The sequence below is a fragment of the Trichosurus vulpecula genome, chromosome 4, assembly GCF_011100635.1.
Source record: "Trichosurus vulpecula isolate mTriVul1 chromosome 4, mTriVul1.pri, whole genome shotgun sequence".
Classification (NCBI taxonomy): Eukaryota; Metazoa; Chordata; class Mammalia; order Diprotodontia; family Phalangeridae; genus Trichosurus; species Trichosurus vulpecula.
Genome location: NC_050576.1, coordinates 55,254,583 through 55,831,298, shown reverse-complemented (window position 1 = coordinate 55,831,298; position 576,716 = coordinate 55,254,583). Strand labels below are relative to the sequence as shown.

Genomic DNA, 576,716 nt, shown 5'->3' with positions numbered 1-576,716 from the left:
GAAGATGAGTTTTTCTGATTCCAAGTCCAGTGTGCCATCTAGCTGCCCATCAGTATAGATTTTTTATTTCATTTTAGAGGGGAGCAAGATTAGATCTCATTCATCCAAGAGAGAGGCTTCTGATGTCACCCATAGGGAAATTCCCTATAGTCTCCAGAGAGAAAAGCTGGAAATTAAAGACATGGTGAGAAGTAGGTTTCCCCTGTGTGTGTACAAGGGAATATTTTTCTTTTTCCTCCCTGGAGTTCATTATGAAGAGAGTCTGGAATAACATGTATTTCTCTCTCAAAGGAATGAATAATGTCTTTCCTCTCCAAACCTCTAATGGCAACTCTTCCTCTCATCTAGTCACATAAGTAATGGGATCACATAAGCATTCGCTCCACCAATTAAGAAAACCTCCTGCAAAATACTCCAGGTGTGGCTGGAAACCCAGGTTGGAGTTGGGCAACATGGCTTCTAAATTCCATTCTAAGTCATGGATCTTATAACCCCATGGTGTTGCCTAACATGGTGGCTGGGGGAGTTGAGGGAAAGAAAGGAAACTGATAAAACTTGACAACTGATTGGCTAGGAATGTGAGGGACAATAAGAAATCAAGAATTATACCAAGATTGTCAACTGTTGTCTTTGGCTAGAAGGTAGTCATTGCCCTACCTGAATCTCAAGGTTGTTTTAAGGAAATTGTAAACAAGATGATAGTCCCCTAAATGTGAATTATAATTCAAAGAAAATAACATGTTACATTTAGGAATTAACAGGTCCACATCAGATAGTCTTTCAGCAGATATAAGGTCAATTCTCATTTCTTATGTTTGCATTTTAGGGCGTTCTGTGGTAAAATGTAATAATAGTTCTTACGCCAAGTTCCTTAGTGTATTGTGCCTCTGGAGACTCTGAAGCAATAGAATGCATTCATAACTGACAGTGACATGCCACTATGAGCGGGAACATGGCATAGTGGAGAGAGGTCTAGCCTTGCAGTCAGGAAAACTTTGCGTCCTATCTCTGATACTTCCTGGGTGTGTCACTTAATGTTTCAGCAGCCCGGATGACTCTTCAAAATTATAGTTACAAGCAAGTGGTTGAGCTGCAGTGGTGGAGGGAACTTCCACACTGGGAGTCCCTCATACCATGGGAAAGCACAGCTTTCTGTATCTCTCTATCTCTCTGTCTCTGCCTTTGTTTCTGTCTCTCTCTTCATATATGTCTTTACATTCTAATATCACTGGAATCTTATGATAACTCCATTTGGTAGGTACAGACATTATTATCATCTCTATCTTACAGAAAATTGAGATGAAGAGAGGTCAGTTACATGACCACAGGCACATAGCTAGCCTGGGTAAAAAGTCCGAATTTGAGTTCTGGTCTTTTCCTTGTTAAGTTCAGCACTCCACACATAACTCTGCGCTGATGGTGCAGTAGCCAGACTGCTGGGCCCGGAGTTAGGACGACCTGAATTAAAATTCAAGCTTAGACACTTACTAGCCACGTAACCCTTGACAAGTCACCTCTGTTTGCCTCAGTTTCATCAACGACAAAGTGGGTATAATAATAGCACTTACCTCTCAGGGTTGTTTTGAAGACCGAGTGAGATAACGTTTGTAAAAAGTGCTTCACACAGCGCCTGACATCTAACTTCTGTATAAATGCTTGTTTTCTTCCCATCTCTTCCTCTTCCCTTTTCAGATAAAAGGCCTATTTTTACCTTTTCTATTAGACCCCGAATACACAACAGCTGTTATTGTGTCTCTGGGGCCCAGAGTTAATGCCTTTGATCAGTTGGCTTGTAGCTAGGCATTGAATTCCACCTCATTTTGCCCTCCAAATGCTCTAAGTCAGATGTTCTGGCTCCAAACAAGCTGTGGTTACCTCCAAATTTAGTGGGCATGTGGAAATAATTCCTGAAAACAGATAGATTCACCAAACTGATCATGTAGGTTTACTGGGCTGATCAACCCACTTCAAGACATAGAGGAGTTTGGGAGGAGATGATGAACTGAGCTGCAGGACAGAGAAGTTGAGTGGTTTTCCTACTGCTCCAAAGTCAGGCACTATTTCATTCCACATTAGGATTATTGTAGATTTGAAACAGACTTGCCCCATTTCACTATTTCTATGGAAGTGTTTGTACGGGTTTCAGGGAAATGAGGCGGAAATAATTCATTTGAAAGGACAGAAGGCAGTAACTATGTGGCTTGGATCCACATGAAAGTATTTTCCTCTTGGGTCTTTTCTTCAAGTTTTTGGTTTTTTCCCACTAAATAGTATTTTATTTTTTCCCAATTACATGCAAAGATAGTTTTCATATTCATTTTTACAACATTTTAAGTACCAAATTTTTCTCCCTCTCTCTCCTCCCCAATAGAGCAAGAAATCTGATGTAGGTCATACATGTACAATCAAGTTAAACATATTTCCACATTAGTCATGTTGTGAAAGAAGAATCAGTACAAAAGGGAAAAGTCACGAGAAAGAAACAAAGAACAAACAAAAAGTGAAAACAGCGTTCTTCGATATGCATTGAAACTCCATAGCTCTTTCTCTGGATGTAGATAGCATTTTCTGTCATGAGTCTTTTGGAATTTTCTTGGGTAATTGTATTCCTGAGAAGAACTAAGTCTATCAAAATTGATCATAGTACAATGTTGCTGTTACTGTGTACAGTGTTCTGGTTCTGCTACTTCACTCAGCATCAGTTCATGTAATTCTTTCCAGGTTTCTCTGAAATCCTCCTGCTCATCATTTCTTACAGCATGATAGTATTCCATTACATTTATATGCCACAACTTGTTCAGCTATTCCCCAATTAATGGGCATCCCCTCAATTTCCAATTCTTTGCCATCACAAAAAGAGCTGCTTTAAATATGTTTGTACATTCAAGTTCTTTTCCCTTCTTATGATCTTTTTAGGATACAGACTTAGTAGTGGTATTACTGGATCAATTCTCTGAGTGATGAGGCCTTTATCAGAAATACTTGTTATAAAAATTGTTTCCCATCTTTCTGCTTTCCTTCTAATCTTGGTTATATAGGTTGTGTTTGTGCAAAACCTTTTTAACTTAATGTAATTAAAATTATCCATTTTGCATTTCATAATATTCTTTATCTCTTATTTGGTCATAAATTCTTCCCTTCTCCATAGATCTGCCAGGTAAACTATTCCTTGTTCTCCTAATTTGCTTATGATATCACCCTTTATGTCTAAATCATATACCCTTTTTGACCTGGTCTTGGTATAGGTTATGAGATATTGGTCTATACCCAGTTTCTGCCATGCTATTTTCCAGTTTTCTCAGCAGTTTTTGTCAAATAGCGAGTTCTTATCCCAGAAGCTAGAGTCTTTGGATTTATCAAAAAGTAGATTACTATTTTCATCTATTACTGTGTCTTGTGTACCTAGCCTATTCTATTGATCCACCGCTCCATTTCTTGGACAGTATCAAATAGTTTTGATGATTGCCACTTTATAATATAGTTTTAGATCTGGTATGCCTAGGTCTCCTTCCTTAGCTCTGCCTCCTCAGTGCTCCACTGTCTTTTCCTCTTGTTGCAGGTCCTTTTGCCCAATAAAATTCTTTTTATTGAAGTTGTTACAGAAGGCAGTGATGGAACTGGCCCATTTATAATTAGCTTAGCCCAACTTTCATTGGTCTGATTCAAATGAAGTCTTAAGAAATAATTTTCTTTAATGAATTTCATAAACTAATGAGTGATGATAAAGTTGATATTCTGTTTTCAGCTTAAGTAGTGCTCCAACTGTACCCTCTTCTTCAAGGTCTCAGGTTTATCCCCTCCCTTTCATTCTGGGTGCCACCATTCTAATTCGAGTTTATACCTTACGGTCATAAAGCTAGAATTAGGAGGGACCTTAGAGGTCATCTAGTTCAATAATGTGATTTTATGTTTAGAGTTTTTTAAAAGGAATGGTTTTTACTGGGACAGAGAGCTTTCTATCAGTAGAGAGCTCTTTTGCTACTGGCCCTCTCATTTACCTTCAGTACATTGCACCTCATGTCAGTCTTACTTGCATGTTGTAAGCCCTTTCATCAGGCACATATTCAAAACCATTTTGGTTTGTACAGCACCTTCCAGAGCTTAAAAGCCCATGTAGCCCTTAGGAATCTAAGAATCAACAAGAGAATAAAGCACTGGAGTTTGCTTCTAGGGAAAGGTCTGTTGACTGAATATGTGTCTGTCCTCCAAGGAAGGAAGGAAGGAAGGAGGGAAGGAAGGAAGGAAGGAAGGAAGGAAGGAAGGAAGGAAGGAAGGAAGGAAGGAAGGAAGGAAGGAAGGAAGGAAGGAAGGAAGGAAGGAAGGAAGGAAGGAGGGAAGGAAGAAAATAGGCATTTATTGCCTACTATGTGCCAGGCACTGTGTAAGTATTTTACAAATATTATTTCATTTGATCCTCACAACAATCCTGGGAAGTAGGTGTTATCCTTATCCTCATTTTTCATTTAAGTATGCTGAGGAAGACAGAGATTAAATTATTTATCCAGGGTAACACAACTAGTAAGTTTCTAAGGCTAGATTTGACTTCAAATCTTTCTGAGATCAGGCTTACAACTCTATCCACTAGGTCACCTACCTATACTCAGTCCAAACATCCTGTTAGTTAATTTCAGAGAGTCTTATCTCTAAGTTGACCAGAGAAAGATTATTTTTTTTTGGCCACAGTGACATTCTTAAAAACAATTTACTATTTAAATTATAGAAGCACTACAATTGGTGTCAGTGGATGGAGTGTTGCCATCAGATATGGATTCTGATCTGTTGGCATAGCCACTTTGCATCAGCCAGGCAGGGATATAGGGACCAGAGTACTTCATGAGGCCTGAGGCCAGAGTTCCTATAGGAGCTACCACATATAATCTTGCTGGAGGAAAATGGGTCTTTAATAGAATAGAGGACTTTCACATATTCTTGATGAAAAGATCAGACCTAGGTTGAATCTTTGAAATGTGAACATAGTAGACAAGAGAAACCTAGAAAGTTAAATACTTTCAAGCATTTGGGAGCAGCTAAATGATGATGGATGCTTAATTCTAATTTAGGAAGAAGAGACAAGTAAGTATTCCTACAGAATCTCACTTTCTTCAAAGGTCACAGAGGAAGTAAAAAATACAAATATGGGGCCTAGGGTTGTTTTCTTCTTTCCTTGGTTTTAAGAAAAGACAGAAAAGGGAGAGGAAAAGAAAGAAGAGAAAAAGTAGAGAAGGAAGGACTTTCTATTTATCATAACTGGAGTTTATAAGGAAAAGAATACATAAATATGGACCTGGGAATAAAGAGGGCATTCCATAAATTTCATTCTTTTTTGAACAAATCAAAATAGTATTGAGACATGAGTTTAGTGTAGAAATAGATTAGATTCAACAGAGAAATAGATGGGGAGAGGGAGAGAGAGAGAGAGAGGAGTATCTTAGAGGAAAGATACAGTTAGGAGGGAATAGTCAAACTCCAACTGATAAGGATTTATAATAAATGGTAATTAAAAGGAGACAAATAAAGTATGAGAATAAGTGATCAGTGTCTGGACTGTGTAAAGAGAAAGGAAACAAAAAAGGGACTTTAATTTCAGATTGCTTCAGTTGATAATATTCCTTTTCTTTGCCCACATTTTTGTCAAGATGGAGGCAAGGGAAAACTGCAGGGAAAAAATATAAGAGAATACAATACAATGAAAAACACAATTAACAACCATAACACTGAATGTGAGCAGAATGAATTCACCTATAAAATGGAGGTGTGCGGGATAATGTATTAAAAAGCAGAATGTGCAATTTTTTGCTTATAAGAAACACATTTGAAACACAAAGATTCATATGGTGTCAAAATGAGATGTTAGAACAGAATTTATTATGCTTCAGTTGAATTAAAATAAAAGGATGATAAGTATGATCTCAAATAAGGCAACAGTAAGAAATACACATGGTTAAAAGGGGATAAATAAGGAATTGGATTAGGCTTAAAAGCATCATAGATAATAGAAATTATCAATATAAAAATACACACACACACCATTTTCATAGCATCTAAATACTTAAAAGAAAAGCTAATTGAATTAAAAGGAAAAATAGTAAAACTAAAATGGGTAGAACCTCCATGTGATTTTTTCAGACTTAGACACAAACAACAAAAAATATTTAAAGATTTTAAAATAGTTAGATATGACAGTTCTCTGGTGATCATAGAATAAGAATCAAAATCAGTATATATATGTATATATGATTAATTTATATTATATATTATATTACTATAGCAATTCATTAAACTAAAAAGGGACATGGGAGGGGACAGGGACAAAGTGGGAAAAGGAACCTAAGAGGAAGGGCAGGATAAATAAGGGAATAGTTATAAGCAAAGCAAGCTGAAATGTTGGAGAGAATAAGAGGGGAGAGATTAAAAGCAAAAGAAGAAAGAATAAAAATCTGAGAACATAGTTGGGGAAAGAGGGAAGAGAACCATAATAAAGAGGATATATATCATTTCATTTGCAGGCCAGTAGAGCAAAAAACATTTATTAATTGCCTAATATATGCCAGGCACTATGGTAAGTGCTGGATTAAAAGTGTTAAGCAAAGTCCCTCTATTTTACCACTTTCTCATTTGTAAACAGAGGATGAGAGCAAAGAGAGGAAACAGTACAAGAGGGAAGGATGGAAAGAATTCCACATTTAACAATCATAACCATGAATGTGAATGGAATGAACACATCCACAAAATGGAAGAGGCTAGCAAAATGGATTAGAAAGCAGAATTTGACAATAAGTTGTGTACAAGAAGCAAATTTGAAACACAAAGATTCACACAGTGCAAAAATGAAGATATGAAACAACATTTATCATGATTCAGTTGAACTAAAAAGAGCACAGGATATCAATCATGATTTCAGATCAGATTAAAGTAAGTATAGACAAGAGAGATAATGAGAGAAATTATATTATAGTTCAGGGTGCCATAGTTAGCAAATCAATGTCTATCTCTCTACTCCATAGTATAGCACCTAAATGCTTGAAGAGCTATTCAAATTAAAGGGAAAATAGTAAAATTATAATAGTTGAGAAACTTTAATGTGCCCATTTCAGATCTAGACAAATGTGAACATTCTTTTTTTTAAAAAAAAAAAAAGGAATGATGAAGTTAAAAACCTGAAAAGTACTTTAGAAAAATTAGAGTTGATAAATATCTGGAGATTGGTAAATGAAATTGGAAAATCATTCACATATTTCTCAGCTGTACACAATACTTTTACAAAAATTTACCATGCTTTAGAGCATAAAGTCCTCCAAAAAGTTTAGAAAGCAGAAGTACTAAACAAATAATTTACCGACCAAAATGCAACAAAAATTACAACCAATGAATAGCCATTTAAAAGTAATTGAGGACTAAATAATGATTTTAAAGAACTGGAGAATCAAAGAAAAATTATAAAATGATAGAAAATTTCACGAAAGAAAATTATAATAATAAGACAATACACAAAAACTTATAAGACATAGCTGAAGCAAATGCTTTCATCAAACAAAAAAAAAGACCAAATCAATGAATTGAGCATGCAACAACAATAACAAAACCTCTGGAGCAATAATAAATAAAAAAAACTCAACTAAGCAACAAAGTAGAACTGCTGGAAACCAAAAAAGAGATAAATAAAATTGAAAGCACGATGAATTATTTGATGAACAAAACTAAGTGATTTTTAAATGAATAAAATAAATGAACAGTTAGCCATTCTTAGTTTTTAAAAGCAAGAGGAAAACCAAGTAATCTATTACCAGGTCATATTTGCATTGGGAATGTAGGGTTGGTTCAATATTAAAAAGACTACAAATATAATAAAACAGGTTAATATTATAAATTACAGGTGTCAAACTCAAGGCTCCCAGGCCACATGTGATTCACAAACCCCCTAAATGCAATCCAAATCATATTAAAATGTAATTGGAAATGTTTAACAACAAAAATAAAAATACAATACAACATAAATAATGTTAACAAATTGTCAAGATTAGATCAACACCTTACACCATTTACCAAGACAATCTCCAATGGATATGTAGAGGTGTGCTGCAGGCAGCTTGAATTGGCTCACAACAGCCTCTGAAGCAATTCTATAAATCAGGGCTTAGTTTATTGTTTTATTGATTGTCTAGACTTATGAAAATAATGAAGAAAATATCAATAAGACAAATTAAACTTTAAAATGTGTAATGCACACATTATTTCTGAGTGTTGGTTGTTAAACATTTATTGGCATGCTATCAGAAAAATAGCATGTAAAAGGTCACATCACAAAAAATTGAGAGTAACAAGGAAGAAACCACTCTTCAGATCTATTAATGGGAGAGAGGTTCATGATTAATAATCAGTAAAGATGATCATACAAGATAAAATTGGTAAGTATGTCTAAGATTAAAAAAGGTATTGTGTAAAAATAAACCTAATGTAGGTAAAATTAGAGGTAACATAAATGGGGGGAAATCTGTACAGCAAGTTTCTTTGATAAAAGTCTTATGTCTAAGACATAAAAGAAATTGATCCAAATTCATAAAATTAAGAGCCATTCTCCAATAGATACTGTTCAAAAGATATGAACAAATAGTTGTACAAGAAAGAAATCCAATTTTTCAACAACCATATAAAAATATTCTAAAGTACTAATAATTAGAAAAATGAAAATTAAATCACATTTGAAATTTTATCTCATCATCTTGGCAAAGATGACAAAAGACAAATGTTGAAGAGGTTGTGGGCAAACAAAAACCCTAGAGCACTTTTGTTGGAGCAATGAATTGGGTCCAGTCATTCTGGAAAATGATTTAGAACTATACTCTAAGAGCATTTCCTTTTACCCAGCTACATCATGACTAAAACCTATAGTCCGAAAAAGTCAAAGAAAGAGGAAAAGGACCTATAGCTTTCTAATTTTATACTAAGTACTCATTTCCTGATCTCATTGACTATTCAATAAAAACATTATTAAAGCTTCTACCCTTGATTATACCAGCCCCAGACAAATAGAATTACTTTCTGATCACATAAACTTTTAGGCAAAGGGTACACACTCCACTTATAAGAACCAATAAACATTTAGTAAACATTTACTGTTTGCCCAGCACTGTGCAAGGCGATGGAGCTAAAAAGAAAGAGAAAAACATAGTTCCTGACCTCAAGGAGCTCACATTCTAATGAGGGAGCCAAATGCAAACAATTGTGCATATAAGATATATACAATGTAAATGTACAGAATAAGTAGTGAAGGACATTAGAAAAGGACTCTTGCAGAAAGTGTGATTTGATCTTAATTGTAAAAGATATTAAAGGAGCCAGAAGGTCAAGGTGAGTATAGAGAGCATTCCAGGCATGAAGGGACAATGGAACAATGGAGCTGGGAGATGAAGAGTTGGGTGTAAGGAATAGCAAAAAGGCCAATGTTACTTAATTATAGAGTACCTGGAGAGAAGTAGTTTAAGAAGAATACAAAGTTGGGAAGGGGACAGATTAAGAAGGTTTAAAAGTCAGAAATTTTTATACTTGATCCTGGAGTTAATAGAGACCCACTGAAGTTTATTTGAATGATTAGGTGACATGATCAAAATCACACTTTGGGATGATCACTTTGGTAGCTGAGCAGAGGATGGACTGGAATGGGCGGAGATTTGAGTCAGGGAGACACACCAGCAGTCATATTTCAATAGTTCAGACCTGAAGCGGTGAAGATTAGCTATGTGTAGTACAAATATGAAGTCAAGGATGGCAGTGAAGTTGCAAGCATGGGTGACTGGGAGGATGGTGGTGCCACTGACAGTGATAGGAAAATCAGGAAAACGGAAGGGTTTTGGAGGAAAGAAATATTTTGGATATGTTGAGTTTAATATGTCTATAAAAGTTCTAGTTTGAGATATCCAAGAAGCAGTTGGTGATGGGAAACTAGAGGTCAGGCAATCTGAGAATCATAGGTATAGAAAGAGATGATAATTGAATCCATGAGAGTTGATGAGCTCAATGGTTGAGATAGTATAGAGGCAGAATGAGAGAGGGCCAAAGATAGAACTTTGGAGAACACCTTCTGTTTAGCACAAGTGACCTACATGAAGATACAAAGGTGACTGAGAAAGAATAGTCAGGCAGATAAGAGGAGAAATAAGAGAGAATATACAGAAAAAGGTGATCGACAGTATCAAACGCTAAAGAGAGATTAAGAAAAAAAAGAAGATGAGGATTGTGAAAGGCTATTAGACTTGTCGATTAAGAGATCATCAGTAGCTTTGAAGAGAGGAGTTTCAGTTGAAATGGTTTAGAAGAGAGGGAGAGAAAAGAAAGCAAGATCCCCAATGGTTTTCTTAAGGAATTTAGTACAAAATGGCCAAAAGATATAGGATGATCTTTATCCACGTCACCTTTTCTAGATGGAAGATACTCCCCAAAGGTCTATCTGTGGCCCTCTCTTCTTCTTCCACTTTGATAATGAAGGATAAACAACAATTCTCCCTCTATACTATCTCAACTGGTGATCTCATGAGCCCCCATGGATTCAATTATTATCTCTATACCTATGATTCTCAGATCACAGTTAGTGGGCAGGGTCAGATGAAGTGAGGTCCTATAGAAGGACATACAAGATGACTAGATGCCCTGAGGTTGTTGTCAGGATTATATTAGCCCTATATCAGCCACTATTGGAGGATTTTTCATTTTGATTTTTGAAAAGTACTATACAGAAGAGTGGATAAACAATAATTAGCATTATATAAACAACACTAGGTCATGCTGTTTCTGTGGCTTAGCAACCCATCTATCTACATGTGCACAGACTAGCACGTGGGGAATATTAAAGGTAATTTTTCTACTGGGGACTGGAGAGCCGGCTGGTAGAAACGTGAGGTAGAAAGTCTAATACAAGCCAAAGCCTTTATAATACAATTTTGTTAACAGTAAGTATATAGCTAGAAACCAAGTTTTTCTTTTCCAGAATCTAAAGATCTAATGGAGCCCTTTTTAGCAAATAAAAAAGGAAAACATTCTGAAAGCAGATAGAGAAAAAAGGGAGTACATGTCTCACTCTCACTCTTTTCCTATTCCAAGTTCCTAGCCTTTTGTGTGTTATACTATTGTTTGGTGGGTGCCTTGGAACATTAGATGACCTTTCTTTCAGGAGGAGGGGAATCCAAGGGGTCATGGCTAGAGCAAATTGGCTCTGAAGGTAGCTTGGTGGATAGAGTGTGGGATCCAGCCTCTCAGATGTTTACCAGCTGTGTGATCCTTGGGAAAATTATTTAATTTCTGCCTATGTCAGTTTCCTCATCTGTAAAATGGGGGAAAAATCAAATATCTAAAAAAATATGTAAAATATTAGAGAGGTATGGAAAGATTTACATGAAATGATGAAGAGCCAAGTGAGCAGAACCAAGAGAACATCATATGCAGTAACAACTATATTGTTTTGAGAACAACTTGGAATGACTAAGTCATTTTGACTATTATAAGTACACAAATTAAAAATAAAGGACAAATAAAGGGAGATGCTGTCTTCATCCAGAGGGGGAACTGATAAATAGAAGTATGTATGGAATGGTTTTACATGTATATATCTGTTTGTGTCTAATGGTGGCCACTTCTGTGGGGGGGTGGAGAGAGAAAAAAAGAAATTTACACAGTTGTCCATGGTAGATTTACAATTTTCTGTGCATTCATTTTTAATTGTACTGTATTATAGAAGTGCTTGTTTTTTTTCTCTGAATTGAAAATAGAATATTTTTAAAATACATAAAATGATTAAAATATTACTATTAGCTCCTATCTCTCTAGAGTTGTTATGGTACTAGATGGAAAAATTAGGTAATATTTGTAAAGGAAAGTTCTATATAAATGCTATTATTATTATTATTATTAATTATTATCCCTTGATCTCAGTCCAGACAGCGTATACAATCATGTATTTGCATCAGAACAAGTGATTTTTTTAAGGGGGGAGGGAGGAGATTGTCTTACATTATTCATTAAAGAGAAATTTCTTTTCAATGGGGGATGGGGATGAGAAGCATGGTAAAATGGACTTACTACCATAGAGAGATGCATGCTCTCCAGAAACAGGTTCCTTTCAACCAGCAAACATTTATCAAGCACCTTCCACACGCAACATGTGTAAAATTCTGTTTGTATAAATACATGGCCCCTAGGCTTAAGGCATTTATAATCTTGGGGAGGTCAGTAAGGAGCATATAGTTAAATATAAAAAGAATTAGAATATGGTAGCTGTGCAGAATCAGTACAAAGTGCTTTGAGTTCATTCAGATGAGGGAGAACTCGTTACTTCCATGGGCGGGGATTGGAAAGGTTTCACAGAGCATGTGGCGTGAGTTGGGTTAAGGTGGGGTAGGATATTAACAGGTAGACATGGGGCGTAAGGGACACCATTCAAGGTACAGAGAATGTTGCAAGCCAGAGGCAACCAGTAAGTGCTTTCAGAGAAAAGAGTAATCCACAATACCTGGAATAAATGAGTATACTTCTTAGAGAAGCCAAGGCTTGAAGTTAAATGTGCTTATCTGCCCTCCATACCCTCTGGGCTCCAGCCAGATTGGGTAACTCTCTTTGGCCCCTAGGCAGCTTGGTAGCACAGTGGCTAGAGCTCTGGGCCTAGAGTCCTCATATACTAGCTATGTGACTCAGAGCAAGCCATTTAACTCTGGACTGTCTCAATTTTATCACCTGTAAAATGGGGATGTATCTCATAAGTCTTACCTTATAGTTTAGTACTAAATGTTGATATCAAATGGGATATTTGTAAAATGCTTAGCGACATCTTCTAGCACATGTTATTGTTCAGTTATTTCAGTCATGTCAAACTCTTCATGACCTCATTTAGGGTCAAAGATACTAGAGTGGTTGGCCATTTCCTTCTCCAGCTCATTTTACAGATGAGGAAACTGAGGCAAACAGGGTTATGTGACTTGGTCAGGGTCACACAGCTAATAAATGTCTGGGGACAGATTTGAACTCAGGAAGATGAGTCTTTCAGACTCCAGACCCTGAACTCTATCCACTATGCCACCTGGCTGCCCTCTGACTAGCATATAATATGTACTTAATAAATGTTTAGTTTCCTTCCTCTCTAGACAAGAGCTATACTATCAAACCTGCATGCCTTTGTTCAGGCTGTTTATTGGAATGCCTTTCACCCTACACCCACTGAATGCTTACCCATTCTTTAAAGCCAAGTCCAAAAGCTGCCTCCTCCAGGAAGCCTTCTCTATTCCTGCCTTGCATGTCACATAGTATTTTGTTCTGTAATTTTGGAATGCATTTACCAGGCAATATTGTGCGTTATAGCCATGCGCTGGTGCCTTTTCTTCCTTTCAGACTGTCAGCTCCCTGAGGGCAAAGATTATGTTTTCTCACTTCTCTATTCCCCCCAGCTCCAAGAATAGCTCTGCCCATAACAGGCTCTTCAAACAGGTCTGCTGATTGAGTGATAGACTAACAATAGACAGCAGGGCAGAAAACAGGTTAGACGGCGGCCTGGTGGATAGAGAACCAGCCTTGGAGTTAAAAGGATCAGGGCCCAGATCCCACTTCAGACATGGGCTAGTTGGACAATTCTGGGATAGCCCCGTCCTCTTCGATAACCTCAGGCAGATAACTATGTAGGACTCTGAATTGCAGACAAGGTCAGCGATTTTCATGAGCAGAGGTAGTTCCAGCACCAGGAGTTCTCTCCAGGGATAAAATCACCAGTTCAGACCAGTATTACGAGCAATGAGGAGAAGGAGAATGAGCTTCCTTATAAAGGAAGCCTCATAGTGTAATGGGGTGTGGGCAGGGGGTGTGTGAAAGGGAGTACAGATTTGATCACTCCCTGCTGGCTACTCAGTCATAGAGAGGAAGGGGCACCTTTCTAGAACTGGCAAGGGCATGAGGTGTTAGAAAGACTGGGGAAAAGGTACCTGACCTAGGGACAAGGTAACTTTGGGGGAGAAGAAAGAGGAAAAGGCCAGAGAAGAGACAGAGAAGTAATGTTTAGTTGGAGCTTTTCCTGAAATAATAGTCCAAGAGAGTCAGTCACAGATCAGTAGAATTGACCCCAGGGGAGATGTTTATGAGAAGGCAGCTGGACAAGAGGAAGAAGAGGAGGACAAAAAGGACAAGGAAGAGGAGGAGGAAGAAGAGGACTAAGAAGAGGAGGACAAAGAGGAAGAGAAGAAAGAGGAAGAAAAGGACTAGAGAAGGAAGAAGAGAAAGAGGAGGAGGAAGAAGAGGAAGAGGAGGGGAAAGAAGATGAGGAGGAGGGAGAGGAGGAGGAGAAAGAGAAACAGGAGAATGATGAAGAGGTGGAGGAGGAGGAAGAAAAGGAGGAAGAAGGAGGCCAGAGAATCAGAAACAAAGAGAAGTGTATGTGGGGCTTTTCCTGAAATAGTGGTCTGGAAAAGGCAGTCATAATGCATGATTTTGAGCATTTCTGTTTTTACAATTTCTTTCTAATGGAAGAAACCAAGTCAACCAGTATTTAATAAGTGACTATAATGTACCCGGCACTATGATAAGCTCTGAAGATACAAAGAAAGAAAAAAGACAGTCCTTGCTCTCAAAGAGATCCCAGTCTAATGGGAGGGAAAGCATGCAGACAATGATGTACAAACAAGGTATATATATATACATACATATATATATATGATATTGGAAATAATAGAGGGAAGGCACAAGCATTAAGGGGAATCAAGAAAGGCTTTTAAGGAAGTCAGGAAATCCAGAAGGTAGAGATGAGGAAGGAGAGAATTCCAGACTTGGGAATAGCCAGAGAAAATTCCCAGGGTTGGGAGATGGAGAGACTTGTGTGGGAACAGCAAGCAGGTCAATGTAAGTGGACCACAGAGTATGTGTAGGGGAGTAAGGCATAAGATGACTGGGATATTAGGAGGGGCCTATGCATGAAGGACTTTGAACACCAGAGGATTTTCTATTAACCCTGGAGGTGATAGGGAGCCACTGGAATTTATTGAATGGGGGGTTGACATGGTCAGATTTGTACTTACAGAAAATATTTGACAGCTAAATGGTGGCTAAAGTGGTGTGGGGAGAGACTCGAGGTGAGAAGACTAGCCAGAAGGCTATTCTAACAGTGCAGGTGTCAGGTGATGAGGACCTGCACCAAGACAAGGTAGGTGGCACAGTAGATAGATGAGGAAGACTCATCTCCCTGAGTTCAAATCTGGCCTCAAATACCTCCTAGATATGTGACTCTGAACAAGTCACTTAACCCTGCTTGCCTCTGTTTCCTCATCTATAAAATGAGCCAGAGAAGGAAATGGCAAACCACTCCAGTATCTTTGCCAAGAAAACCCCAAATGGGGTCACAAAGAGTCGGACATGACTGAATGACAAGAACTAAGGTGGTAGTGGTATCATAGGAGAGAGGGTCATACATAAGTGATCCTACAAAGGTAAAATTGACAAGGGAACTGATTGGACATGAGGTTTTGAGCCTGAGTGACTTGGAGGAAGGTGCTACCAATCCATTTTGATGACGTACAATATGCAATTGGAGATTTGAATCTGGAGGTTAGGAGAAAGGTTAGGGCTGGATAAGTAGATCTGAGAATCATCAGCATAGTGATGATCATTGAATCCATGGGAGTTAGTGATATCAAGAAAAATAGCTCTTATATTTGATCTTCATTATACCAATGTATAAAATATCTTTCTACTTCATTTTGGGAAAACCCTACACATGAGCCAAACTTAGGCTTTAAGTGATTTTCCCTGGAGCTCTGAGATGGGGTCCTATAGAACTAGAAAGTACCAAAAAGATACTGACCACTTTATTTAGTGGAGAGGTTCCCCCAAAACTGAACTCAGCACCCACATGAGCCCAAAGCCAGGCTTCCCTTAGTGGGAGGGAGTATGCACGCCAAGTCCCCCTGGACCCAGTGGGTCTGTTGTTACAATAGGAGTGTCTTTAGGAATGGGATTTTTCATCTCTAGTGAAACACCTTTTGACTAATGGTCAGAGCTACAAGGGAAAGGGTGCTGAATATGGCATCAGAGGATGTGAGTTTGAATACCACTTCTGCTACTTGCCATGTGACCTTGGGGAAGTCATTTAACACGTGTAGGCCTGATTTTCTTTATATGTAAAATGAGGAGGCTAGACTCAATGAACTTTAAAGTCTCTTAAAGCTCTAAATCTGTGATCTTGTCCACCAGGAACAAACAGCTCCTATTGGCAGCTTCTATTTTGCTGAGAGTAATTTTCCCCTGGAAACCAAGCAGAAGCCAAGGATAAGGTTAGCCCCAGGACTGAACACTGGAGAGGGGCAGAGGAGGTTTATTTCTCCTCTGGGATTGGAGAAAGCGAGGGAAGAGCTGACAGACTAGCTTTAATAAGACTTGGGTTGCTTTCATCTTGATTAATCCCTGGAGGAAATAGGCTTCCCTGCCTATAGCCTAATTGCTTTCTCAGCAACAGCTGTTGCAAACCAGCTCCTCACACGTGTGGAGGCAATCACATGGAGAATAGTGTATACTGAACCCTATTCTCCAATCCACAGGTAAGAGAGTGGGCAGCCATGAGTCATGAACAAAGCCATAACTAGGAATTCTGACATTTAAGATGTACTCAATTGAGTGGGGGCTGGGGGTACCTAAAGACTGAATAGAGATTAGATGCATGAGAGCAGGGGAGGTTGAGGAACTAGGAGGCTGTGGTATTCAAAGAGGGTATGGGCTGGAGTGAAGATAAAGAGTCACAGGTGATAGAGAGCCAGGCCTGGAGTCAGGAAAACTCATCTTCCTGAGTTCAAATCTGGCCTCAGACACTTCCTAGCTGTGTGACCCTGGGTAAGCCACTTAACCCTGTTTGCCTCAGTTTCCTCATCTGTAAAATGAGCTGAAGGAGAAAACTGCAAACTTCTCTAGCACTTTTGCCAAGAAAACCCCAAAAGGGTTCACCAAAGTTGGAAATGACTTAAATGCCTGAACTGAAGACTGTAAACTTATTTATTCTAAGTGGAAAATTTTCTAGCTATGGCTTTGTTTCTGACTCATCGCTGCTCTTTTTCTTACCTGTGGGTTGGGAATCAATCAGATTCCCTATGATCACCTTTGTGAAGTTATGATTTGCAATAGCAGTTACTGAACTTATTGGGGAGAAGGGAGAGTGACCAGGAGGTCCACAGATGTCAACCACAAGGATCTGGATAGAAGTGAGTTCATTTTAAAGAATGAGATGTGATTGCCGAGTGATGAAAGAAGATGAGCCGAAAGTGGAAATGGAGAGCAAAGAGTATGTCAACCCCTCCTGGTCCTGGCTACCAAGGTACATTAGAGAAGGAGCAACAAGTCTCAAGACTTGTCAAACGGGTGTCAAGAGAGGATAAAGTCAGGGTTCAGTTAATGCCAGAAAATGGAAGGATTCTGACAGGAAGAAATCTAAGATGAAGGAGAATTTATTAACAATAGAGCAAGATTCCAGAGGGAGTAGTAGAAGCAAAGGGCAGGAGGATTGGATTTCAATTCACTCTTGGTGGGGTGGGTCCAAGCAATTCTGCCTTTGCTAATGGTCCCTCTGCTGATCCCTTCCTGCCACAATGATCTACACTGATCCCAGATGTCCCATGGGGCATGGACCCCAAGGCCAGGTGCCATGTCAAGAACAATCCCTGGTGGGAAGGCAGGCCCCAGTAAAGGTACAAGATGTCCTCATAACCTTACATGGCAAGCAGCACTTAAGACCTAGCCACAGTATAGGCTAGTCAGGTAGTCAATGCTTTATGGTGGGGAAAGCATGACCCCTCCCTTCCCCATGTCTGCTATTTGGACTTCCCCCCTCCCCCAAGCATCCTCATTCCATTTCTTTTTCTGCTCATCAGGCTTGATTCTGACAGATTGCTGGGTCTGCAATCAGTAAGACCTGAATTCAGAACCATCCTCAGATGCTGACTAGCTGTGTAAACCTGGGCTAGTTACTTAATCTCTGCCTTCTCCAATTTCCTCACCTATAGAAAGAGGTAAATAATAGCACCTGCCTCCCAGGGCTTTGTGAGAATCAAATGAATTAATGTTTGTCAAGTGCTTTGTGAATCTTCAAGTGCTATCTAAATGTGTGCTAACTATAGTTTTAGGGACCGGAGTAATGGAGAAGTGAATAGCAATTAACTGTTGATAAATATGTCTGGCAAAATTATCATAAAATACCTAGGGATCATTTACTAATGGGTTTGTTTATTCATCCACTTCTCTCCAACCTATCCAAACCATTCCCATCCTTTGAGTCTCAGCTGCTGTTGTTCAGTAGTTTCAGTCATGTCCAATTCTCCGTGACCCCATTTGGGGTTGTTTTGGCAGATATTGGAGTGGTTTGCCATTTCCTTCTCTAGCTCATTTTTACAGATGAGGAAACTGAGATAAACAGGATTAAGTGGCTTGCCCAGCGTCACACAGCTAGTAAGTATCTGAGGATGGATTTGAATTTATGAAGATAAGTCTTCCTGATTCCATTCCCAGTGCTCTATCCACTTCACCACCAAGTTGTCCATTTAAATTTCAAACCCAAGGCCATCTCCTCCAAGAAAATTCCCCTGAAGACACGAGTTCTCTCTCCTCCTTCTGAATTTATAACATGAGCCACCTAATCTGAAAGTTTGTCAAATGAGTGAAACAAGGTACTCGATCAACTTTGCCTTTCCACATTTTTATTTGACTTTCTGTCTGTTTCATGCTAACTTTTGGTTTTGACTGACTTACTTCTATATAGGATCAATATATTCCTGAAGATTTGTGGTTCACTCTTTGATGATGAAATAAAGGGGAGAAATAAAACTTCTCAAATGAGACGATCTCCTATATTTCTTGGTGAATTTCAAAGAAACATAGGACGTGGCTAGAGATTATAGAGATAGGATTGTACTCAGTGAAATCGCCAGTTCCCCAAATTATATTTTACATTATCCTCTGTTTTTCAATTGTTTCTGCATTCATTAGTTAATTATTCTCTCTTAAAGGTCTTTAACAACTGATTGCCTTCCCCTTTCCTTCCCCCTGTTGTCTTCATTCTCCTTGAACTTTTGGTAGCTTTTAAACTTGTTGACCACCCTGTTCTATTGACTGTCTGCTTCTTTGCCTTCAGAAACACTATACTCTCCTGTTCCTATTCTTACCTGTCCTAAAGCTTAAACTTGCTAAAAAAACTCTTGAGTATTTCCCTATTGCCTATGAAGTGAAGGTTTTAGGAAAAAGCTAATGAGTTCAATTTTGGATATGTCTACTATATTTATTAGTCCAATTCTCATCTCCCCCAGTTCTGGCTCTGGCCCCACTACATGCTCTGTTGCCCCAAGAATAATTTGTTTCTACAAATGCCACTCATTTGGCTTCAAACTCACCCATGCTTCCCCTTTTGGTTCAAAGATGGTATCCTCTTGCCAATTTTCCCTATTCTGTTTGCAGGGGCCATGGCTGTCTTAGTATGAGCAAGGCTCTACCTACTTCCCCAGGTTCAGACTGATTGAGGCAGAGATCACCTCCCCCATCAGAGAAATGTTCCTGCAGGATTATGGTACCCAGAGTACATTTCACATGCAGTCATATCCACAGGCAATTCCCAAAATAGTAAGGGAAGGGCCATTTCTTTAAAGACTTGGATCCCAATGTGATGAGGCATCTCAGCATAGGACGTATTGAATATGGGACCAAATATACCTCACAGGGTGCTTTTGTGGATACAGTGCTTTGTAAGTCACAGAACATTCTGCAGATGTGAGCGATCATGATTGTTATCTTGAGTGAGAGCTTAAGATTAATAGCTGTCTGTACTCTGCCATGATCACACTATATCTGAGGCATCATATTCAGTTCCGGGGACCAAATTCCAGAAAGAATATTCAAGCTGGACAGCAGCTAGAAGAAGAAAAGGAGAAAACTGGAGTGCCAATTGACTGAATAATTGTCATCTCCAAACACTATAACTTTCCTTTATTCCCCCAGTGCTAGGACTCCCCCTCCTCCCAATTGCCTTGGATCTAATGTGTTTTTATTTTATGTAATATATTGTCTCCCCCATAAAATGTAAGGTACCAGAAGACAGGAGATGTCTCATTTTGTATTTGTATCCTCAGAACTATTGTAGAACCTGAAACACATTAAGTCCTTAATCATTGCTTAGTGATGTAGTCATCCTCGGTTCATCACTTGTCCTCACCATCCCATATCCAACAATTGACAGATTGTATGATTTCGACCCCCCCCCCAAATACAAGTCCTTCTTCTCTTCATCATTGTAGTTCTTGTCTGGGCTATTATAACAGCCTTCTAACTGATCTCCATGAACCCAGTGTTTTTCCCTCTCTAACCCATCTTTCTCATTGCCACCAAAGTAATCTTGCTGATCCAAGGATCAGGTCACCACTCCCCTGCCTAAAAACCTTCATTGGCTTCACTACTTTTATGAATAAACCCTTGGTCTCCAGAGTCTTGGCTTAAATATATCCATCCCTATTTAAGGGTTCTATGCTCCCAGCCAAATGAGACAAATCCCTATTCTCCAATAACGTCCTAACATCTCCCAATTCTGTGCCTTTTGTGCATGTTACAGTCTGGAATGCTCTTCCCTTTTCTGCCCCATAATTGTATATTGAAATCAATTTCCTCTGTTCAGGGCTAGCTCAGAAGCCTTCTGTCCCCTCCTTCCCTGAATCATGTAGTAGGCTTAATAAATGGTTGTTGACTGACCACACCTAAGCAGTTTGTTACTTTCTAACTTATATTAAAGTTGTCAGATATACGGTTATGTAATATATACATATATATGTGTGTATATACCCATATGTACATGTGTATATATATGTATGTGTATATCCACACATATGTATATATGTGTGTATATGTATCCACATGGATTGTCTAAATTATAGGCATGGCTCCTGGTCAATGGAGATAGATATCTCTGGAATCTGCCCCGCCCCTCTTTAACAGGGACTATGACTTCTGCTTTTAAGGGAAAATCAACCCCAAAAGGTATATGAGGCTGGAATTTTATCCATCTTCCCCCTCAAATATCTCTCATCTAGTCTATATGGGAACAATTTTATGGAATCAGAATAAAAGCAATTACTCTGTTCACTCTTAAGGAGGCGGGCAGCCCTTTAGCTTACACTGATCAGCTTAACTCCTTCCCACCAAATGTTGATTACACAATAGACCATCACAAACAGGAGTCACATTTCCCTCTGCATACTAGGAAAACACCCAAGTCTTCAGTGGAAGCCCAGTTACAGTCATTCTTGTTCATATCTTCTGCCTCTTACTCAGTCTGTAAGTTCTTGGATGGTTGGAACTATGGGCTACCATTTTTGTATAGGCCACATCTTGCAGTTTTCTGCTTAATAAATATTTCTTGAGTTGAGTTTGCTATAATACCTGTATATTCCAGTGAGGTCCTTGGTCTCATCCCTGAACTTTTGCTCAGGAATGTTTAACATAGGCTTCCTGCCCCTGATTGTCTCTCCTTAAGTGCTGGTTGTTGGCCAATTGTTTCCGAGTCATATCCAACTCTTCCTGACCCCATTTGGGGTTTTCTTGGCAAAGATACTGAAACGGTTTGTAATTTCCTTCTCCAGCTCATTTTACAAATGAGGAAACTAAGGCAAACAGGATCAAGCGACTTGCCCAGGATCACATAGCTAGTAAGTATCTGAGGCCAGATTTGAACTCAAGAAGATGAGTCTCACTGATTCCAATCCCAGTGCTCTATCCAGTACCACCTAGCTGCCTCCCTAAGTGCTTAGATATATTGTTTCTGCATATGGTATTACAGCCATTTTACCCTCTCCTTCAAAATTCACCTGAATACAAATGGAGGCCTTCCTCATAGCCTGTGGTAGATCTGACTGTTCTATGGGTCAGAGCCTTGGGAAAAATAATGCTTGTTAATCTGTCACAGTTACTTCTAGTTCCTTATGAGAAAAGCTCTCTCTAGAGGTTTACTATCATTAGCATAATGAGAGGGTTGGTGGTAATGACAATGATGATGATAGATGCTGAAGAAGCCATTCTATACTTCTTCTAGCCTTTCAACAAAATGGCTTTTCTCTGATTGTGGCAAGTTAGATCACTCTAGAAGTGGGCGACTCCACCCGTGAGCTTATTTGCTTCTGACTCACGGGGGATGACAGTGATTTAATTTCATTACTGTTTCAATTCCAAATTCAAGAGGCTCTTGGGATAGAGCTAGGTAGGCAGCTCAGCTAAATCTCCTTTGACTGACATGTATTGGCACTGAATGAGGATGTTTTCCCCCATTCCTGATTACCCTTCTGAAGTAGCATGTACTCATTTAGTCTCTTGATAAGAGAAACAGAGAGAAGGGCCCTGTCACACAACTCTTTTCTTCCAGAGTAATTTGTAGGCCTATTTTCACCCACGCCCATAACAGTTGTGAGAGGCAGGTGGGAATCATGATGAATGGGACCACTTGCTGGGGGAGGGAGTGGGTTTCCTTTAGACCCTACGAAGATAATTTGGTTATTGATATGTATCAGATGAGCTCATTCCCAAGGCAGTTTCACAGTACAGAACCTGGGTAGATAATTAATAGAGAGACTTGGGAGTTTTCAAATCCATTTAAAATATGGGGAAATCAAGGTACAAGGAGAGGTGATTTCCTCCAAGGTTATACGTATACAGAGATAGTGGAGTGTAGAAACTGGTAATAGAAGTAAGTTTTCCTCATGACCCATCCAGTGGCTTTCTTTTCTGGATGAAGGAAATCCCACTGGCAGCCTGTCAAAAATGGATCTCATTATATCTCAAAAGCTTGCATCACTTCCTAACTTCCCTGTTGTTCCCACAATCAGAGAGGCAGGACAATTGATCTACAGGAGCAAGAAGACAGCAGCAGCTTCCATTGCCCTGATGAGAACATTATCCTCTCTTCCATTGCCTAAGGGCAAATTTTTTAAAGCAGAGACAGCACGGGTTTCTGGGTTATTGCTAGATTGGTCTTTTATTTGGTGGTTCTGAATGTATCGGGGAGAGAGAGACAGACAGACAAACAGAGAGACAGAGAAACAGAGAGAGAGAGAGAGAGAGAGAGAGAGAGAGAGAGAGAGAGAGAGAGAAAGAGATGAACAAAAGTGAAAATACCAAGTGAGGGTTGATTGTAGAAGAGCAATCCTGCACTGGGGTGTCCAGCTCATTGGATGGCTTAGAAGGGGGAAGACTAGTTTTTATAAATTCAAATCTGATCTCAGACACTTTTACTAGCTGTGTGATCCTGAATAAGTCACTTAACCCTGTTTGTCTCAGTTTCCTCATCTGTAAAATGAGCTGGAGAAGGCAATGGCAAACCACTCCAGTATCTCTGCTAAGAAAACCCCAGAGGGGGTCACAAAGAGTTGGACACAAGTGAAAAACATCTAGACAACAACAACAAGGATTTAGGGAGAGGCAGAATCAGGGGCAGGAAGCAAAGCCTCAAGAATAAGGGTAAGGAACTCACTTCTGGACCTTTTCCCAACTTCTCACTCTGGGACATAGGTCATGAGACCCTGGCAGTCAGAATCCATGGGACCCTTACATATATTCCTGTTGTTCAGTCATTTCAGTCATGTCTGACTCTTTGTGACCCCATTTGTCATTTCCTTCTCCTTTACAGATGAGGAAACTGAGGCAAATGGGGTTAAGTGATTTGTCCAGCATCGCAGAGCTTAGTAAACTGTCTGAGGCTGGATTTGAACTGAGGAAAATGAGTCTTCCTGACCCCAGGCCTGGAGTTCTATCCACTGCACCACCTAGCTGACCTATTTCTGTTTATAGTCCCAGTATTCTACTAGTCACCCTGTTCATAACACTGACTCATCTTTGAAATTTGGTAAAATCTAATTTGGCAGACATTTGTCAAAACACCAGGTAAATGTAAGTCACTGTGCTAAGCTCTGAGGCTATCTAGGTGAAAATAAGAGAGTCCTCACCCACATAGTACTTAATATCTAATTGTAGGGGGTGAGTGAGGATGGGACATATACAAATCAGGATGATACAAGCTAGAAGGTGAAAAGCACTAAAGGAGGACCCAGACAAAATGCTCTAAAAAAGCTGTATAAAGCAGGGATGTCTTTCAGTGGAAGGGAGAAGGAAGGAAGGCTTCATGAAGGAAATGGCAACAGAGTTGGACCTAGAAAGAGAAGAGAGGATTTAATAGGCAGAGATATTGAAGGAGCATGTTCCAGGTATGGGAGAAAGCATCCATAAGCACAAGACGGTGGAAGGGGTATGACAAAAGAGGGAAGGAACTAACAGGCTAGGTGGAGTGGAGTTTAGATTTTGTGAAGAGGAGTAATATGAAAGAAAGTTGGAAAGCTGAGTGGGAGCCGACATAGGGGTCCTACATGTCAGGCTAAGGACTTGGTATATTACCCATCAGGCAATAAGGATATCTTGAATATCAAGTTGAAGATGTCATACGTTATCCTATAGGCAATAAAGATTATAGGAGTCTTAAATGTCAGATTGGCTGAGTATAGGCAATCAAGAAAGGAAATAAGCATTGATTAAGCACTTGTGCCAAGGATCAAGCTAAGCCTTCTACAAATATTATCTCATTTGATCCTCACAACTCTCATAGGCAGGGGTTATCATTATCACCATTTTACAGACGAGGCAACAGAAGCCAACAAAGGTTAAGTGACTTGCCCAGGGTCACACAGCTAGGATGGATTTGAATTCATGTCTTCTCACTCCAGACTCAGCACTCCATCCGCTGTGTCACCAACTTGCCTCTATCCAAGAATTATAACTGTCTCAAATGTCAGGCTAAGGATTTTCTAAATTATCCTATGAAAAATAAGAAGCTACTGAAAGTTTCTGAAAAAGAATTATTTCATCAGAGTTGTCCGCTAGAAAGATATACTCAATGACTCTTTAAAGGACAGATTAGGAAAGGGAGAATCAAGAATTAGAAAAGAATTAAAAGGCTATGACAAATCTTCTGTCACTTTATTTTTCTTGCTTTTTTCCCAACATGGCTAATGAGGAAATACGTTTTTCATGACTTATAAGTAAAAAGGGTACTGCCTCTCTTGCCTTCTCAACAGGTGGGGGAGGAGTTGGAAGGAAGAGGAAAATTCAGAACTGAAAATAAAAATAAAAAACTAAACTTACTTGTATACTTTTAAAAAGAAGCTATGACAGTAACCCAGCTGAGAGGCAATGAGGGCTTGAATTGGGGTGGTAACAATGTGGCTGGAAAGGGACACATTAAGCAATACTGGGAGGGTAGAATCGATAGTACATGACAATTAATTGGATGTGAGGGATGAGGAAGAGAAGGAGTAATGATGACCCTCAAAGTTTTGAGCTTTGGTGACTGGGAGGATGGGAGTGATGTCAAGAGAAGTAGAAAATCAGTGAAAGCATGTAGGATTTGTGGAGGATGGGTAGGAGAAGGTGGGAAAAATATTGAGTTTGGGAAATGTTGAGTTTAAGGGATGGGAGATGATCTATGTGGAGACATCCAGCAGGCAATTGGAAAAGCAGGGCTAAGGATGAAAAAAAATTGAGAATGGAAATATAAAGTGGGAATCATATGCATAGAGTTAATAACTGAAAGTATTGGAATGGATAAGACTGGCAAGAGAGTATGGACAGAGAAGGGAAAGGGAATGAGGATAGACCCCACCTCCATATTCAATCAATGGCCAAGTCATGATGATTTAAGGCAGCTAGATGGCTCAGTGAATAGAACTCTAGGCCTTGAGTCATGATTGACTTGAGTTCAAATGCAACAATTACTAGCTGTGTGACCCTGGGCAAGTCACTTGTTGCCCAAGCATCCTCAAAATAGATATAGTAGTAGTACCTACCTCCCAGAGTTGTTGTGAGGATCAAATAAGGAAACATTTACAAAGCACTTTGCAAGCCATAAAGCACATGTAAATACTGCTGTTATTAATTCCACCTCAAGTCACATTAACAACAACAAGCATGTATTTAGCACCTACTGTGTGCCAGGCACTGTGCTAAGTTCTGGAATCACCTCTCAGTATTTCTCTAATTGTCCCCTCTTTTTTATTCCTACCACTTTCATTCTCATCTAGGCCCTCTTTACTCCTTGTCTGAACTATTTAAAAATCACTTTTAATTGGTGCCCCTCCTTCCAGGGTGTTCTGCTTCTAAGCCATCCTTCATATGGCTCCCATTTTAATTTCCCAAATGTACAGATGAGGGGTAGTATGTTATGGGTGAAAGAGCCTCAGAATCAGAATGACCCAGATTTAAGCCCCGCCAGTATCACCTGTTTGTGTGTGGCCTTGGGCTAGTCATTTAACCTTTGAGAGCTCTGGGAGCAAGCACTAGCTACACTTGTGTTTTTTCATACACCTATCTAAGATGTTTAATCACAGAGCAGGTGCTGATCTGCATTGGCTTAGGGAGTTTTCTCACTGGGATTTCTAGATATAAACGAAATCAATCTCACACCCCATTCCTCTTCTTCACCTTTCTCCCAACCCCAATCATACTCGTTTCCCTCTACCACAAGCGGAGATGACAGAACCAAATGACTATTGAATGTGTCTAAGTGCCTTGGTCTGCACTGCAGGGATCTCCTCATCTGGCTGCTACTGCCCTTTCCAGCCTTCCCTCACCACACTCTCCTCCAAACATCCCATGTCCTAGCCAAACTGGCTATTGACCATTCCACCAAATGGCCGAGTCCTCTCAGCTATTTTGCCTTTTTTTTCCCACACAAAGTCCTAGACTTAGAATGCCCTGTTCCATGTCTCCGCTGATTAAAATTCTGTCTATCCTTCAAGGCTCAGCTCAAAATGCCATTTATTCTTTGAACCCTTCTCTGACCCCTGAGCCATGCTATTGCACACAGTGTGTATGTGTATGCCCTGGGCCTATGATGCATGAAGGTAAACAGGGATGCAGCTCATCCCTGTTCAGCTTCCTTCAATGAATGAAGGTGCTAACTGTTTATTTGAAGTTTATTTATCATGCCACTTTTTATTTAAAACTTTTTCCCAATCACACTATCTGCGTTCCCTACCTCAACACACACAAACACACACACACACACCTATACCCCCCCCACACACATGCACATACACACACATTGACACACCCAGCACACAAACATCCTCACCCTCACTCACAAATCCCCCTCACACACTCATATCCACCTATACACACACAGAGAGGTTATTGGCACTTTTTTTGGAATTACCCTGCATTACTTTGCATATATCTTATATTCACTTCCTTAAGTTCATCTTGTGCCTGCTCATAGAAGTAACTCCTTGAGGGACTGTTTAATGTTTCTTGTAAACCCAGATCCTAATACAAGGCCTACCACATAGCAGATGCTTTATAAATGGTTGTGGTATTGAATTTTCCTCTCTAGAACTGACCTGTTTCCCCTCGAAACTCTCACAGGCCTTTGTTCATACATCATCTATACTCATCATTTCTATACTTTGTAGCTATTTGAATATGTCGCATTCCCACCCCCAAGATCTGACCAAGGCCTTTGATACTATCCATTGTGACAGCTTATGGAAATTATGTCAAAATTTGGTTGCCCAGAGAAGTTCAAGAGCATTGTACTCCAATTTCACGATAGCAGGCTTGCCCAGGTTCTGGATAATGGACGATGCTCTCGCACTTTCCCAGTCATCAATGGTGTGAAATAGTGCTGTGTGCTTGCTCCCATGCTTTCTCGCATGACATTTTCGGCAATGTTGTCAGACTCCTTCAATGAGGACAACACAGCATCAAGATCAGCTACTGCACTGATGGTAAATTATTTAACTTGAAAAGGCTACGAGCCAAGACGAAAGTGGAGGGAAAGTTGGTACATGAGTTTTTTGTTCGCAGATGATTGTGCACCCAATGTAGCCTCTGAAGCTGACATACAACAAAGTATGGATCAATTCTCTGCTGCTTGGGCTAATTTTGGCCTAACAATTAACACCAAGAAAACATAGGTGCTCCACCAGCCAGCACCACACCATCCATACGTGGAACCATCATTATAGCAAATGAAGAAGTTTTGAATACTGTGGATAAATTCACTTACCCTGGAAGTATACTTTCTGGGATGTACACATTGATAATAAGGTTGATGCATGCATTGCTAGAGCTAGCTCAGTGTTTGGGAGACTTTGAAGGAAAGTGTGGGAGAGAATAGGTATTTATGCTGACTACCAAACTGAAGGACAACAACCATTCCCACACCCCACTCACACCCTGGCTCACCCAGATGCCACTGGATTTGAAAGCTCACTGGAGGCAAAGACTCTGACTAATTCCTCTGTGCAGTTCCCTGAGCACCCAACACAGTTCTCCGTACTTAATAAATATTTGTGGAATTTGAACTTGAAGAGGTTCAGAAGTACTAGAGGCGGCCATCGGTAAAGTTGTGAATATGATGATATCTGCTTTCAGGTCCCTTTCTGACTTCTTGGCATTCGCCTGCCCATTCTAGGATTCCTTGTAGTCTTAGGCTGAACAGATCATCCATTCAGTGCTGGAAGGGCTCTTAGAGATAATCGAATTCAACAGCCCCCCACTGAACAGATTAAGAAACTGAGGCACAGAGAGGGTAAGTCCAGGATCACATGGCAAATGTGTCTAATGCAGGATTCAGTCTCAGCTCATCCTGAGTTTGAATTCTAACCGCAGCCTCTCTTAGATGCAGCACTTACTAGCTTTGTGAACCTGGGCAGGTTACTTAACCTTTGCCCTCCTCAGTTTCCTCATCTATAAAAGGGGGTCAGTAATCAAACCTACTGCTCTGGGTTGTTGTAATGACAGAATGGGACAAAATGTGTAAAGTGCTTAGCAAACTCTAAAGCATTAAATAAATGCTAGTTATTGATTATTATTATTATTAATGATTGAAAACTTGATTCCTCCTGTTAATGGATAATAGTAATTAAGGTCTTATTAAATTATTTAGATACAGGAGCATTCTTGGCTTCCCACAACTCATATGGACTCTACCTGTTCTACATAATATAAGGCTACTCAAAAAGGGGAGAAGGGAACTGTGATTTATTAAGTGCCTGCTATGTGCCAGGAACTGTGCTAAGCGCTTTGTAATTCTTATATCATTTGATCCTCACAACAACCGTGGGAAGTAGGTTTTGTTATAGAACCCATTTTACAGAAGAGGAAACAGTTAAGTGACTTGCCCAGGGCCACACAGCTAGGAAGTATCTGAGGCCAAATTTGAACTCGGGTCTTCCTGACTCTAGTCCCGCTTCTATATCCACTGTGACTCTCAGAAGTCATTAGGATGCAAGGGCAGAACCAAAGGGCCAAACCAAAATATTCAGTGAGTTATCTAGTTTTCTCTATCTATACTCTTTCCCAACTGAGAGCTTCTGGCTGGTCTGAATAGCCCTAGAAGTATTCAGATAATAATAAAATAAAACCAACAACAACCAAGGACCCTATGGAGTATATCCTCTGGGGCCATAGGCAGGAATTTTGTATTAATGAATCCCAGGATCACTGGTGAGGCACACTTAAGTGTGAGCAATCTCCTCCAAAGCCTCAGGGAGGAAAATCTCAAATGCAGCCTCTCTAGATCCGTTTCTTCTCTATAAACTATCACTCTAATCTGGGAGGAAGCCAAAGTCGGCCTTCCTTGGACAGGGAGGCACTGTGGGATAGGATACAGTAGAAAGAACACTGTATTTGGAGTCAAAAAGCCTGAGTTCAAATCCTAAATGGGCCGCTTTCCTTTATTTGGAGGCCTATTGGGCAATTCAATCAGCTTTGGGTAGAGGGGAAACACGGGACTGTCCACTGATAATAACATGAAGCCATTGGCCAGTATGACCATTAAGGCCCCTTTCAACATCTAAGTCAGTGATCTTGTAATCAGGCCTAATCTTATTTCATACTTAGCTACCGACGATGGAAAAGAAGATTCCCAATTTCTTCTCTCTCTACATCTCGTTTATCCTTCACCTTTAAACACTAAGACCCACATGGCCTTCAGTTGAACCTTTTAGGCAGCCAAACTCCAGCAAAGGATGGGATGGGGAGGGGTAGCCCAGCCAGAAAACAGGAAAGGGGTGATAGTACAGCTAATGAGTTACTGCTATTCAAAGATCATCTTCCCATTCATCCTCCAGGCCAAGCCCTGTTTGGAGTCTGCAAAGCCAATTTGGTCTGAGTTGTCATGGGAACAGAGAAAGGAGTTCCTGGAACTGCCGTAATAATTGCTGTCATCTCAAAGGGCAGCTCTCTTCTTCACTAGCCTCCCATGTGTCTGAATCAGGCTCCCCGGCAGTGGGGAAATGTGTGTCAAAAGTCCCTTCTTTTACACATCATGAAGAGAAGAGTGTCCGCAGATGTCCACATAGTCCTAGGGAGTGGATGCGCTTGGTTTGATCCAGCCAAATTTTGCCATTAGCATCTATTTTCTAATTGTATTTATTGTCCTATATTATGTGGTGGGGGGTGAGATGGTTTGGAGAATGTGCCTCACGCCAGATAAAGGAGTCTGGGGCAGGGGACATTCGACAAGAAGGCCCTGCACATTTGCGGGGAGTCAGGAGCATAGTTCAGTTTCATGGAGCAGTATAGTGATACCGAAGAATGGTAGAAAATATGCGGCTCTGGCTTCTCATGTGGCACATTTCAGCTCATTGAGGATGCTCAGAAGGAATGGGTCCAAGGTTCAAAGGGCATAAAGGCAGAATCTCAGAATCCCAGATTCTCTGGTCCCAACCCACTGTACGTGCTATTCCTGGCATCTGTAAAATCCTGCAGACCCTAATAGAATGCCTGAAATATGGGATCCTCAGACTGATTTTGAAATGTCAGTCCATCAATCCACAAACATTTGCTGTTTGCCATGTACCGGACATTACAGTAAATGCTAGATACAAAGAAAGGGGGAAAAACATGGGCAGCTACATGGCATAGTGGATAGAGTGCTGGGCCCAGAATCAGAAGAGCCTGATTTCAAATTGGGCCTCAGACACTGACTAGGTTTGTGACCCTGGGCAAGTCACTTAACCCTGTTTGCCTCTGTTCTTCATCTGTAAAATGAGCTAGGTAAGGAAATGGAAAACTACTCCAGTATCTTTGCCAAGCAAACACTAAATGGGGTCACAAAGAGTTGGCCATGACTGAAAAATGACTAAACAACAACTCATTTTTCTATAGTGTGCTAAGGTTGACAAAGCGCTTTCTTCACAAGTGAGGTGGACATTGCTGTAGGGACTTGTTCTTGTTCATGGTTTAGACCTGTGATTTTATTAGTGAGGTGTCTGCCTGTTACTATCCCTGACAAACTTCCCTCTACTGATGCAAATCAACAGCTTGTTAATGATATTGTAAAGATAACCAACTTTGAAAAACTTAGGAACTCTGATCAACCGTGACTCCAAAGGACTCGTGATGAAGCCTGCTGTCCACCTCTAGAGAGAAAGCAAATAGACTCGGAGTGCAGATTAAAGCACATTTTCTTATCTTTTCTTTCTTTTTTCTGGCATATGTTTGGGCATTCTGTGTTGGGTTACTACATAGATGATAACAGCCATTTTTCCACTGACTATTTAGCCAGAGTTTTCTGTGTGTTTAAAACTTCCTGATTGAGCACAATCTGCCCTATTTCTTGCATTCACAGCAAATGACATCATAAGACGAGAAAGAAAGATCTAAGGATCACCTCCCCTGTTTGGGTCATATGGTTCTGAGAAAGTAGCTTTGGGTTTTGGCCTTACTTTATTTATCCTTTTTGGGTCTATATGAGTCTTTTACTTGACTATTCGTTCGGCTTCTCATCAAAATATATGACTCATCTTGTACTATATTAATTTGTATTTGTTGACATGTTATTTTGAAAAGTATGTTCTTCAGTTGTCCTATGCATATATGTTCTGCCTCCACAACTTAATTTTTGAGGAGGACAAAGACAACATATTCATTTAAAAAAAAACAGGTCCCTTTTAGCACCTAGGACAGTGTTACATACATAGGAAACAACTTACTTTGACTCATTGCCCTAAGGGCAGCAATATCGTTCCTAAAATGGGACACCCAGAGTTGAACACAGTTCTCTGGATGTGATCTTACTAGAGCACAATACAATGGAATTATCACATCCCTTGAAGTGGACACCATGCTCTTAATATTAGAAAATAAGATCTAATTGTTGACTTGGTTTGGAGGATCTTGTCAAGTTTTTCCTAGAATTTCTCACACCAAGAGTAATAAAGCACTGGTTCTGACTCACACCTGAGGAGAGCTGCCGCTAGGGTATAACCAAGGGAGTAGAATTAATTTATCATGTCATTTCTTTTTATCTGTTTCATGGTCAAGTTAATAAGCACGGAGCACTCCTTAAGTGCTTGCTATAGGTCAGACACTGTGGCAAGCATTGGAAATCTGAATACAAGCAGAAAGGTGGTCCTTGCCCTCTTCACTTACATTTCAATGGGGGGAGGCATCAACTAAAAGAATGCTGAAAAGGGAAAAACCAAGGAGAAGGAACTGCTATAGGAGTATACTAGAGAAAGCTGTAGGGTAAGAAATCGTGCCTGGAGAGTAATAATGACCTAGGTGGCCCAGGGGGGTGGAATGAGGCAATCAGATGAAGCGGCCTCAGGGGCGGAATGTGCTTCCAGTGTGAGAAGGTTTTTGTGGCATGGTAGGAAAAGTTCAGAGAGTTAGGAGTAGCCTAGGAAGGAAGGAAGTTAGCATAGCCAAAGAACTCTCCATGTAGTAATCAGCTTCTTGGATATGTTTCTCTAGATATAGCTAGAGAGATTCTTATTCACCATTCATTTAGACTAGATGGTCTCTGAGGTGCCTCCCATCTCTGAAAATATGTGATTTTCTCCGATAGTAGTAGTAGTAACAGCAGCAGCAGCAGCAGCAGCAGCAGCAGCAGCAGTAGCAGTAGTAGTAGTAATAATAATAATTTATGTTGTTGAGTCATTTCAGTCACATCTGACTCTCCCTGACCCCATTGGGGGTTTTCTTGGCATAGATACTGAAGGGGTTTACTACTTCCTTTCCCAGTTCATTTTACAGATGAAGAACTGAGGCAAACAAGGTTAAGTGACTTGCCCAGAGTCACACAGCTAGGGAACTGTCTGAAGCCACATTTGAACTCAGGTCTTCCTAACTCCAGGTACAGTGCTCTATCTACTATACCACCTAGCTCCCTCTGTTGAGATCATGCAAGAAAAAAAAATCCTGGCAGTGGAACCAGCTAGATCTTAGTGCACATATACACACACACACACACACACACACACACACACACACACACACGCACATACATACACACACACACTTTTTTCTGGCATGGACATTGAAAAACCAATTTTACCTTCAAGCTGCAATGATACATTAAAATAGAATTTCTGTAGAAGTGACAAACACAGGGGAGATGGGAGAAACATTGTCAGTATTTAGAAAATGAAGAGGAAATGAATTTAATTCAATTAAAATATTAACATAGAGTGCTCAGAAAAGCCATATCCACATACCATGAACCCAATAAAATCATAATGCTTTCTTTAAGGAAAGAGTTGGAAAGCACTGAACATGGTGAGCACTGATATGGTAAAAAAAATTAAAATGACTATATTAACATATAGGAAATGCCTGGTTTCTGAAATGGTAGTCATTTTGGAATCAGTTGTCTATGCATAGACAGCTCTTTGGTTGTTTAGAATAAGCATCTAAAACCAACACTAAGTTTGAAGGAAGGATGAAGATAATATGGTGTATTGTTACAACATTCACCCTATTTTAATAGTTTTGATTCTGAAAAATTGTTAAAAGATAATAGAATCTGATCACTACCATTTCTTTGGAAAATTTAATTGACGTAAACATTCACCACAGTGAGAAGGAAAAAAGAGCCTGGAAGCCACCTCTGCTAGCAAGCACTTGGGTTCATCTCATTTCTGCCATTTCTATGTGACCTTGAACAAGTCACACAATCTCCAAGGAGTCCATACTCTACATCTATAAAATGAGGTGGGTGGACTAGTTGACCTCTCAAATCTCTTTCAGTTCTAAGTCTGTGATCCTAGGATTCCTACCAAGGAGACATAGCAGTAAATTGCAACACTCATTCAGAATACAAGCTCATTTGCAAAACATTATGGAGGAAGATGATTAAATAAATTATAAGCAATATTATAACCCCAAACAACTAAAAGCAGCTATGGGGAAAATGAGCCTACAGAAAGTTTTGCATTAGACCTAACGAAGCCAGATCATCTTGAAAGCATTTTTAAATGAAAGTGCAAGGGTGATAACAGACAATTCAATTTAGCAGATTTGATAGCATTTCCATCTCAATCTGTTCTCATCACTGATAAGGAAAGAAAGGAAACGGACATTTATTAAGCCTCTGCTACGGGCCAGGCACTGCACCAAGCACTTTACAATTATCTCATTGGGTCCTCACTACCAGCCTGCGAGGTAGATGCTATTATCATGCCCACTTTACAGATGAGGTAACTGAAGCAAACAGAGGGTAACTTCCCCAGGATCATAAAGCTGATAACAGCATAACCACCTCTTTGGACTCTACTACCTCAGTATCCAATGTTACAGCGTTGCATTTAGGAACTGAAAATGACCATTAAGATGAAGTCAGTACGAGCCGCCATATACATGGAAGAAATTTATGTAATGTCAATTACAATGCAAATGGATAAAGGTTCCATTGAACCCTCCCATGGAGGTTCTTTTAGTCTTTCCTTTTCTGCCTCATCCTCTTCTTCACTGTTACCACCCTCCCTACAATTATACTCACCCACAGAAGATGGAGTAAAAAAAAAATCTGAATGTGATTTGCAACTTTAATGTAAGATGGGTGGATACAGATAACTGCTCAGGATTCTTTAGAAGCCCATAGGAAAGCTTTATAAAACTTCAGGCTCCATTATAAGTTGGATTCTTGGCTCATGGGGGGGAATCCATGTCGGTATACATGTCCTAGGAATTTCTAAATGAAGCAATAACTTTATGTTTCTAGTAGGTCTGATTCCCAAATAGAATGTACCGTTACTCAGTTAATTTGCCTTGATACGAAAATAAAATATACCTTGTCCCTCATGTCAGGACAAAATTTGTAAACTGTGTCAGACGTGGTCACTGTAGCTGATATTTGTTCTTAATTGTTTTATTTGTCACAGGGTAACTGGATGAAATGATTTCTTATGGTGGTGATAATATAATATAATGATAATCATTATACCAATGATAGTAATAATCATATCAATAGCTAGCATTTATGTTTGTAAAGCACTTTACAAATATTATCTCATTTGATCCTGGGAAGTAGATACTATTATTATCCCCATTTTATAGCTGAGGAAACTGAGGCAGACAGTTTAAGTGACTTGCTTAGGGTCACACAATTGGTAAATATCTCAGGCTGGATTTGAACTCAGGTCTTCTGACTCTTGACCCAGGGCTCTACCCATTGCCTATGCTGTTATTTACAAAGTTTATGCCTGTCCTACTGTACTAATTATTATGTGCACTTTAAAACTGATACTAAAATACAAGTTAAAAAGGTAATAAAGTAATATTTTGAAAATATTTTACTTATTAAAGATACAATTTTTTTGCTCTTTTTAAAATTGTTAGTAGTGATTTACTAGTGAGAACAATGTAGTTTAATGTTTCCTTGTTTTTGAAAATTTAACAATTTAAAATTTTTATTTAACAGTTTGTGAAATTGTAATTCCAAGACATAATTCTTATGTTGTTCACTTTGTAATTTGGTTTTAATGGTTTCCACAGCTTTTAAAAAATACATTACAGAGATATATGGTTCCAAATGGAAGAAGTGCCTTATTGGCCAGATTTATGAAATCATGCTGCTCATTTTTCAAATCCATCAACCAATTATGCAAAGGTTTTTTATGACATTCAGCTAGTAAATTTCCATTTTCCTTGATGTCAATTAGCAGCTGTTCCTGAAAAATAATCCGAAGGTGTTACATTTTTATATTTTTAACAAATAGGCTCAAAACCCACTGAAATTGAATTGGAAATTTTTAAACAGGTGAGAGAATTTTGTTCCCAAGTTGTCGTTAGTTTTCATGGTTCAGTTATGAGTTTTTAATAGGTAATACACATTGTTTTCAGGAAAGCCAGAGAGGAGAGACTAAGTCTCCTGGAGGAGAGGATGATCAGCAGAATTAGGAAGGATGAAGCTTCTGAAAAGATCATCGGATGACAGCAATTAGAGAGCATCAGTTACTTTGGAGAGAGTAGTTTCTATTGAGTGAGGAGTCAAAGAAAAGGAGGAGGCTGACGATTAGATTTTGAAAAGGTGGTGATGGTGCCCTTCACAGAATTAGGGAAGTTTGGGAAAAGGCTGAGTTTTCTGAGAAAAATAATATAATAAAATCTGCAATGAATCCTATTTATACTAACTCAATTAATGCCAACTATACCTACTTCCCTACCAAAAATTGCAGTGTGTGTGAGGGTCTTAGTCACTAGCTACTGCCCCAGAATGGTAAACTACTCCAATATCTTTGCCAAGAAACCCCCAAATGGGAATCATGAAGGGTAGGAAGTGACTGAAACAACTGAACAGCAAACTGTAGTGAGAAAGCCACCGTGGGTACCTGGGTCCAAGTTAGCTTATGACCTTGGAAGGAACTGACTCCGGACAGCCACGCTGGCCAAAGGTAGGTGAGGATGTAGTTGGGGAACATGTTGAGTAATAATGGGTTAGGGAACGGGATGGTGTAATGGTGAAGGAAACAAACCTGTAACTGGCTGTCCCTTGGGAGGTAGAATCCAATATTTTACATCTAGGAACTGGAAATCAGTCTTAAGATGATGAAGTCAGTAAGAGTAGCTATATACACAGAAGAAGGTTTGTGTACTATCAATCACTACTCATATGAGTAAGGGTTCCAATGAACTCTCCCAAGGGGGCTCTTTTATCATATTTCTACCTTTTAGTTGGTCAATTACACACCTGTTAGTGTCAGATCACAATGACTCCAGGAGGCCACAGACCCCACTTTGGAGACCAACACATTTCATGGAAGGTGCTGCTCTTACAATGAAGTTCCTCATGAAGAATTTCAAATCCCTATAAAAGCATAGACCTGTTTTTTTTAAAAAATCCAAAGCTGTTATATTTAGGGTGTTTTTAGTGTGATATAGAAAACATCCCCACAGTGGCTATCACCCTATCATTATTCTGAAAGCCTCAAAGTCTCCAGGAGGGATGATACCTACCCCACAGGATTGATAGAATGATCCAATGTACGTTAAAGCACACATTCTGAGATTCTAAGCACTTCGCAACAGTAATGCACCACTGGCTAAGGTTAGTAGTAAGTGGCAGAGCCATGTTCCACCCCACATCCTATGTCCAAATGGAACAATCTCTCCATCACAATATGCCAAATTTAAACTAAGGTATTACGATGACAATCAATCTAGAAGATGTGGCCTCCGGTCCCAGCCCTGCTAGTAATGAAAATAATAACTTACACTTCTATAGTGATTGAAGATTTACAAAGTGCTTTCCTATCAATGAGACAGTGAGGTAGGTAGTGCAAGAATATTATCCCATCTTACAGCTGAGGAAACTGAGTGTGTCATGTTGGAGTGGATTATCACCAGACCATTCAATTAGCAACACAGAGCAATGGAATCTGAGTCCTCTGGCTTCATGAATAGTTCTTTCCATTTGGGAAAGGCATTTTAGTAGGCTTCAATTTCCTCATCTGTAAAATGAGAAGGTTCCTCTATGAGCTGTAACATCTTTCCCAGCCTAACATTCTCAGGTTTTTTTTTTTTAATAAGAGCTGACCTTTGCATAGCATTTTAAGGTTTGCGAAGCACTGTTTTATCTGATCCATCATAATAGCACTGTGATATAGGTGGAAATAGTAATTTGTTGTTGTTGTCACTGTGTTTAATTGTTGGGTTTTGTTTTGTTGGTGTAGAGAACTATGAATCAGACTTGGAGTCAGGAGACCCAGGGTTCACATCTTGTCTCAGAGGTTTACTAACCGTGAGACCCTGGGAAACTAAATCTCAGTTTCCACAGCTGTAAGATAAAAATGAGGATGACAACCCCTACGTTAAAGAGTAGTGAGGTCCCACTCTTCCAATTGGTGATTACCTCTCCAGACCATTGTTCCAAGAAAGCTTCATTCCAGCCAGCTGCTCCACAACCTTTGCACCAACCTCCTTCCTCCTAAGAGTACCCCTTCTTCCCTCTCTCACCAGCCCTCTCATTCTGGAACCATGAAGTATGATCAAGTCAATTCTGCCATTGTACCTGGATGGGGAGTGTCAATCTGCTCACAGAAGACCTGTATTCAAATCCAGCTTTTGATACTTACTAGCTGTGTGACTCTGAGCAAGTCACTTAACCTCTGTTTGCCTCAGTTTCCTCAACTGTAAAATAGGGATAATAATAGCACCTACCCTACAGGGTTTTTATCAATATCAAATAAAAGAATATTTGTAAAGTGCTTAGCACAGTGCCCAGCACATAGCAAGTGCTATGCAAATGTTTATTGCCTTCCTTTTCCCCTTCTCATTAGAATGCAAGCACACTGAAGGCAAAGACTATCTCTGTATAAAGATCGGTACATAGTCAATGTTTGTAAAAATGCTTTTTCATTCATTCAAATTAAATAATGTACATTTGCCTTAAATCACTATATAAACATGAGCTATTAATATTATCCCTGTTTACAGACTAGGAAATTGAGGTTTATATAAGTTAATTTTTTTCCTACGATTATATTGCTAGGAAATGTCAGAGGCAGAATTTAAAATTAAGTTATTCTTTACTCTAGGTCCTTCAATGTACAATGGTACAGTGAGTGCCCGAGATTTTAGACTGTCAGTGAGCTATTGGCCACATGTGGCCAAGGGCAGTCAACAGTCTCCACAGCATCCTTGTTTCTTATCTCATAATGAGAATCTGTGCGTGTTTGAACAACCAAAAGAACTGGGTGTATCAGTTCCTTGGAACTCTGTGTTCTCATCCCATTGGATTGTTTGCTCGCGTGGACTGACAAGGAAAGAGCCATTCCAATTAGCCTGGCCAGATTACCTCTGCTGGCCCTGAGAGACCTGAGTGTCATTCCAGAGTAACAAGGAAGCTGGCATCTACTCTTAACCTGGATCATACTCTCTTTGGACACACAGATCAATAAGGTAACACGAAAAGCTGAGATGACATTTGGAGTGAGCAACTGGCATCTCACCAACTCTAAAGATACTTTCCCCTCCTTTTCCAAACTTCTTGTCTGGTAAAAAACAATAAAATAATACAATAAAACAATAACCCATATTTACAAAGAGTCTTAAGGACCACAAAGCCTTCAAATACATTATCCCACTTGAGCCTCCCAACAACCCTGTGGGGGTAGTAGTAGTAGTGGTAGTAGTAGTAGTAGTAGTAGTAGTAGTAGTAGTAGTAGTAGTAATAGTAGTAGTAGTAGCAATAGTAGGAGTAGTAGCAGCGGTAGTAATAGTAGTAGTAGTAATAGTAGTAGGAGTAGTAGTAGCCATAGTAGTAGTAGTAGTAGTAGTAGTAGTAGCAATAGTAGTAGTAGTAGCAGTGGTAGTAATAGTAGGAGTAGTAGCAGTGATAGTAATAGTAGTAGTAGAGATAGTAGTAGTAGTAATAGTAGTAGGAGTAGTAGTAGCCATAGTAGTAGTAGTAGTGGTACTAGTAGTAGTAATAGTAGTAGTGGTAGTAATAGTAGTAATAGTAATAGTAGTAGTAGTAATAGTAGTAGTAGTAGTAGTAGTAGTAGTAGTAGTAGCAATAGTAGGAGTAGTAGCAGTGGTAGTAATAGTAGGAGTAGTAGAGGTAGTAGTAGTAATAGTAGTAGTAGTAGTAGTAGTAGTAGTAGTAGCCATAGTAGTAGTAGTGGTAGTAGTAGTAATAAGAGTAGTAGTAGTAATAGTAATAGTAGTAGTAGTAGTAGCCATAGTAGTAGTAGTGGTAGTAGTAGTAGTAATAGTAGTAGTAGCAATAGTAGGAGTAGTAGCAGCAGTAGTAATAGTAGGAGTAGTAGAGATAGTAGTAGTAGTAGTAGTAATAGTAGGAGTAGTAGTGGTAGTAGTAGTAGTAATAGTAGTAGTAGCAATAGTAGGAGTAGTAGCAGCAGTAGTAATAGTAGGAGTAGTAGAGATAGTAGTAGTAGTAGTAGTAGTAGTAATAGTAGTAGTAGTAATAGTAGGAGTAGTAGTAGCCATAGTAGTAGTAGTGGTAGTAGTAGTAATAATAGTAGTAGTAGTAATAGTAATAGTAGTAGTAGTAGTAGTAATAGTAGTAGCAATAGTAGGAGTAGTAGCAGCGGTAGTAATAGTAGGAGTAGTAGAGATAGTAGTAGTAGCAGTAGTAGTAGTAGTAGTAATAGTAGTAGTAGTAGTAATAGTAGGAGTAGGAGCAGCCATAGTAGTAGTAGTAGAATATTTGTAAAGTGCTTAGCACAGTGCCCAGCACATAGCAAGTGCTATGCAAATGTTTATTGCCTTCCTTTTCCCCTTCTCATTAGAATGCAAGCACACTGAAGGCAAAGACTATCTCTGTATAAAGATCGGTACATAGCCAATGTTTGTAAAAATGCTTTTTCATTCATTCAAATTAAATAATGTACATTTGCCTTAAATCACTATGTAAACATGAGCTATTAATATTATCGCTATTTACAGACTAGGAAATTGAGGTTTATATAAGTTAAAGCAAATTAAAAGGAGAAATGTTAATAAGTAGTAGTAATAATAGTAGTAGTAGTAATAGTAATAGTAGTAGTAGTAGTAATAGTAGGAGTAGGAGTAGCCATAGTAGTAGTAGTAGTGGTACTAGTAGTAGTAATAGTAGTAGTGGTAGTAATAGTAATAGTAGTAGTAGTAATAGTAGTAGTAGTAGCAATAGTAGGAGTAGTAGCAGTGGTAATAATAGTAGGAGTAGTAGAGGTAGTAGTAGTAGTAGTAATAGTAATAGTAGTAGTAGTAGTAGCCATAGTAGTAGTAGTGGTAGTAGTAGTAGTAATAGTAGTAGTAGCAATAGTAGGAGTAGTAGCAGCAGTAGTAATAGTAGGAGTAGTAGAGATAGTAGTAGTAGTAGTAATAGTAGTAGTAGTAATAGTAGGAGTAGTAGTAGCCATAGTAGTAGTAGTGGTAGTAGTAGTAATAATAGTAGTAGTAGTAATAGTAGTAGTAGTAGTAATAGTAGTAGCAATAGTAGGAGTAGTAGCAGCGGTAGTAATAGTAGGAGTAGTAGAGATAGTAGTAGTAGCAGTAGTAGTAGTAGTAGTAATAGTAGTAGTAGTAGTAATAGTAGGAGTAGGAGCAGCCATAGTAGTAGTAGTAGTGGTAGTAGTAGTAGTAATAGTAGTAGTAGTAGCAATAGTAATAGTAGTAGTAATAGTAGGAGTAGTAGCAGCGGTAGTAATAGTAGGAGTAGTAGAGATAGTAGTAGTAGTATTAATAGTAGGAGTAGTAATAGTAGGCGTAGTAGTAGTGGTAGTAGTAGTAGTAATAGTAGTAGTAGTAGTAGGGGGGGGCAGCTAGGTGGTGTGGTGAGTAGAGCACTGGCTCTGGAGTCAGGAGGACCTGAGTTCAAATACAGCCTCAGACACTTGGCACACTTACTAGCTGTGTGACCTTGGGCAAGTCACTTAACCCCAATTGCCCTGCCTCTCTCCCCTCCAAAAAAAATAGTAGTAGTAGTAGTAATAGTAGTAGCAGTAGTAGTAGGAGTAGTAGTAGCAGCAGCAGTAGTAGTAGTAATGATAGTAGTAGTAGCAGCAGTAGTAGTAGTAGTAGTAGTGACAGTAGTAGCAGCAGCAGTAGTAGTAGTAGTAGTGATAGTAGTAGTAATAGTAGGAGGAGTAGCAGCAGCAGCAGCGCTGCGGTAAGTACCTTACAAGTTCCTTTCTTGATTCTCACAGCAAACCTGGGCAGTCGGTGCTATCATTACCCCTGTTTTCTAGATTAACACTAGAAACAGTAACGATAGCCGGCTGACATTTACAGCACTTACTCGTGCCGGGCACTGCGCTAAATACATCACAAACATCTCATTTGATTCTCACCCAAACCCTTGGACGGAGATCCTATAATTACCCCCACTTTACAGATCAGCGATAGAAACAATCATGCCGGCCAGCTAACCTTTATCTGGCTCTTACTCTGTGCCGGGCACCGAGCTGAGCACTTCACAAATATTGTCTCACTTGACCCTCACAACAGCCCCGGGAGGCAGGTGCTGGGATTACCCCCATTTTATAGATGGATAATATTAGCAGCTAACATTTACACAGCTCTTATGACCCGGCAGGTACTGGACTAAGTGCTTTACGACTATCACGGTTTGGTCCTCACAACAACGCTGGGAAGCGGATGCTATTGTTATCCTCAAGTTACCCATGAGGAAACTGAGGCGGACAGAGTAAGTGATTTGCCCAGGATCATGCAGCTAGTAAGTGTCTGAGTCTGAGTTGGAACTCAGATCTTCCTGACTCTAGCCACTGCACTGCCCAGCTGTCCTATATTGTACTCTGGTATAGACATTACCATTCCTATTTTGTAGACGAGGGTACTAAGAGTTTGGCTTAAATGATGTGCCTGTGTTCACACAGCCAGCGCGTTTCGAGTGTCAGATTTGAATCCAGGTCTTAGAGCCTTCGAGGCTAACATTCTTTCTGTTTCTCTGGGTTACCTCTTGACACAGGCCAAGCCGTAATATTTCTGGTCTAAAAATAGGAGGGAAAGCACTTCTAAACAGTGCAAAGGGCAGTTTATCTGGTAGATAATTATTTTGGAAAGGGAGGCGTGGGAGCAGTTGACTTGTGATTTTATTGGTGGAGGAAATGCTCTCCACTAATGCTTATGCATACATTCTCTGCTGAGCCTTAGAAAGTTTCCTGGGATACTAAGAAATTAAGAGACTTGTCCAGGATCACATAGCCAGTAATAGTTGGAGGCTCACGTACTTAGATCAGTGTACAGAAACAATTATATTCTCAATATAGGGGGAACTTGAACTCAGGTCTCCCTGGTTCTGAGGCCATATCTCTCTATCTGCTATGTCCCACTGCTTTCCTAAATATGTGCAAAATAAATGAGGTAATTGGGGCAGGCAGTAGAACTAGCAGCAGGGGGAAGCAGAATTTTTTTACAATTATATATAAGATGGTGTTTGAGTAAAGCTCAGAAGGAGGTGAGAGATTCTAAGAAGTGGAGATGAGGAGAGAGGGCATCCTAGGCATGGGAAACAGCTTGTGCAAAGGATTGGGAGCAGGAGATTGAATGCTTTGTATAAGAAACAGCTAGAAAACCAGATTTTGCTGAACAGAAAAGCAAATGAAAAGGAGAAATGTTAATAAGGCCAGAGAGGTATGTGGAAGTCAGATTATGAAGGACTTCATAGGTCAAACTGAGGAGCTTGGATTGGATCCCTAGTGGTAACAGGGCATCACTGAAGTTTATTGAGCCTGAGAATGATGTGGTCATGCCTGTGTTGCGAGGACATGACTTTAGCGACTGTGCTGGGAAGGAACGGGCCATAGGGAGGGTCTGGAAGCAGAGAGACCAATTAGGAAATCAGTCTCCGGGTACAAGGAACTAGGGCCGTGGTTGTGTGAGTGGAGAGAAATGGGTAGATGGAAGAGATGGGGAGAAAGAACTGGTAAGGCATGGCAGCTGATTGGATATGAAAGGGGTGGGGGAGAAAGAGAGAGAGAAAGACACAGACAGAGGCAGAGAAATGGAGACAAAGAGACAGAAACAGAGAGACAGAGAAATGGGGAGAGACAGAGACAGAGAGAGATAAGAGAGAGACTGAGACAGAGAAATGGAGAGAGAGAGAGACAGAGAGAGATAGAGAGAGAGAGAGAGAGAGAGAGAGAGAGAGAGAGAGAGAGAGAGAGAGAGAGAAGATGGGAGGGAGGGAGAGAGAGAAACAGAGACAGAGAGACAGAGAGAGAAATCAAGGATGGGTCTGCATGTGAGATTTTGTGTGGCCAGAAGGAGGGTGATTCCTTGAACAGAAGCAGAGAGGTTTGGAAAAGTGGTGGGTTTGAGTTTTAATGTTACGTTTCCACTAGATCTCTCATATCTGACCCCAGAACACCCCTCTGCTGATGCCCTTTTCCCATGGGTGATTTCCACCTGGCTTCTCCATTTTAGGAAGTGGTCCAGGCTCCCCAACCTTCATTCCCCTCCTAAAAATGCTTCTGACTTTCCAGACATCGATGTCATGCCCTCTCCCCCCTTTCCAGTTACCTTTTGTGTGTTATCTACTCCCCATTAGACTGTAAGCTTCTTGAGGAGAAGGACTGTCTTTCTTTTCCCTTGTATTTGTATCTCCGGTGATTATAATGATGAGCACAGTGCTTGGCACATAGTAATCACTTTATAAATGTGTGTGTTGCCTGCCTGCTTATCTTTTGCACAAGGTCAAGCACTCAGCACCATGTGGCATGGTGGATAGAGCTCCAGGCCTGGAGACAGGAAACCCTGAGCTCAAATACAACCTCAGATACTTACTAGCTGTGTGACCTTGGGCAAGTCACTTAGCCCTGTTTGCCTCAGTTTCCTCATATGTAAAATGAGCTGAAGAAGGAAATAGCAAACCATTCTAGTATCTTTGCCAAGAAATGGGGTCACAGAGAGTCAGACATGACTGACAAACAACGGAATGAGCACAACAAAACTAGCATCCAGCACTGTGTAGTGGGATAATAATAATGGCATTTGTATAGGACTTTACAAATGTTATATCATTTTATCCTCATAACAACCCTGGGAGTTAGGCACTATCATTATTCCAATTTTACAAATGAGGAAATTAAGGCAGACAGAGAGAGGTTAAGTGACTTACCCAGGGTCACACCACTGGTAAGTGTCTGAGGCAAGATCTGAACTCAGGTTTTTCTAATACTCCAAGCCTGGCACTCTACCCACTGCACCACCTAGCTAGCTAGTAGTCTTGGAATCATAAGAGACTAGACTTAAAGGGTCTCAGAACTACCGCCTTCCATCTCAGATGAGTCACTTGTGCATGGGCCTCAGTTTACTCATCTACAAAACAGAGAGAGTAAACTTGACAATCTCTCTAGTCTCTTCTAGGTCTAAGATTCAATGATTCTTGGGGTAATGGACCCTTGGTGAGGGACAGTCTCTCCTTCCATAACTGTGATGCCTCTGAAGAGTGGAAACGGAGAATCATTCCCTTCCACCCTGCCCGGATGGATAATTGAGAGAATTGAGGCAACCAGATGGCATGAGATAATTAATTCCTCCAGTAATCCACTTTGCTTTGTCAATGGAAAACTGTGTTGTGACAGACCAAAGGGGAAGGTCAATAGAGGGGCAATAAACCAAGTTCTTTCCAATAAGCCAAGAAGCAAATGCTCTATTTCATAGCTTCTAACAGGAAATAATTGACTTTATCAAAACCCAAAAGGCTTCTGCTTGGATTAGATTACTTGGATCTTAACAGGAATGGAACAAAAAAAAATCAAAGGGAATTCCTCCATATCCTCATTTCGAAAGACACCAGTGCCCAGGAAATGGCGCTTGAGCAATTTGAGAGGAAACTGAAGTTTGGCTCTTTCTGTAATATCTCTCCATCTCTCCTCTCTTTCTCTTCCCCTTCTGCCCAAACCCCTCTAGCACCAAAACTTTCACAATCCCTGAATTTCTGTTCCAGAAATATCTCCTTTGGATGATAAGAAGTCAGACTTGGACTTCTCAAGTAGGAAAGTTGGGCTCATGTGACAATTCAGTCAAAAACAAAATTCAACAAACACATATTTCACAGGGACCAACTTTTACAAACTGTCTCCTACATTTCAAGCCTTATTATACATTGCTCTCCTTCACACACTCTACGGACCAACAACCTGGCCTTTTGGCTATTCCTTACACATGACAACTCCATCTCTCACATCCATGCTTTTGCACAGGCTATGCTGTATGCCTGGAGTACAATCCTTCCTCACACCTGCCTCTTAAAATATCTAGATTCCTTCAGAGTTCAGCTCAAGTGCCATCTTCTCTATGAGGCCTTTTCTGACCCCTTCTAAAAACAATCATCTTTCCCAAATTTACCTTACACTTACTGAATATATGTGTTTGTATGTGTACATATATACATTTATGTATGTATGTATGTATGTATGTATGTATGTATGTATGTATGTATGTATGTATAAGTGCTTGAATTAGTGAGATCGTTGTGTGAGTAGATGCAAAGGCTTTGTAGATGAAAGAGGTATTGTGGAGAAAGAACAGACAAGCCTTAGCAACTGATTGGAGATGAAGGGTGAGAGTGATGAGTTGGGTATGTGTATATATAAAAATACACCTGCATCTATGTATATATACACACATACATTTGTGTGTGCATACATGTGTGTACATGCACATGTGTTAGTTATATGTATACATGCATGTGTATATGTGAGTTGTGTGCATGTGTATGTACATATATACGTATATATATACGTATGCACACATACTGTATTTTGATAGAATGTAAGTTCCTTGAGTCCAGGGAGTTTTATTTGGGTCTTTGTGCTTCTACTGCAAAGTGAGATAATATATGGATATTGCTTTGCACACCTTAGAGTATCATATAAAAGCTAGCTGTCATTATGGTTATTTTTAGGGTTTAATACAGTTTCTGGGACTTGGGAAGCACTTGAATATGATTGATTGATTGATTGAATGATTTGAGAGTGATAACAAGGGAGCATCCTAGAGGAGATACAAAGTTCAAATAGAGGGTCCTACCCTCTTGGAGTTTACAGACTAGTGGGGCTATGGGACCCTGACAGAAGCAATCTGCTGTTCCTGGGGGAGGCGGCAGCCTCATCAGCCCATGGCCACTAGAATATCTGCTCAGTTGTTCTTCCTGGGAATTTTCCTCTTATACCTTGTGGAATTTTCTTCTCCTTGCCATCTCATGCTCTGAGATCACTATCCTTTGGCTTTTTAAGAGCTCAGAAGGAGCAGGAAAATGCAGAGAGGCTTCCTGCTGGCCCTGAGAGAAGGGAAGATAATTCTCCCCATTTATAAGCTAAAAGTGCTTTCCCCATGTTTGTCTGGCCAGTTCTTTCATTTGAACTGAATTTTAAAAGTTGATGCTCTTGGAAGGATATGAATCCATTACTTCTCAAGACCCAGTGGGCCTTGGTGAGTCCATCAGGAAGCTCTTAGTCCTCTTTCAAGAACTTAGGGATTTGTATCCAATTACTCTTCCTCATAGGATCACTTCTAGCATCCATTTTTCTTCCCGTTAAATGCACTGAGCAAGAGAAAATGAATCCATCTCCAGCTGAATACTGAGCAGCCAGGAACATTTAGTCCTGTCCCATGGGATTCTACTCTGGTCTTCTAAGAGTTCAAAAAGAAACTAAGCTTCCGCTGCTAGTTTCTCATTTAATTAGCAAATATCTCTCTGTTTCTTTGGGTTCTGAGGACTTTAGTCCAGTGTAGAGGTTTTTCACCTTTTGTGTGTCCTGGACCCCTTTGACAGTCTGGTGACACCTAAGGATCCTTATTCAGGATAATATTTTTAAAAACACAAAATAAAATACATAGAATTATGAAGGAAATTAATTAAATTGAAATAGTTATCAAAATATTGGAGCAGCTAGGCAGTGCAGTGGGTAGAATGCTGGGCCTGGAGAGGGGAAGACTCATCTTCCTAAATTCAAATCCGGCCTCATACACCTACTAGCTGTCTGACTCTGGGCAAGTCACTTAACCCTGTTTGCCTCAATTCCTCATATGTAAAATGAGCTAGAGAAGGAAATGGGAAACCATTCCAGTATCTTTCCCAAGAAAAGCCCCAAATGAGTCACAAAGAGTTGGACATGACTGAACAACAACCACAAAATAAAAAATTTTCTAAAAAAAAATTTCTCAAACTCCAGGTAAAGGATCCCTAAATCCCCTGGACTAATGTTCCTAGAGAGCATTAAGTTAACAGCCAGGTGAGAGTGAGATGCTATAGGGAGAGGTAAAGAGGATAGGAAACCGAAAGTGGTGTGGGGATTAAAATGGTCCAGCCTACAACAAGAGACTGAGGCAGAGCCCTGAGTCAATGGCATTTTATTAAAGGGACCTACTAAATTCTCTAAGGTTATATGTTACACACCTAGAGCTGTGGAGGGGTCAACATGCACTGGAAGAAGGAGTTTGGTGACTCAATGAAACTAAAGGTCTAGTCCCTCTCCTCATGGAGCAAGGCATCATGATGCACCCCAAAGAGTGCTAGTTTTGGAATCAGAGGACTTGGTTTCCAAATATTGGATGGGTGATCTTAATCTGTAAAATTAGGGAATGGACAAAATGATGTATCAGGTCCTGTCCATCCCTCCATCTAATGCATCATGCAATTTTATATATGCATTATAGCTATACTGTGTTTTTGTCTTATTCCCTGAATAGACTGTAAGCTCTAGGAGGTCAAGGACAGTAAGTGTATTCTCTGACTTTTTATGTCCTCCAGCCCCTGACCCAGTGCTCTCCACCGTGTAAATGTTTAATAAATGTAACATCCTCATTATACATTCAGGTCCCTAGGGGCATGGTTTGGGTTCTTCAATGGTTAGATTAACGCTCAAGCCCTTCTTGCCTTTAATTGTCTTCCTTATGACCATTATAGATATTAATTGCATTATCACAATGTAGTGGCTTAAAATAATACACTTATAAAATCAAAGTAATCCACCTCCTGATCCCTCCCACTTCCTCATCCCTCCACCACCAATGGGAGAGGGAACATTGAGCATTCAGTAATACGTAGAGAACACACAAGAGTAACAACATACCTGGAAGACACACACATAAAGAACATGTATGACCAGAGAATATGTAGGAACCACATGTGACGCATGTAGCTGGAGAACTTTTGTGAAGAGGCAGATGCGATAGGAACATCAACCGGTCAGTCAATAAACATCTATTTATTTTTATTGGGGTGTATGGGGTGTTCAAGGAGGACTAGACCTCTGGTATGAGGGTTTGCCTAGTCCTTTTCGGGGCTGCTCATCCACCTTTGGTGTCCATCTTCACCCAATTCTCACCTGTGACTCCAAGAAGCTACAGTATGTGCAGTGGTCACACCCTAATAAACTGTCTCAGCCAGATTACTCTAGCCATCTCAGTGAATGACTCATTTTCAGAGACTGCCTCAGAGCTGAGCTAGCCAATGAATATGACCATTACATTAGAAAACAGGAGCAGAAGCTAGGCTATTCACCTTCATCTTAGAAGCCCCAGATAAGACTCCTATGGGACAGGACAAAATACTTCTGCCTACATAATGTCCAGACAGAAATGGATTCAGCTGGCCACCTTCTCTTTCCTGCCCATGTTCTTTATATGTGAGCTATTTAACAAGAAAGAAGCATGGATCTAATGAGTAAGGGAGGTAGAAACAACAACAACCCAGAATCCTAGGAAAGAATGAAAACTCCTAACTGTACTCACCAAGAACTGTCCTGTCCTGGGAAATGGGTTCATGTTCTTCTCAGAGTGTGAACATAAGAGATTTGTAGTGCTAACATGGGAGAAGTGCTTGGTAGGACCTTAAAGACAAGAGAGGGATCCAATGAGACTTAGAGTTGATAAAGTAGGCTGGCACTTGAGGACCCTGAAGAGGCTTGGAATAGAGAGAGGACATCATTGTCCAATCCAATTTGACTATGCAACGAGGGAGCGGTGATGACTAGTAGGCAGTGATCAGTAGGCAGGTGTTGTTTAGTGAGTTCAGTCACGTCTAACTCTTTATGACCCTATTTGGGGTTTTCTTGGCACAGATAGTGGAGTGGTTTGCCAATTCCTTGTCCAGCTCATTATATAGATGAGGAAACTAAGGCAAACAGGGTTAAGTGACTTGCCCAAGGTCACACAGGTAGTAAGTATCTGAGGCCGGATTTGAACCAAGGAAGATGAGTCTTCTTGATTCCAGATTAGCGCTTAAAGTCACATGACATAGAACCGGCAGAGATGTTAGAAATGATCTAGTCTCATTTCATCAATTTACAACCAAGAAAACTGAAAATCCTAGGAGAGAAAGGGCATGCCAAGGTCATGCTAGTTAGTACAGGTACAGGGAGTAGAATCACTGAATCCCTCAAGGTCAGAGAGATCTGAGAGGCCATCTCATCCCATTCATATTTACAATGGAGTTCCCTACAACATTCCCAGCAATAGCAATTTAGTCTCCATTTGAAGAGTCCTAGGGAAAGGGGACCCTCACTCCCCACCCACCCCCAGACAGCCAACTCCACATTTGAATTCCTCTGATTGCAAGGAAGTGTTGCCTTGCCTAAAATCTGCCTCTTCACAATTTGCCTTTTTTAGCTCTCTGGGGCCAAGCAGAATAAATCTAATCCCTTTTTCCTTTAAGACCCTTCAGGTACTTTAAGACCATTTTTGTGTTCTCTTAAGGCCTCTACCTTCTTTGATTTTCTTCTCTTTCCAAAATTAAGAGGGAAAGAAAAAAACACCAAAAAACCCTTTATATTACTGTTACCTTTCTTCTCTAGGATCAAAACATTTTTAAACTTTAGCACTCGTGACAATATGCTTAATAAGACTGCACCTTTGGGGATGCAGGTTCTCTTTACCAGAACTTGCCTTCACTTTCTGTGCTTCTTTTACAAACGGAAGTTCACCCATGGGTGACTTTGTGTCTGCATCACTCTTTTTTGACAGCTCCGCTCCTTTTCTTCCTTGTCATCCTTGTTTCTTTGGGAGTCATCAGAATTTCAGCCTTAAGGGCCTTCTATTTTCCTTGGGTTGACATCTCCTAAAAGGAAATCCTACCTATCATTTTTCTGACTGCCTTAAAATCTGTTTTTCCTAACTCTGATAGGATCATGAAATGATACGCATTTTTTTCTCCTATATCATGAATTCTAGAATCCCTGTTTCCTCCTTTTAAATACTGGGTTTTCCTCACAAGTATCTAACCATAAATGTGAAAAAGAAAAATAAATCTCAACCCCTAAGTAAGGGGCCTCAGTGTGTTGTTTAATCTGTGTTGTTGCGGGAAAAGCAGTAGCTTAAGGAATTAGGAGACCTGGGCTGTGGTTCCAGGTCTGCCATTAGCAATCTGTGCAAACTTGAACAAGTTACTTTTTTCTCTGGGCTTCAGCATCCTCAGAAGTGACTGGGCTAGATGATCCCCAATGGTCCCTTCCAATTCTAATATTTTTAAACTCATTTGCAGATAACATTTTGCCACTGCTATTAAATTTTATAATAGGGACCCTGCCTCTGAGTAATGAAGCTCCCAGGGCAAACACAAGTGGTGAGTGTAGTGTGAACACATTGTTTGGCTCTGCCTCATTTGGGACACTTTCCCGTCATTCTCCACGTTCAACCCCGCACTTCATACTATAGATGGGCTCTAGCTTGGGCAAAACACTGGGACAGAGCATTCTTTTCCATTGACTGGTAATGAGATAAGTGCATTAGGTTAAGAGGCAGCAATGGGAATTACAGTAAGCACTCTAGCCTTGTTTTTCTGCTAATTACCCATACTCAAGCTCTGGCCACACCAGAGAAGGATTTAAGAATGAGATCAACAAGCTATCCATTATCTGTAGGCATTACCCAGGCCCACCTCCGCCCTCTGTCTTTCTCTCACTACTATAGCAGCATCTGGCTCCTCTCTGAGGTTGTCTACAATTCCATGTTTCCATGATGTTTCCATGATATAACTCCACCGATCATCCCTCTTGGCTACTAATTAAAGTCACTGGCAGTTATTAAGTCATCAGGCCTCAGAGCTGGAAGGAACCAGAAAGGTTACATCATCTAAACCTCACCCAAATCATGAATCCTTCATACAGTTCCTACAAGTGACCGGGGTATATGGTATGTTCAAGGAAGACTGACACTTCTGGGGTGAGAGCTTGCTGAGCTCTTTTCAGGGCTGCTTATCCACCTTCTGGTGGCCACCCAGCACTCAACTCTCACCTGTGGCTCCAAGAACCTGTAGCACGCCCAGTGGTCACACCCCAGTGGCCACACCCTGGAAAACTAAGCAAAATGGGCTAAACTAGGTTGAGGGTAACCCATAGGCCTCAAACCCGTTAGCAGGGTGTCTACCTTCTAAGCAGGTAAAGACTTCCCCCAGCAGAGTGGGAATAATCATTTCCAATGGCAGCTAAAGCAGGCACTGTGGAGCACTAAGAGTTTGGTCAGACATCAAAAACACCAAGGCCATTCATTGAATCCCAAGACATTGCTGGCAATCTTGACTTTTGTCTTGCCATTGTCCCTCAATGACTGGACAAGAGACTGAGGCTGATGACTTTGTGCAATTCTGCCTCACTTAAATCCGACTCATGTACAAGTCAAGAAATCACCCTGTGACATCATTGTTCCTCTTTGAAAATGAAGGACAGACAACAGCAGCAAGCGCCACAGAGCCTCTAAAATCTACAGCGATGGGGAATTCACTCGAGTCCAAGGCAGCCCTTTTCACATTAGGCAAATTTCAATTCCAAGAAGTTTTATTTTTCCTTACATCAGCTTGAAATCTGCTTCTTGGCAACTTTTCACAATTGTTCTTAGGTCTGTCCTCCAGGGAGGAGAACAAGTCTGATTCCTTGTCCAGAAAGCAGTCCTTCAAATACTTGCAAGTGCTATCAGACCGCTTTGAAACGTTCTCTTTTCCAAGCAAAACATTTTCATTTCTTTCATCTCATCCTCAAATGGCATGATATCCTGTCCTTTCACTATCCTAGATGTCCTCTGGACTCCCTCCAGTTTGTCAAAGTCCTCACTAAAATGTGATCCCCAGAACTGAACATAATATTCTTGATATGACCTCATTAGGGCAGGACTAGAATCTTCTTCATGCTAGAAATTATGATTATCTTAATGCAGCCTCTTTTGGCTTTTATATCACCCTGTTAGGTCATAATGAGATTACAAGTCCACTAAAACCCTCTGTTCCTCTCCCACAGAAACTGTCATTTAGCCATTAAATAAATGTATTTTAAGAAAAAAAGTTATTTCCAAATATACCTCCCACCCAGGAATTGGATATTCCCTTGTAACAAAGGAAAACAGTCACACAAAAACAACTGACACAGGAAGAATGACAATGACAATGAATATGACGGTCTGCCATATTTGTCTGATGAAAATAGAAATGTTACATTCTAGAGTGTTTGCCAAGATTCAAAGTCAAGCTTACTGGCAAATGTTATGAGGACTGTCTTCCCTTTTTTAGAAAAAAAGCAGACTAACATAATTCTGAGCTTTAGCACGTCAAACAATTCCAACAATAACATGTCACATGTATTTATCCTCCATTATTTAAACTTGCTTTCATCTTCTTTACTGTTTAAAAATCTAAATTGGTTGATGAGCTCCCTATGCAGCCACATCATTCTTTTTAAATTGGCTCTGATTTCCTTTCTCATTAAGAATACTTTATGTTTTCAGGTTATTTTCAAGAACTTTCTATTCCTCTTGGACCAACTTTTCCTATGGAATCTTAATTCATGCCCCATTTGCCTATTCCTCCTTCAAGACAGCTATCGTGTCCTCTGTTCCACAAGCTAAAGCATCCACCATTTCTTTAAACTATCATTGTGTGGTATGGTTTCTCACATCTTCACTACCCTCCATGGCCTCCTCTGATTGCCTTCTAACTCATTAATACCCTTCCCAAATGGTGGATTTATGTTAATGCAGTCTTTTTTTGGCTCTCATGTCACACTAAAATGAATGCAATCCTTCTTTGTTCTGTGGCAGAATACAATAGTTTTATCACTTCCCTCATTTTGAATCCTTTTCTTCTAACAATGTGTCCAAAAATTTCATCAGCTATTTTTCCAGCTATATCATAATACTGACTTATATTGAGATTACAACACAGTAAAACTCCCAATATTTGTCATTTGAATTGCTGTGTGGCCACACTCTCCTGCCATCTACTTGTGTATTTGACTTTTCAGTTTTGGTTGTAGGAATTTATATTTGTAGGGTATGAGGACTAGGCCTGTGGTTTCATTTATGTGAGGAAAACTTTGATGATGAAACTCCCTTTACCAATACAGGTGCCACCTTCTCTACAATGTATTGAATTGTCTATAACTCTAAGAAGTTAGCTTACCCATGGTCACATATACAGCTTGTCAGAAGCCAGGCTTGTACCTCCTTCTTCCTGACTCCAAGGCTACTCTCCACTATGCCATGCTAAGTTCATATGTATGTCTACTCAATGTGATCTTACTAGATTCAGTCCATAATTCTGCCCTGTCAAGATATTTTTAGTTACTGCTTCTGTCCTATGATCTGTTAATAATCTTTCCCAGCTTGGTGCCACTTGATTTGATACGAACATTTCATAATTATGCTATCTATCCCTTCATCTGAGATATTGATAAAAAATATGTTGAACAAAAGAGGACCAAGCAAGGAGGCCTGTGGCAGTTCACTAGTGACCTCCTTTAGTGATAGATAGGATCCCAAAAGATAAATATATATAGGAAAACTAAGCCCATGAGGTTTAAGAAGTATATTAAGAATTAAATTATAAAGAGGGAAAAAAAATCTAATTAGGAAAAAAGAGGATTTTCCTAAAGACCAAAGTGGATACATCAGACTGCATGCTGTCAGGACCATATCTGCAAGTAGGATTTCTGATTCCAAGCCCAAAATATTTTTTCCCCTGGTGTTTAATCCCACCTCTTAAAGGTAGGACACGCCATCAAATGGTACTTATATCCCTTTTTCAAGACTAGCAAATTCCTACATCCTTCTTTCCCAATCCCAGTGACTCAAGTCTCTGATTATATAAGTGGAATCCCCTTCTCCCACTACCACTCTCCACAATTTCATCTCCGTCTATATCAGCCTTCCTCTTTCCCAAGCCCCCATCAGGATGTGTCATTGGCTTCCGTTATGCTGCTGGAACACCAGTATTGTTATTTAAAGACCTTTCCATTTCACACTCATTCCATCTTTTGGTGCTCATATACACCTAACTCAAACTCTTCCCCTCTCTCCCACTGGCCCCAGGCACTGCCTCCTTGGCCACTTTCTCTAGTATTCAATATACCTTCTCTGGATGCTATCCCCTGAACACAGCCAAGGAAGCAGACATATTCTTAGCTCCTTCCATTTGGCTGAATTAAATAAAATGAACTTTGGAGGAGACATAGTCTATCAAAAAAAATCTGTGGTAGGAAAACAAGCTCAGCATGAGTCAATAGTACAATATGGCATCCATGAAAGCTGATGCATTCAATCAATAAGCATTTATTAAGTGCCTGCTGTATGCCAGGTACTGTGCTAAGTGCTAAGAACACAAGGAAAGCCCAAAGATAATCTTTGCCATTGAGGACCTGTTTAATGGATATTAGGTGAATTAAGACAGACATAATACCAGAAATAAGAAGATAAAGTCCTGTTGTACCCTGCCCTTGTTAGACTACATCTTGAGTACAGTGTTTAGTTCTTCATACCACATTTTATGAGAAGCTGGCATCCAGTTTATAGACTCTCTGTAGAGTAGACAGCATCCAGCAGAGATCAATCAGACTAACAAAGTGCCTCAAGTCCATGCTACATGAGAACCTCTTGAAAGAAGAGGGGTATAGAGTCAGGAGAAGAGACAACTTAGGAGAGGGGATGTGTTAGCTGAAATAAAGTGTCTGAGGGACGATCGTATGTAAGAGGGATTATATTTCTTCTGCTTTACAGTGGAGGACAGAACTTGGAGCAAAGGTAGAAATTGGGAAGAGGCAAATTTAGCCTTGATGGTGATAATGATAATGATAATGAAGATGATGATGGTGGTGGTCATGGTGGTGGTGGTGGTGGTGGTGTCAGTGATGGTGATAGTGATAATGATAATGAAGATGACAATGGTGATGGTGGTGGTGGTGGTGACGATAGTGGTGGTGATAATGATAATGAAGATGATGATGATCATGGTGATGGTGATAGGGATGATGATGATGATGATGGTGATAAAAATATAAGCTCTATGAGGCTGGAGAGGCTATTTTATTTAAATTTTATATCTTTACTAACCCTTAGCAAGGTGCTTCTTCTAACAACAGATCTTTAATCATTAATTAAAGGCTGCTAGATGGCAGAGTAGATAGAGCTCTGGACCTGGAAATAGGAAGATTTGAGTTCAAGTCTATCCTTAGACAATTACTAATTGTGTGACCCTGGGCAAATCACTTAGGGAAATGGAACCACTTTAATCTTCCCCAAAGCAACTTGGCAAAAGCCATTCCTCCTCTCACTCTACACTCCCACACTGTTGTTGCTTAGTTGTTCCAGTTGTGTACAACCCTTTGTGACCCTTTTGGGGGTTTTCTTGGCAAAGGTATTGGAGTGATTTGCCATTTCCTTCTCCAGCTCATTTTACAGATGAGGACCTGAGGCAAATAGAAGTTAAGTGACTTGCCTAGGGTCACACAATTACTGAGTAACTGAGGCCAGGTTTGAACTCAGATCTTCCTGATTCCAGACCAGTTCTCTATCCATTACACACCTAGCTGCCTTCCCTTCATTCCAACCCCTATATGTAAATGAAACAGAGGCTATGTAACTTTCAGTCAGTAAAATAGCTATCATACCAGGAATTAAAATGAAAGTTGAATGGAAAACTTGCTGTTGCTTTGAAGAAATTGACTTAACATGTAGATTATCCAGAATAAAATTTTTAGTCCAAGGCTGGCTTTCTCCCTCCAATTATGATGGCTTTAAGCTGTCTCTCTCCACTGCTAAGCTGATGTGAGATGAAGAAATCAAAACAATATTAGTATTTGTTGAAGAAAACCATAAGATAAACTAGCTGTGAGGGAGGAAAAGTCATGTATTTCCAAGCCAAATGAAAGAATCTTTCAGATTCTTCTAAAATGAATAGTTTTCCCTATTGTGTCATATGGTTCTAAGCAAGAATTGTTTGAGGATAAATGAGGTGCTTTCTAAAAGGCTTTCCACAGTTAGGATAAAAGAGGCTGCTAATGATATAATATATGCAAGAGACACTATGGTATAGTGGTATATATGTTAAGTTGTGTGTGTTTGTGTGTACATACATATACATTTATACATATACATATATATACATATATATATAGCAAGACAGAGAGACAGAAGACTCAAGTTCAAGCCGTATTTCCAACTTTCTATGAGTGTATGACTACACCAGAGTACTATCTCACAGAATAGAGAGCCATCCACTGCTCTCTAACTTTAGGGTTTACATTCACAAACAAAACAAATACAAAGAGATATGCATCTGGCCTTACCTCCGTCCAAAACATCCTGTCTGCAGCCAGACATCTTCCTTATGCACGTACTTCTCTCTTGACCTATTCTGCTCAAACCCCTTATTATCTAATGGGTTGAGTACCAATTCTTTTGTCTGCTATTTAAGGACCTCTGTAATTCATTGCTGCCCCATGTTGGCAGCCTTGTCTCACAAGGTCTTCAGTTTGATTCAGGTTATATTCGCTGTCTTGCTTTAGTTCCTACTCTTCATTATGCCTGACTTTTCCTTCCTGACCTCTCTCACACCCCAATCTTTGTTGACTTCCCATGGATCATTTACAGGTCAAGTCAAATGCTACATCTTCCATGAAGGCTTCCACGATCTTGGTAATAACCTTGGCCCCTCATAGACATCACATTGTATTTTTGCATCCTCTATATACACTTACCACATAATATTTTGTATTTGTGTCATAAAATATGCTAAAGTTGGAGTCAAAGATACCTGACTTCTAAACCTCTCTGGTACTTAACTGTGTGGCCATGGACTGACTAGTCACTTATCTCTCTTCCCTTTTGTGGCTAACCTCCTTGAGAAGGCTGTCTACAATGGTTATTTTCAACCTCATCATTAGACCTAGTTCAAATCCAAAGTCCTTGAGAAGGCTGTCTACAACCTCATCATTGGAAATGAGTTCGAATCAAATCAAGTGTCTGAGTACAGATTTGAACTCACTTCTAACCTCATCATTTAACTGAAACTGTTCTCTCCAGAGTCACTAAAGATCTCTGAATAGCCAAATATAATGGCCTTTTAAAAAATCTTCAACCTTATTGTCCTCTCTGTAACCTTTGACGCTGTCAATGACCCTCTTCTCCCAGATACTCTCTTATCTCTAGATTTCCAGGACACCTCTCTCTCCTGGATTTTTTACTCTTAAGCCATTCCTTTTCGGTCTCCTTTGCTGCATCCTCATCTAGATCATTCCCTCTGACCTTAGGTGTCTGACAGGACTCTGTCCTGGGCCTTTTTCTTTTCTCCTCCATACAGTTTCACTTGATCTCATCAGCTCCTATGGATTTAATGATCATCTCTCTGCTGACAATTGTCAAATCTACTTATTCAGCCCTAACCTCTTTGCTGATCTCCAATCTCACATTTCTAGCTGCCTATTAGATATGTCAAACTGGATGTCCTGTGTTGTTGTTGTTCAGTCACTTCAGTTGTGTCTGACTCTTCATGACTCTTTTTGGGGTTTTCTTGGCTAAGATACAGGAGTGGTTTGCCATTTCCTTCTCCAGCTCATTTTACAGATGAGGAAACTGAGGCACACAGGGTGAAGTGACTTGCTGAGAGTCACTCAGCTAGTAAGTAAATGAGTCCAGATTTGAACTCAGGAAGCTCCCTTCAGTTAGTCAGTCAATAAATATTTATTAAGCACCTACTATACACCAGGCACTGTGCTAAGAGCTGGGATACAAAAAAAGTCCCTGCCATAAAAGAACTCACAGTCTAATGGAGGAGACAACGTAATCTGGTATAAACACAACATGATGGATAGATAGATAGATAGATAGATGGATGAAGAGACGGACAGACAGACAGACAGATGGAGAGACGGATGGATGGATAGACGGATAGACGGATGGATGGATGGACGGATAGACGGATGGATGGATGGATGGATGGATGGATGGATGGATGGATGGATGGATGGATAGATGGATGCACAGATGGATGGATGGATGGACAGACAGACAGGTAGATAGATAGATAGATAGATAGATAGATAGATAGACAGATAGATCCTGTATATATATATATATATATGTATGTATGTATGTATATACATTTATATGCAAGATCAATGAGAGAGAGAGGCCTATAGGCCTCTAAGACAAAAACAAAAATAAATATTTGGTACCCCCTATCTGCCCAGCACTGTGCTGAAACTCAGAAATACAGAATTTTTAGATTAGATGAGGTCCCTATCCTCAAGAAAGTCTACTAAGGAGATAAGACCCATATGCCAACAGCTACAGTATAAAGAAAAGAGAGAAAGACTTTGAGAAAGGAGGTGTTAAAATAAAACCATTACATTTTTTCAAGCCTAAGATTTTAGAAAATCATGTCAGTAAATAAGTCTATTAACATTTGTCGAATGCTGCTATATAACAGTCACTGTGCTAAGCACCAGAGATACAAAGATAGTAAAAAAATTGTCCTTGATATTAAGAAGCTCAGTCTAGCGGAGGAGACAACATGTAAACAGTTATCTATAAAAATGAGGAGAAACAAACATTTATTAAGCACCTACTATATGCCAGGCATGGTGCCAGGGGGTGATCTCAGAGGGAAAATGTTGTGATTAAGGAGGAATGGGAAAGGCTTCTTATAGAAGGTCTCATGAGACCTCAGACTGTCCTTTTTGGTCTGTCCCGTATTTCCCCGGGGAATTTCAACCCCAAAGGCAATGCCCGGAATGTAGGAAATTGTCTGATTCCGGGCTTGGTGATGTCATTAGCTGTTGCTATGGGAATAACCAAATTCCTGAACTTGGGTCAAGGCAGGTAAGGGAAAGAGGCAATGATCTGGAAATCTTTCATTAAACTGAAATCCACAGCCATTTACAGCTAAGCCAAGATGCTTGGAGATGGTCAGGCATCAGTGCAGATCGACAAATACCAGTCTGAAAGAATTAAAAGAGGGGGGAGTGGAGAAAGCAAAGAAGCAAGGCTAAAAGCCAAGATTGCCCTTGTTTGCAGATATACTAAACTATTCTGATGAGTCAGAAGAAATTAATACCTCGTGGCTCAGAAACATGGGCTGGCTTCCCTTTCATAAAACTTATTCGTTGGCCTGGATTGTATCCCAAGCTACTTTCATTAAACAAGACAAAAGAGATTCCTGCATAGAAATTTGGCATCTACACCATCTAGTTTGTACCTGTACTAGCATACAGTAGGTGCTTAATCAATGTTTGTTGACTGACTTCCCCATGCACTTACCCATATTCACATCTCAAATTGTATGTGTCTTGTTGCTTGAGCACAGAGACCATGTCAGTCTTCAAATACAGCACCAAATATGATACAATCCCCTGCACATTTTGGTTGGAGTTGAGAGGGTAGGAATCTGGACCAGTGATTTCTTTAGTATGGGGGAATGAACCCCAAATGTGGAAACTCCTTCCATCAATATAAAATTCCACATGTTTGTAATTTATATTCTTTAAAAATAGCCTGGGGGAACTGACAGGTTAAATTCAACTCAACATGGATTTAAAGACCCTAGTATGTGCCAGGCACTTTATGCCTCCTCCTCCATGTACAAGAGCCCTCAGGTCTCCCTTATCTTGACAATATCTTTTCTTGATCCTATTCTAGCTACCATCCTGCTTCTTTCCCCCTTTAATTATCAAGCCCCTTGAAAGTATAACCAATATTATTCCACATTACTCCACTTCTTAATTATCTATTCACTTCCCAACTCCATGTAAACCTTGCCCAACTACTAAAATTGTTCTTTAAAAAGTCACAAATGACTTCGTATTGACTTAAGTTCAACAGACTTTTTTTCACTTCTCCATTTCCTTACCCCCTCTGTTGTATTGATTACTGAGGACCAGGGTGGCCTTCTGGGTACAAAGTTAGTTTCCATAACATTACATTTTCTTTGGAACCAGGAGACTTGTGTTCAGATCTATGATGGTCACCGCTATGGTTATCCTGGTATTCTATGAGAACTATGGTGTAGATAGAATGAAGTTAGGATCACTGAGGCAAGGCAAAACGAAACACAACCAAAAAAGCTTGATGGCCAAGCTTGGAGAGTAGAGTGAGATCACATTGGTTAGAGAGAAAGAAGGCTGCTATACTAGAGCATAAAACAGGCTAGTATCCTAGGGCAGTAGCTTCTTCCACCCCCAGCTGCATGCTAGCTGCTCCCTTCCCCCCCACCTCACTCCCAGGATCTAAAGTATATCTTCCCTATGGGCATAAAGAAGACTGGGAAGTTGCCTTCAAGCTAGTAGCTTTACTCATATCCTTTAATAAAGCATGTAAATGGTACTTTGTCTCAGAGTCCTCATTGCAAGGGATCCCTGGGTCTTACCTAGTTCAAAGTCTCATTTATGCCTATTTTCAGACGGGCACATCTCAGACTCAGTATCCTGCCACACAAGGTGGGGACAACAACATTTCTACTGGCTCAAAGGGTTATTGTGAGGAAAGTGTTTTGTGAACAAGTACGATACGAATGTATTTTGTAAATGTCAAGTACTATATAAACGAGTTCTCAAAGTCACCTGGTGTGGTGGTAAAATCACTTGATTTCAAATCAGAAGCATAGGGTCCTATCTCTGCTACTCATTCCTCCTTGTTGTGTTTGTTCAGTCATTAAGTCACGTCTAACTCTTCATGACCTTGTGAACCATACTATCCATGGGGCTTTCTTGGCAAAGATACTGGAGTGGTTTGCCATTTCCTTCTCCAGTGAATTGAGGCAAGCAGAGGTTAAGTGACTTGCCCAGGGTCGCACAGCTAGTAAGTATCTGTGACCTTAAGGAGGTCATTTTACTCCTTTGGCCCTTAGTCTTTCCATCTTGCCTTATATGTAGTAGGGGCTCAATAACTATTTGAGGATTTGATGAATAAATTAAAGATAAACCACTAGTAATAGGTCACACTTAACTTACAAATGAATTGTGCTCCAAATGTTTATAAATTGATTATTTGAAATTTAGAATGTATTTTTCCTGACAGATAATTTTATAAACAATAGAAAGGTTTCCGGGTCACTGGTCAGAAACCTACGCTACCCTATGTAGGACCTGCTGTCTCAAAGACCTGAGTTCAAATCTGGCCTCAGTTGCTTGCTATCTATGTCACCCTGGGCAAGTTACTTAACCTCTATTTGCCTCAGTGTCCTCATTTGTAAAATGGGGATAATAATAGCACCACTTTCTCAGGGTTATTTTCAGGATCAAATGAGATAATAACTGTGAAGCTCCTAATGCAGTGTCTGGCGCATAGTAAATGGTATACGAATGTTAGATATTATTATTATGACTATAATATGCTATGGTATATCATGTTATACCCTATGATGCTATCCAATCTACCATGCCATACCATCCCAGACTAGACAAGACTAGACTACCACTATACCACACTATGCCATCCTGTCCTGCCCCATTCTATCCCATCCCATCCTATACCATATCATACCAGACTATACTGTATTCTCCCATCCCAGGACCTATCATTATTGTTGTTAAATTGTTTTCAGTCATATTTGACTCTTTGTGACTCCATTTGGTGTTTTCTTGGCATAGATATTAGAATGGTTTGCCTTTTCCTTCTCCAGCTAATTTTACAAATAAGGAAACTAAGGCAAACAGGGTTAAGTGACTTGCCCAGGGTCACACAGCTAGGAAATGTTGGAGGCCAGATTTAAACTCAGGGAGATAAGTCATCCTGACTCCAGTCCTAGCATTCTATCTACCGTGACACCTAGCTGCCTACCACTGAGCTGGGTCAAATAGGCCTCTCTTCAGGGCCTCAGCTGACACCTCCCCCACGCTCAGTCTCTGGCAAATTCTAGCATGAATTCTAGCTTCTGGATTTCCGGTGCTTGTTACTCAGATCTTTGGGAATTGACAAGGTTGTTGCCATTTCCAATACTACACCCAAAATCAGGAAAGAGCAAACACAAAGAAGGAAAGAAGAAAAAGAGAACAGCTTCTAAGCCCTAGTTGGAGAAAGTCCAAGGCCTCTTCCCATCTGGAGGCTTACAGTATGTTTCTCTCACTGAACCGTTATTTATCCTTTGTTTAGAAGAAGACCAATGACATCACAAAGTAATGCCTTGATTCTCGTGTGAAATGGATTTGTTAGGCAGAGTTGCACAAAGTCATAAGCTTCACTTTCTTTTCCACAGTCATCCAAGTCCAATGGAAGGACAGAAGGCAAGATGACTGGCAATGGCCCAGGATACAGTAGATGACCTTGGTGTCTTCAATACTCAACCAAGCTCTAAATGCTCTATGGCACCTGTTTCAACCACTTTCACGGCCATTGGAACAATTCGTTCTTATCTGCCCATTCTGCTGGAAGAAGTCTTCACATGATTGGGGTAAGCATCCCCATAACTCACCAACAAGTTTGGGGGTCTGTCAGTTATCCTCAGTCTGTGTTAGCCCATCTTCTGAGATGGTTTTACTGGAGTGCAGTCCCTTTGGATACTACCTTGAAACCACAAGAGAGCGCAACCCAACAGACAAACCATTTGTTTTATAGTCCAAAGAAATTATGACTTTCCAAGGTCAGCCAGACATAAGAAACAGAACTCAAACTCGAATACAAGTTCTGTGGCATTCTTATCCTTACAATGCCTCTGATAACCAGCAGAGGATAACCAGTTAGAGATAAGACTCATCTGGTTTTCAGGGCAGCTACTTCCAGTGAATATACTGTCTTAAAATATTATAGCAGGTAGATAGGCAGATACTTTGCTCCTTTGGTTCTGTTGACTAGTTGCTCCTGTCTACAAGTAGTGTTGCCTCTACAATACTTGTTGCCAAGCCTACATCTGTGTTCTCTACTCACCCTGCCTCAATCGCCAGGTCAGGGAGAGTCATGGGAATGGACAGACTCACAGAAATGGACAGATCCATGAGAACAGGTACAAACCCACCAAACCTCCTCAGATCTATGCTCTCTACCTGTGGAACATCAGTACTAATGTTGACTGAAGGTGCTTCTCCTTAACAACTGAAATAAAATCCCACCCAGGATACTCTGCAGAGGCTTCTCTCTACCTTTGAATGTCATAGCTCATTCATCAGGGGCCAGGTTTAGGTAGTCTATTCCTGTGTTTCCCTTACTCAAACATAAACTCAGAAAGTCAAACATACATTTGGATGGGTGTATCCATAACTGTATCCTACTCATTGAATGCTTGCTGATCTGGGAAGGAAGCTTCACTCAGTGGGAGGCAGCATAGTGTGAAAAGGCAGCTGTCCTAGGAGTCAACTGAACTCTTATCATGATTTGTCCTTGGTGATCATTCTCATAAAGTTACTTAGACTCCCTGCCTCTCAATTTCCCCATCTGTAGAATTAGGGATCCTATGAACATAGACTTAGAGTATGAAGGAACCTTAGAAATCAAGTCCAATGAGGAAAGGGAAAATAGGATGGAGGGAAATACAGTTAGTAATAATAACTGTGAAAAATATTGAAGCAGTTTCTCTGATAAAGGCCTCATTTCTCAAATATATAGACAACTGAGTCAAATTTGTAAAAATAAGAGCCATTCCCTAATTGATAAATGATCAAAAGATATGATCAGTTTTCAGATGCAGTAATCAAAGCTACCTATAGCCATATGAGAGTATTTACTCTCACTATTAATTAAAGAAATGCAAATTAAAACAATTCTGAGGTACTACCTCATACCTGTTAGATTGGCTAATAGGACAGAACAGGTAAATGATAAATGTTGGAAGGGATGTGGGAAAAATGAGGTATCAATGCACTGTTGGTGGAGTTGTGAACTGATTCAAACATTCTGTAGAGCAATTTGGAACTATGCACAAAGAACGATGCATACCCTTTGACCTAGTAAAACCACTACTAGGTCTGTATCCCAAAAGAGATTAAGAAACAAAAAGGAAAAGGATTTATATGTACAAAAATATGTGTAGCAGATCTTTTCTGGGGGCAAAGAACAGAAACTGAGGGGATGCCCATCAGTTGAGGAATGGGTGAACAAGTTGTGCTATGTGATTATGATGGAATACTATTGCATTGATGGTGAGCAGGATGCTCACAGAAAAACCTGCAAAGATTTGCATGAGCTGATGCAAACTGAAGTATACTGTGTACAAAGTAACAGCAATATTGTAAGATGATCAGCTATGAATGACTTAGCTATTCTCAGCAATACAATGATCCATTACAACTCTGAAGGACTTAGGATGAAAAATGCTATCCATGCCCAGAGAAAAAACTGATGGTGTCTGGATACAGATTGAAGCATAGTTTTTTCACTTTCTTTATTTTTCTTGATTTTTTGTTTTGTTTCACAACGTGACTATTATGAGTATATTTTGCATGACTACACATGTATAAGCTACATCAAATTGTTTGCTTTCTCAATGTGGTGGGGAGAAAGGGAGAGAATTTGGAACTCAAAATCTTAAAAATAAATGTTAAATATTGTTTTAACATGTAATTGGGGGAAAACAAAATACTAAATAAATTTTTAAAAAATGAAAAAAAAGAAATTATCAAGTCCAACTTCCTCATTTTACAGATGAGAAACTGAGTCACAGAGAGGTTAAGTGATTTACTCAGAGTCCAACAGCTTCTAAGCATCTGAGACAGGATTTGAACCTTGACCCTACTTATTCCACATCTAGTGCCATATCCCCCACTCCAGGAATAATTCCAGTTATTTTTTATTTTGACTGGGTCTTCCAATTACCAAACCAACTTGGATGTCCCTTACAAGATTTAGGGAGAAGGTCCTACTGATGAGCAAACTCCATCTTGCTGGGAATCCTGACATGCTGAAAGATGGTGAAAGCATATGGCAGAAACAACCATTTTGAAGATCTAGCAGGAAGGACTTCGATAAATACCAATAGATAACATTTTAATTTTTTTTTACCTAGATAATCCCTATGGTTCCTTTGAGCTTGAATCCTATGGTGATTTATAGACCTGGAAGGGATCTCCAGAGATCTTCTGGCCTCTATGATCTCCAAGATCAAATAGAAAAATCCTCTGTTTGGCTTTTAATGTCCTTCGTAGCCTGGCCCCCTTCTACCTTGCTAGTCTTCTTAAACCTTATTCCCTCCACGTACTCTGTGATCCTTGTATATAGGCTTACTTGCTGCCCTTTAAAGAGGTTGCTCTGAACATTTTCTCTGGCAATCCACCTGGCCTAGAATGCTATTTCCACCCTCATTTCCACCACCTGGTTTACCAAGTTTCTTTCAAGTTCTAGCTAAAATCCCACCTTCAGCAAGAAGCTTTTGTGGATTTAATTTATTTCACTTAATTCTAATGCTTTCCTCTTGAGATTATCTCCAAGTGATCCCTTACATTATCTTGTTTGAATATAGTTCTTTGCATGTTATCTCCCCCTTTAGATTGTGAGCTCCTTGAGAACGGGAATTGCTTTCTGGTTTTTGTTGTGGGTTTTTTGTGGGGGGAGGGGAGGAGGGAGGTTGCCTTTCTTTACATCTTTAGTGCTTAGTACAGTACCTGGCAAAAGCAGGTACTTAATCAATGCTCACTGACATGACTTGACTTGACTAGTCTATTCTTCTGCCTTTCAGCAGGTGAATATCCAAACCAGTGGCCCTCACTGGCATGTGATGCTAAAACCACATCTGCAGTCCCCACTAGTCAAGAGGCCCATTGAGCCACAGACCCCTTAAGATGAAAATGGCTTTAGAGATTATTTAGTCCAATGCCCTCATTTTACACACAAAGAAACTGAGGCCCAGAGAGATTGGGACTTGACCAAGATCTTTACCCATGAGATCACATAGTGAGTTATTGTAGTAGCAGAGCTGGGCATTGAGCGCAAGATTCCAGACCATTTTTTTTTCCTAGTGTGTACACCATAGGGTCCACATGATATAATATCCAAAGGGAGAATTTGCAGGTCTCAGAAAATCAGAGACTAAACATGAAAAAAGACACAGAAGAGTCTAGAATATGAAACCCAGTACTACCGATATAAATCATCTAAGATACAGAGTTGTTTATTTTATTCTTGGACTCTCTGGGATTTGAAGGAATGAGGATTCTACAAGCTCCCTCAGTTACCCGTCCCATTAGAGCTCTGGGTAATCAGAGACAGTGCTAAGTAACACTCGTGCAAGTCATTTCCAAATAGGACTGGCAGTACAGAAGGAGGGTGAAATAAGTCAGGACCTCAAAGCTTATTCTATGTTGCTTTAGCAAATGAAGATCCATAGCTGGAGTCACCTATTCCTATGCCAATGCTGCCATCTTGTATGGTGGAGCCATTTGCTCATCATATCCTCCTATTATGTCAAACAAGCTGTGGATCTTCAGGGACAAAAGGAACCTTAAAAAAGATCTAGTCCAACCCCATTTTGGAGATGAAGACACTGAGGCTCAGAGAGCGGAAAGTCAGACAGAATTTAGTAGAAGTAAGACATAAGCCCAGTTCTTCTGGCTCCACATTCAGTGCTTTCCTATTATACCATGTTGGTCCTTCACTCTTTCATGGCGTTTTTGTTGGGGGGGAGGGGGTGGAGGCAATGTGAGTTAAGTGACTTGCCCAGGGTCACACAGCTAGTGAGCGGCTGAGGCTGGATTTGAACTCAGGTCCTCCTGACTCCAGGTCTGATGCTCTATCCATTGTGCTACCTAGCTGCCCCACATGGCTTTTCTAATGTTTTTGTTACCTTCTCTCTCACTCAGAATTGTACCTGGGAATTCTGGCCCTTGGAGCAAATAACTCAATTGAATAAGAATCAGGGATGGAAGAAGACAAAAAAACCGGCACTTTCAACACTGCTGATTTTGTCACCACCCAAGGCATCCTGGGAGGTATGAGATGCCCAGGCCAAGTGGTGAAGGGGCAATCTGCCCCAGTCAGATTCATTTTCAATTGGTATGGTAGTGGGGTTGGTGGTATAAGATGCCAGGAGAGAGATTTGATAATGACTGAATCAATCCAATCCAACAAGACAAAGTACTTTGCCAGGCTTTTGATAGAAAGACCAAATGAAGATCTATCCTTGTCCTGAAGGAACTTACTTTCAATAAAATCAAGTGGCTCCTGGATCCAAGCAAGGGAATTGCTCTCTTCCCACCAAGGTGCCAACATCTAGAGGGTATATATTCCTTTTGAAATTTCTGTGAAGTACATTATACTATGTATTTAAAATATGTTATATATGCAATATATTTACAATGTATTGTATATACAATATGTTATAAATCTGCTGTATATACAATATTAACAATATATTAATTAGCATAGAATATAGAAAATATAAAATATATTCAATATATTCTAAATATATTGTATATACATTAAATTTACATCATATTGTACATACGATAGATTTAAAACATACTGTGTATACAATAATTTACAATATAAGATACAATGTCATATTGTATCTACAGGACATTGTAGATACAATACATTTACAGTATGTTGTGTCTACAGGATATTGTAGATACAATATATTTACAATATGTTGTATTTACTATATTTCATAGATACAATATATTGTACTATGTGCAATTGTATAGTATACACAACATTTATTATTCCACTTCTATAGATGAAGAAACACAGGCTCAAAGGAATGAAAAATGTGGCCAAGGTCACAAAGATGGTAAATGGAAGAGGGAGGACTTGAATCCAGACCTTCTGACTCTCGGGCTAAGCTTCTTTCCTCTTTTTTTCAGGTGAAAAAATTCACCTTCTTTCGTTTCCTCATTAGGTCTCATTTCCCTTCAGATTTCAATCTTGCTTGTCTGGACTACAGCAAAATAAGCAGGGTGTTTTTATCTAAGTCAGCAATTCTTTACCGTAACCATTAAGACAAACTGAATTGGGGGCAGAATTGAATCGGGGGCTGGAGAGTCATAACCCCTCTGGCCTGAAAGCATATAGAAGACAGGTGAGAGTAGATGCACTATCTACACACCCTCTGCCATCAACATGGATTTACTACTCATCTGTTTGCACGGAGCGTATGTTCTACAGGTATTATAAGACCGACTTTACTGGCCTGTTACTGAGTATTTAGGGAGTGTCCATCAGGTACTGGGTGCTGTGCTCAGGAACAGAGCTGGGAGAGGAGACACAATAGATACATGGCCCCTGTCCCATTAGAATAAACAATGACATGGCAAATAGGCACAGAATTATATGGTACCATCTGAAAGTACATGAGAAGTTTGGAGACAAGCAAGGCCAATTTGTGCTGGAACACTTCCATTGTACCAGAATCTCAAGGTTGGAAAGGAACTCAGTACCCATCCTAGCCCAATTCACACCTGAACAACAATCCTCATTAGATCAAACCCAGACAAGTGGTCATCCGACCTTCCCTTAGCTCCTGGAGGGAAGAGACTGTCTTTTGCCTTTCTTTGTATCCTCAGCATTTAGCACAGTACTGGGCACATAGTAGGCACTTAATAAATGCTAGTTGACTAACTGACTTCTAGTAAGGAAGAAACACCTACCTCTCTAGCGAACCACTTTCCACTAACAGAATTTTCACTTTAAGGTAGCTTTAGTGGTCCTGAAGCTGTTCCTGACAACAATCTTAATTTGCCTTTTTGAAGTTTCTATGTATCGCTTTTAATTCTTGTCTCTACGGCCAAGCAGGATAAGACCAGAAAAAGCAATAAGTAATAAGCATTAATTAAGCACTTATTATACGCCAGACAGTTGTTGGGTGCTGGTAGTACAAAGTTTAATTTAAAAAAAAGAAAGAAAGAAAAGTTTCTACAGTCAGCTAACATTTTATCTAATCCTTCTTCCAAGCGATAGCCCATCAAATACTCAGACATTGGTCATTTCCCCCAAGTCTTCTCTTCTCTAAATTAGAGATGCCCTCTTCCTCCAACTGATCCTCATATTGCATGAACACAAGGTCCCTCACCATCCTGGTTTCACTCCTCTGTTCACAATCATGGAATGTTTTGTAAAGAAATGTCCATAGGAGGCTGGAAACAATTTCTCTAGTTAGTCCCTCAAAGCTCTGTTCCCCAGAGAATTCCTTTTTCACAAGGCATGGAAACTGAGTGGAAGAAAGGCATACGTTCTGTGGGAAAAGGGAATGGGGATCCAGTATGGAAACTTTTCCTTACTTTATTAGGATTGTTTCTTCCCTGTATTCATGGAAGAGGTGAGCCCTGAAAAATGATTAGGATTTTTATAAATTTGGAAGATAAAGGGCACTCAAGAGAGTAACAGGAGCAAGGGTGTGAAAGCAAGACCCAAGCAGAGTAACATTGCAAGCCCAATCTAACTTGTTTAGAAGAACGATGGGAGACCAGAGTTGGAGGGGATCTGCAAGATTATCTAGCCCAATCTCTGATTTTGGAGATGAAAACGCTAAGAATTGGAAGAAGGGAATTTGAGTACCTTACTCAAAGGCATGCAGCAAGTGGGAAATGAGGGCAATTAGATAAGACGGGGCCAAACTATGGAAAGAAGATAGATAAATAGATAGGCAGATGGACAGACAGATGGATGGGTGCATGGGTGCACGAATGAGCAGATAGATATCTATTGCATCCTACGAAATGGATGGTGAAGGTTCTGGTGTTCATGCCATATGGGAAGATGGGTAGACAGACAGACAGACAGACAGACAGATAGATAGATAGATGGATAGATGATGGGTGGATAGATGATAGGTGGATGGATAGATGATGGATAGGTGGATGGATAGATGGGCAGATGGATGGACAGACAGGCTGGCAGAGATAGATAGATGGACACATAGACACATAGATGGATTAATAGATGGGTATAGAGGGGGGAGAAAGAGACATAGATAGAACATTCATTAATCACTTACTATGTGTCCGGCACTATGCTGAGTGCTAGAGATCCAAATAAAAACAAGCAAAACTGTCTCTACCTTCAAGAAGCATATTGTAATTAGAAAAGACAGCCATAAACGGGTGCTACAACGGAGCTCGGCTTTCTGAACCAGGGGACACAGGGATAGAGTCCAAGTTTCTGGTGGGGTGGAGACATAGGGAGAGTAGGCCATGGTGGGGGGACAGCCAGGAAGTAGCATGGAGTTCTCAGGCCTGGCAAGATAAGGCAAAGGCTCCCATGGCAAAGCTGGAGGACCCTAGAGAGAATCTAAATTACAGGTAGAGAAGTTAACAAGACATTACTGTATTAATAAGAATTCATGAACATTATATGTGGCACTTACATAGTATTTTGTGGCTTACAAAGGGTTTTACTTGCAATATCTCATCTATTCTACCTGCCTCAAGGGTTGATGTGAGAGACCACAGAAATGTTAACCATTATTATTGTATAAAGTTATCTCAGTTCTTAAATCCCACAACAGTTCTGTGCACAGGAATCATTTTTGTCCCAATTTTATAAATAAGGAATCTGAGATTCTGGGAGTTTGAGTTTGAGCTTGGCCAAAATCACACACAGAAAGCAAGACAGAAAACTGAAGAAAGAAGTAGAGGAGATTAGAATAAATAAATGGATGAGAAAATGAATGAATGAATTTAGCCCTGATAGGGTAGACCATGGGGGAAAGAACTCATCCTCAGATACTAGTGTTATAAAGAGTTCCGACACATTTGTGTTATATACAAGATAATAATAATAATAATAATAATGATGATGATAGCTAACATTTATATAGTGCTTACTATGTGCCAGGTACATTGTAAGTATTATCTCATTTGATCCTCACAATAACCTAGGAGGGAGGTACTATTATCATCCCTATTATAATGTAAAAAAACTGAGGCAAAGACAGATTAAGTGACTTGACCAGAGTCACACAGTTAGCAAGTATCTGAGGCCAGATATGAACTCAAGTCTTCCAGACTCCAAGCCCAGTGTTGTAGCCACTGAGCCACCAGCTGCTCCAAGCTAACAGGCAGGATTTTTAGTGGGGTAGTGAGAGAAGAATCTTGGGATGGGTCAGCCTCCGTACATTAGATTCAGAGAAAGCCATCATGTAAATAATTCTTGCCAGAACTAAAGATGAGGGTATGGCAGAAATTCCTGGTGAGCGATTTCGTAGAAGTGTCAATTAGGCACTTCCAAGGGGTTGAAAGCACTCTAAACACTACAAATGTTCTTTTATGTTGGAAACAGTCTGTGCTGATAGATCTGAAACAATTATCTCCATCATCCCAAGCATTCTGTGGCTCCACCTCCTTTAGAAACAAAGGGCAGAGAAGACATGGTGTTTTGGACAGCCTGGGCCATGTCACGGGGATGAAAGCATCTCTTGCTGTCTGTCCATTCTTGCCTCTATTGTGGATGCCAGGTGACAAACGTGCAAATGTGAACAGTCACAAAGAATAATCACCCAGACACGTGGGGATGTGACCATTGGAAATCAATTCCCCTGAAGGGGGAAAAAAAGCTGAGTTCACTGTGTTCCTAGGGACTCTGCTCTGACAATTTTACTTTGTTGCTTTTGTCCCAGAGTAAGGAGTGCTGGTTGGGATGCAATTGTAGTTATATCCCACCTGACGGCAATGATTGGTTCCATGAGAATCTGATATTAGGAGCAATTATTTTGCAGGGGATCATGATTCATGAGGTTAAACCATCTGATTTGTCTCTTGGAGGGGAGAGGCCAAAAGATTCTCCTTCAAGTTTTCTTGCCATTAGAGAGAATCATGATAACCGTGTAGCTACATCATTGCAAAAGTTAGGGTGAGATTATATGAGGCAAAATGGTCTTTGCTCATTTGTTAAGGGTGCTCTGATTTCTTCATATGCCCACCATTTTTTCCGATGCTGGACCCAATACAGAAAGGAAAATTTATTTGAAGGAGAAAGATTTCCTATGATGGAATTAACTATCAGTGTGATGTTGGACAAGTCAGTCAGCCTTTGCTGCCATTTGCCCTGCTGTTGTCTGCCTCCTCATGTGCAATTGCACTCTCTGGACTGATCTTCCAGAATCCCTCCTTGGGGGAGTTAACCCATATTGGGCTGAACTGTCCCAAAAGATGAGGAAATGAATGCATGCAGACTTACCTAACACACTATACCTATCTAGGCACGGGCCACATTTCACACCTCATCTAGACATCCATTTGGGTATCTTGCCATTGGTGCTTGTATAATTCCTACCCCTCTGCCCTTCTCCTCCTTTTATCCTCTTGCTTTATGAATGTTAATCAAATTAAAACTACCACTGTTTTGGGAAAAGGCATTCCAATCTAGGGTTCTATGAGTCCCTTCACTGTCCCTGTGATCCTCCAGACCAAAATCACTTTCCCTGGCTACAACTCTCCTGCATTCTATCCAGCCAGTTAAGTGGAACAATGGATGGACTGTTGGCCTTGGAGTCGGAAAGACCTGACTTCAAATACCTGAATGTGTGTTATCTCTTCGATCCCATATTTTCTCATCTGATCTTCAAAATAACCCCGTTATGTTGGCACTATTATAATTCCCACTTTACAGATGAGGAAACTGAGGATAAGTCACTTAAGCTCTCAGCTTTGAGTGAGTCATCACCTCTCTAAGATGGAATTTTACCATAAGTTAAAGATAGGTTCAAGATTCTTTGACCTTATAAACTGGAGATTTGCTGAAATTTCAGAATGTGTCTATTGATACTTCAGTTGTAGCTCCCCAGAAGCTAACACAGTGTTCTACATATACACAACTAGGAAAAGAAGTTATTATTTCCTGACTTCCTTCAAGTCCCAGCTAAAGTCACCTCTTTGGCAAGAAGCCTATCTCAATTGTTCTTAATGCTAGCGCCTTCCCTCTGAGACTACCCCCAATTTATGCTGTCTATATCTTGTTTAAACAAAGTACTTTTCTTGTTGTCTTCCTGTAAGACTGTGAGATCCTTGAGGGCAGAGACTGTTCTTTTCCTCTCTTTGTATCCTCAGAGATTAGAGCAGTTCAATACAAGACCTCCTACCAACACAGATCACAGGCCTATCCACAGCTTAGTAGATAATTGCTAGGGAGTTAACTTAAACATGTAGAGGCTAAAGTGACTTGCCCAGGGTCACACAACTAGTGAATTTCAGAGGCAAGATTTGAACTCAGATATTACTGAAGGAACTAAGGTCAGACTATCTCTAATGAATCTTCATATCTAATCAAATCATGAGGTCATAGGATCATAGATGTAGAGCTAAGATGGACTTGAAGATCATCTAGGTTTATAGATTTAAGGAAACTATGGGCCATAGAAGAGAAGTTATTTTGCCAAGATCACATAGGTAATAAATATCAGACACTGGATTTGAATTCAGGTCTTCTGACTTCAGAGTCGGTGTTCTTTCCACTATACAATGATGGCTACAATCCAATCCACTTAACATTTATTAAGCATTTGCTGTGTGCAAGCTATTATATAACTACTGGGGATATAAAGACAAAGCCAAAAATAGTCTCTGTTCTCTAGGAACTGGAGGATTCTAGCATTGCTTAACAAAATCTAAACTGTAAATCATGTAAACAGATAAATATATGTGTATATACACACATATATCATATATGACATACATATATTGGATAAATGTGTATGTAATATTATATGTGTGTGAGGTAAATAAAATGTGAAGTCTTCACAGGGAAGATATGTATAAGCATATATCTATATCTATACTAAGAAATGTTTAAAAATCAAGAAATAGGGAAGTAAAAAAAAAAATTCTGAGGCCGTGAGAGTCTGATGGTTCAGCCTCTGGGAAAGTTTACCCTGAAACTTTTTGTTCTTTCTTCTGGTTCTGGTTTAAAGATTTGCTCAGTAAGAACAGGGTCATAATGACCTGTTTTTCTCTACTGTAAAGAATGGAGAGGGTCCCCCCCCTCCCCTTATCCTATTATCCTTCTTTAGATTTATAGATGTCACCTCAGTTGTGATCATTAACTAAGGGAATGGGAATTGAAGTTTCTGTGCCTCAATTTCCCGGTTCTTTGTCTAGCTTTCATGCTCAGATTGTAAGCCCACCTCCTAGCCAATGGTGAGAAGGGTCAGAGGTGGGCAGGAATTCTCTTGTGTTAGGTATAATTATGGGTGCTTTGCCCCTTGTAAAGCGCCTCCTGTGCTGGTTCTGTTCTGTACTAGCACAGGACACCCAATTCTCAAGAATTGAATAAAATTTATTTCTGTTCCCACCCTGTGGCTCCTTATTATAAATTTAATTGATGAGGGTCTTACATCCCATGCATATGTAAATATTATATATTTATATATATATCCTATATATTATGTTTTATACATAACATATAACATATACTTATATACACCTTGATACAGCATCTATTATTTGGGTATATATTTTTATAGCATGTAAACAGATAAATATATGTATATATATATACACATATATTACATATAACATACATATAACAGATAAATGTATATATAATATTATATGCAAATATATTATATATTTATATACTTTTATCCTACATATTATATTTTATACATAATGTATAACATATACTTATATGCACCTTTATACAACATCTATTATTTAGGTACATATGTTTATAGCATATAAACAGATAAATATATGTATATATATACATATACAATATATATTTCATAAAGGTACATATAAATACATCATATATAATTACATATTTTGTCATATAGTTAGTATAACTATATATTATGTAGTATTGATTTTGTGTACTTTTATCCAATATATTATGTTATATATTACTGTAATAGTAATTAAGGTGGGACTTTTTGCTTTTCTTCTCTTAAGTGCCTTTAACGATTCTGGCCTTTGTTTGAATGGGGCAGATAAAGTGGGATCTTTTTGTCTTGGAATATTTCTCAGCACTGAGAGAATTGGGAGTCATTGATTTGTATATGATGTGATCCTGGGGATGGAGAATTTTCCCAGACCCAGCCTGAATGAGGTCAGAGCCCTCAGGGCTCCAAACTGGATATAATGGAGAGCTTGGCATTTGATTTTTGGGGCGCACTCATGGAAGGAGTGTTGAGACCCTGGGCAACCGGCAAACTGCCCCTCAGCTTTGCAACCCAGATGTTGGTACTGGTAACTTTGTATTGTGATTTGAATCTGACAAGGTCTGTCTGTTGATGTTTGTAATTTCTGTTTGTATTTGCCTTGAAGCTCAGGGGGCTGATCTTTCCTCCCTGAACTGTGAGTGATATTTGTATGTTTGATTAAACTGAGATTGTTAACCCCTTAAAGTTACTTTCCTTGGTAAAGCAGATCGAAGAACCTGTGTTGGCAGCTTTCTGGGTGCTGGTTGTTGGTGGATCTTACACCCTCCCAGAAGCTGCTAGCAAGATTGTTGATACAATTATATATAACAATCTACATTACATATAACATATAATCTATATTTATATATTCCTTTATCTAACTTATAATATAGACATATAATATATTTGTGTCTATACCCATATATTTATCTGTTCACATGCTAAACAGTTTCGATTTCATTGAAGAAGTAATGATGATGAAGAACCAACATGGCTTCATGAAGAACAACTCATGATGGGCTAACATCATTTCCTTTCTGACAGTATCAGCAAACTAGTAGATGAAAAGAAAGCTGTGGATATTGTTTACCTAGATTTTAGTAACATTTTTAGTAAAATAGTATTACATTCATAAAGAAGATCAAGTGATATGCGTTAGACAATAATACAATCAAACGTAATAAGAACCGGTTGCTTGGCCATACTCAAGAGCAGCTGGTAATGCTTCAAAGTCAACATGGTAAGAGATCTATAGTGGAACAACCCAGGAATGTATGGTTGGCCATTTTCTGTTTAACATTTTCATCAGTGACTTGGATAAAGGCATAGAGGGCATGCCCATGAAACAGGCAGATGACGCAAAGCTGGGATAGGTAGTTAGCACATACATTATGAGAGGGCCAGGATCCAAAAGGGGCTTGACAATCTAGAACATTGGACTGAATCTAATAGGATGAAAGTCAATAGGAATAATGCCTTTTGGTATAAAATATCAAATTCACAAATAAAGGTGGGGAAGGCATGGGAAGAAAGTTATTTGAAAAACATCTGGGAGGTTTTAGTGGAGCACCAGCTCAAGATGAGGAGTTAGTGGTGTGATGGTCAACCAGAAAAGCTGATGGTGTCTTGTGCTGCATTCAGGACCATGACTTCAAGGAGTATGGAGATAATGATCCTACTGTGTGCTCTGCCCTCATTAGATCTTATCTAGAATTGGGGGCCCACATTTTAAGAGATGTTGAAAAACTGGAGAGCATCCAGAAGAGGAAAACCAGCCTGGCTAAGTGCCTTAGGACAGCTAGGTAGCACAGAGGATAGAGGGCTGGGTACAGAGTCAGAAAGACCTGAGTTCAAATTCAGACTCAGACATTTATTAGCTATGTGACCCGGGCAAGTCATTTAACCTTTATCTGCCTCAGTTTTCCCAGCTGTAAAATGTAGATAACAAGAGCACCTACCTCCCATAGTTGTTGTGAAAATCAAATGAGATAATATTTGTAAAAAGCATTTAGCATGTGTGCCCGGCACACAGTAGATACTTAATAAGTATTTGTTTCCTTCCTTCCTTTCTTCCTTCCTTGAATTCTTGTCACATAAGTATTAGTTGAAGGAACTGGGAGTTTTTATAACCAGGAGAAGAGAACATTCAGTGGATGAGGGAAAACATTTGTTACATTTGGGAAGGGGAGGAATGGGTGGAAATTACAAATGTCAACGTAGGCATGACATCAAGAAAGCATTTCCTAACAATTAGAACTGTACAAAAGTGAAAAGGGATGTCTCAAGAGGTAGGAAGTTCTGCCTCTTTGGAGGTCTTCAAGGAGAGGCTGCACAGATACTTTTTAGACATACAATAATAGAGATTCCTTTTGTGGATAGGTTGATGTTTGATGGTTATTGTCCACCTCTCACACTCTATAAATCTGTGATGTACACTTACACACACACATATTTGACTTCTCTGAAATGGGTGCACAAGTAACGTAAAAGTGTATTTGGGTTGTTGGAAACTTACCTATTGTAAGAAGGCTTCAGTTCTCTTTAACAAGAAATCTAAAGCATAATTTAAGGAATGCTAGGTGGGAAAACAGAACAAATCAATAGTGGGCTAATGTAGCAAAGCCAGGCAGCCAGTGCTGATACACTGAAACAACACTGCACTTAATGCTAGTGACTTCTTTCCAAGACTCCCAACACATTATCCCATATGGATGTTGTTTGTACCACCAGTCTCGTGACTCCTGCTTCCTATTGGACATCTCAAACTGGATGATCTGTAGGTATCTTATACTCAACATGTCCAGAAGAAAACTCTTTATTTCCAAGTCTTCCCCTCTTTCTAACTTTCCTACTACTCTCACAGGTACCATCATCCCCCGAATCACTCAGTCTCTAAACGTCAGCTCCTCACCCTCTCAATCCCCATATCCAGTCTGTTGCAAGTCCTGTTGATTCTACCTTTGCAATATCTCTCATATTCATTTCCTTCTCTCCACTGACACTTGCAACCACCCTGATGGAGGCCCTCATCACTTAATGCCTGGACTATTACAAAAGCCTGCTGGTTGGTAGCCTTGCCTCAAGTCTCTCCCCACTATAGTCCATTCTCTACTCAGCTACAAAATTGATCTTTGAAAACATGAGCTTGACCATGTTGTCCTCCTATCAGTAAACTCCAGTGGTTCCCAATTCCCTCTGGACCAAATATAAGATCTTCAGTTTGTCTGTCAAAGATCTTCATGGCCTGGACGCTTATACCTTATTCTTTCCACAGACTTTATAGTCCAGTGACACAGGCCTCCTTGCTCTTCCTGGCATAGAACAGTCTCCTGACTTTATAAATCAAAGAGTGCATTTTCTCTGGATGTCCCTCATGCCAAGAATGCTCTCTCTCCTCGTCTCTACTTCCTGGCTTCCTTCAGGTCCCAGTTAAAACTCTACCTTCTACAAAAAAGCCTTTCCTGATTCCTCCTTGATACTAATGCCTTCCCTCTGTTGATCATTTCCATTTATCTGGTATATATAGTTGTTTGCATGTTTTCTCACCCAATTCAACAATGAAATCCTCAAGGGATTTCAATGGTCTGTTTTTGCCTTTCTTTGTATCCCCAGCACTTAGCATAGTGGCTGACATATAGTAGGTGCTTAATAAGTGCTTATTAATTAACTTAACTGTACATAATTATTCGAATGTGGTCTCCCTCATTAGATTGTGAACTCCCTGAAGGCAGGGACTGTCTTTTGTCTTTTTTCGTATCTCCAGCACTTAGCATAGTGGCTGACACACAGTCAGTGCTTAATAAGTGCTTGTTAGCCAACTTAACTGTGTCTAATTATTTGCATGTGGTCTCCCTCATTAGATTGTGAGCTCCCTGAGGGCAGGGACTGTTTTTGCCTTTCTTTTGTATCCTCAGCACTTAGCACAGAACTTGGCACATGGTAAATGCTTAATAAATCCTTGTTGACTTGACTTAGAATTACAGGACCAGAGATCAGAAATGGCCTTAAGAGAAAGCCTCAAATCTAAGATAGCCTAATTCAATCCCTGTATTTTATCAAAGAGCCTCAAGCCCCTCTCCAACTGAACTCTCACTCAAGCGATTTACTTAGGGTCACACAGTGACAGAGCAGTATTGCAAGATTGTGTCTCCTCATCTCAAATCTTGCCTTCTCTCTGTTTCCACCACCCTTCCTCCTACCCCCAGCTGAAGCCATGAGTCTGCATCCGGGCTCTGTCAGCTGCTTGCTACTTCCCCCAATCAAAAGTCCCTTTGCCTACATGCCCCACAGTAATGTTGGCATTGCCAACCTCGTAGGGTCCTGATGGAGAGAGTGCTTGAAAAACTTCCAAGGGAGTTGTCACTTAGCGTAGGCAACCTTCCCAAATCAACTGAGTGCTGGGGAAAATTTGCCCCCCAAAATGTGTTTCCCACTCAGTATTGTCTCCAAGAAGCAGTGGAGCAAGAGGGGAACTGGTGCTTGTGTTACTGCCCAAATGAGATAAGCAGGACTTCCCTGTGGTGGCTGAATCCTGGATTGTAAACAGCCAGATGAGCTGGAAGGAAGAGAAGTGGGCTGGGGTGGGGTGGCCAGAGAAGGGGGATGGGGGGGGGGGAGATGGATAGGGCCAAAGAACATTTGGTTCAGCACAGGTATTGAACCTGAAAAGTACCTGGGAGACAAACATGATCCAGCTGGTGACTTTTCCCCTAGTTTGCCCTTCCTCCCTCCTTACTCCTCTCATCCCTGGGTCACTGACAGTTCAAAATGTCCTAAGGTCCTCATTCTGCGCCTCCGCCTCCCCACTTCCTCAACAAACATTAACGAGCATTTCTACAGTACCTACTACGTGCAAGCTACTCTGCCAGCAACTGGGAAAAACAACGAAGAACAACCCGAGGCAAACCATCGAGGGACTTAAAAATTGATAATAAAAATACCAACAATAATAAGAACATCTAACAGTGCTCTGGAGTCTACAGAGCACTTTACACAGATTATCCCAATTGATTGTACACTCCATGAACATGAGAAGTGTCACAGGACAAAAGGAGATGGCCAAGAACAAAACACTGCTGAAAAACCATTTGAGGAGGGAGCTAGAGAGCATGTCTAGCTGAAGGGAAACAGGAAAGGCTTGATGGAGTAGGTGGTGCCTGAATGGGAGCCTTGAAGAAAGCAAATGACTTCAGTAAGTGGAGGAAGGGAATAAGGATTTATGTAATGCCTACTATGTTACAGGCATTGTGCTAAGTGCTTTTTCAAATATTATTTTAATTTCACAATAACCTTGGAGCTATTATCCTCATTGTAATGATAAAAACTGGCATTTATATAGTGTTTATTACGTGCTAGGCACTTTGTAAATATTACTGATTTGATCTTTATAACAACCCTGGAAGATAGGTGCCATTATAATCCCCATTTTACAACTGAGGAATTACAACAGGCAGAGGTTAATTGACTTGCCCAAGGTCCTATAGCTAGTAAGTATCTGAGGCTGGATTTGAACTCCAATCTTCCTGACTCCAGGCCCAGTGATCTGTCCATTACACTACCACCCACCAGTCAATGCAGTTATGGAGGGAGCACATAAGGGTCTGCTTGCACAAGAAGTAATCCTGTTTAGCTGGAGCATAGCGGACATATAAGGGAGTCACATGAAAGAAACTGTAAGTTGTAACTATATGATAAAGGGCTTTAAATGACAACCTAAAGATGACGCGCTTTAATCACAGAGGCAAAAGGGAAATTCTTTTAGCCTTTTTCCATCCTAACATTGAAAATAACCATCAGGGATGAGCATGTCTAGCTCATATATCACAGGTAAAGGAACAGAATTTGGAAAGGGCTTATGGACTCCGAATGATGCAAAGACCAATCACGACTGCAGAAGACTGCTGACAAAACATGGCAGCCAGGTGATGGAAAGCAGGTGCAAAAGGAGGCATTTGTTTTCCTTGACTATATTTACTGGTTACAGGGGAAATTTTTTATGAGAAGACTTATGTGAAAGTTAGTGATTTCAAAAAAGCTGAAGAAGAAAATGAGTGATAATAGAACATTTAAAAATACACAGAAGAGTGCAGAAGGAAATTCAGATTGGTGAAGCAGACAGGCAGGGTAGTATTGGCATTTCCAAGATAACTTTTTTTAAGAGTTTACAAAGTAATTTATTTATTTTTTTTAAATCAATATCTTTTGTTTTTACATAATCTAAATTTCCGACCTCCTTCACCATCCTAGAAAGTACAGTAAAGAATAAAAAAGTGGAAGAAAAAAAATTGGTAAATTATCAATATAAAGAAAAATGCTAATGTTATATGTTTTTTTATACACCAATGCTTCCTCATCGCTGAAAAGAAGCGAAAATAAAGACCTTTTCAAATCTTTGCTTTGGGGCCAAACTTGGGCAATATAATTTGAAACATTTAGTTTTTATTGTTTTTTCTTTGCTTTTACATTGCCGTAGTCATTGTGTAGACTGTTTTCTTGACTCTGCTTACTTCCCTCTGTATCAGTTCATGTAGATCTTTCCTTGATTCTCTGTATTCATTATGCTTGCCATTTCTTACAGCACAGTAATAGTGCATTACATTCATGTACCACAATTGGTTTAGGCATTCTCCTTTCAGTAAGCATATATCTTGTTTCCAATTCTTTGTATCAGAAAAAAAGTGTTGCTATAAATATTTTGTTGTATATGGGGATTTTCTTCTTATCAGTGGCTTTCTTGGGTTATAAACCTAGTAACAGAATCTCTGGGTCAAAAGGTATGGACATTTTAGGCACTTTATTTGCATAATTCCAAATTGCTTTCCAAAATGATACACAGCTCCACCAACAATGCACTAGTGTGTCTACCTACTCGTAATCCCTCCAACATTGACTGTTGCCATCTTTTGTCATCTTTTTCGATTGATAGGAGGTAAAGTGAAACCTCAGGTTGTTTTAACTTACATTTGTCTTATTCTTAGTGATTTGGAGTATTCTTTCATGTGGTTAGGAATACTTTGCAATTTTTCTTGTGAGAATTATTTACATTCTTTGACCACTTATCTATTGGGGATCAATGTATGTGTGTGTGTCTATAGATATACATATACATATATATGTATATATGTATATATATGTATATATGCATATATCATCTAGCAGTTGTCTATTTATCTTGATATCAAAACCTTCCTCTTTTATCCTAAATGAATATTGCTGTCTGTACAGAAACCCTTCAGTTTCAAGTAATCAAAATTATCTATTTTATCATTTTTATAGCCATTATCTCTTGTTTGGTTAGGAATATATCTCCTACCTTATAGTATGATTTTTAAATATTAATTTCAGAATTCATTATGGAATAAGTTATAAGGTGTTAGCCTAAGCTTAATTTCTGTCAGACTAATTTCTAATTTTCACAAGTTTTTTTTTTCAAAATGGGAGTTCTTTCTTAAGTAATATGTTTTCTAGTTTATGGAACACTGGATACCAGGTTAAATTTAATACATGCTTGGGGGAAAAAGCTGTATATAATAGAGAATCATAGTTACATAGGCAGTCTTTTTCTGTTCTTCTTTGTATATGGTGATTAAGGCTCAACCCAAGTGCTATCTTTTCCAATAATGATTTCTTAGGCCTTCTAATTCCTAGTGTCTTCCAATCTAAAGCTACTTTTTATTGACTTTATATTTATCTTATATTCACTGATTTATGACTATGATGTTTTCCTTGTTAGAATATAAATTCCTTGAGGTTAAGGAGGTTTTTTGTTTCTTTCTTTGCTTTTTTTTTTGCTTTTTTTTCTTTTTCTTTGTATTCCTAGCACTTAATACAATTTCCTACACTTAGCAATTGCTTAATTAGGTCTTCCTGATTGATTTTTAAAAATGAAATTTTGTTGATCTTCTGTTTTATATTGCCTAAATATCCCTTGAATCCCCCCACCCTTCTTAGAGATCCATCTCATATAAAAACAAATTTTTAAAAATAAAATAAAAAGAAGAGAAAAAATTCAGCAAACTGATCACTACATTGGAAAACTCTGACAATGTATGAAATGTTCCGTACCAGTGGGCCTCCCTCTTTCCATTAGTTCATGTCATGTCTTTCAATGCTTCTCTGTTTTCATCATATTCATCATTTCTCAAAACGTAGCAATATTCTATTACATTCATGGACCACATTTGTTTAGCTATTTCCAAATAAATGGACTTCTACTTTTTTCCCAGTGCTTTGGCTAGAAGCATGGCATTCCTCCCAAACTGAGTATTTATTTGCACTTAGCTTATACCAGTTATTGAGTGGTTGATTCAACAGAGGTGTCCAGGAATTGTTCATACCTAGCTTATACCTTTGAATGATAAATAAAGAGTCAGCTTAGTGGATAAAGTACTGGGCCTACTGTTGAAAAGACCTCAATTCAAACCCTACCTCAAATACTTAATAGCTGTGGGACTCTGGGCAAGTCACCTAACTCCTTTCTGCCTCAGTTTTCTCATCTGCAAAATGTGGATAGTAGTAGCACCTACCACCCAAAGCTGTTGTGAGGATAAGATGGGATAATCGTATGGTGCTTTGCAAACCTTAAAGTATTATATAATGCTAGTTATTATGATTATGACTGATTTTGTGGCTCAAGGAGGTGCTCTTACATGGTATAGTTACCATAGTGTAGCATATCTTGTTAGTTACAGTAATTGGAGTTGGGTTTATGGGTTGAATTTACCCCTTAGATAAAAAAGCTTGATCTCCATTATTCCCTTCACCCACCAGTTTAGCGACCCTGTCGACTAAGGTTAGTCTGGCATGATTGGTTTTTGTTGAAGCTGTTGATCACTGTTTCCTTTTCTAGAGGAAAAGTATCCATCCATTTATTAATATGCTCTAGAATTTTCTCAGGAATCAAAGTCAAGTTTACCCAACTTGAGTTTACAGCATTAATTCTCCTCCCTTTTTCTAAAAAATCAAGGACATTTGCCTATCTCCAAAGAATCTCCCTGTGATAATATGATAGTGAATGCTTAGCAGTGTTTATAGATGAGGAAACCAAGCACCAGCATGGTTAAAGAACTCATTCAACATCACAGTGATAATAAGCAGTAGAGCCAGAATTTGAACCTGGGTCCTCTAAATAAAGAATCCAGTGATCTTTCCATCAGTCCATGTTGCCTTTCTAATCAGCCTCACTTGGGCCTCAGTTCTTCACTTATAAAATGGAGATAATAGTAACTATATAATCTACCTCCCAGAATTGTTGGCAGGAGAAAACAAAGTTAATCAAAAGAATTACTGCAATATTCATTAGAATATTTAGTATTTTGATACCAATGTTTCTTAGGCATTCAAGTTCTTAGCATTTACAAAACTCATTCTTCCTTAAAACCTTGTGAGTCAGGTCAGTATTTAGAAAGAGGATGCTAAAATTCAGAGTTCATGTTTTTGTACTAAAATTCAGAGAAATGTGTTGTCTCTAATTACTATGTTAGGCATTACCTTAGTAAAATATTTGGATTCTGGAAATATTGTTAGGAGGAAAAATGGGCTGTTGTTTTTGTTTTGTTTTGCTTTGGGTTTTTTTTTTTTCGGAGTAGGACTGGTTATTGGTACAAGAAGTCTTAGCATTACACCAGTCAGGTCCTGAGATAAAGAGAACAATGACTGTGAGATTAGCAGGAAGCAAGGAACTGATTTTGTAAATGTTACAAAATAAAAAATAGCTGTAAGGAGTCCATTTTTCCCAAGAGTTAATGGCCACGTGGGGCAGCGAAAAGAAAATGAAAAGGATTCAAATCCTAGCAGTGATGATTTTTGACAGAGAAGCAGCAGAGATAAAGCTTCTCAGCATTTCCATCGTACCCCATTGATGTATTGGCCACAAGGAGATATGTCACAATATACATCAAGGAGACCGATGGCAGTGCAAGAAGGAATGAACCATAGCTCTAGTTATGTCTCTTTACCAGCCAAGTTTAGGAGGTTGCACAATCTGGAATAGACAGGTAGTGGGGAACAGTGAAAAGAGCCCTGGATTTGGAGTCTGAGGTCCTGGGTTCAGATGATAGAATTTTAGACATAGAAGCAATCTCAATAGCCATTTAGGCCAAGCAATACCTGGAAAGAAATACCTACCAGAACATACCAAACAAGGAGTCTTTCAGCTTCTTTTTGAAGACATACAAGGAGGGAAAACCAACTACCACTCAAGATGACTTATCCACTAAGAATAGCTCTGATAATTAGGATTTTTTCCCTGACATCAGGCATAAATTTTCCACTTTCCAGTTTCTGCCTATTTCTCTTAATCTTGCCATCAGAGGCAAAGAAACAGTCTAATCTCTTCCATATGGCAGCCTTTTAAATAGTTGATGGTAGCCATCATGTGCTCCCGAGTCTTCTCTCCAGGTTAAACATTCCAAGCTTTTTTAACAGATCCTCATATGATGTCAACTCAAGGCTATCCTGATTGCCCTCCTTTGGGTGCTCTCTAGATTATCCTTGGCTTTCCTAAGATGTAACACCCACTACCAAACACAGTACTCCAGATGGGATCTAACCAAGAGAGACAGCAGGACCATCACCTCCTTATTATGTTTCCTTTAATACAGCTCAAGATTGCATTAGCTTTCCTGGCTGCTACATCATATTATTGATTCATAGTGAGCTTCCAATCCTTTAAAACTACCAAAATATGTTTTTAATATACTCTACTGTCTCACCAGACCTCTCTCATCTTGAAAAAGTTGATCTTAAAGTCTGAGGATAAGATTTTTACATTCATCCCCTTTGAATTTTATCTTATCAAATTCAACACAATACTCCATACTGTTTTTTGATCTTGACCGCCATCCACTATTAGCTGTCCTTCCCACTTTTCTGTCATCAGCAAATTTGGTCAGTATACCATTTATGCCTTTCTCCAAGTCATCGATCGAAGTGTTAAATAGCACATTGCCACACAGAAATCTCTGGGGCATCCTGAGAGAGACCTCTTGTCAAGTTCATAGCAAACCATTGATGACTCCTCTGAACATAGTCACTCAACCAGTTCTGGATAAATCAAATTGTACTTTCATCGACCACACATCACTTCATCTTTTCCACAAGAGAAAATATGAGAGGCTCTATCCAATGCTTTTCTAAAATCTACATAAATGGGGGCAGCTAGGTGAGCTAGGTGGCACAGTCAGTAGAGCATGGGCCCTGGAGTCAGGAGAACCTGAGATCAAATCCGACCTCAGACTCTTGACACATGTACTAGCTGTGTGACCTTGGGCAAGTCACTTAACCCCAATTGCCCTGCAAAAAAATAAAAACACAAACAAAGCAAAAAATAAATAAATAAATAAAATCTACATAAATCCCATCATTCCAATGATCCACCAGTTCAGTAAACTAAAGCAAGAGTAAAAAGGAATAAATTCAATCTGAAATGATCCGCTCCTGATGATGTCACATTGGCCGTGTGTGATCACTGCTCTATTTTCTTTTGTTGTTGTTCAGTCATGTCCAATTCTTCATGACTCCATGGTGGGGCGGGGGTGGGGAGGTTGTTCCTGGCAAAGATACCAGAGTGGTTGTCATTTCCTTCTCCATCTTACTTTACAGATGAGAAAACTGAGGCAAACAGGGTTAAGTGACTTCCCCAGGGTCACACAACTAGTAAGTGTCTGAGGGCAAATTTCAACTCAGGAAGATGAGTCTTCCTGACTTCATGACTGACACTCTATCCTCTGTGCCACCCAGCTGCACTGCTCCCTTTTCTCAGCCATTTTTATGATGACCTGTTTAAACTCAGTGATCCACAACTTGAAGATTCTATCATTTCCATGTACTCCCTATTTTTGAAAATCAGGACGTTTGCCCTCCTCCAGTCCTAGGGTACCCTTCCCTTTCTCCACTGTCTTTCAGATATCACTGATGGTGACTCAACAATGAGATCCATGGGTCCTTTTGATCCCCTTCTCTCCTCGTAGAGCTTTTCAAAATAAAACAAACAAACCTTTTGTTGTTGCTGTTGTCCTGAGCTTTCTTCACCAGCACCAACTTCTAGTGAGTTTTAACACTCCTGACACCATGCCACTCTTCTATAGGCATCCCCTGTTACCAGCTTTTGCTTCCATCTTCTATACATGTCATTTTTACTTCAAAGTTGGTTTAGTGAGTCCTCCATGCATCCTTATGGGTTCCAGGAGAAAACTTTCCATATCATTTATATTCCAACAGTTGGTGAATTCTCTGTGCACCCATATGGGTTCCAGCAGAAAACTTTCCGTTTCCTTTAGATCCCAAAATCATATCCAGAATAGCATTTTCCCTTTGTGGATCCACCCCCTTTTGAAAGCTAAAATCAGCAAGTCAAGAACACATTAGCTCATCTTCTTCTGGTACAGATAGTCTTTTAGCAGATATCTGGATAAATGAAGTCCCCCATTAACATCCTATCATGCGTCTGTTCCAGGCTTGGGATCTGTTTCCTGAACTCCTGATCTATTTTCTCCTGGTGGTCTGTATGTAATGTATGCTGATGACAAAATTGCTTCTGTTTCTCCCTCCACTGAATTTTACCCAAATACCCCTCCCCATCCTTATCCTTAGATTTCCTCACATGAGTATACCTTCTGAATACATAATACTACCTTCTTTCCTTGACAGTCAACAAACATTTATTAAGCACCTAATATGTGCCAGATACTGTGAAAAACCCTGAGGGTACAAAAGCAAACAAAAAATAATATCCTGTTCTCAAGGAGCTTATAATCTAATAGGTGAAGACAATACACAAAAGGAAGCTGAAAATGGTGATGGAAAAGTACCCAGCATGAGGGACATAATGGAGTCCAGTCCAAAGGAGTGCAACCAGCTGGGAAGTGAAGAGATGACTCAGCTCAGAGACCCTTTTACATGGAGACTTTGGGAGGAGTTCTTTGCTCTGCCCTCCAGCCCTCCAATCTGAGGGACAGAAGACTAAGAAATCTTGCAGGATGAAGGCGTTCCTAGGGGACATGACAGAATCTAGTTCAAAGGAGTGCAACTAGGTGGGAAACACCACCTTTCCCCCAAACTCTGTCTTTTGAATAATATTTAACCCTCCAGAGCCATATTCCAGTTACACATTTCATTCCAAGAAGTTTGTGATGCACCACTTTATAATGGGAGCTCTTGTTCACCTTGATAGTCACCTGACTTAGTGGGTCGGTGTGTGGTCATCTGAGATCTTAGAGCTTTGCTTAGCATTTGTCTCTATGAACTCCTTGGTTCCTCGGCTGATACTCTAGTTCTCCTGTATGGCTTTGGATGAATCATTTAAATATTGGGCCCCATTTTACTCATTTGCAAAATGAGGGGAAAGGAGAAGGAAGAAAATTTATTAAGCACCTACTGTGTTCCAGGGACAGTGCTAAGCACTTCGCAAATACAATCTCATTTGATCCTTACAACAACTGTTTGAAATAGATGTTGTTGAGGTAACAAAGGTATATGACTTGCCCAGGCTCACACAACTAGTAAATATGAGGCCAGATTTGAACACAGGGCTCCCTGACTCTAGGCCCAGAAGTTTTTCTGGTGCCCCACTGTCTAACCAAGATTGCACTGGATAAGATCCTTCTAAATATAAATAGTACGATCTTATTGATTTGTTTGGGGAGGGTTTGGAGAGGAAGGGTTGGAATCTATTTAGCCATGATTTTTTGTAGGTATTTTCTTAAATTAAAGGGCCCTTTGGGCATCTTAGCAGGGATATCTTGGGGTTTTAGAACTGCTTTACAATGAATGTATCCAGGGATCCAGGTCATCCTAGACAGCTTTTGGTCTTCCGCGTCATCCCCAAACAAGTCCTCTCTGTATCTTTTTGTTCCTGGTTGCCGATTGATGTTGACCTGTTTTCCCAACCCCCTAAATTATCTGCCTCATCTTTCTCTCTTTAGCACAGACATCAGAAACAGGACGATGGGTATAAATGACAGCCCAATGGATCCACAAAGTCTAGTAAGATAACAATAGCTTACATATTTATAGTTTCTGAGATTTACAAAGTACCTTTCCTATAACAGCACTGGAAGATATGCCAGTGTGAGTATAATTAAATGCATTTTGCAGATGAGAAAACTAGGACTTAAAGAAATTAAGCAACTTGACCAAGACTACACAGCTAGTAAGTGTCAGAGCTGGATTCCTATCTTCTTACTCTAGATCCAGCATCGTTTTTTTTTTCTTTTTTTGGAACGATAGATCTCCTCCTGTGGTTCTTCTAAATCTCAGAAGAGACTAGGCAGTCCAACGCCACCTCCCTTTCACCCAAAAAAGTCATCTTAAGTCAGTAGAATGTAAACACCTTGAGGAATGGCATTTTTTTCATTATATCCTTAGTGCCTAGCACAATGCCATGCAGTAGGTTCTTAATAAATGCTTATGGGTTGAAAATGATACAATCACTGATGATGGCGAGCTTAGTTTATCAGGAAGAAACAACTAGGTGGCACAGTGAAGAGGGTGCTGCATCTGCAGTCAAGATAACCCAAGTTCAAAATTGGCCTCTGACACTTAATAGCTATGTGAAACTGGGCCCATCACTTAACCTGTGTCTGCCTAAGTTTTTTTATCTAGAAAATGGCACTAAAGATAGTACTTACTTTTCAGAATTATTATAAGAATAAAACCACATTGTATTTGTAAAGTACTTCACAAATTTATAAGTATCATACAAATACTAAGTATTGTTATTATTAGAAAAGATAAATGGAGAAGCAGTAGAAGAATGTAAACTAAAATAAAGCACTGAAAATCATTTTCAGGGATGAAGAAGGATGCCAGTAGAAATGAGGAGATAGGAGAAGAAATCAGGAAGGAAAAATTTAAAGAAAATCAATAAATACCATATTCAGTTCTTTCCCTTTCCCCACCCCCAGATTAATTTGTGTTCAGAAAAAATAAATACATACATACATAGATAAATAAATGAATAAATTAATTAATTAACTTATTTATTTATTAATTAATTTGTGTTCAGAATATACATTTTCTATCCCACCTTGACTGACTTGGAGGATGGCTCCCAACATCAATCCCCACCTCCCACCCCCAACCAAGAAAAATTGAACTTCTTTCTTTTTTTGCCATTTTTGGGTCAATTTGATGACTCAGAAGCAGCTATACTGTAGTGGATAGAGAGCAGGCCTTGAAGCCAGGAAGACCTGAATTCAAGTGATAAATATGGCTTAATGTTAGACACTTCAAGTCAGTTACTCTCAGCGTTCTAGGCCAAGATTATAATTTCCAGAGAAGGTAACATTTCCTCTTCCTGGAGTTCCCTGCATTGAGGCATAGTTCCTGCCCCTTGATAGGTATAGATTTTTGTCACTGTTGTTATATTTCATAGTTCCTCTTTCTACTAATCTTGGGACTAGTCTCTTCATTGAATTCAGCTATAGTTTTTTATCCAATTCTGTAAAATTTCCCACTATTACTTTGATTGATATAGTATTAAGTCGACATGATCATTTCAAAGTTGTTTTCATTTGCATTTCTCTGATTACTAGAGAATCTGAACAGCTTTTTGAGGGATAATTACTGTCTGTAATTCCTCCTTCAAAAAAAATGCCTTCTTATGTGCTCAGACCATTTTTCCTTGCTGGGCTGCGTAATGCTCACAGAATCTTAAAATTTTAAAAGAACACAGATGGCCATGTAGTCCAGCCCATACCTGAACTGAAATGCCTTTTGCACCATCACTGACAAGTAACCATTTAGCTGCTAGTCAAAGACCTCATGGAAATAGGAGGCACTTTTAAAAATTCCTAGCCATATTTTCCAGATTCTGGATATCAAGTTTTCACCAGGCTTATTTATTGAAAATGTTTTTTCTTCCTTTATTTTTTTCATTTACTTTTGGAGACTGTGTGCTTTGTCATGAAAAATCATTTAATTAATTCCTTTGGTGCACAAACCCATTGATTCTGTCGCTGATAATTTATTTCATTTGTTCAATAAAATTTTATCTCCTCTTTACAATAGAGATTCATTTTTCTTAACATCTTTAAAACATTTTTAGATTTAGACACTTTATCCAATTGGAGGTTATTATAGTGTATAAACCCATTTTTTACCATATAGCTATTCAGTGTTCACAACTTTTATTGAATAATGATTCTTTCCCCCGAGGAATGCACTAATCTCTTATCCATAATACATTCTATTTCTGGGTTCTCTATTTTGTTGCATTGATCTATTTTTCTATTTTTTTTTACCAGGAACAGACTTTATAATTACTATTTCATGAAGTGTTTTGAAATCTGGTGGGGTGAAAGCCCTTCAATAATTCTTTTTAAAAAAGCCAAGAATTCCTCTTGTTTTTTTCTCGCCCATCTGTTTTCCCATGTGAGTCGATTATGGCTTTATCTAATTCTATAGTAAAGAAGTGTAAATGACATTTAACAATGTGTGAAGTTAGAAAGTGTGGCTAGATGAGACCAAGTACCCAAAGAAGAATTCCATTTTGAAGATACTCAGGGTTCCATTTTCAAGAAATAGAGGAAGATGTAAAATGATCAGAATCACAGGTGGTATCATTGGAGCTTTGCATTCCACTCAATTAAGCAGTCAAATGAACTATTGGAGCTAATGCTGTGTATATTGTATGCTAAGCATACCTTACTTAGGTTAAGCCTCTCTCAGCTGGGAACCTCAAAGATCATCTAAATTCAGTTTGTACCAGGCAAGCATAACAGACAAGAAAGATGTATTCTTTAAGTCAAACATTTGATCAGGACCTAAATAATTAAGAAAGAAAGAGGAAAAACAAGGTACATATTTCAGAAATCAGGCTGACTCCTTTCCCCTCTCCTCGTCTCTCCCCGTTTCTCCTACTCTATCTCCCTGCTACGCCATCTCCAGTTGTCCAGATCTATATCTGGCCATCGAACCCAGATGGCAGTGGAAGAGAAAGTGAGGCTGGTGCCTTTGCACAGCCCTCCCTCACTTAAATCCAATTCACTTGCAAGTCATGGCATCATCTTCCTGATGTCATGGTCCTCTTTGAGAATAAAGACAAGCCACACACACAACAACCCTCTCTCCCTAGATCCAGAAAGGTATCATCTCCAGTGCTGGCATCCTTGTCTCAAGACTGCATCTGCTAGGATCGAGCACAGGTGTGGCTCTGCTTTTAGAAGCTATTTTTTCCTTGCTAAAAGAGCTATAGACGTGTGAGTTATTATATATATTCTTTCAAAGACTAGATTCAGCCCTGAAAAGATAAATAAGCACCCAAAGTCCAGTCTGTAGGTTCCAAGAGCCTTTCAAAATTGGGTCCCTTGAGTTTTGACTCCTGTTTTCCTGATGTCCAGGGTTAGGAAATTGTCTGTTGATCATTTTTATCCATTTGCACCTGGGATATAAAAGAGGAAGGGGAGACAACATGACCACATGGTCTTTACTGGTGGGGGAACCAGGTTAGCCCCAGGAAATGGTTCTGAAAAGCAAGTTCTGTGGGACCCTATGGGACACATATACATACATATGCCAGAGGTTATTGATCCCTAGTAGAGTAAGAATTCTACAAAGAGAGACTAAAAGTCTAATTTATAAAACTAGTTCAGTTCAAAAGTTCTAGTCGTTACATATTCATTAAGTGACTGTTACATGTAAGGGACTGTGCTGGGCACTGTACAAAAGAGTCCTTGACCTCAAAGAGCTTATGTTCTTGGGAGAGTGCAGACATACACAACTAGGCAAATACCAAGTAATTTGAGGAGGGGGGAGCACTAACAATAGGGCAGGGGGCACATCAGGAGAAAAGATTTCCTTTTGGAAGCAGTACCTGAGTTGAGTGTTGATGGGAGGTAGGAATTCTAAGAGATTGAAGTCTAAAGGGAGGCATTCCAAATGTGACTTTCCTGACCCTCTTCATGAGCCCCGGAGGGTGAGTAGAGCCAAAGAGAGGTCCATTGTGGTAAGAGTAACAAAGGAAGCCAGGATGAGGGATTTAAAAGATACTGAATCTGGATATGAAAAGAGAGAAAGATAAGATTGGTATCCTGCTGATATGACTTCCCCCCCACCAATTGTCTTGGCTGAGATTCAACAGCCATGCAACCTACTCCCATAGTGGGGAAAACTCCTCAGAATGGCATGAAGTTAAAGGAGAAAAATGAAATGAAATGTACACGGATGAAAGCAAGAAAATGGGAGTTGAAGGAGCCTAATTCGAGTGACCTGAGAGCAAAGTTGAATTGGTGAGTGTCTTTCTCCTTCCTCAATCCAGGCCCCATTTGGAGGAGACAGAGCAGGCTGCATTAAAAGAAAGCGCATGAATTGAAAAAGTCCAGGGTAAAAACCCTGTCTAATTCCAATTGGGAGCAATAAATAAGTGAGCTTGCCCTACTTGCCTCTTGATCGGTGGAGACTGGGAGCTGAGGCTTGTTAAGGGCTATTAAGGGGTCCCCTGAATTTATCTTTTTAAGTTGCTATATTTTCCAGACACACTGGGCCCAGAGCATGCAGGAGGCCCTGAATGTGTCAAGGACAAAGTACCACACCGCACACAGCTGACATCATTTGTTGTTGCACCCCAAGCTGGACTCCCTGTGTGTCCTTGTGAGGCAAAACAGGAACCAGCCAGTCTATGCCAGGCTGGCATAATGCTTGTGCAGCTGGGGTCCTTTGCAGATAAGCAAACCCTCCTATCTTTGTACTCTAGCAGTTCCCAAGGGAAAAAAATGAGGCTTTTGCCATCACCTTGCTTCTCCCCCCGGGGATTAGTCTTGTCTTTTTTCCCATCTTTGCTGCACTGTTCCCCCTCCCATGTAAAGCCCTTTCCTAGTAAACCCTCTGCCCTTTGCCTTGCTATTATAAAATGTAAACCTCTGTAGAGACTGGGAATCCTTTGGGCTCCACATGCATGTTCATTTCTCTTGTAATAAACCTTGTTTTCGCATAAGTCTTGTGACATTGTGATTGCCTGTTGACATTTGGTGGCAGTGGTGGGCTTTGATGAGAGAAAGGGGACTCAGAATGGCCAGAAGGTTCAGATGCAGGGCTGGGTACCAGCATGGGTTTTGGTTCCCCCCCCACCTGTATCAGATCTCTGGTTCGGGGAGTTTCCCTTCACTTATCTCGCACTCCTCTCTCTTTGGGTTGAGTTCCTTATTACAAGAGAAAGCAGGTTGTCCATAGTAAATGGGGACAAAGGTAAAGCCTTGTTTGGTTAAGGGTATCCTAGCCGATGAGGATTTGAGAATCTGATTTGGATAAGTAGTCTGGATGTTTGGAGAAAGGTTATCCTAGCTAGGACAGGACTGTGCTTAGTTGATCCTACCTGGAAGACTCAAAGAGGGCTTTGGGAGGAGCCCTGTTATAGGTTATCCACCTCTGGGTGGCCAAAGGGGGATAGGTTTTTGGCTCCATTTCCAAGGTGCTGGCTGAGGTGATACAGTCTAAGGGGGCACATCAAAAGTAAGTGCCATAGTTCTCCTGGATGGCCAACTGACTGGCATAAATAAATAAGATAAGATATATAGATGTGTATGAATTGGAAATACAAAAGTTTAGGGTTATTTTGGTTGTTGTCATTTGTTTCTGTCTCCCTATGTGTTTGTGTTTCCCATGGGTACTAAGGCATCCAAAGATGGCTTTGTTCCCCCTAAGGGGACCGTCTTGGGCCAAATTTTACAGCTATATGGCCCTGAACCTGCAGATATTTATGTGATTGGCAAAGATGTGCATTTTAACTTGATTCATAGATCTAAAGCCAAGGCTAGCAAGGAATTTCAGTGCTGCTAAGTTCTTGGTCTGTTTGTGTTTCTTATATCTGTGCTTATATGTCTCTCTGTGTCTTGTTAGCTAATTTACATTTTTAGAAAGATTTTGTTCTCTTCCTTTGCATTTCTGAACTGTGGTCAAGTTCATTCCTTCCTTCCCCCACCCCACCATGACTGGTTTACTGTTTTACAACTAGGGAAGAAGGTCATTTCACTGCTTATAAAGAAACAGGTTTGGGGGCGGTGTCAGTGAAAATTTCTAGGTTTGCACTTTGGAATTGGACTGTGTTTAATCCTTTCCTGGATCATGAAAAAAGCGAAAGTTTTGTGTACTGGGACATAACCAAAGATTAATTGAGTTTGATTGAAATATCTAGTTTGGCATTTAGGGAATCATACAAGTCAAAACTAAGCACTGGTCAATGTAAATATAACTTTTTGAACTGGTGTGTGTACTTTGAAATTGGAAGTCTTGCTGTAAACTCTATGAGACTCCTATCCATTTTATCATAGATTTCTGTATTTGAATATCAAGAAATGTCTTGCTCCTTATCCATAGGAGAGGAGCTTATTTCTGAAAGTAACTTGAAAACGTTTTGCTGCTACTTTTGTGAATATGCCAGAACTTGTCTATTAACTTGAATAGACCAAATTTTATAAGCTCTTCAAGATTTAAAGTAAAGGCTAAAAGCATCTTTCTTAAGTATGCGATTGTGTCATTCAGTTTTTGAGATTCCATCTCCAGGATTATCCATTCTAGCACTATCCAGAACTATCCCATTCAATACTATCCTAAATCCTAGGGAGCTAACAAAATGCAAAATGGCCCATTTCCTACTGCTCGAAAGGTATTTGGGAGTAAAGTACTCTGTAATCTGTTACGGGTTATGCAAGTAGAAAAGAAATACTCTAGGTTTCTCAAAAAGCATAGTCTATAGTTGAAATTATATTTTTGTATTATATTACATTTATATTACATCCATTTCCAAATATATTCCTTCCTCTCCCTTACCTAGAAAGCCATCCTTTATAACAAAGAATCAGTAAGGAAATAGGAGAAAAAAAATAAGTTCAACAAAACCAAACAACATATCAACTCTGCCTCAGGAGCGTGTGTAATATGTGGATAGAGGGCTGGGCCTGGAGTCAGAAGGGACTTGAGTTCAAATGTGACCTCAGATACTCACTAGCTGTATCACTCTGGGCAAGGCACTTAAACTCTGTTTGCTTCACTTTCCTCTTCTGTAAAATAAGGATTACAGAGCACCTTCCTCTAAAATGGTTTTGAGGATAATAAGATAATATTTGAAGGGTGCTTAGCACAGTGTCTGGCACATAGTAGGTGCTTTATCAAAGTTAGTTGTATCCTGCATCCATAGTCTCTCCCCTTCTGCAACAAAGATGGAGGTGACACATGTTTTCAACTGTTCTCGGAAGCCAAGGTTGATCATTATAATTAGACTGCATTTCCTTTCCCTTCTCTTTGTTGTTTCATTTACATTGTCGTAATTCTCTGGATTTTGATCGTTTCTTACAAGGCAATAACATTCCATTCTATTCATGTGTTATAATTGGTTTAGCAATTCTCTAGTTTCCAGTTCTTGGTTGACAAAAAGTGGTAATATGAATAGTTTGCGATATTGGGTACCTTTCTTTTTGTCTCTGAACATCTTAGGGTATTTTTCAAGGGCACAAAATTACTTTGAAGCAGAGTGAAAATACAATTCCTGACGATGCTTCTCCCTCCCTACTCCCTTCGCTCTGACTTTGACTGCAGAGCCTCTGAAGACCTGTTCACAGCATTGTGGTCACGGCCTACTCTCTAAAAAGGACTCTGAGCTCATATTTATATAGCATTTTAATTTTACAAGCAACTTCCCCGTCATAACAACTCTCTGAGGTCAGTGGTGCAAGTATTACTCTGTCTATCATTTTTATGAAGAAATAGGCTCAAAGAAGTAAGGAAATTACTTGCCCAGGGTCATATGGCCAATAAGGGATGATGCTGAAACTTGAATCCAGGACTTCTGACTCTAAGGTCGGTGATCTTTCCACTTAAGCCCAGAAAGTGGGTAGAGATCAGGACTCATCATCAGCAAAAGCTGGGACAAATGCACATTTCATTAAACGTGAACACAGGAGTCAGGCCCACGATGTTTGCTTTGCAAAGGGTACCCATGCATCACGCTTGGGTTCCTGCTTTTAATCCAGCCCTGGTGCAGAATGGGCCTGGATTGTTTGCATAGCAAAACTGCTTCCTCCCAAGCATCTCAGACAGAGTAGGGGCTCCGAGCAGGGGAGAGAGTTTAATTTGCAGAAACCTCCCAAGAGATGAGCTGGAGATCGTGGTGCCATTCCCTGAATATGTATGAAAATTCCCTGATTTGTGTCTGGTGTGTGTCTGGGAAAGAACAAGGGAAATTAATCATCTTTGGCAAGCTACCACCATTAGATTGAATTTATATGCTACAGGGGCAGGGGAGGGATGGGCTGCATGGCAGGAAGCTTCCCGCAGAATTCTAGATCTGAATCATCCCCCTTAAGGCACAGGCATGTCTTGGATAATAATGAGGAGGTTGTCTGAGAGGCTGGGGAGGGGAGGGCCCCGAATCTAGCTCAGCAAGACAACTGAAGCATCCCTCAGAGATCTCTCTCTCTTGCAGAGCAATATGAGGGAAGTGGAGCGATCACATTACAGATTGTATATACGGCCTTTCTTTCTGGCTCTGACGTTTGTAGGGTATATGTCATTGGAACAATATACCTTTTAATAAGTGTATCTATCTGATTCATAAAGGTGATATCTGTCCTGCTTCACACTAACCCTGAGGCCTTGGATATGGTTAGTTCTAAAACCAAGACTCAGGGCTTACGTATAGATAGATAGATAGATAGATAGACAGATAGATGTACACACACTATATATGTACACATACATACATATATACATATATGTATATATACACACATGTGTGTATATATGTGTATATGTATGTGTGTATGTATATATATGTATATGTGTGTATGTCTGTATGTGTGTGTATATCTGTATATATGTATGTGTATGTATGTATATAGCATTTTGCAGTTTCCAAAGCACATCATAATAATAACAACAACTCTGTAAGATAGATAGTATAGGTGTTATTCTCCCTGTGATGTCTATGAAGAACATCTTTGAAGACATAGGGGGGACTCAGGAAAACGTGGACCCGAATCTCACCTCTGCCGCTGTATTAGGAGGGCAGAGTTTATAATCTCAAAGAGGATCATAAACATGTCTGAAACGTTCGGAACCGCCGGATATAAGAAACTCTCAAAGTAGAAGGCAGAAGAATCAAAACATTTATTTAGGCTCCACAGTAACCAACCCATGAACCAGCAACCCCATTTTGATATATTGATCAAAAGCTTCCAGGCCCAATAAGTACGCCTTGAAAGAGTAACCAGGAGGCTACAGAGAAGCATGATTGCGTAAAGCAAAATCATGTTTCCCCCTCTATGGTAATAAGATTACCCACTGGACTGAAGTCTTTGTTCAGCTTCCTCCCGTAGGTCAGCTCTGCTACTGGCAGCTCCTGCTTCAGCTGTGGCTGTGTCTGTAACTGTAGCTGTAACTGTCGCTGTAATTGTCGCTGTAACTGTCGCTGTAACTGTCGCTGCAACTGTCTCTGGCTCCAACCGGAAAAGGAAGAGAGAATCTTCAAGCTGTCCTCTCCCCTCTTATAGAGTTTTTGACATCATCAAGCACCGCCTGAACGACCAGGGCCGATTGGTTCTTGACTTGGCCCCTCCCCCTAGTGTAGCCGTTAACACCTCCCCTCAGCCAGCCCCATGACTCATCACACAGGAAGTTGTCTGCTTCCTGGAATGCTCCTTGGGCCTCCTGCCCCGGAAGAGCAAGCCACAGTGTCCAGAGGCTCAATGAGGTAAGCTGAGTCATTCAAAGAAAACAAAGGCCATTCTGGCTACACTCCACCCCTTGTTATAGGATACATAATCTAATCAGCCATGTATCCTAGAACATACATTGTGATCCAATTACAAAGGAAACTAAAACATATCATTCATTATAAAGCAAAACATATCATTTGGTGACATTCCTAAATATTGGTTTACGATTCAAATGTGATCCACCCCTAGGTCCCAGCAAGATAATCTTTTCAATCAATCATCCCCAAAATAATTATTAATAATTCAAATGTCCACCCCTAAATCCTTGTATCCATTACATAGGATCAATAATATCATAACAATAAAACAACACAGCAAGGATAACACAAAATAAGTAAACAGAACACTATCATCATTTCCACCCCCCTTGAACGATTGGGGCTCAAAATCTTGGGGTGAGGGGTGAAGGTCTCATTTTCCATAGCTTCTTCATGCTGAAATTGGATGTAGAGATGGCCCTGCCCCCAAAAAGTCCCATTCCAGAGGTCATTTCTTTAACGAGCTGGCAGGAATTCCAAGAATGCTACATGCTTAGGCAGTCACCGGAAAGTGCAGGGTGCTTAAGCCTGAAGGAAACAAAACTAGCAACAAGGTTAGCCAAAACAAAGGACAAAAAGAATAGACAAGTATGGACTATAATTCTTCAAATAAAATCATCTCAAGTTTGGTTGAGATTTTAGTTATGCAAAGATCCAACATCAGAGCCAAACTCAGGTGGGAAATGTTTCTTTTCAAGTGGCTTATGGCATTTACCAGCATCAGCCATACCTGTGGAGTCTGTGAATCTATTATTATAACCTATTCACGGTAAAATATATGGTTCAGGGGTACGATTTGGTAATTATTTTCCCCTGAATAGACAACTGTTACAGTGTTGTCCTTCCCATGGGCTATAACTTCTGCAGCCTTTGGAATATCATCTGGCTTCCGTTTTACCCATACCTTAGCTCCTGACTTTATTCTATCAATGGAGCAAGACCCTTTTGCCCCTCTAGTAGTTATTTTGGGAGGAGGGTCAGTTTTCACAAAGGGTATTTTTTCACAGGGGATAATAATGACTTGAACCATCCTATCATTTCTACAAAATTGTACAGGTTTTTTACCCATATTCTGGAGTGTCACAACAATTTCTTTTTGATAATTAGAATCTATCACTCCAGCCAATACATGTATTCCTTGAGCCACTAATCCTGGTTTAGGTAATATCCGTCCAAGATGATTCTTGGGGATTCTCATACATACTCCAGTAGGGGTTTTTCTTATCTCTTTCCTATTTAACCTAAAATTCTCTATACAATGTAAATCATATCCTGCTGAACCAGGTGTTCCTGGACTTGGTAGTGGGACATCTTCCCTCACAGTCCAAAATTCAATGTTTTGGATCTCACATGTTTGCTGTTCTCTGATCTGCAGATTTGGGGTCATCATTCTGGCTAGAGGTGTACTCCCCCCTAAGGGCCTATTATTCAAATTACGTAAGGCAATAGATAAATTATCCTTCCAATGTCAATATGAATTATTTGAGCTTAATTTTCTCAGCTGTTCTTTCAACAATCCATTCATTCTTTCAATTAGCCCAGATGCTTGTGGGTAATATGGAATATGATATATCCATTCTATATTATTCAACACACAATATCTTTTCACTTCTTTGCCCTTGAAATGTGACCCATTGTCACTTTGAATCTGCATTGGGGTTCCATAATATAAACTTACAATATCTAGAGTTTTACAGGTGTTTTTCTGAGTTGCGTCTTTATAAGGACAAGCCACTAGTACACCTGAATAGGTGTCAACACACGTACATACATATTTACATCCTTTATCCTGGGGTAGTGGGCCAATATAATCTATCTGCCAAATTTGGGCTGGAACTTTTCCCCTTGCTATTTCTCCAGTAACTATCCTAGGAAGAGTTCGTTCTTTTTCTAATTGGCATATACAACACTCCTCTGTTATTTGTTTTAACAACGCATGAGAAATACTGATACCTCGATCCTGTGCCCATCGATGGGTGGCCTGGACCCCTAAATGGCCAGCAGTCTGGTGGACCCATCTTGCTAAGGCTGGGTCATCAGTTGGAGTCGGAGTAGGGACAATACATTCAGTAGCAATCTTTGCTAGTCAATCCGCATGTGCATTGTACTCACGTTCTGGTGTGGTCAGGGTTGCATGAGCATCAACATGAAAAACTGACAGATCTGTAGTGTAGCCAGCATGGCCTTTGTTTTCTTTGAATGACTCAGCTTACCTCATTGAGCCTCTGGACACTGTGGCTTGCTCTTCCGGGGCAGGAGGCCCAAGGAGCATTCCAGGAAGCAGACAACTTCCTGTGTGATGAGTCATGGGGCTGGCTGAGGGGAGGTGTTAACGGCTACACTAGGGGGAGGGGCCAAGTCAAGAACCAATCGGCCCTGGTCGTTCAGGCGGTGCTTGATGATGTCAAAAACTCTATAAGAGGGGAGAGGATAGCTTGGGGATCCTCTCTTCCTTTTCCGGTTGGAGCCAGAGACAGTTGCAGCGACAGTTACAGCGACAGTTACAGCGACAGTTACAGCGACAATTACAGCGACAGTTACAGCTACAGTTACAGACACAGCCACAGCTGAAGCAGGAGCTGCCAGTAGCAGAGCTGACCTACGGGAGGAAGCTGAACAAAGACTTCAGTCCAGTGGGTAATCTTATTACCATAGAGGGGGAAACATGATTTTGCTTTACGCAATCATGCTTCTCTGTAGCCTCCTGGTTACTCTTTCAAGGCGTACTTATTGGGCCTGGAAGCTTTTGATCAATATATCAAAATGGGGTTGCTGGTTCATGGGTTGGTTACTGTGGAGCCTAAATAAATGTTTTGATTCTTCTGCCTTCTACTTTGAGAGTTTCTTATATCCGGCGGTTCCGAACGTTTCAGACATGTTTATGATCCTCTTTGAGATTATAAACTCTGCCCTCCTAATACAGCCGCTCACTAGACACATCACCTAAGCCCTCTGGTCCTTAGTTTCCTATAATAGGAAGGATTTGCATTAGATGACTTCTGAAGTCACTTCTAGCTCCTATAAAGACAGCCACGGGAATGCAGCTGCTGCCACTTGGGAGACCCTGATGATGTGTTACTAGGTTGATTTGGAAATAGAGTTTTTGTCGTTGTTCACTCATTTTGGTCAAGTCTGACATGTGACCCCATTTGGGGTTTTCTTGGCAAAGATACTAGAGCAGTTTGCCATTTCTTTCTCCAGTTCATTTTACAGTTGAGGAAACTGAGGTAAACAGGGAGAAGTGACTTGCTCGGGGTCACACAGCCAGTAAGTGCCTGAGGCCAGATTTGAACTCAAGAAAATGAGTCTTCCTGACTCCAGGCCTGGTTAGGTTTGAATCTGAGCTCTGGCCCTTACCTGCTGAGTGACCTTGGGCAAACCACTTGACCTTTTAGGGCCTCAGCTATTTTTTACTCTGAAATGAGGGGATCAGACTAGATAATCTCTAACATTCCTTGCAGATCTAAATCTCCAATCCTACACCACTGTCTCCTCACGTAAACTACAAGCACCTTGAAGGCAGGGACCATAGCTTTGTATTCCTTATAGCATCTAGCACAGGACTGATCTGAGGTGAGTCAACTCACCTCTTCATGCCTTAGCTTCTCCTTTAGGCAATGAGGGGATCATAATAGATGGCTTCTAAGGTTCCTTCCAGCTCTAAATATAGGATGCTTTGGTCCTCTGACCCTAGGGAAGATGTTTAAAATATTTATGAGACAAATTCTTTCAATGGAGTTGTGACTCATTTTAACAGGGAGTCCTTATTCCACCAGAGCAAGGCAGAGAGCTGAGGCTTAAATAGAAGGAGCTTTCTCTCCAACATATTAGGAAACTGAGGCCCAGAGGAGTCCATAGTCTAACATATTTAGAGGTAGAAGAGACTTCATAAGCCATCTGGTACAAAACTCCCATTTGACAAATGAGGAAACAATCCTGGAGAGATTAAATGATTTGCCCGGTCAAGATCACACAGCTAGTAAGTGTTTGAGGTAGGATTTGAATCCAGGTCTTCCTGGTTCCAAATTTAGAGGTCTGTCCTCTAAACCAGGTTGCTTTCCCCTCTCTCCCTCTAAAGTAAGTGACTCACTCACTAAGCAACCAGTTGGTGATGTGTGGTACTAAGATCCAATTTTCAGTCCCCTTTTCTTTCCCCTAAGCCACACTGCCTCCCTTTTCTTGAATGGTTATTTACTTTGTTCAGAACATTGGAAAATGACCCTGGCACATGTCAGCTATATTCAGCTCTGGGTGGGGGGGTAGGGGGGTGGGAATCGGTCAGTTTCTTCAGGTAGTTAAGAATCTTTCCAATAGGCAGGAGGTCTCTCCAGGTAAATCATATGTAATTAGCGCCTTCTCTAATACATTTACTGAAACCATAGGCAAGCTAGGGGAAATAAATTTCAATAGGCTTGTACCCAAGAGGGCCTGTTGTAGACAGCCCCTAGTCTGAGTCACCTTTCTATGCAGTCAGCACGGGACCTAGTGTGCACATGTCCCAGAAAAAGAAAAGCTGATTAAAAGGAAATTTAACATAGTCAGCTCTGTGAATTTTCTCCATTTAGATCTGGGTTTTGTTTCTATTGGCTTTTGAGTGGGGTGAGTTGGTAGAAAACTGCCACCAGGAAAACCTTGGATTGATTTATAGCAGACAAGAAGATCTACTTTTCCAACTAAGGGAGTGAAATATGTGCCCCCCCATTGTTGTTGTTCAGTCTTCTCCTTCATGTCCAACTCTCCTGACCCCATTTGGGGTTTTCTTAGCAAAGATACTGGAGGGGTTTGCCATTTCCTTTTCCAGCTCATTTTACAAATGAAGAAACTGAGGCAAACAGAGTGAAATGACTTACCCAGGGTCACACAGCTAGTAAGTATCTGAGGCTAGATTTGAACTCATGAAGGTAAGCCTTCCTGACTCAGGGCCCAGCACTCTATCCACTGTGCCACCTAGTTGTCCAACTAACCAACGCTTCCCCCAAAAAAGTACTTCCTATAACAAATCCATTAAGTGGTCAGCCATCCTTTTGTTTGAAAAGTTCCAGTGAGGGAAAAACCATTTTCTCTCTCAAAAACTCACTCCAATTCTAGATTGTTCTCTTTTTTTCTGAAGCATGCTTACATTTACCTTTTTGGAGCTTATTCCTATTACTCTTAAGTCTGCTCTTTGGCTCCAAGAAGAACAAGTGTGGTCCCTCTTCCATATGACATCTTTCTGAATACTAGAAACCAGCTAACATATTTCTTTTAAATCTTCTTTTCTCCGGGCTGAACACCCCCAGGTCCTTCAACTTATAACGTTGAAGGCTCTTCTGCAGCCCAAGAGAGTCAGGAAGAGGGAAAAGAATGAGAGCCATAGGAAGTTTGGAGACAGTCTGAGAACTATGTGGTTCTTAGCAAACTGTGCTCTTCATCTGTTGCCCATTAAGGATGCCAGTGTATCTGAGCTGTAGGAAATAGTCTTGGAGACCTACCCAGCCACCTCCACCTACAGGAAGCAGATTAAAGCAGGAAGAATCAGAGCCTTGGAGGAAGGGGGAGGTGTAGTCACCAGCATCAAAACTTCATTCTCCAAAGAAGAGTGTCGTAGAGCGGTGCATTTGGAGGTGATGGACTCATGTTCAAGACCCAGGGTGGCCACCGCCACCTGTATGAATCTGGGTAAATCACTTCATCTCATTTTCATCATCTGTAAAATGAGAGAGTTGAAATAGTTTGTTCCAACCTCCATTTCATCTCTATTTGATTCTAAAATCCCCTTCATGAGGCTGGATTGGGATAACTACCTCCTATCTTCCTGTAGCCTCCTGGTGGCATAGGGAACACTGAGAGAAAGAATAGTGAAAGATGGAAAATCTTAGTGATCTCTGAATTCCCATAAAGGTGGGTGGGGCACTGAGTGAATTCATTGCATAGGTAGAGTGGTGAAGTGAAAGAATGTTAAGTTTGAACTCAAAGGATCTAGGTTCAAATCTCGGCTCTGTTTCCTTCTTGTATGATCTTGGGAAAATTACCTCACCTTCTCTAGGCTCATCTGTAAAATGGGTCTAATGTTGGTATCATAGGCTGGTGAAAACTATAGGCTGCACAATCTCCTGAACCCCTTTTTATGGATTCTTTAGCCGCTGCAGTATCAGCTGACTCAGGGACTATGGTGTGTTCAAGGAAGGCAGTACTTCTGGTGTGAGAGCTTGCTGAGCCTTTTTTAGGCCTGCTCATCCACCTTTGGTGTCTACCTCTCTCATCTCTCATCTACAGCTCCAAGAAGCTATTGCTAGTACAGCAGCCACACCCCAGTTAACGGTCTCAGAAGATGGGCTAAACCAGGTTGAGGGTAACTGAATGGTATCAAAACCATAGGTGAGTTAAGGGAGTGTCTGTCTGAAGCATGTGAAGACTTCCCCCAATGGAATGGGCTGGTGAGAACAATTTGTTCCAAAGCCATGAAAGTAGCTAAAGCAGGCACCGTGCAGAGGTCAGAGCTCAATCAGACATCAAAGACGCCAAAGTCGTCCATTGCCTCCTGGGCCATCACCAGTTATCTTGACTTTTGTCTTGCCACTGGACTGCAATGGCTCTGGAAGAGAGATCGAGGCTGATGATTTTTTGCCACTCTGCCTCACTGAAATCCACTGTGATGTCATTGGTCCTCTTTGAAAGCAAAGGGCAAACAACAAAAACCAGCTGACTCCCACAAAGGGGACACCCAATATTTGTGCAGCTTGGGTAAATCCAAAAGGTGTTCACATAGAAGGTAGGGGATCTACCCAAGGAAGTAGGTATAAACTGGCAGGATCAGAAAGGGGTTTTGCAGCAGAGAGAAAAAGGAAACCCATCACCAAGATCTTTATTATGATAAAATTCAGTTCTCCTGAGGGTCAAATAATATGCCCATGTACCTATTGAAATATCAGGCATCTGTCTCCCTATAATAACAAGAGCCTTTTGTGAGGATGTTCTTGTTGTTCACCAGCCCGTGAGTTATAATGAGCTTCAGATTAATTGTCTCAAAATGAGTCATCATCAAAGAACACTTCCACCTCACTTCACAACTGCCTCCCCAACATACATTCCTTATTCAAACTCCAACTAAAAATTAGATTGGGAACCAGCAGGAAGGAAGGAAGTATAGGCACTTCCCAACCTATGAGGGACTTGTTTTTAAATTATTTGTTTAGAATTCAGAACACATTTTTTTCCATAGAAATGATCTTGCAAAGTAGAGGTTAGATTCTATTGATAATTGAAATAAAGAAACTTCAGCTATAGTGTTGTAGGGCAGGGCAAATGAAGCTGACTTATCAAGTAAGGAAGGCATATTTCTGAAAACTGCCCCCTACCTAGACATTTGTACGAACGTATATCAGGGAAATTATCTTTAAGGTGCCTGACCAGGAAGCAAGAATAGGAAATGAGGCAAGAAGGTACGACTCAGAGTTGTTGGGTGTAACAGGAAGGAAGGAAGGAGAGAGAGGGGGTGAGAGAGAGAGAGAGAGAGAGAGAGAGAGAGAGAGAGAGAGAGATAGAGAGAGAGAGAGAGAAGGAAGGAAAGAAGGAAGGAAGGAAGGAAGGAAGGAAGGAAGGAAGGAAGGAAGGAAGGAAGGAAGGAAGGAAAGAAGGAAGGAAGGAAGGAAGGAAGGAAGGAAGGAAGGAAGGAAGGAAGGAAGGAAGGAAGGAAGGAAGGAAGGAAGGAAGGGAAAGGAAGGAAGAGAAAGGAAGAAAGGAAGAAAAAGAAAGATCATTTATTAAGCACTTACTTTACACCAGGGACCATGCTAAATCCTTAGGATACAAATACAAAATTGAGGTAATCTTTGCTTTCAGGGAGGTTATATTTAATAGAGATAACAATGGTCTGCTTGGCCAAGAAAGGGTGCTTTGGTCTGAGGAATCACAAGATTGGAGTCATAGGGAAGTAGACTGATACATAACCTTTCTAACAGCAAGAGTACCCACACAAAGGTAAAATGGCTGGTGAAAAGACATCTGGTTGAGCCATAATTCATATGCTTCATCAATGTAGCCTTCTTGTTGTTCAGCCATTTTTCAGTCATGTCCAACTCATTGTGACTCCATTTTAAATTTTCTTGGGAAAGATCCTGGAATGGTTTGTCATTTCCTTCTCCAGCTCATTTTATAGACAAGGAAACTGAAGTAAACAGAGGTTAAGTGACTTGTCCAGGGTCACACAGCTAGTAAGTGTTTGAGACCAAATTTGAACTCAGGTTTTACTGACTCCAGGCCCTGCTCTTTATCCATTGGGCCACCCACCTGACCCCTCTAGCTATCTGACTACTCTTTGTCTCCTCTGCTGTCTCACCATTCATTTTATGCCCATTAATTGTGGGTGCCCCCTAAATTTTATCCTAAGCCCTTTTCTCTTCCCTTTCTATATGTAACCTCATCAGCTCTCATGGATTTAATTATCATCCCTGTGCAGATGACTCACAAATCTACATATCCAACCCCAGCCCCCACTGAGCTTTAGTCCCACATCATCAGTTTTCTACTGGACATTTCACACTGGAAGTCCTAGAGATGTCTCAAATTCATTATGTCTCAAATTAAACACTTAGTTTCTCCATTTTTAATCCCACAAAAATCTCTAAAATTTAAAAAATAAAACCTACCCTCTAAGTTCTCCCTCTTTTTATTGGGCACTATCAGGAAGGGTTCTGCTCCAGGGTGAGGTGGAGGTAGACAGTAAGCAGGGATCACATTGTGCAAACCTTTGTAACTCAGGGGCTGGTGAATTGGGGACTTAGGAAATACAGAAGGCTCTGGTGGAAGGGTGGGGTATGAAACTAGGTGGAGCAGGGGGCACAGGAGAGGTAGGCTGATTGTAAGGATAAGTAAAGATCTGTCCTGGAGATGACAGGTACAGGAAAGAAAGACAAATGAGAGTCATCGCTTTATGACAGGGGATGCTCCTCTCCCTTAGGACTCATCAGGTTAAGTGAGCTACTAAAGGTTACATTCTGCTCACGCACACAGAGCATGTTCAGTCAGCTGTCTCTGTGGCAATAGCTCCTGAGACATCCCCTCCCCACCTCCCACTCTTGGTGCAGCGTTGGGAAGGAGCCTGACGTGTGGTGTAGTAGCATCTCCTCGATGGCTAAGAATAGTCCTAGCCCTCTGCATCAATCTGCTGTCCTTTATCAACAGCAGGTGTGTGTGTGTGTGTGTGTGTGTGTGTGTGTGTGTGTGTGTGCCTGCATTTAGGGTTGGTTCCTGCCATGTGTGAGTGTTCTTGGGGTACACATGCTTTACCACTAAAGTCCCCAAAAGCCCTGGGACATCTAGGGAATGAATTGTGAGCTAACAAGAAGAGCTAGAGGGTAAGTAAGGAAACGGAGACACTCTTTTGTGATCATTTATGGAACCCTACCCCAACATTCACGCACACATGCTGCTGTGTTTCTCCAGTGATGAACCATTCGAAATCAATTAAAGTTGAGTTCAAAATGTTCCTGGTTTTAAATAAGACACTCTGAAAATGCAATGTAAGGTAAGGTATATGAAATAGGAAAATGTAAGGTATTTAAAAAGAGGCAGCATGGTGGTTCAATGGATAGAGAGCACTGGGCCTAGAGTCAGGAAGACCTGAGTTCAAATCCACACTCAGGCACTCTGTGACCCTGGGCAAGTCACTTAACCTCTGTTTGCCTTAATCCACTGGAAAAGGAAATAGCAACCCACTCCAGTATCTTTGCCAAGAAAACTCCATGGACACTATGGGCCACAGGGTCATGAAGAGTCAGATACAGTTAAATCAACAGAACAACAACAAGGCATTTCAGTGTATCGATGGCCCTCAGGTATGTAACTGTTATCTCATACATATGAGAACAAATTGCAGAATCCCTCCTTGCACATTATACCTGAAGCATACAGGATACAAGTTTCTCAAGGTCTTTAAGAACCAGCTATGGCTATAGCTTGCAAGCCAAGTCATTCTATAAAGGAACAGAACAGAACCTCAGCCTTAGTATTTCCATCTGTCAGATAAGGAGATTGTAGAATCTCAGAGTTGGACGAGACCACATAAATCATCTAATCCAACTTATATGGGATCAAGATATCTGACTAAAGTGACTTGCCCAGGGTCACAGAGCTAGTGAGTTCCTGAGGATGGATTTGAACTCAGGTCTTCCTGACTCCAAGCCCAGTGGTCCATCCACTGAACCTCATTGCTGCCTCTTTTCAAGTACCTTATATTTCCCTATTTCATCCTACTTTTGCTTGAAGACCCTCAGTGATAGGTAGCCTATTACCTCCAGAAGAGCTCATTTTGTTTTTAGATAACTCTGATTGTTGGATATTTTTTTCCATCAAGCCCAGGAGACCCCGACTCTGTAACTTGTACCCCATTGCTCTGGGTTGTACTAGTCTCTGGAAAAACAAGCAGAATCTCTCCTCTACCAAACAGTTATCAAATACTTGAAAACATCCATCGTATCTCTTCCTAAGTTTTCTCTTCTTTGAGTAAAACATCCTTAGGTCCTTCAAGCAATACTCGCATGCCATTATCAAGGCTGCCTTCTTATGGGTCCATTCTAAAATGGCACACTCAGAACAGAAGGTACCACCATCCTTCCAGTGTCTCAGGTTCATAATCTGGATATTATCCTGGACTCCTCACTCTGGTTCATCCCACATATCATGTAATTTTCCAAATCTCTTGCCTAAATTATTACAAAACCTCCCTTCTTGGCCTCCCTACCCCAAATCTGTCCTGACATCGGACTATCACACATACTCCTGCCAAGGTGACTTTCTGTAAGCACAGATCTGACCTTGTCAATCCTTTACTCAGCCTATTGCCTATAGGGTCAAATAAAAACATCTCTGTTTAGCATTTAAAACCTTGCACAACCTGGTCCCAACCTTGTTTTCCAACCTGGTCCCAACCTTGTTTTCCAGCCTCATTGGACATTAATTACTCTCCCACCTACATAACCATTCACACTGGCATTCTTTCTGTTCCTTACAAAGAATACTGTCTCTCATCTCCATGCCTTCACACTGGGCATGTGCCTGTAATGCATTCTTTTTTATACATCTAATAGAACTTTATTTATATCTTTTGTTTTTATATCACTCAGATTTCTCCTAGTATCACTCCATCTCTCCCTCCCAGAGAGCTGGGAGAATTTTTGTGAAAAAAGAATTTAAAAAATCAGATGCTCTATTGCTTACCAATCTGGTAACCCTATCAAAATGAAAAAGAAAGAAATGAGGTTAGTGTGGCATGAACCATTCTCGATGAGGTCATAACTGGCTCTTTGTAATGAGCTTTTCCTTCTCTAGAGCTTCATTTACCATTTCTTTAATAATACCTCCTAGAATTTTGCTAGGAATCAAAGTTGAGTTCATGAACCTGGCTTATAGGCTCTCCTCTCTTCCTTTTTAAGAAAATTGGATATACCCTTCTCCAGCCCTGTGGCTCTTCGATTGTTCCATATAGTCTTTCAAAAATCACCGACAGTACCTCGGCGATCATGCCTACCCATTTTTTCAGTACTCTGGGGGGGAGTTCATTTGGCTTGGTGACTTGAAGTCATCAAAGGTAAGCTCTTATTATCTCCCTATTCATCTTAGGTAAGTAACAGAACACTTGAAGTCTTGGCTCTGACGCTCTTTGTGTGACTTTAGACAGGTTATTCTGTGGCCTTTTCTGTAAAAGGGGGGAAATATTGCTTTAACTCCCTACCTTAAATGAGAATTAGAATGAAAATCCTTTGTAAAATACTATGAAAATGTGAGCCATAATTAGATGCCCTTGGGGAAAGTGTCTGAAGCAGATGCAGACGGAATGAGTTACATGAAGTCAAACATAAAGCTGGTAGCATGAAATAATGCTCCTTCAGTGAGTGTATAGGTCAAGTCAATAAGCATTGATGACTATGAGTCACAGAATACCAGAGTCTCTAAAGAATTGAAACTTGGAGCACCCAAAAGGCAAGGGGAAGACTCGTGGCAGCTGTGCGTGGGCTGCCACGCATTAGTAATAAGGAATTACGCAGGAGAAACACTGTTTAAGGTGTCATCTGGGAATCACCAGAAAAAAATGTAGTTACCAATGGGGTTGGGATCACCAATGGTTAGACCACCTGTTCCAAAGGTATCCACACAATGTGGACTATGGCAAAGGCTTCCAACATTTTGGGTATACTCCCAGTCATAGATTAATGGGATGACATGGATGAGAGGGAAGAGAATAAGCATTTATTAAGTATCATCTATGTTCAATGAACTGTACTTAATATTTTACAAATATCTCCTTTGTTCAGAAAAACTCTGGGAAGTAGGTGTTATTATCCCTGTTTTATAGTTGAGGAAATTGTGCAGATAGAGGTTAAGCAACTTGCTCAGAGTCATATAGCTAGCAAGTGTCTTGGATTGGATGTGAACTCAGTTCTGCCTGACTCAATGCTCTATCCACCGCACCACCTTGCTGCCAAGGTGACCTTGTGTGGACAAGAGCCACACAAGGTGATCTCCATCCTTGGGGAAAATGCTCACAGACCCATTGAAGAATTAGACTATTGGAGTTTTATGTTCAAGGTATATATTATAGCCAACACCAGAAAGCTACTCCAGAAAGGTGGTGTTTTCTAGGGTTAAAGGGATGGACTTGGAGTTAAGACAGACCAGCATTCAAATCCTTACTCTGACATTTATAAGATGTGTGACTCTAGGCAAGTCACTTAACTTCTCTGTTTCCATTTTTAGAAAACCATTGTGTCTTTTAGTTCGATGTTCCTAGGAGAGCATCAGGGAAGTGGTTAAATTGGAGCCCGGAGGCCTCTACATGAACACGTATTTTCTTTATTCTCTCTATAAAACACATTTCCTTATCCTTTTATCATTTTGGCCCTCCACACACTAACCCCAGGCATCTACCCTAAGCATTTTCAACTCTGTTCTACTCTCTGTGACTTTGGGCTCTTTTCAGACCGACTCCTGGCCCCTTCCTCACCTAGTGACTATTGCTGTCATTCTCCCTTTAATGGAAACTCACCTGTCCTTATGTCTCAACCCCTCTGGACCTTCTTGAAATTTTAATTTGATGTCGCTGTACATCAACCTGTTAATGGGAGAGAACCAACTCCCAGGAGCATATGTGGATTTTCACAAAATTCTGAGATCATGTCCCTTTCCCTCCAAAACAACAACAAAAAAACCTATCTATGAGTGATTCTAATTTCAAACTAAATATATGTATGTTCAGGGCAGGAGGGAGTGACAATAGGCAATGGGGTAGGTATTCTTGGTCAAAGAAGACTTCCAATGAATATTCCTTGAATCCTATCAGGCAAGGGCCACATATTTTCACCTGGGCTTGAGCTGGCTTTCTTGATCAGTAGGATTCCCTTAGCATCTGCCTCTAGAACCAAGAACTTCTGTTTGGTTTAAAGCTAAACCTCTGGGCTTAGCATGAAATATGGAGTAACATTAGGGGTACATGTTTATTTCAAGAAGCTATATCTGCTTCTCTCTTTTCTGGCCTCTGCAATTCAGATGGGAATTTCTCATCTAGTATTGATTAGTGTTCAATACCAAGGGCCAAACTCCTCTGGTTAGAACTGTCTCCTGCTCCTCTCAGCCCCTTGGCTTCAGTCATTCAGTTCAAGTCAACAAACACTTAGGGCACAGATGCTATTCTTGTACCAACTTGGCTAGGAAGGAAAGAAGAAAACAGCATTTAATAAAACCTACTGTGTGCCAGGCACCGGGCTAAGTGCTTTACAATATTGTCTCATTTGATACTCACAATGACCCAGAGAGGTTGGTGCTATCATTAACCCTCTTTTATGGTTGAGGAAACTAAGGCAATCAGAGCCCAAAGTCACATCGCTAGTAAATGTCTGAGGTCAGATTTGAACTTAGTTCTACCTAATTCTAGGACCAGTGCTCTAACCACTGTACCACCTAACTGCTAGGTACTATGCAAAATAAAGATATAATTAAGAAAATAGTTCTCTTCTCAAGGAGTTTATACTCTAGAAGGAGGAAACTAAAGCACTGGCTTTGTGACAGAGCCTAATGCAAAGAGGGAGGAGAGAATCACAAAGAAAAGGAAGTGAGATGGCACCACAGACCAATGAGGCTAATGGAAAATTTTCCTAAGCATGATCCTTATTTTCAACAGAATAGAAAAGTCCTCAAAACCTAAAGCCATGGGAATAAACTTGTGAGTGTATTTTTTCTGGTAATAATAGTGGCATTGCTAAAAGATCCCATGGAGGTAAAAAAAAATTAAATCTTTCCCTACCGCTAAAAGAGATGAAAAATCCTCATGCCTATACCTAGGCTATCTCTCCTGGGCTCTCATCTTCTCGAAGTGATTTATCACCTGAGTACCTGTAGAGAAATGTTTTTTTCTTATCACACAGTACCATAGCAAAGGCTAGCTCCTTACTTTAAACAAATGCCTTGTTTTTCTCCTTTCAACTTTCCCTCCCCAACTCTTTTTTTGGCTTATCTAGGCCCAGCAGGAAAAGAGAAATACATCTTCTCTGATCTGTATTTAGAGATTTGCTATACACTGTGTTTGTTCAGGGATTGCTATAAATTGCTAGCTGGGCACAGTTTGAATAAATAAAGCCTACCTCTTCTATTTTAGATTCCATTACGGCAGAGAAAAGAAGAGAGAAAAGACAGAAAACACACCTCCCTGTGGATTTATAGCTTCGTAATTTAAAAAATGATCTCCAAGATAATATTTGATCTTGGTTCCATATTAGTCACTCGACTCAATCCATCTTATTCCAAGGCAAGTGGGAGCCATGGGCTACAAAGGGAGCTTAGAGGTCATCCCACCCAACCCCTTAATTTTGAGGGAAAGAAAATTGAGGGCTAGAGAGGTTAAATGATTTGCCTCAAATCACCCAGATATTTAATGAATAAAGACAAGACTAAAACCTAGGGCTCTCCAACCTACCTGCCTCTTCTACTACATAGTTCTGTCTCATCTTTAGTAGAAGATCTTGGGCTCACAGGATGGTGGGATTTTAGAAACTGAGGGACTTTAGAGGCCATCTAGTCTAACTCCATTTCACAGTGTAGTAGCACTCCCCACCCCCTTGTTCTGTCTGCTCTTAGTCTGCCCTGAAGTGGTACAGCTTTGGCTAGGGAGTAGCAGCAAACAGTCTACAGAAGCAGATAGTGAAGAGGAACACCAGTCAAGGTCAAGGAGGGACACAAGAAGAGACAATGGTAACACTGCCTTTTGATGGGGTGACTACTCATTCTACTCCTGATTTGCAATGGACAAGCCAAGACCCAAAGCAATCGAGGGTTCCTTCCAGACAGTAGGGAAAGCACCAACATACATGAATTCCTATTTGAATTAATGATAGGCTCAGATTTAGATCTAGAAGAGCCATCTAGTCTAAGCCACTCATTTACACAGAAGGAAATGAATGCCCAGAGATGTTATGACTCGCCACAAGTCACACAGGGAAGGGACAGGGCAGGATTCAAACTAGGTCCTCCAACTCCAAACACAGCGTCATTTCCACTGCATCCTGAGTTCCATACTCTGGAATGAGTGGAGATCTTGAATCCAAAGGTTTTGAGTCTTCATCAGACTGACTAAAGTAGAAGCATGAGTGTAACTCCCTGTGGGAATTGAGTTGTTTGCACTCCTTTCCTGTTCAAAGGAGCACTCCCACTGTGCACTTCTTAGAATTCTAGGGCTCTTATCAGGCATTCTGCTGAGGATTTCTGGGGTCAGGAAGAATGGTGAGTATGCAGCCACCCAGCAGGTGTTTAGTTAGCGTTTTTCTTTTAGTACCATGTACTATTTATTTCCTCATTAATTTAATTATAAGAATAAAAACTCTGCATAGAGTACCCAAGCCTGTTGTGCGGAGTATCAATTCTCCATAGACTAGGACTCACTGAAACATACCCAGTTCAAAAAAAGAGATAAGCTAGACAGTTTTTCTTATTGGGAAAATCCATGAATCTCCACACCCCTTGATAAGGAGTTGACCCTGCTCTGAAGAGAGAGACAAGACTGGGGGACAGAAGGTCTCTGATTCTCTGAAAGTCATAGAGAGATCAAATCTCCTCCAAACTTTTGCCCAGCAGGATGCATGTTCAAACCACTAGGCTGAACTTTAGCTGATTCCCCCGGGGCCAGACAGTTTTGGACTAAATAGTGATAAGAATGCCACCTGGTGGTTAAGTACAGATGAGGAAACTGAGGACAAAAAACTTTCTCAAGCTAACTTTTAATCAAAGGACCTCTGTTCTAGGCCAGGTTCCAACATTAACTCCTTATGTTACCTTGGAAAAGTCGCTTATTCATAAAATCATGGAATCTGAGACCCAGAGGAGCATCTAAGGTTATATTATCTATAATGTGCCTAAAGAGGAACTGTCCTCTGTAACATCTCTGATAAATAGTTGTCCAACTTTCTCTTGAAGTGATCCAATGATGCTTCCTGTAATAACTCAAGGTATATCTGAAGGCAACCCATTTCACTTTCAAATAGTTTTAGTCATGAAGAAGTTTCATTACATCCAACTGAAGCCTACTTTTCTATAATTTCTTCATTCCACTCTTAGCTCTGCCCTCTGAGGCAGAATAAAGTTAATCTCTCATTAACATGATAGCCCTTCAAGTCTCTGAAGACAGTTATCATGCCTCTACCCCCAACCCAAGTCTTCTCTTAGCCCAGATAAATACTCCCACATCTATAGATGATATGATCAACTTCCATTTCATGACTAAGCAAGAAATTAGAGAACACAAAAGATAAAATGGGTAATTTTGATTCCATAAAATTGAAAAGTTTTGCACAAACAAAATCAATCCAGCTAAAACTTAAAGGGAAACTATTAACTGGGAGAAGGCTTTGAAGCTTCAAATTTCTCTATTAAAAGTCTGATACCCAAGATATTTAAGGAACTTTCCCCAAGGCTACAGTTCCCCAAAGAGTTTAATTGTGGATCACCCAGAGGATAATAGTCAAAGGAAGAAATACAACCTATCAATAGCCACATGAAAAAAAATGTTCCAAAGCAAAAATTAGAGAAATGAAAATTAAAATAATTCTGAGGTCCCATCTCACATCCATCAAATTGGCAACGATAACAAAAAAGGAAATTGGCAGTTGTTGAAAAGCCTACATAAAGATAGGCACACTGATGCTTTATTGGTGTAGCTGTGAATTGGTGTAACCATTCTGGAAAACAGTTTGGAATTATGCATCAAAAACCACTAAACTGTGCATACCCTTTGACATAGCAATACCACTCAGATCCAAATGTAAAAACAGGTTTAAAGAACTAGAAACAAAGTGAGAGTGGCACAGCATTTGGAGAATAGCTGAAAAATATATAGTCTATGGAAGTAAAGGAATATTATTGTGCTATATGAAATGACAAAAAAGACAGATTCAGAGAAACCTATGGTGACTTGGATTAACCAATGCAAGTGAACCAGAAGAACAATTTACACAATTACAACATTTTAATGAAAAACAAGTTTGAAAGACTGAAGAACTCTGATCAATGCAAATAACCAACTGTAATTCCATAGGATAAATGATAAAGCATGCTACTTACCTCCTGACACCTAATGAACTCAAAGTACAGAAGAAAAATATTCTCCAACATAGATAATATGTGGATTTATTTTGTTTGTTGTTTTGTCTGTTTGTTGTTTGTTTTTCAGTTGGGGTGAGGATCTGAAAGAGGGTAAAGGGTGGCTAGCAAAAGACTCGCCCATAAAAAAAGAAAGAAAAAATGTCATTAAAGCATTTAAAAGAAAAGATGTAGAATATAACAGAAGGAAAAAGAAGAGCAGGGTAGTTTTGAAAATAATGTAGAGTGAAATGAGCTTCACTAACTTCCTTCTCACTTCCTGCTCACTTTACTGTCTCTTCTTGAGGTGAGGAGATTGAATATATGTGTGTGTATAAATGCACATATACATATATACACGTACATATACACATGCATGTGTATATACAAAGATATATGTAATATATACATATATACACACATGTACATATGTGTATACACAGATATATGTATGCATACACATATACATACACACATGTGTGTATATAAAAATAATTTGTACATAATAGAAATTTGTGGTTTTATATACAATCATTCATCTCCACTTCCTAAAATGAGACACCCAGAATTTAACCTCCTCAATCCTCAGTTTCCTCCTGTGTAAAATGAGAAGGTTCAACATAATCTCTCCTTTCAGCTCTGACATTCTATGACTGTATGACTATGATATGAAATTGCCAAAGTGGAGATGGAAAATATCTATTTGAAATAAACTAGTTCCCTTCCTCCTGGGATTCAGCCAAACAGATTACAAAAAGCATGTTCTTTGAGGAGAACAGTGCCATTCAATCTCATCTCCACTGACCTGACCACAGAAGCTGTATTACCACCAGTGGTGGGAAGTGGAGAGGTTAATAGTCCTCAATCATAGATCCACATTCTTTCCCTCCAAATCATCATTTTCTGTTTTCATCTTGAGCTCCGTTTTTTTTAATCACTTCCTGTAAGCCTTGCTTTTGTCTCCTCTGATTTATGCTGAAATATGAGACATGAATTTTTTAAAACCTATAGAAGAGATGTCATCAGAGGGGTGTACCCCAACACTGAAATGATGCTTCAATGGGATTATTTCCTTCCCATGATGCAGCGCACAAGCCCTCTATGACTGACCAAACTGTGTGTCTCCTGTTCGTTTCCATCTTTAAGAAGAGGTTCTAAAAATGGGAGAGGAACTTTCTCTCTTTGAGATGCCATCCATTGCTATCTATCCCTTGCTCTTGACACTTGAACAACCCACTTTTTATAACTACTTTTTCTCTATCTCCTTCATAATTCTTTGGTTTTAATGTGTTTCAGCCTCTTTGCACTCATCATAAAAAGAGATAAAATTTAAAAATCAGTAATTCAATCAACAAGCATTTGTTAAGTACCTGCTATGTGCCTAGACTGTGCTCAATCTAAGGAAATAAAGACAAAAAAATCCTGCCCTCAAGGAGTTTACATACAACTGGGAGAGTGCAACATTTGCAGAGAGAGGTAAATAAAAGTTGTAAACAAAAGAAATCAAAGGAAAAAATAAATGAAACATTAAGCACTTACTATGTACAAAGCACTGTGCTGCAAACAGAAAAGGAAGACCACCCCTGCTCATATTTGAGTAGGGGAGAAAATGCACACAGAAGGTTTCAGCTAGAAGTCAGACAGAAATGTCCCATGGTTCTTAGGGTATAGAAAGAAAGCAGATCTCAATGCCTCTTCTTTGATGCCATTTCCACTGATAAAATTCATCAGTTCCTGATATAATGGGAGAGGGTCACTAACTGGGGGAATCAGAAAAGGCTTCTTGAAGGAAGGCACTTGATCTAACCTTTGAAGGGACCCAAGGGTTCCATGAAGTGGAGGTGATGAGAGACAGGAATCCAGGCTTGGGGGAAGGTATGAGATGTTGTGTAAGGCATGGAATGTTGAGACCATAGAATGTTGGACCATAGAAAGTATAAGAAGGAAAAATAATTAGCCTAGAAAGACAGATTGGAGGAAGCTTGTGAAGAGTTTTAAATGCCAAACGGAGGAGTCTGTGTTTTTTAGGGACAATAGGGAGTCACTGAAGTTTCTTGAGCTTGGTAGTGAAGTTGGCAGAGAACTATGCTGAAAGGATGTCAATTTCACAGCTTCATTGGAGAAAGATTGGAGAGAGGAGACTTGAGGCAGCTAGGCCAATCAGAAGGCTATTGCAGCAGTCTAGTTAAAAAAGGATAAGGATCTGAAACAAAATGGTTGTGATGGGAGTTGAGAGAAAAGAACATATTGGACAGAAGTTATGAAGAGGGAATTGACAAGATTTCACAGCTGATTGAACATTGAAGTTGCATGAGAATGAAGAGTCAAAAATCAAACAGCAAAAAAACAAAAACAGAACTTGAGGTGATTAAAGGAGAACTTTTCCCAACTATGATGAAGGGGAGAATTCATAACAAAAATAAAATGATAACAAAGGTGACAAAAAGTAGAATAGACAGCTTACATTTTAAAGCTCTTGCATGAATGAAATTAATGTGGCCAGAATAAGAAATCCTGTCAGTGAAGAAAAGCTTTACATAAAATATTTCTGACAAAAGTACAACAACTAAAGCATACAGGGAATTGAAACAAGCATGAAAGACTAAGACCCAATAGATAGTAGAGGAAGAACAAGAAAGTTTGAAAGAAGAAATAGAAACTATCATCAACTATGTGAAATTATTCTAAAATCAGTTATTAATATGAAATTACTGTGAAAAATACTCCAAGTCAATAATTAATAATAAAAGGAATACAAATTAAAATTCTTCTGAGGTTTCATCTCACATTCATCACCCTGCCAGTGACAAAAAGAGAACAATAGTCAATATTGGAAAGTCTATGAGAAATCATAAACACTGATGCACTATTGGTAGAATTGTGAATTGTTCCACCAACCTAAAAAAATAATGTGGAATTAGGTGAGAAAAATCACCAAGCTGTTCATACCCTTCTGCTCACTACCAGCTTCTCCATAAGACCTTTTCTGACTCACCACCCACCCTCCTGGTTGCCAGTAACATATCCCCCTTAAAAAATCACTTTTTGTTTATAGATCTGTGTATATTGTTTCTTTCTAATAGAGTATTAACTCCTCTGGGAAAAGGGCTGTTTTTTCTAAATTTCCAATGTCTAACATAGTGTCCAGAAACAAGTGGATGCTTACTAAATGCTTAATGAATGGATAAATTATCTGGTTGGTGGTAGACCTGTCCCAGGTCCTGGGTTCTCACACTTAGAGCTCAGTGGTTGGGGTAGAACATATTCCTAAAAGAACAGAACAGTAAACAGCCTGTCAAATGAATATATCTGCTAGAGAGCCAGAACTAATCTAACATCAAGAATGAGATCTTAGAAATCTAGAATCTAATCTTGCCCATCTTATATATCCTCCGCATCTTCAAGGTCATCTTCATCCTACTCATCATTCGCAAATAGCAAATCACCCATCTCCTCAAAAAGATGAAGGTCTCTTAAAAAAGACCAAAAGATGAAGGAGCTCCCCTAGAAGTTAACCCTTTGACAAGCAAATCACAGGATGAACAGAAAGATACATTTGTTTTTTTCCCACTTCATAGTATTTTATTCTTTCCAATTACATGTAAAGATAGTTTTCAACATTCACTTTTATAAGATTTTGAGTTCCAATTTTTCCCCTCCCTTTCTTCCCTCACCCTTCCCCAAGATGGCAAGCAATCTGATAGAGGCTACGTATATATATATATATATATATATATATATATATATATATATATATATATATATATATATATATATATATATATATATATATATATATATGTACAATCACATTAGACATATTTCCACATTAATATGTTGTGAAAGAAGAATCAGAACAAAAAGGAAAAACCACAAAAAACAAAAAACAAAAAAAAGAGAAAATAATATGCTTCAATTTGCATTCAGACTCCATGGTTCTTTCTCTGGATGTGCATAGCATTTTCCATCATGAGTCTTTTGGAATTTTCTTAAATCATTGTATTGCTGAGAAGAACTAACTCTATCAAAGTTGATCACAATGTATTCCTGGTCCTGCTCACTTCACTCAGCATCAGTTCATGTAAGTCTTTCCAGGTTTTTCTGAAATCTACCTACTCATGATTTCTTATAGCACAGTATTCTATTACATTCATATACCACATATGGCATCTACCATAACTTATTCAGCCATTTCCCAATTGATAATAATAGTCCAACATCAGCCAATAGGCCTTCTTTTATTGCTATACAACCTAGTCAGAGTTCATCTTTTTCAGATGCTCCTATGCTCAACACAGCCCATCCTGCCCCACCCCCAACAAAAAATACTCCTCAGCATTCACATTCCATTCAGCATAGTCCTGACAGTGCTGGATATAGTTCTCTTGAAAATGGTTCTAGTTGAAGATGGCAGCTGGAAAGCAGGGACTTGCTTAAGCTCTCCCCCAAATCCTTCCAAACACCTGTAAAACATGGCTCTGAACAAATTCTAGAGCTACAGAACCCATGAAATAGCAGAGAGAAACAGGTCTCCAGCCCAGGAGAGCCTGGATGGCCATGAGGAAGGGTCTATCACATGGTTCAGGGAGTGGAGTGCAGACCAGCGTGGGCCTCACCAGGACAGACCAGAACCAGGGTCAGCCAGCCAAAACAAGCCTTAGGGCCACGAATCATTGAGCTGTGGCAGTTACCAGACTTCTCAACCCACAAACGCCAAACAGCAGGTTAGTGGGAAACTGCGGGATCGAGTTCAGAGTGGTCTGGCTTCCAGCCCTGGGGGTAGCAGAGGTGGTACAGCAGTGGCAGTGGCAGTAGCAGAAAGCTCCTGAGGCTGCTTCCAGAGATCCAGTGTCAGCTGCTTCCTGAGTCGCTGGCTCACACAGTGGGAGGAATCTAGCAGCGGATCAGAGCGGGAGTGCAAGGAGCACTTTGTGGGCACAAAGGCAGGTTCTCTTGCTGTGCCCTGCTTTGATCTGTATTGTGGTCCTGGTTGATGGTTCTTGGGGGAGGAAGAGTGCTGCTGTGACAGAGCCTGGGGTGATGGTAGAGTAGAAGTAGCTCTGAAAACAGCAATGCTTGGACCCTAAAGCTTGAGATAAAGTACTCTCTACTCTACAAGTGGACATACTCTGACAGAAAGCTCAAGCATCAAGTAGTTGGCTGGGAATATGAACAGACAATGAAAACGAACTCAGACAAAAACTCAGACTCAAACTCAAACTCTAGATTCCTTTTTTGGTGGCAAAGAAGATCAAAAAATAAAGCCAGAAGACATCAACAAAGTCAAAGAGCCTACATCAAAAGCCTCCAAGAAAAATATGAATTGGTCTCAGGCCATGGAAGAGCTCAAAAAAGATTTGGAAAAGCAAGTAAGACAGGTAGAGGAAAAATTGGTATGAGAAATGAGAGTGGTGCAAGAAAACCATGAAAAACAAGTCAACAATTTGCTAAAGGAGACACAAAAAAATACTGAAGAGAATAACACCTTAAAGAATAGACTAACTCAAATGGCAAAAGAGCTCCAAAAAGCCAATGAGGAGAACAATGCCTTGAAAGGCAGAATTAGCCAAATGGAAAAGGAGGTCCAAAAGACCACTGAAGAAAATACCACCTTAAAAATTAGATTGGAGCAAGTGGAAGCTAGTGACTTTATGAGAAATCAAGATGTTGTAAAACAGAACCAAAGAATGAAAAAAATGGAAGACGATGTGAAATATCTCATTGGAAAAACCACTGACCTGGAAAATAGATCCAGGAGAGATCATTTAAAAATTATTGGACTACATGAAATCCATGATCAAAAAAAAAAATGCTAGACATCATCTTTCAAGAAATTGTCAAGGATAAGTGCCCTGATATTCTAGAACCAGAGGGTAAAACAGAAGTTGAAAGAATCCACTGATCACCTCTTGAAAAAGATCCCAAAAAGAAAACTCCTAGGAATATTGTCACCAAATTCCAGAGTTTCCAGGTCAAGGAAAAAATACTGCAAGCAGCCAGAAAGAAACAATTTGAATACTATGTAAACACAATCAGAATAACACAAGATCTAGCAGCTTCTACATTAAGGGATTGAAGGGCTTGGAATATGATATTCTGGAAGTCAAAGGAGCTAGGATTAAATCACCTACCCAGAAAAACTGAGTATAATGCTCCAAGACAAAATATGGACTTTCAATAAAATAGAGGACTTTCAACCTTTCTCAATGAAAAGACCAGAGCTGAATAGAAAATTTGACTTTCAAATACAAGAATCAAGAGAAGCATGAAAAGGTAAACAAGAAAGAGAAATCATCAGGGACTTACTAAAGTTGAACTGTTTTGTTTACATTCCTACATGGAAAGATGATGTGTGTAATTCATGAGACCTTTGTCAGTATTAGGGTACTTGAAGGGAATATACATATAGACAGAGGGCACAGGGTGAGTTGAATATGAAGGGATGATATCTAAAAAGATGAAATAAATTTAAGGGGTGAGAGAGGAATATATTGAGAGAGGGTGAAAGGGAGAGATAGAACAGGGTAAATTATCTCACATAAAAGTGTCAAGAAAAAGCAGTTCTGTAGGGAGGAAAGAGGGGGCAGGTGAGGGGAAATGAGTGAATCTTACTCTCATTAGATTCAACCTGAGGAGGGAATAACATACACACTCAGTTGGGTATCTTACTCCACAGGAAAGTAAGGGGAAGGGAAAAAAAAGGGGGGATGATAGAAGGTAGGGCAGATAGGGGGAGGAGGTAATCAAAAGCAAACACTCTTGAAAAGGGACAGGGTCAAGGGGGAAAATTGAATAAAGGGGGACAGGATATGATGGAAGGAAATATAGTTAGCCTTTCACAACATGAGCATTGTGGAAGTGTTTTACACAATGATACATGTGTGATCTATGTTGAATTGCTTGCCTTCTTAGGGAGGTTGGGTGGGAAGGGAAGAGTGGAGAGAATTTGGAACTCAAAGTTTTAAAAGCAGATACTCAAAAAAGAGTTGGTTTTTTGCATGCAGCTGGGATACAAGATATACAGGGAATGGGGCATAGAAATTTATCCTGCCCTACAAGAAAGTAAGGGGAAAGGGAATGGGGGGGGTGATAGAATGGAGGGCTGACTGGGGAATAAGGCAACCAGAATATATGCCATCTTGGAATGGGGGGAGGGTAGAAATGGGGAGAAATTTTGTAACTCAAAATCTTGTGGAAATCAATGTCAAAAACTAAAATATTAAATGAAAATGATAAAATTCAAAAAAAAGAAAATGGTTCTAGTTGCTGCAGACCTTTTCAGAATAGTCCAATTCATATCATACCTTCACAAAGAAGCCCAGCAAAGATAATTTCATCACAAAATGTTCCAAGAGAAGAAGTTAGAATGCATTCTTCATTTTATCCTGATGGTAGAGATAAGGAAATGACAACGACTGGAAAATTTTCAAAAAGGTACACAAATAAACGTCTAGAGTATATCTGATTAATAGAGGTAATACCAAGAAGAAAGAGGCCCCAAAGGAGAAAGGAACCAAAAAAAAAGGAGGGCAGAGGGAGAATGGGAGGATTGGAAAGCTTTAGATTATTTCAGTGAAATAATCAGTGGAAAATGAAAGTTTAATGATTCAGAAATGGATGACAAAGAGGAGAAAAAGTATTACAGGCAGTTCAGGAAGTCTGTTATGGCAGATCAGGGTAAAAGTGTTGCTACTGAATCTCACTGGAATGCTGAGGAGGAAGGAACCAAATACATATCTAAAGTTTCACTCAAGGGCAATAGAGAAAGTGATGGATTTAGAGGAGAGAAAAATTATAAATTTAAAGAGACTGGGTATGTAGTGTAGTCTAGCACTACAAAAGATAAGCACAAAGAGGATGACAAAAGTTCTGAAAGAAAATTGGTGAAGAAATCCAGTCACTTGAACAGGTAAAGTACGAAAAGCTCAAGGAACACTTTGATTACAGTCTCATTCTACACAAGAATCTGGAGGCAAGAAAAAAGACTGCCTTCATAGAGGAGAACCCATTTAAAATCAAAATGATAGCCAATGATTCCCTTCACCCTGAAGTCAAACTCAAAATGGTACCTGTACCTCTTGATTACAACAGACCTACTTCCTTCACTAATGACAGGCTGCTTACTAGCACACTTGTCCATTCTGTCAAGAAGGAACAAGAATTTTGGTCCATCTTTGACCACATTACATTACCACAGGCCAGAAAAACTATTTCAGAGTCATGTATTCATCACATTCTGTCCTTGGTTCATCATATTAAAGAGCCATACTTCACATCAGCTTCAATGACCCTAAATGAAAAGTTCACCTTACATTAGAAGGCCACTAAAGATCATTGCTCCTGGCACACGTACACGCAAAAAGCCTAGAGATATACAGAAGAATTGACACATCTCTGAGTGCCCTGAGGAAGCAATCCGATTTATCAGGAGAAGAGAGAATTTTTAAAGAAAATTAAAAGGGAGACAAAAAATTAAGGTATGATTCTGCTTATCTTTGACATGACATTGATTGTTGTAGAAAAGAAAGAAGAGCAAAGGGATTCTAAAGGCTCCAGGGAATCCAGTGAATCCAGAAAAAATTCCTAAAAGATACAGAGACTGCAGATCTTACATAAAAGTAAACATAAAAGCAGTGAGTAAGACTATTTTTGATCTTCATCCTCTTCATCATCATCTTCCTTGATCAGCTCTTAAGAAGAAAGACAGTAAGAAGAGAGAAGAAAAGTTTAAAACCTATCATGAACCAAAAGAACATTTGTGCTTTATCGGTTTTTGGTTTTTTGGTTTTGGTTTTGGTTTTTTTTTTAATCTGAGGCAGAGGAAGAGCCAGAGGAGTTTTTGCTAAGACAAATACTGTTGTGAACAACTCAAATACTACTTTTCAAAAGAGACCAAAGGAAAAGAGATAGGATCCAGAATACATCCCAAAGAGTAAAATGTACCTCTTGCATGACAACAGGGATGATGGTGTGGATTATTGGGCCCAAAGAGGAAGAGGCTACAGCACTTTCCAACATGGCAGAGGGTGATTTGACTTCAAAAAATTAGGTAGCAGAACAAAATGGACACATGACATATACCAAGGGGATGGGATTATTGAAGATGAAGAAGGGACCATGGAAAATAATGAAGAAAAGAAGGACATACGCAAAAGAAAAAAAGGTAGAAAATTCCAACTTATCAGCGAATTGAAGAACAGATTTCCTTCGGTGTAGGCAAGGAGGGTGACAATTTGCTAAAACTAGTCAATCTAATATTATAAGTAGAGCTTCTATGGTTTATATATGGTATGTAGTTTACCCCCATTTCTCTTCATCTTCACTTTCTGTGGGTTTTTTTTTAATTATAGAAATAGTAAACCTGAAGTAAAAGCAGCTAAGAACAGAATGTGCAATACCATTTTATGTGATGTTTTTTCAAAAATGAATGTATTTTACTAAAATTTTATTGTTTGCAAATAGTCTGTAGAATTTTTGTTTTCAGTCTTTCTCAGTTTTGAGGATTGTACTGGCACAAAGCAAAAAGTTGCTGTGTACTATATTTGTAACTATAAACTTAAAAATTGTTTTTTGTTATATACATTTTAATTCTGCTTTGACTATAAGACATGGTCAAGTACAATTCCATGAAAGTTCTGATTTTTCTCTCCCTCTGTTTTTCAGTGTTTTATTATGAAGTAAACTTTAGCACTATATTCAAAAAAAGAATGAGATCTGGAAGAAGGTATCAATCAAGAAGGGAGAGATAGCCAAGACCATACATTATAATATAATATAAGGTCCTATCTTTGTATCCACAGCACTTATTATAGTGCTTGGCACATAGTAGAAGTTTAATAAACGCTTAGTGTCCTGTGGTTGGCATGTAAGACCAGGATTAACTAATCATCATCGTCATCATCATCATCACCATCACCAGCATCATCATCAGTAGTAGTATTGTAATTTACAATTACATAATGTTTTAAGGTTCACAAACATATGTGTATATAGCTGTATGTGCATTTGTATGTGTGTTTGTGTGTATATGCATATATACACTGATACATATTATATGTACATAAATGCTAAGATAATCCTATTATTTGTGAATTTTCCCTCTAATTGGCTTTTGGAGTCCTCTTTGCACTCACCCTCCCACCATATATCATTTATAATGCATAAAATTAAATCCATAAGAAAACCTCAATGAAGGGATGGAAGTAGATGTGGACTATTTCTAAGGAGGAGGCCAAGATAGAATGGAAAAGGTCTCTGTCCTCTCCTCCAGATTAAGCTGGACCTGGACTATCCCAGAGAGAAGTAATGACAATAAAAAGCAGTAGGGGGAACCAGTGATTTAAATCCCTGGGATGACTGGTAGAAGAAACAATAGAAGCATATGGGTTTCAGAGAGTCATAAGCCCTATGACATCAAAACCAGATAACAGCTAAACTGTCTGACAGTATATGTGATATATACATATATGTGTGTGTGTGTGTGTGTGTGTGTGTGTGTGTGTGTGTGTGTGCGTGTATACCCATGGCCCTTTATAATATTTCATACCCTTAGCCCTATATTTGTTCAAAGAAGGTAAGAAAGCACATTTCCTCAACTCTCCCAAATTCACTAAGGCAGAGCTTTGTCAATATAATTAACATACTCATGTGTGAGTTTTGGTTATTATGGTTGGAGTTATAACTGCCCTGAGAGGCAGATGTGCAATTCCAAAGGAAGACGTTTGAGAGCTTGAACAGTGTGGGGTAGGGAAGTATTGGGCTATAATGGTGAAAAGTAGTCATGATTGTGTTTTAGAAAAGTCTAATGTTGGGGAGGAGGGGGAAGATCCAAGATGGTGGAGAAAAGGCAGGGATTCTCCTGAAGTCTCCCAAATTCCCCTCTAAACAACTTAAAAATAAAACCTCAAAATTAATTTTGAAGTGGCAGAACCCACAAAAGGATAAGGTGAAACAATTTTCCAGCTGAAAACAACTTAGAAGGTCAGCAGGAAAGGTCTGTCTCATCGGAATGGGAGTGGAGCAGAGTCCAGTTCAGAAAACCCCCAGCAAGACAGGAGTAGGCCCTGCCTCTGCAAGCCACCATGAGGCCTTCAGGGCAACCAAATCTGCAGCATCAGCTTCAGGAGTTCTCAGACCTCAGACAGATGGAAAAGGGATTGGACAACTGGTCAGAAGGAGATTACTGGGGTGCCTTTGCTGGCACTGGGTGAAAGACTCTGTTGCATTGCCTAAACAAGGGTCTGAATCACAAAGATCAAGGTTGCAGACCCAGGGCAAGGAGGAGCACTAGTACATCAGAGTTTGTGCTGCAGGGGAGTGGGGATCCTAGTCCCAGATCCAGGGAGGAAAAAAAGTGTTTATGTTAACTCACAGACCAGAACATAGGTCAGAAGAGTAGTAAAAACACCTCTTCTTGGATCATTCTACCTCAGAAGAACTGAAAACCTATAGACCCTCCCCAAAACTAATTCTGAAAAGAGCTGCACAAAAAACCTGAAGCTTAGGACAGTGTCCCCTCGGTCCCATGAACAGAGCCCAACTTTAACATAAAGTTAAAATTCAAGAAATAGTCTGGAAAATTAGCGCACACAAAAAAATTTAATCTGACCATAGGAAGTTACTATGGTGACAGGGAAGATCAAGACACAAACTCAGAAGAAGACAACAAAGTCAAAACTGCTACATACAAAGCCACAAAGAAAAATGTGAATTGGTCTCAGTTCTCCCCCCCCCCCACCCCAAAAGAAAAGAATTCCTGGAAGAGCTCAAAAAGGATTTTAAAAATCAAATAAGAAACATAGAGGGGGAAAATGGGAAAAGAAATGAAAGTGCTATAAGAAAATCATTAAAAAAGAATCAGCAGCATAATGAAGAAGGAGCAAAAATACAGAAGAAAATAATACTTTAAAAAACAGACTAGACCAAATGATAAAAGAAGAACAAAAATACACTGACAAGAAGAGCTCCTTAAAAGGCAGAGTTGGCCACATGTAAAGAGAGGTACAACAATTCACTGAAGAAAAGAACTTTTTAAGAAGCAGAATTGGCCAAATAGAAAAAGAGGTACAAAAGCTCACTGAACAAAATAATTCCTTAAAAAACAAAATTGGACAAGTGGAAGCTAATGACTCCATAAGACATCAAGAAACAAAAAACAAAGTCAAAAGAATGAAAAAATAGAAGAAAATGTGAAATATCTCAGAAAAAAAAACTGACCTGGAAAATAGATCAAAATGAGATAATTTAAGAACCATTGGACTACTTGAAAGCCATGATAAAAAAAAACCTAGACACCATATTTTAAGAAATTGTCAAGACAAACCACCCTGTTGTTCTAGAACCAGAGATTAAGATAGAAATTGAAAGAATCCATTGATCACCACCTGAAAGATATACCAAAATGAAAACTCCCAAGAATATTATAGCCAAATTCCAGAGCTCCCAGGTCAAGGAGAAAATATGTCAAGCAGCCAAAAAGAAACAATTAAAAGAGGATAATATGAGATTTACCAGCTTCTACATTAAGGATTTGAGGCCTTGGAATATGATATTACAGAGGGCAAAGGAGCTAGGATTACAACTAAGAATGACCTACCCAGCAAAACTGAGCATAATCCTTCAGGGAGAAAAAATGGGTATTTAATGAAACAGAGAACTTTCAAGCATTCCTGATGAAAAGCCAGAACTAAATAGAAATTTTAACTTTCAAATACAAGACTCAAGAGAAACACAAAAAGGTAAACAGGAAAGAAAAATCATAAAAGATTCAATAAAGCTAAGCTGTTTACATTCCTACATGAGAAGATAATACTTGTAACTCCTAAGAACTTTCTTATTATTAGGGAAGTTAGAGTATACATAGACAGGCATGAATTGAATATGATGGAATGATATCTAAAAAATAAAATTAAGGGGTGAGAAAGAGGAATGCACTGGGAGAGTGGGGAAGGAAGAGGTAGAATGGGGTAAACTATCTCATATAAAAGGCATGGAAGAGCTTTCACAGTGAAGTTGGAAATAAGTGAATTGGCTCAAAAGGGAATGACATATGCATTCAGTTAGGTGCAGAAATCTATCTTACTCTATAGGAAAGTAAGAGGAGGGGGGAGCTGATAGAAGGAAGGGAAGATTGGGTGGAGCAATAGTCAGAAGCAAAACACATTTGAGTCTAGACAGGCTGAAAGTGGAAAGAAAAAGAAGGATAAACAGGAAAATAGGTTGGAGGGAAATACACAGTTGGTAATAATAACTGAAAAAAATCATAGCAAGTTTCTCTGATAAAGGCTTCATTCCTCAAATATATAGAGATCTGAGTCAAATTTATAAGACTACAAGTCATTTACCAATTAATAAACAGTCAAAGGATATGAAGAAACAGTTTTGAGAAAAAGAAAAAAAGCTATCTATAGTCATATGAAAAAAATGTTCGACATCACCATTGATAGAGAAATGAAAATTAAAACAACTCTGAGGCCCTATATTTGACTATTTCAGAAGGAATGGAGCAGAGCATAGGTCATCTTCCCACCCTCTGAATGTGTGATCACACACCCTTGGGGAATATCACAGCTTTCACTTGGTAGGCCTCTGTTCTAGAAAAAAAGATGTGTTCAAATTTAAATAGCAACCTAGATTTGCCCTGCAAACTGTACAAGTTGAGAATAGAAAGTGAAGATGAGATAAGGGAATATGTGAGGATTCTTGCTTGAAACTGAGAAACAGTTTAGGAATAAAACAAAGAACAATCATATAGCCACTTCATTGCTCTGTGGTTTTTTGGAATCATTAGTTCCCCCATTTGACAGCTAGAGTAAAATTCAATCTAATACTATAGTGTTGGGGGAAGGGTGGGGGAGAGTGACAGGAGCAGGGAAGCATAACCCCTTTGTCCAGATTGTGTCTGTAGCCACCAAAGGATGAATTTGGACCCTAAATACACTTCCCTTGAGCTTGGTTCAATATTTCACTCCCTCATTCCCTAATGATGACTAGATTTAATCTTGAAATACGCAGCTCCCGAAGCAACAAAAAGTGTTTTTGAATCAACTTGTGGGTTCTTCTAATTATTTAGGAAATTCTCTATGACATCATACTTAAATCTATTTCTCTTCAGCTCCCACCACAAGTTCAGCTCTCTACATTCAAGCAAAATAAGTCTAACTCACTCTTCCACCAGACAGTCCTTCAAGTACTTGAAAGACAAGTACTCTTTTTTCCGTTAAATCTTCTCTTCTCCAAGAAAAATATATCCCAATCCCTTCAACCTATCTTCCTTCTAGCATAGGGCCATAATCAAACAGTCAGTAAACATTTGTTAAGTGCCTACTATGTGCCAGGTACCAAGACCTGGAAAGAATATTTATAAAGTAATTATCATATTCAGAGCAGAAGGTGGATGGAATGAGGACTTGAATTCATTCAATGCAATCCAATAGACATTTATTAAGCGCCTGTTGTGTGTAGGCCCTAGGGACCCAATGATTAAATAAATGTTCCAAAGATAATCTGAACATTAACTTGGTAAATTGTAAAAGCAAATTGGACTGAATCCAGATAGAAATTTCCTGCTGAACAATGGACCAAACCAAACCATTCAGATTTCTATTTTGGTGGTTGTTGTTGGGAAAGAAGTGGTTGGTGGTGGGGAAAGAAGAGTTTTGTTCTTTGAAAAGAAGCTAGTGAAATCAGTCCTTGAAGTAGACAGCTTCCATTGAACCATTAAAAACTTATTATGGTCACCTGAAAACAGACTGAAGCCTACTATTTTTCACTTCCTTCCTTCCTTCCTTTATTTCTTTCTTTTGTTCTTTCTTTCCTTCTTTGAGTCTTTTTGCACAAAATGACTAATAGGAAATGTTTTGCATGATTGCACACTTACAACCTACATTAGATTGCTTACTATCTCAGGGAGGGAGGAAGGGAAGGAAGAAGGGGATAGATTCTAGAACTCAAAACTTGTCTTAATGTTAAAAAATTGTTTTTGCGGGGCCAGCTAGTGAATAGAGCACCAGCCCTGGAGTCAGGAGGACCTGAGTTCAAATCCAACCTCAGACATTTGACACATGTACTAGCTTGTGACCTTGGTCAAGTCCCTTAATCCCAATTGCCCTGGCTTCCCCCCTCCAAAAACAAAAAAAAAATTTTTTTAATTATTTTTGCATGTAATTGTGGAAAAAATATAACATCATTAAAAAAACTTATTTTGTTCTCTCTTCTATGCCATTCCCCTCTGAGATCTTAGTGCTTGATTTGCAGTTATCTTTATCTCTCCATTTGCTATTTTTCTGAATGGAGAGGCAAGGGTACATAATATTTGAAGTCTCTCAGTAATAAGAATCCTGTCAGTTACATTATTGCCTCCTGCCAGCAATTTCCTCTCCTATTGCTTGACTCCAAAGACAATAACAAAAACTATACAACCCAAAAGCCCAAACTAACTCTACCGGTTTAGGCCACTATTTTGTCACAATAATTTTATGTTCCTGCAACAGGGACCTGCTTTGTCCTGGTTATCATTCATCTGAGACATCTGAAGAAGTCTGCTGTCAACAGACACCTGGGAAAACACCTGTTTGGTTTTTTTTAACCTTTCTGCATTGTGCATTGGGTTTATCCTTTCAAGAAGCAGCCTGATCTCAGTTCATGACTGCATTTTAATCTCTTTGAGTCACAGTCTAGTTACTCTCCCATGAATCCTGATGGCAGACTTGATCTAAGGGGACCAGACATTCTAAAATAGCCCAGCAAGTTCTGAATTTTAACTTCCTTTCATTCAAGGAATTGTTCTGTTTCACACTAGGTTCCTTCACTCTTAGAAATTATTCCAGGCAAATAACGGTGGCATTAGCTGAGAATGTGTGCAACCATTCTAACACTACATGGGTTTTCACAAAGGGTAAAAAACCTTAAATGGGGATGTGGCTGAAGTTGGGTTGGGAGGACTGGATCCTTTCCTCCTGGTGATCATTTTCCTTAAAGTATCTTTCTCACTTTATTTCCTTCAATTAACTGGAAATATGATGGCTCTTTCTTTCAAAAGTCTTAGTGATAATTTTATCCTGCAAACAGTATAGGAAGCAGGATAGGATAGGAAGAAGGAAGAATCCCAACATGATTCTTATTAATAAGGAGGACCCAATTGTTAGGGTGGAAATGATAGGAGCCTTGGTGGGAAGGGACCACTGCATCCTAGGATTTGTGATAGAGAAGGAGAGTCAAGTCAGGCAGTGTTCTGACATGCAACCTAGATGTTGGAGCCCAGATTTCAAATGGTTCAAAGAAAGCATAGGTAGGATCCCATGAACTAAGATTCTATGGGGGAAGTCTCTTAGGAGGAACTGGAACCTCTCAGGAATGAAATTCTGAAAAAACAAAAAGGTGTATAGGGAGCTAATAAAAAATATAAAAGAACAGCAATCATTAACCAATGAAGGAAGCAAGGTTACCCAGTGAATAGAGTGCTGGACCTGGTATAAGGAAGATGAGTTCAAATCCAGCTTCAAATATTTACTAACTATGTGACCCTAGGCAAGTAACATTTAACCTCGATCTGTCTCGGTTTCCTCATCTGTAAAATAAGGATAATGCTAGCCATTCCCCTCAGAGTTGCTGTGAGAATCAAATGAAACAATATGTGTAAAGCACTTTGCAAATCTTAAACTATATAAATGCTGGCTATTATTAGCTACTATTATAAATGGTCAAATAATATGAATAATTCTTCAAGAGAAAAACTGAAAATTATTAATAACAATGTGGAAGATTGCCCTAAACTACTAATAATAAGGAAAATGGAAACCAAAATAGTTACATTTCACTTCAAACCCAGCAAGTCAGCAAACATGACAGAAGTGGAAATAATGTTGAAAAGACACTGGTGGTAGAGTTACAAAGTGATATAACCTCTCGGAAAAGCAATTTCAGTTTATTCTAAGAAAGTGACTAAAATGCTCATACATGCTTTGACTCAAAGCATTGCTAGGCATACAGCCCACAGAGGTCAAAGTCAAATCGAATATCCCCTATACACTGAAATATTTATGGTAGTAATTTTTATAGCAGCAAAGAACTAGAAATAAAGTATATACCCATCAATTATAGAATAACTAAACAAATTGTGGTATAATGATGTCATGAAATATCACTGTACTATTAAGAAATGATGAATATGAGACACAGAGAAAAATCTAGGAAGATTATATGAATTGATGGAAAGCACAATAAGGAGACCCAGGAAAATGACATACACAATGACTACTGCAATCAAAGTGGAAAGAACAACAAAATAACAAAACTGAATGACCAAATATGGTCCCAAAAGAGCAACAAGAAAGAGCATCTTCATTCATTCTTTGTAAAATTGGAGGACTATGGGTACAGAGCATTAGATACACTATTAGGATTGTCAGTTAGTTTGGCTGAACTTTTATTCTCTCTTGTTTTTGTCACAATGGATAATTCTTTGTTTAGAAGGGGGAGGGATATATGTATGTGTATACATATAGACATACATATATGCATATATGTATGTTGGTATATACATTATATATAGGTATATAGAGAGAGAGAGACGTACACCCAAATACGTGGAAATGAAGGCAGTGTAAAAACAAAAGAGATCAATAATTTTTAAGAGACAAGAAAAAGTTCTTATGAGGAGGAAAAGAGAGAGCTGTCTGAAGAAACCAGGGTAGACTTATAGGGAGTTTACCAACCAACCAACTGATTTTTAAAAAGATATATATGTATGCCAAACCTAGAAGCAAGAGCAAGTAGTGGAGCATAAATACAAAAGCGTGTCACAATCCTACAAGATTTGTGTCACTAATCCTAAGGCTCAGAATGATTAGGAAAGCTTTCCAAAAAAAAGAGTCAAGGTGGTATTAAAACCATATGGGTGGGGGGTGGAGCCAAGATGGCAGCTGGTAAGCACGGACTAGAGTGAGCTCCGTACCCTAGTCCCTCCAAAAACCTATAAAAATGGCTCTGAACCAATTCTAGAACGGCAGAACCCACAGAACAGCAGAGGGAAGCAGGGCTCCAGCCCAGGACAGCCCGGATAGTCTCTGGGTGAGCTCTATTCCACACGGAGCTGGGAGCTGGGAGCTGGGAGCTGGGAACGGAGTGGAGCAGAGCCCAGCCTGAGCGGTGTGGACGATCCAGTCCAGAAGCCGGGCAGAGGGGGCCCTAGCGCCCTGAATACGTGAGCAGTTACCAGACCCCTCGACCCACAAACACCAAAGACTGCGGAGAAGGTTAGTGGGAAAAGCTGCGGGAGTGGAAGGAGTTCGCGGTTCGGCTTCCAGCCCCGGGGGCAGCGGAGGTGGGGCAGCTACAGCTGTTGTTACTTCCGGCTCCAGGCCCACCTGGTGGGGGGAATTAAGTGGCAGATCACAGCAGGGGTGCACAGCCTGCCGAAGATCTGAGCCCAGTCTGGACTGGGGGTCCTTGGGGAAGGAGGAGTGCGGCTCTGACAGAGCTGGCACCTCCCCCCCAAACGTAGAACATAGAACTCTGTAATCTACAAGCAGTCATACCCCACTGAAAAACTCAAGGGTCAAGTTAGTTGGTTGGGAATATGGCCAGGACGCGAAAACGCGCCCAGATCCAGTCTCAGACTTTGGATTCTTTCTTTGGTGACAAAGAAGACCAAAACATACAGCCTAAAGAAGACAGCAAAGTCATAGAGCCTACAACCAAAGCCTCCAAGAAAAACATGAACTGGCCCCAGACCATAGAAGAACTCAAAAAGGATTTGGAAAAGCAAGTTAGAGAAGTAGAGGAAAAATTGGGAAGAGAAATAAGAAGGATGCGAGAAAACCATGAAAAACAAGTCAATGACTTGCTAAAGGAGACCCAAAAAAATACTGAAAAATACACTGAAGAAAACAACACCTTACAAAATAGACTAACTCAAATGGCAAAAGAGCTCCAAAAAGCCAATGAGGAGAAGAATTCCTTGAAAGGCAGAATTAGCCAAATGGAAAAGGAGGTCCAAAAGACCACTGAAGAAAATACTACTTTAAAAATTAGATTGGAGCAAGTGGAAGCTAGTGACTTTATGAGAAATCAGGATATTATAAAACAGAACCAGAGGAATGAAAAAATGGAAGACAATGTGAAATATCTCCTTGGAAAAACCACTGACCTGCAAAATAGATCCAGGAGAGATAATTTAAAAATTATTGGACTACCTGAAAGCCATGATCAAAAAAAGAGCCTAGATACCATCTTTCAGGAAATTATCAAGGAGAACTGCCCTGATATTCTAGAGCCACAGGGCAAAATAGAAATTGAAAGAATCCATCGATCGCCTCCGCAAATAGATCCCAAAAAGAAATCTCCTAGGAATATTGTGGCCAAATTCCAGAGCTCCCAGATCAAGGAGAAAATACTGCAAGCAGCCAGAAAGAAACAATTTGAATATTGTGGAAACCCAATCAGAATAACCCAAGATCTGGCAGCTTCTACATTAAGAGATCGAAGGGCTTGGAATGCGATATTCCGGAGGTCAATGGAGCTAGGATTAAAACCTAGAATCACCTACCCAGCAAAACTAAGTATCATGTTCCAAGGCAAAATATGGACTTTCAATAAAATGGAGGACTTTCAAGCTTTCTCAGTGAAAAGACCAGAACTGAATAGAAAATTTGACTTTCAAACACAAGAATCAAGAGAAGCATGAAAAGGTAATCAAGAAACGGAAATTGCAAGGGACTTACTAAAGTTGAACTGTTTTGTTTACATTCCTACATGGAAAGATGATGAGTATGATTCATGAGACCTCAGTATTAGGGTAGTTGAAGGGAATATGCATATATATATATGCATATATATATGTTTATGTATATATATAAGTGAATGTGTATGTATGCATGTATCTATGTGTATATGTATGTATGTGTATGTATGTGTATATATATATATATGTAAAAGAGAGAGAGCAGACACAGGGTGAGTTGAGGATGAAGGGAAGATAGCTAAAAGAAATAAAATGAAATTAAGGGATGAGAGAGTAACTTACTGAGAGAGGGAGATAGGGAGAGATAGAATGGGGTGGATTATCTCCCATAAAGGTGGCAAGAGGAAGCAGTTCTAGGAGAGGAGGGGAGTGGGCAGGTGAGGGGGGAATGAGTGAAACTTGCTCTCATCAGATTTGGCCTGAGGGGGAATACCATACATACTCAGTTGGGTATATTACCCCACAGGAAAGAAGAGGGAGGAAGATAAAAAAAAAAATAAAAGACAGGGGGATGATGGAGTGGAGGGCAGATGGGGGTGGAGGTAATCAAAACAAACACTTTGGAAAGGGGACAGGGTCAAGGAAGAAAATTCAATAAAGTGGGATGGGTTGGGAAGGAGCAAAATGTAGTTAGCCTTTCACAACATGAATATTGTGGAAGGGTTATACATAATAATACATGTGTGGCCTAGGTTGAATTGCTCAACTTCTTAGGGAGGGTGGGTGGGAAGGGAAGAGGGAAGGGAATTTGGAACTCAAAGTTTTAAAATCAGATGTTCAAAAACAAAAAAACTTTTTGTATGCAACTAAAAAATAAGATACACAGGCAATGGGGCGTAGAAATTTATCTTGCCCTACAAGAAAGGAAGGGAAAAGGGGATGAGAGGGGAGGGGGGTGACAGAGGGGAGGGCTGACTGGGGAACAGGACAACCAGAATATACGCCATCTTGGAGTGGGGGGGGAGGGCTTCTGCCTGGAGAAAATTTGTAATCCAAACTGTTGTGAAAATCAATGCTGAAAACCAAATATGTTAAATAAATAAATTGCATTAAAAAAAATAAAATAAAATAAAATAAAATAAAAAAAACAAAACCATATGGGTGAATAGAGCAGAGCTGGCATGGTGGCACATACCTGTAATCCCAGCTACCAGGGAGGCTGAGGCTGGTGGATCTCTTGGGCTGGGGAGTTCTGGGACACGAGTTATTCTGATTGCATGTTGGTTAGTATGAATATGGATGGGGTGAGGAATGAGGGGCAGGGTGAGGAAAGGAGCAGAAATCAGGTTATCTAAGGAAGGGAAAATGATCAAAGTTGGAGACTGAGCTAGTCAAAACTCCCATGATGACAATGGTGGGATGAGCTGTGGGTAGCCTCCACACTTCCAGCATGGGAGAAAAAGAAGTCTAAAAGAAGGGAAGGAAAGAAAAGAGGAGATGTGTGGAGGGGAGCTGAAAGGAAGGAGGGAAGGCAGGAAGGAAGGGGAGAATATTTTTTTAAAAGACATAGGACCATTGTTTTGGAGGGATGGGACAATAGTAATGGATGACAGAGGGAAGGAAAAACTGCTTTCCTTTTGTTTTTTTCCTCTTTTCTCTGCCAAGGAAAATGATCTTTAGAATGGGGGGAGAAGGGGAATAGAACAAAAATAGCTAATAGGGAAATGAGACCTAGATAAGTAAGAACTAGGAAAAACAAAGGAAGCACCTTTGGGGGCTCTCAAATCTCCAGGGTCAAATGAATAACAACCCAAATAATGGAAAGAAATGGCAGGTGTGATTACTGAGTAACTGTCAGCAATCTCTTTACATTATGGAGAATAGGGTAAGTACCAATGGACTGAAGAGGGTCAATATGCTGATTTTCCAAAAAAGGGAAGAGAATAGAGTCTAAAACCTGAAGGCCTGTGAGCTTGACCTTGATTCTTGGCAAAATATCAGAATTTAATATTAAAGGTATGGGTGGAAAATGCCAAGAAAATGAAATTATGACCCCAGAGCTATCATGACCTATTCAACAAAAACAATGTACCCTCTAACCATTGGGATGTTATTTCCTCTTTTGACAGGGTTACCTGACTAGTAGATTGGGAGAATAATGAAAATATCATTTGCCTACATTTTAGCAAAGCATTTGACAAAGTCTCACCTGCTATGCTGATGGACAAGATAGAGAGACGTTTGTTGTTCAATCATTTCAGTGGTGTCCAACTCTCTGTGACCCCATTTGGGGTTTTCTTGGCAGAGGTACTAGAGTGGTTTGTCATTTCCTTCTCCAGCTCATTTTACAGATGAATAAACTGAGGCAAAAAGTGTTAAGCGACTTGCCCAGGCTCACATAACTAATAAGTGTCAGAGGCTAGATTTGAACTCAGGAACATGAGTTTTCCTTACTCTGTCCACTCTATCCACCGTGCCATAGCTGCCTTATAGAGAGATATAGGCTACACTAAAGTGTGAGATGAAGTGGTAAACTCAGAACTGTTCAAGTAGCCAGATCCAAAGAATAACCATAGTGTTTTGATGTCAATCAATCAATAAGCATTTATTAAGCACCTACTATGCACCAAGCACTATGCTAAAGCAGTGGGGATATAAAAAGAGGTAAAAACAGTCCCTGCCCTTGAGTTCACAATCTACTGGGGAAGACAACAAACAAACAAATAATATGTTAACAATCAATATACAGAATAGGAAATAATTAAAAGAGGAAGCCACCAGAATTGAGAGGGGTTGGAAGAGGCCTCCTATAGAAGATGGGATTATATCTGGGACTTGAAGGAAGAAAGGGAAGCCAGTTGGGAGATGAGGACAGAAACCGTTCCTGGAATGAAAATATCTGGAGCTAAGAGACAGAGCATTATTCCTGGAACTGCCAGGAGGCCAAGATCAATAGATGTGAGTACCTGGATATGTATAATGGGTAAGAAGACTGCAGGGAGACACATTGCAAAGGTTACCAAAATGAAATCACTTTAGAAGCAGGCTTGAAAATTATTGCTTAAGATTCACTGAAGAAATGAGAAGGCTTACAAAGAACAGGATAGCTGTCTTGATTATTTTCAGGGCTTGAACCACTTATCCACCATTCAAGTCCTACTCTGGTGCCTCAACTCATCAAGAAATTGACCCCTGGTACTCTGTGGCTATGTTAACAAAACACAAGCTTTGTCAGATCCTAGCAAACTGTGCCATATTTCCTGCTATCTGAGGGCTAAGCTAACTCATCCATCAACAGGCTGACTCAGGTGAGACATTTTATTTTTTGGCCACAGACCTTCTCAAAGACCATCTACAAAACTGGATTGTAGTTTTAGTCTATGCAGATTAAGGGCAAGCCTATACCAACAAAATGGCAGGCTTAGGTTGTCCCCAAAGGCATAGTATGTACACACCCTGAAGAAACATCTGAATTGGGCCTTCCCTTTACCCTCGGGGTCCTCCAAATGTGCCAGCATCCTTGGCCTACATGCTGTTGGCTTCTCCCTCCCTGGCTGGAATGTTCTCTTTTCCAACCTCCAACTTACAGAATCCCTGGCTTTCTTAAAGATTTGGCTCAAGGGGAGCAGAGCCAAGATGGCCACATGAAGGCAGTCTTACCGGAGCTCTCTCACAAGGTCTGTCAGATTCCTATAAAAAAGTGAATTTGAGCAGATTTGAGAGAGTCAGAAACCGCGAGCAGTCTGTGTGGGGCAAATTTCTGAGCCGGGAGAGTCTGAAAGGCCAAAGGCACGAATCTGTTGGCTCAGAGAAGGCTCTATGCGGGGAGCTGCTCCAGACCAAAGCGGAAGTGGCCAGCCGGGAAATCCACATGGGAGACAGGCTGGGAGAAAGCTGGGCACCCGAAACCGGTGGAGATCCCCAGGCCTCCCAACACAGGACGGCAGTCTGTGGAAGCGAGGAGAGGCAGCTCAATGCCACCGGAGGTGAAAACACCAAGCCCTGAGGCTTGCAGCCCGAAGAAATGAAATGTGGATTCTTGAACCTCCGGGAGACATAATGGCCAGGTAAATGGCTCTAATCCCTCCCCCCCTCACCCAGAGAATTCCTCGGGAAAAAAAAAGAACGCTGGAACAGAGGACAAAGAAGTGGGGCTTCGGTGGTCAAATAGTAAAAGTTCATTAGTCCGAGAGGGGCAGAGTCGGCAGGGGTCAACACCAGGAGCCCAGACATAATCTTGCTCCCCCACGGAAGTGCCAGACATCAGCTCAAACAACAAACAGCTGAGACCATTGCTGAAGAGCAACAGTGCTGGAGAGCACCCAAAGGGAGTGAGATGCCAGGGAGTCAGACCCCTCCCCCACACCTCAGGAAACTGAAGGCTATAATTCTAGACTCACAATTCCCAGAATAAGAAAGCTGGGACAGAGAGCCCTGAGCCCCAAAGGCAGAAATTTGTAAAGCCAAGAAAAGGCAAACCAACAAACATGAAGAAGAACACAAAAAAACCGGAAACCGGTTTTATGGAGACAGGCAGGATCAAAATACCAATATGGAATAGGACAGCAATGACACTGTAGATACATCGGATACCTCAAAAGGTAATGTGAACTGGTCTCCAGCTCAAAAAGCACTGCTGGAAGAGCTAAAGGAGGATTTTAAAAACCAAATTAGGGAGTTAAAAGAAAATATGGAAAAAAAGATTGGCGAAATGGCTACAGAGATTCAGAATCGAGAGAGAAAATGACACCCTGAGAGGTGAAATCAACCAACTGGAAAAGGAGACTCAAAAGCAAAATGAAAACACTAACTCATTAAAAATTAGAGTTGAGCAAGTGGAAGCTAATGAATCTATGAGGCACCAAGAAGTAGTAAAACAAAATGTAAAGAATGAAAAAAAAATAGAAAAAAATGTGAAATATCTGATTGGGAAAACAACTGACCTGAAAAATAGATCCAAGAGAGACAATTTAAGAGTTATTGGTCTACTGGAAATCCACGATGAAAAAAAGAGCCTTAACAGTATCTTCAAAGAAATTATCAAAGACAACTGCCCAGAGTTCCTAGAACCAGAGGGCAAAATAGTCATTGAAAGAATTCACTGATCACCCCCTGAAAGAGATCCCAAACTGAAAACACCAAGAAATATTATAGCCAAATTTCAGAATTATAAACTGAAGGAGAAAATACTGCAAGCAGCCAAAAAGAAGCAATTCAAATATCGTGGAACTACAGTAAGGATCACGCAGGATCTCTCAGCTTCCATATTAAAAGACAGGAGAAATTGGACTATGATATTCCAAAGGGCAAAGGAGCTGGGACTACAACCAAGGATCAACTACCCAGCAAAACTAAGCATAATTTTTCAGACAAGGTGATGGACATTCAATGAAATAAGGGAATTCCAGACCTTCCTGATGAAAAGGCCAGAACTCAATGGAAAATTTGATCTCCAAATACAAAACTCAAGAGAGATATAAAAAGGTAACCAGGGGGGAAACCCCCACAAACCTTATTAACCAATAAGGGCAGGTTGTCTGCATCTTTATGTGGGATTATATCATCATATGTATGTTTTATATATATACATATATATGTCAGTCTTGAGAATGGTACAGCTACTATGACAATTGAAAGGGATATACATAGATTGTGAATGCCTGTATAAATTGACTGATGTAAAGATAAAAAACATAAGTAAGAGATGTAAAGGGAGGGCTATGAGAGAAGAGGTAAGGAGGTAGTAGAAAAGGGTAAATTACACCAAATGAAGAGGCACAAAAAAACATATTATAGTAGAGGGAAAGAAGGGAGGGAGAAGAGCAGTATTTGAGCTTCACTGTCGTCTGATCTGGTTCAAGAAGCGAATAACATACCCTGACAAGTTTAGAAATCTAGCTTGACCTACAGGAAGTAGGAGGGGAAAGGGGGTAAAAAGGGAGGGGGGTGGTCAGAAGGGAGCGGAGAAGTAGCAAGTGGGAAACAGCAAGATAAGGGAGGGGAATAAAGAGGGATGGTAAACTGAGGAAGGCAGCAGTCAAAAGCAAAACTTTGTTGAGGAGGAGAAGGGGAAAGGGAGAAATAAAAGCATAAACAGGGGGAAATAGGATGGAGAAAAAGACACAGATAGAAATCATAACTCTGAACGTGAAGGGGATGAACTCTCTCATAAAACAAAAGCAGATAGCAGAATGGATTAAAAACCATAATCCTACAATATGCTGTTTACAAGAAACACATTTGAAACAGGGGGATACACACAGGGTAAAGGTAAAGGCTGGAATAAAATATATTGTGCCTCAGCTAAAGTAAAAAAAGCAGGTGTAGCAATCCTAATCTCAGACAAAGCAAAAGTAAAGATAGATTTAATTAAAAGAGATAAGGAAGGACATTATATCCTGCTAAAAGGCACCATAAACAATGAAGCAATATCATTGTTTAACATATATGCACCAAGTGGTAAGGCATACAAATTCTTAGAGGAGAGGTTAAGGGAGTTACAGGAAGAAATAGACAGCAAAACTATAATATTGGGATACCTCAACCTCCCCCTTTCTGAACTTGATAAATCTAACCTCAAAATAAATAAGAAAAAAGTTAGGAATACAAGATGGAGAAGTCAACAACTATAGCAATCTACTCTTTGATAAACCCAAAGAGGCCAGCTTCTGGGCTAATAATTCACTATTTCACAAAAACTGTTGGGAAGATTGGAAAATGGTAGGGCAGAAACTGGGCATAGACCAATATCTTACACCATATACCAAAATAAAGTCAAAATGGGTTCATGATTTAGGAGTAAAGGCTGATACTATAAGTAATTTGGGAGAGCAAGGAATAGTTTACTTATCAGATTTATTGAAAAGAAAAGAATTCACGACCAAGAGATAGAGAGCGTTACAAAATGCAAAATGGATAATTTTGATTATGTTAAATTGAAATGTTTTTGTACAAAAAAAGCCAATGCAACAAAAATTAGGAGGGAAGCAGAAAATTGGGAGAAAATCTTTACAACTAGTATCTCTGATAAAGGCCTCATTTCTAAAATATACAGGGAACTGAGCCAAATGTATAGGAATACAAGCCATTCCCCAATTGAGAAATGGTCAAAGGATATGAACAGACAGTTTTCAGAGGAAGAAATTAAAGCTATCTATAGGCATATGAAAAAATGCTCTGGATCACTACTGATTAGAGAAATGCAAATCAAAACAACTCTTAGATACCACATCTCTCGTGTCAGATTGGCTAAAATAACAAAACAGGAAAATGATAAATGCTGGAGAGGATGTGGGAAAATTGGAACATTGTTGCATTCCTGGTGGAGTTGTGAGATGATCCAGCCATTTTGGAGAGTAATTTGGAACTACGCCCAAAGGGCCACAGGAATGTTCATACCCTTTGACCCAGCAATACCACTTCTAGGGTTGTATCCCAAAGAAATAACACAAGCAGGAAAAGGACCCACATGTACAAGGATATTTATAGCGGCTCTTTTTGTGGTAGCCAAGAACTGGAAATCAAAGGGATGCCCATCAATTGGGGAATGGCTGAACAAGCTGTGGTATATGAAGGTAATGGAATACTATTGTGCCATAAGAAATGGGGATGATGCAGACTTCATAACAACCTGGAAAAACCTACACGACATAATGCTGAGTGAGAGGAGCAGAGCCAGGAGAACACTGTACACAACCACAGATATATGGATTCCGTGAGGACCAACCCTGACAGACTTCGCTCTTTTCAGCAGCATAAGGTGCAGGCACAACTCCAAAGGACTGACGATGGAGAATGCTATCTACATCCAGAGAAAGAACTATGAAGTTTGAATGCAGATTGAGGTACACTTCATGCTCGCCTTTTTCTCTTCTCTTTTGTTTTTGTTTTTGGGTTTTTTTTTGTTCTGTTTCTTCTTTCTCATGATTCATTCCATTGGTCATAATTCTTCTCCGCAACTTGACTAGTATATAAATTAATTCAATGCGAAGTTATTCATGGTAGTTATATGAGATTCCATGCTGTCTTGGGGAGGAAGGGGGGAGAGAGGGGAGAAAATCTGGAACTCAAAATTATGTAGAATTGTCTGTTGTAAACTAAAAATAAAAATAAATATTAAAAAATTAAAAAAAAAGATTTGGCTCAAGAGCCACTTTCTGCAGGAGGGATTTCCCATCCCTTGTCCTCACACCAACTGATAGCACTCTTCCCTCAATATCCTCCATCTACTTTGCATTTATACTCAGATTTGTCTGTCATCTCCCCTATTGGCATGTTAACTCCTTAAGAGGAGGGGCTGATTTCTTACTTGTTTGCTTTCTTATCTCTTCTTCTATCCCCAGAATTTAGCTTAGCACCTGGCACATAGTAAGCACTTAATAGATGCTTATTGATTAACTGTACAAGTATATAGGTAAGTTGGGTGTGAGAGCAAGGCACCATCTTTATTTGTCCTCTTTCCTCTTCTGGTAGAGAGAATAGTAGTCAGCATCTATGGCTCCCCAACTTCTCTGAAAACAGAGGGGGATAGAAAACAATATTTCTGACAGGTAAGGAGAAGAATTAGCAGCCATGTTTTCCTTTCTTTTCTTTCTTTCTCTTATTTTTTGTTAGAAGTTTAAAAAAAATCATGGGGCCATTTGTCTAGGCATACCCCATGGAGGCTGGTATCAACTGTCAAGTTGATGTTTTTTTCCCAGAATAATTGTTGTATTTTCGGAATTATTGTTTAGTACCCGATTTTCATGGAGAGGCAATGTTGCATTATGGATAGCAAGGTGACCTCAGCTGGGATGACCTATGTTCACTTCCTGCCCCTGTCACATTTTAGATTTTTGACACTGGGTAAAAATCATTTAATCTCTCAGTGCTCTAGACAGCCCTCTAAGAACCTACATTCCGGAAAAGATATTAATTTGTATTGATAGGAATTCCCTTCAGGAGTTACCTTTTACCATAAAATTGAAGGTCTAGTTCCTACCTCTATTCTAGTTTCATTATGCAGGAGTCATTCTTGACAGATTTGTATGTCTGCTCTGAGAATTTACCCTAATATTTCATGTCCTTGATAGGTCTTAACTCAGAATGAGTTTCTAATATTCATTCTGGAATAAATAATTTCCCTTATGGTCCATCAGCTTCATGGCCCCAAATTAAATAACATTCTTGTGAAATTCCTTTTTTTCTTTTACATCGTGGACTTCAGCCTTCAGGTACTACCATGGACAAACTCTAGAAGATCTTGAGCCTACTCTTTCCCATTCCATCTCCCACTTCCAAGGCTTTGCCCAGGCTTATGTTCCCTCTGCCTAAAATGCTCTCCCTCTTCACCTCAACTTTTTAAAACATTTGGCTCTCTCGAAGGCTTAGTTCAAGGGTGTCCTCTTTTAAAAGACCTTTAACAATTTGCCCAGTTCACCAAGATTGTGCAAGTAGGGTTGGTGTGGGCTTCCTAGCAACAACACCTACTCTTCTCTTCTGCATATTCAAATAGTCACACCCTCCTTCCTAACACTTTTCAAACCACAACAGTCTAAAGAGCTTATTATTTGTTCAACACCCAGGATGTCTTTCACCTTCCTCCAACAGTGCCCTGTGGCTTCTTCTATCACCCAGCTTTGGGGGAAAGAAATTCTGGGCTCCTCATTCCTAAGAAAGAAGTCTTCAAAGAAGCCTTCTAGAGAAAAGTGCCCACTTCCAGATGCCCTTAAACTCCAGCCCATTGCTAACCTCACTAAAATACCTGAAAGCATTAAAGGGACATTAGATTTAGAGTCAAAAGAACTGGGTTCCAAATCTAGCTCTGCTATTTATTAGCTGTGTGATGTTGGACAAATCACACCCTCTGGGCCTCAAGTTTCTCATCTGTAAAATAAGGAAAGAATGGCTATCACCAAGTACCCTTCCACTTCACATTCTGTGCTTGTGGGATCATCGATTTAGCCCTGAAAAAGACCTTAAAGGTCATGTAGTTCAACCCCTCCACCTTTACAGGTAAGGTTGAATGACTTGCTCAAGATCTCTCAGGGAACAGGTGGCAGAACTCCGAGCTGACCAATGACCATCCAGTGCTGGGTCTGGCATGTTTTCCCCTCCCCCACATCACCTCTTCCAAACCTGTTCTGCTACTTCATCTTTCTCTGATTGATCCCTTAGTCTCAAACGAGATGAAGTACCTGTGGAAGCTTAGGCAAGGAACTACTCTGGGCCTCCACTTCCTCATCAGTAAAATGAGGGGGTTAGACTAGATGAATTCTACATTCATTTCTGGCTCTACATCTAGAATTCTATGAATGTCAAGGGCTGTACAAACCTTAAAGGTCAGTTTTTAGTGGTAAGGGTAGTCACTGCCTTTTACCTCTACAATTTGGACTGTTCTTTCCTTATTAACAGCAGTAACAATAATAATAGCTAGCATTTACATGGTGCTTTAAGGTTTGCAGATTGCTTTCAAATTGTTGGCAAATTGCAATTTGTCTTCATTCATTTGATTCTCACAGTAACCTTGGGAGGTAGGTGACATTATTATCCGCATTTATACAGATGAGGAAACTGAGGCAGACAGAGATTAAGTTACTTGTCTAGGGACATGAAGCTAGTGTCTGTGGCTACATCTGAACTCAGGTCTTCCTGAACTTTCTATGTACTGTTCCACCTAGCTGCCTCACTTTCTCGATCCTTTTGCTCTCATTCCCCTCAAAATTTCGTCACGTATCTTATTCTAACACCCTCGTCTCCCATCCTTTAGTCTATAGCTGCCTCTTTGGCCCCTTTCTACCAACTGCCCTTCCTAGAATTTATGCTCTTTCACATGGACCAAACCTACATTTGATGTTCATTTTAGCCATATTGCACCTGTGTACACATATTAGGCCTGGGTAGGAGGAGCAGGGTACCTGTACAGTGCTACTTCACTCTATTCTCATACAGCTCTTAGGGAAATCCCCATCTGAAGGAAACTACACCAAGCCAGCAAGAGGATATTCTCAGACAAGGGATCATCACCCAGAACCCCTGCCCTGCAAGTAGCAGGGGCTTAATAAATGTTTATTGACTTCAATTAAATCATTCCGGAGAGAGAAGTTAAGTAAATAAAAGGGATAGAATGAAAGTCCATCAACAGATATTTATTAAGCATCTATAATGGGTCAGGCACTGTTCGAAGGCTAGGGATACAAAGAAAGATTAAAGACAATCCCTGTTCTCAAGGAACTTACAATCTAATGGGAGAGGCAACATGCAAACAACTATGTACAACAAAAGGCTATGTACAGGATAAATTGGAGGCCATCTCAGAGGAAAGGCACTAAGACTAAAGAGGACTTCTTATCGAAGGAGAAGGTTGTACAAGGACAAGTATAACATCTATCATCTGCAAAGAGTGATAATTTGGATTCCTCACTGTCTGTTTTTACTCCTCCAATTTCTTTTTGTTGTCTTATTGCCTTAGCTAGAAACTATAGTGCAGTACTGAATAGTGGTGGTGATAATCGACATCCCTGTTTCACTCCTGATCTTATTGGGAAGGCTTCAAGTTTAGCCCCCATTACATAATATGTTTGCTCTTAGTTTTAGATAGATACTACTTATCATTTTAAGAAAAGCTCCATTGATTCCTATGCTTTCTAGTGTTTTTAATAGGAATGGGTATTGCATTTTGTCAAAGGCTTTTTCTGCATCTCTGACCTGAGACCTCTGGAATTTGGCTATATGTTTCAACAATCCAGTTAGCAGCTGCTGTGGGTAGTGTAAAATCAACAAAAACCAGCTCACAGAATGCTGCAAGCCTAGGTTCTTTTGATCTGCTTTACTAAGGAAAGCAACGTTAAAGGGGTTAACAATCTCAATTTAATCCAGCATACAAATATCATTCCCTTAGTTCAGGGAAAAATCCAGCACCCTGAACTTCAGAGCAAATACAAACAAATTACAAATATCAACAGACCAAATACAATTCATAGTTACCAAGAAAACCATCAACATCTGAGTTCAGCCTGAAGGTCCTTAGAGCAGCTGCCCAGAGTCTCACACCTCCAGGAGTGAGAGCCTTAAGCAAATAACTCTGTTCTCTGTTTTTATACAGTTTCAGATGTCATCAGACTCATTTGAGCAACCGGAACTTAGGCTCCTATGATTGACTCTGGTGTTAGCACCTCCCACCTGGAGCCCCACCTTAGTTACCAATTCACACCCACATAGGCTTAGCACCTAATAGACAGGGGTTTGGGCCTGGGACTTAGCACCTAGTAAGACTCAATCAAAGACACTGAATTAATCAAAGGAAACAAAGGCAAAACTCTTCAAGGATCCCCAATACACTATAATATGCCTGGGAGTTTTTATTTTGGGATCTCTTTCAGGTAGTGATCAGTGAATTCTTTCCATTTCTATTTTACTCTCTAATTCTAGGATATCTGGGCAATTTTCCTTGACAATTTCTTGAAATATGATGTCTAGGCTCTTTTTTTGATCATAGCTTTCATGTAGTCCAATAATTCTCAAATTATTTCTCCTTTATCTCTTTTCCAAGTCAGTTGTTTGTCCTATGAGATATTTCACATTTTCTTCTATTTTTTCATCTTTTCTACTTTGTTTTACTGTTTCTTGATGTCTCATGGAATTATTAGCCTCCATTTGCACAATTCTAATTTTTGAGAAACTATTTTCATCAGTGAGTTTTTGTATTTCTTTTTTCCATTGGTTAATGTTGCTTTATAAGGAATTATTTTCATCAGTGAATTTTTGTACATCTTTTTCCATTTGGCCAATTCTGTTTTTTAAGGTGTTACTTTCTTCAATATTTTTGTCCTTTTTTACCAAGCAGTTATCTTTTCATAATTGTCTTCCTTGCCTAATTTTTCCTCTCCTCTCTTATTTTATTTTGAAAATAATTTTTAGCTGTACCAAGAATTCTTATTGGGCTTTTGTCCAATTCACACTTTTTCTTTGAAGCTTTGCTTATAGCTGTTTTGACTTCATCACCTTCCTCTGAGTTTATGTCTTGATCTTCCCTGTCACCATAGAAACTTTTTATGGTCAAGTTCTTTTTTGTTGTTGTTTGCTCACTTTCCCACCCTATTCTTGTTTTGGAAGTTTATGTTAATATTGGACTTTGTTGAGGGGCACTGTCTCAAGTGTCAGGCTTTTTAGCTCTGCTGTTTTCAAAGCTAGTTCTAGGGGTTAGAAGATTTCAGAGCTTTCAAGATAGTATGCTCTGGGTAGTGGGGGGAGGAGCAACCTGGGATCTTGGCCACACACTGGAGATGGATCAAAGCAGGGCTCGTGAAGGTGGGAGCCAAGTGACTGGTGGAATTTCTTTTCCAAAGTCAGTAGTCAGGTGTTGGGGCATAACCAGTTACTGCAAGAAGGACAGCAAAGCAAATATCAAAGCTCTCTATATAGTCTATATAGCAGCTGCTACTTCACAAAATGCCAAGTACTATAGAGTTTTGAACACAACTAAACACTTTTTTTTCTTTCTGCCCACCATCTTTTTATTGAACAAGTATTCAAACATTCATGACTTCTAATTTTTCTAGAAACTTTCAGGCAATTTTACTCTGTATGAAAGAGAATAGGAGGCAATATTTGTGGATGGGGCAGTGAAACTGACAAGATACCAAATAAAAATCAGCCTCTATTCTAATAACTTGCAAATATAAATAGTTCCTGGAAACCTGAGATTTCTTATGTTGAAAACAAGTGACAAGATGAAAAATGGTCTCTCTTCTTTTTCAAAATTAGCCTCTCTCCCTGAACCTATGATCTCATTCTCTCTTGCATCCTCCAGGACCTTATTCCTAGTTCTATTTGCATTTTCAGTCTTACTCTTTTAGGTTCTTCTCTTTTCCCTAAAAACATGCTTGGATCTTCCCTATCCTAAAAAAAAATCCTTCCCTCATATTTGTTGCCATGCCATCATGCCCCTCACCTTTACTGCCAAATTTCACAAAATAAGAATCTACATATGTTGCCTAACCTCCTCTCCACCCACTAACTCCCCAGTCTCTTGTTTTCTATTCTCTATACCAGATTGTGAACTGAAACCTCTCTTTAAGGTCACCAATGACTCATCACTAAATCAAAAGCTCTTTTTTTAATCCTCATTCTCTCTGACCTCTATGCTGCTTGCGACATTGTTGATCACATCCTTCTTCAGGACACTCTTGAATTCTATGAAATTCCACTGATTTGTGTCTTAATTTACCTTTTTTAACTCTCTCTTTTGCCTTCCCTTCCTCCTTTTCCTCCTCCCTTCTCATTGTAGAAATCTCTTAAATTGCTCTCTTTGGTGTTCTTCTCTTCTCTGTATTTTGTTACCATAAGCGCTCTCATTCATTCCCAAATCTGTGTTTCCAAACTCAAACTATTTTCTGAGCACATTTCTGAGTACCTATGGGATATCTCTACCTAGTGCCCTGCCAGTCCTTCAAATCTAACATGTCCAAAATGGAACTCATCACCTCTACCTCCACATTTGACTTCCCTTGTTCTGATAATGATACCATCCATCTCCAGCCACTCAGGTGCAACACTTCTAAATTATCTTTGACTTATCTCTCTGTTGATCACCAAATACAATCAGTTGTCAAATTTTGACAATTCTACTTCAGAATTCCTTCACTCCTTTCCTTTTCTACCAAAAACACTCTACTTCATGCCATCTTTACCTCTAGCCTGGATTATGTTGGCTAACCAGCCTTCTGTTTTCCTAAACGCCAATTTTTCCCCTTCTATTCATCCCAAACACACACTACTACTAGAATAATCTTCCCAAATCCTAGCTTCAAAGATATGACTTTAAGCTCAAAAACCCGTAGTGAATCCCAAAACCGAAGGAATAGAGTCCAAAGTCCTCAGCTCAGCAATGGAAGCCCTTCTGAACATGGCCCAAACTTTCCAGACTTTTCTGCCTTTATTTCCCTCCATGTACGCTATTCTCCAGTCAAACTAGATGACATAGTATTCCCTAAACAGGAAGTATCCTTTCCCATCATGACATTTTCCACTTAGCACGCCTTTCCCCTGAATTCTTACCTCTTACAATCTTGCTTCAAGACTCAGTTCTGATGCTGAGTCCATCGTGATCTTCCTAGTGGAAGTGATCCCTCCCCGCTCTAGACTTTTAACATCCATCATTCATCAAGGATCTGTGACTTTTGTCCTTGAGGAAATTGACAATGTGTATGACTTATAAAGAGGTAAGACTTCTACTCATCAAATATTCTTGAATTATGGTAATCTGCTTGCATGTCTTATCCCCAATACTAGACAATAAGTTCCTTGAGGACAGTGATTATATCTTTGTGTATTGTATTATACTATATCTTTGTATATCTTTGAATCCCCCACAGTACCTAGTACAAGGCCTTACTCTGAGCAAGAGTTTAATAAATATTTCTTCTATCAAAATTAATTTAATAGTAAGCCAAGATAATGTCTGCTATGAAAACATCATTGTCTCTCAATCTAGAGTCAATATTGTTTCAGCTTATAAATGGTACCAAACTAGAAGATGCTATTTGAATGTGAGCCCCTTGAGGACAGGAACTGTTTTTGCCCTCTTTTTGCATCCCCAGTGTTTAGCACAGTGCCTGGCACGTAACAAGTGTTTAATTAGTGCTTGTCGACAAGCTGAAAAGTTGAATGTAAAAAGAAGAATCAGCCCCGTGGACAATTCAAAATCAGAAGTACTTGCACATGTTGGCAAAGTGCTGATTGAATAGAACAGAGTTGTTCTCACTGGGTGAGGTCATTCCAGGCTCCAAGGGTCCTTTTAGCCTTATACGCTCTGAGGTAAATGATGTTGAGTGTACTAGAAAACCGTCCTACATTCCTGCTACTTCTCACCAGGGTGTAATATCTCTGACAATAAGAAGTCTGTGTGGAGATGTGACTATTAGGCTGTCAGCTGCCAGGCCTATATCCTAGCTAAAAGAATATGCCTGAGCCATGGCAGAAGGTGCCTGAATTAAGAGGCAGCAGGGCAAGGACAATGCGGTACAGAGGGAGAAGCACTGGCTTCCTATAACAGAATTTCAGAATGATGAGTTCCTCCCTGGACCCACCATATGAGGAAATTCCCATACCAGTCATGTTCATTTCTAAATGAGCACAGCCTCTGGCTCTCCGGACTACTTTTCTGCCTCTACCCTAGAAACCTTCTTATGCTGGCAATTTCTGCACCCCTGTAGAGAATTTCTCTGCTTCTCTAATTGGTCCCAGAACCTCCATTTGAGGAAGTGCTCACACTAGCCATTTGAGCAAGGTTGGAAGTGAACTTCTAACTAGGATCATCCACCTAACTCCCTGGACCACCTTCCCACTGCTCACCCCCACCACCTCTACCCCCACCCCTCTTTTTCTAGCTCTGTTTTATGCTTTTTTGTGTTTTCTTCTCCCATTAGAATGTGAAACCCTCACAAGCCAGAACTATGTTTTTCTTGTGTAACCTGAGGAATGGAGTCGTTGGGAACTTGGGAAAGGAGAGATCTCTCATCTTCTGGCTTCCAGATTTGAAAGGGAAGACAGGTGGTTCCAGATTCTCTTTAGGGAAACATCCCTAAAAGGAGAGAGACTCTGGGAAGAAGCCAACATGTAGAAAAGTTGGTACTTTAATCATGTTCCTATCCTCAGGTTACCCCCACCAGAAAAGAATGAGGGGAAATTGGCATGGGGGGCAGGGGGCGGGATTTTCCATTGGGTAAAATATGAGACTCTCTCTTGGATGAGCTGAGATATCTTATTCCATACACTCTGGGTACTGTATGGGATGTAAACACACACACACACACACACACACACACACACACACACACACACATTTGTGTAATTTCTCTGATTTATGTTTGCTATCAGCTTGTATAAATAAATTAATTCACTATCTGTAGTCTTTGTGTGTCTGGCACTTGGTGGGCATTTAGATATATAGCTTGGGGCAGGCCTTCCCTGTTAAAGGATAGTAATCAGGAATACAGCTTGAACCTAAAAATATTTCCCATAGACTAACAGGTTTTTAAGGGGTGGATAGATAGTAATTCTAACCCAATATCCCCCCTCTGAGGAGAGGAGAGTGATCAGTTTTATGGCCCCAGTCTCCTGCTCCCCTCCTGACAGGAATCAAAGTCTCTCATGGAGACAGGTGGACAGAGAAGATTTAAAAGATGCCTATTCATGCCTCCCTGTGAGCCACATCTAGACAGATCCATGTGGACATACACGTGTCATGTGCTGGAGCCAGCTGCCAATTGTTAAATTATCAGTAAAAGCCTTTATATCTTGGAAATCAGCAAACATTACAAAGCAAACCTTGATTTATTGTTTTGTTGGTTGGTTGTCTCTAATCCTTAAGACAGAGCCTCTGAGTCAGCCTCTGGCTCTCTGGACTTCTTTTCTGCCTCTCCCCTAGAAACCTTCTCATGCTGGCAATTTCTCCACCCCTGTAGAGAATTTCTCCACTTCTCTGATTGGTGAATAACTTCCCAGAACCTCCGTTTGAGGAAGTACTCACACCAGCCATTTGAGCAAGGTTGGAAGTGAACTTCTAACTAGGATCATCTACCTAACTCCCTAAACCACCTTCACACTCCTCACCCCCACCACCTCTACCCCCACCCCTCTTTTTCTATCTCTCTTTTATGATATGGAGAAAAAGTTATTAATGCAAATGAAAATTACAAATGTATTATTTGTAATTTTTTGAGGGCTAGTTGTCAAACATTTACAAGCATATCCAATCATATAACCAGCATGGGCAAAACAGATACACACCCCATGCTTATATTTGAAATCTGAGTGTGAGCACATTGTAAGTATTTACTAAATGCTTTATCTAATCTAGTCTCAGCATAAGAAAAGAATTCACAGGCTATCCTCTGACTTCTACCTGAAATTGAATCCTTTTTTCAATATCCTTAACAAGTACTTTTGGAAACCCTCCAATGATATGGAGACTCCTACCTCCCAGAGGGAGACAGATCTTTCCACCTTTGGAAAGTATTAGGAAGTTATCATTTAACATTATACCTATCTAGAAGTTTCACCCAGTTCTTACTTCTGCCCTCTGGGGCCAAGCAGTCTTGTCTATTCCTTTTTCCACACAAAAGCTTTTCAAACACCTTTAAAAACCTTCAAGTATTTGAAATATGAAAATGAGTATTTGATAGCTATCTTGTCCTCTCTATGGAAGAAACCACAGCTTTCACTCTAATTCTGCAATTAACTACTATGTGACCTTGATGTGACTGGTTCAATTCGATCCCATCAAATTTTATTACTGTGTGGAGCACTAATGATAAGTGCTCTTTTTTTTACAACAATCTAAGTGCTTCACAAGGTATCCTTTATACCTGATTGAAATGTAAGCTCCTTGTGGGCATGGGCATTTTGTCCTCGTATCACCCAGCACCTAGCACAGAACCTGGTACATGGTAGGTTATTAATAAATACTTGCTGATTATAATGGATTATTTCATCTGATCCTCACAACAAGGGGAAGTTGGACCGATAGCTTTGGAGATACCTTTCATCTCTGAAAATCATGATTCTGAACGTGTGAGATCCTGCTCTGTAAGAACCAGAAGGTATTATTATCAGCATTTTACAGATAAGGAAACAGTCTCAGTAGTGACTTGTCCAGGGTTATACAGCTTATATGTTGTCACTCTTACTTGGCCTTCAGTTTTTTCACCAATAAAATGAACTTAAAACATGTGATCTCTACGGACCCCTCCAGCTCCCATGTGACATGACTTTAAAGAGGAACTTCCACTTATTCCTTGAGAATTGTGGATGGTTGTGACCACAAAATTCTGTTCAAGGATGCTTCTAACATTTTCATTTGAGGGGATACCAGCTTTGAGTTCATGATATGTGTTAAGCAATAGTGTTAAATCAAGTTGAGTAAGGAAAGTGGAGCCAGTCTAGGGAAGGCCTTGAAAGTCAGGCAGCAGAGGTTAGAATTTACCTGGTAGAGAGAAGAAGCAGTTGGGGATTCCTCAGCAGGAGAGGGGGTCACAGCATCAGACTTTTTTTTAAAGCAGCCTGGGGCCTTTGAAATAATCTTGTCAGACCTCTTCATTTTATAAGCGAGGATGATGAAACAGAGAAGTGGTATTTTCAAGAAATGAAATGAATGAAATTTTCGAAAACATTTTATTTAACTGAAATATTAACAAGCAACATCTACAATATGATTTCCATCATTTGTGATACAAAGGTTCATGCGCTTTGCGAGATTCACATGAACTTGATGCAATAACTCCACGTTGCCGTCAATTTTAGCATATTCACTCTTTATGCGTTCAATCAAATGTGTTACATCTGTGGTTTTCATTGAGTGCACCTTCTCCTTTAGCATACCCCAGAAAAAGAAGTCAAGAGGGCTAAGGTCTGTTAATATTCCAAATATTTCAAAATTTGCATTTTTGCCTATGTGTCCAGACTTTAGGGACACCCTGTACTTAGTGGTAGATCTGAGACTAAATGTCTCCTGATGCCCAATCCAGTGCTATTTCTCTTATGCCAGGCTAACCATAACTGCCCTATTTGCACACAGATAATGCCCGGAAAGGATATGATAGAAGGGCAGTTTCAGGAAGAACAGCCTGTTAAAAGACAGGAAAGACTGGAGAAGGGGAACATATCTATGGGAAGCATGTAAGCCTCACTAGTCATACGCAGGATACTGAGGCATGAATTAGGAAAGCCATTTGGCTAAGGTTGCCAGTAAGTCAGGAATAAAGTTGAAAATAGAACTGAAATCTCCAGGCTCAGAGTCCAGTGTGCTTTTCACCAGGTTATTCTAAAAGGCAGAGAGAGAAAAAGAGAGAGTGGGGCCTAAAAAGCTTTCTCTAATGAGACATTATGTAAAGAGTGGACTTAGTTTAAACGATGTTGTTGACCAAAGCAAACAGCAATAGAGCAGAAGTGATTAAAAACATGTCAATCACATTTGCCTCATCAAGCGGACAATGTGCACAGTTTCCTAATGACATCGGCCACCCCAGATGCCATCTCCAATAATCTCACATCACCGCCTCAGAGGGGTAGATCAGAGACATTATAGCCCAACAATGTTTTAAGAGTTCCATGAAAGAAATGGGGCTCCTCTCTCTTGAAGAGCTGTTAATTTCACAGTTAACAAACAGAGCAAGATGCATCTTCCTGAAACTTCTTACAGTAGTCCAGAATATAAATCTGAGTCAATGGACGGGTAAGAGAATAGAACTTTGAGCTGAATGAGACCTCAGAAACCATCTAATCAAACCCTCTCATTTGTGGAGAAACTGGTTATTTCCAACACCACATCACTATCAGAGTTCTGATGTCTTGGAGGTGGTAGAAATTTATGGGCGGGTCTTGTACTTCTTCCAAATATTAATGCCAGGCTTGGATACAGTTGCAGATTATATTTGCATGGTATTTTAGGGCACAGGATGGCAGAGTATAAAGGAAGAGAAAGGGAAAAAGGTTGAGGAAGATGTTATACTTGTAATATTTTTCTCACTTCATTACTAGATTATAAATGATTTCACTGAATTTTGATCCAGCGTATTCAAGAGACCCAAGGATTAAGAGGGAATCTCATGGTAGTTTAGGCATGGGTGGGGGTGAGGTATCCACTTGTGAAGAAAACATGTTTCTATTGTTCTGGAGAAATACGAAAGACTGATATGACTGAAGCATCAGTATTGGGATCAGACGGCTTGGGGTCTTAGGAAATCTAGACGCTTCCCTGAGGTCTCCAATGATGTGTGGATTTTACGCTCAGCTCTGTTTCTAATTAGCTGTGTGGCCTTAGGCAGATCCTTTTGCTGTCTGGGCTTCAGTTTCCTCATCTAAAAATGTAAGGACCAGACTAGATTAGGTCTCACCGAAACAACAATCGCAAACCGCCAGCTAGGCTGGAGGCCACTTTGATGAACATCTGTGACAACCATTCCCATTCTTCTCTATCCCCTCTCCCAATGATCTAAAGATATCAAAGAAATGAAAAGTAGTTTCCCTCTCTGGAAAATTTTAGAGACTACTACAATATGTTGTCTCTAAAAATAAAAAAGTCTAGGATTCTCTATGAGTCTGGGAAAATTGCTGATCTTTTGAAGTAGCTCAGCTTTCTCATCTTTGAAAAGGGCTTATGGAGGGGGTAGGAAAAAAAACCTGGGAATATTCAGGTTGATTTAATACCTTAATGCTTCAGAGCAGACTGTGAGGATCAATGAGGCATCCCATTGTCTTTAAAACTTCAAGATTATGTGTAAATTTTATTAAATGCATTTAGAAATGCACACTCATGGCTTGAAAGAATTTCTGGCTCAATTTGTCACTTAGACCTTCAATTACATCATTTATAATATGATGTCCTGGGGTAACCTACCCACACAGAAATAACACAACCTTCTTTAAAACCCTTAAAGTCACATTACCTATTTGGCAAATTCTCATTTCCATTAATCATGAATATTTCTTTTTTATATATTTTAATACATCTTGAGCCTGAACCCAACAGCCAAAACCAAATGGTTCTGAGTAAAATTGTCAAATAGATGAAATTTCTTTAGTGACCCCAGCCTCCCCTTTCTGTACCTCTCTTCCACCCTTCACTGCCATGCTTCCAGCCATTTAGATGCCCAGTGTCCTCATGATATATCTCTTCATCCTCCCTCTTCTCATCTTTCTCTCCTTTCTTACAAAATCCGTTACCAGAAGAGAGACTTTGCTATCATTTACACTTCACTGTGAAACTTCCCAGTTTTCCCAGGAGATTTATATTTAATACTGACATCAAAAGGTGGAACAAAAAGCTCTGTCTCCTGTTGAAACAATTGAGGACAGCAGGCAGAAGGTGAAGAAGATATTGGAGGAGTAGAGTTGAGCATAGGAGACCAATGACACCCTACCAAGTTTCTGAATTTTGACCATGTAGACCACGCCTATTCTGCTTACATGCAATGTTCCCAAGCCATAGAACAGATTTCCAAGTTTCAAATTCCCCAAACCTATGTGCTATTTACCAATAAATGCTATCTTCCCTCATTTTAATGAGAGGTCTTTGAGGGCCGGAACAGTCCTGTTTTTTGTATTTATATTTCCTGCACTTAGCACAGTACCTGACACACAATAAACACTTAGGAAACATTTTTTATTCATTCATTCACATTTATTCGTTTCTTACATGCCATTTAAATACTTTCAATCTCTCACATAAATTCAGTTTTCTTCATCACTTCAATATTTGAGTTCCTTGATAGATACTTAATATATGCTTTTGTTGATAATGGTGGTGGCAGTGATGATGATGTCTCTGCCAGTTACTTCTGTGTTACTTAAGGCAAATCACTTAACTGCTCTAGGGCTGAGTTTCTGCATCTATCAAAAGACCTAAGTGTAGAGGACCTCCATGGTCCATTGCAAATCAAATCCTATGGCTCATCATCCTTATGATGATGGTAGTTGTGTAAGGTCTGAATTTTAAGGAAGTATTGATCAATATTTTATTAAATACAACATTTATGAAGAATAGACAAACTACTTTAGAGGACATTCCAGAAAGATGCAAACCAAACGTTTCCCGCTTCATTGCTACTCCATGTTCCCACTTTGGTCAAGCTCAGGGAAATCATTTCCAACCAGGTAAGAGTCTGTATCCAGAAATCAGATCAGTTCTGGATGGCCTGAAGATATTAAGGGCTCTGCAGTTTTATGCTGGAGAGCTAAAGTCTTACCAATGTGCCAGGACAGAAGTAGATGACAAATCTCGGGCATCTTTGAAAGTGCCAACCATGAGGAAGTCAAATAAGACCAAACACAAAGAACAATAGAATTTCTTTAGAGTCAAAGTCAGCACTCACGGATTACTGGTCGCTCTATCTCTCTCTGTCTCTATCTTGATGTTCTGGGCTGGGGCTGACTCAGGCCAATCCCCAAGTGGTTTAAGTTCAATATTGGAGTAAAATGAAATGCTCCTAGGCCATTTAGTTTAGTGGTAAAGAGAACAAAGCTATGGACCTGGAGTCAGAAGAACCTAATTTAATACAGTCTCAGACACATATAGGTCTCAGTTTCCTCATTTGTAAAGTAGGGAAAATAATAGCATCTACCTCCCCAAGGTTGTTGCAAGAATAAATGAGATATTTGTCATGCACTTTGTAAACCTTAAAGTGCTATGTAAATGCAAATTATTACAACCATGTTAATGAAAGATTTGCTTAGCCAAAGTAGGAAGACATTCAAGGAAGGCAGGAAATAAGTATTTATTAAGCACCTACTATGTGCGAGGCACTGTGCTAAAAACATTACAAACATTATTTCATTTAATCCTCACAATAACCATGAAAGGAAGATGCTGTAATTATGTCCATTTTAAAGTTGAAATAAAAGAGTCAAATAGAGCTTAGGGTCACACAGCTTGTGAGTGTCTCAGGCCATATTTGAATGAAGATCTTCCTGACCCCAGGCCCAGGGCTCTATCCACTGAGCCACCTAGCTCCCTAACAAAGCCAGGTATTAAGAACCCCCTTTAACTGTTTCGGATGACAGAAGCTCCCATTATGATTTCCACACCAAGCACCTGTGAGACCGTCTTGATTCTCAAGGCTGCTTTGTACTTTCGTAATGAAGAAGTGGTGTCAGCCTGAGCCCTTAGACGCCTGTCAACCACGTCTCAGGCAATATCTCGATATCTTTTAAGGAAAAATAGCCTAACCTACAAGAGGGGAGGGGTACTTCTACCATATTTATTCTCTGAATGAATGGGGCTTGGTCTAATGGTGATGATTATAATGGAAAGAATGGTAGGTCAGAGGGTCAAGAGAGCTGATTGTAAAATTTTCATTGTGAGTATTCACACCTCAGAAATTGGCAAAATCAGGGTTTGGTTGATTGTTTCGTTGACTGTCAAGACTTAAGAAAGTGATGAAGAAAATGTTAATAATATAAATTAAACTTAAAGTGTGTTGCATGGACTTTGAGAACTCTTAAACATATACCACTGAATGGATCTGAAGTCAGAAACTTGGGTTTCTGTCTTAGCTCTGCCACTTATTAATCAGGTGGCCATGAGTATGTCACTCATCCTCACTGAGTCTGTTTCTTAATCTGCAAAATGGGAAGAATATTTGAAGTACCTACTTACTACACAGCATGCCTTGAGGATGAGATGAGATCACATATGCAAAGTGCTTTGCATGCATAAACGAGGCACTACAAAAGTGTCAGAGATGATAGAAAGAGGAAGGAAAAAAAGCAAGAAGGAAGAAGAGAAAGAAAGAGGAGAACAGAAAAAAAAAAAAGGACAATGACAATGATGGCAGAAAAGAACAATGATCAAGGAGATGGAGGAGGATGATGGCCAAAAAGGAGGAGGCGAAGAAATTGGAAGTATTCATTGTAAAGATTGTATCATAAAACATTGCTTCCTGCTATAGTAGCAAAAAGCAGCATATTTGGAGCCAAAGGCCCTGGGTTTGAATTCTGACTCTGTCATTTCCTACCTGTATAATTCTGGGAAAGTTTCCTCATTTCTAGGGGGATATGTTCGCTCATCTATAAAATGAGATTTAAACCTCTACCTTTGAAGTGCATAGAATCAGAAGCAGAAGTGGGAGAAGAATAGAAATGGTGGCCTGGGCTCTTTCTCAAAGGAGGAACTTATCAATGGCAGACACCAGAAGGAATGGTAGAACTAGAGGAACTTATCAATGGTAGAAAAGGCCTACAAGGGCTGAAAGACGTTCCAGGATAAGAAAGCCACAGGGGATGAGGGAATCTCCAGGGTGAGGAGGCAGATTAGACATACAGGCAAAGTCCTGGGAGTCAGAGGCAGAGCTGAGAGAGAAATGGAGGGTGGCCAACCTGGATCCTTCCTCAAAATGAAGGCTTAGAGCGCTCAATTTAAAAAACATTTTTCCCTACTTATCCCCAATGAAGAGGGATGGGGTGAGTTAGGCAAATAAACAACAAATGAATGAATGATATATATAGTCTTTGCCCTTTATGAACTTAAGGAGAATTTTGGGCTCCTCAGAATGAAGAACAGGTCAATTTAACCATTCCCATGACACCACAAGAAAAAACTAAGATTTTTCCTGTGTCTCCCTTCCTACCTCACCTCTCAATCCTTACACTGACAATCATAACCCCCCTGTCCCAACCCATACACATATATACCTAGCTGTGAAAAGTACTGAACAGGCATAAAGTATGAGACTTGGCTCCTCTCCAGGGCAGACAATTAGAAAAACATTAGCTCCCTTTAATGGGGCAAATCAACATTAAGCAGATGGGATCCAGGGCCTGGGAAGAAAGCCCGGTCACTCGGTGGAGAGCCCAGGCTGAGGTGGGGCTGCCAGTACTCAAATGTGACCTCCAAATTGAAATTTAATTGGCCATTAATGGCACTCATCTAATTAAAAACACTTGTAATTAAGCATGAAAAAGAACAACAGCCTGGATTTGGGGGGGGCAGAATATAGAGAACTACATTTGCTTTGGTCAATAAACTCATACTTAAGAGCATATGCAATTATTTCTCCCTTCTTGTTTTATTGAGCTCTTCTTAACTTCTACATTAATAAGGCAAAGCTAGTAATGGCCCCACTTTGCCTTTCTTCCTCACTGCCATCCTCATGCCCATTCCCAACCCCATCCCCTGCACTGTCCATAGCCCAAACACCCGTTTCTATCCTACTGCCTTCTCACTACTTTCCTTCAAGGGAAAGGTTATGGTCCATCTCTTGATATGGCAGGGACAAGCAACGCAGAGGCTTCTTTTGAAAGGAGCATATTCATATTGATAAGAGATTAGATACATGGTTTTCCATAGGGTGGTTCAAAGTCAGGGCAAATCCAATATTTTCATTCAAGTACAAGTCAAGAAGACCTAAGTTAAAATCCTGCCTCTTCTTAGCTGTATAACCCCGGGCAAGTCAAACTTTCACCTTTATCAGTCTCAGTTTCCTCTTCTGTAAACTGAAGGGATTGGACTTGATTACCTCTATCTAAGATTCCTTATGATTCTAGGATCAGTCACAAGGAACATAGATTTAGACCTTGAAGAGACCTTAGAGATTATCTGTTGTTCAGTCATATCCTCCTCTTCTTGGCCCCATTTGGGGTTTTCTTGGCAAAGATACTAGAGCGATTTGTCATTTCCTTTTCCAGATCATTTTACAGATGAGGAAACTGAGGCAAACAGGAGTAAGTGTACCATTTATTTCCTGGGTTTTAAGAACAGAGCTATGGATTTCTATTTTAACATATAATGAGCTGCCTTGGTAAGTAGCAAGTTTCCTACCACTGAAAATATTCAAATAAAGGTTGAAAGACAATCTTGAGGGGATATTATGGGCTTTAAAGTTCCTTCCAGGTCTGTGATCAACTCCTTTTCCTCACCACCACCCCCATATATTTGTTGTCTCACTACTGAAAACAAGCCCCTTGAGGGCAGTATCTTCCTTTCTTTCCTGATTGTGTTTCTAGTGCTTACTTAGCACAGTGCCTGGCACATAGTAAGCACTTAGTAAATGGGTTTCATTCATCCATTCATTCATTCATGCATTTACCCAACTGGGTTGTTGGGAGGATCAAATGAGATATTCTTAAAATTTAGGTAAATGTTGGCTGTTATTCATTTTTATGTGGCCTTGGGACGAAGTCAGTTGAGCTCCCCAAGAAGAAGGATTCAAGATGACCTGAGGAAGCCATCCTTGGGATGGGATTTGCAAGTCTGTGAACAAGTGCCTAGCCCAGAAGACATCTATATTTCCCTCACCCAGTAGATAAGAAACCTACTTATTCTAGGTTATTGTGTAATGTATGATATAAATATTAATTCTATTAATTATTATATAAATATTATATAATATTTTAATATAATTATATATAGTTATATAAATGTTAATCATCATGCCCTACATTTTTGTAATAATTTCAACATTTTTTCAAAGGACTTTCACATCCCATTTGATCCCCATGTTATCCTTGTCATGTGGATAGGGTACTAAGATGCAAATATGCTGTTGGCAACAATAATTACTATGCCTGGCTTACAGAAAGTCAGAGAATCCTGTGGAGATTTACACTTGACCTTAATTATGCCTTAACTTTTCTTAGTTATGGGCAGTATGTTAGCCGACTGGTTGGGAGAGGCTAGTAATGGGGCATACATCACTTGATGAGGTCAACTGACATCTATTAACCACCTAGTACGAGCAAGACCCAGGAAAGTAATTTGTTATTCAGTCCCGTCCAACTCTTTCTGGTGCCATTTGGGATTTTCTTGGTTAAGACATTGGAGTAGTTTACCATTTGTTTCCTTCTTACAGATGAGGAAACTGAGGCAAACAGGGTTAAATGACTTGCCCAGGGTCACAGAGCTAGTGTCTAAGGCCAGATCTGACCTCACAAAGAGGAGTCTTCCTGATTCCAGGCCTGCCACTCTATCCACTGTGTCAACCAACTGCCCCCAGGAGAGTAATATAAAGATAAATAAAATGGCCCTGTCCCTCATGGGGCATATGATCTTCTCTAAGACATGCCATAGCCTTATATCTGCATATATTATTACTAGACTAGGAACAAAGGTCTAAGACAATCTTGATCCAAGAATAGAAAAAGTATTTTTAATAAGACTTTGCAGAGATGATACCCTTTGTTATTTTGATTCCAAAAATGTGCTCTCCTACCAGGAGGGGAATCAGTCACATACCCAAAAACCTTCATTGGAGGCAACCAGGTGAGGCGCTATCCACTCTGTCCACTATAAAGCACTGGGCCTGAAGTCAGGAAGACCCGAGTTCAAATACGACCTCTGACATTTATTAGCTGTGTGACCCTGAGCAAGTCACTTAACCTCTGTTTACCTCATCTGTAAAACAGGGATAATAATAGTATCTGCCTCGCAGGGTTGTTGTGAAGATCGAATGAAATAATAATTGTAAAGCACCTAGCATACAATAAGTACTGTGAGAATATTAACTATTATTAGCAAGTGTGGAAATACCTATGAGGGAAGAAACCATAGACAGAATTCAGAGGAGAGAGTAAGTCAGGAATCAGAGAAAGTTGAAGTTTTCGTGGATGAGTTCTATTAGAGTCAGGCCCTCCTCATCCCCATTTTACATGTGGAGATACACTATTTGCAAACAGTGAAACTTCTAAACCAACAGGTAAGGCTTATTCCAGAAGTGTGGAATAATGGAAGGACCATGGGAGTCGGTGTTGGCTCAAATCTTCCCTTTGCTACTTGTTGGTATAACATCAGATTAGTCCTTTAATCTCTAGGTTTTGGTTCCTGCATCTATAAAATGACAGGGTTGAGTGAGAGAAATTATTATTAATAACCAATAATTTGGGGAGATCCAGACTTCTCCTTTTCTTCTAAAATCCTGATTTTAAAAAAGTAACAAGTTCAGCTTCTGGAAGGATATTACTGATAATGAGACTGAATTAACTCTCCCCATCTGGGTAGGACCCCACCCAACCTTATAAGGAATTTAATCTAAGGTGGGGAAGTTTACTGTATTCTACTCAAGCTTAGGAGGAGACAGATCCTTTTGTCTAGACAGCCTAAAGTCAGGCTATAGAGATAGTTTCTCTGTCCAAATAGGACATGATGTCACTCTCAGCCCTTCCCCTTAATGTGGTCCACTTCCCACTGTATTATCCAATCAGAGTTGATTGCCACCCCTCAGGAATACCTACTTTTTGAAAAGTATATAAACTGTGAGCCTGCCGCCATGTTTGTCTTTGGTCTAAGAGATGTCCAAATGACCATCCTTTTATTAAGAACATGCTTCCTTATTAATAAAATGATTAAATTACCCAGAAACTATGTCTCTTGAACCTTTTTACTCCCCACATGGGCCCACAAAAAAAAAAAAAGACTAACCAACCTCCCTTTTCCTCATCCTCAGTCCAAAGTTATTTTTTTCTTCACAAAGATCCCTGTTATCTCTAACCCTCCAGGCCTAATCATAGTTTCTGCTAATAATAATGTTTCCTATAAAATTGTTTTACTTTTTCAAAGCAAATTGTGAGCTATTATTTCCTCCCAATGGCCCCATAAAATAAGTTGGGCAGTATGTTATGTTTTATTGATGACTTGATCTGTGATTGTTGCTGGGGGAAGGGAGGAGGTAAGGAGAAAGAAGAGGGGCTATGAAGAAGGCTAAGACACATGTCTGCCCTTGGAAAGATAAAACACAACTACCTAAAGACTTAAATAGCAAAATAACACAAGAAATGCTACAAGGTATTGCTAAATGGGTCAAGACATCCAGATGGGACCAGTATGGTGAAGAGCCTGGAGATCATCCTCTATGAAGAGAATTGAAAGAGTGAAGGATGTTTACCCTGGAGATGAGAAGAATTAAGGGGCTCTGATCAATGCCTTCCAGGATTTGAAGGGTTATCAAATGGAAAATGGACTGGGCTTTTCCTGTCTGTCCCCAGAGTTGGTAGAAGCTGAAAAAAGGCAAATAAAACCTGACTAAAAGGGGAAAGAACTTACTAACAGAGATATCCAGCATGGAACAGGTATTCCTCTAGTGGTAGGAGGCTTCCTTCACTAGAGGTCTCCAAGAAAAGGCTGGATGTTCACTTGTCGGGTTCATTGTAGGAAAGGGTTTTATTCCAATATACTTTAGACTAGATGGATTCTGAGGTCCCTCCCAAACATGAGATTCTACAATTGTAGCTTATTAGAGCTAGAAGGGACTTAGAGACCATATACTCCAGAGCTCTCATTGTTCAGATTAGGAAATAGAGACCCAGAGAGGTTAGATGAGTTATCCCAGGTCATCCAGTGAAAGAGACAGGATAACTGCAGAACATGGGTTTCCTGACTCTTGGTCCTACAGTATAGACATTGAGTGCTATAAGTTTAAAAAAGAGGAAGGCCACTATAGGTAGGATTGGTGCTTGAAGGCTTTGCAGAAATTTAAGGACTTTTTCTTATTCCCACTTTATAGATGAAAAAAGTAAAGACAAGATTTGCCTGAGGTCACCCATCTAGTTAGAAAACATACTACCTCCTCCCTAAAGCCTTTCCTGGCCCTCCCACATGGGTTTCCTTTGGCTACTTCATTTTCATAGAGAAGATAGAAAGGACACTGGGAGAAACTCATCTAGATGATGGTTCTTCCATACCCATAAAGTGATCACTGAGGCATACTGTTTACTGAAGCACTTAGTACATCATTTGAGTAATTATGTTTTGTAGCGTTTCTAGCTTTTAGCACCCAGGAATAGGGTCACATTAAGACCCCTCAGGGACCTAATGAGCAAAGTGTATAGTAGCAGGTTCTCTCTCTTTCTTGCCTTCTAAGTTGGGGGCCCCCAGAACTTGTGGACCTAGAAATCCATGCACCTTATGTTGGGTGTTCACACCTGGTATGGGAGGGAGGACATGGTGATAAATTGATACCAGTGTTAACTGAAAAGGTTTATTTAACCTTCACACTGAGCTAGGGGTAGGGAACTCAGCAGGTCTCCCTGAAAGTTATTTGCTGTTATGAGCCAATGTTTTCTCTCATTCCACAGCCCTGTGCCCTTTAGGTAGAACAGATCAGCAGAAAGTGAGACAGAAGATGGCTTCAGAAAATAGTTGGAATTTTTGCTTCGTTGCTGTATCATTTGAAAGCAGGGAGGGAGAATGTGACGGATTCTTTCTATTTCCAATCTCTGAGAAGACTCTACCAAGGGGAACTATGCTCATCACAATGGCCAATTGAGCCAAGCTGAGTTTTGGTATCAACAATCTTTAAAATATGGAGGAAGAATCCAATTGAATATAAAAGGAGAAAAAAACTTGACAATTAAAGCTATCTGAAAGCAGAATGGACTGGCTCAGGAGGCAATGAGTTCCATGTCACTGGAGGTCTTCAAGCAAAGGTTGAATTTCTGGTGGAAATTCTAGTGGGGATTCCTATTTAGGTACAGATTGGAGTAGATCAGGGGTGGGGAACCTGCAGCTTCAAGGCCACAAGTCCTCAAGTGTATCCCTTTGACTAAATCCAAACTTCACAGAACAAATCCCTGTAATTAAAGGATTTGTTCTATAAAACTTGGACTCAGTCAAAAGGCTGCACCCAAGGACCTAGAAGGCCACATGTGGCTTGGAGGCCATGGGTTCCTCACCCTTCCACTATATTCATGCAGTTCAACTTAAACAACATTTACTAAGTGCTTACCATAGCAGATGAGATAATATTAGTAAAGGGTTTAGCACCATACTTGAAACATAGTTAGGTGCTTAATAAATGCTTGGTTTTTTTCCTTATTTCCTTCCTTCTTTCCTTCTTTCTTTCCTTTTCCCTTTTCTTCCTTCCTTCACCATTGTAAGGCAATGTGCTAGGTTCTAGGGAAACAAATATAAAAGCAGAAAACAGTCCCTGCCTTCAAGGAACATACAGTCTACAAGATGACTTCTTAGGTACCTTCCAACTATGATTCTGATGATTATATTAAATATTAATTTAAAGATTAAATATATCCTGATTAGAAAACCTGATCTTGGAACCAACTAATCTCTGGACGGAGTTTATCTCAGAGTTTTTGCAAAGATGGGACACAGACCTACTTCATGAAAATTAGTGTCACTAATGTCCTATTGATGGGGTGCTTGAGTGCTTGTGCTTGGACCTCAATTTTAAAATCACATTTTGCCCTAGCTTCAAAACACTATCCCTAACAGTTTTCTTCCCAGCCCAAGGACACTAAGATTAGTAATAACTCATGAGCAGGCTCTAGTAAAACAAACTATCTTTCCTCATCCCAAGAACAAACTGACCTCTGACGAAATTCTCTTGTAAAAATAGGAATATCTTGTAACCTAAGAATTATCATGTATTGATTCCCAAAGTTATCATATTCAATCCAGCTATAGATATGTCAAGCTATAGACATCAGCTCTCAAAGCTATCTTGCTACAGAAATAACAGACCAAAAACACACTCCTGAGGAACCCCTTCCCCCTGGTTTCCAGTAGTGAATGACGCCAGTGACCAAGGTTGTATCACCTAATTAGCAGGTCTGCCAGATAATCCATTACTTGTCCTATATAAGCTTTAGCATCATTCCTGTTAAGTTACAAGTTCCTTAGGCAATGCAAGTTCCCTAAGGAACTCTGCCTGCCATATTGGCATTACAATAAACCTTTGCCACCTTGACTCAAAGAATGCTTAAGTCTGTGAATTCATTCCAGATGACCCTCTCCTGTACTCCAGTCCTTGAGGGGTCCCTGAAACCCTCAAATAGCATCACTATGAGTGGAGTAAAGATAACCCCCCTTCTGCCTTTACTAGGTGATCTGAAACAGGAGATGAGCAAGAACTACTTCAGCCTGGGAGTATTCTTCTTCTAAGGGAACAGATTGCCTTAAATAAGCTTCCCCTTGATCATAATGGATGACTCTCTCTACCTTAGCAGACTTGAAAGAGTCATGTTTCTTCTACTGTAGACATAGAGAGGAAATCCACCTGCCCACCATCAAAACAGTCTTATACATGCTACTTTAAGAAAAATACAAGTTCATCTCTCAGAACAAATCATTAAGTCATTACCTGAGTAGTGATAAATTGGAAGCTGGAAACACCAATCTGGCCCAGCACCATGTGCTAGATCTTGGGCCTCTACAAGACACAAAATTGTGCACAAAATAAGAAATTAGGTCAGGTTCAGGCTCTGAATCAATATCAATTCCTGTTCAGGAGCACTTGGATTTTGCTCCTCCTGGCATAGCTCCAAGACGAACTCCAGATCCACTGAATAAGCAAATATTTATTAAGTACCTACTGTTTACAAGGCACTGATAGTACCTTATGTCTGCATGGATATTTACTCCAGAGTTTTCTAACTGCTTTGACTTGTGATCTCCACAAGTGAACAATCCTTCAGGGCAAGTAATTTAAATGTCTATTTTATTCATGAAAAAAAAAACTGAGGCTCAGAGGTATAACAACAATGTTGCCAGCAGTTGCTGTGGAGGTGAAAGACCACCAACAAAAGCAAACAGGAAGGCTGCTAGCACAGATTCTTTTGATCTGCTCTTCTAAGGAAAGCAACTTTAAGGGGTTAACAATCTCACTTTAATTAAACATACATGTATCATTCACTTAGTTCAGGGGAAAAAGTCAGCACCCTGAACCTCAGGGCAACTACGAACAGAAACTATATAAACACAGCAAAATAACACAAATCAGCAGACAGGCTTCTATCCATCCACAGCAATACATACACAGTTACCAGATAGAGAAGCACCAACATCTGGGTTTTCAAAGCCAGGGGGCTCCATGATGACTACCCAGAGTCTTGTCTGGTCAAATCACAGGGTACTCTTCCAGTGAGTGAGAGCCCCAAAACAAAAACACCAACCTCAGATCTTAAATACCCTACTCAGGGTCAGAGGGTATCACAACTATGTGACTCAAACCCATGTGAACTAGGATTTCTTGTTTCTTAAGCAGGTCATCAAAGGCTCTTGATTCAATCAAAGAAACAAAGGCAAGACTCATCATAGGCATTTGATTACCTGAGTGCTGAGAAGCACTCAAACAAAAAACAGCAAAAAGTCCACTTTGCTTGCCATTACATTTGAAAGGCAAGACTTATCAAAGGTACTTGATTATTTCAGCATTCCAAAAGAGAAAACAGTAAAAATGTCCTGCCCTTCTCACCATTACAAGAGGTTATTTGACTTGATCATCTTCCCCCTACCAAGTAATTAACATAGCTAGGACAAGGATTCAGATCTTTTCTCTCCCAAGCCAAAGACTTTTCCACTACAATGCAGGCGATTGATATAAAAGTTAAGTGGCTCCAACCCACCTAAAGTTCTAGGGCAGAGCTTAAGTGGTTAGCATTGTCATGGAGAAAAAATGATGATAGAGGAAGGAAGAAAGAATGGGTGAGCATTTTGTACATGATCACCTCCTTCTACTGAATACTCTGTTCTTAGGGTTGGAGGAACATTCCTCTCTCCTGGTTCTCTTCCAATCTGGATGATGGCTCCTTCCTTCTCAGCATCCTTTTCTAGATCTTCAATCAAGTCATGTGCATTAACAATGGATTTGCCCAAGGCTCTGTCCTGGCCCTTCTCCTCTTTTCCCTCTATATTATCTCCCATGGGTGTAATTATCACTTCTATGCAGATGAGTCCCACTTCTATATATATTGCCCTAGTCTCTCTTCTGAGTTCAATTCCACAACATCGACAGCCTATTTGACATTTTGGACTGGATGCTCCTCAGCTATCTCAAACTCAACATGCCCAAAGCTATCTCCCAGGTTTGCAACTTTCGTGCCATCCCTGACTCCTCATGCTCATTCATTCCACATATCAGGTGCCAAATGTTATAGTTTCTGTCTCCATAACTTCTCTCATTTCTTCTCTTCATTCACATAGCCACCACCCTTAGTTCAGGTCCTTATCATCTCTCCCCTGGACTTTTATAACAGCCTTCTAATTGGGCTTCCTGCTTCAAATCTTTACTCAATCCAATGCATCCTCTACATAACTGTCAAAGTGATTTTCCTCAAGTGTAGGCCTGACCAGGGGCATCTAGGTGTCACAGTGAATAGACTTAGAGCCAGGACAGCTCCTCTTCCTGAGTTCAAATCTGGCCTCAGATATTTAATAGCTGTGTGACCCTGAGCGAGTCACTTAACCCTGTTTGCCTCAATTTCCTCATCTGTAAAATGAGCTGGAGAAGGAAATGGCAAACCCCTCCAGTATCTTTGCCAAGAAAACCCTAAATGGAGTAACAAAGAGTCAGACAGGATTGACCACATTATTTTTTTTAGTCATGTCTAACTTGTTGTGATCTCATTTGGAGTTTTCTTTAAAAAGACACTGGAGTGGTTTGCTATTTCCTTCTCCAGCTCATTTTACAGATGAGGAAACTGAGGCAAACTGATTAAGTAACTTGCCTAGAGTCACACAGCTATTATCCTTTTGCTTAATAAATTCTTATGGCTCTCTATTATCTCCAAGATCAAATATAAAGTTCTCTCACTGGCATCTAAGGGTCTTCATAACCTGGCCCTTCCTACCTTTCTAGTCTTCTCACACTTTGTTACCCTCCACAAACTCTATAGTCTAGTGATACCGATGTGGTTTAGTGCTGGGAACCTTGAAACGCAAAGGGTGGAGGGGAGTTCCTGCCTGGAAAGAATTCATTCACTCAAGCCTTCTTTCAGTCAAAGTAGCAAGGTTTATTTGTATGCCAATAGAAGGGGGCTAGATTCTAAGTGAATCTGCACAATTTAATGAGGGTAAGATTGGTAATTAGGTAGGAGAAAAGTCAGTGATAAGCTCTGGATGGGAATAAGGAGTGGTAAATAGCCTGGAGTGGTCCAGGTGCAGACAATGAAAGGAGTTAAGTGTATATAGGTGAGCTGGGATGGACCAGATGCCTCAGGGCAAGACGCCAGGGACTTGGTTGTCTTGGAAAGCTCAGGGCCTGGGCTGCTTTCAAACATATGGTCTTTTTCTTTTAGGGGTCCAAGTCCCATCACCCCATCAATACCAATCTATGTGCTGCTGCAGGAAGTTGGGTGGTATGGTAGATAGGCATTGATTCTGGAATCAGGATGATCCCAGCTCAAATCTGAACTCAGACAAATACTAGTTTTGTGACCCTAGGCCAGTTATTCATCTTCTACTTGCCTCATTTTTCCCCAGTCTGTAAAATTAAGGTAATAATTGTGCCTACATCCTAGGGTTTTTTTGAGGGTAAAATTAGATAATATTTGTAAAGTCCTTTTCAAACCTCAAAGTACTGTTGTTGTTGAGTCATTTCTGACTCTTCATGACCCCAGCCCGGGTTTTCTTGGCAAAGATATTGGAGTGGTTTGTCATTTCCTTCTCCATTTTACAGATGAGGAAACTGAGGCAAACAGAGTTAAGCGACTTGCCCAGGTCACACAGCTAGTAAATGCCTAAGGCAGGATTTGAACTCAGGTCTTCCTGATTCCAAGCCAGGCACTCTATTCACTGTACCACCTACCTGCCCCTAAAGTACTATACGAGTTCTATTCTATTATTATTATTATTATTATTATTATTTACACTTATACTCTATCTCTCATCCTCGTGTGTTTGCACAGGCTGTGTCACATGCCTGGAATGGTCTCTACTTCTTGATGTCTCTGGCTTCTTTAAAGATACATCTCAAATACTACCTTCTATAGGAGGACTTCCTGGTACCCTCCTGAGCCTTTCCATTTACAGCAGAGATATTTAACCTGGGGGGGCAGCTAGGTGGCACCATAGTGCCCAACTTGGAATCAGGAAGACTCATCTTCATGAGTTCAAATCTGGTCTCAGACACTTACTAGATGTGTGACTGGGCAAGTCACTTAACTCTGTTTGCCTCAGTTTCTTCATCTGTAATATGAGCTGGAGAAGGAAATGGCAAACCGCTCTAGCATCTCTGCCAAGAAAAGCCCAGATGGGGTCATGAAGAGTTAGATGTGAGCGAGCAGCAGCAACAAGCTTAACCTGGAGCCCATGGACTGTATTTCAGTATCATTGTCTTACTTTTTAATCTATATATTTAATGTTATGAATTTAAAAACATTATCCTGAGAAGGGGTCCCTGGGCTTCCCTAGACTGCAAAAAGGGTCCAAGACACACGTGAAAATTAAGAACCCTTTGCTCAACATCTACCTTCCTTCTACTCTGTATATGTTTCATATGTGCCTCCCTATTGTCATCTCAACCATTCCTAGGTAAGTTAGGTAAGTTCCTTCATGGCGGGGGCTATTTTTGTCTTTTTGCCTTTCTTTGTAGCTCTAGAACTTAGCATCATGCCTCACAGTAATCACTCCGTAAATGCTTAAAGTTTGATTGATAGAAAAGGTTTAAGAAGTGAAGGGGGGGGGGTTGAGTAAGTTCACCTGCCCTAGGCTCCCTCCTTATGGTAAGTTGATGAGATCATATTCTGAGTGGAGACCTGGGAGGATATGGGGACATCAGGGAGGTGGGGGGGGGGGAGTTTTGGAACAGCCAATATGAGAAATGTGATTGAAAAATCCATTTTTAAAAATGAATGCAAGGATTTCCCTGAAACAGTGAGGGCTCAATCAAAATGAGATAATAAAAATTTGTAATGAGTAGAGTCAACATGGTTTTGGGATTTCTTCCAGCAGTTTACTTAGAAATTGGGCCATATTCAATTCAAGAAGCATTTATTAAATACCTACTACATGCAAGGCACTGGACTTCAATCTGGGAATTAAAAAAAATTGATCTCTGCCCTCAGCAGATTATATTCCCCTCACATTCTTCCGGGGAAATACAATACAAGTTATACATGAGGGAGTAAATACAAAGTAATACAACATGATTTCAAGAGGGATAGAATGTTAATAACTAGGAGAAGGAAGGGAACAGGAAGGAAACAAATACCAAGCATGGGCTAGGCACTGTGCTAAGCTCTTTACCAATAGTATCTCATTTGATCCCCACAACAGTCCTGGGGCATAGGTGCTATTATTATCCCTGTGAGGAAACTGAAGCAGACAGTGGTCAAGTGACCTATACAGGGACACAAAGATAGTAAGTGTTTGAGGCTGGATTTGAACTCAGGTCTTCTTGACTCTTGGCTCACTGTTCTATGCACTATGGTGCCACCTTGCTTCTTTATGCCTACATAGGAGGAGGCAGCTCAGCCATGCCTTGAAGAAAGCTAGAAATTTCTAAGAGGTGGAGGTGGAATAATAGCATACGCCAACACGGGTCCACTTCTGCACAGGCCCAGAGATGGGCGATGGAATGACATTTATGGACAATAGCCAGTAGGTCAGTTTTGGGGTTGTTGACGTTGTTTGTTCATTTTTTTAATTTTGCTTTTTCTTCCCAAGGAAAACAAATTTGTGTTCCCTATTGGTCATGTACATCTCATTCTAGACATACAGTCTGTCACCTCTCTACCAAGGGGTGAGGAGTGTGTTTCATTATCAGTCTGCTGGAGTCAAAATTTGTCATTGCATTGATCCGAGTTCTTAAGCCTTTCAAAGGTGTCTTCCTTTTACAATATCGCAGTCATTGTAAAAATAGTTTTCCCGGCTCTGCTCACTTCCCTCCATATTAGTTCATCTAAGTTTTCCTAGAATTTATTTGTTTCTTTCTTTTTTTTTCTTTGGAGGGGGGAAGGCAGGGCAATTGGGGTTAAGTGACTTGCCCAAGGTCACACAGCTAGTAAGTGTGTCAACTCTGAGGCCGGATTTGAACTCAACTCCAGGGCCGGTGCTGTACTCACTGCACCACCTAGCTGCCCCGCCTAGGTTTATTTGAACATGTGCATCCCCTTGTTATTTCTTACAGCAAGAGAATGTTTTATTATCCTACCTTGTAGGATGGGAAGGGAATTCGTGGCACATAGCAAAGAGCACTGTCTCTTTGATCAGAGGAAATGGGTTCAGATGCTTCTTCTGATCCTTCCTCTTCTGTTTAATAATAATAATAATAACAGCCAACATTTATGTAACACTTCCTATGTGCCAGGCACTGTGCTAAGCACTTTGTACTTATCATCTCATTTGATTCTCACAACAACCCTGGGAGGTATTATTATCCTCATTTTATAAATGAGGAAACTGAGGCAAACAGAGGTTAAGTGACTTTCCCAGGGTCACACAGCTAATAAGTGTCTGAGGCCAGATATAAACTCAAGTAAAACCTGTGTGGCCTTGGACAAGTAACAACCTTTCTGGCCCTGAGCTTTCTCATCTGTTAAAGGATGACGTTGAGCTAGATGGCCTCTGAAATCAAAGGACCTTAGATTTAGGACTGGCAAAGACCTTAAAGACTATCAAGTATAAGCCTATCATCTTACAGATAAGGAAACTGAGACAAACAGAGGTTAAGTGACTTGCCCAGGGTCATATAGCAAGTAAATATCTGAGGCAGGATTGGAACCCAGGTCTTCCTGAGTCCAGCTCCAATGCCCTAGCCCTAGAGTCCTCTGCTTCTCTAATACCCTATGAAAATGGATGACTAAGGTTAGATCCTGCCTCTACCACTTGCCAACTCTGGGCAAGTCTCTATGAACTTAAGCAACTTCCAAGGACTTAGTTATTCAGTCACAGAAATTTGGGTACCTGCATCAGTGGAAGGAGTTTTCCACACTGGGAATTCCCCCAAACACAACCTTTTTGTACTGCTGTAAATTTCCCTAAAGAGGAGTTCCTGTGCAGAAATGAGGGGTCATGTTAACCCAGCTACATTATCTTCCTCAGCCCTCTTTTAATTAATGGCATGCACTGAGACAGCTGTCAGGTCACCAAGGCAGTCTGTGCCTGCAAACAGCACAGTCTTGTTCATTAGAATAGTATTAGAGATAGTGCGGCTTAAGTCAATAAGCCAATCTACACATTTTTATTGAGTGCTTACTATGCTGAACACTGGTGGGATGGGGGAGGAAGAAGGGTGCTGCAACAGAGCCAAAGCAAGAATCAGACATGCACCAGGATACTTAAAGAACCGGCTTCTCACCTGGGCTCTGGAGTCCAAGGGTAGATAACCTGCAGCCTCAAGGCCATATATGGCCCTCTATGGCCTCAAGTGCGGTCCTTTAGCTGAATACAAACTTCACAGAACAAATCATCTTAATGAAAGGATTTGTTCTATGAAACTTGGACGCAATCAAAAGGCCACCTCCAAGGACCCAGAAGACCACAGCTTCCCCACCCCTGTTCTAGACACTGTGTGACCTTAGACACTGTGATTTTAGAGAAACCACTTAACCTTGCTAAGCTTCCATTTCTTCAGATGGAGAATCAAAGAGGTAGGTGAACCCTCACAGGTCTCAGACTCCAAAATCTTTCCAAATCATGAATCACATCTATAATAACTGCCCATAAATGGCCATCCAGTCTCTACTTGTATACATCAGTGGACAGAAAACTCACTGCCCACCAAGTTATTTCTAGGTGGTACAATCAAACCTGTCTAATTTAGCTGTCTGAAGTGGGCTACCATACACAATAAGATAGTTAAATTTAGCTATTCTGTCCTGTGGCCCACACAACAGAATGATACAATAATTTAAGAAGGCAAGAAAATTTCTATGAAGTTAGACTAAAAATCTCTATGAGTAAATCCTCAACTATTGAGGTATGAGCTCTCATTTAGAAAGGCTCAGCCTCCAATGATTTCATACTATTATTCTGTAAAAAAAAAAAAAGAGTTAGACCAGTCTGAGCCTCCCCAAATCACTTTATGAGATTACAGAGTCTGGATCTTTATGGACACGAAGGTGGACATACATCTGATTGAGGTAGACAATTGCAGTAACCCTTGTGAGACAATCCTCTCTCCTATTGCGTTCCTTACTGGGATGATATAGGAGCTCCCTGTTTGAGGAAAATGAATGGTGCCTGAGAATTAGCAGGGATGGCCTCTTGTTATAGGAATCTCTGTCCTCTATAGTCCTAAAAAAATTAGGGTCTAATCACTTTTGCTAGAAATCCAAGCAAGAGTTAATGGTGCAAAACTGTCAAAAAAAAAAAAGGCAGAAAGATCCCAATTAGAATTGATCCTCACTTGTGGGATATAGAGGGTAATTCTTCTCTAAAGGACTTTGGAATTGATTGGGTGACATGGGAGACATTGGTAAAGGACCTCCCAGCATGGAGTACCCACATCAAAGAAGGCACTGTGGTCTGTGAGCAAATCAAAATTGAAGCTGCTCAGAGGAAACACAAGATGCACAAATTTAGAGAATCCACCCCAAACATTCACATGGACTATTTGTACCCGACCCATGGTAGAGCATTCAGAGATCATATTGGTCTGATCAGTCACAGCTGAACACACTCTAACTTGACTATAACATGGTGGTGTCATTTTGGTCCTCTGAGAACAGACAACAACCAACCACCACCACAGAGGGTAGAGACCGCCACAAGAGTCTGCTCCCTATCTCCATGTTCAGTCATCTTCAAGACAAGTGATCCACATCTTTATGGTCTTTGTGAGCTAGTAGACTAATCTTTTTTCCTAATGACCAATCAGAAGTTCCTTGTGTCATCCCAACCTGGAACTAGGTCATGTCTTTCCACAAAGGCAAGCATGGAAGGTACCCACCTTTGTGTGTACAAAGGTCAACACCCTGTCATTTCATCTAGTGGACTGGGGTAGGACTCATGTTGATCAGATGCCATCCTGATCAATCAATTCCCTGTTACATTTAGGTCCTGAGTTACATTAAAGTTTAAAAGGAGGAATTGGGAAATAGAAGGGTGAATAAATCCAGGAGTAATTAAAGAAAGCTTCCTGAAGGAGGAAGATCATGGGATGAGCTTGAAAAAATGACAAGGATTTGGAAATGGAGAGGGCATTCTAGGTAGGGGGAGGAATATGAGTGAAGGCATGAAGGTGGGGAGGAGAAGAGCTTGTGCCTCGGACAAGTTGATAAGAAGTCTTAAATTTCTCTCTTTGTGAGTGACTACTGCTGTCTAGGGTACTCTGCCCTCTGTTCTAAATGGTGGGCACTGCCTGTCTTCTGCCTAATAATGTGCTACTTCTTCATTCCCTTCTTGTTGGCTCCCTACCAATCTACTGTGAGCTGTCAGCCTGGAAACTAGAGTATCTGAAAGAAGATGAAACTCCAATCTGGCCCCGTCAAAAAAGGTTTGATGAAGGAGGTCAAGATCTTGGGGTGAAATGAGGATTAGAATGCTTTAGTGGGTTACTTTCATCTGAGCTATTCTCATAACAAAGCCACCACTAGCAAATTACTCACACAGTATGCATCTGTAAAATGAGCTGGAGAAGAAAATGGCAAACCATTCCAGAACCTTTGCCAAGAAAACCCCAAATAGGTTCATGAAGAGTCAAACATGATTGAAAAATGACTAAACAGTGGACTCGTATAGTATTCTCCTAATGAAAATAGTTAGCATCCATATAGCGCTTTAAGGTTCACAAAGGGCTTTGCAAATATCATCTCATTTTATCCTCACAACATCCCTGGGAGGCAGATGCTATCATCATCCTCATTTTATAGATGAAGAAACAGAGATGCAGAGAGGTTAAGTGATTTGCCCAAGGACACACAGCTAGCAAGTAGCTGAGGTATTGCTTAAATTCAAGTATTCCTGACTCCAAATCTACTGTACCGCCTAGTTGCCTATTTGTGCAGCTTTTCCCTCTTCAAAATTTTGAAGTTTAGTCAACAAGCATTTATTAAGCACCAACTTTGTGCCAGGCACTATGTTAAGTGCTGGAGATGCATAGAAAGCTGAAAACAAATAAGCCACAAAAACAACTCTTCTTAAGGAACTCACTAACCAAGAGAGCGGGGGGAGAAACAACCTGCAGACAACTTCTTCAACAAACTTAAGAATTTCCCTTGTTGTTCAGTCATATTTGATAGCCAACTGTCCCCTCCACAGAAACATCCGCTAGCATTCTAAGTGGGTTCAAGGAACAATGTGATGCAATGGAAAGAATTCAGACATCGCAGTTAGAGACCCTGGTTCAAATCTGGATTTTGCTACTTCTCCCTTTGTGATTTTGGAAAGTCACTTAGCCTTTCTGGTCCTCAGATTCCTCATCTTTAAAATGTCCCAAGGCCCCTTCCAATTCAACATCTATGATTCTGTGGCCTCCAATGAAGAGGAACCCACTCTCTCCAGAGATGGCTCATTCCACTAATGAATAATTCTAATGATTAGGAAGCAGTAAGCCCCCATTTGCCTCTCTTTCTGCCCCCACATCCAGGACTCTTTCCACTATACTCCATCTATCTATCTCAGGAGTGACCAAGAGTTGGCTGTAATTGCATCCAGATGAATGGAATTAATGCTATTTCCCATTTTGTGGGTAGAAGGCTGACTTGGGAGTGGCTTCCCTGCCTGGCTGATCTTGGCCAGGTGTATCAGTAAGGCAAGATTCACAATATTGATGGTGACCATGAATATGCCTGTATAGTTGGGAATCATGGAATATAAGAGACTTTCTATATAGAAGGCAGAAGAGGTAAACAATTATTTGGACACCAATGGATAAAATCCCCAAACCAAAAACTCCACTTCGACATAGTAGCAATTGTATCCCAAAACCAGTAAGTCCACTTCACTATAACAGCAAGGAAACTAAAACATAATATCGAAGCAAGGAGCCAAGCCATCATGTAACCTTCCCCTCTGCTGGGGCCTTTCTGTAAACACTCACAAACCCTAGCTGTCTGCTTGCCTGTGTCCTATCTTCCAGAAGTTCTCCATCTCTCTATCTCTGCAGTCCTCTCTCTCAACCCTTCCAGTTCTCTAAGTTTAATGAATAGCTACCCTCAGGGTATATATATATATATATATATATATATATATATATATATATATATATATATATATATATATATATATATATATATATATATACATATATATATATATATGTGTGTATGTACACACACACACACACAGACACACAGACACAGACAGACAGACAGACAGACAGACACACACACACACACACACACACACACACACCCTTCTTAGGGCCTGAGGGCTTTACATCTAATCAGCAAAAGGCTGTGAGCCTGGGGCTTAGTATCTAGTTAGCAAAAGGGGTGTGAGCCTTCCTACAAACAAACCTCCCCTAATTAAGCTGCCCTTAACTAGCTCCACCTGAGGCCTATTAAGGGGATGAATGGGCTGGGAAGATATTTAATCATGATTAGCTCCATACCAGGTCTTGAACTACATGCTAAATAATCCATTCCATTTACAGAGCAAGGATCACAACTTCTTGAGCCTCTCTTTTCCTTGTTGCCCTCAAGAACCAAGAGCAGCTAGACACTGCTCATTCCTCATAACCAAAGGGGCCTCAGTTGGCCAACTAGCGCTTCTTCCTCACCATAGCTCCTTCCAAATTCACAGCTGAATCCAGATACCTAATGAGGGTTTTGCTGGGTTATGAGTGGAAAAACATGCTAGATTCACCCCATGGGAAGTGAATAGACAGGAAAATGACTCATTGAAATGTACAGTAGTGGAAACTGTACCATCTTGCTCAGAATTCTCTCTTATTATGTTCATTCATTCATTTAACATTTATTGTGTTCCTTTTAGTACAGAATCCTTCAATGACTTCCTGTTTCCTATTGTGTCACATCTAAAATCCTCTGCCTGCTATTCAATACCTTGGATCATTTTGCTCTACATGAGTTTCTCAAACTGATTTGTGTGTGTGTGTGTGTGTGTGTGTGTGACCATAACCCCTTCTCTACTCTAATAAGGCCAGCCTTCTTAATGTCTCAAGGCAAGATATATTCATTGCCACCCCTGAGGACTTGCTTACTGTCTTCCCACCTCCACCTCTCTAGAACAAAGGTCCTCACTGTACCATAATGCAGGAGCACCAAAAATTTCTGCTCAGCAATCCAGGTGGCATTTGTTTTATTCAACAGATCAACAAATGCATCTAACATTCAAAGACAATGAAGCACATAATACCTTTTTAGTAAGATTTCCATTAATGAAATAACTAAAACGAAAATGGGGCATGAAAACCCCCAAATATCTAGTGAATTCTCTCATCTAGAACAGTTAATTTTTCATTGAATCTGTATAACATTCATATGGATAGACCCTGCTTTGTGCATTATTGTATACCTGAAAAGATAGATGTGAACCTGGATTCCCTCATTTTATTAAATAACTTGAATAAAAACCCTACTGGCATACTAATTAAATATGCAAATGACATGAAGCTGGGAGTGTCAGGACCAAAAGGGTCTTGACAGTCTAGAACACTGGGCCAAATCTAATAGAATAAAATGTGACAGGGAAAAATGTCAAGTCCAAAAAATCATTTTCACCAGTATAAGATGGGAGATATGTTAGCAGTTCACCAGAAAAAAAAATGACCCAGCTATTTTAGTAAAGTAAAATCTTAATATAGATTAATAATGTGATATGACTGTCACAAATGCTAATGAGATATAAGGCAGCATCAAGAGAGGCAGGGCTTCCAGGAAAAATAAGGTAATAGCCCAGATGTACTCTACCTTGGTGAGATCACATCTGGAGTATCATGTTTATTTCTAGCATCACATTTTAGGAAAGACTTCGATGATCTCCCTAGTATCCAGAAGAAGGCAATCAAGAGCTAATGTCAACTGAAAAATTGGTTGAAGAAAATGGGGATGCTTAGCCTTTAGGAGAATAATTAAGAAGAGGATAGAAATCTTCAGCTTTTTGAAGGACTTTCACATGGCATATGAGACAGGGATCAAATTTGTCCTAGTTGGCCCCAGAAGACAGAACAAGACGCAATGGGGTTTCAAATGAGTAAATGTGGGCTTTGTGGTAAGGAAAAAGCTTCCTCACAGTCGAAACTGTCCCAAGTGGAATTGGCTGCCTCAGATAAAGAAACCGTGCCCGACAATGTAGACAATATTTTATTCTGCTTGCCCCACCATCTCTTTGCCATGAAGGAGGGCATACGTTCTATTATGTCTTCCCTATGACTTTTATTGGCTGTTGTCCCTTACTCAGAATCCAGATTCCCTTTAGTGAGCTTCTCAGTTACATTCATGTAATCATTGTGAATACTGTTCTTTTGGTTCTGTGTATTTAGCTCTGCCTAGGTTCTTACAGATTTCCCCATGTTTCTTTGAATCCTCATATTTCTAATTTCTTGCAGCTCAGTATTGTTTCATTATTTTCATATACCACATTGTTTTTTTCATTTATTCCCCAACCCATTGGCACTCTCCACTTCCCTGCTTCAAGAAAGAATAGCTGCTGTGAATATTTTGGTATATAGTAAGACCTTTGTTTCTGTTGTCAGCTGGCCCAGGGTATGTGTCCAGCAGTGGCATCGAAGGGTTGATAACTTTTATAAGTCATTTTTCTTACATAATTTCATAATGGATGCAGAATAAAGTAAACAGATCCAAGAAGACAACATACACAATGACTACAACACTCTAAATGGGGGTCAGGGGGAACAATGACACACAAATAAAAGTTTAAAAAATGCATGTTGGAAAGTTATAAAGAACAAGAATGACTTGTAAGAAAAGATTCCTGGAGCTAGGAGGTCTGCAGGTATTATACATTGTACTTGTTTTCAGACTTTTCTGATATATTGATTAGTTATGATGATTTTTTTCTTCTTTTTCTTTTGTCTTTAAAAATACTATTTGTTATATAGGATATCTCTCTCCCAGAGGAAGGAGAAATGAAGCTGGGGAAAACTACGATAATATAAAAAAAGTCATCAATGAAAACATTTTTAAAACTTGCATTTCTTCAACTATTAGTGATTTGAATAACGTTTTCATGTGGTCATTTATAGCTTGTAAATCTTTTCAAAGCAATGGTTCTCTACTCCTTTGACCACAAAGCTCCCGGAAAATGGCTCCTGTTATATGTTTAGGTCAATCCCCTAAATATTTTGGATATCAAGTTTTTATGAGTGATATTTGATGTAAATATTTTCCCACTCTGCCATTACTCTTTTCATTTTGTTCTCATTGATTTTGTTAATTTCATTAAAAAGCAAAAGCTTTTTTAATTATACAAAGTTAAGATTAACCATTCTGGGTTTTTTTTTTATAATTTCCTTTAACCTGTATCTTAAGTTGTTTCTTGTATCAAAGTTAACACTGTGGAGACTTCTGCTTGCAAGAAATCAATAAATATGTGATGAATGATTAAATGTTTCTAATTAGAGGTAGATTGATCTCTTATCGTAAGGAAAAGCTACGATGCTCTGCCATCCTAGGAAAGAAACAAAAACAGGAGGGGATGGGTTGTCTACTGCCTCTAGAAAACTTACTTCCTATATTGTGGTCTGTTCTGCTCATTGGTCCTATGATTTGCATGCAGAACAGGAGGAAAGGTGGAGTCAGACATGGGCACAACAGGGAAGGCTTCTGTCTTTATATTATATTGCCATGTACATCTGAGAGCCTGGCATAAACATTGGCTTTCTTACATTCCCAACTGGTGTCTGCACATCCCCCAGAGACAGAGCATCTGCAGCCAGCAAGCTACGTGCCCCACTGCATCTTCATCCAGATCACACTTGGCCAAAGAGGCAGCCATCTGGACAATGACGTGCCATTATCAGAAGACACAGACGTTAGATACTAGTTACACATGACAGTCTTTCCCCAGCTGGCTTCTCTAGGCACTAAATCTTGCACTTAGAAAGCATCTGGTGGAGAGTTATTTCCCAGGGGTTTGGAAAGAAGAAAGGCTGAGGGACATGTAACGTGGGCAGTTTTTGTTGATGTAGTTTGAGCAAAGAGCTGGTTGAGATTGACTTGTCTCTCTCATCCTATTCTCAGGTGTGCCATTGCTCTGCTTCAAGGACAATGAGTATAAAACAATAATTATTATTACAAAAATTTTATAAGTATAATTATTGTTGGGTGTGTTTATTTTTTTGGTTCAGAACTATGATTTAATCAGCGCAAGGAACTCTCGGATTCATAACTGCTTCTATTGATGAAGATCAGCAACTCATACGTAAATTATGGACACTGAGAGATCAAGTGAAATGGGCAGGGTAACAGCCAATGTGAGGCAGCCAGGACTGGAAATTCTGTCTACCATGAGGCAAGCTCTCTATCCACTATACCTGGCTGTTCTTCTCATCCAATTATTGCGATTAAAGTCATTATTAAAATAAGCTAGGCTTGTCGTATAACAAAAATAGAGTTAACAGATGGGTAGGCAAACATTGCCCTGGCATTTAAAATGCATAAACACACTCAGAGCAAGGCCTCCAGGGTATTAGGTAGGTATTTTATAGGTGATTTATGGAAAGATGTGGACATGAATCATGATGGGTGGGGAAGCCTGGGTGGGTTGTGATCTGAACTCCAAGAAGGATCTCATGGAGACCAATAGATCCATGCAAGCCATTATAACCCACATTTAAGATAGTAAGTAGTACAGTAAGTAAGCAAGACAAGTAAGATAATACAATTATTATGCCTATGCACAGATCGAAAAATAGAAGTTCAGAAAAAAGTGATTTTCTCATGGTCACAAAGTTAGTAAGTGTTGGTATACAACCTCAGTTCTCCTAACTCCAAATCCAATGTATGTGCCTATAACACAGTGCCAGGGTAATTAGATTCACTCAGACACCCAGGCATCAGGTTCCAGAACTCCAACCTCAGAATTCATCTGTTGTGACCATAAAGGAGCTTTGATTAAATCCGAAAAGGAAGAGGGATATCTAAGACTTTAAAGCAAAAAGCAAAACAAAACCAAACAAAAGTTTCTCAAGTGCCCCACCCACAGACAATTCTATTTTGACAACCCCATTTTGACAACCTTTCTGTGGGCTATGCCCAGGTGCAGTATGAGGTGGGCATTCTGTGTTCATCTTCATGTCCTCTCTTTCTTCATCAGGCAGAAACCTGTGTGTCACGGAGAAGGGAAGCAATCTCTCTGGACACATAGAAGAGGCTACAGGCAAGCAAAGGTTTTCACCACCTCTCATGGCAGGAACAACATCCGAATAGTGGGTCCCTTACAAAGATGGTTCAGCCTGGATTGCTAAGCCAAGTGATTTCAGCCGTAATGGCTCTGAGTTCATTTCCCTTCCCTAACATGTGTAACTTTGGACAATTCTGCTAGCCTTTTTACACAAGAGAATTAGTGCAGCAGGTGCCTTCCTCTGTTCTTCTGAAGGATGTTCAGTTACCATGCCTGGTGGCTACCCCACGCAAAGTATCTTCATGGAAATTTGAGCGCACGCAAATATCTTCTGCCTACTTCTACTACGTATGACTTTGTTGTGATGCGTCCCCCCACAACTGCCTCCTGAGCCAGAACTCCTTGTATATACTGAAGGGTCAACTCCTCTGCTCTTTTGGCTTCAAAGTATAAGAACTATTTTGAGCTGCACCCAGGGGACTTGATAGAAACCTTATTCCTTAGTGACCCCATTCGGTCATGAGCAAATGTCCTACTTAGTCAAGCCTGTGCCTAAGACCACCTCTCTTTTCTTTCATTTTTTTTCCCTCAATTAAGTAACTGAGAGAGACAAATCTAAGCTACCTCGTGAGTCCAAGGAAGTCAGTAATATTGCAGTATCTACCAGAATGGTTGATTGTGCTTGGATCAGAAAGACCAAGAGTGGGCTAGTGCCAAGGAAAGAATTGGCATTGGAGAAAGAAGAACCACCAGAAAAAAAATCATGATTGGTATGCTTGGCATTTAATCTGACTATTCAGTAGAGGTGAAATGTGAAACAGCTAATTAGCAGAGTTGCCAAACTCTGTTATGTCCAGGTAACACCCTATTAGCCTCCCAGTAGATTGTAATCTGGCTATAAGTTGAATTTGTAAGTCTTGTTTAAACTTCTGTTAATACATTATGTGATTTTCTTATACTTAATATTGACTTCTGTGTGGTATTAAAATAGCCTGTACTATGATCAATTCATATTGGGTATCTCTTTTATTTCCAATTTCCTTTTGAGGAAAACCCTAGACCGGAGCCATAAATAAAATTGTCCCCAGAGTAGCTATGGTAGGGGTGATGAGCCAATAAATGGAAGAACTGGAGAGGCTACTTTCTCTATGGAAAAGTCAGGCTTCCTCAGAGCTGAACCCCGGACAAACTAGGACAAGTCGTATAGGACAGGAATTGGAAATTCCCTGCCCTAGCTAAATGGTACCCCTAGCTAGACTCTATGCTAGGCTTGCCTTCTTTCATATCCTAAGATTTAAAGGAAAATATTTGGCTTACATTGGATATTTCTTTGTATATCAGACATCTGTAACTACAACCAGTGAATTTCAGAAACAGGAGGACTGATAAAGAATTTTAGTATAATGGAATACTACTATACTGTAAGAAATGATGACCAGGTTGATTTTAGAAAAACATGGACAGACTTGCATGAAAGAATAAAGAATGAAATGAGCGGAACCAAGAGAATATTGTATATCATAACAGTGAGATTGTTTGAAGAATAGCTGTGAACGACCAAGCTATTTTGAGTATTATAAATATTCAAATCAAAGGACCTATGAAGGGAGATGCTATCTATCTCTAGAGAAAGAACTGATAAAATAGAAGTATACGTAGTATGGTTGTGTTTGTGTCCATTCTGTATCAAACAGTGACCTTCTCTAGTGCCAGGTGGGGAGGGAGAAAGGGAGACAATTTGGAACTTAAAATGTAAAAAAAAAATTAATTAAATTTAAAAAAAAGATAAATAATTTTAGTCCTAGAAGAGACCTCAAGAGTTCATCCAGTTCGGGTAGATATTGTAGGATGGCATAATGATTAAAGAGTTGGCCTCAGAGCCAGGAAGAGCTGGATTCAAGTTCCACATCTGACACATACTGACCATGTGAACCTGGGGCAAGTCATTTAATCTCACAGTGCTCTTGGTAAATCTCTAAGACTATAAATTGGCAAGAATGTTTGGGTCTGAGTTGGTAAAGACAGTTTCTTTATTTAGGAATTCCCTATACCAAAAATCACAGATTCAGTCCCATCCACATTTTATGGATGAGGCAACCAAGGCACAATATCATAGTGACATATTAAAAATTTTGATTTTCATAAATTTAATCGTAACAAAAGGACATACCTTAAAAATTTGGATGTGGCATTCTGGTGAATGACCCTGCCTTGTAAGGGAAATGATTATTCATAGCCAATGATTTGGGAGATCCAGAACTTTCACTCTTTTTCTAAAGTCCTCACTTCAAGGCTCAGCCTCTTAAGGACTAGATATATGAGAGCAGACAGAATCAAAATTCTCTTCAATCTAGGTATTGCTACCCCACCCAGCCTTACAAAGAATTCAAACTAAGGTGAAACTCTGGCCCACTGTTCTACTCAGGCTTGGGTGGGGGATATAGATACTTTGTCTAAATTTCCCAAGGCTGGGGGTGATTTGGAAGTAAATGACATGTCCCTAGCCCTTCATTAAACTAGGTACACCTCACATCATAATAGTCATTCTCTTTCATTATTTATTGACCAATCAGAGTTAATTGCCACCCTCAGGAACACCCACCCTTCCAAGGGGGCATATAAGCATTGAGTGGGTTCCATGAGGGGTCTTCAGCATTCAAGAATGTCACTGACCCTTTTATTAATACTATGCAGCATTATTAATAAAATGATTAATTACCCAGAAACTATACCTCTTGAATTTTTTTAAACGTCATACTTGCATAAAGACATTCTTTGACATCACTGATGGAGAGACCTTGGGTCTCATCTAAAGCCTCTAGGAAAGTAAATAACAAGTGGATGGTTTAGGAGTGCCACCTAGTGCCTAACTAAGAAATTTCAGCTGTTTCACAGGGCAGGAATTAATCAATTAACAGGTATTTATGAAGTATCTATTAATATCCAAAGGATGTTTTAAGTTTTCAAGAGAAATACAGTCATACTTGACATCAATCAGACCCAACACGAACTACTAATTCACAGTTTCAATATTAAATCGGACTAGATTCCTTTAGATGACACCCTCAAATGTTTGATATGTTTTTCTTTACTTGTATTTGGGGCTCTGTCAATAACTTCTCAGACTTTCTGGTTTGCAATATCTTTAATTCTTTTTGAAACTGGGGTTTTCAGTGGTTATTGCAATAAAAAGCAAGTGTTCTTCTAAAATCACTGTGGAACAAGAAATAAGGGTGGTGGTGTCCTATCTGATTCTGGGGTTTGAGAAGCCATCCACAAGTGCATACATTCCATTAGTAAGTAATCATGGTTATTTAAGAATAAAGTAAAAATTCGAATTTTTCCTTTCAATTTATGTGTGTTAATTTTTCAAATGGCTGCTAAGTTGTTAGAACATAAATATTAATTTGTTTAGACCTAATTATTAAACCAATGGAACTCCTAGTTAACTCTTTTGACCTAGGGGCCCCACTAAAAAATTATTGAGACATTAAGGTTGCATGAACCAAGAAAGTTTGGGAACTTCTGACGTATATTAATGTAGGGAATTAGATGGAATGAATTCTAGATTCCAAGATTCTAATTATTCAGAGGACTGATTCTAGAATCTGCTAGGGAGGTTAGGGCATAATTTCAATGAATATTTTACTTATAAGAAAATCAAGACTCAGAGAAATTCAATATACCTCCAAAGTCATACAGCAAATTAGTGGCAGATATGCACAGAATATGATATAATAATGGTTTATTCTTATTTCTTTCTCCCATCTTTGTGAACCTTGTACTCAACATTGCAGAGAGGAGATTAGGTGGAACACCACACAATCAACCAGAAGTATCAGCATACCTTTAATAGGGTCATGGATTTAGAGTTGCAAGGGACCATCTAATCTAACACTCTTATTTTACAGATGAAGAAATTAAGGCCAGTAGACGTTATGTGACTTGCCCAAGGTCACACACAGAATAAGTTGCTGACCGAGCCAAGATATGAACCCAGAACCCCTAGCTCTAAATTCCACACTCTTTCCACTTAACTATGTCACCTTCTTCGTAAAGCTAGCTACTCCTGGATTGAGATCATTGGTCCATTCTACAATCACAGCTAATGTAATGAACTAATGCAGAATCCTGGTCTCTCCATGGCATATTTTTCCCTATTATTCCATATTATCTCCCTAACTAGATGCCTCTTCTCCTTCTGCCTAAAACTGGGGGAGAGAATGTAGATACAGAGAATTATTGGGTGCAATCAGGGTTGTTTGTTCCATCCCAATAATACCCAACCTTTTCACAATGTATCAGTGCCTGTTCCAGACTCCATAAGTACAATGTAGTGGACTTTGTATTTAATGTATGTATGTATGTGTATATGTATGTGTTTATGTACATGTGCGTATTGTGTATATACATACACACATACATATATGAAGAAACAGACAGAAAGCTAGGTGGCACAGTGGATAGAATACCAGGTTTGGAGTCAGAAAGGCTCCTCTTCCTAAGTCCCAACCTGGGTTCTGATACTTACTAGATGTGTGACCCTGGGCAAGTCACTTAATCCTGTTTGCCTCAGTTTCTTCATCTGTAAAATGAGCTGGAGGAATAAATGGCAAGCCACTCTAGTATCTTTGCCAAGAAAATCCTAAAGAGGGTCATAAAAAGACACAACTGAAAAAATGACTAAAAATAATAAAATTATATATACAAATATATATATACATATATATATATATGTTTCTTTACTTATGTATGTACATATTGTATGCCCTCAGTAGAAGGTAAGCTCCTTGGGGAAAGGAATTGATTATTTTTGTCTCTATATCCCCAGCACTGATCACTGTGCCTTTTACATAAGAAGACCTTAATGTTTGCTGACTTGAATTTCAATGAACTTATTTTCTCTTTGATGACCGAGCCTTGTCCCTGCATTGGGGCCATCGTTATGAACACTGGATGTTGCTGGACAGAGGTATAGATGTAGGTAATAAGATTTAGAGTTGGAAGGGCCCTCAGAGGTTATCTAATTTAACCTCACCATTTTACAGAGGAGAAAAATGAATCTGAAAGAAGCGAACTGATTTCTCCCTAGTCATATACACAGATAGGAAAAGTTAAGATGCAAACTCATGTCTCCTGACTCCAAATGGTGTTCTTTCCACTGTACCAGAATGTCACAGAATCGCAAAATTAGAAGAAAGCTCATAGGCCATCTAGTCTGATACATATTTCCAACAAGAATCACCTCTAAAACACCCCTGACAAGTAGAAGGGGAGGCAGTGCCCAATGTCACCCAAGGCCCAGTGGACTTCTTTCTAGCATTTTCTCTACTTCATTTATGAGCTTCTTCCCACAAAAAGCTGGCTTACTTTACCTCTAGTTGTAAGCTGTACCCTGCTGAGTCTATATTAAGACTACATGACATGAATGAAGTTCCAGCAAAGCAGACTGAGAAGGAGCAGGCAGATGGGTAGGAGGAAATCCAGTAGAAAGCAATGTGAGCAAAACCTGGAGAGGAGACAGTGTCTAAGAGAAAGTAATCAATAGTGTCAAAGGTTAAAGATAGATCAAGAAGGACGTAGGTTAGGAGAAGGCCATTTGACTTGGCTATTAAGAGAGTTTTTGATAAATGTGGAGAGGGCAGTTGAATGATAAAGTCAAAAAAGCCAGATTGCAGGAGGGGAAGTAGAGGCACCTAATGTAGATGTATTTCCCAAGAAGTTCATTAAGGAGAAGAGAAATATAGGATAATCAGATCAGTAAAGTTTGTTTGTTTTATTTTTTTAAGGAAATGGGAGACATGGGTGTGTGTTTGTAGGCAGCAGGAAATGAACCAGTAGACAGAGAGAGAATAATGACGATAGAGGGGGATATCTACCTGAGAAAGAGGCAGAGGATGGGATTACTGAAGGCATATAGAGGGAGTTTTCCTTGTGAAGGAGAAGGTTGACCTTTTCATGCGAGAAAGGGGTGAAGGAGAAGTTACGAGAGGAAGGTATCTGAGTGATGTGAGAAGAGGAGAAGATAAGGAGAAGCTCTTGGAAGAATAAATTGTTGTTTAGTTGTCTCAGTCATGACCCCATTTGGGGTTTTCTTGACAAAGGTACCAGAGTGGTGTGCCATTTCTTTCTCCAGCTCATTTTGCAGATGAGGAAACTGAGGCAAACAGGGTTTGTCCAGGGTCACACATCTAGTAAGTGTCTGAAATTGGATTTGGAGTCTTCCTGACTCCAGGCCTGGTACTCTATCTACTGTGTCACCTAGCTGCCCTGAAGAATAAATAAGACCTGGCAAACAAACTGATTGAATGGAGGGAGTAAGGGAGAAAGAAGAATCAAAGATAACTAAAAGAATGACAATACCTGTATAAATAATGAAAGAAAGATAGTATTTTCTAGATACCTGCCAAACCACCTCGAAATTTCTAACCTAACAAGTGAACTGTTATGGTTGGCCAGTAGCACTTCAAATCATGATGAAAATGACGATGACAATGATGATGATGATGATGATGATGGTGGTGGTGGTGATAATGGTGGTGATGATGATGGCAGCAAAGAGAAGGAGGAATTCAAGCACACACAAAAATCCAATTCTCCATCTGGAGCGATTGGGGAAAATTGATAACTTTGAGAAAATGGTTTTTAAAGTAGGTTATAATAAAAATAGCTCATATTTGTAGAGTCTTTTAAGGTCTTACAAAGTGCTTTCCTTCCTACAACAACGTGAGGTAGGTAGTACAAATGTTATTATTCCCTTTCTGCAGATGAGAAAATAGAATCCAAAGAAATGAAGTGACTTGTAATTAGGTGACAAGGTGATTAAGTGAAATTAAGTGACAAAGCAAGTTAGTGTGGGAGCCTGGACGATTGATCCTTGGTTCCTACCACAGTCTAAAAAGTAGGATGAGGATCTCTTTGTATATCAAAAGCTTGCCCATATCGCTATGGAGATCTGAGTACTATGAAAAGCTGTCCATTAAACAGAGGGAGAGATGAGTGACTTAGTTAAACAACTCTGTGTGTTCTTTCTGAGTTGAGTAGATAGTCTTGCTATCTGATAACTGTCTAACTTCGGGTCTAGCCAAACTGCCAAGAAAGAAAGGGCTATTTCCAATTGGTTACAGAAACAGCTGGTGCCCAAGGCGGGTGGGGACACTTCAATTCAATAAATATTTATTAAGCACCTACTATGTGCCAGTTACTGTGCCCCGTATAGCCATTCTGTTCTCCACCTCCCTCACTGGTCTGTAGAGGGGCTCAATGAAAGGTTAATTTCATTGAAACTGGGAGAGGCAGAACACTCAATCCATAACAGTGAGCCATTAGTACAGAGGCACAATAGTGAAGGAAAGGATGATGTCAGAAACCCACCAGGCACACAACCACATGCTAACAAGCCCCTGGCTGTGACTAGTTTCTTCTGCAAAGTACATTTTTCATTGTTTCCCAAGAGGACAAACTGCCTGATAAACACTCCAAGAACACTTATCATTGTGAACATTCTTACCCCCTAAGGCAAACTGCAAACTTCTTGACTACTTATTTCACAAGAAAGGGAAAGTTTAAACACAGGTGTTTCTAAGGGGACACGAGGGTAGTGGCTAGAACACTGGAACTGGAGTCAAGAAGATCTGGGTTTAAATCCTTCCTCAAACATTTACTTGTTGTGTGACCTTGGTAGGTCCTCAGCTTCCCTGAATCGCATCTTCTCGATCTGTAAAATTGGGATAATAATACCAGCTTCTTCACTGAGTTGTTGTGAGGATCAAATGAGATCACGTATATATAAGCTGGCTTCCAGTCAAACATCGGGGGGGGGGGGGGGTTTGCAGAGCGATAGTCCAGTGATGAGTAAGTGGATAGAGATTTCAGTTGTGATTGGCTGAGAGCAACGCTGAGAACTTGCTAGTTCCAGGGAAGAATCTGAGAGAGAGAGAGAGAGAGAGAGAGAGAGAGAGAGAGAGAGAGAGCTCTGACTGGAGCTTTCAGAACCAAGGACACATATGAGAGTTGGATCCATAATGCTTCTTGACCTCCAGAGCTTGCGTTTCTAGATACTGTTCAGAGGATATATCTCTTGGTTTTAGTTGAGATCTTACCTTACTTCCATTAGAGTTCATTTATTCTTGTGTAATTTTTTGGCATATTCTAAATCTGTAGAACATCTCTGATTTCTGCTTTACTTAGATAAATGGTTTTATTCTTATTCATTACTATTGGTCACTATTACTACTATCTGTGATGGTCTTTTGTGTAACCCAAATTTGGTGGGAAGGGATTAAGTTGGTGAATATAAGCTAGTCCATGAGCCAGATCAGATTTCAGATCATATCTATCCAAAATACCCATAAACCACATCCATATATTTAAATAGGCCTATGCAAATATTCTGCATGTTGGCATCAGGTGAACAGGAATTTGTGGAAGCCAATGATGGGTAAGTAATCAAGAGGTGGTATTGAGCTAGATGGGGCTGCCAATTACCAACAAACAGATAACGATACATAATGGAATATAATAGAAACATCACTGAATTCAGTGTCAGAGGACCTGGGTTTGGCTCATGGCTCTGATACTTGCTATCTATAAAGCTTTGGACACTTTATTTCCCTTCTCTGGGCTTCGATTGCTTCATCTGTAAAATGGGGGGATTGCAAAGAGATGAGAGATAGAATATAGTAATTTTTTGTGGTAGCAAAAATAACTAAAAACAAAATGGAAATGGCTGAACAAACTGTAGCATATGAAGGGGTATACTGCTAAATGTCTGACAATTGACTCTCCTACACACACTCGTGTGTGTGTGTGTGTGTGTGTGTGTGTAAATTTTTTTTCCTGAGATATAAATGCTCACATTCAAAACTTAACAATTGTCTTTGGCAAATTATCTATAGCCATATAAAAAATGCTCCAAATAGCTAATAATCAGCAAAATGCAAATTAAAGCCACTTTGACATTCTGCCTTACATCCATCAGATTGGCAATGTTGACATAAAAGAAAAATGGCAAATATTGGAGGGACACTAAGAAAACAGGCACATTGAAGCACTGATAGTGGGACTGTGAATTGGTCTCAGCATTCTGGAAAGCAATTTGAAACTATGCTCCAAAGTTATTAAATTATACATATCCTTTGACCCAAGAATACCACCACTAGGTCTACAAACTGAAAAAGATTTTTTTAAAAGGATGAAAAGGTTCCATATGTACAAAAATATTTATAGCAACTCTTTTAGAAGTGGAGAAAAACAGGAAATTAAATGGTACCCATCAATTGGGGAATGAGTGAAAAAAAATATGACATATGGATGTAATGGAATATACTGTAAAAAATGATTGAAGGGATGATTTCAAACAATCCTGTGAAGACTTATATGAACTGATGCAGGATGAAGTGAGCAGAAACAGGAGAATAATTTATACTATATCAATGTTGTAAAAATAAACAGTGATCAAAATCTTATGAACTCTGATCAAGGTAATCAGCCATGAATCTAGAGGACTAGTAATAAATAATGATACCCATTTCATGACAGAGGAGTGGCGGAACAATATGCAGAATAAGACATACATTTTTGAACCTAGGGAATGTGGGATTTGTTTTGCTTGACTACACTTATTTGTTACAATTTTTCTTTTTCCCCAAAGGCGGAAGAGGATGTGGGAGGGGGAACAATAAAAGTCTGATAATTCAAAAATAATAAAATTTAATTACAAATAAGGTAAAACTCATTTATTGCAAAAATTCTGATCTAGAATGTTTGTGATCTAATTTTCTTCAACACCAAGTTCATCTTTCATTTCTTTAAGTTAACTTAAAATAATACGATGCTTTAAGATGTGCAAAGTGCTTCGTACATGTTCTCATTTAAATCCTACATCAACTTTGTAAGGTAGGTATTGTTAACACCATTTTGTATGTAATTACTTCTACTCAAGCCTAGGGTGGTTTTGTAGAAGGACAGCCCAATCCTGTGTGCTGTGTATGCCTGGAGAAACATGACTCATGGTTGATTGAGAAACGATGAGCACAATGCTTTAAACCTACCCAAAGGATTTACTTCAGTTGGTTTTTAACAATCTTCAAAGAAAGACATAGAGACAGGACCTCCAGGAAGGTGATCAAGAAAAAGACTTCAGAATGGCAGATTGAAACCTTTAGAGCTGCAGACATGCACAAGGACTTACCACATCATGACCTCCAGGGCTTGCAATTCTAGAGATTTCTACAAGTGTTTTGGTGTGAGCTAAGATCTTATCTCACTCTCAGATGAAGAGTTCATTTACTCTTGTATATTTGCTGGTATCTGTAGGATTTACTTTAATTCTGGTTGCTATTTTGCTTGGAGTACTCTTTGTGATGGTCTTTTGTGCAACTAGAGTTACAAGCCCTGGAGGTCAAGCCATATAATGTGATCAGCTCCTGTTCAGGTCTGTGGCTCTGAAGATTTCAATCCACTGTTCAAAAGCCTTTTTCTTAATCACCTCCCTGGAGATCCTGTTTCTGTGTATCCATTTGAAGAGAGTCTAGAATCAACTGAAGAGCTGATAGGGAGGGGTTAATCTGGTCAGTGTGAACTAAGGACTACTCTCCCTTACAAGTGTGATCAGGGAAGTGTCTTTCTTTCTGAACCCTGACTTGTACCCCTAGACCAGGAATATTTCAGGGGATGGCAGATAGAAATAATTATAGCCTAAAAGCCCTCTGGGAAACAAACTGAAGGAATGATCCTCAGTAATCCTGGATCCTGCCTAGCCCTTTTCCTAGCTACGCTGCTACTGGTGTCCATACAGTCTTTTTTCCAACTCTCTGATGGGTAAACCAGATATCAAATCTTATCAAGTTACACCATCCAGGGGCCATGTCTATATACTTAAACAATGCACACACAAATATTAAATAAAAATGAGAAATCTGATAATACAGTTGAATACTGAGAATACTCTGAATACTCAGAGAATACAAATTATTTGACTTTTATGACATAGATAGAAGTTGCCAAAGGAAGATTCGAACCCAAGTCTTTCTGCAGACAGATGAAGTAATTAGCCATCCCATAGCATACTATCTCACAAGGAAGGTAAAGCTTACAACAGTCATATGTGCTTTTTGAAGGATCTTTCTTTGCTGTTCTTTTGCTTGTGTTCTGTGCAGCATTCAATAATGCATTGTTAATGATCCGTGAACAGATGTTATTTAGCCTAGTACCTCTGTTCCTATTTTTACCTCTGTGGAGTTGCTAAGGATTTAAAAAATCGAGAGAGGGAGAGGGAGAGAGAGAGGGGGAGAGAGAGAGAGAGAGAGAGAGAGAGAGAGAGAGAGAGAGAGAGAGAGAGAGAGAGAGAGAGAGATGGAGATGGGGGGGGAGAGAGAGAGGGAGAGAGAGATGGAGATGGGAGAGAGAGAGAGGGGGGGGGGGGAGAGAGAGAGAGAGAGAGAGAGAGAGAGAGAGAGAGAGAGAGAGAGAGAGTTCTGATGTTCCTGACATGCAAAAAATGGTTATTAACTCTCTCTCCTAGAGCATGGCAGGGGCAGGGGGAGGATGGGTGAAATGAAAACTCCTTCCAATGGTTTAATATCATCTCTATGCAGATGCCTACAAAATATTTATATCTCTTAGCCTCAGCCTCTCCCTGAGCTTCAGTCCCACTGGGCTAATTGCATATTGGACATTTCAAAGCAGAAATCCTAAAGATAAACTAGATTCAACTCATTATCTTTCCCTCTCTTCCCTATTTCCCTGTGTCTGTTAAAGGCACCACCTTCCTCCCAATCTCCCAGGTTTTTCACCTTGACATTATCCTGGAATCTTCACTCTCTCTCCCACCTCATACAGTCATTAATTTACCAATCACAGCATTTCTACCAGACCCCCATTACTTCTCACTTACATATTGTAATAGCCTATTAATTGGTCACCCTGTCTAAAGTCCCTCCCCTTCACCAGGGATATTATGATGATAAAATGAGATACTTCTAAAGAGCTTTGTAAGCTTTGTAAGATGCTATTCAAAATGCTAGTTTTGGTTTTGGTTTTGGTTTTACTAACCTACATGTTGCTGTCAAAGTAATTTTCCTTAAGCACAAATCTGACCATGTGTCTCCCCTCTCAACCAATTCCAGTGACTTCCTGTTGCCTCTAAGATAAAACATAAACTCCTCTGTTTAGCTATTAAAGCCCCCTACAACCTGTCCTAAGCCTGTCTTTCCAGACTCGTTGGACTCATTGCTAAGATCTTATCTCACTCCCAGATGAAGAACTTACTCCTGTTGGTATCTGTAGCATTTCCTTTACTTCTGGTTGCTGTTTTGCTTGGAGTGGTTTACTTGGTTTATTTACCATTCATTGTTTGTGATGATCTTTTTCTGTAACTCATTATTCCCCATCATGCATTCTGTGATCTAGGCAAATAGGCTTTCTCTTTGTTCTTCACATACGACACATCTCCAGTCTCCAACTCTTTTCATTGGCCATCCCACATGGCTGAAAAGTACTCCCTCCTTACCCACACCTCATAGAGTCCCTCTCTTCCATTAAGGTGCAGCTTAAGCACCCTCTTCTGCATGAAGCCTTTGCTGAGCCCCTCCAACTGCTAAAGTACTCAATCCAAGATTATTTTGTAGTAACAACTGGGTGCATTTATGTATTTATAGTACATATGTTGCCTCCCCCATTGGAATGAAAGTTCATCGTAGAGATTATTCTTGAGTAGAGATTATTGAATTCTTTGTTCTTTTATCCTCAGGACCTATCACAGTGGCTGGCATATGATAGGTGCTTAATAATACTTGTTGAATGGCTAGGACAGCAACAGAAGCCAGCACAACAGGGTAAAAAGGACATGATCTGCAGCTTACATACTCTTTGTCATCTTTTTCTCTTTCTATGACCTTAAAGTGGAAACACATATGGGAAGATGGGCAGGACAGTCAAGGGTGGAAATAAAGAATAAAGAGGGAGGGGATGAGAAACAAAAGAAGGATCCAACCAGGGTAGTTGTTGGGCCTCAGATGGGAAGCTCTGTGGGTCATGACAGCATTGGAAGCAGGATCCTCCTACTAATGGCTACCTTCTTGACCTTGCACTCAGACCATACCAGGTTCTTGTCACCTCCTCCTTCCAAATAGGATCCCTGGGTTACATCCTTTGCATATCAGAGCAACTTGGCTGTGCAGATAAGGGCCAAGGATTTTATGGAAAAGGGTCAGATATCTAGGAGATGCATCTAATTAGATTTCTACCTATCTCTGATATCACAGGCAGGGATTAACTGGAAGGCCTAATTGAGTACAGCATGAGGAAAGAAACATCCTGCTTGAAAGATATTAATGTGGAAGTTTCCATATATGGAAGATACTGGAAAAAGGAGAGAATGCCAAGGCAGGAGAAAGGGGCATGTCCAGAGCGCAGGAAGTCTAGAGCCTTGAGCTCTGAGCCTTCTGGATTTCAGAAAACTCCAAGAAAACCAGAGGAAGCAACTGATTGGCACAGTGGATAGAGTACTGGATTTGGAGTCAGGAAGCCCTGAATTCACATCCTGCTTCAAACACTTACTAGTTGTGTGATTCTGGGCAAATCATTTAACACTACCTGCTTCAATTTCCCCATCTATAAAACGGGGATAATAAGAGCACCTGCCTCACTGTAAGCGTCAAATGGAATATTTGTAAAGCACTTTACAAGTATCTACACAAATGCTGAACTTTAAAAATATCAGTAGTTAGCTATGGTTATGCCAGCTATTGTTCTAAACGGCTGAGCAACAAAACGAGATATTCCGTCCCCTGTACGATCTGCTCCAAAATTAACAAATAACTTCCACCAATAATCACCTGGTGAGGTGGTGATGGTTCTGGTATTTGAAGCTGGAAATTTCCTTCCCCCTTCAAAACATAATTGGACGTTCAAGTGCCCACTGAATAGCACTTCTCGTCTGTGACCATTAATTTTACTCATCGTTCATGCCCCAAGCATGACCAAGACCGGGAGTTTGAAATGATGACTGCTATTATCATTAGTATTTCAGTTGCTATTATCCATCCGCAAAGCTCTTCATATTTTCAGAGAACTTCTTTAGGGTCATGAACTGATATCACTTGTAGAACAGAAAAATGACCAGTCCAAAGTGAGAACACTCATTCTCCGTCCTTTATCTTACTCACTGCTGGCAGTAGCGTGGGTCCCAATGATTTAAACTGAGACAAACTTTTTCCCCAGTGACCCCATGGTCCCTGATCCAGGGACAGGCACTCATACATGTTTATTTTTCCACAGTCAATGCTTTCAGGTTCTGAATGATATCCCAGAAATTTGGGCCATCCATTCATTGTCCTGTCTACTTTGGGAAATGATGTTATGTTCATCAGTAGCCAGAAGAAAAATCCTTTACTTTTTCCAAAATATATAAGGATTGAGAATCTTGGGTCCCACTAGGACAGAAGTAACCAAAATAAATTTGTGTACTAGATATATTAATATTTCCATGGAAAAGACCATATGCCAATATGATAGATATCACAAAAATCCCTGAGTGGTGATTATGGGAGTCAGATATGAAGAAAAAAGAAAGAGTTCTTTTAGAGATAAGAAAATTGAAAAGTAAGCAGTGTGAGTAAATAAAAAAGGCTAAGAGATGTTCCAGAAGACTCAAAACCAGAACAACATGAGTACAGATTTGACCTTGAGAAAAAAAATCACTTCACATGGAGGGTCTCGGTTTCTCCATTTTCAAAATGTAGGGTTTGGAGGAGGTAATCTTAACATCTCTTACAGCTCTGGCCCGCTTCAATTGAAAAAAAAAAAAAACAGCAGTTCATTTGAAAAAGATAAGAAGTCATTAGCAGGCTGCAAACTAAATGTGAGTAAACTGCGTGATATGACAAAGACAAAAGTTAATATGATCCTGGACTGAAGGGCAGTTGTTTCAATCATTTTCATTAGTATCTGACTCTTCATGACCTCATTTGGGGTTTTCTCGGCAAAGTTACTGGAGTGGTTTACCATTTCTTTCTTCTGCTCATTTGACAGATGAGGAAACTGAGGCAAACAGTATTAAGTGACTTGCCCAGGGTCATACAGCTAGTAAGTGTCTGAGGCTGGATTTGAACTCAGGAAGAGGAGTCTTCCTGACTCCAGGTCTGCACTCTATCCATTATGCCACCTAGTTACCTAAGATAAGGGGGTGATAGTCTGCCCTGGCCAGACCATATCTGGAATATCATGTGTTTGGGTCTCTGTGTTACATTTTAGGAAGGACACTGATAAGGGAAGACAGATTGGTGAAGGACCCTGAGTTAATGCCATATTAGAATTCATTGAAAGAACCGGGGATGAAGACAAGATTTAAGAAGGAATGTGAGCACTCTCTTCAAGCATTTGGAGAGTTGTTCCATGGAAAAGGGATCTGATTGGCTCCTGAGAGAACAAGGAGTCATGAGCAGTTGAAAAGGGCTAAATTTAGGCTTACTGTAAGGATATGACCTGTTAACAACTCAAGCTATTTCAAAAGAGAATGGGCCACATAGAGAAGTAGTCAGTTCTCTAACCCTAGAGATCTCCAAGCAAAAGTTGCACATATGAATATGTGTCGCATATGTTTTAGGTGGGGGGGATTCTTATTCAGATCCAGGTCGGCCACTCTACTCCTCTTTGAGAACAAAGCACCACCACCAACAACAACAAGGTTGGAAAAGTGGGTTATGGACATAATGTAGAAGGCCCTGAATGCCAGGCTGAGAATTCTGTCTAGCCTTTTTTTTTTCCTTGTAGACCAAGGGAAGCCATTGAAAGATTTTTGAGTGAGAGGAGGGGATGTTATAACGTTCAGACTTGGGTCAAAGAAAAACTAGTCAAGCGGTAATGCGGAAAATGAATTTTCCTTATGCCCAGGTAGGAGCGACTAGAAACAGACACGGTCTGCTTAGGCTCTTGCAGGAGAAATGTAAAAGATGAGCCAGGTTGGTTGGTGACCATAGGAAAGAAAAGAGAGTCTTAATTAATGACAAAAGAAGATTAGTTCTGGTACTGGACAAAGTAATCCAGTGACTGATAGCAAAAGAGGAGCTGGACAAACAGGGTGAAACAAAGAGGCCACAGAGTGACTGATTCTTTAAGCTAAATTTACGTGCAGGAGGAAAGACGGCACACCCAGAACTTGAACTGTAGCTCACACCATGACATTTCTGGCCACTAGAGCAGAAGAGCGAGTCTGCGCCCTTCAAAATGTTGAATGTCAGAGGGAGGCCTGGAAGGGGCAGCCCTGTGTAAAGAGTCGGATGGAGCCCTTGGGGGCTGATTTTCAAAAATGGAAATCCTTTGTGCCTCAGTTGGGTGAAAGGAAGAGGTTACTGGGGAGTTTTCTGTTTGGGGGAATCCTGGGCTCCCAGGGGCCTGTTTTCATCTCAAGGTAATAACCAGAATGTAAGTGACCTGGATAATAGGCAGAGACAGATACCCAGAGAAGAGAGAGTGAGACAGACAGACACACACAGATAGAAAAGAGACAATGGACAGAGAGATGCAGGATGATACAGTTGGGAACGGAGAGAGAAGATAGTGCCAGACAGAGACAGACAAGAGACAGAGGAATAAGACAATGGGCCAGAAATCCACATGGGTAGAGGGTAGGGAGGGAGGGACACAGGGAGACAGAGAGACACACACACACGCAGAGAACAAAAACACTTCTTAGGCTTAATCCCCAGCTCCCATGGACACAGAGGAGGAAGAGAGCAATCCTAGCTATGCCAGCTGAGGCCCAAGGAGCCTGGGCAGCTTTGCTGGTAAAAACTTTGCTGGTAAAAACTGTCAGCCTCTCCACTAAAGGACTGATTCCCACAGCCAGAGAAATCTGCATTCCAGACTCCTGGAGGTGGGAAGAAAACAAGAGAGGCTCTGAATTAAAAGGACAAAGAGGGTGAGTCTTAAAAAGCAAACATGCCACACTCTCCCCACCCCCTCCACCACCACAGGCAGACAAAGTTTACTGAAGAAAAACCAGTTTCCTTATCCAGCCCAGCCTGACCCAGCAAGGAGTGTCTTTAGCCGTGTGAGAACCCCTGTATTTTATAGGTAAGTGCCATTTACTTGTTGGCTTTTAAGTGAGGTTCTAACGAGCAGGCAGCTGGAGGGGTCCTGATTGAGTTCCCAGGAAAACTGGCTGCAACATTTGCCTTTAAAATACTACAGAATAGAAAGATCTTTGGCTCTGGTGCCCAAAGATCTATGGTTCAAATGCCACCTCCGATATCTAATATATGTGTGTGATATTTGACAAGTCACAAAACTATCTTGGATTGCTGGAAAATGAGGGGGCTTGGACCACCTGGCCTCTGATGTCCCTGCCAGCTATAGGGCTTTGATCCCATGATCCTAAGTTCATGTCAAAACTCCATTTCCTTTTCTGGTAGGGTTACTAAACTGGTAGCACAGGGAAATGTTGAAAAATATGGTCTCTCGTGAGGGTTCTAGGCACTTGATCAAGTCTGATGATATTTTCTTGAAAAAAGAGAGGTGTGGACTGGATAATGAGTGGGTATCAGAGGTTCCTAGGATTCAGTACTGGAAGTGTCCTTAGAGATCATTCAATTCACTCCAGGTGAAGAATCTGATACCTGAAGGATTTAAGGGATTGGTCCAAGGGCACACAATTTAGGCAGATAGCTGAGCCAACATTTAAACCCAGGTATTGGCTACAAATTAAGAGCTCCTTCTAATACACCATGCTATGAATGAAAGACTCCAGTTCAAAGAATATTAATGAATGAAGTCTCTAGTAATATGGTACAACATTGTGTCCTTGGCCTTATCCTGCTTCATATTTTTATCAGCTATGTAGATAAAGAAGTTGATCTCATGATTACCATATCTCTGGATGCCACAAAGCTGGAAGGAATAGCTAACAGGTGATGTGACAGAACCCGGATCTAAAAGAGTCTGGCTGGAATGATTCACTTGGTCTAGCAAGATATAATTTAATAATTATAGTTATTATAGATATACATTATTTATTATATTATTCATTCATATTATATATATATAGAAATACATTGATGCATTTAATAAATAAATGCAAGTCCTACATTTTCATTCAGAAATAATTTTAAAAGTATTATTTCAAAAGCAGATATGGGACTAGACAGCAATTTATGTGGGAAAGACATCAAAATTGTAGGACTTCGAACTCAGAATAAGTTAACAATGTGACATGGGAGCCAAAAAAGTATCTAATGCCATCTTAATGGGCTGCATTTATAAGACTGTAGTGTCCAGAACAAAGGAGGAAATAGTTCTGCTCTACTTCACACTGGTCAGAACTAAAATGAGGTACATCACGAAAAGGCAAAGCAGAGCATGCTCTAAGGAGAGTGATCATAATAGTGAAGGGACTCAAAGTCATCATGAGGAGGAAGGAAAGAAGGAAGGAATGAAGGGAGGGAGGGAGGGAGGGAGGAAGGAAGGAAGGAAGAAAGGAAGGAAGGAAGGAAGAGAGGGAGGGAGGAGGAAGGGAGGGAGGGAGGAAGGGAGGAAAGAAAGAAGGAAGGAAGGATGGATGGAAGGAAGGAGGGAGGGAGGGAGGGAGGGAAGGAAGGAAGAAGTGAATTCATCAAGGACTTATTAAGCACCTATTGTGAACACAACACCATGCTAGTACCGGGGATGCTGAGCCAAAGAAAACCTGGCCTCAAGGAGCTTTTTGTTGTCATTCATTTCTAGTTGTGGCTGACTCTTCATGACCCCATATGGAGTTTTCTTGGCAGAGATACTGGAGCAGTTTGCCATTTCCTTCTCCAGCTCATTTTACAGATGAGGAAACTGAGGCAAGCAGGGTTAAGTGACTTGCCCAGGATCACACAACTATTAATGGTCTTGAGGCCGTATCTGAACTCAGGAAGATGCATCTTTCTGAATCCAGACCCAGCACTCTGGGCCCTATGGCGCCCACCTAGCTGCCACCTTTTCCTCTACATGACAGACTAATTGCATGTTAACTGAAGATAAGCACACAGTAATAACATATTGCATGATATTTTTCCTCCTCGTAGGACAAGAGGTCTCAGAAAAGTCTATATGACAAATGCTAATCCCTGGCCAAAGACAGTCACCATTCTCTGGTTTTTGTATTTTAGAAATATCTCACAGGGCTGCTGTGAGGAAAGTGCTTTGTAAACTTTGAAGCACTACATCAGTGTGATGTGCTTTTTAAATTATTATTAGCCATTGGGCCTGGGAAAACCTCTTTGCTCCCGGCCTTCTTTTGTGTATCAAAACCACACAGAAGATGAGAAGACACGTGGTGGGAAGAGAGCTGTCCAGACGATGGGAGACAGAGAGGAAAGATGCCAAGCGGGCTGAAGCCAGGCTCAGTCTAGGCCTGCTCAGGCTGGAGGAGTGCCGGCTCTATCACATAAAGACAGTGGCCAGGGAGCAGAGGCAGCTGCAGAAAGAACTGGAGAAGCTGAGACGGGGTAAGACAGGTCCTGCCTGCACTGGGAAATTAGGGAAGCTTTACAGCCATACATTGCTTACCCAGGTCAAAGGAAGCAAACCTGCCACAATTTAAGGAACTGAACTAGCTGATCTTTCAGGGGCCATCAGGGAATGAGAGCTTACAGTTTAGGAGCCTGTGACTTCTTAAAAGTGAACGTATGCGTCCTCCAGTCCTCCAAAGCAGAGCAAGAAAGGTCCTTTCCGTCTGACCACAGCCTTCATTTTCACCCAGTCTGCCCTCTAGAGAACTCACTGGCACTGAGCCTCCCTCAGATGACTCCAAGTAAACTCTTCTTTGGCTTTATCCTCTCAATGGCCAAATTGGCCCATTTCTTTTGACCTTCGTGATTCAGTTTCACTCTCTCCTACCTGCCAATGCCTGTCTTTCACTCTATTCCAATACCTGGTTCAAAATCCATGCCTAGATATTAGAAATTACATAGGCAAACATTTGGAGAATTGCCATTTTTCTCCCCCAGTGCCCACATGTTCCATTCACACATTAAGAGATAGCCCTAGGACTTTTCCTGGAAGTAAAAGATTTTATATTTTATGTATATGTATATGTATACACATATATATACATATATACACATATATACATATACACACCCACATACACCTTAGGCATAGGTCCTTGTATTCCTTAGACTGTTCTGTTTTCTCTTTTTATCCAAAACAGACAACTCCAAGAAAAAGTTCTCATCTTTTAGCAATGTTTTACTTGGGACTCGGAAGAAGCCTGAAATTCCTATGATTCCCCAACAGGGAGGTCAGAGGCACAGAACTGCTGAACCTGGTGGCATTAGGTAAGGAAATGCTTAGAGATCCAGTGTTTTAGGATTTGATGGTATGCCATTCAACTGAATTGAACTCAAACATTTACTTGTAACTGTGTGAAAGGAGAAACAAATGTGACAAGTGACCTTGCTCTCAAGTAACTTACAAGGTGATGGGGCAAAGAACAGTTTCAAAAATATGGTGAGGCATTGCCCCTGTTCTGGAGTCGCAGGTGGCACTGGAAGCAGCCACGCAGTCCCGCTAGTTTTACCCTTCTCTGCCTTCTGGAGATAACAATGTGAGTTGCTAAGAAGCAGCCTGAGTCAGCCCTACATAGACCAGCTACTAGACAAAGCCTTTCTCCTAAGGTTACCTCCCACATACCCTGCATGTAACTTGGATGAACCTGTTTACTTACATGTTATGTCCTCCATTCGAATATAAGTTCCTTGAGGGCAGGGGCCATTTTTGCTTTTCTTTGTACTCATACCACTTGGCACAGGGTCTAGCACACAGTAAATTCTGGATAAATGTTTGTTGATTTATTGACTGTATAAACCACTTAAAAGATAACAACTAGCACCCTTTGCTTAAGGAGAGCTGAAGAGCAGGGAATAGCAGCAGAACTAAGCTCTAAGGACCCAAAGCTTAATGGGTGATCAGAAAACTGGCAAAAGACTGAAGAATAGAGCATAGATGTGGAGGAATGAATCCCGACGTGGGGACCCACCCAGGACAGTACTGTTATCACAGAGACTATGCCCTTGGAGGAGGGTGCCTCATTCTAGTGACAGGCAGAGGTAGGGTGTCTCGGGACTCTCTACACGTGTACTCAGGGAGCATTGAGCATGACCAATCCTATGACTCATTTTTCAAGAACCTGGAAAATCACTGTCTCCCCAATTCAGGACCTCAGCAACCTCTTAAAAGAAGTTAGTCATTGGCATGTACGAGTCTTGTGCTTTACCCATAGTGGTGTGAAGACAAAAAACTAGAAAGATTAGGGTGTGTGGACTATGAAAACCTTAAGAAGAGAACTGAGATCAGTATATCAAGCCGTAAGTTCAGGATACCTTAGATTGCCTGCTGGGCAGCCAGTTCTCCATGGTGGAGTCTATGTACATGGTAGACAGCCATGTCTGGTGGGGTTCTTTCAATTTGATTGCATAACAGAAGTATTTCCAGGACCCGAGCCACTTTTCAGTGGCTCATGGAAAAGGTGGCAGATAACATGAACTTACTTTAGAGGTGTTAGTTCACTGGGACGGCCTTGTCCTTTAGTAGTCTAGAAAAGCATGGAGACAACTAAAGCTGAAGGTTGCTGGTCTAAACACATGCCAGTTTTTTTCAGCCTCTCGCAAATATGTAGGTCATTCAGATTACTGTGATTACAAAGAAGTCACATACTCACAGAATATGAGAGTTGGAACACACCACAGGGCCTAGCTTAACCCATACATAAAAGGAACCTCTACTCGAAAATATGTGGTCACCTAGCCTCTGCTTAAAGACCTCCAAAGTCAGAGAGCCCACCTTCTCCTTTGGCGTGAAAGCTAAGTATAAAGGAGACATCTAGGACTATGAGAAATGTAATAAGGGAGACACCACTTGCAGCTAGAGAGGCGAGGGAACGCTCCATGGAAGAAGTGTCACCTCAGTAGAGTCCTGAAGAAACTGAACAATGAATATGGGGGATGGGAGGGTCCATCAGAGGATTGGGTGAGGGTGTGAATAAAGATCAGAGAACCAGGAAAGGCAGGCCCTTGGTAGCATAACCTCTTTATTGCCTTGAAAATCTCCTCAAATCTATTTTCTCTCTTGAGGGAATAAAGAGCCTCATTCAATAAATACCAGCTCCTCTCAAGCATGTAGAAAGATGTCTCATTCCCTTCCCAGCCCACCACCACAACATGCTTGCCTCATCTGATCTCATCGTGAAGGCTTTCACAGTTCAGGAAAAACCTGCAAACAATAGATAAAAATGACCCACCCCCCCCCCCCAAGGTTCTCATTGTACTTTGCCTGGACCTCCCCTTTGGACTCACATCATTCTCTCCAGTATCCTGGTTACTGGACCTCCCCTTTGGACTCACATCATTCTCTCCAGTATCCTGGTTATTGGTTCATTTGTCCTGACTCTTATAGACTGCAACTTCCTTTGGCATTGATTTGAGTTGAAAGGGATCTTAGAGGTAATCTAGTCATACCCTCCCATTTTACAGATGAGGCAGCTAAAGCCCAGAGTGACAGGATGATTTGCTAAGTCACACAAGTATTTAGAGGGAGATTTGGGGTTTTAATCCAAATTTGGCACATTTTCCATTTTACTGTTTCTCCTCATGTTTTTATACCTCCAGTGCCTACCATGGGGCCTTGTCCAAAGTAGGTGCTAAATGTTTGCTGCATTATGTCATAGAATTGTTGAAGTGTGAGGCTTCACGGGTGCTTAAAGGTCTTTTCTCCCTTTAGCAGAACAGAAACTCATCTGCTCCAAACTAAGGAATACGAAATCTCCAAACCTATCAAGACACCAAGTTCTTATCCCATGGACTGCACAAAGAACAAAGAAGAAGCACTTTCTCAAAGCCCCAGGGCCTCTCTGGGAGGTGGACCTAAAGCTCCAAAAAGAAATTCAGTCGCAGTCACTAACCCACCCCAGGACAGAGATTCCATTGACCAACCACAAGGCATCTCTGCTGACCCCCAGAAGCCTGAAGCCTTCAGCAAAGTAGAACAGGCCCCTGGTGCTACCCCGGGTGAAAGTGAGGTGACAGAAATCATGGAGGTCAGCCCTGGTGGGAGTGTTGGCCCAAAGCCTGGTGGTCATACTGGAAAACAGAACTATACTCCAGGTAGAGACACGCCTACCTTTGATTCCAAGGCCTATACTCTTTACAGTTACCTCAGGACAGTGGACACAATGCCAACCTACCTGGAACTCTTTGCAAAGGTCAAGAATGCCCGCTACCTCCGGCATAGAGTACCACCTGAATTTGAGAGGGAGCTCAGTACTGGGGAAATATTTGGACATGAAACACGCTTATAGCCCTGGGAAGGAAGCGAGCCTGATGAAAGCCTAAGCATTTGAAGTGCCTCTCTGGTCTCCCTTTGGTCCAGCTGGCCAATAGCCAATAGCAACGGCTAGATGTACCCTTAAAACATCTTCAGCAGGAAGGAGAAAAACCAAAACCAAAAACAAGGGTAGGACACAATCCGATTTAGAAATCCCATACATTCATTTCTTCTGCGGCACTTCAGAATGAACTAGGAAGAATACCAACCCTATCAATTACATAAAAAAGAAGCCTTCTGAAAAACTGGAATACTATTATAAATGCTAAATAATGCGAACAATGAGAACCTAAATTTTGATCTGTGCTTGAAACATTTTGATTGTGCGCCCACCACGCCTGTCTTGAGGACCTTCCAGCGCTGCCATCTGCTGGCGAATGACAGAGCATGCTCTCCTTAACTTGCAACCATGATACCATGATGACGTTAATTTGTCATTTCTACAGCACTGTGATATTTACAAAGCGCTTTGCCTGTATGGTCTCATTGGAATCTCAGAAGAACGCAGATATTACTAGAGCCCATATTTCGCATATGGAGAAATTGAGGGTCAGGGATATGTAAGTGGCTTATCTAGTGTTATACAGCTAGTTATCAGACAAGTAGGATTTGAAGCCAGGTCTGCACCAATGTTACAGTCAGCATTCTCTCCCCTAGGCCTGATGGTGATAACACAGAAGGAAATCGTTAGAGGTAGAAAAAGCCTTGGAAAATGTCTGGTCTGTTCCCTCTCTGCAGCTGAGGAAAGAGATCCATAAAGCAAGATGCGCTGCCCAAAGTCCTATAGTACCGGTTCAGTCATTTCAGTCATGTCTGACTCTCCATAACCTTGGGATTTTCTTGGAAGAGATACTGAAGTGGTTTGCCATTTCCTTCTCCAGTTCGTTTTACAGATGAGGAACTGAGGCAAACAGGGTTAAGTGACTTGCCCAGGGTCACACAGCTAGTTATCTGAGGCCACATTTCAACTCAGGTCTTTCTGATTCAGGCCTAGCAGTTTATTCACTGTACCACCTACCTGCCCTGCCCTGCAAATAAGTAATTTTTTCCTCTCTTCATTCCATGGCCTCTGCTAAAGACCTTTGCTGCCTTTATTTCGAAGTTGCTCAGGCTTGATTTCCCTGCCACCCCTTCATCTAATGACAAAAATTTTTTCAGTCCTAGGAAGAGAACAGGAGCAGTTTGGCATCATCCAATCCACTGGCAGCTAAGCTTATAGAGTGTTTTTATCCTGCTCCACATACAGCACATAGACAACACCTTAGGCAGAGACACAAATTCAAAGTAGACAGCTTCAGAAAAAGCTGATTATTAAATTGACTTCTTATTTTTTTAATGCTTTTTCCAATCCCAGCTAACACAAACTACATGCTACAAATTGTCATAGTTAAAAAGAAAATAGTCACCACATTAGTGTATGTAGGTCAACACTCTGATACGTAACACTGAGGTTTGTATTTTTCCATGCTTGCAAGAAGGGAGGGTTGCTTAGGACTTTGTTTTTTTCCATACCCGAGGGGCTGTAAATTTCCACAAGATGAGTGAAAATGTTTCAAGACCCTTGTCTTGTGCTCATAATGTTACAAAGCCAGTAAGTCTTAAGCATAAAGGAGAGCCACCAAAATTCTGGACTTATGTCTCTAAAGGGCAGTGATAGTTACTTCCAAATGCAGTTGTGTACACTGTGTACAAAAGAAAGAAGGTGCTAGAAGTCAGGGTTGTTGTTTTATGTCTCCCTGAGACACATGGGCTGTCTTAGGCACATTGGACCTTGACAGAGAGGGAAGGCAAAAACTCACCATTAAGTCCCTCCCTGTCCTACTCCTCCCTTTGAAATTTAATAAGGAAAAACGCAAAGGACCAAATTTAGGTTCTAAAAAGCTGACAGCTCAAAACAGATTGGGGAAAGCCAGGCTAGCTTATGTGAAAAGTGAATGCAGCCAACGCAATAACAAATCTATAGACCCTGGCCATTCACAAGCCTGTAAGGCAATTAACACAGTTTTTATATGCCCATGAGATATAAAATACATAAGGAAACTGAGCCTAGAAGCAGAGATTTGTCTGAGACAACACAGCTATCATCAGAGCCCAAATTCAAAGCAAACTTCTGACTACGAGTCTAATATTTTCCCTTTTTATGCTATGCTGCCTCCTGGATGAACCAAAAAAAGAGCTGACCATTTTAAACATCATAAAAAATACAAAAATTAGGTCACGGGTGTCTCCAGGCTTCTTAGTGCTAATTAGAATAAAATTCTTAAGAGTTTACAGATGATGCATTGTATGGTTCCACAATAAACCTATATCAAATACTGCCTTTCTTTAATGCTGGGTTGAGAGGAAGGGGGACAACTCGGAACTCAAAATGTAACCAAAATAAGTAGTGTTGTTGTGGCTGTTGCTTTTAAAGAGAGATTATAGATGCTCAGAAAAGGTTACGCTGTTTGATAGCTGAGGACTATCCTTCTTCATCCCCAAAATAAGTTGTCTTGAACTGCAATTTATATCTAGCAATGGCCTTCGCTTTGCAGTAACTTGGACCACAATGTTCTGACCCGTTAACTTCATGTGAAAACTTTATTTTGATCATCCCCAAGAATTACAGTGTTTCTAGAACAGCTCATACCCAAACAAGTTAGTTTTATTTGGAACACGTCAACGCACTGGAGACTCATGACAAAAAGGGAGGGAAGTTAACTCCTCTTTCACTGGCTGGAAATCAGACTCATGATAAGTGAAGTGATTTTCCCAGGAAGACGACGTTAACAGCCGGCAGAATCCAGACCTTTGTCTTGATCTTAAATTTTACAGGGTAACACACTCTCCTTAGTTGAGGGGGATGGAGCCACACCTGCTTGTGCAGGACTCTAACCCCTGCTACTAAGAAGTTTGGGACTGGAGGACTGCTTGAATTGAGGGCCTCTGGACCAAAGAAGGACTAAAGCTAAGAGGGTGCCTGAGCTGGGTCCTCAGGGGCTGCCCAAGGGAGGATGAACTGGTCCAGGATGGATAAACAGAACACGTTAAAACTTCCACACCAATCAGCATGGGGCCTGAGCTCATGAGCGGCCATGGTCCTTCTAGTCCAGGCAAGACAAGGACACCTAGTCTCCCCACTCCCCACACAAAGGAGAAGTAGAAGACCTGTCCAGTGAGGCTTGCTTTGGTCCTAAGTTTCAGCTACAGAATACTTTAACGCTACAAATGATGGTTGCCTATTTATTTAAATCACAAAACACCCTTTCCTTTCTAAGAGATGGGATGTCACACACAGTGTAACCACGTTATGAGGGAGAAATAAGGCAGAGTAATAATATAGAGGCCAACTCTCAAGGCTATAATTAGAAGCAGTGATAGAAATGACAAAGGTGTTGTTTCTAACTGGATGTTTCAGAAGCGAGTTTTTCCCCCTCTCTTTTATAGGACACATATGTATACACACACACACACATACACGCACACACACACACACCAGGGAGGAGACGAGACCCTCCCGAGGCTGTTCTACAAACGCACATCACCCAAAAGAATGAAAGCACTTGATGGTTCTAAGCAATTCCTTTTTGCCTCCTGCTCTCCAGTGACTCGGCTCTGACGGCCCCAAAGCGCTTTTCCAGGTCCAGCAAGCTTTGGTAAAATTTTTCAGCAGTCTCTTCATCCAGATCCATCTGCAAGAGAAGCAGAAAGAGGGATACCAAGGGTCCCGCTGGGGAAGGAAACATGGGATAAAAGAAAGAGAGTGTCCAACAGAGCTGCAAGCAAGAGAAGCTGGAAACTCGCCAAAGAACGGCACTGCAATAGTGATGTGGGGCGAGAAAGAGGGCTTCTTCACCAGAGGTTCGGAAAAGTCACTACAATCTGAAGATGACAGAGAATTGCAATTTCATCCCTCCAAGATAGAAGAGAAAAGGGCCCAATCCGAGGAAAAGCTCAAGAACTGTAAATACGAGTCCAATGCAAATATATTTGTCTCTTTGATTTATCAGGAAAATATTTCTTCCTTCCAAGTCTGCATTCATCCAGCTTGAGGAAATACAAGGCACGATATTTGCAGTCAGAGAAGTCAGGCAAGAAGGCTGAACAATAGTTTGTCTTGAAACTGACAGAGACCAGGGGAAGACAGGTAGGTATGGACAGTCATTTTAAAAAGGGAACAAAAGAACGAAAAGAACAATGAAACATTGGAAATACGCAGAAGAAAAAAAAAGTTCGGGAAAACTCAAAGATAAGCAGGGCAATGGTTGTCAAACTTAAATTTTTACAAACATACACATCTATGTAACAAAGATGTGTATGTATATATGTAAATATCCATACGTACTAGATTTATGGTTTCATATACAAGCCTCTTATTGTCTTCATTATATGTGACAAATTTAGGTTTGATATTTGTCATGTGCATAATACAAAAAAAAAGATTTTTTTAAATAAATTTTTTAAATGGAAGGAAGATCACTCCCGGGCATAGCCTTCCCCAACTCTAGTTGGTATTTTTTTCAGCTAATGAGCCTGTCACCATTTCCTGTTACCAAGCTACCTTTAATGAGGCTTACCTTCTGAGGGTTTACATAATTGTTTCCAAGACCCGTGGTAGCACTGTGATATTTGGTCAAGGGATTGAGAAACTCAGGCTTTTGTCGGAAAAGCCATAACTAGAAAGGAGGAGGAAGAAGTGCATGAGTCACACCTGTCTTAAGGTAAATCTTGACATCAAGTACTTTAAATAGCTTTGAACAAGTTTTAAAACCCCATCAATCATCATTTGGCAGAATCTTTGGGCTCTAAGATTCTATAATTGCTCAATAGCTAAATGGAGTTGTTGAGCAATTCAATCCAAGGGAAGGAAGAAAGATAACTATGATCAACCAGTTTTCTCTGCAAGTTATTTGAAGTTAAATAAGGTAGGGCTGGCCTTCAAGGTCTACATTAAATACCAGGAATGAAGTCTAGTTCCTTCCCCAAAGATACTCAGTTTATGCCATTAGATGGTATAGCTCATTGATCAAACAGCTTTTAAAATGAAATATTAACCCTGGGATTTAAAGGCCTATTTCTAAATAGATACTCCAAACCTACATACATATATTTATATTTACGTATATGTATGTATGTACATGTGTATGTGTGTATACGTAAACATGTGCATACATATACATACATGTATATTTTTAAGCATACTGCAAGTGTTTTTCATATCAGCATCTAGTGAAAAATTATTATTAGTAATATTTTCCTGCTGGAGCTTGAAAAATGGAGACCTAAACCAAATTTCCAGGCCCACATCCAACCATTCGATTGAATTATCCAAAGCACTAATGGGGCCCTTAAACCATGACATGGCAAAGTGTAAATGATATCTTCGCCAACACATACTTGCAGCCTTCTCTCCAGGGTAAAAGAACTCTCCAATAAGATGACAGCACTCTGCAAATCTCTAGATACTATATACATGTGAGCTATTATTCTTCCCATACATCAGAACTAGTTCCAGTAACGTTAGAGCAGAATTAAAGCAGAAGAGGCAAGGGCAGACAGTATCACCTTGTGTCTGAGAAGCTGATTTCACATCCCAACCTTTCCAAATTTGCGAACTCTTTAAGGCCCAAACCAAGTCCCACCTATTCTGAAGCCCCTTTCAACTAACCCAGCTCACTCTAATATCTCCCTTCTGTAAAGTATGGCATTTACTGTCTATGCCAGACCTGCACAACTTGGCAGTAGGTAGGGGCCAAAAATAAAATAGGCTAAACTTCTCTGGGCCCCAGAGTGGTTTTTAGAGGCTCACTTTCCAAGTAAAGGTAACTGGAGACTGACAATGGTTGGTTGCCACTGCCAAGTCACATGATGGGCATAATAGTGACTAGTGGAAGGGGGGTTAAGTGAGGCAAGGACAAAGCACTTGTTACATCTTTACTTTCTTTTACATCCTCTACATTTTTCTCAGGCCACCTGAAATCTTTATGTGGGCCACAAGCAGCCCATGGGCCATATGTCGTAAAGGCCTGGTCTACGCCACATAATTGAACACCTGATTATATAATGTTTTATACTGTTTTCTGTGCCTGTATTTTAGTGTTGTCTTTCCTATCTTTTTCTTTTGTATTCCCATTACACCTAGCACTAGGCTGAACTCACTCTAGGCCTTCAATAACATTTGTGTTGATCAGTCCCAAAAGAATGAGCCTCTAAATGTCCCTGTAACTGCAAAAACAGAGACTGTGAGGAGGCCGGTCGCCGAGAAGAAGGGAATCCCTCTCTTCTGTCTCCACCAAGTCGTCGTACTGGCTGTGCTTGGAGATCTCTACGCAGTGAAGGGAACAGTTTCACAAGGCAGTCTATGCCTCTAACTGTAGGGCAGGGCTGATTCACATTAAACCTTTGAGGGTGCCTCTCTGCTACCCTGCCCATAGCCCTTAGCTAGGGCCAAGCAGAACAGGTGTCATCCTCTTCCCAAAGACATCCCTACCAATTCTTAAAGACAGTGGGCATAGACCCCTCAGCCCTCTCTGGCTTCCTTTTTATATAGAGAGGGTGAACCAAAAACTACCTTAGAGGTTAAAGCCTTCACAACTAACTTGTCCCCTATCACCAATTAGGTTGATTCCAAAAACATTTCCCAAGATGAAGGTTACTTTTCTTTCACCCCAGATCCCAGACACTCCAAGGGTTCTGTATCTCTCAGTAAGATATGTCATCAGTAACCTCTGAATTTCAGATTCTTGTCTCCTAGGCCATCTCCCATCAAGGCCCCAGGGACTTACCAAGGCTTCTGCTCCATTGTAAGGTGTAACTGTTAAAGACTTTACAAAAAAGCGCAGCTGAAGAAAGAAAAAAAAATACTATTTATTAACATGTAAAGATTACCAGGGACATGAAAAACATTAGGTGTTCAGCTTCTAATACATAAATCCCTGGAAGAAGCAAATGCTTCCCAAAATTCCTTGTTTCTCCAGTATATAAGATTTTAATAAAGTTCCAGTGCCTCACTAGAGAGTCAAAGGGGCACTTACTATCTACCAGAGATTAAAGCAACCATTGATCCCAGACTTTGGGCTTCTCATGTCCTGTGCCCCCAGGTAAAGCTCAGTTCTGGAATCTGCTCTGCCTCATCTTTTCAAAGAAGCAGACTTGAAAGGTCGTTCTTCAGTTAGAGTTGCTAAATAATCTCTGTGCTCATATGCTAGAGTCACCACCAGGGAAATACAATTACCACATCTTACTACTCCCCAAATTATCAGTTATTGATGGAAGGCCTACTGAAGAGATCTAGTTGGCTTGAAAATGAACACCCAAGCAGGCACTTATGCTATTCCTTATCTTGCACGTAAGAATTAGCTATGAACTTGTAACTGTCCAATGAGGGGATGGACAAAGGATAGAAAGCCCCAAACTCCTGTAGCTATTATAACATAAGGAGCCAAGGAGAGGCGCACAAAACCTCTATTTGTGGAAAAGGAAGAACAGAAAAAAGAACCCTTCAAGGTTGAGTCATATAATCCAATGATCTCAAATCAACCTTCTCATTTTACAAACTGGGAAATGGAGTCCACAGTGAGAGATAAGTCACCTAAGGTGAGTCTGCCAATGTGGCAAAGCCAGGGCTAGAACAAAACTTTCCTAATTTGAGGTTCTCATAAAACAGAAAAAAAAAATGTCTACTCTGAAGGAAAACAACTAGAACTTCTTTTACATGCTTCAGAAATGCACATATTAGGCTGCCCTAGAATTCTAACCTGTGGCTTCAGGACAACAAAATCACTCATATCTAGGAGATAAAAAGTTTCTCCAGAGATATGAATAAGTCTGTAGATACAGACAACTAAATTAGGGGTCACTGAGAGAAACAGACCAGAACAGCGGATGTATGTAAATGCTAGAAATCAGGGAAATTAGAATTGTAGGGTAGCTATCTTTTTAAAAAGATGGGTCCTGGTGGGTAGGATACTAGCATACCGACAAGCAAATACTCAGATGAAATTGGGTCAGGATGCTAGGTGGGGTGGTGCACAGGTCCTCCATTGAAGAAGCTTTGAAATTCCCTAAAACCACAGGACACACTAATATTCTAGTGAGCAAATCATTTCCCTATACTCAAATTTATCTTCTATGATCTCAACTTGAATATATTTGGAAAAATAATGAAGAAAGAACATAACACTCACCAAAAATATAATTGGAGCCAATAGTGTCCAGATGAAAGGTGGCAGAATTCCGTATGTCAGATTGGTCAGCACAAACCCTGGGCACACCACACTGGAGTAGAGGCCCTGGCAATACAGAAAGAGATGAGAATGAGGGAAATGGGAAGATGGTGCCATTTAAGAAAGAACAGCCTTTCAAAGTATTCTTTCCTACAGTTACTAATTCTCTTAAGTCTTTTGAATGGTTGGGCGGGGAGGGGAGGGAAGCTGTGGCCTTGAGGCCACATGTGACCTGAATAAACCTTTAACACTGCAAGAATCTATAATTTGATCATCATGGTACTCTTCCACCATTGATGCAGATTGTAATTCTTCTTTCTATTCACATAAGAATTTCAAGAATTTCACTCAAGATTTATTGTGGCCAAAAAAATTTAGACTGAGACCAAGTCTGGAACAGGGTCCCTGCAACCTTAGGAAGATTTAGCCTTGACCAACAGCCAGTCCATCACTTGGCAGGAATTTGAAGCCTTCCAAGATTGGCAGGATTTTCCATGTCTCACATGGTGGTCAAAAGAAGTGGTACAAAGACATGCTCAAGGTCTCTCTGAGGAACTTTAATACTGATTGTAAGACATGGAGATGCTGGCACAAGACCAGCCAGCATATGTGCCTGCATCAAAGAAGGTGCTGTGTTCCAAGAACAAAGCAGAATCACAGTAGCACGAAGGAAATGTGAGATGTGCAAATCTAGAAACATCATCTCCATTACAAATGTTCAAATGGATGATAGTGCCCAACCTGAGGCTCTGCCTTCCCAGCTCATATTGGGCTAATTAGCCGCAACTGAACATACTATACCTTGACTCCAACATCCAGACACCATTAAGTCTTCCCGGACAATATTATTTGCAAGAAACAGTGGAGACAGTGGTAACTTCTGCATACCACCAACAGACACCTAAGGAGGGCTGTCAAGCCCTGTGCCATCTGGCTCTAGGCCATCTTTGCAGAATGACTATACATTAATTCACCTTGCATGCTCTACATTCCAACTAAAAGGCCCACTTCCTGCTCCCTGTACAGAACTTCCTGCCTCTGTCTTCCTACAGACTCTTCCCCCATGCCTGAAAAGCACTCCTTCCTCAATTCCTCTGGGAGCCCTTCAAGGCTAAGATGCCACCTCCTACAATCTGCACATCCTGATTTTCCTAACTGATAGTGTTCCCCACCACCCTACAATTATTTTGTAGAGATTCTGTATTTAACATGTATGTTTCTTTTTTTTCTTGCACATAGAAATTCCTTTATTATAGTGTCTGTCAGTAAATAGTGTTTCTTAGTGAAAACAACTAGTGCTAAAACTTTGTATTTGTAACTTTTTAAAAAGATTTTAACTCTTTTTATTTATTTTGTTTTCAACATTCATTTCCACAAGATTTTGAGTTCCAAATTTTCTCCCCATCTCTCCCCTTCCCCCCACCCCAAGATGACATGCATTCTGATTACCCCTTCCCCCAGTCTGTCCTCCATTCTATCATACCCCCTCCCATTATCCCCTTCCCCCTTCTTTTCTTGTAGGGCAAGATAGATTTTTATACCCCATTGCCTGTATATCTTATTTCCCAGTTGAATCCAAAAATAATTTTTAACATTTTTTTAAACTTTGAGTTTCAAATTCTCTCCTTTCTTCCCTCCCCACCCATCCTCATTGAGAAGGCAAAGAATTCAATATAGGTTATACATGTATAGTTATGCAAAACACTTCCATAATAGTCATATTGTGACTAACTACATTTCCCTCCATCATATCCCATCCCCCATTTATTCTACTTTCTCCTCTGACCCTTTCTTTTTCAAAAGTCTTTGCTTCTGACTACCCCTTCCTACAATCTCCCCTCCCTTCTATCACCCCCCCTTATTCCCTTCCCCCCTACTTTCCAGTAAGGTAAGATACCCAATTGAGTGCATATGTTATTCCCTCCTTAAGCCAAATCTGATGAGAGTAAGATTCACTCATTCCCTTTCACTTCCCCCCTCTTCCCCTCCATTGTAAAAGCTTTTTCTTGCCTCTTTTATGTGAGATACTTTACTCCATTCTACCTCTCCCTTTCTCCTTCTCCCAATATATTCTCTCACTCCTTAATTTTATGTTTTAGATATCATCCTTTCATATTCAACTCACCCTGTGCCCTCTGTCTCTGGTCTTTTCATCAAGAATTTTTGAAAGTCCTCTAATTCATTGAATATCCATTTTTTATCCTGAAAGATCATACTCAGTTTTGCTGGGTAGGCAATTCTTGGTTTTAATCCTAGCTCCTTTGACCTCCAGAATGTCATATTCCAAGCCTTTCAATCCCTTAATGTAGAAACTGCTAGATCTTGTGTTATCCTGATTGTGCTTCCACAATACTTGAATTGATTGTTTCTGGCTGCTTGCAATATTTTCTCCTTGACCTGGGAACTCTGTAATTTAGCTACAATATTTCTAGGAGCTTTCCTTTTGGGATCTTTTTCAAGAGGCGATTAGTGGATTCTTTCAATTTCTATTTTACCTTCTGGTTCTAGAATATCAAGGCAGTTTTCCTTGATCAATTCTTAAAAGATGACGTCTAGGCTCTTTTTCTGACCATGGTTTTCAGGTAGTCCAATAATTTTTAAATTATCTCTCCTGGATCTATTTTCCAGGTCAGTGGTTTTTCCAATGAGATATTTCATATCATCTATTTTTTTCATTCTTTTGGTTTTGTTTTGCTCCATTCTAATTTTTAAGGAATAATTTTCTTCGCTGAGCTTTTGGACTTCCTTTTTCATTTGGCAAATTCTGCTTTTTAAGGCATTCTTCTCTTCATTGGCTTTTTGGAGCTCTTTTGCCATTTGGGTTAGTCTACTTTTTAAGGTATTAGTTTCTTCAGTATTTTTTTGGATCTCCTTTAGCAAGTCGTTGACTCGTTTTTTCATGCTTTTCTTGCATCATTCTCACTTCTCTTCTCAATTTTTCCTCTACTTCTCTTACTTGATTGTCAAAATCCTTTTTGAGCTCTTCCATGGCTGGCAACCAATTCCTATTTTCCTTGGAGGCTTTGGATGTAGGAGCTTTGACTTTGTTGTCTTCTTCTGGGTTGTATGTTTTGATCTTCCTTGTCACCAAAGTAAGATTCTATAGTCTGCCGGTTTTTTTATGCTGTTTGCTCATTTCCCCAGCCAATTACTTGACTTTTGACTCTTTGTCAAGGTACAACTCTACTTCCAGAGTGGAGCGTGCACTGTTTCAAACTTCTTGGGTTTTGTGCAGCTGTTCTCAGAGATATTTCTAGGCACCTATAAATTTTCAGTTCTTCTAAGGTGGTATGATCAAAGGAGAGTTGTTTACTCCTCTCCTGACCTGTGCTCTGGTCTGTAAGTGACCTTGAGCACTCTTTTCTGCCTTGGGACTCTGAAGAGGATTCCCTCTCCACAGCCACCACAAGCTCCACCACAGCAGTACTTCTCCTCACTCTGGGACCACCACCCAGGACTTCGACCCAGATCTAAGCAGGGCAAAGCAAGAGAATCCTGCCTCAGTGCCAGCAAAGAGATCCTGGCAATCCCCCTCTGATTAGTGGCTTGATCCCCCTACCATCTGTGGGCCAATAGCTCCTGAAGCAGTGGCTGCTGCTACCACCGCCACCTCCCAGAGGCTGGGACTGGACCGTGCTTCTCTCTCACCCAGATCTGACTGAGTTTTCCCACAGACCTTCTACATTGTCTTTGGCGTTTGTGGGTTGAAAAGTCTGGAAATCTCCACAGCTGCCAGTGATTCAGTCCCCTGAGACCCACTCCAGACCCATGTGTGCTGGCATGGCCCACGCTAGATGGCATTCCACTCCCAGCCCAGTATGATAGACCTTTCCTGTCAACCTTCCAGGTTGTCTGGGCTGGAGATTTGTTTCACTCTGTCATTCTGTGGGTTCTGCTGCTCTAGAATTTGCTTAGAGTCATTTTTAAAGGTACTTGGAGGGATGTGGGGGAGAACTCAAGCAAGTCCCTGCTTTTACTCTGCCATCTTGGCTCCAAACCCCCCGCCCCCCAACAAATATGTTTCTACTCAGTAAAGTGTAAGTTATTTAAGGGCAGGAATATTTATTTTATTTTTTTTCATCCCTCAGCCCCTGAAACTTTTTTTTGGTCCCCACCTTCTGTGCCTTCATTGGCACCAGGAATTGTCGGTGAGAAAACTCTGTTTAGCTATGTAGGTCATCTGATAGTCTTAGATAACTGCCTGGGAAACCAAAAGATTAGGTAACTTGCCCAAGATCACACAGAGGCAAGATCTGAACCCAGGTCTTCCCTGATTCCTATGCCAATTCATCTGTTGTCCTATGCTGCCTCCCCTGCCTGGCATTCTGTAGGTGATCAAGCAATGCTTGCTGAATTAAATTCAAAAACTTTCTTATCTTTTATTTTATTTGATCCTTACTTGGTGAGTTAGGCAAGTCAGATAGTGCTATTTCCACTTTAGAAATGGAAAAATAGATAAATTAAGTGACTTGCCCAGAATTCCAGCACTGGCTCATAAGAGCACTAGGATTAGAGCCTGGGTCTTTGGCTCCCAGAAAGAGGTCTACCCACTCCAGGGGGAATTCTGTTCTTTTCATCAACACTTGGGGGCTTGCATTCAGCAAGCACAGTACCTGGCACATAGCAAGCACTTAACTGAAGTCTTGTTTCCTTCCTTCCTTGTATTTCCCTGTTCAGATTAGGATCAAATTGTCCTCCAAAACCACAGCTGCTGCAGTCTTTCCAATAGTCAAGTCCACTCACAAGGATGACTTCCCCAAATCTTCAGACCCGTGGCTCTCTCAGCCGTGTGATTTTGGAGCCACTTTTGCAACTGAAAGAGCAAACTACTACTGGATACAATCTAGTAAGACTCATTTTAATAGAGAAATTTAAGGTCCCAAAGACTCACAGGTGGCAACTTGAGAACCACAAGTGAATATTATTATTCCAACTATTTTGTTTTTCTGTTGTTTCCTGTCAATATAGCATTCAAGTCAGACCAATAGTAAAAAAATGCCCTGAAATCTTTCTGGTCATTATATCGGCCAGCTGTGTTGTCAGGAATAAAAAAACCCATATTCACATAGTGTTTGAGGGTGTCCGAAGCACATTCTTCACAATCCTGTGAGGGAGGCGATGTAATCTATACTCCTACATTTTTGTGACATTTGCAAAAGTGCTCAACAACAAGTATCATCTTTGATCCAGCCTCCCAATAAAGCCTGTGAGGGACGTGCTACTGGTACTATTATCCCCATTTTACATATGAGGAAGCTGAATCTCAGACGGTATGATGACTTGTCCATGGCCACACAGCTAACCACTGTCTGAGCCGGGACTGAACCTACTCTCTTCACTCCAACTCTTTAGGACCTCTCACCTGTTGGTTAAAATTCCTGTTCAAAGCCAGACTCAGAAGGTCAGTGGCATATTTAGAAGAACTGTAGGGTTCACGGCCTTTGACGTGCTGGAAATCTTCTAGGCTGAAATTAGATTCTTTGGCATTGCTGGAAGACGTCCAGATGACCTGAGATGGAATGTCAGGATGACAAAGAAGAGGCTCCAGCTCCCGAATCTGAGATAAAAATAAAAATCTTTTTTAGGGCTACCAGGTGGGTCTATGGGAGCTCTCAATGCTTACCAAAAATAAATTTGTCAAAGGAACCAAAACCCAATCCATAAGCACCACAGTGAATGTCCCTATAATATCATTCCTCCAGAGTTCCCAATCTCTGAAGGTCAGACTCATTTTCTTTTTTACACCAAGACTTTGGAGAGACTGGAGATGAGTTGGAAACACAATCCAAGGAGCTATGAGTATGGCTGGGAGACTAGAGGCTCTGAAAGCCCATACGGGCAATCATACCAGGCATCAGACCCTAACACTGTGTATGTCAAGGGTGCCTGCAAAAATAATGGAAGAGAAGTAGCGCAAGGAGGTATTGGTGTCTTCTGGGGACCCAACCATGGTCTAAACATAAGTAGTACACATTCTGAACAACAGACAAACCAAGGAGCATCATTAGAAGCAGCTACCAAAGTGATCGAGCAAGCAAAGGCCCAAAATAAGGACACACTCACTGTGTGCACAGATAATCATCTTGTCACCAAAGGACTCATGAATGAATGGATTCACAATTGGAAAGAAAATGGCTGGAAAACAAGTAAAAATAAAGAAGTAGTCCACAAAGAACAATTCGCTAAGCTGGATACTATGACTCAGGACATGAATGTTGAGTGGAAGTATGTACCTACTGGTTCGAAAGTTGAAGGCAATACTGAAGCTAAAAGATTAGCCAGAGAAGCAACTAGAAAGAAGTGAGAAGACTCAATTAATACTTTGCAGAAGGTGAAATTTAAAGTGTTACTCTTTTTAGTCCTGCAATATAATCTCCAAATCAATCTCTTTACCCTTCTCCCCGTCTTGTGTTGTAGCTGTCTTCCATGACTATCTTTGTTTAGCTATGTGCTATTTTAATTTTTCTTCAATAATATGAACAAAATACTATATTTTATGTTATAAACATGCTATAAACAATTATAGAAATTGTTCACATGTACTACTAATTAGAGTAGAAATTATTATAAACATACTCTAAACAATTATAGAAATTATTCACATGTACTACTAATAAAAGAAAGGCAGATTCCTCATCTCTGTCAGATCCAACTGAACTCTGATGTGCTCAGCTCTTACCCTAAACTACCTATAAGCTAATCCAGACTGCTATCCAAAGATGCCTGTCTGGACCATGCAATCTGCCCCTCTGGTGCATTCTTATGACTTTTAGGAATTAGAACTTTTAAAAGTCTTTTCATTTACCCAACAATTGAACTCTCTAATAATATGTTGTCTCCTCCCCCACCCCCTGCCAAAGTGTGAACTTGACCATAGACTGTCTTTCCATGGTTGTCATCCACCCCCAATACTGAGCTTAGTAGGAATTCAATAAATGTTTTTTCATTAATTAAAAAAAAATATCATTCCTCCAGCTATTAACTTGTCCAGATGGTTGGCTTCTAATAGTCATGATCTTAATACGAAGGATAAAAGCTTCCCCAAAACAAAATTCTGGCAACGCAACATAAACAACCCTAATAGGGAAGAAAGCAGAGTATCGGAGAGAATACTTAAGAGTGAGATGTGAGTGCACAAGGAATCCTCTGATGAGCTAAGAGTAAAAGGACTTCTACAGAAAATGGAGCAGATATAAGGCCATGCAACCAAGGATGAGTAGAATGTGATGGCACAGACCTGTAAGAATGTCAAGAAAACTAAAGCTCAAAGGAAAGGTTTTTTCAGCTTTCAACCAAGAAGAGTAGGGTATATCTACCCTTTAAGACAGAAGATTCAGGAGAACCTAGTGTCTTGCAAATACACATCATTTAATAAGAAAGGTCCCACAGCCACAACCACAAAAGGTTTCCCAAACTATAAGCAAAAAAGAGGAAAAAAGGGAAGCCCATTGCTTGGCAGCAACATTACAATATTAATAGGCTGTATTGCTTCTGTTAAGGAGACTTATTTTCAAACTTGGATGGAGAAAAGAAAAATCAGAGAGAATTAAATCCAACATATATGTGAGGAATGTATTGCCAATCTGAGTTCATGCAGCCCCAACGAAGAACCTGTAGCTATGGTCAATGGTTGTTGGAGAATCGTGGAGAAAGGAAAGGTACTGGAGGGCTGTAATCAGGCAAATAACATCCCTATTTTCCAAAAGCAAAAGGCACATTGCCTGTTAACAAGACAACCTGATAGTCATTACTAGCAAAATTCCAAAAGGGATCATCAAGTAGATGGTTTGTGAGCACTTAGAAAAGGGAAGAAGCGATCGCAATGAATCAGCATGGAAATATCAGGAACACATCAAGCCAAGCGATTCATTTCCTTCTGATAGTTACTAGAGTAGCAGGCCAGGAGATTGCTTTATACACAGTAAAATGCCTTGCCGAAATCTGGATTTACTGGCCTTTCATAAATCCCTGTAGTTTGGATGACAGTAGCTAGATTCATAACTAGGTTAAATGACTAAACCAAAATACTACTAACTAACAGATCCCTGCGAATCTAGAAGGTCCCTAGTAGCTTGCCATTGACCCAGCTAGTTTAGTTCTGCAATTTAATCACTGTCTTAGACAAAGACAATACAAAAGACCTGATTATTAAGTCCACAGAGGGCTCAGAACTGAGTGGGACAGCCAACACGATACATGTGATGAAAGAAATTCAATCCAACAGGATAGGCCCAAATCTAACAAGAAGAAACAATGTCTTACACTGAAGATGTCGCTGCACATGTAAAAAGATAGAGACAATTCAGTTAGACAGCAATTCTTATGAAAGAATCTAAGTCAACAGATGGCATGGCTGCTGCAAATGGCAGTGTGATTTTTTTTTTTAAGAGTCTGGACCTGTAGTTTCAACAGAGTAGGTGAGCTCCCAGGTAGACAACTCCCTTCACCAACACAGACCAGCACCTGATCTGCAACTTATAGTCTTAGAGAGTTGTCTAGGACACTGAAAGGTCCCACAGCCAGTATGTGCTAGAGGTCAGATCTGACCTAAGTCTATCTGGCTCTGAGGCTAACCTTCTATCCACTATACCATGGTATCTTTAATGTGATCTTGGGCTAAAATGATAAGCATTCACAACAATGGAGGAGATAGTTTCAATGTACCCTGGCTTTCATCACACCAACCCTGGCATATTATATTTCGTTCTGGGCACCATATTTTAGAAGGACCACTGAGAAAATGGAGAGTATTTCCATGAGCACCACAATGATAAAGGAATCATGTTATAGATGTGGATGGTTTGAAGAGCAGGGTATATCTAACCTTTAAGACAGAAGATTCAGGAGAACTTAGTGTCTCACAAATAGATGTCATTTAATAAAAATGTATTCAATTTCATTCCAATTTGCCTATATTTGAGGGGCCAACACACAAAAGGGAAATTAGGCTTATGCATGGATGTGAAAGGAAGGAAAAATAAAGACAAAGAACAGTTACAGAGGCACATTTCACCTCAGCATAAGGAAGAATTATAATCAGAGTGATTCATAAAAGGAATCGACTACTTCCTAATACTGGGTTCTCTATCATTAGAAGTAGTCAGCAGCTAAATAAGACTAGTCAGGGATGTTGTACAGGAAATGCCTACTACACAGGGAGTCTGATAAAATAACCTCTAAATTCAACAACCACCTCTGCCTCTAAGATTCATAGTTCTACGATTCTTTACACCCAGACCTACGAAGGCCAGCTTTTGTTTCTTATGAAGTGTTTTACAGCAAAACAAATGAGATCTGAAAACCTAACTCAAAAGGGAGAAGGAAGCCCGGAGGAAGACAAGTAAGCATGAGTAGCCTTGGTATTATTTTGTTTGAAGAAAAGAAATCTTTGGTGGGCAGGGGGAAGAGGACTCTCCCACCAAAAGAAGATGTAAATGCTTAAAATGCTTTAAACAAGTGGCTTTCATGATAAAAGAAAAGCAAGGAAAACTGGAAAGAAAACAATCTATCTACCAGGTATATTATAAACAATTAAAGAAAAGAGGGAAAGAAAAAGGCAAAACATAAAGAGGACTGATATAGATTCTAAGGAGTAAAAAGGAAACAAAAGACTTCTTATAAGTTATTACTTCATACTTCTGTGATTCCATACTTTATAGCATTTAGCTATCAGCTCTCCCTAAGAAACAGCAACCGGGATAATCATCCCTGGCCCTTAACTAGGGGTATCCCTAGCTGGGACATGGATAAGATCATTATAACTGCCTGAAGAGGCTAGCAGGTTGAGGAGAGGGTAATGGTGCCTGCTAGCTAGTGCTGGAATAAAGTAATGTGAAGCACTTTTTTACATACAATTAGCAACCCTCTCCCTATAATACATCCTTTAAGCTGCATGTTTGCCCTCCATAACATCTCTCTTCCCTTTCAATGTTACCCTTACATTCATCAGCCTGATTTGCCTCGTTGGCACACATCCCTTTAGGGATGGCTTTGCGCACAGTGTGGTCCACTGTGGGACCTCATTTCTTTTCCAAAGCAAGTAAATGAAAGCTGATATGTGAAATGAGACTCTAGAGTTGTTGGGTTAAAGAAATGAGAACGATCAAGTGTTAGACCTGGGCAACAGAAACAACCGGAGAAATACTAGACCCCATCTTGTACCAGACAGTGTCTGGTGGAACAATGAACCATGGCAGAAGTTCCAAAGGGACTGGATTAATGCCAGGTATGTTTATAGGGCCAGCAAAAAAACAGAGCACTGAAAACAGGGAGAAAGTCCTCAGCCTGGAGAGTGTTAAGAAATTCTAAGTCATGCAGTGGGTAGAAGTATCCATTTGAACCATCTAGCTGATATGAAGTGGCATTTCCCAGGACAAGTGAGGTGCCAGAATGGACCTGCCTGATCCCAAGAAACGAAGATAAACCCAGTTGGGGGATATCAGAAAGAGTTCATGAGTACTTTGCATATTAAGCTTTTATTTTGCCCTATTTCTGTAAGGGGGGTGGAGATATAGGATTAATCTGGCATAGGAGCGTTTTCTCCTATTTATTTGTACTAGTAGGACAGAAGCAATAACATGGATAACCAAAAATGGCAGAGACATCAAAATTGTATTCAACCAGAGAATCCATTATCCCAATAACTGTTGGTGGCAGATTTACAACCTGAAACCTACAAAGACAGCAAGATCCCATTTCTTGAGAACATGCTCCACAAGTGGCAGGAGGTAGGGGATCAAGAGTGTTTTGGACATAAGGAAATTTTAATTTAACATTGTTTATAAAAGAACTGACCAAGCAGATGAAAAACATCTGGGAACAATGAGAATTGACTGGTTTTGGTTTTTATGTCGAAGTTTTTAAAGCCAGAGCCTGTAAACTTGAGTGTGTGTACATGTGTACATACGTACATACATACATACATATATATACCTATATGTATACAAACTTACATATATAAATCCATATATATGTGTGTGTATACATATACATATACATATACATATACATATATATGAACCTACACACATACACACACGCAGTTTGATAACTGCATTTCAATATAACTGGTTTCCTTTGCAATGTTTTATTTCATACATTTAAAAACACTACTCTGAGAAGAGGCTCATAAACTTCACCAGCTTCTCAAAGGGATCCCCTTGACAGAAAAAAAAAAAAGTTAAGGAGCACTATTTTCTGTGATATAAGCACATGACCATGCTTAGAAGCAGATAAGGAGAAGTAATATTCCAGTATTTAGGATAATAACCTATTTTAAATACAACTTAATAGAAGTAATATTAGCAATAATTTCTATTTAAAAGAACAGCAACAGAATGTGTTCCTCTCTTCTTTCTGCAAATAGGTTGCTCTAACTATCTAATTCTAAATCAGATACATGGAATGTATAATAAAATGTAATAAAGCATGGAATCCCTCCTGAACCCTGTCAGGATATCACAGAAGACTTTAGAGCCCTATCTATTTTAGCTACTTCAAAATACACAGAATTACTCTTTAAATTCCTCTCTGGGGTCCATGCTACCAAGTCATGTCATAAAAGGACCTTTTGGTAGCTAAACCACCTAAAGATGGAGTCAAAGTTGGCTTGTCTAAAAGGAATGATGCATAATGAATGCATGTATTAATGTATGTATATATTGTATTTATGGATGGGTGGATGGATGAAGGGATGTGCTAATGAATGATGATATAATGAATATAATGAATGACGTATAATGAATTACAAACTGGGTTTTGTAACAGAAAAGGGCAGTGAAGGTCAATGAAATAAATCATACCAACACTCATAAGTAACCTCAGACTGTAACCTCCTGTTATACAAGGAGACGACAATGGAGGCAGAGGCCCAGGAAACGTGAGGGAGAAAACCAGACACAGCTACTCTAATTAAGTCTTCCCTAGAATAAGCTCCTATTTAACAACCAGCTTCTGTTCATTCTCACGTACAGGACTGAATCAGGACCAATGTAGTGAAATGGCCTTCACTTCCCATCACAGCTAAGCAAAAGCTCAAGAGTCTGTCTTTACCAGAATAAAGTGGCCGAAAACATTGGTTTCAAACACCTCCTGTAGTCCATCGGCAGTGACCCTGTCATCCTGGGTCAATAGGCCTTCGGCTGTGGCGAACATATGAAATACTTTTCTGAAAGAGAACAAAAGAATATAGTCAAACTAGAATGCTTTAACCTGATCTCTTGGTGTCAAATCAAACTCACCAAATCTGCCCACTGCTATTCAAATCACATAGTTCAAACCACAACAGTCCAGCTATCTCTTGATTTACCCAATGGCCTTGAAGGATAATGACTCAAGAAAAGGCCTTAAAAGAAGGCCTGCTGTCTCTAACAGTCCTTTGTGTTCCCAAGGGCTGGGAAGTGAATATAACTGTGTGTACTACGTGATTTTTAAAATGCCTTCTTTCAGATAAACATAGCCCCTCCTCCTAGCAACTATCCACTGGGGTGCCTACCCTAAAAGCATCAAGATTTCACAGAGCTTTGATAACACTTCACCCAAGATATGACTGACAGGATTCAATTTCCCTTTCATAAAAGTGGTAAGATCAGCTCTACCCATGATCTCTCCATCCAATTACCCCCCACCACTTTTCTCTGATATTCCCAAATCAACTTGCTATATTGATCACTGACAAAACTGGACACAAAAAATTGAAGCAGCTTAACTCCACTGAGTAGCTCTGCTTCCCACTGGTCATGTTCTGGTCCCTACTGATGCACCCTCTGAACTAGACCTCCAGAGGCCAAGCCTTAGAGGAGCTAAATCACTAAGCTCCAAAACTCCTGCCCCAGGACCATACTGTCTTCCCTGAGGAGAGCCCCCATTATTTAGCTGGCCTTAGATCCCTGAAAGTGCTTCTCTATAGTTATCTTCCTGCCTTGGCAAACCCATCTCCTCCACCTTCTCTCCCTGACTCCTACTCCTCCTTTCTCTGGCAATAACAACCAAAGCATCTCTAAAACTGTCCCATGGTTCTATCTACTATCTCTGTAACTTCCTAGACCAGAACACCCTTCCTAGATATATTGTCTCATCCTATTTGAAGATCCTTAGGGTCTGAAATGCTCTTTTGTATTTATTTATAGCCCCATGCATTTAGCACAGTGACAGCCCCTACAAAGTGTTTAACAAATGCTTTTGTGTTCATCTGTTTATCTGAAAAATCTTCAAGTTACCTTGAGAAGAGGCCAGAAAAAAGTGCTTTTAAATTCAACTGTGGATTTGGCATAATCCCAGCATTCATATAGAAGTAGTCTAGACGCTCAAACCTAGAAGTAAAATACAAATACAAAATCATTGATTCATTCAGCATATATTTAGAAAACTTGAAAACCCCAGAGTATGGTCATTAAAGAGAAATGCACGAAGGGTAAAACTTTCTTCCTGAACCAAGAAGATGACAACAGTCGACAAAGAAACGTGTTATGAGGCTTTTCTCTTAAAAACTAGTCACTGTCAAAATAAACGCTCAAATATCACTGGTAGCTCTTGGGCTTAGGTCTTCACATGTAAAGAATTTTCCAGTGAGGATCATGTCTCAGGAGCAAAAGTACTCTTGATTTCCCTATCACTAATTGACAACCAGATGAATCTAATTATCAAAGTCAATATGGTGAGACCAGGGGAACATCTATTTTTCATGCCAAATTCTATTCAATTCAGCACACATTCATGTAACTAGGAGTTTAGAAAGCGTTCCCAAAAGAACTTCCCAAAAGGACATTACAGCTAAACCTATTCATGCATGATGAATTATTGATACATTATCTAAGCACCTATTTAGGAATATCGCTATCTTTTTCTGGAAATGTAATATAAAGATTCATTTCTACAACACAAATAATCTGACTTCAGCTTAACTAACTACCCTCAAAGTTGCGAATTTAAATCTGCCTTTAAAAAAATAACCAGACTAGAACAACCTTTATTTTTCATGCCTCACTGTTTTTTCCTATTAGTAATCAAACTTGGCACTAAGGTAAACAAGAAGCTGCTCAGAAGAATAAAAATGGCATAAGTAAGCACGCTGGAAGATCATGCCAAAAAGGTCTCATCATATCCCTTGGACTTTCAACTCAAGTATTCTTCATGCAGTTCTGTAACTTAAAGATGACGTCTGGGGAGCAGACTGTACATTAAACTCTGCAATTAGTTTCTGAAAAATGAACTCTCCTTCCCTGGAGTCCTTTAAGAACAAGACCTACACTCACCTGGCTAAGGCCCCACTCCCAGAATGCAATGGTCCAACCCTACAGTGCTTTAGATCAATCGACAGTGACCTTTTGAGGATCTGGGCCAGAGATTTTTTCAGTTCAGAGAAGGTCTGGGGTAGAAATCTGTAAATGGATCCTAGCCAGCACCTCATGTTGACTTCAGCTGATTGTCTTAAGAGTTGTGGAGGCCAGGGAGAGGCGTATATGACTTGCACATGGTCACACAGGGAACATACGTCAGAAGCAGAACCTGAACCCGTATCTTCCTACTTCTAAAGTCAGCCCTCTAACCACTAAGCCACCCTGATTCTCGACTATTTCTTCCCTTTTTAAAAGTTTTACTGACATGTTTTTTCCCCCAGGAAAAAAAAAAAGCTTTTACTGAGAGAAAACACAATAAACTCCAGAGTGCTTTATTCCCCAACCAACCCACTTTAACCTAGAAGCAATAAGGGACTCAGACCACTCAGTTTTCCCTCACATACTTCATGGGACCAGGGCGAGACAGGTGGGAGAGTGGGGGGGGGTGGGGGGAGAAGGGCTGGGGGCAGGGCAGAAGTTAACATCTGGCCTGAGAGCTGCTGGGTAAAGTGTTAGAGAGAAGAGTCCAAGGACAGCTTTACCCAACTCATCTTCCTCAACTGGCCAGGCCTAGAAGGAGTTTTACTGTTCCATGCCAAAGAAGAGAATTCCCTTACTGGGCTTGGAAGAGGGCTGGGACTGAAGGAAGCAGACAGAGCAGCAGGAACACCCAGGGCCAGGGGCTTCAGGGCCATAATTCCACTTCGATTACTCTTTATTTCCTGACCAAATGCCTAGGCAAAGGGACCCATCCCCAAGCCACACTACTCTGCTACTGGCTAATTCTTCCACAGGGCTGAGCCCTCCTGCTTGGCACCCCCAAACTGGGGGTTGGAGGAAGGGGAATCTGTGACGTCTCAAAGCTTCACCTGTCTCTTGGAGCACTAGCTCTCACTGGAAGGGATGAGAGAAGGGGCTGGATGATATGGGGGGGGGGGGCTATGTGTGGTAGGGGTGGGAGGTGGGTATGTGTGTCACTTCAAGGGAAAAAGAAACAAGATTTTAAAGAGTGACAGCCTTTATAGGGCCCAGTCAAGCCATGCTTCTAATAGGTGTCTGGCATTTGGACCTAAGACAATAGATTCCTTGAACAACCCCACCACCCCACCAAAAAAAAAAAAAACCCAGAAACCAAAAAACACCAAAACTGAGTAGAGGCAAGGTTTCAGGGGCTAAGGGAAGGACAGCATCCAAGTTGCAATGAGAAGCCCTGTCTATTTGTCATGGTAGATGTGCTAAAGTTGGGGAGATTTCCCTCATCCAGACTTCCGGCGATGTTGTCTCGGCCTCAGGTGGTGCATGAGGAGCCAGAGCATGTCAGGGTGGTGCAGGCTGTCCTCATCCCAATCACATCCTTTAACCTAGTTAGCAACATGGAAGCCTCAACAGTAGCTGCTCAGACCTTGACATCATGGTCAGCAGCACAGGCAGGTGGGGGTAGGGCTCTAGACAGTTCACCACACCTCCCTTGTTCCCTTCCATGAAGTGGATGATCCGGCAGGACGATTTCTCCCAAAGGAAGATGTGCCCACAGTCGCTGCCGCTCTTCTGTGCATTATTTCGGTGCCCCTTATAACTCTTGAGGAACCGGGCACCATCGCTGTGAGAAGAGTTGAAGAGATAAATGCCTTCAGCACTGTAACTGGCAAGGAGCTCTGGGCCATCGTGGCTGCACACAAGACAGGTGATGTTTGCTTTGGACTCACTGTTTACCAGGCGATGAGGACAAACTTTCTTCAGCACACCATTATTCTCATTCTCATCAATTTTATGCTGGCCACAAATACTCACAAATTGATCTTGCCCACCCACTGCAAATTGGTAGCGTTGGCGGGGTTCACGTAGATTGTATATAGCCCAACTTTCTTCTCCTTCTCCTTTGTCACCACCAGTTTCAGTGCTGGTAGGTCTTGCTGGAGGTCAATGGTGAAAACAACTGCATCTTCATCAGCAAATAGGATAGAGAGTCTGGCTCCAGGGCCAACTTATGGGAGGCTCCTTTGTGCTGGGCAAAACGCTTGGTATTCCTGCAGCACTGATAGACAGTTCTGCTACCAGCACCTGCCCATCACGGGCACACATGGCAAGAGTTGAGTCAGCATTGTTGGGAAGGACTTGGTCTGGAAGACATTATTTTGGGGCCACTCTCAAAAGGCAATACAGGTCGCCTCCTACACCACCATCTTGAGGTCATCACTGCCACTGGCCAGCCAGGTGCCACGCTGTTTCAAGGGCAGGGTATGGACACAACTAGTGTGGTTCTCTAGTCCATGCTGCAGGTGGAAGCACTGCACAAAGACTTGTGCTCCACAAGTTTTGTACACAAAATGAGCACTTGAGCCCAGCTCCCTGTCTCTCAGGGCTGGGGGCCGGGGCAGAGCTGATGTCTCTAAGGTCACCCAGTCCTCAAGGACTTGTTTATCATCTGATGAGTCCTGTTCACGATTGGCCCATTTGTGCTGAACCCGGCACCAGGGCTGCTCTTCCTCCTTTTCCTTCTCCAAGTGGTCACAGACCCGATTTTCATCATTAATGGAGTAATGGCCAGTGTCCTCCATGCTATCAGAATCTTTGTCTTCACCTGAGCTCTCTGTGTCTGTGCCTTGGCTTTCTGTGCTGGTACAGTTGGAGCCACTCTTGTTATCCCCAGTTAGGTTCAGGCTTAGGTCTGAAGCCCCCACCTCAATGCTTGAGGATGTTTCTTTCCCCTCTTCTGTCCCAGACATCTCCTCTGCACTGCTGGATAAGCTTCCATTCACAAGGTCTGTTTTGCCATTTGTGCTGCTCCCTTTACCAGACATCTTGAGTTGTATTTGTTGTAGCCAGCCTGGACTTCCCACTTTATGGCTGAAGTAAGGCCTCGCTGGACTCCTGAGAAAATAACTCTGTAGACTCACTGAAGGACGAGCAGGTCAGAGGTTGTCTGGCTGGGGCGATTACAAGCCTGGGAGCCACAGAGGCTCTGTGCCCCACTCCCCACTTCAGGGCATCCTTCTGCCAGTAGCTGCTCTGGCTGCGCCGGGCTGCCTGGTCTGCTGCCCCCACTGCCACCACCATCTTACACTGACCAGACATGGTTTATTTTTTTTACAAACATTTTCAGATTACTCCCATTCCTTGAAAACTCTTGTGTAACAAAGTAACACAATTAGGCAAAACTATGATAGTGACCTCAACTGAAAGTGAAAATACTCCTCATCAGTAGAAGCCCATCTCTGCTTCTCTATTTTAATTTTTTTTAATTAACAGAAATCTATTTTATTTTCCTCTCACCACCATTCCCCCTATCCCACTAGGAAAACAAAGAAAAGAAAAACAAATTCCTTCTAACAAATATGTATACTCGAACAAATCAAATTCCCTCATTGGCTGTTTACAAATATACATGTAATTTTATATATGTATACACACACACGTATCTGAATATCACTTCTCTGTCAGGAAGTAGAAAGTATCATTGGTTCTCAAGAATAGTCATTGTATTGATCATAGTTCCTATAGCTTTCAAAGCTATTTTGTTTTTCACTCATTATTTTACAAATTGTTCTGATTCTGTTCATTTTTATAATACTGATATTACCACATAAATTATTCTGGATCTGCTCACTTCTCCTGCCTCAGTTCACATAAATCCTTCCATGTCTCTTTTAAATCTTCCATTTCTCATTTTTTACAACACTGTAGTACTCCATCACATTCAAAGACCGTGAATTATCCAGCCATTCCTTGATTGATGGGCTTCCTTTAGCTTCCAATTTGGGGGAGAACCATGAGAAGAGATGCTATAATTTATTTTTAATGCAGAAGATCTTTTTATATTTCTCTGATTTCTTTTGGGTATGGGCCTAACAGTGTTATAGCTGGCTCAAAGGTTATGCATTGCTTAGTAACTATTTGTAAGTAATTCCTAACTGCTTTCCAGAATGGCTAGACCCATCACAGGTACACCAACAGGGTTATTAATGTGTGTTTTCCCAGAGTCCTCAGAATATTGATCATTTTCCCTTTTTGTCACCTTACACAATTTGGTGGGTGTGAGGTAGGATCTTAGAACTGTTCTAATTTGTATTTTTTGAATTAGAGATTTGGAGTATTTTTTTCATATGGCTATAAATATGCTGGATCTCTTCCCTTGAGAACTGCCTGTTCACATTCCTAGACTATATATTAATTGGGGAATGGCTCTTTTTCCTGTAAATTTGAATCAGTCCTTTATATATTGTAGAAATGAACTTTTATTAGAGAAACTTTCTGCAAAGATTTTTCCCCCAGTATCACTTTTCTTTATTGGAGTTGTTTGTACAAAAATGTTTTAATTTTATGTAATTAAAATTATCCATTTTGACTTCTATGATCCTTTCTATCCCTGGTTTGGTCAAGAATTTTTCTTCTATCCACAGAACTGATAAGTAATTTTTTTCCTATATTTCTCTAATTTGCTTTTATATGTAGGTCAGATCTTAATTTGGAGCTCAACCTTGGATAAGATGTGAGGTGTTGGGTTAAATCTAATTTCTTCTATACTGCTATCTAATTTCCCCAGCAATTTTTGTCAAATAGTGAGTCCTCATCCCAGCAGCTGGGTCTTTGGGTTTCTCCAACACTAGGCTTTGAGATACATTTGTTTCGTTACGTTGTGTATGCAATCTGTTTTACTGATCAATTGCTTTATTTTTTAAACAGTACCAAATCATTTTGAGAACTACTGCTTTGTTATGGCTTAAGACCTAGCACTGGTCAGGCCCCCTTGATTCCCAGTTCTTTTAATTATTTCTTTTGAAATTATTTTCTCTACTTTATAAAGTAAAACCCTGGTAATTTGCTATATTATGAACTAAGTTAATTTAGGTAGTACTATCATTTTTATTATATTGACTCATCCTACCTATGAGCATTTAATAGTTTTTCAATTATTAAGACCTGTAAATAATAGTTTGTAGTTGCATTTATACATTTCTTATGTGTAACTTGAAAGGTACATGCCCAAGAATTTTATACATCCCATAGTTATTGTAAATGGAATTTCTTCATCTCTTTCTTATTAGGCTTTTATTATATAGAATTATTTAGTATTATATAGTATTATATTATAAAGTATTATATATTATATAATATATAATTATATATTATATAGTATTATATATAATTATATATTATACATATATAATTATATATTATATAGTATTATATTATAAAGTATATATTATAAAGTATTATATAGAAAAGCTGATGACCTGCATTAATTTACTTTATATCCTGCAACTTTGAGGCGGTTACTGTTTCAATTTGAGGCAGTTACTGTTTCAATTAAGTTTTTAGTTCTATCTTTGGCATTCTTTAAGTCCACCATCATATTACTTGCAAAAAAGTTCTAATACTGCTTCTTCTTGACTCGTGCTTAATTCCCTCAATTTCTTTCTCTCATCTTAATTCCACAGCCAGCATTTCTAATACTATGTCAAACAGAAGAGTTGACAACGGGCATCCTCACTTCATCTGAGACTCCTGGAAAGGGCGGTAGTTTATCTTGATTATTATTTGATTATTTATCCTCATGCATTGGTAGTTCTTGGTTTTAGATATAGATTATTTTTCTCTGGGCTATTTCATAACATCACCAACAACATCAACTATGGTGAAAGGAATCACTTGGTGTTTGGAAGCAGAATTCAGAAAATGTACTAAGTTCCCTAAAAGAACGGTGTTAGAAAAATTACTTGGAAATCTAAAATATGGGGCAGGGAAAGGACATCAATGAAGTAACATGGCCTGTAACAACAAAGGTTGGGAGGAGAAAAGAAAGTGGGATTTGTCCCTTCTGAAGCTACATGTCTAGAAAAAGGGAAATGGAAATGGTTCTAATGACACAGGGAATCTATTTCAGGCCTTGGAGGCTGGGGAAGCAAGAGTATCAGTTTTTGAAGCAGGTGCCAGCACAACAAAATAACCCCTGCACTTTCTTTCATTTTCTCCCTTCAGCTTCTCTGCACAAGGCTCAGGATGGCACAGCAGACAGAAGGCCTGCCTCCCTGTCAGGAAGCCAGGGGCTCGTGCACCTCTGACCCACACCGGCAAGACACTCATCCTCTCAGAACCCCAGAAAGCACTCTAAGGCTAAAAGCTGCAGGGCACCTACTGAACTGCACTGGTAGAGGGAGTCTCTCTATTGGCAAGTCCCTATAAAAATAAAATTGTAAGTCCAATTCATCTTATCTGCACAGGGAGAAAAAAAGGCTGCATGTTAAATTTCTCACACTGGACCAATTTTAGAAAGGTGGTTACATTACTGCTCTGAGAAACAAGTTAAAATTGAGAAGACATAGGGCTGAAGGAAAAGAACACTAGCGGTGAAGTCAGACACTTGGGTTCTAACCGAAATTCTGTCACTGACCAATTTTGTGCCATCTCAAGTTTACGTAACCTCTCTGTGCCTCACTAACAAAGAGAAAGAAGCCCTATCCCATCTACTTCACAGGGTGGCTCCAAAGATTTTAAAAAAGGTGGAAATGGGCATAAAAGTGCTCAGAAAAATATAATATCTTATGCAAACAGAACGTACAATTACAGACAATGATGCGTCCATTCACAAGTTATCGAGAGTGCAACAATTTCTGACCAGAGTCAGAGACAGCACATATGACAAATCATGAATGAGACACCAAGTCACTGAGGGGGATACAGTGACTCAGGCAGATGAGCGACTGTCAGCAGAATTCAAGAGGAAGGACAATGGTCAGAGCCAAGAGATCTGACACTTCCTAGCTATGTGACTTCCAGGAAAACCTATTTGAACTTCAATTTCCTCACGCAAAAAACAAATGAGGACATTAGGCCCGGTGTGAGAAAAGCACCTTTAAAACCTTAAGGCACTACAGAAATGTGAGTTTTCCTTTTTCCATCTGATCTAGCTAACCTCATCACCCTGGAAGATCCCTTTAGTCCTAGGACCCTCCTTCTGATTGGAGGGCTCCTCCCAAAACCTCCATGCAATGAGCGTGCCCCGGTCAACCAAGGGATCGCCTCATTTCCCACCAGGCTGTTCTTCATCATGGCCTTATGCCAGGTACCTTCCTTTCCTCTCTTACCTTCTCCATGCCAATCACAGTGGAGAGAGTGCTGGGCTTGGAGTCGGGAAGACCTGAGTTCAAATCCAGCCTCAGGCAATGACTAGGTGTGTGACCCTGGCCAAATCACTTCACCTGTTTGCCTCAGTTTCCTCATCTGTAAAATGGGGGTGATAATAACAACACCTACCTCCCAGGGCTGCTATGAGGATCAAATAAGATGATAATTGTAAAGTAGTACTTAGCACAGTGCCTGGCACATAGGAAGTGTTTATAAATGCTAGCTGTTATTATTATTATTTTTATTAACCACTTACTGACCAACTGGACCCGGCTGACGACCCTTCTTTTTAAAAAGCAGACCACCCCATCACTTCGGAGAACCAGCTACTAAGACACATACCTTCGTTTGAGTTCTCTTGAGGCCTGAAACACAGACCGCAGGTTACTAACATCTATCTGAATGAGTGTGATCTCCGCCGAGGGGTGGGAAGACAGCAGGGAGACTCGGGCAGCTTCGGCTTTTCCCAGGTTCCTGCATGCTAAACACAGGTGAAGTCCATCATCTTCAGAGAGCAGCCGTTCACAGAGGGCCAAGCCAATGCCACTGAAATGACAATTTAGGGAGATGACATATAGGCACCAGGACAAAGCTCTCCTCCAGCCAATCTGAAATTCTGTTGCATAATACTGACACTGCCCACTCTGGCTCAGGACATCCAGCTCTCAGCAGAAAGCGAATGGAAAAGCCACAAAAATTCTTTATAAAAAATTGAGTCATGTCAATAAGCACCTACCATGTTCCAGGTACTGTGCTAAGTGTTTCGGATACAAAGAAAACGAAAACAGCCCCTGCCCTCAAAGAAATCATATTATAATGGGAGGAGACAACACATAAACAACTATGTACAAATAAGATATGTACAGGGCAAAAGGGTGACCATCTCGTAGAAAAGGGCACTGACATTAGGAGCCCTGGAAGAGGTTTCTTACAGAGAGTGGGATTTTAGCTGAAACCTGAAAGAGGCAGAAATGAAAGGAATGGGGGGACAAGTGAAAATGCATGGAGTCGAGTAATTCCTCATGTAAACAACAGCCAGGGGGCTGGTGTCATTGGATTTCAGAAAATGTGGAGGGGAGAAAGGTGCAAAAGGACTGGAAAGGTAGGAAATGCCAGGAGCTTTAAAAGCCAAACAAAGGCTTTTACAGTTGATCCTGGATGTGATATAGAGCCCCTGAAATTCAATAAATGCAGGGTGGGAAGAGGTTGAGATGGTCAGACCTGCACTTTAGGAAGATCACTGGAGAAAAAAAGAAAAGAATCTGTCCCACAGGCCTATACAAGCTGAACGGCTTTGTAGGTGGACAACAACCACTGCAGGGACCTCAGGATTTGGATTTTGTTTATCTTGTCCTTAGCTCTAACTCTTTTCAAGGTCTAATGATGAGGAGTCAATAACATCATCTTCATGTGCTAAGGATAGTATGTTATTCATTGTTTCACATAGGGATCTTTCTACGTTCCTAAGTATATAGAAACAGCAGACTTGAACTGATTGTGGGATGTTTTTACTTCTGCCATGATCAAACAAATGCTATCAAAATGCCAGATGATCCCAGGAATGCCTCCCTACACTGAGAGCCCTTAGGGACAATGAAAAGGTCTTCGAGGGGTGGGGGAAGAAGAGTATCTAATAAAGCAGAAGGGACCACAGGTCAGGGGCCACCTGATCAGATTCCACCTCCTACCTGAGATCTTTCCTGATGTCCCAACGTTAGGGCTCTCCAGCTTTTCAAATTACTTTGTATTGTACGAACTCTGCATGTATTTATTTGTGTGCGTATTGCATTCTGCTAGAGGAATGGAAAGGTCCCCGAGGGCAGAAACTATGTTTGTGCTCATCTCTTAGCAAGGCACCTTGCACACAGAAGATGCCTAAATAGCGGCTGACGAGATGACGAGAACTCTGGCCTATGTCAGGAAGGCAGAAGGCATCACACCAATGACAAATGAAAGCATGAGGACCGCTGGACTTGGAGATGTGAAACCAGATCTCAGATCTGTCTTAATATATTGTGTGCTAGTACATAAGCTACTGTAAGTAGCCTGGACCTGGCTATCCTGAAAGACTATGGAAAAGTGCTTTCCCATGCAAACTTTACTGCCTTTAGGCAGACAATGAAAATGCATGTGTAATTCGGTGTAAAAGATGATAAACTGCTCAGCTATATTCAATTCAAATGAAAAGTCTGACTATGGTACCAGACACTAATGTGTCTATAGGCTGGCTTCCCATGGGGCTGTGAGTTATAAAGAGCAATGTTTTGGCCAAGCAAGAATATGCAGCGTTCTGAGTCAATCACTCAACAAAGCTAAGAAATAAACTTGAAAGTCTTCTAAAAAGGAGGAAGCTGGATGCTGTGAGGGTGCTGTCCGTGGATCATGCAGTAACAGCGAGAGGAAGGAGATGGGTAGAAGAGGTTCCTTGGACCTTGCTGAGGGACTTCTGAGCAGTGGTCTCAAACTCAAATAGAAGCAGAGACCACTAATCCATACATAAGGATCCCTGTGGGCTGCACATTGACTTAAATCTGGTTCAGGCCATACTTCTGAGTGCTGCGGCCACATGTAGCAGCCCGTTTGGCACCTCTGCTTTAGTCTTATTAGTTGAGTCCATCACAGTAATAGAGAATTTTGTCTTCCATAAGCAAATATGGAAGATGAAAGAAAGAGCCTCCCAAGGCCTGCCAAATCAAATGATTGCTATTCTTTTGCTGATTCTCACAGGCATAAAGATGCTCCAAAAAGGAACTTAGAAAGCACTGCTAAGGATTCAAAGTCCTGAGGAAGAAATTGAAATCCTTAGGGGCATGGTGTTTTTTATCACAGCTGCCCATTAAATGCAAGGATTCAGAAGGGAAAAATTAGGTTTGGGAAGTGAAGTAGGCTAAGAAGATGGTGTCCAAGAATAGACTTTGGATTTCTGGACCATAAAAAAAAAGGGACAAGCTCCTAGCAAGAGAAAGATTGTATCTAAAAATAGCTGGATGTATTAGCCTGGGGTCTTGCAAATTGAATCAAGAGGGCTTTAAACTACAGAAGGAAAAGGAATCGGAGGAATCTTGCCCATGTATATCCAACAAAATGGAATCAAATGCCTGACATGGGAGACGCTGGCAAAGGATCATCCCTCATGGTATGCCCACATAAAAGAAGGTCTGTGCTCTATGAGCGAAGCAGAATGGCAGTAGCACAAAAGAAACTTGAGATGCACAAATTCAAAGACATCTCCACTCCAAATGTTCACGTGGACTTCATTTGTGCCTGACCTATAGTGGAGCCTTCTGAGCTCATACTGGTCTGATCAGCACAGTCAGACACAATGTACCTTGACTCCAACAGAGCAATTTCATTTTTGTCCTCGAAAGATTAGCAGCTGAGACACCCAGAAGTTCATAGTAGACAAAATCCAAGAAGTACACCCATGTCCTTTGACACCTACAGAAAAATATACAAAGTATGGAAAACAAGCAAGATGACCTAGAACTCTGAATGAGTGGAAGGCGAAGTGATTAAGCTCTTAGGTCTGTACTGTTTCCTACATTTTGCAGCAAAGGCTCTTCAATATGAGTGACTTTACTGCATAATAAATGAGCATACACAACAGGAAAGGAAAAAGAGCCCAAGCACAAAAAGGAAGTATCCATATGACTGAAAAATATCCTCTACATCCAACCAAGGCCTCTCAGGAGAGCTGAAAAGGGGGGATGCTGCAAGTTTGGGGTTTGGAGGCTAGCTTTCAATAGTTGTCAGGACCTTGTATAATGTGTAATATCAGGTCATGAGGTAAGGGAGGGGGAAGGAGAAAGAAGGCAGCAACAAGGAATGCTCCCTAACTAGTCCTTGTTACATAAGCAAAGTTCTATTTCTAACATATGTCAGTGATATAGTAGGACAGTAACCAGTAGAGAAGCAAGATGTTATCTCTCCCCTGTACTCCTAGGGCTCTGCTTTAGAATTGATTAAATAAATGAAGGAGAAAGAAGGTATTTGGGGAGAGAGTTCAACTTAGCTGTTTGAGCGACTTGATTATAAACTGACTAGTTTCTAACAGAAATAGAGGCCTGCTCTCATGATCTTGGCCAGACTCTGAAAATCACTTCTCCATACATAGATTTCCCAGAATCCAGGGGCTCCATCACCACAAACAATTAATCATTATTTCAGAAAGGCCTTGAAGGCCAAAAAAAAAAAGAACAAGAAGGAGGAAGAGGAAGAGGATGTTATTGTTTGTTTATGGCCTAAATTTCAGACAGTTCTCCTGTGCTGGTCTCCAGACTCAAAAGCATGCCATAAGTTAGGTCAACAGGTGCACATGCATTTATGGTTTTCGCTACTTCTTCCCACAGTATGCTGGATCTATAAGATTAGACAGCAACTTCTGGAGGCTAGACTAAACTGTACAACAAGGTCCTAATGCAAGGAGGAAAAACTGACCTAACAGGTACCATTGATACTTAGGAAAATGAGACACATTACTGAAATATGGCTTTGGAAAGTAAAAGGAAGAAGAAGCAGTATCAGGGTGGCATTTTATATTAAGAAGCCATAGTCATTTAAGTAAATTCAGGAACTTGGAAGGCAGAGTGAGGGTGGAGCACAATAGAGATACTTTGGGCAAGCATCAATGAAGGCAGAAATAGAAGCAATGTTGCCCATGGAATATATGGCAGCACATCTGGGCTGAAAGAGGGAGGAGATCACAAGGCTGGCACCAAGGCATGAGAGTAGTGATATGAGCCATGATAAGATGGACAACTGCTGAAATTGGATCTCTCAGCCAAAAGGTGAGTAGCTAATAATCTGCTGGCTTGACTTAATAATTTCATTCTTACAAAGGTACCCATAAGGTAAAATCTCTTCTGAGTATGCTGGATATTCTCACCAACAAGGTTACCAGTTGATGGAAATGAAGGAAACTTTCAGGGAAGGGGCCGCCTCCATCTCATAAAGGAGGAGAAAATCCAAGTCAGAGATAGTCTGACATGCATCCTATATTTATTTAGGGAGAATGAAGTTCAAAGGATTCAAAGAAAGGATGGATAGGATCCCATGGGCTAAAATAATACAGGGGAAGTCAGCCCAGAAGAAATGGGAAGTTCTTGTGAATGTAATTCTGAAGATACAAAGGAAAACTATTCTGATGAGGAGAAAGGAGAAAGGTCTAAAGAAATCAATGTGGATATGCAAGAAACTCACAAGCCAACAACAGATCTTTACAAGAAGGTGGAAGCAACAATAGATAACAGAGGATGACTCCAAGAGCATGGCAAATAGTTGCATAAGAAGTGTCAGCACTACTCAGGCTCATTATGCTCTAAGAATGGCAAGGAAAGCAAAGGATTTCTCCTCCACACACAACTCCACTCCCCTCAAAAAGTGCTTCCAGTTATACTGGGGAAAAGAGAGATAGTAAAGAAGAAATAGGCTTCCTAGTTTGGGCAGATGGGACAATGATAGCTGATGAAAACAGAGCTGTTCTTACAGTCCGATTCTGTTTTCTCTACCTAGGATGATGAGTTTTGAAAAGTATAAAGGAAAACCAACAGACACAGGAAAAGCAGCTCTATATGCAACTTTGCAGCTTATTTAGATAAATTGCAAGACTAGTCTGATGAAGTCATATATTGTAGTATAGTTAGGATTGCGAGATCCCCAAAGGGGTCACTGTTACGTGATGACAACTTGAAAAGTAGAAATAGCTCCAAGCACCACCTCCTGCACATGTCCTTTCCTCTCCCTCAGGGAGCCATCATCCGGTTTCATCATCTACTGCAATTGCCTCCTCTTAGCTCTCCTTGACTAGAGTCTCCCTTCTCCAACCTGTCACTTTTCTCAAGTACCGGTCAGTAAACTTGAGTGGCTCGCTACTGCTTCTATGACTAAATGCAAACTCCTTTGCTTGGCACTTCCATTTTTCCACACTCTTGCTCCTTCCTACCTTTCCAGTCTTCTCACACATTAGCCCTCTCCTCTAGCTGGCTTACTCACTGCTCCACACAAACACCAGCATGCTTTTCCACTGGTTATGTCTCATTCATGGAATGACAGAATGCATTTCCTCCTCACCTGGGCCTCTTGCAAGCCCTCCTTTCCTTCAAAGTGCAGCTCAAGCACCACCTTCTACACAAGGCTTTTCTTGGTGCACTAGGGGAGGACTGATATGGGGGAGAACAGTAAGATGAGCCTGGAGTCAGGAAGACCTGAGTTCAAATCTGGCCTCAGACACTTACTAACTACAACCCTGGGCAAATCACTCAATCTCTGTTTGCCTCAGTTCCCCTCATATTTAAAATGGAATAATAATAGCACCCACCCCCCAACAGTTGTTGTAAGGATCAAATTGGGTATTTGTAAAGCACTTAGCACAGTACCCAGCACACAGTAAGCATATATAAATGTTGGCTATTAGTAAATACAAACACGTTCTCTCCAACATTAGGACTGATGCTCTTTGAGGACAGGGACTGTTTCCCTTTTTTCTTCATAAGATATGGCAGCCAAGAAAGCTAACAGGACCTTAGGGTGCATGGATGGGGAGAGCATTCTGGAAAAAGGATCTGATAGTTGCACAGAACACCGTCTTCCTAGGGTTTTACATTTAGTGTTGGGTGTCAATGATGCATCAGAGTATTCAAAGGGAAGCAACCCAAGTTGTGAATGGCCTTGAGCACATGAAGACCAACTGAAGAAACTGGGAAAGTCTTAATCTACAGAAAACTTAGAGGATTATATAATCGTTCTCACATACCTAAAGGGTCATCATATGGAAAAGGTCTTAGAGTTGTTCGATTTAACCTCAGAAGGCAGAGCTAGGACGAATGAGTAGAAGTTGCACAGAGAGAAACTGAGGCTTGAGGTCAATAAAAACTTCCTCTCATTCAAGAGATGGGCAGCCTTGAAGATAAGAGGGGTCCCCTTATTGGAGGGCTCCACACAAAGATGTATCTGGTAGGTCACAGAGGGGATTCCTTTTCAGATGTGGGTTAAACTGACTGACCACAGAGGTCCCTTCCAATTCTGAAATTCTGAGGAAGAGGGAGGTGGATGTCACCTCAATACAAGGAAGAACAACTCCTAACAAATGAAGGGGTGCATAATGAGAATTGGCTGTTTTAGAGTATGGTGAGTTTATCATCACTGGGGGTCTTCAAGAGGGCTATCAGGCATATTTGTTTGGAAAAAGGTTAGAATAGATGACCTCTAAGATACTTTTCAATTTTCCCTTCCTACAAAATGTAAACTTGCATTATAAGCAAATACAAGCTGAAGAAAACTTGGAGTAGCTTTAGAGATTTTTTTTAAAAGAAAATAAGAGTTTAAGAGAAAAGAAAGAAACAATTACAAAGGAGACTACAAAGAAAAACCAGGCTTTGAAGAAGAGGTAGTTCTAAAACTGGAATAGAGGTCAACAGGGAAAAAGATGGATAGGAAGAGGTAAGCAGCAACAGTGTTCACCTAACACAAAAAGCACCCTGGTAAATCAATCAAAAAATACTTATAAAGTGCTGACTTTGCCACTTTGACATACCTGTGATTGCGGCCCATGTGACCTGAACCCAAAAGGACATCTACTAGCAACTACGCCTGCATTCAGTGCCTGCTAAAATTTGGCTTCTCTTACCACTTCCAAATTCCGGGCCCTTTTTGTACCCTTTCCAAAAGACTCGGGACCTTTCTGGAACTTTGGAGCTTGCCAGCGGCGGTCTGCTCTTGAGGGTACACTCCATGCCTTGGGTAAATTGGCTGAAGGGATGATATGAAGGAGAAACAAGGGCAGGGGATGTGTGGTAACTGCTTCCAAGTCCTCAAAAGTCTGACTGAAGGATTAAATGTTTGAGTCCAGAAGGTGTAACCAGGTTAAGTTAAGACGCATGGGCTGGGACAGAGGGCAGAGGAGGATGAATGGGGCCCATCTCCTGGCAGAGACAGGAAGAACGAAATAACGCAGGGTGAGATTTTGTTTTGCTGGACTAGACTGTGCGTGTTACGAACAACAGCCGGCGATTCTACAGAGAGAGCGAGCAAAGCGCTTTATCTGATTTGAGCCTCACCACCAACCTGGGGAGGTAGGTGCTATGATCAGCCCATTTTAAAGATGAGAAAACTGAGGCAGCCACAAGCGTGTCACAGTTAATTCCAAGCAAAGATTTGAAACCGGACCCCAAGGTGGGCACTCTATTCATTCTATCCACTAATATTTCAATTCAATAAACATGTATTAAGCGCCTACTGTTTTCTCTTTTAATCAAGGGAGATAATGCACGCAAAGGGCTTTGCAAATTTACACTAACTAGTATGATTTTCTTTTTCGGCAGGGAGATGGGAGGGAGAAAAACTAAATGCAGGTTACTGAAAAAAATGTTAATTTTTAAAGTTTTTTTTTTAAACAATTGGAGCCATCAGGAAATGTAAGGGCTGTTTTCCTTTTGGGGGTCGCGAGTCCACTCACCCACCGCAACCGTGGATCGGGAGGCGGGGGGTGGGGGTGGCAGGGTACTGGCCTGGATGTCCTTTTAACTTCTCTGGTCTACTTTTCCCCCCCTCCCCACTCCACTCCCCCGCTGCCTTTGAGCCCCCCCCTCCTCTCTGGGTCCCAGCCCAGACGCCTCCGGCGGGCTGTTTCCTATGGGGAAGGAAACGCGCTCACCTGCTGGCCCCCGTGACCACCACCACCTTCTTCATCGCCCTGAATCTTGAAACCTGCTTGACAGCAGTCTGGGTAAGGAGCCTTTGATAGGGTACCCATAGCGTGCACCTGGAAAAACTTCCGATGACCCTGGCCCCGCCCCCCCGAGTCATCCCACCAATCCCGTCTCGTTGAAGAGTTCTTCTCCCCGCCCCACCATACACTCCTCTTTCTAACTGTCCAATGCTGATTCATTTTGGCCATCCGCTAGCAGCCTCGCAGTCATTCTAACCAATCACAGCCCAGCATTCCGGCCAGATGATGCCTTCATTGGCTAAGCGAAGGTGGAGCGAGAGGTGGACTCAAACGGGCTCAGCCACTCCCGCTGCCCGGATCCACCCTAATTCGATCCAGTTGGAATCTCAGCCTCCAGAATGTCTTTGCGCCTGCTCCAGCCCAGAGATGATGGTTGGGCCGAATGACTTCAGAGGAGGGGTGTGGCGAGATGCTCGAAGAGGGGAGGTATTGTTCAGTTTTTTCCGTGGTGTCCGACTCCACGTGACCGCATTTGGCGGCAATGCTAGAGTAGTTTGCCATTTCCTTCTCCAGCTCATTTTACAGATGAGGAACTGAGGCAAACAGGGTTAAGTAACTTGCCCAGAGTCACACAGCTAGTAAATGTCTGAGGCTGGATTTGCCCTCATGAAGAGTCCAATGTTCCAGCCACTGCGCCACCTAGCGGCTGGAGGCCAAAGAAGCACGACCTCGTCAAGTCCGCGCTGGGCAGCGCGAGGGACGATGGGCGGGGCTTAGGACGAGCCCTGAAGCAAAGCTTCTCCGGGTGAGACGTAACACGTCAAAGGAGGGCGGGGCCTGGTGCCTCCTAGGAAGGGGCGGGGCATAGTGACGTGTAAGGAGAGGCGGGGCCAGCCCACAGTCTCTAGGCTCACAGGGACTTTTGCCCTAAGGCTTGAATCTAATTTTTTTTTATTTTGATTGTTTAAAGATTTAAATCTTATACTTTTCAATTAAGCATTCCTTTTATCTCATTAAAAAAAAATCTTTGCAACAAATAGGCAGCCAAGGGGCGCAGTGGCTAGGGCCTGAAGTCAGGAAGACCTGAGTTCAAATTCAGCCTCAGACAGTAGCTGTGTGACCTTGGGCAAGTCACTTAACCTCTGTTTGCCTCAGTTGTCTCTTATGTGAAATGAGAGTAGTAATAGCACCCGCCTCTCAGGGTTGTGAGGATCAAATGAGAAAAGCACTTAGCACAGTGCCTAGCTTATAGTATGTACTATATGAACGTTAGCTTTTATTATTATTTAATATGTGTAGCCTGGCAAAACAATTCCCACGTCAACCATGTCTAAAAATACAAAAATCTAAGGACTGCGATAGATAGATTGCCAAACCTGGAGTCAAGAAGATCTGAGTTCAAGTCCTGTTTTCAGACACTTTACCAGCTGCCTGACCCTTGGCAAATCACTTAAGCCAATAGTACCTACCTCACAAGATTGCAGTGAGAGATTGTAGATTGCAAATTTGCAAATTGCAAAATTGCAAATCAAGAGATTTGTAAACTTTAAAATCACTCCCCTGGAATCCATCCTCTGACAGGAGGCTGGTAACATGCTTCATCGTGGGTCCTTTTTCTTTGCATTGATCAGCGTTTTTAAGTCTTTCAAAGTGAATAATCTTGAGGATATTATCATATAAATTGTTCTGCTCGCTTCACTCTGGGTCAGTTCATCTCAGTCTTCCCGGATTTCATTATTTCTTACAGTTGAATGACATTCCATAGCATTCATGAGCGGTAGTTTGTTCGGGCTTTCTCTCATCCGGATATTTGGTCTGTATTTCCACATTCTTGTTATTACTCAGTCGTGTCCCACCCATCGTGACCCCATTTGGAGTTTTCTTGGCAAAGATGCTGGACTGGTTTGCCATTTCCTTCTCCAGCTCATTTTACAGATGAGGAAACTGAAGCAGATAAGGTTAAGTGACTTGCCCAGGGACCCACAGCTATTAAGTGTCTGAGGTTGGATTTGACCTCCAGTCTTCCTGACTCCAGGCCCAGTGCTCTACTGTGCCACCTAGGTGCCCTTCCACATTCTTACAACATACTCTATCTGGTAATACAACTTGCCAAGGAAGTTAGAACAATCTTGGAAATCTAAGAAAAGTACATAAACAAAACAATATTCTGTTAGTGCTCTGTCCTGGCCTGACCTCCCCTCCTTCCCACCCCCAACCTAGAGTATTGGGTTGGGTTCTGAATACTATCTTTTCATGATATTCTCCATCATACCCAAGGAATCTCTTTTCATTCTGCAAGGTCAATTCAGCCCTCATCAATAGCTTCTGTCCCTGGGGCCACTTCTTCCTTCTGATTGAAGGGTGGAGATGGAGGGTAGACAGCATAAAGCTCTTCCCAGAACCTCCATTTAAGGAGGGCAGCTAAGCCAGTCGTCTATTTCCCATCAGGCTGGACTCTTCTGGACTTCTCCATCACACCCCAGGCTAGATACCATCCTTCCCCATTGTGGCATCTACCAACACCCCTAGCTTCTCAGCTCCCTTTTGTGTATTGTCTTTTTCCATTAGATAATAAGTTCCTTGAAGGCAGGGACTGTGAATTTTTGTTTGTTTTATATTTGTATTCTTAGTGCTTAGCACAGTGTCTGATATATAGTAGGTACTTAATGTTTATTGACTGATAAACTGGCATTTACTACAGTGCCTGGCACTGTGCTAAGTGCTGGGAATGAAGGAACTGGAGTTTTTAGCGTAGAGAAGAGATGTGGGGAATGGGGTATGGAAGGGTGAGAACAATAGGACACCATAGCTGTCTTCCATTATTTGAAGGGCTTATTTAGTGCTTAACCCCAGAACTAGGAATAAGGAGTTGGAGTTTCAAAATGCCAAATTTAAGTTTGATGTCAAGTAAGATTTATCCACTAGTGGCAGTACGGGCTGGCTCAGGAGGTAGCAGTTGCCCTTCTCTGGGGGTCTTCAAGCAAAGGCTGGATGACCATTTGCCAAATACAGTGCAGAAGGGATTCATTTTTCAGGCCTATGATTCTGTTTCTGCTCCCCTGCCTTCTTTCTTGATTCGCTCTGCCTCCTTGGCACATCATGTTACCAGGTTTGAGTCTCTTAGAAGAATGTGGAAATGGGGACCAAATGTCTAGATGAGAGAGAAAGAGAGCTGTAATATAACAACCCTTGGCTTAATAGGTTCCCAGGGAATGGATTATCACATTTTTTATGACTATTTCATTTGCTACTGGGAGCGTTTTCTCTTCCACCCCTATCACCATACCCTCTGCTCAGCAGCTCCAACTTCTGTATTGCTCCAGAATAGCTAAAGCAGAGTCAGAGTCCCAGCTATTCCCCATTCACAGGGAAGTATCTCTAACCACCTCATACTTCTCTGGAACTAGCCTGCCCCTTTTTCCAATTGAAGCCAGCTCACTGACTCCCTCAGCAGAGTAAGAGCTTTCCATGGACCCACCTACTCTCTCCATGATGCCTTTCTGACTCTATTCCCTCAATAAACCCTATTTGACCAAAAGTGATTACAACCCCTGGCCAAGGAAGGCCCTGCCTTTAACCGGGTTGCTCAAGCAGAAAAGGAAATTGACCAGTTACTTCTAAAAGCAAAGTGTACCCCTAAGGGAATCCAATTTTCTTCTCAGGGTCTATCATTATGTTCCCCACATTCCTCCCTATTCTATTATGACCTTTAGATAAACATTTGAAATTCCTCAAGGGGAAAAAAAATGGGTCTTTTAAGAGCTGAGCTCAGTGAGAGATGAATTTTGTTACTGGGTTTCATATCTGATCACTATTTTCGATATACAAAGTTGATCCTTCATTCTGCTTGTTCTGAGCAGTTATTATTTCCTATGCAGGGGTTAGGGGGGATAGATATCTGAGCACAGTCTGTGTAGGTGTGAAAAGGGGCAGGAAGGATTTTATATATCAACTCTAACAAAAATTGCCCCTCCCCCATCCAATCTATGGCCCTTGTGTTATTGGGAACTGTTTGTCCTGCTTTGAAGACATTAAATTTTCATCTCTATTATGGCTGAATGGTGCTGAGTTAATAAGCTTGGTCAAGTCTACAGAACAGCAAAATCTCCGAGATCATAATGTTCTTGTCCATGTGTAGAAACCAGTAGTTAGGACTTCATATAAATACTCTGATGGATGATAAATGTCCCCTTATCCCCACTCCCACATTCCAGCCTCCACCTCCCCAAAGGTGCTGCCTCCCCCCTCCGGAGGCCAATGCCCAGAGCTGCTTCTTGTTACACACTGTTGTTTTTAAAAAGGCTCCATCGGCAGCATATTTCTTTAATCATTATTATTTACATTTTATCATCTGACAGACGGACTTACAGAGAATAAATAAGGAAGAAAAGACAATATACAATGGGTATCACATCTCTTTTTTTCAAATACAGAGAATTTGTATATATTCTATTTTGGAATGAGTATGATAGCTATAAACGGAGATTAAATCGGTTTGCTATTCATCAGCACTCAATGGGACACAATGTCCTCTGAGCTGTTAGGAGGGACAGAACAGGGCACAGATAGTCACTGTCCTCAGGAGAAATGTACCACTCTGCTTTAGAGACCCAAGTTCTCCACAAAAAGATTACCCAACAAGAGAGTGAGGGAAGAAGAAAATAACCCTAGAGAGAAAATGGCACCAGGGTGGACCAGACAAACCACAAGAGCTAGTTGTATGTGCAGACACTGACCCAACCATAAATTATTTCTAAACCTCTATATTAACAACAAACCTTTTCTTTGAATTTAACTATTTTAGTCCTTATTGCTTTCTCAAACTTCCCTTAAATTTTCCTGCATACAGGTTGCTTTGGGTATGAATTCACATCAGCCTGCCTGCTCCAGGTTTTTGGACCTGATTTTATTCTCCTCCCTCTTGGAAAGTCCTGTAAAGTAGTTCTCAAGAATGATTGAAGGAGATGCTATTTAGATTATTATGAAAGGCCCAGGTTTGGGACCAAAGAGTCTGGACTCTGCACTTGGGGTAGCAACTGAATATATTGATCAAATCTATCAGCAGATGACATATCACCACAAAATTGGATATTATAGATCTGGAACCATCAGTGAATGCACAAAGGAAGGGAAATTGATGTCATGTGTTAGAAATCTGCCCTCCTGATTTGGGCAATATTTTTATTTTTCTAACCCTTCCTTTAAGGTTTAAGAGAATATTCAAAGTATATTCTGATTTTGCTCCATGTATTTAGGTGGGATTTTTTGCTCTGATGCTTTTTTTACTCCCTTTCAGCTCCAACAGGTCTACTCTCCCCACCTCCAACCTCCATCTAATTTGATATTTAAATCTGTGATCCTGTGAAATTGAAGTAGCTCTTGCAAAATTACAGTGTGATTCTAAAACTTCAGGACCAGGTTTTCTAAATAGAATCAGCTTTTTCTGTAGTAGTGGTCCTTTTCATGTTGATAATGGATAGAGAGGAAGATGAAATTTTCCTTCTATTCTGAAGACAAGCTACTGGACACATGTGTGGTCAATCGGGAAAGAAGGGGAGTTTGTCCAGTGCCACTTCAGTATGTTCTTTTCACTCATTGTTGGTAGAAACATTGGTTTAAATCAGGGAGTCCTCTTGTTATGTCTCTACAATTACACAAAGGGACTACCTAGTGTACTCTCATCAGGCTAGGGACACAATAGAAAAGGTCTCCACCCTTCAGCCAACATACAAGAAAAAGGCCATATCTCCCTGAGGTTTTCATGTCTTTTAAAACGTCAAACCCATCCCTAACTAGAACAGTAAGAACCAGAATTTTAATGGTCCTGCCTATCAATTAAGAGAAGCAATCTACCTATTGTGAGGCATCTCCTCTACAATTGGGTTTATAATGTTCCCTTTAGCATTCAGCAGAATTGCACCTGGAGAGAATTTCTCTTACCACATCCAAGAAGGGCTAAATCACAAGGCATCAAGGGCTCAGAGTGTAACAGCGACTAAACAACCATATACCACCTTATCATGACCACTAGTGGTGGAGCCATTTGTAGCAACTGAGGTTGCAATGTGGGAAATCAGCTCGCCATTAGCAACTTGGTCCTTTTTACCTTCCAATTCAAGATTCCAAAAATGTTTACCAAGAGGAAATGGCATTCACATGTTTCTACAAAAACATTTAAATTGCAATTCAGAGGCATCTCTCTATGTGGACCAGGATGCCTATATTCCAAGAACGTTCTGAGAACTATGTACATTCAAAGAAACCTGCTGAAAGGAAAAGGTTTGTATAGTATATTGCAAGATTGGAGCCTACAAATTAAAATAAGAAACGAGACTTCTAGTGACCCTGCTCAGCCATAATCCTGTTCTTTTTTCTGGGTAATCAGATTTTTAATTTTTAATCTTCTCATTTGTGGTTTTGCAACACACAGATGCTGTTTCTTTTCAATATGTTTCCTTGGAACATCTTCATCTCCATTCTCTCTTTTGCCCAAAAACATGTGGACTACCCCCACATCACTGATATCTAACACATATTACCTCCTTGTGGGTCATGGGAAAAAGCTGAGCATTTATAAGCCTTAAGAGAAAAACATGTCCACATACGACACATAAACTCTGTTCACACATTTCTTTCCTAACTCAGTTGACTATTCCTCAGCCAAGTTTGCATTCATTTCTGACTCAAGTCAATGATTTCTACCATTTGACTGTGACCACTCTGGGTGTTAGAGTCATGAATGTTAGGGAAGTGGGTGACAGATGTGTCCCAACTGGAGGATTTTATTTTCAAAAGAAAAACGAGAAAACTACATCCATCCTGAGGCATGCATGTAGTCACACCTTTCTAAGATCCTATGCCATTGAATGTCTTTCCTTAGAAGGGGCACTGTTAAGTCTCACACTGAACTATCTTACTCCTGGCAGGAATGGAAATGATCATATCCACAATGGCTCCTTAAGATTGGCCAATGGGATAGGTGAAATAATGAGGGGCAAGAGAGGGGATGAGACAAAGAAAAGATGTTCTAGAGCTCCCATACCAGACAGCGCTGCTAGGCCAGGACCTTCCGGAAAAATCTTGAAGCTGAGGTTCCTGATAACATTGCAGAGGTCAGGTTTAAATGGCTTGTGTCTTCTTAGTTATACCATGACATTACTTAACTATGACAATCATCGGCACCTGCAAGAAAATTTCACTTTTCCTGTCTCAGTGGAATCCAGCCATGAAGAAAGGTGGCCAGAGAAAATGACCCTTAAAGAAACACCATAGTCAGCAACAAGTGTACCCTAGAGCTAGAAGACCTGAGGGCTATCCTATCTATTCTTCTTGAGGTTTGATGGTCCAGTCCTCAGGGTGACATTTTCGTTACATCTCTGTTTACCTGGTCTACATAGCTAGAATCTAATTCAACCATCTCTTTCAGCCCCAAGCAAAGCCAAATCAGTATCCTCAGAAGTCAGCAGATAGAGGATGGGGTAGTAGAAGACAGAAAAATCACTGGTTTTGCTTAGGCCTACTCTTTCTATGTATCAGTGGGTAAATTCCAGAGCTTAGGTCCATAAGAGATTTGTGTCTGAAATCTCAGGGTTGCCCTTAGTACTTTAACCCACTGCTACCTACAAATCCTCAGAAATAGGAGCCTTCCTGATGTGCTTCTGTTGTAGGACAATGCTACCCTCTGGTGGTGCACTATGGGTTTTATAATCCCTCAAGAATTCCCTTTATCCTACCATGAACAGCTCCATTGTCCTTTATTCCTTCATCACTCTTTTCTTATCTTCAATACATTCACTTGTACCATTCAGTATCTCTTGATTCCTAAAAAGGACTCACCATCAGTTCTGCCCTAACTTGCTTTGTATGATATATCATTCCATCCTCTCTGTTCTGCAAACTTCTTTATCATTCATCCTCCACCTCCATCATTCAAAAAAAACATTCTTGCTTTTTGATTTTGTCCCCTCTCTTCTCGCCAGACTCAACCCTCTGCCCCATCCTCAGCACTCTAGTCTACATTACATTACAACTTTTCCTCATCACCCATGACATCTTTGCTTTCTCCCCTTTCCCTCCACCCCCTTTGTGCCTTCTGCCTTGGATCATTCTCTTCATTTGGCATAAACCTTCCAACTTTAGTTATAGCTCTCTAGTTACTCTCTGGCATAGCTACAATTTGGGATTTGAAATGTCCAAAAGCACTGCCTAGGTAGAGAGATGTCACAGCCTGTCTGACCATGAGAATTGACTCCAAAGGGAACAAAAAGAGTTTCACGTCCCCCAAAGCATCTATTTCTCTCTTCCTCTTTCCTCAACAATTCCATACTGCCCTCTTCTAGTTAAGGAAATGAGCCTCATAGCCAGGTGTCTACTATTATACTCTGAGGTTATATGCGACATTTTGTGGGGGATTTCCCTACTTTTAATCCTTTGTTCTCAGAAATGCCCTGATCATAGATTGTAAAGGTTCTCCTTTCACTGTCTGTTTTATTTATATCCTATATTTACTTATCTCTGAATATACTATGTCTTTTCAGTAGAATGGAAGCTCTCTGAGGTTACAGACTGCTTTATTTTTGTATTTGTATCTCCAGAACCTACCACGGTGTCAGACAAATTTAGAAGGTGCTTTAAAATGCTTGATGATTAATTTATTGATGATTTACAGGCCTCCACACCAAAGGTGTTTCCTCTTACTACAGGTCTTCGGGTGGAGGCTGGATGAACACTTTGGGGATATATGATAGAGGGGAATTTTTGCTCAGATCGTGGCTGGACTCATTAGCTACTAAGTTCCCTTCCAATTCTATGATTCTACATGCTATTTGGATGGTAATTAGGACTGTGTCTTCATTCTAAAACCTAAATATTGGAAGATCAAACTCTAACCCAAGAAGGAAAGGGTAGAGTCTTTGGTGATACCACCTGTTTAACATTTCGATTTAACAAACATTCATTAAGCATCTACTACTACGTGCAAACTACAAGTTCAAATCAATTTGGCAGCCCTCTGAAGTGGCCTTTTTCTTGAACTAGGGCCAGACCAATCCAGATTAAATAAACTAACTTCAAATATGAATTTGTATAGAACAACTTTAGTGCACAAAAGCATCAGTCAGGTGAATTGCTGCAGAACCAAAGAGAGAGAGAGAGAGAGAGAGAGAGGAAGGAAGGGAGGGAGGGAGGAAAGAAGGAAGGGAGAAAGGAAGGGAGGGAGGGAGAGAGGAAAGGAGGGAGGGAGGAGAGGAGTCAAGAAACTCATACCCGTGGCTACATGAGAGCTCATAGACAGGAAATAGGTGCCTCTTTTAGGGGCAGTGAATTAAAGCAGAGAATCTAGGATTTCTATCTGTACTTTTGCCCCAGTAGTGATTCTGAAAACTGATTTGGGGAAAACAATCAGAACCTTGAAGAGTTGTTTGAAGTGGGTAGACAGGGTGAAGAGGGCTGTGAAACAGTGGCTTGGCTCCTTGGCTTGGAAAATATGTCCTGAAATCCAGAGCAGTAATTAAGAATTTGGGGGGCCTAGGGCAAAAAAGGAGTTCACATGGAGTACAATGGCAGGGAGTAAGAAATATACCTCCAGGACCCAGAGGTTTTTGTGTAGCCAAAGGACTGACTGCTAATGGAGAGATGGGAGGAGTTGGCCTGGAGTCAAGTGTGTGGCCAATAGACAGAGAAAATACAGCCTGAGATAAAGAAGGTCTTTGAGAGGGGGGTAGGTGGGTAGGATCTCACCTACAGTCTGACCCCTGGAGATGGGATAGAGAGGAAATGCACCTTAGGGAAATGCTGCTGATTCCTTCCAAATTTCATCACTCCAGGAAAAAGCCCCTACTGTGTCTTCCTAGTCATACCTCTGCCGAAATTCTTTATGTCTCCCCCTATATTCTGAGTTGAAACTTAGTTTTTCGGGTGGGCTGGAGAGCTTGGGGTTTGTGAACATTCAGAGTTACCTCTGAAGTCGTTGTAACACAAAGTGGGGACAATTTTAAGTAATGACCCAAGTGTCCAAAGGAGGAGACCCCAGCCTCATGCTCCATGTAATGCTGGCTATGTCAAGTCCCACAAGGATTCAGAGGGACTGTGTACAAGAGAATAGTTGCTGAGGTCATCTTCTGCCACGTTTCCCAGGTGCTGCTTTAGCTAATTGCCACTTTCCAGAAGTCTAACGAAGTCCTGTGTATAACAGGGACCCACAGCAAATGAGTAATTCAATGGATAAAGGACCAGAATGCCAAGTATCAGCTCCCAATTTTCCCTAGAGATAGTGGCTGAGATCCCACCTCTGATAGCTCCCTTGAGCTTGGACCAAATGATTTCCAAAGCTACTTCCACAGCTAAGATGCTACGACAGCAGCTTCAACCATGGTCTACCAATCCCAGATATGCCTTGAATCTGATTTAAAATCAAGTCCTTCCGGGGAAATCCACATCTGAATATACTTGAATAAACTGTAGAGAAAAAAAAATAGTGTCCAGGCACTCCTGTTGGAGTTGTAAATGGATATTTCACACTTGTACAGATTACATTCACATATTCTCTTTACCTACAACTGCCTGATCTCCCTTCTTTGCAAAGGATGCTCCACCTATGGCAAATCCTCTTACTTGCCTGATTCTCTCTACCATGCTGATATTTTTCAGTGACACACATGAGAACAGAGCCTCTATCACCACAGGACATAGGTTTGTAATTGTTGTTATCATCATTGTTGCGTGGTGTGTGTGTGTAGGTGTGTTTTTACAAGTACGCTATCAGAACTATTCCTACCTATGAGGATATTATGGAGAAACATTCAGTTACTGGCCCAAGTTAGCTCATGAGTTCATGGGAGAGGCCTCATTAGAACTCAAAGGCCATGATCAGTCCATGACGTAGTACTTCACTGAACCTTTTGGCTTAAACACATCCCTATCACATTCCCCACAATATCAACATCCTTCAAGTCTTTCTCTGTTCTGCTTTGTCAATCACTTCCTAGAAATGGGAACTCAAAAAAAAATCACAGAATTGGCACATTTATAAACAAGCATATTTAACATTTATAAATTATTTGAATTTTCTAGCTTTTGCCATCCAACTCTGGTATGTCAGGTGAGATTTCTTTTCTTTTCTTTTTTTAGATTCCCTCTGATCTAGATTTTTTTTCTTTTTTGGTTCTTTATGTAAAAAAAAAGAGAAAAACAAAGAAGCCTCCGCCTCCCAGGGTCCATTAGAAGTCCAAGTGAAGTGGCTTAGGTTTGGAGAAGTGGTGGGTTTTAAGGGGAGGACTGAGGGACCATCAGAGGTGCTCCAGAGTTGACAGCATCACTCCTCTCCATTTCCTTGTTGGAGAAGCAGGAGGTGGATTTCTTGGAATGAGGGGCGGTGTTTGGTGTCTCTTCTCCAGCAGCTGAGCATCAGCTTATAAACAGGATCAGGGCAAATTGCAGGCTGCGGGAGGTACGTCTTTGGAAACAGACAAATAAACAACCAAAATGAAGAAATTACAAAGAAAGTCAAAAAGAAAACAAAAACAAAAAAAAGCCCAAGGCGGGGCGGGGAGTTGGATTCATGTTTAAACTTTCTCCTCCCTGTTTTCCCAATTGATATCTGAATAGGTGTTGTTCCAGCATAGTCTGGAGCTGTCAAAGCCACTGAGGCCATAAGATTGATAGGCAGCTAGGTGGCTCAATGGAAAGAGTACTGAGCCTGAAGTTAGGAAGACCTGAGTTTATATCTTGTCTCAGACACTTACTAGCTGTGTGACCCAGGCCAAGTAATTTAACCTCTGTTTTCCTTAAATGGCAAACCAGTCCAGTGTCTCTGTCAAGAAAACCTCATGGCCCATACTGTCGATGAGTTGGATACAACTGAACAACCATAGGGTATAGAAGTTCTTACTTGGGTTACTCAGAATTTGACTGTCATTTCCCTTCTCATTACCTGCTGAGCAGAGCTCAGACTCCCTAATACAGCTACCTTTCTAGCCTTCACTGGTGTGCTCCCCTTCCCCTACACTAAGATTTGACCAACATGTATTATTCCATAGTCCCAAACATACCTGATATTTTCCTGCCTTCATAACCCTTCTTACACTATTCCCTCTGCCTGTAATATCTTCCCCCTTCTCTACCTGTCAAAGTACCAGCCAGCTTTTATATGCCTTCTTTGAAGCCTTCCTCGATCCCTCCCTCTAGCCAGAAGTAATCTTCACCCCCATACTCTCATAACACTTTGCCAATCTCACAGTACTTATCTCATTGAAGGAAGGGGCTTTGGAACTAGCCCTGGATTTGGATTCAGATGACAAGGATTGAAATTTCAGCTCTGTTATGTATGACCTGTGTAGCCCTGGCAGGGCAAATTATTTAACATTACTGGGCCTCATTTTTTTCACCTATAAAATGTAGGAGTTGGACTAAAATGGCATCTAAGCCCCCTTTTCAGCTGTAAATCTATTATCCTCTATACTTTGTACATTGAAATGTAGTTATTTGTTTACATATACTTGTATATGAATACGTATACACACATATATACATATATACACGTGTGTGTGTGTGTGTGTGTGTGTGTGTGTAGTCAGGGCTTTCTTCTAATCCTTTCTCCAGAAACTCACATGTCCACATCCATCCATCCTTCATTTTACCTACCTGCCGCCCTTGGTCTCGAAAGAATTCTCCAGTATTCTCGATGACTTGTTCATCTGACAGCTGGGAATATGGCTGCTCCTGGCAGAAAGTGAAGGTCTCCCACAGTGTCACCCCAAAGGCCCACACATCACTCGCTGTGGTGAATTTGCCCTAGTCAGTTGTGAAAAGAGGAGGAAAAAAGAGAGAAACTCAGGATAACCCTCCCCCACACCCACACCCCAAAGGGAGTAATGCTGTGGACTTCACACCCTCCCTTGCCTCTAGAGGCAACAACCATCATCAAAGCCAGAGTTGTAGGAGATTCTCAAAGAGTGAATTTCTCGTGTTAGATATGCTCTCACAGAGCTTTGTAACATTCAAAAGTGATTTTCTCACCTTGCATTTCTCGTGTGAGAAATGCTCACAGAGCTTTGTAACATTTAAAAGTGATTTTCCCACCATTACCGTTCAGCTCAGACTACGCCTGGGAAACCTACCCCTTTTGGGGGACAAATCATGTAAAGGTTAAACCCTATGAAAATTAAACAGCCACCAAAGATACATGATTCTCCAATTTGGTACTAAAAGATTGTCCAAAAAAACAAAATTAGACCAAGATGTCAATCGTCTCAGTGTAGGAAAACATCAATTACCCTTCAAGACCCAATTGTGCTTTAATTACTACATGCTTTTCCCCCTAAACGTAGATATTATATTCTTCAAGGCTCTGCGCTGAGTGCCCTTTTCTTTCTCTACACAATTTTTGACGATTTCACCAACTCCCATGGATTCAATTCCCATCTTTTCATGATGATACCATCATCTCTATATCTACCCCTAATTTCCTCCTTGTGTGCAGACCCATTGTACATCTCCACCTGCTTGTTTTATAAGTATCTTAAACTCAACCTGGCCAAAATGTAACTCATTATCTTACTTCTCCAAATCCATCCCTTCTCCAAACCTCCCCATTTCTGATGAGGTCACAACCATGCCATGCTCAAAACCTCAGTCATCCTCAACTCTCCATTCCCCTTATACCCCAGTTATATCCAATCAATGATGAAGAATATACATATGTATGTGTGTGTGTGTATATACATATATATATATATATAGACACACATACACATATATACATATATATAAAGGCTTCTGTGATATTTCTCAGTACGTTCTCTTTTCTCCATATATTATCCTAGTTTAAATTCTCATGACCTCTCACCTGTACTATTGTAAGAGGCTCCTAACTGGCCTCTCTGCTTCCATTATCTCAGCATTCCAATCCATCTTCTACACAGGTGTCAAAATCATACTCCTAAAGCAGAGATCTGACCATATCACTCCCTGCTTTCTTGAGGGTAAAATACTAACTCCTCAGTTTGACATCGAAAACCCTTCACAAGTTGCCTTAAGTCTTCTTTTGCCTGTTATTCCCCAAACTATCTAAGGACAAAGGTATCTGGCATTAATGGGGGGATCCTGTAAATCAGAGGTGTTAGCTCGCTGCCTGCTTATACAAGTGGCCGGCAAAACTCCCACATGAGCTGGAATGGGATTAAAATGCAACTGGGAAATCTTTAACAAAATAACCAGACCTATTGCACTGTCACTCTCTTTCCTTAACTCTACCTTCCAGCCCAACATTATTCACTATTCACTGGATTCAGAGTTCTATCTCCTGCCCCCCATACCTTTCCACTCAAAGTCCCAAGCTTCTTTCATGACTCAGCTCATGGCCAGCCTCCTAAGAGAAACCTCTCCTGATCCTCCTAACTGTGAATGCTCTCTCCACCTTCACATTATCGTGTGTGCCCTTCTCTGTTTACATATTTAGTTATTCCTGCCCCCAGGAGAATATAATTTCTTGAAGGAGAGGATTATGTTTTGTTTTGTCTTTATACCCTCAGTGCCTAGCAGAACACTTTACATAGCAGGCACCTAAGAAATGCTTGTTGCATTGGAACTAAGCACAACACATTTGTTAACAGAGGTCACGATTTTTGTTTTTTAAAGAGACAGAAAGATGTAGTAGAAAGAGCACTGGACCTGGAGTCTGATGACATAGGTTTGAATTTTAGTTATGCCCTCAATAAGTCACCTGACCTCCCTGGGCCTCGGTTTCCTCATCTGAAAAATAAACTAGCAGTCTTATATGATCTCTAATCAATTTTAAGTGATAAAAAATGATAATCCTATCATTTAGAGAATCTGAATCTCACATGACTTGCTCAAAATCACCCAGAAAGTTACTATGTCAAGATAAGAACCTAGAATTCTCCTTATTTAGGGTGGGTATGGTGCTTCATTATTATGATAGTGATGAATGATATTTACCAAGGGTAATTAACTATGGTTGAGAAAGATGCAAATGACTGCATAATAACATTGGTTAATTATTGATGATAAAATTCAAAACATTATTAGCCCATGTCCTCACAAAGAGTGTGTAGAGGCAGCTAGATGGTGCAGTGGATGGAGTGCTAAGCCTGGAGTCAGGAAGACATGAGTTCAAATTCAGCCCCAGATACTTACTAGCTGTGTGACCCTAGACCAGTCATTTAACCTCAATCTGCCTCAGTTTCCTCAACTATATAGTGGGGATAATAAAAACTCCTACATCCCTAGGCAATTAGGGATTAAATAAAATTATATTCGCACTTTTGTGGTAGCTAAGAATTGGAAACTGAGGAGATGCCCATCAATCGGGGTGTGGCTGAATAAGTTGTGGCGAATGATTATAATGGAATATTATTCTGGTATAAGAAGTGACAAGCAGGATGATTTCAGAAAAATCTGGAAAGACTTACATGAACTGATGCAAAGTGAAATGAACAGAACCAGGAGAACATCGCACACAGTAACAACAATATTGTACGATGAATGACTTAGCGATTCTCAGCAATACAATGATTCAAGACAATCCCAAAGGACTCATGGTGAAAAATGTTATCTGCCTCCAGAGAAAGAACTGGTATTGTCTGAATACAGACTGAAGCAGACTCTCTCTCTCACTCGGTCTCTCTCTGTCTCTGTCTGTCTCTCTGTCTCTCTGTCTCTCTCTTTCCTGTCTTTTTCTACGAAAGACTACTATGTAAATGTTTTACATGATTGCACATGTATAACATATCAGATTGCTTTCCATCTTAGGGAGGGAGTGATAGAATTTGGAACTCATAACTTTTTTTAAATGTTTAAAAATATTTTCCATGTAATTGGAAGAAAAAAATTTATTTTTAAAAATAGCATTTGCAAAGTGTATAGCACAATGCCTGGCACATAGTAGGTGTTTGATAAATGCTTTCTTCCTTCCTTCATTCTTTCTTTCCTTCCTTCCTTCCTTCTGTCCAAGAACCAATCTGATTAAATTCAAAGGGACTAATCCCCAGAGGGTTGGCCACAAGGTGATGAATTAGTTCCTTTTAGCTGCAGCTATTACCCCAACCATCTAGGGTAAGAGGGGTGTTGTCAGGCATTGATAGAGAGATCATGCAGGTGCATGAAGCTACAGATTTTTGAAATACTAGCTCAAAAGGTTAGAAAGATATCATAGAAAGTCAGTCATCCCCAAATGAAGCAAACATTTAATTCAGCAACAAGCATTTATTAAGCACCTACAATGTATAATGTGAGAGAGGGCATGTCCAAGTAGGTAGGCCTGAGTTCGAATCTGGCCTCTGGCACACTGACTGTGTGACCCTGGACAATTCATTTAACCTCTTTGTGCCCTGGGTAACTCTCTAAGACTGTAATTGCAGAGCACATGCTGATCTGCATTGGTAGAAGGAGTTTCCTTACTGAGAGTTCTCTACACTGATGAAATCACAGATCCATTATGTAAGACCTTGTGCTAAGCACTGGAAATACAAAGATAGATATGAAGTAGATCCCAGTCTCATGCAGCATATGATTTAATGGGCAAGAGAGGAGGAGGAGGAGGAGGAGAAGGAGAAGGAGGAGAAGGAGGAGGAGGAGGAGGAGGAGGAGGAGGAGGAGAAGGGATAAGCATACAGACAATGAGGATGGGAGAAGGAGATAAGAAGGAGAAGCTAGGAGAAGTCTAAGGAGGGACAAATCATTCTCACCCATCTAGGGCAGGACAGGGCTGGCATCATAGAAGATTTGATGGAAGAGTTAGGGTTTGAGTTGGGTCCTGAAGGAAGGGAGGGATTTCAACAGATGAAGGGGGTGGGGTGGGGCACAGAGTAGAACACAGAGTACATGAAGGCAGGGGTGTGTTGGCAAAGTTTTAATAACCAGCTCTCTGAAAAAATGTGGGTTTAACCCATTTTTAAGTTTAATCAAAATCATTAAAATTTTCTCCATCACTTTCTTAAGTCTAGAGACAATTAAAACAATAAATAAAACTCTGATTTGTAGCAGTTGCTGATTCCCAAGGTGTGAATGTTCACACTGTAAATATACCAATGAACTGGCTTCAGCACCCCACTTCACAGAAGGCAGGGATAGGACAGCAGGTTGGAAAGCTAGGTTCCAGGGATATTCAAAAGGACCTTAAAGAGCAAGCACTGAAGATTATCATTTTATTCATTGGTACTGGGGAATTAATGACAATTTTTGATTAGAGGAGAGATGATCATAATGGTGCTTTGTAAGATTACATGGTAGTAGAGTGAAGAATGAATAGGACAGTCTAGAATTTGAATATTCAAATTGTTTTGGCAAAGAGAGACACTAAGCTCTCCTAATAAATATCTCAGATGTAATTCTACATATACCACCGTATGGACCTAGAATAGTAATAAACTTTTGATAAATCTTCTTGATTAAGATATTAGAGGTTGCAAATATGGAAACTCACCAATAAGATGCTCTCCCAAGACATCCAGCGGATGGGGAGCACTGCACGGCCTTGGATCCTGTAGTAATCTCCACTGTACAGGTTCCTGCTCATCCCAAAATCTGCTATCTTGATGGTGTAGTTCTTACCCACTAAGCAGTTTCGTGTGGCCAGGTCCCGGTGGACAAAATTTAGAGAGGACAGATACTTCATGCCCGATGCTATCTGTGTGGCCATGAACTTCAGGTTTATATAACTGAGGAAAGATGGTAGGAGACAATCAGAAGTAACCAGGGCCCCAGTCAATACAGATGGATGCAGGCAAACCTTGTCACCTTACCTGGACTATTGCAGTAAATGCCTATGTGGCCTCCCTACCTCCAACCCAGGCTCCACATAGATACTAAATCTTTATTCCTAAAGCAAAGGTCTGACCATGAGCCATGCCCCATACCCCAACTTTAAAATTTTCAATGGTTTTCTGTTGTCCCTTAGATAAAATACACATCCCCCAACTTGGCATTTAAAAGCCTCCACAGTCTGGCCTTCACTTCCTTTCCAGGTTTATTTAATATTTTATAGCTTCAAACCCCCTGTTCATGTCAGATTGACCTAACTGTTATCTGTCCCATATGACAATCCCTCTTCCATTCCCTTATGTTTTCATTAGTTCCCTCTTCTGGAATGCCCTCCCTCCTCACTTGTGGGTTGTACTATGGAATTCCCAGCTTTCTTCAAAGCAGTATAGCTATCCCTTCATACCTGACGGCATTCCTAATCCCCTCAATTATTAGTAGTCTTTCCCTCTTGAAATGATTTTGCACTTATTTTGTAGTTAATTACTTTTATATGTACTGCATTCTCCTACCTCACCTCCTGTTCCCACTGGCATGTAAACTGCTTCACAGCAGGCACAGTTTATTTTGTCTCACCCTCCCACCCTGCCTAGCACAGTGCCTTGTATATACATTTGTTTAATTTAATTGAATCATGAGTATGGAGAGATGCGTCTCTCCGACTATGCAGGAAGTTTCTTGAGGGCTGGGATAATATCTTACATTTGGATGACTACTTGTCAGGTATGTCGTAGATGGAATTCTCACTGGTATATTTTTACGCTAGATTGATGCTGACATCCCTCTTGACTCTCAGATTCTGCTATTTTGTATCACTGACAACACTTAGCAAGGTGCTAGGCATAAAGAATAGCATATGTTCAATAAAAACATTGCTTAATGGATTAACAATATTTTTGATGATCCAATGTTCAGAAACAAATCCTCAAACTAAATTAAAATACTGCTATTCTGTTTGAGACCTTTTTTTATTATAAAAAGGTGGAAACTGAGATGTAGACATAATAATAATAATGAAGAAAAAATAAAATTTCATATTTATATAGCTCTTTAAAAATAGAAAACTCCCCGAGGACAGAGACTGCTTCATTCTTTGTGTTTATGTCCCCAGGGCCTAGCGCAGTGCCTGGTTGGTAGAGAGAAAGAGGAACCATTACCCGCTGGAGGCCTCTCACTCTACCTTTTGGGTAGTTCTAATTGTTGGGAATTTTGTCCTTATAACAAGCCTAAAATAGCTTCTTGGCCATTTTTACCCACTGCCTCTAGTCTGCCTGCTGGGGCCAAGAAGACCACGTCTAATCCAGGACAGCTTTTTAAATAGTTTAAGATAACAAGCCTTTCCTCTTTAAAGTTTCTCTTCTTTGGGATAAGTTTCCCCAGCATCTTCAACTGATGAGTTGAAGGTGATGACAAGCTCTCCAGTCCAGCATCTTCCTCCTTCTCCTCTAGATGCTCTCAAGCTTATCAGCATCCTTTCTCAAATGTAGTGTCAGATAAACCTAACACAAAGTGGCCTGGATCGGTTACCTGACAGTAGGCGCGTTACTGGAGGGAGGACTCTGGGGTTCATGTCGGGAAAGGAATTGGTTGAGGTCCCCATTCTCCATGTACTCGGTGATCATACATAGGGGGTCTTCTGCAATGCACACTGCTAATAGCCGGATGATGTTGGGGTCCTTTAGCCGGGACATGATCTTTATCTCCTTGAGAAAATCATTCCTTTGGAAGGACATAGACGAATAGAGATATATACACCAGACACAGACCAAAACAGGTCACTGGAGCTGGAAGGCATCAAAAGGGAAAAGCATCCCCAGCAAAGACTGCTCCCACCCCCACTTGCCCATAACTTTACCTGACCTTGCTCTTGTTTGTAGATAGGTATAGAATGCCTCGTGCTTGTCTATTTTATTTGCTCTACAATATGTTCTCATAGAACTACATGCTCCTATAATGATGGTTTATAGTTTGTAATTTGTAAACAGAATCCTATTTTAAGTGCATTATGGGAGCTTGTTATTTAAAGGAACTCCAGTCTGAATTATTTGACAAAGTGAAGCATCTTTTTTCAAAGTGAATAGTTTCTCCCTGATTTATGTATCTTATAAAGCTGTATATTCACATAGCAAGTGTTCTTAACAATTGCAATTCAACCACCCAGATAATTAACAAGATAGCCACTTTTAAAGCAACCCTATTTAAAGGCACACTCTGGTTACATACTGTTACTTCAAAAATTGCACTTAGATGGCCAAGCATAAAGAAATCAATCTGTACTGGCTGAGGACCTCTAGAAAACCTCCAGCCTGAACATTTTATGATTTGTTGTGAGTTCTAGCCATGGAGAAATATTGAATGATGGAATAATGTGGGTCACTACTGACAATTTCCCATCTAGCAGCTGGCCCCAACAGCTTATCTTGGACCCTACAGGAATGGGTCAGAATTGCATGTCCTAAGACCCTTATGTGGCATATAAGAAGCATCTATAAAAAGGTGGCTGGAACTTCCCTGTGTTCCCCCAGACTGAGATGTCCTTGAGATGGCAGTGACCTTCCCAATCTACCCAGATCCTGAAATAATTCTCTTAGGTCAACTCAAATCCCTGAAAGCTCAGATACCTCCAGGAGTCTCAGGGATTCTGAGATCCAACCTTGCTGAGTAGGACAGGACAAAACAAATGAATGTGGATCACATTTCAGTCCCCCAAATTTAAACACTGGAAAGGTATTCAACACATACTTTGTATCTCCTTGTCACTTCTCCTTTAAAAAATAATATGCCAAGATCATAAACATGTTTAAGGATGAAGAACATACTCCTTCAGTGTGATTTGGAAGGCTGCACATTCCGTTCAGCCTAATAAAGTCTCACAGGTAACCCTCTGAAACTGTTCATAGCTTTATCACCTCTCTCCTTCCCAAACTCTAGGTGTGCCAAGATAGGACTCCCCAGGGGCACACTGTCATGATTCTTGGGTCTTATCATGTTATTTGAGACAAGGACAATAAGCTTTCTCTCAAAGGTATTTGGAGTGCTCAGGACATAAATCAAAACAATACAAGGCAGTGTTACCCAGATGTGTAGCTCTTGCAGAGAAAGTAAGTCTCAATAGTGGAATAACTCATCAATGCTGTAATGGAAAGATTGTTAGATAAGGGTGTGAAGGCAAGACCCATTATCGACATTAATCTTAAACTCTTAGGTGGCTTGAGGAATTACTAGGGGACTTTCTGGAATAACTTTCCAAGTAAAGACAGCTGGATATTCTCAGGTTCAGTGGACACAAGAAGGGCAAAGAGAGCATAACATAGTGTTAAAAAGTACACCACACCTGTGTTCAAATCCTGATTCCAATATTTACTGGGTCTCTAATCATAGACAAATCCTTTAAACTCTCTCAGCCTCCATTTTTTCATCTATAAATCTGGTGATTATAGCAACACAAATGCTTATCTCACAAGATTGTTGTGAGGGTCAAATGAGAGAGTATGTATAAAGTGCTTCATAAACCTTAATGAGCTACATAAATGTTAACTAGTATTATAGAATATAAAAAGGAAGAGAGAAAACAGAGAACACTGAAGGAAAGAAGGAGTTCACAGGATGAAAGAGCAGGGAAATAGAGGAGATTTGGCAAGAAAATGTGGGTCTGATTGCAAAGAGTGTGTTTGTTCAAAGGAGGTTAGTATAGATTGGAGCTGTGAGTGACCTTCTCTGGGTCCTTGCCAAACTGTTCACTTCATCCGCCCCTTGTGTTGAGATAGGGAAAGGAACATGAACAAGCCTGCTGCAAAGCAAGGGGACATTAGATTTCTCCATCAGTGACAACCGGCTTTGGGAGGGGATGTTAGACTGGAGCACGGAACATGTTGGACAGAATGATGAGCAGGTGTTCACAAGAGATAGTGACCATGCAAGCAACCAGCCTGAAAATACTGGAACCAGCCTGAGGAAGTGAGCCAACTACTAGTCATTCATTAGGATGACACAAAATTGAGAACACTGTGGGCAAGACCCCACTGACTAAGATTCAAGTCATCTAACAAAGTGACAATGGCAGCAGCATCAAAGGTGGGAGGAGTAAGTAGATTCCTTTCAAGCAAGTGAATTTCCAGGAGATTCCCCCCCTTCAACAAGGCCTTCGGATCCCTTGGGCCTGATGGTACTAGAGTACAAGGGGGCTGAAGAAAGAGTGTTGCTCTATTATTATTGTTCTTTAACAAACATTGGTTTTTCATGTTCATTTTTTTAGCTTCACTTTCTTGTAGGGAGAACAGGAAGTGAGACTCTTAGAGAGAAAGAAGCCGAATTTCTGATGTTCCCAAAGAAGATCTAGGAGGGCATGTGAGCCATGAGGAATAGTAAGAGAAAGAATCTCCCAAGATTGAAACTGGCCCATGTGAGCTTAGAGTGGAGATCCTGAGCCACAGGTAATATACAGGGTGACAGAAGAATGACAGAAGAAGCTCATCTCTAAGTTGGTAGGAATGCTAGGAAATATGGAGCTAGTCAGAATACAGATTGGGAAGGTGAACTGCATGCAGGGTAAGAAGATAAATGTGGAAGAAAAAAAGAGAAGATGCAGACCGTCCATTTGCCATCATTATTCTGAGGCATTGGGCAGATTTCAAACCTTGTCCTCTTTTAAATTCCTTGGGAGTTTCTAAGAAATATTCCTGGTTCAAAGAAGCAAATACATGTAAAGGAAGATTCAAAATGTGGGTGACAGACCTGGCATTCTTGTTGGCATCTGCTCGGAGCATTTTCACAGCCACCAGGGCAGGTTGGTTGGTGTTGACATCTAAGGCAAAATCTTTGTCCATGAATTTTTCCATGCCCTCCACTTCGCAGAGATGAACCTGGACAGAATTCATTGAGTCTCAGCATCATCATTTGCTCTCTCAGAGTTCTCGGTGGGCGTTTCCTAGAGATAAGCTAACTGGGACAGAGGAATTGGGAACCAACTGGACACTTCGCCTGTGCCTTCCATAGAACAGGGATGATATGATGACTCTCATGACCTACCATTTGGCCTACTGAGATAGCCTCCTGATTGGCCTCCTTGCCTTAAGTCTCTCCCTGATTTAACCCATCCTCTATATAGTCAACAAAGTGATTTTCCTAAGGCATAGATCTGACCATGTTATCACCCCCTACTCAGTAAACTTTAGTGGTTCTCTGTTACCTCTTGGATCAAATATAAAACACATGGTTGGGCATTTAGAAGCTCTTTAAAACCCAACCCTGCCCCCCCTTTAGCCTTTCCTGCATTATTAGATATTACCTCTCCCTATGCACTCTATAATTGACCAAACTAGCCCTTTTTTTGCTAACACACGACATGCAATTTCCCATATGCATGCCTTTGTGTTGGTTGCCCCATGCAACTGTAATGCTGTTGTGCGCTCTCTCTCTCTCTCTCTCTCTCTCTCTCTCTCTTTTCTCTCTTTCTCTCTCTCTCTTTCTCTCTTCCCCCACCCCCCAACTCTTAGAATCTCCAATTTCCTTCAAGACACAGCTCAAGGACTTCTCTACCTCCTTTCCCCCCACCAGCTGTCAGTACTCTGCCCTTCCAAGGTTACCTTGCATGTATTTTATATATCTATGTACATACATTTTCACTCTCCCATTAGAATGTAAGCTCCCTGAAGGCAGGAATTGTTTTCCTTTTGTTTTGGTATTTCCAGGATCTAGCACAGTACCTAGTACATAGTAAGCACTTAATTGATGCTAGTGAGGTGAGCCATGGACTAGGGAGTCAGAAGCCTCAGCTCTGCCATTTACCACTTGCTTCACCTTGGACAGGTCACAGTCTTTCTGACTCAGTTTCCTGAATTGCAGCACAAGTCCAATAATACTTGAACTACCCACCTCATAGTCATTGTAAGAAAAGAAGTGTTTTGTAAACCTTAAAGGACTATCTAAATGTGAATTATTATGAATACACATTCCAAACTATGATATAAATGGCTGATTAAAATCATGATAAAGCTCTGGCCTAACAGAGAATGCTTCCCATCTCCGTGTCATATTGGAACCTTGTTATGTTCTTGCTGTCAAGAATTAAACTTGTTCTGCTTGACCCCAGCTGTGGGAGCTAGGATCAATGGATAGAAGTTGCAGAGGCAGATTTAGTTTTATCGCAAAGAAGAGTTTTCATTATGACAAGATCTTCCAGCTGGACAGGTTTGCATGTTACTTCTTTTATTGTCACGTTGTGCTGAACCTTTCCCTTATGGCAAAGCTAAATTTGAATCTCTACCATTTCATACAATCAGAGGACTTTCAATTGGAAGAGAACATAGAGATAAAGTCTCTCATTTCACAAATGAGGAAACTGAGGTCCCAAAAAGTTAACTGCCTTGCTCAAAATCACCTAAGTAAAAAAAAGCAGAGTCAGGTTTCAAACCTAGGTTCCTTGAGCCCAATTTCCATGAGCTAGTGACATCGCTCTTAGTTCTTCCCTCCAGGGTTAAGTAGAATGAAAGTGATATTCCTTCAAATATGTTAAGACAGCGATCATGTACTCCATTAAGTTTTCTTTACCGGGCTCTATCCCCAGTTCCTTCAAACGATCCTCTTATGTCACTGTCTCCAAGTCTTCTCCCCGTCCTAGCCATCCTCTTCTGGCCCTGATCCAACTTATTAACGTTCTTCCTCAAAATGTGGTACCCAGAACTGAGCCCAATACTCAAGAAGTAGGCCAATTAAGGGAGAGTACAAAAGGACTATCACTTCCCCTTTTCTGAGCACCACCCTTCAATCCAGAAAGCCTAGGCTATCATTGGCCTTCTTTGGTGACCATATCACAGTATCTATTATCATACTAATATTGAGCTAGAAATTCACCAAAACTCTAGGCCTTTTTTTCACATCCTCTATTTCCTGTACTTGTAAAGTTGGTTTTTTGAACCAATGTAGAGTAGGGGCAGCTAGGTGGTGGATAGAGAGCCAAGCCTGGAGTCAGAAAGACTCATCTTCCTGAATTCAAATCTGGCCTCAGACACTTCCTAGTTGTATGACCCTGGACAGGTCACTTAACCCTGTTTGCCTCACTTTCCTCATTTGTAAAATGAGCTGGAGAAGGAAAGAGCAAACCACTCCAATATCTTTGCCAACAAAACCCCAAGTGGGGTCACAAAGAGTCAGACATGACTGAAACAACTGAACAAAGAACATTTGTCCCTATTATAGTCAACTTATTAGATCCTGCCTATTTTTCTAGCCTCTGGAGATCTTCTTGTATCCACATTCAGTAAATTAATGTATTAACTATTGTTCCTAGCATGATCTCACCTGCAAATTTGGTAAGCATATCAATCTATGTCTTCCTCCATGTCTTTGTCAGACAGCTAGGTTATGTGGTGCAGAAAGCACCTGTAGTCAGAAAGACCTGAGTTCAAATCTAGCCTCAGACACTAGCTTTGTGACCCTGGGCAAGTCACTTGACCTCTGTCTACTTCAGTTTCCTCAACTGTAAAGTGGAAATAATTTCCTTCCTTCCTTCCTTCCTTCCTTCCTCTTTTCCTTCCTTCCTTTCTCTTTCCTTCTTTTTCATTAGTAAAAATGTTGAATACGATAAGGCCAAGGACCCATCAAAGACCTCACTCCAACCTGATCCTCACATATCAATGACTGTTCTTTGATTCAAAAAGTGGAATCGGCTGCCTTCTGAGACAAGTCTTTTTCACTGTTATCACTTTTTTCAGATGTTATAAAGGGCATTTATGTTTTGTGTAGGGTGGTTTCAACTGATAGCCTCTAGGGTTCCTTCCAGTTTTCTGATTCTGTAACTATGATTAACTTTGTAACTATTAACTATGTAACTGATAAAATCATGACTACAACTCCCTATACAGAGGAATTCAATATAATGTAGGTATATCTTGGAGCCCCATATAAGAGAACTTATTTACTGGAATACCAAGGAGACATTGTTGTGAGGATCATAGTAAAAGGCAACCCTACAGAACAGAACCTAGAGATAATGCTATGGTGAAGCTCTATTATGTTGTTGCCAATAAAAGTTTTTGGAAGGTTGAGATGGATCAATGGAAATCCGAATTTGAAAGTCCTGTGCTTCCTTCGCTGACCTTCACCAAACACCTCTACGCCTACCAAGGAGTAGTCTTGGGAAATGAACTAGCCCTAGAATTGAAAGAAGCAGAAGAATGGGCCAAGTTCCCTTTGGAAACTATACAATGCTTTTCATGATACTAAACTCCTTCCTAAAAACAAAAGTCTATCTTAGTAACAGCAATATTCTTACAATGTTGGTGGAAGACTGAGAAACATGAAGTAACAGTCTCCAAAGAATTCAAGTTGAGGATCACCCAAAGGTCAGTGGAGAAGCACAAATTTATTGCAACAGTGCCAAAAAAGAGTTATGTAAGATAATATGTATGACCAGAAAAGAAGAAAGGTCAATCTTCTGCAAAGAATAAGGGATAACTGATGAATAGCTGATGTGCTTCACTGGTCCACCCAATGTCACAAGATCTAAAGGAAAACCCCTAACATGTTGGGTGGAGTCTTGGGGGAAGATTTATGAGAGGCCAAACACGGGGGCCCCACAGGATGAGAGGGCATGGATGGCTTATACTCGACATTGTTGGGAGAAGTATCCAAGTCAATGAGATCACAGATCCATTGAAATATCCAAGTACAAAGTTCCAAAATAATTTCTTTTAGATTGAAGCATTGCATGTCAACTCCAGGTCTCCTGAGAAACTGCTGTCAACTGAAATCATTACATCTCATATTCTCAGAAAGGTCCTGTTGCTAACCTGACTCATAAGAGAAATGAGTCCTTTTATGCATATCGATGTGGCATCACTTCACAAATGATTACCTCGTCTCTTGAGTGGTTGACTTGCTGGGGTGCTGGGTAAGAAAATAAATGGGTCTATTTTCACTGTTTTATATACAGCTCCTATCAGAGGGCCTCCCTCATAGCTCTCATCCAGCAGGGTGTTTCTGGACAGTTTGTAATGAATGGATGGCCACATCTCTTGAGTTTCCCTCCCCACCCCTGCCCATCCCCTTCCATTTACAAACAAGACTAAAATTTTAGGTTGTCTTTAAGTGCATCTGAAGCACAGTTATTTACTTTCAAAGAGGAAGCATGAGACAGTGGCAAGAACAATAGCATTAGGGAAGATGGCTTGTAATCCCAGATCTGCCCCCACCCAGTGGTTGGATTCCTGGTGCCTGGTAGAGTGACTGGAATGCAGTAGGAGCTTAATAAATTGATTGATTGATTGACTGGAATCACTTCATCTTTCTGGACATCACTTACCTCACCTGTCAAATGAAGGGTTTGAGCTAAATTATCTCTCAGATCTCTTGTGATTCTAATATTTTAGAACTCTTATAAAAAGTCCATTTAAAATAATCCATCATGAAGTTTCTTCACTGTAGGAAGCTGCACTGAAAAGACCAGGCACTCAAGAGGATACGGTCAGTAGGTATCAATGAACAATAGAAAGTTGAGGGATATCCAGTGGATCAGCTCACCTCTCCAAACTGGCCTTCTCCCAGCTTCTCCTTGAATGTTAGGAATTTCCTGGGGAACTCTTCTACAGCCACATCTTTGCCCGAGAGTAGGTCCATGGTAACTGCCGGTACTGAATAGGTGTTGCCTCCTGTCACACCTTGCAGATTCACAATGTCAGCTTCTGCATAGTGGGGGACACCATCAGGGCCATTTGGCTGAACTGGCTTCACCACACTACTGCAGCCTGGGAAGATGAGAGAGATGGAGTCTGGTTCTTTGGAGTTCTCCAACAGGGAGCCATCTGAGTTTAGAGTAGAGTAGACCCCTCAGGTATTCAAACAGTTTATCATAGTATAACTCTTTACATGGTTTGTCCATTACCCAACTGATAAAGTAGGAAAAGGCAGTTTTTTCAGAGGAAGAAATCTAAGCTATCAATAGGCATATGAAAAAAAGTGCTCTATCTCATTCATACTTAGGGAAAATAAAATTAAAATAACTCTGAGGTATGCATCACACATTGACAAAGTTGATTTAAAAAAAATTGTTTGGCTTTTAAAGCCCTTAACAATTGGATCTCTTCCTACCTTTTCAGTTTTTTTGTACTTCACTCTCCTCCATACATGCTGTAATCCAGAAACATTGGCTTTCTTGCTGATCCTTGGATAGGACACTCCTCCTGACTCCTCGCCTTTTCACTTGCTAACCCTCATGCCTTGAATGGTCTTTATCACCTCTTCCTTTCACTGATTTCCTACAAGAGTTGGCTCACATCTCACCATTTACAAGAAGCCTTTCCCAATCCCACTATTGCTAATGCCTTCTCTCTGATATTACCTCCCATTTATAATTTTTGTTTTCAGTTGTTTAGTCCTATCTAATTTTTTGTGACTCCATAGCATGCCAGGCCCTTCTAGCCTCCATTATCTCTTGAAGTCTATCCAAGTTCATGTTCTTTGCTTCCCTGACACTATCTATCCTCATCCTCTGCCATCACCTTTTCCTCTTGCCTTCAATCTTTCTCAACATTAGAGTCTTTTTCAATGAGTCACATCTTCTCATTATGTGGCCAAAGTATTTAAGCTCAGCTTTAGTATTTGCCCTTCCACTGAATTGCCTGAATTAACTTAAGTATTAGCTGATTTGATCTCTGCTATCCAACAGACTCTCAAAAGTCTTCTCAAAGACTTCTCGAAAGTCTTCAGTACCACAAATTTAAAGTGTCAATTATGCAGCACTCAGCTTTCCTTATAGTCCAACTCTCACAGCCAAACATTGCTACTAGAAGAACCATAACTTTGACTATATGGACCTTTGTCAGCAAGGTGGTATTTCTGCTTTTTAGTATACTGTCCAGATAGGCCATAAGCTTCCTTCCAAGGAGGAAGCGGCTTTTAATTTCATGGCTGCAGCTGCCATCTGTAATGATCTTTGAGCCCAAGAATATAAAATCTGACACTGCTTCCATTCCTTCTCCTATTTGCCAGGAGGTGATGGGACCAGTTGCCAATATCTTAGGGTGTTTTTGGTGTTAAGCTTCAAGCCAACTTTTACACTTTCTTCTTTCACCCTCATCAAAAGTCTTCTTAATTCCTCTTCACTTTCTGTCATCAGTACTTTGAGTACATTGAGGCAGCTACATAGCACAGTGGATAGAGTTCTGGACCTGGAGGCAGGAAGAGCTGAGTTCAAATCCAGACCCAGATATTTACTAGCTGTGTGACCCCGGGCAAGTCATTTAACCTGTGCCTCAGTTTGGTCATCTATAAAATAAGGATAATGATAGCATCTACCTCTCAGGGGTTTTGTGAGGATCAAATGATATATTTGTAATGAGTTTTTCAAACTTTAAAGTAGTCTATAAACACTAGTTATTATTATTTAGGTTAGGCAGGAGACATTCATGGACTTTATTAAATTGGAGAAAAGTCATTACCTGACTCAGATCCCATAGCAATTTATGAACTCAAATCTACTTCGTACTTCCTGTGGGCTTTCACACACACACACACACACACACACACACACACACAACTTGTATAGGCTGCCAATCATTCCATTGGTTAACACCGAAATGTTTCAGTTACACTAGTCATAAGGCTTTCTTTGATAACCCCCTCGCCCCATTCCTAACCTGCCTCCTCATCTCCTGGAGCAAATTCAGGGAGTTTCCGTATGAGCCGGGAAGGCTCCTGGTAGTCAGGACCAAGGGGGAAAATACGGTCATAAGTGGAGTTGGACTCCTGCTCACTCGGTGACGAAGAATGATTGTTGTTGAACATGCTGGATTCACTAGGCAGGGAAAGACTGACAGTCATTTCGTCATCTAGCATCCTCCGGGAAGCCTGCAAGAGAAGAACACACCAGAGGGCAGTGCTAGATGACATCGGTAAAGAAACATCCTTTCCTCCCTCCTCCCTCCTCCCCTCCCAACCTCTCCCCTTTAGATGAACAAGAACTTAAGCCCTCCCTCCCCCATCTCATCCCTCTCTGGTTTGCCTCTCTGCCAGACCTCTCATAGTAACCTAACTAGTAGAATGGAAACTTCTTGAGGACCACCCGTTATTTGAACTTTTCAGTCTCAACATCTAGCACACTGCCTTTCACATAGGCCATGCTTTAAAAATGCTTCCTGAATTGAATTCTTACTTTACTGTAAATATTTGCATTCCTCTTCCCTACTTAAGCTTTGTGATTGTGGAACTGTCAATTGGTCATTGTGTGACTGTACAATGCAGCCCCTAGTAAAGCACACTGTACACAGTTGGTGCTTAATAATTGTTCATTAGACTGAACTGACATATATTTGGGACAAACCTGTTGGAGGCTTAGAGAACAACAGCTAAGACAGCAGGGGAAATGTTACATAAAAATAGAAGGTGAAATGAATTATTTGCCATGGAGAAGAGGCTAGGAACCTAGTTTTAAAACTGGATGAGACCTGAAACCACTAACCCCTGCACCCCAATTTTGCAGGTGAGAAACTGAATCCCAGAAAGGTTAAGTACTTACCTAAGGTCACACAGTTTAATAAATTTAAGGTCCTCTGTCTCTAATTCTAGAGTACTTGGCATTGTACTACAGTGACTTAATCTTGGTTTTCAGGTTCATGTGACAGTGGGAATATAATTTATGCTCTCTGAGAATGTTAATTTCCATAGTCCTAGGGCAGGGAGGTGCTGGCTGACCAATTCTCTACTCAGGGCACATCAAGAGGAAATAGTACTGATACTACTAGTAATATTAACATATTTATAGAGTGCTTACTAATGTATCAAGAACTGGGCTATGCACTTTATAATTATTTTATCACCAACAGTGTGAGCAAATTAGGTAAACTTCTGGCTGTGTGATTTTGAACAAATCACTCCTTTTTCTGGCCTCAGTTTCCTCATCTGAAAATTGAGAAAAACTGGCTACATGAGTTCCCTTCTAGCACTGACATTCTGTGTTTCTGTGAATTGGATTCTAAACTCAATTCATTTTTACCAAGAGAGGTTCTAAAAATCCCTTTTCCTGGAAGTCTTTAGAAATGGGAATGATTAAGTAGGGAATAAATCTATCTACATGACCTATTATTATTCATTGAGCTACCATCCTCTTGGAGTCTCTACGCCTGTGAACCTGGCCATCTTTCTGATCACTTTGTGGATTCCTAATGGTATGGTACCATGGACAGTAGAGATGGAAGAGTATTGGACCTGGAGATTAATGGTCTGGGTTCTAGTCCCAGTCCTGGCACTGACTGTGATCAAGAAATCTCACCTTTGTTTCCTCCCCTATTAAAAAAATACTCTTTATCCTCTTATCTCACAGGAGGATCAAGTATGTGAAAGTGCTATGTAAACATAGCATTGGCCAGTATTGTGGTCTTTCAGTCCCAAAGCAACTGGAGATAATGGAAAGGGAGAGAAAGATATGTTTGAAATCCCATTGTGCTCTTCCTCACCTTCTCCAGCATTTTTTGCCAGAACTGCCTCCAGAGGATGATGACGATGATGGCCACAAGAATGAAGATTATGGCCACCAGGCAGCCAATCAAGATGCGAGTGTTGCTGTCATCCACCTTGAGCATTGGGTCTATAGAGAGAAGAGAGACAGAAGAATGTGATTACCTCGTCAGGAGAGAATACAGCGCAGAATGGACTGGATGGCTGTTGAGGGCCCTTCCAACTATGAGAGTCTAGGATTCTGAGAGAGGATAGGAGAAGGTCTTTCTCACAATGATTCCAGAAGTAGCCACTTAAACATCTCTGTTCTTTGTCTTGCTTACCCTGCTGGGTGCTTTGTTCCTGGTCCAAGGCTTTGCTTAATTAACTTGTAAGTTTTTAACTACCCCAGGCCTAGATTAAGGATATTTCCACTGTTAGCTTGCCAAATTTTTCCCTGCAACTTTGTGCTGGAATCAAGATGGGTGAGGTCTGTGGCTCCTGTTACCTCTGACATTGAGCAATTACATGGCCAGGGTGATTTCTTGTCTAGTTCAGGAACATGCCAAGAAATCCAAAGGTCCCTCTTAGGGCAAACCCAGTTACACATTTTCTCCGGTACAGCATAGATGGGCCAGTGGGACAGTCTAAGAAATTGCCCTTTTGCCCCTTCTTTTCCATTACATCTACTAGCCTTTGTCCTACCATCACCTCACCCAGGACTGGTCCTTCCCTCCCTTTTCTGTTTCACTCTTTTCAGTCTCTCGCAGAATAGTTCCAGGGCAGGTGAAAGCCTCTCTGGATTCTCCCACATTTAATGTATTCCACAGCTGGGCATTTGACCCCTTGTCTTTACAATTCCCAGTCCAGTTTTGAATTCTCTCCAGGCCTCTCAGAAGCATTTTTCCATCAAACATCTTCACCTGATAGGTATAAACCTCTGGTTTTCTACTCATCATCTTCCCAGGTCGTAAAATCCTAATGCTTGTAAACAAAAAGCATACCTACCATAAGTGGTAGGTGCCACTGAGGAAGTGGGAAGGGCTCCAGAGTTGTTGTACATTGCAGCATCTATGAAAAAAAAAAGTGAGGGCACAGAATGAGGAAAAATTAGCATTCTATTGTTGGGAGGTACAGCATAGTACGATGAAAAGAATACTGTCCCTAGGGTCAGAAAGCCTGGGTTCAAATCTCTCCTCTAATACTCATTACCTGTATAATCTTAGATAAATCATTTGATATCTCTGGGTCTCAGTTTCTTCATTTGTAAAATGAAGGAGCTGGATTAGATGACCTTGGAGATAACTTTCAGCTCTAGACTATGATGCTATGGTAACAACCAGTTGGACCACTGGGAATCCAATGGCAGGTAAACAATAGCATGTACTGCGTTAGCATAGATCCTGTATCTGTGTGTAACATGGATCTGAACTGTGATTTGGCAAATGGATGGGGGAAGCAGGTGAACAAGGGGCCCAGAAAAGAAACTACCTTTCTACTATTGCATAGGACCAGATATCTTGCCAGTACTTGGTTTGGTAAATAGTGTATTAGACTTGGTATCCAGAACCTGAGTTCAAATCCTGTCCCAGATTCTTATTAGCCATGTGACTGTGGGCAAGGAGGAAGATTATGTGAAATAAGGATTGGTAAAGAAAGTAGGTGTGTTTCTCATCTAAGAAAACTTAGGTGATACATGATGGCTTTCTTCAAGTATTTGAAGAACTATTAAGTGGAAAAGATATTGGACATTTTGCCTGGGCTCAGAGGGCAGAACTTAGAGCAGAGTAGCCATTGACAAGAAGATATAGCTTTGATTTAAGGAAAAGCTTACTCATAATTAGAGTGATCCAAAGGTGGGAGAGCCTGCCATGGGTAGTATCGATTGCCCCTCAATGAAAGTCTTCAAGCATAGGCTGGAAAACTATATGTTGTGTAGTAGATTTTCATTTGGATGAATAATTACTCCCTATGGGACCCCTGGCAATCACATGCCCCAGCTCTGTAGATCTGCCTGGTCTCCAAGTCCAAACCATCTTCATTCTGTTCCATTCCTGTCAATGACTGACTCCTAGTCATAATACCCCTTTTTTTCTTACCTAAATCCTGAAGGACCTTTCTTGATGGCCCAGTTCACTGTGATCTCTTTCTCCTCTTAACTCTTATAGTTAATTTGGCACTTAGTATATATCTTAGTTTAGAATGAAAAAGACTAGAAATTGTTTCGCTTTCATCTTTGTATACCCACCAAAGAGAAGAGTGCCTTGAACGTAGTAGGCACTTAATAATCTATGAATTGGGTGCCCTGAATTCCCCACTAGATGACATGTAAGTAATGACCAAATATCACACTTCTTTGATTTTTGTTGCCTACTTATAGATGGTGCTCAATAAATGTTTATTGCTGTTATTTTTGGTGATGATGATGATGAGAAAAGCATAAATCTAGAGGTGTGCTAGAGCCAACTTGAACTCAGAAGAGTCGATTTTTAAATTTTCAGCATGAGCATTGGAAATCAGCAAATGCTACAAATCAGAGCTCGAGTTATTGTTTTGTCGATTTTTGAAATTTAAGATTAAGAGGGAGAAAATGTTAATAATGCAGACTAAACCCAAAAGTGTATCATTCATACATTTTTTTTTCTCCTGATGAGCCACTTGTTCAACATTCACCAGCGTACCATTGCATAGATGGGTTACACATGCTAACTCTTCATTGGGTTATATGCTCTCTGGCCACTTGCTAGTCAGATATCATACTCTGTCATTCTCTATTTTCCCCTTCCCTCTATCCATTGATCAGAAGCAGTCTCTTTAATTCCATCCCTCCAAGCCACCAATCAGCCAGGAGCTCACATTTACTGTGATGTGCTCATTAACATCCTTTACCTTCACCACCCTCCTATCCCTTACCCTTTTTCACATGGGTACCTGACTGAAAGGTGATTTCACTGAACATCATCCAAGTATCAGCAAAATGAAACTGGCACTTGATGGCACTGGCCATTCGGTGAAGGAGAGGCACTGTGACAAAGCGGGCACTGGGGTTGACATCATCCAGGACCAAGAGGAAGGAGACAGCATTGGGCTCCCATTCATTGGATTCCGAGCGGAAGTAGCACTGAACTTCCTTAAAGATCTTCACCCCCTTAGCAAACATGTTGTTGCAGTGGACCTGGCAAGGAGAAGGAGGCAGATCTATGGGTGAGTTATGCCAGCTACAACTTAGAGCAGAAGACTTAGGGAAAAGAATCCTTCCTACTACCCCACAGCACTCTAAGATTTCCCTCCAACAGGAAATCCACATATTAATGGTCCATTTTATCTTCCCATTTCTCCTTTGCAGGAATCCCAAAGGTAACCTTGTTTATCACATCCTGGGGTCCACTGAAAAGGAGACTAGAGCTTCACTGCAGTAGGGAAATGGGGTAGGGTGCCAACCAACTCCTTTTTAAGCAATGCCTAAAACCATCCCGCTACTCTTTTCTCCAAAAGAAATGCCATAAAAATCATCCCATTTCTTACATAACTTCCTATAAGTAATATGTATTTTTAAATAATCAACAAAATGACAAAGAGTTCAAATGAGAAGATGGCCATATATCCACTATATTTGGCACTTTCACCGCCTGGTGTTCAGGCCCTCCTCTATTTTTACTAAGACTATTGTAAAAGCTTCCTAAGTGGCCTTCCTGCCTCCAGACTAACCTAACACCACAACTGTAATAATTTTCCCAATGGACTCTTCTACTCAAAAGTGTTCCGCTGTTCTTCCTCCAGGGGCTACTTCTCATCCTGGCATTCAAGGCCCTCTAAAGTCTGACTTCAGCCTACATCTCCAGCCTCATCTCTTCCCACTTCCCTTCACATATTCTACATTCTTGCCATATTGAACTACTCTTGCCTCACCTTTTCCTATCTCTGACTTGCCAGTCTTCTACCTCTGCCTTTTGGCCACTTCTCTTCCCATCTTTATCTGTTGAAATCCCTCCCATCCTTCAAGGTCCAGCTTAAGTGTTTCCTCTTAACCCTTTCCTGACCTTGTCTCTTCCTCACTCTAACTCGAAGGTCAAAGGGATCTCTTTTTCTTCTTCAGTGCTCTCACAACACTTTGCCTTGATTTCTCTATTAAATTTGTCTCACTCACACCTGGAGAGCCAGCCTTGGAGCCAGGAAGACCTGAGTTCAAAACCTACCTCTGATATATGCCATGTACGGCTTTTGTCACCTTGTGCAAGTCATTTGTGTTCTGGGCAGTCCTCTAAACTACAGGGAAGTACAGAGAGAGGAAGCTCCTCCATCTGAGAGTTCTCTATACTATTGAAAATAGATGCTAGAAATAGGTCTAGTTGTATGTAACACAGGCTGGTCTGGGTATGCCCAGTTCAGATAACATGGAGGTCTGAATCCCCTACCCCTGCTTGAGTTTTTAAGTGTTCCAAGACTGAGCCAATGGTTTCTTTTCTGTTTATTTTTTCTGCTATCCCCCTTTTTTCCTCTTTTCTTTTTTGGCAACTCTTATCTGCTAATATAGCAGATAAGCAGAGGGTGAAGATTCCAGCTCCCCAACAACAAGGATGCCATGAATTGAACCAGTGAGAGGCCAAGGGTTTCCTTCTCCTACTCCCACTTTTATCTTGGCTCCAAGAAATGGGCCTGAAGGTGTTTGTTTCTGTTCTGTGTAGTTTCAGGTACTGGAGGTAATCCCTGTGGGAGATCCAGCCAGGGCAACCTTGGAGCCAGGATTGTAGGCAGGGTTGTGCTGCCAGTCAGGCCTGCAGGGAAGCACTAAGAGGCCTGGGACTCAAATCAGAGGGGCCTCTGGACTTGGAGTTTGTGCTTTATGGGAACTGAGCTAAGCTATGAATCTAATCCGTTTTCCCTCCCTAAAGCCTGAGGAGGTATAAGGCAGGAGGAGGATTGTACCTCCCACATATTAAAAGAGTGAGTTTATATATTTGTGAGTAGACTTTCTTGGAGTAAATATTTCTGTTTAAAAGCTAATCTCACTATTAGCAGCCAAATGGAACAGTAGTACAGTGGGAGCTATCACCATTGGTGGAGGCTGGTGCCATTTGCAGACAGTTTAGATACCCTAGACCCCTGTAAAAGTCCTGAAGAATCCTGGAAGCAGGGCTAAAATGGTAAAAAAATAACCTACCTGGCCTTCCAACTAGTGAGGGTTGCTGGTGAGGAAAGATTGTTGTAAACCCTAAACCATTATAAAAATGCCAGCGCATATTGGTTAACCACTGTGCATGTGAGGCAGTATATAAAGTATTATGAAGATTTTTAAACACATCTATCTCCAAATGTCACCATTTGCCAGCTTGAGTAAGTCAGTTAAATCCTCCAGTCCTGTTTCCTCATCTGTGAAATAAGTGGGTTGGACTTTGTGGTGTTCAGTCATTTCAGTCATGTCTGACTGTTTGTGATCCCATTTGGGGTTTTCTTGACAAATAGTTATTTGTGAACTTTCCCCCTCCATTTGTTGTTGTTGTGCAGTTGTGTCTCATTCTATGTGATCCCATGGACCACAGGACACCAATATCATCCATGGGGTTTTCTTGGCAAAGATACTGGAGTGGTTTGCCATTTTCTTTTCCAGTGAGTTAAGATTAACAGAGGTTAAATGTCTTGCCCAGGGTCACACAGCTAGTAAGTGTCTAAGGCTGCATTTGAATTCAGCTCTTCCTGACTCCAGGCCCAGCATTCTACTAAGCAACCTAGCTGTTTCCCTCCCCTACCCCAAACAGCTTGAAAACTAGATCTGCATCATAAATGTAGGGTGAAAAATTGGGAATCAAGAGGGACCTCAGACCCATCAAGTATAACTTCTTTTATTTTCTATGTAGAGAAAGTGGGTCAAACAAGGAATATTTAAGGCAGGATTTGAACCTACTTCCTCTGACTCCAGAATCATAGCTATTTCCTCTGTATGATGCTGCCTTCAAATTTGTGGACTCTCTAGCATCTTGAACAGTGAATTGCACGTGGTAGGTGATTAATTAACTTTTGTCAAATGAATGGATGTTATGGAGTTAAAATTTCCATGCCCGTGGACAGTCACTGAATCCTTCTAAACCTCCATTTCCTTCTCTCTAAAAATGAATGGGCTGAATTAGATGGACTCAGATCCCCATAGGGTTTAGATCTATGATACTCTCAAGTTTTCTAGTTTCCCTTCAGTTTTTCTCCAGATGTTCCAATGATGAAATCATGTGCTAACACCTTCCTTGGGAAAAACCAGCTGCTTTCATTTACTGAACATTAGTTATTGGGGGGGAGAGAGAGAGAGAGAGAGAGAGAGAAGGAGGAGAGAAAGAGAGGAGAGAGAGAGAGAGAGAGAGAGAATCAAAAGACACCAATTCACAGCTACAATAATCTTCTCAGATGGTTTTGAAATCTGTAGAATGAGAAAAGTAGCCTGTGGGGAAGGTGATAATCTTTTCCACAGATGTTTTGAGGAATTCTTCTGGAATGCAAATAAACAGCCTAGAATTTCATTCACATGTGTATAGACTCACTCTAGACATTTGCTGGGCCTTTTACTAGGGTGAATTAACTATTTTCTGGAAGACAGTAGCTGTCTGTACTGGGGCAGGCCCCCATCTGGTCATTTACACATGGCCACACCAATGTGCAAATAGGCAGTTTTAACTCATGGCCCTTAATGTACGGTTCAGTGAAATTAATATGAGTTGAAGTTAGAAAAGCTTGCCTGGACTCAGGTCCTGGCCCTTCCATGTGTGAGCTGGGTGAGTCTGGGCAATCCTCAAGCCTCTCTGAGCTATTTCCCCAGCCTTGAAATAGTGACAATATTTGTGCTATTTATTTCACAGGGTTGCTGTGAGGAAAGGTTATTGTAAACCCTACACCATTATAAAAATGTCAGCGCATATTGGTTAACCACTGTGCATGTGAGGCAGTACATAAAGTATTATGACAGATTTTTAAACAAACCTATCTCCAAATGTCACCATTTGCCAGCTTGAGTAAGTCAGTTAAATCCTCCAGTCTTGTTTCCTCATCTGTGAAATGAGTGGGTTGGACTTTGTGGTGTTCAGTCATTTCAGTCGTGTCTGACTGTTCGTGATCCCATTTGGTGTTTTCTTGACAAAGATACTGGAGCATTTTGCCATTTCCTTCTCCAGCTCATTTTTATAGATGAGGAAACTGAGGCAAACACAGATAAGTGACTTGCCCAGGGTCACAGAGCTAGTAAGTGTCTGAGGCCAGATCTGAACTCAGGTTTTCCTGACTCCAGGCCCAGTACTCCATCAAGCCTCAGCATTTAACAACTATTTCAATAATTCTACAATTATTAGGTGACTTTGACATGCAAAGTACTTGATATACAGAGACAAAAATGAAAGAACAACTGGCCTTAAGATGTTAACATTTTATTAGGGGTGTTCAACATGTGCACAACTAATGAGAAGTTACCAAATAGTGGAAGCTAGAGAAAAATTAATTAGAAAAAAAATACTGTAGGAAAAAATGGAGGGAGAGAGCTTGAGGAGAGAGGGCAGTGATCAGTGAAGAAGTAAAGGCTGCAGGGAGGAGGTCACACCTGAGCTGGGCCTTAAAGAAAGATCAAGATTTTGAATAGTAAAGGAAACAGTGCGTCGCTGGCATGAAGGATGCATCAGATACAAGTATGGAGGCCAAGGATGACAGATTGAGATAAGGGACCAGCTCATGGTATAACCTGGCTGGAATGTGAAGTGCATGCAAGGGTGTATGTATGTGGTAAATGTTTAACAACTGGCTTTCTTGGAAGGGGGATCACATGAAACACACTTAAATTTAATTGCTATTCATATCATCTCCATCACTTTAAGTCTAGACAATCCACAGAACCATAAATCAAGCTCTGATTTGTAGTGTTTATCTATTTTCAAGGTGTAAATGCTCACACTGGAAATTTGACCATCAGAAGCTGGTATGAGCAAGCTCCAGCACACCCCAGAGTGCATGCAAGGGAATGACATGAAATGAGGCTAGAAAGGTGAGACAGATTATGGAGGATAGTTAACACCAACTAAAGAGTCTGTATTTTATACTAAAGGCAACAGGAGGCACCTGAAGGTGTTTGAACCAAAAGAGAATATAATCAGACTTGCTATAAGGAAGATTATTTTGGTAGCTGTGTGAAAAGTGAATTGGACAGGGTAGGGAGCAATTGCAAGGAGACAGATTAGGAGGTTATTTCAAGAGCCCATGGGAGAACTGATCAAGGCTTTGTGGTTGTGTCCTTAATAGAAACAGGGAAGTTTGAAAGAGGGGCAACATTTAGAGAAGATGTAAGTTAAATTTGAAACATATTGAATTTCAGATGCTAGTGGGACATCCAGCTGTGGAGATGTCTCGAAGGCACTTGAAGATGCAGGAATGGCTCTCAGGATGATGACTATGATGATATAAATGGATGAATGAAGAGAAAGGAAGGAACAAAAGAAGGAAGGAGGAAGGAAGGAAGGAGAGAAAGAGAAAGAGAGAAAGAAAATAATACTTACATTGTGCCTACCATAGGCCAGACACTGTGCCAAGTGCTCTACAAATGTTATTTCATCTGATCCTCATAACAACTCAGCTAGGTGTTATTATTATTCTCATATTTTTAATAGATTTTAACAGGATTTACAGAATTTTTACAGATAAGGAAACAGGGGCAAACAGGCTACAGTGACTCAGGAGCACACAGCTAATTAAGTGTCTGAGGCCAAATTTGAACTCAGGTCTTCCGGACCCCAGGTCCAGTGCTCTATGCACTATGGCACCACCTAAGTGTCCCCAGGTGAGAGATCAATGCTAGATTTATAGATCTGGGAGTCACTGGCATAGAACTAATAATTCTTTTCAATTCCTCCATGGGAGTGAATGACATCACTAAGGGAGACAGTGTAGAGACAGAGAATAGAAGAGGGCCAAGGGCAGATCCTTGAGGGACACTCAGGCTAAGGTGAAAAGTAAAGGGATGCTGAATCAGGATAGGAGAGGTAATTGAAAAGGAGTGGTCACACAGGTAAGAGATCCAGACAGGTCTGGGTCATGGAAGTGAAAGAAGAAAAGCATATCAACAATATCAAAAGCTACGGAAAAGCAAAGAAGGGTAGAGGGGGAGAGAGAAACAAAGAAATAGAGAAAGAGAAACAGGAAGAGAGAGAGAGGGGAGAGACAGGGGAGAAAGAGACAGAGACAGAAACAGAGAGTCAGAGAGAGACAGGAAGGGGGAGGGGAATATACATGAAAATAACAGATGGGTAAAAGCTCCCTGAAGAGAGGGACATGAAATGGAATCAAACACAAGGGGTCAGTCTTATCAAGAAGGGCCACCTCTTCATGAAAAACTGGAGCAGAGAAGATGGGTGAAAAATGTAGTTTTGAGGTATGGATTTGGAAAGATGAAGGTAATTAGAGGTTGTGTTGCAGTGAATTTTGAGCCAAAGAATGAAGATGCAGATCCTGGCTGTGTTACCAATGTGACCATAGGCAAGTCACTTAACCTCTGTGGGCCTCAGTTTCTTCATTTGTAAAATGAGGATTGGATTAAATGACTCCTAAGTCCTGTTTAGCTCTAAATAGTTGATCCTATGATCTTTTGGTACTCACAGCATCAACAATAAGTTAAAAAGTGAGGATATGAATCCATCTTCTTACTCCAGATCTAACGTGTTTTCCACCATGCTACCCCCATCTCAATACAGTAAATCCCAGTTATCCCAGAGCACCATTTGTGGCAAAGATGCCTGCTTCATTTGCCACCCAAGTCATGGGTGGTCTTAGCTCTTCTTCTTCTGCATCATCTTCCTCATTCAGTTTAGAAAAGGATATTTCTGTTGACCAAGAGTTATCTCCATCAGACAGAGAGGAATCTATCCCATTCCTTCCCCATCCCATCAGGGCCCAGAGCCATTTCTCGGCCCTCTTAGAAAAGTTCCCCCAAAGTCTGATGACCACTGACCTTCATGGTGGTGAAATTCCTAATCCGGTCAAATTCGAACATGATCTCGATGTAACCATTGGTGGCACTTTCATTCCTCCAGCCCACGTAATCATAGCCAGGCCAAACATGGTACTCATGGGTCTGGGTGAAGTCGTCCAGGCCAGAGACCCCATCTGTCAGTTGCCCCAGACCTTCTGTCATGCTGGCCAGCCCAAGAAAGGAGGGGAAAAAGGAGAGGAGAGCCTGGAGTTAATAGTACATTCATTAAGTCATTCCCCACATAAATTCTGTAACACACCAAAGTTTTTCCAATAATCCCAAGAATGGCGAGTTGTGAATTTCTCAAGGAAATGTTAAAAAAATTCATTTTACACTAATGAGTCATTTATTTGGTTGGATAAAGAGACATTCCAGATAATTGAATTTTCCAGTTAAATAAAGCAGAACATTTCTTTAAAATGTTTAACTCTGAATAGATTGAGGCATTTGTAAGATTAACTAACACACAGAAGAGAAGTGAGTACAGTTATTGCTCACACAGAATTGGAGGAGAATTCCTTCTCCTGCTATACTGGGAAGGGACCAGTTCATGGTATTGAGGGGAAGGAAGGGGACTGATGTGAATGCTTTGGGAGGTTCAGAAACATGTGATTGGGCATAGAGCAGATACTGGGGTTCAAACACTGTCTCCAGTGCTTGCTACCTTTATGACCTTGGCAAAGTCACTTTGAATACTCCTGTCCCTTGCCCTCAGTGTCTTCACTGGTGAAATGGGGAATTAGACCAGATGGCCTCTGAGGTCTTTTCCATCTCTATGATCCACTACTTCTATGAATTTAGTACTAATAGACCATAGAATGAGTTAAGGAGGGGCTAGAGGAGGCTGCCAGTGGTACCTACACCATTGGTCTTGGGTGTCATCATCTTGTACTATCACTGCAGCATGGGATGGGGGAATGCCCACAAGTGTATGTGTGGACTGGGCTTCAAGGTATATGCTGCTCTGGTCCCCTGACACTCTCTTCAATGTTGTGTGGTGTCCAAATATCAGAACTGAGGGTACAAATGGTGATAAAATTGTAAGCCAGGTTTGGTCTAAAGCTGCCCGTTTGAACTGTGCAAGGTGACCTTGCTTCCTGAGAGAAAATTCTTGAGGGGCATTGGGTTTAGGTGATATTAACCATTTTTTGGTGAAAATAGTTCTCAGATGTGTTATAGACTTCCTTGTCTTTTACACAGGATACGTGAAACATGACTTGGTCTGTTCAATGACTCAGGGTCATACTCCAATGTATGAGGCTGTTTACCGCCATTTTAAGTGGCCTCAGGCTACTTTTGGTGATACTGTTGTTCCATTTTCCCCTGTCAGATGTAATTTCTCAGTAGGTCAACTTTGGAGCAGATAGTTTTTCCTTTTTCATCCCTATTTTCTCTCTGCCTCCGTCAGCCATATTGCACACACACACACACACACACACACACACACACACACACACCCCTCAATGTTCTAAGATAGCTGAAAGGGAAATTTTTTGTATCTCCTTCACCTAGCACATGCCTAGTAAACTGTAGGTATTTAGTAACTTCTTGTTAAATGACTAAAAAATTATCATTATTAAATCAGAAGCCTGTGCAATTCTAAGGCAATAGGTTTCTGAGAGAGTGGGCCTATATCCTTCTGTGGGATAAAGTGCATGGCTTTGTGGCAGCTCCTTTCAGTCCTGGGAGATTTCTGCCTACTTTTGAGCTTTCAGTTGCCTGGATTTGCTGAAAATTCTTTACTAATTAATATTTAAATTCAACCAAAACATCAAGAAAATTAATTCTAAACAAGTATAGTCTAGGGACACTGACTTTTGAACATTTATTATGGATGGGGGTGTTTAGGAGGGACTGGGTAGCCCCTTCCCTATTTAAAAAAGATGGTAACAATTAAAGTAGCAGAAGAGGAAGAGAAAGCTGAATTATTATTTGCAAATTTCTCTCCCCTCTTCGGTCTCCACATCTCATACTGACAGAAGGAATAACATGGACATCACAAATGAAAAGGGTGTGTCATTAAACTTCTGAGTAACCACATGTCTACCCCACACAAGGTGGTGTCTGTATCCCACACAGTGCTTCAAAATATCAAATCATTTTACAATACCTTTACAGAGAAGTTAAAATATAAAGCAGGATTAAGTCCTATAAAATATGATCTCCAACCTGCAAAATTTGCATTGGCCTAATCGGCAGAGACCAAGCCTTTGCTTCCCTTCTGAATCACCTCCATCCCTTCCTATATCTTCCTCAGACTACTAGGCTAAGAAAATAATACAAAAGTTGTTCACAACAAATACACTCCAGTTTCAGACCCTGATACAAATTGCCAAGGAAAATTTGTGAAAAGTTATTTTTAAAAAAGAAAGAGAAGTGTTTCATTTAGGTCAGGATCAAATCAAATCATCGATTTACAAAGCTCTAAACCAGCTGCCTGATTTTCCCTGAGCCTATGTCACATGCTCCTGAATATGGTTGAAGAAAATGATGCCACGGAAAGACCATCAAACTTGGTAAAGAAGAATGACCCAGGAGGTTGAAAGATAGAGTTTTGGGCGAGTTCACTGAACAAGGCCTCACACCGAGATGACAACTAAGTGGGTCCCTACTTACACCTGTCCCAGAGGGAGCTTCTTAATATTGTTCTGAAACCCCTACGCATGTACTCAGGCCCCATCCTTCCACCCCAGCCCTTCCCAGGCTCTAACTTTAGGCTTATGTCTTTAAGTACAGTGTTGATATCTCTCAATTCAGTCTCTTCATCTGTGAAATGAGGGGGTTGGACTAGGTCAGAGGCTCTTAATGTGGGATCCATGGACTTGGTGTTTTAAAATATATTTTAAATTATATATAATAATTTGTATATGTAATATAGTATACATTAATGTGATATATGGAATGTAGTATATGTGTAACATAGTCTATATAACTGTATATACTGTTATAGTATGCAGAATAAATACATTATTGTATATGGTATCATTATATAATATATTAAATACAATGATTTATATATGTAATACAATAGTTTTTATATAATAAATACATATATACTATTATATTATATACAATAAATAATTTGTATATCTAATATGCTAATATATGTGATCCATATACTATTATATACAAAAATATGTACATAATATAATAAAATATAATAATTATGTATACTATTATATACAGCAAATAATTTTATATAATTAATTTATTTCAATATAATTGGTTTCCTTTGTAGTCCTATGTGTTTTGTCTTAAGTGTTTAAAAACATTACTCTGAGGAGTCCAGAGGCTTTGCCATAATGCCAAAGGAATCCATGACTCAAAAAAGGTTAAGAGTCCCTGGACTATCTGACCTCTAAGGTCCATTCTTATTAAGTGCTTGCTTGTTCATTGATTGATGGTTCCATGGCTGCAGGTGGGTACTGGCAGCTGAGCAAAGTGAGGAAGGGGCTGGGGGCTAGGCTTTGGAGAGGGCTAGGAAGGCATGGGTAGAAAAATGGTGAGTCTAACACTTTCACCAGCCAATTGAACTGCTTTTAAACTCTTTTGCCTGGTTTTCAAGGCTTTTTTCCAAATAATCTGGATTTCCAAATAATCTCTCTCATGCCAACCTTATTTCCCACAAAACCTGGCCAACCTTATTCCTATACCATTTGTCTCATTGTAACACAGAGTCATCGGACTTATGCTGTTCACCCTACATGGAATGCTTTCCCTTCTCTGTTTTCAAGTATGATCTCTTCTTCAAGCCCTAGTTCAAGGTCTATCTCCTCCATAAAGTCTTCCTTGATTGCCCCACCTCTAAACTTCTACGGATCTTAGAGTTCTTACTGCATAAATTAGCACTTAATTCTACATTGTCTTGTATTACATGTCTGTCTTCTGACCTTCTAAAAAAGGAAGTGGTGATCAAAAAGAGCCCATATGGCTTCATCAAAAATAAATCATGCCAGACTAACTTTATTTCCTTTTTTAATAGAGTTGCTAGACTAGTGGATCTGAAAAACGCTGGAAATGCAGCTTACCTAGATTTTAGCAAAGCATCTAATCTTTTCTGCTATTCATGTGAATAAGATGGTAAAATGGGCCAGAAAATAGTACAATTATATTGATATTGAATTGCTTCAATGACCAGATCCAAACATTAATGGTTTAATGTCTTGGAAATAAGTCTGTAGTGGAGTGCCCTGGGTATCTGTGCTTAGTCCTGCTTAATATTTTATCAATGAGTTGGATAAAGGCATAAATGATGAAATAGGAAGATGTGTCCAAGAAATCATTGCATCAAACATATCTGATAAAAGTCTAAAGTATAAGATATATGGGGAATGGACAGAAATAAGAGCCACTTACCAATAAATAACTGAACAAATTATATAGTTTTCAAAGCAAGAAATGAGATTTATCAATAAATATATGAAAAAGTACTCCAAATCAGTGGTGTCAAATTCAGATTGAAAGGTATTCCTGTGGGCTACATATTGACTTAGAGAAGCACAAATTTATATTATCTCTGTTGTATGATATTTTTATTTATTTTGTTAAACATTTCCTAATTATATTTTATTGTGATTCTGACCACAGGGAGTTTTGACAATTCTGCAACCACTAATAAAAAAATTAAATTAAAAAAACTTTGAGATTTTGTCTCATACATACTGAGCCATCAAAGCTAATAAAAGATTGAAATGATCAAGGTTGAAGGTCTCTGGGAAGGCAGGGGCACTGTTGATAACTAGGAATTAGTCTACGTGTTCCAGGGAACAATTGGGAATTACAAGAGAAAAGCTATTAAACTCTTCCTGTCCTTTGACCCCTACTGAACCTATACCTTGAGGAAATTAAAGATAAGTCCTTATATATACTAAAATATTCTTGATAGTACTTTTGTGGTCATAAAAGACTAAATAAACTAGTTTTCTACTGATTGGGGATTGACTGAACAAATTGTAAGACTTAATGGAATATTTTACAAGAAATTACCAATATAAGGAATTCTCAGGGTCATGGGAAAACTGTACAAGCTTTGATGGGATCATAGAATTAGAACAGGGACTTTAAAGGCCATCTGGTCCAATCCCTGTATTTTCCTTAAATTGAGGGGAATTGAGTGACTTGCCCCAGATCACACAGATAGGAATAGGACAGGGATTCGAAGTCTCCAGGTCCTCAGACTCCAAATCCAGCTCCACCTATTCTACCACACGACCTCTGTGATACAGAGCAAAATGAGCAGAAACTGTAAAATCTACGAAATGACTCCAGTCACACGAAGGAAAACAACAATGCAAATCATCTGAACTCATTAAATGCAATGACCAATATTCGTTCCAGAGGATAGACAATGAAACAGGCCTCCCTCCTCTTTCTTCTCAGCAGTTGGAGGACAGGGGACAACCCATGCCAAATGCTACAGTTTCTGATGGTGAAGGTCTCTATATCTGTTGGTTTTGCTTAATTCTTTTTTTTAAACAAAAAAATGTTCAAGGGGTTGTATAAAATGGGAAATCATGACAATATAAAAAAGGCATCAATAAAGCTTAGAAGCAACAAAAATAAATTGACATGTTTAATAAATTTGCAGATGACAAAAAGTCAGAAAGAATAAAGTACATTAAATGATGTGGTCAAGACCCCAAAAGATCTTTAACAGGCTGCAGGGGTCAGTATAACTATAGACTGAGGGCCAAATATGGCCTGTTTTTGGACTTCCCATGAGCTAAGAAGGGTTTTTACATTTTAAAAAACAATAAAACTATTTTAAAATGTAAAAATCATTCTTAGTTTATGAGACCATACAATAATGGGCTAAAACAGGCAGTAGCTAGATTTGGCCTGTAGGCAGGACCATAAGGCTACAGCATTGGGCTGAATCTAAAAGCATAAAAGTCAATATGGATAAATGTAGAGTCTTCTACTTGGGTTGAAAAAAAAATCAGTTTTGCAAGTACAGGATGGGAGAGGTTTAGTTAGATAGCAGCTTGTCTTAAAAAAAACAGACAAACCAGGAGTTTTAGTGGACTACAAACTCAATATGAGTCAACTAAATTGCATATATGCCCCAAAAGCTAATCTGATCTTAAATATAGCAACTAGGAAAGTAATAGTCCCACTGTACTCTCTGTGCTTAATTTTGGGAGTCACATTGATAAGCTGAAGATTATTCATAGGAGAGCAAGTAGGATGATGGAGAGCCATTGAGACTGATTGAAGGAACTGAGGATGTTTAGTCTGGAAAAGGGAAGACTTAGAGGATCATGATCTCCGTCTTTAACTATTTGAAAAAAATGTATTTATAAGAGGCTCAGAGAGATCTAAATGACTTGCTCATGGTCGCACAGGTTCATGCCTTCCAGGTACACCAATAATTCTTAAATAATCTTTCCTTGATCTATTTTCCAGGTCAGTTGTTTTTCATGAGCTATTTCACATTTTCTTCTATTTTTTCAGTCTTCTGACTTTGTTTTATTGTTTCTTGATGTCTCATGGAGTCATTAGCTTCCAATTGACAATTCTAATTTTTAAGGAGATATTTTCTTGTATCTCTTTTACCACTTGACCAATTTTGATATTTGAGAAATTATTTCCAGTATTTTTGTGCCTCTTTTACCATGCTGTTAATTCTCTTTTCCTAATTCTTTTTCATAGCTCTTATTTCTTTGTCCAATTCTTCCTCTACTGCTTTTATTTGATTTTTGAAATCATTTTTGCTCTTCTCTCTTTCTTTAGCTCTTCTGGGAATCCTTTTTGGGCTCATGTCCAATCTGTATTTTCTTCTTTGAGACTTTGCTTGTAGATGTTTTCATGTCATTGGCTTCTTCTGAGTTTGTGTGTTGAGCTTCTCTGTCACCATAATAGATTTTTATGGTCAAGTTTTTGTTGTTTCCTCATTTTCCCCAGCCTACTTCATGACTTTGGATTTTGTATTAGAGTTGAGCTCTGCTCACATCTAGGGGGATGGAGAGGGTGATAACTGACCTGAGATTCTTTTTTATGTCCTTTTTTCTTTAACAGCTCACTCCGGAGGTGTGTAAGTTTTTGGTGTTTCCAAAGTGGTATGATCCAAGGAGAGGTCTATTCACTGATTTCCTGATCTGAGCTGTAGTCTTTTCAAAGGTAGGTCCTGCTTCTTCACAACTGCAACTGTTCCTCTCTGCCCTTAAATTGTGGCTTGGAACTGGGTTATGGACACACAGCTGCCAAATGGCATCCAGTCCTGTGCTCTAAGCTAGTAGAGGGGTCCCTTGGGATCTTTTTTGCCCAGGTTTTCAGTCCTTCCTATCATCCCTGGGAGCTGGGCTGCTCCCAGCACCACTACCACAACAGCCCACCACAATCCTGGCCAGCCCCCACCACCCCAATGTCTATAGACTTCTCTTTCTGTTTTCCCATGTTGTTCTGGGCTGGAAAAAAATGATTCCTGTGACTTTTTCTTGGCTTTCTTGCTCAGAATTCACTGTGGTACGTTTTCTGTGGTTACTGTAAAAGAGGTTTTGGGGGAGCTTTGGCAGTTATAAACTCTCACTCTTCTTGACTTCTCACCATCTTGACTCTTTCCCTGACCTCATGGTCACATAGGTAATCAGGGTCAGAGTCAGGATTCTAACTCAAACCTGACTCAAAGCCTACCACCTCTCCATCACTTGGCACTTATCAACGCTCGATAAATATTGCTGATTGATGGATTCCCAGTTCTTGCAACTATGTTAATAACCTGATGATTACTGCCTCATTTTTTTTCCTTTCAAAGTTCCCTAGAATTTACCTGTACCCAACAGCTCCATCATAGACAGAATCATTCAGGTAAATGATGGAGCCTCCAGGAAGTACAAACTGCTGTCCAGCTGGAGCGTTGTAAGACACCAAACCATCTGTTGAGGGAAACAAAACAGAATCACTACCTTGAGGAAAGAAATGACACTAGTAGTAACCCCTTACATTTATACTAAGCTTTGCCATTCACAAAATGCTTTTACATGCGTTATCTCATTTTATTCGGTTTAGGCAGGGCACACATTACTATTTTTCTTGAACCTCAGAGAAGTTAAGATCTCATTTCTGACATTTGGTAACTGTATTACCTTGGACCAGTCATCTACCCTCACTAGACTGCAGTTACCTAACCTATAAAATGAAGGGATGGAACACCCTCATGTCCTCTAAGTCCATTCCACTCTAAAGCCTATATATAACCCTATAACTTGCCCATTTTCACATAGCTAATAAGTGGGGGAGGTCAAGTGGTATCTGAACCTGGATTTTCTGTTTCTATCTAGTAAACTTTCTACTTTCCTGTACATTTTTGTACAGAAATCAGTTGAGACTCAAACAAGTTATTCCAGGGGGTTCAAGGGAATGCCCAACACATTTGGCCCACAGAGTGCAGATGGAGGGATGTTGCTACTATAAGAGGACTCACAAGATTGGGAGAGAGGGGAGGGAGAATGTCAGATTCCCGGGTAAAACGGTCATAGAGCTACATCTAATCAATTCAGAGCCAGCACATTTCTGAGTGGAGAGTGAAGGGTTAATACTAAGCTCTGGGAAAAAAAAAAAACTCCTGTCATATGAGTCACCATTTTTAAGCTTTGTAGGGATGCAAAAATGGTCTATTTGAGGCTATAATGCCCTTACATTCTTCCCCTGATGAATAACGAGCAACATTTAAAGCAGGAAGAAGGGGGGGGAAAGCCCTGTTTGGCTAACTTTTCTAGGGTCCATAGTCAAGTAAAAATAAAAGTTTCTCTTTCCTAATTCCTGTGTCTTCCCCCATACACAGACTCCCCTCCAGCTTCTACATTGAAAGCATTTCAGAACAAGCGGCAAGGACTCAGAGCCAATTTCCTTTTTCACCCATAATCTGAGCCAGAAATTTGCTTTTATGATGTTCCAAGATCTATGATTCAAGGGTGAAATGTCAACAGTTTTTTTTTAATCCCCTCAGGCTAACATACAATCAAGGTATGTGCCAGGGAGAGCACAATCAAGGACCCTGGGCCTTGTGAACTCTAGGAGGGTTGGGTAGCCTTGATGAATAGGCGGAGTTATAGTTTAGGTTAGACAGGGATAGACTTATGTATTAGTCATACATTCCTGCTCTCACTTTGGGGAAAGAGCCTCTTCCTAGCTCACTCAGGATCTTTGAATCATCATCGTTACAATGACCAGCTTGCAAACATTCCCTAACATGTAAAGGGCACTATCTGGGATTTGAATATTAACCAGCAGCCTCCAAATCTAAATGACCTTTCATCATGCTGTGTATTGAAATGCCTTCCCTATACATCTTGTTTCCTCCAAGAGAATGGAAGCTCCTTAAGGGCAAGAATTGTTTCATTTTTATCTTTGTATCTCCAGGGTCCAGAATATTAGTAGGCACATAATAAATGCTTAAGTGAGACAGCATATATAAAGCATTTTGCAAACCCGAAAGCACAATCTAAATACTAGCTATTGATTGGTAGGTAGCTAGATGGTATAGAGTGCTACGCTTAAAGTCAGGAAGACCTGAGTTCAAATCCTGCCTCAGAAACTTACTAGCAAATAGCTTACTTTCTCTTAATCTCAGTTGCCCCATTTGTGAGCTGGGGATAATAGTTACCCCATCTCTCAGAGTTGTAGCTAGGCTCAAATGAGATACAACATGTAAAGTACTTCGCAAAACTTTATAGATGTCTCAACGGATGGAACACTGGGTGTGAAGTCAGAAAGATCTCAGTTTAACCTAGTCTCAGACATTTATTAGCAGTGTGACCCTGGGCAAGACACATATCTTCTGTTTACCTCACTTTCCTCAACTGTAAAATAGGGATGATAGCACCTACCTCCGAGGAACGGTATCAGGATCAAATGAGATAATATTTGTAATAACTTAGCATAGTTTCTGGCACACAGCAGGTGCTGTTATTATTGTCATGCTATATAAATGCTAGTTTTTATTGATTGATAAGCTCCTCCCTTGAGTCCCTTAGGAATCTGCACTTTAGGAAAATCACTTTGGCAGCTTCATGAAGAAGATGGATTAGCGAGGGGAAAGAACTGAAAGAGCCCTATTAGGGAGTGTAATTGCTCCCAATAAGGAGCAGTAGGGAGCCATTGAAGGTTTCTGAGCAGGGGAGTGACATGATCAAATTTCTGTCTTAAAAATATTATTATGGGGGCAGCTAGGTGGCACAGTGAGTAGAACACCAGCCCTAGAGTCAGGAGGACCTGAGTTCAAATTTCACTGCAGACAGTTGACACACTTACTAGCTGTGTGACCTTGGGCAAGTCACTTAACCCCAATTGCCCTGCCTTCCCCCCTTGAAAACAAAAAGAAAAAAATATTATTGTGTCAGCTGAGTAGAGGATAGACTGAGGATTTGGAGAGGTTGAAAGCATAGACTCAGTCTCTCCTTTCTCCAGCTTCCCTCATTTTTGGAAGTGATCCAAAGAGTTTAGGGGCCAGGCCTGTCTCTAGAATGCTTTGGCGGCCATTTGGAATGACTTCTGGTGATGATACAGCCCTTGTTATATTTTTCCCAAATTATAAAAGTTCTACTTCATTGAAGGAAAGAAGGGGAATGAGTACAGATCTCCACTAGATCTACCTCTTATCTCTCTATATGTGGGATAGGGACATTCAGAAGAGGGCTCCTTGACCACCCCATCCCCTCCCTCCTCTCCGTCCCAATGCCAACCCTTCCCAAGCTCTACCTAGCCAGACACAACCATAGAGCTCCACCCTCATGCAGACATTCATGGAGTGGTCGGTGACTGGAATGAAGCGGACGAATCTGGCTACGATGGGTGGTTCCAGGTCCTTTAGGACAATGTCATAGGGGTTACTATTTCCATCTAGCACCTGAGGAAACAGAAGAAGGATGGTAAGAGAGGGAATGGAAATTCATCTAACACAGAGCCCTCCCTTTAGCACTTCTTCACCCTTCATGGCTGTGGCCAGTCTGAGGGTTCATTTTCATTTCATTTGGCCGTCAGTAACTACCCAGCATGCTTGGAGGGCTTTCTCAATCTAACCCTCCTTTTACAAGCATCAGAAGGTAGATACTTCCCTCCCCCCAGCTGAGGGGTTCTATTTCTAGTTAGGGTACCATTCTCCATACCTGCTTCCCATGCCTGTTCCTCCAAGAGATCCAGCGGGTGCCATCTCTGCTGTAATTGATCTTGTACATAGGAGCAAACTCATTGCCATGGCCCCCTGCATGGCGTCCCTGGGTCCCCACAAGGGTAATAAAATGTAGATTGCGTAGGTCAATCTGTAGAAACTCCTTCAGATCATCTGGTTCCACTGGTATCTCTGGGCACCAGGCTCCATCCCCTTCTTCAGAGTCCAGCCTAGGGCAATGGGAAGATGCATAGAATGGGAAGGGGGTGGGCAACTGTCAAACCACATGGCTGCTTATATCAGCCACAGTGGAAAGCTACCCAATCCCTGGGGCAAAGCATGGTCTGGGATACCAGCATGGAACCACAGGAGGAGCCTGTCTGGCCGCCACCACATATCCGCATATGGTTTGTTCCCTTCCCCCAGGGCACCCCACAACCCAGACACAGTCCAAACCAGGGAGCCAGAGACACAGATCACATGCAGCTCTTGTTTCCCACCCTAATTTAAAGACCCAGAAGGAAATAAGATCTCTACCCCTATGGCCACCCTTCCATCCATGCCCACCTCCGCCCCCTAGTGGGTAATTTCAGCTATTGCCCTCCCAGCTTGAGCATAATGAGGCTAGGCTAGTCATGCTTCAATGCCAAGTTGAGTGCTCTTTACAGTGGGTGTGGTGTGGTGGGCTTGGCAGACTGGCAAAGATCCACTGGCCCACATGCCCTAGGGAAATACTAAAGAATGTTGGTTTCATTTTATTTTCTCCAGTCAGGGCCAGCTCTCAACAAAATTGTGAAATAATGTGGAAGTCAGCTTTCCATCTGCCAACTTTCACCCTCTCTCTTTGGGCCCTTCCTGCCCCTAATCATTCCCTTTCCCCTTCTACCAGGGTCTAATACCCTTATATTCTAACCTTACTATCCTATCAGTTTTTCTTCATGCTTTCATTCGTTGTGTGTAATAAAATCAATCGAGAATTTTACTTCTTGGGTATGAAAGAAGGTTGCATTTCAAGAATGATAAAGACCTTCAATGGGGTTCTTAACCTAGCATCTATGAACTTGTTTTTAAAAATATTTTGATATTTGCTATTTTTGAAATATTTCAATAGAATTGGTTTTCTTCATAATCCTTCTAATTTCATTTCATCCATTTAAAACCATTATTTTGAGAGAAGGGGTTCCTAAGCTTCACCAGACCACCAAAGGAGTCTATGATACAAAAAATGTTGAAAATTTTTGGTTTAAACTAAAAGAGATGATTCTCGAATATGGTAGGACTCAGGAATTATCCAGTAGGTGCAAGAGGATCTCATCTGGTCACTTCCTAGGGTTCCTGAAATTCCACCATTAAGGCAGTCACCTAATAAGCTTAAGAGTAAAATTGACTGCTACCCTTATGGGACAGAATGAGCTTGTCAGAATTCTTTGTGGGTTGGTTAAGTTTTTCCTGCCTCCCATAACATGGCTTTGCATACCATCCTAAGTGAGGATTTTATCAGTTTTACCGGGAAGGAACTTGAAGCTAAATGTTAAGGGGGTCAGGGATAGAGTGGGGGTTGGGGTGAACATTGTGTCATCTAACCACTCATTATTACAAGATGCCAGGAACAGGATTCAGATCTCCAGATGTCTGCCTGCCTGTCTATATAAACAACAGTCCTGCCTGCCCAGCCTGGCTGTTTCCCATCACAGAAGCTCCGGCTCCCCTCGGGGCTCCCAGAGCTCATGTGAGCAGGATGGATGTAAGACAAACAAAATAGTTATTGGGGAACTCATTTGCTGTGACAACTGGTGATGCTGAGCAGCACCCCTCTTGGTCCTCTGCAGGATCCAGCCCACAGTGCTGATCGTCCCATCTGCTCCCTGTAACCAGATACAGTAGAGCAATGCCACCAGACTGGGCAGTGTCTGCAGGGACCCCAGAGACTATCCCCTCCTTGGGTAACTGTCCTCACCTTCCATATTTGGCAGCTGTGGATTCCGACCACTGGCTAGAAGCTGTGATGTCCTCATCTGGAATGTGGCCTCCTGATGCGCCCAGAGGGTAGCGGCATACCGCTGCACAGGGAGAAACCAAAGAGAAGAGGAGGGGGATGAGGGAGGCTACTTTGGGTTTTGTTCTTCAGCTCAAGAGGAACATCACAATGATAACTGAGAGAGAAGTTATGGCACCAATGTATTTAAATCTCTCTGTGGGGTGTGTCTAGTTGGATAAGCTTCTTCCTTCTAGTGCCTTCATTCCTTCTCAACAAGGGCCAAAGCCATGACAAGGACAGGATGGATTGAGCTTTGCCCAAGGGTCATGACACGGTGGGGGACATGCTTCCTCCATGGTGACCAGTGTCCCTGTGTTTTGCTTCACAGTTCTCCACCAGCTGACACCATTCTTAGGCATAATTTCTTCAGCTGCTACCCCCAGGGATCACTTGCCAGGGTACCCTCCTCCCAGTCCTGACTCTTTGCCTCTGACCCTCAAACTCCCATGAGGGCAAGGCTGGACTCTCCTTTCCCATCATGCCGCTATACATGGAATCAGATTATTCTTGGTGCTACCAATCCTCCCCTGCCATTACATGGTCTTCTCTTCTAATGCTACCACCACTATCCCAACTATTTTTGCTCCATGTCATAATTCTTAGTTACAACTCTGACCAGATCTTTCCTCTTTCAGTACCACCCTAGATCCATGGCTCTATAAGCCTTTAGGTATATTCAAGAAAGTAAGAAAATGTAATATTCTCCGCTGTGTTTAATATAGAGGCCATGGATAGTGGTAAGAATGCTGCTCTTGGATCAATCAGTCAATAAGCATTTATTAAGCACCTACTGTGTGCCAGGCACTGTGCTAAGCTCTGAAATACAAAGAAAGGAAAAGATGGTCCCTGCTATTGAGGAGTTAACAAAGCAGCTGCTGAAAAGCAGTTTTCTGGTAGTGGAGATGGGCTTTAACACACACACACACATACACATAGACACATATATACATGTGTATATATTATATACATTGTGTGTATGTGTATGTATATGTATATGCATATATACATATATATAAATATGAAAGAGAACAAGTTTTGACCGATCTTCCCCATCTCCTCTGCCAAGTCTGAAGCCAAAGCACTGGTTCAAAACCAAACCACTAGGTGACTCAAGGTGAATCATAAACCTCTTTATTTCATTTTCTTCCAACTTGTTGGAGAGGCAGTGTAGCATAGTGGTAAGTATACAGGAACTGGAATCATATCAACTCCTATCTCTGCCCCTTATTACCTCTGTGACCATGAAGCCCCCTTAACTCCTCTGAGCCTTAGTTTACTCATCAATAAAACAGGGACAAATAATACTACCACTACCTCATGCCACTATGCAACTAGGTGGTACAGTGGTTAGAACATCAGACTTGAAGTCAGAAAGACCCAAGTTCAAATCTGGCCTCAGATACTTACTAGCTGTGTGACCCTGGGGAAGTCACTTAACCTCACTAAGACTCAGTTTCCTCCTCTGCAAAATGGGGATAAAACCATAAGACCCTATAGCAAGGTGAATTATTGCTATTTCAAACAGAGAATGTTGGACAAAGAAAATACGAGGATTTCAGCATCAGACCAGGCTCCAAAACGTGGCATCAGATGAAGTTTTTGTAGGTTGTAAGACCCCTCCACACCTATTTTTCTCAACCCGTGCATTCAGTCCTTGCTGTAGAAGAAGAGGCCTTACCTAAGCATTTGTAGGGCTCTGGCTTGGCCTAAGCTAGTTGGTAGAGCGGAAAGAGCAATTAGCTTGGAGTCGGGACAGATGTGAGTTCAAGTCCAACCTCGGATACGTCATGCGTGACATGCTTAGCCTTGCCTCAGTTCCCTCAGCTGTAAAATGTGAGTAATAATCACACCTGTCTTCCGGGGTTGTCACAAGGATATAATGAAATAATATTCACAAAGTGTTCTGCAATGTCTTCCTCTTTATGATCCCCGCAGACCATACTGTCTACGGGGTTTTCCTGGCAAACAGGCTGCAGTGGTTGGCCATTTCCTTCTCCAGCAGAATAAGGCAAACAGAGGTTATAATGTGCTATATACATGCTGGCTAGTATTGTTGTTGTCATTCACGAGTTAATTTATTTCAAAATAGATGGGCCAAGCAATAGAAATACACTTGAGTTAAAAATGAAAAAAAAAAAAAACCCACACACAAACTCAGGATGTCCTAAAAGGCTTAGTGCTGTATTTCAGCTATTGAGGCTTAAATACAGGAACACCCTGTAGTGATAGTGTAGTTTAGGGAGCAGTTCTGATGAGAAAAACCCTAGGAATTCTCCAACTTCCTCTGCATCAGAGGTGCGATTTGGCTCCCATCTGGGCTCCTGTGATCCTAGACGGCATTGACAAAAGTGGGGCATTGTGCTGGGTGCTGTATTTTCTAAAAGACATTGACAAACTGAAGTGCCCTCAGAGGACAATAGGAGGGTCTAGAAGGAGCCCACCTACTCCAAACAATCAATCAGTAAGCATTCTTGCCTTTACTATGTGCCAGGCACTCTGTAAGGTGGTGGGGATACAAGACGCAAACAATCCCTGCTCTTGAATAGCTGCCAATCTGGCCAGGGAGACACCACGTCCATGTATAAGCACATACAAAATGGGAAAATAGATACCAGGTGAATTTGCAGGGAAGGCACCAGAAGCTGGGAAAACTGGGAAAGCCTTCACAAAAATGATAAGAGAATTTTCCAACATCTCTGTTGAGCTGCCATCTGGATTACATTTAACCATGTCCGAAGGCAGGGAACTCTCTACCCCTCCCAAGGCAGCCCATTTCATTCCTAGGCAGCTTGAATTGTCTGTTACCTCTTCCATACTAAAACCCTTGAATCATTTCACTAGAGCTATCGTAGGATCATTCTATAGAGATCTGAGAAGTAATTTAAAGGTCATTTGTCCAACCTCTCACTTTACAGGTAAGTTGTATTGGATTTGGAATTCCCAATAGAAACATCCAAAATGAGTTGAATCAATCCACTGCCTTAACAGAATCAGAGTTGCTACTGATAATGGTTTGAGGCAAGGTCTTCCTTTCACAAGCTGAGGGTGGCAGGAAAAACGAAACAGCTGTGGGCCCAAGCCTGCAGGGGTATACAGCTCTTACTGTTATACCCTAAACCTGTTTACAGACATCAGAATATATTACTAGGACAGGTGTGGGACATGGAGGGATTGTAACCTGGCCTGGAAATGGTGAGTGTGACATTTAAAAAGTTCAAGAGACATAATTCCTGGGTAATTTAATCATTTGATTAATAATGCTAGCATGTTTATTAATAAAAGGATGGTCATTTGGCCATATCTCTTAGACCAAAGGCCTCTTATGGCAGTGGGCTCACAGTTTATATGCCCTTGGAAGAACAGGTGTTCCTGAGAGTGGCAATCAACTCTGACTGGTTGACAATTAATGAGAAAATGAATATGACAAAAAAAGGGTGGGCTATATTACAATGACGGTCTTGGAGTACGTGACTCGGATGACCCAAATCTTGGTCAAAGAGACTTATCAACTTCCATACCACCTGTCTGACAAAAGGGAGAATCAACACTTCCCTAGACCTGTTTGAGCAAACACAATAAGCAGGAATCCTTCCATTAGCCTAAACTTTGAATTTCTTTTACTGTCTGATTAGATCTTGGCCTGGATAAATAAACTTCTGCCTCAGGTTTCCCATCCTGGTTGATTTCTGGATGAGGAAGTAGAAAAGGGGGAAAACTTTAATTTTAATTCAATAATTAGTTATTAATACAAGAGAAAAATAACCATTTCTCACATGAGGGAACAAACAGACTCAGAGCTAGCACTTGTGTTGGTTGTTTGAGTGTGTTTCTGTTAGCTCAGTTTGAAAGTGGTAGAAAAGAGGGGGAGAGAGAACAATAGTTAAGAAGGAGTCAGTGTGGCAGAAAAGGATTCAGGAAGTAGCTTCAGGGAAAGAGAAAGGGAGAGTCCTGGGCCAAGAATGGGGCTGGCCAGCCTTCCCTGCACATTAGGCCCAGTGGAAAGTCTGCATGAGAGACTAGGTCCTAGTCTCCACCCTCTGACCTCACACAACACACACACACACACACACACACACACACACACACATTTATATTTATATACATACATAGATATATACATACAGAGACTAAGATAGAGAGGCAGAGAGGGAGAGAGACAGAGATCTCTCCATAAACACAAATACATGTATAAACATACATATGTATTTGTATACATATATATGAACATAAAGAAACAAGAGGCTGATACATTTGCTCTCATACCAATTATCTGAATCAAGCATTTCTTGAATTCTTCTTAGTCAATAACTAGTAATTTGGGGAAGAGAATGCCAAGGATGGCATAGGTGATGGAAGTGGGGGATGGGGTGGACTGTGAAAGTTCAATCAAGATCATTACATGTCACAGAACAGTTTCTAGCATCCATGTGGTCCGTAACCCTCAGATGTTCTTTGGCCAGAGGGCCAGCAAGACCCAGGAAAGGCACAGTTCCCAAACTCTAAGATTAGTTCAGACATACAATACTCCCATACAAATTTCCTATGGAGAGTTTATACTCTGATAGATTCCAGGCTGGAGAATGCAGATTCTGAAAGAGGTCACCTTGGGAGAGGATGCCGTTCAAAATCCATCAGAAGAAAGCCCACAGAGTGTTCCAGAAGTTCCTAACGCCCAGCATTGGGTGATTCCAATATACACATGGCAGTAAAGCCAGGTGAATTAAAAAAAAAGCAGCATGGTGGATAGAGAAAAAACAACGGACTTGGAATTGAGAGTTCTGGGTTTGAATCTCAGCTCCAACACACACACACACACACACACACACACACACAGTATTGTGTGTGCCGCCCCAGACAAGGCATTTTTCTGATTCTCTTTTCTGAGTGGAAACTTTCCCAATGCTCTGTGCCCTCATCTGAAAAGGGAGAGTAATAAAATATTTATTCTAACCACCTCATAGGATGCTTTGTAAACTCCAAAACTCTCCAGCTGCCAGAGTGATATTCCTAAAACATAGCTCTGAAAATTTCACTTCCCTGCTCAGGAAACTTCAGTGACTCCCTGCTGCCTCTAAGATCAGATACAAACCCTCCTGCTTGGCATTTAAAACCCTTTGTGGTCTGATTCTAATTGAACCTTCTAGACTTATTGTACACTAATTGCTCCCCTTCACCCACTCCCTGATCCAGCCAAACTGGCTTTCTGGTTATTCCTCACACATTCCATGCCCCATCTCCCCTCCATCCGCATGCATTTCCATGGGCTGTGTCTCTTGCCTAGAATGAATTCTTTCTTCACTTCAACCACTTAGAATCCCAAGTTTCTTTCAAAGTTCACCTCAAGTCCTTTCTCTTGCATGAAGACTTACCTGATCCCTGGTCTTCCCCTAAAATAGCCCTGTATTCATTTAAAAAATATATTTTGCATGTACTGACAGTATATGTATACATAGTGTCTCCCCCAATAGAATGTAATCACCTTGAGGGCAGAGATGGTTTCATTTTTGTCTTTGTATCTCAGCATAGGTGCTTAGTAAATGTTTGCTGATCGACTGATGAAAACACAAACTATAATTATTATTCAAAGAATGAGAGAGCTCAGGATATTTACAAGACTCCCCAAAAGTAGCCATAAGGTCCAAAGGGAAACTGGTTCATTGTGTGGAGTATCTGCAATTTATAAAGATCCTTTCCCTGATATTTCCTCACAAAAATACTTTTGCCGAGAATCTGGCATGTAGTAGATGTTTAAAAAATCAATCAACATTTATTAGTCGCATACTATGTGCCAGGCACTGCGCTAAGCTCTGGAGATGCAGAAAGAGGCAAAAGACAGTCCCTGCCCTCAAGAACTCACAATCTAATGAAATAATAGTATCTGTAAATGGCTTTGCAAACCTCGAAGTGCTGTAAAAAAATGCTGGCTATTACTAAAGATAACAATGCCGGATAATGTCAGAGAGTAAAGATAATGTCAGAACCAGGCATTTTCACCAGTCACTGTACCCATTAAAGACATTTGCCAATGTCAGAACTGCCACCAAAGTAAGTGGTCAGATTTTGATTTCTCATCTCAGTCTAACAGAGAAAATCACTACCAAATGAAATTCTACGTTTCTTTTTTCTTTCCAGGAAGGAATGACGTACAGCGTCATGGGAATCATCGAATTCTTTACCTTCTGGGTGAGAGATGTCCCCCACCCATTGTCCAATGGTGAGTTAATATGTCTTCCTCAGGATTGCTCTAGAGAGATGTACCCTGTCTTTATATTTCCAGGAAAATGGGCACCATTGGACAGAGAACTATCTTGCATTGGTTAGGACACTAAGAGCAGTGGTGGCTGCTGGTCTTGAGAGAATCCAGGGGTGCACTGGAGCCAGTTCCTACCTCATTAGAACTGATTGTTAAGTTTTCAATGTGAACATTTACATCTCAGAAGGTGCAAATGCTACAAATCAGGGCTTGATTTATTGTTTTGTTGACTGTCTGGAATTAAGAAACTGATGAAGAAAATGTTGATAATGCAAATTTTTAAAACTATGCCCTGTATACATTTTTTCAAACAATGAATTATTAAACGTTTACTAGCAAGCACACCCCTGAGGGTATCCCACAATCTGGTTTGGTGCAATGGGAAGAACACTGGCTTTGGGATCAGAAGACCTGGGTCCATATCTTACCTCTGCTACTTGCTATATTAGTATAGTCTTGGTTAAGTTGCTTAACCTGGAACTCAGTTTCCTCATCTATAAAGGTTGAATTATATAAGCTCTAAATTCCTTCCTGACTTTACAATGGCATGACCTTATAATAACTACTGTTGAAAGCTATACTCTGCTTGTATTAAATGGCTTCTTGAAGAAGAAACTTCCAGTCTTTATCACAAGGGGGCAGCAAAAAACTCTATTGAGAAAGAAATGGTTTTGTACCATTAGCAATCAATGTCTAAAGTATTTACTCCACCCAAATACAAAAAGTTGTAAATTGATCTCTTCTCTCTGAGGACCTCAGAGCTTACAAGGAATGGAGGTAGAATCATAGAATGTAGAAGGGAAAAGGATCATAGAGATTGTCGAGATCAACTCCTATATTTTATGGTGGAGACAATATGGTACAATGGAGGCTGAATTTAAGCCTTCCTGAGGCCACTTTATTTTGTCATAAGGCTGTAGATTTTGAGCTAAAAGGGACCAGAGAGGCCATCTAGTCCAACGCGCTCGTTTTCCAGAAGAAGAAACTGAGATTAAATGACGTACCAAAGGTCATATGAGTAGCAAATAACAAAGGCAAGATTTGAACTTGGGACCTCAGACTCTAGAGTCAGTCCTCCATCCTGAGTCACACTGTGATCTCTACAATTATCCCTTCCACATCGTGACTTTCCACATTGAGGTTTTGATATGTAGTGGGTTGGCATAAGAAATTAAATGGGAGTTTTGGGGGAGTTTTGAAGAAGCCACAGATAACATGTGAAGGCCAGCAGATGACACAGAAGTTTAGAAACTCAGAAATGCATAAAAATATGTCTAGTATTGTATAATATCAACATATTTTATCTTTTAATACTGTAAACACCTCATAAAAGGAAAAGAAAAAATTCAGACTTCTTCTCTGGTACGAAGTGAGGGCCAAAAAATTTTACAAGGATTTCCAGGATCACAGGGGCACCAGGCCCCTAACCTCCACAATGTGGAAGGGATAACTGTATGGTAGCTTGCCTCAACTGAAGGAAGCCATTGTTAGCATGCAAGAAAAGAGCATTCTGTGGGGCTGAACTCACTGAAAAGAAGACACTTTTCCAGAATGACAAGAAGTTACTGACTTCTAGACCTGTGCTAGAGGTTGAGGTGAATGTGGTTTAATGCTTCTTATGATCAACAATTCACCTTCTAGTGTCGAGACTGGGCTCAACTGCAAAAGGCCAGATATCAATTATTCGCCAGTGAAGGATGTTATCTACAGAACGTAACTATGGGCAAGGGTCATGGCAGGGGTCAAGAAGTCCCACAATGGACTCCACAGTTCTGGTGAGACACTTTTCTTAGGATAGACCCACGCCCTTAATTATGCCACCACCTGCACAGTTCTTGGCTCAGGACACGTGTCCCGGTAGTCTTCTGAAACCCTGGAGGGAAAGAGCAACAGCTGAGGCTGCTGGTCATCAGCCCTTCCAGATTCCACCACTTTTGGAAAGGCAGCACAATTCAGTAGAAAGAATGTTGGACTTGAAATGAGAGGGCCTAGCTTCAAATTCTGGCTCAGCCTCTGTGTGACCCTAAACAAATCACTTACCTTCACCTTCCTCATCCATAAAGTGAAGGAATTGGACTAGATAACCCTTACAATCCAAATCCAGCCTCAGATACGCCAGCTGTGTGATCCTGGGCAAGTCACTTGAACTCTGTTTGCTTCAGTTTCCTCAATTATAAAATGAGAATAATAATAGCACCTGGGCAGCTAGGTGGCTCAGTGGATAGAACACTGGGCCTCTTGAGTTCGAATCCAGCCTCAAACACTTACTGGCTGTGTGACCCTGGGCAAGTCATTTAGCCCTGCTTGCCTCAGTTTCCTCATCTGTAAAATGAGCTGGAAAAGGAAATGGCAAACCACTCCAACCTCTCTACCAAAAAAAAAACCCATATGGGGTCATGAAGACACTACTGAAAAACAACTGGATAACAAAAATAGCACCTACCTCTCAGGGTTATTGTGAGTCTCAAATGACATATTTATAAAAGTGCTTTGCAAACTTTAAAGTGTTAAATAAATGCTAGCTATCAATTTATTATTATAATGTTTCTGATGACACAAGGTTATATCATATCACATCCACTGGAAGTTTTGATAAGAAATATCTCCCCAACCCACCTCTTCAGACTATTCAGACCACAAAATATAGGATTCTGCATCTTGTACAAGATCTCAGATTGTCTAGGGCCTTGAAATAAGTGTAGAGGGGTGTGGCCAGGAGAGGAACTGATCAAAGAATTCAAGCCACTCACAAACCATCAACATGAGTTATCTGATCATAAGAGATGCCATTTTATGGAGAAATTGTGCTATTATTCCAGAAGGCAGTTGTCACATTATCTTAGTCACAGGACAAGTGGCACGTTCAGGATCCTTTAGCATGAAAGCACCATGAAAGCATGCTATTTCTGGTGGCATGGAGTCCATTCCATATTCCATGGCTGTATGTGTTCTGGGAAGGGCTCAGGGTCTGAAGTTATGGTGCCTGAGTCTAAGGCTTCATTCTGCCCCTTACTTGTCGTATGATCTTGAGCAGATTCGTTGACTTCTCTGACTCATTTCCCCCATTTGTTAAGTTAAGGCAGTAAATTAAATGATCTCCAAGGTCCTTTCTGGCTCTAAATCCTATGATAACAAGAACAATAACACCGTAAAAAGGAGGGCAGCACATTCCAGTTCTGTTTGGCATAACCCACCAAAGGCATCTATTTTTCCATGGGAAGTGACCAAGAAGCTTTGGACCAGAAGCTGTATTGATTTTTCAGGACTGTTACCATGGAAGAAATCCTTTATTGTGACAGAGTCCTCCTCAAAACAGTTCACAGGGCTATTTTGTCCAACCAAACCTCTGCTTCAATAACCACAACTCTGTGCCAGTTATTGTAATAAGAAGGTTGCCAGACCCCGCTCACGATTGATAATGGATCTCCAGATGTTTAAACTGAGTTTAAGGAATTTGCAGAGATGAAATTTTTATCTGAGCTGTTCTTCCTGTGCCTCGTTGTCCCCAAGGAAGTGGTCAGAGAGAAAAGATTACTCGGAACACCCTGAAGCAGGGTGTTGAGGAAGGTTGGCCAACAAAACTTGCAAGGTTTTTCATGGTTCAACATATTTCTTCATATTCAAGAACAAGAATTAGTCCTGCTAAATTTCTAATAGGGAGACAATTCAATAGCTACCTTAATTATCTCCATCCAGACTTATATGAGAACTTAGTGTACCACAGTGTATAGAACACTGAACCTGGAGTCAGAAAGACCTGAATTCAAATCCAGTCTCAGATACTCACTAGCCGAGTGACCCTGGCCAAGTTATCTAACCTCCATCTGCCTCAGTCTCCTCATGTGTAAAACGGGAATAGTAATAGCGCCAACCTCAAGGGGTTGTTATGAAGATGAAATAAGATAATAATTGTGAAATGCTTTGTAAACCTTAGAGGGCTCTATAAATGTTAGCTATTATTATTAATACTATTATAAAAACAGATTCTTAATGCTGTTTTATCTACCTTCATTTATCTTCCTTCATCTTATCGTAACAGTTACTCCTTGTTAGCGATTATGGAGGACCTAGAGGGTGGTTTCTGCCACTACGTTTGAAATCACCTATAACACACAAGAACTGGTGTGCAAACTGGTAAGGTCCATATGGACAGGTGGTAACGTTGCTATTTTGATCTACTTGGAAGACATTCATTGGATCACAGATTTAAAGCTGGAAGGAACCTTAGAGTCCAATACCTTTATTTTATAAGTTTTATAACCCAGGGACTTAAACTCTATGGAAGTTTAAATGACTTGCCTGAGATGACACAGCTAGTGTCAAAGATGGGGTATGAATCCAGGTCCCCTGATCCTACAACCCGTAGAACTGGCTGTCCATTCACCCATACTACTCCATCTCCCAAACCACTCCCAAAGCACCATTTTCCCAGAGTGACTTGACAAGAGTAGAAGTATTTCCTCAAAAAACAGGAGTTCTTAGCCTTTTGGGGGTCGTGGATCCCTTTGGCAGTCTGGTGAAGCCTAGGGACCCCCTTAAAGTTTTTTTTAATGCAGAAGATAAAATATATAGTATTAAAAAGAAAACTAATTATATTAAAATATAGTTATCAAAATATTAATTTTTAAAAGTTCCTGAAACTCACATTCAGAATCCCTGCATCTAAAGTCACCTCAGATTGAATTTTCATTTATAACTCCCAAAGATTACCACATAGGAGGGGGAAAAAGCAATCATTCTTTACTGACCACTACAAATACTCAAATGGAGTCACCCAGTAGTATAACATGAAGACAACTTCATACACACACACACACACACACACACACACACACACAAAAGACTGTATTTGATGGTTGAAAAATTGTTATAAGAGGAAGATAGAGTTTCATATAAAGACCAGGAAGTATTGTGGTTCCACAATACTGTTTTCATTATTCCCTTTGAGTTGCTATTTCTGTTCTGTTCCTTTGCAGCCCACATCACTAGATAATGCAGCCATTTCAAGAAAGGAGTAAGCCCACAATACTTTTTTTATATGAAAAACTGTGTTCTTTATTTTTAAAAAGCATAGTTTTTTTTTACTTTGTAGTTTCAAAATAAGTATGTCTTTAAGCTTATATTCTGCACTAACTCTTGCTTTTCTTCCTGACATGCTGGTACTCTAAGATCCAAATGTCAGTTCCTAGCCATTGTTTCAAGTACACCAAGGGTTAATTTGGAGTAGAGTTGGAGGTAGAACTAAAAGAGTCCACCAGGTGAGGACTGAGATCCAGAGATAAATGCAGAGCAGCTGATGACACTTAGACTAGTCAGTTGTTGGAACACAGCATTCCAGAAACAGGAAAGGAATCCAGGTAGAGTTATGATTAGCTTAAACCAGAAAGTATCATAAGAACAAAGCCCAAAAGCTACTATACAGATCAATGATTATGGGAGACAAACCAAAAGGGATCAAATATAGTCCAGCCCAACACACATTTATTAAGCACATACTTTGTATAAAGTAATGTACTCAGGGATTCAAAGACAAAAAGAAAAACAGTCTCTGCCCTCAAGAAGTTTATATTTTACTGAGGAATACAACATGTAGATGGAAAACTATATACAGTATAACTTGAAAAGGAGGAGGAGAAGGAGGGAGAACATTAACAATTTGGTAAATCAGGGAAGGCTTCCCAGAAAAGTGGCATATGAGATGAGTCTTGAAAGAAACCAGCAATCCAAAAAGGCAGGGGTTCAAATGGAATGCATTCCAAGTATATGGAACAGCATATACAATGGCAAAGAGGCAGAAGACTGAATACTCAGGAACAGGAAGTAGACCAGTTACCCTGGAATGTAGAAAGCATGAAGAAGATGGATGTCCAACAAACCTAGAAAGGCAGCTTGTAGCTGTACTGGGAAGGGCTCTCGATGCCAAGTGGAAGAATTTATCTTTCATCCTAGAGGCAATGGAGAAATGTTGGTAATTCTTTAGCAGAGGAGTGAAGTGACCTATACTTTAGGAAGATCGTATTAGTAATTGTGCAGAGAACAGACTGGAATAATCAGAGAATGAAAGCAGGGAGCCCAATGTGGAGGTTTGGTAATTAGTATGGGTGATAGGACATGGTGGCCACTTGAGTGGAGGGAAAGGGGCAGATACAATAGATGCTGTAGGAATAGAATTAGTAAAGACAACTGACTGGTTATAGAAACTAATGGAAAAGAGCAAGAGTCAAGGATAAATCCAGGTAGTTAACCTGTGTACCTAGAAGGAGATTTGTGCCCTCAAGAGAAATAAAGAAGTTTAGAGGAAGGGTAGGTTGTGTCAGGGCTGTGTAGGAATGAAAAGGCAGGAGAGGATGATAAATTCTTTTTCATATATTCATTCATATGTTTATTTATTATTTTCAACATTCACTTTTATAAAATTTTGAGTTCTAAATTCTCCCCCTTCCGCAAGATGGCATGCAATCTGATATAGGCTATACATGTACAATTATATTAAACATATTTCCACATTAGTCATGTTGTGAAAGAATCAAAGCAAAAGGGAAAAAACATGAGAAAGAAAAAAAAACAAAAAAAAGAGAGAAAATAGTATGCTTCGATCTGCATTCAGACTCCATAGTTCTTTCTTTGGATGTGAGTAGTGTTTTCCAGAGGATGATAAATTCTGTTTGGAATATGTTGAGTTTGAGATTTCCTGTAGGACATTTGATTTGAAATGGCCAGTAGGAAATTAGTAATGAATGTGTAATTAGAGGTGAGGAGGGGGGCTAGGCTTGGAGAGGCAGAACTGGGGATCACATGCAGAGATAGAGGTGATAACTTAGTCATGGAAGAGAATAAAGCCATCTCAAGGTAGTGCGTTAAGAAACTAAAAAGAATAATATTTCCTGGAATGAAACAAAATGAGGACGTGGAAGCAGCTCAAGTGAACTGGAATACTCACTAATATTAATAAGAAAACCCTAAGATTTCATTATTAGAAGTGGTGTGGGAAAGAGTTCAAAACTAGAGTCAGGTATAAAGTGGCTCAAAGCCTGGAAGGCTTATTGATGGTCACATGGTGGGGTAAAAGGCAGGGATTTGGAATAAAGGAATTAAGGCACAGGGTAATGCCTTCACAGACATCCCACCTAACCTTTTCTTCTTGTTTTCCTACATCCAAACCCCAAACAGGGCTAAATGAAACTGTGCTGCCACAGACCAACATAGTCCCTGATAGTTTCTTAGAAGTCAGACCCTGAAATAGTTTGGGGAAGAATTCAGTTTGACAATTAATGAATTACTGAAATTAAGGATAATTTATTACACAAAGTCAGAGAATCTTAGAATAGAATCATACTTACAGAAGAAAGGGTATTTAAAAGACAAACTAAATACTCAAGAGCTTTGGTCAGCCAGATGACTATTCTATGTGTGTAAAAATGATTGGTCCCTGGAGGCTAAGACACTGAGAACCTATTTTTCTCATGCAAGGAAAAACCACACACAGCTAAGATTCTGTGAGTTGGCAGACCTTTTTCTGAGGATTTTTATGTAATTATTTTTATTTATCTCATCAAATATTTCCCAATTTCATGTAAAAAAATTTAAAACTCATTTAAAAAATATTAAGTTCCAAATTCTCTCCCTCCTTCCCACTCCTCCCTCTTTGAGAAGGCAATTTTAAATTGATTATACATGTGAAGTCATGCGAAACATATTTCCATATTAACCATGTTGCAAAAGAAAACACAAACAAAATAAAACAATAAAAATGAAATGAAAAAAATTGTGCTTCACTCTGCATTCAGAGTCCATCAATTGAATCTCTGGAAGTGGATAACATTTTTCAACATGGGTCCTTTGGAGTTACTTGGATCATTTCATCTTGATCCAAACAGTCAAGTCCTTACATGAAATGATGCTGAGTGAAGTGAGCAGAACCAGTAGAACATTATACATAGTAACAGCAACATTGTGCAATGACCAATTTTGATAGACTTACCTCTTCTTAGCAATGCAAGGATCTAAGACAACTCCAAAAGACTTATGATGGAAAATGCTATCCACATCCAGAAAAAGAACTATGGAGTCTGAATGCAGATTGAAACATACTATTTGCTCTCTCTCTCTTTTTTTTGTTTCTTCTTTCTTGCAGTTCGTCTCATTGGTTCTAATTCTTCTTTACAATATAACTAATGTGAAAATATGTTTAATACGAATGTATATGTAGGGCCTATATCGGATTGCACACCATCTTAGGGTAGAGGGACTAGAGGGAGGAGGAGAAAATTTGGAACACAAAATTTTATGGAAGCGAATGTTGAAAACTAAAAATTAATTAATAAAAAAGAACGGTCAAGTCCTTCACAGTTGATCATCTTCAAATACTGCTGTTACCATACACAGTGTTCTCATGCTTCTCCCTTCATTCTGCATTAGTTCATATGAGTCTTCCCAGGTTTTTCTGAAAACATCCTGCTCATCATTTCTTATAGCACAATAGTGTTCCATCACAATCATATACCACAATTTGTTTGGCCAACCCCCAATTGATGGGCATGCCTTTGATTTCCAATTCTTTGCCACCACAAAAAAAGCTGCTATAAATATTTTTGTACGTACAGTTTCTTTTCCCTTTTCTTTGATATCTTTGAGATACAGACCTAGTAGTGGTATTGCTGAGTCAAAGGGTAAACACAATTTTACAGTCCTTTGAGCATACTTCCAAATTGTTCTTCAGATTGGTTAGACTAGTTCCCAACTCCACCGTGAGTGAATTAACATTTCAATTTTTCCACATCCCCTCCAGAATTCATTTTTTTCTGTCATGTTAGACAATCTGATAAAGTGTGAGGTGGTACCTTGGAGTTGTTTGAATTTGCATTTTTCTAATTAGTAGTGATTTAGAGCAATTTTTCATGTGACTATTAATAGTTTTGATTTCTTTTTCTGAAAACTGTTTGTTCATATCTTTTCACCATTTATCAAATGGAGAATGGCTCTTATTTTTGTAACTTTGGTTCAGTTCTCTATGTATTTAAAAATTGAGGCCTTCATCAGAGAAACCTACTAAAAATGTTTTCCAGTTTCCTGTTTTCCATCTAATTTTGGTTGCATTGGTTTTGTTTGTGCAAAATTTTTTCAATTTCATGTACTCAAAATTATCTATTCTACTTCCCATAATCCTCTCTACTATCTCTTGTTTGGTCATAAACTCTTCCCTTATCCATAGATCTGACAGGTACATTTTCCATGCTCCCCTAAATTACTTATGATATCATGATTTATGCTAAATAATTTATCTATATTGACCTTATCTTGGATATAATGTGAGATATGTCTAATTTCTGCCAAACTGTTCTCCAGTTTTCCTGGCAATTTTTGTCAAATGGTGAGTTCTTACCCCAAAATCTTGCATCTTTGAGCTCATTAAACACTTGATTTACTATGGTCATTTAGTACTATTTCTTAGGTACCTAATCTATTCCACTAACCCATCACTCTTTTTCTTATTCAGTACCAGATTTTTTTGATTACCACTTTGTAATACAGTTTGAAATCTGGAACTGCCAGGCTACTTTCCTTAACTTTTTTTTTCTTTTTATTGATCCCCTTGATATTCTTGACCTTTTGTTCTTCCAGGTGAATTTTGTTACTATTTTTTCTAGCTTTATAAAATAATTCTTACTGAATAAGTACTAAATAAGTAAATTAACTCAGGTAAAATTGGCTCTGCCTACCTATGAGTATTTGATATTTCTCCAGTTGTTTAAAATCTGTCTTTATTTGTGTGAAAAAGTGTTTTTATAATTGTGTTCATATAATCCCTGGGTTTATCTTGGCAGATAGACTCCCAAGTATTTTATATGTCTGCCATTATTTTAAATGGAATATCTCTTGGTATCTCTGGCTGCTGAGTTTTTTTGGTAGTATATAGAAATGCTTTTGATTATGTGGGTTTATTTCATATCCTGCCACTTTGCTGAAGTTGTTAATTGTTCCAACTAATTTTTAGTTGATTCTCTAGGGTTTTCTAAGTATGCCATCATATCATCTGCAGAGAATGATAGTTTTGTTTCCACATTGCCTATTTTCATTCCTTCAATTTCTTTTTCTTGTCTTATTGTTATAGCTAACAATTCTAGTACAATACTGAATAACAGTGGTGATAATGGACATCCTTGTTTCACACCTCATCTTATTGGAAAAACTTCAAGTTTATCCCCATTACAAATAATGCTTACTCTTGGCTTTAGATAAATACTACTTATCATTTTAAGAAATGCTCCATTGATTCCTATGCTTTCTAGTGTTTTTTTTTTAAATAAGAATGGGTGTTGTATTTTGTCAAAGGCTTATTCTACATCTGTTGAGATAATCATATGATTTCTGTTGGTTTTGTTATTGTTATGGTCAATTGTGCTGACAGTTTTCCTAATATTGAACCAGCCCTACATTTCTGGAATAAATCCTACCTGATCATAGTGTGTGATCTATGTGAAATATTGCTATAATCTCCTAGATGATATTTTATTTAAGATTTTTGCATTGACATTCATTAGGGAAATTGGTCTATAGTTTTCTTTCTCTATTTTTGCTCTCCCTGGCTTAGATATCAGCACTATATTTTTGTCAAAAAAGGAATTTGGTAGGATTCCTTCTTTACCTATTTTTTCCAAATAGTTTATATAGTATTGGGATTAATTGTTCCTTAAATGTTTGGCAGAATTCACCTGTAAATCTATCGGATCCTCGGTATTTTTTTTAGAAAGCTCATTGATACTTTATATGATTTCTTTTTCTAAGACAGGATTATTTAAGCATTCTTTTTTCCTCTGTTAATGTGGGCAATTTCTATTTTTGGAATATTTATTCATGTCACCTATATTATCAGTTTTACTGGCATATACTTGGTCAAAATAACTCCTTAAACCTGCTTTAATTTCATCTCCATTGGTGGTACATTGACCCTTTTCATTTTTGATACTAGTAATTCAGTTTTCTTCTTTTTTATAACAAATTAATCAATGGTTTAAGGTTTTTTCTTCATAAAACCAGCTCCTAGTTTTGTTTGTTAGTTCAATCATTTTTTACATTAAATTTTGTTAATCCCACCTTTGATTTTCAGGATTTCCATTTTGGTGTTTAATTGGGGATTTTTAATTTGGCTTGTGTGTGTGTGTGTGTGTTTGTTTTGTTTGTTGTTGTTGCATGCCCAATTCATTGATCTTCTTTTTCTCTCTTTGACTAATGCACAAACTAAGAGCTATCAATTTTCCCCTACATACTGCTTTGGCAGCATCCCACTAATTTTGAAGTGTTATCCCACTGTTGTCATTCTCTTTAATGAAATTATTATTTCTATGATTTGTTCTTTGACCCACTCATTCTTAAGGATTAGATTGTTTAGTTACCAATTAACTTTCAATCTATGCCCATTATTAAATGTAATTTTTGTCATATTATGGTCTGAACATGAGACAGTTTTCCAGGAGGACCCACATATGAGGCATAGTTGTTCTCAGGTATTTTATAGGAAAAAGCAAAATTTGAGTCAGTGCAATCCAAAGTCCAAATACCATTGTACCAGAGTCAAAGTTAGGATTGGGATTTTGGTAGGTGGTGGCATCATGGAGACAGAGTGGTATAGTGGAACAGACACTGGGTTTGTAATCAGAGGATCAGCGTCTGAATCTCAGCTCTGCTACTTATTAGCTATGGGAGCCTGAGCAATCTACTTATCTTCTCCAAATCTCAGTTTCCTCATCTGTAAAACGAGGGGGCTAGGCTTCTAAAGTCCTTTCCAGCTCTAAATTTATGGTCCTAGGAATGGTTAAATAATGAGATACTAACAGATGATTGCTAATACATCAATAACTCCCTAGTGCCATGATTTTATTACTTCAGACCCAAGCAGTCATAAAAATTCATGTTCACAGTCCTAACAGCCTTCTCCCTTGACCATTATATAACACTAATCACCCAGCCATGGATGCAATAAGAGCCTCTGTTTCTTGGAATCTCTGAAGAAAACCAGAAAGAGGGGAGGAAGGAGGAGCTAAGTGAGTCATGGGATTGTTGAATATCATTTTTCCACCAAGAAATGCTCTCCCAGGGAATAGAAATCGTAATAATGACACACAATGATTCTGCTGAATCTGACAGTGTTGGGATGCATTTCCTGTGCAAAAGCTTGTTTCTATTAGATATTTTCCCAACATTCTCCCAGAACTGACTTGGTGGGATTAAGTCCCATCTAACCGATAAAGTAACTAAGAAAACCACCTGGGAGGTAAAACGAGAGAACCAAAGTCTCAGGAAGGACCAAACAGAAACATAAGCTCTTTCCCCTTCCTGAAGTCTCATAATACTTAGGATCAGGGGGTCATAGAGTTAGAATAACACATCAGCCCTTCATGTTACAGCTGAGAAAATTAGACAGGGACAGGGACCTACCCAAGGTCACAATGGAAGGGATTAGAGGCAGGATTCAAACCCAGGTTCTTAACTCCAGACCCAGCAACCCTTCCTCAGTACCACCCCCCTCTATTGTCTATGGCATTAATTTCAGTAGTTGATTAAATCTCATTTACAGACTCTGTCAGGGAGAATAGGGAGAAGAATTAGATTTCAGCATTTCTAGACAAAAAAAAAATTAAATTCAAAGTTCTGCGCCCTTCCCTAAGGAACAGAAGGACAAGCTCACTGTGGATAGCACAGTGGGGAAGAGAGGGAAGAGCTAGGAGATACTGCTGAGACAGAGTGTTCTATTCTTATCTGTCCCTTGGAAGACCCCAAGAGGATATCCTTAGGAGGAAGTGCTCAGAAAGGGGAGGGAAAAAAAGAATATTCAAATAAATAGCTGGGAGGAAGGCTTTCACCCTTCTGAAATAAGAGTTTCCCTATTTTCAGAATCAGACCTTGAAGAGGAAATTTAGAGGATCTGCCTCTGCACATATGGCTTTATAGGATCCTTGTATAATTGTTTCATTGACATCATCATTTCACTCAGCTCCTCAAGAATCTTCAATGGCTCTCTATTACACCTAAGATAAAATAGAAATTCCTCAGCTTGATATTTAAAAGTCTTCATGGTCAAGCTATAAGCTGCCTTTCTGAATTCATCAGACATTACTCTTCTTTTCAAGTTCCAGTCTAACTGGCCTTCTGGCTGTTCTACAAACTGAGTGTTTCATTTCCCGCCCCCATGTCTGCAGAGTCTATCCTCCTTGTCTGGAATGCACTCTCTACTCACCTCTGCCTATTAGAATTCTTGGCTTCTTGTAAGATTCAGCATGTGTGACACCTCCTCTGGGAAGCCTCTCCTGATTCACTGACTTGTTAGCACACTTGCTCGCTCTCTCCTCCTCAGATTATCTTGTATATATCTTTTTTTACGTGTTATATTCCCCAGTAGAATATAAACTCCTTGAGGGCAGGAACTATTTTTCTTGCTGTGTATCCCCTCCAACAAAATGCAAGGTCCTGGAGGACAGGAGACATGTCTGCTATTTCCTTTATAACATTCAGCATCTCTAACCCAGAGCTCCTTCACAGTGGGGTGATGGGGGTCATATGAGGTAACGTCTATAAACCATGCCCTGTAGTTATAAAGATGAACAACCAACCTGGAAAGGGTTTGAGTCCATCTGGGTGATGGACAGTGTGGCTGCCATTTAAGGACTAATCTAGCTAAGTTCAGACAGTCTCATCATCAGAAGAATAAACAACAATTCACATTTTGTAACAGTTTAGGGCTTATAAACTGCCAGAAGCTTGGCCACCCAATGATGATTTTTTTTTGGCTATAACAACCCAAAAAGACCTGTCAGTAGAGAGTAATCAAACCAATGAAAGCAAAGAGCACCAGATTTTAGAACTGGAAAGCAGCTTTAGGAATCATCTCTATACCATTACTTTATTTTATAGACAAGAAAGCTGAGTCCATGAGAGAAGAAGATACTTGACAAAGGCCACACAAGTTATACGTGGCAGAGCTAGGATCAGGACCTGGGTTTTCTGTTTCCGTTTCTAGGGCTGTTTCACAAACCACAATGCCTGCACTATTCTGAAGAATTGAAATCTAAGGGGCATGTGTCTGTGGGTATGGGGTGGAGGGAGATAGATGTATAGTAATATTATAGGTACACAATAGGTGGTCGATTAATGGGAAGAAGCAAGGAAGGAAGGGAGGAAGGAAGGAAGCAAGGAAGGGAGGAAGGAAGGAAGGAAGAAAGGAAGAAAAGAAGGAAAGGAACAAAGGAGAGAAGGGAGGGAGAGAGGAGTTGACACTGAAGATAACTGGAGGGATGGTAATAATAGTTAATAGGTAGCATTTATATAGTGTTTCAAAGTTTGCAAAGCCCTTTATAATATCTCATTTTATCTTCACAACAACTCTGGGTGATAAGTGATATTATTTTGCATTTAACAGATGAGGAAACTGAGTTTGAGAGGGGTCAAGTGACTTGCCCAGGGTTACCCAGCTAGGACAATTTGAACTCAGATCTTCCTGGATCCAAGTCCAGGGCTCTGTCCATGAGACCACCTAGTTACCTCAATAATAATAATAATAGCCAGCTAGCATTTACATAGCATTTTAAAGTTTGCAAAGCACTTTAGAAGTATCTCATTTGATACTCACAGCAACCCTGGGAGGTAGGTACTGTTGCATCCCCATTTTACAGAATAGGGAGCTGAGTCAGAAGGTAAAGTGTTTTGCCCTGGATCACACACCTACCTAGTGTCTGGAGCTAGACTTGAACTGAAATCTTCCTGATTCCAGGCACAGTTCTCTATCTACTGTGTCACCTGGCTGCCCCTACATGCTACATTTAGTTGTCCTCGATGCATTCAAATTACCAGGCACAGATGAACTATTTCCTAGGTTACTCAAAGTCATGGATCTGACTACTAAGCCTGCACTGATCTTTGAAGGGTCATGGAGAAGGGGAAGGACTGGAGATGGGCACATGTTGCTGTTATTTTGAAAAAAGAGAAAATATATATAAGTTCTTCCATGTTAGAGATAGTTTTATTTTTTCTTTATGGCCTCTGGCATGGTAACTAAATAGAAGCTTAATAAAGCTCAGTTAATTAAAGCGGAATGGAATTTAACTGAAGAGTCTTCAACCAGAAGGGCTTTACTATTGTACAGACCTGGTACAGCATGGTTTGAACTCTAGCTTCTTCCATTAGCATCTCTGTGACCTTGAGCATTGCTACTTAAAATTTCCAAGCCTCCTCTTCCTTTTCTATAAAATGAGGGGGTGGACCTAAATGACCTCAAATGTCCATAACTGAAGTCCACCCTCCAGGGAGGGCACCACTCAGTTCCTATTGAAGGTTACCTCTTGGGTAATGGCCACAGCAGATCCAGAAACCGGGCTTGGCCCAGGCTCCTGAGGTTCCCACCCATGCCCTCTTCTTCACCTGCCATGCCCCTGCCAACCAGTCCCAAAGCTCCACTCAGCCAAATTTAAAGAATTAAACAAACACACAGGAAGGAAGAAGGCTCGTGGCAAAGAGTATCCCGGGATTTGCCCACTGACTTGCTCTGGTGGTTTCCTGCTGTTCCCGCTCTGCCCGCCATCATGCAGGACAGAGAAGTCCATTCACTCTTCCAAAGTCCTGGAGTGGAAAACTACCACTGCCGGCTGCTGTCAGCCCCGGGCACAGAGCTCCTTGCTTCCCTAGCTCCGACGTGGCTGGGACAGGTTGGCAAAACTGCAGCATCTGCCACCAGGGCCTGACTTCCCAAGAGTTATTTTTCACACTGTCCTGCCAAGGGAGGGAGGCTGAAAGGGCTGCTTGTTCTGCGATGTTTACTGTCTCACCACTGGCTCCAGACCACAGAGCTCCCCATCAATAAGCGTCCTATGTGTCGCTTCCAGGAAAACACACACACACGTGTACACACACACACACACACACACGTATATATATACACGCATACACACACACATGCATGTAATGCACATGAATACACATGGGGCCAGAAAGATAGGAAGTCAGCACCTGGATCTCAATAGTCCTGGGGAGCTCAATACCTGGCCTGGGGGGCTTTGGGTGGGGAAAGGGAGCATGTAAAGCTCTGAGCACAAAAGGCAGCAGCTCCGCATTCAGAATTGCTTAGAGTCGAAGGACGGAGAAGCTTGTTCAAGCTTCACACTCCATAGACGGAAATACTGAGTCTCAGAAAGATTGAAATGATTGATCCAAAGACATGAAGCAGCGTTGGACCTAGACCCCAAATCTCCTCAGTCTCATCCAGTACTCTTGCTAATATACTGCACAGTTGGGACATGGGCCTCCCAATTCCAGATAGAGCTGGACAGCCAGTGGTGGGTGGAGATGGGGAGGAGGGGAAGATCAATTCAAGAAGTCATTAACAAGAGAAAGTTACAACCTATGTAAGAACCCAAAAACATGCCGCTTCAGATTGGCCCACTGCAGAAGCTGGCACTGACCCGATGGCTAGGGAAAGGATAAGAAAGAGGTTTCTTTCTTCAGTCTCTAAATGTATCTTTTGGGGACCCTTGAGTGATTTCTCTAGGAAGAAGACTTCTCCCTGAAGGTGTAAGGTCTGCCCCATCTCTCTTTCCAAGGAAGATAGCCAAGGGTAGGGAATAGGATGCTTACATTTTTTTTCTATTTTTATGGAGGGAGGAAACAGCCAGCAGCCCCTGGAGGCACTGCCTGGTCTACTTTGCAGAGGCTGTTATAACTTAGGCTGGTCATGTTTCCACCAGAAGTCTTCATCCTACTATTCTCCTCTCCTCAGCCAGATGATAAAGCAGGCCTCTACCACTGAGTCCCACCCACCAGACATTCTATATTAAAAGAAGGCCCCCTCCCATAAAAGTAGCTGAAGCCACCTCATCCTGCCAGGTGACTCCATCTCAAGAATGTCGCTCTAGCTGAGCTCCGGGTACATCATGGAGGTGTTAAGCCCTGGTCCCAACAGCAGGAGGCAAGTATAGCCAACACTCAATTATCCACCTTAGTGTACGAACAGAGAGAGCTTGGAATCAGCGAATAATCAAAAACACTCCTATTACCCAGTACTGCCCAGTAGACTTTAACCTTCTCCTCCCCCAAACCTTCCTCTGGCAAGTATGTACCAAGATATCCAAGGAGCCACGAAGAGCACAGAGGCCTAGAATTATCCATAAACTGGATCATCGGGACTTTTATCACATCATTGCTCCCCTCTGGTGTCTTTCTTGGTGAACTCAATCTAGAGTCAGAAAGACCTGAGTTCAAATTCTGCCTCAGAGACTTACAAGCTCTATGACCCTCAGCTTCAGTCTCCTTATCTATAAAACGGAGATAGCAAAGGCATCTACCTCCCAGGGTTGTTGTCAGATTAATATGAGATATTTTTAAAGGGCTTTGCAAACCTTAAAACACTGTGTAAGTGCTAGCTATTATTGTTGGTATTATTATTATACCAGTGCTGTGTGAGTGCAGCTGGGATGCTCTTTATATGGAAAGCTAGTTTCAAGCAAAGTCCAAAGGTCAGACCTGGCACTCAGGGTGTAATAGAAGGATCGACTGTTAGGACTTTAAGGGAGCTTGGAGACCTAGCCGACCACCTTATTCTACAAATGAGGAACCTAAGGCCCGAGAAAGGACATAACTTGCCCAAAATACTGAGTAACAGAACTGAGAACTGTGAAGGGCCTTCTACTATAAAACATTGCCTCAGAGGTGGTTAAAAAAATACAACTCAGGTTTCACCGCAGTGTCATATGCTTAACATTCCTGAAAATTAGAGTTCATAACGACCATGCCATCGAGAGCCGTAGGCCATTCCAGGCTAAAACGGATGTATGGTGGCTGGAAGATATAATTGTAAGAAATGGTTACAGAGACCGTATATGTAATGAATCTCTTATGCCTGGCACACAGTAGGTACTTTAAAAGGCTTATTGTTTGATTGATTCTTTTTCCTAGTTATCAGTCATTGGCAGCTCAATGAACCCTTTTACTGCTTTTTTATTTAAGCGAGGCTAACACAGATAAATCAAATGCTAGCTCACGTTCACAATGAAGAAAGAATAATCATCCTGCATTACTGTCCTATTTACACTCCTATTGCCAAGGCTAATCATTAGTTTCCTTGTTCTCCTACTTGTCTGACCAGACTCTGACTGGATCATCATCCACATTCTGCCCCCTAATTAGGCTTGTCCCCCAAACCTATTTCCTTTTCCTTCTTCTTTTTATGCACCCATTTTTGTGGTGATCTCATCACCTCCCGTAGGTGTGATTACCATGTCTATGAAGATGATTCCTAAATCTACAAAACCAAAACTCATTTTTCTCAAACTCTAATCTCACTTTATCAACTGCCTGAAAAGTATCTACACCTGGATAATTTGCCCCAAACTCAACATCTAAAACTTATTCTCTTTTCCTAAAACCTAGCCCCTCCTCTAAACATTGCTGTTTCTGTTGAGGCCTTCCAGTCAAGCCAGGTTTACAGCCCTGGAGTCATTCTTGACCCTGCACTCTCCCTCATCTTCAAATACAATCAGTTGGCAAGCTCTATTTACTCTCTCTTCATGACCTGACTTAGATCTGTCCGTTTCTCTCTGCTTACTGCTTTAGTTTAGACCAGAGGTAGGGAACCTTCAGCCTGGAGGCCACATGTGGCCTTCTAGGTCCTCGGTGAGGCCTTTTGACTGAGTCCAAGTTTTACAGAACAAATCATTTTATTAAGGGAATTTGTTCTGTAAAGTTTGGATTCGTCAAAGGGCTACAGTTGAGGACCTAGAGGGCCATATGTGGCCTCAAGGCTGCAGGTTCCTCACCCCTGGTTTAGGCCCTCCTTGTTTCTTAGCTCAACTGTCATAATAGCTTACTAATTTATCTTCATTCTTTTGGTTTCCAGTCCTCTCAAATCGATTCTCAACCTAACTGCCAAAATAATCTACCTAAAGCAAGGTGGTATGGTATATAGAGTTCTATGCCTAGAGTCAGGAAGACTCATCTTCCTGAGTTCCAATCTGGCCTCAGACACTTGCTAGCTGTGTGACCCTGGGCAAGTCACTTAACCCTGTTTGCCTCAGTTTCCAAATCTGTAAAACATGCTAGAGAAGGATGTAACAAACCACTCCAGTATCTTTTCCAAGAAAACCCCAAATAGGATCGTAAAGAGTCTGAAATGACTAAACAACATCAACAACAAAGTAAAATTATGATCATGGCATATTTCTATTAAAAAATCATCAGTGGCTGCCTTTTTCCCTCTAGGATGAAATACAAAATCCTTGCTTTAACGTTTGAAGCTTTTTATAATCTGACTCCAGCCTGCCTTTTCAGACCTTTTATACTACTTACCTTCACACACTATCTCTTCCAGCCAAACAGGCCTATTTGCCATTGCCTGAATTCAGCATTCCATCTCCCACCTATGTGCGTTTGTACAGGCTGTCCCACGTGCATAGAATGTACTCTCTCCTCTCCTCTGCCCCTTAGAATCTCTAGCTTTCTTCAAGATTTGGTTCATGGATTACCTCCTCTGGAAAGCTTTTTCTGAGCCCCCTAATTGTTACTATTCTCTCCTTATTCAAATTATCCTCTATTAATTATCAAATTAAAAATCTGGTAGAACGTAAGCTCCTCAAGGGCAGGGACTTTTCATTTTTTTCTACAGTGGATATTTAATAAATACTAGCTGTATCAAATGGAATAAAATGTTTTCTTTATTATAGTGTAACTGGCCATGCTGAAAGAAAAAGTACCACAGGTAGGTCTCTGTTTCCACTGTTGCTTTTCAAGATAAGAACCCAAGTTTAGTCAGCAATTTTATCTGCTGATACCTGCAGTCAAGGTATGAAGTCTAACTTAAGCAAACAAAGATTATTGGCTCCAGCCTTTAGCTATCACAGGGAGACAGATCTCATTTCAGTATCTGTTTCCTGACTTTCTATCTCTCAGTAATTACTTCAGATTTTTTGGTGTTTTTTAAACAGGCAAAAACATTATTTTCTTAGTATACTAAGCAATCTTTAACCTCCAGTGAGAAGGCGTTTGACCACCCCAAGTCAGAAACCAGGAGAACCAAAAGCATCCAGCTTGTAAAAGTGGTCAGGGCACATCTCCAAACCCATCTGCTAGCTGGGAGAATGTGGAGGGGCAAGAAATCAACAGGAGGACATTATCAGTAGCCTTTCAGCGCTGCCCCTTTGTGGGGAAATCATTCTAGCCTTGCTTCTCTCAGTAGGGTTCTGGAGGGAATGCTTTTCCTTAACAAATGGAGTTCCAAACAGGAAATTAGGGGACTTGAGCCCCTCCAGTGACCATCCCCCCCAAAAAAAAACACAGAGCCAGAAAGCTTGATGAAATCTTAGATATCATCTAGTCCTTCTCCCATGTTTAATGGGTAGGAAAACTACATTGCAGCCAGAGATGGAAAGGGACTTGCCCCAGGTCACACCATAGCTTACATAGAAAGGGAATTTGAATTCAGACTCCCCACCCCAATTCCCTAGCAGTCCAGTTGTTGTTCAGTTGTTTCTGACTCTTCCTGACTCCATTTGGGGTTTTCTTGGCAGAGATACTGGAGTGGTTTACCATTTCCTTCTTCAGTTCATTTTACAGATGAGGAAACTGAGGCAAACAGGGTGAATGACTTGCCCAGGGTCACACAGCTAGGAAGTGTCTGAGGCTAGATTTGGACTCAAGTCTTCTTGACTCCAGGTCAGATGCTCTATCCATTGTGTCATCTAGAGGCCCTACCAGTCCAGTACTTGATCCGTTAAACTACTCCATCTCTTCTCCATGTATAACACTCCAAGCTGTGTTTCTCCATTTACATAGGGAAGATGCAAAGTAATGTCTCTCAGTGCAATGTGTTGAGGATTTATTCTGAGGAAAGTTAAGTTATCCATTGATATCCCGCTCTTGATAAAAAGAGAGCCAAAACACTGAGAGACTCCTTGACTTTGCCCAAAGTTATACTGTACTGGCGGATAATTTAGGGGCAGATAAGCAAATAAGCTCATAGACTTAGAGGTAGAAAGGACCTCGGAGGCCACTTAGTCCATTTTACAGATGAGGAAACTGAGGCTCAGAGAGCTCAAGCCTCCATAACAGAGCTCCATTTCTTGAAGACCCAAAGGCTCTGCTACCCAGAAACGTGATAAAACCAGGCCATTAAAAAGAAGGAGGAGGAGGAAGAGAAGAAAGAGGAGGAAGAGAAAATGAGGAGTAGGAAGAGGAGGAGAAAAAGAGAAGAGAAGAAGATGAAGAAAACGAAGAAGAGGGGAAAAGGAGGCGAAGAAGGAGAAAAGGAGAAGAAGAAGGAGGAGGAGGAGGAGAAGGAGAAGAAGAAGAAGAAGAGGAGGAGGAAGAGGAAAAGGAGGAGGAGGAGGAGAAGGAGGAAGAGGAGAAAAGAAGGAGGAGAAGGAGAAGAAGAGGAGGAGAAAGAGAAGAAAAATAATGAAAATTTTTCTTACTTCTAATGAACTCATCACCTCACTTAAGCCCATAAAAATGCTTAGCATTTTGAATGCTGGGAGACCTCTCTTAGATTTTATTTCATTTTACTTTGTATACATCCAAACCATCTAAGGACTCTGGGAGGCACATTTTGCCACATCCACACTATTCAAACAGATCTGTTGGCCAGGCACTTAGAGAGTTATAAAAAGGCTAAGTCAACAAACAGACAATTCTCCTCAAATGAATTGACTGTAAAAGATACATACTATGCCTTGGGCCTCTGGATCCACTTCTGGAGTGTCAAAAGGGCCAGGCCTCTGGACTGTTGTAAACCCCCGTGCCCAACAGGCAACTTGAGTCTCTTGTGGTAATTCCAGTGAACCATCCAGATCACTGACTGACTCCACTATCAGCTCTCTTATTTTTTTCCCCTCTGTCATCGGCTTGATGAAAGCTGTGGTTCTGTGGGATTTGTGGTTGTTTAATTTTCTTTTTTCCTAATTATATCACTTCGTGTTGGCGTGGCAGTTGGTGTTTTCCAAACCACTTTCACTTCTATCTCTCATTTAGCCCTTGCAATAACACCCTGAGGTAGGCTTTGGCAGCATCTCTTGAATCCTGCTTTTCCACTCATACTACAGACTCCATTGTTCAGGCCCTCCTTACCGCACCCCTGGACTTTGGAAATAATCTCCTACCTGGTGTTGCTTCCAGTCTTTCAATCAATCAACATGCATCTTTTAAGTACCTACTATGTGTCAGGCACTATGCTAGGTGCTGGCAATACAAGTACAAAGAATGAAACAATCTCCTCTTGTAAGGAGCTTATACTCTAATGAGGTAGATGAAGATAGGCAGATAGATAGATAGATATAGAAAGATGAATGGGGAGAGAGAGAGATAGGGAGAGACAGAGACAGGGAAAGAGATGGACAGACACACAGGGAGAGACAGAGAAAGAGAGAGACACAGGGAGAAAGAGAGATAGCGGATGGATAAGACAGACACAGGTAGATAGTAAATACATGCACTTACACACATATATACATATATATATATTCATATAAAAATAAATTCAAAGTAGTTAAATACAAGATAGTTTGGGAAGTGAGGGCACTAGGTAGGGAGGAATCAGGAAAGGTTTCATGCTTTTCGTTCATTCATTCCAGCACCAGCTCAGGTGTTACTTCTTCTAGGAAGCCCTCCTCGATTGCCCTTCCCTTCGTCCCTATCTTCTACCCCCCCCCCCACCGCCCGCCCCCATTGAAGTCCTCTCCTTCTTTTGGAATTTCTCATGCTTGGGCTGGAGCTCCCCCTTACAGTCCCCTTTACAGCCCGAGTTCCTTCTCATGTCATCATTTGTGTACACATTATCCAATACCACCTCCCTCCCGGTTGGATTCTGGCTCCTTGAGAAGAGAGTCTGTCTTTATAGCTCCAACATGTAGTATGGTACCTGCATAGGGCAGGCCCTTAATAAGTAATGACTGAATCTGAATATTTCACAAGGGAGAAAACTGAGGGACAAAGAAGTTAAGTCCATCAACAATGTCAGTTGACAAGCATTTATTAAGCGCCTACTATGTGCCAAGTATTGTTACTGAGTGCTGGGAATATACAGAAAGGTAAAAGACCGTCCTTATTCTCAAGGAGCTTGCGCTCTAACAGAAGATATGTAACCGACTTCCATAACAGCGTAGAGTTACCTAACGGTAGAAGCAGGATTACAAACCAGACCCCCAGACTCCCAGGACCGCATTCTTTTCACCGGCGAGCGTCAGGCCTGGAGTCATGGAGACTTGGATTCAAATCTATCCTCAGACACTTACTGGCCGCGTGATCCTGGGCAAGTCATTTTGCCTCCGTTTCCTCATCTACAGAATGGGGCAATGATACCGTCTGCCTCCCAGGGTTGCTGTGAGGATCGAATTAGATAATAATTATACACCCTTAGCACGACGCCGGGCCCGTAGCGAGCTCCCCATGAATATTACCTACTGAGCCACGAGGCTAATACAGAACTGTCAGAGATGAACTATATTGTTACTGAAGCATCTAACCCACTGACGACGCACCAGAAGAACCCTCTCAACGCACAGAGCTCTTCTGTCCGTGCCGGACTGCCTGCGGGATAAAAGGCAAACTCCTTAGCCCGGCATTGAAAGTCGTTTACAACCTGGCTCTCACCTTTGTTTCCAGACCTACTTCGCATCATTCCAGTTCCCGTACTCTCTGTTCTAGCCAGTGAACCGCTCGCTGTTCCCTGCCCTTGACGTTTCATCTCTCATCTCTGCCCTTACGTAAGCCATCCCCACGTCTGGAGCGTCTGCCCCGCTCTCCTGCGTCCTTTACAATCCTCACTTCCTTTCAGGGATCAGCTCAGGTACCAGCTCTTCAGGGTAGCCTTCCCTGGTTCCCCCCTCTGAAAGCTTCATTCTTCAGTTTCCTAGGGCACTTTGTTGGAATCGGTCAATTATCACCATCATTATTATTAATTATTCTTAGTGCGCGTGCCATATCCTCCTAATAGACTGTAAATTTGTTAAGAACAAGGGACCCTATTGCTTTTCATCTTTGCATTTTGAGACCCTAGCACAGTATCTCGCATATGTTGGTGCTTGATAAATGTTTACTGAGGAAATAAATGAATGATTTTTCATTCTGGTGACACTATAAAAGTTCTTAACTGCATTTTTAAAATATTAAATATTTATTATATAACACATAAATAATATATTTAAATATTAAAATTTTAAATATCAAAAATGTTTAAATTTTTTAAATAGTTTAAATAGTTAGTTTTCAACTAACCAAAATTTACCTTCTCCCTCTCTCATCCCATCCCACCTCCCACTTAAAAAAGAAAAAAAAACAAACTTGCTGTTATTCTGTTATGTTCGACTCTACATGACCCTATGGACTTTATCCATGTGGTTTTCTTGGCAAAGATACTGGAGTGGTTTGCCATTTCCATATCCAGTGTGTTCCCATTTTACAGATGAGGAACTGAGACAGATAGAGGTTAAGTGACTTGCCCAGGGTCATACAGCTAATAAGTATCTTAGGTAACATTTGAATTCAGATCTTCCTGACTCCAGGCCCAGCCCTTTATCCATTGCATCATCTAGCTCAGGGCTGTCCAAAATGCTGTTCACAGTGCGATTTATGCGGCCCACCTACAAGCATAGAAATTTACATAAATGCTTTAATAAAGGAAGCTGAGCAACGGCAGAGCTCTCACTAAAATGGCAAATCAAAATATATTGTCTATTGTTTCAATAAAAACTTATGCTTGGACAGCCCTGACTAGTAAAACAAATTCCTGGGTGGCCATGCTTGCCTGCCTTACAACTGCCCACCCCATTTCCAGCTCCACTCCAAAGTGAACAGAGAGCGTCTTAGCTCCAGGACTTACTGGAACCTAACCAAAAGCGAAGCTTAAATATGATTCTCAGAAGAACATATGGAATAATCTCCAGTTCCCCCTTAATTCAGGATTGAGAAAAATTTTGCCATTTATAAGCCAAGGCATTTCCCTATCAAACCATATTTTTGGAGGAGAAACTCAAAATCAACTCAAGTTCTTCCAGCTACCTCTAGGCAAGTCTAAAACTCAAGCGAGGACTCCTGGGGAGATTGCCCGGCTTTCCCTGTTCTTCATCTAAAGGCAAAGAAATTGTCTAACCTTCTTCTGTTGAGAGGGTTTCACCACTCTGCTCACACCACTCATCAAATGGTCTCCTACTGGACATAGCCTTTTACGGCTATTGACTCATTCTTGGTCTTCAATCAATCATTCAACAAACATGTGTACCAGGCACTGTGCTAAGTTCTAGTAATAAAAAAAAGATAAAAGACAGTCCCTGCCCTCAAGGAACTTAGAGTCTAATGGGCTTACCAGCATGGTGTAGTGGCAAGAACCCTCGACTGGGAGTCAGAAGATTCTAATTCACTTACTAGCTTGTGTGACCTTGGGCCAATCACTTCACCTCTATCTCAGTCTCCTCATCTCTAAAAAAGATTTTTAAAATGAAGGGAAGAAGGGAAGATGGTGGACTAGATCCTCTCTAAGGTGCCTTCTAGTCCTGGTATTCTAGGATTCTGTAATTCTATATCTAGCCCACACAAAGGGTTCAAGAAGCAAATATTTCCAAATATCTCCAGGGGAAGAGATTTTTTGGGGAAGGCAGGATCCCAGAGCCCACCCTGAGGCAGAAGTCAATAAACAAACATGCATATGGGAGCAACATCTGGCATTCCCCGCCTTCCCCCCACCAGAAGAGAAATTCTACTAGGGAGGTCTCTTCATGCCTTGTTATCTCTCAGCAAAAGAAAGGCCATGCTCTAAGCCAACTAAAACCACATTGATTGCCTCACCACTGGGGAGCAGTGGGACTAACCCATTGTCAGGAAACTGAAACCAAAACTCTTGTTTCAAGGTTGGGGTGGGAGGCCAAGCTGGGAAGAGGGTGACAGCAGCACCCCAGCCAAAGAGAAACCCAACAATTCAACAAAAATTTATTCAACATCTACTGAGTGAAAGTCTCTGTGCTAGGTTCTGGGGATACAGAGACAAACACTCAATCAGTTCCTGTCCTCAAGAAGCTTACATTCTAGAGAAGGAAACAAGAAGGACACGTGTAAATACATACAAAGAAAGAATATATCAATTGATTCCTCACCTGCCCAGACCAGTGGAGAAAAATCATAGAAGGGGCAGGGGCAGAGACAACAGTGCGTTAGTCTCTGAAATGAAACATGAACAAGAATTTTCAGTTTACCAGCTCTTTGTTATATACTTGAAGACTCAGGCTCTGATGGGGAAGCATTCATCTTATGTTGCCTGGACCTAGGACTAACACTGCCCTCATACCCTCTGCATTCCCATTCTGCCAACCCTATGCCTGAGAACAGTAATCACAGCAATACTACTATTCCAGGAAAGGCCATGTCAATCAATTGCTTAAAGATTATGACTTTGCTGGCCAAAACTCTCCTCCCTTGCCATCACTCGCCCATAGCTACTGTCTTTCCCTATCAGAGTACAAATTCCTTGGGGGCAAAGACAATCTCAATTGCTTGCATTTGTATCCCCAGTGCACAGTGCCTGGAACACAGTAAATATTTAATAAATGTTTTTCCGTGCATGTATTTACAAGGTGGGAGAATGAGTGGTTGAAGATGATTCAATGTGAACTGGGATGGTTATGCACTGTCATTACTGACCTCTCTCACAAGTGTGCTTCTGGGGAAGATGGGGTGAATGGATCCTGAGGGTCTGGGGGGATTGGGTAAAGAGCTCTACAAAGCATTTTTGGAAAATATTGTGATGCCAGGCTACTATACCAAGTTTCCAGAAATATCAAGTTATTTCTAACTACTCATCTCTTTTCTCCTTCCCCAATAGCTGTCTTCTCTCCACTCAAATTATTTTGTATTTACTTATCTGCATTTGTGTTGTATCCCCAAATAGAATGCAGACTTTCCAATGGCAGGGTCTGCTTTCATTTTTGTCTCTATGTCTCTAGTACCTAGTGTAATGTGCTTCACATGGTAGATACTTAATACGTGTTTGTTGAAAAATATATTGAATGTGATGGAATATATGATAAAAGTATGAGAGACACTAACTCATTAGGCAATGTGTCACTGGCCTCAGGGAAGTCCAAACCTGGTGGTGAGTCAGGCAACTAGGACATTAATATGGACTCCATGAATGCCAAATCAACCCCAAAGGGCCAAGTGACTAGGTCCTGAAGCATCGTTTTCTCACCTTGAATGTTGCCTGAAAGTCCAGTGATTGCTAACAAGGGCAAGTCTTGGTAGTGGCAGGAGTAGGAAAGAACTATAACACTTCATGTATAGATCCTGCTTTAGGATTTACAAAGTGCTTGCATACTTCATTTCAGATGATTCTCACAACAACTCATTAAGGTAGGTAGCACAAGGATCATTAACTCCATTTTTACCGATGAGTAAACTGATGATCAGAGAGGTTGTGTCCCCCTACTTCCTACAAATTCCTCCAGCCATGACCACAAATGCCTCTCAAGGGCTGGAGAAAACAGAACTGTTCATCACTCTACCTCAACCATCCCCCACTTTCCACAGTCAGCTGGCCCAACTTTGGGCTTAATTTCCTGGCTTGGGGGAAGTCCAGTATGGGTCAAAGATGATGATGCAATCAGACATACAAACACCCAACTCTGTCTCTCCCTCTACACCAGTATAGTTTCTCACCTCTTTTTTAATGGGAAGATTGAAGCCATCTGTCATAAGGTTTGTTATCTCCACACCTCAAACCCTCCTTCCCATTTGTTTAAGAGTATGAAGTAACACTCCTTATTAAGACTAACGCTTCTATTTATGCTGCTGAGACTATTCCCTCCAGTGTCTTCTGAGACCTAGATCAACTGATAATTCAATCTCATTCCTATATATTCATTGTCTCTCTCTCTCTCTCTCTCTCTCTCTCTCTCTCTCTCCTCTTCAACTGTTCTAGCCCTACTGGCTCCTTCCCCCTCTGCTTACAAACATATTCAGGCTCTCCAAACTTAAAATAAATAAACAGTTGCTCTCCTCACTACTCCATCAAGCTTTTGTTCACTGTTAAACTTTTAAGCAGAATTGTTTATCCTCACTGCCTTCCCTGCCTCACCACCCACTCACTCCTCAAGCCCCTGCAGTCTGATTTCCTTTTCCACCACTCTTTTGGAACAGCTTCTCCAGGGTCCTCCATAGCCACCAAATTGCTCAGTTTGATGGCTTCTTCTTTAGAGAAAAGACCCAAATCTAGTCCTATTTCTGACACTAATTAGCTGTGTGACCTTGAGCAAGTAGTCGCTTTATACTGGAGGTCTTCATTTCTTGTCTGTGAAAGGAGGAGGCTGAATCCAACTTTGGTCATTAATCTAAACATTGGCCAAGTGCCTACTATAGACAAAGCTGTATCTCAAGGCTCCTTTCCAATTCACCAGTTCAACTCTTCTTTGAGTCTGAGTAATTTCAGTCCTCCTCCTCCTCCTCCTCCTCCTCCTCCTCCTCCTCCTCCTCCTCCTTCCCCATCTACTTCTCCTCCGTCTCGTCCTCCTACTCCTCCTCCTTCTCTTCCCCCCCCTCACCCTTTTAGCAGGACTGACCCCGACAGCTGCCTCTTCTCTCCTCATCCTCTTCCGCCCTTTGGCTTCCATGATAAGACTCTCTCCTTGCTCTCTGACCCTCCCATTTTGAGTCCTTCTCAGGCTCCTTTGCTGCTGTTTCTCCCTATGTGTGGAAGTGCCCCCAAGATTCTGTCCTTGGTTCTCTCCCCTCTCTCTGTGCTCTCCCTTAGTGATGTCATTTACTCCATAGCTTCAATTATCATCACTAGGCAATGTGAAAAAGAACTAGATTTTCAGTGAGAACACAGGGCTTTAAATCCCAACTCCTGACATTTGCTATTTGTGTGCCTTTGGGTAATGATTTAACCCTTTAGATCTCAGTTTTCTCACCTCTAAAATAAAGGTGTTGCATTAGAAGGCTCTGAAGTCTCTTCCCGCTCTGAATGTATGAGCCTTTAATCTCCCCTTAACGTCTTTTATGAGCCTCAAATTCAAATTGCTAAAAATTTTCCCTGCCTCCCCTATTGCGTTCCTTGCCAAAACCTCCACCCTCCCAAATTTGCTGGCACCACCAACCTTTCATCATCTAGACTCAAAATCTGAGTTGTCTTTGAGACCTGCCTTTCCATCATTCTCCACATCCCATCATTTTCCAGCCCCACTGGATGATTCTTCCTTAGCAATATTCCCTCCTCCCCAGTCACACTGCCACCACATTTAATTGATCCCTCTCACCCGGACCATTTGTAATGGGTCCAACTACTCTTTGTGCCTCTAGCCTCTCCAATCAACTCTTTGCCTGGCTGCCAAAGTGACCTTATTAATGCGTAGTTCTGACCATGCCACTCCTCTGTTCAAATAACCAGTGACTCACCATTGTCTACAGAATAAAGTACACACTCTTTAGTCTGGGTGGCTCTAATTGTTAGGAGGCTTTTCTTCACATCAAGCCTAACTTTGTCTCTTCAAGCATTCCACGAATCATTCCTCTGGGGCCAAGGCGAAGTCTACTCTTTCCTTCTTCATGACAACCCCTTAAGTACTTAAAAATAGCTAGCATTCCCCCTTCCTCCCAGCATCTTCTCTTCTAAGCATTCTCAGTTCTTTTAACAGATTCTTTTGTGGCAAGGACTTGGGCTCCATGACCATCTTGGTAACCCTCCTCTGGCCACTCCCCAGCTTGTCCATAACCTTCCTAAACTCCATTACCCAGAATTGAATGCAGAACTCCAGCGATCACCTCTCCCAGGCCCATGGTTCTAGACACCATGCCTCTCAAAGGTAACCTAGAATAGCATTAGATTTTATGACCATCAAATCATACTGTTGACTCATTTGGACTTTGGGTCCACTGACACTCTCAGATCTTTCACACCCAAATTGTTGACTCCCCATGCCTCTCATTAGCACTGTGCTAAGTGCTTTAACTATTATCTCATCTGATCTTCACAACAACCCTGGGAGGTACATACTATAATTATCCCCATTTTACAGATAAGAAAACTGAGGCAAACAGAGGTTAAGTGACTTTCCCGGGGTCACAAGACTAGTAAGTATCGGAGACCAAGTCTTCCCAGACTTTAGGCCCAGTACTCTTTCCACCGTGCCATCACCCCTATCATGGGGCCCTTACTCCCAACCTCTTAGAAGGGCTTCAACGTCCAGCTAGTCCATGCAATAACGTTATACAACTTTGAGAACTGGCCTCCAAGATTGAGGCCATGTGTCCAACCTATACCCAGGCTAGAATCCCCTCTACAATATCCCTAGCAAGGGGGTTATCTCCCCATCCCCCGCTTGCAGACCTCCATGTAAAGGAGTACCCGCTATACCTCAAATAGCCTGTTCCACTTTGGGACACTCCGGATCATTGGGAAGGCTTTCCGGACATTAAGTAGAAAGCTTACTCTGTACAACTTCCATCTTTTTTATTCTAGTTTTCTCTGTCCTCTGAGACCGAGCAGAATAAGTCTAATCCCTCATAGCAGCTCAGCATGGCAGTACCTAGAGTGCTGGATTGGGCTTTGAATCCTGCCTCGGCCATTCTCTAGTTGGGTGACTAGAAGGAAGTTACTTAACTAACTCTCTCAGTTTTAGTCACCCCATCTGTAAAATGGGGATAATCACACCTACCTCACAGAGCTATTTGGGGGATCAAGCAATATAAATGTAAAGCACTTTGCAAACCTTAAATCCCCGAATAAACACAAGCCATTATGGTAACTTTTCAAGTACATGAAGACACTATCATGTCCTCCCTGAGTCATTGCTTCTACAAGCTAAACCTTTTCTCCATAGTGGTTCACATATTTCCATAGCTGCTTGGGGGCAGGGTGCCTGTCTTATTTAAACTTTTTTTCCTCCTCTCCAAAAACTAACAGTGCACACAGTGGGTGCTTAATAGTTGTTTGCTGACTTAAACATTGGCAGATACAGCTCTGAACTCATTCCTTTGAGGGGTATCAGGTAATATAAGAAATTCTACTCCAGCCCTTGATTTCCTGGGCCATCCATGCTAGGAAACTTCAGTTCTGTTAATGTTAGGCTTCCAAGGCTGATGGGATATCATCAGTCTGTGCTCTCAAAGCCCTAAGGGCATATTTCTCTTAGCCAGGGGTAAAGAAGCTTTGTTCCTCTTAGGGCAAGGCTAGGAGTTCAGGGACAATGGCCAGGGGAAGGGCTGATGGGAGAGACAACCACTAGAAAGTATTTCAGAGTCCCATGTCAGGAAGCATTTACTGAGTAGCCATTATGAGACACCATGGGCCAGACTCCACTCAGATGGGGACTTCACACTCTCACATCTAGGAAATAGCATGAAAATTGGGACAGCACAGTTAGCCTAGCACGTAAACAACCATGAAGTCTCAGAAACTATGAAACCAAACTGAGAATCTGTGGGTCTTGCAATATGGGCAGGCTTTCTTTTCTTTGGAGTCACAATCACGGGATCATAAAATGATGGAGCTATAGGGGACCTTAGAAATCACCCTCTGCAACCCTTTTACAGGAAAGGAGACTGAGGCACAGAAAGGTAAATGTCATCCATTCATTAAACAAACTTTTATTAAGCACTGTTTTAGGTGCTGGGGGTAAAAAGGGAAAAACAAACAGTCACAACCTTTAATGATCTTATATTCCATGAGGGAAAATAACATATAATCTGAAAATTTCAAAACAATTACATATAAAGTAACTTTCCAGGGGGAATACTGGGGCTGGGGGTGGGGGTTGTGTTTGGATTGGGGTATGCCCCCTCTAGAAGGTGGCACTTGAGTTTTAAAAGAAACTAAGAATTAATAAGCTAAAAATTAGGTGAGATGGAAATGAGGAGAGAGTGCATTCCTGGGATGAGGTATGTCCTGTGCAAAGGGACAGAGGTGGGAAGTAAGATGTCATGTATAGTGAACCAGTAATCCAGATCAGGGAGGGATTTAAAAGCTAAATAGCAGAGTTTATATTTTATCCTAGGGGCAATTGGGGGGGTGCTGAGCTTCTTGAACAGAGGGGCGACTGACATGGTCAAGACCCATGCTTTAGGAAGACTAGGGTATCCCAGTCTAATGATCTTTCCTTCCACCACCAGAATACATTTTGTATAGTCTCTAGGGTGAACTAAGCAGGCCAACATTCTTCCCTGCTTGGGAAGGATTTAGTTAAGTGGCAAAGGCTAGTCAGGACATTACTGATGCTATCAATCAACCAACTAACCTGCACTGCGGGGCAAGACCCAGGTTCAAATCCCACCAGGTAAGCATCAAATCCCACCTAAGTAAGCATCAGTGCTCCCTAACCATGTAAGCCTGGCAAGTCAATTAGACTCCATGTGCCCCAGTTTCTTCATCTTTAAAATGAGAATATTGGCCTCGATTTCCACTAACATCCCTTCCAAATCCTATAACTATAAGCCTATGATCCCAGTCTAGGATTATACTTATTGGGTCCAAACCCAAGGTCCTAGGAAGCAAGCCCAAGGAGGTCCAACAAGGGACATTCAGTCAGCACTTGCTGATTGAAAGATTAAATGATTGAGCAATGGATTAGTTGTGCTTTGGGGCCCTGTGATAGGAAAATTTGACACTGAGCGTGTGTGAGAACCAGCCAGTGCAAAATTATTTGCTTTATAGTTGGGCTGGTCCATTTGAAGCAATGGCGGAGGGAGGAGGGTTAATCCTTCAAAAGGGCTTGAACAGTCCAAGTTCCTAACCAGTCTACCATAAATCAAGGCCTTTATTTCTTTTCCCCTGGCAAGAACAAGCCAAAGAAAGCATCAGACACTGGGGGAAAGGGAAAAATTGGGGGCGGGGGTAGGGGTGGCACAGACTGTTTTCTTTGCTGTCTTCAAACATGGCACAGTCTGGATTCTGCTCCAGTTCCATGGGTTAGCACCCTGTCATAAGCTACCAGCTGTCTTGGTTTGGTCACATAAATGTCCTCGTGGCAGCTCAGTTCCCACAAGTCCCCATGAATGTGCCCAGAGTCCAGACAGCTTGCTCTCCCAGGCCCCAATGACAATCCCTGCTCCAGAGCTCGGAGCAGGAACAGCTGTGGGTGGAGTCCCACAAGTGAATCCCCAGATGGAGGCACATGGCTAGGTGCATTATGATGGAAGTGGCTGGGCCCACGATTGGTAGGAGCAGGGCTTTTGGGGAGCCAGGAGAAAGGAAGAGGTAAAAACATTCCAAGGGGGAGAAAAGACAAGAGGGATCTGGGGAGAGGCCATGACACACTGGAGCATTCTGGGGAAAGGTGACAGGGATGGAGAGGGGCCAGGCCAAATGAGAATCAGGCAAAGGGAATGGGAATGTTTAGCCTGGAGAAGAGAAGCTTTAGGGGGGCATGAAAGGTTTACATTTCTAAGGGGGGGCATTTTGTTTTTAGAATTGTTGTGGTTTACCCCATAGACCAGAACAAGGAGCAAAGAGTATAATTTATAGGCCGGTAGATTTTGATTCAAAGCAGATCTGTCTGAAAAGAGAAGGCACTGACTCATTAAGTAATGAGTTCTCTGTCACTGGTGATACGCAAGCAAAGATTAAATGACCACCTGTAATAATCCAAAAAACTTCAGGGTTTTTTTTTTAGCTTCCCTGAGAACCATAGGGCTTACTGCTTCTGCTTTAGACATATATCTTTCCTCTAACACTGCTACCCTGCCTTTTTCTGGAAATTTCCACAACGAACACTTATAAAACCAGTGCCTTGCTAAGCATTTCCCAGCGTATCCCTGCCTGTGGTCCCCCTGGCTGCTAGTGCCTGCCTTCCTCTCTCAGATTACTTTGCCTCCACTCCATAGACATGCCGCAGATATGTACATATTGGCAAGTTGTCAATAACTGTAATAATAATAAATAGCATTTGTAGAACACTTTACAGTTGGCAAAAACACTTTGCGTATTTTATTTCGTAGATCCTCACAATAGCCCATGAGGAAGGTGCCAACATTCTGCTCATCTTACAGATGAGCAGTGCAGGCTGTGAGAGGGTCCCAGAGTCAGGAGGGGTCTGAAGCAGAATTTGAACTTGGGCCTTCCTGGTCCCAAGTCTAGCACCCCATTCCCTGTGGCAGCCAGCTGCCATTAGAATGTACGCTCCTTGAGGACAAGGACTGTTTTCCTTTCTCTGGATTCTCAGTGCTTAGCAAGTTGCTTGGCACACCATAAGTACTTAATAAATGTTCGATAACTAACTTATTATGGTGCTCCACCTTTCTCCCTCCCCAAAAAACACCCTGCCTTCACCTACATTATCCAGTTGCTTTAGGGGAAAGGGGGAAAGGCTGAAGTTCCTAACCCCTATTAATTAGGACAAGCAACATTGAGCTGATGAGGCTAGGTGTGCCAACTCCCAGGGCCATCTTTCTGGCAGAACCATCAGTGATCAACCTTTTTTTTCCTGCTATGGTCTGGAGACACTTACTTCCAAGATCTTCCTAGCTGCCTCCCTGGTCGGATCCTGTTTTTATCCCTGACCTCCATGCTACAAAACCCCAGTGTCTCACTTCTAGGCCTTTGGACTTTCCTTAAGTGAATTAAAACATAGCATCCTAAAGGCCTATTACTTTACGCACTCATGCCCTGTCTGATTCTTTTGTGGAAACCTCCTTTTAAATTCAAAAACTTCCTGAAATACCACCAGTCAGGGGAAGTATAGGCAAGCTTTATAGTACAGTGGATACCTGATTTGGAGTTGGGAAAGCATGAGTTCAAATGAGTGTGACCCTGGGCAAGTCACTTAATCCCTATTTGCTTCAGTTTTTCAACTTAAAATGAGAACACACTGGAGAAAGAAATGGCAAACCACTCCAGTATCTTTGCCAAGGAGAACCCATAAGGTGACATAGGATCGGACGCAAATGAACAGCTGAGCAACTATAAAGTCCGTCCAACGCTGAGCCCGGATTCTATGCATCTAAGAAGAAAATTATTGGTGTGCTAATATTAGAGAGGCATCGTCTGAGGAGGGCATAGGAGGAAAACCTATTTCTGCCTTGTTTGGGGTCTAGCTATGCCCACTCCATGAGCTCCTTACTTTGAGGAATATTTACAAGGCTTGCTGTGCTGATGTGGTGAGAGAGAGAGGAAGATTTTTTGTTTTAGTTTTCTCACAAATGCCATCAGAGGGAAAGCAAAACAGACAACATGCCCCAAGAACCTGATGACATGCCCCTGTGCTTCCTCCTAGAATGTCTGAATAAATGTTTATTCAGATGAATATTTGCTTTTGAGCACAGCTGTGCCCTGTGGAAGACAAGACATATTATGCCCGAGCGTCATGACCATTTCCGGGCCCAGAAAGCCAAAGGTTCTAGACAACATCCTAGTACAAGGGCTCCTGGGAACCCCAGTACATCCCTTGTGGCAGTAGCCAAGTGCTCTCTCTTACTGCTTTTCCCAGAAGTTGAAGATGTGGGGGCTGGCTCTTTGCCCCACCCTTCTCCAGCTCCCCCCTCCCTCCATGTCAGAAGTGACCACTCATTTAAGTATACTTATAGGAAGCATTTCAAGTCTTGGCCCTCGCCATGTCTGTCCCCACCACAGAAGCAAAGAGATTAATGACCTCTGGACACCTAGGCCAGGGCTGCTCCCAAGGCAAACATTCTCAGGGATAGCGTCTGCCTATGAAGTTCTGTCAGATCTGGCAGGCTGATGGGTGGCTGGTTACCTGGATTAACCTGGGCTTTGGTACCACTCAAGATGGGAGGCAGCAGCAGCAGCACCAAGGGCAGCTTGGAAAAGGGGGTCATCTCAGCAGGTGGCATCAGCGCTGGAGTCTGCAGGCCCACCGGAAGGACAACGGAAACAGAGACAAAGAGAGAGACAGAGACAGAGGTAAGTATGACAGTGAAAATTGTAACACTGAGCACTTATAGAACATTTCAGGGTTTGCAAATTGCTATACATATATTATATTACCTCGCATAGAATAACCAGATCGTATTATCCCTGTTTCAGAAATGAGGAAACATAAGCTCATAAAATTGAAGTGAATCAATCGAGGTTAAGCAGCTAGTCAGTGTCAGAGGCAAGACTTGGAACCAGGCCTCTCCTGATGCCATGTTCAGGGCTTAACGAACGCCATGGACCGACGTTATGGCAATCATTACGTGTTAGTGTGGCTTCACTGTTTTGAGGGCTTAGAATCCAAGAGTCCGAGAACTAGAAGTGGACGTAGTACAGGGATTTTCAAACTTTCTGAAATCATAGAAGCTTTATACTAATGACAACGATAATAACAACCACACAGAACACAATCCATGGAACTTGGATCAAGTAGCAGTTTTACCAATAGTTATAGCCTCCCGGAGCTAACCTGAGTCCTGTTAGGTCCTAAGTCAGGGGGGCAAGTCCAGGCTTCTATTTCTGTAAAATGAAGGGATTCTTCCAAACCAGGGGTTCTTACCTACAATGCCCAAGGAATCCCTGGATAGATTTCAGGGGGTCCATTAACTTGGATGGAAAAAATTTTTCAATAACCTCTAACTGAAATTTAGCATTTTTTTCAATTATGAAATTTAAAAAGCAAACATTATTCCAAGAACGACTCCAGATGTTTCATCAGACTGATAGAGGAGTCCCTGACACAAGAGGTTAAGAACCCCCATTTTAGATAACGTTGATGTTCCCTTCTCATTCTGGCATCCTCCTACTCTGCAAGTCCCTTTTCTTCATAAGGCAAGATGGATGGTCACCATAATTTTGGGTTAGAAAATATACACACATGTATACTTACATGTATGTGCACATATACATATATGTACAGACATAGTCATGCACATGAAAACATCCATATATACGCATGTGTGTGCATGCATTGTGTGCATGTGTGTATGTATGCATATGTCTATAGACATATCTGTATATGTCTAGTTCTCTAAACTTCACAAACTATAATTTTGCAATTCTTCGCAACATTTGTAAGAGGAACATTTTAAAAGGACCCCCTTCGGCTGAGGGGGATAAGGAAATTAAGAGTAACTAGGAAATACAGAAATAATAATATATACCTTATTTCCACATGTATAAGATGTACCCTTTTTCAAAAAATTGGGGGTCTAAAAACTGGGTGCATCTTATACAGTGGCTGTAATTTTTTTACTTGCACTTCCCGCTTTTTTGCTCTTGTTGTCTTTGTACTCATTGTTTCACATTTGTTACTGGTATACTAGGTTACATTTTGCCATGTTCTGCTCAGAAATGGCTCAGAAAAGATTTTCGTATAGTGCTGATTTCAAGTTAAAAGTGATCCAGTTTGCAAAAGTGAATGGAAATTGTGCTGCTGAACGTAAGTTTGGTCCCCCTCCAACTGAGAAAACAATCTAAGGCTGGCTACAGGAAGAAGAAACCCTACTGAAAACGCCATAGCAGAAGAAGGCCATGAGAGGCAAGTCAGCAAAGTAACCTGATTTAGAGAGGGAACTGAAGATATGGATTGAAGAGCAGAGGGCAACTGGAATTCCTGTGTCCACAAAGATGGTTCAGCATGAGGCAAGAAGAATTGCTGATGAAAAAGAAGTTACTGATTTCAAAGGAGGACACAATTGGTGCTTCAGGTTCATGAAACGAAATGCACTAAGCATGGGTACACATACCAGACTTGCCCGAAAGGTGCCTGAAAGCTATGAGCAGATGAATAAAACTTGAGTTCAATAACTTTATGTAATACATTTTTTTCAAATTTCGGGCCCCAAAATTAAGGGGCATCTTATACATGGGGAAATGTGGTAATAAAAATAATATGGTAATTATATTATTATATTATAATCTTATTAAAAATAATAATAATTAGGAATGCTAAATGAAGGAAATAGAACCTGACCTCTGCCTTGAAGGAAGAGAAAGATCTCAACAGGTGAGGATAGGAATCAGAAGATCCTAGACTTAGATCTGGAAGGGTCCTCTAATCCAACACCCTCATTTTACAGATGAGGAAACTGAGGCCCAGAGAGATTGAATGACTTGCCCAAAGTCATATAGGTAATCAGTAGAATTTGAACTCAGGCCATCCAGAGCCATTGCTTTCTGTGATATTCTAAAATTCTCCCGAGGACATACATGCAGAGAATCACAGAATCTCAGGATTGGAAGTGACCTCACTTACTATCTGGTCCTACCCATATCTGAACAAGAATCTTCTCTATGACCTGCTCAATGAGTGGGGATCCAGTCTTTCCTTAAAGTCTGCTGGAGAGGGGAAGCCTTCTCCTACCTGAGACAATGATCCATTCAGCTCTGGGATGGCTCTAATTGTCAGACAGTTTTTCCTTCCATTAAGACGAAATGTGTCACTGCAATTTCCACCCACTCTTTCCAGTTCTGGGGCCAAGCAGAAGAAGTCTAATCCCTCTTTGACCTAGCCTTTTAAATATCTGAAACACCTACCGTGCCCACCTCATCGTGGCATGGATGTGGGGAGAGTCGTCAGGGAAGTACTGGTAGCCTAGATTTATAGGAACATAAAATCCATGAAGGGGCTAATAGGAGACACAGGCAGAAAGACAGACCACAGCCAGACTGGGGAACACTCTGAATGCCAAGCTCATCATCTTCTATTCTATTCCATAAGTGAGAGGGAGCCACAAAGATTTCTGAACAGGGGAATGACCTGGGAAATTCAGTGTCTTCAGAAGATTAAGTTGGCTGCTGTGTAAAAGGATCAGAGAGAAATAGATGCAGAAAGACTATTTAGGTCATTAATACCATAGTCTGAACAAGAGATAATGAGGGTCAGAACTAAGATGGCAGCACTGTGTGTGGAGAGGAGAAATTGGATACAAGAAGGGAGGTTGCTAAAGTGGAGAGAACACTGGCTCTAAAGTCAAACAACCTAGGTTCAGATCCTCCCCCTCTGATACGCACTACCTGTACAATCTTGAGCATGTCACTTATCCTCTAGGGCCTCAGTTTTCTCATATGTAAAACGTATGTGTGTGGGGAGGATGGATTACAATTTGATAATGATTTTGGTTTATTCAATCAGTAAATGTTTGTTAAGTGCCTACTATGTGCCAGGCAGCATACTAGGTGCTGATAATATGACAAAAAAATGAAATAGTCCCTTCACTCAAGAAGTTTGTAATCTAACAGAGGGGAATGAGAGAGAGAGAGAGAGAGAGAGAGAGAGAGAGAGAGAGAGAGAGAGAGAGAGAGAGAAATGAATGTGTGTGTGCTCAAAATATGTACAAAGTAAATATCAGATAATTTGGGAGAAAGGCACTTGGGGCAAGTCAGGGGACAGATCAGAAAAGGAAAGTCTCATGTAAGAGGTAGGATTTCAGATGAGCTTTGGATGAAATAAAGAATCCTAAGAGGTGGACATGAGAAGAAGTATATTCCACGCATGGTGGACCTCCTGGGCAAGACACAGAGAAAGGAGGTGGGATGGCATGTGTGAGAAATAGCAAGAAGTCAAGGAAAGGTTGGTAGAAGCCAAATTGTGGAAGGCTTTAGATGCCAGGTTAAGGATCCTGTATGTTATCCAAGAGAAAAGAGGGGAGATTGAAGATTTTGAATAGTCCAGGGGTGACAAGGTCAAATATGAGTTTTAAAAATATGATTTTAGCAACTGGGAAGGATTTCAATAAGTCAGAGTTTATGGGGAGGACATTCTAGACCAATGGCATATTCTAAGCCAGTGATTTTCAAAGGTTTCCATGGGATAGAAAATTTTGTGTTGTTTTCTATGTCCCATGGAACATCTAAACGACACAAATGTTATGGTAAACAAGGGGATCTGGAGTCAGTAAAGATATCCACCGCACTATTTTTCTCTCAGGGTGTCCCTATGGTTGACTCATGGAATCCTGGTATTCCATGGAACATAGTACACGAGGACCACAGTTTCATGCAGTTTATCATAGATCCCATTTGGATGGTCGAGCAAGGACAATGCATATCTCAGATAGCCTGGTCACTGCCAGCAGCAATAACACTGTGTTTCCATGAGTGAGACCCCAAGATAAACAGAATATTGAAAGAAATGCATCCACATTTGCACACAATCTGCCAGACATCATCCTGGCTACAGTTAAGCACTAGGACATGGATCAAGAGTTGTCCTTTCAGAAAGGTCCCAACTTTCTAGTTAGCAGCAATCAGCTGATGTATGTGTATGTGCATTGTGTGTATTTATGCATATGTGTGTGGGGGGGTAATATGTGTGTATGTATATGTGTGTGTGTTTGTATATATATGTGTGTGTGTGTGTATGTGTTGTGAGGGCTATGCAAGAATACACCAAATCCTGGCAATCTGACCAGACATTTTTAAAAGTCTTCTGAGGCAAAGGGGTGGAGAAGAGAGTTTGAATCAAGTCCTAAGAGTCTTTATCATTTATGCACCCTTCTCAGGGAAGAAGGCAACCATCTCCACTTGGACACTGAGAGGCAATTAATTGTACTTTTTGATGACTTGATTGCCTTAGACCACAAGACTAAGAGCAGCAAAATAGTGTCTGCAAATATCTCAATTTAACCCTTCCCTGCCATCCTCTACCATCCAGTCAGGAAAAGGCCCCCTAAAGTACTCTGATCAGACATTTATCCAGCAGTTTCACCTAAGAACCCAACACATGTAAGCCCCCATAAAATAGGAGAATCGGACTCTTCTAGCCCTCAATCCTGTGAAATTAAACCCAATACGAGAGAAAAACTGCGGATCTGGAGTCAACTCCAAACTGGAGGTTTAAACCTCTACTCTGCTTCATAGCTCTGGGCAAGGTCACTAACCCAAGTCTTGGTTCCCCATCTATAAATGGGATCATAAACCTTATACTACTTACCTCACATGGTTGCAAGTATCTGGTTATATAATGTGTATAAAGTCTCAAAAAAAGCTACCATCAAATGTGGGCTATTAGCATATGAAAGGGGAACCTGGCCTCCTTCGAGATGTGATTTGAGGGGGTGGGAAAAACCTTCCTAATACCAAAGTGCTACCACCATTTACTGGCTGATACCTGAACTTCCAAAGCCTTAAAATTCATTATTAGAAATAAGACTTAACATGCAAAAATGTGATCTATTGGCTTAAGTTCACATAAGTGAATTCAGAGATAGGATTATAGATCTCAAACTGGAAGGCACTTCAAAGGTCATCTGGCACAACTTCCTCATGTTACAGATGAAGAAACCTAAGGTCCTGGAAAGTGAAGTGATTTGCCAAAGTCACAGGGTATTAAACATCAAAGGTAGGAAGTGAACACTGGCTCCCTGGTTCAGCAAGAGCACTTTTCCCAAAGCATTGTGTTTCCTTCCCTATGTAAATGATAATATGTCCTTTAGGAAATACGTTTGATAAGGCCATAAGGGTGGGGTTCATTGAATCACTCAATTACCTCATCCCAATGGCATGGTCTAAACCATTGGACTTTCAGAAGTTTCCATGTGATAAAAAAAAAATTTTGCAATGTTTTCTATGTCCCATAGGACATCCAAACCATCCATATGTGATGGTAAATATGGTAAATATCACTGATTACCTTAACCATGTGAGAGTACCTCTACTGAATAATTAATCAATAAAATTCTTTATACTAGGTGTAAAAAGTCAATTTAGAAATCCTTGAAAGCCACTGACTGAATGGGGAGTGATATTGAACAAGAAGTATATTCCAATTGGTTGAAACATGATTATTACCTGTGGACTTTGTATGAATTAGTAAGCCAATTTGACATTAAGGGATCTTAGTAAGTAGTGATCCAGGAGACAGAGATTCAGGTCAAGCCCCTGAGGGGCTTGGAGGAGAGAAGGCAGAAGGAGGAGAATCCTCGAACTCATCCTTGTTCTTGGTTTCCTCCCTTCCCTCTTTGACCAAGAGAAGACCTTGTGACCTTCAGAGGGCCAAAAGATTTAGAATTTTTCATCCGTGTCCTACTCATAGCAGTATTCTCCAAATAGCTGATACAATGCCAATAATAGGAGCCAATGACAAATAAAACACACCTAGGAAAGACAGCCTCAGGACTCTACTAAGAGGCAGTGAGGTGGCTTGGTAGTTGAACCTGTGAGCTAGGAAGACCCAAGTTCAAATTTTGCCTTAGATACTTACTAGCTATGCGATGCTGGACAAGTCACATAACCTCTCTAAGCCTCAGTTTCCTAATCTGTAAAATGGGGATAACAACATATCCCTCACACGATTCTTGTGAGGATTAAATGAGAAAACACATGAAACATTTTACAAAAGTTAAAGTACTACATAAATTCAAGCCATCACTTATCATTACTATCCTTATCATTACTATTATTAGGTATTATTTAAAGGGATCCACTGGAAAAGCTACACTGTGCCTAAGAAGAATTTCATGACAAAGGGAGAAAAGGATTTTGAACAATCAGGACCTGTGATTTACTTGTTGGGCACATGTGCTCTCTAATTTTGGGTTCACTTCCTCCTGGACTCTGCATGTAGTGATGGGGGGGTGGTGTTTATGACACAGACTTCTCAGAGAACGTTTTATACCTATTATTCTTAATATATTGCCTTAACAAATATCCTTTTCTAAAAGCTAATTGCACCTGGGTGTCTAATCATTATCAACTGGTAATCATGGAGGGAAACACACTGGTGGGGACTTATGAGCTATAGCATTAGAAAGACACTCCTCGTGAGAGGAGATATATCAGTGATGCTCTTTACAGTCAGCAAAAAAAAAAGTCATATAGTCCCTCGAGAGGTACAGAACCAGCCAAGGAGGGGGGCTACCAGTGTGAGTGAGGGTTGGGATGGTAAGCCCAGAACCCATATATAGACAAGAGGAGATTTGAAGACACACTGATACCCTTAAAGAAGAGAGCAAGTGAAGGGAACAGAATGGAGAGGCTGTAAACACTCAAGACAAAGTCTCAGAGCTTCACATGTTTACATTGACCAGCCATATATATAAGAGAGAAATATTAAAAAATAAACCAAAACTCTAGAGCTCTGAGTCCAAGTTGCTTTGTAGGAAGGAATGTGCCCTCTGTTCCTAGTCCCTGGTGGACAAACACTCAGTTTCCTCTGAAGGACACCATGGCATTCTGACCCCTGGCTCTACTCCAGAGACTGGCAGTCACTAAGATTGTTCATCAGCTCAGCTGCCTCAGAGATACTACATCTTAACCCAGAGCTTTGCAGCTAGGGTCAGGATGCCAAATCTCCTGAGGACTGATTGAGGAAGAAGGGAGGAGTTGGGAGGTCATATTCCTTATGAGGTGCCCCTGTGGGATGAGGGCATAGCCTTTGGGGATGTAATAAACTTTCAACAAACTCTTTCTGAAATCCATATTGGGTAATGTTATTGTGACAATCTAAGTCAGCAGAACTTGCTCCCAGATGCATGCTTCAGTGCGGAATTCTCAAAGGTAAGAAGGGCAGCTTCCTTTGGAATGTGTTTCTAGTGGCTATAGGTCATTAATACTTTCTTGTTTGTTCTGCACAGTGTCTCCTGTCTGGCTGTCCATCTAACAGAGTTTCAAGGACAGAAGAGGAACCACAAGCCAGACATGAACCAGAATCCTTTCCATAATAACCCTGACAAGTTGTCATCTAAATTTCCCTTGAAAAACCCAGTAGGAGGCAGCCCATTGCACTTTATAATGATTATATGTAATTACAATAATACAACACATACAATAATTCTAATAATTATATATCATTACAATAAACTCCAGTGGTTCCCTATCACCTCCAGGATCAATTACAAAATTTTCTGCCTAGCATTCAAAGTCCTTCATAACCTAGCTCCCCAACAAGTTTCCAGTGGTCTTACATGTTATACCTTTCCAGGTACTTTTTAATCCAGTGATAGTGTCTTCTTTGCTGTTCCACAAGCAAGAGAGTGCCATTTCTTGCCTCCAGGCATTTTCTTTCATTGTCCTTTATTCCTCAAATGCTCTCCTTCCCCATCTCTACCTTCTAGATACAATCTCACCTTCTACAGGAAACCTTTGCAACCTCTCATTTCTAGTCCTCCCCTCTGTTAATTATTTCCCATTTATCCAGTAGTTTGTATATAATTGGTTTTATGTTGTCTCCCCCATGAGATTGACAGCTCTGTCTTTTGCCTCTCTTTGTCTCCCTAGCTCTTACCATAGTGCCTGGCATAGAGTAGGTGTTTTAATAAATGCTTATTAACTGTCTGACTATCTTTGGGTATATGTGTGTGTTTGGGTTTAAAGATATGTATATTGTGAGTATATGTCCAATATGAAAAAAATTCATCAGTTTTTGAGATTATCAAACCCCTCAGGGTAGTCTTCTAGGTCAGTGTTTTGAAGAAGTAAAACTCCTACACATTTCTCAAGACATAGCTCAAATTCTCCCTCCTCCACAAAACACGACTCCTCATCAACCTAAAAGTGATTTCAGTTGCTGTTCAATTGCTTTTCAGTCCTGTCTGACTCTTTGTGACACCCTTTGGGATTTTCTGGGCAAAGATGCCGGAATGGTTTGCCATTTTCTTCTCCAGCTCATTTTAGAGATGTAGAAACTGAGGCAGAGAGGGTGAAGTGACTTGCCCAGGGACACACAGCTAGTAAGTGTCTGAAACCAGGTTTGAACTCAAGAAGATGAGTTTTCTCCTGACTCCAGACCCAGCACTCTTTCCACTGTCCCACATAGGTAACCTCAAAAGTGACTTCACCTGTCTTTAAAATTCATAGTACTTTGATTGGTTAGGGAGGCAACCCTGGACTTGGAGTAAAAAATCCTGGGTCCAAAGCCCACCTCAGACACTAAACAGCAAGTCATTTAATCTCTCTCAGCCTTGGTTTCCTCATCTGTAAAATAGGATCATAGTAGCACCTACCTGCCAGGGCTGTTATGAGGATCGGATGAGGTATTATCAGGTTGGCCAACCTCAATGTGCTAAGTAAATATTTCTGTTATTGTCTGGGCCCTTCCTGCATCATGTTTGACATTCTGCCTTATATTTTTATAGTGACTCGTAGCCATATCCTGTCTTCAGCTAGATTGTAAGCTCATCAAGGGGAGGGACCATAAAAAACAAAAAGCATTGACCACAAAGGAATGTTAGTTCAAAAGTTCTATGGCAACATTCTAGATGATTTCTTAGTAAACAAACATCTTTTTTAAAAAAAATACGTGCACCTCCCATACTAATGGACTTTTTATGAAAGTAATATTGGACAGAATTGAATGGATAAAAATGGAGAGCTAAGCTACATAGAAATAATGCCAATACTAACCAGCTTAGTGGTGTCATAACTGGAAGTAAAGCTCTAGAAGGTCAGGGAGGGGAGGCAAAAAAAAAACTCATTGGGTTCTATAAGTGTCAGACTTGAAGAGGACTTCAGAGGCCATCCAGTTCCACCTATACCTGACCAAGAATCTCTTCTATGACCAATGTCTGCAGGACCTGCAGGGCTTCTGGTGATGACCAAATGCAAAAGGGCTTTGCAAACCATGACATATGATAGAAGTAGCAGACCAGCTATCATTATTATAATTAACATGATTTAAAATGTCTCTTCCATTTGGTCTCCCCTTTACTCTCCCAACCCATGCACCACTGCCAAAAGGTTATGGATTTTCCTCAGTTGTCCTGCCAAAGTGGTCACAGGATAAGCTTAAGGACTAATCTCTTTTCTATCCACAATGGTTCCCTGTTCCCCATTATTTCCTGCATAGCTAGGCAGAGGGTGAATTTACTTTCTTAAACCAAGTCAATAAATGTGAGCCAATCCAGAGCTGGGTACTTTTTTTCTGCAAGAGAAGGCATGAGTAATGGTTTGCCTCCGTTCTAACCCCAGGATTTTCAAATGAAACTCGAGTTAGCTTCTGGAAAAGCTAAGACATCTTATAGTCAATCTATTACAATAAATATTAAGAATTTATTATGTTAGGTGCAGAGGGAGGTTTAAAGTTTAGATAACATGGAATCCCAGATTTTCATCATGGAATTTATTGTCTCAAGGGGATCTTGGCGAAAGAATAACACATAAGCACAGATATCACATAGTATTGTCTATTACAGCTAAGTGCATTAGGAGTTAAGCTAAATGCTATATGAGACCTGAATGGGAAGGTCATTACAAACTGGGGGGTGAGGTGGTGGGAATCAAAGTAGTCTTGATGGCAGAGATGGTAATTGACTGAGCTGCGCTTTAAAGGACTAGTAGGAATTCAACAGAGAAAGAGAGGGAGGATAGACGTTCCAGGAATAGGGTACAACCTGAACAAAGGCATAAAAGAAGAAAACAGAGCGTATTGGTGGGGGAGAGAATTGTCCACTTTGGCTGTGATGTAAAGGATGTGGGGGGGAGTAATATGAGATAAAGACTAGAAAGTTAGGGTTGCACCAACTTATGGATGGTCTTGAGCACCAGGCAGAAGAGTATGGCAATAGGGAGCTACTGCAGATTTTGGAGCAGTAAAGTGATATGACCAAATCCATGCATAAGACACATTATCAGTATACAGGATAGATAGGAAGTGGAAGAGAGTGGAGGCAGGAAGATGACTCAGGAGGCTGTGGCAGTAGTTTGGATGAGTAGCAACGAGGGCCTGTCCTAAGGTACTGACAATAGAAAGAGAAAGAGGGGACACAGACCATTTACATAGGATTTAGAGCCAAGAAGAAGTCTAAAGAGCATGTTTTCTTGTCATTTTATAGATGTTGAAATTCAGGTTTATAAAGGGAAAGTGTCTTGTCTAAGATAACATAGTTTGCAAATAGCAGCTGGGATTCCAAGCCAGATCTGCAGGCTCCAGATTCAGTTCTCCCTCTACTCTAGGTGCTGTCTAAATCCATCAAACTTTTAAATTAAGGGAAGACTATTCATATTACCAAAAGATTCTGTGCCCCAGGTCTTTTTCCTTTTTCTTTGATCCTTTGAAAGAGGGAAAGGTCTATGCACTAAGAATTGGATATGGAATCTGAAGACCTGGGTTGGAATCCCAGCTGCTATTTGCAAACTATTTTATGTCATGCAAATCACCTTTCCTCTATAGGTCTCATCAATCAATTAACTAACTGAAAAATATTTATTAAGCGCCTAGCCTGGGCCAGGTACTATGCTAACCACTAGAGCTACAAAAGAGACAAGACAGCCGCCGCCCCTAAGGACCTTACAATCTAAGGGGGAAGACAAAATGCAAACATTAGTGCATTGACCAATCCTGATTCCATAGGAATGATGATGAAACAAGCTACCCTTTCCTGACAGAGGGATGATGGACTCCAGATGCAGAATGTATTTTCAGGCACAGCCAATGTGGGAATTTGTTTTGTTAAATCATACATTTTTGTTGTAATGAGCTTTTTGTTTTCTTTTCATTCAAAGTGGGGAGAGGTGGGAGGAAGTGAGTATAAATCTTTACGAATATAAAATAAAAAATTTTAAAGGATTCAATAAAACAATCTTATAAATAACAAGCTGTCCCAGTACATTTAAAAGATAATTCAATTTGCAAAAAATCAAGTTATACACAACTTTGTCAGGAACACAGCTATTCCACAAAGCAAGCAACTATTCTGATGGGAGCACAGTCCCTATAAACAGTACCTATCATCCCAGCATCAAAAGCCAGGGTCAACTTTGCTAAGGAGCAGAAATCTAAAACATTTTCAATCATACTAAGCCCACAACAGAGGCTAAGGAGGAAGTACCAATCTTTCTGGAAAATCAATCATGGCTTTCAGCTAGGGATTTTTTTTCACCTCTGGGTTGGTCCCTTCTGTCATTCATGAAACCAGCTTGGACCTTTTCTAGTGGAAAGAGTGTGGAGGCAGGTAGGTATAAGTGAAATGAGGGCAGTGGGAAATAGAATATTATTTGTGGCCCATTACTGAAACTATAATCTATCAAATACATTCTGTATTCTTTCTTAGGTGCTTCTCACTAAAATCTCTTTATTTTATACCCCTAACTGGAGTTTCATCAGAATTTGGCTAATGTTTCCATAAGGGCCTTCATGCATCCATTGAGACCAATAGTACACTGAATATGGGGCAGAGGGGATACTTACTCTAACCTCAAAAAGCAAAGGACCAGCACCAAAACCTACAAATGATCAATATACCCACCTTTCACTCTCCACTGGGCCTCTGCCTTCCCTAGGGACCTGTATAGTCTTTCAGATTTATAGTATTATGCTGATTGGTCTACCTCAGGGAACCCCAAAAGGGGAAAGTACTTGGGACTGCTGGAGAGTCAAACAATCCCCTCCTCCAGTTAGTCTGCATCTCTCAAGGAACTATGTGATTTTCTAGACTTAAAGTACTTCTTTGGTTGAAGCCCACTTCAAGAGAAAAGAATTTGGTATAGTAGGTACTTAGTAAATATGCATTAATTTAATTTGACTTGACAAGGGGTCAAGGAACCCTATATAGTCAACATGCTTCAGAATAGTGGTGGGTTATTCCTCTGCTACAAGAATCTCTGTTCTTACTGGTCTCTGCCCTTTCTTTCCTTCTACGACTCTGTCTTTTGCCTTCATGCAGTTGCCACTGCTCTCCTATGGGGCTGCATGGCTGTGTTGGCCTCCTCCTGGGGCCTAGTGACTGTGCAGGTTGCTAGTTCCCCAAAAGTCCCTGCCTCCATCTGAAATTGGATACACACGGTTTCTTATGAGTTACATATGCACAACTTTCCTAGAAACTTAGTTCATGTCTGTGTGGCCCTTCCCTCTCTCTGTCTTGTCTTCCTCAATTAGGACCTCTCTTTAAAAGGCTAAGTCCAAGGTCAGAGCTCAAGTGTGAACTTCGGCAGCAGGGAGACAGAGAAACTCAGTTGATTTTCATTGTTGTTGCAATTCATAAGCTGGGTGTTTGAATCGATGGCAGAACAAAGGGTAACAAAGACCTAGGAAAAGGCAAGGTCATACCTTATTGAAGAGGTCATGCCATGTGAAAGAGAAAGAAGCATCAGGAAAAGCTGATGGAGATCTACTTGGAATATGCCCAGGCAATGTTAGAATAGGGGACTTTGTCAACGTGGAAACGGGAACATGGGTGGGGGTGAATGTGTACATGCATTGCACATACATATATGTATATGTACATATATGTGAATTACATTGTAAGTATGCCTTATTAATTCTATGCATGCAATGTAGTCATTTATGTGTGCATACATGTGTGGCTCCATGTGCATGCTGTATATACATGCATGTGTATATATGTTTATGAATCCATATTGTTCAATTTATATATCTGGGCACAAGTGTATATGCATTTGAAAAGTACACTGAAAGTAAGTATGTGCAAGCATGTGTAAAGGCATGTATACAGTTGTATACATGGATGTATGTATGTACACTGGATGTGGGTATATGCAAGCATGCACACATGTGAGTTGTAACTGTGCATCTGCACATATGTATACACGTGCCTCTATCTTCTGGTGCATGTGGATACACTTGCATGTGTCTGTGCCTGAGGAGGATTAGAGCCTGGCTGGGTTGTGTGTGGGGAAGAATGGTAACATGTGATTTGGGGCCGTGTGTTTTAATTCTGGGAGGCAGGACTTCTGAGGCTTGTTTTTCTTCTTCGCTGAGTCATCTCCATTTCAGATTCAGCAAAATGAGAAGAGCAAGCTTGGGAGTATTTAATATTTGGTAAATAAGTATTCAGAAATAAGCTCTGGTTTTGGCAAAGAATTAGCCCAAAAAACATACACACACATAACTGTGCAATCCAAAATAATCCTCGCTTTAAAAAATCCATTTCCCTAAGGCTTGCCAGAGCTTCTCTCTACTCCACAGGGAATCCGGGGAATCTTACTCAGCCTCTATTCTCCTCAGGGAACCCCAACATGACACATCTAGGCCAAACCATTGGATGAAAAACCAATTCCTAGCAAGAGCTCCAAAAGTCACCATTCAATAAATATTTATTATATGGGTTCTAATGTGCAGGGCTAGGATGGCTCTGAAATGAGATCCAACTTCTCTCCTCAAGCAGCCCAGCCCCTCCTGAACTAGCAGCCTTTGTTAGCAGTGAAGTGAGAACAAGGGGGATGAACAGGTGGAAGAAGATGCACCTGATGCAATGTGGGAGAATCCCTGGGATTGCTCGATCCATGCCAGGGTTGTGGCAAAAGCTGGAATGAGTTGGTCCAGCCATCCTCTGGCACTTCTACCAAGGGTGGCAGCTAGCCAGGGTAAAGGGGAGTCCAATGAAAGAAACAGAGGTTGTGCATCATTGATGAAACCAGCAAGCAGAGATGGTGAGGATGAGGATGATGAGGATGATGATATTGGTGAAAAGGTCAAATGAACTGAGCAGTTTGAGGCAGTTTCCACACTATTAATCCACACTGGATTTTTTTTCCTCTTGGGTTTTTATCATGGTGACTAGAGTATTGAAGGATTTTTGTGTTGGCCCAGGGTCATGGCTAGTATTGCTCCAAAGTCCAGATACAGTGTAAAGCGGATTAGGTGGGAGAGAATTATGTTGACACTGGAGTCCAGATTCAAGTGAGACCTGCCTGTCTATCCCCACTGGGCTCACTCCCCTATTCCTAGAGAAGGGATATCCAACAACAAACACAAAGATGTGAAAATCTATAGCAATGGGGCTGAGGTATCACATGTCCATCCTGTTTCACCAGTCCCTAGTAGAGTGTTTTACACATAATAGGTGCTTAATAAATGCTACTTGGATTCAATGGTTTGGATCAGATATTTAACCTACAGGGTCTGCAAAGAGATGGTGGTGCTGGAACGATATATGTTATGTTTCTGCCTTAACTTCAATATGACGTTGCTTCGCTAGTGAATGCTTAAAATTCTTGTTGACTGACTGACGAATACCTCAGTTTACTTATCTGTAAACAAAGTAAACCAGCCTACTCGTAGGAAAGAAGTCAACAGGTGGTTTAGGTAAGAATTATTTCCACTCTTCTCTCCCCACTCATAACAATGATCATAACCATATGACATCCCTATCCTCAGGGACCCCTCTGTCCCAGTTATCACTCCCTCTATACAGTCTGACAACAGATTTTACTTATAAGGGAAAACGGTAGACATATCAGTAATAGGAATGTAACAAACTGAAAGCAAGTAGAAAAGATTCTATGTCCCAGATTCAGTTCAAGTCATTGGGCCTCGATAAACTACATCCTAGGGTATCATCATCATCATTTCATTGCTGTTGTTATTAATTTGGTGTCCCAACAGTCAGTGCAATTTTAAAACTGCTCTAGGACTTTAGGACATACTTTATAGTACTTAGAGGTTGGAAAAGGGCTTTCTAAACATTTTTGCCTCACAATAACCCTGTGAGGTTGGCAGGACAGGCATTGTCATCTCCATTTTATAGATGAGCAAACCAAGGCAAGGACTACACCACCCAGCCCCCCCCAAATACCTGAAATAACCAGAAGATGTGATTACAGAGCTGCTGGTTCTCTGAGATAGAATGGGGAAATTAAACAGCACTGCAGACCCAAAGAAGGATAAATGAACTGATTTTCAAAACAGGAGAGGGTGGAGTCTGAAAATTATAGGCTGGTTACTTTAACTATTATTCCTGGAAAAGTCCTAGAACACATTGTTAAAGGAGTAGTTTATGAACACTTAGAAAAGATGGTTGTGATCATGAAAAGCCAGTATGTCTTCATTAAGAACAGACCATACTGAACTAACCTCATATTGGGGGGCAGTTATTACACTGGTAGGATCATGGGAATCCTAAAGACCTAGGTTTTATCAAAATATTTGACAAAGTCTCTCATTTTATCTTGGTGAACAAGATGGAGAGGTAAGAGCTAGATGACAGTAATATGGAAATGATAATTGGGCTTATCTCTACTGGACTGGTGTAAGAAAAAAATGAGCTAATTTGAACAATGTTCTTAGCAAACCTTGACATTGGCTAGCATCAACATCAAAGAACATCAAATGAATTCAGATCCCAAGTAATTCATTGGTCAATGTCAATTTGAAGGCCAATCCCTAATGGACAGCACCCTGGGGACCTGTGGAACTGAATAGTTTGTCAGTAACTTGGGTGAAGGTATACATGGCTTGTCAAATTCGCAGGTCCTAGGAGGAATAGCTAACATACTAGATATTAGGGTCAGGATTCCTAAATAATCGTGCAAGGCTAAAGCAATGATTAGAATTGAATAAGAAGAAAAACCTAAGAAGACTTGTATGAACTGATGCAAGTAGAGTAAACAGAACCAGGAGAACAATTTATACAACAATAATATTGTAAAGATAAACATCTTTGGAAGACTTAGGAACTCTGATCAATACAATGGAACCAACTACAATTCCAAAAGACTCATGATGATACATGCTATCTACCTCCAGATAGAGAAGACATAGACTCAGAGGACAGGTCAAAGTGTGTGTGTGTACATACATATACATACATATATGTGCATTGTGTGTGTGCATATATACATGGGACATGACTAATGTGGGAATGTGTTTTGCTTAACTGGTTCTGCTTTTCTTGCTTTTCCAATGGGGAAGGGGAGGAAAGAAGTATTTTATTTTAATTTTATTTTCAAAACTGAAAACACAATAAAATTGAATTAAAAGTACAAAAATTTGTGTAAGATGAAATTTAGTAGGGATGAATGTAAAGCTCTTACTTTGGTTTAAAAATCAGTTTTACAATGGCAGAATGGGTAAGACATTGTCAGAAAAAATTTTAAATAAAGATATAAAGCTTTTAGGGGATGGAAAGCTCAATATGGGCCAACAGTAGGACACTGTATTTTTTAAAAATCTAGCTCTACCAAAGGTTGCATTAAGAGTATTGGGGGAGCAGCTAGGTGGTGCAGTGAGCAGAGCATTGGCCCTGGAGTCAGGAGGACCTGAGTTCAAATCCAGCCTCAGGCACTTGACATATTTACTAGCTGTGTGACCTTGGGCAAGTTGCTTAACCCCAATAGCCCTGCATTCTCCCCTCCAAAAAAGAGTACTGGGGTACTATGCACTAGTTAGGCTGTATTTGGAATTCTGTATTCTATCTGTTACATTTTAGAAAATGCATTAGCAAGCTGGAGGGCATCCCCAATAGGACAACCTACAAGTTAAATATCCCCAATTACTTCAGTTGGTCTGCACAAGGTATTATCTTGTGTGGAGGTAGAGAAAGGGTCCTTGTATCATTCTTCTCTTGAGTGACTCCATCTTTAAACTGACCATTGAGCAAGCATGTTCATTTCTCATCTCACTCTGAGCAATTCTCAATAGCATTGTTATACAGAGCCTCTTCTCTAGGTACTTTTTTATATTTGGGGTTACCAGAACAGCATAGATTCCTGTGATTCCTTCTCATTAACACATGAAAGGCCCATTTTTCCCGTTTGGCCAAACCCTTGATGGCATCCCTTTTACTGCTTCGACAGGAATGAAATTATCAGCAGCAACAGCAAAGATAATGTCTTGGATTTCTCCAGACTTTACCACCATGAACGAGCTGCCTTCTCACCCTGGAACTTCCCTCTGTGCCTAGGCCCTTCCCATTCTGCAACATCTCTCTGCCATGCCTGCCCCTTTTCACATTAGCGAATTCCTTCTGGGGCCTCCATTTTGGGACTGGCTCAGACCATCCATACTTCATTTCCTGATTTTCCATTCTTTGCCACCAAGGCCCATGAGGGTACCTTCTTTTCCACCCCAGCTCCTACTTTTCATGTCCTTTTTACATGTTGTCTTCCCCTACTAGGCCACTATAAGCCTGCAATTGTCTTTGTATTCCCATTGCTAGGTGCATAATAAGTGCTTAGTTAATGCCTATTACCTACTTTATCCATTTCCCAGCACTTCTACACACTTTATTTCATTTGAAGTACACAACCATTTTGAAGAGTGTGCAGCTAGTACCTTTGTTATATGGAGTTGTTGAGTGGTTGCCTTAATCTACTCCTTATGGGCATTTTCTGTACAAGGAAGAAACTGGAAAGAAGAAGAAAAATCATAGTGCCTAGTCCCTTAGGCTCTGTGGTTCAGCCACTTCCATAAAAACAAAGGTGATGAGATTGTGCTGATGGAGTATTATTTTTATTTCCTGAGCCCACAAATTCACCAAAACTTGAGAGTCTTAGTAGAAGAATCCACATCCTAGTCCAATTGCCTGAGGTCTTCCATTTTTTCTGGCAACATCTTTTCCGCCTACGTCCTAGTTATCCCTGCCTCTAGGTTTGGCCATGTTGGCCCCATAAAAAGTTAACTGAGTTGTAGTTTTGTGAGTCGCTTTCAGGATCTGGCAAGGCCCAGCAGGAGCCTATAGCATCTCCTGGGATGCTGAAACATCTGGCAATGCTAAAACAACCAGAAGAACAAAGAAAATGAGTTGATGGCCCCCAAAGAAGCCTGCTTTCTGTTCTCGAAAGAGATCTTTCTAAAGCTAAGTTTGGAGTTGAAGCCAAATCCAAAGCCCCACCACGCATTATCTGGGAAGCTGAATATCTAGAGTCTCAGCAGAACCGCCAAAGTACCTTTTCATTGACTCATCTGGGCACGCAGAGGAGGCAGAGGCTTAACTAATGGCTGCACCACTAAATGGCTAGATACCCATCAGATAACATTAATCCAAGGACAATCCATTGTTTTCTGGGACAATCAGCTGGAGGTAGAATTTCTGGATTTCAGACCTCCACGCATTTGTTGGAATGGCCTTTCCCTGTCTTCAGCCCTTCTATCTTCTTCAGTTAGACTTAAGGGAAGGGAAAGCATAGTATATGACTAAAGGGAAAGCATAGTATATAGTGTTTATATATTTGTGTGTGCATATGTGTATATATACATGCATACATGCATATGTGTATATATACATGCATACATGCATGTGTGACCATTGCCCAAGCAGCTAATTTACAAACAGTTTCAAGCTGAGAGAATATTTTCCTCTCTTTTTTGCATACTGCAATATTTATTTGTGAAATAAATATTTCTTGAGTGTAGAGGATAATGCCAGGTGCTACCAAGATTACAAAGATATATAAGACACAGTCTTTAACCACGAGGCTTTGACATTCCAACACCAGCACAAAGTGGGCACTTACGTTTACCTAATTCAATTATAGCCTTATGACTATAAGAAGAGATCTGTAAAAGTCTAGTAAGGGATAGGAGACATGTAGAACATACATAGTGGCATAAATGATAAAAGAGTGGCATAATGAAAGTACCCTAGGAGTTCTGGCTGAGAAATTGGAGAAAACGTTCTAACGGAGATGGCATTTGACATGGGACCTGAAGGAGGGGGTGAGATTTCAATAGACAAAGGTAAATGAGGGAATGTGGAATGAGTATGAGAGTGGAAAAGAGCAAGGTATATCTAGCTAACAAAAGAGTAGTCCATTTGGGTTACAGTATAAGGTACCAGAAAGGGAGTAATGGAAATAAAGCTGGAAAAAAGACGGCGGCCAAGAATCATTCAACAACTTACAGCACCCAAAGTATGTTTGGTCATTCTTCACTAAGATCATTGCATCACAATTGCTCTGAGCTCCAACTTGGGAAAATCCCTAACATTCAGAGAGAAGTCTGGCTAACTAACTTAATTCATATGTATGTCTATGTCTAGTTAACCCCAGACCTCTTTATGACTAATGCAATATTCAAGTAACCAAAAATATCTGTCTAAAGAAGGAATATATGTTAACCTCTTTCATTATGTGGGGACCAAGAGAGGAAGCTGAAGGAAGAGCTGACCTTTTCTTGAGACTTCCCCCTGATGAAAGTCAGACTTTTGCTCTGAGATGCCTTTAGGGCCAATGGCTCTCCTTTATCTCCCTTCTCTACCTCAACTCAGTCCTACTTTCTTTTTCTCCATTTGCTGGTTGCCTGAAGGCTGCCATTCTTTCTGACTCAGTTCTACATGTCCCCCATGCCTTCTTTTCCATTGACAGAACCTCAGAATCTCTTCTTGGTTGTATACTGACTCCTGCTTTCATACAAGCTCCTCAGAATATGACCAAGCCCTCCAATGTCTCTGAGACGAATTGATATGCAAACAAATATAAACAGGGTTGGGAGGCTGGTAAAGTGGGAGAAGGAATGGAGCTAAAGTCAGCAAGTCTGAGTTTGAATCGCAGCTGTGTAACTCTTTGACATTAAATATAACACTTAACCACTCAGCCTCAATTTCCTTATCTGGAAATTGAGGGAATTGGAACACATAGCCTTCCAACTCTTACTCCTAAAAACTGGGAAGGAGTTAAGATCTATACTTTCCCAAAAGCCATCAGTACAAAACCCAATCTTGCTTTCATTCTCCATGACTTTACAGGGATGGTAGGAGAAAATGGTAGGTGGCATAGGCCCATTGGAGAATGGACTTAAACTTCACCACCTCCCAGTATCCCCCCAGACAGAAATGAAGGTTATCAGTCTTCACAGACATATATTTGGAGATACATAGATAAAAATTATATCCCCATGTATACATAAATATTTATTAGCAACTCTTTTAGTAGTGGTAAAGAACTGAAAGAAGGTGCCCATCAATTGGGGAATGGCTGAATAAATATAAATGTATTGGAATACTATAATAGTATGAGATAAATCAATAATCACTTATTAAGTGGTAATCATAATGATAATAATAATAACTAGTATTTATATAGTACCTACTATGTGCCAGGCTCTGTGCTAAGCACTTCACAAATATTATCTCATTTGACCCTCACAACAACCCTGCAAGGTTAAGTACTAAAATTACATTTACTGTTGAAGAAAGTGAGGCAGACAAAGGTAAAGTGACTTTCCCAAGATCATGTAGCTAGTAACTATATGAGCCTAGATTTGAACCTAGGTCTTCTTAACTCCAGGCTCAGTGCTCTATGCACTATGGCACCACCTAGGCACCATCTATCATGGACCAGGAACTGTGCCAAATGCTGAGATTACAAAGAATGATAAGAACAGTCCCTGACCTCAAGGAGCTCATATTCTGATGGGGGAGACAACATTCAAACAACTATGTACAAACAAGAAATGCACAGGATAAATTAGAGATACTCATAGACCTGAATGGGAGAGACTTGAGGCAGAAAAGCCAGCCAGCAATCTATTGCAATAGCCCAGGCATGAAATGATGAGAGCTTGCACCAAGGCAGCAGCAGTGTTGAAGAGGAGGAGCTTATGCAAGAGATATATGAAGGCAGAATCAATAGGACTTGGCAACAGAGAGGATGTGTGAGAGAAAAGTCAAGAATAACTCCTACGTCATTGGTCTAAGAGACTGGAGGTGCCCTGAATGGTAATAGAGAAGAAGAGAGGAGGATTTCAGAAGAAAGATGTTGAGTTCGTTTGGGACATGTAAAGTTTAAGATGTCTACAGGATATCCAGTTCAAAATATCCAATTGGTAATGCGAGGCTGGAGATCAGTGGAAATATTAGGGCTAGACAAGTACATCTGAGATTCATCTACATAGATATGATAATTTGATCCACTGGAGCCAGTGAGATCATCAAGCAAAACAGTATAGATGGAGAAGAAGAAGGGGTACAGGACAGAGACTTGGGTGATACCCATGACCTGGATGAAGATCCAGCAAAGGAGATTGAGGAGTGATCAGACATGTAGGAGGAATAGCAACATCATGAAAACTTAGAGAGAAGTGAATAACAAGGAGAAAAATAATGTTGGCAATGTCAAAAGATGAAGAGAGGTCAAGAAGGATGAGGATTGAGAAAGGGCATTAAATTTGGCAATTAAGAGATCAATGGTAACTGTGAAGAAAGCAATTTCACTTGAATGATGAAGTCAGAAACCAGTTTGCAGAGAGTTAAGAAGAAAGTTAGTGGAGGCACAGACTATCATTCGCTCCCTTGAGGAGTTCAGCCAGAAAAGGGAGGGGAAAGACAGGATACTGGCTAGCAGGGATGGATGGATCAAGAGATGATTTTTTAAGGATGAGGGAGACATGGGCATTTTGTAGGCAGTACGGAAACAGCTAGTAGACAGAGATTAAAGATTAGTGAGAGAGTAGAGCGTGTAGAGGGGGTAATAAGTTGGAGAAAATGGAATGGGTAGGATCATATGTTCAGGTAGAGATGTACGTCTGAGCTTGCATAAAGTTGCTTAGAACTTTAAATTTTACAGTGTTGCACATGTTATCTCATTTGATCCTCACAACAAACCCTGGGAAGTGGATGCTATTATTATCCCCATTTTACACATAAAGAAACTTGAGGCTAAGTGACTTGCCCAACGTCACACAGCTAGTAGGTATCTGAGTTGGGATTTTAACACAGATATTCCTGACTACAAGTCCAGCATTTTTATCCACCATACTATACAGCTGCCACCTAAATAAAAATGATGCAAGATATGGTTTCAGAGAAACCGGGGAAATTTTGTATGAACTGATAGAGAATGAAATTAGCAGAACTGAAAGAACATTTTTACAATAATGGCAATATTGTAAAGACAAACAATTTTGATTCTTAAGAACTCTAATCCATGAAATTCCCAATGAGGATTCCAGAGGACCATGATAAAACATGCCTCACCTCCTGACAGAGATGCACTGGACTCAGGGTACAGAATGAGATAGAATTTTGGACATGACCAGAGCAGGAATTTGTTTGCTAGAGTGTGTGTGTGTGTGTGTGTGTGTGTGTGTGTGTGTGTGTATGAGATGAGAGTTTTGTTTTTTTTTCTTTTTAATTGGGGGGAGGGATTCTTTCTTTAATCTTTTTTTTATTTTAAACTTGAATACTAAAACATAAGTGCATAATAAGAAAAGAAAAAGAAACATTATAAACTTAAATATTAAAACTTAAATATAAAATAAGAAAAGGGGAAAAACTATGTCATGTGCACAGCAGAATATAAGAGAGGATTAAGAATATATAACAATAAATTTCCATTTCAAGAAAGCCTATATATTAAATACCACACATATATTAAATACTACACATTGTTCAAAGCTGTCCATTTTTTATTTGTTTCCTTGTGGGTTTCCTTTTGTTCTCTGCTATAGACTTTCTACTTTGGTCTTTTTCCCCCTCCGCCTCCCAGCTGCAATTAAGCATGGATATATTTTTATATAGATATTCATATATGCATAAACATATACACATATACACATATATACATACATACACATATAAACATATACTTTCCCTAAGGGGGGAAGGATTCTTGTTAATTGAAAATATTTAGAAAAATAATTCCGTCCCATCTTTCTGGTTCTTTCAGCTTCCAAATCCCATACAATAACATTTCTCAGGCATTCACTTTTACTGTAGAAGTAATGATTATGATCGGTCCAAGAATCTTGGAATCTTTTTTCTCTCCTGTTCCATTGTCTGTCCTTTCTACCCTTATTCCTCAATCTAGTTTCTCCCTTCACACCTGTAACATTCATGGGGCTTTGACAAAAGAATCCACTCTTAACCATTAATAGAAATTCATTCTTCCCCACTACCTTCGTGCATGCCTCCTCAGCACTGATGACAGGCCATTCCCTGTTTCCTTAGCTGGCAGCCTCTGAAACCAATTGGTGTAGAAAATGTAAGTTTATTTAAGGCTATTAAACATCTGCAGACTCCATCTCCATTAAGAAATTTTCCCCCTGAGTCACCAAATCCTTGGCTTTTATTTTTTAATCTATATAAAGAGCCTTCTCTTTCTCCTCCTGCCAGGACCACTGCTATCCACATCCCAGCCCTTGCTTTGATAGGTTACCAGCCTCAAGACTCCAGCTCTCTTGGCCCCAAATACAAGGCAAACCTCCTTCCCTCCCATGCTCCTTGTCAAAATCCCGGCCTTGCATGCTGAACGTTCCTAGTCCAGTCTATTTTTCACCCTCCCTCTGTCTCCCACAGGAATGTTCAGATCTAGCCTAGAGAATTAGGCTAGATGAAGAAAGAGAATATCCTGATTATATGTCTTTTTAATGGACAGTGGGGTCCCCTGCCGCCAGTAATGGTTACTGAGGCATCAGTCTCCACTGTAATGAGGACTTAGGAGACAGTTTCTCTTTCTATGTCCCATAAACTTGCAGCTCCTCCAAGATGTTTTTCTCGCGTGTTCCAATAACAGCTCGCATATAGCATTATACAAAATATTCTCCCTGCAATAACTCAGTAAAGTACATTGTGCAAGTATTAGCATGTCCACTTTAGAGGGGAGGAAGCAGAGGCCTAAAGAGATGGGGTTTGCTCAAAGTCAAACACAAAGTCTCAGAAGAAAACATCCAATTCTTTGTCTAATGGGCTTTCTGTGTTACTCCACTGCTTGTCATTCTTCATCGATCTCTCCCTCTTCTGAACACCTATGGTAATTCAAGACAACTATTTGTAGAGGAGTCCCATCACCTGGCACGGTGCCTAGCACATAGTAGGTACTCAATAAATGTGCCTTGCACAGTCAGTGCTTGGTAGACACTGGGAAGACAAAGACAAACATCAAACAATTAGTAAGAATTTGTTAAGTACTTACTTAACCCTCAAGGATTTTATAATCTAGACAGGGAGAGGACAAAGAGAGAAGGAGAGAAAGAGAGGAAGAAAGGAAGAAAAGAAGGAAGGCAAGAAAGAAGGAAAGAAAGAAGTAAAGAAGGCAAGAAAGCAAGGAAGAAAGAAGGAAAGAGAGAAAGAAGAAGAGAGAGAAAGAAGAGAGAGAGGAAAGGGAAGGAAGGAAGGAAGGAAAATTGAGAAAGGTGGCTAGGCAGAGATAAAGAATACATAGAAAGCTAGAGATAGAGATGGATGACATAGTTGACATAAATGATGTAGATGTAGATATGCACAAAATGGACACAAGATAAATGGGACAAGGAAGCGCTATTAGCTAGGGGAAATCAGTAAAGGCTTCTTATAGAAGGAGGCCTTATATCTCCTACAATGTATACAATATTTCAGATCCTTCCAAAGATTCAGGATTTCATTGGTATGAGCACTCCCTCTACTCATGAAATCACGACCTCTCCACATCTTAGTAAACAGTCTTCCTGAATTTCTGTAGCCAAAAATTCATCTGGAAGGGAGCCAGCCTCCTATTACAGATGGGCCTCTTTGCACTAAGCTTGACTATTCCTTGGTTTATAAACCCATGGGCTGCCATTGGGCCCGCATCCAAAGTCTCTCTGGTTATTTAGGGTAAGCCTGTGCTGCACTTTGAGAGCAACCCTTGTACAGTTTTTGAGAACCCAGGGTCACTTACTTCTACTCTGCCACATAATAACCAAGGAGAATTTAAGTGGAACCCAACAGTGCTCAATAAATGCTTGCCTGCCAATTCTTTCATCAACTTCTGTTAGATTGGGTTACTAAGAGCCTACCCCACTCAGCCTCTACTTCCCTGGGCACTATTTACCTAGAAAGGCAGTGTGGTCAGTAGAAAGAGTGCTAGCTTTGGAGTCAGAGGACCCAGGTTCAAATTCCAGCTCTGACAATGGGATGTGGGGAAAGCATGACTTCTTGGTGTCTCAGTTTACTCATCTGTAAAAGAAGGATTGAGCTACAAAACCTTTAAGGTTCCTTCCATCTCTAAACCTATGATACCAAGTTAAAAATCTAGCAATGATATTTAGTATCTGTGTATAGTGCAGATATAAAATACAAATTATCTTGGCCTATAGACACCTTCTAGAAGGAAGGAAGGAAGGGAGGAAGGGAGGGAGGGAGAGATAGAGAAAGAAAGAAAGAGGAAGAGAGGGAGGGAGGGAGAAAGGAAGGAAGGAAGGAAGGAAGGAAGGAAGGAAGGAAGGAAGGAAGGAAGGAAGGAAGGAAGGAAGGAAGGAAGGAAGGAAGGAAAGGAGAATGAAAGAAAGAAAGAAAGAAAGAAAGAAAGAAAGAAAGAAAGAAAGGAAGGAAGGAAGGAAGGAAGGAAGGAAGGAAGGAAGGAAGGAAGGAAGGAAGGAAGAAAGAAAGGAAAGGAAAGAAAGAACACTGCCTCACTGTCTTTTGAATAAAGCAGAACCTTGGGATAGAAAGATATACTGCCCAAACACAGGATTTGTCTACATCAAATCGCCAAAGATGGGAGTCCAATTTGAATAAGAATCTCCCCTCTCTTGTTCCCTTTCCACTCCCTGTCTTGTTTCCAATCAGCTGTTTAGTGACATGGGATTTAATTCAATAGGGATTTATTAAGCACTCACTACCATATGTACAAAGAACTGTACTAGTTGGGTAAAAAGAAGAAAGCAAAACAGTCCCCATCTTGGAGGAGATTACATTGTGCTGGGAAGAGATAACAGAACTCAAGTAAATAAATACCAACTATACACAAAGTAATTTCAAGAGAGAAGGAATGAATGAATGAAAAAAAAACATTTATAGTGTATCCTATGTACAGGGTTCTTTGGTGCTGAGTATAAAATGATAAAGACCTGATCTTTCTCAAGGAGTTTGCATTCTAATAGAGACTGACAATACATACAAGAGTCCCATGGCCAAGGAGGGAGTTTTGGTCCAGGAAGTCACAAGGATGGTGAATAGAGCCACAAGACAGCTGACTGTCACATGCTTTTCCAGAAACAGTGGTAGCATTGCCCTGATTACTATTCCAAGAAGAGGAGGTAGAAAAAGTTCTGGAGGGGTGGTATGTGTATGCAGCAGCAGAACAGAGGGTCCAGTGCTTAGGCAGGTAATGGTGGATGATGGCAGGGCGTATAGGCTGGCTGAATATTGTGGTTTAGATGGGTTTTCAGGCATTCACTAGCCCACCAATCAGGACGCCTCTGTCCCAAGGTAAAATTCCAAAGCTAAGTGGACAGATTAACTTTCCCAGAGAAGGATGCTAATAACTAGAAAAGGATTCAAAAGAAAAATTTTGTTTAGGAAGTGGTGCCTGAGTAGTGCTTTGAAGGGAATTGGGAATTCTACAAAGCAGTGAGAATGGAGAGCATTTCAAAAGAAAGGGGAAATATCTCTGTGCAAATGTACAGAGGTAGGAGATGGAATTTCATGTTTAGGAAACAACTAGCAGGCCAGTTTGACTGAAATACTGCAAGAAGGAGAATAATAGAGAATGACTGGAAAGGTAGGTGGAAGCCAGACCATGGAAGATGTGAATGCCTAGAGGAGGATCTTCTCTGTAGAGGAGGTCACTGAATATTTGTTAATAGGGTAATGTGATCAATAAGGGCAAAGAGTGGAACTGTGCAGCTCACTGTTTACTTGTTTATATCTGGGCCAACCTTTTCACACACACAACAAATGCAAATACACAGAATTGGAATTGGTTGTGCTCATGACAACAGAACAGAGATGACATCAGGACATCCTTGCTCTAAAACTTGCTATGACTTCCCTTCCAGCCCAGGCTCATCTTGAAGGGAAGTATTGACTGCTTTAAACCATCACAAGACAATAGAGTGCCTGGGGCTCATCATCTTTCCCTCTCCAGCCCACAGAGCAGAGAGCTGTCCCAGGACCCAGGTAAAAGGCTCAGTGGCAGCAGGAGCCCACAAAACCCATCACAATGATCCATTGGTGCAAGAAAACCACCAGGGCTCTTGGGAGCTAGTGAAAGGGAGGGGTCACACTGGGACAAGGATCCCCCATCTTCACTGAGAATAGGGGGAGAGGCCTGTGGGTCCTGGATTGGTTGAGCTGAGCCACCGCCAGGCCTGAGGCTGCCAGAACCACAGTGACCTCTCACCCCCCGGGATCACCAGGGGAGTCCAGCCAAAGGTCTCCACAGAAAAGAGACTCTACTCCATTTGGGCTCTGGCAGGAATCCATACAGGCTGACAACAAACACAACCACAGCATCCAGGGGCCAGGATAATTTTTCACTCACTCTGGGGAGACGGGAGGGCATTCGAGTAACTGTACAAGCTGAACAGCCCAACTCCACAAGGTTATGTGAAAAACGTCCTTTCAAGACAAGGCAGGATCTGGGTCTATACAACCTGGCACAGGGCCATATGCATGCATACTTGGTCTCAGAATAGTTTGGATAATCTAAGAACAAGTTTCTTAAATCATATTTTATGTTTTGGGGGTTTGTTTGGTTTTTTCTTAATCTGTGCCCAGGGTTTCCCTAGGATTCCTTCAATCAGGACAAATTCAGTGGACATCATGCTTTGGGGCAGTCCCTCATTTTTAGAACCTGGATGGCAACAAAGAAGGGAAAGAGGGTTCTGTTATTTACTAGTTGGGCCCCAATTTCCTCATCTGAAAAATGACAAGATTAGGCTAGAATGAGCTCTTAGCCTTTGATCCCATGAGGTGAATACCACAAGCTGTGGTTCATATGCATATAAGCAGTCCTTAAACCACTGCACCACAAGAAAAAAAATGAAGTCATGGGAGATTTGCCAACTACAGTTGACCAGGATGGTACATTGAAATGATGGACTCATTGGAAAACCCAGGACAATTATTGCGCACTGAATATTTGCCGGATGAGCTTGTACTCTCAGGTGGTCACCAAAGAGGGGACTGGCAGGGTCATAGTCCCCATATGATATCATATAACAAAATCAAGAGCATCAATTAGTCTCCTGTGGCCAGTGATGAAAAATAACAATAATCCCTAGTAGTAGTAGTAGTAGTAGTGGTGGTGGTGGTGGTGGTGGTGGTGGTGGTGGTGGTAGTGGTAGTAGTGGTAGTGGTGGTAGTGGTAGTAGTGGTAGTAGTAGTAGTAGTAGTAGTAGTAGTATCTACCTTTCCAGACTTAACTCATACTATATCCCTTACCCCAGTTAATTCAGTTTCAGCCAAATTGGACTACTTTTTTTGCCTTCTCTTATCTCCATGCTTTGGGTCAAATAGTTCCCTGAGCCTAGAATATACTCCTTACGCAAGTGTTTTTTCAAATATTTTGTTTTGTTTCATTTTTGCTCATGGCACAGAATTACTCTTTGAAATGGGGCAAACTAAGAGAGAGTTGACAAAATTACTTATAATTCCTAGGAGACTCATGTATGTACTTGCAATAAGGGATGTAAATTTCAGGCACTCAATACCTTTTGATAACTACTGGCTTGCACCTACATACACACATACATACACACCTCACATCCACACTTGTAAAATTCTCCCTTGCCTTCAAAGCTCAACCTAGATTTTGCCTCTCCCATGAAAATTTCCTTTATTCCTGTAGTTAGACATGCTCTCTCCCTCCTCAGATTTTTCACAAGAACACCCCATCTAGATTGTTAATAGCATCTCATTTTTATGATTATAGTGATTTCTGTACATGGACTATCACCCCTATTATACTGTTTACTCCTTGACAGTAAAAGTTGTGTGTGGTTTCATTGTTGTATCCCCATGGCCTAGCACAGTACTCTGATGATGTTAGGCATTCAAACATTTGTTGACTTGAGTAGTCAACTCAAGTATCTGTTGACTGGTTCATGAATTCCTCTTGCTTCAGAATGCAAACATCCCCAGAGTTCAAGTAATGAGATGCTTGCCATTCTAGACAACCATAATCATTTCCCAGAGTAATGATTCTTGAGAGTCTTATTTTGATGCTTCTCTATAAACTGGGGAATGTCCAAAGGAGGACAAGCCATGTGGTGAAGGGCCTGGAGTCCATGTTATTTGAAAATGAGTTGAAGGATCTGGTCATATTTAGCCTGGAGAAGAGGAGATTGGAGAAGAGGAGGGGACAGCTGGGTATTTGAAGGGATCTTATGTGAAGGAGGGATTACACTTGCTTTATTTGGTGCTGGTGGGCAGAAGCAAGAGCAACATATAGAAGTCCCAAAGAGGTTAATGTAGGCTTAACATCTGAAAAAAATCATCCTTAAAATTAGAATGGTCTTAATATTTTAAGAGGTGATGGGTTCTTCCTACTAGGATTCTTTAAGCAGAGGGTAGATGATGACTTGTCAGTAATATTATAGGGGGTTTCCCTTTTATGTCTAGATTGGACTACATTAGCCATCTGGCTGTTAAGGTCCCTTACAACTCTCAAATTCTGTTGCTATTGCATGACAAGGACCTAGGATTCTTGAAGATTATGACTGCAGAGTTCAAGCTTGGGCAATTTTTAATCTTGAAAGTTTTCAAATAAGGGGCTTATGCCAAACTGTCATGGCATCATCAGAACATTGGCCATCAATGGAGGAATGACTTGAGCCACAGTAAATTATGAAGACTGCCAAGGTCAAGGGGTAGAGAGGTTGTGATCTGTGTCTGTAAAGGGAGTACCCAAACCAGAGATCCCCGAAATATTTAACTAAGAATAATGATGCTAGGGGTGCTGCAAGAACCACAGAAGCACAAACCCATAAATAAATGCCAGAGTGTGGATACCAGAATAAATGGAATTTTTCATGTCATGTTAAAAAGAAGGGGGGATAAAAGGACGTTCTAAGCTGTTTCCCGGAGCAAGAAAATGAGCAAGGGTGGGATAGGAATCCTTGACTGAGATGGTATGATGTTAACAGATCATAGATGACAGAGATAAAGTAGAACTGCTCTATTCCTACTTTTCTTTTATGTTCTCCATCAAGAAAAAGATGCTCAGAAGATCATAGAATGAAAAATGGAAAGAACTTTGGAGGACTGGAGGTTCAATGACTTGTCCAAAGTCACATACAGAGGGATTAAGCATCAGAGATGAGACTGGAACCCAAGTTCTGACTCCAGAGCCAATGATCTTTCCACTGTATCGAACTAGAGCTGCCAGATAAAGAATGGCTACCTCCCAAAGTAGCAGCTCCTTATTACTAGAAATATTCAAACAGACCACTTGTCAGATGTGTTTTAAAAAAGATTTCTGTGCTGTGCAGAACATTGGACCAAATGACCTCTGGTGTCACAAGATCATCAACCTAGACCTCTAAGGGATCTTGAAGGCCAGCTAGTCTAAAACCCTCATCAGAGAGATGAAGAACTGAAGCCCCAAAAGGATCGGTAACTTGCCCAAGGACACAGAGATAGGCTTTCAAATGCAGGTATGGTGATTCTAGGCTCAGCCCTCTAGATTCCAAGTTTTGCCAACTGTACCATACTGGTCCTTTCTGATTCTAAGATTTTATGATCCACAAAAAAAAATTACATTCAGTGAAGTTTTAGCACATTTTGTTGTGTTCCGATTCCTTAAAAATTGGTAAATGATCAGAGAATATGTGGTGACTGCCCGCTAACCAGAATATTGCATTAACCAGAACACCCTGTTCTGGATAAACTGGAATTTACTGTAATATTAAACCATGGGTTGAAATTTGCCTTTCCTTCAAAATTCTCCTAAGTACTTTCACATTCTCAAAATCCATTTGTCCTCATATCTCCCTTCATTTCTACCTACCAATATCCTTCAAATCCTGCTTTCCCTGTGCAACATTCTCATTTCCCCAAAATAAGAATAAGCTCTGCCTTCTCCCATGCCATTTGATGCACCCACTCCTCACGTGGAAAAATATGCTTTCTCTGGTAATGATTTGTGAATGTGTATTATGCCCCCATTTTCCTACCAAGGCTATAAGTTCCTTATCTCCTGTCCTTTGTACCCTGCCTCCTCATCATAATGCCTTATAATAATTTTTATTGAATAAAAGACTGCATGAATTCTCTGGGAAGCAGAATTGCCCCCATTTTACAGATGAGGAAACTTTCATAGAGCTATAAGAAGACTTGCTGAAAATGGCAGGGTTGGAGGGTGGGGAGGGTTGAGCCTCCAAATTCCCAGGCCAGTGCTTGATCCACCAGATGCTAGCCCAATAAAATGGAATGAACATCAGAATAAATGGGTACCAGTCACAGCTCTGTTATTAATTCATTATCATTACACTACTCTTGGTCTGAATTTCCTCATCTATAAAATGTGACAGATGGACGAGTGGTCTCTACTTCCCTTTCCAATTACCCATCATAGATGTAAACTGCTTGAGTGTATGGATTTTTCCATTTTTGTCTTTGTAGCCTATTCACCTAACAATGCTGGATACATAGCAGATCTTTAATAAATACTTGCTGGTTGATAGATTAATTGACTCTGAACATCGTAGAACCTCTGTTAAGCTTCCTTACCAGTCAAATTCCAAAAAAAAGAAATTTTGGATTGTGCTTTGAATCAGACCTAGGCAAAAGGATTGCAAATGTATGTGGGTTATGATGAGGGGAATGTTATAGATTTTCTCATACTATTAGGGGGGCAATGCAGAATGGTAGAGACTACTAGGCATTGAGTCAAGAGATTAAGGTCATGTCCCGTGTCTGGTGTATTGGTTGTATGACCTTGGACAATTCATTTAATCTCTTTAAACCTGTTTATGATAATAATAATATGTATTGCCCCCAACCCCACAGGGTGACTATAAGGAAAGTGTTTTATAAACTTCAGGTACAATAGAAATATGAGTTAACACTATTTTTCTTATTAACCATATACTAAATCTCAGCAAGGGCAGAAGGAAAAAAGTGCAGTGTTTAGCCCAAGGGTCCTAGATTTGCTATATCCTGTCCCACAGGAGGTCACCATGTGGGCATCCTCAGAAGACTGCTGGTGAAGAGAGGAGAAAGACAACAGGAAGGAACGGAACCCAGACCATATGGATAATTACATTCCTCCCACGGATAGCCCACTCCTGCTGAAGTTCTAACCCAAAGCCCCAATCTTTGTTGTCTGTCCCAGGCTATTGCAGATCAGCTGGTAGACAGCTGTTGTGAGGTCCACCCCAGAAGAGGCTGCCTTCCAGTGATGAGTTTGGGGTTGGAGAGAGACTGTCTGTAGGCAGAAACACAATCAACACCCAATAATGATGGTTGTTATGATTCTAAATCTCCTTAAAGACTCTTACAAAGGATCTGACGATGACTATCTCTGTGCTGAGGCTCACAGATGGTGAGTCCATCATTCCCCCTTTGTCAGATACATGGTCTGCATCACCCACATAGGAAGTGACCTCCTTACTAGCCAATTGACTTTTGACAAGTCACTTTACACGCTGATGACCTGAGTCCAGAAGCAGAGTTGGGACACAAGAGCAGACTTGGTTCTGTGATCCCTAGCACAAAATGCCTCTCTGGTAAGAAATTCCAGGATTAATAGATAAAATTCTGTTTCCACTCCTTCATTGCACCACACACCCCACAATACATATTTGTACTAGATCCTAAAGTGCCTCTCTATAGAGGAGCATGGAGTATTGGGAAAAAATGCTAGGCTTGCCTCTCCTATTGAGTAACTGTGTGACTGTGAACAAGTCACCAAAATTTTCTGGACATCTATTTCTTCCTCTCACTGACGATTGGTATAACAATATTCCACATATACATATACCCCAGTAGTATGTGTTGTCTGCCTCATTAGAATATGACGTCTTTGACATCAGTCACTTTCTTCTTTCTCTATTTATATCCCCAGATCTTAGCACAGTGCTTTGCACGTAGTAAGCACTTAAAATGTTTTACTCATTCATTCATTTAATAATTTGTTGTGAGGAAAGAACTCTACAAAACATAAAACACTAAATTAAATATGAATTCAATTCGATAAATTTCAATGAACATTTTTAAGCATTTATGTGCAAGGCACTGGGGATACAAGACACACACTCACAAAAAGAAATAACTTCTCCCTTCTAAGACCTTACATTCTATTGTGGAATACAACAGATGAACTAATCATTAAGAATAAGGTGAATTGGTGAATACAAGAACATTCACAACTGGGGGATCAGAAAAGGCTTCCCTGGGAAATGGCATCATAGATTGAAGGAAGAAAAGGATTCTGAGAAGTAGAGATGAGTCAGGAGTGAATTTCAAGCATGGTGGACAATTTGCGCAAATGGGCAGAGCTGGCAGATGGAAAGTTAAGTTTGGGGATCTGATAGCAGTTTGCTTGGAATGCAGACTGCATGAACAGAATAAATGGGAAGCAAGATTAAGGAGGTGAATGGAAGGCAGACTGTAGGGGGCCTCAAATGCCAGGCTTAGGAGTTTATATTTTATTCCTGATACAGTAGGGAGCCACTGAAGGTTTTTGAGCAGGGCAGTAACATTGCCAGACTTGAACCTTAGGAACACTGTTTTGGCAGGAAAGCCATTAAGAGTCTGTTAACTACAGTCCAGGTGAGAGGCAATGAGAGGCAATAGTGGCCACGTGAAAGGAAAGAATAACATGACAAATGTCATGGAGACAGAATTGACAAGACTTGGCAACTAATTGGTTATAGAGAAAGCTGAAGGACAGAGAGGTTTAGAATGAGCATAAAGTTATGAACCTGGATAAGTGGAAGGATGGTAGTAACTTCAAGAGAAATGGGAAAGTTTAGAGGCGTATTAGATTTGAGGGTGAAGATGATGAGTTGTTTTCTGGACATGTTGAATTTGAGATGCTAATGTGACATTTAGGTGGAGATGTCCCACAGGCAATCTGTGAAGCAAGACTGGAGAGAGAGATTTGGAAGACGTCTGCGTCAATGTGGTCATTGAATCCATGTGAACTGATAAGATCATCAAGGATAAGAGTGTAGACAGAAAAGAGAAGAGGTCCCAGGACAGAACTTTGGGGGACACCCACAGTTGGAGCGGATGATAGATGATCCACCAAATGAGACTGAGAAAAAGGGAGCAGAATTTGCAGGGGAGGGGGTAGGAGAGAGAAGAAGAAAAACCACTTTAATAGATCCCAAAAGAGATACTGCGTTCTCTTAGTGGTGGTCAACAACATGGTCAAAAGCTACCAAAGGGTCAAGGAGGGAGAGAAATGTGAAAAGTCCCCAGGGTTCAGCATTTAAGAGATAATTATTAAAATTTGAGAGAGTAGTTTCATTAGAAAAGTAGGACTGAAAACCAGATCTAGAGTTGTCAAGGAGTGACTTATAGGTGGTGAGGAAACAAGCATAGATGACTCTTTCTAGGAACTTGGCTCTGAAAGGGGAAAAAAGAGATACCAGGATGCTAGTTTAAGGGGACTGTTTCTATTATGCAAAGAAAGTAAACTTCTAAAGTACTATAGGGCATTTGCCAAATATCTTGTGGGGCAACATGAACTTATTGGATCATAGGATTTTCAAGCAGAAAGACAATTTAGAGATTATATTGTCCAACGTATTTATAGATTAGGAAACTGAAACACCAAAGGACAAAATCGTTTTCCCAAAGCCACCTAAATAGTAAATGGTAGAGCCAAAATTTGAATATGTCTTCCGGTTCCAAATACAGCATTGGATCCACCATGCCACGCTATCTTCTAACTGGGTGTTGTTTGTCCTTCATCCTCAAAAAGGACTATGACACCAGGAAGGTGATGCCATGACTTGCAAGTGAATTAGAATTAAGTGAGGGAGGGCTGTGCAAAGTCACCAGCTTCATTCTCTCCTCTGGAGCCATCTGGGTCCAGTGGCAAGATATAAATCCAGATGACTGGAAACAGCCCTGGTGTTGTGATTGTGAATACCTAGGGGCTGACACTCAGTGATTAGCCACAGGACAAAGACTTTCCACCACATCCTAATCCTTCTCCTTCTACCTTCACTCAGACCTCCAAACCACACCTGTGTGGCCCCAGTGCTCAAGGCCAAAAACCCTCTAATTTGCCCTTTCATAGATGCCCTCACTTTACAAAGCTCTAACTCAAAGGCCCACACTAAATCAAATTTTGGACAGCATAATTGACTCACCCAGATGCCCTCTCCCAAGCTCTGCTTTTCTTAGCCACACTGAGTTCCTCATTAACCCATCCATCTATCATCTCCTCCCACAGCATCCCCTTTATCCATAGATGGTAAATGTGGATTTTAAACACACATAAACTAAGAGCTGAAAGCATGATATGCTGAAAGGAAAGAACACAGGAATGGGGAGTTAGGAAAGCTAAGCCTTAATCCAAACTCTTCCACTAACTAGTTCAGAACAAAGCACTTCCCCTCCCCCACTATCTTCACCGGCAAAATGAGAAGTTTGAACGGGATGCTAAGATCCTTTCCAGTTGGAACTTTCAACTCTCTCTGAAACTTTCAGCTTACAGATGAAGTCATTCAACACCTCCCCCACCTTCACCAATGCTGGCTTTCCCCTCATTAGTCTGGGATGAGAGGATCATCCCCTATAAATATATTTGTATGTGAATTGCTAAGGACAGGAGATGAAAGGTGAAATCAATGCTGGAACCTTTCCCCTCTTCTCTCCGTTCCTTTTTCTTTCGAGGTGTTTTATACAAAGCATTCCCTTCCACTCCAGCCTCATACCATTCTGCTGTGACTCCTATACAGGTTACATCAAGTCACAGAGACAAATAAATGAAACCAACATATGGTACTTGCTCCTACTCCTGCAGCATGGTGGAGAGTAACACTAAAGATTGAGGCTCCAGACTCTGCTGTCAAGAGATAGTTACTAAGCTGATCCCTCCCTGACATTCCTTGTTAAGTATTTCAGGGAGGAAGGCAAAAGAGGGTTTGGCCTTAGGCCAGCACAGCCACATTCCTACTTCATAACATCTTCCAAGATGGGTTTGTAAGAAGAATATTTCACTGTTTAAGTCGAAAAATGTTTGGGCGGGAGGAAATTCTAATAACGTATTTAAATGTATAAAATAAAATCCAAAGAATTACAAAGAAAATCAATTACATAAAATACAGTTGATTCTTTTTCAAAAACTAGTTCACAGATCTTAGGTTAAGAAACTTTGCCTAGGGCATGTAATTAAAAAGGATCAAGATGGCAATATGTAGGCAATATTAATATTCAAAATGTATCCAAAAACTATGGAAGTAAAGTAAATTACCTGAGGCACTTAATTATGTGTGCCATAAATGCAAGCTAGTGCCCCTGATTGAGGAGATGAAGGAGCTTGAGGACTGTCTCTACCCATTGGCTTATTAGAAGAAAAAAAAAAGAATTCATATGTAGGATGGAAGAAAGCATAGGATAATACAGGGGTGGGGAACCTATGGCCCTCTAAGTCCTCAAGTGCAGCCCTTTGAATCCAAACTTCAGAGAACAAATCCCCTTAACAAAAGGATTTTTTCTGTAAAATTTGGATTCAGTCAAAAGGCCACACCCAAGGACCTAGAACATGTGGCCTCAGGGCTACAGGTTCCCCACTCCCGAGATAATAGATCTAGAATAAACTTATCTTTTGACTGGTATTTTTTAATAGTATTTTTTTCCAATTACATGTAAAGATCATTTTCAACATTCACTTTTGTAAAATTTTGAGTTCCAAATTTTTCTCCCTCCCTCCCACGTCTCCCCACGACAGCAAGCAATCTGATACGTTATATGTGTACAATCATGTTAAACATATTTTCACAGTAGTCATGTTATGAAAGATGAATCAGAACAAAAGGGAAAAACCATGAGAAAGGAAAAAAAAACAAAAAAAGTGAAAATAGTATGCTTCTATCTGCATTCGGACTCCATAATTCTTTCTCTGGCTGTGGTTAGCCCCTTCTATCACTAGTCTTTTGAAATTGTCTTGGATCACTGTACTGCTGAGAAAAGCTAAGTCTATCAATCATTGCACAATGTTGCTGTTACTTTGTACAGTGTTTTCCTGGTTCTGTTCACTTCACTAAGCATCAGTTCATGTAAGTCTTTTCAGGTTTTTCTGAAATCCACCTGCTCATCATTTCTTATAGCACAATAGTATTCCGTTTCATTCGTATGCCATAACTTGTTCAGCCATTCCCTAATTGATGGACTTCCCCTCAATTTCCAAGTCTTTGCCACCACAAAAAGAGCTGCTATAAATATTTTTGTACATGTGGGTCCTTTTCCCTTTTTCGTGATCTCTTTGGGATACAGCCCTAGAAGTGGTATTGCTGGATCAAAGGGTATTCACTATTTGGCTGCCCTTTGGGCATAGTTCCAATTTGTTCTCCAGAATGGTTGGATCAATCTAGAATAAACTTTAGAGATTATCTGGTTCATTCTTTTCATTCTAGAGATAAGGAAACTGATCAATAGAATCCATTAAGTGAATTGTCTAAAGTCATACAGGTAATAAGAGTTAGAGGTGTGACTTGGCTCCAAGTGTTCTGCCTCCAGAACCAATGTCAGCTCTACTGTACCATGCTGCCTCTTCTTAGCTGAGAAGGAAATAAGAAAGAAAAAGACTCAAGGAGGAAAAGAGAGCTCAAAATAGGTTTCTAGACATTGGTTGGAAGAGTGTGACAGAAGAGAAAGTAGACAAAGCTTGGCCCCACTCAAGCTAAATAACAAACATTCTTCCTGAAAAAGGTGAATCTAGAATGGCAGCTAGGTGGATAGAGGACTGGACTTGGAGTCAGAAAAAGCTGACTTCTAAACCTGACTCAGAAATTTACTAGTGCTATGACCCTAGGAGGAGAAGGAAGAAGAGCAGGAAGAAGAGAAAGAGGAAGAAGAGGGTGAAAAGGAAGAGGAAGAAAAGGGTAAAGAGGAAGAGGAAGAGGAAGAAAAAGTGGAAGAGAAGAGGCAGAAGCAGGAGAAGGAGAAGCATAAGAAACAGAAGGAAGAAGAAGAAGAAGAAGAAGAAGAAGAACAAGAAGAAGAACAAGAAGAAGAAGAAGAACAAGAAGAACAAGAAGAAGAAGAACAAGAAGAAGAAGAACAAGAACAAGAACAAGAAGAACAATAAGAAGAAGAACAAGAAGAAGAAGAACAAGAAGAAGAAGGAGAAGGAGAAAGAGAAGGAGAAGGAGAAGAGAATTAATGATTAGCTCAAGGTCCCACAGATAGTAAGTGGGACATTGTACTCCAAATCCATCTCACTGTCTCCCTGGAAGAGTAGATTCCTCTATTAGGTAGAAAATGGGCTTACATGAATTTTATGGTCCCTCCCAGCTATAAAATTTTATGATTCTCTGATTCTGGAATCTATGATTCTATGATCCACTGCACCAAAACTCTACTTTTTCCCTAAACCTTAACTTGTAGTGAAATGAAAGACAAGGAGAGTGAGGGTATAGAATAGAATTTAAAAAAATTAATTTGCTTCCAAGACTACCATGACCAATTTAGGATTTGGGAAAACAGAGTGGTGGGAGGTGGGATTAGAACGGCCAAGATAACTCATCACCAGGCAGCCATTGGCACATGATGGGCTTGTTAGTTTATGAGCTAAAATTGCTGAACAATTTTGTTTTACAATGTTTGAGGAAGCCATACTTTTTGAGTGACTCAATAGCTCTATATTTGCACTTGCTTTCTTCTATCTCTAAAATGTAGCTTCTGTAGAGTAAACAAGTGGTATGAGCCATTCCCTGCAAATTTCTTCATGTACTTTGGGCAAAGGGAGTGATTTTTCCCCTTATGTCAGAATTTTTACAACAGATATTTCTCTTTCTAGCCAAACTCTGGACCTCTAATGATGCAGTGCCATCCCAGCACAAAAAGGAGATCTAGCTAGCAATGATGGAAGGATAGGAAATGCTGCTTCTATTGGGAAAGGGCACATGTGGTCCGATCTGTGCATCAACATTATCAGTCATTGGTTGTATAGCAGCACTATGTTCTGGGCACATTCTTGCTTTCTTATAGATTAGTTTTTGTAAATATGTCCAATAATGAACCAATGTTGGCCAGTCAGGCACTTAGCATTTACTAAACACCTACCACATGCAGGCATTATGTTGTGTCTTACACATAAATGGTTGCTGAATTTAATTAAATGTTACCATGTCATTCATGTCATTGCTTGTCTATATGGATGACAGCATATTGCTTTGTTTTTCTATCCAAGTCCATAAACTCATCGAATATTCATTGAGAAGGAGTAGTGTTGTCAGGATCTAGAAACATAGAATGTTAGAGTTGAAATGGACCTCAGAGATCACTTTGTCCAATCCCCTCATTTGGCAGATGAGAAAACAGAGGCTCAGGAACACAAAGAGAGTTGTCCAAGGTCACACAGCTGTACGTGGAAAGCCCACCACTCAAGCCCAGGTCTTTTGTCTCCAAGCCCAGTGTTTTTATCCCTATATGACTGAACTGAGATCTACAGGCCCCCTCTCTAATTCCACATTAGTGGGGCCTCATCAGTAGGAGGAGTAATTTCCCCTTATCTTTTTATTTTCAGGCAGTTATGACATTCCAATAATCCCTGATTGGGGCCATGTCTCATACTTAGCTTTTGCCCACAGATAGGTTGAAGGGGACACATTGAGGAAACTCCATTTTGGACCCTGAAAGTTATCCGAGCATGACTAGACAGAGTGTTTAGCATGTTTTAAAGGAAACCAATCAGTCTTTTCTTTCTGGTTGGATCACTCTCATGGCTTTCCTTCAAAACTTCAGATTCCTGCTCCAATTGTGAGCCTCAGCTCTACTTCAGTGAAAAATATGTCCATGCTTTGGGTAATGATATTTGGTTTGGAAATCAAGTCTTGAATGCTTAGTGATCACAGGGAAAGAGTTCATGGGATGCTACATTTTTGTTTTTATTTTTTTAACTAATCTAACCACATATTGAAAGGCAGCCATCTTCAGAGCCAAAAGTGATATGAAATGGCATGGAGATGGGGGCAAAAGGATGGAGGTTGCTTTGAGCCAGACATTTTGAGGAATCATGTAGAGAGTTTGTATGCCAACCCCCCCACCCACCCAAATCTGTCTTCATGATGAAAAAGATTTAAAAAATCTTCTAAGAACCTTGTGCTTATGCTGATGATGTTCTATTCTTATAGCTATGAAATTTGAGAGATAGTTATGGGGTAGTGGAAAGCACTGGACTCAAGGCCAAAAGATCCAGGCCAGAGCCTGGCTTTATCACTTACCAAAAGACCCAGGACAGAGCCTGGCTTTGTCACCTACCACTTCTCTGACACTCAGTTTCCTCATTTTTAAAATGGGTAGATAGGAAAAACTACATATAAAGTTCTTCCCAGCTCTAAATCCAACCTCCCTATGGCTTTGCAAATTCATGAACCTGCTGAATAGCAGGTTAATTAAATGTAATGAGAAAATTCCTTGGACGACATATAACATTGGAATGGATGAACGAATGCGTTTCTAAAGTGGAATATATGCTCCCCTCCTGACCTACCCCCCTCTAATTCTCATTCACAGGTTGGGTCCCCCAGGGAATGGCTACCCCAGGTTTGAGGTATTCTATGAGTATGCCCTCCCAAGTCTATACCTCACAAGCTCACAGTGGTACATTTACTTTTTGCTCTAGGTAGCTAGAGGACAAAATTAGCTTGAGAAAAAGGCATTTACTGAAATGGTACAGTAAAAACAGTGCAATACATCCCTCCCCATAAACCTCAGGGGTACTACCCCACTAAAAAATTCTGAATCAATAGGAAGAGTGGAAACAATAATGTTCACAAGTAGAGAGGCAGATCCATAGGGAAATATTTAGGAATTTTTAGGAAGTCCCTCTGACATCTGATATAAATAATAATAGCATTTCTATAGTACTTTAAAGTTTACAAAGCACTTTACAAATATGATTTCACTTTACCTTTGAAGAACCGCTGTGGGCGGCAGAATACAACAGAGTACACCCTAACAGCATTCCCACACAGGGCTTAATCTCCCTCTTTTTGTAGGTGATACCGCCATTATTCCAATGTTATTCCAAGAGTCAAACTATCAGTTTTCCTTGACTTGCCCCCAGAATCCAGTCAATTACCAAGTCCTGCTGAGTCTATATCTGCAATATTTTTTAATTCCTTTCTATTTCCACTGCCAGCACCATCCATTGAACATCCCCGCTCATCTGGTAGTGAGTTCTTCATCACTTGAGAGCTTTAAGCAGGGCCTGGATGATAAATTCTTGTGGATGTTTCTAGAAGAAATTCCCGTCAACCTTTGTTAGGCTCTATGACCTTTGAGGTCCCTTGTGAAATCAAGATTCTGTTATTTTATGGCAAAAGTTAAAGGTTTCCTACAATGCTTCCTACATCCCTACTTCCTTGCCCAAAAAGTGTCTAATGTTCCCCATTGCCTACTGAATGAAGTTCAAACCCTTTTCAATTTGAAAAATACTTATTAAGCATCTACTATAGGCTTAGCACAGTGCTAGGGAGGATGCAAAGACCAAAGACCAAAAGAAAATGGTCTCTACCCTCTACTCTCAAGAAATTTCCATTCTATTTGGAAAAGAGGCACGGCATAGTATGGTATTTAATCTGGTCCATTTTTCTACTCTAATTTCCCAGTCTCCCTCCTCAGGTACTTTGTGCACTGGCCAAATGGACCCTTGTCATTCTCCAGACATGTTCTACCGTTTACTCACTGTATTTCTTGGCTCTCACTTTTCCAGAGACTGACCTGGGGACTTCTGCCTAATCAATTCCCAGGCACTCTTCAAAACTCAAACGCCACAAGACTCAAAAGATTTCCATGAAGTCTTCCCTTATTAACCTAGCCAGAAGAAATATTTTCCTTCTCATATGACTTCATTTGTACCTCTTTTTAACTGTAAAAAATATGCAAGGCCTAAAGTTGGGGAAACTTGGATTCAAATCCTCAGAAACTTACTAGACATTTGATGATGGGTAAGTCATTTAACCTCTCTGAGACTGCTTTTTCCACCTGTAAAACAGGCAAAATAATACTGAAGATACTGTATTTTGTAAGGGTTGATATAAAGCCTAAATGAGAAAATATATGTCAAGTGATATATAAATGGCAGTTATTGTTAGTGATGTGACTGGGAGGCAGAATATCTTGATGGACAGAGGGATGGTTTTGGAGTCAGGAAGCTCTGTGTTCCAAGTCTTGCCAATTGCACATACTGTTGTTTTTGTTCTTTGTCCTTCCTGCTAGAAAAGGACCAAAATGACATCACAATGCCCGGGTCAATGTACAGTGGGCCCAGCTGTAGCTGATCGTACCAGTATGGGCTCAGAAGACTCTACCATAGGTGGGGCAGAAATGGCTGAGGGACCACAGGCAGGGCTTTTCATATGTCAGTGGGAGTTTCCAAACTGGGCCATATGAGTTAGTAATTAAAGATAATGACTAGCCTAAAAGGAGAGAACCTGTTAGATGTGAATGGTAGGGGGAGGAAGAAGACACAAAGGAGTGGTCTAAGTGTTGAACCAAATGGTCACCAGAAAATTGGGCTGGGGTCCAGCTAAAGAGAAAACAAATCCAGAAAGCCAGTAATCAGTTCTGATTGAGAGGAAAGATTAAGCAAGGAATAAAGAAGGAAGGAAATAAGTATTTATTAAGTGCTTACTATGTGCCATGTACACTTTACAAATAGGATCTCATTTGATCCTCATAACCACCATAGGAAATAGTTACTACCATTATCCCAATTTTACAGGTAAAGAAACTGAAGCAAAGGTTAAGCAACTGACCCAGGTTCACCCAGCTAGTGAGTGTCTGAGGCTGAATTTGAAATCAAGTCTTCCTGACTCCAGGACCACCATTCTATCCACTGAACCATCTAGTCCAAAGTCAACGGGGAAGGTCAGGACAAGGTATGGAAAATCAGGTAATGGAAATACAGCAGCAGAGGGCATCAGTAAATTAGAGCGTGCCTCATAAAAAGTCACTGCCTGCAACGGTATCTTCTATGGCCATCATGTGCTCAGACTCTCCTCATCCACTTGTGTAGGTTCCTTTGAAGGCTCAAGTCACCTGTTGAATAATCATCACCCACTGTACCCTGAGCCATCGCCAGTCATCCTGACTTTTGTTTTGCCATTGGACTTGGATGATTCTGGGGGAGAGAGTGAGGCTGATGACTTTGTACGGCTCTGCCTCACTTACATCCAATTCATGTGCAGGTCAAGTCAATACCCTCATGATGTCAGTGGTCCTCTTGGAGAACAAAATCTGACACACAATAATCACAACAGGAGGCACATGTAGTAATGTAGTGGTTAACTAAGAAGATTTTAAATATATTATCCTGCTTATCTTCAAAATAACTCTGCCAAGTTGGTGCTCTTAGTAACCCTAGTCTACAAAGCTGAGAGTCAGGGAGGATTAGTGACTTGCTCAGGGTCACACAGCTAGTGGAAGTTTTCAGGACTTCAATTCCGGGACGCTATCTTCTATAACATGCCAACAAATTATTCCACAAGTACCCAAGGGGCCTGAGCAAAGTAACTGAAGTTGGACCAACATGAATATATTCTCAATCTTAGAAAAATTGTTCAAAGTTTCTGATAGTGAGATGGAGAAGGAAGTTGGGGGTGGGGCATCTCATTCAACCCCCTCATTTTACAGATGAAGAAACCAGGGCCCAAAGAGGTTAGCTGACGTGGCCAACATCACACCACTAGTCAGTCATATAACCAGAACTAAATCACAGACACACTTAATTCCTGTTCAGTGTTTCTTTTATGACACTGTACTGTCATCATTTACCTCCATTTTATAAAGAAACTCACTTTGACTTAAGGCCAGATCATATGTTTAAAAAAAAAACATGGTGGCACAATACCATGGACACAAACAAATATTCTCATCCAATCTGATATGAGAGAAACTGCCTGGGCATAGAGAGGGGTGGAAGTAGTTTGATTTCACTTCTAACTGGAATAGAAGTAAGGCTCCTCTTTGCTTTGTAATTAGCTTCCTCGTGTACCTTCCTTTTCAGAGAATGTCCTTGTAAGGTTTTGCTATTTTTATCTCACTTGCCAGAGTATATCTTACTGCCTGGCTTTTACTAAATCCCCACAAATTTTACCTTGGCTTCAGTAAATGTAATATTCTCTGTGCCTTTTTCCATGGCCTCTCTCAAGCCCTCCTTCAAAACATTCTCCAATTACAGCTCCTCCTGGAGACCTGAACTGTAATCAACATCTACGCATGGCAAAAACCCTCAAAAAAAACCCCACACTTCCAAAAACACCAAATGTGAAGAGGAATGACTTTACATATATTTCTACTTCACCTTCTCCCTTTACCTGATATAATAATAGAGAGCCTGACCCAGGATTCAGACTGCCTTACATATGATAGGTACTTAATAAATATTTGTGGAAAAATTTAATTGAAAATAGAATGAATGTGCTATATGGAGATGGAGGATTCTATGAAAGGAGAAGACATGCTAACAGAGCCATAAGGAGCATGGGACAGCCCTTGACATAGGATGCTTACATTCTGAGGGAGGAAGGGGGAACATGCTGCTTCCTGGGGGAGCACTTAGCACAGTGCCTGGCACATAACAGGCATTTAATAAATGTTTATTGAATTGAAGTGGCAGAGGCACATGATTCATACTCAGAAAACTAACCTTACCTTGTGATATTTTACTAATTTGAATTATTGTGAAGTACATCTTCCCCTGGGCTACTATGCCTGTTTAGGCTCTTAGGATCATAGGATCTTAGAGGTTATTTAGTTGAACTCCCTCTTTTTACAGGCCCAAGGGCCCAAAAAGGTTAAGTAAGTTCGCCAAGGTCACACAGGTAGGAAGCCTAGGAGTTCGATCACAGGTCCCCTGACTCCCCATCCAGTGCTTTTCTGACTACATTCTGCCTTTCCCCCTCTGCATCTGGGGAGAAGGCCAGATCAAACCCTCTTCTAGCAAAACCATAGCCCTAATCAGACAGTCTTCCCTATCACACTTTGCCTTATCGAAACTGTTTTGTGGGGGGAAAAAATTCCTAGTCACTGCTCTAGACAGAGGAAAGGGTAAGACTGGGCCCCTTTCATAGTACAGCTGGCTGAATTTCATTAGGTAAAGGTCGTTGATTCATAGTAGTTAGAAAAAGAGGCACTGAGAGTCTGTCAACTGGAAAGTAATTCTGGAGTCTGGATCAGAAGACTAGGTCAGTTAGGAAAGAAGGAGGAGGAGTGGAGGACTTTCCATCACTGCGCAAAGAGGACGCTAAGGAGAGAGGATGGGCGGAAGAGGCCACTGGAGGGGCCAGAGGGTCAGAGGTTCAGGGCTCTTGATTTTGCAGGGATGGTTTGGCAAGTTTGGATGAGGTTGGGGTGGGGGGAAGAGAGGGGAAGCAGGCCTCTCATTGGGAAAGGGTGGTTTGGGCTGTGGCCAAGAGAGTTAGCTTTCAATCTCATTCTGGTCTGGGTGCGCATCCAGCAATCGCCCCCATGAAATGTGCATCCAATCGGAGTCAACTTCCAAACCCTGGTCCTGCTGCAGGATTTGACAAGGAGGTGGCAGTTGGATTAGGAGACCTGGACTGAAATAAGCAAAAGACTTAAGGCTTCATGGCTGCCTCTCAGATCTCAGGTTTCAATTTATTTACAGGAAATATGATACCCAAGGAGAGAAACCAAAGGAGAAGGCTTACAGCCAACCAAACGCCAAAGTGAGATTTCTATCCAAGGGCTGGGTACCTCTACTCTTTTAGCCTTGAAATGGGATAAGGTCGGTCACCAATAAAATAATCCTCTTCCTCTCCAGGGCTGTGGCTCACTTAGAAAGCAATTTTGTTTTGTTTTTTGTTTTTTTCACAAACACCCTCTGCCTTTTTTCTGCCCCCAGAGGCCACAGATCCCTTTTCTTTCAGGAGCTTCCTCTCCTGACCATATTGATGATCAATTGCCACTATTTAGCAACAGCTGCTTTCTTGCCAAGATTTTATTTCTGAAATTGTAATACATATTCATTAATTATATTGCCCTATAGTTCTCTTTCTTTGCTTTATCCTTCCTTGGGTTGGGTATTAGAATTATATTTTTCTCATAAGAACAGTGTGAAAGGATGTTCTCTTCTTCAACATTTGTAAAAAGTATGCCACATAGGTATTGTTCTCTGAAAGTCTGATTACAATCTCCTTTAAATAATCTGGACCTAAGGTTTTTTTTTTAATTGGGTAGATCCTTTACCACTAGTAAAATTTCCTTTTCAAAAATGGATTAAGTAGAGATATGTTTTACATAACTGCACATGTATAACCTACATCAGATTGCTTGCCATCCTGGGGAGGGGAACAAAAGGGAGGGAGAGAAAAAATTTGGACAATTTTTTTCAAAAAAATGAACGTTGAAAATTGTGTTTACACATAATTGGGAAAAGTAAATTAATATTAAAAAGAAAAAGAAAAAATGGATTAAATTACTATTCGGTATCCATATTTTTTAATTTTATTTTTCTCCTTTTTAAAACATGGCTAAAAGTTCATCAATTTCATTAGTCTCTTAACTGAGCTCCTTTTTAATTTTTTTAATGAGTTCTACCTGTAGTCTTTTATTTTCTACTTTATTTCCCTAATTTTTAAGCTTTTCTCTTTTATGTTTATTTTGGGTTCATTTCATTGTTAAGGGGGAAGAAAGGAGGAAGTGAAGGGTATAAACATTTATTAGAAACTACTATGGGCCAGGCACTGTGCTAAAGGCTTTGCAAATATTACCTCATTTGATCTTCACAAGAATGTTGGCTTCCTAATTTTCAAAATTGCATATTTAGTTCATTAATTCTCTCTTTTTCTATTTTTCTAAAAAAATATTTTTCCCATGGATATGTTTTCCTTTGTTGACTATGTTAGCTATATATCAGAAATTTGATATTATGTCACCATTATTTTTTACATAGTTATCAATTGTTTCTATTGTTTGTTCCTCTACCCTCTAATTGTTAATGTCATAATTAAATCTCCTTTCAGTCTGTGGTTTTGGTTGGTTTTGCTTGTGTTCATAACTGTTTTGTTATGTTTACTTTGTAAAGTATGTGTTTAGTATCTCTGCTTTTCTACATTTATCATTTTTCTGAGCTATAGCACATGGACTATTTTTGTAAAGGTTCCATGTGTGCTGAGAAACATATATGTGTAACATATTCTTTATTGTTCCCATTCAGATGACATATATGTGTATATATTTAAGTTCTAAATTTCCCAAGAGGTTTTCAGTTCTTTCTTTTTTATATAACTTTCTATTAGATTTAACCTGCTCTGAGAAAGGAACATTAAAGTCTCTTAGAATTATTATGTTACTATGTCTGACTTTTTGCTATTCAAGTAACTTTTGTTTTATTAATTTAAATGTTATATCATTCACTACATGTGTATTTGAATCCAAATTTATCAGGATGTAAAATTAAGGTGTAGTTTATTGGGCCTTGGTCTCACAGCAAAGAACATAAGTATAGAACTGGGCCCCCGGGAATTTATTAGAAGTATATTTCTTCAGACCTGGGTGGGAGGAGGATCCTCTGGATTTAAGTCCACTGCTTATCCCTCCAGACAACTGCTAGGATGCAGGTCCACCACAAAAACAAAGCAATAACTCAAAGGTAGAACCTCTTGGCACTACCTTGTTTACATGAGAAACTTCATCACTCCTCAGCTGTTACAGCAGTCCTGCTTTCCCTTACTTCTCGATCCTTCGTTGGATTCTCCCGCATTTCAATTTGTGGGAAGACAATGACTAGATATGCTAGTAAACATAACAAAGACACTATTTTGCTATAAAATTGAGGCTTAATGCTGGCTCAATAGTTTCTGTCAACACAGGATCCAAAACATATTTTTAAAAAAAACATAATTTTTAAAAATAGCCCTGGAATATTTTCTTTATTTCAAATAGAGGGGCATGTAATATTCAAAAAATACAGATTTAGCTCAAAAAATCCATCAGGAGACACCAACATACTAGTTAATTCCTCTACTCTTATCCTCCTACCTAACACTTCCCTGCTCCCAACTCCCAAGATGAGGAAAAACAGAATCACCACTGTCATTGATACAAAACACCACCCTAAGGAAATGTACTGTCTCTATAAATTCTGTGTGTTTCTGGCTTGCAACAGAAATTAAATGAGTGGATTTCAAAGGTCTCCTTTTCATCTTTAGCAGGTTGTATAAAAGAAGAAGAGTGATGTGGTTCAGTCAGCAAAGCATGCTGGTTTTAACTTTAGCAAGAGGTTCAGTTTCAGGTTTGCCATGGAATGCTACATATAATCTCTAAGAAACTTATATTATTTTCCATCTCAGTTCTCCCCTTTTGAATTTTCTTACAGATACATCAAGAACTCACTAGAAAGAAGTTTCATTTATAAGAGTGAAAAAAAGATTCAGTCAAAATGAGATGTATTATCTTCATTGAATTGGAAATTTATGTAATTGGAAATAGGTAGAACCATTCTTCGGAGGCAATGTTGGTCTGACTCCTAGAAATGGATGGTTATTATAATTTTTATGATAACACTCTTATTCAGTTAGGGGGCACTAAAAATCCTTCTAGATACTAAAGAGATTTCAAGATAGAGACAGAGAGACAACAAGGGAAGATTTCTCTAACATACATTACTGAAAAAATCTTACTGGCTAACAGATCCTACACTGTTTAAATAAATTAAGACGAGTTCCTTATGATCTATGATGAGTTATATTAGTATATTAATAACAATGGGATGCTCTTAATCATAATAATTTAGAAAAAATGTTTTCTTATGGTTTGCACATCAAGCTATAATTACCCAACAGGAGCACTGAGACATTTTCCTAAGGCTTAATTCCAGGATGCCTATAACTGACTATTCAGTCAATTAACAAGTATCCATTAATTTCTCCCATGTGCCAGCCACTGAGATGCTAAGTATACAACTTTTTTAAAAAATTGAAGTAGCCTAAGACCTCAAGGAACTTACACTCTATAGGGGGAAAACACTATATTTATGGGTAAAGAAATATAAGGAATATGAAAAATAAATAAGTTATTTCCAGGGACACTGAGAAGTAGAAAAAGGAAAGATCTCTTGAAAGAGATGAGACTTGAGTTGAGCAATGAAGGGAGCTAAGGGTTGCAAGAAACAAGGTTGAAGAGGGTGCACATTCCAGGCACAGTGGACAGCCTATGTAAATAAAGTCAGAGAGAAGGGAGATAGAATGACATTCACAAAGAAGAGCATATACACTCATTTGGCTGAGATATAAAATGAATGACAATGTAATCAACTCAGAAATTAGGATGGAGCCAGATTGTGATGGGCTTTAAATGACAAGCCGAGGAGTGTGGAGTTCATCCTAGAAGCAGCAGGCACCTAATGAAGCCTTTTGAGCAGCTTTTGGAATATCACTTTTGGAATAATACAACCTTTTGGAATATCATTTTTTGCAATTATATGGAGGATGATTTGAAGCGAAGGGAAACTGGATGCAAGGAAACCAATTAAGAGGCTATTGCAATAGTCTAGGAAGGAGGTAATGAGAGCCTGAACTAGGGTGATTATGGATGAGAGTGATATTGGGGAGCTAGAATCAACAAGACTTGAGAAGCAATTGGATATGTGAGGGGGAGGTAATGAACGAGAGTGAAGTGTTGAGGATGACTCTTAGATTGCAAATCTGGGTGACTAGAGGACAGTGTGACATAGAAAATAGAATATTGGACTCGGAGTTGGGAACATCTGCCTATTCAACTTTTGTCTCTAGTACCAGCTGTGAAACTGAGTAAGTCACTTAGTGTCCTCGTCTCTAAAATGAGGGGATTGAATAAGATGACCTCTGAGATCCTTTCCAGCTCCAGGACCCTATATCAACCTAGGGAAGAATGACTGTGCCCTCGACAGAAGTAAGATTGTTAGGAGTTAGGAGAAGGCATGCATTTGAGGGAAAAAGATAATGAGTTTGCTTTTTAGACAGTTTGAGTTCGAGATGTCTATGGGACAGAGGAGTTAACTGGCGGTTGAAGCTGTAGGATTAGAGCACAAAAAGGAGATGAAGGCTACAAAGCATATGTTTGGGGGCATCTACATAGAGACGATAATCAAACCCATAGTATCTGATGAGATCACCGAAAGTACAGTGAGAAAAGGAGAGATATCCCTGGACAGAGTCAGAGGGCAGACCCACAGATGGGGGTGGAGGCGGAATGTGGATATTTATCAACCAATCAACAATCATTTCTTAAGCATTTATTATGTTCCAGGCTCTGCTAAGCACTAAAGATACAAAGAAAAAAGAAGCTAAATAGTCCCTGTATTTTCAAGAATTTACATTCTAGTGGGTCCAGTAATCTCATGATTAAAAGTAACTAGGTAGTAGGTAGAGTGCTGGACTTGGAGTCTTGAGTTCAAATCTCTTCAGATGCTTCCTACCTGTGTGGCCATGGACATCTTTTCCGTACCTCAGTTTCTTCATCTGTCAAGTGGTAAAGTGGTAAAGTGAAGTGGCTGGAGGGGCGCGATGGACTCTAAGGCCCCTTCTAGTTCTAAATCTGTTATATCATGACTACATTTCAATGATCCTGCAAAAAACACTGAGAAAGATCAGTAAAATAGTTAGGAAGAAAACCACAATAGAGGAGTGTCCCAAAAAACCAGGAAAGAGAGAATATTCAGAAGGAGAAGTTGATAAAGTGTCAAGCAGTGTCAACACTGTTGAGAGGTGAAGGAGGAGGAGGAGGAGGACTGGGAAAAGTCATTAGGCTGAGTAATAAAAGATCATCAGTGACCTTGGAGTAAATGGGTTTAGTCAAATTATGAGAATTAGAAGCCATAGGCAAGGGATTGAGAACCAAGTGGCTGAAGAATACTTAGTAATCCCATAGAGTGCATCAATCAGGCAAAGTGTCTTGGACAGACAGTCTTCTTACCCACTTATTCTTCGATCCAGTGATACTGGTCTCTTTGCTATCTCACAAATAAGTTAGTCCAACTCTTAGTTTCAGGCATTTTCTCTGATAGTCCCTTGTGCCTGGATTGCGCTCATTCCACATCTCTATGTACTGGTTTTCCTGGCTTCCTTTAAGTCTCAACTAAAATCTGACTCTTTCTCCTCTTCTACAGGAAGACTTTCCCAACCCCTCTTAATTCTAGCATCTTCCTTTTCTTAATTATTTCCTATTTATCTTATTAATATATATTTGTTTTCTTGTTGTCTTCCTCATTAGATTGTGACCTTGTTGAGGGCAGGAACTGTCTTTTTTCCCTTTTTTGTGTGTGTCCCTAGTGCTTAGTATAATGCTTGGCATATAGTAGGTGCTTAATAAATGTTTAGTGATGGCTGACTGATAGATGGTGCAAATCGAAAATGGACGTGACCCAGAATTGACCTAGAGGAAGATAATGGTCCAGACTGCCTTTGGAACATTAGATAGTTCTTTTAATGACCTCATGGTTCTCCATACCATAAAGGTCCATCTTCTTAAGGTCAGTATTCTAGTAATTTTCTATGACTACACACTGTATACATACAGTATACAGTGTGTATATATATATGTATATATATACATATGTACACACACACTGTATACATACAGTATACAGTGTGTATGTATATATATATACATACACACACATACTGTTTACATACTGTATATATATATGTGTGTGTGTGTGTATATATATATATATATATATATATATACAGTATATTCTGTATGTATACAGAAGGTATAACAAACAGGAATTACAAAGGGGAATTTATGTCACTGTACACATTTCAGAGCAATAACAAGCCAGTCTTGGAGCATGAATCAGAGCCAACCAATGGACAACCTGCTTAGTCCTTGATAGTCACTCAATGTCAAGAGATCTAGAGAAAGGCCCCCAGCCCGCTAGGTTGAATTTGTGTGACAAATTTCTGGAAAGACACTGGTCAAAGTCATACAGGATAGGTTGTTGTAGATGGGTTGCAATCTTTGCTGTTGGAAGACATACCCACATTGATGAGTACCATGTAAACTTCTTAAGGTTAAGGAACATTTCTGTGTTTATCTTCACATCCCTAGCACCTAGCATAGTACCTGGCACATAGTCAACATGTTATCACCACTAGTTGAATCGAATGAATCTGATAAGATCACAAGACCATCTAAGTATGACAATAACAGGTCCTAGTAACAGGGGAGATGGATAGAGAGCTCAGAGTTATCAAAAGTATGGAAAGCCTTGACTGAAAGCCTGAATTCTTACCATCTCTAGCCTGTAAAGACTTAGAAGACTCATATATTAAGTAGTAGGTGATATTTTCTGCCCATAACCAAAGCTGTATCCTGACATTTTACTCTTTAATTCTTATACAAAATTCAGGCACATCCCTGAAAATACTCCTTGGCAAAATGCCTAAGTGGGGCCCAGTTTCTAAATGCAGCTTTCTTTGGCTGCCTCCACTGTTGCTAAGATTTAGGGATGTCTGTACCCTGAATAGCAGCTATTAAAAACAAGGTGTTCTCTTTGGCATCTGGATACAAAAGCCCAGGAAAAGCGTAGGCTCATCATTATTATTTACAATGCCCAAACACAAAAACTACTTCTCAATCAGGTGAGATTCATTTAGGGGGTCCTCACATCTTTGAGGGGGGTAGTGGAAGGAATGATTTGGGACTTCTCTTTTTACCCTCCTAACTCCCTACTCATCTAGATAAATTGTTGAGAGAGCTACATTGTTGGCACAACCAAAGCATCCATTTTTATAATGAGACCAAAAAAAGGGTTCAAAGCAAGGCAGAAACCCATAAACTGCAGAAAATTGATTTCAACACAGGGAATATTGTGAGATGAGAGTGGGAAATGTTGTGAGACAGGAGTGAGAAAGGCTGCAAAAGAGAACAAAACTAAAAAGGCCTTTGGGGAAAAAAACCAGAAAGAGATCAAATCTGATAGTTTCCCAAATGAACAAGTCAAAATTCACTCTGGCAAGCCAAGATAGTAATGGTACCAGACAAGTATATTTGATTCAATTAAAGAACTATTTAAGAGCCTACTATGTGGCTAACAATGTACAAAGGAGGTAGGATCAAGTCTCTGCCTTTGAAGATCAATCAATCAATCCATAAACATCTATAAAGCACATACTATGTGCCAGGCATAGTGCTAAGCTCTGGGGATACAAAAAGAAGCAAAAGACAATCCCTCCAGAGAAGTTTACAATCTAATAGGAGGGACAATCTGAAAACAAATCCATTTAGAATAAATAGGAAATAATTAACAGGGGGAAAGCATTGGAATTAAGAGAGACTGGGGAAGACTTTCTGTAGAAGGTAGCATTTTAGTTGTAACTTAAAGGAAGGCAGGAAGGTCAGTAGTTAGAGTGGAGGAGGGGGAGTGTTGAGGGAATGGGAACAGCCAGGGGAAATACCCAAGGAATGGAGAAGTAGAGTGTTTTGTTCATGGAACAGCCAGGAGGCCAGCATCACTGGATCGAAGAGTACAAGTCAGTGAGTAAGGTATAAAGAGTTTAAACTTGGGCCAGCAGGATATCTGCTCATAAAAATAGTTAATTAATAATGCAAGTAGTCAGAGCCAAAATGAGTGAGATAGTATGTCCTATGGGAGTTAACAGAAGGAAGATATCAATAGGGGCTAGAACTGTCTAGGAAGATTTTATGAAAGATATGAGACTTGGAGTTGGATCATGTGGTAGAATTTGGGGAGATAAAGAGAAAAAGGGAGGAAATGGAAGGGATGGGGAAGGAACCACTTGAGCCAAAGCCTTGATGTGAGAAGGACAACAAGGAGATAGAGCACAATGGAGTAAGAAATGGAGGACCAGGGAGGACGGAGTCCAATTACAGAGGTTCCGGAAAGGCAGGCTAAGAAGTTGAGACTTTGTCTCAAGTGCAGTGGGAATCCTCTTGTTTACAGGCTATCACTTCTTCAAAATTCTTTCAATATCTAGAACTCAACGTCCACAATCACTCTTACATTTGTCCCTTCAATTCAACTCCACTTCCCTGATCTAAGCCCTTGCTGCTTTGTGTCTGGACGATCATGATGTCCTTGCTTCATCTAACGATAACAACAATTCACATTTATGTAGTGTTCCAAGGTTTGCAAAGCATTGTACATATGTTATCCCAATGGATCCTTACAACAATTATGGGAGGGAGAGTCTATTAATATACCCATTTTACAGATGAGGGAACTGAGGCTGAGGGAGTTTAAATTACTTGCCTCGGTTAAGACGGCTAGTATCGGAGGCCAGATTTGAATTTAGATCTTTCTGAATCTAAATCCAGTCCTCTTACCTCTACCCTCTAGCTGCCTCCCCTCTCTGCTACCAGTCTCCCCTTAGCCTGTCCCTCAAGAGCCCCTGCAATCTGATTACAGTCTACCTTTCTAACAATATCTCCCACTATTTCTCATTCATTCATTCATTCAAAAAGCATTTATTAAGTATTTACTGTCAGATGCTATAGTAAGTACTGTGGACATACAGATAAAATCAAAATAGTCTTTGCCCTTAAGCTTATATTCTATTGAAGAAAACAATACCTGCATACATAAGTAAATACAAAAACACATACAAACTAAATGCAAGGTGTCCCAAAAGTCTTAGTGCATCTTTAAGCTTCGATAGCTTGATAAATGTAACACATTTTAATTGAACTAAGAATTTTGGGACATCCTATATAAAGTGATGGGAGAGCACTAGCAACTGAAAGGGAATCAAGAAAGGGCTTATGTAGGAGGTGGCATTTGAGTTGGGTTTCAAGGAATTCAAAATGGCAGAGGCAACAAGAGAGTATTCCAAGCACAGCAGAGAGCCTGTGCAAAGGTGGAGTAGACATGGAATGTTACATGTGAGGGACGGCAAGTAGACTGATCTGCATTGGCAGAGGGAGTTTCCTCACATCCAAGTGCCTTACATCAATTAAGTCACTGGCCTGGACCAAAAAATCAAATGCTTTATTTAAAGTTTGCAAAGCCCTTGACATTCCTTATCTCATTTAGTCCTCAAGACAACTTTGTGAAGCAAATACAACAGATGCTAGTTTCCCATTTTACAGATAGGAAAAATGAGGATAAGTGACTTGACTAGAGTCATATGCTAAATGTCCAAGGCAGGACTTGAAGTCCTATCTTCCTGTCTCCAGTTCCAGCATTCAATCCATTTTTCCACCAGATATGCAATGAGCATGTATTCTGTTGCTTACCCTCACTAGGAGCTGCAGGGGTTACATGAAGCACCAATAAGAGAAGGTAATGGTCCTATCCTCATGATTTAAGGTCTAGGCAACAGCTTACATAGATGAAACAAGATAGGGAGCTATAAGGCACACATAAGCAAAGGGAAGCAGGATGTGCTATCCGGGCTGTGTGTGTTCCTCAGTCAGCCCCCAGATCACATGTGAGTTTTGTAAGCTGCCAGGTGTTCCTAAACAGAAACATCTGCATGAGGCTCTTCTGCTGACAACATAAATGTTCTTTCCTATTCACCTCTCAGGGGAAAAACAACCAAAGCTGGCTCCTAGGGCGGAAATCACCCTAGTCAAAGAAGACCCTCAAAAGTGGTGTAACCTCTTGGCATAGTTATAGCAGATCTCTCGATTGCACCTTTGGAAACAAGGCATAGGCACATGTCTTCTTGCCAAAGTGTGTGTGATCCATAATAATAACACCTTGATGTTTTATACCACACACACAGCACACAAAGGGTGGGTTGTCTTATATGGGAGCCTTCATCTCAGAGATTCTTCTTTTAGAGATGTTATCATGAAAACTTGGTGGACCAAAAATGTTAGCCTATGATGAGGCAGATTTTACCCAGAGTTACTCAAGTTGATTTTGACCCTGACCAGACTTTCAGAGAAAAGCCAAGAAGGCAACTGAGAAGCCTATGAGGTCATGAGGACAGATAGAAAGTTGAGAGTTGGGCATCCATTTTTGCTCAGACCCCTCTCTCCTTGGCAGGGTGTATCATCAGGGAGAAGTCAAGGATGAGACTGAAACTAAGTTATTGATGCTCAAAAGCCAAGTGGAGGAAGCCAGTGACCAAGTTCCAAGCAAGAAAAGCCAAGGCAGTGACCAGCAGGCTTTGGAGTTAGTGAGAAGCACCAGCTCCATTACAACACCTTTCTTTTCTTTCCTTTATCTCTTAGGGGGAAATGTTATTTTTCCTCCTTTGCCAGTCAATCATTCACTTTATTCTTTTCCCTCTGTTCCAATGGGAATCATGGGGTTAAAGGGATAGTGGTTTTGTCCTTTCTGGGTTTTCAATTAAAGTAGATGCTTTGCTTTTATTTCTATGCTAATTAATCTGTTATTAAATACAACTTCAACAGCCCTTCCCACAGAGATAATAGGTGTTTTTACTGTATCTTTAAGAGAGCTCTTGGGGAGAGCGGCAGCTTAAGCATCATCTGGAGGAGTCAACTGTCATGGTTGGACACTACATGAAGTTCATGGAGAAAGGACTAAGGGAACATCTTTCCTGAGACACTGAGGAAGTTACTTATCATCTTTGAGAAAAACTGAAAAAATATTTCCCATGAGAATTTAGCTGATATCTAATGATAGAAAGTATAATAAAAAGCATTCCTGGGAGGTTTTTTGCCTTCATCTAGAGAGAACTGAATGGTAGAATTATTTTTTCAGAATTGGGAAGAAATCAGTAGTAGTTTTGATGGGTAGGAATGATTCTGGTAATGATCTCTTTCATGTGATACATTGTTGAAATATTTAAATATGCCTTTGTATTAGTTGTTATACTGTTAAATTATATATACAATGTATTCAATGTGAGTTGGAAGTAAGCTAATGTGTACTTAAACTTGTGAGGTTAGGTGGTAGTTTGAAAAAGAGGGATTAAACTTAAATGGGAAAAGGTTTCCCTAGTGTACATTATAATCTGGGTTTGGGGCTCAGAGCTAACTGATTAACTGAGGAGAGAGGTTGTTCTTTTCTATGAATTTATAAAGAAGTATTTTAACTTATCCTACAATTGCTTTATAACCCAGGTTAAAAATTAATCAGGGAATGAATTATATATCAAACTGAGGGGTGGGAGTTTGGTGTGGTGGTGAACTATTCTATGAATAGCCTACCAAATCCCATGTAGGCAATTGGAAGTAATTAGCCACCATTTTAAAAATCTTTCTATGTTAAAAAAAATAGATGGCCAACAGCCTGTGCTTTCTGCATCACTGATACATGGGATACAATTAAGGAAGAGAGAAGAAGTCAGTGTCCATCAGGAGGAGGAAGATTTACTTCTTTATTTTTCCCTTATTACTTCAGCTGAGGTTGGAACCAAACCTAATGAGAGAAAGCCAGTTGTATCATAATCTTCCAGAGGACATGTGAGTCATGATCATATCCCTACATCAAAATAGATGCATCAAGTCCATAGGTGGAAGGAAAGTCATGCCCCGTGAAGAAGGCAGCCATTTCTTTTGCTTGAAGGCACCCCCACCACAATGGCTGCTAAGTCTGACAGTCTGGCCTGGAAGGGAGGTTGTTCTTTGGGGTTTGAAAGAGCTTTGGCAAAATTGTGCCTGGCCAGCTGTCTTTGTTTTGGTTCTCCTGGCTCATGCACTCCTCCAGATGGGATAGAAAACCAAATATTTAACACTTACAATGTTCCAAGCACTGATGAATGCTAGGAATACAAAAAAAATCAAGAAAGCCCCTGCTCTCAGTGAGTTCACAATCTAATTGGGGCGAAACACACATAGAGGCGAGTGTGGCTGCAGGACAGATAGAAGGGCCCAGTGGTCCTAAGGTACAATTGTTTGAACACAAAAGGCAAAGCTCATGGAAAATGAAATACATAATGGTAAGACACAAACTAACTCCACCAATTAGACCAAGTTTAACAACCTATTCAGTCATCACATATAGTACTGGAAAGTTCTGTTATGGGAGAATCTAAAACACAAAGTTCACAAATACCCACAACCCATGTGTGCTTGGGGATCAACAGGGGTTGTAGGGGCTCTATGGACATCTTTGTCCCAGACACTAATGTTACAGGTGCTGATTTAGTGACTGGTTTTTCTTACTTAAAACCACCAGAGATACATAGAGCAGTAACGTCAAACTCAAATAGAAATGGGGGCCACCAAACCATACGTAAGGCTCCTGGAGAGAAGATTGGCTTAGAAAACCACATATTAATATTATCTATATTCTATAGTATTTTATAGGGCATCTGGGTGGCATAGTGGATAGAGTGCTGGGCCAAAAGTCAGGAAAACTCATCTTCCTGAGTTCAAATCAGGCCTCAGACACTTCCTAGCTGTGTAGCTCTGGGCACAAACTCTGTTTGCCCCAATTTCCTCATCTGTAAAATGAACTGGAGAAGAAAATGGCAAACCACTCCAGTATCTCTGCCAAGAAAACTCCAAATGGAGTCACAAAGAGTCAGAAGTGACTGAACAACAACAATAGTATTTTGATTTATTTTGCTAAATGTTTCCCAATTGCATTTTAATCTGGTTGGGGCCACTTGGGAGTATTGCCACCAGCAAGTCACCCAATGGGCCTTGTGTTTGATACATCTGGTTTAGAAGAAAACTCATTTTATTATGAAACAGAAGACCTGGATTTGAACTCCAATTGTGACACTTGGGCAAGTCAGGCAATCAATCACCAAATACTCATTAAGCCCCTACTAGGTGCTGAGGACACAAAGAAAAAAAAAATAAACCATTTTTATCCTCGAGGAGTTTGCATTCTGTCAATCATTGTCTTTCTCTGAGACTTCATTTCCTCATATGTAAAGTTAAGAGGTGAGAACACAGGATTTCTAAGGTATCATCTAATTCTAAAATCTTGTGAAAGGATCGCAAAGATTGTCTAACACCATTATCTTCTCACCATATCTAAAATGAAATGGTTGAACTAATGCTCTTTAAAAGTCACTTCAAGGAAATCGAGGGGATGCTCATCAATCGGGGAATGGCTGAACAAGTTGTGATATATAGTGGTGATGGAATTGTATTGTTCTATAAGAAATGGAAAGCAGAATGCTTTCAAAAAACCTGCGAAGACTTACCTGAACTGATGCAAAGTGAAATGAGCAGAACCAGAAGAACAGTATACAGAGTAACAGTAATACTGTATGATGAATAACTGTGAATGACTTAGCTATTCTCAGCAACACAATGATTCAAAATAATTCCAAATGTCTCATGATGAAAAATGCTATCCATTTTCAGAGAAAGAATTGATGGAGTTTGAATGCCAAAAATCATACCTTTTTTAAAGTATATTTGAGGGTTTTTGTTTCAGTTTGTTGTTGGTTTTTTGTTGTTCTTCCGTGATTTCTTTTGTAACACGGCTAATATATAAATATACTGCACATGTATAACCTATATCAAATTGCTTACCTTCTCAAGAAGGGGAGGAAGAGAGAGAAAATTTTTTAAATGAATGCTAAATATTTTTGTTTATATGTAATTGAGAAAATAAAATAAAAATTAAATTTTAAAAAGTTGCTTCAAGCGCTAACAGTCTGTGTTCTTTGCTAGTCCATTGAGAGAAAAACAAATTCATCTGAGAGAAAAAATTTCTGTTATAAACTACATTTCCAGTTGTCGTCAAACTGAAAGTGAACCCAAGGACAGAATAGCCCACACGTGTGCATGCATGCATACACACACGCGCACACACACACACACACACACACTCTCACACACAAATACATGGGTGTGGCTGCAACTTGAACCGATCCAGTCTTGGGTTTCTCTATCTCTGCAATTCAAGATCTGAAGTGGGGCTGCAATTTGCAAACCTAGAGCCAGGCTGAAAGTTGTGCTATTAGCTCCAACATGACCCCTAGTATAGCACTGATAACACCTGGCTGAAGAGCTACAGGTAAAAGCTGAATACTGAAAAACAGAATTCCAAAAAGTGGGTCAGACAACAAAAGTGTGTAGAATTTTCTGGAAGAAATAATCACAGTATATTAGAGTTATAAGGAACCTTACAGAATCTGTACCCCAGCTCCCTCAGTTTACAGATGAGGAAACTGAGGGTCATACATACTTACTCAAAGTCACATAGTTAAGAAGTGGGGCTCAGTGTTCTTCCCACTTAGAGATAGCTAATCAAAGCAGTGTTTAGAGTGCCAGCCCTGGAGTCAGGAGGACCTGAGTTCAAATCTGGTCTCAGACACTTACTAGTTGTGTGACCCTGGGAAAATCACTTAACTGCTGTCTGCATCAGTTTCCTCAACTGTAAAATAGGGACATATCTCCCAGGGTTGCTTGAGAATCAAATGAGATATTTATCAAATGTTTAGCACAATGCCTGCACATAGTAGGCACTTAAGTGTTTTTTTTTTACTTCTTTTCTTCTTTCCTTCCACTGTACCACCTTTCGCACTGCCTGTATCCTAAAAGCCTATTTCTACCTCTGACAGGTTAGTTAGGTGAGTTTCTAACTGGCTAAGTGACCATAACCAAAATGTAGCCACTAGAATGCAGTACGTGCCCCTTTGCCCAAACCTCCAAACAGGACATTTGTCCATGAAACAGAACAAATGGAGTTTCCTACTAAAAACCAAAGCACGTCTATGTACATTTTGTACACATGTTCATGTGCATGTAGATTTTTGCACATGTGTCCTTACACAGGCTGGAGAGGCATGGACGCCTTCCTTATAGCCTTTAAAGAGAATTTTCACTTCATATCAGGCTTCGTGTACCCATTAGTAAAGGAGACTTAAAATTTGCCTTGTGTGAATAAAGTCCCTTTTACCCACCGCCATTTATATAACACAGACATAGCCAAAGTAATTTCAGACTTTCCAAAACAGTCACCTTTGGCCTGAGGCTCAGCCTGGAAAGTCTGAACACACTCAAAAAGTTGTGAATGCAAACATCAGGCACACCCACAAATGTCTCATTTCCTGAATGCACAGATACATGATCATAGCCCCATCCACCATGCCCATACCATCCTGATAATTTTCAGGGCCAAAGTATGCCCCTCTCTAGCCACCACTCCACTTTGTGTGCTGTCCCTCCCATTAGAATGTAAGCTCCTTGAGAGCTAAGATTGTCTTTTCTTTTTTATCTTTATCCCTCTCATTTAGCACAGTACTGAGCACATAATAAAAGTGCTTAACAAATGCTCTTTATTCATTTAGCTATAAAATGAAACTCTCAAAAATCATTCTCCCCGCCCCCCCCCCCCCCCCCCCCCGCACTCTCTCATCAGGCCTGGTATTTACATCTTAGACACCATTCGTTTATCATGAAGCTCATTTGAATACTAGGTCTTTTAGTTCTAACCCAAAACAAACCATTAAGTTTTCCTCTCCTTTTTGGCTTTGGACTACATCCCTAAATTCAACCAGACATCTCTTCAGTAATGAAAGATCATGGGGCAGCTAGGTGGCACAGTGGATAGGGCATCAGCTCTGGAGTCAGGAGGACCTGAGTTCAAACCTGGCCTCAGACACTTACTAGCTGTGTGACCCTGGGCAAGTCACTTGAATGCCCCTGAATGCCCACTCCCCCCAAAAAAAATCTTGAAAGGACCAGGACTAGAAACCAGGGGAAGGTTTCCAACCCTTTTAACATTCTGAGGGCATCATTGCACCCATCCAACTTTTTTCACTAGTTCTCACTACACAACTGACACGTCCTCTTTTCCTATCATAGATATCCCTTGTGTCACTTCTTGGGTATAGATCATTGTCAGACATCTGCTATGTCTACTTGCGCCCACCACAATTCTTCCCATTTCCCTTTGGGTAACTCACAGCTCTTATTCTTTTGAAACTGTGGTATCTTAAGAATGTCAAGCATAAAGGGAAAACATTTGTGTTTAAAAGATGAATTTTCATAAGAGAGCAGTTTGAAATTATTGAAAGCACTGTTTTTGAAACACGAAAGCACTGTTAGCACTGAAAGTACTGTTACCAAAAGCACAATGTTTTTCAAATACAATCCAGTCCACTCTCTTCCTCCCTCTTCCTCCTGTTAAATCTTGGACCCAATTTATTATCCATATGTAACATCTATCCCAGATATATGTATTGATGAACTAAGAAAATGAGTTATTCATCCAATTTCATCTCACTGACTACATAATAACCATTTTTCATCTACTGTTTTTCCTATATGGACTGCTAGGGTGATCTCTTTTGAGTAATCAAGAATCTTATTAAGATGATCCTATAATATTCTAGGTTTTAAAGCAATCGTCACAATTTCCTCTACAAACAAAAATATCTGAATGACTTTTCCAGACTACAGGAAATCTCTCCTCTATTTGGATGGAGCATCCTTCATGAAAGTAATGAATAACTCGTGAGCATAAGTCTCTCTTCTTTATGCATAATAATCAGTGGCTCACTAAACAATTATTTTATGGTTGTGTTTAACAATGACTCTTATACGATATTAGCATGCATAATTTTGTCCATTTCTTTGGTATCCCTCCCTCCCTGAGATATCTCATAGAATGTGGGAGGCAATAGTGTTAAAAGTATTCAAGATTATGTCATGTCCATTGCAGATTTCCTTAGATTTCCAACAATATTGTCAGAAAACCAAGCCTGAGAAAATTATCTCACTGACAATGAACTAAACCAAGGTAGAGTGAATTACCCAACATAGCAACACTTGGACCTGCCACACTATGAAGAATAATTAAGTGAGCCTTTGAAGCATCTGCGAACAAAGTAAAAAATATTTGCGCCAATTTCGAGAAAGCAAGTCACATGGCTGGTACATTTGATGTCACAGATGATTAGAGAACTCTCATGTTTCTGTTTACTAGGCTTTAGGGTAAACCATGACATAATAGGGTCTCTTTGAAGGAGAAACTGAGCAAATTTAATTTTAACAGCGATGCTTATGATTAATTAGATTTATAGAATCACAGGAGGTTAGAGCTAAAAGGGAAACAGATGAACCAATCTGATAACATGAGTCAGTGTCATGGAATATTAGAAACCGAAGGCAGACTAGAGATAACTTGGTCTGCTATCCTTATTTAACAAATGAAAAAATTGAGATGATGAGAACTGAAATGATTTGCCCAAGGTCACAAAGTGATTTAGTGATAAAACCGGAAGCAGAATTCATTGCTTCTGACCCCTGGTTCCAAGTTCTTCCACCAGCAGAATGTGCTACCTCCCACATTCTCGAGTACCCAGATGTGTGGATTAAACAATGTGTGTTACAGGAAGTGAGGAGGAGGACGATCATAGAATCTTGGAACTGGAAGGTCACTGGGACATAGAAGTCTGGATAGTGTCTACAGATTTCCAATGTCTTCACTGCCTTTCTTCCAGGGGGCCAGCTTGGCACAGAGTAAAGAGCATCTGAGTCCTAGGACCTAGGTTTGGATACCTTGACCTTGTCAGAAGAAGGACTTGAACGCTGGCTTTGAGGCCAGCTCTCTCTGTATATTGTCATGCTGATTGTCTTGTATTAAACTGTTCTTCTTAGTGGCATTGGGCTAGGTGTCTCACAACCTTATCATTGCTAGGGTTAAAGGCCTCGGTTAAAGAAATCTATTTTTAACACCATGGTCCATGGACAGGTGTTGTCCTTGACCTTCCTTCCATCACTTACTTTAGTAAAGTTACCTACTTTGGGTAAATCATTTGACTTTTCTGGGCTTTAGTGTACTCAGTTATTTAAAAAAAGGTTGGATTAAATAATCTCATAAATCTATGATTTTATGAACAGCATCACCTATCAAATTGGGCAAGTGTTACTCTTAGGGCCAATTAATGTGTCTGTATGCCAGTGTATATGGGAATATGGATGTGCATGAATGTGTGTATATATATATGTGTGTGTAGCCTTCCCTCTACATCCGTAAACATGTGCTTGGTTCCTAGGACCCATCCAATGTGTCCACAATATGGCAGTCATTGTCTCCATCCAATTGGTTGGTTTAAATTATCTCAGGTTTTCCTCACCCACAAAAGTGGAAATATTTATAGAGAAATAGTTTGTCCATTCTTGAATCTCTTCTTCATGGCTATAAAATTTTTTTGTCCTCTCAGAGACTCGGACTTCCACATGGCCACACCCAGAATTCCATGGGCCAAGAACAATAACATATTTATATAGCACCTTAAGGGTTACAAAGCAATTTCTTCACAACAGCTCTGTGAGATCGATTGGGTAAGTATTATTATGTTCACTCTACAAGGGAGAAAACTGAGACTCAGAGTTTACGTAATTTGCTCAATGTCACATGGTTAGCAAGGAGCAGAGCCAAAACTCAAACTCAGGTTTTCTGAATTTAAGCCCAGAACACATTCCAAAATTCTAGGCTGGCCCCACTAATAACTCTTAGTTGCATCTTTGTTTTTTAATTTTACAACCCTGTGTGGTAGGTAAAGTAAGTATTACTGAATTGTCTGATTGAATTTTGACAGAGCAAAATCACACAAAGGGCAGCTGATATCACTTGTCCATGAACTTGTCCACCACAGTGGTAAAAATCAGTATTTCTTTAATGGAGGCCTTTAATACTAGCAGTGATAAGGTGATGAGACCCCCAGTCCAATGCCATGAACAGAATATACAGAGAACAGCTGGCTTCAAAGCCAGAAAGACCTGGGTTCAAGTCTTCCCTCTGATACATATGTCAGTTTTCTAGGAACCTCCCTGAGACTATAAATTTCAGAGAAGGAATAGACCTGCTTTAGTAGAAGGAATGTCCTCACCTGAGAGCTCCCTATGCCAGTGAAATCACTGGCCCAGTTCTTATCACTTTATAGGAAGTACTTTTCTTACATAAAGTAGGTAGTACAAAGATTACAATGTGACCCATTTTATAGATAAGGAAACTGAGGCCGAGGGGGAGGGGGAAATAAGGGACTTATCCATGACTATGATAGAGAAAATCAAAAATGCAGATATCCTGATTTCAGGTGCATTCTCCCTAAAATGTAGCTGTGGCTACCTGTGTAACAAACAGTGCTGTTTCTGTCCCCTCTGCGGATTTCTATGACCTCCCCAGCCCACCAACACAAAGGGTGAGGAGGAATAGGGAATGAATTGCCTTGGGTTCTAGTAGGGTTCCCTTTAGGAGATATGAGTTCAAATTCTGCTTCAAGCATTTAAGATCCCAGTCAAATAATTTAACCTCTTAGAGCCAGAGTTTCCTCATTTATAAAAAGGGAAGAATATCTGAATTACCTACTTTTCAGAGCTGTGAGAAAACCCTTTTTATACTTTATAGCTAGTGAAGGAGCAAGGTTGCAATTTGCCATCCAGGTACATGTTCTGATAGACACCCAGGGCCTGGCACAGAGTTGTTGCTGTCCTCTGAGGTGGCAGCACTTTCCTCCACCTGGACATTGGGGGAGGGTATCTAAGGGTGGAGAGGAATTCTGGGCAGTATAAGCAGGAGTAACCAAAACCACCTGCAGGGTCCAAGGTCAATTGGGAAAGGAAAGGCTCAAATTAATCTCTGTTAACAGTGTAAAGGGATCCAGCTGAAGGGAGGCCCACCAAGGCAAATATTGACATCAGGACTCCACCCTTTCTGTGGCTTTCCCTAGCAAAGGAGGGAGGGAGAGGGAGAGGAGAGGAGAGAAGAGAGGAAAAGAAGGGAGGGGAGGGAAAGAGAGGTGAGGAGAGGGAGAAGTAAAAGAGAGAGAGAAAAGAGACAGAGAGAAGAGGGCATGGGGTGGGCAGGCCCTGCTGGGGCTACAGTCAGCACAGTCATAAAACATGCTTATAGCAAAGAAAAGAGATGAGGAGGGATAAGAAGCAGGGCCATATTGTGGAAAGACTACTATACTTGGAATCAGGAGATCTAGGATTTAGAGCTGGGAAGGGCCTGAGAAATGGCCCCTTGGTTTGTAGATGAGGAAATAGGCCTACAGAAATTAAATAACTTGACCCAAGTTAAACAGGTAGAAAGAAGTAGAGCCAGGATTCTAACTCACATCCTCTGAGAGCAGATGCAGGGCTCTTTCTACTGTGTGCCCTATCTCTCTTACCTGGGTTCATATTCCGGCACAGGATGCTACAGGTGAGAATGAGGGTGAATAGGGAATGGGTGGCCTTGGGTTCTAGTAGGGTTCCCTTTAGGAGATATGAGTTCAAATCCTGCATTGAGCATTTAAGATCCCAGTCAAATAATTTAACCTTTTAGAGCCAGAGTTTCCTCATTTATAAAAAGGAAGAATATCTGAACTACTTCCTTCTCTGAGCTGTGAGAAAAGCCCTTTTATACTTTCTAGCCCTATATAAATGAGATCTCATCATCATCATTATTATTATTAATTTAATTTTTTCTCATCATTTTCAATGGAGTTCAAATAGAAATGGCATGGGGATAAGTCACTAATCTACTAATATGCTTTCCTATTTAAAATTCTGTAAACTATAAAATGGCTTTTTTGCACATTAATAGAATTGTAGCGATGTTAGTTCATCATCTTTATGCTCACTGAAAGCATCTTTGGGACTAGTATCAATTATTAACATTACTGTCAGAGCTGTTATGGTGAAAAGAACTGGATTTGTAGGCAGAAGACACGGGTGCAAATCCTGGCTTTTCCAATTAATCTATGTGACCTCAGGAAAGTCACTAAGCCTCTCTAGGATGACCCCATTAATAACTCTTAGTTGCATCATCTTTTAGGATTGCAGCCCTGTGTGGTAGGTAAGACAAGTTAGCTCCCCTCTAAAGTGAGAACTTTGGACTAATTACCTCTAATGTCATCTGCAATTCATAATCTAACACTCTATTAGCCTCTGAGTTCTCTTTCAACTGTAAGACTGGAAAATCAATGCATAAGGCTACTTGGTTATAATAGACGGGGATCAAATATCTTTACCAGGTTCTGAAAGAGAACTCTGTTAGGAGAATGGCAGTCTTATAAAAAACTTGAAAAATTAAATCTAAGGGAGTTTGGAAAAGATAGACAATTAAAAGAGCAGCCCTCAGCACATCACTAAATTTGCCAATCGCATCCCTATGTTGTCCATTGCCCATTCAGGGGCATTTTTCTCACCTCAGGGTCATGCCTTACCTCTCTTTCTCTCTCAGGTATTCGATGTCTTCATGTTTCTTCTCTTGTCCCCAAACCCATCTAATCTGCTCTTAGATCCTTCATGTATGTTTATAAATTAGCTGAACAAAACATAGTGTTGGCCCTCCCAGAGGAATTTATATTTTAACAGCAAAGTATTAAGTTAAAGGGATGAAGCTATGAGGGTAGAATCTCCTACATTGACTGTTGCAACAGGATAGAGGTTATTTGGGAGAAGATGAATTCCTTGACAGGAACCCTAAAATTAATCTGCATGTGTGAAATGGAGACAACAGGCTTACCCCAGGTCACGATAAGGGAACGCCCCATCCAGAACCCATGTCAACTCTCTCACTGAAGGCTCGTTCCCAAGATTGTATTAAAGGAGCTATTTGGTTCCAAATAAACAATTAAAAGGATGATGTGAATGAGTCACCCAGCTGGGAAATAAGGGAAGAACATCCGAAAAGAACAAAGCAAATTAAATTACATCCCTTGGCTGACACCAACTCTAATAGTCACACCATACTTATCTAAGACAGACTCACTGCCTTTCTTCCTGCTCCCTGGATCCCAGAGTCACAGCATCTCAGAACTGGAAGGGGCTACAGCAGCCACTGAGGCCAATCCAAGCCCAAATAAGAATCCCAACGACTATATGCCATATCCTATTATCATACCATCCCGTGACGGCAACTAAGTAATCTCTAAAGCAGCCCACTCCACATTTGGACAACTTTATTGGTTGGACCTCTTTTCCTTACATCAAACTGAGGCTTGCCTCTCTCTTGCCACCATTCTTATTTCTTCATTCTGGAGCCCACCAGAACAAATCAAATCATTTTTCCATGACCCTTTGAAAATGTGAAAGAAACGTGGCTTTAAGGGAAAAGGCCTGAACAGGGAGTGAGGAAGAGACCCATGTTCAAATCATGCCTTTAACACTGATTAGCTGTGTGACCATAATCAAATCCTTTAACCACTCCATGCCTCAGTGTCTTCATCTGTAAAATGGGCATATTAATATTTCCTCTACCTCATAAGACAGTTATGATAAATGTCTTGGAAACCTTAAAGCAGTATATAAACACAACTTATCATCATTCTTGCTCTAAATCCCTTGATAAAATATTTGCATTCTTGACTTCACTGAGAAAACAAAGGTTTCATTTCTGTCCTTGACTCGGTTGAGAATTCAAAGTCCTCCCAGATGATGAGAATTGATGTGTGCAGCAGTATGAGAGAAACCTTGATTGAGAGTGATGGTTGCTGGTTCTCACCTGAGTCAGTTCCATTTCCTCTGTGATTTCCCTGATCACCATCCCTCCTCCACCTCCCTGCCCCAAGCTGTGTAGGATTACAGAGCTGGAAGGGACTTGAGAGAATTTCCCATGCTTCCATCTCTTCTTATAGATAAGGAAACTCAGCCCCAGGGGAATGAAATGATTCACCCAAGGTCACTCAGGTACTAAGCCTCGGAAATGGGGTTTGAACCCATGATAGTACCAACACTGTGTCATACTGTCTCCTAACCTCTCCTTCCTCAAATTTCTCACAGCTCTTGGCCTGGGACTCTACTTTGTATTTTATTGAATTCTCTCTCCTTTGTATCATAGTTATTTGTGTATGTGGTATTGGGATGGTACGCTCCTTGAGAGAAGGGTTTATTTTCTATTTACCTTCATATGTTTTAAAATTTGTTTTTACGTGTAATTAGGGGAAAATAAAATGTTATTTAAAAATATATATTTATCTTCATATCCCACCACCTACTCTAGTACCTTGCATATAGTAGGCATTTAATAAAAATTTACTGAAAATATCACAGAGTGCCTGCCCATTAGGGGCTTATAGTCTAGCTGGGAAAAGAAGGCATGAATGGAAAAACAGCAACAATACACAGTGGCATATGCTGAGGGCCAGGAATTTGTTAATATGGTGATTTACCTAAAGCACAAGTATTAAAATGTTATTCTGCTGCTTGACAAACTCCAGTCATTTCCTAGTTTTTCTGAAGTCAAAGACAAACTCCTCTGGGATTTCACAATATGTCTCTAATCCACCTTTCCAGCCTCATCATACATCATTCTCCTTCATACTCTACAATCTAGCCAGGGTGGGGAATCTTTGGCCTTGAGGCCACGTGGCCCTCTAGGTCCTCAAGCACAGCCCATTGACTGAATCCAAACTTCACAGAATAAATCCTTTTATTAAGGGCCTCAAGGCCACAGGTTCCCCACTCCTGCTAAATTGACCTTGCTGTTTCTCACACACAATACTTAGTATTCCATCTCTGGGCCTTTATATGATCTGTCCACATTGCCAGGAATATACATATTTCTCATCTCCATCTCTTGAAATTCCTAATTTCCTTCACTGCTCATCTAAAGCATCACCTTCTACATGAAGCCTTTGTTGATCTTATCCCCTCCCCAGCTGCTGGTGCTTTACAAAATCTTATATTTGTGTATTTATTTGGCATAGACTTACATGTGTACATATTTTCTCCTGTGATAGATTGTAAGCTTCTTGAGGGAAAACTTTTTTTTCCTCTTTGTATCTCTAGCACTTAGCACAATGCCTGACATATGACAGGTGTTCAATAATATTTATTGGCTTATGGACTGAAATATAAATATTACAGTATTTTCTATTCTATAAGACAATATTTTTTGGTAAATACTAAACCCATTCGGGGGACAGCTAGGCGGTGCAGTGGATGGAGTGTGGGGTCTGGAGTCAGGAAGACTATCTTTCTGAGTTCTAATACAGCGTCATACACTTACTAGCTGTGTGACCCTGGGCAAGTCACTTAACCCTGTTTGCCTCAGTTTCCTCATCTGTAAAATGAGCTGGAGAAGGAAATGGCAAACCACTCAAGTATCTTTGCCAAGAAAACTCCAAAAAGGGTCACAGGGAGTCAGACATGACTGAAACAACCAAACAACAACAAAAACACCTTCAAAGGAGGGTTATATCCTCAGAGAGGGCTTAATGAAAGAAGTGGAATTGAGCTCTGAAGTATAGGGATATTTCCAGTATGAGGTGAGGGCCCATAGTTGTGGCTTTGGAGAGCTAGTTGGTGTCTAGAGCAGCACTGCATACCCCTAGGGCTGCATGCTCTACAACTCAGGATCTGACATAAGTATACTGGTCTCTGATCTAAGCAAGAGTCCAAGCACAAAAGAAACCAAAAGCTATGCCATCCATCAGGCCCCACTACCTGCAGTCTCCTCATTTATCAACTGAGGGGTTTGGATTACGTGACCTCTCAAGTCTCCATGATCCTATGACTCTCAATGAACGTACTCAAGGGATATGTAGCTTTGAATGCGGTCAAAATGGGAATTTGCTTTGCTTGAATATGTATATCTGTTATGAAGGCTTCATTTTTTATTTTATTGTTGTGGGTGGAGGAAGTGCAAGGGAGATAAAATAAATTCTTTCTGTTTGAAAAATTATTTTTAAAAAAAGAAACACAATGGACCATAAAATAAATTTGCCTATGCAAAAGAGAGAAAAAAATGTGCTAAAGGAACCAAAAACACCACTTCCTTTCACAATAGAAGGTGGATGGATGGATTTCTTGGAAAGGAGTCTCTGCATCAAGATTATACTGAGTCTTGAGCCTGGGTAGGACTACATGTCTTCCCTCCCACCCTGACTCTAACCCCAAGTGACCCCCTCCCTTCTTACTCCTGGCCTCAGTCAGCCTTCACACCGCACCCACACACTGATGTCCACACTTACCACACCTCCTTCATGGCCCTGCTCTGAACTCTGAGATGGCTGGACAGGCACACAGAATGCTACTCAGAGGGCAGAGATTGCTCATGGAATGGAATGCTAACTCCGTGGTCCAAAGGCTGATCACCAGCATTTCTTAGGCTTATAGGGCCACAGATCAGGCAGTGATGTTTTTTTCCTCTAAGGATCTGAAGTCACTTAAAGTTACCCTAGGAGATGCCAGGGAGCCTCAAGAAGTGCCAGCTTTTCCAATACCCCTTAATCGAAGTGCCTTCCCTTCTATTGATTATCTCTCCGTTGTTCAGTCGTGTCTGACTCTTCATGACTCCATTTGGGGTTTTCTTGGCAAAGATACTGGAGTGGTTTGCCATTTCCTTCTTTAGCTCATTTTACAGAGGAGGAAACTGAGGCAAACAGGGTTAAGTGACTTGCCCAGGCTCACACCTGGTAAGTGTTTGGGGCCAGTTTTGAACTCAGGAAGATGATTCTTCCTGACTCCAGGCCTGGCACTCTATGCACTATGGTACCACCTGGCTGCCCTGGTTATCTCTAGTCTAGCCCCTAGATAGCTTGTTTATACACAGCTGCTTGTATATTGTCTCCGTCTCATTAGATTGTAAGCTCCTTGAAGGCAGGGACTGCCTTTTACTTTTCTTTGTATCCCCAGTACTTAGCACAGTGCCTGGAACATAGTAGGTGCTTTTAAAATGTTTTCTGACTCTGACTGACAAGAGGAAAGTTTCATGTTTTGAGATATTATTGTTTCTATTGTTTTCCTATGGCATGGAGTAAAATGTATGTTATTGAATGTGTGATAACTCTCATTTGTATAGATGTTAGGGTCATAGAATTAAAGCTGGAAAGGAACTTAGAGGCCATAATCCCCTTATGTCATAGAGCATGGCAGCGAACTGGCACCATAGTAAATAGCATCAGGTCTGGACTTAAGAAGACTCATCTTCCTGAGTTCAAATCTGGTCTCAGACACTTGCTAGCTTCATGACCTTGGGTAAGTCTCTTAACCCTAGTTTCCTCATCAGTAAAATGAACTGAAGGAGGAAAGGGTAAACCACTCTGATATCCTTGCCAAGAAAACCCCAAATGGAGTCATGAAGAGTCAGACATGACTGAACGACAACAACATGACAGAAGTATTCAAGCCAGGATTTCAAGCCAAGTTTTCTGGGTTCAAACTCAATGCTCTCTTCATGACCTCCAGATGTTATTACCTCTCTCATGATCATGATTACAAAAAATGATAATTACTCACATGGAACTCTGTAGAGTTTACAAAAACACTTCCTGACAATAATCCTGTGAGGTAGATGGCTCACGTACTACTATGTCCATCTTACAGATGAGGAAATGAAGGTTAAGAAAGGCAAGGTAACTTGCCTATAGTCATACAACTACCAGTAGATGGCAGCCAGGACTCATACCCAATAGTCAATAGTAATTAAACATTTATTAAGCACCTACCATGTGCCCGACACCGTGCTTGAACAAGGAACATACAAATGGAATCTTCTTTAAATGGGGAGTTCTTTGCTTCACCCTCCTCCAATCACAGAGGCAAAAGATACTGAAGGTATTGATGAGGTATGAATACTGAGGCTAATTCCAAGCCCAGTGCTTTTCCAGTACCCCAGGCTGTTCTCATTTACAGGTAGTTTGCCAACGTTTTGCCTAAAGGACCATGCCAAGTTCTGTATGTACACCATCTTGTCAGTATCCCTTGATCTCCTGCATGGGCCCCACTGAAAAGTCTCAGAAGGCATTGTCAGAAACCAAAGCTGTCCCTGACTTGTGACACAGTCCTTATTACCCAGTTTGGCATGCTCTGTGCCTAATATCTGCAACAGCCTGACGTAAAAGATTTTTTCTGAAGGGCACACCCAACATAAGAGAACCTCAAATACAAACACAAAGAGAAAATGATCCTTCCCAACTCTAAAGCTATGGTCCTATGATTTGACCTGGTTACCAGACCCATGCTCCCACTCCCTAATCTTGCTGCCAAAATGTCATTGTGCATTTCTGCCTGATTTTCTTGTTTTCCCTCCTATCAACATACTAAACTCTGCAGGCAAAAGGTTCGAGGAACAACAGTTCCCCCAGCTGCTCGTATACTTTCATAAGTACTCAAAGTAGGAGAGAGGGATATTGACTCCAACTGCTGCCTCCCTGCCCTCATGGTTCATGGGTCTTTCCCTCCCAGTTTGATTGTTTTTTATAAAGAGGCCATCCCTTGACTCATTTCTTAAACAGGCCTATGAACGTTGCCTCACTCAAAGTGAGAATTCCGAAAGACCCTAACTTAAAAAGGCCAAGTTCTCCCACTGCATCTTGGGCCATCTCCAGTCATCCTAATCACTATCTGGACCCAGCTGGCACTGGGGGAGAAAGTGAGGCCTATGACTTTGCACAGCCTTCCCTCACTCAAATCCAATTCAACTGCAAGTCAGGACATCATCTTCCTGATGTCATGGTCCTCTTGGAGAACAAAGGACAAACCACAACTCCCACAAAGCAAATTGTTGTCATTGCCTCCTCAGTTAGACTGGAAGCTCCTTGAAGTCAGGGAAAAAAAATTTTTAAATCATCTTTTAACTCTTCAGTAGACCCAATAAAATTTTGGTATAGTTAAGTATTAAAGGATTAGTTAATTGATAGTCCTACCCACCTAGCAACAGGGCCATATTTGGAACCTTGGAGGGAGAGAGTGGGCTTCCTCTCTCCTTGGGGAAACAAAAAAGGAAGTCACTTCAGGCAACTCTGGTCTCAGCTGTGTCATTGTTTTCTGTTTTAGCCTCCCCTTGGGAACCAATTTGGTGTCCAAGAGCTAAAACCATCTCATTGTTCGGCATGAGCTGGCAGAGTCATCTTTGGAAAAATATTGCTTTTTCTTCATTTTCCAGGGTTTGTCAATGCTCCCTCCCCTCTCCCACTCTGAGCACAGAGTAAACAGGTTTTTTAACTCTTTGTTATTCAGTCCTTTCAGCCATGTCAATACTGTAGGGGTTTGCCATTTCCTTCTCCAACTCACTTTATAAATGAGAAAACAGAAGCAAGCAGGGTGAAGTGACTTGCCCAGGGTCACACAGCTAGCAAGTGTTGGAAGCCAGATTTGAATTCAGGAAAATGAGTCTTCCTAACTCCAGGACCAGCCCCTTTTCCATATTTTTTCATGGGACAACCAAATTGCTTCCCCTGATGAGCCAATAAAGCTGTTCTCTGAGGACTTCTCTTTTAGGTAAAAGTCAACAAGCATTATTAAGTACCTACTATATGTTAAACCCAAGTCTAGTTTCATGACTGTTGATCCAATCAGGCTAGGACAATAGAAAATAGTTTGGTGGAAGCAGAGGGGAGGGCAGTCGTTGTTTGCTGAACTAAGCTATGGGAGCCTATGTCTTCTTGTATGTCCTTGGAGTATGCTGTCAAGAGTAGGCCATAAAGTAATTTGTAAATAAAGGTTGGAGGTTGCTAAATTATGATACTAGTCAATCTCATAGGGATCCCAAGACCTTCAGACTATAGAGCAAGAGGGCAAGATTGTGGCCTGTAGACAAAGAGAGATAGATGGAGAGGCAGAATAATACCCATAGCACTGCTAACCACAATTAAGAGATCTACTATGTGCAAAGCTCCATGGGCACAAAAACAAAAATGAACAGTTCCTTCCCTCTAGTAGGATACATTTTTCTAGGGGTATATAATATGTACACAGTTAAATGTAAGAAGAGATTAAAATGAAGGCCAGTGTGTTGGGAAGAACAAAGACCAAGAGGTGGCAAGTATAAGAAAGCAGATTTCAGCATAATACGGAATGATTTAATGGGCTAAAAATAGCATGGTCTTCCTTGGAAGGTAATGAGGTCTTCATTACTGGTGAGCTTCAAACAGAATCTGGATGATGGTTTGTAGGGGTTATTGTAGAAGGGATTCCTGTTTCCGGTAGAGATTGAACTAAATGACTTTTAAGGACCCTGCTAATTCTAGGATTTTATGAAAGCATATATATACACACACATATATATATGTATATATATACACATATATATGTGTGTGTGTGTGTATAATTCTAGGATTTTATGAAAGTATATATATATATGTGTGTGTGTGTATGTATATATACATATATATGTATGTGTATATACATATATGTATATATATGTGTATATACATATATGTCTATACATGTGTGCGTGTATAAATATATATGTGTATACATAATATGTATGTATATATACAAATGTGTATATATGTAAACATGTAATATAACATGTGTGTGGATATATGTGTACATATTTATATACAAATATATGGTGATGGACAGAAAATAGAGAACCTGCCTCAGAATTAGGAAGACCTAGATTCAAGTCCTTCCTCTGATAAAGTGACAAACATAGGCTTGTGATCCTGAGCAAATCACACTTGGGATTGCCACAAGTAACTTTCTAAGACTATAGATTATAGAACAGTTGCTGATCTATATAACTAAGAGGAAGTTTCCTCACTAAGAATTCACTATACCAATCAAATTGCAGCTCCAGACCACAATATCTGTAACTATATCTCTATGTAATATGTTATATTGTTGATGTGTTTGTCCTTCATTCTCGAAGAGGACCATGACATCGGGGAGATGATGACATGACTTGCAGTTGATTTTGATTTGAATAAGGGAAGGCTGTGCAAAGTCACCAGCCTCACTTTCTCCTCCAGAGCCATCTGGGTCCAGTAGCCAGATATTCATCAGGAAGACTAGAGATGGCCCAGGATGCAATGAGAGACCCTGGCCCTTTAAGGCTAAGGTCTTTGCAGGTTCTCACTTTGAGTGAGGTAATGTCCATTCACTGAATAGGCCTTTACATACGAGTATATGTATATATAATAGGTATGTAATAGGTGATATAGGTCACCTGTTAAAAGAAATGATAATAAATGCAAAAATCCCAGCTATGCCTATACAAGTATAAATTAAATATTACTCCCCCTAAAACTCCAAAGTAACTGACTTATCCTTTTAATAAACCACAGAGAAACATAATTCTGGAATTACACCTAAATTCATTATTTTTCCAATTATCATAACTCATTAAACACCCAGGTTGCCTTAAAATTTTCCAATTAAGCAAAGTCCATTTTCAGAGGATTTGGGATATACTTCACCTTTCCAGGTCTCAGCAGGGCCTTCCTGACATACCAGGCAGTAAAATCTGTGGTTAATTGAGGCCTAATGACTAGTAGGAATATTCCCAGTTGCTTCCTAAACCATAGCCTCTCCCCTTAAAAGAGCTCACGGTTTCCCTAGGGCTACCCTCAGATAGGCTAGCTTCTTCTGAAATATTTTTCATTATTGTGCTAATTTGGTTTTAAATAAAAGGTTCAAAAGTAAATCCAAATAGATCATTATGTCTGCACAATTAATGCCTTTCTATCTAATTAGGGAACTGAAGGTAGTATGAAATGATGTAATTATAGTGTACAATGACACAGGAAAAATCTTAATTATACTCTGCAAACCCGAAATCCCCAGCACTGCTTCATAGAGCTATTTTCATCACTGAAACCACTGACATTAGCTCATCTTCCAATGGAGCCAGATGAATGTTCTGTCTCTCCAGGTAAATTGATCCTCATAATAACAATTTTTATATAGCTCTTTTAGGTTAGCAAAGCATTTTACAAATACTATCGCATTTAATTGATAAGGATGGAATTGTTCCAAGCACTATTCAAATTGTGACTTTCAGATACCTCGGTAGTCTTGCTATGTGGTGGGATGCTTAGCATGTCTGGTGGATACCACGAGGCTATCCTTTCTCTATTATTAGGAAGGTGGGAACCTTAGAACCAGGCCCTCAGAAATAATACTAAGTCAGACTAATTCGGGGCCAGTTCTCATTACCAGTCCCCACCCCCACCCCCCACCACCACCTCCCCCCCCCACCCCCCGCCCTTCCCAGACCTGGAGAATTCAGACCAGCCATCCAACTCCTTCCTGACACACACAGCCTGATAGAGACAAAGAAAGCCCTTCTCTCCCAGGGACACAGAAAACAAGCCCAACCTCCCTTAGATTCATGACCAAGGTGTTTGCTTGACCTAGAGAAAAAGACATTCACTCAAACACCAGGGCTGGGCTAGACTTAAAATCAAACATTACTGGGCTAGAATTCCTTTAGTTAAGTGTCTCTATATAAGTTTCTTCATTCTACATAAGGCAGCTAGATGACAAAGAGTTGTATTTGTATACAGTAAGATTTCTGCCTCAGACATCTACTAGCTGTGTGACCCTGGGCAGGTAACCTCTCTCAGACTCGGCTTCCTTTACTGTAAAATGGGATAATAGTATCACCTACCTCACAGGTGAGAATCAAACACTGCTAGGTGATGTAGTGGTGCCACCACTGTCCAGAGAGGTGCTAGACTTGAAGTCAGGAGCATTTGACTTCAAATGTTGCTGTGTGACCCTGGGCAAGTCACTTAGACTCTATAAGTCTCAATTTCCTCATCTGTGAAATGGGGAGAATAAGAATAATACTTATCTCACATATCCCACAGGACCAGATAAGATAATATATATGTATGTATGTATGTCTCTATGTATGTATATGTAAAGGCTAAAAAATCTCAAATCTTATCATTTTCCCTTTGATAATTGAAGAAACTGAGACCCAGAGATGCTTGCTGCTACCACACAGTCAGTTACTAGCAAGGTCAAAAAACTCAAGTTTCATGACTGAGTTCAACCTTCCTGGCCGCAAAGGCTGCTGCCCCATAGCTTCCAGAAGCATCTCCATAAGCTCAACGGAGAGACCCAACAAGTACAATTTCACATTTTTATAACACATCAAATTTGCGGGCTTAGGTACATATCCCCAACAGACCACACCCTCGATTATTCTGAATGTCTAGCACATAAACTAAAGAACAAATGAAGCATTTAAACCACTCTTGCAGCCATCAAACATGCACCCAGCCAAGGCTGTTGGGTGGTTTTATTCCATACGAGCCCACCCTCCCCACCCAGCACTTGCAAGGAGACTAAAACAATTGTAACTGGCATCCTGATCCGATGACCTGGCACAGGCCTCCTGGCACTGCCCCTAGGAACCATTTATTTCCTAGGCTACACTGTCACAGTCTAAACTTTGGGGTGTACGAAGATTGGCTCAGCTTGTGAGCTTGGGCTTGGCCAAAGCAGTTTGCCATGAGACCCACTCTGAAAGTACCCAAAGTTCCTCTGCCCTCCTGTGTTGAAATCCAGATGCTAGCAAAGATAAACTCAGAATGATTTGAAAGGGACTAAAAGACCTGCCTATTCAGAAGTATCTCTCCAAATGCCCTTCAAAGGCAAGTTGCCACTAGACTGGACAACAAAGGCAGAGATACAGTATCTAGGAACGACCTTTACTAGCTATGTGACCACGGGCAAGCCATTTAACAAGTCTGAGCCCGAGATAACTCTCTAAGACTCTAAATTATAGATGAAAATGATACCTGACTAGAGACCTGAAGGCGGACTGGTGAGGAGGGAGAACATTCTAAGCCTCTACAAAGGAAAGGTGCCTCTCGACATAAAACTGACTCCAACCTTACCCAGTAATTTTACCCCTTCGTTTTTTCTCCACATCTGTTCTTTATGCATTCTTCTCAGATTAAGCAAATTAGTAGAAATAGGAGGAAAAGAAATTCTGAAAGAGGTGTTTAAGCCTCCAGGTCTTCATGGGAAATAGGTACGTCAAGAACCCAAAATGGCTTCAAAGAAGTTTTAGTAGAGAAATTAGCAGATTAGGAGCAGAGTAGGATATAAAGTGTGCATGACTTAGAGTCATAAAGACGAGTTCAGATCCTATTTCTGACGCTTGTGAGCCGTATGACTGTGAGTCAGTCATCTAACTTCTGAGTCTCAACTTTGCCATCTGCAAATGGCAATAATAACGGTAACTGCAGTGCCAACATCACAGGGTTATTTTGAGGGTCGACGTTGAGTAACGTGAAAGGTCAGTATTATGTTTGCACGTTGGAGAAGTACAAACACACAAAGTTAGCCATAAAGCTATTTTCTGTGAGTGAATCCTATTAAAAAGTTTAAAGCTTTGGGTAAGGAAGAGATAGGATGATAGTGGACCTCAGGCTGAGAGCTTGCCAGGCTGTACTAATAGGATTTGAACTTGGTAACCTTTTATCGGCCATTAGCTCCTCGCTGTATCCTTAAGAAATCGAGTCTGAGCAGCCAGTGGTTCATTCAAAGAGGGAGGGTACCTCTGCCTTTTAATGGGCTGCTCCATCTTGCCCAAGTGCAGAAAAAAATATTTAGAGTCTTTCAAACCAGTTGCAATGTCCATAGACCAGGGATAGGGAACCTGCAACCTCCAGGACACACTCTAGGTCCTCAAGTGCAGGGACACAGAGGGCCACGTGTGGCCTTGAGGCCACAGGTTCCCTCCCCTGCCACATAGACTTTTAGAAGAGAGTTATGGTATAAGTAAGGCTATCTCTTCATCCTTGTAATAAGCACAGTAAACAGTCCTTTAGAAAGTACTTGTAATATGTCTTACATATTTAAAATTTTTTAAAAGGAGCAACAAATCCATACAATTTCAGAAAGTCTAGGAAATGAAAACAAGAGCAAATAAGGTAGTATATTATATTATTTTATATTATATATAATTAAATATAATAAATATTTAAATTAACCTAAAATTAAATATATAAACACATGAATATAAACATATAAATATAATATAAAATTAAATTTATAAATAATAAAATTTTTAAAAATTAAAAATTTAATATTAAATAATCAAAAATAGTAAAAATCTATTGTATATAATCTATTTTATATCATATATTAGTATATTATTACTTTTTTATAAAATTGTTTTTTTCCTCACTAGTGCATGAGAGAACAAGTGTGTGAATAGACGAAAAAGGATTGATGCAAAAGACCTTGTAGAGTTAGAATGTGTGGGATTTAACAACTAAAATGTAAATTCCTCTAGGGCAGAGGCTAGTTCAACATTGGCTTTATAAGCCCAGAGCCTGACAACCTGCCTAAGAGGTGAACATAGGCTCCTGTTTGTCAACTGATTCAATATAGTACTGAGGAAAGAGTGGGAAAGAGAATGAGCATTTATTAAGCACTTATTGTATGCCAGACACTATGCTAAGCATTTTACAAGTATCTCACTTTGTCCTCGCAACAGCCAAGGGACTGAGGTGATATTATTATCCCTATTTTGCAGGCAAGGAAACTGAGGCAGGCAGAAGTTAAGTAACTTGTCAATGGTCACACAACTAGTAAGTATCTGAGACTGTATCTGAACTCAAGTCTTCCTGACTCCAGACCCAATACTCTATGTACCACATGCCGACTAGCTTAGACTCCAGGATGACTCTGAGTTTACAAATTCAGGAGAGTGGGAGGAGAGGAATGTTCTTAGCACAGGAATCGGATTCATATTTGGCTCTGCCACTCAGTACCTGAGTGACCTTGGGTTACTGACTTCTTGTCTTTGAGACTCAGTTTCCCCATATAGAAAATAAGAGAGCTGGACTAAAAAAAAGTCCCCTTCTAGCTACAAATCATGTGATGTGAGAATCCTAGATACATTCGAAGGTTACTTAGGCATAGTTCTTGATGTATTCCAAAGCATCTACTTGGTCTTTTATCTCTTGTGTTCCTCTAGGTCCGATGAAGTGATGCCCAAAAAATGACATGGCAATTTCTGATGATCCTGACATGAGGCAGAGACTGCCCTCCAAAATTCAAGTCAGATTCTTTTTGCTTTATTGCTCATGGGAGATTTTCTTCACCTATTCTTTTCCCCATTACTCCAAACTCAGAAGTATCTAAACTTATTCCCCTTACCCAAGTCCTCTCCCATTGTCTTGGTCTTGGCCCTGCTGCTTCTCTTAAATCACTGAGACGCACTGATGTGTCTCACATTCACACCCGTTGGCAGCAAGAAGCTCTGACAAGTCAATGGACTGGCACTCAGCATCTGTCTTTTCAGGCTTTTTTTTTCCTCCTGGACACATTAATATGCATTTTTCCAAGTTGAACCTTCCTCTTTTCTGCCAGGATCACTGTTGATCCCTGGGTAACTATATTTTGTTTCAAATGATCCTTGTAATTAATAACATCTGGGACTTTTAATAATATCATATGTGTTTCTTTCTAGATCATTAAGGAAGATGCTAATGAGAGGCAGATTTAACCCCAATGCCAGCCAGCCCTCACTGGACCCCTCCTCACGACAGAATTTTTGTCAAAATCCAGAATTCTTATGATCTTTTAATTCATATTTTCCAACCTAAAATCTTTTGTCCATTTGGAATTCAATTCCAAAGTGATATTGCACAAGGAAAAGCCTAAGACCAGCATAGTATAGTGGAAAAGAGGGTTCAAAGAGAAGCATGAGTTCAAATCCTGCCTCTGATACTACTTAGTCATTTAATCTCTCAGAGACTCAATTTCTTCATCTTTAAAATGGGTCGAGAATATGACAGAAGAGATTTCCTGCTTGAGGCATAGCTTGGGCTAACTGAACTCAGAAGTCTCTCCCAACCCAGATGTTATGATTCTAACATCTACTTAAAAGGGCTGGTGTGGGGGTCTGATGAGATGATGTAAAGAAAAGTACTTGTAATCATAAAGCAAGGAAGCTAAGTGGAGCCATAGTACATAGAGTGCCAAGCTTGGAGTCTAGACTACTCATCTTCCTAGGTTCAAATCCGGCCTCAAATACTTATTGGCCGTGTGACCCTGAGCAAGTCACTTAATGCTGTTGGCCTCAGTTTTCTCATCTGTAAAATGAGCTAGAGAAAGAAATGGCAAACCACTCCAGTATCTTTACCAAGAAAACCCCAAATGAGGTCACAAACAATCTGACATAAATGAACAACAAACCACATTCTAAAACTATGAGCCATCACATCTTTTCAAATTGTTTTCTTTTAATTAACAAATACCTACAATTATCCACATTTCGATAGACCAAGAACAGAAAAAAGATAATCACGTATAAAAGTAGGAATTTTTCTTATATCATTAGCAAGTATTTATAGAGAGCTTAGAGATTTGCAAAGCACTTTATAGCTCATAACCATTTTGATCTTCAAAATAACCCTGGGAGGTAGGTGCTAGTCTTACCATCATAGATGAGGAAACTCAGACTGTGAAATCTTAAGTGACTTGCCCAAGGTCATACTACTAGTGTCTCAGTGAACTCAGATCTTCCTGACTTCCAGTCCAGCACTCTCTCTGCTGTGCCCCCTATGTGCCTCAAATATGTCCAGATTGTTTATGTGCCTATTATATTTAACACAAAAATACCAACACTGGGGAGGGGGGTTTAGGGGCAGCTAGGTGTCACAATGAATAGAGCACTGGCCCTAGAGTCAGGAGGACTTGAGTTCAAATCCAGCCTCAGACATGAACTCTGTGGCCCTGGGCAAGTCACTTAACCCCGATTGCTTAAAAAAATATACCAACACTGTTCTGGCTATCTGCTTCCTTTCCTATACCTTCTTCTGCTCTATTCTGGGCAGTTTTAAAAGTTTTATTAACGTTCTCTTCTTTCTTTCTCTCTTCTTTTTAAATCACTACCACATCCTCTTGCCCACCTACAGTAATGTTGTACAAGGAAAGGCATGAGAGGCAACATGGTCTGGTGGAAAAGAGGGCTAAAGGAAAAATCAAGAGAGATCTAGGTTCAAATCCTGCTTCTGACACTAGCTGTGTGACCAAGGACAAGTCAACCTCTCTGAACCTCAGTTGCTGCATCTGTGAAATGGGGATATAATAATATCTGTAGTACCTTCCTCACAGAGTTGTAGTAAGGATCAGATGAAATTAGGTATGTTACCCTCACCTACCCATTCTCCCCCCATAGCCCTTCCCTCCCCAAGACTAAAAGCCTTCCCTTGTAAAGCTAGTGTTTTTAAATTTATTCCTATCCCAAACAAGGATTGCTACACGGGTGTGGTCTGATTTATAAAAAATTATTTACATATAAAGCCACTGTCTTTTGGGTTCATTTATTTCCTAGTCACCACGTTTAATATGTGCTTATTTTAAAAACCCCCCTGCCCCAGTGGAGTGGACAGCAAAAGCTCAGAGATGGAAGGGTCTAATCCAGCCCCCACTTGAACAAGAAAGGATGCTATAATGTACCTAGTGAGTGGGCATCCACTTAGACTGAGAAATCTTAAGTGACTTACCCAGGGTCACGCTGCTAGTGTCTACGTCAGAATTTGAACTCAAATCTTCCTGACTCAGCCTGAAGATCTTAAGTAAAGAGGAACCTGCTGCCTCTCAAAGTAGCTCATTCCCTTTTTGATAGGTTTCATTGTGAGAATCTTTGTCCTAATAACAAAGCTAAATGTTCCTCTTTGAAGCTCCCAGCAATTGCTCCTCTGGGCCAAGCCAATCACACCTAAGCCTTCTTCCACATGATGGTCCTTTAGGAAGCTGAAGATACTTACTATGATCCCTATAGTCAAGACTTAGGAGGCTTGGATTCAGTTAAAAGCAACTACATGAGTGGCTTTGTGACTCAGGCGAATAGCTTCACCTAGGCTAATGATTTTTATCATCCGAAAAAGGGGAATGATAGTAACCATCCTGCCTGCCATGCACGGTTAGTCAATGATAGTCAATGAACATTTATTAAGCACCTACTATGTGCCAGGCCCTGTGCTAAACACCAGGTTAATACAAGTTAAATAAAAACAAGTTTAAAAAAACACGAGCTAATACAAATTAAATACAAGTTAAAAAATAAATACAAGTTTTAAAAAAAAAGACCATCCCTGCCCTCAAGGAGCTTAAAATCTAATAAGGAAAATAACACACAAAAGGAAGTTGAAAAAGGAACGATGAAGAGGTTTAAAGGAGTCCCAAAGCTGGTGGGAAATGGGAAAAAGAATGGGTTCATATGAAAGGACCCTGGAGAACATTATTTAAAGATGAAAAAGTGAGGTCCAGAGTGGTAAAGGGATTTGCCCACAGTCACACAGGAAATCAATAGCACAGGCAGACTTCAAACCCAGGTCCTTGGATTCTAATTCCAATGTTCTTTCTTCAGCACTATCCTGCTTCTCCCACATCACTGTGTTGCTTAAGGATCAAATGAAGTAGTAGATATAAGAACATTATGAAAAATAGAATCATATGATCACAGATTTAAAGGTGGAAACTACATGAAATCATGGATAAGGTGCTAGACCCAAGTTTGAAGACTGTGTCAGACACTCATTAGCTGTGTAACCCTGGGTAAGGACACTTAACATCTATGTAGTTCCACACCTGCCTCTGGACTTCTCCATCACGTCCAACAGCCTTCTGCCTCTGCCCCAGTGGCCCCCATCCTCGTGGAACCTCCTTTTGAGGAAGTGTCCAAGCCAGCCACACTCACTCCTTCAGTCCTCTCCTTATTCTGCTCCTGACTCTCTGGCTTTCTCTACCATCCTCTCCATGTGGGTATTTCTCCTTCCCTCCTCTTACTTTTTCAGCTCCCTTTTCTGTGTTGTCTTCCTCCATTAGAATGGAAGCTCTTTGAGGGCAGGGACTGTCTTTCTTTTTGCTTATATTTGAATTTCCAGCACTTAACAAAATGCCTGACAATAGTAAGCATTTAATAAATGTTCTATCTATCGATCAACCTGCTACCTTTGTATTTGTCTGTCTATCTTTCTATCTATCTGTCTGTCTGTCTATCTAGCTTTCCCTCTGGCTATCTTTCTATCTATCTGTCTGTCTGCCTATCTTTCTATCTATCTATCTTTCTATCTAGCTGTCTTTCTATCTTTCTGTCTGCCTTTCTATTTATCTATCTTTCTGTCTACCTTTCTATATTTCTATTTGTCTGTCTATCTATGTCTATCTACCTACTGATCTACCCACCCACCTATCTGTTTCCTTACCTTTAAAACAAGGGAGTTGGATTCAATGGCCTCCAAGGTCCCTTCCAGCACTAAATCTGTGACCTTGTGCATATGAAGTACTTACAAAAGAAATGAATTATTAGCCTTATAATTACAATAATATTGCCTTAAAAAGCATTTAACTATGCTCTTTCTTTCTCCAAAGTACATAAATCAGAGGGAAGCCAGAGAAACCGAAGAAGGACAAAACAACGTGCTCTCACTGATGCAGACACAGACCCATTCCTACAATAGGCTGTTTGGTGATGGTGTTTTCCAAGCCAGATGTTTTATTTCTCCTCCCATGAAGGTCTTCAAAACAGGAAAGACTGGGGTACTTTAGGGATGGTCCTGTTTGAAGGCAGGGGAATGGACAACTTACAGTATCTTTCCATGTCCCTTAGAGGCATTTAATTTTTCCACTTTATCATCAGGAAGTGTTTTCTAGGTTAATTATGACAGCAATGTAGAATCCTAGAATGTAAGAGCTAGAAGGGATCTTATACATCAACAAATCCAACCTTGTAACTTTATAGATGAGGAAACTGGGGCCCGAATAAAGGAAGAGGCCTGCCTGAGGTAATGCAGGGAGTTGGGAGTAGAACTTATGTCTCTTGACTCCCAAGCCCAGAGATATTTTATACTATACTCTGCCACCTCTCTATTCGGAGAAGAGGTAGCACTGACAGGACATTCAGTCCCTTAGAACAATGGTGTGTCATAGGCCCAGCCCAGAATTTCAATCTAAATCAGTTCCAAGAAAGCCGGAGTTCAAGCCACCCCCAAGTCACTCATGACCCAACTGAGTGCTCTGAACAGAATGATTACTAAGGCCCTTTCCCGGTATAACATTCTTTGATATATGGAGAGCTCACCAACTCCTTGGCTTGGGACAGAATCATTTCTAAACAGCCTTTTAAGAAAAAAAAAACATACTTCCTACTGGAAAAAAAAACCTTTCATGTAATCAATCTTAGAGTTGAAAGGAACCTTCAAGGTCACACAGTATAACTACCATCTGCAGCAGAAATCCCATCTATGACATTCCTAACAAATGATCAGCCAGCCTCCAATTAAACATTTTCAGGAAAAAAGGATTTTTCAGCTTTAGTTTGTTTCTAAAATAATCCCAGGATTTTCTGGTTAAAAAATGATTTTTTTTTCTCTGCAAAAGCAATATACCAATTTTATCCCACCCCACCGCCATGATACATCCCTGACAACCAAGCCAAATATAGACCTCTTCTGTGTGTTATACAACCTCCTGGGTTTTCTGCCTACCTTTCCAGATTTCTTAAGCATTCTTCCCCTTCATGCATTATTCATTAAGCCAAACTAGCTTTCCTTTTATTCCATGTATATGATAATTCATCTCTTCTTTCTCTGCCTTTGAAGAAACATGGAATGCACTCCATCCTCACCTCTACTCCATAGAGGGCCTCACTCTTCTAAGGTTCAAGTCACCTGCAACTTCCTACTGAAAATTTCTCCTCATCCTCCCCAGTTACTATCATCCTTACCTCACCCCTAGAAATTACTTCGTATTTACTTTTTGTGTGCTTCATATTTACTTAAATTACTTCGTATTTACTTTTTGTGTGCTTCATATTTACTTAAATATGTGTGTGTGTGTATACATTATAATTTCCCAAAAGAATAGAAACTCCTTGAGGGCAGGGACTATTTCATTTTTGTCTTTGTGTTCCCAGTAGCTAGCATAGTACCTGGAACATAGTAGGCAATTAAAACAAATACTTGTTAAATCAACAAGTGAATGGACAGATAGATGCAAACCATCTCCATCTCCAGGCTTCCCACGCTTCCTTCAAAGCCCAGATAAATCCCACTTCCTACAAGAAGCCTTTCCTGATTCATCATTAAGGCTCACTCCTTTATTCCTCTCCTTGCTCTGCTCTTGACTCTCTGGATTTCTCTGCCATTCTCCCCTCATTCCCTCCCCCTATTTTTAGCTCCCTTGTATGTATTGTCTTCCTCAAATAGAATGTCCCCTCTGTTGATTATTTCCAGTTGGTCCTGTATATACTTGTCTGTACTTCATAGTTTATATGTTATCTATTCCTATTAGATCATGAGCCCCTTGAGAGGAGAAAGTGTCTTTTACCTTTCTTTATATCCCTAGCACAGTGACTAGCACATAGTAGGTGCTTAATAATGTTTATTGACTGACCACCTAAGAGATTTGAAGAACATAGCCATACCAGATCTAAAATTATATTATAAAGTGGCAATCATCAAAACTATTTGATACTGGCCAAGAAATAGAGTGGTGAATCACTGGAATAGGGTAGGTACACCAGATATAGTAGTTGATGACTATAGTAATCTGCTGTTTGATAAACCCAAAGACTCCAGCTTCTGTGATAAGAACTTGCTGTTGGACAAAAATTGCTTGGAAAACTGGAAAACAATATGGGAGAAACTAGGTATAGACCAAGATCTTACACCATATACCAAGATAAAATCAAAATGGGTACATGATTAAGACATAAAGGGATAATATAAGCAAATTAAGAAAGCAAGGAAATAGTTTACCTTTCAGATCTATGGCGAAGGGGAGTTTATGACCAAAAAGAGCTAGAGGACATTAGGAAATGCAAAATGGATAGTTTTGATTACATTAAGTTAAAAAGGTTTTGCACAAACAAAGCCAGTGCAACCAAGATTAGAAGGAGATTCGAAGGACCAAGATCTTCATTGGTAAAGGGAATACTTACACCAAAGAAATTGGAGGTCTCTGAAATACAGAAATAAAGGTGTACCTTGTGTCCACGATAGAGACAACATGGTATAGTAGAAACATTCTCAATGTGGAATCAGGCAATTTAGATTTGAATACCCATTTCTAATACTTCTAGCTGTATGACCACATGAGAGTCAGGCCTTTGTAGCCAAACTCCTCAAAAAAGCCTTTTAGAATCAGTGCTTCTACTTTCTGTCCTACCACTCTCTCCTTAATCTCTTAGTCTGTTTTCTTACCATTCCACCCCAAAATTCCTCTCTTGAATGTCCCTAATGATTTCTTTAGTTGCCAAATTCAGTGGCCTTTTCTCAACCCTCATTCCTCTTGACCTCTCTGTAGTCTTTGACACTGTTGATCACTCTCTTCTCCTTGATACTCATATCTCTCTAGCTTTTCAGAACATCATTCTCTCCTGGTTTTCCTTCTACCTATCTGACCACTCCTTCTCTCTCTCCTTTGCCAGATCCTCTTCCATATCATGCCCTCTACCCATAGGTGTCCCTCAGGGTTCTGTCCTGGGCTCCCTTCTCTTCTTCCTTTATACCACTTCACTTGGTGATCTCAGCAGCTCTCATCTATTTTATTTACTATCTCTGCTAATAATTCTCCTATCTACCTATCCTGCCCCAATCTCTCTGATTTTTTGATCCAGTAATGTTGGCCTCCTGGCTGTTCCATTAACAAGATACTTCACCTCTCAGCTCAAGGCATTCTTCCTAATTGCCCTTCATGCCTAGAATGTTCTCCCTCCTCTGCTTCAACTATTGACCTCCCTGGCTTCCTTTAACTACCAACTAGAAACTACCACTTTCTATAGGAAGCCTTCCCTCTGTCCATTATTTCCTATTTATCCTGTATATAGCTTGCTTTGTACATATTTGTTTGCAAGTTGTTTCCCCCATTAGATTGTAAGCTCCTTGAGGGCAGGAACTGTCTTTTGTCTCTTTTTGTGTCCCCAGAGCTTAGCACAGTGCCTGACATATAGTAGGCACTTAATAAATGTTTATTGACTTAACCTCTCTGAGCCTCAGGTTCCTCATCTGTAATATGGAGAGAGTAATACTTGTACTACCTATCCTACCAGCTGTGATGTGACAAATGCTTTAACTTTAAAAGCTCTACAGAACTCTGAGTTATGGAGTCGATGCTATTATTCCAACCAACTTCTCCTATCAGAGCAGAAAAAAGCAATGACACTGGTCCAATTGATTATAAACAAAACCCTGGTTTGGAAAGTGTGAGCAGACTCCAAGAAAACAGGAGTCACTGTGGTCACCCTCTCTCCTAATGGTCTCCTGACTTTCCACACCTGTTATCTCTTGACACTTGTTTTTTATAGCCATGGTACTTAAAACCTAATGCAGTCTCATTTTTGAAATGTGAAGAGCATGCGCTGTGATTCTTCGAGATAACATTGAGCCATCTTTAATGCAAAGAGTACCCTCGCTCTTGGCACACTTAGAAAGTATGGCTACTTTCTGCCATGTCTTCTGGTCATGTGGGTTACTAATTATATTTCCTAGCCTTGTGGATATCATTAGTTAGGTGATTTTCCAAGGGGAATTTCATTTTTTTTAAATTTCCTTCCTCAGGGCCAGACTCCCTGCCTATGGTAATGTTATGATTTCTGTACCCTTGCCCAGTCCTTTGGAAAGTGAAGGAGTTTTGCAATAAAGGAATTAATTGCTGTTCTTCCTGTTGCTTTTCTGCTCTCTCCTCCACCCCCACCCAACCGTGTGTTTCTGATTATCTTTTTTTGGATTCATTAACTGGCTTTTATTTCCAAGCAGAATTATATTGGTCATAACCTCCCACCCACCTAGGATGCTGAATACTTCATGTCAGGCAAGGCCTGTGGGCAAGGAGATGGGACAAGAAGCTACATATGCAATAACATTGGAGGGGTACCCGAAGGCCCAACATACCTCCTCCACTCACATGCTATGGCTTGTATTTCCTACCACCACACCCACTTGTTTGGGTTAAGGCATTGGTTCCAGAAGACTCCTATAAAAATCCACATTTTAGCAAGCTAGAGAAAAAAGAAGTCCTTAGCACTTTAAGACACATATTTAAGACACATTTTAGCATGGATTAGTTCATCTGATTAGCTAGCTATCACTTTAAAAGGTAGACAGAGTCTTGGTAGAGTGGAACACAAGATTGAAACTTTTTTTAAAGGAATCTAGGGTGAGGCAGAGAGACAATGACAGTAGTCACAAGATCCTGAAATTTTAGCAGGGGAAGGGAATTCAGATCATAAGTCCAAAACGGACCTCAAGTATGAATTCTGCCTATAGCATCCCAAGTGGTCATCCAGCCTCTCCCTGAGGGTCGCCAGTGATTAGGAAATTACTTCCTGGGAAAACCATTTGTGAAGCACTCTAACTGTAAGACGTTCCTCCTTATGTAGCTAATGGGCTAAATATAACTGCTAAATGACCTCTTCTTCTTGAAATCCCCTTAACTAACTGCTCCTTACTTTCCATTTATTCCTCAGCTTCTCAATAGCAAGTTTCTATGAATTGTTTTTATAGGCATACCCCGCTACCATCGCTTTCTGATGTTATTTTATACATTGGCAAGTTATCCAGTCTCTCAACAACTTGAAAATTTGTGTGTCTCCATCTATCAGCTAATTTGTGAGTTCCCTGAATCCCAAGTCTTTCAGTAAAACTATCACCTTCATATAATCCTGGATAATTAACTTGGAAAATTGTTCATTTCTGTTAGAATTTTTCTGAGCTGAAGTCATAGCTAGTTGGAATGCTTTCTTCAAATTCTCTCTGGACCAAAAATAAAAAATGAGTTGATTGTGAGTAGTTACTTCCTTTTCATCCTCCAAGACTTCAAAGCATGCCAATTGGTAGGTGTGGTTCATGCCCCATCATTAAAAAAACATGGTATAAAACCTATGGCACAATTTCTGCTAAATGATACTAATTTCTGGTGGATTTTTATACGTGAACTAGAAATGACACATATTGACTTCATTGAGATTTCTTTTCAGGATCTAGCATTCCCGACAAACTCATCAATGCTCAATTGAACCTCTCAGGTGGGGGCAGCTAGGTTGCGCAGTGAGTAGAACACTGGCCCTAGAGTCAGGAGGACCTGATTTTAAATCTGGCCTCAGACATTTGACACACTAGCTGTGTGACCTTGGGCAAGTCACTTAACCCCAACTGCCCTGACTTCCCCCCTCCAAAAAAAAAATTTTAAAATTTAAAAAAGAAACTCTCAGGTGCTGGTTCTACTTGAGGAAGGGAAAGAAGGTATCATCCTTGAGTTCTTAATACCTACCAAAACTAACATTTCTTTAAGTAATTTGCATTCTAAGTCTCAATCTAGATCAGAATGAAGTCTTGCAGAGAAGCTACACACTGAACTGTACCCCGCCCACAATATTTTTAACAACCATTAAAACTTTTTACTACTAAAACATGACTTATGCTCTTACTGTGCCCTTCCAGTGATAAAAGTTAAGACAGACAGTTTCCAAAGTTATATGGTTATATGGTTATATTCTCCAAATATTCTACATTAGCTGGTAGTGCTTTTCTTTGGATGAACACAAGCACAAATCACTTAGTGACACCAGCAGTCATCTTGGGTTAGTAAAATCTGTTCCTTATCAGTTCTTCTGTTCTCTCTTGACCCATATTCCAATGTCATCTTACAGAGCTTTAATGAACATAATATTTGTTTTTGCTTATCATGTAACTCCTTCCTAACAGCACATGTGAGAATTATAGTAATCCTATCCAGTATTCCAATGCACAACTCTAATGTCTGCCATTGTCTCGATGGTAGAGTACTTTCTGGGGACTATAATGAGTCCTTTAGCATTAATACTTCTTAACTTGTGTTACTTCTTGTGGTCCATCAAATATTTGCTTTCTCTCTCCACCAATTATCCACACACAAGTGGGTCATTTTAATGAATAAAGGTTCATTAACATACACTGCTGACATGCTTTCTGGTAAAATTTTCATTTTTAGCTATGTTTCCATTTGATGTTAACTCTGCTCTTTGGATACCACATGTAGCTTTCACTCCTTTCTTGGGTATTACCACTAGAAGGTCCAGGCAACAATTGATGCAAATATGTATGTGTGCATATGTATATATATATGTGTGTATATGTATACTTTCAAATAAAAATTTCATCATTCTATCTCTCTTTATGGATTAAAAAAATGTACTGCATCAGTTGGTACAGCTTGGTCCATATGGTATTCTTAAATTCTGGTCTTTCTACTATTCCTATAGTTTGTATGCCTTCAAGAAAAAGTATTGGCATCTACTTTAGTTTTCTGTAGCCATTGGTATATTCTAAATTCATAACTGGCCAATGTTACTACCCTTGTTTTTAAATTAGTCAAAATACGTCAGGATATTGTTATTAGTAAACATTTGAAATTTACCTCCACAGAAAGTCTTTTAATTTTTTCACTGACAGCCTATTTCAAAGCCAAGAATTTTTCAGTTCATAAACAGGACAGTGAGTCTCACTGTACCTAAGTCATCTACTGGCAAAGGCAATCATCTCTTGATGACCATCATTCTTAGTATCATGCTGCTCCTTAACCTCTCAGGCTTGCATCTGTATATAAAACAAAGAGCTTGAATGGATCTATAGGGACTAATGCTGGTGCTAATATGAGACTATAGCTCAGATCTTTAAAAGCTGCTTTACATTTATTTCTCCAACAGTCTCCAAATGACTTTAAAACATTTGTATTGACCTTTCTTGATCTTATGTTTTGTTTCTCTTCAGTCATTTATCTATGAGTAAGATTATTCAATGGTTTAGCAATAGAAATATAATTCCTTATAAATTCACAGTAGCAATATCCAAATCCTAGAAAAATTCTTAAATCTCATAGGTTCTTTGAACATGGACACCTAATGACTGCTTCTATTTCATCTAGGTCAATTTTCTTCCTCAGTAGGTGGTGTGTAAATAATTTCCCAGGTATTGTTCCCTCCTGTTAAAGTATTTGGTATTTTTGAATGATCCAAGAGAATGGATAACTCACAAAATATTGACTGAGTTGACTCTCCAGGTCTAACATAACTATAAGTAACCTTGCAATCTCCCAATTTTTATTGGTACTTTCTTTTCATTTACAATGTCTTTAAATATCCTAAATTTAGGAGACCCCCATGAATTTCCAATCTAAAACATTATAATACCTGTTAAACATACTAGTTTCCATTTTTAAAAATAATAATAACACAAATTTATATTTATCAAATTATTCTAAATTAATCAATACTATTCATTCTATAATGAAGTAATAGCCAATATGAGTCAAATAAGACAGTAAAAAAGACAATTAATGCTATTAATTGTCTGCATTGCCAGACACTTTGCATTTAGATTCTATAAGAAAATAGCTATGAAAAAGGCAGAAAAAAATCAAAAATTCCAGATGGGCCCCCCCCCCACGTATTAAAGGCATTAACTCCATTCGCTTGTCAGTCGCTTCTCAACCTCACACTTGATTCCTTTCCACATTTAATCTTATCCTAAGCTCCACAGAAATCCAAGGGTATGTTTGAAAGGGTTTTTTAAATTAGTAGAATGTGACCTCTTTATTATTAATTAATCAGTTGTTTGAAGCTTCCATCCCAGTTCATTATATATTATTTATTAAATAGACCAAAAGAGACTTCCTTTCCTAGTATTAGCTATAAACATAAATACATAAAATATCTTAATCTCCTGTTATTGAGTAAATAGAAAAAAATACTAAATATACAATTTATTCATAAAAGGAATCAATAACAAAACAAAAACAGGGATGATTATTTACATTACTTTGCCTATGAGAAATATCACAGCCATAGCCCCCTCAAAGCCTCCACTGGCTTCTCTTCTCTTCCAGAAACAATTTCATCATTCAGTTTACTCCAGATACTGATTAAAATTTCTCAAGAGTCCTCTTTATATTTCTCCTCAAGACAAGAATTAAATTCATTCTCTCAGAAAATAAGTTACATTATTCTTTCTTTTTTCATTGTGTTCTCTTCAGCCCTCACAGGAAGCAAACTTTCCAGAATACATTGTAACTTGCCAATTGCTTACATACTCCTCATAGAATGTTCTTTGTAATTCTTTATTATAACATAACAGTTAAGACATATCTCACAAGAAAGAAGTTTCCCCTCACCTTCTTTCTTTCCCACAGTTTATCTCACAGATCTTCACAGATCAAAGATAAAACACACACTCTCCTAGATGCCATAGGGATAAGCACCTCATGAAGTGATTGTCGCAGCTATGACTCCCCCAAATGTCAGTGTCAAACCTCTTTTTCTCCAACATTCCATTTGGAGCTTAAATATGCAGTAACAGTATCTGTAGTCTTTGTAGGAGAGCTTAATAAAATAGGTGTTACTCTTGCATTGCACTGAAATCTCCCTCCTCTGGGGCCTATGGTATAGGCAGACAAATCTGACACTGGCCCTAGTTTGGCAGTCTGGGGCCAAGCAAAACAATTCTACTCCCCCTTTTCACATGACAGGACCAAGACAGGGGCCGTTGCCCAAGGAGGATAAACTTGGGCGGGGCTCCAAAGTGAGGGGCCCTGGGCAATTAGGGGGCAACATGATGGGAGACATGGTTCAAGATAGGTTTGGACTAAGTGACTTTTAAGTACTTTTCTATGATTCTATTAGAAGAATTCAAGGTAAAGAATTCTCCTTGGACCATATTTCTTCATCTTAGCCATTCCTACTCTACTACTGCCGCTATTCCATCCTTTAAGCTGAATCTACAGGGACTATGCCCTGGAAGACTTAAGCTACTCAGCTCTGTACTTCCTGGAACCAGGTTGATCCCAGGTCACCATCTTGGTCATTTTCTAGTGTATCATTTTGTGCGTCTTTAGTCCAACACCTACTCCTTTTCTACCTCTTGCTCTAAGAACTATAATCAAACCAACACCAATATTTTCTCTGGAAAAGGCATGTCAACTGCCTGCCCTATTGTTCTATTCATAAGCTTTGTGTCTTCCTATATCAAAACCTTCTTCCCATGGGGCAGTTAGGTGGTGCAGTGAGTATAGCACCAGCCCTGGAGTCAGGAGGACCAGAATTCAAATCCGGCCTCAGACACACTAGCTGTGTGACCTTGGGCAAGTCACTTAACCCCAACTGCCCTGACTTCCCCCCTCCAAAAACAAACAAACCTCCCTTCCCTTGCCTTTGCCTTCTTATAATATAAGTTCCTTGAGGCCAAAGACTTTCTCACTTCTGTAGTTATATTCCCAGCACTTAGCACAGTGCTTAGCACATAGTGAGTACTTAAGTAATGCTTTTTTTGTCCATTCAAAACAGAAAGGCAGGGGCTGATGGGAAGGGGCAGATCATGATAAGGAAATTGGCCTAAGTCACATCTTTGCTTAGGTCCAATGTTCCCTCTGTGTTTGTTTGCCAAGCACTTTAAAATTTCAGAATTTTTTTTATCACTGACACCAAAACAAAAATAAAGGAAGGCCTCCAGAATGGGAAGGCTTAAACAAATAAAGTAGATTACCTCCAAAGACTGTGGCATCCTGAAACAGGAACCCTATCCTAAATTTGTCAATACACATATTGTTAAAACTTAGAAATCATCCAGTCAAACTCCCTAATGTTACAGATGTACAAACTGAGGCCTAAAGTGGAGCAGTTAGTTGTTCAAGGTACCATGGCTAGTAACTAAAGAAGTTGGAACTCGAACCCATCTTTTCTGGCTCTAAGTATAGTGTTCTATCTACTGTGCCATAACTTAAAGTGACAGTGACTCTATGGAAGGTTCCCCAAATCACAGAATCATAAAATCTTAAAGCTAAGAAAGGTCCTTAGGGATCTCCCTAACAAGATTGTAAGCATCTTGAGGTCAGGGGTGATGTTTGATATTTGCTCGTAAACACAGTGTCTTGCATACTGCTGGTGCTCAAATATTTGTTGATTCAATTCAACAAATGTTTCTTGCCTATTATGTGCATAGTTAAGCCCAATGTCTATCTGTGGCATGTGTCCAAGACACATATATATGTGCTGATGGGCCAACTCACTAGGCTACCTGCTGAATTATATGTTATACTCTGGCCAATGTCTTCTTCATCCACTTTGCTTCTCTTGTATAGATTGTTGCTTATGGTCTAAAAAAGAGGGGTGAAGGAATATGACAGATACACAGATAAATATATATGACATCATATGATGGGTGCTTAGCACAATGTCTGGAACACTGGAGGCCCTTAATAAATGGTTATTGAATGATTGATTGACAGGTTCAAAAAAGAGATCAAAACAAGCTCTGTTAGGATATTTGAAGAGGGAGAGACCACTTCCATTTAGGGCAGCGAGAGAAGCTTTCACGGAAAACCTGACACCTAGGCTGAACCTTGAAGGAAGAAAATAAGTTTAAGTAGAGATGAGGAGGAACTATGTTACAGACTTGTGTGAAGAGGAACCATGTTACAAACTTGTGTGAACAGGAAAGCACAGAATGAGGGAGAAACAGCTAGCTTACTTTAACTGGAACATAATGAATGGGCATAGGAATAAATAAAATATAACTGAAGAGGTAGATTAGAAGAACCATATTGTGGAGGGCCTTAAATCTTAGATTGTTTGAATTTCATTATTTAAGGTAATAGTAAAGTATATATTTTAAAGGAATATCAAGTTGTACATAATATATTTGCAGTTTTATGTGTGATCATCTTTTTTATTATACTATGTTATGAAAATGCATATCATATTCCATAAATTAAAAATAAAATTAATTGATTTTTTTAAAAGGTAATGGTGAAACAATGAAGCTTTGGGGCAAGAAAGTGACCTTGTGAAACTTGATTGAGAAATTCTATCGGCTGACTGTGGTTGTTTGATTGATTACTCTGCGCTTCCTTTTCCTTGTTCTAGGTCCCTGATCTTCTCTGTCTTCTTAGAGCTCTCTTCATCCCACCCCAACCCACTCCAGAATTATGTTTGTAATTTATCTAGATTGTTTTATTGTGCCCACTCTCTTACAAAAGCATCTCTACTCCTCTCCGCCCCAGATGAGGAATTATCATTGTAGTTGGTCTGTATGACACAGCAAGGTGGCTCTCCCACTATGCCCAGCTCTCCAGCTCCTTCCAAGCCAGAAAAAGTCCGGACATATTTCCTCAAATTATGCCAGTTTTCATGTTATCTAAGCTGGAATTAAGCCAAAACTATTCAGATACAGGACCCTGGGCTGTATCTGGCAGTAGAATTTGTTCAAGGAATTCCATGTTCTTGTCTTCCTGGCTCTCCTGGGCAGAAGAAGCATGAAGGAGAGAGGAAAGGGCAATAATATTGTTATTGTTCAGTTGTGTGCAACTCTTCATGACCCTGTGGACCATACATGCCAATAATGTCCATGGGGTTTTCTTAGCAAAGATACTGGAGTGGTTCGCCATTTCCTTCTCCAGTGGATTAAGGCAAACAGAGGTTAAATGACTTGTCCAGGATCACAAAGGTCAGATTTGAACTCAGGTCTTCCTGACTCCTAGGTCTAGAGCTCTGTCCACTAGCTGTCTGACAAGAACAAGAGTCACCTAGAAGTCTGGCAAGAAGATATAAATAATAAAACAGGTGAGATGTGGTAACAATCCTAGCAAGGTGGTACAATGGATAGAGTGCTGTACCTGAAGCCAGGAATATCTGAGTTCAAATTTAGCCTAAGAAATTTATTAATCATGTCACTCAACCTCTGACTGCCTCAACTGAAAAATGGAGATGAAATCACCTAACAGGGCTGTTATGAGGATCAGATGAGATAATATTTGTGAAGCACTTAGCACAGTGTCTGGCACATAGAAGACAATTAATAAACGTGCGCTCCCTTCCATTCTCTTTTCCCTCTTACTGTCAAACTCACAACCCAGTCCATAGTCAAGTAAATCTGACCACCTATAGCTGATTTCATGCCTACGGGATCTCAGGCCCAAATCTTTGGACAAGAAAACCCAAGGGCCACAGAGATCCCAGTGATCAAGCAATCAAAAATCGTGTCTTGTTATGTGTGTCCTTATTACATGCCAGGCTCTGTGCTAAACACTTCCGTGAGGATGTTTTGGAGAAGGGAACTAGAAAGGAATCTCAACCCATACACTCTCCAACTAGAAGCCTCTGAAATCATAATAACACATTTCAATTTATAAAATACTTCTACATTTATTATGCTTGAGCCTAGTAATGATGAGGAAATGAATGAATGAATGAAAAAACATTTAATGAGCACCTACTATGTGCAATAGAGAAATAAAGGAAGAAGAGGTCCAGGTCCCTTTGGTATGCCCTGATAAACATCACGGAGCATGCGCCACTTTGCCTCTGCTCTGGTCGACCCAGAGATGAGGTCATAGAATGTCAGAGCTGAAAAGAACCATAAAGATCATCTATTCCAAATGGTTCATTTTGAAGATGAAGGAATTAGAGCCAAGAGAGTTGTGAAGCATCTCAACCACAAGGTCTCACAGCTAGTGTTCAGTAGATCCAGGACTCCAAGCCAGGTTTTCAGATTGCCAGGCCTGGATACTATCCTGTAATGTGCATGAAACCTCAAGCTACTGCCCCTCATGGAGCCTCCCCTCCCCTCCCCCAAGCCCCTCCCCACCCCTAATGGCCTTACATTTGTGGAACAGATGCTTCAGAGAAGGCTCCCTTTCTTAATAACTATTGCTTGGCCCCAGTTACACAATGGCTGCCTTCTGTCTGTGTGCCCGGTTATTCTTGGAGCTTGAGTGTGCCATCATTTTATAATTCAGAAACCCCAAATGAGAGACAGGCGGTGGGATTCTCCGGGGGAATTAAGAGAGGGACTCCAGACCCACACCACTGTCTGAGTCTGGCCGTCATCTCAGGGAGGGGGAGGTAGAGGCAGGGGCTGCTATTACAAGAGGAAAATCCAGGCTCCACCCAACCCAGATGAGGCTTCCTCCCATCTTTTCCATTCTTCCAAATATTCCTCTTCCCATGGAATGCCCCCATCCTTGGGCAAACTTAATGCAAACAGTGAATGGAAGCAATTGTTACCGTTTGCCCCTTCATCCTTGTGGGTAAGGGACAGACTCATGAAATGATAGGTTCCTTCAACATTTCTTTGAAGGGGGTGAATGGGGAATGGACTCACAGGCCATGTGGTAGAATCGTCTAGGTCAGCTTGGTGCCTAAGGCCAACCTTGGATCTGTTTGAGCCAAGGTAGGATAATCCAAGTTGGCTTCTCCAGAGCTAGGGGTTGGACAAAGCAAGGCAACCTCTGTAAAACAGGCCAATCACATTCCCCTTTTGTCAGGCCACTGGCAATTTCCAGGGATGACAGGCTCTCCTGGGACTACTTCCATTAGTCTATGGACAGGGCTATAATCCGGAATTTTTCATCCAGGACAAAACCAATTTCAGGGGAATAGGTGGCTGGTAGAGTGAAAATGGTGGTCACGGTAGCATAGAGGGCAATCTGATGGAGTTAGGGGGAAGTGAGCATGACGGTACAAAGAAGAGTCTGACTGGTAGAAAGGGTAGCAGTGCAGATAACAACGTGACTATGGGTGTGGGTTGGGAGAGAGGGCAGCCTATCTTTCAGAGTTATGGTTTGAGGAGCAGAGATAGGCCCTCGGAAAGGGGGCAACATGGAGACTGTCATTGGGAATGACTGCATCACACAGAAGCATGGGAGGGGAAAGCTCTGAAAGGTGAGATGCAGAGATTCTGTATTCACCGCTTCTGCCACCCCATTTCAGATGTCAGCACCTAGCATCAAAGCCCTGTTTGTGATCCGTTAGTAACAAGGTAATCTACAATAAGTACAATTTGCACTATAAGCCAGAGGGGTGGGGGGAAGCCTAATTATCTCCTATAGCAGTTCCTGATGGAGGTAGAATTACATCCCTCTAGGGCAGTGTGGTACAGTGGATGGGGTTCTGAATGGGAAGTTGGGAAGATCTGAATTCAGATCCCACCTCAGAGACTTACTAGCTATGTGATCATGAGCAATTCAATTAAACTCTCAAGGCCTCAGTTTCCCTATCTGTCAAATGAGAGGATTTGACTCAATAACGTCTGAGCTCCCTCCCAGTTCTAGATCTATAATCCTATGATCTTATATATACTAAAGTGGTATTATTATTTATTATCATTATCATTATCAGGCAGAATGAACCACCAGAGGTGATGGAGCAAGGATAAAAGCAAGGCAAGGTAAAAATAAGCATAAGAAAAACAGCTCACATGTATATAACACACTAAGGTTAAAACAGTACTTGACATATATTATCTCATTCGATTTCCAAAACAAATCTCCATGGGGTAGGTGGTATTGATCTCCATTTTACAGATAAGAAAACTGAGGCTCATAGAAGTCCCAAGAAAGAAGACAATGGTCTAGTATTAGAGGTAAGAAGCTGCTGTTTGGCCCCAGATGTCTGAACTAAAAGACAGAACCAGGATAAAAGGTGCAAGAGGCAGTTGCAGTCTTGTCATGAGGAAGAACTTCCCAACAATCCGGGCAAAACCTAGATGGCCACTTGTCCAGTGTGTTGTAGAGTGGTTTTTTTTTCCAGATATGGATAAGATTTGAAGGCCAATAAGGTTCCTTCCTACTCTGAAATACTGTAAAGTTACAGAAAGGTCAATTTCTGAAGAACAGAAGGGAATATATCTCTGATCTCTTTTCTATGAAATTCCAGCTTATCTGGGCCTAGGTCATTTTGTTAGTAGCAGCTGAAGCTCATCATATGCATGATAGATTGAAAAGTAGACAACTTAGGGGCAGCTAGGTGGTGCAGTGAGTAGAACACCGGCCCTGGAGTCAGGAGGACCTGAGTATTCAAATCTGGCCTCAGACACTTGACACGTGTACTAGCTGTGTGGCCTTGGGCAAGTCACTTAACCCCAATTGCCCTGCCCAAAAAATAAAAAAAATTGCAGACAACTTCAAGTAATAATTCTTGACTCTCCTGTGATCATGGTGACTTTTTTTCATGACTCTTTGATCAGAAGCTGGCAAAATGATTGAAATTCTTTGTCCTCTGAGGACCTTAGCCCTGTATTCTACCTCACAGACTGTATAGACTGATTCTTGATGAAATACACTGACTTGAACTTGATAAACTGTCCTACTTTATTTCTTTTTTGGCATCTCTCATTTCTGTCTCATCATGATTGCAGAAGAAATTTCTAGATGAATCACAAAATCACAGTTTGATAGCTGGAAGGGACCTCGGCCACCATCTAGCCCACCTCAATACAAAGGACCCCCCACTACAACATCTCCAACAAGTGGTCATCCATTCTCTGTTGGATATCTTTAAGGAAGGCATTCCTCCGCCTCTTGAGGCCATCCATTTCACTTGTTGATAGTGTTGTAGACCAGGATACTAGTACAACTGGAGTGGCTTAAGTTAGCCTCCATACTCCTACACCACAACCAAGGTTGTTGTGCCCCAGACTGCTACTGGAGCAGTTTGAGTTAGTTTTTACCCCCAAGTGGATTTGAGCAAGAAGTATATAGAGATGATTCTGGTTGGGATCTCCTGAGGGACATGGGAACTCCCTTGTGAATAGCCATTGTCGCTGTATAGATTGCTTTTACCTGGTGCTTACTAAATATGCTTTGATTAATGGAATTTCCTATCCTAACCCTCAGGCTTTGAGTGGAACCGCGACCAGGACAGACCTTTCTAAATGTTAGGAAGTTGTTTTCCTAATAGGCTTAAATATATATCTTTTCAATTTCCCATTATACCTCTGCCCTCCGAGGCCAAACAAAACAAGTCTAATCCTATTTCCCCATGATAGCCCTTCAAATACTTGATGAGAGCTATGATCATCCTGTCTCTCCCCTTCCTGCCCCAGCCCTGAACCCCAAGCCTTACCTGTGCTACCCAGGCTAAACATTTTCTATTCACTGAACTGATCCTCATAAGATATGACCTCAAGGCCTTCCACCATTCCGATCCCTGTCCTTTGGACCTGCCCCAGCTTATCAGTGTCATCAACTAAAACCATGTTCAGACTTAAGATTCTTCACCCCACCCTTGTTGTTGTTATTCAGTCATGACAGTCACGTCCAACCTTTTTTGATCCCATTTGGGGTTTTCTTGGCAAGGAGATCAGAGTGGTTTGCCATTTCCTTCTCCAGCTCATTTTACAGATGAGGAAACTGAGGCAAACGGGATGAAGTGATTCACCCAGGGTCACATGGCTAGTAAGTGTCTGGGACCAGATTTGAACTCGTGAACGTAAGCCTTCCTGATTCCAAGCCAAATGTTTTATCTACTACACCACGCCATGAATCATGAATCATCTGATCTGGTCTGTCCCATTTAACAAGAGTGTTCATACATCCTTAAGAACCGTTTTGCAGAATTTCACCCATCTATTATTCCCAGTATTTATTGGGACTTCATCTTTGTCTCCTTACCTCAGTCTCTGTTCTATTCCTTCTTTCTAACTGAAACAATACACCCAGAGTAACTCTCTGTTCTCTGAATAGTGGGTTCTGGATTCTGATCATGTCTTCTCTAAACAATAGCCTAGCCAGTAGAAGTTCAAAAATCTCTGATGTTGGGGCTTGTTCAGCAACTTGATCCCAATGTCTCATTATCATCTCCACCACAGCCCATTTTACAATGAGCAGAGAACCATATCTCTGTCCCCAATAACTGGTTACAATTCCAACATCCCCCTAAGGCTGTCAAAACACACAAGGCTGTCACCACCCCAGGCCAAGCTTGTTTTATAATATTTCCCTGCCGGAAACTTCAAAGCCAGAAAGTCCAATCCAAAAAACTCTTAAAGCCCTTTCATGGGAAAGAGAGCATTTCTAATCTACTTGCTGCTGGCTTTTAAGAAGACAGCTCCCAATAAATGAAAGATAACCGATTGACAGTTGAAAACAATCTTTTCCTTTTAAAGGACTAATTAAGATTGACAGTGGTGCTCCTCTGAGACCTCCGATAACTTTGCAAGAGACATTTTGAGAATGAGCAATAAGAAAGGAGACTAAAGGGAAAAGGGAAAAGAAGAGTTCTCTGGGGCTTTTCTGCCTGGTTTTATAAACATTAGCTCCATGCTCTGGTTCAGCCCTTCGTCTTACGTTTACAAGCTTCAGCATCCATACCACGTGAATAGATTTAAATATCAGCCAGTCACTTATTATCTTTCTACTTTACTATTTATTACCCCAAGCCAATCACTTCTCCCCTCTGTGACTCAGTTTTCTCGTTTGTAAAATGAAATGGTCGATCTGGATGATTATTTAAAGTCCTTTCTGGTCCCACAATCTTATGATCCTATGATAATAAAAACTAAGAAAGCTAAGGTAAATAAACCCTAGCCTCAAAATGACTGAATAGGAGACTTTAATGGATTTATTCTCTAAAGCCAAAGTCTGATCTTCCAACCTCAGAAAAAGGGGAATCTTGGGTGAGATCTATGATGTGACCTGTTGGTCTATGGCATAGACTTGAATTTTGTTAATCCTTTTAAAAAAAAGCACGTCTTGGTTTAGAAACTCTCTTTGCCAGTGTAGATAGCCACATGTCTATAACATAGTTTTCTAGAGCTGCTTAAAGATCACAGAGAGATTAAATGACTTGGTTACCTTCAAAATGCTAGTGAGTTTCAGAGCCAGATTGGAAATCCAGTCTTCCTGACCCTAAGTCCAGCATTCTATCCAATAACCCCCCACTGCTTCTCTAAGAAAAAGAAGGGTTTAAGTTTATTTTTAAAACAACAACAACTGATTCACTCTTGTAACTGGCCATATTGGGTGGGGGGAGGGGAGAGAGAAAGGACTGCAAAGACCATCTTTGAAAGGTAAAGCAGAGTGATTCATGGACAAATAATGTTTGAAAAATCCAACTGTAACAGAGAAACCCTGCAGTAGCTTTTGGTTAGTGGTTAAACAGCTATGAATTATTAATACGTGAAATGTACACTATGAAGGGCTAGAACTAAGGCCCTGCTTGGTCCTCAGCACTAGGGAACCAAAAACACACAAAACATCCCTACAAATCATTCACAACCATAAGGCACTGCCAGACATTTGACTATTAATACTCACCAAGAGGAGATGTAATGGGAGTTTTTCAAAATAGTAAGTGGAGAGGAATGTTACACACACACACACACACACACACACACACACACACACACACACACCCCACCCCAAAGGAAGGCCATGTGGTTGAGTGGATTGAGCATTAAGTCCAAAAGCCTGAGTTTGAATCCTGGACTCTTCCCGAGCACTAGCTGTGTGACCCTAAGGCAAGTACTTCCACATCACTGAGCCTCAATTTCCTCATGTATAAAATGGGACTAATAATACTTGAACAATCACCTTCACAGGGTTGTTGGGAGGACAATGTTTTGTAAACTGTCAAGCGCTACATAAATATGAGCAGCTACAATCCCATCATCCATCCATTACAAAGTTATTTATCAATGATATACTATTTCCATCAGCTCAGTCCTAGGCACTGTAAAAGAGTCAGAAAAGAACCAAATGATATTGTCTCTGCCCTTGAAGAGCTGACAACCTAGTTGAATGGACAAGAAAGTTCTTCATGCATGAAGAACTATTTACACAAGTTGTAGGATTATATCATTTCTTCCATCTGCCCTCCCAACTACGGGCTATGAAAGCTCAAAGAAGACTGAAATCAACGTGTGCTAGAGGAATCAATCCTCTAAGTACGGGCAGGCCCAAACCAAAGGGGCACAAGATGGTCTAGTCCAGGTCTAGCTCTAGGATCACCCTGAATCATGGGACTCCTGAGTATCTGGAACCTCCCTAGAATAATGGAAATTGGATCAACTTCAGGTCAAATATGATGGATTCCCCAGCTCAAGCAAGAGAAGCTCTAGATTTATTAAGGAACAACAACCATAGCATTTTTTTATATAGCACTTTAAGGTTCCCAAAATGCTTTACATATTTTATCTCATTTGTTCCTTATAACAACAGCCCTATGAGGTAGGTGCTATCATCTTGTTTTATAGATGAAGAAACTGAGGTTGGAAAAGTTTAGATTACTAGCCGTGAGGCAGGATTCAGACTCAGATCTTCATAATTCCAAATGTATTATTCAATACAGCTGCTCCAAAGAGTCCTAGGAATCATCCTAGCTTCCAGCAAGAGGCCACTTCTCCACAGGTCTCTTAAAGCCCCCAAGTCTACCCCAATCCAGGCTTTCTGCACCAAGGCTAGTCTAAAGCCAATGAAGAATCCTAAAGACTAGGAGGTAGGGAAGGGAAAGAAGAGAAGGAAAGAGAGACGGTATTCTAAAGACAAGGTATTTCCATCATCACTCTTCCAATTCCAACAGATCCACCACCTTCCCATTAGATGTCTGTGTTATACACCCTTCCCTCCACATCACACACACCAGGAAAAGTTGGTGGGAAATGGGAGGAGTATGAGCATCACAGGAGTTAAAGTTGGGAGAGACAGCCATAAGGAGATAAAAAGAACCTTTGAGGACATCTAGTCCAACATCCATGTTTCATGATACTAAGGTCCAGAAGATTTAAGTGACTTGCCTGAAGTCACTTAAGTAACGAGGTTGACTCTAGAACTCAGCATCTCTGACTCCAAAGCCCACACTCTTTCTAGAAAATCAGTCTGGAATGAGAATGGTATTAACCCTGAAAAAGCTCAGGTGCCACATCTGTGACACACACCCCAACCACAGCTGGAGAGCGCTCAGATCAGGTAGGAAACTGGGGACAAGAACAAACTACACTTACATTAAGAAGTGAAGAACATTCTCCGGAGGGTCGTGATGGAGCCTCAGTGACTGGATGGACCAGATGGACTGCTTTCCTTTTCACTCTCTTTCTCTCTCTGACTCCCAGTGGAGAAGACACTGGCTTCCTTACTTCTGGATGCAACCTCAAGGACTTCCCAGGGCTCAGACCTGGGCCCTTTTGTAGATCTTCCTTGGGAGAGAAAAGGAAATCAATTTTTTTATAAAGCCTTTTTGTATTCTACATTTGCTGTGGATATAGGATATCTCTGTAGATTATCACCTACTGCAAGTACCTTAAGAAACACAGAGAGAACTCTCAGAAAATAGATTTGTTTACATAACACTCCTCCAAATGCTGGGGGGCAGGCTGGAAGATACTGTATTTCCCCCAAAGATTTATGGGGTTAAAATGCACTTTTAAGAAGCTAGAATGAAGAAAAAGCAGCAACCAGAACTCCCCGAAATTCTAACTAACAACAGGGCAGCCATCTGCTCTGATTTGTGAAGGTCATTGTATAGGGAAAGGTAGATATTAATAATAACAACTTTCACTTCAGTAGTACTTCAACATATACAAACCACTTTTTCATAGCACCCCTGTGAGATACGTACTCTATTCCCTATTTTGTAAGAGGAAACTGGCGCTTACAGAAATAAAGTGATTTGCCCAACACCACATAGATAGAATCTGTTGAAGCCAAGATGGAGGAGCAATAGTTAGTACCATTAGTAAAGTGGCAAACTAACCTTTACCAAAAAAAATTTCACATTGAAGAGAAAGTCCTCACTAGCTGCTTTGTAGTGAGGTTTTTAGTAGAACTCCAGAAGTCATTGCATTTCAAAGCTCCATAGAAAGGCAGAGGAACCATATGAGATAGAGGAGATTGTTTTGTAGTGAAGATGGAAATGACTGCTTTCGTTTTCTGAACGAATGTAGTTAGGCCCTTCATAGACCAAGGGGATGATAACTCGTCTGTATGTACTGTTATCAACCAAGTTCCAATAAAGTCTCTGTCTATACACCCTCCCCAATCTTCCCCCCCCCAAAAAAATGACCTACAAGTTATTGACCCTTCCTAGAGTATGGGAGCATTTAATGATGAATGGTACCATAAACCTTCCTCCCCAAAAACCAAAGATACTCACCTGAAAAGAGATGTAAACTGTATCTAAGGCATCCTATCCAATTATGCTTTCACAAGGATACTTCCACAATGACCATCGTTATGCTATAAGAAATGATGAATATGAAGAATTCAGAAAAACATGGGAAGACGTATGAATTGAGGCAGAATGAAGTAAGCAGAATTAGGAAAGGAATGTACACGATGGTTATAATGATGTAAATTAAAAGAACACTAAAACGAAGTCAAAGATGGCATAATGAGAGTGACCAATTTTGGTCCCACAGAAGAGAAAAGGAAATGTACCTCCATCCATCCACTGGAGAGGAGAGGCCATGATATAGAATGTGGCAAGCTCTGTTGGACACAGCCAATATACTGATGGGTTTTGCTTTTTTATTATTTTTTGTTACAAAGAAAGCCTAGAGGAAAGGGAGAGCATGTTTACATTGCAGAAATGGCTTTGGTGTGAGAACAAAAGACATTAACAAAACTTCTTACAAAGAGAATACATCATGCCAATAACTCTGTATGTAACATTATCCTCCCAGCACCTGTTTTTTCATCTATAAAATGAAGGGATTGGTTGAAGGGAGCTAGATCACCTCCAAGGCCACTTCCAGATTCTGTTTGCATCAATGGGCAATTTATTCTTCAATTGAATTTCTGACTGTCTTCTCTAAAGTGATGGGACTAGGTGATATGCAAAGTGTTCATTATGGAGTCCCAAGCCCCTCAGCCCTATGGTCTCCTGGCAGAATAGCTTCCATCAAACCATGTGCCCACCTCCCACAGGCTAGAAAGGTGGGGCAGAGGATCTCATTCCCAGAATAAAAGGATTTATATACCGGTAAAAAATCAATTGCTCAACTGAAAACATTTTGAAATCCAACTGACCTTGGTGAAAACTAAGACTGTGGGTAGAGAAGTTCAGTTTCTTATTGAAATGGGTCAGGAGTGGGGGGTTGGGGGAAGGAGTTTGTTCAGAGTATAGTTATGGACCCATCATTATCCAACTTTTAGCCATCACAAGCCTAGACTTTGAAATCAGGAAACATGAAGGTAAATCCAAATTCTGATACTATCTCTATGATACAAGTCATTTACCCACTCTGAGCCCTTTCCTCATCACTATAATCAGGGGACTTAACTAAATGATTTCTAAGGTCCCTTTCAGCTGTGAAGTGAATGATCATAGACTTCCTAACAAGCCCAGCCTGCTAATTTACATTCATTATCTTGTTTGATCTTTACAACAGCCCTATGAATTAAGTAGCCTCACTATTAACAACCTTGAATGGATCTTGGTCTTTTGGTATTAAGCTACTGCTGTGGAGGTCTCTTTGGTGAGTGGTACTAGGATAAATGCTCAAATATCCTGTGATCATAATTTAAGAACCCATGAGGTCAGCAGGAACTAACAAAGGGAGAAAAAAAAAACTCCTGGTCCTGATGGATTCACATGAGAATTCTATCAGATTTTAAAATTTTAAAATGTAATTAGTCCTGTTACTACAAAAATTATTCTCAAAAATTGAAAAAGAAAGGAGGCAAATGTAATCCTAATACCTAAACTAGAGAAAGATAAAACACATAAGGAAAACTGTAGACCAATGTCATTAATTAATATCAGTTCAAAAATTTAAACAATACCCTTTCAAATGGACTACAGGGATTTATCCAAGAAATCATTCATTATGACCAATGAGGATTTATGCCAGCAATAGATGGATGATTCAACACCAGAAAAAGAATAAACGTAATTAATCATATTTTAAAAAAATCTGAAAATATATAGGACTATATCTTAATAGTTGTAGAAAAAGCCTTTGAGAAAATACGACATTCATTTATACTAAAAACCCAACAAAGTATAGACAGAATGGAACAAAAAGAATCTAATTAAAACAAAAACCAAACATCTTATGCAATGGGAATACACTAGAACCTTTTCTAATAAATAAAAGAGTAAGTAAGAATATCCACTCTCCCCACTATTACTTGACATAATTCTAGAAATGGTAGCAATAGGGGTAGCTAGGTGGCACAGTGAGTCAGGAGGACCTGAGTTCAAATTTGACCTCAGACCCTTGACACACTTACTAGCTGTGTGACCTTAGGCAAGTCACTTAACCCCAATTTCCCTGCTTCCCCACCCTCCCCAAAAAAATCACAGAATTATTAATAAATTTTTTAAAAAAGAAATGATAGCAATAGCAATAAGCCAAGAGAAAGAAATTAAAAGCATAAAGAGGCAGAGCCAAAATGGCAGATTAGAGCTAGCAGTCCAGCCAAACTTTCCCAATATATGCCTTCAAATAACTTTAAAATAATGCCTTAAATGGAACTGTGGAGTGATAGAATCACAAAAGGTCATGGTGAGACATTTTTTCAGTCTATGACAACTTGGGAAGTCAGCAGAAGGGGTCTGTGTTGCTGGGGGTGGGGGGCTGGCCCAGAGTGCATACAGAAGCACCAGCACTAGGCCTTGGGGGTTGTTACAATAGAGGCATCAGCAGTTTTAGACAGTAAGGGGGTTGGACAACTGGTCAGAGAGTACAGGGGACCCTTTAATGACATTGGGTAAAGCTGACATTGATTGGCAGCTCCATTACCCATACATAGTTCCAGGGCAGAGGAATGCTTGTGGGTTGGTTATAAGGAAGTAGGGGACCTGGTCACAATTCCAAGGCTGGGAGGAGCAATAGCACTTGTGGCTGCTAGAGAACACTGGGCTTGGTCACAGTTCCAGGGCAAAGAGGAACACTAATGTTTGCAGCCGAAAGGGAGCAGGGGCCCTTCCTGGGTAAAGACCTGATCCAGGACAGTAACCACACCTATCCCTGAATCATACAACCTTGGAAACACTGAAAACTTGTAGACCACCAGAACTACCTGTGAGAACAGCAGCACAATAAAGCCTAAAACTTGGGACAATGCTTCTCCACCCCCAGATTAGCAGAACTCAACTTGAATGTAAAGTTCAAAGTCAAGAAATAGGCTGGGAAAATGAGCAAATCACAAAAAAAGGACTTGAACATGAAAAGCTCCTAACAATAGCAAGGAACATCAAGACAAGAGCTCGGAGGACAACAATGTAAAAACAACCACAACAAAAGCTTCAAATAAAAATGCTAATTGGACACAAGCCCGACAAGAATTCTTGGAAGCATTAAAGAAAGAAATAAGAATGGAAGTAGAAAAATTAGGAAAAGAAATGACAGTGGTGCAAGAAAACATGAAAAGAAAATTAACAGCTTGGTAAAAAAGGTACAAAAAATACTAACAAAAAATCTTTAAAATAGAATAGGCCAAATGGGAAAAGAGGTATAAACATACATTAAAGGAAAGAACTCCTTAAAAGTAGAATTGGCCAAATTGGGTGAAGGGGTGGAGACAAAAGCTCACTGAAGAAAATAATTCCTTAAAAAACAGATGTTGGCAAATAGAAGCTAATGACTCCATGAGACATCAAGAAACAATAAAACAAAATCCAAAGAAAGAAAAAAATAGAAGAAAATGTGAAATATCAGAAAAACAACTGACTTGGAAAATAAATTGAGGAGAGATAATTTAAGATTTATTGAACTACCTAAAAGGCATGATCAAAAAAAAAAAGACGGGGCAGCTAGGTGTTGCAGTGAATAGAGCACTGATCCTAGAGTAAGGAGGACCAGAGTTCAAATTCAGCCTCACACACTTGACACACTTACTAGCTGTATGACCTTGGGCAAGTCACTTAATCCCAATTGCCTTGCCATCCCCACTCCAAAAAAAAAATTTAAAAAGAACCTAGACATCATATTTCAAGAAATTATCAAGAAAAACTGCCTTGATATCTTAGATCTAGAGGATAAAATAGAAATAGAGAGAATCCATTGATCATCTCCTGGAAGAGATCTCAAGATGAAAACTTCCAGGAACATTATAGCCAAATTCCAGAATTCTCATGTCAAGGAGAAAATATTGCAAGGAGCCAGAAAGAAACAATTCAAACATCACAGAGCCACAGTCAGGATCACACATGATTTAGCAATTTCCACCTTAAAGGAGCAGAGGGCTTAGAATATAATATTCCAGAAACAAAGGATCTAGGATTACAACAAGGAATCACTTACCCAGCAAAACTGAGTATAATGCTTCGGGGGGAAATGTACAGTTAGTGAAATAAAGGACTTTAAAGCAATAGACACCAAAATATAGAAATAGTACTAAGAAAGCATAAATATAGGTAAAGAAGAAATAAAATTATACATATTTGCTGATGATATGATCATATACTTGGAAAATCCTAGTGAATCAGCAAAGATATTAATTAAGAACATTAATAGCTTTAGCAAAGTTGTAGGCTATAAAATAAACCTTCAAAATCAACTGAATTTCTATATAATAATAACTAGGTATAAGAAGCAATAAGAGAAAGAAAAATTCCATTCCAAATAACTACAATGTATAATGTATCTGGGGGTTAATCTACCACACCATACAAAAGATTTTCATAGATGCAATTACAAAAGTGCTTCTTAAAGAAATAAAGAACAATTTAAATGTCTAAGAAATATTCAGTGTTCATGGCTGGGCTGGACCATTATAATCATAATGATAATACTCTTTTAATATTATACCAGTCAAGTTACCAAGGATATACTTTGTAAAACCTGATAAGATAATAAAATTCATTTAGAAAAACAAAAAAATCTAGAATATGAAGGGAAATGATGAAAAGAGTTAGGGATGAAGGGGGAATAGCACTTCCAGACATTAAACTACATCATAAAGCAACAGTCATCAAAACCATCTGGTACAGAGAGAGAGAGAGAGAGACAGATATATGTGTGTATAATGTATATAAATCTGTGTATAATGTATATAAATCTGTGTATATATGTGTGTGCATACTGTTCATATATGCTTATATATAATATATGTATATATATAGTTGTATGTACTCTATATGTGTATAAGTATATATGTATACACACACATACATTTGTATCATCAATAGGTATGTATATGTTCAGCAAAAGCACAACCAGTTGGGCCCAGAATTAAGCATAAAAAGACAATTGAGCTGCTAGACCTATGAGGAATCAGAAAGTTCCTTTAATGACCCCAAATTTCTCCCTAAAACAAGGGCCTTTGTTGGACTTGGAATCAGGAAGATCCAGGATCAAATACTGCTTCATATACTTACTAATTACGTGACCCTGGGCAAATTACTTAATTTCTATTGCCTCAGTTTCCTCATTTAAAAATGGAAAGAATAGTATCACCTACCCCACAGGGTTGTAACAAGATTCAAATGAGATAACATATCCAAAGTGCTTTGTGAAACTTAAAATATTAAATGAGGCTTTTATTTAATCATTAATAAAGCCAATGGATTGTACTGGTGATGTTACTGATTTTTAGTCATGGAACATGACAGTTTCCAAAGAACCAAAAACCAGCAGTATCCATGTGCTCTCATATATTCACGATAGCAAAAGAAATCAAGGAAGACCATTAGCCCATTTGGTGGACCCACCGTAGAGAATTCATGGGAGGTCTCAAACAAGAATCAAGTAGGATGGGCAGGCACGGATGAATTGGGATCTGCACAGATGGAGGGAATGAAAGAGTAAATGAAGAAATATTTATTAATCATTTCCTATGTGCCAAGCACCGTGCTTAAGAACGTCCATGTTAATGACCTGGCAGATCCATTTGAGGATTTTCAATTTGAATTCCAGCTCTGGCACTTAGGTCTATGCCAATTCAATCTCAGCTTCCTTCTCTATAAAATGGAGCTAATATCTGACTACTGCACAGGCCAGTTGTGAGCATCAAAGAATTTAGATATATGTATGGTGTTTTGCAAACCATAAATGCCAGCTGCTGTTGCTGCTGCTACTACTACTGCTGCTGCTGCTGCTGCTGCTGGTATTATTATAGGATTCTGAGAATTCAGAGAGTTGAGGTAAAATGAAGGGAATGAGGGGGTAGATTTTATTTATTTGTGGGTCCTTTTTCCCCCTTTCTTTTTCCTTTTTTGTTTTATACCAGAACACAAATACAGAATAGAGAAAAGAAACAAAAACATATCATAAACTCAAACGTGGAACTTAAACACAAAGTAAAAAAGGAAAAAAACATGTCATGTGCATAGCAGAACATAAGAGAAGATTCAAAATATGAAACAATAAATATGCATTTCAAGAAAGCCTGTATGATAAATACTACCTGTTGTGTTGAGAGCTGTCCATCTTTTCTTTGCTTCCTTGTAAGTTTTCTTTTGTTCTCTGCTGTACACTTTTTACTTTGCTCTTTTTTCCCTCCCCCCGCCCACAAAGGCTACAATTAAGTGCAGATATATTTCTCTATAGCTATAGATATAAACATACACATATAGACATATACTTTCCCAAACAAATTCTACTCCTGATCTTTGTTTTTATGTTTATGCACATCTCTTGTTTCCTATCCCTCCTGCCTCCTCTACTTTACTTCTCCCCTCTACCTTGTCCTCCTATTACTTGCCTTCCCCCCTCCAAGGATCCTGCCCCTATCCTCCCGTTCCCATAAATCTAAATACCCTTCTATAGCCCCTACAACCTATTCCCTCACCCTGTTCTCCAGATATTCTTCACCTATACTCCCATTTCCATTGATCTAAACACCATTCTATACTCCCCTTCTACCTATTCCTTCACCCTCCCCTTTAAAGATCCCTCCCTTGTTCTATCCCCCCTTCCTATCCCCTTACCATCTTATTTCTTCTGAATTTAGAAGACTTTCATGCTCTTCTAAACATATATATATATATTGTTCCCTCTTAAACCCATTCCCAATGAAAGTAGGTTACCAGAACTACCAGCCCTCTTCTCCCGTCTAATTCCTCTGTATTGATTCTTCCTCTTGCACCTCATTTGTATAAAATAATTACTCTTTTTAGCTGTTCCTAAGTGGTTTTACCCCTATCTTTCTTATGAGCTACCCAATTATTAATAAGAATCTTAGACATATGTTTTGCATTTTAAATATATAAAAAGTAAATGGTCTGTCCTTAGTGAATCCCTTGTAATCAGTCTTTGGTATATACCTTATGTTTCTCTTGGCTCTTGTATGTCAAATCTTCTATTAAGTTCAGGTTTTTTTTTTAACAAAGTCTTGAAAGTCTGACAGTTGATCAAATATCTATTTTTTTTCATTCAGGATTATGCTTAACTTTGCTGGGCATGACATTTTCAGCCTAGTTCTTTTGCTCTTCAATATATAATGTTCCAAAACCTGCAGTCCTTTAATGTCTCTACCACTAGATCTTGTTTGATTCTAATTGTGGCACCATCATATTTAAATTGTTTAATTTTGTTGCTTTTAATACTTTGTCCTTGAGCTGAGGGTTTCAGAATTTGACTAGAATATTCCTATAGTTTTCCTCATAGGATCTCTTCTAAGTGGTGATCAATGGATTTTTCCTATTTCCACTTTCCCCCCTTGTTCTAATGCTTCAGGACAACTTTCTTTAATTATTCTTGTATTATTTTATGAAGATTCTTTTTTGGGGGGGCAGCTAGGTGGTGCAGTGAGTAGAGCACCGGCCCTGGAGTCAGGAGGACCTGAGTTCAAATCCAGCCTCAGACACTTGACACATTTACTAGCTGTGTGACCTTGGGCAAGTCACTTAACCCCAATTGCCCTGCCAAAAACCAAAAAAAAAAAAGATTCTTTTTTTGATCATAGCTTTCAATTAGGCTGATTATTTTTATTTTTTCTCTTCTTGATCTATTCTCCAGATCTATCGTTTTTCTTATGTTTCACTATCTCTTCTATTTTTTCATTATTTATATTTTGTTTAATTATTTCTTGATCTCTTTATAATTTCACCGGCTTCACTTTGCCCAATTCTAATTTTCAAGGTGGTGTTTTCTTCCTTAAGTTTCCGGATCTTCTCTTCTAATTGGTTGATTTTCCTTTCATAATCTTCTTGTTTTTTTCTCCATTTAGTTTTTAGTTTTTCCTCCATTTCTGTCATTTGATTTTTAAAGTCTTTTTTAAAAGATCTTCTATGACTTCTTTTGGCAGGTGACCATTTGATGTTACTCTTTGGGGTAGAAAGGGTTTTCTCTACTTCAATATCCTCCTCTGAAGATGAACCCTGGTCTTCTCTATTCCCATAATAGCTTTCTATGGTTGGATTCTTTCTCCTTTGCCTGTGCATTTTTTGTGGTAATAGCTTAATTTTTGTAATCACCTCTAGCCCTGGGGTATGGGGGATGATGCCTCTTCCTCCAGATATTCAGTTCTCCCCTCTAGCCTGGAACCAAAGCTAAACCTTCAACCTCCTGTAAGTTCCCACAGCCAGGGGCTTTCTGTTCCACTGCTTCTTCACTCACCAGGCATGTGCTCTTTCCTTCTTGCCCCCACTGCTCTTCACAGCACAGCTAGGTCTGGGTCCTTGTCAGCAGAGGTTCCCTCATTCTTCCTCTGCTCAGATGCCCAGCTCCCCTCAGTGTCCCAGCGTAAAAGTTCCTATGGCTGAGGCCAAGGTACCCTCTCAAAGCAACTAACCCCAGGGCTTGCCACTTGTTAAAGAGGACCCTGGCCTGGAGGCGTTTACTCTTCACAGGGACCAAACCTCCTCCCGAGATTTTTCTTCTGAACTTCTCAATTTGTCCCAGGAAGACCCCAGTTGTGCCCCTATTCTTATTTATTTTTACTGGCACTTTGTTGTCCCTAAGGCGATATTTTATCTCTTTTGTGGGGAAAAATCTTGAGAGCTTGGAATTTTCTGACCTACCCCACCACCTTCCCAGAATCCTCTCTCTCTCTCTCTCTCTTTTTTTTTTTTAGCAAAAGAAACTTCCTGAGGTGTTCGTCATCCTGTCTGATTGCAAATGAGAGGCACATGCCTGCTTCCCACTTTCCCTTGAAAGTTTTCCAGTTCCAGACTCTGAAATTTCAGCACACAGCATGGTTTGCATTTGCAAGCCAGCAGATCCTTAGAAACCTACTCCAAGGCCTGGAAGAATCATGTGTAGGAGGGAGCAAAGGCCAGAGCCCAGCATGATCCAGGACGCTCGATAAGAGGCAGAAGATAAATGGTTGGTTGGTTGGTTGGTTATTGGATTGAATTAATTCACTGTGAAGGAAGGCTGAACTGAAGGCCAACAACTACTGCCAAGTTTACTCAATATAATGGTATAAATAATGATCCCTGTATTTTTATGATGGATGATCCAAGTTGAACTGTTCAGTTAGTCTGAAGAGTTTGGTTTGGTCATTCAACACAGGAACACTGTCACCAAAAACTATCACAAAGATGAAAGAGATGAGTTGACTACAGGTAAAGGGAGAATATAGGAACTATGAAATAACAGAACAGGATCACAGGATCACAGATTTTTGAGACGGATTGAACCCAAGAGATCCCCCTTCATTTTGCAGATAAAAAACTGAAGCCTAAAGAAGCAAGGTTAATTTTCCCAAGGTCCTAAAAGTAGTGAATGGTTGAGCCAAAGATCAAACCTATGTCTTCTGACCACTACTTGCATAGTGTCATCAGAGCAAAACATAGTAGACTATTACTGCTCTAGGCCTAGACACTTTATGTCTCTCAGCTTCCATAACATGCTATTGACTCATGTAAACAGACAGCTCACTAAATTCCTCACATCTTTTTCAAATGAATAATGGTCTAGTCCCACCTTATCAAGTACCCATCTTGTTTATCTAAAGATGAAATTTTGAACCCAGGTGTAAGATTTAATACTTATCTCTACTGAATTTCATCTTATTCAATTTGGCACAATATTCTAGTTTGTCAAGATTTTTTTGAATTTATACTGTCATCTAATATGTTAGCTTTTTGTCATACGCAAAAGCCTGCCATCTATGCCTTTGTCTAGGTTATTGGTAAAAACATCAAAGGACAAATATTTCTGGGTGGTCTTCCAAACTGATATCAAATGGTTAATGATTATTCTTTGGATTCAGCCATTTGACCTGGGAGTCAGGAAGACCTGAGTTCAAATTTGGCCTAAGACACTTAGTAGGTGAGTGACCCTGGGAAAGTTGCTTAACCCTGTTTGCCTTGGTTTCCTCATCTATAAAATGAGCTGGAGAAGTAAATGGCAAACCACTCCGGTATCATTGCCAAGAAAATCCCAAATAGGGTGATAAAATGTCAAACAGGACTGAAAAGAGACAGAACAACAATGATAGAAAAAGAAAAAGAAGGAAAGAAGAAAAAAAGAACTTATATAATGCTTTAAAGTCTACAAAGTGCTTCACAAATATCTCATTTTATTCTCACAACAATACTTGGAGGTAGTTGCTATTATTAGCCCGAACTTACAGAATAGGTAACTGAGGCAGACACAGGTAAAGTATCTTCTCCAGGGTCTTAGAGCTAATAAGTATTCGAGGTCTCCAAGTCCAGTGTTCTATATACTTTACTGTCGAGCTGTCTCATTACATCCAAACCATTGTGATCAGTTCTGGATGTCACATTTTATGAAAGACATTAACAGCTAGAACATATCTAAAGGGATGTGACCAAGGAAATGGAGAACTAGAATACTGGAGAATACCTCCACTGGGGGACTAGAGACCATGTAAAAATTGGTTGAAAGAATTGTAGCCCAGGGAAGAGAATACAGGAGACCAAGATGATATCCTTCAAGTATTTGAAGGGCTGCATATGGAAGAAGCAGGCTAGAGGGAAGACCTAGGCCCAGTAGACAGAAAATTCAGGGAGGCAGATTCCAATTCAATTTTAGGAGGAACTTAGTGATGGGATAGGCTTCTTCAGGAGACAAGAAACACTAGAGGTATTCAAATTTCAGCTGAATGACCACTTGCCATAAATATTATAGAGGATATTCCTATTCTAGTATAAGTTGAATGAAATAAGCTACAATTCTGATAGTCTGTGATTCTGTGATATGCTTTTGATTTTAACTTAACTGTTTCATGACCCCCTTCCTCAACCTTATAATAAGCTCCTGGATCATAAGCAAACATTTATGTCACATTCCCCTCAATGCAAAGCAGCTAGTAGGATGGTACTCAACAAATAATAAATGAATAACGAATGAATGAATCTATGTTGAGCTCAAAAGTATAAAGTCACCAAAAGTCATTCCATCATAGATAAGTGATTAAATGATATGAACAAACAATTCTCAAAAGGAGTGCAAGGTATTAAATACCATATGGTAGAATGTTCCAAATGATGAGAGATGGGAGTCAAAGCAACCCTAAGATTTCACTACCCTGAAAATTGGCAAAGATCACAAAAGATGGAAATGGTAAATATTGCAAAGGTTGTGGGAAGGTGGGCTCACTAGTACACTGTCGGTGGAGCTGTGAAGCAGAACAATCATTTTGGAAAACAATTTGGAATTATGTAAAAAAATAACTAAATGTCACTTTGAACCAGAAATTCCACTAATAGGCTTATACTCCCAAGAAGGCCATTGATTTAAAAAAAAAAAAAGAAAGTTTCCATATACACCAAAATACTTAAAGCAGCATGTTTTGTGATAATAAAAAAACAGAAACAAAATAGAGGTCCATCATTTGGGGGATGGCTAAACAAATTGTGGTACATGAATGGAATGGAATAGTGCTATGCTATATGAAATGACAAATGTGATGAATGCAGAAAAGCATAGAAAGATCTGATACATGAACTGATGCAGAGTGAAGTAAGCAGAGCCAAGAAAACAACACACGCAGTAACTACAACAATGTAAATAGAAAGTGCAACCACTCTCAAAAAAATCAAAAATGAATGTCACAAAATTACAAAGAATAAGCATGTCTTAAAAGAAGAGAAATGAGAAGAAACTACCACCTTGTCCCTCTGCTGAGATGGAAGGTCACATATATGGTACATTGCAAATATTTGTAGACTCTTTTAATGTATTAATAAGTTGTGCTGACTTTTTTCCTCTTTTTCTTTTTTTTGTCTTAAAACATAATATTTGTATGTGGAATGGTGCTCTGAAAAAGGGAGGGGAGAAAATTGTGATGATATAATAATAATATCAAAAAAAACTTATTTTTAAAAGTTTACAGTCAAGTAAAGAGCTCTGGTTCTCTGAAGTGATCATGGCCCTCTCTAGCATGGCTCTCTATCTCAAAGACATTTTGACCTCTCTGGCATAAAAATTTCACCAGCGGCTGAAAAATACAGGCTAGTCTATCACAGCATAACCCAGAGGAATTAGTGAGTTTTAAGTCTCTCCATCCCAATTACCAGTTCCAGAAGATGCCTCTCCTAAGGACAGTGCCTTCAGTACCTGCCCACCTTCCCTTTGGCCCATCATCAAAGTTTGGCTCCAAGTAGTGAAAGAAGTCTAGACTGAGGACATTAGAAGATGTTCAAATCTGTATCTCCACATTTTCCAGAGCTCTGGCCAAAAGAATTTTCTAGCCAGGAACACATTCCCCCTTGACCCTTTTTCTCTCAGTGCCTAATTCTCTCTTATTCCTGCATCTTCCCCACTTATCTCCTTCAAATTCAGAAAAAATATCTACTTTCATGCTATTCCTTACTTAAAGTTTCCTAGATAGCCCATGATAGATCCGATATATCAAAACTAGTGACGGATGCTCCCTGTCCCCCCCCCCCCCCCGCCACCAAAAAATGTTCTGAAAGGACTTTTTATCCCAGAATAAAAAACTATCCCTGGAAACTGTTTTTGTGGACCTCCTCTGCAGGGTGGTCAGCAGTGTCTATACCTATGGTTCTAAAGATTTAAGAAGCCCCAGGAGGGTCATTACACTCCTACTTCTGTAAATCCACTCCAGCATGTGCCATGAGCCCCACTGGAAGGACCATAGCTACCTTTCCTCACAGCCTGAGAGAGACTTTCTGTCAAGACTTTCTAGAGCAGCCCAGGGGGTCCTGCTGCTTCTGGGACAGGCCCAAGATCTAGGTATCCAGGCCCTGTAGAAACGGCCACCTGGTTTGGACCTTGCTGAATGTGTGCTGGATCATCACAACGACATGGGACAATCGAGCCCTCTGGGAGGAGCTTAAATATGAAGTCACCAATTCTAAATCACATTCCACCACCCCACCCCCCCATCTGTGCCTATGTAATTATTACATAGCTATCGAAGCCCAGCTCAAATAGCATCTCCTCTGGGAAAATTTCCCAGAATACTCCTAGTTAAAAGAGTTCTTTCCTTCCCCTTCTACTATGATTTTTATATCATGTATTTCACTTTCACATTCTACATCATGCCCTGGTTATTTGTCTATGCCTGCCTTATCATCTCTAGAAGACAACTGACTGTGTATATTGTTCACAAAAAAGGGAAGAGGGTTGTTTGTGTATTTTTTCTTCTTTTTTCTAATTCCAAAAGTTTATAATATTGGGTTGGTTTTTTTTTTCTTTCTACTTTTTGAAGCGGGAGAATGAAAGGGGTTTTGGTTGACTGGACAAAATAAAATAAGAAAAAAATTTTAATGACTGTAGCTTAGTGAAAGCCTTAAAGAGTTACAAAAACCATTTTCTACAGGAGGCCTTTCACAGTCTCTCCAGCTTACGGTGCCTTCTCTTCTGAGGCTACCTTCCAATACTCGGTATTTGTCTTATATAAACTGATTTATGTATAGGTTGTCTGCCTTATTTTAATTAAGGGTCCTTCAGAAAAGGGACTATTTTTGCTTTTGGTCTCTATCCCTGGCACTTAGCACAGTGACTAGCACACAGTAGGTGCTTAACAAATGCTTGTTGATTAATTGTTCATCCTTATGTCCCACATGGTGCATAGGATAATGTTTTCTATATAGTAGGTGCTCACACATAGTTGTTGAATGAGTGAATGGTTGATTAAATGATTATATGATCTATATTGCCAGTTCTTTATATCCAAAGAAAATTTTGTTGCAAATGGAAATAATGCCAAGCTCAGAAACAGGAAGAGCTGGGTTAAAGCTCCTCCTCTGACATATACTAGCTTTTTGATCCTGGACAAGCAATTTAAGCTCACAGTGGCCCTAGGTAACACTCTCAAACTAAAAATTACCCAGTGGTTGCTGATCTGCATTGATGAAGGGAGATTCCTTATCAATATCCCCCTATGCTATTGAAATAACAGGTCTAAGACACAGACACAAAAAGAAAGTTGACACAATTGTTGAAATAATTTTGGAGAAGAGAGCATGTTTGCCTAAATTATCTTGGTAGCTCTTCAACAGACACAAAAAGAAAGTTAACATAATCGTTGAAATAATTTTGGAGAAGAGAGCATGTTTGCCTAAATTATCTTGGTAGCTCTTCAATTACTGCAAACACCTGGCTTTGAATGCCCATAGGGGTGTTTTTCAGCTTTAGCAGCAGTGGGAATGTTTCTATTATACCCATGGCTACCTAAATTGTCCCTCCAAATGGAGAATCCATCTTCTTTCCCACCCACTGGAACCACAGCTGACATCACATTTCCTACTGAGAGGGAATGAGTAATGTTGTTTTGCATATAAAGGACCACCCACTATTATGATTACAATCATAGATTTTGAATGTAAAGGAACTTTAGAGGTTTTCTGGTCCAATCCCCCCATTTTACTGGTGAGGAAACTAAAACCCAAAGAGGTCACAGAGATAGTGTCAGAGCAAGATTTGAACCCCTTTATTCCTAATCATTATTTATTGTATTATTATCATTCTGATTGATTTAATCATTCAACATATTCGATTAGTATCAACAATGTGTAGGTGATGAAGATGAGAAAGAAATGTTCCTGATGTCCAAAAATTATCATCTAGGTGGGGAGATAATAGAAAAAATAATAAATTTATATATAGATTTATGGTTTACAAAGTTTTACACAGATCATCTCCTATAAACCTTACAACAAGTCTATGAAGTGGATGCCTTCTATTTTTGATGGGGGAGGATGAAAGGGATTTTGGTTGACTAGACAAAATAAAATAAGAAAAGATTTTAAATGACTGTAGCTAAAGTTGTAGACTGTAGCTACTGTAGGTAGAGGTTCTTAACCTGGGCACCATGAACTTGCTTTTTTTTAAAAAAATGTTTTGATGAATTACTTTTCCTTCTTTTTTGTATCCCTAGTGCTTAGCACAGTGCCTGGCACATAGTAGGCATTTAATAAAGGTTTATTGATTGATTGATTCGATATAATTGGTTTCCTTTGTAATCCTGTGTGTTTTATTCATTTGAAACCATTATTCTGAGAAAGGGTCCATAGGCTTCACCAGATTGCCAGGAGGGTCCTTGAAACTCAAAAAAAAGATTAAGAACCTCTCCTTTAGAACTTGTGATTTAATACCTGTAGTTGTTCATAGGATCATTGATTAAGGTTTTTAAAGGACCTTGGAGGTCATCTAGTCCAAACTCCTTATTTTACAGGTGAGGACACTGAGGAACAGACTTGCCCACGGTCATTAAGGTATTAATTAGCAGAGACAGGGTTTTAAACTCAAGCTAACTCCAAATCTGGTATGCTTTCTACTGCATGAAGGTTAATTAATAATAATTATCATATATTAATTAATAGTTTATATAATTTATATGTAACTTACCCAGATACTAACAGCTACTCTGGTGAGGAACTCACCTAACAATTCACTCCCACCATGATTGCCTGTCCCCATGACTCCTGACCTGCCATAGACCCATTGCTACCAGCTATACACATTCACTTTTGTATTTAGAAAGATGAGAGATATGGGCATTAATTGTACATTTTAGAGGCTCCAAACAGGTATCTGTTTCTCAGAGACCACTATGTGTGTCAAAACCCTGTGTTAAATTGCACATTTCACTTCCAGCCAAACTGTTTTTCCTCATACACCATTCGTATTTTCTGCTCTGTGTCTTTGCTTGTGCAGTAACCCCTCCCTCTCTCACCATTCTAGAATGCCCTTTCTGCTCCACTTGGCCTGGCCACCTGCTACCCATCCCTAGAGGCCTTGTCCAAATTCCACCTTCTCCCTGACTACTCCAGGCCGCAGTCATCTCATCCTCTGAAGTCTTCTTGGATTTGCTTGAAGAGCTAACTCTATGATCTCACCAATGTGAGGACTCCCTCCTGCAGATAGTACAGGACTTGTAGCTGCTCTAGAACAAGCTGGAATTTAATTATTCTCTACTACTTCTAAAATGCTTCTAGATGATACCTAAAAGCTCCTTGATGGCAAGGAATTATCTTAAAAGTATTCCCTCCAGCATTGGGCACACAGTTGGCACTTAATAAATGCTGTTCTATTTTTAGCTGTAATTTTTAACTGTTTCATATCAGTCTTCTCTAAATTGAAATCTCTTAAAAGGCAGGGACTAGAGGCAGGGGAAGGAACACCAGATTAGGAGGCAGAGGATCTTAGGTCCAAATCTTAGCTCTTCTACTTATTATTCATCTTCCCTTGGGTATCCTCTTATCCTCTCTGTGCCTCAGTTTCTTCCTATGTAAAATAGGAGGGTTAGACTAAATGACTTCTAAGGTCCTTTGCAGGACTAGGTCCATGATCCTATGATTTTAGGTCCCATTTCTTTGTACCCCTCAAAGGCATTTAGCACAATGCTACTCCCTCCCAGATGCTCAACGAATGCTTGCTTTTCTCTTTTTGATTTATTCATTGAGTGATCATGCCAGGAGATGATGGACATACAGGACAGAAAGGGCCAAGCAATCATACTTTTTTTTCCTTTGCATCTTCTTCTGCCTGCTAATCACACTCATTTTCACCCCCAATAATAGATCACCTCTGAGTGCAAGATTTCTGAAATCTCCTTATCAACTCATACTGGGGAATCAATAGAAAAGGAAGTGAATTCCAATAAAAGTCAAGACCCTAACTCAAGATTTCTAAAATATTCAGGCAACACACTCATTGACCTTTCTTCACCCATTCCTATGGCAAGATGTCCTAATGCCCTATGGCGGAATGAGATGAGATGAATGTGGCCTGGAGTTGTCAGAGAGAGGGTGAGATGTGAACAAGGCCTTTAGGTAGCAGGGGGGCCAGGCCGAGGGGACCAGAAAGGGCATTCTAGAATGGTGAGAAGATATTGTATGAGCACAGACATGGAGCCAGAATGACACTCAATCCAGAGCACTGGCCAAAAGCCAAGCCATATAAACACTAGACATATCTGGGACAAGAGTGGTCCTTCTCTGCTAAACAACAAGACCTCAGTAGTGTGAGCTCTAGGCTGAAAGAGGGATGACACACTAACCCTAGAGAATTGTGACTAAAGATTAAATTAGCCATTTTAAAGACCATCCAGTCTATCCTGGAGAGAATCCCTTATGTGTATTTTAGCTTCCCTGAAATTCTAGTCTTAATATTTCTACATACTAGTATTTTCCCCTTTAAATAAACCCAAGAAAAGTTGCCCACGTGGTCTGGCTTATATGATGACAAGGGGAAAAAGGTCAAAAGAATCAGTGTAAGAACCAGGCACCAATGTATAGTGGAAGGAAGAAAGGACAAAGGGGAATATCATATGGGATAGGTTGGAACACATCTAGAAACCCAAGGAATCTAGCCAGAGATTAAGGTATATAGGAGGTTTGGAAATTGTAAAGAGAGACTACTTGGTCCAAAGATAAGAAAGAATTTCTTCAACCAGTTTCAAGATAAAGGCCTGGGAAGCTGTAGCTATAAACAAGGCCAACTGCCATGGGCAGGGTAGTTTGTAACTTTGGAATCATGACCAGCAGCCAACATCCAGAAACAGCCAGATCTGGCAATCCAGGTGAGTGGTAAATGTAGGAGAAAAAAGCTCAAGGAATATAATATTCTGATCTTTGGCCCTCTCTGTCCTATGAGGCATCGTCTCCTAGCATTATCAGTCAAATATGGACTTAGCACTGTGCTAGACACTTAAGAGAGGGTTCTAAGTTTATATCTTGGTTCTTGACTATTAGGAAATTTCATTCTAGTTGGAGAGAGAATAATAATGATAACTTACATTATCAGAAGCCTATAATTGAAGAATAGCTGAAGCATTATGTTACATGAATGCAATGGAATATTATTTTGCTGTAAGAAACGATTAGAATTATTACTACAGAGAAGCATGGAAAGATTTATCTAAACTGATGCAAAGTGAAAATTAGATAAACAACATACAGAAGCAAATGTATCTAATATCCCAGTATTGAATAATATCCCCAGCTATGGGGATAAGGATTAACTTCCTGACAAAAACAACTGAGAAAACTGGACAGCAGTATGGAAGAAATTAGGTCATTTAAAATATCACCTCATACCTTAGGGAAAGATAAGTTCTGACTGAAAACATGACCTAGATTTAAAAGGTCATATCAATTAGAGAAAGATAGAAGAAAAACCTATCAGATGTAGAGATAGGAGAATAATTCATGACCAAATAAGGAATAGAGAGGACAAAAGATAAAACTGTAACATTTTGATTACATAAAATTAAAGTGGTTTTGCACAAACAAATCTAATAAAGCTATGATTAAAAAGGAAATGACTAAAAAAAAATCTTTGCCACAGATTTCTTTGCTAAAGGTCTCATTTCCAAGATATATAAGGAACTGATTCAAATTTATAAGAAAAGAAAAGCTATTCCCAACTGATCAATGATCTAAGGATTTGAATGGGTAGTTTTCAAAGTAAAAAATCCAGACTACCTATAACCATATAAAAAAAGATGTTCCACAGCACTACTAGAAAGATGCAAATTACAATTTTGAGTGGCAAAGATGACAAAAAAGAAAACTATCCATGTTGGAGGGGCTCTAGGAAAACAGGTACACTGATGCACTGTTGATGGGATTGTAAATGGTACTATGATTCTGGAAAATAATTTGGAATTCTATATGAAAATCACTAGGTGGTACATGCCCTTCATCCTAGCTATTCCACTGCTAGGCCTACCCCTAAAAGAGAAAGATATTGTTTTCATTCAAAAATATTTATAGTAATTTTTTGTGGACTGAAGTGGTAAAGCAAGGTTTCATGGATGACTTGAGCCTTGATGGGATGGATGGTATTCATCCAAGCTGAAGAAGAGCTAGAAAAGAGGGGAAGGTTGTGTCTGAGGTGTGTCTGAGGAACAATGAAGGACTGGCCCTTCTAGAGAGGCAAACACGGGGATCAATAAATACTCCCTTCCCAAACCTGGCCTTGCCCCCTTAGCATCACACTCAACTCCTCGTTCTCCCTCACCCCATATATCTGATCAACTACCAAAACACGTCATTTCTACCCCCTACCATATCTCTCATACATGGCCCATTCTTTTCACTCGCAGAGCCACCATCCTAATTCCAGCCTTCATCACTCCTTATCTACACTATTGCAATGACCTCTTAATTAATCTCCCTGCCTCAGATATCTCCCTGCTCTAATCCATCCTCTACATAATTGCCAAAATGATTTTCCTGAATCAAAGTTCTGATCACGTCACTTCTCTATGTATTCAAAATATTCCAATGTCTTCCTGTTACCTCTAGAATTGAATATTAATTCTTGTCCCACCTCCATGTCTTTGAACAAGTGTCACCCAAGCCTCAAATGCACTCCTGTACTCCTGGCTATTGGAATTCCTAGTTTCCTTCAGCATTCAGTTCAAAGTGCCATGCGCAGCAGGCTTTTCTGGTCTTTACTTTCCCCCACCCCCAACCACTTGAAACTTTCCTCTATGGTTACTTCTTTTTTTTGGTATGCACGCACACACGCACACACACACACATGCACACTTCATTTCAATATTTTAATTGAGGAGAAAATATATTTACTATATACATATATACGTATATGACCATATATTATTTATTGTGTATATATGTATATATCATACATATGACCTGTTTGTTATATATACATACACATATGTAATCATATTATGTGTGTATATATGTTTGTTTGTATGTAAAACATATATTGTCTTCTCCAATAAATGTTAAAATGCAATCTCCTTGAAGAGATTGTCCTTGGATCCTCAGCTCCTACCACAGTGCCCACCACATAATACATGCTTAACACATGCTTGCTAATTAATTAGCAACCCCTCAGATAGCCATCAGTGATGCTGGATCCAGAAGGAGCTTTCACATGGCCCTCTGGCCTCTCTTCCCCCCAAGCTGGGGGCTTGCCCAGGACTTTTCAAAGGTGCAGGTTAGCTGTGTGCCAGCTGCTCTTGTACCTTTCGTTGCTCCCCTAAATTTTACAAGTCTTAGGGGAAATGATCAGGGCAGTGAGGCATGGTAGTAGTGTAAGGCAGGGTCCAGAAGGCCTTAAAGGGTGGAATCTACTTTGCAACAATTTGTTATTATTTTGAAAGGCAGCAAAATATATCAAAAAGAACTCCAGTGTTAGAGAAAAAGAGCTGAATTTCAGTCCTGGCACCAACCCTGTGTGACCCTATATATTCATTGTTGTTATTGTTAACATCCTTTAGAGAAAAAAAAAGATATCCCTGGGGATTAAGAGCCTCAATTAGATGAAAAATATCAGTATTGGAAGCAGCTTTAAAAAAATCCCAAGTGCATCTCCAGATTAAGCCACTGGAGACTAATGTAGCAGAAAGAATGCTTAATTAGGAGTTAGGAGCCCTCTGCTCTAATCCCAGCTCAGACATGTGGACTTTGGAAAAACCACTTCCCCTTTCCAGGAGGCCTCAAGTTTCTTCATCTGTCAAATCAGAGGGTTGGATTCAATGGTCTTTAAGCTCCTGCTCAGCTCTGACAATTTATGGTCCCAAGACTGAAGTCGTTTTCTTAGGGGATGATGACCATGACGATAACAAGCAGAATGACGCCACCTTTTTTTCTCATCCATCCAACCCTTTCCTGAACTCCCCGGAGTCTACACAACAAAATTGGCAAGTCAATTCTGTTCTTTAATTGTTTCCTAGGAGTTCCTTCCCAGACCCGTGTAAACCTCCTGAGGACACAGACCATGTCTTGGTAATAATAGCTAATATTTATTAATAATACTAGCTAGCATTCATATAGCAGTTTAAGATTAGAGGGCTTTACATAGGTCAACACCCTATCCTATTACTGTTGCCACTTCACTTATGTCTGACTCTTTGTGACCCCATTTGGAGTTTTCTTGGCAAACATATTGGAGTAATTTGCTATTACCTTCTCTGGGTCATTTGACGGGCGAGGAAACTGAGGCAAACAGGGCTACGTGACTTGCCCAGGGTCACAAAGCTAGTAAGAGTCAGAGGCCAGATTCAAACTCAGGAAGATGAATCTTCCTGACTCCAGGCTCAATGCTCTGTTCACTGTGCCACAAAGCTTCCCTGTGCTGTTATTATCATCCACATTTTACTGATGAGGAAACTGAGGCTGAGAAGCATTAAGTCATCTGCCCAGGGTCATATAGCTAGTAGATGCCGAAAGAAGGATTGCACACAAATCTGCCTGTCTCCAAGTCCAGTGCTCTATCCACTACAAAGAACTGCCCTCTATTCATCTTTTTATGCCACATAGAGCCTAGAACAGAACTGGATAGGTAATCAGTGCTCAATACATAGACTAATATGTTCCCCAGTTTTTGCCATCCATCTAGCTCTGGAGGGTCTTGGGGTAAGAGATCTTAGTTTTTTAGTATTGGTCTTGTTAGTATTAAAACAAAGAGCAAAATCTGGGCAGCCTAGTCCTGAACACCAAACTGAGGGAGTGAAATACAAATTTGGGGGAAAAGTCATTTTTCGCAGTTTCGTTTTTCAAAAATGATTTGTCTGGTAGACTTCATATACCATCCCAGAGAAACACACATTTGATGAATGATTATGATGGTGGTAGCTGGAAATAATGAAAAACTTAGGGATTTCATCTAGAAGAGAGTCAGGCAGGGGGAAAGGACCCAACAGGGAAAAGCTTGAAGGTGGTCCAAAAAAATCAGACTTTGAACGGAAGTCACCTGTCAACTAGTCAATGTCATAACTATTATTAATACTATGAAAACATCTTGCCAGGTCTCTCAAGGGATAGTGGGGGTAGATGAGTAGGTGCGGCTAAGGAACAGTTATAATCAGGGTTTTACTATGCATAAATTGTTGAACCCTCATAGATTTTTAGTAAGGTTTTATATAGTAAAACAACCCAATTTACAGTCTTGAGCACCTAAAGTTGGGATGGAAAAAAGGAAGTGGGATTGCTTGGGTAAAAAATGTCCTTTCCTATTTATCAATTACGTTCTTTTTTCTTTTCCTAGTTCCAACCACTACAAATTCTATAGGAATTGAATGAAAGATCATTTTGTAACATAGAGGTGAAGGATCTCAGCAGAAGAGGGGATCAGAGAGAAGGGAGAGGAAGAGAAGAGTGAGCATGATGAAGAGGAGGCAAAGAAAGGAAGAACAAAGGACAGAGAAAATCAGAGGTAGGGAAGAAAAAGTGGGTTAAAATCTCATTCCAGGATATTTAAGGAAAGAATAGCAGCATGATTTAGAGCCTTGAAAAAGGGTGCTCCAATGGCATTGTTTGTCAACATCTACATTTCTCACTCATCCAACTCAAGCAAGCCCTGATGATAGAGTCGAGGCCCATTGATAACCAGAGGTGCTGTTCAATTTAATTCAATTAAAAAAACATTCAGTAGGAATCTATTAAGTTCAAGATACTATGACACAAAAATGAAAAGGAACACAGTTTCTGCCCTCAAGGAGCTTACAGCCTGACATAAACTGCCTGACACACTACCGTCAAATGATATTACTAACACCATCTGGTACATGCAATAGAATAGATTCTTTTTAACTTCCTTAATTCTAGAAATGAGAGTTCTCTCAGAGTTACTAAAATAACTTATTTTTTTAATTCACTAAGCATTCAAATTCCAACGAAATTTGTATAGAATATTGTATTATGCCTCACTACTTTGCAACTGTGCTCCTTTTTCAAAAAATTAATTTTGCTTTTCTAAGTTATAGTGACATTGGTGGAATCTTTTATCAAGGGCCAGGTTCATTAGATTAACCACTTGTCAGATGGATTAAGAAAAGATCCCTTCCTCTAGTTCCCCAGAATACATAGCACTTCCTCAAGTTGTGAATTACATTGATCAGCAATGGAGATGAGGCAAGCCCCATCACTTAGCAAAGACATCCTAAGAACCAGACCTCCTAGCCCCTACGACATGGGAACCATGTTATCTTTGAAGCCACCAAAGGTCAAGGAGATACAAAGTGACCCTGTAGGGTCACCTGATGGCCCAATCCAAGGGAAAAGGGAATTACAAGACTGTCCCTTCTGTTTCTGTGCTGCCAGGGATGGTGATGAATTGTGAGGAGACACAGGAATAGTCCCTACTCTCAGAGTATGTCAGAAGCCTTGAACATTTCATGGATTTATCTTCCCTCAGCAAAGGCCTTTCACATTTTTGGAAATAACTTGATTTCAATGCTGAACCCCCCAGGTGTCCTCAAGCCAGAAAAGATGTGAAGTTCAGCTGGGATGTAGATTGTTAAAAAAACACAAATCACATAATCCTTGGGGGAGAAGGAGGGAACAACCACTTGAATAGAAAGGAAAGGAATTAGAATGGGAGGAGCAACAAAAAAGAAGAAGCCATAGAGAGAGTGAAATTATCTCCAGTCTAAATATTTCTAAAGAATACAAACTAAGCCATAATTTTTGGAGATCTATACAAATCCAAGGAAGTAGGTTGAGGAGAGTTGAAGTGCCCCATAATCATCAAATCATTCTAGAGAGTGACAGAGTGACATAGTTAAAAATGGGACATCCAAACAGAGGAACCTGGACATGCGGTGACTCTAGCAAGACGTTTAGAAGAGAAAGTGGGGTACAATGGAAAGCATGTTGCATTTGGAGTCAGAAGGCCTCTCTTTGAAATGAATTTGTCCTTTTGGGGAGGAGGGCTGCCTTGAACTAGACTATGGGGTGAGAGAATGAAGGCACTAGATGACATGATCTTGAAGTTGAGAGGAACAAAGATGTGTTTTTAGTTTTGCTAAATTGCTTCTTCTTTCATTTTTCTTTTTTATTTTTTGTTACAAGAATTCACTGGGTAAGGGAAATGGATATATTTGGAAACTAAGCTCACATAAAAAGAGTAAATATCAATAAAAATTAAAGTAATTTTTGAATTTCCTCTAATAGAGCTTATTATTATTAAACACAATGATGCATATGCATAGTGAAACTTCAGAGTTCCCTAAAGACCTAATTAAAGGGACAGAGGAATGAACAAAATTGCCCCCTCCCACTTCTTCCTCTCCAGAGATGCTATGAGGAGGTCCAGGAGCTGCCCAGCTGTGCCTAGGATGCTCTCAGAGAACTTTAGAAGTCTTAGGTACTTCTAGAACTTATGTTCTCCCACAAGAATTCCAAGCTTTTAGAATTCCATTTCAGGAAAACAAAATCTTTGTGAACTGATTGTGAGTCTTGAGATACCCCAGTCTCCAAAGAATTAAAGGTCAGAGCCACCCAAAGGATCATAGCTTTAGAGCTAAAAAGGGACCTTTGATGACATTGAGTCCAAATCCCTTATTTTATAAATGAAAAAACCAAAGCCAGGGAAGATGAATGACTTATCCAAAGCCATGCAGCTAGTTAGAGTCTGGAGCAGGATGCAAACTCAGATCTTCTTGACTTCAAGTCCAATGACCATCCACTACTCCAGGGTCATGATGGACATAAGTAGCTGTAACATACTGCCAACTGAGAGTTGTATCAAAAAAAGAGGTATCTATAAAGGATGTTGAAAGAAAGACTCAACCAAAGAGGTGGGACAATCATTTAGCAAGAGGCAGTGATGCCCAAGGAAAGACCTCTGTGCTCCTTGATATGCACGCAATGTCAAAGGAACTGGAGAAAAGCTCCCAGCCTGTTGCAGAGAATGTAAAGGAGGGCAAAAGTAAGAGTCACATAGGATGGTCAGCATTGGATGGACCACAATCTGTATCACTAGAAGCAGTGTCCTCCATTAACAAGATCAGGGTTCTACCCAAGATCCGGTTCAGTGCTGGTAGTCAGTGAGCAAAAGTTGATTGAACATGCATTTCAGGAAATGGTGAGGAGAGGAATAGCCAATGTTTATGGAAGATGACATTATGAGTTAGCATGTATGCGTAGTGAATCCATTTTAGGGTATGTATTTGCTTTTGTTTTCATTTGCCTGTGAATTGTGTATTTCCAATCAGTATGAAATTTACCTTAAATCAACTTTCATAAACAAACTCAGTTGGGGGATGGGGCAGGGATGCTGATTGATTGATTGATAGAGAAATGGGAGTGAAGAAGTTTATGGGGAGAAAAACATCTGAGTTGTGGCAAGTAGAGGGAAGAAGAGTGCATTATTCCTGCTAATGAGGAGCTAAATTCAGTTATTTCTGAGTTTAACTGCTGTCAGCGCCTTCTAAGTTTTGGCACCCTGAGGCAAAGCGCTGATTGCCCAACCTCAGTAATGTCCTTGCTTCAAGTAGCCATTTTTCTTAATAGACAAAGACCTAAAAAACTTAAAAAGATGCTGACAGTCACCCAAACTTCATGATAAGGTCTAGTAGACCTCAATTCTGCATGGTCAGCTTTTTTGACTGGCCTTTTGGCTAGTGACTTATTTGTTGTAAGAGGACCTAGGTTCAAATCTCAGCTCTATCATCTACAGCTTGTGCGACTTTGCCTCCTTTAAGAGACCCCACCCTTCTGTCCAGCCTCAGTTAGGGTCACTAGGCTCTAAGGACCACTGGGTCTTATAATCTGCCCTGCTGCTATGCCCTTTTGAAATTCTTTTCTATTTTGTTTTATACATATGCATATACATATACTGTATGTTGGAAAAGAAAGAAAGGGGGAAGGGAAGGAGAAGGAAGAAGGCTGTCTGTGCCCTTCAGATTCTCAGGCATTGCAGTCTGCCCCATCTTTGAACCCCAAGGACCACTGAGCTTTGTCATCCGCCCCACATCTGAACCCTTTTAAAACTGTTGTTTCCCCCAATTGGAACATGAATTCCTAGAGAGCAAAACCTGTTTCTGTTTTCTATTTGTATTCCCAGCACTCAGCACAGTGCTTGGCACATAGCAATCATTTCATAAAAGCTTCTCCATTCCAAAGGATTTAGAATGGACAGGAACTTTGGATATTATTCTTAACCTGGTTTCCTCTATGAACTTGGATAGGGAAAAAAATACATTGTTGTTTTCAATGACCTCTAACTGAAAGTTATCATTTCATTTCATTATGAATTTTTTTAAAAAGAATTATGCTGAGAAGACATCCATATGCTTCACCAGACTGCCCAAGGGGTCCATGTCACAAAAAGGGTGAAGACCCTCTGATGAAGTCCAACCCCTTATTTTACAAGGAGGAAGAGGAAGCCCAAAGAGGAAAGATGACATCACCTAAGTAAGGTATGGTGGTATGAAATCCATAAGAAAGCCCTCTGAGTCCAAGTGTAATGGGGGTTTTGAGCCTTCTAATACTCTAAAAACTACCTGAAAAGAAAACCAACTCACAACCAAGTACAACAAGAGGAGAACAGCTATGCTGCTACAATGATCTTTCTTCTCTCGGCTCTTAGTATGGTGTCTGGCACATAGTAGGTGCTTAATCAATGCTTGTTGCTTGATCAACTTCTCTCGGTAGCCACTAACCTCATTATCATTGCATGATATTCAGACATGGGGAAACAATTATGAAGCCTTCATGGTACAAAAGCTGTTGTGTCCGAGAAGGTGAGAAAGCGCTGGTTTGGGTGTTCAAAGTTCTGCTACTTGGTACCTGTTCAACCTAGAGCAAGCCAGGTTACCCCTGTGGACCTCAGTGTCCTCATGATGGTCCTTAAAGGCCCTTCCAGAACTAAATTGTATGATCTGTCATGATATCCAAGAATAATATAATGGAATATGTATATAGCATTTTTAGGGTTTCACCTACATCGTCTCTCCTGAGCCTCCCTTTGATCCTGTTAGGTAGGTACTGTAGGTATGAATTATTATCCCTATTTTACATATGAGGAAATTGAGGCAGAGGATAATTGTGTGACTTGTCCAAGTGTCAGAGGCAGGATTCAATTCCAGGGCTGGTTGACTCCAAGTCTAGCACGTCCCTAAGAGCATAGACTCAGAACTGGAAGGAACTTTGGAATGCGTCAAGTCCAGCATCCTCCTTTTACAAATAAGGAAACTGAGGCAAAGAAAGGATAAGCAATTACCCAGCGTCACACAGCTAGTAAGTGTCCAAGGCAGGATTTGAACTGAAGTCATCCTGACTCTAATTCTGGTGCTCTCTCCACCGTGCCATGTCAATTCTATGAAAGCAATATGGTACCACAGGTCTGGCAATGGACTGGGAATCAGGACAGGAAAGTGATAATCCTGGCCATGTCACTCTGTGACCTTGAACAAGTGGCTACACACCTCTGGGCCTCATGTCCCACATCTGCAAAATCTGGGTTGGCCTAAGGGCTCTCTATGGACCCCTCCAGTATCATTACTCTATGTTATTCAAAGAGGAAAAAGGAAGAAAGACAAACAGTGGGCAAAATGGTGCCGTACCCCCTGCTGGCTTGAACTGTGCCGAACTCTCCTCTCAAATGGCTGAGCTGACTGAGAACTCCAGCCAGTTGGAAAAATGTTCTTTTCCTTTGGATGAGACTCCTGAACATGAGCCAAGACTCAGAGATCCCAACAGAAAACAGTGGTGAGGAGGAGGAGGCCAGTAACAAAGGGAGAAACACCAAAGCTTTATCACCAAGAAAAAGAATGAGAAGTTTTGTCCTCTGTAAAATTGGAGGAGGGGGTATGCTTGAAGGAGATGCTTTCTAGGGTCCCTTCTGCCTCTAAAACCCATGAAACTTTTGGAAAGATGGCCCTGGGCCGCCTCTAGCTCCCTGTCTGACTCGCTCCTCCCCATCCACTCTCCAAACTCCAGGCAAAGTTGTCGGTCCCGCTATTTCGGGGGTAGGGGAAGGTGGGGAGGGGGAATCTACTCTAAAGAAGCCTCGCCTGCCCCACCCACCCGGAGCTGGGCCCTGGAGCAGAACTGGCCCCATGGAACCCCAGTCTCCAGCTCGGGGTCCCCAAAGTGGCTCTGCAATGAGCCCATCCGGCCGGCCTCCAGCTCCTATGTCTGTCTGCTCTTCACCCCCACTGTTTGTTGCCGCCTTCCGCCGCTATAGAACCTCATCTTTTGCTACCTGGTTCTCTTGGGTTCCTACTGTTCCCCTTCCTTTGCTCACACCAGGGGATTCAGACCAGATGTGAAATCTCCAACAATGTGGCCCCAAGGAGGTGGGGCCCCCTGCCCTGCCCTCCCCTGTAATCCTCTCTCCTTTTGCTCTCCTAAAACTTTCGACTTGAGACAACGGGATCTCTCTCTCTCTCTCTCTCTCCTCTCTCTCTCTCCTCTCTCTCTCTCTCTCTCTCTCTCTCGTTTAACTTTCGGTTTGAAGTAGCCCAAAGAAGAGAGCGGGGGAGGGGCAGAAAACGGTTAACTTACTTGAGTACAAGGCCAGTAACCACTTCAGCCCAGGGCTAGTGGAGAGTTCCGATCCAATATATTCCCCCAAACCCAGCAGGCAAAGTTCGGTGGGAAAGCCCGCTTCTCGCCTTGCTCACTGATGGAGAGGCCGGGAGTGAGCATACATCCATCCACAGGCTAATGCAAGATGCCTTTGAGAGAAACCTCGCATTCTGAGGATTCCTGGGCCAGGGCCAGGGATCCCAGCATCCAACATATTGCACATTTGGTTTCAATTAGGAAGGGGGTTGGGGGAGGGAAGCAGGAAAGTCACCAATCAGAGCTGTTTTCTGTTTAAAGACTATTTCTCTTGACCCAAGGGACCACGGGCAAAGCTATAATTTACAGCAAAACCCATTCATAGAAGAAAAATATATGCATAACCATGAGACAACCTTAAAGACAGAGTTGCTTTCCGCCTCCCCCAACCCTCCTCTCCTTTCTCTGCCCCCTCCCACCCTCAGAGTCTTTCTCCCCACCCTGCACCCCCTACCTCATTTTTCTTACTTGGGCTTAGATTACAAACAAAACTGAAGGGCTGGCTTCTTTTCCACTTTAACAACTTGGAGCTTCCCAAATACTTTGGAAGAGCACATGGAGAGGATTCGCAGCAATGTGCCCATGAAGGTGCCACAGCCATGAATTCTCTGGGCACATTCCTCCTCTACTTGCTTGCCTCCCCTCCCCACACGAACTCAACACACATATACACAAAACGCCACAAAACAAACAATGACAGTAGGAACAGGATTCCTCTGCGCCACCAAATCCCTCCACTCGGTAGCTCCTTTGGAGGGTCCGTTTGCTGCCCTGTATTTGTACGACTAAATAAAAACACAAACTTTTATAAGAACTTTTTCATTGTTTTTAATTGTCTTTTTTCTTTTTATTTTCCTGGGGCCACAGCCAAACATCTTGTGAAAGGGGCGTGTGGGCGACAGGGGAGGAGCCTTAGCTCAGCTCTCCGAGATCATAACTAATAATCCACTCCATCCCAAAGGGCTGAGAGAGCCTTAACTCTTAAGTGGCTGGATTATTCAGTCATTGTCAAGTTTCATTTGCTCAGGGTCCTGATATGAAATGCTAGCCAGGACATCTGGGCGTACGGAAGGTCTCTGAGGGCAGGGAAGCCTGTGGGGTGGATGAAGGGCAAGGATGAAGCTTAGAGGGTATAGTCTCTCTCTTAGACCAGCTTTATTTCCTTGTAAAAAAAAAAAAAACAAAACGAGATGTTCCTCTACCAGCAGGGCCCCTGAATTATCTTAACCTCCTCTCTGCTACTGATGCTTAGGCAAACCAGTTTAGAATGCAGAGCCACCAGATGCAGAGAAGATGAAATGTGGAGAGACAACAAAAAGGAAAGAGGGAAGGGTAACAGGTCAGCTAGGAGCAGGGAGTCTGGGACAGCGAGTGTTTGATGGGAAGAATTGGAAACCAGGAGATAAGACTGGCATAGAGGGCAAGAAATCCAAAGCAAAGTTGTCACAGCCCATAGTCCGGGAAGCATTTGTAGAGATACTGCAGGGTTGGAAAGCCCTTCCTTTATCCCCAGCACTGGTTCAAAGTTCTGTGTTCTACAGCATGCAAATGGTAGGGAGAACTTGGAGACAGTTCAGAGAACAGCCACAGGGATAATTAAAGGGTTGGGAAATAAAAACCTAAATGAAAAAATGTGAGGAACTGAGTTTACTTAGCATCGGGAAGAAAAGGTCGGGGAGTGACCAAGATAATAAGTAATAAGAAAACTTTAACTTTCTGGGAACCCCATATTAACAAACTAAAAGGTAGGAAAGACTAAAGAACAAATGTATTGTGTCTTCCTCCACCCCCAACCCAATACAGATGAAAATCAACCGATGTTAACATCAACTTCAGCCTTAAAGGCAAAAAGACAATATATATATGACAGAAAGAGACAGAGACAGAGAGATACAGAGAGATAGAAACAGAGAGAAAGTTATTTTCAGGAAGCCAGTCATTAGCCCACCCTGTATCCTTTTATGTTCTAATAGAATGCATATGACCCTGAGGTCTTTTTAAAACATAAGTTGGGGAGATACATTCTTCTCCTCTGTACTGATCACTGCCTTCCTGAGTGCCCCCTGCCCTCTGACTCTGATCCATCATATTATAGGGTAGGCTCTAACAACATGACTTATAATGATACCAATTTGGCTACACCTCCCAACAAACCACTCTCCCTGAAACAGATAAAAGTATAACATCTAGATTTAGCCAGATTCTGATAATGGAGCTTCTGAAAGAAGTGACAATCATGGTCTTCCAACACTAGGATCATAAAGGATGTCCCTTTAAAAAATCAAATTGGTGACCCCTAATAAGAAATTAGAAAAAATAGATTAGAAAAAATGCAATTAAAATAAACAGCACCAGAAATTATTCGGGTTAAATATGAAAGACTTCCAGCAGTGAGGACCATTAAACAATACAAATTAATTTAGTGAGGAGACTGTGAGGTTTAGTCTTGTGAGTCTGATTAACAACAAGAAGATATTGGACATTGATTAATCTGAAAGTTTCCATGTAGTCCTGTCAAAGGGAAGAGGGAAAGCTTGGAAGGTTTTTGAAGCATTCTTTCAGTCCCATAACCTGAAGATCAGAAAATATCAGTGACAGTACATACCCACCACTGACAAGTGTACAATATTCCAAGGTGTGCTGGAGCCAGCTCAAGCCAGCTTTTGAGAACTGATTATTAAATTTTCAGTGGGAGCTTTTATACCTCAAAAGTTGACAAAATGCCATAAATCAGACAGAGCTTGGTTCACTGTTTTTTTGATTGTCTCTAGTTTGAAGAACGTGATGAAGTAAATTTAACAATGCAGATTAAACATAAAAGTGCGTCATGTATACAGTGTTTTCAGAGAAGGCTGTTAAACTTTTACCAGCATACCCCCAATAATATTCTAGTATCCCAAGCCACAGGAGTAAGCACCTTGGCTCAAATTCAGTTTTCATTAGGGATTCATGGAATCTAATAATGTCAGAATTGGAAGGGACCTCAGAGATCATTTAGTCCAACTTGGACTTCAACAGAGATTCCACCTACAAGGTTCCTGATGAAGAATCATCCAGGACCCCAAGGACCTTCCAAAGCAACTCATTCAACTTTGTTGAATGGGTGGACCTAATTTAATTTGTCAGACTGGACACATTTGATCAGCACATTATCTGAGATATCATCCAAGTAATTGATTTTAAATGGTACAAGGGACCATTTAACAGGGACAAGGAAAGATGTGGGGAAGTCTAGTAGAAACATTCCAGTAGAGATCTCCAAGTTGATACCAATCCCAATCAGCCTTTTAGGTCCATCCATTCAAAGCAGTTTCAAACATATCTAACTCACGTGACTTTATCTTATCCATAAGGACATCATGAGACATCTGGTCAAATGGATAGTATACAAATACAGGTATCTTATGTCTTTGGCATTCCCCTTATCTACCAATCTATTTATTGAGATTTCTAAAGGCAATTGAAATTGGAGCATAATTTGGTCCTAAATTCCATAGACTGTGAACATCCCAAGAGCAAAGATTATATCTGTCTTTGGCATTCCCCTTATCTACCAATCTATTTATTGAGATTTCTAAAGGCAATTGAAATTGGAGCATAATTTGGTCCTAAATTCCATAGACTGTGAACATCCCAAGAGCAAAGATTATATCTGTCTTTGGCATTCCCCTTATCTACCAATCTATTTATTGAGATTTCTAAAGGCAATTGAAATTGGAGCATAATTTGGTCCTAAATTCCATAGACTGTGAACATCCCAAGAGCAAAGATTATATCTTCTACTTCCATCCCATCCTCTCTCAACATCCAGTGTAGCTCTCTGCACGCTATGGAAATGTAATAAATGCTGATGCCAGACTGATTGGTCTTAATTTTGATCCAGAATCAACATTAAATATGGAACAAGCCATTGCCAATTTACTATGTGACCTTAAAAAGGTGATTGACTTCTCTGGGCTTCAATTGCTACATCTCTGTATGATTAATAATATTCAGCATTCATTCTCCCCTAACATTTATTAAGCTCTAGCTATATGTAATGCATTGGGGGAGATGCAAGATACAAGAATGGCATCCAGATGTTAGAGCTAGAAGGAACCTCAGAAATGATTTAGTGCAACAGATGAAGACATTCAATTACTTGAATGTTATCTCAGATAAAGTGCTGATCACACATGCAGATAACACAATGCTGGGAGGAATAGATCATACATTAGATAAAATCGGGGACAGAAGCTAGACAAACTAGAATGATGGGACAAATTTAATAGAATAGGAGCTCATAGAGACAAATGTAAATGAAAGAGAAGACATTTAACAGACAAAGAAACTGAAAGGTCAGAAGACATATAGTGACTTGGCCAAGGTCACACAAACAAGAAGTGGTAGTGATGGGATTCACACTGCATGTCCTAATTGACAATAGCATGATCTTTCTGAGCAGCTAGGTGACTCAGTAGGTAGAATGTCAGGCATGGAGCCAGGAAGACATGAATTCAAATATGGCCTCAGACACCAGCTGTGTGACCCTGGGCAAGTCACTTAACTCTGTTTACCTCAGTTTCCTCATCTGGAAAATGAGCTGGAGAAGGAAATGGAAAACTACTCCAGTATCTTTACCAAGAAGACCCCAAATGGGGTCATGAGTCAGATGGCAACAACAATAACAATGATCTTTCTACTATATCATGATATTGCTTCCCATCCTTCAAAGAGCCTTGAAATCTAGTGGCAATAAGGAAGAAATGAACATGGTGAAATATGTCACAAATTAGAAAGGAATATGTTTATGATATGAAGTGAGTTGAGGAAGATAGCACTCCTAGCTGAGGAGGGGATCAGGAAAAGCTTCATGGTGAAAGTGGCACTGGAATAGTGGTACAATATCAGTAATTAAATATGGCAGGACATCTCCTTTAGATCCAAATCAAATTCAATAAAGGTGTATTAAACATTCATTCGCTCAAGGTCTTATTTACTACACACCAGGCAGTGAGCAAGTTGCTAGGGGCTCTACCTGATGTTTCCAGGACATAGCCCTCTAGCTCCTAAAAGAGTGATAATAGTGATCAGATGTAAAATATGGATAGTAAACAAATCCAGAATCCTTGACCTTACATATGAGACTCAGCATGGAGCACTGGGAAGGATGCTGGATTTGGAACTGAAGATCTGTGTTTGAATTCTTACTTTTCTTCACACTAAAGTCACTTCAAGCCTGGGTTTCAGTATCTTCACCTATAAAATGAGAGGAGAAGGGCGAGAAGATTCCCAAGCTTCCTTCCACATACAGATCTACAACCCTTAGCCTTTCCTGCTCATTCTTTATTCTGATATCCTGACCAACATGGCCCTGAATCCAAGGCAAGTTAAGTTTTAGCACCTAAATTACCATCTGGAATATTCATTCATGTGGAAGAGGTCATCCTTCAATGATACCAGATAAGTGCTTTGGGAAGATTTTTTTTTAAGTTAGCTCTAAAACGTACCTTAAAGATCATCTAAGTCAAGCCACTCATTTTAACCAATGCCTTGACTTACCTAAGCTATCATAGCAGGTAGCGAGAGAGCTAAATCTCCTGCTCTGTGTCTGTGTGTATGTGTACCTGAGCATGCACACTTTCTTTTCTGAACATAACTAATCCTCTAGAAGGTGAGAGTAATGTCTCTTTATTCCTCACTTCCTCCTACCCAAAGCTGCTATTACAGAGTTGTGCACACAGTAGGTACTTGTTAAGTGAGGGTTTAGTATCAATTAATCAATCTGCATTTATTAAACACTTACTGTGTTCCAGGCACTATGCTTGTCACTGAAGATGCAAAGACAAAATGAAAATAAATCTTGACCTCAGAGAATATGCATTCTACCAGAGGAGCCAATAGATTTGAGAGAGAATACATACAATGTATATATGCATGTGTACATGTGCATATATGTATACATACAAACATGGTCCCTTTCACATGTGTACATACATGTATATATGCATGGACATGTCTATATGTATAAATATATGTTGGTATATATACAGAGATATGGGTGTATATAATATGCATGTGTGTATATACACATAGATAATACTAGCCAGCTTTAGGAAGGAGGCACCAGCAGTTGTGGGTAGGGGTGTTACAAAAATAGAAAAGCCTCAACAAATCTTCTTTGCCTACTGCAAAGCCCATTTTCCATTCTCTCTATATTTGGCATACTTTAAAACCTCTCAAGTGGAACAATTGCATTTGGAGAAGAGAATCAGAAAATGTAAGTCATTCCAGGCAGATGTGAAGAGATAATATTTAAAAGACTCCCTGCCCTATCCTTCCCTTCTATGCCCAATCAGTTGCCAAGTCCCATGGCTCTGACTTGAGAGTTTCCTTTGCCACTATCCATCCTGTCTTTTTCACACATGTAACAACTGCCCATCAAATCCGCTTTACCTTGAACCTAGACAAGGGCGTCTCCCCTCTCCAATCCATCCTTCAGATCGTTCTCCTCACCTACAGGCATACCCGTCCATTTCACTCCCCATCTCAAAAATTATCACAGGTTCTCTTCTGCCTAAAACATAAACTCCTTAGCTTGGCATTCAAGGCTCTCCATGGTCTGGTTACAGCCCACATTTCTAGCCTTATTTCATTCTTCTCCTCTTGAAGCACTATGTAACCAATGTATATAGTTAGATAACCTATGTAAAGCATTTTACAAACCTTAAAGCACTACACAACTATTATTATTATTATATAAACATAAACTATATCAGTGGGGGGGAGGGGAGAGGGGCTTGATTTCATCCTGCCCTCTTCACTGCAGGACATCTCCCTCTCCTCCCCTACTTTCCATGCCTAGATTGAACTCCTTTGGTCTTCATGTTGTTTAGTGACGCCCCATTCTTCATGGCCCCAGGTGGGGTTTTCTTGGCAGAGATACTGGAGTGGTTGGTTTGCCGTTTCCTTCTCCAGCTCATTTTCCAGATGAGGAAACTGAGGCAAATAGGCTTAAGTGACTTGCCCAGGGTCACACAGCTAGTAAGCATCTGAGGCCAGATTTGAACTCAGGAAGATGAGTCTTCCCTACTCCAGGCCCAATGCTCTGGGCACTGTACCACCTAGCTACCCCTTGATCTTCACAGTTTCATGTTAAAATTCTACGCTTCATTCAAAGCCAATTCAAGGTCCCTCACTTTCCTGAAGCTTTCCCTGGCCCCCAGAAATGAAAGTCATAAGATCATAGGGTTTCAAAATCAGAGGCATGCTCCCTGCTGTTCACTTTTTAACTTTTTTCTGCACAGCAGAGAACAAAAGAAAACACAAGGAAGCAAATCAAAAATGGACAATTCTCAACACAAGGTGTATTATTTCTCATTCAGCCTTTCTTGAAATGAAAATTGTTACATATTTTGAATCCTCTCCTATGTTCTGCTATGCACATGACATGCTTTTTTTTCTTTCTTACTTCGTATTTAAGTTTCAATATTTAGGTTTACAGTATGTTTTTGTTTCTTTTCTCTATTCTGTATTTGTGTTCTGGTAAAATTAAAAATTAAACAAAAAAATCAGAGGCATACTAAAGAGCACTCCTTTGCCCTTATCACCTTCTGCCTAAATCAGATTCTCTAGTCTTATCTCCCCCTTAGATTATAAACTCTTAGAGGGCAGGGTCTGTAATGTTCTTTTTTTTTTCTTCCTTTCTTTTTTTCTTTTGGAGGGGGGAGGGCCAGGCAATTGGTGTTAAGTGACTTGCCCAAGGTCACATAGATAGTACATGTCAAGTGTCTGAGGTCACATTTGAATTCAGGTCCTCCTGACTCCAGGGCTGGTGCTCTACTCACTGCGCCACCTAGCTGCCCCTGTAATGTTCTTTATCTCTGGTTCTCAGCACTTTGCACAAAATAGATGCTTAGTGTTTGTTTCACTGGTTGAGCTTACACTGCTCCTTTCTTTGTATTGGTCTAATATCTAACAGAATGTACTGACCGAAAGTTCTGCCTTGTGCCTAATGTCATTCTCTAGTGCTTCCACATGAACCCATTTCTTTATCTCCTGTCATCAGTGCAAAAAAGAAAATAACCAGTCCAGCTTCGCTATGCATTGATTACCTTCCTTATGTCACTTGGAAGTCCTCTTTGTCTGAGGAGGGGTAGTATAGCGAATAGCCCTCCCTCACTCAAATCAAAGTCAGCTGCAAGTTATGTCATCATTTTCCCTGATGTCATGGTCCTCTGGGTCTGAATTCCTCTTGGGCGACTTCCTTAACCTCTCTGGGTCTCCTACTTAGTTGTGAGGGCCAAGTGAGATATCCTACATAAAGAACTTTACAAATTTTACGACACAATACAAGTGCTCGCTGTTATTGTCATGATCTGATAAAATAAGGATCATAATATCTGCAGAAACTTTCTCATGGAGTTTTAGGAGGTTTAAATGAAATAATTTACATGAAATATTTTGCTAACCTTCAAGTGCTCTCTAAATATCAACTATGAGGAAGTTGATTCATTGAAGACCCCCTACTCTATTCCAATCAGTATCAATCAATTTGATATGATGATAAGCTCTGTATATTTGGCTCCAGAGCTGGGAGCTGCACATGGGAAGCTGGGAAGCTGGATGGAGGTTCTCCACCCTTATTTTTCCTGGTCATAGTGACCAAGCCAAGTGTGGCAAAGGTGACTCAACTACATGGAATGTCCCTCAAAATTATTTTTGTTATCTCTAGACCATTCTCTCTTGTCCAACATGAGCAGGTGCCCATCTTATGATCACCTAGTTGTGGAAATATTCCTTCCTTTGCCCAACTCATGACTCTGTTGATATATTACTTTGCTTATTTTAGTTTATGCATCATATGTCAACCAATGAAATTATTCTGTTTCTGGTATAGCTGTTCCTGAATGTTTACACATTGAACCCTATAAAAATAGGGCCCTGGAATGAGACAGCATCTCAGATCATGAGGAAGATCTGAGGTCCAATTCATTAGAGGGGACCACGGACCCTTTAATAAAGTACCATTGGCTCAGAGCTCTGCCTCAGTTTCTCTTATTGTAGGTTGGATAATTTTTATCCCCCATATTAATGGCATCTGTGATGAGACAGGTGTATGGACTCTAACCTCTTTTGGCTGGCCCCTGCAAGGGACCCAGAAAGGAAGTGTACATAGAGCCTAATTTTTGCCAATGGCTCTCCAAAGGGCACTGGCCTGGGCAGGTTGGATTCCCCTCATTGTCTGCACCAAAATTCTCTGAGCCTGAGGTAAGTCTCTTCAAAATTGGTGAGTCTACCTTGATTTACCCTAAATTCATTTTTTAAGAAGGATCTCTGATTGGGCTAAGAGAGACTGTTTGAATTTGTGAGTAATCTGTCTAAATTTATAAACTCCAGAGCACTCAAATTCTACCTTTTTTCATAAAAAGTATGTGACCCTGGGGCAGCTAGGTGGTGCAGTGAGTAGAGCACCAGCCCTGGAGTCAGGATGACCTGAATTCAAATTCAGCCTCAGATACTTGACATACTTACTAGCTATGTGACTTTGGGCAAGTCCTTAACCCCAATTGCCCTGCATTTCCCTTCCAAAAAAAGAAGTATGTGGACATAATTTTAACTTTTTAAACACAGGCTTCTGGGTTTTTTTCCTCCATTTTTCTTACTTTCATCTCGTCAGTACCAGGGAGATTTAGCAGTGGGATTACTAGTTCCTCATTTTCAGCCAGCTGGCCACCTAGCTAATTTTAAAATTTCCTGTTGGCAGAGTTAAAACAGAATTTTTGGTCCTTAAATTCCCCTAACAAGGAGTAATTAAATAATTCATGTCATCAGTAGAGAAATCTCTCAAATTAACCAATTTACCAATAACCAATGACCAAACAAGAGATAGAGAACATTATGAAATGCAAAATGGATAATTTTATTACATTAAATTTTAAAAGTTTTGCACGAGCAAAGCCAATGCAACCAAGATTAGAATGGAAGCAGAAAGTTAGGAAACAATTTTTATAGCCAGTGTCTCTGATATAGGCTTCATTTCTCAAATTGATAGAGAACTGAGTCAAATTTAAAAGAATACAAGTCATTCACCAATTGATAAATGGTCAAAGGCTATGAACAGGCAGTTTTCAGAGGAAGAAATTAAAGCTATGAAAGTCATGTGAAAAAATGCTCTAAATCACTATTGGTTAAAGAAATGCAAATCAAAACAATTCTGAGGTACCACATCACACCCATCTGATTGGCTAACATGACAAAACAGGAAAATGATAAATGTTGAAGAAGATCTGGGAAAATTAAAACACTAATGCACTGCTGGTGGAGTTGTGAACTGGTCCAACCATTCTGGACAGCAATTTGAGACTATGCCCAAAGGACTATAAAACTGTGCATACCCTTTGACTGAGCAATACCACTTTTAGGTCTGTATCCCAAAGAGATCATAAAAACAGGAAAAGAACTTGTGTACAAAAATATTTATAGCAACTCTTTTTGCGGTGGCCAAGAACTGGAAATTGAGGGGATGCCTATCAGTTGGGAAATGACTGAACAAGTTGTGGTATATAAATGTAGTGGAATACTATTGTTTCATAAGACATGATGAGCAGGCAGACTTCAGAAAAACCTGGAAAGACTTACGTGAATCAGACTTACATTGTACACAGTAACAGCCACATTGTGCGATGACTGACTTTGATAGACTTAGCTCTTCTCAGCAATGCAAGGATGTAAGAAGATTCCAAAAGATCCATAATGGAAAATGCTATCCTCATGCAGAGAAAGAACCATGGAGTCTGAATACAGATCGAAGCATACCATTTTCTCTCCTTTTTTTGTTTTTGTTTCTTCTTTCTCATGGTTTTTCCCTTTGATTCTAATTCTTCTTTTCAACATGACTAATGTGTAAATATTTTTAATATGAATGTATATGTATGGTCTATATCAGATTACACACTGTCTCGGGGAGGGGGAAGGGGAGAAAATTTAGAACTCCAAATCTTATAGAAGTTAAAATGTTGAAAACTAAAAATAAATTAATGAATTTTTAAAAAATAAACTTAAAAAAATTGGTTGAGGGGGAACTTTGGGGGCCTTAGGAAAGATATTCCCGACCTCAACAGTAAGCTGTCAAGGCTGTGACCATCCTGGGAGCAATCCCTTTTGACCTGAGAAGAAGGCTTGTTTTAGTTGCAGATATGAGAATAGGAAAAAGATATTTTCACTTAAATTTGCTTAGGATTAAGTCAGAGCTAAATTTTCAGGAAGTCTTAAAGGAAAGTAGGTATAAATTTTGCTGAATGTTCCCTTATAAAGCACCTTTAGACCCTAGTAGACCAGTCTTAGGACTCTAGAGGTTAAGCCCAGAAATACAGAATTAGAAGTGTAGGGGAAATTACCAAAACAAATCCCTGAATATTACATACAGCATTAGCTATAGGAAAGATACCTACACAGGCAGAACCCTAGTGGGTTGGAAATTTTCTCCCTAGTCTTATTTTGATGGCACTAGGAAAAGGGTGAACTCCCTGTCCAGGGGGGATATCCCTGAGACATAATCTCTAAATGCCTTCTGTTGGGGAACTCAGAATGAATGTCCAAAAAGGGTGTACATTGGGAATCTAGTCCAATTCTCTCAAGGGAAGTTCCTCTGAAAAGTGCCACTCCTGGTCGGGAACGCCTGCAGGAGAGATGAGGTCAGGCATAACAGGAGAAATGCATCCTACAGGATGTCCATTATGGCCTGGGAAAAGGGGAGACTCCCTGTCCGGGGGGGGGGGGATGACGAAAGAAAGAGCTATTAAACTGTGTAAAGTTTGGTTTGAGAATACCAAGGGTTTAGGCGGGATTGTTTTGGTCAAAGCATAAAACTTTTGATTACTTAGGAAGTTACGGAGTTTTATTGAGTAACCTCCCAAATCAGCTTAGAATAAAATGAATTATTGATATGGCTGAATCCGTCATCAGTCTCAGTTTTTCTTCTTGCGATTATATGTTGGCAAAAAGTCTAGAGAAATGAACTTCAATCAGGGATTTATTCTAAATACAAAGTACACTTTAAATGGGTGAACCCAATTGGCAAAGGCAAATTAGACAAGGGTAATTTTTATTGTTACTAAATTACATGTTTTATTGATAAGATTCTAAAAGCATTAACGTAATTAGGTAACAGAAGAATTATCTTAGGCTGACAGCAGGACCGCAGCCACAAGATGGTCATGAATTCTATACTTAACAGAGCAGATAGCTAAGATCTTGACTTTAAAAAATCTCCTAGAGAAAAACTCAGAAGTTCAGGCTTTATTTTGATTTAATGTTGTGTCTTGTTATATGTTATGTGTGCATCTGTTTGAAACTAAGTTTAGAAATAGTGGGTTTCTTTACTAGAGATCTTTAAGAGGATGGGAAATTTGGGTCTGGCTTGCCTGTGCTATTAATGCTTTGTGCTAACCCATAGCTAACAGGTGTTTTACTTACGCCTTTTCTTTTGGTGTGATCAACCAAAAGAAACAGGCTATAAGAAAATAAACTTTTTTCAAAAAAGGTTTAAAAGTGAACAAGTCTCTCTTTTTTCTCTATTTCCAACATTGACCATGTTGTAGACTGATGAAAGACAGATACAGAAATTAATTGAAAACTAAGATACCAAAAAAAAGTGATTGGAACCAAATTTGTGAAGAAGGAATAATCAAATCTTTTTCATTTCTAAATTATAATTTGAATGTCTTTATAAAGTATTTTTATGGGCTTATAAGGTACAACCAAACTCTGTAGAGTTTATTGAAAACAACAAAATTCACAGCTCAAGCTATTCCTTAAAGAGGATCTTTAAATGATTAGGGATTGATTTAAAGCTGAAGTTTGCATTTTAAAAAAGGTCTTAATAGTCATGTAATATGTTCAGGAGAGATTCAGTGATATAGAAATTCAGGAAAGTGTTAAAATAAGAAAAACTTAGGAAATAGTAGAGGAGAAATTAGGTTACAAATCTTGTGATAATTCCACAACTCAGAATTTCAAAAGGAAACACAATTGCTGAGCCTAAAGAAGTTTCATCTAACCCATTTCTAAGTCTGAAGTTTTAGGGTATTGATCTGTGAAATTGGTTTTAATTTTAGTATAAAATAAAGACATACTTTAAAAAACTGTATTTAAAGTTGGGGTGACTTTATCATAGGAAGGAATTTTTATTATCGAAGGCAGAATAAGAAAATTTTAGACCATCTTCAGAAAAGAATAAAAGTGGGCAGAATTGGAGTTCATTTACCCTTCTGTTGTTTACTGCTTTTAAATAACTAACCTAAGGGTACCATGCAAGTCCTGATTAGGGATCCAGATTGAAGGCGATTCTCAAAGTGCTCCCAGAAAAAGAAAACTTGTTTTGAAATCAGACAGCAACTGAAAGTAGATGAAGTTTAATGATACTACTGCAGTTTAAGTCAATTATTTAGATAGATTAAAACACAACAAACCTTGTGTTGAAATCCGTTTGTTAGTGAAAATAAGTTCAAATTATATAAATAAGGCTATAGCAAGTTAGGGAAAGAATCACTGAAAATAAAACTAAACAAGAATATGTACATATAAAAAAATTAGATATAGGAATAAAATAATGGCATGCACACCTAATAAAGGTGCCAACAGGTAGGGCCTCCTTGGGGATGTCTTAGTCTTATGACCCTGGACACCAAGTCTGTGACTAAATCTCCAGAACCCTTTCATAAAGTCTGAAGGGGATTGACCCATGTGACTCTTCAGGACAGAGACCTCTATTTTGCAAACCTTAAAAAATAATAGTTTAGTTTACATAAGAGGGAAAAAGAGACAGGACAATGCTGCTGGTAGCACTGCCTGTGACTGGTGGATCCCTGTAACCCTTTAACAGGAGAAAAAGGTCCTTAGTAGCTTTCATGGTATTAGGGCTGATACAGACACACCAAGGCCTTTTGAGGAGCTCACAGTGATAGCAGCTTTGAAAGTAAGGGTGGCCAATCTGAAAGCCATGAAAAGCCATAAGTCATAAATGATCAAGGGTGTTCAGATCACAAAAGGTCAAATTAAAATGAGTGTATGGCTTATAAAAGTATAAAATACTGAAATTTTGAGAGGGAAAAGCAGAACTTGCAAGTTATTTCAGGATAAACATTTTATGAGATGAAATAAGGAAACTTACAATATAGAAGAAATTCTTATCAGTTAGAAGCTTGCAAAGTCATAGGACAGTAATATGGAATCTCTACTAAATGACACCTTACAATATGTTATGTTAAAAAAAAAGTAAATGGACTTAATTTTAAGTGATTTGAAAGGAAATAGGGGAAAAGTTACACTCTGAGCCTTTCAGAAAAGTACAATCCCCATCAGATGATTTTAAGTAGTGCAATTCCTGGCAACTCTATATGAAGTCAAAACTGTTTTAATAAAAATAGAAATTTTAAATCAAGAAATAGTTATGCTTCAAACAAAAGGATCTTTCTTTTTTTAATAAGTTAATTTATTTTTAGTTTTCAACATTCATTTCCATAAGTTTTAAAGTTTCTCCTCCCCCTCCCCAAGACGGCATGCAATCCAGTATAGGCTCTACATATACATTCCTATTAAACATATTTTCACATTAGTCACATTGTATAGAATAATTAGAATGAATGGGAGGAGTCATGAGAAAGAAAAACAAAACAAAACAAAAAAAGAAAATAGTCTGCTTTGATCTGCATTCAGGCTCCACATTTCTTTCTCTGGATGTAGATGGCATTTTCCATCATGAGTTTTTTGGAATTGTTGTAGGTCCTTGCATTGCTAAGAAGAGCTAAGTCCATCAAAGTCAGTCATGGAACACTCTGGCTGTTACTGTGTACAATGTTCTCCTGGTTCTGCTTACTTCACTCAGCGTCAATTCATGTAAGTCTTTCTAGGTTAAAAGGATCTTTCTAATTCAAATCATTGTCAAATATATATTAAAGCAGGAGCATATTGATGATATTGGTCCCTGAAATTTGAAATCCTGGCCTTTGTGGACGCTGAGTTTTTTTTAATTATCAAACTATGTTTCGTTTAGGTGAATTCAGAGTTAAATTAGTGCATTAAGGATTTCTGTTCAATTATAACTTATAATTAGGAAATTAGCTCCTCTTTTGATGAGAGGCAAACATAAAATTCCTAACAGGGAAACTACAGTTTTCAAAAGTATCAAAACTTTGTAAAAAGAAAAAGGCAATCAGGAATCAGGATCATTCACAGTCAACAAGCACCGTGGAAGTTGCCTTTGAGAAAACTAGAAAAATCAATGTTTCATTAAGAGTGAATAATGAAGAGGAGAGCAATATTAATAACTTACTATTGTGAGAATAGCAGAGAACCTTTCAGGGTACCAATATCTGTGACATTCCTGTGCCATAGTTGGGCTTTGGCCTATTCCCCTTGAATGCCTTTCCAGCATAAAAAAAAAAAAGTTAACTTTGAGAAGGAGGCAGATGATTTCTTCTCTAAAGTCATCCTGCTTGCTAAAATCTGTGACACCCTAAAATGAGGAACTTGTGCTGAATAAGTTGCTTTTTAGTCTATTGTTTATAAAAACTCTGTGATTGTTGGGCAGCTAGATGGCACAGTGAGTAGAGCACTGGCTCTGGAGTCAGGAAGACCTGAGCTTAAGGCTGTTTCAACAATCTGGCTAGCAGCTGCTGTGGGGTGAAAAACCAACACAAGCCCAACAACAAGAATGCTGCCAATGTAGGTTCTTTCAATCTGCTTTACTAAGGAAAGCAGGGTTAAGGGGTTACATCCAGCATACAGACATCATCCACTTAGTTCAGGGGGAAAATCCAGCATCCTGAACTTCAGAGCAGAACAGACAGACTTTGTCTGTTTCAATACATAGTTAGCAGAGTTTAACAAAGTCCCAGGATCCAGGTTTAAAAGCTGGAGAGCTCTTAGCTACAGCTGCCTGGAGTCTCCACATCAGCACACCACCAAGAGTGAGAGCCCTAAACAAATGGCTCTGTCTTCCCTTTTTTATACAGTTTCAGACGTTATCAAAGGTCATCTGAGCAACCAGAACTTAGGCTCCTATGATTGGCTCTGGAATTAGCACCTCCCCTTAGGACCCTGGGAGCTTCACACACACATAGGCTTAGCACCTAATAATTAGGGGTTTGGGGCAAACTTAGGAGCAAAGATCTGATCAGGCCTCCCTTAGTTAGCCCCACCTGGGGCCCCACCTTAGTTAACAATTCACACCCACACAGGTTTAGCACCTAATAGGGGTTTGGGCCTGGGGCTTAGCACCTAGTAAGACTCAAAGACAATCATTTTAAAACAGTAAGAAAGCCCCAATTTAATCAATATTACAAAATCCGACCTCAGACACTTGACACACGTACTAGCTGTGTGACCTTGGGCAAGTCACTTAACCCCAATTGCCCTGCCCCCCCCAAAAAACTATGTGATTGTAACTAATTCTAATTGCCCAAAAGTCCTTGAAGGAATTAGTATTAACTGCACATTTGTAACCACTAAAGAACCAAAAAGGGGTTTACTAGTGGAATTAAGCAAGTAGAAGAAAGAGTAGTGTTGCATATGGAAATTAGAATCTAAAGTTAAGAATGAGTTGTAGGGTAAAGAAAGCTGGAGTCACTGTAAATTCAGGGTTTGAAAGTAAAGGGTTTTAGAGTTTTGAGAAGATTTCAGAGAGGTTCTTAATCCCATTTAAATAGAAGAGATGTAGGAATTTTTTTTAAAGCAATGCCCCTTTGATAGTTGCTCTGTGTCCCCCTTGCCCAATCAATATGTCTATAAAATATGTTTCATAAAATATGTTAATTGATTTCTAGAGAAAGGATTCTCTCTTTGTTCTGGTTTAAATAGTTATGCTAATGGATTAGTAATTTAGAAAATTTAAAGAAATTTGTTTGGCTTTTTGGGTAACTCAAAGAAACAAGCAGTAATGTAAAGTTGGGAGTGTCACCAGGAATTTTTTGAATATAAGCCAACTAACAATAATCGAACCTTGTGCAAAATGAAGTTTAGTTATTGCCACTAGTCATTATAAATCAAAATTGATGGAGCTGAAAATATTACAATGGTAGTATATTAGAAAATCCAATCAGTCCTCATATATGCAAAGGGAATAATACATATTTACACCTATCTCCCAGGGTTGTTGGGAGAAACACATAGTTGTTAAATGCTTAACACAGTGCCTGACTTGTGTAAAGGATGAGCCCTGTAGTGTTCAGACCTTGTAGGAATACAACTGAATAAAATGCTACCCCATTTATAGGTACTTTTTCTAATTGGCATGGAATGCTAACAAAATTGGGAAATTATAGACTAAACATTTTAAAGTATTACTAAAAACAGGCTTAAGCAACTTCCAAGACATAGAAGAAGCTTGGCACATGGTAGACACTACATAAACTACTGTGATTAGCATGAAAATGCCAGGCAGAGGTAATAAAATAAATGACTTCCTTTGAATTGATAAGTTTGAAAGGTATTTAAATAAATCGTCATCACATGATTGGTGTTCTAAGTACAAGAAGGCTAAGAAGCAGTTAAAGCAAGTTTGTTCCTCCTTTCAATCTAAATACTGTTACTTTATAAATACATCTATTACGTGATGATTAGAGTATATTAAAAAAACTAGAAAATAATAATAGTAAATGACTTACTGTTACGAGAAAAACATGCTAACATCCTCTTAGAAGATCTCTGTCTGTGAGGTTCCTTGGGATGAACCCTACTGACATGAGTGTCATGAAACTCAGCAGCACTGCTGAATGAGGAACTAGGGCCTCTCCCACCCAAAGTGGAAAAAGGAAACTTTTTTTAATAATAAGGGTGTATCATTTGGAACCATCTGGAAACTCATCTTTTGAACCAACTATTCATTGTGTATAACTTGCGGTGAAGAAGTAGAAAGAGAAATACAATGTTAAACAGGTCTCTTGGCTCTGGGTGACTGGGATAGGTAAGCCCCTCCTCCACAGATACGCATATACACACATATGTACACATGTATATATGCATACATATATATTTTCATTCATGGGGGGGTCAGTATGACACACAAGGGATAATAAATTTAATTAAAAGTGAGTAACTTGCATGACAGCTACTTGTCCAACTTGTGTAGCTTTTAATCAGCTTGCATTTTAAGTCACTGTTTTAACAACCCAGCTAGCAGCTTCTGTGGGGGGCATAAGATCCCCCCCACAGCCAGCACCCAGAAAGCTGCCGGCACCCAGAAAGCTGCCGGGATGCCGGGAAAGCGCAGGTTCTTTTTATCTGCTTAAACAAGGAAAGCACAGTGAAGGGGTTGACCAGCTTACTTTAATCCAGCATTCAGTTAGCATACAGACAACATTCATTTAGTTCAGGGGAAAAATGCCAGCATTCAGTTAGCATTCAGTTTGTTCAGGGGAGCATACACACAAGCATCAAGAGACATACCAAATACAGATTCATTAACTTACTTCAGGGGAAAAAACCAGCACCCTGAGGGTCAGAACATTCATTTAGTTTGGGGGAAATGAACCAGCACCCCAAACCTCAAAACCAAAATACAAACAAATTACAAATATTGACAGACCCAATACAATTCATAGTTACCAACATCTGGGCTTGGCCCAAGAGCAAGGGCTGGCCCACAGTCATACTTGCCACTGCTCCCATACCAACCAGAAAAGGAAAGAGAGCTCTTCAAGCTGTCCTCTCCCCTCTTATAGAGTTTTTGACATCATCAAGCGCCTCCTGAATGACCAGGGCCGATTGGTTCTTGAGTTGGCCCCTTCCCCTAGGTTAATACCCAATAGGGCATGGCTCTGGAATCAACACCTCCCCTCAGCCAGCCCCACGACTCATCACACAGGAAGTTCTCTGTTCCCAGGCATGGTCACTGGGCTTCCTGTCCCAGAAGAGAAGCCCCAGCACCCAGCGAGGCTCAATGAGGTAAGCGGAGTCACTCAAAGAAAAAAAGGCCATTCTGGCCACAGTCACATCCACTGGTGGCCATCTGCTAATTTACACCCCTCTTTGAGGGCTTACAGAAAAAAATTATTGTATACAAGTCAGTCCTTGACCAAGCACCAAGTCCTTGACTATTCCTTATTTCTAAAAGCTACAACTCCTTCTGATACTAGAGTTTTCACCAAGGAAATTGAGCCCAAATATGTCTCCATGGACTTTGATGGGGGTCTAATCTCATTATATTCTAGAAATGGTCTGATCTCCCTTTGGCTTTATCTGCAGTCAAGGGGGGAATGATAATGGAAAACAGATGAAGTTTGTCAATATTTTTTTAAATTCTAGATGAAATTTTGAGGCTAACGTATGAAAAAAATAACCAATGATTTAGTCCTGAGCTGTAATTAGTGAAATTTTGCTGTTTGAGGAAGAGTCCCTTGGGACTTCGATTTGTTGCTATTCTAAGTCTTGAATCGAGGTATAAGTGCCTTATCCCACATAAGGCTGCTGGTTCATCATTTAAGGGGAATGCCACATGCCCTTGTAATCTGAGTTCTGCCACAGTGGATGTCTTTCTCTGGGAAAGCTGAGAGAATGACCTGGCAAAGGTGAAGGTAGGATTCTCTTGACCTATCCCCATCTTGGTAAATAAGAATTTTTCCCACCTAGTTAATTCTGAGGCTAGCTATGACATCTCGTCATACAATTGGCTGCCTATGACTCATACCTGAAATCAAACAGAACCGCTGCTGCTATGTCCCTGCCTTTCTCCTCACATAGCAAATTCCATTGATAAGGGTAAGTATAGTCATTTGAATCACAAACAATAAAGACCATGAAGTCTTATAATTGGTGGGTTATTTAGTTTATAAGAGAACACCCTATAACATTCTTTCATTATAATATAATTAGTAGGAGATGTAACACAATTTTCAAAATAAGATCAAGAATTTTACATGTAAAAAAATGTCTGAAACATCTATCTAATAATATTAAGAGAGACAAAGACTCATTTTCTAATTCAGGCCCTCATGATGCAACAGTTAAAATTCTCTGAAGTTTCATAGATTAATACTAGAGATAAGATTTGAGTTATTTAGCCTAAAATTTTTATCCTTCCTAAAATTAATGTAAGGATAATTAGATGTTGATGGAATAGTTAATGGGACCAAATTGTTAAGCCTAAAACAGAAACATCTTCAGATTTGCTTATGTTAGAATATCTTGCCTTATTTAAATGGGAAAATTCAATATTTCTGAGTGTATTATTATCACATAAATGTTGAGCATGTCTTAAAAGGCAAGCATGTTTTACTACAAATAACTTATTTGATCTGTACTGTCTTGAAATTGACTACTCAATGAATGTATACATCCCATCCCAGAATTTTTTTTCTTGCAATCACAATTATTTTGGCAAATTTTAAATTAATTCAGTTGTGTATCGGGGTCATCATCTTATAAAAAGGGTGTTCTGGTAATAATTCCTTACTAGAATCTCATCCTCCTAGGGCAGGGATGAGCAGGTAAAAGAAAGTAGCTAGTAAGGAAAACAGTGAGAATAAAAATAATTTTCTTCAGTTGGTTTTAATAAATAGTTGTAACAAGGTTAGGTAACTATAGAGGCCACATATAAAAACCTGGGTTTAGAGTTTTTAAATTTTTCACTTGTTATTTGAATTTGCCAACCTAAAAATGTAAATTCTCTGGTGATGTTCATATTATTGCTATTAAGTTTTGAGCTAGCTCTCACTATCTAACCTGGTTATTGTCATGGCAAATTAGAATTGTATTAAGATTTCTCAGAGATTTTTAATGGAGAAGGGGATCTCTGCAAGTGACCTCAACTGGAGAAGCAAATCTACTAGAAGCTCCTCTGAAGCCCCACTCATTCCAGTATTCCTAAAAGAAGAGATCTCCTGAGGACCACAGGACTGTATCGGAGGATGTTTCAAAGACTAGACAACTGTATGAAATGAGATTCGTCATCATCCTCTCCACAAAATGTTCCTAAGCCTGTATTGACTGGAACTTCGAATCCCCCTTTTCAGTCTCCTACTTTGGCTTTTGCTCCCCCGCTGACAGCAACTGATAATACTGATAATTCTTTCGTTCATGGAACTCAACCTATTTCTTATTTTCCTCCTCTCCCTATGCTCCAAATGTCTAGGTCTGTTTGTGTTATCTGTAGGGATGTTGCCTCTCATCACCAAAATGGGGTGCTGTTTGTCAAAATTACTTGAATGGTTTTCACATAGATTTCCAGAATCTGTATTTCTGGCAAACAATACTTGCATTGCTCCACTTGGATAAATGCCCTATGGTCCCCCAGTTTTCATATCTTGTATGACATGTTTTGCTAGGAGGTACCTGTCCCTCATGGTTCTCAGTTAGTGAGAGCGTCATGTCAGACTTTGTTACATTTAATATATTATGAGTTATTATTTAATCAAATGGAACATAATCAGTATAAGTTGTGCCCAGTTTCCTCTTTACTAATGTCACCTTTGCACCTCAGTGAGGGGTCTGTCCCCTACTGTTTTGTGTGTTCCATGGAGGACAGCCCTCCATGCATTTAGATTGTAATGATCCAAAGAAAAACTGAGGTCTTTCTATGGATTGAAGGGGGGAATGAGGATTGATGAGAATTCACTGAAGACCCCCTATTCTATTCCAATCAGTATCAATTAATTTGATATGATTATAGGTTCTGTATATTTGGCCCCAGAGCTGTGAGCTGCAGATGGTAAGACCACTTGCATGATCATGGGAAGCTGGATGGAGGCCCTCCGTAGAGGTCCTTGTTTTTCCTGGTCATGGTGACCAAGCCCAGTATGGCAGAAGTGTCTCAACTACATGGAAGGTCCCCCCAAATTATTTTTGTACCTCCATACCATTCTCTCTTGTCCAACAGGAGCAATTGCCCATTCTACGACCATCTTATGACCACCTAGTCAGTGGAGATATTCCTTGCTTTGCCCAACTCATGACTCTGTTGAATATTACTTTGCTTATTTTAGTTTATGTGTCATATGTCAACCAATGAAATTATTCTGTATCTGGTATAGCTGTTCCTGCATGTTTACATATTGAAACCTATAAAGATAGGGCCCTGGAATGAGAGGGCATCTCAGATTGTGAGAAAGATCTGAGGTCTACTTCATTGAAGGGGACCATGGACTCTTTAATAAAGTACCTTTGGCTCCGAGTTCTGCCACAGTTTCTCTTGTTGTAGGTTGGTTAATTTTTATCCCCACAATTATTATAATTTATCTTGTCTGTATTTTGTTTGCATATAGCTGCTTGTATGTTTTCTCCCCCATTGGATGGTAAGATCCCTGAGGGGAGAGGCTGTTTGGGCCTTCTTTTGTATCCTCAGTACAGTGCCTGCCACATAGTAGCAGTTTAAAAATGCTTTCTGGCAACTTGACTTATTTGAATGAAAGATGTCATCTGATAAATGTAAAACAGGAAACAAAAGATGGGTTAGTTATGTGAAGTTAGTAATATGGTGAAAGCAAGGAGCAACTATTCTTTATTGAGATGACCACAATTTCAGGAGAATGCAAGAAAAGCCAGCAGTGCTTTTGGTGGACTCTTTGATGTGAATTTATGGGAGAACATAGACAAGAATTAAAGAGCAGTTAGACAGTGCAGTGGATAGAACACTGAGCTTGGAATCAGGAAGACTCATCTTTTTGAGCTCAAATCTAGCCTCAGATATGTACCAGCTATGTGACCCTGGGCAAGTCACTTAACCCTGTTTTCCTCAGTTGCTCATCCTAAAATGAGCTGGAGGAATGGATGGCAAATCATGCCATTATTTGCCAAGAAAACGCCAAATGGGGTCACGAAGAGTGGGATACATCTGAAGCAACTCAAAAACAACAATATAGATAAGAGCAGGATGGGCAGGGCTAGATGAATTGGAATCACTGGAAGAAATGAGATGAAGTCCTTAAGAGCAGGAAGTGCTTTTGCCTTTCTTTGTATCCCCAGTACTTACCACAGTGCCTGGCACAGTCAGTGCTTGAAAAATTCTTGTTGATTTGACCTGACTTGACTTAACATTGATAAGATCACAAGTTAATGAGAGTAATAGAGTTTTATTACTGTTGGGGTTTTTAGGGGCCTTTGGGAGAAGCCTAGAAGTTCTAAGAAATCGAGCATCAGTATCTTTCATGTAGTTTTCCTTTGTAGGACTCCTGCTTACTTTGTGCCTGTCTTGAAAAACCCTCAAAGCTATGGGGTTCGTGTTGGCAAGTGCCTTGGACAGAAGGTGTTATGTAAATATTACATATTACTCCATCATCTAAAACATCCCACATTAAAGATTTTTTTTTATTCCTTAATGTTCAGCTCACACTTTTCAATGCATAATTCCCTGCCATCACCCCCGAGTCATATCATAAACACAACTGCTCAGCTCTTCATACACACCCTATTTCAGAGCACGGAGGAATTCCTTGCACCACTATTATTTTCTACATGCTGTTCCTATGTGGAATATCCAGAAACACTCAAATGCCGCCTCTCTCTCTCTCTCCCCACCCCCTGCCCCACCCCTCCCTCCTCCTCCTCCTTTTCCTCCTTCTGGGAAGGTTCCACTGATGCTCTCAAAGGTGACATCCTATAAGATGTTATTCCATGGCCCTTCAGACAGCAAAGTCTCTACCTTTTTCACAGCAAGCCTCTGTTTTGGACTTCACCATGTACATGATAAGGAAGCAACCCAGCATCACTCTAAGTAGAAAGTCAAAAAGCCACAAGACCTCATTTCAAATCCATACACTGATATTTATTTAGTTCTGTGGTTAAGGACATGATACTTATATTTTCTGTACCTCCGATTACTCATCTGTAAAATGGGAGGAAAAACAGCTGACTGGCAGCATTCCTCTTTGAGTTATTTTTTTTTGCAGGGGGAAAGGCAGGGCAATTGGGGTTAAATGACTTGCCCAAGGTCACACAGCCAGCAAATGTGTCAAGTATCTAAGGCCAAATTTGAACTCAGGTCCTCCTGACTTCAGTGCTGGTGCTCTACTCACTGTGCCACCTAGCTGCCCCATCTTCTTTGAGTTATTATAGGGATCTAATGAAATGCCGTACACAGAATGCTTTGTAAACCACTAAGAACTATATAAATATCTACTACTACTTTAGATGGCAATATCATAACCAGTGGTGTATCTATTAAATTTCCTACACAAAAATGATAGAAAAAAAGACAGGAAAAAAGACAAATTTTGTAAAAGAGAGTCTCCTCATCCCCACTGACACCAGAAACGTGTACATCCTGCCTCCTCCATCAGATGCATCCTGCTTCCATTTTCAGGCCATCGCCTAAGACCCTGAGCCCTGCATAGAAGGCTTACTTACTTATGATAGATTACATAACACATAAAAAGGGTATGTGGAACATTCATTTTATAGATGATGGACTTTCCTTTCCTGACTCCAGATCTCCTTATCCCAAATGTAGTCTGTGTTCTTTCCGCTTTCCAAGAGGTTTCATTGTATCCTTATACCCATCATCTGGGCCCAGGATGAAAGTCATTGCTAAAAAGTATCCCAGATTTCTAGGAGTCATGCCAAGAAACACACAAAGCCTTCAATTGGACCACTTAATCCAAGACCGAGCCGACCAGAAAAGGTTAGACTAGACCCAACTTCTCACGTTAACTCCCTAGTCTAGTCCAAGCCAGGGATGCAGCCAAGAATCCACAACATAGGAGAGGGGAGAGATCTCTCTGCTTCCTGCTTCTGTTGCAATCTCTTATCTCCGTTAGTGTCCTCTAGAGAATCACTAAAGTAGATTGAACACTCAGACACTTACTAGCTACGTGACTTTGGAAAGGCAGACTAAGTTTTCTTATCCATAATATGGAACTAATGATAGCATCTGTTGGAACCTTGGAGATTATTCTTCCCAAACCTTTCATGTGACAGATGAGGAAACCAAAACCCAAAACATGAGATTGCTTTTTCAAGGTCCTATAATAAATTAGTTCCAGGACCAGAATTAGAATTCAAATCTTTGTGGAGTTAGAATCCCTGTCAGTCAACAAACATTTATTAATCACTCACTATGTTCCAGGCACTGCACTAATGGAAATACAAATAAAAATGAAATATGGTCCCTGCCCACAAGGAGCTTACATTCTAATGAGGAAAGACAACACATAAAAGGGAACTGAAGGTGGGGAGGGGCAGGGAAGGTAGGGCAGGGAAGGGTGGAGGAGGAGCTTGGTGGGGACCAAGCCCAGAGAATAACTACCCTCTGCTTTCTGCCAGAATCCCGGTCCTTCCCACTGCTACTACACTCCTTACTCCCGTCCCGTTGCTTCCTGATGCTCAATTCTGTCCACAGAAATTCCACCCTGACTCTTGCTGTTGTCCTCCATCCTTTCTCCCCACTCTTCAGGTATCCCTTCACAAATGGCTCTCCAGAAGTTGTTCCCTTTCTTCAGTGCATTTTAGCAGCTCTGGAAGAACTGAAATGTAGTGAGATTAACTGTCATTTTAGTTTCCACAATTAGAGTTTTATTTTTTTTTATTCTTTTACATTATATCTCCCAGATCCTTTGGGAACCCCCTCTACATACCTTGAATAATTTCAGCAAGTTGAATGAGTTAATTTCAAGAGCATTTATTAAATCCTTACTGTGCACAAAGCACCCTACTAAGTAGCAGGGGTGCAAAAAGAATAGTGAGACAGTTGTTGCTCTCAAGGAACTCACACTATAATGGGGGAGACAACACATCTGGAAGGTTTCAGCTACAAGGCTGATGGAAAGGTCCCATAGTCTTTAGGAGCAGCAGCAAAGCGAATGTTAAACCTTTTCTTTCATGTCATTTCCACCAGTAAAATCATATCCATGTTGGGTGCTGACTCATTTCACAGTGGCAAGAACTTCCCTTGTTAAGGATGTCAACACCTTTCCTTAGACAGAGCCATGTCCATAGCACGTGGCTTCCTTTCCATTGGGTTTGTGTCTCATGATGATGGCACCAGGTTAGAATCATTGCTCTTCCCAAGGCTCTTGGGTTCAGGGTCCTAAGCTATCTCTGTCAGGAAGGGAGAGGAAATGGTGGTCAGGATGGTGGTAGTGGTGATGGTTTGACTTCCCTGCATTCTGCCACTTGTCTCTTGAGATAGATCATCCAGGACTCTCAAATTCAACTTTCTAGTGTGATTCCTTAGGATGTATCTCATATTAGGGCTTTGGTGAACAATGCACTTATCTCTTCATCTGCATTTCACTCTAGCTTCCAGAAAATGGCCCTATAATCCATCTTATAGCTCTCTCTGCTGAATTTCTGGCCATATTCTTCTCTAGTTTTTAGTACCACACATACACATGCAAGCACGCGTGCGTACGTGCACGCGCGCACACACACACACACACACACACACACACACACACACACACCACTCTGTGGTGTCCCTTTTAGGTGGCTCCCTCAGAGTTGTGGAAAACTCTCAGACCTCAACCTGTCTTGGTCAGAGAGTCAAGGTTTCTATCCCCTTGGATGCCATCTCAAACAAAGAATCCTATTCTGGGATTCTCCCTTGAATAGTTCGGCTGACCTCTCACCTCCCAAAAGGATGCCCAGGCATAAGGCGCTCACTGCATCCTTCTCAGTTGTTCTTCAAGGCCCCAGGCATCCTTTACAACCAAGTAACTCCTCAAAATCCCACCCATACGTTCTCACAATATTCCCAGGGAGGGAAATGATCCTGGGAATCTAAACACAGTCCTAGTTAGTTTAAAGATACATAGAAGACTCATCACTTCTGACCATCTCATTTACCATAATAACATAGCTAGAATTTGTATAGCTCTTTAAGATTTGCAAAAATCTTTACAAATAGTATCTAATTTTATCCTTCTATGTTATTATTATAAAAGGCTCATGTGAGTCTACTAAGCAGCATGTTTCAATATGTACACCTTCCAACAACAGCCAAAGGTGAATAGAGAACACTAGAATCACAGAACCTTGGAATCCTAGGTTTGGAAGTGATCCCATACCCATATAATTTAAACAATAATACCAAAATGCATTTACTCTCTGCTTAAAATTCTGAGCCATCACCAGTTGTCTTGACTTTTGTCTTGCCACTGGACTTCGATGACTCTGGAAGAGAGAGTGAGGATGACATTTTTGTGCAACTCTGCCTCACTTAAATCCAATTCACACCCAAGTAAAGATATCGCCTGTGATATCGTTGGTCCTCTTCCAAAACAAAGGATGAACGCCACCACCAACAACAGCAATTTTATCTTTTCAACAACCATGGGAGGTAGGTGCTATTATTATCCCCATTTTACAGATGTGGAAACTGAGGCTTCCTAGGCAGGCACACAGCTAGCAAATGTCCAAAGCAGGATTTGAACTCAACTCTTCCTGACTCCCAGTCCAGTGCTCTATCCACTGAGCCATCTAGCTAACTCAAGAAGGCATGCTCAGGGGGACCCTAGCAAAATGCTTAGAGACTCAGGGAAGAGAAAGCCTACAGGGACTCAGACTCAGTTCCCTTAAACAGAAGTCTGCACATTTGCCAGTTCCCTCCAGAAAACTACATGTTCCCGGAGGAATAGAACCCCATGGCCAAGAGATGACAGCAGCTGGAAGCAATAGTAAGGTTGCCAGGAATCCCTGAACAAGCAGGGAAATATTGGAAATGAGCCTCCTGGACACTGAGGAAGAGTTCCTGGATAAGGTCTGCTGGAGAGATGGAGAGCAATTCCCCAACAACTCCATGTTCATTACCAAGCAGGAGCCAGAGCCACAGAGCAGTAAGGACTGAGCTGTAATATGAAAGGGTAGCTAGGTGGCAGAATGGTTAGAGCAGCAGGCTCATAATCAGGAAGACTCATCTTCCTAAGTTCAAACCTAGCCTCAGATACTTCCTAGCTGTGTGACCCTGGGCAAGTCACTTAACCCGATTTGCTCTGTTTTCTCATCTGTAAAATGAGGTGGAGAAGGAAATGGCAAACCACCCTAGTATCTTTGCCAAGAAAACCCCGCATGGGGTCACGAAGAGTCAGATGTGACTGAAAAATGACTAAACAATAAAATAATATAAGGGACTAAACTCAGACCTTGACCTTCCTTTGAATTAAAAGGGTATCAAAACAACCTAGTAACGAATGATCTGTTCTTTCCTCTTTTAGGGGGAGAGCTCAATCACAGGTTAGTATGACAACAACCACAGCTGCAGTGACAGCAACAACAGTAGCAAAATATGTATGTATACATATATATACACACATGCATGTACACACGTGTGTGAATATGTGTACGTGTGTGCGTGTGTGTATCCATGTGTGCATACATGTGTGTGTGTGCGTATACAAACACTTCAAGGTTTACAACATGCTTTATACAGATCTTATTCCATCCTCACAACAACCCTAAGAAGCATGTACTATTATTATCATCTCCATTTTACAATTAAAGAAACTGTGGCAGACAAAGGTTAAGTGACTTATCCCAGTCACACAGCTAGGGAGTACCTGAAGCCGGATGTGAGCTCCACATCTAACATGCTATCCACTGCACCATCTAGCTCCTTTATAATCTACAGCAGGAGTGTCAAACACATAGTCTACAGGTATAACATTCCTAAGCACGGCCTGGACCAGATTAAAAAGTAATTGGGAAATATTTTAACAAAAAAAATACATTAAAACAGAGATAAAATTGCATTTGAAACTAAGTCAATCTGGAACCTGCAGGGATTCTTATATCTAGATTAGTGGCCCCTGCTTCTATTTGAGTTCAACACCATTAGTCTAGAGTTGTGTATAGGTTCTATGTGAACAGCAGGCTTCACTGGAGAGGAATTAACGCCTTGACTCTTTGTGGGCTCTGCTACAAATTCTTTGTGCTTTACATTTTCTGTTTCATGAATAAAGCCCGTCCCATACTGATGCCTTGTTATCCCAGGTGCTTGCATGGGATCTGGGAATAATTTTGCTCTTCCTGTAGAGACATGTTGTTGTTTGTTGTTGTTGATTAGTCATTCAGTCACATCCAACTCTTCGTGACCCTATTTGGGGTTTTCTTGGCAATGATACTAAGGCAAAGAATGGTTTGCCATTTCCTTCTCCAGCTCATTTTACAGATGAGGACACTGAGGTAAACAGGATTAAGTGATTTGCCCAGGGTCACACAGCTAGTAAGAATCTGAGGTCAGATTTGTACTCAGGTCTTTCTGGCCCCAGGTCTGATGCTCCATCCATTGTGCCACCTAGGTACAAGCTATATTCAGATGTTCCCAGAGGACACTGTGATGGGTGAAAGGACCTAAACAAAGTTCGAGCTTCTAAACACATTGATTTTTTAAGCAATGCATACCAATTGCTCAACAAACCGGGACCTGGTCTCATCAGCTTCAGCACTGGACTCAAATACAAAGGGATATGGATTTTTCTACATTAAAAACAATCAAATAAGACTAATTAATTAAAAGGAAACAATTAACCAGGATACAAAATTAGGTAAACTGACTTCTAATTGGAGGAAAGATTAGGGACTTTCCAAGTTGGGAGGAGGAGAGCAAACAGGTGCAATTCTCTGAAATCAGAAAAAGAGGTATCCTCCCCTACTCCTAAGTGTCGTGAAAAATCAAAGGAACACGGAAATGAGTGCTCAGTACAGGGCCAGTTTTCACTGATGACATCCAGGTTGCTTGAGATGTACAATTGTGAGAAAATTCCTCGTATCAGTCTTTGAATCTGTTCCTCAATCTTTGGTTTATGGTCAGAATCACTTAGGTTCTTAGTTAAGGGTTTCTAAGTAGCAGGTAGAGGTGGTCCAGTTTCCAAGCCATGCAGAGCGAGCTTCAAATAATGCAATACAGTTTTCTTTCAACTCCCACAAATGAATAAAGTTTTCTCACAAGACAGAAATTGAACTAGACCCAAAATTGAATAGAAAGGGAACTGAGCTAGTTATACAATTGAGTCACAAGAAGGAGTCAGTGTGGTTCACTCAATTCCCACAATTAACCTAGGCTGTTCTATTCCCTTTAACACACTGAATGGAAGCAAGGCAAGCCAAATGTTTATGTCCCCAGGGGAATCACGGAGAGTGATTTGTGAGAAATCAAGTCAAATCACTGAGCATTTGTTAAGTGCTTACTATGTGCTAGGCACTGTGGGAAATACTGGAAATACAAAAATAAACAAAAAGAAAGATAGCCCCTACATTCAGAGCTTACATACTAATGGGGTGAAGATAACATGTAAATGGGAGAAGGAAGGTACCAAGAGTCATGATAGAGGAGAAGTCTGCAGAATCCAAAGAGGAATAAAAGAATGAAAAAAAGAATGAACAAGAGAGAAAAAAAAAAGCCACTTTCCTTAAAATGGAGGTTCCAGGAGGAATTGACCAATTAGAGGAATGGGCCACAGGAGTAGAATGATTGTCCAGGGTAAGAAAGCTGCTGAATCATGCCAGATAAAGAAGACTAGAGAGGAATGCTTCCTTCCTATGTTCTAGGTAAACAGAAAGGCAAAAGTGAAATGGTCCTTGCCCTCAGGGAGCGTATATTCTAATGAAGGAGACTCATTTACATAATATTTACATATTTACAGCAATTACATAATATTTACAAGATATTTACATAATGAACGTGCATTTACATAATATATGCAAAATTTATACTAGGCAGTTTGGGGAAAGAGTATACCAGCAGCTATGTGAATTGAAGCCAGCCTGTATAAACCCAGAGGTGCATGAACCCAGAGGACAATTCTGCAGTTCTGGGCAGAGGTTACAGATAGAAGAGGACATTCCTTTGCTTCAAAGTCATCCAGCTTAGAGACCCAGTGTGGACAGACAATGTGTATTTATATGTTAAGAAAGTAAATGATACAGTCTGTCTTAAGATGCTTCCCCTCATTCAACCCTGGCTGCAACAAGATAAGCCAGAAAGGTCACTAAATGAGGAGCTGGGAGGCCTGAGATCTTAATCCAAGCTCGGCCATTAATTCCAGCTGTGGGTAAATCATTTCATCTCTGTGGGTTTCACAGACACGTAGAACACAAAAGCTAAAATGTTAGAGATTCTCTGGTCCATCCTCCTCATTTACATGAGGAAGATGAGGTTTGAAAGAGTTAAACGTCTCACCAGGCAATCAATCCTTCAGAGAGTTACTGGTGGAGCTGGGTCCTGGTTTCCTAACCCCTAACCAAGCCTCTTTGTACTCCATTCCCTTTATCTATAGAATGAAGAGTTGGGTAAGGTTATCTTGAAGCTACTTTCCAGTCCTGTGATTTCTTTTTATGGTCTCTAAAGCTGGAAGTACTCTTATAGATAGGAGTATGTGCTGGAGATACCAGAGCTGTTTGTTAAATTAGCAGTGTGAGCCATTTATGCCTCAGAAATCAAAATATGAGAAAAACTAGGGTTTTGTTTGTTGCTTTGTTGACTGTCTAGACTTAAGAAAGTGATGGAGAAAATGTTAGAAATACTAATTAAACTTAAATGCATGTCCTGTACTTTTTTTTCCCCCAGACAGCTGGTTGTTAAACATTTACCAACACATTAGCAACACTTAGCAGCAGTTTTCAAAGTATGGTATGGGGACCCCTAGGATTCCTAAGACCCTTCCAGTGGGGTTGAAAAGTCAAATCTATTTTTATGATAATATTGACATTTAAATTTCTACTACAGTAAATATTGACAGATATAACCCACACAAACAAAAGGCAGGGAGAGGGAGAGGTCCTCAATAACTTGAAAGTGTGTTAAGGGACCCTGAAACAGAAAAGATTGAGAAATGCTGTAATAGAGACCATCGAAGCCAACCCTCTCATTTTGCTACTGAAAGAAATGAAGGCCAGAGAGGGTCAAACTTTAAGGTGTTAAATGCTAGATTTTTTTTTTTGGCAAGGTAATTGGGGTTAAGTGACTTGCCTAGGGTCACACAGTAAGTGTTAAGTATCTGAGGCCAGATTTTTTTTCAAGTTTTCTAATGGGTTGATTATATTTTTCCTCGTGAAATATTTGGGTTTTAAATTTTTTTTTTTAATTTTAGACTCAAACACCAGAATTCAAATACAGAACAGAGAAAAGAAAAAATAAACTTGAATATTGAAATTCAAATACAAAGAAAAGGAAAAAAAAAACCAGGTCATGTGCATAGCAGCTATTATTCTTAAGACTATCCCACAGAACATAGTATGATTGTTTAGCTGAATTATATTATAGAACCACAGAGTTAGAAGAGACCCCAGATGTCATCTAAGCCAACCCTTCTCTCCACCTCCATTTTGTAGATGTTAATTGCCTCTCCCAGTCACACAGGCTGTAAAACAACAGAGCCAAGATTTGGACCCAGGCCCTCTGACTTCAGAGCAAGTGCATAGATCTAACAGGTTTGCCTCTTATGTAGAAGGAGGAAGATCCAGCTAAAAGAAGGAGAAGCTATCTTAGGACAGTCTGTCTTTCACCAGGCTCCTTTTTTTCTGGCATTACTTTAAAAGACAGTGTCTCTAGAAACAACCCACAAAGTATTCAAGATCTGAAACAGAATATTATTACACAATCATAACCATATCCCAAAATGTGCAATTGGAGTAATGGAGAATTCTTTGGTGTCCCAGAGGGAATGCCAAACCAGGAGAGGTGACCACACACAAAATGTTCTATAAAAAGGGAGAGGAGGCAAGGGGAAAAAGAACACAGGAATTATGATTTTAAGGGATAATTAAAGAAACAATAAATTGGCACAACCCCTAAGATCAAAGTATCTAAAGCAGGAAGAACCTTGGATATCATCTAGTTCAATTCTTTTATTTTCCAGATGGGGAAACTGAGACATATAGACAATAAGTGACTTGCCCAAGGTCAAACAGGTAGTGATAATAATAAAAAATAATAATGACGATGATAAGAATAGCTAACATTCATATAACACAAACCAGGCATTGGGCTAAGAGTTTTATAAGTACTTTCTTCTTTGATCCTCACAACAATCTCAGAAGGTAGGTGCTATTATTATCCCCAGTTTACAGCTGAGAAAACTGAGGCAAACAAAGGTTAAGTGACTTGCCCAGGGTGACACAGCTAGTAAGTGTCTGGATTTGAACTCAGGCTTCCTGGTCCAGTGTGCTATTTGCCACCTGGGTTCAAGCCCTACCTCTGAAACATACTAACTATGGGATCCTTTAACAAGATCCATGATTTCTTTGAGTCCCAGGTAATCTCCTACCTGTACGAGCTATAGTAATGTCTCTATAGTGGTAGAGGGAGTTTCCACACTGGAAGTCAGTCAGTGACTAAATATTGATTAAGCACTAGGCACTGTGCTAAGCATTGGAGATAACAATTCCCCCTTCCCTCCCCACCCCCACCCCCACACAGGTCCTTGCTCTCAAGGGGTTCAAAGGTTTAATAGAGATACTTACTGATGACATCAAGACCCAAATCTCCCCAGACCTCCAAGAAACGTGAGAGGCACTGCACCAGATGATGAAGATATAAAGACAGAAATGAAAAATCATCCCTGACCTCAAGGAGCTTACATTCTATCAGATAATGACAACAGCTTATATTTTTGTAGTGATTTATAGTTACAAAGTTTCACAAACAGTTCTCTCCTTTGATCTTCACAGTTGCCTTTTCCTAAGTAGCTTAAGTCTGATTATCCTCACATCCAGAGGAAGCTAAGGTTTAGAAGGTGTTTCTTTCACTCAAGAGCATAAACTTAGGTGGGGAAACAGAGCAGCTTGGGAATTTAATGTTGGTTGTCCAAAACCAACTGTAGGGTGCTTCCAACTGCTCCCCCAATTTTTTCTCAAGGGGTAAGAGGGTAGGAGTGGCTTTTTCAAAATCAGAAACAATCCCCAGGCACGTCAGAAGAAAATAAGGGATTCCCCTGTGGATTGTGGGTCGTGTTTTACTTCAAGTTAGTTAAATATCCCCAAGAGGGTTCCAATCCCACACATTACCAATGGTTTGCTATTGTTCTCCTTCACAAGGGGCCAGTTACTGGAGAGAAGCAGAGAAAGGAAAGGGGGCTTGTTTTGGAAGAATATGGGGCCTGATTTGGTATTTTAGAAAGAAGAGAAGAGTCAAATAACAATAAAATTGGTAACCTGGGTTGAGAGTGGGTTCCTATGGCTAAGCTATTCCAATTTAAAAAATAAACCCAACAGATTATGGAAATATGTGGTGATGAGGACCATAATTTTAGAAACATGCTTGAAAAAACAAGGCACAGAGAAAATGACTAGAATTGCAATATTTTTATAGCCCCTACCAAATGAAAGCAATCCTCTTTTAAAAGGTATCCTTTCCTGTTACAAAACAGACAGAGAGGAATGCTTTCGAAAGCTTCTGAGAACCAGGGAGGGTTTTACTTCAAAGATGTTCTCAGTGTGAACAGACATTACCTGGAAAATTTCTCCTGACTGTGAAAGATCATAAAATAAGGGCAAATTTTCATTTGGTAGTGAATGAATGGAATGGAATTGCTAATTTGAGCTTGTCCAATTTATAACTAGAGGGTAAGCTTCTCCTGGGCTGGGACTATATTTCACCCTGGCATCATACCTAAGGAAAGAGCAGGCTTTGGAGTCAGAAAACATGGGTTCAAATTCTAGCGTGGCCACTCACTACTTGGTAGGGTGACTATTTGCATAGTTCCCTCCTCTCTTTTGGCCTCAGTTTTCTCATTTGTAAAATGAAGACACTGGACTAGAATGACCTCTGTTGGTACTGGTGGTGGTCCTTCATTCTCAAAGACCTATGAGGTCTCTCCTACCTTAAAACCTATGATCCTTATAAGCATATGTTGGGAGAGGTATGTCTTCCACACTGGCATCCCTCCCCAAAGGAGTGGTATATAATGATTAATGGATTTGTATCTATAGTTGTATTCTAAATCACTCTATTCAGAAAATTTCCTGGTAAATTTCCTTTCCCATTCCCTCACACACACTTTTTTTTACAACCTGCCTTCATCAAGGGGCCAGATTTTTAATATATTAAAACCACCATTAAACAGATCAAGTTTTAAACAGGGTTATGCAAGTTTCTTCATAACTCCCACACCCAAATAATTTCTTCTACATTTCTTATGTAAGAGATGAACCGAGCTTTTGTTTCCACAGCAAGTGTCCTATACCAGAAAATCTTTTGTTTGTTGGGGAAGGCAGGAAGGGGGAATGGATTGGAAACTCTTGGAAATGTTGATTAAACACTCCACTCCACTGGGACGTGGGTGCCTGCTTGCTTATTTGCGTATCTATAGGCAAACAACTCCTGCTTTGTGCTTTAGATAAAATCCACAATTTCAAAGGCCAGAGGAGAATTTCATTATTTTTCTTATATTAATGGTGAATGAAGCTTGAAATGTCCAGGATAGGCCTCTGGGTATTTTTCAGATTGTGAACTCTGAAGTGCACCTAACCAATAAGAGGCAGGCAGAAAATTTGAATAATATAAAAAGGCTGGCACTTGTCTGAACAAGCTGTACTCTCCATAGGGCAGGTACCCATTCCCTAGGAATGCAGAATAATTGGCTGAGTCCCCATACTCCATTGAGGGGGCTATTTATTCAGAAAGAATAAATGTAAAATATAATGAAAACCTTCCTGGCTTTCCAACAAGTACTGTTTATTCCTAGACTAAGCATGTTTCTCACACTTACCCCAAGAGTCAGTATGACATAGTAAATCACGAGTTAAATTCAAATACTGCCTCCTACACATACCAGTCAGGTGACCACCCGCAGGTGCTTTATTCTCTCCATATCCCCATACAATCCCAGCTCCCAAACACCCATGATCTCAAAATTATTGTGTTATTTATTTTGTATATTTTCTATCTATTAGAGAGGAAGTGTGAGATAGAGGAAGTGGGGGGGGGGCCTTGAAGTCAAAATGCCCTGGGTTCACCTCTGACACATACTGAGTGTGTGACCCTGACCAAGTCACTTCAGCTCCAGATTTTCTAGAAAGCTCTGAAAGACTACAAAGAAAGCGTTGGCACTGTTGGAGGGAGTTTCCTCACCCAGAGATTCCCACACACCGATGAAATCACAGGCCAGTCTATGTATGGCCCCTGTTCCTATCCCTGTCTGGATAGACTTAATTTGATATTTGTTGTTCAGTTGTCCTTCATGACCCAGTAGACCACAGCAGACCAATGTTGTCCTTGGGGTTTTCTTGGCAAAGATACTGGAGTGGTTTACCATTTCCTCCTCCAGTGGATTAAAGCGAATAGAGGTTAAGTGACTTGCCCAGGGTCACACAGCTGGTAAGTGTGTGAAACCAAATTTGAACTCAGGTGCTCCTGCCTCCAGGCCCAAAGCTCTATCCACTAAGCCGCCTAGTTTGATATTGGGGGAAGGGAATAAGCATTTTTTTTAGCCCCTACTATGTGCCAGGCATTGTGCCAAGTGTTTGTTTATGAATGTTATCTCGTCTGATCTTCACCACAACCCTGTGAAGAAGCTGCTATTATTACCCTCAATTTATAATTGAGGAAACTGAGGCAAATAAAGGTTGTATATGTATATAAACACATTCTATGTGTGTGTGTATATGTGTGTATATCGTTTCTATTGATATAATGTCAGGTCCTGGAAGAGAGGGGCTATTACCCTTTTTCCTTTATATTCCCAGGGCCTAGCACATAATTAATAAATATTCATCGGTGATTCAAGTATAGATCAGGCAACTTAGATAATAACAGAGCGATTAGAGCGCTGAATTGGGAGTCAGGAAACAGAGTCTGAATCATACGTCAGACACTCGCTAGCTGTGGCCTGGCAAAGCCACTTAATCTCTAAATCTCGATTTGCTCATCAGGACAATGGGAATCATGGTAGCCCCCACCTTCCAGGGCTGTTGTGAGGAACCAAGGAGATAACGTATATAAAGCACTTTGCAGACCCTAAGGTGCTATAATAAATCCTAGCTGTTATTACCACATTTCCTTTGGCCTAGGTGTAGCCTACTTCTCTGGCCTGGATTCTATCCTTTCTTATCTGTCTTTCTGTCTCCCTCTTTTTCTCTCATCCATTCTAACACATTCAGCTTCCATCTCTGTGCAGATGACTTCCACATCTACGTATCTAGGCTTCTCCTGCATCACCGACTATTTAATGGGCACCTCCACGTATTTTTCCCCTAAGAATCTCAAACACAATACATCCAAAATGGACCTTATTACCTTTCCGCTAGGTCCAGACGGAGAATGGAGGATGGTGTAAACAGAACAGAGGGAATGGTCTGGTAAAATACTGAAAGGCGAAAGAATTGGAGGTCACAGAGAGAACTGAGGATAATTTCAGAAGAAGTAGAGCAGAGAGAGAGATAGTATGATAGGAGACTGTGATCAGAAAAAGGAATTTCAGAGTTGTTGGTCATGAGGGTGGAACGTTTGTGGGTTTGTGGGTAGTAACGAGTTCAAGGGTGTGACCTCCTTAAGTGTAACTGAAGCAGAATGGAGTAAGAGTGATAGGTCATGGGAGGTGAACAGATTGAGGAACTGGGAGGATAGGGGATTTAAGAGAACATTCACATGTATATTGAATTTCCCTAGTATGAGGGTGGTGAGAGATACTGGGCCAACCACTGAACTCATTGAAAAGCAAAGGAGAATGTCCAGGGCTGGGAGGGGTCATCAGAAAATAGTCACCAGTATTTGGACTGGATAATAAATCTGGATAGAGTAAAATTCAAAGGAGAAGGGGTTTCTGAGTGGTAGGGATAAGGGAGAGCTTGGAAGCAGCATTGGAGAACAAGGAGTATTCCAACTTCCCCATTAGGACCAATGTCTGGAGGGATGAAAGAAGGTACAGTCATAACTGGAAAGGAAGCCCCAGGATGTGTTGTCATTGAGAGGAAATGTGGTCTCAGTGAAAGCTGAGAAAGAAAGAGAAAGCAGTGAAAGATGGAAGGAGCTTGAAACGATGAGGTCTAAAATGAAGTATGTTTGTTATCAATTGTTTGTTCCCAAGGACACAGAGGAAGGGGCAGGCAGCTATGGAATGGGACATTAAGGTGGGGGGCAGGGGAGGGTCAAGATGTTTGGTGATAGAGGAAGTAGTAGAGGTCAGAAAGGAGCGTTTGCTTTTTGGCCACTGGAGATTTGTTGTGTTTGTCCAAAAATCTACTTCCAGTATTTCCTGTGACTGTTCAGGGCACCACCATCTTTTCAGGCACCTAGGTTAGAAACTTCATTAATCATCTCTGACTTAGCACACACATCTAATTTCTAATTTCTATCTCCACAGCATCTGTCACGTACATCCTCATCTGCCCATTCACAGAGCTATTACCCTAGTTCAAGCCCTGATCACCTTCTGATTCAACTATTTCAATAGCAGTCCAATTGGCCTCTCCGCCTCCATCCCCATTCCAATCTACCCCCTACACACAACAACCACCAAGGTGATTTTCCTAAGGTTCAAATCTAACAAGGTCACATTTCTACTCAATAAAACCCAGTGGATCCCTATCATTCTAGATCAAATTTAAACTCTGTTTTGCATTTAAAACCTTCCATTAGATGGTTCCAACTTAACTCTCCAATGTTATTACACACTACTTCCCTTCACACACATGCCACAGTCCAGCCAAACTTGGCTTTCTTGCTGTTCCTCACAGTGTACCCTCTCTCTCTCTCTCTCTCTCTCTCTCTCTCTCTCTCTCTCTCTTTCTCTCTCTCTCTGTGAGGCAATAAATTTTTACTAAGTGCATACTATGGGCTAGGCATTGTACTTAGCAACAGGTAGTCTAAAAAAAGCTGAAGATAGTCCCTGCTCTCAAGGAAAGTCCACTATGCTTATAAAGCTTTCCTTCTTCCCTTTCACTTCTCAAAATCCCTAATTTCCTATAGAGTAATAAAATAAAATTATTTAATCATTTTCCAATATCTGGATATATAGACAGTTATATTGTATAGTGGACAGGGGGTTACAGATGGAGTCAGGAACATATGAATCTGAATTCTGCTTCAACCACTTACTAGCTGTGTGAACACCTTCAAAGTCACTTAGCCTTTCCCAGCCTCAATAGTCTTATCTGTAAAATGGGAGTAAGAACAGTACTGACCTCACAGGGTTGTTGTGAGGCTCAAATGAGGTCACACACACACAGCTTAGTGTATCATATACATAATAGCTATTATTATTATTTCAATTCAATAAACATTTGTTAAGCACCTACTGAATGCTGGGCACTGTGCTAAGTTCAAAAAAAAAATAGTCCCCGCCCTCAAGGAGCTTACAATCTAATGGAGGAAGACAACACCCAAAAGGAAGCTGAAAGAGGGTGGGGCTTTGGGGGAGACACCAGGGCAGGTATCTTGTTCCATGGAGTAAAAACCAGGAAGAGTTGCAGATATAACTGGGAGTGAGCTAAAAGTACCATTTCTGCCCCATACAAAGTTGGGCAGAGGAGGCCGAGGGAGGTAGTACCCAAGGCATGAGGTAGCAGCATGATGATGAGATTAGAGCTGGAGAAGGAAATGACAAGCCACGCCAGTATCTTTGCCAAGAAAACCCCTATGGGGTCACAAAGAGTCAGAGTGGGACAGGACTGAAATGATTCAACAACAAAAGATGAGATTAGAAGTGATGAGCTTATCCAGGGAGGGACAGCTTGTTCCTTAGAATTGAAATCAGGCAAAGCTAGGAATATTTTTGTGCACATAGTTATGGTTTTTTTTCCTTTTTATGATATTTTGGAGATAGAGTTCTAATAAAAGACTTTCTGGGACAAAAGTCAGTCAATAAACATTTGTTAAGTACCTACTACCAGGTATTCTTCTAAGCTGCAGGAGATAGAAATAAGAAAAAAGACAGTCTTTGCCCTCAAGAAGCTTATAAGCAAATGGGGAAAGACAACACACAAAGGAAAGTGGAAAGCAAAGGGAAGCAGAGGGACATGATGGAGAAGTTGAAGAAGTCCAAAAGGAGGGCAAAGTAGGTGGGAAATAAGCAGAGGGCTGTCCTCAGTCCCTCCATAATTGGAGGCTTGGGAGTCCATGGCTCCGCCCTCCAATCAGAGGGACAGAGAGTGCTGGTGAAGTGTGAGTACCAACGCCAAGGCACAAAAAATTTTGTGAATTACCATATTCTCCAAAATATTTGCAGCAATACAACCAATAAAGTATTAGAGAAATCATATGCCTTTAATCTATCAGACAAACCATGAAATGCAGGGGCGCTTCTAATTGGAAATTAACCCATTTCATAAGTCTTATGCATTTTATTAAAGGGTAGGGTGACATTAGCCAATTTGCATTTGACCTTATAATGCTTAGATTGATCTTTTCTTCAGTTAGTCACTCAGAAAGGAATAGACAAATTCTCTCCCTCTCCCCTCTTCCTTTCCCATCTCCTTCTCCTTTTCCCCTGTACTCCCTCTCTCCCTCTGCCACCTCTCCCCTGTCCTTCTCCCTCTTCCTTCTCATTCTCCTCCCCTCTTTCCTCTCTGTGTCCTACTCACTCTCCTCTCCTTTCTCTTCTCTCCCTCCTCTCCCCCTCCCTTAACAAGTTTAGAAGTTTCCCCATCACTAGAGATCTTCACACAAAGCCTGAGTGTGTAGTAGAGACGATTCCTTTGGAGACACAGGTTGAACTAGACAGCCCCTGCAGTCCTTCCCAATTCCCAGGAGTCAATGCTTCAGCAGAGGTAACCAAGAACAGCTCTAGCAGCAGCCTCAGCCAGTAGCCTTGCTAGCCTGGCTTAGCCATATCCCCACCCACATCATTTTTGGCCTTCAGTCCTTTTTAAGTGATCACCTGCACTTGGAGCGACAGCGTCAGGGCCAGCTGCTGCCTGGAACTATAGCATGGATGAATCATCGGTGGCCAGCCCAGCCCCTTACTAGGAGAGCAGTAGGCCCAACAGTTAGAATGACTCTTTTCATTCCATTTCTTCCTCCAGGTCACCTCCTTCCACTCCCCCCTTTTGTTTTGATTCAGCATAGCAACGTCTTGAGTCCAATATTGACAGGGAGAGTGACTGGTCATTTGGCTGTCCTTGCCCCAGAAGTTTCAGGCTTCGTGCCAGGCCTGCCAAATTGAATCCCATCTATCCTAGTAGGAAAGTAAGGCCAGGAACATCCCCCAGAGTTGGGCCTCTCTATTCTTCTGGCAAACACTTGGGGAGGTTTATTTAGATAAGCAGCTTCAAGAGTGTGTAGGATGGTGGAGCCATTTAAGGCTGTCTACACTGGTAATTACAGGGTTGGGGGGGAAATAGTTATTCAACTCTGCCACTAACTGGCCACGTATCTTGGAGAAAATAATTTCACCTCTTTGGTTTGTTTCCTGATCTACAAAATGTGGTGGATGGATCAAATGATCTCTAAGGTCCCTCCCTGTTATGATTCTATGAAACGATCTCTTGCCTTTCTTTACATGCCCAGCACTTAGCACAGTGCCTGGCATGCAGTGGGAGCTTAATAAATGCTTACTGACTGACTCATCTCTCACATGCTAGACTATGCTATCACATGAGTGGGGAGCTGGGCACTCTTACTCCAGCCTTTGCTCAGTGAATTGCCATAAGATCAAAGGGGCAATGGAGAAACCAATCCTGAGATAAAAGAAAGTAATTACTGACCCAGGCTCATGATAGCTGTTTCTACCAGAAGTTCGATTTTATAGCAGATCCTCCAGCCCTGAAGGCATAAATAGACTTTTGACTCAAGGGAGGGCCTTAGAGCTAGTATCATCATTACCATTTTAATAACCCCAACCGCCCAAAGAGAAATTCTCTGACCCAGGTCTAGATAAGATCTCTCATAGATAGCCCAGGAAAGAAAGGAAGCTCTAGAATTTCTATAACATTTTTTTATTTACAGTGTTTTGTGGACATTATCTTGTTTGGCCCTCAAACTGATCCTATGAAGTCGGTAGTGAATGTATTATTATGTTGATTTTACAGATGGAGAAAGTGAGAATCAGAGATGGCACCAGAGCTGAGACACACACCCAGGTCTTCTGATGTGTGGCAGTTAGACTGCACTCCCTCCACTAGAAATAGATGGAATGTTCAAGTCTCTGATCCAGGGAAAGAAAAAGTTTTCACTTTGTAAATATGTCTGGCTGTCAGTTCACACTGCCTTTGAACTGTCATACCACATATCCTCCTTGGACATTTCTAAGGCTGACAAATTCATCTGTTCTAGGTCGTGGAGGCTCAGAGAGATTTCTATTCTAGGCAGACCAAAGGCTCATTAAACAAAGACAGTGCAGTTCATCCAATAACATACTGTGTGACTTTGGGCATATCTCTCTGCCTTTCTGGCTCTCAGTTTCTTTCTCTGTAAAATTAGGAGGTTGCACTAGATGGTCTTAGGTCTAGTCAAGCTCTAACTAAGCCCCAACCTGGACAAGGATGGGTCTAGGAGGTCATCTGAACATCTTCTACTTTCTTGATTCCTCCCTGTCTTAAGAAAGTTGATAATTTCTCTCTAATAACATGATTCATAAAAACTAAATTGATGCAGTGGGAATTTTATCCTACTTCAGATCCAAGGAACATTTGGTGCAAAAATAGGATTGTCCCCTCCTGTACCAGCCTTGGAAAATGATTAGGGGCAAAGGGCCCATCCAATTCAGATTTATATCGTTACGTATTTCAAGGCAGGGGTGGAGAACCTGGAGCCTCGAGGCCACATGTGGCCTTCTAGGTCCTTGAGTGTGGCCTTTGGACTGAGGCCAAGTTTTACAGAACAAATGCTCTTATTCAGGGGATTTGTTCTATGAAGTTTGGATTCAGACAAAGGGCCACACTTGAGGGCCTTGAGGCCGCAGGTTCCCGTTCCCCACGCCTGCCAAGGGTTCTAATAATAATAAAAGCTAGTATTCATGGCACGCTTTAAGGTTTGCTACGTGCTTTACAGATATGATCTTTTTCATCATCATCCTGACAATAACAATCATAGCTAACACTTGCTAAGTGTGTTACAGTTATTATGTCATTTGATCCTCACAACAACCATGGGAGGTAGATGACATTATTATCCCCATTTTACATGTAAGGAAACTGAGACAGAAGTTTAATAACTTGCCCAGGATCACACGGCTAGTGTCTGAGACAGGATTGGAATTCAGACCTTTCCTGACTCCAGGTCCAGCACTCTATCCACTGAGCCAATTTGCTGGGGACCATGACTTTAACTTTTTATTTTTTTAATCTATGTTAGCCATCCATTATAACAAGGTCCAAAAGTTCATAACCATTTCTATGAAAGTAATACTCTTTATTAGCACAGTGCCTGGCACATAATCGGCACTTAGTGACTTGTTGCCTATGTCATTCTATACATTTTTCTATTCTGATAGTCATTGAATCATAGACGTTGGGTTGAAAAAGACCTGAGAGGTCCTCTGGTCTAATCCATTCATTTCACAGAGAAGAAAACTGAGGAATATAGCTAGGTTAAATGACTTTCTTGAGTATTAAGTAGCAGATCTGAGATTTGAACCCTGAACATCCAACTAAGGGTTCTTGTGATTAAGCCACCCTACCTCCCAAGGCACCTCTTTCTGCCCCATCTCTAATAGTCACATTTTGCCAGTTTAGGTTTTAGGCATAACACATAGCAACGCCCATAATACTCTAGGCACAGAAAAATAACTAAGCTATGGTTTTTGCAGAAGGGTGAAACAACACTTTCTGTTTTGTTTTCAGTACCCTTCCTGGAAGTGCCCAACATTGTGTTGGCTCCTATAGCTACTCTATCATATTGGGCTATCGACTAAAGAGAATGGGCTGCTGGGTGGTGCAGTGGTTAGGGCACTGGGCTTGGAATCAGGAAGATTCATCCTCATGAATTCAAATCCAGGCCCAGACACTTACTAACAGAGTCACCTTGGGCATGTCACTTAACCCTGATTGCCTCGGTTTCCTCATTTGTAAAATGAGCTGGTAGAAGGAAATGACAAACCACTGCAGTATCTTTGCCAAGAAAACCCCAACTTGACTAAAACAACTCAACAACAAAATAAAGAGAAGGGTTTCCAATGAGTCTTTTCTCCTTTTTTTCTAGGCTGTAATTGAAAATCTGAAACCCATCAGCCTCCAAGTCAGAAGTTCTTCACCGTTAGGATATCATGCACCTCTTTGGCAGTCTGGTGAAGCCTAGGAATTCCTTCTCAGAATATTTGATTTTTTTTTTCATTTAAAGTGAAGGACATGTTTAAGTTGAAGATTAATGACAATAAAGATGTATTTTTGCCATCCAAGTTCAAAGATCCCCTGAAATCCATCCTTGAGCTCCAGGTAAAGAGCCTCTTCTCCAATTAGAGTTGGATGAACAATTTATTTCCGCCCCCAGCAGCTAAGACTATCAGCAAATAATTGTTGCCCATAGAATTGTCAAAAGGCAAATATCTGTTAGGGCTTTAGATTTTTTGAGGTTAAGGTTAAGATCCCCAAGTGAAATGAGGAGGAAGGAGTATGTCAGTAATTTCAGAGGGGCATTTTCTTTCCTCTGACCTTGTTACAAAAGACCTCTTTTGTACCTACTATCATACGAAGACTTCCAATCAGGGAAAACTGGCACATGCTGATGAATAAGGCAAGTACCAGGCCTGTGAAAGAGTGATTTACTGGAATCTAAATCAGGTTCCAAATAGGCAAGTTCTGCTGCAATTGGCCCTGCTAAGTCAGCCAGGCTCAAAGTCTCAGACACCCTTCCCCCACCGTTTTTTCCAAATCAACAGGAAAAAATCAGCAGTCAGCTTGACTTTATTTGTGTGGCAGCACATTATAGCCTTGAAGTTAAGTTGAACTCCACATTTTGCCCTATTTCATAATTAACCATCATGAAATATAAAACAATTTTAACAGTTCCTTCTAGACTGCTAAGGAAATTAAAAATAAAGTGTTTCAAAATTGCTCATTTCCCCCCATTTTTATGAGTTTTTTTTCCTTTAGGAAACACAGCAAAACATTTAAGGGGTGGGGGGAAGAATTGGTTTGGATTTTTTCTCTAAATATGTGGCATAGGAGAAAAACACTGGATTTTGACTAAGAGAATCCGAGTTCAAATTATAGTTTTGTGATTCACTGTGTCTATGACCCGACAAAGTCACTTCTTGTCTATGGGCCTCAGTTTCCTCAGCTGTCAAATGAGAGGATTAGACTAAAAGAGCTTTAAGATCTTTTCCAATTCTAACATTGATCCCATAAGAACAGGGCAAAATCACAGATTTAAGAGCACTAATTAGGAGTGCCCTGGAGAGCAATTGGATGTATGCTTGGTAGTCTATGGGGTAACCAATCTTTTTTTCCCCTTCAGGAGGCCTGAATGGAAAAATGGTCCCAGGATGCTCTGACCAGGATGACCTTTACTATCTTAGGAATTTGCCTAGCCTGGTTTACAAACCTAGCCAGAAATTAAAGGACAGAAAAGCTTTTTCAATTGAAGATGGGGACAAGAACAAAGTAAGATCCCTCCCTTCCCACTAAAAAGGTGCCTGAACTCTTATCCCAATCTGAAGCCCCTAAACCAAAAAATTAAGATGGAAAGACAGCTGGACTGGAAGACAGAAAACCTGAGTCCTACACTAATTACCTATCTACCTTTGGCCAATTAGCTCCCCTCTCTCATCCTCAAGATTCTTTATCTGTTAAAAGGAAAGTCTGAAAGGCAGAGCAGGGTAGAGAACTGTCCTTGGAGGCAGGAAAACCTCTCTTCCAGTCTTGTCTCTTGTCCAAAATGGCTGTGTGAACCACTTTGCATTGGAAGAGAGGGTTTCCTTACTGGGAGTTCCCCATATCGATGAAAACACAAGTCCACTAAAAAAAAATGGGGGTCAAAGGGAGACCAGTTTGAGCTAGATGACCATAAAGTCTCTTTCCAGCTCCATGGCGTTTGATACATTACTTTGGGTTGTTTCTGAGGAGTGTTTCCCATGCTATGTGGGTCTGCTGCCCTCTGCTGAACAGCATCAGACCTACCCAGGGCAAAAATGATTACTCTCCAGTAAGCACGGCCAGCCTAGGACAGGCCTCAAACTGATGACATGTGTCTGACTCACAGGAACTAGCTCATACTGCACGCGCTAATAAAATAAAAAATGTTAAATCAAGTAATAAAGTCCGCTGAAGTTACACATCTTATACTCATTACTTCCGAGCACAATCACTTTCACCCAGAAGCACCCATAATTTCCTTCTCAAGCCATTTTTCTTTTTTTCCTTCCAGGCTTCCTCTAACTTCCGTGATCCAAAGCAACCCCCCCACCCAGCCAGACTATGAGCCCAAAGGTTAGGGTAGGCTGGCAACAAGGATGTTTGCAACAGCTTTGGAAAAGTGAATTCTAATGTACTGAAAGGAGCAAAAAATATGACAATACAGGCTGAAGACCTCCACAGCAGCCATGTGTAAGCACATGCTCAGATGATCAGTGATCTCAGATCAGTCAGTCAGTCAATAAGCATTTATCCATATAACACTTCCAGCCCTGGTCCCCACTGCCTGAAGGCCAGATTGTTACATTTTACCACTTCCCTGGAGTTCTATGGGGGGTTGAAGCATATATCCAGGCTCTCTACAAATACCGTATTTCCCCATGTATAATATGTTCGCATGTATAAGACGCACCTTAATTTTGGGGCCCAAAATTTGAAAAAAAATGTATTACATAAAGTTATTGAATTCAAGTTTTATTCATCTGATCATAGCTTTCAGGCATCTTTTGGGCAAGTCTGGTGCATGTACACATGCTTAACCCATTCCGTTTCATGAACCTGAAGCACCATTTGTGTCCTCCTTTGAAATCAGCAACTTCTTTTTCATCAGCAGTTCTTCTTGCCTCATGCTGAACCATCTTTGTGGACACAGGAATTCCAATTGCCCTTTGCTCTTCAATCCATATCTTCAATTCCCTCTCTAAATCAGGCCATTTTGCTGACTTGCCTCTCATGGCCTTCTTCTGCTGCGGCATCTTCAGTAGGGTTTCTTCTTCCCATAGCTAGTCTCAGATTGTTTCCTCAGTTGGAGGAGGACCAAACTTATGTTCAGCAGCACGATTTCCATTCGCTTTTGCAAACTGGATCATTTTTAACTTGAATTCAGCACTGTATGAAAATCTTTTCTGAGCCATTCCTGGGCAGAACGTGGCAAAACGTAACCTAATACACTGGTAACAAATGCGAAACAATGAGCACAAAGACAAGCATGAAAAAGTGGGAAATGCAAGTAAAAAAATCTACAACGATGAGCGTAAAAACAAGCATGAAAAAGCGGGAAATGCAAATAAAAAAAAAATCTACAACCATGAGCCCAAAAAATAAGCGTGAAAAAGTGGGAAATGCAAGTAAAAAAATCTACAACCACTGTGTAAGAGGCACCCAGTTTTTAGATCCCAAATTTTTCGAAACAGGGTGTGTCTTATACATGGGAAAATACAGTAACTCTAGGTCCCATTGATAGTATTTTCCCAAATGTGGGGGGTGGGAAGGTGTGGGGCAGTCCTTTGCAACCTGGGTTCCATTTAGCCACTAACAATCAGATTCGATTTTACAAGGAAATATTTACTCAAAGATATAATCACAAATAACAAACTTACTCCCCCAACATACGGGAGGTATAATCCTCCCTCCCCTTTTTATGGCACCCTGGCGAAGGCAAGGGGTAAGATTCACAGCTTAGCTCAGTTCCTATAGAGAGGCCAGTCCCAGATTCATACTAACCTCCCCACCCAAGCTCAAATTCCAGGCACTCTGGCTTCTTAGGACCTCTCTGCTGAGCTGCCTAACTACACTATCCCTAGCTCTAAGGTCTCCATAGCTTGTTGGGGCCTGAAAGCACAGATACGTGAAACAGAACAGAAACAAATACCCCCAGGCCCATGTCTTGGAGCCAGGGTAGAAGAGGATGTAGGGGAAGAAGTCCCTCCCCTCTTACCATTTCAATTCATGGCACCGGTACTGTAGGAGAACTGTTATCTTCACCTTCTGGTGGTTGTTTTTTGTTGTTGCTGTTTCTCCTTCCTTCTCAAAGAGGGCCATGATGACATGACCAGATTTAAATGAGGGAGGGTCTGTGCGATCATCAGCCTCACTCTCTCCTTGGGAGCCATCTGGGCCCAGTGGCAAGACACAAATCAGGATGACTGGAGATGGCCCAGATGCAGTAGGAGACTTTGGCCTTTTTAAGCTAAGGTCTTTCCAAGGTCTCACTTTGGCTGCGGCAACAAAGAGGACACAGCAGGAAGGCACTCACAGGAAAGAACACAAGTCAGAAAGAGAGAGTCTCAGGCTCATGGTTTTAAAGATACAACCTTTCAGTTACCCAATCAATCAAAGGAGGCCACCCCCATCCACTTGGTAGGGGATGCAGAGTAATTCCATCTTACGAGATCCAGCTGTGCCTAAGCAAAGGATGGGCATTCTCTAAAAGCAAGTCCAATTACTATTCTAATATGGGAGGAAGATATGTGTGTCCCTTCCACACTGTATTATCATCAAGGTTCATAGGAGTCCAATTAGACAGAAGGCCTAGGAGTGGTTCTATTATGTCTTGATGGTCTTAAAAGAAGAAAGGCAAGGGAAGAGAAGAGGAAAACACTTGGAGGGGAAAGAGAGAGAAAGGTTAAGTAACATTATCTCCCACAATCAGGGTGCCCAAGTAGAAGCCAATATAACAAGGAAGAAGGGAGGAGAGGTTGACACTTGAATCTCACTCTCATCTGAACTGGACAAAAAGGAAAGAATACACACACACACACACACCAAGTGCTATAATTCTCAATGCCTGTGGCAAAGGAGATTTAGGGGAAGCAATCCCTTTAAGTCTCTCACAAAAAGACATTATTACCTACAGTGCCATGAAATTCATGGTATCCTTCCCCCTAAGATCAGGATGCCTCATAGAATCATTGATTTACAACCATAAAGAGATCTTAGCAGCTCTCTAACCCCCTTATTTTCAAGATGAGGAAATTAAGTTTGGGAAAGGCCAAGGGATTTGGTCACAAGCCCACAGTTAGGAAGACGCAGAGCAGGGACTCAAAAGTCCCCCTCTACTAATATTGCATTTGTTCTTAGAGAGAATAGGCTCTCCAGGATTATCTTATTTCAGAAACAGGGATATCAAAGAGGCAATTATGGCCAGCTTCGGATAAGCTATAGAAAGGAAGAAGAAAATGGAAGCGGGAGAAGCAGCTGGAAGTTTAATTCCTATCTATATAGAACCTTCATGGAGACAACAGGGAAGGAAGGAAAGAAGCATTTAAGTGCCCACTATGTGCTGGGCATTGTGCTACATGATTTATAAATATTATCTCATTTGGTCCTCACAACAACTTTGGGAGGTAGGTGCTATTATTATCCTCACTTAACAACTAAGAAAAGTGAGACAAACAGTGGTTAAGTGACTTGCCCAGGGTCACAGGGTTTGTAAATAGCTGAGACCAAAGTTGAACTCATGTCTTCCTGACTCAAGGCCCAGCATTCTGTCTACTGCATCTAGGTACCTTGATGAAAGCCAACTATAATTTATATTAGGTTTCTAGCAGGAGTTTGCTAATTGCTGATCAAGGAAATCAGGAACATACTATTGGAGGAAAAAAAAAAAGGTTAGGCAAAGTCCCAGAAACAAAGCCGACTACAGATAAACCCTTACCCAGAGTTACCAGCAAGAGTGACAGAGGGCTAAGTACGTTGGGCAAGCCTGAAAGACAATGAACATTTCCCAGTGACCAAAAAACAGTCTACTCTTTGTCCTACTGTAACAGCTACAAAATTTACACACAGCAGGCTGGACTTTGTACTACAATCAGGGGTGACCTGGGTTGGAAAGAACCTCAGGTGAGTCGTATTAGCTGTCTGCTAATTGCTGATCGAGAAAACCAGGAACCTACTATTGGGGAAAAAAATAAAAAAGGTAAAGCCCCAGAAATTTTATACTTCCTTAAGTGTAAAATGAGTGGGTTGGATTTGATGATCTCTAAGTTTTCTTCCAGCTGTACATCTATGATAATGAAGTTCTGAGCAAGAAACCGAGCACCTTTGTCACTGCTGTTCACTGAAGGCAGCAGCTTCGGAGGAGGAAGATTGGGAAGCAAACAAGTGCTGAAGGTGAGAAGAAAGCAATTCAGGATAGAAGGAGGGTAAACTCTTGGCCAGGAACAGAGCATAAGGCCGCAAGAAAACGTTTGTCTAGAGATTTGCAAACCTGATCCAGAAATGAAAAGGCAACGAGCAAACTGACAACATGGAGCACAGTAGAGGAAAAAAGCATTGGATCAGGGGCAGGGAACCTACGGCCTCAAGGCCACATGTGGCCACAAATCCCGTTGTTCTGTGAAGTTCGGATTCAGTCAAAGGGCTGCACTTGAGGACCTAGAGGGCCACATGTGGCCTCGAGGCCCGAAGGCTCCCCACACCTGGATTTAGAGGATTCGAGAAGCCAGGTTCCTTCACTGCTCTAGGCCTGTTTCTTCATCTATAATGTAGGTCCTTTCCATCCTCTTTCCTTCTTATCCTATGAATCTGCCAAGCCAGACAAGACTTCAGGATGACATGATACCCATCTTCGAATAGCTAAAAGCCAAACTAAACTTGTTCTGCAGGGCCCCAAAGGGCAGGCCCAGGGATAACAGGTTGGAGTTGTCAGAGACAGACTTCAGCTCAATACTTTTTAAGGAAGCAGTCCAAAAGTGGAAAAGGCTGTCTCAGTAGGTAGTGAGTACCCTACCACTCCTATTTCAGCCTGAAGTCTTCTATCACTACTTATCAAGGATGTTATAGATTCCTCCAGTTATTAGATGTTCTCTGAGGTCCCTTCCAAAGCAGCTAGGTGGCCCCCTAAGTGCACAGAGCACCGGACTTGGAATCAGGAAGACTCATCTATCTCCTGGAGTTCAAATGTGGCCTCAGACACTTACTAGCTGTGTGACCCTGGGCAAATAACCCTGTTTGCCTCAGTTTCCTCATCTGTAAAATGAGCTGAAGAAGAAAATGGCAAACCACTCCAGTATCTCTGCCAAGAAAACCCCAAATGGGATCACAAAGAGTCGGACACAACCGAAAGGACTGAACAAGAGGTCCCTTCCAACTCAGATTCTACGAAAGGGAGGTTTAGAGAGGTGGGTGCCTTTCCGGAAGTCATACCCTTAGTAAAAAAGACTCCCATCTTTTTATTCTTGCTTTCAATCACTCTTCCATAAATGTAACCATCATTTCTCTTAGCAGAAACTTCTAAAAAATGGGAAGGAATTAGTTATAGAACAAAGGTCCTGGAAGGCAGTGGGATAGTGGAGAGGGCTAAATTAACACAGGTTCAAATTCTTCCTCTTCTACTTATTGTCGGGGTGACCTCAGTTCTCCGGGCCTTAGTTTCTTCACTGATAAAAAGGGAGGAATGGACTAGAGGTCCCCTGAGCCAGTAGCATCAAATTCAAGTAGGAATGGACCCCAAAGGCAGCATATTGACTTAAAAAAATCACAGATTAACCTTATCTGTGTTGCATTTTTATTTTGTTAAACATCCCCCGATTACTTTTTAATCTGTTTTCATGTGGCTGCTTGCCATGCCTGAGTCTGACACCTCTGCTCTAAGAAACCTCCCAGATGTACGAGGTTCCTAACTAGAAACTGATTCACTCCATTAGATTAACTCATATTCAATATACTCTGCTCTTTGGGTCTCTGTAACTGCTTGGACCTCCCCCACATCTCCCTGTCCAAAAAGATATGTAGTGCCTTCATATGAGAATCCTAATTCTTCCTTTGAAAGAATCTCATAATATCTGTATGAAGTAATGAAGAAGAGAGAAAATGTATGAGAGACAAAAAAAGGCCATTATCACTGATGGAAATGAGAATGATGCTAGGAGTGCCTTTAAGTTATCTGACTCCCAACTTAGTAGTCTATTAAAACCTCTTAGATCACACAGGGCCATATGGTCTAAACAAAATCTCTGGTGTCCAGTCTTTTTCAACCCCGAAAGCACTAAAGTAAAATAACAGCTTATATTTATTCAGCACCTTAAGGTTGACAGTGTTTTACAGGCATTATCTAAACCAGGGGAGGAGAACCTGCCACTAGGTCCTCAAGTGCAGCCCTTTGACTGAATCCAAACTTCACAGAACAAATCCCCTTCATAGAAGGATTTGTCCTTGTAAAACTTGGACTCGGTCAGAAGGCCACATATGGCCTTGAGGCCGCAGGTTTCTAAACCAACCATCTCAAGCATTTGAAGTAATAAGTACAATTATCCTTTTATTAATAGATCATCAAACTGAAATAAAGAAGTTGAGACATTCTCCTGATCCTGTGGTAATCTAGCACAGTCAGGATTTGAACCCAGGTATTCTGAATCCAAGTTCAATGCTCACTCTACTACCTCACACAAAGAGCTCACTACTTCCCATGATGCAATATGTGACTTCAGAGGAGGGCATACTTCAATTCTGACTTTGTATCTGCAGCCCCAACACAGGTCAGCCCTTAATGAATGTTTGCATAAAAATAAATTAACATTTTATGAAACGTTCTCCTGGACATAAAAGCCTTATAGCAACTTTTGTGCTTTTTTAAAAATTGTTTTTAGATTCAAATCTGGTATGGAAAAAAAGACTCAAAAACCTATGCAAACTGGGACAGCTAGGTGGTACAGCAGATAGAATACCAGCCCTGGAGTCAGGAGGACCTGAGTTCAAGTCCAGTTTCATACACTGTATGACCCGGGGCAAGTCACTTAACCCCGATTGTCTCCAAAAAGGAAAAAAAAAACCCTATGCAAGTTGTACTTCAGACCAGCCAATGGACAACCTAGAGAATCCTCATAGAGCATAGAGAGAATTGTTGGTTAACTTTTCAACTCACTGGCAGAGAACTAGGAAAAAATTTGGCAAGACAGTGACATGGAATGGAAATAGCCCTGGGGTGGAAGACAGAAGACCTACCAGAGTTTAATTCCTTACTCTGAATCCTATTCCTGCCACTAACTAGTTATGATCAAGTCACTTCATCTATGGGTCTGGTTCGTCATCTGTAAAAATGAGGCCTGAATTAAACGATCTCTAAGGCCCCTCCCAGCACCAACATTCCATAAATCTATCAACATATGGAATTTGTCAACACATATGGGCAAACAGCAAATTGGCACAGATGACAAACCAGGGAAAATGGCAAATGCTGGAGAAGATGTGGGAAAACAGGTACATTACTTCACTGTTGGTAGAGTGAACTGGTCCAGCCATTCTGAAAAGCAATTTAGAATTGTGCCCACAAAGCTATGCATATCACTACTAGTCCTATAACCCAAAGAGTTAAAGAGAAAAAGGACCCATATGTACAAGAATATTTTTAGGAGCTCTTTGTGGTAGCAAAGGATTTGAAACAGATGGCAGTGCCCATCAATTCAGGAATGGCTGAACAAGTTATAGTATGTGTGTATCAGAGAATACAACTGTTGTAGGAAATGATAAAGGGGATGGCTTCAGAGAAACATGGGAAGACTTGTAGAAATTGATGCAGAGTAAGGTGAGCAGACCCAGTGGTGAACTTATACAATTACAGCAAAAAACAAACAAACAACTGTGAAAGACTTAGGCATTCTCATCAACAAAATGGCCAACCAAAATTTCAGATGACTCGAGAAGAAACATGTTACCTAACTCCTAATAGACAGGTAATGAATTTGGCATATAGAATGACACATTTTGGGGATTTGGGGGTGGAGGCAAAGCATGATTATTGCAAGAATATGTGTTACTTGATTCTATGTTTGTAAGAGGGGTTTTGTTTTTCTTGCTTCCTCAGCTGGGGTGTGGGGAGGAGGTGAGAGGCAGAGAATATAGATCTGAAAAAAAATAAAATTTAATTTTTAAAACTCTATCTGGGAGAAGCAAGGTACTGATGCATTTAAATTCCAAAGTCTCAAGCAAAATGAAAGTAATACCAAAGATATAAAAGGGATAAATCCTGAGTATGTTGTTCAATGACTTTACAAGCTTTTCCTAGAAGAATCTCTTTTTTCTCCACACATTATTCCATGGTAGTTCATAAAAGTCCTAGGTTGCGTATATTTTTTTTATGTGAGCTAGGAAGTAATGAGATTTAAGATTTAATGGACTTTTCCAACTCTGTAATTTATACAAGGTCCAAAACCCAACAGCAAGAAGAGGAATTTATTTTATGGTCTAGTTTTTTGGTTTTTTTATAAGAAGGTAATGTCTGAGAAAATAAAATTCAAACTTAGTATGACATAAACAATTCGTGTACAATGGTTTATTACTATATACAATTTCAAAAATAAACATTCCTCAATTCTGAGTAAGACAGCAAGAAACACCTTTGATGGTGTTTAAGCTAGAGGAAATCTCCTTGTAGAGCCAATGTCTTCCTTCTCTGGGAAGAAAATGTAGAATAAAAAATATAAATAAGAACTTCAATGAGCCAAAAGCCAGAAGGAAATCCTTGCTCTCAGTCTGGGCATTGGGCTCTCCATGGAGTTTGCAATAGCTGAAACAAGTGAAACGATTAACCCAACAGATTCTCAAACTTCAGCCTTCAATGACTGCTCTTTGCACTCCTTTCCAGCTGGCCCATTACAAATGAAAGTGACCCATGTGGACATATGGCACCGCCATGTAGCTCAGATGCCATTCTTCACTAACTCATGGACACCATTCTCATCAATGATTAAAGGAGCATGGAATTCTTTATTTGCCACATAGATTTCAAGGCCCTAAAGGTGGAAGAAAAGAGACATAAAGTTAAAAACCTGCTGGACTTACTCTCAGTAGCAATGAACTAAAGTGAGGGTATCCTAAGTTGGACTAACATATGGAAACTCAAAAGACTTGTGAGAATCTACGAAATACAGGTTTCAGAAGCAGGCTTACTGGCCCAACATGACTGAAACTTAAAACCTAAAAAGAGGGAATTAGTCTATGATTATGTTACAGTCACTTAAGCTCAAAGTACAAGAGGACAATCATTCTTTCCATCCATCCCCACTACCCAACGTGGCTGTTTCTAGCAGGAGATGGTCTTGGAAGGCAGATGCTGCCAAGGAACGCAGTATGAACAAAGCACCCAAAGAGTTCTAGAAGCTTTCCATTCACAAGATTTAAAAAACTGAACAGATTGTGCCTCTAAACATGTCAGATTATTAAAGATTAAAGTTATGATGCATTAAATAGATACAAATACAACCTATTTTAAAACACCATTTGGGGAGACAAAATGTAGTTGGAATCAGTTAGGCCCCAGTGACATCCAGAATGGCAGCCAATCCAATCCCACAACAAGTTCATCATCAGTATCTCATGTATACAGAACATGATGCTGAGCACCATAGGTGAGGACCGGAGAAGGAAGTTTAGAGGCCTCAAGCTTGGAGTTTACTAGCACCAAATCAAGCTTGTGGCTTTAATATAGAGCTTTAATGGCAGAAGAATCCAGATGCAGGGATTTGTAACCTGGGGTCTGTGAACTTAAATGTATTTTATTATAATTGGTTTCCTTTATAACTCTTATGTATTCAATTTTATGCATTTGAGGACATTAGTGAGAGAAGAGGTCCATCGACTTTACCAGACTGCCAAAGGGGTACAAGACACACAAAAGGTAAAGAGCCCCAAGACTGGGGATGTCCAAGACAAACGCAATTTTTTAAATTTGCTCCCATAATACAGCTCTATTCTGTCAAGGTATACTTACAAAATTTCTGACAATTCTATGTTCTATGACGTTTTTGTGGATAGATATAAACTTAAGTAAAAACTGAGGTGGGTGGGGGTGTGTAATTAGTGAACTTACTTCGCCAGCATAGGAGACAAGAGGCGAGATTTCACACTGAATGGGCAGGTCATTGGCATCCTTCAGGCTAAAAAAAAGAGAATAGCACCAACATCAAAAACTCCACTTCTTTAATTATTTTCTAGATCAGAAAGAGATGGAGCTGGCAGCTTCCTTAAAGTCTGGGAGATAACATAGGTAACTCACTGATATGTTTCACAGCAGCACCTGTACTCACAATGCATTCAATGAATGCATTTTATGTCAACAATAGGCCCTAGACTCAAAAAAGCTAAATATTCATGGGAGTCCCCTCCGTTTGTTGTCATCATGGTCATAAAATCTATCAAAGACATATGCTAGTGATTTGTTGTTCAGTCTTTTCAGTCGTGTCCAACTCTTCAGGGGAGTAGTTTGCCATTTCATTCTCCAGCTCATTTTTCAGATGAGGAAACTGAGGCAAACAGGGTTAAGTGACTTGCCCAGGGTCACACAGCTATTAAGTGTCTGAGTCCAGATTTGAACTCAGGGAGATGAATCTTTCCAGACTCCAGGCCTAGCACTCTACCCACTCTACCACCTAGCTGCCCCATGTTAGTGATAACTGCTGGCATAAAGATAGTCACATTAGAAAAAGATATTCAATGGCATTACTATTTAAATCACTTTGTGCATATTAACACACCTTGTCCTCTCCTACTTAGAAATATTCTTCTGATTTCCAAAGACATCATTAGCCCTTTGTGTTACTTCTCAGTACCTGCTTTTCTAGAGAGATGGGGATGAAAGGGCAAATGTACGTTTCCCAAATAAGCCAGGCTAACTCATTTAACAAGAAAGCATTGGTCATTTTTACTTCCAAAGTAGTTCTCCGTGGCTATTACCAAAGACCCTTTCAAAGAAGTGGCCCAGCCTGGGTATTTCAGGTTGACAGTGATCTACCTCCAGTTCTTGGGCTGACTCTATCAGTAATCACAGCAATGACAAGGCCAAATTCACCACTTTCTTTTGGATAATTTCATTTAATATTTAGTCCAATTTAAGACCCCAAGTTTCTAAAACATTAAAGTATTATCAAAGCCAATAATGTTGGCAATATTTTTTAGTCCCTTGGCTTCTGGCCTGTATGTTAATTGGACAATGACCAATGATACTAGAATCTAATCTCCTGCTGACCTCGTGGCATTGAATCATAACTGTTTCAGAAGACCTGAGGTGAGAGACAGCACTGCAGAGTGGCTAGAGCTGACCTCAGAGATAAGAAGGCCTGTGCTTAAGCACAGTGCCCCAAGGTGACTCAAGCTCAAGGTGACTCAGTGCATGTGCTGAGGTGCCCTAGCATAAAAGGCCCCTATAGCAATGAGATCACAAGTCTGGATCAAAATAAAGGACCACAGGCACAGGATAAGCCAACCTAGCCAGAGTTCTTACTGTCATCATCTTTAGAGAGAAGCGGGCTTGCTTCGGCCAGCAGGCAAGGCTCTCCATGATCTCACACCAGTCTGACCTTCCTTTTCCTATCACTGCCCAACGTGAATTCTCCACTAGAGCCAAGCCTAGCTCCTTGCTCACCATCTCCTCAATGTGCCATGTTAATTCACCACTCTTTCTTTGTGCCCCTGTCCTAACTCAAATGTCCCACCCCCTTTCCTTCTTCCTGAGATCCCACCAATGCTTTAAAGGTCAATCTCAGGCCACACTGAGCTCCTGTTTCTCTGAATTGCATAGCACATCTATTTTTATCACTCACTTTGGCACTTAAATTATATCTAGTTTTGTGGTATCATTTAACTATTTCATTTTCAATCAGAATACAAACTCCTAAAAGGCAACAAATGCCATTCTTAGATTCCCTTTGTTTTCATTTCACTCACTGACTAGTATACTGTTATGTACAAAACAGAAGGCACAAAAATCCTCCACTCTCAAAGATTTTAGGAGCCAAAAAACACCTCACAGGACCAGTCACTGGAGGGACTTTAAAATATAAACTTACCTAATACAGTGAAGAATGGGAGCTACCATCACGGAGCTTAAAATCTCAAGGTATAAACAGGTAGCCCAGTAACAGCGGCAATTCTCCAGCCTTTGGCATCTGACAGAACTGGGGGGCCCAGCTAGCACCTATGCATCTTTCACTTTGATAACGTTTCCAGGTCACTGCTGCTTCTTACCCCTTCCGTCAAAAATACCTCTTTTTCCTCTACCCTTATTTTGCCTCTTCGCTCTCTACTAATCCCCACTTCCATTCAATCTTGTCCTCTGGCAATTGATTTCAGCCGCTCAGGGCTCTGTTTTAGGAGAAATTTTAAACTATACTTAGTTGGTCCAAATGACAATATTAAAAAGGTTTAACTACTAAAAACTGAATACTATTAAATGACACAAACTCTTATTTTAGTTGAGATTATTAGAAGCTACAAGGCAGACATATAAAGAACCATTTCTTCCTTTTACTATAGAAGCTGCTGAAACCCAATGACAAGAAATCTGGTGTGAGAAACCAAAAAGATGGAATACCAGTCAACAGTTTTTTGAGAGATCAAAAGGAGCTGCTCTGATCATTCACTAAAATGAACCAAACAATGAGCTCTTTTCCTCATTGACAGGTGCCATCTTATAGGATGACTGTCCTGATTAGGAGTGGATGGCCCTTCACCTACATTCAATAGGACTCTGGATGGAATTCACATGTACTATTCTTGTCAGTACCCAACTGTGTCACAGTGGTGGGAGAAAGCCCATGAATGAAGTTGATTTCATAGCTGCCCTATTTAAAAAAAAAAAAAAAAAGCTTCCCTTCCCAGAGGCCCTTCTTCCAATTTTTTTCATTTCCCAACTCATTTTACATTTGCATAAAAACTTAAAATTCTAACTCAAGCCTAAACATCTTCAGAGTACATAAAAAAGATTGAGCTGACTCTTCAGGTGCGGGGATGTTGATTTCATCCCATCCTTTACTAGATACCAACCAGGCTGGAGAAGATATGTCCCAGTTCTAGCTGAAAACTCCTTGTCAGCATAAAGGGGTAAAATTTTGTTCTGTTCTGTTCATTCTGCTCACAAAGGGAGCAAAACTAGTCCACGATGACTGAAGAAAAGAGCCATGAGAAATGTCACTACAAATTCAGGTCCCTGAGATGAATACCTATGTCTCAGATGAGAAGTCATCTTTCCGTAGGCAACACTTTCTTCTCCCACACAAGCACAATTCTCAAAGCTAGGTGTAGAGAATGTAATTTTTATCTATAGAGATGTCCTAGAGGGTGCTCTGAACCCATGCCAACCATTGCTAGCCTGCAACCTGCTCTCACTCTGCAATAAACCTATTCACTGCATACAACCTGACCACCCCTTGTCAGATTCTTTAGTAAAGCATGCCCCCAGCTCCACCATGCACAGCGATTGTCTGCGTTAGTGTGTCTTCCAGAGGCCTGCTACCAGAGAAGCAGTGCACCCCACCAAAAGCTCAAGTCATTCTTCTCCCCCAAAGATGGCTGATTCAGTACTCTGAGCTGCAAGGCCTGTTAATACCCAGGGAAGCATAGCCCCATCACCATGCACTGCAGGCAGCCAGGTATATTTACTTGTGATTGACATCAGCTGTGAGGGTCTCTGACTTTCCATGTGGAGCATGGCTATGTGGGAATAAACAAGCATTAATGGGAATGAATGCAAATAAAACAATAATAATGAAAGACAATGAGCATACGAGACACTTGAGTGGCCTACTGGTACTTTGCTATTAATGTTGAAATTGAAAGTAAGACAAAGAAAACCAAAGGAAAAAAATCCAATGAACAAAGCTACTACTTCAGCATACTCGCAGATCAGCCTCGTTGATCCTTATGCAGAAGTCTGCTGACCTTTTTCCATGAACTGAAAGAGGTCACATTTGCTCTTACAATGGAAACAGAATGGCACCAACAGTATGAAATGCACATCACACAGAAGGGATGTTATCTGCCATCTAGTCTGACCCCTGTCCAAATCATGAATCCTATCTACAAAATCCTCACCAGGAGAGCTCTCCAGCGGCAGGGTGTTTGCCATCCATGAGCACCCCGAGCAGACAAGTCATAGTGTGTTATTAGAGTCAGGACTTCAGCAGTGGCTAAGTGTTTTAAACATAAAACATGAGAACCATGCAGTTTAAAGGCTGTATCTTTTGCATCATTTTAACTGGATCTTCAATACTTCTAGCTATTACTAACTCTGATAATCCAAAGTACTATGGGGTGCTTCATCCAGGAGGGTCAGGGCACATTGATGCAATGCACTTCCCTCCAGGGCACCTAAGTGTCACACTTAGAACCATGGTGACCCAGTTTGCCACTCTTCTGAGACCTCTTTGAGGGAGAGGGGAGCTCCTGTGGGTTCCAGAGGATGTGCCTTGAACAGCCACATTTCTATAGCAGCAAAGCAGATGCTTCTAAGGAATTAGGAGATATAGGAATGGGAGAGAACTTAAACTACAGCGGAGAATACCACAGAATGGAGATAAGAAGAGGAGCTGAACCTCTGATTTTCTTGGGTAAGGGGGACTCCTGGGTGAGGAAACTCTACCAATGCCAGTTGGTACCTTCTTTGAAACTGAAAGTCAAACTCAGACAGAAATAGAAAGACATCCCTGAGGACCACATATTGACTTGGAAAACCACAAATTAACATTATCTATGTCATGCTGTATTTTTATTTTGTTTTGTCAAACATCTCCCAATAACATTTTAATCTGGTTCAGGCTGTACATGGGTTTCTGCCCCAGCTTGAGAAGGAAAGGCAGGAGTCTGACACCTTTGGCCTAAAGACCCAGGGCCATGCTGCAGAAATTGTGTCCGAAATAGGACTCAAACCCAGGTCTTCCTGGCTTCAGGACACTTCTCTGTCCATCACATCAAGCTGCCTCTTTCACCACATAAAAAGTACATGGGATATAAAAACAAAGTACTTGTCACCTACTATTCAATAGGTAACTAGTAATAAGATGGCATATTATGACAACAAGAGATTCAGGGTAGCTAAATCTTTAACTGGAAAATAATCTATTTTTCTCTGAGGCAACCATCATAGCCAAATTCTTCACATGAAGAACAGCTCACATCTCTATATTCCCCTCTTTAAAAGAGTAGAGAGTAATGGACTGTGTGAAAGAGAAAGGAGGAAGTTGCACAGTCCCAAGGGAAATGCCCAGGGGCATAGAGCCCTACTTACCGAGGAATGGCAGGAAGACGAGATCCATTTTCATCTATGAAGTGGCCCCCAGCGTTGAGGACCCAGCAATGATGCAGGGACATTAACGCATGCCGTGTGGTCGTAGGATTGTCCTTCCCATTCTGACTGTCTGCATTCTTCAAAGGCGAGAACTCATCTTCCCGCAATACTTCATATACCACAAACTTCCTGGAGCAGAACCACAAGAGACAATTATGAAATAATACAAGCCTCACTATCTCCCACCATAACTATGCTCTTCATCTTCAATGCCATGCTCTCTCAATCTAATTCCAAAGGAATGCTACATAAATTAATCCTTATAGATGAGTCTCAATCCTTCACACTGAAAACTGGAGGTTTTTCTCTCCGATGTGGAATTGAGGTGTTACATTCATGTCTCAAATGAAAAGTACATTTCAGAAAAATTAGAAATCTTAGTGTGAGGAAAAACTATGCTAAAACTTGTTTTGAACCGAAAGAATTACAAAAAAAAGAGGCCAAAGGATCTCTTGGACATGCTGATGGAGAAGGTAAATGTTAGCTCTTGTTCTCTTATGTTAATCAAACTCTGAGAAGCTCATTTCAAACCGAAATGTTATCTGCTTCAGAGAGCTCTGCAGTTTCAAAAATTTGCATTGAGACAAACATTTATTCACCAATCAGAAATATCTTCTAAATACAAAATAGTCGATGCTTCATCTTAGCCAGCCTCAGGCTTGGAACCAAAAGAAACAAGTTCAGTTTGTAAGGAAGCCAACCAGATAAGGTAAGTGATGAAACCAGGAATTTATCCCATGGACAGTTCTAACCAAACTGGTAGGACAGAGGCTTCACACAGGGCACAGATACCGAGTCTAGATTGAATACTTGTAATCAAATAACCATGTCTGGTATCACAGACATAATATTCTCTAATCAAGTGTTTCTTTGGGGTAGCTCAGTGAGTAAGAGATGGCATTACGTTTGTTTAATCTTGTTTGGGCACAGCAGAAAACATACTTAGCAAACTGAAAGATGTCGAAGACAAATTTTTCCATCTTTATCCCATTTGGTTTGTCTGGCTTAATGAGCTGCCCCTGGGTATTCACATATGGAATCTTCTTCTGAGCCACGTGGTGCTGCAACTGTGGTTCATAAATGCTAGGTGAGGAAAAGAATGAAGTCATCAGCTTCCAGGCTTGGAATATGGGTAATCTAGTTGTATTACTCCTGTCACCCAAATTTCCAAATCCAAATTTGCCTTGATCATTTAGAAACATTCAATACCAAAGCTCCTAGGAATGAAACACTAAAAGCATCCAGTACCAACTGTTAAATTTCAACCCACTTCTAAATTATAAAACAAACAAACTCGCCTATTCACAGGCTTACATTATTCATAATAGTCACATTAAAGAGACCAAAAATACGGCACAAATTTATGAATCTGAACTCATTTTTTGGTTCTTTTTATGTTCTCCTTTTAACCTCACCTGTTTTAATCAGGAAGAAGACACCCAGAATGGCAAAGGGACCACAAACAATGCCATAAGGTTGGTGTCTAATGCTACATTCTTTCCAGCAGTTAGAACATCATGGGTCAACATTTACTACTAATACCCATTATTACTACAAACTGTTAAAAGTTTCTCATTGAAAACACCTTGTTCCTCTAGTTCTGCAAGATTACAGGACAGGTGTTCTTATCTTAGCAGATCTACAAAGAAATACTATGTGATGCAAGAGTCCATCTGAGTAAAATGATGTCTCTTCCCCCCTCCTCATTTCACATTCCCCAGATGCCTTTTGCTGCTACCTCCACCTTCACCCATTTCATATTATGAAGAGGCCCTTCTCTTTGCCAAGGCAAATCTTTCGACAAGAACAAGTGATCCTGGTCCATTTCATCTTCCCTTCTACCATCTCCCACTCTCTCACTAATCCTCGATCCACTGTCCATTGACAGCTTCCCTACTGCCCAAAAACATGACCACGTCTTCCTTATCCTCAAAAAACAACCCTCACTTGATCCCGCCATTCCCCAGTATTTTTCATTCCCTCTTCCCTTTTGTGGCTAAACTCCCTACAACAGATGACTCCACTTCCTTTCCTCTCACTACCTTAAGTCTCTACAGTCTTTCTTCCGATCTCACCATTTATCTGAAACTGCTCTCTCCAAAGTTACCAACAATCTCTTAACTGCCCAATCTAATGGCCTTTTCTTCTCAATTCTCATCCTTCTTGACCTCTTTTTTGATACTCTCTTCTCTCTAGGTTTTCAGGACACTGCTCTCTCCTGCGTCTCCTCGGTCTCCTTTGTAGATCTTCATCCCGCACCTGGGTATCTGTCCTGGACCTCCTCTTTTTTTTTTATACTACTTTACTTGGTGACCCCACCATCTCCAATGGATTTGATTATCATTTCTATGCTAATGATTCTCAAATCAGCTTATCCAGCCCTAACCTCTCTGCTGGACTCAAGTTTCACATATCCAACTGCCTATTGGACATCTCAAGCTAGATGGCCCCCAGGCAATGTAAACTCAACATGGCTAAAATGGAACTCATTCTCTTTCCCTCCAAGCCCTCTCCTCTTCCCAACATCTTTACTATTGTGGAGAATACCACCATCCTCCCAGTCACGTGGACTCCTCATTCTCACCACCTATATCCAATCTGTTGCCACGTTCTTCCCAACCTTTGTAACCTCTCTTGTATACATCCCCTTGCCACCGCTGACACTACCACCCCCTGCAGGTCTTCATCACCTCCTGCCTAAACTACTGAAATTGCCACTGGTTGGTCTCTCTGCCTCAGGTCTCTCCCCACTCCAATCCATCCTCCTTTCAGCCATTAAATTGATCTTCCTAAAGCACAGATCTGACAATGTCAGCCCCTCTACTCAATAAATGCATTCAAAGCCCTTCATGACCTGTTCCTCCCTCCTCCCCATTATTCCATTTTCCTTACACATTACAACCTTCGTACCCTGTGATCCAATGATATTGGCCTCCCAGCTATTCCTCATACAAGAGACTTCATCTGCCAACCTGGCATTTTCACTGGCTGCCCCCCAGGAATTCTTCTCACCTCATCCCCACCTACTGGCTTCCCTGGCTTCTTCCAAGTCCCAGATAAAATCCCATGTTCTACAGGAAGCCTTTCCAAATCTCCCCTTAATTCTAGTGCCATCCCTCTGCTGATAATCTCCAGTATCTTATCCTGTGTATCTCTTCTTTGTACAGAGTTATTTACTTGTTATCTCCCCCCATCAGACTGTGAGCTCCCTAAGAATGGGGGCTGTGTTCTACCTTTGTATCCTCAGGGCTTAACACAGTGCCTGACATACAGAAGGCACAAGTATTTACTGACAGACTAAGTGACAATATTTCTATTATACTTCAATGTTTCAAAAGATCTCTAATCTCACCGATGTGGGCTTCTCCTCTAACAAGATAGATTACAACTTCTCCCCACCAACAGATGATCTTTAAGAGTTGCTATGATCATCACTGGGTGATCAACCTCCTACTATTCAGCTTTTCCAAACTTAGCTAAGATGGTTCTTACACAAAATAATAATCTTAAGTAATAATAAAAATCCTTTGCATTTGTATACAGCTTTGCAAAGTACTTGGCATATTCATTACCTCATTTAATCTTCACAGAACTATCAGAGAGGGGCAGAGTAGGAACAACTACTCCCATTTTACAGATAAGGGAATGATTTTGGAACGTGTAAATAATTTATCTCCAGTCACATAGCTGGTGAACCTCCTTCTCTCCCTCAGGTTACTGTAAAGATCAGGTGAGATTATGGATATGACAGATGAATATGGATATGTACAAATGATACATGTTGGGGTGACACTGCCCACAGGCCAATCTGAGTCTCCTGGCTCCTGATTGGGTGGGGTTATGACTTCAAGCTGCCAGGAACAAAAGCTCAATATTAAGGGATACAGAGCAAGAGTAAAGGGGAGGAGCAAGGGCTCTAGAAGGTCCATACTTGACCACATCTTTCAGGAAAGGCACAGTGAAGAAGTGATTGGCAATGTTCCCTGCGTTGAACAGCAGCCGTCCATCGGGGCTTCGCCTCTGGGCTGTGGCCAGGGAGATTTCACTATATTCCACCACCTGGTAGACACCATCAACTCTACACACTACCCCGACAGGCTCAGTAGGATTTGTCTTCTCCACAACCTGCCCACAAGTGAAAGAAAAGCGAACACACTCAAATGCTGCTGACTTGTTTCAGCATCCTTTACCATGATTTTATTTACTTAGTCTTTCTCTGCCAGTAAAAAAAAAAAGTAGAACTTTAGAGTCAGATTCTTAACCATGGGTTCAAAAACTTTTTAAGAAATTTATTTTGATAATTCCACTTCAAAATAATAGGTTCCCTTTGCAATACTATGTATTTTAATTCTTGATTTTTAAAACATGATTCTTATAAGGGGCATAAAGATTTCATCAGACTGCCTGCCCTAAGGGGTTCATGATACAAAAAAGACAAAGAACTTCTGGTTTAGAAGAATGCCAGTCTGGTCCTCAGTCATTAGACAAGTCATCCTTTGCAAAGGCTAGAGGCAAAGACTGTTCAGCTTAGGAGAATTGAACAGAGATTGTACTCTGTTAGAATAATTTTTAAGAACGTAGGGTCAGCTCCACACCATGATGGAACATCAGACTAGTAATATAGAGTATATATAAATATATGGAGATATATTTGGAGTAGAGGAAACAAAACACTTAGATAATCTAGTTAACCTGGATTCTGAAAAAAGATAGTTTAAGATAAATCGACTGTGTGCTAAGGGCAGCTAAAAGTACTGATGTGACCTTAGAATGTATTAAGTGAACCCTGGAGTCCAGCAGGAAAGGGGTGATGGTTTTATTGTGTCGTACCAGCATCAAAGCAATCTCTGGAACATTGTGTGCAATTCTGGACACCACATTTTAGGAAGAATCATATGCTGGAGAACTTCAAAAAAGGGATAACCAGGATGGTGAAGGGTTTTGAGTTCATGCCATATGATGAAGAAAGTGAGTGTGTTTACCTTCAAGAAGGCAATATTTAGGGAATATTTAATCACTGCATTCAAGCATCTGAAGGACTGCCACAAGATTAGACTTGTTCTGCTTGGATCCAGAGAGCAAAAACTTAGAAATTATGAAGAGGCGATTAAGGCTTGATACAACAAAAAACTTCTTCACAACACTACCAAAAACTGGAATGAGCTCTCTGGGGAAAGAAAGAGTGCATTTCTTCTCCTTGAAGTCTTCAAGCAGCCACTTGTCAGGTTTGATGGAAAAGGTTTGATTAGATACCCAATGATAACCAGCTACACTCACAATCCTTGCTCCTTTTCCAGATTCAATCTTTCCATTTTCTGGATACATGTATCCAGCAATTTTGTTCCCAAACAGTAACATCTCACATCCTCTGGTGCCCTGTAGGTTTCCAACCTGGGGCTGAAATCTGGACTAAGTTCAGACATTCACTCTCCTTCCATTGTAACAAATGTTTCTCTGGCCTCTTTAACCTTACTCGTTTCTTTCAGCTGTGAACAGGTGCAAATAAGCGATAAGCTCAAGTTCAGCGATGGGATGATGTAACTTTTTGAAGCTGAAGTGTCTGAATTTCACCCAGTGCCATGTAACTATTATGAACACATTTTTCTCATTTTCCTCAATTTGTAAAGTACTTTTAAAAAGTAGAAATTTTTATTTTTTTCCATTAGAGTATCAACAAATATATTTTAGGGAAAAATGTTAGATGTATATTTATTACTTCTTTTTATAGTTTTTTTTAGTACCTTGCACATTTATAGCAGATGTTCAAAAACGAACTGGTTGACTGAATTGAATATTTCTAATCTAGAGGTCTTTGAAAAAATTTTCATTTATTTGCAATATCTTTGTAATAAGAAAACAAGGTAGCTAAAAAGTAAACATATTGATACAAGATAATCAGAAAATTAAATATTTCACATCTATTCCATTATCTCCTATGACTACAATTTCTAAATATCACAAGAAATCACTCCTTGATTTTATGGCATCTGAGCATAGAGAGGCCTTAGAGGCCACTAAGTCCAACATCCTCCTTCACAAAGAAGTCCCTTCCACAGTGTTTTGGAGAGGCAGCCATCTATCCTCTGCCTGAACACTTCATGGTAAAGAGCTCACAACAGCCCGTTCCACTGCTGGGCTGCTCCATCAGATAGTTCTGTGGTAAAGAAAGCACAAAGAGCTCTGGACTGGGGGAGGGGGGGAGGGGTGGTCAAGAGATCCAGGTTTGAATCAAAGTCCCAACGCTTATGCGTGGCCTAGATCAATCAATAACAAGCACTTATTGTGCACCTACTAAGTGCTGTGCGCTAAGAATATGGGAGGGAGGAAATGAAATAATACCTGCCCTCAGGAAATTCCTATTTTTTTTTGAAGGGGGTGGGATGTTTACACAGAGAAGTAAACACAAAATAGGTACAAAGTAAATTTGGAGGGGGAAGACCTAGGAGAAATTAGGGAGGTCTTTATGTACTCCTCATGATGTGCTAAGCTTTGAAAGAAGCTAAAGATTCTAAGAGGGAGGAGTGAGCAGGAAGAGCAGTACAGGGACAGGGAGGAGCCTGATTAGAGGCTGGGAGATGGGAGGAAGAGCATGTGAGCTGCAACGAGCAAGGCAGCTTGCCTGTGTGGAACACGGGAAGAAGACACGAAGGGGAAGATAATGCAAAAGGCCTGGAAAGGTGGCTAGGCTGGCTTCGGACCAAGAAGGGCTTTAGATGCCAAACAAGGTGTGTCTGTGTGGCCGTGAAGCCCTGGGGCAGCATTCTGAGAACACAGTCAGAGCAGCACTCTAGGAATATATTGGTGTCACTTTGGATCTGAATGGAAGCAGAAGAGGCCAGAGGAAGAGACACCAAACTTTGACCAAATGGAGGATGAGCCTCTGCTTTATCACTCATAACATGGGAATAATAATCCCTATACCACCTATCACACGAGGCTGTCATGAAAATCAAATGAATGAGTGAATGAAAAACATTTATGAAGTGCTAACTACATACCAAGCATATGGTAAGATAGTGAAAGTAAAAGTTCTCTGTAAGCTGGAAAATGATATATTCAATGACCACAACAATACTGTTCAGGGGTTGGAAAAAAAAAGCTAAATGTTATACACTTATAATGACCAAGCCTAGCACTGGAGAAGAGTTGAGAAAATGCACCTTCCTCCCTTTGCTGAAAAGGCAAGGGACTGTGAGTGTAGAATATGGCATATATTGAAGCATTGGCTGGTTCTGCCAAACTGGTTTTTACCACTTTTCTTTTTTAATCTTTGTTACAAGACATGGCTCACCAGGGAAGGGAAGTAAGAATTGTATATATCCAATAACAAATATCATGTAAAAACAAAAAAGCATCTATTTGGGGGGGGGGGGGCATCTACCTTTAAAAGGAATTTTGTGACTCTAAAGCATTATGTAAATGAGAGCTAATATCATAATTATCTTATTGAGCCAAAATCCTCCTCCCAATAACTTCCACCCATTAATACTAATTCTGGCCTCCAGAACTCCACAGAACAATTTAATCTCTCTTTCATGCTATAAAATATCAGCTATTGTTATTCCAATAATTATACTGGAACTAACTAAACTTTTCCAAGAATGTATCAACAAAACATTTTAAAACATATTAGAGTTTCTCAAAGTACATACATCATTTTGATTTAATCAGCCAAAGCCACTGATATATGTAGAATTATAAAAAGTAGTACTGTTAATGAAACTAGTCTAACCTGAATTGCCTTGTTTTATAGACAAAAAAAATCATACAATTTGAGTCAGTTGGGCCCTAAGTAGTCACCTAGTCTAACCCCTATGAAAAGGGGTTCTTAATGTGTGTTATAATGGCAAAAACAGAATCAGGGTCAATGATAATAACTAGCATCAATAAAGAGTTGATGTATTTAAGTGCTATCATTATCCCTACTTCATGTAAGAGAGGTCAAGTGACGTACTCAAGGTCATACACCTAGTCAGTGTCTCCCCCACTAGCCAGTCTAGCCCTCAAAGCAGTCCTCTAGAATCACAGGGCCCCTAGATTCCAATGGCCTGAGTTTCAGTCTCAGCTCTAGCATTCACTGCGTGACTTTAGAGACAGGAGATACAGCACTGGACTTGGAGAGAGGAAAGAGTAGAGTTCCAGTGCTAATGACTAACAGCATCTCTGTGACGATAGGCCTCCACAGAGGCCTCTTGACCTCTCTGAAACTCAGTTGCCTCATCTTTAAATGGAGAGGGAGGCAATTAAACCAAATTATTTCTAGGGTCCAGAAAGCCCTCTAAATTGTATGATCCTATTCTGAAGATCCCTTTTAGCTTGAAAAGCCCAGCATACTACAAATGATGCTAAAGTAATGTATGGATATTAAGCAGAAGAGCGGCACCACGTGGATAAGAGTGAGAACTACATCTTGTTTCCATTGGTGGACCTTGGATGCTTCCTATCTAAATAAGAATGACAAATAAAATCAGTTTTAGATCTATGAGGAACAGATTTTAGAAAGAGAAAAAAGGAAGTCTTATATTAGCCCTATGAGCTCTGTCTTTTCAGAGACCCCAGTTTCCATTTGTATATGTCCTATTATTTTAATACTTCAAGAATTATAATTTTGTCAGTGTACTTCAAACTTAGATGATATTTGAGGGCTGCTGTGTCCAGAAAACAAAAATACCCTACAGCCACCCTGATAACTAGGCTAGTATAGACAACAGTCAGAGTCCATGGCCAGGCCTACACTCAAGGCCTTTCCAAGATAGGTAGGGACTGGCCAGAGTTTATGTTCTGTTGGCACAGCCTTCAAGAACCCAATGTCAGGGTGCCGCAATGAGGCGTGACAATAGGGCTTTCATGCCATGTTGCAGCAAATTTCTAACTATTCTCTCCTCACTAGTTGGAGTCTTTGTTGTTATTCCTCACTGTCACTAACCCTGTTATAGGCAATGGGGTTAGAACGCCAATCAAATGGGCAGACCCACCACTACCACAGAGCGTAGGGCTGAATGCCATCTTCAAACCAAGGTTCCCCTCTCCTAACATGGCAGGTTATTCAAATCCCTATTGCTCTCAGTGGCAGAGACAATCAAAAACAGGCTGTAAAGCTATTTGTCCTTACTGTGAGCAAAACTAAACCATGGTCATTTTTTTCAAACTCAAAGTAAATGCACGGTACCACTTGCTACTCAGAATGCATTCTTCCAATGCCATTCTAACAAAACATTATGTAGTTTTCATTTTCTCTAGTTCTCATAAAGCATATATTCTTGAATATAATATACCAAGTTCCGTAGAACATGATAGTTACCTTCATTGCCATAGTGCTTTTACATATGGCTAGAATTCTCTAAGAACCACTGAAACCCTGAAGAGGAAGAACTGTATGACATTTAAGATTGGGAGAAGTAGTTTTATACTATATATGTTTAAACGCAGAGCATATATAGTACATTGATATATGACATACATAAATACATAAACATATATGTATATTCATTATTTATAGTGTGTGTGTTTAATAACTTGACACGTCCCTGATTCGAAGCTTGATCTGCACTAAGATCCGATGACATGTGGAAATCAGTCTGGGAATATGCTGAAAAGCCATTTGCCTTGGCAGCAAGAAACCAACTCTACCACTTACTAACAGTATGACCACAGGCAAGTCACTTCTCCTGTAAAGTAGGAAGAAGAAGAAGAAGAATCCCTGTCTTATTTGTCACAGGGGGTGGGTGTGAAGCTAGTGCTTTATAACTCTTTTTTTTTTGTTTTTGGCAGGGCAATTGGGGTTAAGTGACTTGCCCAAGGTCACACAGCTAGTACGTGTGTCAAGTGTCTGAAGCCAAATTTGAAGTCAGGTCCTCCTGACTCCAGGGCCAGTGCTCTACTCACTGTGCCATCTAGCTGCCCCGTGCTTTATAACTCTTGAAGCACTCTGAATGACAGCGATTATCATTATCTCAAACCACTGCACGAGGCAAGTGAAGACCATTTAAAACAAATGGAGTTCCCGGAAGGCAGCTCAAGCACAGTTCTGAAGTGGGAAGATCACACCAACCCTTTTACATTTGGATCACCTTTTCTTCCAGCAAAAGGGCTTACAAAATCTGCCACCACTCACCTTGAACATCTCCCTAAAAAGTGTCTGAAGTAGACGCCTAATCAGGTCATTCCACCATTCCACAATGAGACGCTCTCCAGGGAAGAGAAGGAATGCTAAGTCATTTGAATACTTCAGGGAAAAGGTACTGGGGGAAGAGGCAAACATCCCAGAGATGCCAGTCCTGACCCTCTTGTCTTGTGGGATGCCACGTTCCCCTCCTCTCCAGACCTGATTCCCTAGCTGTAAAATGAGGGGAGGCGGCCAATCTCCGCTCCAGAGATAATCACTGAAGACCCTCATAAAGCCACCTTGATGGGACAAGTTTAAACCTAAGACAATTGTTAACATTATTCTATTGACTCACAGGGACAAAAATCAAGACCCCCCTCTCGCTAATTCAGACAGGACTTACCTTTGCTCCACAGTCTGCTCCCTTTTGGACGCAGAATCCAATGAAACGTGGGTCTGCTACTTTCACCAATATGTTGTCAACACAGTAGACGTGGATTCCCCAAATGCCCCTTTTCTCCATATCTTCCACAATGCCATGGGCTGCAAGAGCTCGGTAAAGACCGCCATTCCCATCTGAGGAGTAAAACAGTTCGATAATGAACCAAAGCCCATGAAATGTTACCCAAAAGGTTGTGTATGTTTCTAAGCTGATATGCGGACTTCTGAAAACCAAAGTTTCACATTGTAAAGTTACATGCTCCAAATGTTCCAAAAAGAAAGGAGTCAAATGCTAGATGACAATAGACTTTTAAATAATGTTTAACCAAAATAACTAGGATATCATCTAAGTAATGTGAATTTTCTACCCCTCTTCTTTACTCGGTTCCCTCGAGTGTGGCTTATTTAATAAACTTGTAAATTACCACATTCTTTAAAAAGTAAATTTTATTTCATATGGTTTCAGATTCTATTAATATCTCCCTGAAATAAGCCAATTATGAGGTTACAGCCCCAAAGACACATTCCTCAGCCTCACAAACATGAATATTTGAAGGTGTTATTCAAAGTCACTTGCCAATGAATCAAGCTATTGTACTTTACCCTAAAAGAATGGAAACGAAAAGAAATTGGCATCTCTTAAAGGTCCCCCACCCCAGGCAGTTTCTAGTGTAGCTTTCACATATATTTTCTCCCTACGGAGCTGCAGACCTTCAATGAGGGGCACCCATCACACCCTTTCACAGAATAATGACCACACTAATTGAGGATCTTTAGAATCTAAAACAACCCTCAAAGAACAGAGCTTATTTGGGCCTGTCTGCTTCCAAGTAATCACCCACCAGCAACCCATTTTCATCCCTTTTTGGGGGGTGAGGGTGGGGAGGAGACATAATCATGTCAGTGTGCTCTTCTCAAAGCTTACTACATAAGAGGCTTCCTCAAATTATCTGATATAAAGGGGAAAGGAGTCAAAAATTAAGTTCTGAAGAAGATGGAGAAAAATATTCTAACAGCAGAAACTCACATTTATATGGAACTTAAAGGTACACAAAACACTTTCCTCACAATAACCCTAACAGTTAGGTGGTTCTCCCCTTTATAGATGAGGAAGCTGAGTCTCTTTGTGGTAAAGTGACTCGATCACGGTAACACAGTTAATAAACATCTGGGGCAGGATGAGTACCCAAGTCGTCTGACTCCAAGCCCAACATTTTTTCTACTACATCATGCTGCCTCTTGATACAGACTAGAGACTGTTGAAAGTAATTAGGTTCAGAGTACAACTATAAAATCTTTATGAGAAAGCTTGATATGCACACGCTGAGGTAATATAAATGTAATGTAAACAGGAGAAGGGAATAGGCAGGGTTTTGTAAATCATTTTCTCCAACAGATCATAGCTTCACATTCATGTAATTAAGAGTGGGAGAATATACTACATGATTTGATTTTTTTTTAAATGCTGATTCAGGAAAGCAAAAATGTAAGCCTTAAAGGCTTCCAATAGGGTATCTTACACACACACATTACATTCCTATGACTTGCACATGGTCACACAGCTAGTCAGCCTCTAAGATGGGACTTGAACCCTGGCCTTCCTGGTTCCAAGTCTGGAAAAATATCAAGCAAAGCACAACAAAACAGTGAGGCAGGTGCTCACCAAAGGTGTTCTTTACTGCCATGGAGGACACCCGGTCTAGTCCAAATGGAACTGGGTGACACAGAGGGTGCCCTGGAGATGGGGAAGCCCTCCAGATAGATGCGCAGGCTCCATGAAAGGACAACATGGGGCAGCGGACAGAGTGCAAGCCTTGGAACAAGGAGGCCCTGGCTGTGAACGCGCTCCTAGCTGGTTAACCCTGGGCAGATCACTCACTAGGTCCTCTCCTGCTCCGTGAAGACCTCATGATGAGAGCAGCTATCTCACAGGGTTGTGGTGAGGATCAAACCAGATAACACATGTAAAATGTTAAGCCTTAAAGCGTTCTATCAAATATCAGCAATCACTGTTATTACTGTCTCAGGGGTAACAGGAGCATTCAAAGGCAACATCCCCCATTTATCCCAGGTGGGTCTGTCTATCATCAGAACACCAAAAACACACATGCCTTACATACATTTCTAGCAGGAAATAAGAGTGTATGGTGGAAGGTGTCCTGAAGGGGCAGGCAGGACACCTGGCTTCTTAATTTTGCTTCAGCTACTAACTGGTAGTCACTTTTACCAAAGTCACTTAACCCCTGGGTGGAGAAGTAGGGGAATGGGGGATAGGGAGTGGGGGAGGTATGAAGGGTTAGTCTGTATGCAGCAATATAATCCTACTGATTGTTTGGGGGCAAAGAAGAAACATGTTCATACCAAATGTTCTACATCCCAAGCACGTATCTGTTCACATGAAATTCATAGTCTAGAAAGGTACTCCCTCATCAGTAAACAGTGACCATCTTGGAGGCAGATATGGGGGTAAGAGGGAGAGAAAGGCCAAATGGTTTATCCAGTGTTAACTGGATACCACAATTATCAATTAGCACAGTGCTAGCAATGGCCTAAGCATGAGGATCCCAAACAAAGTAAACCTGGAGAGAAAAAAGCTTCGAGCAGGTAATTTCAACAGGTAAACAGAAAGGAACTACCATTTGGTGGCAGGATATGAAGAATGTGGCTGAAGGGGAATCATGCTCACTTAGGCTCTGTGTATTGGGATAGCTAGATGGACCTCAACAGAAGGGAGCCCTAGGGCAGCATGGCCAATATTAAAAAGGGTAAGATCCATTAGGTATATGCTAGGAAAACAGGCTATTGAGAAATAGGAAGCTTCCAGAGGACAGAACACCAAGACCCCTGGGAAACACATAGGTTAGGATGGTATATTTCAGGTGGGAAAGATAGCCTGAAAGTCAAAGGGAAGGATTTAATTCCATAGACATTTATTAAACATCTACTATAATCACATAACAAAGGCTATGAAGATAAAACTAAAATAGCTCCTGCTCTCAAAAAGTTTATACACTGCTAGATTCTTGGGATGGGCAATGAGATCACCATCTCATTTCTCTAGGGAGACAAGGGGCAAGAGCATTATTTCCACAGCTTAGAGTCTCAGAGGAAAGAGGGATGAGCCTTAGGCAGAAGGTCTAAGCCTAAGACCAAGAGCTTGTTGGGGAAGATGAAGGAAGAGAAGAACTGGACATAAGGATGAGGAAAGGAGATTCTAAGAAAATTATTACATCTAAAGTTTTACTAATTTTTTTTTTATCAAAAACTTTACCAAGACTTACAAAGCTTAATTTACTGGTTTGTAACTGAGATCCATGTTAATTCTGGAATAAGAAATGAGCTATTAGCTAATAAGCAAATGCAGCATATTCCAGGGGAAGGAACAAAGGCTCTGTGGTCAGAGGCCTAGATTCGAATCCTCCTGCTGCCTGCTGCTTATAGCTAAGGGCATTTTCCCAAGGGCCTCGGTTCTGCTTATGAGGGGTTAGATCAGATGGCCTCTGAGGTTTTTTCCAGCCTATATCTATCCTCCGATTCAAATAAAAAGAAGGCCAGGAATAAGAAAGACCAGCTCGAATTAGTTACTTACTCTGCCTAACATCATTACATGGCTCCATGAAAACACAAACTTAAATGAACTAATATTATGGGGAAAATTAGTTCCACAAAAACAACTTTTTGGTGCATATTGCAATGTGAAGAGCATTCACAGACTAGCCTCAGGAGCATGACTGCCCCCAGGGCTGCCCCAATGCTGGCTCCCCTCAACACTGAACTTGTTCCTTTGCACCATGTGGGAAAAGCTGAACTAGATTACAATGGATTTTTGTCTTGGCAAGCTGAAGTTTACTGTGAAAACTAATACAACATCTCTAACAGTTGGTGAGTGGCCTCATTTGAACACTTTTGAAGATAGGGAACTCCCTATCAAAGTGAAAGGTAACCCATTCCATTGGCTACTACATTCGTCTTAAGGTACCCTAGTGGGCCCAGACCTGAGTTCCACGCCTTGCACGATTCCTTTTACAATCCAAGCTCAGAGAGGCCCTGCTTCTATCAGACAAAATGCTTTCCTTAGAAGGTTTCATTAAAATAATTTCTATCTACATCATCAGAATTTCATTAGTCAGAGCTTTTCAGGCTCCATGAGCCTCCTTCCCTTTCAAAATCTCAGCCCATGTCATCATCCCTACCTTTCTTCTCATCTTTATGAAATCTGTTTTCTAAAAGTGGAAGACATAAGTTGAGGCCCAGCATTCTCTTTCTTCCTACTCTAAGACAATGTGGTTATTGTGACTCCAGAGATTATTGTACTCTTCCTTACTGGTTAGCATTAAGCCCAGGAAAGTAGGCCGAGTTGTTTTTTCAAACTTTAGAAATAAAAATCAGTATGACAAGTGAAGGATGAAATCAAACTTTTTCGTAGAATAAGGCTTTCATCAGATTTCTGCAGAGCCAAAGACCCGATCTCTTTCCTCTGTGCCAGTCTCATCATCTGTCTCAGGAAAGCATTATACATATCTTCAGCTGATCCTCCCACAAAAAGATCACTTTTTTTCCTCTTTTTTCTCTCCTAATCATCTCTAACAGGCTTCCAACCTCTGGTTCAGTTTCCAAATAGGCATAATATACTTGCTTAACAATCTAGACTGATTCACTCCTTTTATTATATAAATATTATATTATTTTAATAAGGCATATTTCATATTTCTATTTTCTAGTCATGATTCATATTCTATTTTCTAGTTATGAGTTCCATCCCACCATATCTTGATGACACTTAACGAGACTCTTTCTACCTTTGTGTGTTAAAAAAATTCAAGTCAGCCTTGTTTCATTACTCATGTTCTATGCAATGATGGCCCTAAGGATTCTTCCTGTTCCTCTTCCCTATTTCCCCTAAGAATTACTGTGTACCATCTTCATTACCTGGGTGTGTGTGAGCTATTACAATACACCTATAGGCTTATTACTTGTGTGTGTGTGAGCCACTACACTATACCTAGAGGCTCACACCAGGAAACAATTTAGGCCTGCTTAGCACACATTCCTCCAAAGCAACCCCATGAAGTGATCACCCACCTTTTGCTTGAATACCTCAATGAATAGGAATTTATCTCACAAGGCAACCCATCCCACTTTTGAAGTTTTATTCTAATACACTGCTGCAATCCACTCTCTGTTGTACTCCACAAAACACTGCATATCATTCAGACACCTCCCAAAGCCAGGACCTGGCCTATCTACAAAAGACTGTTTGCAGACATTTACAGACTTTACAATCTCGGCTTGTCCTGAGCAAACCAAAGGTTCAAGGTCATGGGTCCATCTACCACTAGAAGGTACCAGGGTGAGGTTGGGGGAGGGCAGAGCAGGGAACTATGGGCCTAAGTAATCTCTCCCAAGTAAGAACAGAAATGTCATAAGAGGATTCATTACCTCTCTTCCAGTTTTATAACATCTATAACTTTGTATGTGACTTCCCACATACATAAATCACTTCTTAACATTTGACAAAATCACAAAGAATGCTTTGAAAGATATTTCAATAACAATGACTCCAATGATGTGAAAGAACTGAATAGAAATACTGGCTAACTGTGAGTTTTTGAGAAGGAAACTCTCTAAAACAAATCTCAAAACTACTGTGTGACTTTGCAAACAACTCCATTTTATTAGGCAATTTATATTTCCGGATTTTTAAAGAAATCAATCCTTTGAAGATCATTCCTAATGATCATCTTTATTTAAGAAAGTATTACCAGAGCCTGATTCACTTTTACCTTGGGGAACAATTAAGGCTCACTTAGTTAATTGAAGTTTGATTATTCAGATCATTAGCCCCTCTAATCACTTTAGATAATGCTCAACACAGACCTGGAGCCATGGAAACTTTGCTCTTCTCTTCCAGAATAATTTTCCCATCAAACTGCATAGCAGGTAGCATTCCTTGTTGGAAAAAGATTATATTCTCCTTTTTTAAACCAAAGTACTTGTGCTTTGAGAAGAATTCCTTTGTAGATTCCATTGTCCTGCCACTGGTCATAATGTACCTAGTAAGACAGAAGAAACGTCCAAAAATCATGACTCTCTATGAACCAGACAACAGGAAGATTGTCCCTGCATTGAACTACAACAGAGTTTGGGCAGTGCTACAGTATTCTGGTCTCCTTAACTTTCTCCCTAGATAGTTCCTATTAGCTGCCTACCAAATACAGAGTATTCTCAGGACATTCCTCAATCAACCCAGTACTGAGACTCTGCTATGAAACGGAATCAAGGTACATGTCTAAAACTCTCAGAGAACCTGAACTCTTCCAACTAACCTCAGCATACATTTTATGATATAAATGTATTCTAAGTCAATGCAAAACATTCTACAGGAATGAAAGAGTGCAAGCAACATCCAGTCGAATGCTCAACTGCAGATATTTTTATAAAAATTCTGAAATGGAATTAGGAATATTTCTCTTAACACTTCCACTGACTTTGCAAACATAAAATGATAAATAACCCTCTACCTTTACTGGTACAAGGGCTACATATGGAAATGGCCCACTTGGTACGTGTGTGTGTATGTGTATACATACAGATGTACTCTATTCTAGAAATTTACATGCACAAATGATGAGTGTGCCATTATACGAGATGGACAAATATTAGAACAGTAGAAAAATATTTAATCCAGACTGACAGTTACCCTCAACATGGAGTATTAAGAATCCTAGAAGGGGTTAATTCCAAGATAATACTGAAATGAATGACACACACTCCAGGAAATTTGGAAATGCACAGAAAGGCAGATATAATTCAAAACCTCAAAAAGAAAAACATGGTTTCAGTTGTGTTAATGTGGTTTAGAAAAGTACAAAGCAATAAAGAAAATCAGTTTTCCTTGTCCTAATATTACTAAAAAGGAGAAAAGCTGGAAACAATTAGCAAATCTGATGTTAAAGAAACTAAACTACAATTAGCTTGAGGAAATTATTTTTCATACTTACCACAACTGCCCTTCCCCAAAGTACAGGAAAAGTACACCTATAAATGAAGGTAAAGTGCCTCCTTCGATTTATAGGACAACAAATGTCACATGGAAAAAGCCAGTGTAAAATGAATTTAAGTTTAAAATATCCTATTTATAAAGCACCTATGGTAAATTCTCTAATGTAAAGAATCTTTTATATTAGTTAACCTAAAGATAAGCTTAATTTATCATATTTATAAATCTAGATTTTTTGGATATTATCTTTGTCAATCACAAGGCAAACTCCTTAGGAGAATAACATAAATGTTCAGATTGAGATGTCACACTTATTCAACATAGCTGATCTCTACTGAATCCCTACTACTCTTACAACATACTGATTTTCTTTCCTACTTCCAACCCTAGGCAGGGTGTGCAAAAAAAACACATCCACAATAAACACATAGCTACATCACTCCTTGAAGCCACGATGACTGGTGCAATATGGGTGGTTTAATATTTGATGATTTTAATATAGATATTAATGCAAATGATAAATTAGCTTGCCATAATGTCCTTTTCTCCAAGCAACATCAGGCAAAATGTCTAGCTGCTATAATCGACATGCATTTTGAATATCACAAACCATTATTAGGAAATGCTAGCCAAAGGCCTTTTTACCAAGGAATGATGCACTGGCTGCCATGATGTTTTTCAACTAGCTGTTGTAGTTTCAAAATGCGCTCAGCTTGGATCTGGAAGAGAGTTTTATGCGATGGCAAACCCACATCATACATTCCTTTGGGATATGCCACACCAAGTCTTGTGCCCTGACCACCAGCCAGGAGAAGAACCGCCACTTTGTTTTGGGAAATCTGAAGAAACCCTAGAAGAGAAAAAAATTGATTGATAGCAACTGGTCACAAAGTTGTCTAGCTACACAGCTGTTTCCTTAAGGATCTAACTTTTTTTTTTAAAGCAACTGTTCCCATATCCAACACACATATGCAGGTGACAATGGGATCCCAGTTGCATGACTTCTAGCTTTAAGGTATGAATGATTAGAAATCAGCATAGAGTTATGTTTATGAGTTTTTCTTAACATTGAACTGAAAGAGAAGCCATGCTTAAAGCATGATATACTTCCCATATTCATTTATTTATATTATAATCTTCTCTCTCTCCCACTTCCCCAACTCCACTGAGAAAGGTAAAAGAAACAAAGTCCTTTTAACAAAAATGTATAATCATGTAAAACAAATTCCCATGTTGGTCTTCTCCAAAAATGATTGTTTTGTTCTATGTCTTGAGTTCATCACCTCTATCAGGACGTGTCATCACTTGTCCTCTGGAGTCATGGTTGGTGAACACACTGATCGGAATTCCTAAGTCTTTCCAAATCATTTGTTTTGAGAATATTATTGCAAATATGTATATTGTTCTGGTTCTGCTCACTTCACTCTGAATTCGTTCATACTAGGTCTTCCTAGATTTCTCTGAAACCATCCCTTTCATCATTTCTTAAAGCACAATAGTCATGTCAATGACATTTAATAAATGCTCACTATGTGCTAGGCATTATGCTAAGTGCTAGCAATACAGAGAAAGGTAAAAACCAGTCCCTATTCTCAAGGACCTCACAGTCTAATGGGAAAGACAACATGAAAACCACTATGTACAAACAAGAAATGCATAGGGCAAGTTGGGGATAATCTTGTAGGGAAGGGAGTAACATAAAGGAAGGTAGGATATTCAAATACCATATTTTGGTTTGCCATCCCCCAATTCTTGGGTATCCCTTTACTTTCCAGTTATTTGATGGTTCAAAAAGGGCTACTATAAATAGTTCTTTGTACATAAAGGGCCATTTCCTCTTTCTTTGATCTCTTTGGGGTAGAGACAGAGTAGTGATATAGCTGGGTAAAACGGTACGCACAGTCTAGTAACTTTTTGGGCACAGTTCCAAACTGCTTTCCAGAATGGATCAACCAGTTAACAGCTCTACCAACAGTGTACTAATGTGGTTACCTATAGCCCTTCCAACATTTGTCATTTTCATTTTTTTGGTCAACTCTGCCAAAATGATTTTTTTCCTTGAGGATTCTCTATCCACATCCTTTGACCTTTTAGCAATGGGGGAATCACTCGGTCAGTCAATAATCATTCATTAAGCACCTACTATGTTCCAGGCACTGTATGAAGTGCTAGGGATACAACGAAAGGCAAAAGGGAATTCCTGATCTCAAAGAGCCCACAGTCTAATGGGGGAAAGAATATAGAAACAAGCTATAGACAAGATAAAACATGGAATATAATCATCAGAGGAAAATCATTAAAATTAAGGGGGAATCTAGAAAGGTTAACTGTACAAAGTGAGATTATAGCTGGGACTTGAAGGAAGCCAGGCAAGCCAGAAGCTCAAGATGAGGAGGGAGAACATTCCAGAAATAGGGGACAGCCAATGAAAATGCCTGGTGTAAGGAGGAGTGTTCTGCACAAGGATCTGCAAGGAGGCCAGTGTCACTGGATCACAGGATATGAGGGGGGTTATAAGGTGTAAGAAGAATGGAAAGGTAGAAAGGAGAGAGGTACAGGTTATAAAGGGCTTTGAATGCCAAATAGAACATTTTGTATTCAATCCTGAAGGTGACAGGGAGCCACTGGAGACTATTGAGTAGTCAGACCTGTGCTTTAGGAAAAATGACAGATGAGTGGAAGATGGACTGGAGTGGGGAGAGACTTATGACAGGGAAACCAACTAGCAGACTACTACAATAGTCCAGGTGTGAAGTGATGAAGGCCAGCTCTAGGGTGGTGATAGTGTCAGACAGAGGAGAGAAAGGGGCACGTACAAGAGATGTTACAAAGGTAAAATGGCAACAGGTTGGACATGGTGGGAGGGGGATGAGAGAAAGTAAGGAGTTGAGGGTGACACTCAGATTGGGAAGAGGGGTGACCGTGAGGATGATTATCAACAGTAAGAGGGAAATAAGGAAGAGGGAGGGAAGATGGATACAGCTTGTGTCATACTGAGTTTACGATGTCTAAGGAACATTCTATTTGAGATGCCCAAAGTTGGAAATGAAAAACTGGAAGTTAGCATAGAGGTCGGGGTCAGATAAGCAGATTTAAGAATCATCAGCATAGAGACGATAATTGAATCCCTAAAAGACAATGAGATTACTAAGTGAAATAATACGAAGGAGAAAAGAAGAGGGTCCAGTTCAGAACCCTGTGGGACACTTGCAATTAGCATGCATGACCTGGATGAAGATCTCACAAAGGAGGTAGGTAGGGAAAGAACCAGAAGAGAGTGGTGTCACAAAAACCTAGAGAGAAGGGAATATTAAGAAGAAGGCAATTGACTGTGTTAAGGGCTGCAAAGAGATCAAGAAGGAAGAGGATCAAGAAAAGGCCATTAGATTTGGCAATTAAGAGACCACACTTTGGAGAGAGCAGTTTTGACTGAATGAAAAGGCTAGAAGTCTGTGAGTATGGAGCTAAAAAGACAATGAGATAAAAGGAAGTGGAGGCACCGATTTCCAATGACCTTCTCAAGTAGTTTAGACACAAAAAGGAGGAGACAGATGAAATGATAAATACTGAGAATAGATGGATCAAGTGACGGTTGGGGGTTGGTTTGTTTTTTGGGGGATGGGAAAGACATGGGCATGTTAAGCAGCCAGGGAGAGCTGGAAGATTAAGTGAAATGGGATAGCAGAGGCAGCACTCCACCAGAGAGGACAGGATAGAATGGATCACTTGGGCATGGAGAAGGGCCTGCCCTGGCAAGAAGGGCCTCCATATCATGAGGCAAGGTTCTCACCTGAGAGACTGGAGGGAGGGGAGTTACACAAGGTTTGAGAAGGGATGAAAAGCTTCAGAATGGTGGTAAATGGGAGAAGTCGATTATGGAGATGTAAAAGAATTGCCTTGTTGCAGTAAGGGTCCAGTTGAGATTGTAACATGAATTTGTAATGGATATAGTCCACATGATTCTGTGATGTTCTCCAGGCTTCATTTAACAACACAAAATAGGAGTAAATGCAGTAGATAGTGAGAATAATCCAGGGTTGAGGGTTAGCAGGGCAAGATCTGGGATAGGAATGGTACTTATTCTTATAAATTTGAATTTATTCCTTACATATCTGGGAAATGAGTCCTATTTCAAAGAAACCTCATACAAAAGTTTTGTTTTTTTTATTCCCAGTTAACTGTTTCCCTTCTAATTATAGCGGTACTGGATTTATTTGTGCAAAACCTTTTAAATTTCAAATAAACAAAATTGTCCAGTTTGCCTTGGATCTTCTGTATCCTTCTCTTAATCATGAACATTTTCCTTATCCATAGAAAGGTTTGTTCCTCTAATTTATTTATTATGTGACCATTATGTGACCTTTTATACATAAGTCATACATTCACTGCAAGTTTATCTTAGCATATGGTATAAGGTGCTGGTCTACACCTAACTTCTAACAGACTGCTTTCCTACCAGTTTCTTTATGGCTCTAATTTTTTCTTTTGGAGGGGGGAAGGGCAATTGGGTTTAAGTGACTTGCCCAAGGTCACACAGCTAGTAAGTGTCAATCGTCTGAGGCCGGATTTGAACTCAGGTCTTCCTGACTCCGGGGCCGGTGCTCTATTCACTGCACCACCTAGCTGCCCCGCTACCAGTTTCTTACTTCATCTTGCCTCCTTTAAAATCCACACTTGGTTCTAGAGGGAGTTATTCTCCCCTTACTTAAATGTAACTTAGTCTCAGGATTGTTAAAAACTTCCTTTTGCCTCAGGCCCTGGCTGCCTCCTGCCCTTTCTTCTCCAGAAACGGATCTGCTTGCTTCTCCAGCTTTTTCTCTCAGAGAGAAATCCTGTCTCTCTCCAGAATTTCCTTAGCTTTCTCAAGTGATGTGAGAAATCAAAGACTACCTGCCAATAAAACCCTACGCAATCTAAATTCCTCAGTCAAAAGAAATGTTCCTTTGAGCATTACAACTTTTTCCTCACAAAAAAAAACCACTCCCAAACCTTAAAAAAAAAAGGTCCAACATTGGCTTTTCAGTTTACTTGAAAAGCCAGCTGAGGTTTAAGTTTCAAAATCCCCAATTAACTTAGTAACTAAAAAAGTATTTTGAAAAATAAACTACAAAACAAACCAACCTATAAAACAAAACAGGAAATTAAAGAAGATTTAAAATGTTTCCTCACCCTGAGGAGCATGCTTGCTGAAGCAAAAAAGAAAAAAAAAAGGCAAGATCCTGGCCAAAAATAAAAAACAAATAGGAAAAACTTGTATTTCTGGTGCAATGCTATCCTGCACTTTATTAAGTCAAGCTGTTCCTATGTGATACAAACAACAGGGATTAAAAGACACAGAGCCTGATAGGCCCCAATCTGCTCACTAAATGGTCACAAATATGCTAAAAGACTGTATCTGTATCTGTAGCTAATTTTGGCTCCCTATCTTTTTTTTAAATACAAACCTGTAATTTCATTGATGGAGGGATTCCCTATCTCAGTTTGGCTGGCTCTTCCCAGAAGCCTCAATTCTTGGGCCATTCTGGTATTCCTTGTTAGACCACTCTTTCTTCTTCCTACACTCATTCTAAGTTAAATATCTCTCAGCTTCCCTGATCACTGAGAAAATAAGGTTTAAAGCATCTCCACAGGTCTAAAAATAAGTGCATTTCCCATCTGGAAGCAATTAAAGGGCCCTGGTCAATTTATCACCTACTGCACTTCCTAGTGAGATCTAGTTAGCAGTAATGTAAGTCCTTTAATAAATACTACTGGAATATTTTTTTAAAGGTCTATTCTGTCTAAGCCCTAGATCCACTTCAACCCAGGCTGAAAATGATCTCTAGTTACCCAAATTTTGACTCTGGCTCCTCGAGTTGCATAAACCTCCCTGTGTTAACCTTTTTCCTGGTCCATGGTCAACACTCCCAAGGTGTTTCTGCTTTTCAATCTTTGTGATTCCTAATTTCCTCCTCAAAAGATTTTTTTTAACTGAATATTTCCTATGACCCATGTACCAAAGTTGTCTAACTTCTGTCTGGGTTTTCTGAACGCCTTTCTAGAGCACAGCCACCAACCACCATCTCTTACTCTTCCTACCTTGGGTCCCCACAGGTACCACTTAGGGCATGACTAATCCTATAATGGCAGCAGATTGCCAGTATCCTCCAGCAAGAAACTATTTTATAAACCTGAAAGCGCTATAAGTATAAATTGCTATGATTTATTAGAATTAGAAAAAGAGAGAGATTGCTTTCTTTTTCTTTTGCATCTATCAATTTTCTCACTCATCAAGACAGGCCAAATACTGTGCTCTTGGTCTCAGTAGAAGACACCAAACTAGGGAAGAACACTCCCAGTGTAAGTACACACATACCTCTTCACTTATATGCAGCCATCACAGACAATGCATAATCTGGATGTCCTTCCTGAAACCTTCTAGGGCAAACAGTGCTGAGTAGTTATAATGATGCTCCCAAGGTCAAATGCTTCCTGAATAACTTCCTGCTTGGACTACATTACCTCAAACACATACAAACTCATACATTTGTTTAAAAACTAGTGCTCATGGTGGAGTGAGATAGCTAGACGCTTTTAATTTTATTCATCAGCAACCTGGGATGAGGGATTTGGGAGCACAAGCTACCCAACCAGAAAAGGAAAAATAAAATAAAATCCAAAAAAGACACTAGGAGGAGGTATCTAAGATTTTTTTTTGCATTCTGTAATTGAAAGTATTTCCTATATAAATATTTCCTCAATATGTAAGTCTCTTCACTCATGAGAAATATTCACTCTTCCTAGTCTGCTAATTACATCTCATGCTTTCAGTCTTGTAAGGGGAGTTTCTGACTGCTTTTCTGAATAACATTTTACATAACAAACCTGCCTGTCTTTAATGAACATAAAAAAAAAAGAACTCAAACACATAGATAACTGGTCATTTAGTAATGAATAAATTTTCTAACTTGGGGATCAACAGCAGTCATGCTATAGTTGTACCTTATCCTCTCTTGAAAAAAGACTGCTCTTACATCTGCCTGGGACCTAGTCAATGGTTAGGAATGTACCTCTTTCTCAAATATATAAAGAACTGAGTCTAATTTATAAGAGCCATTCCCCAATTGATAAATGGTCAAGGTAGATAAACAGTTTTCCAAAATCAAAGCTATCTAAAGTCATATAAAAAATGCTCTAAATCACTATTAATTAGGCAGCTAGGTGGCACCATGGAGAGAATGTCAGGCCTAGAGTCAGGATGATTCAAATTCCTGAGTTCAAATCTGGCCTCAGACACTTTGTAGCTGTGTCACTTAATCCCGTTTGCCTCATTTCCTCATCTGTAAAGTGAGCTAGAAAAGGAAACCACTCCAGTATCTTTGCCAAGAAAACCCCAAATGGGGTCAAAAAGAGTAGGACATGACTGAAAATGGCTCAACAACAACAAATTACTGATTGGAGAAAGGTAAATTAAAACAGCTCTGAGGTACCACTTAACACCTATCAGAAATGACTAATGCTGGAGGAGTTGAGGGAAAATCGGTACATTAATGAACTATCAGTAGAGCAGTAAACTGGTTCAAGTTCAACCATTCTAGGGAAGAATCTGGAACTATGTCCAAAGGGCTATAAAACTCTGCATATCCTTTGATCCAGCAATACCAGTACTAGGGCTATATCTCAAAGAGATCAGAGAAAAAGGAAAAGGACCAATATGTATAAAAATATTTATAGCAGCTCTTTCTGTGGCAGCAAAGAACTGGAAATTGAAGGGATGGCCATCAGCTAGAGAATGGTTGAACAAGTTGTGGCATGTGATTGTGATGAAGTACTACTGTGCTATAAGAAATGATGAAGGGGGTGGTTTCAGAAAAACATGGCAAGGCATATATGAACCGATGCAAAGTGAAGTGAGAAGAACCAGGAGACCACTGTGCACAGTAACAGCAATGTTGTGATGATGATTAACTCTGAAGGACTTGGCTACTCTGATCAAGATAATGATCTAAGACAATTCCAAAGGACTCATGATAAAAAAAAAAATGCTATCCACCTCCAGAGAGAGAATTGATGCAAAATGCAGTATAATTTTCTTGCTTTCTTCTTTTTTTTGCTTCGTTTTACAATATGGCTAATATGGAAAAAAGTTTTGTATGATTTTACATGTATAACTGATATTGTGTTGTTTGACCCCTCAGTGGGTACGTGAAGGGTGGGAAGGCATGCAATCTAGGACTCAAAATTTAAAAACAAAGAATGTTAAAAACAAATAAATAATAACTTTTAAAAATTTAAATATTAAAAAAATGAAAAAATTCTTGCCTATTTCTTAATTAGCCATATTTATAAGTGAAAGAAGAAAACTCCTAAGCCTAAAACGAAGAGATTATATATACTTCTACACACTACTTTAAAATTGACACCACTATGAACATTTGCTATGTATTAAAAATGTACTAATTTTTTTTAAAAATAAATGTACCTATGAAATCCTTTCTCAATCCTCACATGAGCAACTTTACTTCCCTTTGAAAATTTACTACACTCCACTTCATTTGTTACAGCCAACTTTTAAACACGTAGTAGTTTAAGTTGACACAAATATATGGGCAATTTCAAAATTGACCACTGACACTAGTCCTTTAAACTATAAATGAATATTATACACAGGTTCTCTGCCAAAAGCAGGCTTGAGTTGCACCTATTTAATTTTTCTGTGGTAAAGCAAAGCTGTATGTCACTCTCAGGTTTCTAACATGAGAATGTGAAAAGGACATCACACCAAACACTCACTGGTTCTCCTATCAAGACAACCTGAGACGTGGGCATTCCATTTGTTTTCTATTTCAATTCTCAATGATAAGACCAAAGCAGAGGCTGCTCTTAGTTCCTACAAAGAGCAATGCCATTTTCATTCTAGAGAGACTGGCTGGATTGGAGCATGAGATAACCTTACTCCACACATACTGATACTGATAAATTCTAGCATCTGCCTGACTTCGTAGCTGGGCTTTGAGGCAAGTGATCCCTTTAAATCACTAGCGCAACATTCAAGAAGAAATACAAGCAGCCACAACTGAGGGGCAGCAGCAGTATGATGCAGTATTAAAAAAACAATGATTTCTAGTCAGAAGATCTGGATTGGAATAACACTCCTGGCATTTCTAGCTGTGAAACCATGGCTAAGTCACAAACTCTCTGAGTTTCACTTTCCTCTGTAAAATGGGGACAGCAAGGTTGTTGTGAGGATCAGATGAGAAAATGAACTTAAGAACTGTAAGGTCTTTTACTACCACAATTTATTTTAATATCTTGGGTAGGGAGCATGCTGTATAACTCTTGCCTTCTGGTAATGGGCCTTTTAAAATCAACACGTGTAAAGAAGAGCCCAAAGAATCTAAGACTGGGAATCATGGCACCATTTGAAGATATGTGAAGCACCCATTTGGAAGCTTTAGTAAGAGAGCCCCAAGTGCCATCAAAGGCAGCTACAGGAAACTCAAGGGCTCTAAGGCAGAGGTGTCAAATACATTGCTGCTAGGACCCCAGTCACAACACTCCTCAGGGTGGCATAAACCAGATTTAAGATGTAATTGGGAAATGTTTAACGAAGTAAATAAAAACACAATAGAACACAAATAATGTTGATCTTCTAAGTCAATATACAGGGGCAAGGATCCTCAAATAGATTATATAAGGATACATAGATATATCATATATATGTTGTGTATTATATGTAACATATATGTATATGTGTGTATATATACACATATGTATATATTTATATATTCCAAGCCTAAGGATGAAAGAGAATTATTAATCATAATTACAAGTTTCATCTGTAAGACTCAGTATTTTTTTTATAAGAATGTAAATAACTTCAGGCTCCTGTTTCTATTTGAGTTTGACATGACTGCTTTAAGGCAGGGAGTTCGCCCATCTCCTTCTTAAGCTAATGCTACTCAATGGAAGAAAGACAAGCAGGCAGAATGATTAGCAGGAAAAAAAAGAGGCAGATAAAAGATCACATGACCAAAATGAAATCTTTTAATGCCAAGTAAGAGGCCAGCTGATCCTACAAGGACTACAGCAGTGTCTGGCATTACAAGGCTCAAGGGACTTCTCCAGTCATTTGGGCTACATTTTGCCTTTTCTAAAATGCATTAGGATTTGACATAAGGAATTGTGATTTTGTCAGTCTGGGAAAGTCTCAGTGTGGGAAATCACAGAAGAGAAGCCCTAGAGAATTACCTGAGAAAAACAGAGGTTAAGAAGCTTCCCCAGACTATGCCCAAAGGGCATAAAAATGTGCATACCTTTTGACCCAGCAACACCACTTCTAGGGCTGTATCCCCAAGAGATCATACAAGAGGGAAATGGACCTGCATGTACAAAAGTATTTATAGCAGCTATTTTTGTGGTGGCAAAGAATTGGAAATCAAGGTGAGGCCCATCAACTGGGGAATAGCTAAACAAATTGTGGTATATGAATGTATGGAATACTATTGTGCTACAAGAAATGAGGAGCAGATGGACTTCATAATAACCTGCAGAGTCTTAAAATCTGATGATTAGTGGGAGGAGCAGAACCAGGAGAACATTGTACACAGCCACAGACACCTTACTTCTGTGATGACTAACTTTGACAGCCTTGGTTCTTCTCAACAATGCAAGGTTCTAAGACAGCTCCAAAAGACTCATGATGGAAAAGGCTATCCACATCCAGAGAAAGATTTACAGAATCTGAATGCAGATGGAAGCAAAATATTTGCTCTCTCTTTTTTTCATTTTATTTTATTTTTATTTTTGTTACATCTTTCTAATGGTTCATTTCATTGGCTATAATTCTTCTTTACAACTTGATTACTGGGAAAATAAGTTTAATATGTAGAACCTCTATCAGATTATATGCTGTCTTGGGGGGAAGGGGGAGAAAATCTGGAACTCAAAAACTGTGGAACTGAGTGTTGTAAACTAAAAAAAAAAAAATTTAATTAATTAAAAAATCTTAAGTGCCAGTCTTGCAAGAGTTTACAACATGTTAAATACCTTCCCTTTCCCAGTGCTGGATCTGCTCCTGGTCCCTTGTGGCACTGCCCAATATCTCTCGGGGTACAGGCTCCATCCGGGCATCTACCTTCTCCTGACAAGAAGACTGATTAAATCCTTCCATGGCCTTTTGGAAAAAGCAGTTCAGCTCCTCAAAATTAATAGCTTGTAGTTCTTCATAAAGTTCCTCCTGTTGGGTTCCTTCCAACTCATCCCAGAATTGTAGCAGGTGATCCTGCCCAGCTATGGACAACCTACACTTGAGGTCATTCACATTCATAATGTTTCAGGTTCCAAGTCTCGTAATAAAAAGGCTGTAACAGCTATAACTGCAAGGATGAAAAACAAAAATCATTAACAATAATTAATTACACATATTTTCTCCTACTAAAATGTAAATAACTGCTGTTTTAAAAAACACATTAAAGCAACTAGCTTCCATAGACACCATACATTTTGTATAAAGGTCATAAATGTAAACTAACAACCCATAAAATGAAAGGAAAATACTGCAACAATGTAGCATTCCCCAATGGATAAATGGTCAAATGAAAAGAACAGTTTTCAAAAGAACTGCACACTATTAACAACTATATTTAAGAATGCTCCAAATCGCTAGTAATAAGAGAAATGCAAATGTAAGTAACCTTGAGGTTCACTCCACAAACTGGCAAAGACAACAAAAGATGAGAATCACCAGTGCTGGAAGAACACTAAGAAGATAGGCACACTTGTGCATTTTGGGGGAACTGTGAATCACTATGCTCATTTTGGAAAGTGGTTTGGAATTACCCAAGTAAAGTAAATAAAATGTCCATACCCTTTGACCCAGCCAGATTCCACTATTAGGCCTATAACCCCATGGAGGCCACTGATAGGAACAAAGTCCCCATTTGCACCAAAATATATTATAGCTGTATTTTGTGTTGGCAAAAATCGGAAACAAAGTAGATGCCCATGGAAATGTCTCCTCTACTTAATACTTGTATGACTTTGAGCAACCTTACCTGTAGAATTAGCAGGGTGAGCTGAATCAGGGTTGCATGGATATATTTCAAGGGGGGAAAGGACTGTGAACTTAGATAGGAAAAATTTACAGCTTTATTTTCACTAACCTCACTAATTTCCTTCAATTATGAATGCAGTGACTGAAAATACACCAAAGTTCCCAGCAAACATATAATAAAACATCCCTCCCTCCAGAGAGGCAGAAAGCTACTAAGTCAGAATCATGCATATGTGACCAGAAGCAGTCACTAAATTGGATGTTTAAGGGCTTTTGTTACAAGGAAGGATTCAATAGGAAAGGTGGAGATTCCCTAATCCCATAAATGGCAGTGATATAAAAACAAAAGGCATCAACAAAACATTTTTTATATGCGGTGGAGACAGAATCAACCAACAGGTATTAGAAGCAGGATCAGAAAACAGAACGACTCTGATTAGACCCAAAGCAAGGAAAGGTATGCTAGCCGTTATCAGTACTGGATGAGTTTCCTTCCAATTGACAATGAACTAAGATGCTTGATAGCTACAAAAAAATAAAAATGACTTGCAGTAAACTCTAACCTCCAACACCTGAAAGGCCCGGGGAAGGCTGAATGGAAGGAACCCAAGAGCTGTACCTGGAGGGAAAACAAGCCTTCAGAGAGATAGTGGTGAGAAAGGCCTGTGGGCCAGGACTTAGGGAGAGTTTCTAAGAGGGCATAGGGAATGCCCTATGGGCTTCTAGGAATAGGGAGCAGTGTACTTACTATGGCTGGAATTTACAATCAGTTTAGCAAAGTGTGAAGGAGCCAGAGTGTGGATGGTCCAGTACCAGGCTAAGGAGTTTGGATACCGTGTTTCAGACCTGTGTCTTAAGATTCTTTTACTGGCTATGAAGGGTAGATGAGATAAAAGAGAGGCTAGAAAGAAGGAATAAAAGGAGGGAGGCAGAGGCAAAGAGGATATGACCTAGGGTCAGGCCTATGTGAATGAAGAGAAGGGATCTAGGATTGGAAGGGGTACAAGAGGCCAATTAGTCCAACTCTCCCATTTTAGCAAGATGAGAAAACTGAGACCCAGAGAGATTAAATGACTTGACCTAGGTCACACAGCAAATAGACGCCTGTATCCTCAGGATTCAAACCCAGGTCCTCCTGACGCCAAGCCCAGAGGGCTCTCCACTACCTGCTGCTGCCTCTCCACAAGAGGCATGGAGGTAGAATCAACAAGACTTTGCGAGTGACTCTCATTTCCTGACAAAAGAATGAAGCTTTAAGCAATTTTCCAGAGAACTGGGTCTTTTCTAGGTGTCATATGTTTCTGTATTCACAATAAGTGGGTAAACAAAAAAAAAACCTCATTTAAAAAAGTCACTCTAAAAAGGTACCATTTTCATACTAAAGCAGATAAATTAGATAATCAAAAAGAGAACATGCAAGTTACAAAGAAAAATATTTTCATCATAAGAATTGTCAAAGTATACCATGGATGGTCTGTGAAAGTCCACAAGGTACTGTGGGCTGATACCTTGTACGTGTTCATACTATGCCTTGCTTTCATTGACATAAATAGACTACTTGGGGCGGAGGGAGAGGTGTTACACCTCCTATGAAGTCCTACTCTGACCTGGATGGACAGAGGCTAGAAGAACAAGAAAGAGGTAGAAGACATCTGAAAACCTGGAATTAAGAAACCAATGTGAGGCTCTTCCCAAGGAAGAGGGAGCTCCAAGCACTGAAGAGCAAGCAGCTGTTTATTCTGCCAGGAGCAATGCTGTGGCTGCACGGCTATAATCAGGGGACAGATCACCCAGGAAGAGATAAGAAGAAGGGACTTCTGCTGAAGGGAGCTGAAGTATTGTCCCATGGGAACAGGCTTCCTTCCCTGTCCTCCAGACATGCCCACACAGATAATGCCTTTTCTGTTATCCTCGAAGGAGAGGATAAGATTTGTGACTGGAATACGGCTCTGGAAGAATATACCAAATTCAAAGCAAACAGGATAGATTTTTTTAAGGGGACAGGGTTTAGGTGCATTAGGTACCTCATGTAGTAAAAGACATATTTGTGAAAAAAAATCCTGAAATAAGAAAGAACAAGGATGGAGAAGGTATCTGGGTGAAGACCAGTGTTAGGAAAAACAGAAGCAGTTTTATCAGCAGAGAGTACTACAGAGATCACCAAGACAGAAGGAGAAAATGGATGAGGAGATAGGGGAATGAATCACAAGTTCTGGCACAGAGGTATGATAAATGAATGAGGAGAGACTCCAATTGTTTTTTTAAATTAAACTTTTTTCAATTAACAAAATATATTTTCTCTTCTCCCTCCACTTCTACCCCCAATGGGAAAAAGCAAAAAGAAAACCCTTCTTACAAATATGCAAAATCAAGAAAAATAAGTTCTCACATTAGCCATATCCAAAAATATGTCTCATTCTGCATGTTGCACCCATCACTTCCTTGTTAGGCGGACAGACTGTTGCAGTACTGACCTGGAATTATGGCTGGTGAACACCGATCAGAGTTCTTAAGTCTTTCAAAACTGTTTGTCTTTACAATGTTGTTATTGTATAAATGGTTCTATGTCTGTTCACTCTGCATTCCTTCATATAAGTTTTCCCAGGTTCCTCTGGGATTGTCCCTTTCATCATTTTTTATGGCCTAACAGTACTTCATTACATCCATATACCATATTTGGTTCAGCCATTCCTCAATTCGTGGGCACCCCCTTACTTTCCAGTTCTCTGATGCAACAAAAAAAGCTGCTCTAAATATTTCTGTACATACAGGTAAGAGATGCCAATCATCTGGACATCTACAGCAGCTCTTTTTCTGACAAAAGCAGAAAAATTTAAAGAGAATTTCCTCCTCCAAAAGATGGAGGAACATCCAAAGAGAAATTATTTTCTGGCTCAAGTTCTTAAAACAAAGAGGAATTGGCTGTTTGCATATAAATGATGGAAACCTCGGGGGATATGGCCCTTCTTACATCTTATAATTTGTAAAGGAAGACAGGAAAGTCAGGCATAATTTGACATGCACCCTAGATTTTGAAAATTTCAAAGGATTCCGAAGAATAGGTGTTCCTATACTAGAATTCCAAATGGAGAGTCAGGCCAGAAGGGACGAGAAGCTCTCAGGAATGACAATCTGAAGATACAAAGAAGAAATAGTTCCTAAGGACTTATATGGATGCAAAAGCCAACTTAAATTTTTAGCAAGATATGTGGAGAAGATGGAAACCAGAATAGTTATAATGGATGATGAATAGAATGCATGGCTCAGTCACATGAGAAAGCGCTGAGAGTGCTAAAGCCGCAATAGCATCCAATATTAGGAGACAGTAAGAGCACCTAGTTATCCATGATGAATTCAAGTCACTCAGCCCAGGGAAGGCAGGGTATACACTGGAAATGGTGTATGTAGGCTTTAAGGTGAAAGGACCTGGATTTAAATTCTTCCCCTGCCACTTAATATGTGAAACCTTGGGAAAACTACTGACTTTTTATGGGCCTCATTGTCCTCACCCTAAAACTCAATGACCTCTAAGGCCTCTTTCAGCTCTGAATCTATGGTCCAATGATTAGTTACATTATAAATTACTAAAAGAACAAGCAGAATGGATTATCAAGTCACTATTAGCAATCTGTGAAAGACGGCAGGTAAGAGAAGTAGCACAGAACTGGAGATGAGCAAATGTCATGTTTTTTTTAAATGGAGGAGGATGGCCTACACACTAACGGTTCTGGCAACTTTTCAAACATATTATTAAAGTATGGTTAGAGAATATCTACAAAAGGTAATGATCACAATAATCCAATACCACCACTGGATCTGTATCCCAAAGAGGGTGGCCAACAGTGCTAAATACTGCAAAGGAGTCAAGGCTGTGGGATGACAAAAGGTCACAGAATTAAGAGACCATTGGGGAACACAGAGAGGGCAACTTCGGGTGGGTGGATAATGTCAGAAGCCAGTCTGCCAGAAATTCAGGACTGAGTGGAAAGACAAGAATTGGAAATCACAGGATAAAAATATGCAAAGCACTTAAAAGTACTAGATACATGTTATTATTATCCTTGTGGCTTTTTTGAGGAGTTTCATGAAAATGAAGAGTTATGGGATGATGGCTCGAGGTAGGAGCGTTATGACTGATTTTAAGATCAGAAATATTGACCACGGCTATGTGCATATATCATTGTTAAAGAAAACTTACAAGTCCCAGGTTTTGAAGAAGTTGACAGAGAAGTCAGAGGTATGTGAAGGGCCATTAGCAGATATATTGAAGTCCACAAGTAAGAGCCCCTAGTAGGAGGAAAGAGCAAAGTGGAGTGCCAGTTACTAAATTCCTTAGGAAAAAAAGGGAGAATTACCTAAGGTCCCAAAGAAAACTATAATCAGGGTCTAGATGGAGGGGGAGACGCTTATACGTCAAAGAGGGGCAGAGGTAGTATATTTAGACATAAGAGGAGCAAGAAGAATGCCTACTCCTCCCAGCCCTGTGTTTTGGGAGGAGTTTAAGGACGGCACGAGACAAGATGCTCCAAGTAATGGAGATAATGGCCAATGATACAGTGTCTTTCATCGTGAGTCTGATTTCTTTAAGGTCAAGAAAATGAAAAGAAGGTGATGGAGGGAAAACCCAAATGCTAGAGAAGCCTGGCATCCAGGAACGAGGAAGGGACAGTCCTCATGTACTGTAATAGACAAAATGTATGGCTTTTAGTCCTGGGTAGAAAGAACATTGACAATGCGGAAGATGGTTAAAGACTGAGTTAAGGTTATGGACTGAGTTCCTGCCATATGAGGCTCAGTTCAAAGAACACTGAAGGTTCAGCATGAAGAAGAGATGACTTGGGGGTGGGGAGAGAGGAGACATGCCAGCTCTCTCTATGCAGGCAGATGGGCATTGGATTTGTTCTTCTGGCCCAGTGGGCAATAAGGCACAAGTTGCAAGGAGGGAAATTTAGGATGGATATGAGGAAGAACTCAGTAATCATCACAACTGTCTAAAAACGGAATCAGTTCAATTTCCCCTCCCTGAAGGTCTTCAAACAAAGGTTTGTCAGAAAGGATTCATGTTCAGGTGCTGTTTGATTGCATGATCAATGAGGCCCCTTCCAACTGAAATTTTGTGATTCCGTGAAAGAAGATGTAGAGGGTTTGCAAGCTACATGACTAAAGGAATCTCCATATTGTTGGGATCACAGATTTAAGTTTATTCTTAAGAGACAGCTATTTATATCATTGGTCTCACAAACACAGGACTGGTCTTTCCACTTCCATCAAGCACTTAGCACAATTCCTGGAACACAGTAGGTGCTATAAAAATCCTCATTCCCTTCTCCCCTCCCATTCAGGAACCCCTTTCAATTCCATTGAGACATGAGCATTTGGCAACAAACAGCAACAAATGGGAGAGCTAGTCTGAGAAATTTTTGACCTGCATAAAGTGCTTTCCTAAAAGCAGATTCTGGACAATTACTTTGGGGAAGATGCAGAAGATTGGAAGGAACTACTGAACTCTGTCCAAACCCCTCTTCGTATAGATAAGGAAACTGAAGCCAAGTACTTTTTTTCCATCCAAACACTAATCAGACTCAACACACTGCTTAGCTTCTAATATCAGATGAGACTGAATGAATTCATGGTAGAATGGCTACAGATAAGTAACTTTCAATAAGGTCACATAGATAATATATGTCCAGTGCTAGTACTCTTTCTAAAAAGTTTCTGAGGCACCTCCATCAGAAGAAACCTTTTGCAACTCTGATTTCTAGAACTCTGCTTTTCAGACTAAAAACAAACATGACGCTCTTCTGAAAATCAGGACAAGATCTGATACAGTCAAGAAGCCTATTTTTTCCTAATGTCCATTTTTAACCTGTAAAGTTTCACCTTCCTTTGGTTCCACTGGTTGCCATAGCCAAAGGATTCATCACCAAACGGCCAAATGACAATGTCAGACACATCCAGTTAAGGAGAGAAGAGTAACTTCTTCCTAACCCTATCCTTAAGCAAAAGCTTAGGAAAAGAGCCATCAGCTGGCATATGGAAAGGAGGTCTAGGACCTCTCTTGTTAATATCATATTTGTTTCTAAGCCAACTTCCACAAACACAAAAACAAAACTTGTTGTGACACCTTCCAATCAATATTTGTCCCTCATAGAGTTTGAATAGTTGGTTCCTTTAGAAAGTATTATAAAGTCATTTCTTTTAGAAGGGGTATGTGATTATTAAATAATCACCAGTACCCCCAACATACAGTATTTTAGACTTTAAAAATTTGTTAAAAAGACAAAATGGGAAAAATGACATTAAATATGAAAATGAGCCAAAGTTTTCTTGGGCAACCATTTGCTAAGGTAAAGGCCCTTACTGTTTCGAAAACTACTGCTGGAGAACTGACAAGGATACTTGATCCTGTAAATGCTTGGCAACATATTCTAGGAAGCATTTCTTGGTCACTGCTAAATGAGCCAAATGACTAATGGAGAAGACTTGGACAATTACATTCAGTTTCTTCCAACTCTACAGTCTTCACCCCACCCCCAAAACACACAATAAATCTTCCTAGGACTTCCTTAATCCAAAGGGACTATGTAATCATATCCCTATAAAATCAGTCAAATAGCACTAGTGTGTCATTCACCGAATTCCCTATAAACTATTGACAGGCTTGTCACGGATTTGGCCCAAACTTGATACAAAATCAGCAAACCCCCAGGTCCTGGATGCACGACCCCCTTCCCTTCCATTCTAAAAAAGATTCCTTCAGTGCCCAAACGTCACCCAAGGAACACCATCAACAACCACCCCCTGCCTCCCTCCAGGATAAAGCTTTAAAATGAAGGAAACACACACATGAAGAAATCAGTTGCTCCCCCTACCCCGCTAGGCTCCCCTACCCACCTGCCAGAGGCAGCTCCATCAGAAGCCCCCTGGCCCCCAAAGCCCACGTCTGATCATTTCGACCACTCCTTTCCCCCAAACCAATTCCCACTCTTAACTTCTCCCTCCCCAACCCCTTTATGTCAGTGGCCGGCCAAGGCAAGCCCGCGTCAGCCCCGGAGCCCCCTAACCCATCCCCAGGATCAAAAAGAAATGCTGGTACAGAGCTTGCCTCACTTACAGTAAGCGCTTAATTGGTGCTTATTCGCTAGCCCTCGCCCCCTGATATCCTTCTCCCGTGAATCTCACTGCCTACCCTATGCCCAGCAGCCCAGCCCGCTTAACTGACGAGGGGAAGGGAAGCTGGCTGGGTATCCGAGCGCACGCGTGCCCATCTGCGTGGACGGAGCCCGCGTGGACGAGGCGCGTGTGTCTGTGCACCGAAGTCTGGGCACGAGCTCGGAGGAGGCTTGTGCGCGTGCGCGATGGAGCCCATGGAGCCCATCCCCTCCTGGAGGGAAGCTGGGGGGCGGCCGGCCAGTGGCTCACCTCCTCTGGGAAGCGTCTCGCTCTCCGTCCCGTGGCCTGACCGCTTGGGGCGCCCCGCACTGCCCCTCCTTTATAGACCGGGCTGAGCCTCCGGCCAGCCCGCCCCTGTCCGCCCGCGCGCACTGGTTCGACCTGGCGGGGGCGGGGCTGTGTGGCCACGCCCCCTGGGCGGACACGTCAGCGCCTGGAGCGCCACGGCGACAGGACTCTCACTGAGAGGGGCTGCGGAGCGAGAGGGGGCGGGGCGCCCACACGTCACTCCCTCGGGGTAACCCAATGGGGTTGGACATCCCGGAAAGAGGCGGGCCCCTCCCTTCTGGGTCCAGGACCAGGTGGCAATT

General features: G+C 40.5%; 4 protein-coding genes and 2 pseudogenes across 13 annotated transcripts; 2 read left to right on the top strand and 4 right to left on the bottom strand.

Annotated features, from left to right (window-relative positions):
- The first annotated feature begins 111,692 nt into the window (after window positions 1-111,692).
- On the top strand, window positions 111,693-126,077 carry LOC118846726 (annotated as a pseudogene).
- A 78,159-nt stretch (window positions 126,078-204,236) lies between these two features.
- On the top strand, window positions 204,237-208,271 carry CCDC190 (coiled-coil domain containing 190). Its single transcript, XM_036753658.1, has 3 exons — window positions 204,237-204,423; window positions 205,128-205,254; window positions 207,698-208,271. Exons 1-3 carry the CDS (start codon window positions 204,237-204,239, stop codon window positions 208,269-208,271), a joined length of 888 nt encoding a protein of 295 aa, XP_036609553.1.
- Window positions 208,272-210,851: 2,580 nt separating this feature from the next.
- On the bottom strand, window positions 210,852-246,823 carry HSD17B7 (hydroxysteroid 17-beta dehydrogenase 7). Its single transcript, XM_036757237.1, has 9 exons — window positions 246,613-246,823; window positions 238,305-238,508; window positions 229,719-229,811; window positions 228,553-228,667; window positions 221,864-222,058; window positions 216,463-216,567; window positions 215,062-215,118; window positions 212,854-212,952; window positions 210,852-211,968 (listed from the first exon to the last, which is right to left on the bottom strand). The coding sequence occupies exons 1-9, from the start codon at window positions 246,762-246,764 to the stop codon at window positions 211,849-211,851; spliced, it is 1,140 nt and encodes a 379-aa protein (XP_036613132.1). The 5' UTR covers window positions 246,765-246,823; the 3' UTR covers window positions 210,852-211,848.
- Window positions 232,094-233,749, bottom strand: LOC118845909 (annotated as a pseudogene).
- Window positions 246,824-255,853: 9,030 nt separating the features above from the next.
- DDR2 (discoidin domain receptor tyrosine kinase 2) lies at window positions 255,854-478,536 on the bottom strand. Its single transcript, XM_036757661.1, has 18 exons — window positions 478,350-478,536; window positions 448,813-449,004; window positions 342,913-343,021; window positions 300,883-300,985; window positions 298,924-299,155; window positions 298,517-298,664; window positions 295,587-295,692; window positions 287,798-287,981; window positions 280,762-281,005; window positions 278,839-278,901; window positions 277,851-277,981; window positions 276,036-276,246; window positions 273,922-274,145; window positions 269,137-269,264; window positions 265,930-266,121; window positions 264,068-264,302; window positions 259,267-259,416; window positions 255,854-258,079 (listed from the first exon to the last, which is right to left on the bottom strand). The coding sequence occupies exons 3-18, from the start codon at window positions 343,007-343,009 to the stop codon at window positions 257,939-257,941; spliced, it is 2,589 nt and encodes an 862-aa protein (XP_036613556.1). The 5' UTR covers window positions 343,010-343,021; window positions 448,813-449,004; window positions 478,350-478,536; the 3' UTR covers window positions 255,854-257,938.
- Window positions 478,537-532,572: 54,036 nt separating this feature from the next.
- UAP1 (UDP-N-acetylglucosamine pyrophosphorylase 1) lies at window positions 532,573-576,461 on the bottom strand. 10 transcript variants are annotated; one of them, XM_036756518.1, is made up of 11 exons: window positions 576,376-576,461; window positions 567,948-568,276; window positions 557,565-557,769; window positions 555,797-555,972; window positions 549,882-550,054; window positions 543,305-543,498; window positions 540,316-540,456; window positions 539,314-539,502; window positions 537,690-537,740; window positions 534,124-534,190; window positions 532,573-533,047 (listed from the first exon to the last, which is right to left on the bottom strand). In XM_036756518.1, exons 2-11 carry the CDS (start codon window positions 568,225-568,227, stop codon window positions 532,955-532,957), a joined length of 1,569 nt encoding a protein of 522 aa, XP_036612413.1. In that variant the 5' UTR covers window positions 568,228-568,276; window positions 576,376-576,461; the 3' UTR covers window positions 532,573-532,954. The 10 variants fall into 10 exon arrangements, with proteins under 10 accessions (XP_036612413.1, XP_036612418.1, XP_036612416.1 ...); XM_036756523.1 differs by lacking the exon at window positions 576,376-576,461 and adding an exon at window positions 576,143-576,161; XM_036756521.1 differs by lacking the exon at window positions 576,376-576,461 and adding an exon at window positions 576,068-576,135.
- Window positions 576,462-576,716: the final 255 nt, after the last annotated feature.

What these genes read in the sequence shown, in the direction of transcription:
- DDR2 (XM_036757661.1), bottom strand. Translation starts at nt 343,009, where the DNA reads ATGCCACCTGCTGAGATGACCCCCTTTTCCAAGCTGCCCTTGGTGCTG. An exon ending in GGCAAAAAATGCTGGAGAAG is followed by an intron (nt 276,247 to 277,850) that starts GTGAGGAAGAGC and finishes CTTCTCTTGCAG; the next exon opens with GCTTCCCGGAGGATGCTAGA. An exon ending in AGTAACGCGCCTACTGTCAG is followed by an intron (nt 264,303 to 265,929) that starts GTAACCGATCCA and finishes ATCTTTCCTCAG; the next exon opens with TTATATAAACCTGAAGTTCA.
- UAP1 (XM_036756518.1), bottom strand. Translation starts at nt 568,227, where the DNA reads ATGAATGTGAATGACCTCAAGTGTAGGTTGTCCATAGCTGGGCAGGAT. An exon ending in CAAAGTTTCCATGGCTCCAG is followed by an intron (nt 550,055 to 555,796) that starts GTCTGTGTTGAG and finishes TTTACTCCTCAG; the next exon opens with ATGGGAATGGCGGTCTTTAC. An exon ending in GACATCTTTCAGTTTGCTAA is followed by an intron (nt 539,503 to 540,315) that starts GTATGTTTTCTG and finishes GTTCTGCTCCAG; the next exon opens with GAAGTTTGTGGTATATGAAG.
- HSD17B7 (XM_036757237.1), bottom strand. Translation starts at nt 246,764, where the DNA reads ATGACTCGGGGGGGCGGGGCCAGGGTCATCGGAAGTTTTTCCAGGTGC. An exon ending in TGGCTCCAATTATATTTTTG is followed by an intron (nt 215,119 to 216,462) that starts GTGAGTGTTATG and finishes TTCTTTCTTCAG; the next exon opens with CTGCGCTTTTTTGTAAAGTC. An exon ending in ACAATGGAGCAGAAGCCTTG is followed by an intron (nt 212,953 to 215,061) that starts GTAAGTCCCTGG and finishes CCTCCTTTCTAG; the next exon opens with TTATGGCTTTTCCGACAAAA.
- CCDC190 (XM_036753658.1), top strand. Translation starts at nt 204,237, where the DNA reads ATGAGAAGACACGTGGTGGGAAGAGAGCTGTCCAGACGATGGGAGACA. An exon ending in ACTGGAGAAGCTGAGACGGG is followed by an intron (nt 204,424 to 205,127) that starts GTAAGACAGGTC and finishes TATCCAAAACAG; the next exon opens with ACAACTCCAAGAAAAAGTTC. An exon ending in GCTGAACCTGGTGGCATTAG is followed by an intron (nt 205,255 to 207,697) that starts GTAAGGAAATGC and finishes TCCCTTTAGCAG; the next exon opens with AACAGAAACTCATCTGCTCC.